The 576,716-nt window shown below is 40.3% G+C and overlaps 2 protein-coding genes and 1 long non-coding RNA gene across 3 annotated transcripts in view; 1 reads left to right on the top strand and 2 right to left on the bottom strand.

Annotated features, from left to right (window-relative positions):
- Nucleotides 1–44,893, bottom strand: part of LOC136885198 (uncharacterized) — a 386,625-nt gene extending 341,732 nt beyond the window's left edge. The window contains exon 1 of the long non-coding RNA XR_010861499.2: nt 44,773–44,893. This is a non-coding gene — a long non-coding RNA (uncharacterized lncRNA). The remainder of the gene's footprint in view (nt 1–44,772) is intronic.
- A 48,290-nt stretch (nt 44,894–93,183) lies between these two features.
- Nucleotides 93,184–347,185, bottom strand: opa (odd paired). Its single transcript, XM_067157726.2, has 2 exons — nt 346,243–347,185; nt 93,184–93,725 (listed from the first exon to the last, which is right to left on the bottom strand). The coding sequence occupies exons 1-2, from the start codon at nt 347,183–347,185 to the stop codon at nt 93,184–93,186; spliced, it is 1,485 nt and encodes a 494-aa protein (XP_067013827.2).
- Nucleotides 347,186–481,474: 134,289 nt separating this feature from the next.
- Nucleotides 481,475–505,669, top strand: LOC136885301 (C-type mannose receptor 2). The gene is made up of 7 exons (XM_067157811.2): nt 481,475–481,632; nt 482,840–482,924; nt 488,201–488,479; nt 491,748–491,919; nt 495,028–495,113; nt 502,353–502,625; nt 505,130–505,669. The coding sequence occupies exons 1-7, from the start codon at nt 481,483–481,485 to the stop codon at nt 505,300–505,302; spliced, it is 1,218 nt and encodes a 405-aa protein (XP_067013912.2). The 5' UTR covers nt 481,475–481,482; the 3' UTR covers nt 505,303–505,669.
- The last annotated feature ends 71,047 nt before the right edge of the window (nt 505,670–576,716 follow it).

Below are 576,716 nucleotides of genomic sequence, written 5' to 3'. Positions count from 1 at the left end.
TGTAGTGTAAAATTAATTGAGTTAGTGCATTCTGTATTTTATTATTAACCACGAATTGTATATACTTGAATTAAGATGATCAGTGTGGGAAATCACCATGCCTAAGAGTTGCTGTGTGCCTGGCTGCAAAGCCAATTATAAACAAGGAGAGTACACTCCGGCATTTGTGTTTCCTTCTGATGAAGAACGAGTGAAGTTATGGAAGAAGGCTATTCCCAGGGAGAAGTTAATAGTTAATCACAACACAGTTGTGTGTATCAAGCACTTTCCTGAAAATCACGTCCTGAGGGAATTAAGTGTGTCTCGTGCAGATGGTGAGTTAACTTTTTTTTATTATGTCATAAACATGGGTAACATTAGGTAGGCCCTATATTTTTATGTAACCAGACCTACGGCTTATCTGAATTCGGTGCATTTGAAAATGCAAGTCTTATTTATTAGTATCACCGCGCTCGATAGCTGCAGTCGCTTAAGTGCGGCCAGTATCCAGTATTCGGAGACAGTGGGTTCGAACCCCACTGTCGGCAGCCTGAATTTGGTTTTCCGTTGTTTCCTATTTTCATGTACCTTAATTAAGGCCACGGCCGCTTCCTTCCCATTCCTAGACCTATCTGTGTCGGTGCGACAAAAAGCAACTAGCAAAAAAAAAGATTAAAAAATGTATGAGTATCAAACAGCAGTGTGATTTATGTAAATCTTATCTTCTGACAGATTCAGATCTTATTTATGAATTACCTCCAGAAGTAAGATATCTGAATTTCCTAAATCGAGGGGGCTTAAAGTATCCATCAGACATGTCAATAGAACTTGGAATTGAGTTGTACAAAGTATTTTGTGTCTTAGTGTCAGATACATATAAGATGGTATTTCTAAATTCAGACAATCCTAAGTGTGTCACAAAATTATGGCTTTGGAGTCAATGCAGTTGGCAGATTCCCTATTTATTTGTGACTGCGGGAAGAAATTGGAAGACCTGGCCGGACAGTGTATATATATTTGGGTGAATATATTTTTAAATAACTTTTCCAAAATTCACACCGACTTGTGTATTCAACAAAGTGCTTCAAAGATTGCAGACCTACTCCATACTGGTGTAACTTCCTGTAAGAGGTCCAGGAAAGCTGCAGTGTTCATGGAGTGGAAACAGTGAGGTACAGAAATAGTTATATTTGTAATAAATAGTAATTGTAATTGGCTGCTTGTTTTCTCTCAGTGTATATGATGTGAATGTTGACCGTAAAATGGATAACATAGCAAGAATATGACTCAAAGTGTTAGGCTGTACTCACGCAAACGAACGTATATACGCGAGAAATAGAACGTTACGGAGAAGGATATGCATTGTATGTCAGAATTAGGAAATTTTTCAGGATTGGTTTTGGTTTTATAAGGTGTTAACAGTTCTTTAAGTTATTTAAACGAGTGTGTTATTCAAGCGGAGCGTATGCGTATCGCCTTCAAGTTCCCCCCAAAGCGTGACGTCATCAGAGGTACAGTACGGCCTGGACATTACGAAGGCAGTGTTACTGTCCACTTATTATGCTTGCTCTATATCAACAATAAAACGCTCTGCTGTAAATCTGTGTAACAAGAAAGTCAAAAGCAGAACTCATCATCAGCTTTATTCTTCGTAACAGGTACTTTCGTTTTCCATAAAGGTAACCTGCCTTCATACGAAAAAATTAAAATATTAGTGTATATTTAGTTGTATAGTTGTATTTTCGCCGTGGCACGCACAAGTTCTTAGCATTGTGGCAACTGCGAACTTTCACACACTGTATTTAAATTCGCAACACATTTTAAATTCCACGAGAAGTATTGCGTCCCTTGAATTTTATATTACTCACCACGCGAAGATACCATACCTAACCTAAACTCGTTCTCGTTATCTTAATAACAGCTGTTTACGTAAATCCTGATGTGATAAATTTAAAGAATCATGCAATATACTTAAATATAAAGTTCTGTCTTTCAACAGTCGCAATTATCTAAGGAATTCTCCCAATCCTTATGCATTACATTCACAAGTACAATTTGTAACATACGCTTAGCTCGCCTCAATTGATCAGCTGATGGGCTTGGCGCGCTTTCTACAGTACGGCCTGTATATTATGAAGGCAGTGGTAGTAGACAAATAAACTAGAATATAACTTTTAATATGAATTTCAAGAATAAAAACTGGGGCGAAAATTTATTTATAAGAAGAGTAATCATATAGATATTCAAACTCGGAAGGCCTTTGCAAAAACCTTTGCGAAATGATGAAATATTAGAAGAGCAGGAAAAGATTTAAGGTAACTGAAATATGGATCTGGAGAAGAATGCAGAGGATAAGTTGGACTGAAATGGAGAGCAATACCTACATCCTTATAGAGATTGAAGGAAAACGGAATCTGATAACTGAAATTGAAAAACGGAAAATAAAATTTATTGGTCACATTCTGCAGCATGAAGAGTTCCCTTGTAACATACTGAAGGAAAAATTGCAGGGAAAAGAGGAAGAGGATGACCCAGAATGTCTTATTTCAAGAACTTGCTTCTGAGAATGAACTGCGAGATGAAAAGCCTCAGACATCCATGACTGCGGCGACAAGGCTTATCCTTTAGAATATGATGACGAGGAAGAGAAATACCGGGATGGAATATGTTATCAAGGGAAATGTTCGATAAATGTCCAAGTTCCTTGAAATCCTTTAAGAAATCACTAGGTAAACAACTGATAGGCAATCTGCCGCCTGTGGAGCAGCCTGCATTCAGATCAGTGATGACTGATGATGGTACAACCAAGACCAACTACGATGTTCAATAAATTTCCAATGTCCTTGCAATCATTTAAGAAAAGGCTAGGAAAACTACAGATAGCGAATCTGCCACTTGGGCGACTGCTCTAAGCGCAGATCGGTACTGATTGATTGATTGATTGATTGATTGATTGATTGATTGATTGATTGATTGATTGATTGATTGATTGACCGTAAAACAGAAAAACATGGCGGACATCAGTGGGCGACATGAGAGATTAAGGGGAATATTATGTATATTTATTCTGAGTCACCTAAAGAAAACATCATAAGTCAAACGTCATGAAAGACAACTCATTAACTTAAAATATGTATAATTATGCGCCAAAAGCAACGTTATCGCGTAATATTTCTAATTGTAAATTCAGTGGGGTCAACAAAGGGAGAATTATTTTATCAACGTCAGGTTGAAACAGACACATACACACTATAAAAATATTTCACGTATGAAACTCTGGGCAGCAAATAAGATAAGCAGATGTCAGCGAATAACATTAGTAACCTTACAAGAAATATGATAAAACATTAACCACAGCCCATTCCATAAAACGTGAAAAGAAATACATTTCTTGAACAAAATTTCAACTCTCAACAATCCACTTGAATTATTGAGTAGATACAATGGCATTAAATATCATATATTTTGTATTATACACTTGAACATCTAAGCACTAGTTACTTTAGAACTCACCGGAACTGATGGCAAACCATCCTATTGTAATTTATATAAAAGTGATTCAATTAAATCATTCTTGTACCCGTAAAAAACATTCATCGCTCAGTCGTAAATCTGAGTCGCGATTTTTCCGGGACTGATTTAATTTTGTAGTTAGGCACGTTGGCTGATTGTGGAAAATTCTAAGATAGGCATCGTTAGGTAACTTCAGAAGTTTGCGTGGCACCCGAATCGGATCACCACTTATTATGGCTATAATATCTTCCCTAGCAATACGTTTGATATCAAAATGATTAATGCACATAACACTAGTATCACTTGGTTCGAAGTTTTCCCTATGAATGCACCTAACCAATTTACCTTAATACAAGGTCTTTTGGATGTCTGAACACAAACGTTTGCTCTGCCCCTATAATTGGACGCACTTACATCCAGGCATACAGAACATACGACCCATCTGATTAAACTATGAACAGGTAAGTGAAAATGTAAAGACAACAGGTTCCGAGGAGAACATGAGGACAATCACATTACCACCGGAATTGTTTTTTTTAACAACATAAACTTCTTACGGCACTGAAAGTTTATAAAAAGGTATAATTTTCAATTAATAATATTCAAATTTCCGTAAAACAACACGACTTACACAAACCAAAACAAACACAGTTTCGATAGGTCGGTTAATGTCTGAGGTATTGTAATTGGTCTTGATCAAGAGCCTCTTTCATTGCCGTAAAGAAGCTGTTTGTTTTTAAAGAGCTTATTTATTCGAACAATGTCGGTGGTAGGTAATTAGGTTATTGTTGGTTCTCGTGTTCTTATCTGAAAGCATTGTTTTTATTATATTTGTGCTGCGTGCCTGGATGTAAGTCCAATTACACGGGCAGTGCACAATCATCAGTGTTCAGATTTCCAAAAGACCCAGCATTAAGGCAAAAATGGGTTAAGTGCATACATAGGGAAAACTTCAAATAAATGATAGGCCTAATATTGCTGTCTGCATTAATAATTTTAATAGAAAATTTATTGTTGGGGAATATAATTATACCCATAGAAGGTGGCGATCCAGTTCGAGTCCCACACAAACTTCCGAAGTTAAAACTAGTGCAGCCTATCCTAGCATTTTCCCTCATCAACCAAAGTAAATCAATCCCGGAAAGATCCGAAAAAAATGTGACCAAGAGTTATGATTCAGAGGCGAAAATAATTTTAAATAATTTTAAATGGTGCTGCAAGAATGGTGTAATTAATAATTTTCAGTGTTTTACAACGGAGGTGCGTTAACTGAACCTCACCCCATTTCTCGTGAGTGAAAATGAGGATTACGTTCCTTTATTTTATAAATTACAAGAGGATAATGTGCCATCAATTCCGTTGATTTTTAAGGTGACTAGTGTTTTAGATAGTCAAGTGCATCATACAAATATCACTCTACAATTCTGGTGGATTTTGGAGAGTTGATATTTTGTTCGAGAAATTTGTTTTCATGTTTTACATAAAGGTCTACGGTTAATGATCATGTTGCACAGTATTTCATATAAGGTTAATAATGTTATTCGTTGAGATTTATTTATCTTATTTGCTGGCTGGAGTTTCATATGTGAAATATTGTTATAGTGTCTGTTTCAACGTGTGTTGATTAGAATAATTTTCCCTTCGTTATTTTCCTACTAAAATTACAGACTTACAAATAGAATTACTCGGTAACGTTACTTTTGGAGTACAATTATTCATATTTTAATTACGTTCCATTTCATGACGTTCGAATTGTGATGTTTTCTTTAGGTGACTCGGAATACACATGCATAATCTTTCCCTCAACCTCGCATGTCGCCCACCGATGTCCGCCATGTTTTTTTCTGACGGAAGACCTGCCATCTTTGAAGAAAGTTGATAGTTGCTCCGCCATGTTTTTTGGTGGCAGCAAGGAACAAACACTCACTTATAAAATGATATATTTCATCTTGTATTCCCTCTATTCGTGCAATTATTTGCAGAACACAACTTAGGAAACAACTGTGATCAAATAATTTTATGCTGTAACCAAGAATATGCTATTACACTACATCAAATACATTGGACAAAAAACCTCAGTCTTCTTTCCGAGCAGGCTCCCGGTCTAGATGCAAGTGCGTGTGTAGCATTGTTATAGGACTATTGTTAAGAAAAGCGAGAAAAGAAAGACAAAAGTCCTGTAAGTTTAGAAGAGCGGCTGGCAGCAAATAAAACGTTCTCAGGACTCAATACTTGGCTACAAAGATAAAGGCAATTGCTGATATGTTTGCACTGTAATAATGTCAGCAATTACTTTCATCTTTTCAGTTAAGTGTTGGGTCCTGAGAACGTTTTAGTTTTTCACATTTTCAACCGTAAAGGCCCTTACGTTCAGTTGCCATATCGTTGTACTTCTTTAATCGATATTCTCTGCTTTATAATATGTGAATTTCGTGTTATACAACAAATCTTTCTCCTCGTACAATGCAATAAGCAATTTCAGTTCAGCGATGCTCCAATTTAAATTTTTTGCCATTTTTACCAGGATATCTTTCACCTTTATCAAGAAATCGTTGATCAAATATAATAACTTGGAGAAACTCGTCAAAGATTGATCCAAGATGGTTTTCATCCAAGTACTTTTTATCAAGGATTATCCAATTTCTGTGATCAGAGTTATTTGAATCCAAGTTCTTTGATAGTGTAATATCGGTAGAGATGGGCACTATCGACTGATAACTATCGAACTAGTCGATAGTTTAAACTATCGTAATAGTCGACTACTTTAAAAAACAAGTCGACTGAATTCAGTCGCACTCCCGCCACGCATCTCTCCACGTTTCACTGTCCAGTCAGCACAAAACAAGTCGACTGAATTCAGTCGCATTCCCGCCACGCATCTCTCCACGTTTCCCTGTCCAGTCAGCACAAAACAAGTCGACTGAATTCAGTCGCATTCCCGCCACGCATCTCTCCACGTTTCACTGCCCAGTCAGCACAAAACAAGTCGACTGAATTCAGTCGCACTCAAGTCACAGCGACATGGAAGCGAATGGAACTATCGGTTTATGGTCACTTCGGATATGTAATATATAATTATGTTAACTTCATATGTACCTACGATATATGCCGATTTTCTCTTGTCGTTTATATGCTCTTTATTACGTTGCATATTTGTTTATGTTAATTACGTTAAGCCCTATTCATACATAAGGCATAACTATAATAATAATAATAATAATAATAATAATAATAATAATAATAATAATCTGAATAACTACAATAATAATCTAGAAAATACGGTAGTATTGTGTTTGGCTGTTCTCATCTACAGTATATCTTGATTGTGTACTACAGCAACGCGTTTTACATATTATGATTGTTAGCATTGTTCGGGAATAGAGCCTCATTGTCGTCTTTCTACGTTTCACTGTCCATTTAGCACCAAGAAAGGCCATTCGTATGATGTTGGTTCGTATTAAGGGCATCTCTCTATCTATTAGCCCCGTGTACGAACGAATGCGTAAATCGGATTTTAATGGGTGTCTATACAAGTGATTTCTAATTATTGGTAAATTGCGTTAAAAATTAGTCGAATTCGTAAAAGTACGACTCTCCACTTTTGATACGGAGAGTTTCGACTGGAAACATTCGAATGTTTTTCATGGACTGACAACTTGCGTTATATGAATACTTTCATTCGAGGTTCAGTCTTCTCGACAGGAAGTAATGAATACTTTTGTTCGACTGAAAACATTCGACTATTTAGTCGATAGTTCGAAGGGACTATCGCCCGACTAGTCGATAGTGGCCATCTCTAAATACCGGCCTAAGGCATCTTCCCTTGTTGACAACTAACAGCTGACGAGTGTCACCAGGAAACATGGCGGACGTGTTGCAACTTTCCTCAGCTAAGAGCGCTGTATGTGCCCGTCTAGCCAGTCTATGAAGTATAATGTACGTGGTTGGTAATAATGAAAGGTGTGAATCAATTCAGGGTAAAATTGATGGAGGTAGGGGTCGCAGTCGAAGGAAATGCTCTTGGCTGAGAAACGTACGGGATTGGGCAGGACTAGATTCTAGTAAACTGATAAGGACAGACTTCGCTGTGATTGTGGCCAGCCTTCAGTAACGGAGAAGGCACTACAAGTAGAAGAAGAAGAAGTAAATAAATGAGTTAATACATAAACTCCACACGTAATAGATACATTTTCTTTAACAAACGGCCGTGCCTAAATAAGCAGTTACAAAAATATTAATACAGTAGGCCCATTGCTAGAAAACATAAAGTAATGTGAGTGTATATGTATAGGCACGTGTAAAAATGTCAAAAATCCCACTGTTCTAGCCCTTCAGGCAAGCAACTCAGTGTTGAAAACACCATAGGAATATGAGCTACGACTGTTTGGTAAATAAAATGTAATAAAATATGAGAATATATTCTTTATTTATTCCTAAAAAATACAATCTTTTTCTTGATCATCATTATCGTTCGATTAGATTAACAGTTTGCCTTTTTCTACAATTATGACCGCTAATGTGAATCAATAGAGAGTTTCACTTATAACTACATTCGGTATGGACATTTTTCAAAATCAAAAACCGCCTGAGGGTAGTGAACCAAGGAATATATTAGAGAAATAATTATGTAAATAAGTTAATTTGGCTAGGATTTGAATAGAAAAGTAAACGAGTAAAGAAACAAGAGATTTTAGGCTATTTTTCCGGTACTGCACTTAGGTCGGAAGTGATTTTGGCGAAATTTTCATTCAGTTATCCGTTTCAGGTGTAATAATGACCATACGCATATTTATTACATTTGTTTGTCTGAGTTCTTATAACTTGAAAACTACTGGATATATTTCCGACAAAAAATGTAGCGTTACAAAAATGTTGCAAATTTGGGGCTGGGAAGACTTGGGAGAAAGGAGACGAGCTGCTCGACTAAGTGGTATGTTCCGAGCTGTCAGTGGAGAGATGGCGTGGAATGACATTATTAGACGAATAAGTTTGAGTGGCGTCTTTAAAAGTAGGAAAGATCACAATATGAAGATAAAGTTGGAATTCAAGAGGAGAAATTGGGGCAAATGTTCATTTATAGGAAGGGGAGTTAGGGATTGGTATAACTTACCAAGGGAGATGTTCAATAAATTTTCAATTTCTTTACAATCATTTAGGAAAAGGCTAGGAAAACAACAGATAGGAAATCTGCCACCTGGGCGACTGCCCTAAATGCAGATCAGTATTGATTGATTGATCCACCTGTCCTTCAGTAGGTTTTAAGGCCAATATTGTTTCTAAATCTCTGAATTGACTGGGGGTTTATACGAAACCGAAACCGTGGTTTTGCACTTCCACATAATAGCTTATACACAACCAAATTTAATGGAAATCAATTTCTAAAACTTTTTTCTCAAGTAAGTTACATCATTTCGATATGGGGATTAATAAGGGAGATATCATTAACGGACTGTTATTCAGTCTAACTTTGAGGGGACTTTCTTTTTTACCTTTTATTGTCGATTTGTCTGTTCGTCCGTCTGTTGAGCTCTTATAATTGGGAAACTACTCTATATATTTCTACCAAACTTTATGTGTCTTGAGTAGGTATTAGGGTCGATATTATTTCTAAATCCCGGAATGCTTTGGGAGTTCATGAAAAGTCGAAACACAAAATATACATCACCAACCTTTTGGAAAACTGCCAGCCTTAATGGAAATCAATTTCAGAAAAGTTTTTTTCTCATATGCACCTTTTCGATAGGGGGATTACAAAGGAGTTATCATTAAATGGTTTAATTAAAGAGCCATTTTAATCTTTTCGATGGAACAGATAATAAGGGAGGTTATCGTCAACGATTGGTTTCCCAATCACTTCAGCCAGAGTGCCACTCCCCGTTTCAGATGAACAACAATATGTAACCGAGAAATAGGGAGAATTATGCACAACTTCGGACCAGGAATTGTATCGTTCAATAAACTCTGTGATCGTCCCATTCTGTCTCCACTTTGTCAATCAATCAATCAATCAATCAATCAATCAATCAATCAATCAATCAATCAATCAATCAATCAATCAATCAATCAATCAATCACTACTGATCTGCATTTAGGGCAGTCGCCCAGGTGGCAGATTCCCTATCTGTTGTTTTCCTAGACATTTTATTAACCCTGACAGTAACACGTCTATAAATATCGCTTTAGTTACACCACTCGTCTCGAAGACGTGTCACTCAAAGCCTATTATTTAAAGTTACATTAAAGTTATCAGACGGAATGGACAAGGAGGGGGAGGGGATAACTCTCCCCTCCTTATGAGGACTAGATGGCATTCATTCGCACAACACGTCAGAAAATCGCATGGTGTCATTGTCAGGGTTAAATGATTTCAAAGAAATTGGAAATTTATTGAACATTTCCCTTGGCAAGTTATTCCAATCCGTAACTCCCCTTCCTACAAGTGAATATTTGCCCCAATTTGTCCTCTTAAATTAGAAATTTATCTTCATATTGTGATCTTTCCTACTTTTAAAAACACCACTCAAACGTATTCGTCTACTAATGCCATTCCACGCCATCTCTCCACTGAATAAAATGTATGGCTTTTAGTGCCGGGATGTCCCAGGACGGGTTCGGCTCGCCAGGTGCAGGTCTTTCTATTTGACTCCCGTAGGCGACCTGCGCATCGTGATGAGGATGAAATGACGATGAAGGCCACACACACACCCAGCCCCCGTGTCGTTGGAATTAACCAATTAAGGTTAAAATCCCCGACCCGGCCGGAAATCGAACCCGGGACCCTCTGAACCGAAGGCCAGTACGCTGACCGTTCAACCAACGAGTAGGAAATCTCTCCACTGACAGCCCGGAACATAGCGCTTAGTCGAGCAGCTCGTCTCTTTTCTCCAAAGTCTTCCGAGCCCAAACTTTGCAACATTTTTGTAACACTACTCTTTTGTCGGAAATCATCCAGAACAAATCGAGCTGGTTTTCTTTGGATTTTTTCCAGTTCTTGAATCAAGTAATCCTGGTGAGAGTCCCATACACTGGAACCATACTCTAACTGGGGTCTTACCAGAGACTTGTATGCCCTCTCCTTTACATCCTTACTACAACCCCTAAACACCCTCATAACCATGTGCAGAGATCTGTACCCTTTATTTACAATCCCATTTGTGTGATTACCCCAATGAAGATCTTTCTTTATATTAACACCTCGGTACTTACTATGATCCACATAAAGAACTTTTACCCCATCAACGCAGTAATTAAAACTGAGCTTTATCGTTCTTCACGTTACTGCCAATTGCTTTCGTAGAAGAACATCAGTTTAACATGCCGTATTGAACGTTTGAATACAGGCATGTAACTTCGCATAAATTCATGAAGGAATCATGAAATCAATTACTAATTCATAAACGAACACGGTTGTCATACTTACAATGGTTTCGCGAAATTGATGACGTTAATTTTAGTTCGACCCCCAAGCCCCCAAATCATATCCACATTAACCCGATGAGTGCTAGGCCCGCCTATAGGGGGTGCGCGAGAAGTTTAATTTTTTTTAGTTTCCCGGTTCATTTTCGAGTGCGAATTTGATCTGTAAAATGTTCTGATATCTGTTGGGCATTGTGTAGAACTAACTGATCAGAGATTATAGTTTCGGGAAGTAACTTACAGAGCTTTTTGTAGACGTCTGTGGAGTTCATCTGTGATGTAAACAAACATGGCGGATCAACAATCTCTTTGCTCTTGCTTCGATGTTATTTCGGATCACAGAATCTTTCAGTTATTAACCACAGCGGAAATTGATGATAGATATAATCATTTTAAGGAATTGTTAAGCGATTTTGAAAGTGAGAGTGATAGAGAAAATATTGTATGTGAGAGAGAAACACAGAACCTCCTTCTAAACGAAAGAAGAAAAACACGGGGAGTGCAAAAGCTATTTTATCGCTAATTTCGTGGCGGATGGATTACTTTTCTTCACCATAGTTTCAGGTAACTGTGACAGGCTCTGAGGACCAAGTAGTGTTTGATGACAACCAGAAAATCATTGATTTTGTTAGAAACTTTTGTGCCAGTGGAGTTGGTGCAAATAGTTGAACAAATCGGCATCACAAACAACCAGTAAAAAAACATTTACCATCACCACATTCCAGGTTTGGAAAGTATTGTAAAATATCAACTTATATACTTCTAAGGAGTTACATGTATTAGTTGCCTACAGATTTTAGGAAATAATATTATTTTGGGCTCTTTACTTTGTATAAAGACAATGCACGCATGGGTACATAAGTGTAATTTTGTTTCTGTCAAAATAATATTGAACATAAGTGTAGGATTTTCCATTTGCATTTAGATTTATAAACAACCAACATTTATAAACATTTCAAGCTAATTACCCCACTGATAAGTTAAAAATTGAGGCTTCTACAAATTTTTTTACATACGAATTAAAGAACTCAGCACTGAGATACCAGTCAACTGGTAACTCAGCACTTTAAAAGTGGAGATTTTTCGTTTTGCTAATAGTAAAGATTCTATATCAAAAGTTGCTGCTTCAGTGTGCGAATGATATAATTACTACCCAATAAACAGAGAATTCCTATGGGAGTAGGTCGTGGCTCGCATCCTACGTAGCATCTCATTATTGCAGCAGGCTGTATATAACAACAAGGGACTATATCATTACACAGTGAAATATATGGCTATTGTAGGATAATTGGTACCTTAGGGCATGGCGCCCATCTTGATAGCAAGAACAAGTACTACCCATATAATGAAATTATTGTGTGGATTCTAGCTACAGATTACGTAATTACAACAACAACTAGCTTATGATATGCGAAATGACACCGCTCATGGCAGGAAGTATTTATATTACAATCTACATAACCTATTAAATTATAGCATTCGCAATGACCAGCTTCCGACGTCTTGTGCAGTTCTTGTGTATTATCTTCTGCTGTATCGGAATTATTCCTCGTAATGTAACAGAAGAAGTTCCTGTATGTAAAGTACAGTCTGTTCTCAACACAGAGGATTTGCAAGTTAGGCCTACCGTACTGCCTCACATGCTGTTGTTTGGATTAAGAGGGGAGACCCAGCTTAACAAAGGAAAAAAATAGGTTAATATTCATTCGATTGTTAAATATGCTACAATTGTTGTTGACAATTGCTGCACATATCCCAGTATTGGCATGCTTCCTGGCGACCAGAAGCAACTTCAATAATGTCAGAATTTTAATAATTTTAATATTTTAAAATAAAATATTCAAAATTTCCCGCCTTTTTAACAGCATATCACTGTTTCCCTTGTCAATTCCAAGTTTATAAGAATTTTCGTACTTTTCCTTTTTTAAAGAGTGTATCAGAACTCCAGCTACAAACTGAACCTCAATCATTAACATAGACTGTGATTTGGATTTTTTTTGTTGCGTTTTTATTCCGAGCACCAGAAAATATTAATAGCTTTTTGAATAAAAATGTTATATAAAATCGAATTTAAATCCTATAGATCTGAATGAGGTACAAATTGTAGTACAACATTATGGGAGGAAACTGTGAAAAAAATCATAATTATCCGTGAATCAGTAAGAGAGTTATGAAGGAAACCGTGATATATTGTTAAAAAATGCGGGAATTTTTGAACATTTTATTTTAAAATGTTATAATTAGAATTTTGACATTACTGAAGTTGCTTCTGATTGCTCTTAAGCATGCCAATCCTGGGGTATGTGCAGCATTTGTCAACAATGTTTGTAGCATATATAACAATCGAATCAATATTGGCCTATTTTCCCCGTGTTGAGCTAGGTCTCCCCCCTTAACAGTCCATAAACTGTTTTGATGCCACCCTATCCTGTGATAACCTTTTCATTCCTAGTTAACTATCACATTTTACATCTACTCTACTTGCCTTATCCATGCGTTGGTCACCCCCTACCGTTCTTACCGCTTACACTTCCCTTAAAAACCAACTGAAAAAGTCCTCGGTGTCTTAAGATGTGTCCTATCATTCTATCTCTCCCTCTCGTCAAATGTAGTCAAATTATTCTCCTCTCACCAATTCGAGTCGGTATCTCTCCCGCACCACATTTCAAAAGCTTCTATTCTCTTTCTTTCTGAGCTAGTTCTTGTCCACGTTTCACTTCCATACAATGACACGGTTCAGACGAAAGTCTTCAAAAACATCTTTCTAATCCCAATATCAATGTAGTGAGCAAATATATTTCCTTAACAAAGGCCTTCCTTGCTTGTGCTGGTCTGCATTTTATGTCCTCCCTAATTCTGCCATCGTTAGTTATTTTTATACGCAAGTAACAATAATCATGCCGGGCTGAGTGGCTCAGACGGTTGAGGCGCTGGCCTTCTGACCTCTACTGGGCAGTTCGATCCTGTCTCAGTTCGGCGGTATTTGAAGGTGCTCAAATACGTCAGCCTCGTGACAGTAAATTTACTGGCACGTAAAAGAACTCCCGAGGGACTGAATTCCGGCACCTTGGCGTCTCAGAAAACCGTAAAAGTAGTTAGTGGGACGTAAAGCAAATAACATTATTATTATTATTATTATTATTATTATTATTATTATTATTATTATTATTATTATTATTATTATTATTATTATTATTATTTAAGGAATCAGTATCAGTGAAAGCGGGACCCATAAGAAAGAAGGTTCAAGAAAGTAGGCAGTAAGGTGGAATGGGCATGTACAGAGAAGTGTGGAGGACTACGAGAGGAAAAGAGTGGGAAATCTCGAAACTTAAGTTAAGGAGGAGAGGAAGGCAAAAAATGAGATGAAAGGACAAAGTAGAAGGGGATCTAAGAGAAAGATGGTTGGAAGAGGGAAGAAGAATTGTATAGACATTTATGGAAGATAATAATCCACCATAGCAACGCTAAGCCTACGTGACGTGGGAAAAGGCTGATATAAATAATAATAATAATAATAATAATAATAATAATAATAATAATAATAATAATAATAAACCTACCGACACGACTCTGACGTATTTGAGAAATTTCAAATACAACCGGACTGAGCCAGAATCGAACCTGCCATGATGAGGTCAGAAGGCCAGTGCCTCAACCGTCTGAGCCACTCAACTCGGGGAAATACTTTGTACAAAAAAAAACATTTATCCTATCTGAACATATCTTCTTCTGTCCGACTCCATGGCTAAATGGTTAGCGTGCTGGCCTTTGGTCACAGGGGCCCCGGGTTCGATTCCCGGCAGGGTCGGGGATTTTAAACATCATTGGTTAACTCCGTTGGCACGGGGGCTGGGTGTATGTGTCGTCTCCATTATCATTTCATCCTCATCATGACCCACAGGTCATCTACGGGCGTCAAATCAAAAGATCTGCACCTGGCGAGCCGAACTCGTCCTCGGACACTCCCGGCACTAAAAGCCATACGCCATTTCATTTCATTTCATTTCATTTCTCCTTCTACCGCTATTCCTACAGCTATGGGCTCGTTCCTGCGGCCTGTGTCGCTCTTGTGGATTTGGCACTGTTTTGCGGCCAACCCTATATGGGGGGGATACGTAATCACTATTGCGTGTTTCTGTAGTGGTTGGTAGTGTAGTGTCAAACACAAACACCCAGTCCCCGGGTCGCTACAATTAATCGCTCACCATTAAAAATCCCCAACTCGGCAGGGAATCGAACCCGGGACACTCCGAGCGCCTTTCCCCTCTCCTGAAAAAATTTACTGTTGGAACTGGCAGATTTTGGAAGTAATATTCTCCTCACTGGGGTAATCACATAAATGAAATTGTAAATAAAGGGTACAGATCTCTGCACATGGTTATGAGGGTATTTAGGGGTTGTAGTAAGGATGTAAAAGAGAGGGCATATAAGTCTCTGGTAAGACCCCAACTAGAGTATGGTTCTAGTATATGGCCCGTCACCAGGATTACCTGATTCAAGAACTGGAAAAAATCCAAAGAAAAGCAGCTCGATTTGTTCTGGGTGATTTCCGACAAAAGAATAGCGTTACAAAAATGTTGCAAAGTTTGGGCTGGGAAGAATTGGGAGAAAAACGACGAGCTGCTTGACTAAGTGGTATGTTCCGAGCTGTCAGCGGAGAGATGGTGTGGAATGACATTAGTAGACGAATACGTTTGAGTGGCGTCTATAAAGTAGGAAAGATCACAATATGAAGATCAAGTTGGAATTCAAGAGGACAAATTTGGGCAAATATTCATTTATAGGAAGGGGAGTCAAGGATTGGAATAACTTACCAAGGGAGTATGTATGTATGTATGTTGGGTATTCAGCCCAAAGGCTGGTTTGATCCTCTGGAGCTCCGCCAACAGCTACCATAAATAGCCTAGGCGTCACTGAAGAGGCGTACTAGGGAAATGAGGAGTGATGTAGTTTCCCGTTGCTTTCCTCACCGAGCCAGCCGCTGCTATTTCATAGCAGTCTGCCAAGCCCACTGAAATGCATGCACCAACTGACCCTATGAGCGATATTTTCACACCATTCATAACAGGGACTGGCTGCATAAGTAATGGTATTACTAGCATCACTCATACCTCAGTCACTTTCATATTGTCAAAGCCAAGGATAAGACTGAGACAGGTCAATGAAAGTAACAAATTTGATATAGCGCATACCAGAAGACGTAGTGCACTGTAAACACTACATCTCGCCAGCAAAGGAGATGTTCTATAAATTTCCAATTTCTTTGAAATCATTTAAGAAAAGGCTAGGAAAACAACAGATAGGGAATCTACCATCTGGACGACTGCCCTAAATGCAGATCAGTATTGATTGATTGATTGATTGATTGATTGATTGATTGATTGATTGATTGATTGATTGATTGATTGAACTATCGACCGTGGGCCATATATATTCATGGGAATTTTTTGATTCGTTTTGGACTGTACGTTATTCCCCATATTACTTCCAATATGTCTGGGAACATTCTGTATAAGTTTTGTCACAAATGCGAAAAACTTACTGTACTTCCCTGCCTAACCCATATAGGATATGGAGACGGACTTCATGTTGACGCATGCAAAATAAGGTCTTCTTTTATCTTATCAACAGTGTAATGTATTTCTGAGCAAACCCCGCCCCAGATAGGTGGCAGGATCCTCACTACCAATCAGCAAACAGTTCTGTTATGTGCATAACCAATCACCAATGAAATCGTTCCGGACCTGCCATTTAAAATAAGGGATACGTTATAACTTATTGCTTTCCCTGCAGATAATACCCAACAATTATTCAGCCGTAAATTTCAGTGTTGCAATAATTTGTTCTGTGGCGGCAAGGTCGTAAAAATTACAAATCCTTTATGCCAAGCGAGTGAAAAATATTTTATTAGCCTCAGAGCAAGGATAATATCAGCAAAACCAACGAGGGAAAAACCTCAGGGACCATCAACATAACAGCGTAATGTGGCGACCACCAGGCTCCTATAAGTCAAACATGTTTCATTTACTTATGTCCTCCATAGCTAAATGGTTAGCGTGCTGGCCTTTGGTCACAGGGGTCCCGGGTTCGATTCCCAGCAGGTAGGGAATTTTAACCATCATTGGTTAATTTCCCCGGCACGGGGGCTGGGTGTATGTGTTGTCTTCAACATCATTTCATCCTCATCACGACGCGCAGGTCGCCTACGGGAGTCAAATCAGAAGACCTGCACCTGGCGAGCCGAACTTGTCCTGTGATCTCCCGGCACTCAAAGCCATACGCCATTTCATTTCATTTCATTTTTTTTTTAACTATGTCATCCTCATCGCTTCCAATTGGTCAACTAAGCCCCTGATGGTATTATTTTGCGAGGTCGAAGGAGCATTATCACTCCCTTCATTTTCTCCTGTGGGTAGGGGCGGTAGAATAACACCCGCCGTATCCCCTGCCTGTCGTAAGAGGCGACTAAAAGGGGAACGAGAGGCTCTCAACTTCCGAGCGTCGGCTGCCGAACTGAGTCCTGGCATTGCTTGTGCCAGGCTCCTCACTTTCATCTATCCTATACGACCTCCCTTGGTGTCCTTCACTTTCAGCTCTTCATGGTTGTTGTCTTTCTGTGGCCGATACCTTACTTTTTCGAAGTGTCGGATCCCTTCCATTTCGTCCCTCTGATTAGTGTTAATAGAGGATGGTACCATGTTATACTTGCTTCTTCTTCGTCTTCTTCTTTTCTGACCGTATATTGTTGAATGGTATGGACAGAACCGAGCTCGGTAGCTGCAGTCGCTTAAGTGCGGCCAGTATCCAGTATTCGGGAGATAGTAGGTTCGAACCCCACTGTCGGCAGCCCACAAACTCTCGACACCATTCTGAGACATGTTGACGAGACATTACAGTCACCGTAAAACTCTACCAGCTCCCGGTGAATTTCAACCGCACTTACATGTTTCGCGTACAGGAATCGAATAACTCTGTGGATTTCTTCTCGAGACCAGGGGCCTGTTCCACGAACGAACTTTGCAACTTTGCACTTGCACTTTGCACTTTGCAGTTCGGATTTTGTTCCACCATTCCTTTTCAGATGTAGCTTGCACTGTGAAAAGTGTAAAGTTAGGAATCATTTCACTTTTCAAGCCTGTTATGTTCCTCCATTGGTAAAGAAATGCAAAATGCAAAGAAATTAAGTGAAAAGTTTTCAGATATCTTGCAAAGGGATGATTCCCTTTTCATCCGTTAATTAACAAGTATGTACACTAGTTTCTCGGCGTAGAATTTGGTTTAGTGATATAAATATGTAACGACGAGAGCTTTTGTTAGCATCAGGTGAGGACAGAGATGAAGAATCCAACAAGAGAACGTACAAAGACAGTATCAATTTTCATAACCTCACTTCGACGGAATTTCGCGAGTGATTTCGTATTACCCCAACACAGGATGACTATATTCTTGAAATTATCGGTCATTTATGGAAACATGCAACAAAAAGAAGTTAATTCCTTTCTGAAAAATAACAAATTCTTATATGCTTAGGCCTACATTGTTTAGGAAATGGTGCCTAGCTGCACGGTGTATTAGCAATGCATGGAACATCAAAATCAAATTATTTGCAGAACTGTTACCAAAATCGTAGATGTTATAGTAAATGTAACATTTCCTAACATAGCACGTTGGCCTGATAATCCACTTAATATAGCGACGGAATTTCTAATGAAGAGTGAATTTCTTTCTGTGTGTTGGCGGTACTCTCGTTGGGTATAGTGCGCATTGGTATCACCCAAATATCACTATAAAATGTGTCACAAATGGAACATAATAATTGCTTTTACACATATCAAGTGAAAAATCCCTGGCAAATTAAGAAATATTTGATTTTTGGAGAATATTATGTATACGTACTTTACCACTTCACAAGTACATTTGGTGTTGCGCTCACAGTGACACACGTATGTCTTTTGTCTTACACTTTCAACAATTTCGTGTGTGATATCTGTGTTCACTGAAGTTCTTTGCTTTCGTTTCATTGCTTCACTTGTCAATGACATCATTTCATGAATTGTATCGCGATATGCAATATTTAATAGGCGACAAAATGGTATGGCCAATGTACATAAGAAAAATTCAGTGGACTGGTGATTTATTGGTCCAGGGATCGAGCTACTTTCGTTCGAACAGAAATAAAAATATTTATTGGTCCAGGGATCATGCTATTTTTCTGTTGACCTCCATTTTGCTGTTTGAACTGGCCACTCTAGTCATATGGACAAAGATAATGAGAATCTACAGACATAGCACTCCCATTCCACGGTGCTAGCCCTGGACCTGAAGAAAGTTACAAAAGACGGCACCAGCAGCGAATGGACAAAGATAATGAGAATCCACAGACATAGCACTCGCATTCCACGATGCTAGCCCTGGACCTCAAGAAAGTAACAAAAGACGGCATCAGCAGCGGAATACGACATAAACCAGTCCTGTCTACAAGCCTTAAGTATGTTTTCATATTTCTCAAATAACGACAGTATTTCTTAATTTGCCAGAGATTTTTCACTTGATATGTGTAAAAGCAATTGTTATGTTCCATTTGTGACAAATTTTATAGTGATATTTGGGTGATACCTATGCGCATCATACCCCGGTACCACAATAATTATACTAAGTTCGCCGCGAAAATTAAAACATTAAAATCATAGAGTATTAAGCCTATACAGTTTGCCCATGGAATAAACTTGAACAGATCACTCATTCACAAAGACGTTGCACATTGCGAAGAAATTGAAAAGTACAAAGTTGAAAAGTTGCAAAGTTCCTTCATTGAACAGCCCCCAGTTTTCGAAACGAGTCGCCATTTGTGTTTACCTACAACTAGCGCTGTGGGTGGCGGATGGCTGAAACTCTGCACAGTTGCCAACCGCATGTATTAGAATTGAAAATACACAGCCTGTTTCCAGTCATTCGATCGGGTCAGGGATGGAATGAATGAAGCACCATCTAGCGGCAAGGATAGGAATTGTGTCGGCTGCCGAAGCCTGTCGCACTCCTTTGGGGCAATGATTAATGACTGACAGATGAAATGAAATGATATTAGAGAGTGTTACTGGACAGGGAAAACCGAAGTACCCGAAGAAAATCATGTCACGCCTCCGCTTTGACGGCACAAATCTCACATGGAGTGACCGGGATTTGAACCAACGAGCCCAGCAGTGAGAGGCCGGTGCGCTGCCGCCTGAGCCACAGAGGCTGTTGTATTAGAATTACTGCACACTAATTTCTCTATGGAACAGACGAAATTCCAGGAATATCGACCTTGTAATCTTAGTTTTTGATCATCCCTCGGTATTAAAATTATTTATCAGTAAGATTAATCCGTCTGCCTCTGTGGTGTAGTGGTTGGGTGATTAGCTGCCACCCCCGGAGGCTCGGGATCGATTCCCGGCTCTGCCACGAAATTTGAAAAGTGGTACGAGGGCTGGAACGGGGTCCACTCAGCCTCGGGAGGTCAACTTGAGTAGAGGTGGGTTCTATTCCCATCTCAGCCATTCTGGAAGAGGGTTTCCGTGGTTTTCCACTTCTCCTCCAGGCAAATGCCGGGATTGTACCTAACTTAATGCCACGACCGCTTCCTTCCCTCTTCCTTGCCTATCCCTTCCAATATTCCCATCCCCCGCAAGGCCCCTGTTCAGCATAGCAGGTGAGGCCGCCTGGGCGAGGTAGTGGTCATCCTCCCCAGTTGTATTCCCGACCCACAGTCTGAAGCTCCAGGACACTGCCATTGAGGTGGTAGAGGTGAGATCTCTCGCTGAGTCCGAAGAGAAAAAAAAAAAAACGAACCTGGAGGGTAAACAGATAAAGAAGAAGAAGAAGACTAACCGTCTAATGTTCATACATCTGGTTCACATAGCGATTGCTTGCTTTGTAAAATAACTGCTAAATTCCATACGATTAATAAATAATACTTCGCAAACTTCCGTTAGAAAACTTTCTATTAAAAAAACAAAAGATTGTGCAAAATAATAGATGGAATATATTTGTCTGTGGGAAAACTGATGTTTTATTCAGTAATTGTAAGCCGGTACTCGTGTTGAAAGTGGAAATGTGTGCTCTGGCCCACCGAGAACATCCCATTATCCTTGTTGGGAACTTCCCACAATCTTAATGTTTATTGGCGCCTGCAGTGCGTACGGACGGACGGAAATGGGGGTGTCGTATTCTAGACATTACCGTAAGAAGACAGGCGGACAAATTTGCATTGTTGTGGCCTGCATTTTGGAAGGGAACATTAGTTGTGTAGATCATGCATATTTCAACAGAACTCCTCTAATGCATTCTGCAGGTCAAAAAGAACACATACTTCCGCCGAAAAGAAGGAAAGCTTCTCCGAATACACGCTTGCTCAATTACATTGGCTCGGTTGTTCAGATCCGTCGTCTGGAACGAACAGTACATATGATGTCAGAGTGAGGGCTTCTATAAACAGGTATTTTACCGATAGAGACGGGAATTTCACCACTTCCTGTTACATCGTGATCTTAGATGGTGGTGGTGATTATTACTGTTTTTTTTGCTAGGGGCTTTACGTCGCGCCGACACAGATAGGTCTTATGACGACGATGGGATAGGAAAGGTCTAGGAGTTGGAAGGAAGCGGCCGTGGCCTTAATTAAGGTACAGCCCCAGCATTTGCCTGGTGTGAAAATGGGAAACCACGGAAAACCATTTTCAGGGCTGCCGATAGTGGGATTCGAACCTACTATCACCCGGATGCAAGCTCACAGCCGCGCGCCTCTACCGCACGGCCAACTCGCCCGGTATTACTGTTTTAAGAGGAAGTACAACTAGGCAACCATCCTCTATACAGCACTAATCAGAGATGAAAATTGGAAGGAAACCAACACTTCGAAAAATGAAGGTATCGGAAAAAGAAAGACAAGGGCCACGAAGGGCGTGAAAATGAAAGACTTCGTAACCCTCGGAAACCTAATACCATCGGGGTCGGAAAAGAACAAGAGTTGACAAAGGAAGGTCGGATAGGATAGATGAAAATGAGGAGCCTAGCAAAATAAATGCTAGCAATGCCAGGACTCAGCTAAGGATCCCATGCTCGCCAACCTACGCTCTAAAGTTCAGAGCAGTTTGGACCCCCTTTAATCGCCTTTTACGACAGGCAAGGGATACCGTGTGTGTTATTTTATGGCCCCCACCTCAAAGGGGGACGTGATCATAGGCGTAAAACCCGGAGGGTAGGGGCGGTAGAATAACACCGAAAGTAACCCCTACTTGTCGTAAGGGGCGACTAAAGGTGGCCTCAGGTGTTCTCAACCTGGGAGCGGAGGTTGGCGACCACTGGTCCCAAAGCTTAGTCTTGGCATTGCTTCCACTTACTTGTGCCAGGCTCCTAATTTATCCTACCCGACCTCCGTTGGTCAACTCTTGTCCTTTTCCGCCCCCCGTCGGTATTACGTATAGAGGCCTAGGGAGTCTTTCCTTCTTGCACTTCCTCTTAAATCAGTACCAATAATCATGTTTGCTTTACGTCCCACTAACTACTTTTACGGTTTTTGGAAACGCCGAGGTGCCACAATTTAGTCCCACAGGAATTCTTTTACGTGCCAGTAAATCCACCGTTACGAGGCTGACGTATCTGATCACCTTCAAATACCACTGGACTGAGCCAAGATCGAACCTGCCAAGTTGGGGTCAGAAGACCAGAGCCTCAGTCGGCTGAGCCACTCATCCCGGCTTTAAAACAATAATCACCACCATCTATACTTTTAATGCACTGTTTAAAACCATCATCACAGTTGCACAGCATGTGTACATTTAATTAGAAATAAAGTAAATCCCATGCGGTCCGCCTCTGTGGTGTAGTGGTTAGCATGATTAGCTGCCACCCCCGGAGGTCCGGGTTCGATTCCCGGCTCTGCCACGAAATTTGAAAAGTGGTACGAGGGCTGGAACGGGGTCCACTCAGTCTCGGGAGGTCAACTGAGTAGAGGTGGGTTCGATTCCCACCTCAGCCATCCTGGAAGTGGTTTTCCGTGGTTTCCCACTTCTCCTCCAGGCAAATGCCGGGATGGTACCTAACTTAAGGCCACGGCCGCTTCCTTCCCTCTTCCTTGCCTGTCCCATCCAATCGCCCCATCCCTCCACAAGGCCCCTGTTCAGCATAGCAGGTGAGGCCGCCTGGGCGAGGTACTGGTCATTCTCCCCAGTTGTATCCCCCGACCCAAAGTCTGAAACTCCAGGACACTGCCCTTGAGGCGGTAGAGGTGGGATCCCTCGCTTAGTCCGAGGGAAAAACCGACCCTGGAGGATAAACAGATTAAGATGAAGAAATCCCATGCTTGCAAACAATGATCTAAGTTTTAATGACATGGTGAATATGTAATGGATAGTGGAATCATCCAGTAAAACAGTGCTGTTATTAACTACTAACATTACGTACGAAAAAAGTGTTATTTGAAGAAATGTACTGTCTTGTACCATACACATGATTTGGCCAAGAAATTCTGGTCTTACGTTCAAAAGAGTAACATGCAACTTCTTTATTAAACAACAACGTGCTTGTCAGTTTGCGGGAAGACAACATCGTAAATTGCGTTAATGTCGCGTTCTTATACTCGCTGAAGTTCATAATTTATGTCCAATAGAATAAAATATATTGTCATCATCAATATAATGGGGTACTATGTACTTTGTGATCAAATCCGCCAATATATCTAATATAAAGAAATAATATTGGGCCTAATACAAACCCCCGACGTGCACTAATTGTATTTGTTGAAAAGAACATACTTTTCTGTCATTATTAACCAGATAATCTAACTTCTTAAAACATGCTGTTTCCCAACGTCTTAATTAAAAGATTGCGATCTAAATTTTTAATCCCTTAATTAAGTGCATAAAACCCAGCCTACTGGTTCCTGCATTTGGAATAATAATGTCCCCGAAAAACCCGTAAGTATTTTGTTTTCTTAAAGGGCTTCATTCTTTCTGATAAAAATACTTATTAGATTTTCTAGACTTTTGTGATAGTTTCCAAAATGTCTTAGCTATTATAAGAAGAGAAGCATTCGTTTTGAACAGCCTGGGAGAGGGGACAGTAGAATACCCACTTGCTATCATCCAGCCTGACGTATGAACTGAAACATGAAAGTATCATAGAGCCATTTCTTCTGGGAATGTTCCTTTAGAAATTTTCCTTTTAAATGTATTTAAAAATGCTTGAAAAATCTTTGGAAAGAGCTACCGTCATCGAACTTGCTCTCCTCAAGTGATACAGGCTTCGCTCAACACATCGCAGGGGTCGATACATGCTACAAATTGAGTAAATAGTTTAAATATTCCTTGTACTCTGTAAAACACCATTATTTATGTACTATTTTTGCTTTAAATATAACCTTAACACTCAGTTTTCTAAATAAAAAAAATAAAAAAAAACTGTAACCCACATCAAAACTTAACAAATGGAAACAGAGTAAATTGTAAAGCTATATCTTTATATTGCAACACATGTAGAAAATTTGAAAAAATGTAACAGAGCAAACTAGTAAAACTAAAATCATAAATATATTGTAAAACAAATGGAAAAGCAAATTGTAACCTAGAAAATGCTAAATATGAACTGCACAGTAGGCCTACATCTAACTGAAAATAGTAAAGCCAAGTAATGACAAACTGTAGGCTACAATTTGTAAAATCAATAAAGCACTTCGCCAAGAGGCCGAAATCCCCACCCAGCTCCTGCACCGATTCAAACCTCCCCACCCACCTCATAACTCCTTCTAATCTCCAAACCTGCCGAATTTTCTGGCCAAAGGGAAGGCGTTACCTTCTAGTTGGCCCGCCCTTCCCCATCGGAGAGGGAAATGAAAACCTTTTTTAGTCCTAGGTAAAAATTGAGAATTATTGCTGACTGGCGTTTTATCTTGAGGTTACAGTCACCGTCCGAACTGGGAAGTGAATGTCGTGAAAAATGTATCAAGACACGATCGTTTGATACTTTCATTTTTCGGCTTTTATGGAAATACACACTTTATTGGGTATGTATTTAGAACAAATTAATTAGCCATAATACCTGCTGTAGTTTAGTAACAGGGTGGCCTTTACACCCAAAAGTGGGGTACTTTTAAAGGTTCTCAAAATGTTTCAAAACTTATAACTCAGAAACTTCATTCCATATCCCAACGGTTCTTTTCTCTAAGTTGTATATCAAGACGAAGAAGCCAAAAATTATCTCAAGACCAATTCGTACCATAAATGTAGGACAAGACGTTTATAAAGTGATTTTCACTTGTGGTATCAAATTTGTATCAGACACCCGGTTCGAAAAAATTGGCGGGAGGCTGTGACTATTATAATAGCCGCAGGGTTCTGAGTATTTCGTAGACTTACTTATTAGAAATAAAAGAGAAATATTATGAGGATTCAATAGAATGTGGTACACTTGGAACGAGGGTAACCACTCGGTCTGTGATATGAGAAATAAGAGGTATAATTTAAGAGCTCAGGAGTAATATTGCAAATTACGCTCTTTTCGTTTCATTTTTTTATTCCCTCATCATTCACTTTTCTAATTTGAACTCTTTCTTTTGCACGTTTTTTTCCGAATCCTATTCAAATCTCTTTTCTTTCCAATTATTAAATTTGTTATTCTGTACAACTGACCGCGGTGTATACACAACGACACCTAAACTCCAACTGAGTGCGAAAATCAACACAGTGCGATTTTTTATTTATTTTAAATCTCTTATCCAATTTATTTTTTCAGAGAGGATGATTTCTTAGTTGTACTTTCTCTTAAAACAAAAACCACCACTACCACTTCTTATAACAGAGAAATGGTGTCGGGTTACATACTTAGTACTAATTTTGCCTTGCTCTGAAGTGCTATTTCATAAAAACTACGTTTTAGATGTTTTCACCAAGTAGCCTTTCTTTCTTTTGCACTTTTTTTCGAATCATAATCAAATCTTTCTTTTTCATTATTGGATGTGTTATTCTATGCAAGGGACCACGATGTATTCACAACCACAGATAACCCCCAACTGAGCTCCGATAAAACGCTCCGAGGTATTTTGCGGATCAGAATGTTTAACGAAGAAGAAGAAGAAGAAGAAGAAGAAGATGAAGAAGAAGAAGAAGAAGAAGAAGAAGAAGAATAAGAAATGGGTTATGCTTTCAACAAACCAAGGTCACCAAGGGAGATGTTCAATAATTTTCCAATTTCTTTGCAATCATTTAAGAAAAGGCTAGGAAAACAACAGGTGGGGAATCTGCCACCTGTGCGCCTGCCCTAAATGTATATAGATAGATATGGTTTATTTTAACTGGCAAAGTTAAGGACACGTGTCCCTGTCTTACACTTAACCAGTGAAATACATAAATAACATAAAAATATATAAAATACTGAATAAATGAAAAAAGAGACTGAAACAAATTACTATGGTACTATGCTATCCTGCTGTACATAAAAATAACTATTTAGCCTATAATACACAATATAAATTAACATTTTGCTTCCTACGAAGAAATTAACATACAACGAATTACAATTTCAATAATAATAATAATAATAATAATAATAATAATAATAATAATAATAATAATAATAATAATAATAATGTAGATAAACCTACGAATATTTACAATTAATTTGTCCAATTCCAGAAATATATCACATTGACGAATGTTACAGTTTTCGTGTGTTTACTGTGGGTGAAAAGCATTGCAAAATGGGGATAGGGAAAAGGAAAACTATGCAGGAAACCACCACAGCTGAGTACTTTCTAACACTATTGAATAATAATAATAATAATAATAATAATAATAATAATAATAATAATAATAATAATAATAATAATAATAAAACAAGAAGAAGAAGAAGAACGAGGAGAAGAAGAAGAAGAAGAAGAATAAGAAGAAGAAGAAGAAGAGGGTCTATGTGGAGGAGGAGGAGAAGAAGAAAACTGTCGCACTACGAGCTCAATTCATAGAGATATTTTGATATTTTTGATTTTGATATTTTGAAAAAAAAAGTAAGTAAATGTAGATCAGTAGTGAAATGAAATGGCGTATGGCTTTTAGTGCCGGGAGTGTCCGAGGACATGTTCGGCTCGCCAGATGCAGGTCTTTTGATTTGACACCCGTAGGCGACCTGCGTGTCGTGATGAGGATGAAATGATGATGAAGACGACACATACACCCAGGCCCCGTGCCAGCGAATTGAACCAATGTTGGTTAAAATTCCCGACCGTGCCGGAAATCGAACTCGGGACCCCTGTGACTAAAGGCCAGCACGCTAACCATTTAGCCATGGAGCCGAACAAATCAGTAGTGATTCATAGCGATTGATTCTCTCGGTGATATAAGCGTTCTACGCACCCCAGTAAAAAGCGCCACAAGAAATACATTTCATAATTAATCCGTATTGTCAGCCTCAACAAGATAGTTCTTAATGATTGAGTGACTCCACATTTACAATACAGTACAATATTACTCCTTTCTTTTACTTTATTTTTAAAAAAGGGACATGTTTCGTCTCTTCCTTGTGAGACATCTTCAGTCTAAAATATTATGATAAACACATGGTATTCTTAACACTAAAAAACAATGACATTTCCTTAAAATGTTAAAGAGTCAAGATGACTCAATCTGTCACATGTAAACACAGTTTTAAAACAGTTCGTGTTGTTAAAAATTGTCTTAAGTTCTTAATCATGTGTTTATCATAATATTTTGAGGCTGAAGATGTCTTACAAGGAAGAGACGAAACATGTCCCTTTTTTTAAAATAAAATTAAAAAATACTAAGATCTTCTATTTTTTCAATAAAAAGCCTTCTATTTTTTTTTTCCATATAGGCCTACCCGTTGTCGAAGAACGTTCAAACGTATACATTATAAAATACGGAAACTATAGCAACACTGGTTTGCAGGCAAATTTGACACACTTGCTTGTGTTGATCAAGATGAATCACTTCCCAATCACCGTCATTGCAACATGCACGGCATCTGTGCGGCCATCACATGTACTGTTTCATTATACAGACGGTTGATAACTATTGCTTTAGGAGGCCGAGACCAACAATAAAATGTTTAAAAGACTTCTAACTCGCTAGTTTCTCGACTGAATTCATTAATGCGGCGTATAGTTTATTCTGTGACGTGTAGCTTGCGAGAACTGCCTCTCTGGTCCTATGTTTTATTCAAACCTAAGATTGTGTTTTCTTGTTCCTTGGGCTTGTCAACTTTTTTCCCGTTGTCTACAGGAAACGCACATACTCTAACTGACTAGGATGCTAGTGTGTGTGTGTTTGAATTGAAAATGTTTTAATGCAACGTTCCCTTATCTTCTTTTATTTCTCCTTGTCCTACTGTATATTTTGTCTTGTGCTTTCTCCTTCCTTAGAGTGGAGTTTGACGAGGCCGTGCAATGTCACTTGGATACTGAACGTGAGAAACGTGTGTTCGATATTCCATTAATGGAAGAGGACAACTTCAAGCCCTTCATTCTGTTCACCAGGAGGCTGCGAAACCTGGTTTAAGTACGGACAGAATATGTATAATAATAATCATAATAATAATAATAATAATAATAATAATAATAATAATAATAATAATAATAATAATAATAATAATAATAATATGACATGGCGTTAATTACAGACTCAATAGATAATGCTCAAGAACAAATACGAGAATTAAAGGAACAATCAGCCAAAAGAGGATTGCAAATATCATTTGAAAAAATAAAGTTCATGAAAACATAATATAATATCTCGGACAGATTGCTTTAAATACCTGGGAGAATGATTAACAAACAACACAAAAGAAAAGGTACCTTTGGCATTAGGCCTATATATCACAAAAATTTGCCTTACGTCGCACCAACATGCCTTTGCTGGCGGGACCTAGTGTTTACAGTGCACTATGTCTTCTGGTATGGGCTAGAGCAATTTTGTTACTTTCATTGATCTGTCTCAGCTTTATCCTTGGCTTTGACAAAAAGAAAGTGACTGAGGTATGAGTGATGCTAGTAATGCCATTCCTTCTGCAGTCAGTCCCTGCTATGAATGGTGTGAAAATATTGCTCATAGGATCAGTTGCTGCATGCATTTCAGTGGGCTTGGCAGACTGATATGTAATAGCAACTTCTGGCTCGGTGAAGAAAGCAACGGGAAACTACCTCACTCCTCATTTCCCTAGTACACCTCTTCAGTGATGCCTAGGCCATCTATGACACCTGATGGTGGAACTGTTGAGGATCCAACCAGCCTTCGGGCTGAGGACTAAACATCATGTCGCACCAACACAGATAGGTCTTATGGTGACGATGGAAGAGGAATGGGAAGGAAGAAGCCGTAGCCTTAATTTAAGATACAGCCTCAGCATTCTCCTGGTGTGAAAATCGGTAACCACGAAAAACGAACTTCAGGGCTCCCGACAGTGAGGTTCGAATCTACTGTCACCCAAATGCAAACTCACAGCTGCGCAACCCTAACCGCACGGCCAATTATTATTATTATTATTATTATTATTATTATTATTATTATTATTATTATTATTGTGCGTTTACGGCCGCATTGGACCACTGTAGTCAATTTCTGTCCGGTCTTCTATGATGTTTTATGGTTTTTGCCTTTCTGTTCTTCCAGTATTTCTTCATTTTATCTGATCTTCGTTGTCGTTCTTCTTCTGAAAATAACCTTTTAGTTGTTTCTCCTTTATCAGTTTTTAGTAGGATTCTAATTTTACTATTCTTCAATTTATTTACGTTGTTTGATTTATTCTTTAAATCCTCCAGTGTTATGTCTAATTCTCTCATGTCTTCTTTTATTTCTTTTATCCAGACAGGTTGTTTTTGTTTCCAAAGCTTCTCCAAAAATCTACGTATTAACCTGTCTTGAGGTGTTCTCAACAGATGACCAAAGAATTATATTCTCTCCTTTCATATGAAATCCATTATCGGTTATTCTTTTGCCTTAGTTTAAATAATGTTTCACTTCCATAAGTTATTTTAGGTTGTATTTATTTTGTATTTTATTAACAAACATTTTTTGCTGTATATATTTCTGGTTACTTTTTGGGCTCTGGATAATTTATTCGTTTTCTCTGTCCAAGAAATGTTTACCTTTAAATTCTATGTTATACTTTCTCCAATATTAAGAAATAAAATAAGTATTACATATAGTTTACACTATTTGCAGTTTGACTTTCAGGGTACGGTATTAATAAAGTCTATATCTCCTCTGGACCAGTTTACATAAAATCACAGAGTTAACCTTTACAGGAGCTGAAAGGACACTCTTCTGGCGGATGATCTGCTGGGAAGCTTCACAACAGCATTCAGGAGAACGAGCTTGCTCCCACTTTGCACAGAAGATCACCATATCTGTCGTGATGTGTCCTAATCCTGTTTAGAGTTGACAACGTTCTGCGAGGCACATCTAAACCACTTGGTTTTGTTATGACGTTTGCGATCTTTTGCAATCATGATGGAAATTTTTCGATCAGTTCTTACTTCCACATCTACAGTACGTTGAAGTCACTGCCTATCAAATGATTTGCTGTTTTGACTAGTGGATTTCGGGATTGCAATGATGTCCTGATGAATTAGCAGCTGGTCGTTGAAAATTACCTTCTTATACTCTCGAACCAGGCATATTTACGTCTGAATTCTGCTGGTGGGATATAACTCTATGCTGGTAGCCAAAATGTAGGTGTGGATTTGACAGTACCAGTTAAAATCCTCGCTGCCTGATTCAGCTGGACATCTACTAGTTGTGTGTAGTTGCTGTTGAACCAAACTAGACAGCAATACTCAGCTGGTGGGAAAAACAGGCTGACGGCTGTGGTACGTAGAGAGTCAGCTGAGAACCCAAAGAAGTGATGCAGAGCTTTCTAGTTTCCAGCGGTCTTATTTAGGTGTTTCTTGAAGGACAGAGTTCTATCTAAAGCGACTCCCAGAGAGTTAGGATGTTTGGTGTGGTTCAAAGGGTTCTAACCCAAATACAATTCTAGTTCACAGTTATTACACACATGCAAACAAAATTGATAGGGCTCGGCTTCACCCTCCATGTACAGAAATTACAATATTAACATGTCAATTTCAACCTTTCAATTTATTCCACTAGATGGTAGAGAAACTAGAAGTCCATTGGTCGAGCAACTGCGCAATTTTAATTGATCGTGTCGCGTGCCGAATGTAATCAATCAGTCACCACTGATATGCATTTACAGCAGTCGCCCAGGTGGCAGTTTCCCTAGTAGTTATTTACCCAAACTTTTCTTAAATAATTTCGAGGACTTTGAAATTTATCGAACGTTTCCTTTGATACATTTTTCCCATCACTAACTCCCCTTCTTACAAATGTATATTTTACCCAGTTTTTCCTCTTGAATTCCAACTTCATCTTCAAACACTGGCGGAAAAAGATATCCAAACACCAAGAACGAACGTTGGTAGCGTATTTATACATCTGAAAGATGGCGTTGATTCAAATTCCCGCAAATCGCATTATCGTGGCGCTAGTTGCGACCCCATGACGTCGCATATCAGGTTTGTTTTAAATGCGGGATGTACTGTGCGAGAGCGTTAGTTAACTGTGAGATTAGACTGAGTGACTGTGAATGGGTCCAGAATGCCTTTACAAGGACGAAGAGGCCAGTATCAACAGCTCACTGCTGTTGAACGAGGCCCTGTAATAGGGCTACGTGATGGTGAATTTTCCTTCCACGCTATTGCAGAACGACTTGATAGGAATGTTTCCACTCTGCATGCGTGCTGGCAGCAGTGGTCACGAGAAGGTACGCTCGCAAGAAGACCGGGCTCCGGAAGTCCCTGTCGCACCACCGAAAGGGAGGATCGCCGTATTCGGCGTGTGGCCGTGGCGCAGTGGACTGCGTCTGCAGTAGCAATTCGAGCGGCAGTTGGTACCACAGTGACGCAACGAAATGTTCGAACTCTAGACGTAATCCTACCAACTCTAACCCACATCATAAATACCTCACTGATAACCGGCATATTCCCTTCCCTTTGGAAATACGCAATTGTTCGCCCACTCCCCAAGACCAACAATCCCGTGGAACCCAAAGACTTTCGATCCATTTGCATTTTACCATTTCTGTCCAAAATTTTGGAGAAAATAGTTCACAGACAAATAACCGCATATTTAAATAACAATATGCTTCTTGACAAATACCAGTCTGGTTTTAGAAGCAATCATAGCACAACTACTGCACTGCTTAAAGTTACAAACGACATAGGAGTAGCTATGGATAAGGGAGAAGTTACTGTTTTAACTCTTCTAGACCTTAGTAAGGCCTTCGACTGCGTTGACACGGACATACTAATAGCAAAATTACGTGCTCTTAATTTCTCACAAAGCACACTATCCTGGATGTATTCCTATCTCTCTGATCGCCGGCAGTGTGTATTTACAGGTGAAAATTTCTCTTCGTGGCAATCTGTAGAGACTGGAATACAACAGGGGTCAGTGCTAGCGCCACTCCTATTTTCGATCTTCATTTCAGGACTAACACAAGTAATTAAACATTGTCAATATCATGTGTACGCAGACGACATACAGATATATACACATGCACATCCTCGTGACTTACCGACTGCAATAAATAATATGAATGACGACCTAGGAAGAATATGTAGGTGGACCGATGACCATGCACTAAAAATCAATGCCCAAAAATCGCAGTGTATTCTTTTAGCTACCCAAAAAACCCACGCACGACTTACAGACATCCATACCCACTCAGTAACATTAAGAGGCACTCAGTTACAATTCAAAGACACAGTTAAAAACTTAGGGATGATAATGGATAAAAACCTTAGTTGGAACGATCATGTAACAGGTATATGTCAGCGAGTGTTTTATTCCTTACATTCCCTTAAAAAACTCAGAGATTTACTCCCCCAAAATGTAAGAAAACTGCTTATCCAAAGTATGGTAATGCCAATATTCGACTACTGTGACGTAGTATACAGTAACCTGAATGCCTCACTTTCCAACAAGCTCCAAAAGGCACATAACGCATGCGTTCGATTTATTTCAGATATACCAAGGTTTAGCCATATTTCTCCCGCATTTTCTAGGCTTTCATGGCTACGCTTAAGAGAGCGACGAAATTTACACACTCTTTCCCTGTTACATCGTATACTGAACCTTAACACACCTGAATACCTTGCCACACAATTCCATTACCTAGCATCACCTTCTAGTATTCCTACCAGATCATCATCCACCTCAGTACTAAGCATTCCCATTCACCGCTCAACTGGCTACAGTAGATCATTTATAGTCGCCGCCAGCCGAATTTGGAATTCCCTACCTGCTGAAATTAGGAGCGTGTCAAACCACCTCCGCTTTAAGAAACTCTGTCAAACCTGGTTAATGGATAATAATAATTTCTTATAACATAGTAGGATTAGATCATAGCTAAGTATTACATTAATTAAATCATTTAATTGCTACCTTAAGATATTAAACAGTAGATAATTTAGTGTGTATTTAACTTTTCATGTAGGTGTATGTATGGTCGGACAGAATAGCAGGCTTCATAGCCTGAGTCCCGCCATATAAAACAAGACAATAAATAAAATAAATAAATAAACTCGGTTACCTGAAGGACAGATCCGATCCAGACGCGTGTACGCTCTGCAGCGAGCATTCCACTTACCCCAAACCACCGCTGCCTGTGACTCCAGTGGTGTCAAGCGAGAACTCATTAGAGGATGGAGTGGAAATCCGTTGCGTTTTCCGACGAAAGCCGGTTCTGTCTTGGTGCCAGTGGTGGCCGTGTGTTGGTTAGAAGGACGCCAGGTGAGCGGCTGCATTCCACCTGTCTGCAGCGTTGACACACTGGACTTACACCCGGAATTCTGGTCTGGGGAGCAATTTCTTATGACAGCAGGATCATTCTTGTGGTTATTCCAAGCACCCTGACTAAAGATGTATACGTCAGTCTGGTGATTCGACATGTTGTGCTGCCATTCATGATCAGCATTCCCGGGTGTGTTTTCCAAAAGGACAATGCACGGCCCCATGCCGCTGTTGTAACCCAACGTGCTCTACAGAGTTTCGAAATGTTGCCTTAGCCTGGTCGATCCCCCGATCTGTCCGCAATCGAGCACGTATGGGACATCATTGGACGACAGCTCCAGCGTCATCCACAATCGGCATTAACCGTCCCTGTATTGACCAATAACGTGCAACAGGCATGGAATGCCATCCCACAAGCTGACATCCGGCATCTGTTTGGCACATCGCATGCACGTTTGCATGCCTGCATTCAATAGTCAGGCGATTACACCGGTTATTAATGGACCAGCACGGCACATTTGAGATGGCTTCGCGGATATTAAGCTGTAGTCTTGTACCTTTAATCAATTAAATATGTTACATCGACAAATATAGTGCCAAAATTTCCGTATTCTGCATTCCTTATTTCGTGGATATTATTTTCCGCCAGTGTATTCCACTTGTCTGCGGCGTTGACACACTGGACCTACACCCGGAGTTCTGGTCTTAGGAGAAATTATCTTTCCTACATTTAAAAGCTCCTTTTCAGCTTATGTGTCTACTAATGCAATTCCCACGCCATCTCTTCACCGACAGCTTGGAACCTGCTGCTCTTACCAGCCCAAAGCTTGCAAAATTTTCGTTTTGTCGATAATCACCCAGATCCCCCTGTGGGCGGGGGCGGTAGAATAACACCCACGGTATCACCAGCCTGTTGTAAGAGGCGACTTAACGGGGGCCCAGGGGCTCTTAACTAGAGAGTGTGGGTTGTGTCCATGGGGCCCTTAGCTGAGTCTTGGCACTCATTTTCATCTATCCTATCCGACCTCCCTTGATTAACTCTTGTTCATTTCCTGCCCCGACGGTATTAGAGCATTCGATGCCTAAGCAGTTTTTCATTTTCTCGCCCCTTTTTTGGCCTTCGGCTTTCTTTGGCTGAAATACTAATTTTTCGAAGTGTCGGAGTCCTTACCTTTTTCTTCCTTCTAATTAATGTTAATAGAGGATGGTTGCCTAGTTGTATTTCCTCTTAAAACAATAATCACCACCACATCCTCTTGATTCCAAGTTTATCTTCATATTATGTTTCTATTTTGAAAAGCTCAACTCAAGTTTATTAATCTACTAATGTCATTCTACACCATATCTCCACTGACAGCTCGGTACATACCGTTTAGTAGAACAGCTCGTCTCCTCACTCCTAATCTTCTCAGCTCAGACAAAGTTTACAACATTTTCTTAACGCTACTCTTTTGTCGGATATCACCCAGAACAAATCGTGCTGGTTTTCTTTGTATCTTCTTCAGTTCTCGTGCCCTTCAAAAATCCTGCTACTTTGTCGAGTTTGTACCTACGATCAGGTTGCTGGAACTCTAACCAGTTAACAGGCACTTCTGAGGATTTAATGACGGCTTACATCTAACAACATTTCTCTCTTTAATCATATTACCTCATTTGCTTCCCAATTTAATATCCCATTAAATGAATTTCCAAGCTGGTTCATTTATGACGCCATGACCACGTCATTAGTTTCCCTCACTCGCCTTCAACTATTCTTTCCAGAGAATTACGTTGATGTCTCATCGCACACATTGTTCTGCCATTATGGACTACCTGACTTTAATGATGAAGTAGACAGAGGATGAAGAATAAAAAAAAACTCTTGAATTATGACGTAAAAAATTCTAACAAATTACTGTCTTAAATCACTGGTTGGGTTGAGCTCGGTGTAAACTCACGGCCGGCTATTGGCTACATAAGTCCGCTACCGTCCTTGATTGGAGTAGAGCACGGCATAACACGTCCGTTATTCTTCCACGGACTGCTAGATAATTATACTCAGCAACACTATTGGCCATCAGAAATACATCGACTCTGTTCTGGAAAGAACACCAGTGTTACCAGAAAACTATTTCTGAATGCATTACGCTACCGTAAAATGTTAGATAATAACAATAATAATAATAATAATAATAATAATAATAATAATAATAATAAAATTACAAAATTACAAAAAGCATACAAAATTGCCTGGAGCAGATACAACAAAAATCTATATCCCAAAACGCAAAGTTACGACACTACAACACAGCTGTCAAACCAGAGGCTCTTTATGCATCAGAAACTCTGATAAATAATTGGTGGCAGTTCACAAATAAAAAACATCGAAAAACAAAGAAAGGAAAATTCTCAGGAAAATTCTAGAACCTAAATGCGAAAATGGTATTTGGATGAAAAGGAAATCGCAGGAAATCTATCAAGTAACAGAAAAAATCACAGGGCCATTCGAAAAAGATTATTATTCTATGGTCATCCGATCAGGATGGATAAGAATAGGCTAACAAAGAAAATACTAAATCTCGCGGTATCTCTAAAAAATCACAATAACTGGCTTACAGAAATAAACAAAGGTCTTCAGGAAATTGGTATAAATGAAGAAATCTACAGGATGAACAGAAGAACGCAAAAGGAAGCACAGCGAAAGGATGAAGAGATTTTGGGAAGACAAGAAGAAACGTTGTACTAAATAAGTTCACACGCACTCCTTAGTTGGGCATAACGAATCAAAAATAAAATAATAATCCAATCAGCCATGGAAGAGATTTTTCATCTTAAAACACAAGCAACGAAGGCAGGCCTAAAAATCTATTTTGAGAACATTTAAAAAAATTAATATCAAGCTGGCACCCAGAGAGACAAGAAAAAATGATACCAGTATAGATGATCAAGTATTTGGGAGAACTGATAACACCAAACTTGCCTTCCTTTACATTGCGGATGAACAAACTTGAAATGGCGTACCATTTAACCAAAGGCGTCTGCAACAAAAGGTCCATATCTCTCAAAGCAAAGCTGAGGCATTACTGCAGTGTCATCCGTCCAGAGATCGTATACTCTTCAGAATGTCTTGCAATGAACAAAACCAAAAAAATAGGCCTGTTCGAGAAACTGGAAGCCAAAGAAAGGATTATTTTGAGAAAGATCTTATGTCTCGTCAAAGACAACGGGGAGTACAGAAGACGGCATAACAACGAACTATACACCCACGTAGAGAATATTACCGAAAAAGAAGAATGATGTTTTTTGGGCATGAGACATGAATGCACCCAAAAGACTGACCAACTGCATCATCACCTTCTTTCAGCAGGAGAAAACCAAAGGGGCTTGGTTCATTGAAGTGGATAGAGACTTTGAAGAAGTTGGAATCACACATAATGACATCCAGGAGCGTGTGTCACTTAAGAAGAAACTTTAAGCGTTCCAGAGTTCCCGAAACAAGCCAAAATTAAGAACTAGAAAGGCATGGATGCAGAAGAGGAAAGAATGACATCAGGAACGCATGCAGAAGTAATGAGCAGACATCAAAGTCAGAAGTAGGCAGCTGAAATGACGTGGTCCAAACTTGGTCGATACGACATGAATGAATGAAAAACATGAATCCTCCAACATAGTAAAAAAAAAACTAGTCAAACAGTGGGTAATTACCTTTACCGACTTCCAGAAGGCATACTACACTGTGGACGGAACACTTTTCTTCAAAACCCTAAGGGAACTAGGACTCAACGACAAAATCAATAGGTTGGTGCAAGAGAAACACCAGTTCCAAAATAAAGTCTAGAGGACACCTCTCAGAGACCTTCCCGATCAAAACAGGGGAGACGGGATCTCGTGCATGTTATTTAACTATGTCCCGGCAAAGATCATCAGGAAATGAACCAGATTCTCACCAGTGAACACCGGATTAAGATTGGAGATCAAAGCAGACAACCTAAGGATACTATGATTGGCCTTTGCCAATGACCTGACCTTACTAGCAAACGACGTGCAAGAGGCTATTGTGCAACTCTAAATACTATACTCAATAGCGGCTAAAACAGGTCTCCGAGTTTATTACCAACATCAAAGATGCTCGAGAACAATGAGATTTAGTGATACCATGAGAGCAAAAACCGTGAAATTCCTTGGAGAGTGGATTGCAGAAGACCTTAGCGAAAAGGTTGCTCTCGAACAGCGGAGAATCAAATTAGACAAGGCATATCACGCCTGCAGAAAACTGTACGCCTCAACACACATATCGGTGAATGTCAAACTAAGACACTGTAATGTAATAGGCAGAAGTACCAGAAAGGAAGTTCCGGAGAAATTAGGACCAAGGATTCTCTCAGATGGAAGGCGATGATACAAACCAAAGCGTGAACTCTACGAACACCAAGAAACCCTCGCAGATGCCATGGCTTTCTTCGGACTCCTGTATAGAATGGACTCCCACAGACTGTCCTATAAGATCTTCAAAGTAGCCAGCAAGGATAAAGCCACTGGATTGCTATGGATCCAGCAGGTAGAGAAGGATCTCGGAGAACTTAATATTAGTCATGCCATACTAATTAACAGAAGTAACTACAGTTCCAGCTATTCAAACCAGACCCTACCTAATATCCCTTACAGAAGCAAACCACAATGAGACGAGGAAATGATCTGAGGAACGCAAAATAGAGTCCAGGAGAAAAAATGAAGGATTACTGGGCCAACAGAAAAGCTCAAGGTCCTAAGAAGAAAGCAGTAGCCAAACCCAACATCAAGAACAGCAGAAGCGGCAAACATCGACAACACAACTAAAGCCCAAGCACTGTGGTCCTCAGACCGCCCAAACGAATTTTTAAAAAAGTAACAAGATGATCTAGCAATCTGTTCCGATTCTCTAGAAAGCTATAAAATAAATCAGGCAGCAAGAACATACAGGCAGCGAAATCAGGTCTTCAGATATCCGTTGAGAAAACTCAGTTTGTAATAAACATAAAGCCGGGATAGGAAAGGCCTGGGAGTGGGAAGGAAGCGGCCGTGGCCTTAATTAAGGAACAGAACCCGTCACTTCCTGGTGCGAAAATGGGAAACCACGGAAAACCATCTTCAGAGCTGCCGACATTGGGATTCGAACCCACTATCTCCCGGATGTAAACTCACAGCCGCGCGCCCCTAACCGCACAGCCAACTCGCCCGGTCAGGAAAAAATCAAGCGGATAAGAAAATTTAAATAAATGAGTGAATAGATAGAACACAACATGCATGAGAAGGAAGCCTTCATTTCACGCATGAATAAAATGGAATTGGCATACCATCTTTTTTTTTCTATTTGCTTTACGTCGCACCGAAACAGATAGGTCTTATGGCGACGATGGGACAGGAAAGGCCTAGGAATGGGAAGGCAGCAGCCTTGGCCTTAACTAAGGTATAGCCCCAGCATTTGCCTGGTGGGAAAATGGGAAACCACGGAAAACCATCTTCAGGGCTGCGACAGTGGGGTTCGAACCCACCATCCCGGATGCGAGCTCACAGCTGCGCGCCCCTAAACGCATGGGCAACTCGCCCGGGGCATGCCATCTAACCAAGGGTTAAATATAATAAAAGATCAATATCCTTGAACGCCAAGTTCAGACACTACCACACCGTCATTCGTCCGGAGGCCCTCTATACAGCGGGGTGCCTTGTAATGAATCCCATATGGGTGGGGGTAGTAGAATAACTCCCATGGTATCCTCTGCCTGTCATAAGAGACGACTAAGAGGGGCCTCAGGTGCTCTTAACTTCGAGAGGGTGGTTTGGTGACCATGGGGCACTTAGCGGAGTCCTGACATTTATTCCAGTTACTTGTGTGAGGCTTTTCACTTTAATCTGGACTATCCGACCTCTCTTGGTAAACTCTTGTTTTTTACCCTGGCGCTATTCGAGCATTCGAAGGCCAGGGTGTCTTTCATTTTCACGCCCTTCGTGAACCTTCATTCTTTTCCCTCTGATTCGTGTTCATAGATGATGGTTGCCCAGCTGTACTTCCTCTTAAAACAATAATCACCACCACCACCACCTTCCAATGAACAAACAAAAAAAACCCACCTTATTGAGGAACTTCAGATGAAAAAATGAATAAGATTTTGAGGAAAGTCTTGGGCCCCGTCAAAGACAAAGGTGAATATAGAAGACGGCACAATCACGAGCTCTATTTCCACATGGAAATGATCACCGATACGTTGCGGAAGAGAAGAATTGCTTTCTCTGGTCACGCTACAAAAATGAGCCCTGCAAGGTCATCCAAGCGAATCTTCTCCTACTTCTAAGATAGGAAGACAAAAGGGGCCTGGTTCAGTAAGGTGGGCATCACATGTTGATATCCTGGAGCGCAACTCACTTAAGAAGAAACTTCAAGACCACAAGAATTTCCAAGAAAAGCCGAAGCTGAAAACAGGGTAGGAAGGCGTGGACCGAAGAAAGAAAGAAACAACACCGAATACCCTGGAGAGTGCACCCCTTTCTTCAACTAACTTGAAGAGTTGTTCCCTGTTGTTGAAGCAAGTTCAGTCTTTGATGTTTTGAAGCCATGATATCGGTGGTCTACCAGCTCCTCACTTGCCTTCTATCCTTCCTTGTAATATGAGGTGTAGAAGCCCGATTATAGCGGTCTTACCCAAGGCCCCACACCGCCGACTGCGCAGTAGCGTGTGACTGGAGAAAAGATGTCCATGTGCGTACCGCCATGTTGAGGGCACTCCTGAGCTCGCCAAGGAGATCATAGTACGGAATACATGCATTAACTTACATTAAAACTTGTAGATGTTGTTATTACTTCTATGACACGAGATAACACGGTAACAACGAATGTTTTGAAAAGGGACCGAAAAGGAAACAGAAGATCCGTACGGATATTCTCGCCAGTTCGCAAACCGAAAACACTGTATTGTTAATTTTAAATCAAATTCCAGGCATAAGTTGTATACAGGGAAGAAATCCGAGGTCTGAAGTGATAAAAGTTGACCGTAAAGTGTGAAAGATGTGTTTTTTCGCATACACACCTAGGACTTGTTCAGTTGGTTTTTGAAGGAACTGTAGGCGGTAAGAACGGTAGGGGTAGACCAAGGTATGAATGTGACAAGCAGATTAGAGCAGATGTAGGATGCAATAGTTACGTCGAAATGAAAAGGTTAGCACAGGATAGGGTGGCATGGAGGACTGCATCAAAAGCAGTCTATGGACTGATGACTCAAACAATAACATTGAATAATTCAGTTAAATTAAGAGAAAACCCCCGAAAACAGAAGAAACATCATATACCACGCTTGTAATAAACATTTTATAGACTTGGGCATAGTAGAAATGATCGGAATAGCATATTTTACCATTCTTTTGTCATAAAACAGATGTGAAAAAGGAGAAATTAAGACTTAAGGTACCTATAAATAATTAGATAATGTTTAATAGTGTGCAGCAATACAGTGCCCTAAACTAGAGAGCTTTATCAACCATATCTTTCGAATTCTAGACCCATGTTTTTCCAATTATTAGTAGCGGTACACAGACTGTAAGAAAAACATGCACGTTTTTTTTCTTCAGAATAGTTGGTTATTTATTATCCCTCAATAAACTGGAAAAAGGCCGATAATAAGAAGCCTACACATTCAAAATTCCACGTCCACACGTTCACTGAAACTACCGTCCTGTACCCTGCTTAATTCACGATTATGGTAATTGAAAATAATTTAGTCCGCCTCTGTGGTGTAGTGGTTAGTGTGATTAGCTGCCACCCCCGGAGGTCCGGGTTCGATTCCCGGCTCTGCCATGAAATTTGAAAAGAGGTACGAGGGCTGGAACGGGCTCCACTCAGCCTCGCGAGGTCAACTGAGTAGAAGGGGGGTTCAATTCCCTCTTCAGCCATCCTGGAAGTGGTGTTCCGTGGTTTCCCACTTCTCCTACAGGCAAATGCCGGGATGGTACCTAACTTGAGGCCACGGCCGCTTCCTTCCCTCTTCCTTGTCTATCACTTCTAATATTCCCATCCCCCGACAAGGCCCCTGTTCAGCATAGCAGTTGAGGGTGGCTGGGCCAGGTACTGGTCATCCTCCCCAGTTGTATCCCCGACCCAAAGTCTCACGCTCCATGACACCGCCCTTGAGGCGGTAGAGGTGGGATACCTCGCTGAGTCGAGGGAAAACCCAACCCTGGAGGGTGAACAGATTAAGAAAGAAAAGAAAGAAAGAAAGAAAGAAAGAAAGAAAGAAAGAAGAAAATAATTTCATAACAGTTCAATTTCAAGACATACCAGATTCCTTCTGATAGCGATCTGCACAATTAAAAGCTGCACAAAGGTTCACCATCCTTGAATAATTTTCCACTCCACACATAGGGCCTAACTTAACTCTCCTTTAATATTGCCCATCAATTTAACTACTGCTAAAGCTATCACTTATACACTGAAAACATCTGGCAATATATTCTCACTTCATCACATATAATACTTCAACAGATCCACTAATCGATACGATTCAATCGGAAAGCAAGCAAGGAACTGTAAATATTAACAGGTGGTAACTATGCATTCAAAGCTGAAGTGCCCACAACATGGCGATGCGCGATTGTGTTTAATATTCCTCAAAGCATCAGCGTGCTCTGTGAGTTTAGATGGGTAATATTAAAGTCTTTGGTCTTACCGGAAACTTATTCGCCGTCTCCTTTACATCCTTACTACAACCCCTAAGTACCCTCATAACCATGTGCAGAGATTTGTAACCATTGTTTTTTTACAACCTCGTTAATGTGATATCTCTAATGAAGATTTTTTTCTTATATTAACACCTATGTACTTACAGTGATCCCCATGAGGAATTTTCGCCCGATCAACGCAGTAATTAAAGCCGAGAGGGCTTCTATTCTTTGTGAAACTTACAACCTGACTTTTCAACCTGTTTACGAACATGCCATTGTCTGATGTCCATTTCACAACACTGTCGAGGTCTTTCTGCAGTTAATAAATAATAATAATGTTATTTGTTTTACGTCCCACTAACTGCTTTTACGGTCTTCGGAGACGCCATTTCTGCAGTTGCTCATAATCTTGTAACTTATAAGAGGTCTAAGAAACAGCTAGAGTTATTGTTATAAGATTTTAATACAATATACCGGTAATATTTATAAATGTTGCGCTGAAATTTTCACTGACATCTTCAATTTTTAAGGAGCTGTTGTTAATTTTGTTGAATCTGCAAACATAATGGTCCAAAAATAAAGCCCTCCGAATCTTTGGCATCGTGAGATGTCCGGTATTACGATTATAGAATATTCTCAAACTTTAGTTAAATGAATATATCTTGAAGAGAATTTTTTTTAAATTTGTGTGTGGCTTAATGTAGCGATCTGAAGGCAGGTTATGTGGGCATATAAACCAGTTTCCGGTGTATTGCAAACAGTGCTGTGTTCCCCATAAAGCAGGTCTGGTGTTGTGTCTGGACGCTGCTGGTATTATCAGAACTCATGTTTCATCTTTCACCCGCTACCGCCGGTAATAAGACAGCGTTCGCGGTACAGCTTCTTTGAAGTACTTGAGAGCCAATCTTCTTGTACCCGCATTGCGTGACTGAGCCAGGTAATGACCACTTTCTGTACTAGTCACCTGAAATACATCGGGCATTAAGAACTCTAGGTACTCCTAAATATGCGAATTATATGTTGGTAGACGTCATTAAAGCTTAATGGTCTAAGCAGTGATCGGAGAACTCCTGGACAGCGGACAATGGTTTGATGCCAAAGGGGATGAAGAGTCAGGTTGTAAGTCTCACTAATAAGAAACGCCCTCTCAGTTTTAATGACTGTGTTTATGGGGTTATAGTACCTCATGGGGAATACTGTAAGTACTCAGGTGTTAATATAAGGAAAGATCTTCATTACGGACAACATGTTAATGCGATTGTAAAAAAAAAGAAATGTTATAGATATCGTCATATGGTTATGAGAGTATCCAGAGGTAGTAAAGATGTAAAGGATTACATTTAATAATTTTTTTCCAGGCAATAAAGGCTAGAAAACCGACGCAACAAATGAATACTGTAGATGACTCTAATCAAATACAGTAGAGACAAAACGCGACACTTCCGATTTAGCCTTGTTAAAATGGGAGACAAGTCGCAAGTGGCGCTCCTAGTGGCTCGACCTAAAAATTCGCGCTAAATTCAAATATCAATGGAAATGTATAAACGGAAATGGATAAATAAATTACGTCTAGAAATAAAGTGTTACTAATATATTAACTTCAAAGTTGCTAAAGCAATTTTGGATAAAGGAATGTAGAATTATTCAACAGGTTATTATTTAAAGACTGAAATTAGACATATAATCAAGATGTGAAATGGACTGCTGTGAAATTGTTTGATCTTTCATTTATGTATTACTTCTTTAGTTTTAGAATTCCTACCTGAACGTTCACGGCTAGATTTTTCTTTTTTCTCATTTTAAAGCATTGTATCATCATATTAAAACATTTGTCAACAAAAATATCGGCACATTTCTTACACACATGATTCAATGAATTTACATTTAAGAGCTGGACAATTTTCCTTTTAGCTTTAAGCCTACTAACAGAAAGAAAATCTATAAATTTAGCCTCAAAAACATTCAAACTTTCCCTATAAGCAATACTTGCCATAATGCTATTACATTAGGGCAAAGCAAATTTTCATCATCATATTGTTTCAACAAAATATGTACATTTCTTAAATCACCCATATTTTCTTCAGTGCTTGACAACGGATTACGGCATTCCAAATGGGGTAACTTGGAACACTACCAGCCACACCCATATGCATATATATTTTCCTGAATTAAATTAAACCCACAGATCACACCTTCAACAACAGATCGGTATTGAAGGTTAACTGCTGCACTATACAATAAAATATGTGTATTATATTTTAAGCCAGTTAAAATATGGGTTGAGCAGGTCAGAAGATTATGAAGTACTATAAAAATCTCTTTGTCACTGGAAGAATATATATGGAAACACAATATTACTTACATTTTCTTGTCACGAGGGAAACTGAAGAAAGACCGCGCATTCTTCTCTACTTCATAGTTACTGCAGCCAAACACAGCACATACCTTTCCCCTCATGTTGAGAGGAGATGTCAAGGAATGACACACGCTACTATTTAATTATGACAACTCACTGAAAACGCAAAAATAACACCAAAAACTTCACACACAAATACACGTGCTCTTATGACAGAATCAGTAGTTCTCAGGTCAATCCGCTACAGAGAGCTCTAATAGCTGTCCCTCGATATCTCGCTGAGTGTCGCGTATTCTCTCTACTGCATTTGCTCTACAAAAGATCACATTATTATTGTTAAAGAAAGAAATCACACACGTAGGCTTATCGCATAACTCTCACTCAACACACGACAACTACGCACTGATTTAAAGCCTAAAAACACACGCGCAACAAATACATACTGTAGGTAACCTCACTACAGACGTGAGCTGCCGGCGGTTCACACAGTGAAGGACTACACGAGGCTTGTACCAGAGCAACACCGAAGAAGGAAAATGAAGAAAGGCAACGAAGCGATTGCTGTTCCTGCCATTGTCCTCCCTCCCTACAATTGCATTTATGAAAAAGAAAATGTTATGTAATTATTTTAATAACTCCTTTTCATCTATTTTGTATAATGCATTACAAAGTACGGTATAATATCCCTTAATCACAAATAATTATGGGTGTCTCAGAGGGGATGTGTTCACTCCTTGTAGGTCCATACCGCAATACTGTTTTCTTAACGTGGAATGAACTATAGAGGGACTGCCCTAAATGCAGATCAGTGGTGAATGACAATTTTAAAATTTGAAATAAAAATAAAATCCTGTTTTGTTAGGCTGTGCTACTATACGCTTAAGTTTTCTTCGTGATCGGCTCTCTAATCCTCATTCGGTAGGTTTCGGTCAAGTTCGTATGCGGACCTAGCAACACTGGAAGTTGCCTTGACCTCTCGTGGCTTTACTACATCAGTCTTGTGATGCTAGTGCATTGTGTTTTGATGGCAGTTGTTTGTTTTCTTTGAATTAAGACTAATCCTTCTCTGGATTAGTGGTCGTGTCAGCGTCCGGATCCCAAGACTGCTGGTCACCTGACACTGTGTTGTACGATGTCGGCATGTAAAAGATCTCTCGTGATACAATCTGGCGTTTATCTGACAATATTAATTAAACTCAGCTACAGATCGGCCAAGAGAGATTCGATTTTCTCTGCCACCTGGTGGAGAAATAAGGAACGTCGAAATTGACGTGCAGGCATCTTAAGTGGCATAAAATAAACATTATTGCACACAGTAGCCGAGGCCATATTATTATTGTTATTATTATTATTATTATTATTATTATTTCTAGCAGTTGTTTTAATGTTGGTATAATCTTAGTCACGTTGCGAAACATTGGTTAAGTGTAAGAAAGGGCCCAGAGCCCTAACTTACCACCAATAAGGATGATATCTATCTATCTATCTATCTATCTATCTATCTATCTATCTATCTATCTATCTATCTATCTATCTATCTATTTATATATGTATGTATGTATGTATGTATGTATGTATGTATGTATGTATGTATGTATGTATGTATGTATGTATGTATCTATCTATCTATCTATCTATCTATCTGTCTGTCGATCTATTTATTTATCTATCTATCTGTCTATTTATCTCTCTCTCTCTGTAAATCTATCTATTTATCTATCTATCAATCTATCTGTCTATTTATTATCTATCTATCTATCTATCTATCTATCTATCTATCTATCTATCTTTCTGTTTATCTATCGAAATATTGTTCAGACTAAGCTATTTTTCACTCTTTTTCGTTGGTAGTAATGCAGAAATGAACTCAAAAAATGCGTTCTTCTCCTTCCCCTATGTCATTTTCTTATAAGAAGCGAGTGGCCAAGAATTCTTGCGCGTATGGTAGGAGTACCGGTACTTGAAACCAGAGCACACTCCTGCGAGTGTAGTGAACCGACACAATCTACGAGCGATCAGCGAATATTCCTCCTCCCACGAAGATGTAAACCGGTTACTGGCATACGTAATTGAACTTCTTAACGATTGAATGTTTCATTTCTAGCGTAGAATCATCCATTAATAACACGAGAGTTGTCATGACGTTGCTTACCAACAATCGTAAATTAGAAACGTTCCTTCGTAATTAGCTGGCGGTGATATTAACTGACAGGCTCGTTTCTTTTCGGAGAGCGCAGGCAATTTTATTTATTCGTTGAATCCTGGAGGCGCTGATGCGCGAGTTATGCATGCATCGGTGTGACGTTAGATCGTGCTCCCACCTTTAAGAAGCACTGCTTCAGTATCAAGCAGAAAGTGTCAGCTCGGAACAATGTGGTGCGGAAACTGACAAGTACCACATAGGGTGCACAGCCAAGCACCCTGAGAACATTTTCACTCGTGTTGTGTTGTTCTGCTACCGAATATGCGTGCACGGTGTGGTATAGATCCTGTCATACCAAACAGGGGGACGTCGCTCTTAACGAGACTTATCGAATTATCACCGGTCGCCTACGGCCTACACCTTTGTAAAAATTGTACTGCCTTGCTGGGATTGCACCTCCCGACTTTCTTCGGGAGATAGCGGCAAAGGGTGAGAAGAAAACAGTCGATACGTCTGAATCTCATCCTCTGTATGATCACCAGACAGCTTGTCCACTTTCCAGCTTTCCTCAGAACAACGAAGGCTCTCGTAGCGACTGCACACCAACCCCGAATTTGTAAATGGCGAGGGAGAATCAAACGCTCAGAAGAATGGCTGACTCCAATCGAAGAATTCCCTCCTGGTCATACGGTACAGAACGTTGGCTAACGTGGAAATCTCTCAATAGATTGTGCTCAGGTGTTGCAAGATGCAAATCTAATATGTTGAAGTGGGGTTTTCACGTACACTCGCCATTATGTGATTGTGGTTCTCCACAGACAATGCCTCATCTTCTCCAATGCAAACTGTGTCCAACTACATGAAGGCCTACTATGGAAGACCGCATGCAAGCAAAACCTGAGTCGCTGAAAGTGGCTAACTATTGGTCAGCAACCATATAAAGTTTGTTCTTCTGTCAACGCAGCATCTACATTTGGAAGCACCGTGCTCAACAGAAAGTGAGTGGGTGATCGCAAAAACGGCCTAACTATAATTTTTTAGAGAAACTGAGTTATGTTGTGCCATCTATGGAGGAAAGTGTGAACTATCGTCTATTGAACACGGCCGACTTGATGCGTCGCTCCAGCTAGCTCCATATAAGGAGAGGAGCGAGGGATCCAATCGGCCGTGTATGAAATGAGCTAACGTCAGAGAGGCTTCCACGTGCGCGGCCATCGAGAGACGACTAAGAGAAGCCGGACAGTTCCACGTAGATAGTACGAAGAGTATGGTGTATGGCACCCTTGTAACGTCAGCAGAGGACCTTATTGCTCGAGTCCACGGAGCGATTAAAATTCTTCAAAGAGCAACCGCACGTACTGGGTCATGTGCGTGATGCTCAGCATCGCCGATGTAGGCTCTGCAATGACGTAGGAGCTACACAGGTCGAACCGCGTTTGTAATGAGTCCGATGTGCTACTCATGTTGGATTTATTGACGACATGACGAACTCACACCCATCTCACACTTCGATGCGCTATAGCGTCAAAACCGTGGGTTTCTAGATATGGGTTTCTTGTTGAAAACGGATCTGTTTAAGAGGATACGGAGCGGCCTATCTTAACAATGTTAAATTTGTTTAATTCATGTTCCTTTTTCTCAGGATCTAATAAAGTTATGAAAATGAAATTTATGTCACATCTTATTCAAACCTTACTTGACATACTGACGGAGCGTTTTTGTAATTGGACTTAAGGGGACTCAGATACATATTTTTCTTAAACAGTCCATAAATATAATGATTTTTTCCCAAAAACAGCCAAATCTCAAACAGTTTTATTTAAATCAGGAAATACCTCCGTTAAAATGTTAATCAATATGAGACAAATTCATGATGAAAATTACACAGCTCTGTGATAAATAGTCACCTAGAAAAAGGAACATACATTTGAGAAAACTGCAGTTAAAACTTTCCACACATATGATTTTCTCATTGTTGGCGCAAGTTTCAATTAAAATTGTGGCAACTTTCAATTGTTAAACTATAATGTATTATACATCATTTTAAAGAGGAGACTTCGGAGATTCATAAAATATAAAAATATAAAAAATGATATTTTTGACCATTTTCATCGTTCCGTATCTCCTTAAGTGACTCTAAAATCAGTGGACTGTTCCCTTTCTAGGCCATACTCATCTACCTGTGCCGGCCACTAGCAGTGAGTAATGTGTTATTTCCTCATTCTCTTTTATTCTGAATAATGTATTCTCTTTTTTTATTTGTTTTGCGAATTTGTTTTCAATCCCGATTCATTAGCTTTTCTGAGTACCGTATTACATTTTACGAGGGCTGTTCGCGCGGCAGTAGCACGCTGGCAACAGAGTTAAGGTGATGCTCATTTGTTCTGCGAAACGTACAGTTGTAATCTATTCTATCCTCTTTGGTTGTAATTCTCTGTGACAGGTAGAACGGCCACCAGAGTGCATTAGTGTTGTTCGTGTTTAGTTTTCGTACCAGACCAGGGGCGGGAACAGTGTAAGGTTAGAGTGATCACTGTGAAAGAAACGGAGATGCCGCGAACTCTTGTGAGACAACATTATCAGCACCTCACAGAGTTTGAAAGTGGCCTCATTTTAGGTTTCCAGTTGCCCGGCTGGTCGAATCGTACAAAATCCAGATTTGTGGAGGATTCGGATGTGGCAGTGGCCCGATGTTCGATTGCAAGGAAACGTGAGGGTAAGCATACTCATCAAGTTTCTGCTCGACCCCATTTGACAACCGTAAGGGAGGATCGCCGTAATGTGCACCAAGCACATCCTAACCTCTTCACATCTGAGCCTGCCATCCGAGAACAAGTAATGGACTCCCTGCAACATTCTGTGTCATCCCGCACCACTGGCTGCAGCCGGACAAGGGAATGACCGTCCAATCCGGAGGCTGCCGTCAACACCACAACACAAACAACTGTAATTGGAGTGGTGCCATGGACTGCTGGCGAATGGCATCGCATAGTGTTTAGCGATGAATCGCCGTTCTGCACCACCCAGGAAGACCATCGTCTCCGAGTATGGCGGTGACCTGGGGAGAGGTCCCATTCTTCCAATGTTTTGTAACGGTGTCACGGCGTGGGGGGTCATCGTGTATGACTTCAGGTCACGGTGATTAAGGGAACTCTCATGCACCACTATCGTGGTGCCATTTTTCAACACACATGTCCACACACGGCACGTGTCTCAATGAACTGTTCAGGTACTCCCGTGGCCGACAAGATCTCCAGATCTGTCCCCGATAGAACATGTGAGGGACCAGCTCGTCCCAGTGCCAGTATCCAGGATAACAAGGACCAGTTATAACTAGGGCCCGGATGTTTATGCAGTAATAGGTTAGAATGCAAACTTACTGAAGTGATTAACAAGTAGAGTCTATCTGCACGACGGTAATGTTATGAGGTTTGCATAAACATTAGGGGTTCGGCCATTAGAACTCATAATGTTTATGCAAACCTCATAACATTACCATCGTGCAGATAGACTCTACTTGTTACTCGCTTCAGTAAGTTTGCATTCTAACCTATTACTGCATAAACATCCGGGCCCTAGTTATAACAGTTGCAGGCCAACAGCCTCAGGAGAGGATACAACTGCTTTGTGACATCCAGGCCAGACGGGGTGCAACGTCATACTGATAAGTGAGCTCATGCTGCCAAGTTCTTTGCAAATTTGTCTCGATTTTGTAATCTCTGAAATAACATCACATAGCCTCGCAACAGGTGAAGGTTTTTACAATTACAAGTTACCTTTCCTTAGTAACCAATAAAATTACGATTTCCTTACAGAAGTTTAGACCGAGCTCGATAGCTGCAGTCGCTCAAGTGCGGCCAGTATCCAGTATTCGGGAGATAGTGGGTTCGAACCCCACTGTCGGCAACCCTGAAGATGGTTTTCTGTGATTTCCCATTTTTACACCAGGCAAATGCTGGGGCTGTACCTTATTAAGGCCACGACCACTTCCTTTCCACTCCTAGCCCTTTCCTGTACAATCGTCGCCATAAGACCTATCTCTGTCGGTGCAACGTAAAGCAACTTGTTAAAAAAAAAGAAAAAACAGAAATTTAGTCTTAAGGAAATCACTGTTTTGTTTCTTCATTAGGTGAAACTAAACATGATACCTTCGAATTTTCGAAATGACCTTTTCTCATCATTTTTATTTTAGTTAATGACTTTTAGCGTTTGAAATTATTTTCTATTTAATCGTGCGATTTGCTTTACGTCCTACTAACTACTTTTACGGTTTGCAGAGACAGCGAGGTGCCGGAATTTTGTCCCGCAGGATAATAAATCTACCGACACGAAGTTGACGTATTTGAACACCTTCAAATAATCTTTAAGATTAATCCTTTTTCTTAATCAAATATACCATTTTTACAATACTGTTAGTAATTTTATTCGTCAAATCAACATAAAATACGCTAATTCGCGACATGTTTCGTCCACCATGTGGACATCTTCAGCTGATATAACAAAAATAAGTTAAAATACAACAAGGATATTATTAACACATGAAAAGAACAAAATATGATTCGGTCGTTGAATACGTCATGTAAAAGGCTAAATTTTTTTTTCAAGAAAATGTCAAAATAAGAATGTTTAAAACTGTATGTGCACTTCCTAGGCTAGAAGTTGTTTGTATGCAAAATGTTTTGTTGAAATTGTGCCTGTTGAACATAACTCTTGATATGTAGGATTCGAAGATCAATGCTAATTCTTATGATGTTACAGAGTGATAAACAGGAGGAACTTCTGTTTAAAAACGCACATAACAAATGTCAGGTTGTGCCACAAAGTAGAAATATGGGCCTAAAATTAAAATGCGAATCAATAAATTATCTTTAAATGTGGAAGTGTGTAACAAAAGACCTATATGATAGATGTGCGTCTGACTACTTATGTCGTTACTAGAATCTAATTATTATATAATGTAACAGTTACTAGAATGTAACAATTATTATAATGTAACAGTTAGTAGCAGGTAACGATTATTAGAATGTAACAGTTAAAAGAATGTAACGATGATAGAATGTAACGATTACTAGAATGTAACAGTTGTTAGAATGAAACGATCACTAGAAGAATGTAACAGTTACTAGAATGTAACGATTATAGAATGTAATTATTGTAATTTGCCCCAGTTTGTCCTTTTGAATTCCAACTTTATCTTCATAGTGTGATCTTTCCTACTTTTAAAGACGCCACTCAGACTTATTCATCTACTAATGTCATTCCACGCCATATCTCCGCTGACAGCTCGGAACATGCCACTTAGTCGAGCAACTCGTCTTCTTTCTCCAAATTCTTCCCAACCCAAAACTTTGCAATATTTTTGTGACGCTCACCCAGAACAAATCGAGCTGCTTTTCTTTGTTTTTTTTTTTCCAGTCCTCCAATCAATTAATTCAAGTATTCTATATATCTTTTCAGCCCGCCTGGTGGCGCTGAAGTCTAAAAACGGTCTAACACCGAGGTTAGCCGGTTCGAGTCCCGTTGGTCGAAAAAATTTTCACCATCAGAATGTTGGCCGGCAGGGTAGGGGAGGTGGTGGTATACAATTTCTAATCACTAGATTGCGTGCCAAAAGCCTGGATTAAATTCCAAACCTCTCCGCAGTGCTCATATGGAGTGAGGGCATATGACGCTGTTGATGGTGATTCGTCCGTCGGATGGGGACGTTAAGCCTTGAGCAGACCCCTTGGTGCTATTCGACAGGAGTAGGCTATGTGCCGGCACCGGGTTTCACCCTCTCCCTACTATCATATATCACGTCATTCATTTCATCTCTCATTAACTACTCTGATGAGGTTGACGTCAGGAAGGGCATCCGGTCATAAAAAACCGCCACGACAAATTCATCTCACCTCATACCCGACCCCGTAGGGAAACGGGACAAGGGTTGGACAAACATTCTATATATCTTTTCCTGAATTCATAAAAAAACTGGCTCTAACCATCGTCGTCTTGGTGTCCCACTACTTATCTTACCCTCCATGATTGACTCCATTATTCTTCTAGGCGACCTATCCTCCTCCATTCGCCTCACATAGCTCCACAACCGAAACCGGTTTATCCGCACAGCCTTATCTCGTCTAATTAATTCTTAACTTTGCCTTATCTCCTCATACCGAGTACCCTCCTGCCATTGTTACCACCTGTTTTTACCAGTGATTATTCTCGTTATTTTCATGCCTGTTTCTTGTAACTTATATCCAGGCTCGGTGACAGGATACTCGGGCCTAGTGATGGGCATATCGAATGTTTCCTGCTATCGATTGTTAAACGATAGTCCAGGAGCACAACCGAATGTTTTTATTCGATAGTTTTCATTCGGTTTCCGAATTGCTGACATTCGTTACGGTAGTCACTAATTACTGCAATATGCACGCTTGTTACAGTGTACGGACTTAAATTTACTCTGATCCTTGCAATTTCGGCTCCCACAAGATCTGTGCTAATCATTAGAAACAATTTATTGAATACTCATTATTAACGTTATGGACACTGGGACCACGTAGGCCTACTTATTTTAATATGAAATATTTAATGGTGCACTTGGTCATTTTTAGGTTAGGCAATCTCTCTTCGTAGGAGGAAGTACAGTAAAATACATTTTTATTTATTTAACTGGTATCATGTCAAACAATATACATGTGCAAACAGCCGTTAAACATAGCTCTCTTCAATGCTGTCATAGATTTTCAGATACTTACATTATATTTTAAAAATTGCATTTTAACATGAAAAAATACAACCAAACCGCGAACTAAATGAAACGCACATGTAATAGAGCAATAAGCATTTATATGTGCAGTCACTAATAATATGTCGTGGTAAAAAGTACATAAAGTAGCTAGATCAAATGTTTTCATTCTGTGCACATAGAACAGGTTAGGATAACTAAAACAACATATCAAACTTGCAGTATAATTAATCAGACACTTAGGCTACCACTGTCTTCCTACAATCAAAAATTTTTGTTCAGGAATATTAAAAGATCTAAATGTTTTGCTTTCAGCCTGTTTCTTCTTTCACTCATCTGCCCAGCTTTCGAAAATATTCTTTCTGCTGGAACAGATGTTGCAGGAATTGTGAGATAATTCTGTGACAATGTGTATAAGAGTTCCATGGCAGATTTGTGTTTCTTCCAGAATTCTGCTGAACTGCTTTTTTTGCCCATGTAATGGAGGGAATAATATTTACGGACCATCATTGGATAATGTTTAAAATACGCGCGCGATAGTTGCTCTCCTAGACCGTAATACTATTGCATTGGTTCCTATCGTTTCCGTAACATTCGACTTACGTACTATCGTTTTGAGCGAAGTGGGAGCAACTACAGCAGGAGAATTCAGTATCATATAGACCGAATGAAACATCGAATGTTGTTGAAAACAATCGAATGAAATGGTAGTTTGAGACTATCGAATAATTCGATAGTTTTCATTCGGAATGCCCATCGCTACTCGGGCCCCTAATTCCCGCTCCCCTCCTCCTCACGTAATTTAGACAAGAACTACGAACTAGTAGGTTATTTTATCCCTTTCAGACCTGAAAGAAAACTGGAGGCGTGAATTTTTGTTTGTATGTCAAAAACTGACAAAAATGCTCCTCAATACACATATTGATAGTTTATTTTACAAAATAAAAACTAACATCCGAAAAAAAGGACCCACACAAGTGTGCGTATCAAAATTCAAAACCTCGTTGTATCACATACGATGATGTATCTTCAAAATTTACGTTCACTAACCAATGTACACACTTCATTGAATATATTCCGGTATTCAGTAAAGCTTCTAGATTAATATAAACGCAATAAATAAATACTTACTTTTGGCACTACTGCTTCTCGCCATCTCGCCGATCAACTGTGCTTTTTAAACTCTTCTTCCTTCGCCCTGGCGGTCAAACGCATACTAAAAATAATTGAAATAGACGCCACGTGTCCCGCACAATCACTGCAGTCCGGTCTAGCGCCGAAAAAACATCAAATACGATCAGGGATAAACAAAATACGAACCCGCACAATTGTGCGTACTCGGTCTGAAAGGGTTATAACCAAGACTTACAGGTACTACCAAAAGTTTAACGATACCTGCTATTTCATCAACATGATCCCTGTCCTTAAACTTTTGGTCCGAGGCATACGAGTGTTTACAAGGAATTGGTAAATCTTTAGGGGAACATTTGCTGAATTTTTCATTAAAATGCCACTATTTGTTTTGAAGTTCTTAATTTTGTACTTATAATACTTGGAGAGAAAGTAGCTATTGTTTAATACTTGAAGAGATCTAGAGAGTACAATATGGAGATTACATTAATAATTTTTGTTACGGAGAAACACAGATTACCTGTAAATTATTTTTGACTGTAATAGAGCAAGAGAATATGTTTCTATTTAAAAAAATCCCCGTTTTATAGCTCGAAATAGAAGCGAAGAAAGAGGTTATTAAACAAACACTACTCCACCTTGGTTGGACGGGAGACCCCTCAAGTTACCGAGACACCACTGCAATGTAAAATAGACACGATCTCGGTAACTTGAGGGGTCTCCAGTCCAACCAAGGTGAAGGAGTGTTTGTTTAATAACCTCTTTCTCCGGTTCTATTGTGAGATATAAAACGGGGGAGATTTTTAACAGAAACATATTCTCTTGCTCTATTACAATCAAAAATAATTTACAGGTAATCTGCGGTTCTCCATAACAAAAAATCATTAATGCAATCCCCATATTATACTCTCCAGATCTCCTCAAGTATTAACAATTAGCTGTTTTCTTTCCAATTATCATTAAAAAAATAATCACTTCAAAAGAAAGCGTGACATCTTAATGAAAATTTCAGCAAATGTACCTCTAAATATGTACTAGTTTTCTATTTTAAAAAATCGTAAGACTGGGAACAAAATTTTAAGGACAGGAATCATGTTCATGAAATAGCAGGTGTCCTTAAACATTTGGTAGGACCTGAACCAGATCATCCGCCCCTGGCGAGGAGTTTGCACAAAAAAATTGGTGTAATAATGGTGTGAAATTGGTGCGAAATTTATATCGGTGCAAACGTGGTGTGTTTGTGGTGCTAACTTGGTGCAAAATTTATATCGGTGCAAACGTGGTGTATTTGTGGTGCTAACTTGGTGCAAAATTTATATCGGTGCAAACGTGGTGTATTTGTGGTGCTAACTTGGTGCAAAACTTATATCGGTGCAAACGTGGTGTATTTGTGGTGCTAACTTGGTGCACAATTTATATCGGTGCAAACGTGGTGTATTTGTGGTACTAACTTGGTGCAAAAGCGATAATGGATGCACCATTTTAACACCAATGAAAAATGCACTAAAGCTGCACCACATATTTTAACACATTAATTTACACCAACAAAGTTGGTGCAAGAGAAGTGACATTTTACACCATACCTACACCAAAAATTAAGTACATTAATAGAACAAATTCTGCACCAAGTTGGAGCCAAACAATACACCAATTTTTTTTCTTTCAACCTTCTTTATTGTCCACACCACCTTTGAAACAAATTTGCTTGAATTTTGCTCCAAAGTAACACCAAGGATTTTGGTGCATTTGTGGAATCCCCTTGGTGTCATTTTAGTGCCAAAGTTGTGCAATTTTCCTCGTTTTTACCCCATAAATATAATGGTTCAAAATTGGTTTAATATTGGTGTGAAGTTTGTGTATTTTGGTGCACCTTTCGAAGCAAGCATTGGGGTAAATTTGTGGAGTAACCTATGTGTCACTTTGCTGCAAAATTAATGATTAATCTTTGCAATTTAACCCTCCCCCCCCCCCAAAAAAGTACAAAATTGGTATACGATTGGTAACAAAAACAGCAACAACAACAACGCTAACATCATACTTCTCTGCTGCACACTCTACCTTGATTTATTTTTTTACTTTTTAAACAACAAATATTTGTATTCTTATTGGCATTTACATTTCTTCTTCTTCTTATTCTTCTTCCGATTTTGGCCAACTGTGGACCGCATAGAACTTAAGGCTTGTTTGCCTTTCTTCTCTTCTCTTCCCAGAAACTTTTCATTCTCTCGCTTCGTATTTTTCTCTCCTCCTCAGAGATTATCCGGTTGGGCTTCTTTTTAGGTGGTTTGTCCTAAAATAATTTGATTTTGTTGATTATGTTTCTAAACTCTTTCCTTTTATTGATCACCTCTAGTGTAATTCCAACTTCTTCTGCATCTCTTTTGACCTCTTCTACCCACTTAGTTGTGGCCTTCAATCCTACAATGTACTTAAAGATCTTTTTGGTCAGTCTGCTTTCATCCATTCTTACTAGATGTCCGTAGAAGTTCAATCTTCGCTTCCTCATTGTGTCTGAGATCTTTTCCGTATGTTTATAAAGATCCTTTTTTTTCCTTTTTTTCCAGGTTCCATCAGTAGTTTGCTGGGGTCCCAGAATCTTCCTTAGGACCTTCCTTTCTTTCTTTTCCAGTTCTTGTAGCTCCCCTTTTTTTATTCAAAATAAGACACTCTGAGGCATACAATCCTTCTGGTTTGATTACTGAATGATAGTGTCGGATTTTGGCCATGTAGGATATTGCCCGTTTGTTGTACATACTCTGGGTTAGTTTGTAGGCCAATTCTAATTTATTTAAACTGAATGTTTTTTATTTTATTCATATTTTTGGCCTGGGCCCCTGGACATTTGCCGCCTCTGCCCTCCCTTGTCTCCCGCCCTGGATATATCCTGTGTCCACCCAGTCCCAACTCTGCTTATTGGAACATCAAAGAACGCTTATTTTCTTCTCAGGACGAAATTCTTATACTCCCGCGTCCTTTACAATCTACTTTTTTCTTAATCTATTATACCCACATCATCGGTTCTGTGTTCTATAATCAGAGTTTAACAAGTTTCTCATTCATCAACATCCATCACCCGTCAATATGAGACGAATCATTCATTTAGCTGACAAGACTCGTCGTTCTATTGTTACCATACATGTGACAGTGGCGCTCTCCCCGCGCTGCGGCAGGTGTGAGCAACTCTGATGCTGCTCCTGCTATAGAAGACAAACGACGTGCGATGGACCGTCAAGATCCTTATCTTCACCTGTTTCCTTTACACTCAAATGTATGCCAAAATGTTTCCTCTTTGATCCGTAAGAGGAAGAGAGAGACAGCAACAGCTATATGTGGGCGGAACAAAAAAAGGAATAGAATAATGCGTTTAAGTACGCTTTAACGGTTTTCATACGCTCGACAGCAATTATTTTAACCTTCATTTTAAACGCTTCTCTTTTTTCATATGCGTGTACCTTAAGACTTTATTTAATGGAAGTGCGTCTTTTGTTTATTTTATTGTTTGAATTTTAATGAAGGAAGTTCAGTTAAGAATTGACCTTTCCGTATGTTAGTGTCAGTGTATTTAAGAATGGTAATCAATTATTAGAATACTACACTCTCTTTACTTTACTATTTGAGAAAACTGACGCTGTCGGTTTTACAATGCGTCATTTTAATTTAGACCTCAAATCAAAGAACTCTACATCGATTATATTCTTCTGAATCAACTAGACAACTCAGCAACCCTACCATTGTGTTGCAGCTGTTGTTATTTGGATCATCCGCTTGTAAACTTCTTTTTTGTTTAAATTTTGGCTTTCTGTTATCTTACCATTCAGTCATTCAACATGATGAAATGAAATCGGTATGTGCTGATGTATCCCGGGATGCGCGTATTAATCCTAACGGAGGGCATTTTGAACATATAAGAAAGAATTTCGTGCGGTATGCTGATTCGTTCCGTTCCTGTGTGTTCCCCATGATTAAAGGAATGATTTATTATGTATTATGTTCGATTTCACGGTAAGGAATTTTTTTTCGCATTATTCCACAAAAAAGGACTTGACCCATCGCTTGAATGTCGCTGTAATAATTTTCTATAATAATAATTTATACAATAATATACACTGATCAGCCAGAACATTAAGACCACCCACCTAATAAGCGGTATGTCCACCTTTGGCACGGATAACAGCGGCGATGCGTCTTGGAATGGAACCAATGAGCCCTAGGTAGGCTGCAGGAGGGAGTTAGCACCACATTTGCACATACAAGTCAGTCACCTAATTCCCGTAAATTCCGGGGTAGCGGGCGATGAGTTCTGACGCCATGTTCAATCACATCCCAGATGTGTTCGATCGGGTTAAGATCTGGCGAGTTGGTGGGCCAGCACATCAATTGCAACTCGCCACTGTATTCCTCGAACCATTCCATCACACTCCTGGCCTTGTGATACGGCGCATTATCTTGTTAAAAAATGCCACTGCCGTTAGGAAACATGATCGTCATGAAGGGGTGTACGTGATCTGCTAGTGGCTTTACGTCGCACCGACACAGATAGGTCTTATGGCGACGATGGGATAGGAAAGGCCTGGGAGTTGGAAGGAAGCGGCCGTGGCCTTAATTAAGGTACAGCCCCAGCATTTGCCTGGTGTGAAAATGGAAAACCACGGAAAACCATTTTCAGGGCTGCCGATAGTGGGATTCGAACCTACTATCTCCCGGATGCAAGCTCACAGCCGCGCGTACGTGATCTGCAACCAGTGTACGATACTTCTCGGCCATCATGGTGTCTTGCACGAGTTCCACTGGACCCATGGATGCCCACGTGAATGTTTACCAGAGCATAATTGAGCCGCCGCCAGCTTGTCTCCGTCCTGCAGTACAGGTGTCAAGGAGCTGTTCCCCTGGAAGACGACAGATTCGCACCCTCGCATCGGCATGATGAAGAAGGTATCGGAATTCACCAGACCATGCAACGCTCTGCCACTGCGCCAACGTCTAGTGAGGATGGTCAGGTCCCTGTTTTGGACGTGGTTGTCGATGTGGTGGTTTTAACATTGGCACATGCATGGGTCGTCGGCTGCGGAGGCTCATTCTTTAGGAGTATTCGGTGCACTGTGTGTTCAGACACACTTGTACTCTGCCCAGCATTAAAGTCTGATGTTAGTTCCACCACAGTTCGCCGCCTGTCCTGTTGTACCAGTCTGCCCAGCCTACGACGTTCGACACCTGCAATGAGAGCTCGTCGACCAACCCCTCGACGTTTGGATGTGGTGCCACCTTGGTTTCGCCAGTTGTTAAAGACACTCACCACAGCACTCCTCGAACACTCGACAAGTCGTGCAGTTTCCAAAATGCTCGTGCCGAGCCACCGGACCATCACAATCTGCCCTTGGTCAAACTCAGATAGATCGCGTGCCTGCCCCATTCTACACACGGACAGCCAGTTGCCTCTGTGGATCAGTGGTAGAGTGTCGGCCTCCGGATCCAAAAAATAGCGGGTTCAAACCCGGCAGAGGTAGTCGGAGTTTTGAAGGGCGGAAAAAAGTCCATTGGACACTTCATGTCGTATGATGTCGGCATGTAAAAGATCTCTGGTGACACACTTGGTGTTTACCCGACAAAATTCATTAAATCTTAGCAATAGACGCCCAAGAGAGTTTCGGTTTACTCGGTCTGCCATCTAGTAGGCCTAGAGTAAAACGGCACGTCGAAATTGACGAGCAGACAGCCAGATGGCGTCAAATTGAAATGTCTGCACACGGTTGCTGAGGCCATACGATTATTATTATTAGCTGACTAATACTACATGCACCATGCGTGTGTCTGACCAGTAGACATTCCTCGTCAGGTGACGCTGCTATCGCCTGGACGGGTTTATATCGATACTAGGTAGGTGGCCATAATGTTCTGGCGGATCTATATATATCACTGCATTGTTCTACATAAGAGGCTTGCAGTGGTGTCTCAAGAGCGCACTAGCCGCCAGCGTCTTGGACAGGTGTAGCAATCCAACTGACGGGTAGACGTCGGATTTTAGGCAAAAACCTATTTTGTTCCTTTAGAGATAACTTAAAATGAAGTTGTATTTACATGTTTAATGTATTTATAAGGTTAAAAACAGTTGTCCTATAGTGCCTAAAATTGCCTAAATTGGCGTTAGAACCTATCGATTAAAAACCCTTTTAATATAGTCGGAGAAAATTAAATATTTGCCGACTTGTTATCAGTATCTTGAATAGTATTTTCTTGAAATTCTTTTCAGACGAAATGTGAAGCTGTAAACCAATTACCACTCCCCGGAAGTCCTTAAGAACCTCCGGCTGTGAATACTCCCTTTGTCCCTCAGTCTGTGTGTCACAAGGTGGAGGACAGTGTCCACTGACCTGCTGAAAACGAAACTCTTCATTCCATTCTATGAGAAACTGTCAGTGCGCCCGTTTGGTCAGTGTGTGTGCATTATGCCCAAAGTGGCAGCTTCCAAGACATCCTTAAAAACTGGTTGCAGGAGTTTCCCCATTTCACGTCGGATGGAAAAATTATATTCTGCGGCGTTTGCAGCAAAGAGGCAAGTGAAATTTGTTTTATTCTTCACTCTGAAGTAACTTACGTACTTTTGGTGTGAGAGTCGTACTTAATACGTAGGCATTCTATCTCTCTGTTGTACACTGACTGAGCTAATGTCATGGGATAGCGGAGCACTGATGCGCAGGTGTGTTGTCTGCGCACCACACGCCACCTGTGCCAGCGGCCGTTGTATAGGAGACCTTGTGAGCAGTGGCTGTGCATGTGACAGGTGTCACATGGAACGTCGTCGTGAGCTGACACCGTTCGAAAGGGGTATGGTGGTTGGTGCCCGACGGATGGGAAGTGCGATTTCGGAAGTGGTGCGGGAATTCGACTTCACACGATCAACCGTGTCCAGGGTGTATCATGAATGGTTGAATGCGGGTGTCACCGTCCACAACAAACGAACGACCGGCCGTCCAGCCACCCTCGATGACCGTGACCGGCGACATTTGAGACGGATTGTCAATAGTGACAGACGGGCAACCGTGCAACAAATCACGGCTCAATTCAACACTGGCCGTGCTAGACACGTCTCCCAGTGGACAATCCGTAGGAACATGGGTTCTATGGAGTATGGGAGCCAGCGCCGCATACGGGTGCCACTGTTAACCCAACGTCATCAGGCACAACGACGCAAATTTGTCGCCATTCACCAGGGATGGACACTGGAACAATGGCGTAACGTGATATGGTCGGACGAATCACGATTTCAACTGCACCATGCCGATGGGAGGCACCATGTATGGCGCAGACCACATGAAGCGATGGATCCCGCCTGCCTCGAAGGTGTGGTCCAAGGTGCTGGTGTCTCTGTTATGGTCTGGGGTGCATTTTCCTGGTATGGAATGGGCCCCCTATTTGTTCTGGAAGAGACTTTGAATGGTACGCGGTATGTTGAGCTGCTCGGAGACCATCTCCACCCATTTTTGGCCTTCCAGAGCGCAGACGGTTCTGCGGTGTTTCAAGATGATAACGCGCCGCCACATCGCTCCCACGTCGCCCGGGAATGGTTCCAGGGACATGTAGCGGAGGTCCTTTCCTTGCAATCGTCCCTTCCTTGGAACTACTTTACTCACAGTTACTAAAAAGAGCATTTTCCTAGTAACCGTTCCTTCCTTGGAAGTAGTGTAGGCCTACACGTAGTTACACAAATAACATGTTCCTAGTAACCGTTCCTTACTTGGAATTATTTCACACGCAGTTGCAAAAAAGAACATGTTCATAGTGTCCGCCTGTTCCCAGGAATTATTTTAAATGTAGTTACAAGAAGAATATGTCCCCAGTAACCGTTCGTTCCTTGAATTTACCGGGCGAGTTCGCCGTGCGCGTAGAGGCGCGCGGCTGTGAGCTTGCATCCGGGAGATAGTAGGTTCGAATCCCACTATCGGCAGCCCTGAAAATGTTTTTCCGTGGTTTCCCATTTTCACACCAGGCAAATGCTGGGACTGTACCTTAATTAAGGCCACGGCCGCTTCCTTCCAACTCCTAAGCCTTTCCTATCCCATCGTCGCCATTCGACCTATCTGTGTCGGTGCGACGTAAAGCCCGTAGCAAAATAATAATAATAATAATAATAAAAATAATATTAATAATAATAATAATAATAATAATAATAATAATAATAATAATGACTTTCTCTGTTACTCTTTAACTGCGTACGGGCTTACTTTCGGTCTGTAGAATGAACTCGTCCGTCACAGCCTCCCCCCCCCCCCCCAGAGGGGTGCCAGTTCAATTAGTAACAAGCTGTCCAGCTGGTAACTTCACTGTCACATGCCGAGGTTAGTTTCTCTCTCCTTCCACCCACCGCACTATCTCTCTCTCTCTCTCTCTCTGTGTGTCTCTCTCTCACTCACTAAACCTTGAATTAATCCACAAGAGAAAACGAAAGGTATATGTTCCTACTAACTGTTCCTTCCTCAGAATTATTTTACACGTTCTGGCAAGAACGAACAAGTTTCTAGTAACCGTTCCTCCTTCCGAAGGAAGGTGCTCCTAAGAAACTATCCATCTCTGAGAACTATTTTCAGCGACTCAACAGATAGAGACCGCCCCTCCCTAGAAACTACAGTATGTTCCACGTGCCAACGCGTTCCCCCGCGGCAGTATTTCACACTCGTCACCTCACCTGCTTGGCGCCCACACATTGTTCTGTTCCAGATGCTCGCCAGGAAATAAGCAAGCGCACCAGCTCATTAAAAAGTCCAGCACATTAATAGCAGCGCCATACATGGAAAGAACTACCTACCTTCCATCCCCGTGGATGAGAATATTAATGAAAGCTATCTGATTATGAAGCTCCACGTGACAAAAAGTAGCTCACAAAAGACTTCGGTCTACGTTCGTCAACTGTAGAAAACACCTCCCTCTTCGATGACAGAAAACCTCGGTGTTAATGATTTAGCGATACAGTCCATTTCACCTCCTGAAACTGAAATGTCTTGCTAGAATCGTACAAGTTGAACCTGAGGGCGTTTCGGGGTTGAAGGAAGGATGTAAAGGAGAGGGCATATATGTCTCTGGTAAGACCCAAACTAGAGTATAGTTCCAGTGTATGGAACCCTCACCAGGATTACTTGATTCAAGAACTGGAAAAAAAAATCCAAAGAAAAGCAGCTCGATTTGTTCTGGGTGATTTCCGACAAAAGAGTAGGGTTACAAAAATGTTGCAAAGTTTGGGCTGGGAAGACTTTGGAGAAAGGAGACGAGCTGCTCAACTAAGAGGTATGTTCCGATCTGTCAGTGGAGAGATGGCGTGGGAGGGCAAGAGTAGACGAATCAGTTTGAGTGGTGTCTTTAAAAGTAGGAAAGATCACAATATGAAGATAAAGTTGGAATTCAAGACGACAAATTGGGGCAAATATTCATTCATAGGAAGGGGAGTTAGGGATTGGAATAACTTACCAAGGGAGATGTTCAATAAATTTCCAATTTCTTTGAAATCATTTAAGAAAATGCTAGGAAAACAACAGATAAGGAATCTGCCACCTGGGCGACTGCCCTAAATGCAGATCAGTAGTGATTGATTGATCACTGGAAAAAACTTTCCTAAACCCTAACCGCCTTCTATCAAACCAGCTGGAAATTTCACAAACCTATGTGATATAATCAGAAAGAATAAATCCAAGCCCATATCCATTCAAGCAAAATTAAAACATTACTGGAGCACCCGCACTGCTCCGCAGTATTCGTTATAAATAGGTCCGATAACTCGTCTTGAAATACCTGTCGTAGTCAGATTGTATTGCCTGCCCTTTTGAACGGTTTTATGAACGTTTAATAAGAAGTGCGTTATGCTATACCACGGTTCGTAGTCAGAATTCGTCCATTCTGACGACATCATGCAGTCTGCTTGGTAAAAATATATCTATTAATAGGATTTATTGAACCTCACAGGCTTCTGCCCAATACATAGTTCAAATCCGAAATAGCCTAAGCAATACACAGAAAAAACCAACCAGTAGTTAAAAATATATCTACATATTTGATTTAAATATCTAGGAGAATGGATAGAACCTAATGGATTGGATAAAGAGGCGATTAGGGCAAGAATTAGAAAACTAGAATTGGCTTACAGGTTAACCCAGAACAGATACAACAAAAGAGCAATATCTTACAAGGCGAAACTTAGACACTACAGTTCAGTGGTAAAGCCAGAGGGTCTCTACGCTTCAGAGAGCCTGGCAATGAATAAAAAGGGTGAGCTTCAAGATCTGGAAAAAAAGGAGAGGGGAATATTAAGGAAAATTTTAGGACCACAGAAAAATGCTGATGGGGAGTGGAGGAATAGAAAAAATGATGACCTCTATAAATACACCGAAAAAATCACTGTCACCGTGCGAAAGCGAAGGCTAAAATTCTATGGGCATCTAGAAAGAATGGATGAGAAACGGCTAAGAAAATATTCAAATACATCACTGGACTAAAAGCTTCGACGAAGTGGGTGTAAGAGGTAAAAAAAGATGCAACAGAAAGTGGACTTACAGTGGATATGGTTCACAACAGAAAAGGATTTAGAAGTCGAGTGGACAGCATCAAAACATTCCAGGAGAAACCACCAAAATGTAGACCCAAACTGGTCATATCTGAGAAAGAAGGATCAGAAGGAGAAGGAGAAGAAGGAGAAGAAGAAGCCTTAAGTTCATGTAAAGCTTGGTATTGTGTCATAGAAGGCAATGGTATTTATTTATTTATTTTGCTATTGGCTTTACGTCGCACCGACACAGATAGGTCTTATGGCGATGATGGGACAGGAGAGGGCTAGGAATGGGAAGGAAGCGGCCGTGGCCTTAATTAAGATACAGCCCCAGCATTTGCCTGGTGTGAAAATGGGAAACCACGGAAAACCATCTTCAGGGCTGCCGACAGTGGGGTATTTTTAATCGCAGCTCTTGTATATAGAACGTTTGTCTTTTGAGCTCATAGATTAATTTCGAAAGGGAGGTTTTTACCAGGCAGAGAACTTTTTTAAGATACATGGCTTTCACTCTTTCTAGTGTAGCTAGGTTATCCTCCAATAGGTGTTCCCAGATAATGTCTAAGGCGTATGTCATGACGTGGTCTGTTTGTACGTAGACTTTTTTTCTCTTAGGAACATTTAAGTTATTAGGAACGTTCTGCCATCTATTGAATATATCTGAAAGCTGAGAAAGTTTAGAGAATCAAAAAGTATCTAGCAGGGAATAATATTCTTCCGTGATCAGAGGATGTGTATACCCTCTGGCTTGATAGGTAGCAATCAAACACAGCTACATGCAATGACATTAATTAGGATGAAGGTCACATATATCAGAATATTAATGAAAGACGTGTCCGACTCGTTGGCTGAATGGTCAGCGTACTTGCCTTCGGTTCAGAGGGTCCCGGGTTCGATTCCCGGCCGGGTCGGGGATTTTAACCTTAATTGGTTAATTCCAATGGCCCGGGGGCTGGGTGTTTGTGCTGTCCCCAACATCCCTGCAACTCACACACCACACATAACACTATCCTCCACCACAATAACACGCAGTTACCTACACATGGCAGATGCCGCCCACCCTCATCGGAGGGTCTGCCTTACAAGGGCTGCACTCGGCTAGAAATAGCCACACGAAATTAAATTAAAAATGAAAGACGTTTAGCAACCTGCTAAGTGCAGAATGTATTGTGAGTTGAGGAAAGCCTCCGCCTGCAATAATTATTGGAATGATCATTTAATGATTTTCTTTTATGATTACTCAAAGTTGACTAAACAATGTTTCATGATTCATTCCGGAGCGAATACCACAAAAATGAAGCAAGTCGGTTCGTTAGAACGGACGGCCAGATTTGCCGAAGATGTTTATAGTAAACTCTTTTAATATACAGATTGTATGGTGGTCAGAGCAAAGTGTCTATATGCGGCGAAAACCATGACGAGAGTAACGGACCCAGTCATTGAAAAAAGGGAGAGGAGATTCTTTACAAAAATCTTAGGTGCAAAGAAATCACTAAATTCCGAATGAGACAGAATGGTAGGGTAAGGGTTTATTCTGCCGAAAGGGAGGTCCGAACCTTCGCAGAGGTGTGCCTGGGCCGGAGTTTACGTACGGAAGGTTGGCCAGTTCCTTTCCGCTCCTCCATTCCCTTATCCCCCACAAACAGCGCGTGGTAAACCATCAAAATCATGAACACGCTTAACTTTGGAGACCTCACGGGATCCAGTGTGTCAACACGGCTGTGGAGGTTGGCTTAGAGAGAATGGAGAACTTTATAAAAAAAAGGTTTAGAACATAACAACTACTATGAGGAATGGTAATAATTTGATGGGCACATTAAGAGGATGAATCCAAAGAGACTGGCACAGAGGATACTTACGCCCTCCGCACAAGGGTCTACAGTTTTGCAACGCGAGTTTGAAATCAATTGCACAACCAATGACACTTCACGTGCAGGAGAGTGGGTAGCCACACACGGGTCGATGGAAACGGGATCAGTTTGAAATCAGTTTCCAACTGGTCACATGCGATGGTGCCTTTAGTGTGGTGAAGCTGTTTCAGTTGCACGGTTGAGTTGTAGAATTGTTGAAGACGTGTTATTGCAGTGTTGTTATAGGTTATATTCTTAACAACCAAGTTGGCCGCGCAGCTGTGAGCTCGCATCCGGGAGATACTGGGTTCGAACCCAACTGTCGGCAGCCCTGAAGAGGGTGTTTCGTGGTTTCCCATTTTCACATCAGGCCAATGCTGGGGCTGTACCTTAATCAAGGCTACGCCCGCTTCCTTTCCGCTCCTAGGCCTTTTCTATCCCATCGTCGCCATAAGACCTGCGATGTAAAGCCAATTGTAAAAACACACACATACATATACTTGATATTTTGAAGTGTCTGCATGCTGCCATTTCTTGATGGATACAGTACTTTTGCATCCATCTCTTGGCACAGGCCAGAGTAAAGTGTAGTCTCATCCATGACTGACAATATGGAAGCTGCTGGGGTATGAGTAGTGCTGAGTAATGACATTCAGAGCACGACTAGTTCATCTGAGTGTTACGAAAGGTGCTGCTCATAGGGTCAGTCGTGCTGCAATAGCACTTTCTGACGCAGTGAGGAAAGCAATGGCAAACTACCTCACTCCTCATCTTGCCTAGTACGCCTCATTTTGGTGCTGTCATTGGTTTTTGGGGTTTCCTTATAACCGCATAACCTTTAGTGGTGCTATTTGAGGATCCAACCAGCCTCTGGGCTGATGACCTAACAGACACACACATTTTGAAGTGCTGTTTGTCGATATTCGAAATGAACAATCAGACATGGAGTATAAAATTACTTGAAGAGGTGGAAAAGCTTGAAGTGCTATACAGAGGGGTCGAGAAAAATGTAGACACTCTTTGATTGTTAATATCTTTGGAGCAAAATGGCATATAGTAGCAATTATTCTTGCACGGTAGCGTAGTTCATTGTTTTCTCAACAGATGATGAAGCTCACGTGAACGGCACGACAATCTTGGCGCATGTTTTCCAGCAGATGACAGTGCAGCAGTGAATGAAGTAAGATTGTCGTTTCAGCAACGCAAGGCCGTATGGAAGTGGTATCGGAAGTACGGAAACATGATGGAGATACTACGGCAATGGCGTAATGTGTACGGAACTAAGCCACCAACACAACAACTATTTATCGTATTCGGGATAAATGTGAAGTCGACGGTGCTGTTCAGAATATACATAAGGAAAGGTCTGCCCGACCAAAATCATCAACAATTCCAGCTTCCAGCGCTGCACTTCAGCGGCATCGACTTTTACTGCTAATGGAGGTCACTTTAAACACACAAAATAACTTTCCCTCCGTCCAAGAATTGTAACGGTATGTCATTTTGTTCCAATATTGACTATCAAAGAGTGTCTACATTTTTCTGGACTCCTGTGTATAATTATAATCTCCCTGGGTTCTCCAGGAAAGACATTACTATGAAACTATCGACTGATCCAGTTTCAGTCGCGTTCGTGTGCGGACGAAGAACATCAATTGACTGCAAACCGGCTGCAGAACAGTTTCATATGCAACCGATTTCAAACTCCCGTTGCTAAACAGTCGACCCGTGTGAGGAGGGCCTTAGACTACAAGAAAAGTGGAAGGCACAAACTTTATGGCTTAAGGAGTTTCGCAAGGACTTGGAAGAATTGGGGATCCAGGAGGGAGATATACAGGGAAGAACAACCTTTAGGAAGAAAATTGAGGGAATGCTGAATGAACCGGAGAAACTCGTTACGTCAAGCAACATCTTGGTTGAAGAACGATATAGAAAAGTGAAAGACGTAAGAGTATCTGGAAGGAGTGCAAAGAAAAGGGACTAAGTTTAAGAGATAGATGATCTGGTGGATTATGAAAACGTGGACCATAGATGACTATAACGATTTAAATAAATAATAATCAGAAAGAATATTCTCTCAGAGCTTACATATACTAGCTGCGTCTCACGAGAGGCCGCGACAGCTTGTAGGTACGGCTCGAGTAACAGATAACCTACAAACATTCGTCATGACTAGAGCCCGGATTTTTATGCATTAATAGGTTAGAATGCAAACTTACTAAAGCGAGTAGCAAGTATAGTCTACCTTCACAACGACTATGCTATTGGGTTTGCATAAATATTAGGGGTACGACCCATCAGAACCCCTGTAACTTATGTTACCCTTGCTACATCATGGAAGAGCGGGTGGCCGACACTTCCCACTAACCAAATTAGTTTACAATCTAACCTATTACTGCATAAAAATCCGGGCTTTAGTCATGACAGAGAGTGTGAACTCTCTGAAACAGATGCATGCTCACTATTGACTTGTTTATATGCAGTAGGCCTACTTATAATTATAGCAGGCCAAACGTATAACTAAAGTACAATTGCACTACCAGTTTGAAGCGTCAAAATAGCACGTCATATCGAAAGAATAACCGCGGACGAAATAGATGTTTATTGTCAGGGCTTGAGACGTGAGACAGGCGCATGCGTGACAGCCACGTTTACCCGTCGTACCCCTTACCCCGCACCCATGCGACTTCCCGTCAGACGACCTATTCGATCTCCCTTGGTCAACTCTTGTCCATTTCCGACCCCGACAATATTACGAATGGAGGCCTAGGGAGTCTTTCATTTTCATGCCCTTCGCGGCCATTGTCTTGCTTTGACCGATACCTTCATTTTTCGAAGTGTCAGACCCCTTCCATTTTCTCTCTCTGATTAGTGTTATATAGAGGATGGTTGCCCACTTGTACTTCCTCTTTAAACAATAATCACCACCCCCACCATCTCAGTGGTTACTTTTTTAATTACGTAGAAATTTGACAAAATACACGTCTCCTTATTATCGTTACGACCCGATATGGATCAAACCATGTTATACCGAGAATGTTCTATTCCCAATGTTCATGAAAAACCAATTTTAAAGTGATTTCATTTTCAGCGGATTCTTGATACACGGCTAACGTAGTTACACTTTGGAGATAACTAGCACTGTTTGCTCACAATCAGTTTTTTGCTGTTTCTGAAAAATTATGTTCTGTGGGCATAATATGATTTGCAACAACACTCCCCTTTAAGCCCATTTTATTCCATAAATACTTTTTGAACATTTGATTAGCATAACTATACATTATTATCACTCTCATGTTGTTACCCCTTCTTCTAGGGCAGTTATTCCTTGTGGATTTTCTCTCTCAGACTTATTTTTTGTGTACTTATTACATAATGTTACTATTTATTTAATTTTAATTCACAGTATTCACAATTAAAGTAATTTAATCTACATTTCAGTGAATCTCATTCAGGGAATTTTGTGTATGGGCTTTCTTAATCTTTTTACCTTCCAGAGTTGTTCTTTCCCTCGGATTCAGCGAGGAATCCCACCTCTACCGCCTCAAGGGCAGTGCCCTGGAGCCTGATATTTTGCGTCGTGGATACAACTGGGGAGAAAGACGAGTACCTCGCCCAGGCGGCCTCACCTGCTATGCTGAACACGGGCCTTGTGGGAGATGGTAAGGTTGGAAGGGATAGACAAGGAAAAGGGAAGGAATCGACCGTAGCTTTTACGTTAGGTACCATCCCGGCATTTGTCTGGAGGATAAGTGGGAAACCACGGAAAACCACTTCGAGGATGGCTGAGGTGGGAATCTAACCCACCTAGCACAGTTGACCGTCGACCTCGGGAGGCTGAGTGAACCCCGTTTACCCGTCGTACCACTTTTCAAATTTCGTGGCACAGCCGGGAATCGAACCCCGGCCTCTTGGGGTGGCAGCTAATCATGCTGATCACTACACAGTAGAGGCGGACTACATTACTTACAAAATCACTTCATGAAAAGTGGCTATAAATTGGATTAAGGTGAAATAAAGCTATGGTACCCGTTTAGTCATGATTTATTTACATATTTTTCCTTCACAATTCGAGTAGTTATTGGAAAAACAGGCCTTTGCTGTCAAGATGTAGTGTTTACAGTGCACCATGTCTTCTGGTATGGGCTACAGTAATTTTGTTACTTTCATTGACCTGTCTCAGTCTTATACTTGGCTTTGACAATATGAAAGTGACTGAGGTATGAGTGGCGCTAGTAATGCCATTCTTTATGCAGCCAGTCCCTGCTATGAATGGTGTGAAAATGTCGCTCATAGGGTCGGTTGGTGCACGCATTTCAGTGGGCTTGGCAATAGCAACTTCTGGCTCAGTGAGAAAAGCAACGGGAAACTACCTCACTCTTCATTTCCCTAATAACGCCTCTTCAGTGACATCCAGGCCATCTAGGACAGCTAATGGTAAACCTGTTGAGGATCCAACCAGCCTTCGGGCTGAATACCCAACATACATGCATTGGAAAACATAATAATTATTTTATATACGCAGGCCTGCAAATTTTACGTAAATTAAATACTGAATAACTTTTAAAGAAACTATTGTATCCAGAAAATGCACATACGTTCATAATGTTCTTCCTTTTTTTAAAGTCGTAGGCTATATCTACATGATAAAATAGCATAACAAGGAATTACGTATTGTACAGAGTGATGTAATTTATTTTACTTGGTACTAAAGTTATTACAGTGGTAACTAATAACTGGACGTGGAGTTATTCAAATAGCAATGACTGTAGTAAACAATGAGATGGCGTATGGCTTTTAGTGCCGGGAGTGTCCGAGGACATGTTTCGCTCGCCAAGTGCAGGTCTTTTTTATTTGACTCTCGTAGGCGACCTGCGCGTCGTGATGAATATGAAATGATGATGAAGACGACACATACACCCAGTCCCCGTGGCGGCGAAATTAATCAATGATGGTTAAAATTCCCGACCGTGCCGAGAATCGAATCCGGGACCCCTGTGACCAAAGGCCAGCACGCTAACCATTTAGCCATGGAGCCGGACATGACAGTTGTAATGATAGTACTTTTAATAGCCCATGGTGTTTGGAAGGAGTTATCGCACGTCAAAATTCTTTAGGTTATATGATTCGTATCTTTTTGAAGAAACTAGATGTTTAAGTAATTTTTTTTTTATAGCTTTGGCCCTTTATTTGTCTTTAATATTTCTGGGGTAGAGTACTAAAAATTCAAATAAACAAACAGGAGTATTTCAGAAAGTGCTAAAACAAAACATTGATTATACGTTGAAATGCAGCTTAATCTTTATGCCTCACTGGTAGCAGTTATTAATATCCAGTTGTTATTCAAGCAAAACCTTAATTGATATGCCTTAAAACAACATGATCGGTGTAAGAACGCCTGTGTCCAGTCATTCGACCGGGTCAGAAGTGGAAGGATAGGAATTGTGACGGCTGCCGAAGCCTGTCACACTCCTCTAAGACAATGATTAATAACTGACAGATGAAAAAAAATGATATTGGAGAGTGTTGCTGGAATTAAAGATGACAGGGAAACCGGAGTACCCGGAGAGGAACCTGGCCCGCCACCGCTTTGTCCAGCACAAATTCTACATCGAGTGACCGGGATTTGAACCACGGAACCCAGCGGTGAGAGGCCAGCACGCTGCCGCCTGAGCCACGGAAGCTCTCACAGGGTTGTATTCCTGACCTGAAATTCGACCCTTCCAGATTTCTTCCCTACTAAAAAGAAGAATTCCAACTTGTCACCTGCATAGCGGATGGTGTTTATTTCCTTGGCGTTGATCTTGAACCCTTTTACAACTTTCTCAAGGGCAATTCGAAAAGTAACTTTAGAGTACAATAGAAGAGGTATATACTGTATTTCGCCAGCACCTCGTGACAGCTGCACTGGTGTTGGCACTGGCCCAGTAATACAATCACAGATGTCTACCCCTATCCTTCCAGCGCACCTGATGAACTCAGACCTGTCCGTTGAATAGCGAGCTGGAATCAAAAGATGCTCCCTCGCTCTAAAGAAGACATATCACGTTCAGAAGGAGAGAAGTCTACTACACCGTCAAAATGTTCTTCGTGGTCTCAAGGTACGTAATAATATGTATTTCATACTGTGCCGAATTCCTTATGTTTATTTAATTTCTTTATTTTTTTTTTCCCTCCAGGGTTGGTGTTTCCCTCGGGCTCAGCGAGGGATCCCATCTCTACCGCCTCAAGGGCAATGTGCTGGAGCGTGAGGGGGGTAAAACTGGTGTGGAGGACCAGTATCTCGCACAGGAGATCTCACCTGCAGTGCTGAACAGGGGCCTTGTGATGTATGTGAAAATTGGAAGGGACAGACCAGGCAGAGGGAAGGAAGTGGCCGCGGACTTAAGTTAGGTATCACACCGGCATTTGCGTGGAGAACAAACCATGGAAAACCACTTCCAGGATAACTGGAGTGTATTGAGTTGACCTTCCGAGGATGAGTGGACCCCTTTCCAGCCCTCGTACCACATTTCAAATTTCGTGGCAGAGCCGCAATCGAATCCGGGCCTCCGGGGGTGGCAGCTAACCACAGAGGCAGACAATTCCTTTTATTTTTACAAGTTGCTTTACGTCGCACTGACAGAGACAGGTCTTATAGCGACGATGGGATAGAAAAGGGCTAGGAGTGGGAAGGAAGCGGTCGTGGCCTTAATTAATGTACAGCCCCAGCCAGCATTTGCTTGGTGCGAAAATGGAAAAAAACGGAAACCCATTTTCAAGGCTGCCGACAGTGGGATAGGAACCTACTATCTCCCAAATGCAAGCTCACATCTGCGCGACTCTAATCGCACGGCTAACTTGCCCGGATCCTTATGTTTATTCGACTAAACCGCTTAAATAAATTATTTAGCAAAAAACAAGCCCAATGCACGGCAGCCCCAAAGAGCCTTGGCGTACCAAGCGACTACTCCTCAGCCCGAAGGCCTGCAGATTACGAGGTGTGGTATGGTCAGCACGACGAATCCTCCCGGCTTTTATTCTTGGTTTTATAGACCGGAACCGTCATCTCACCGTCAGATAGCTCCTCAATTATAATCTAATCAGGCTGAGTGTACCTTGGAATCAGTCCTCAGATCTAGGTAAATCCCTGACCTGGGTGGGAATCGAACTCGGCTCCTCCGGGTAAGAGACAGGCACGATACCCCTACACCTTGGGGCCGGCAAATTAGTCTCTAATTCCACTTCGACTGTACTGCTCGTGCTCTTTTGAACTTAATTTCTTATAAATAAAGCCCGGATTTTCATGCGCTAATATGTTAGATTGCAAACTAATTTGGTTAGCAGGAAATGTCGGCCACCTGCTCTTCCATAATGCAAAAAGAGTAACATAAATTATAGGGGTTCTGATGGGCCGTACCCCTAATGTTTATGCAAACCCCATAGCATAATCATTGTGAAGGTAGACTATACTTGTTTCTCGCTACAGAAAGTTTGCATTCTAACCTATTAATGCATAAAATTCCGGGCTCTACGTTATATACTACGGGGATTATTTCGGTAAATGTTATCCGTTAGGGTTCTCCAAAGTGAATAATCACGGTAAGATTGGCAGGCTGATCTAAGGGAGGCATAAACCTGTATTCATTTTCGGGTAACCAAAAAGTGTCTGTAGAATTAAGAGCGGTATGGACGGTACAAGATGAACATAAATAAATCCAACACAAAGTAATGGAGTGCAGTCGAACGAAGTCAGGTAATGGAGGAAATCGTTGAAATAGTTGAATATTGTTACTTGAGTGGTAAGTTAAAATAAATAACGATGGCAGAAGTAACGAGGACACAGTGTTGTCAGGTCACCAGAAATTTCAGGTGATCTCTCGATTTTTTTTTGCAACACATCAGAAAACATGAAAAAACAAAAATCTCCCGAAATGTCTTGCAATTCAAATTTAAGGAAAATAAATAATAATGGTCCATAATATATTTATGTCGAAAAACTCTTTCCTCGTCTCAATGCGTGATATTTTATCGATAACATCACTCGTTAGGTACTTCCCCGCATTCATTTTAGGCTCGAATTACGTAATCTCTGCCCTGTTATTGAACTCAAAACTCGCACTTGACTGCATCACTCTAAGGGAAATCCCCGACCTGCATATCGATCTGTATCCTGCTACGACTTCGAAATTGACACACAATTTGTACTCCTGATGAATAACTACATCTACAGGAAGAGTAGGGAGAAGAAGAAGAAGAAGAAGAAGAAGAAGAAGAAGAAGAGAGTGGCCAGAGAGTACGGGTGAAATTACATATTTTTCTAGTAATAACTTCACACGATTTTTGCATTTAATTTATATTATAACATTTCAATGCTCAAGAAACTACCGAAATATTCATTAAAACTCCCGATTTTTACGTACCGACTCAGATAACTTAGGTCTTATGGCGACGATGGGATAGGAAAGGGCTAGGAGTGGGAAGGAAGCGGCCGTGGCCTTAATTAAGGTACAGCCCCAGCATTTGCCTGGTGTGAAAATGGGAAACCACGGAAAACATCTTCAGGGCTGCCGACAGTGGGGGTTCGAACCCACTATCTCCCGAATACTGGATACTGGCCGCACTTAAGCGACTTCAGCTATCGAGCTCGGCACGCAAGTTTTGTAGGAATGCTAAAAGGAGAGGATATATACGAGGAAATCTTCGAATTCATCGCATATAGTTATCTTTTGTTTTACGTAACATTCGACCAAATAAATTCGCTCTTCAAGCGATTACAAGTCTTTTACAGGCGTTAGGAAGTATACTTACCACCTAAATGCGTAGGCAAGCCAATAAGTATCTGTAATTTTGCTCTAATTGTCTTTAGGTTGGCTGTATGGCGTTGTGTGCTCACCAGCCGCTAGAAGACACTCTTGTCTACGTCTGTGGTAGGTTTCAGCGTTATCAGATCAGTTCAGCTTGCGCTGTTTTGACGTAAAGATGGCTGCACCACTCTCTGTTTGCACCAAGGAAGAACAGAGTTCCGTAATCAGGTTTTTGTGGTCTGAAGGTGTACCGGGAGCGGAAATTCATAAAAGACTTTCAGCACAATACGGAGACAATGTTTTAAAACAGCGAAGTGTTTACCAGTGGATTGAACAGTTCAAAAGGCGTCGCAGAAGCGTGAAAGATGAGGTAAGATCCGGGTGTCCTTCTGCAGCCGTAATTGTTGCCAATATTGAATAAGTGCGTGATATAATCCTGAATAACAGACGAGTGACTGTTGATGACGTTGTAACGGATCAAACACCCGATATAGATAATTACCAACAGTTGCAGGCTGGACGCCAGGCTTCGAAATTAAATGTAATTTGAAACCGAATTTAGATCTAAAAAGTCGTCGTCGTCATCTGTTTACCCTCCAGGTTCGGCTTTTCCCTCGGACTCAGCGAGGGATCCCACCTCTACCGCCTCAAGGGCAGTGTCCTGGAGCTTCAGACTCTTGGTCGGGGGATACAACTGGGGAGTATGACCAGTACCTCGCCCAGGCGGCCTCACCTGCTATGGTGAACAGGGGCTTTGTAGGGGGATGGGAAGATTGGAAGGGATAGGCAAGGATGAGGGAAGGAAGCGGCAGTGGCCTTAAGTTAGGTACCATCCCGGCATTCGCCTGGAGGAGAAGTGGGAAACCACGGAAAACCACTTCGAGGATGGCTGAGGTGGGAATCGAACCCACCTCTACTCAGGCTGAGTGAACCCCGTTCCAGCCCTCGTACCACTTTTCAAATTTCGTGGCAGAGCCGGGAATCGAACCCGGACCTCCGGGGGTGGCAGCTAATCACGCTAACCACTACACCACAGAGGCGGACCGATCTAAAAAGTACTAAACTTAATTTAATGAGACTATCCCGGTCGTGGGGTATAAGGATACTGACCATTAAATACCATGTGGAAAAACATAGGGAACCTACTAAAAAGTCAATTATTTAACGAGGTAAAAAGAAAAAAGTTTTATTCCAAAAAAAAAAGATGAAATTACGTAAAAACAAGTTTTTACTAAATTTAAAAAAATACTGACTGAGATTACAATTCAATACTACACGCGCGGACTTGCGATAACAGGGCTAACTCACGCTCACCGGCGGTTGATCTTTTCGTCGTCTGCTTCCAACAGCATCATCCTTGGCATCTGCTTCGTGGAATGGATTCCACCCTGAATCTATCACTCCCTATTGTGCTAAAGTACCAAAAACATAGTAACAGCCTTACAATGTGAAATTCCACATCGGAATTACTTGAATAGAGAGAACGGAAACCTCCAGTCCTTCTATATTATATGAACTTGTCTTTCTAAATAATCTGAGTAAGTCTCACAGAGCCGATAAGAAATGTTGAGTATAAGCACATCGTAAGCGATGCACTCAGATAGCAGAGTGACTCTCTAAAAGTCTGAGAATGGAGACTCAAGAAAGCTGGATGCATAATACAGAATGCAGAATGATCTTCTCACCACGCTGTGTATATCTATATAAATCCTCTTCATATTCCCACTTCCTCCCTTCATGTCACATGACATCTCGTTCCAGTGAGAGCCGATATACGTCACCACCCTGTCGATATATAGATAAAGTGTCTGTACTTGACAGAAAAAGCCCTCCTGATAGGAGCGCGTGATATGGGGTAATTTAGCGTCCCAATAACGAAATTATGTATCTTCCTCTTGCTGTTGCGTACGTTTCCAAGAACCAAAATTAACCTTCCTGGACTATTGCGAGACACCAAGTAGCCTGTTAGTGGAAGACCTGTCTTGACATTACCACGGAATATTCTAATATATTACAATTAAAAATTATTTCTCGTTCTTACGTACAATTGCATAAATGATGATAATAATGAATAAATTACATATGATGCATGATACATATTATATATATATATATATATATATATATATATATATATATATATAGCCATGGTTCTGCATATGAAATTATGCATAACAGGCTTAACTTTCATAAATTCTGTTCGAGATGGGTTCCAAGACAACTCAATGATGAGCAGAAGCACAATCGTGTGAGTCAGCAGCTACTGGACCGTCATGCTAACGAAGTTGAAACGTCTCTGAAACCGATCATTAATGGAGATGAAACATGGGTTCACCACTTCGAGCCAGAGAGCAAACGTCACAGCACGGAATGGAAGCATCCGCTGTGGCAAAACATTGCCCCCTTTTGTGATGTACGTCTTCTATGAATTTTCGCCCCTGGTGCACCCTCAGACCACAAAAATGGATTACGGAACGCTGTTCTTCTTTGGTGCAAACAGAGAGTGGCACGGCCAACTTCACTTCACAACACCGCAAGCTGTACTGATCTGATAACGCTGAAACCTACCATAGACTTAGACAACGGTGCAATCTAGCAGCCGGTGAACACAAAACGCCATAGAGCCAACCTTAAGACAATTAGAGCCAAACTTCAGATACTTATTGACTTGCCCTCGTATTTATTTTCCTGAAAAAGAAAATGGATTAAGCGTTAAAATACAAGCAAAGAGCATCTCAACTCTAGTTATTATTCTTTCTAAATTACGAAAGGAACTGAGGGATGAGAATAAGGAATACAGTAATAATTAAACCGCAGTTGCTCGAGACATTTAATTTATTCTTAAATTTGTGTGGATTCTTAAGTGAAAACAGTAGTTTCTTCGTCCTTTGTTTCGCGACATTACTTTGCAATGAACATATACAAATTTATTTATTTATATACTATACACAATATACAATAGTTTACTTTATATTCATCATTCGATATTTACTCTGCAAAAAAATCGTTTTCTGTCCTTATAAGATAATATATCACACAACAGGTTTTATTAGTAAAGAAATACAGTATTGTAGCAAGCACATAACAAGTGATTGTGGTTTCTTTTTTTGTCACTCCTATGGTAACGTAAGCACATATCTGCTTCTTCTTATCAGTACTAATATGGTTAACACACAAAAATACAGCCATATTATTTGGGAGTTCAATTTATTTTTGCTATTAATAAAGACTGCAAATATTGTTGAATGAAAATAATAATGATACTTCAAGAAAGGATATTTACAAAGCACTATTTTAGCATACGGTATATAGATTTTTCACCAGTTATTCGGATATTAATAGCAAAAATATATTGTTTATAAACTATTATTATTTTGTGCATAAAAATGTTATATTCTTTTTATCTTAGAAGTATCCACAAATTATTATCAAAACAAACAAAATGTGGTTTAAGCAGCACACGCGCACACACAAATATAATATTTGTTTTATGGAACTTTTGTACAATTATACATTATTTAAACATCTTTCTATTTACAATGTACATAATATATTTATAAATTTGAAGGCATATTCTTCTTCTTCTTGTTTAAAGAATAATATTGTATAACTACACAATTTATTAAGGTATTCCGTAACCAGCCAGTGCAATATTAAAACATACTTGAAAGACAGTGTAGGCAAACACACGCAAATTGCTTCAATAAATAAAAGAAAAATATTCCAATGCGACAAATGAAATTAAAAGTACATCCTCGTATTAAATTAAAATTTGGAGAAAACTTGTACCAAAACTGTTAATGATTCAAATATAAAGTACTATTTGAAGGGAGTCAAATATTTGTCTCTGATACTTTTTCATCACGAAATGCACAAATGAATATGTTATTTGGTATTCTATTAATATTTGCAACATGAAAACATTTACTGAGAGGGAGTTTAAATTATTCATGGATTCAAAATGGCAGCTGTATATATATATATATATATATATTTTGCTACTTGCTTTACGTCGCACCGACACAGATAGGTCTTATGTCGACGATGGGACAGGAAAGGCCTAGGAGTGGGAAGGAAGCGGCCGTGGCCTTAATTAAGGTACAGCCCCAGCATTTGCCTGGTGTGAAAATGAGAAACCACGGAAAACCATTTTCAGGGCTGCATAAAGTATAAAGTTGTGAGGTCTAGGGATTCTTCCATTTTCACACCTTTTTAACATGCTAAAAACACTCAACAAATCCTTAGAAAAATTTAAACAAAAAATAAAGAAAACAAAATTCATGATAGTAGACAAAAAGAAGCCTAAAGATAGGAAACACTTGATATTAAATAACACACCGATAGAACAAGTCACAGAATTCTCCTACTTGGGTAGAATTACCTCTGATAACAGATCCCTTTCAGAAATCAAGAAATGAATCATGTGGTAGCAGAACAAGCCTTTCAAAATAAGAAAAACTTATTGGTAAACAACCGTTTCAGTTTGGAGACCATAAAATCACTTCTGAAGACCTTTGTTTGGAGTGTGTTACTGTATGGCTGCGAAATCTGGGCATTGTGGTTTTGGAGAAGAATTACAAAAACAACTTGGATGGATACAGAAACAAATTACTTTGTTTTAAAGAACTAAATGGACGATCGATGTTTATGAAATACGATAAAGAAGAGGAAAACAATGTTCTCCTTGGACACGTACTCCAAACCAACATTGAAGGTAAATTACTGGGAAAGAGACCCAGAGGACGACCAAGATTGCCATGCATCAGGAACTCCATCAGTGAACTGCCTTGTGGTTCATATAGCAACATGAAGGGGCTAGCAAAAGATCATCAGATGTGGCTACAGCGACAAGGCATTGCCTTTAGTAGATGATGATGATGATTGTGGTCCTTGTCTTTCTTTGGCCCATACCTTCATTTTTCGAAGTGTCGGACCCCTTCCATTTATTTTCCCGTTGATTAGCGTTATGTAACGGATGATCGCCTCCTGAAAAAATACTGGTTTGTTGGTCACATCTGTATTCCGGGTAGATCTTCAATTCCAAATGGAGTAAGACCGTCTAAGCATCGAAAATTTTAAAAAATAGATGAATAGAATTTTGGTACGACAAAGCCAAGAATGACAAAATATTACTAATCCATGTGATGTTCCTCCAAACTGTGAACACATCTCTCAGTTTCGCTAAATGCTCTGCTTGACACGTTACAAGCTCCCAACTATGAAAAACAAACCTCACGTTTCCGGCTGTCAAGTTACAAACTCAAATGCCATCCAGACACACTCTCACACACATTTGTACAGGGAAGAAATATGTCAGCAGAGACTTTTCCGTTCCCCGCCCGACGAGAGAGTGCCATCAGAAATGAAAATCTTTGTTAAAAACATCGGAGAATGTAAACAAGATCTTGTTTCAAAGATTGCCACGTGCTCTCCACTAATTTACATGTGTTTGTTCAGCTGCTCTATAAGAAGAAAAAAAAAACCTATTTCACAAGACTCATCACATATTTTCTTCTTCGTGTATGTGTTAGTGTAGGAGAGAGATAGAGATACGAACAAAAAATGGATATGCTGTTAACCACTTGTTCAGGGATGTTTTCTATGAATAAAGATATTTTTATCTCTTTCTTATAAATATTACCGCGTGACTTCAGAGGATAAATCGCACTACCATTTTTTTAGAGTAAAGTGGAACATCAGAAATTGATACGCAGGTATCCTGAACGGCACCAGATCAAACTGCCTGCACATGGTAGCTGAGGATTAAAACGTTCTTCAGCTTATACGAATAATTTCTGGGGCAGCTGGGGAGCAACCTAGGCTTATTTTGATTATGGCCGGACCTTTAAGGCCGGATGTTCGTGTGGAAAATCTCAACCTAGTATTCGACTAGGTTTCGAACCTTGGCCTCCGGATTGGGACGCCACCAGCTGAGCTAATCACGTTCCCTGAGACCATATGATATTATTTATAATCAGATATAAGAAATGATAAGATAATGATTTAAAGACATAAAATTATTCTGGGTTGACAGTGAAGTTTTTGATATCTACCATACCAGCGTTACGAAAATGTTGCAAAGTTTGGGCTGGGAAGACTTGGGAGAAAGGAGACGAGCTGCTCGACTAAGTGGTATGTTCCAAACTGTCAGTGGAGAGATGGCGTGGGATGACATTAGTAGACGAATAAGTTTCAGTGGTGTTTTAAAAAGTATTTTGTATTCGCTTGTCCCATAACTACCGAAAAGGTTTCAAATCGTGAGTCTTGGATAGCTCAATCAAACTTTTAAAAAATTCGAAAACCACTTCCGGCCTAAATTAAGTTCCGGGCGAGTTGGCCGTGCGGTTAGAGGCGCGCGACTGTGAGCTTGCATCCGGGAGATAAAGGGTTCGAATCCCACTGTCGGTAGCTCTGAAGATGGTTTTCCGTGGTTTCCCATTTTCACACCCTCAATTAAGACCACGGCCGCCTCCTTCCAACTCCTAGGCCTTTCCTATCCCATCGTCGCCTTAAGACCTATCTGTGTCGGTGCGAACTAAAGCCACTAGCAAAAAAAAAGTAAGTTCCGAAAAAACCAGCCTAAAATCGCTTGTTTCGTTAAACGGTCCTTTTTATTCAAATCCTAGCCAAATTAAGTTACACAATTCTTTATGTAATGTGTTCCTTGGTTCAATACCCTCAAGGGTTTTCTTTTTTGAAAAATTTCCATACCGGTACCGAATGTACTTATAAGGGCTTAAGTGAAACTCTGCATTGACGCACATTAACGCTCGTAGTGGTAGAAAAAGGCAAACTGCAATTCTAATCGCTTGAGAAAAGGATTGTAATTTTTAGGAATAAACAAATAATATACTCCTACTTTATAAGATTTTATTTACCTAAAACTCGTATAGCTCATATTATATTTTCAACTTTGAGTTGCTTGCCTGAAGGGCTAGAACTGTGGGTTTTTGTCAGTACCTCATCGAACAACTGGTGAAGATACTAGTTCTGATGTAGTAGAAATGAAAAGGACATCTTCATGACCATTTTTTTCCTTCGTTTCTAGGTTCCAGCTATGTACATTTTAAGGAGTAAACTACGAGTAAAAATTGTATTTTGTAAAAAGTAAGGATTACAAGAAAATATGGCCAACAAAGTATGCGTTACAAGTAATTTAATTAATTTTAATCAATTACTTCCAATCTCTGGTCACATTAACGTCTTGGTCTCCTCTACCTTGACCTATTGCCGTATCCATATCCATTTTAGATGAAGAATCCACTACACAAGCAGCGATTTGTGAACAATTCTCTCTCTCAACTGAGGCGTGTATTCGCAAACATCCTGTAGCACTCTCTTGCCTGGCAGTACGCAGATGAGTTTACTAAGAAAACAATGTGTCCATTAGCCTTGTGTAGCCCTGTCCGTCAGAAGCCTTACGAACTGTAGCCATTGAGTTGGTTGGCGTTCTTTCTCTCTCTCTCTCTCTCTCCCAACATAAATAACTTCAAGAAGAAACTATTTATAGGAGGCTTAAACCAGATCTCAATAAATTAACAGCGATCATTTGTCTTTAATTACGAAACCAAAATTTTCATAAAATATTCAATAGTTTTTCCTACCTGTACTAACTCCGCGAACGTGTTGTTGGCTTACATTTTTACAAACCATGGTTCTAAAACATCCATTTTTGCTCATTGACAACTCAGTTGTGGAAGGACAGTAGTGATGATATATGAAACAAGAACAAAACAAAACACTAAGGGATGGACGTCGATCAATTTTCAATGAGGAACCTAACACGTCTAAAACGACCGAGCAAAAGTTTCCATTCCCTTCCCTGAAGGCGAGGGGCGGGCCACCTACAAGGTAACCCCTTCTCTCTGGCCAGGTCTAATACTATAAAGTCGTCGCAAAAGGGGTTATTCGCAATATTGCCAGACTGAGTGAGTCAGATGGTAGGGAGTTGGCCTGCTGACTCCAAGTAGCGGATCTGATCCCAGCTCAGTCTCGTGTCGGTAGATTTAGCTTTGTTGGAAAATGAAATAAATCTTATCAGGATTTATAAACGTAATTAGACCTAAAGGTTAGGAGTGTCAAAAGAAAATGTGCATCAAACAATATTTTTAGTTTGTTTTAGCTTCCACCTTAGTATGTACTTTATTAATATACTCCTTTGTCATATTTTCACATCACCTTTGTGCAAAATCCCAACATGAAGAAAATGTTCCAGTGTATGGGACCCTCACCAGGATTACTTGATTCGAGAACTCGAAAAAATGCAAAGAAAAGCATCTCGAGTTGTTCTGGATTATTTTCGACATAAGAGTAACGTTACGAAAATGCTGCAATGTTTAGGCAAGGAAGACTTTTGGAGAAAGGAGACCAGCTACTCGACTGAATGGTATGCTCCAAGCTGTCATTGGAGGGATGGCGTGAAATGACATTAGTAGAAGAATAAGTTTGAGTGGTGTTTTCAAAAGTAGGAAGGATATGAAGTTGAAGTTGGGATTCAAAAGGAAAAAATGGGGCAAATATTCGTTCATAGGAAGAGGAGTTTGGGATTGAAGTAATTAACCAAAGAGATGTTCAATACATTTCCAAATTCGTTGCAATTATTTAAGAAAAGGCTAGGAAAACAACAGATAGGTAATCCGCCACCTGGGCGACTGCCCTAAATGCAGATCAGTGGTGAGTGATTGTGACTGATCGATGAAATGTCTGTCACATTTAAAATCAAATTACGAATACCTATTTCAAATAATTTTCAACGACCTCGCTTTTGCAGGTCTGTGCATTTTTTTTAGAAATTCCCTCTTTTTATTGGTACAAGTACCCAATTTAGTATCCATGGACTTCCTTTGTAAAAAAACAGTTACTTAAAAAAACATGATAGAACAAACAAACAAATTATATCTTTTTGTTTAAATAATAACAAGTCTTCATTTTCTCCAAATTTACATCTGAAATATTTGTCAGAGTTGAAATGAGCATCTTAGTGTTCATTACAAGACTAACAATGTGATGAGATAACGACAGGAACGATTAAACAAAACATAATGTACTATTATAAATAATACACAGTGCACTGGCAACAACGGAAGAATTACTTGTTTTTTAAAACCCAACATCTTAAGCTCACTGTTCTTTCACTAACATTTCCCCCGCTCCGCCAAAATTTATTACTTATTTACTAATTTGTCACATCACACATGTGCCACAATAGTACTTTCACACACACACACGACACAAACAAACCAAAGGAAACATCACAAAAGAAAACAAAAGAACAAGTAAGACACCTTTACAATATCATGTATCAGACTTTTGAACCTTAGATATTCCCAGTTTTGAAATGGTAAACAAAACTTAACACTATAAATATTCTTCATGAATTAGGGTGGGAAGAAAATATTGCATCTACATACAAGGGAAGAAATGGCATTCACATACATTCACGTATAAAGTACAGAACATAAATATTTCTACATATAATTTTCTCATAAAGAAGTTCAGTTGAAACATGACAGAATAATATTCATAGAAATAATTACTTTTATAATCGATGTCCTTACATTGATAATTTTTTCACAGAAATAAGGCAAAATGAAATGTAACATCACATTTCTATATTTAAAAAATATAAATATATATTTCATTAAGATTCTTGTTAAGAAAGATAACCTTGAGTTCAACACCATAACATAAAATGACACAAAACTAAAAGTAAAGACAATCACATAAATCACCTGGACACAGAGAAACACAAAATATAATTCTTTACAAAGGAATTGACAACATTACTTTAGTATTACAAATAATGCATTCGGTTTAGCTTCTAAAATTACGAGCAATGTAGTTCTTTTAACATCAAGAACTGAGCTGGCATTGTACCGGTCTTAACAAAGACTTTCTCCTGGTCTAAATAAAGGGGAAATTTTAAATGTAAACTGAAAATCGATCTTTCATCAGCAATTTTGTTACTTTAAAATTGAGTAAAATATTTTGATATCCATGAGACAAATTTCTCGTTTAGTCTAGAAAATTGGCCAACACTAATTAATATTGTATGACTACAAAATTCAAGAAATTGTTAATTAAAATATACACAAAGAGAGATTCCGATCAAGACCTGCTCAGCAATTTCCCCCCACTCTTTCGTTTTCTTCTTTAGAGATGGGGAAGTTCATCCAATTCATTTCCAAATTTTTTCATCGTTTAAGGACATTCCAGTTTTTGGACAAATTTTCAAGAATATTAATTTCACGTATGTAACTAACTGGATATAGACAGCTTGGAAATTTTGTGAATTTTTGTGTAAACTTAGCAATGTTGGATGTAAACAAGGCAAGTGTTTTTATTTTTGTATTTACTATGTTGCTTTATAAACTCTTTCCTAAACCAGTAAGAATTGCCTTAGTATTTTCCTGGACTTAACAAGGGAGAAATTTTTAAACAGCAGAATTATTTTCAATTCAAGATTACTTTTTTCACCAGCAATTTTCTTACTTTCTTGAAATATTTAATCCAAATTCTCAAGAACCATATCCCCCAAACATTTTAATACTGTGTCCTCTGGGACAATCTACAAATGTGTAAAGTCAAAGTAAATAAAACGTTAATAAATATTGGCGTCCAACAGAAAAAATTACAATATCCAAATAAATATATCTTCTCTGTGTTTCAGAAAAATATGCCCAATATTTTATTTTCCTTTTGAGTATTATGGAGAGTGATTTTGAAACAAACGTTCCTTTCAAATGCTAAACTTCATCAAATGTAATGTAACTTCACGAGCACAATATTATGCACAAGTATTTTGGAACTAACAATATAAACAGACTTCCATTTGTTTTTGAAATAACTATATAACTATTTATAAACAGTATTCTTTAAAGTATTCGGTGTAAGTAAAGCAGTTATCATTACGATATTTTACCACTGAATATGGTGAAGATCCTTCACAAAACCAGCCAAGTAATGTCAAAACTGCAGAGTGTTTGTTTTGATAAAAATGTGTGAAGTAATTCAATTTTCTTTTGCTGAGTGTGACAGGCATGTGCCTTTCAGTCTGAGATTTCGACAAGAAAGGAGCAAGTACACGTAACAAATATTTAGTATCTAGCGTAACATGTTTTTCATTTCTGCATAATAACGTGTCCCATTCCTTATATTTATGGTGATGTTATGAATATAATTTCAATTTACTAAGTTCTCATAGAAAATATTCCATCCTAATTAATTTCCAAGTTTATTTTCTTACCAAAGAAAAGAATGAGAGAATGAGAGAAACATTCCTGTCTTTAAAAACAGTTGTATGTAAGGATGTTTCATGACACTTAATCTCAAACGTGTGTATAATAATTTAAGCAACCATTTTTGTCAAGTTTCCAGTACATCCTAAAAATAATTAACCAAGACACAGACCACCCTCAGAGCTCTGTGCGTGTGTTTGTGTATATATATGTGTAAGCTCATAATAAATTCCCTGCTTGCAAGAGAAACATAATTTTGCGATGTGGACCAGTTGACTGTCTATTTTTTCTTTATAACATTAATTAACGAATGTCTCAACAGATTCAGCCTTTTTTATTTATAACGGCAATTAATCTACACACACATAGTGCTGTCTATTCGAGCTATACAAACAAACCACAATTTGTGTAGCATTTTATATTCCATTCCTGTTTCTCCTTTTTCAATTCTCAGGATGGTTAATATCAGCCACATGACGGCAATTTTATACAGAAATGTACATAAAACTTCGTTACTCATTTCCATACGTCCGATTTTTAATATCGTTTTACATTGCTAATAAGAATTTTTTTGTCTCTTATATTTTATTCTTCTTTCTTTACCATGATTTTTTCGTAATATTTGGTTTTCGTGTAAAGGGTTTTTGAATTTAATTTAGTTGTTATGCTGCTGCCAATGGTATATCTCCCAACTGCAACGTATACGAATAATTCTAATTTAATTACGCTGAGTGAAAGTAAACAGTTAAAGTTTACTTACTAAGATATTCACATTCAGAAATCATTTTTCGTTAATCCCTTTGCCATTACTTCATAATATTGTATTATACTATTACACTGCTCATAAGTTTTAATGTATTTTTGTATTCCTCTTTCGTTACCATAAATTTTCTTGTGATATTTGGTTTTTGTGTAATTGTATGTTCATTTTTTTTGTAATTTATATTTGAATTTAATTTTATCGTTATATGTTGCCAGTGGCATTACTTATCTCCCAATTGCAACGTATGCTAATAATATTAATTTAATTACGATGAGTGAAATGAAACATGTTTTAAGTTTGCTTACTACGTCCAAAATTGATGGCAGGAGAGTGTGCTTTTTCCATGCTTTATTACTTTCAAATCTCGAGTCGCAAAACGCCTACTTCAAAATCAAAATTCACCTACAATTATTTTGAGACAAGATAATTATAGGTTATCAGTAGAGCTCGGATGTTCAGGAAAAGTTATATTTTTTCTTTGTCTCTATTTTCTTGGCTGATTGTATTTTGGTGCAAATCAGGTGATTATAGTCAGTATTAAGTGATTTTTATTTGTCATATAAATGCATATTTTGGCTATTTTTGTCATAATGTCATATTTTGAGCTATTTTCCTAGAAACGTCATATTTCGGCGGTTTGACGACAGCTGTAGCAGTGCAAAATCCTCTTCATGTTATCGAATGCGATCTAGTATCCACAAAACTGCTTCTCGGTATCACATCTACAGTTAATACAAGTGAAAGACTCTGCCTCTTCTTTCAAGAGTGCGCAGAAATTGTTTTCCAACAGTTTGTCAGAAAGTCTGAAGTCGGACTTTGTAATTATATCGAGTGCAATTACTCGTTTAGAAGCTGCTAGCTTAAAAATCGAGGACAATAGACTGTGAATAACTGCTAAACATGTATATTCCGAAAATTAATATGAAAGTAAGAATTAAAAATTTAGTTAACAAATATGTATCAAAGAAATTGCCGTTTCGATTTATAACTTATTATAAAATGGCCATATTTTGATTAATCGTTTTCGGGTCATATTTTGTAATTTTTATGTCATATTTCGTCACTTTAGAGGTCATATTTGCTTGCTTATTTGGGCTACTTTTAGGTCTTAAATATCCGAGCCCTAGTTATCAGACAAGTTTGACGCACACCAAAGAAGACGGATGTATTGTAAACACAAAAGAGGTGTGCACTGCTCATAACCAGCCACCAGTTGAATTTCCATGGTTACAAACACAATGGACGCTAATTTTTTTATACCATAACAAAATTATTTGAATTTGTCGTATCTCCTACTAAATCCTATGTTCATAATCGTAGTACAAAACAGAGATAAAGAAAATTTCTTTGAATACAATCCATGTTGACTGACATCGTCTTTATGTAATCCAGTCATTTTAACGACTGAAATTACTTGCACTACAAACAATCAGAAAGGAATAAATTATAAATTGAAACTGTGGGCAAAAGAAGGAGTTCCAGAGGTGACCTACAACGACAAGTAATGGGAAAAACCCACTGGCACGAAAAGGCCCAGGCTTTCGACTATTTACTGGCCTCCAAAATCCCAGCTTCTATATCGTTCTAAATTAATTTTAAAAAGAGTCGGACAAGCAAGAAATGGGTCAGAAAATTAGAATATTTCAAAGTCAAACTAATATTGTTTCCAAATATGAATAATACAAAAGGATAAATGAGATCGTGAGGTATTTTCAAGTTATTGTTCACATATGTTCCTGTAAAGTGAGTAAGTAAAATTTATAAATTGTGATTTTTAAAAAGGGGGAAATATGTTAAATAAAATACTTCCAAAAAATTATGCTTTGAGAATATTTGCTTTTGGAATATTTGGAATAAATGTCCGCCAACGTTGGATTCCAGCAGGGATGATGGAAATACTATTTCAGCCTCGTTCTGATAAATTTACTGGCACTTAAATGAACTCCTCCGGAACTAACAGTTCATCAGAAAGAAACTTTAATTATGCTAGAAAAAAGGGGAATAAGACATTTCATATAAATGGTTTAATTAAAAGAGGCTGATATTAAATTCCATGATTAAGAAGCTGATAACAGGGACATATTCAACGATATGTATATAAATAAAAGAATTTACAGCATGCAAAGTGCAGTTCATGACTTGAAGTGATGCAACATTTATCGCATCAAACTATTAGCTATGACTGAAAACAAAAAAACAAGCAAAACTGAAGGTTGTTTGGTCAAAGTCACGCTCCACAGTGCGAGAGAGTGTGGTGGGGAGGGAACTAAGAAGAAACCAAGACAGAAATCACAAGACTTCAACATGATTAATGGATTCACTTTCTGAAAAGGAATTTCCCCTTCTCTCTCTCCTTTTCTCCCTTTTATTTTGCTTTCCTTTTTTTTCCACGCTTGGTGGTGCAGAAATGGATGTTTGAGAAAACTGATTCATCATCCATTGCTATACACACTCACAAAAAGAAAAATACACAAAATCGAATACTGTTTATTATGCCACATTCAACTCGAGAGCGAATATCCAAATCTTTGTAATGCTGTCGTAAAATCAATACAGTGTAAAACTTGTGGCATGCACGGAAAGTGAGTCCTCATGTTTGAAACTGAATTCGTCAATTTGATTTAAAAATGTAAAATTGACTTGTATTTCAAATTTCCAACACACTCCCGAGAAAATAATCTTTCCCCTAATTGCAATTATTTAACATATCTAATATCGTAAAGAAAGCTTGAAGGGCCTACAATCCTTCTGTAGGTTTTTGTATTGTTATTAAAAACATTCGATCGTAATATTTGAACAATCCATTAAGTCCACAGAAAAATAAATCTTGATCTTTTTTTGCCACGTTGTACCTCAGTACCTCCTCTATCACCAATGTATTCTGAACGTCTTCTATCCGTTTCAGAAATGATTGAAAAAGTTAGGTCCAGATTCAAGAAGTGTTATATCCTTGCAGATATCTTTAGAATACACGATTCCATCCTTTAAGGTACAGATATTTCCACCATCTTATTTTTCAGTGTGGTACAAATACCTGTTATACAACATATTTTATGGATAAAAAAGTACTCCTTGTAATACAAAATGTCTTGAAACTTGGTGAAAGCATTGGTGCGTATATTATAATTCCAAGTTCCCCTAATTTTTTAAAAACAATTCAATTGCAGGGTGAAACTGTATGAGTGGAATTGAACTCTCATTCTTTATGTAGAAATTATTATCCAAAACATTTCCTCCTGTTTTTCTTCCCAAATTCTATATTTACCAAGGTTTTTGTATTATCTCAAATGAAAGCAAACGGAAAACTCTTGATAAAATAGAATAACTTTCACTCAGTTCGGAACCTCCTCAGACAAATGGGTCTAATATGGAAGAGAAATCCATTCTTGAGGGTCTAACTTATAACGGGAAAGTTAGGTAACACATGCAAAATTCAGACACATACAACTGCAACTTAATCATCATTTTTGAATGAACTAAAGAATAACTTTCACTCTGTATGAGCTCTGTGAGTAAGAAATGCTTTATAACATTTCATGTTGCTAAGAAAAAAATAATCAGAATATGTCAATATAAATAATATAATCAAGTACAACTAAATGAAGTAAAGAAAAAAAAGTACAAAGAACGCATATATGTGAAGACAGCTAACAGGTGCTTTCAAAACAAAATTGAACTAGTCTTTTACGTTGAACTCAAGTTCAATTATAAGGAACATAGATGTGTGTTTAATCAGATTTTACATTCTCATAAAGCAAAGAAAATCTTGTAGAAAGACACTGATGCATGTTGATGGCAATGACATGTAAACTTTTTCAACATTTAAACTTTTCTTAATAATCAGAAGATGTCTAAGAGCCAGCTAAAGTAATATATTTCAAAACAACGAAAACTATTAGCATTCTGTGCAAATCATTCACACACAATGAATAACAATAATTAAAAATTAAATGTAAGGCTGACAAATAAATAAATTCTGATTGATTATTTGTCCGAGTTGATACAAAATCTAAAACTATAACTTAGAATATAATTTGGAAAAATGATTCTCATAAAATGAGTCATACTGTCAGTAATTTGGGAGTAGTACTAATCTGAAAACTACTTTTGATATTCCATTAGGTAATTAAGACGAAATGTTGCAAACAAATTGTTATAAGAATGTGATCACAAATTTTGTCTGTTTATATACAAAGTATGAAACAATGTATTAAGAAAGAAGCAAACAATAGGGAAGTATTCGTTGTGAATTAAAGGGAACTGATCAAAATTATACAAAGAGATTTTGTACTATGTAACTTAAGAAGGAACTTGTAATATTGCACACGATTTGAAGGATAATTAGACAAAAATTACACTTTATATTCCTTCCTCGTTCAAAAAACCAAAGATTGTAAAATACTGGAATATTTCAAATTAGCATGACCCATCGTTATGTTACTGAATGTATGACTGATTTTTATATGGTATTTTGCTTTAGATACGATTCCATGAAAAGGCTTACAAATGTAGAACTGATATTTTCTTCAGCATCCTCTGAGAGACATAACTTACACCGTGTTCAGACCACAAATACACACACTTGGAGGTTTCTACAGGATTCTCTCTACACCCAACAACAATCTTATTTTGTTAGGGCCAGTAAATCCCTCTGAAAGTTCATATTATTTTATCTCACATTTAAATCTGATTTTCTTTTAGAGATCTATCATTGGTATATTTTCCGTGTTGCTTAAGTACCTTATGTAAAGGTTGCCATTGTTTCATATACATTTCGGTATTCTTTATCCAGACGAATGATAATTGTTCTACTTTCTTTTTGCGATGTAATCGAAAACATTTTTATGCTGAAAACTAATGAATTAGTACTAAATTTTGAATGAATATTCTTGATTTTAATCAAAAAGCTGATTTTATTAGAGTTTGATCACTATGACGAAGTTAAGAGGGATGTACTGCCTCACCAGTGGCTTCGACTGGAAAATTTCCTTAATATTTGCACAGCAAAACTTCATATAAAATGTGCTTTAAAGCAACTTACACAAGTCCAAATCTGTACCTATAGTACCGCACTGAAGACATTCAAACATTTTGCTGGATACGGGACAATTTCTTCACACAACTAAACAAAACAAAACAAAACGTTTGCACTCACAAACACATACACTCTCAGACATTCACTATCACGTGACAAGGCGTAGACGAGGTCACAGTCTCCAAGGTAGGAGCGGCGGCGCGGGGGGGATGTCTCAGTAGGCAGTGGCGGCTCCTGTGTGATGGTGGTGATGATGCATCATGTGGTGATGGTTGAGATGGTTCAAATGGTTCAGGTGGTTCAGATGGTTCACAGGCGAGTGTTCGTTGCTCGGCGGTGTGGGCATACCGGCCGCACTTTGACACACATACCACTCGGAAAGGTTCGTTGTACCTTGTTGCTGTTGCTGCTGCTGTTGTTGTTGAGAATGTAGTATCGAGGTCTGTTCCGGCGATGCCGCCCCCGCACCGGTGACCGATCCCGCTGAAGAGCTATTGGTGTCCTCGCCATCACTGTCGTACCCTGGGGGTGGACTCTTACCGCCGCTCGTACTGCTCCCGCTGCCGCCCCCACCACCTCCATGAACCTTCATATGTTTCCGCAGGGATGACGGGTGCGTGTAGGACTTATCGCAGCCCGCCACGCGGCAGTTGTAAGGCTTGTCCGACGTGTGCACATGCGAATGTTTCTTACGATCCGAACTGTTGGCGAACCTGCGATCACAGCCTTCGAACTCACACTTGAACGGCTTCTCGCCTGCAACAGACAAAAGAGAGAACTTGTTAGTTTCACAGTAAAATAAAACACAATTGAATTGCGATTTCCTAAAATGCATGAGTCACAAGAAGGAGCTGATTATTAGCGAATGATATTGCATCACTATATATATATATATATTTATCGAAGAGAGAATAATAATTAAATCAATAAATAAATAAATAAATAAATAAATAAATAAATAAATAAATAAATAAATAAATAAATAAATAAATAAATAAGTCACCAAGTCTAAGACGTAAGAGAGGATTATGTTCACGATGAAAAATCCTTCCCCAGACACGCCCGATCATGTATAGCCTCACAGATGTCTTCTCTTTAATTAAATATATTATTATATATTATTACTTTCACCATGTACAATAATAATTGACAACAATTAGTATGAGCCATAATCATCATAAAAATCGACAGTTCTATCCCTTGAGGCAAACAACTCAATGCGGAACATCCTAAGGAATATAAACTATGAAGTTTAGGTAAATAAAATACAATAAAGTATATGAATATATTCTTTATATATTCCTAAAAATTACAATCATTTTCTTAATCATCGTTATCCGGTCGATTAGAATAGGAGTTTGTCTTTTTCTACCACTACGAGTGATAGTGTGAGTCAATGCAGTTTTTCACTTAAACCCTTATAACTACATCCCGTGTGGATATTTTTTAAACAAATCAAAAAACGTCTCAAGGTATTGAACCAAGGAACACATTACAGAAAGAATCCTGTAAATTAATTGGGCTAAGATTTGAATCAAAAAGGGAACGAGTAAAGAACAAGGGATTTTAGGCTGCGTTTTCCAGAACTGCATTTAGGCCAGAAGTGATTTTTTGTTTGTTTGATAGAGTTATCTAAGACTCACAATTTTAAATCTCTCCGGGTCCTTTAGCCCTTCAACTTCCGGGCACAACTGAGTAAATCGCTTAATTTTACGCTTTTCGTAGTATTGGGACCCCTAATGTCTGGTAAGAAATATTACAGCGATGATGGCTTAATACACTTACTAAAATTAAAAATCGTTCATATCAACACAAATTAAAATAATTTAATCCATAACCGGTTATCATCAGTGGATCTTCAAAATTCCGAAGATAAAGATGGGAATAACAGCAGATTAAATACAGGACAGAACAACTTTTAGGAGATTGGTACAAAATTTCGAGGTTTTCCAGGAAAAAGAAAAGAAGGAATGGAATAATATCTGGGTAGAAGAGGAGGTAAAACCCACAGTAAAATAATGAAGAACTATTGGAAAGCAATAAAGGAAGAAGGAAACAAACCGAAATGAATGCAGTGGGTTATTTTACTGGTCCTAGGATAACCCATAAAAATGAGAAAAGAATAAATAAATAAATAAATAAATAAATAAATAAATAAATAAATAAATAAATAAATAACTCTGGAAACAATGTATGAGTAAGTCAAGAGGTCAGATAAATTTAAACATATTGGCGAATGGATCCAGCCGAATGGGTTTGATAAAGAAGCGAATAAGGGAAGGGCTGGAAAGTGGAGTTATAATATAGATGTTGATTCCCACAGGGAATATGCCATATTTGTCCTGAATGAGTAAATTTATAATACCAATTTAATGGTCCGTTATTGGACATTATAAATTTTCCAGCTAACTCATTCTTGTTGATTCCCATCAACATCTATATCATCTGATGTCCAAGCAGGCATCAATTTTTGGAAGTGAGACATAGTCTCTCATAGTGCATTGGCACTGCCGGTGGCTTCAAGTAGCCTATGCAGTGGCCTCCACGGTATGCACTAGCCTTGCGTCTTGGTGGGTGTGCTAGGTACCAACTGATGAGCCCAACTTAGCACATAGGGGCGAAACGCAGGCAACCAAGAATGAGTTAGCTGGAAAATTTATAATGTCCAATAACGGACCATTAAATTGGTATTATAAGATGGAGTTAGCCAATAAATTAGTACAGAATAAATGCAATAAAGGAACAATGTCTTACAGAGCAAACAGCAGCCACTATACCATGGTTATAAAGCCAGAGGGACTTTTTTATTTCAGAATGTCTGATACTGAATAAAAAAGGGAAATGGATGAGTTAGAGAAGAAAGAAAGAAAAATCTTGAGAACGACCTTAGGACCCGAAAAAAGAAAGGATGGTACATGGAGGAAGAGAAGAAATGAAGATCTATAAAGACAGACAGACAGAGAAGATCACAGACACTATACGTAAGAGGACACTGAAGTTGTATGGGCACGAGAGTCGACAAGCAAAGAAATCTTTAACTACATAATCGAATTAAAAGCAACTAATAAATGGGTAGAAGAAATAAGAGAATACATGAAGGAAGTTGGTATCAGTCTAAAAGAAATCCTTAATAGAGATATATTTCGATCTAAAATTGATAAACCCACGGAGCTCAAGGAGGAGCAAAATGAAAAGTCCAAGAACATGCGTTCAGAGGAAAGGAAGAGAAACCACAGCAAAATGATGAAGAAGTTCTGGGAGAATAAATAAATAAATAAATAAATAAATAAATAAATAAATAAATAAATAAATAAATAAATAAATAAATAAATAAATAAATAAATAAATCACCAAGTCTAAGACGTAAGAGAGGATTGTGTTCAAGATGAAAAATCCTTCCCCAGACACGCCCGATCATGTATAGCCTCACAGATGTCTTCTCTTTACCGATTACCTTGCACTTTCTAAGGGAGTGATGGGGAGCATGCGCCGAGCTTGTTAGCAGCCTAACAGCCAATCACAAATTGCTACGTCATCTTCCATTATGATCCTATTATGTGATAGAGGGCCGGTATAGTCTGGTGCCCCCTCCGACAACCTTATTGGTAAGCATCGTATCAGATGAGAAAGAAATACAGTACTTGCAAAGAGACCGCCCAGGTCACAGTAGAACTAGATAGAACACTCCTCAAGGACCATGTGCTATTCGCGGGAACTTACAAGCCGATATTATTTATTACTAGACCTGGGATTTTATGCTCTAAAATGTTAGCTTTAGGCACCTAAAATAGGTTTCTAAAAGGAAAAATAGGCACTTAAAACGTTTTAAAGTGTGTAAATAGAAAGAAATTAGACTTTAAAATATTACAATATACACTTAAAGTGTAAAGTAATTTTTTTTTAACTTTTAGAAACGCGCTATACATTTTCTTAACAGAACTACAAAATTAAGACAATTCGAAATACATTTATCAAAAACACCTAACGATTATACAAAAAATTATAATCAGTAGTGAACTAAAACCTTAATACTAAAATCAATGAACACAATTACACCACTGTGGGCATCTCATAACTGTATAAACGCGAACGGATTATGTGTTTATTTATTTGTGAGGAACATTCCTTCATTCGTAGTTTGCTTTACACTATATAACAATAATCTTTTCTAAATTTTCCACAGTCAGGCTGTGTCTTTTGTTTGTAAAAGATATTTGAAAGCTGAAAAACAATGCTCCACACTCACAGATGTTAAGAGGGACATAGGAAAATCTACTTACATTTTTCAGTTCAATTTCACTACCTAAGTCTACCTTTTCCCCATCCATTACCTCATTCTTCCGCACTAGACTAGCCCACTTCTCGCTTACTCTATCACCTAAAACCCAACCTCTACTGTTCTGCTTTTCATTCAGAGATGTTTTTTTTTTTTTTTTTTTTTTTTTTTTTTTGCTAGTTGCTTTACGTCGCACTGACACAGATAGGTCTTATGGCGACGATGGGACAGGGAAGGGCTAGGAGTGGGAAGGAAGTGGCCGTGGCCGTAATTAAGGTACAGCCCCAGCATTTGCCTGGTGTGAAAATGGGAAACCACGGAAAACCATCTTCAGGGCTGCCGATAGTGGGGTTCGAACCTACTATCTCCCGAATACTGGATACTGGCCGCACTTAAGCGACTGCAGCTATCGAGCTCGGTATTCAGAGATGTACATTATATTATTGTAAAAATAACAGATGTTAAAGTTTATTTTCAATGTACAATATAGGCGTTTTAGCCATTAAAACAGTAAAATAGGCTCTAAAGGTCCAAATAGGCATTTTAGAACACTAGAAAACTCTATGAATGTAAGGGGTACATCATGCAACGTCAACATACTTTATTAAATTTTCATATTATTTCTTAAGCAAAAAGAAATAGGCATTTGCATTAAAATCCCAGGTGTTTATTACTCGCTAATCAACCGCGATACGTTTTATTGTACATTTTAACGTTTATTCAATTTTCATTTGATCGATTAGCTCGCTGTATCTAGCACTTTGCACCAGTTGTCCATTTCTCATCACCAGGGCCGGGAGTTTGATGACCTAGAAATGTTTAGAAATCATCTATAAAATAACGACAAAAATCCAGTAAAATGATCCGTAAACTGTAAAAAAAGACATACATTTTAAATGAAATTTTACAATGAATTTCCTGATCGATTCCTTAAAAAATGATTTTATAAAATTGTACGAAATGTGCGATTTGTAAATAGGGAAATACGCACCATCATTGTTGTCCTACATAAATATTATAGATTCTTATTCTTTGTCGTTTCGGCCTACTGAGGACCACGGCACTCGTATATTCACGTCACTTGGGCCTTCTGTTTTCTCCTATTCCGGTATTCCTTCATTTTCTGCCTGTGAGCCAGCTTTCTTTCCTCCGTCCAGATTGATCTGGTGGTTCCTGTGTTCTTCCTACTCGTAAGTAACGTTGAAAAAATTCCCCGCTGGATGGCTTGATGAAACTGTGGGCGGTCTTGTATGGACTCATGCGGGATCCCAAGATGTTCCAGATCCGACTTGACGGAAGAGATCCACTTGTTCCGGGATGCCTTCCCTCTACCTGCCACAGCGAAGATCCTCTTGGTAAGTCTGCAGAGGCTCATGCGGGTTAGATGCCCATAGAAGAGCAGGCACCTTTTTCTTGTACAACCAACCACGTCTTTTTGATGTTTGTACAGCTTATCTTTGTGCCGAATTCTTTAGGTGCCTCCCTCTTCTCTTAAGGGTTCCATGTTATATTATGTCTTATGTTATATACGTTATAATTGTGGCTCGGATGTTTATGATCTAAAAATGTTAGAAATGTGTAAGCATCTATGACCTAAAATAGTATTAAAATGACAATAAATATGACTTCAACATTTTTAGGTAATATTCTTGAAATCTTGACGCTGTTTAAATTACAATAATAATAAATAAGTAATAATATTACTATTATACTTTGAATTCATTTAATTACGGTACTCAATCCAAAGGTACTTCTCGACTCAGTACAGGATGAAATAAATGCCACATTTTGATGGGCAATCAGAAAGAATTACAATAGCAAATTACGTACATTTTACAGTTTTCAAATAGGAACGATCTTCTATTTTCACGAAACACTGACCGTAAAGGGAAAAAGACCGCTCAGCATTGCACGATGTTAGTAGGGCATGTTTTTTAAATACGTCAAATCATCAGATTTCAATTGGGGCTCACCTTTCTATCGCTTTCTACGCATGCGTAGCCAATATACTTCTTAGGAAGATAATTGTAAGAAATTACAGACAACTATTAGGAGATGTGAAAAGTCCGCCTTTGAGACGACTGCAAGCAAGTATGCGAAAATGGAATTAAAAATACAACAAAACAACGAAAATTCACGGGAAAATATGAGTGCAATATGAAAAATTATCGGAAAATGATTTTTTAAAACCGTTAAAAAAGCCAAAATTTGACTTTATATGACCCCGTGAAAGTTGCATAATATTAGTGACCGTATTTTCTATGCAAAGAATATAAAGAAAAAATATAAACAGGTCATAAACACCAGGGCCCTAATTACGAGGGGCGTACTATATGGTTTTATGTTTTATTTTTTGTACGTCCGGGTATGGTTCAGATTTCACTGTTCAAGGTGGTGACGTGTAACTAGTGTCTTGTTCCACCGTTTGGTAGCAGCACACGCACAGGGGCCAACAAATGCAGTCGTCGTAGCCATTTCATAACAACACTGTTAGCGTAGGAGCAGACAACATGGAGAGCAACTGTCAGGGACAGCGCTATACGACTTGGTTCCTATGGAAAGAAGGCGTGACCACTGCAGAAATTCATCGGCGCTTGGTGGCAGTCAGTGGAGAACATGCGCCGTCACGGAACACAGTTTACAATTGGGTGGAAGGTTGGTAAACAGGGCGCACATCGGTAGACAAGGGAACCAGTTCTGGAAGGAATGTGACAGTGTCAACACCAGACCGGGTTGAACAGGCCATCCAAGAAAACAAATGCAACACATTTACGGAAATGAAGGAAGTCACGGGAATTAGCCGAAGCACCCTGCAGCTGATCGTGGGTGCCTAGACTCTTGTCTGCAGACGAAGAGCAGAGGCGTGTGGACGTGTACAGAGAACTTTTGCAATTTTCTTTAGATGATCAAGATCCTGTGCCTGCTGTCATTTCTTCATGGATACAGTACGTTTGCTTCCTTCTCTTGGCACAGGCCAGAGTAAAGTGTAGTTTCCACCCAAGTCCCAGTCAACATCCATGGCTGTGACAATACGGAAGCTGCTGCGGTATGGGTAGTGCTGAGTAATGACATTCAGAGCACAACTAGTGCATCTGAGTGTTATGAACGGTGCTGCTCATAGGGTCAGTCGTGCTGCAATAGTACTTTCTGACCCAGTGAGGAAAGCAATGGCAAACTACCTCACTCTTTTTTTTTGCTAGGGGCTTTACGTCGCACCGACACAGATAGGTCTTATGGCGACGATGGGATAGGAAAGGCCTAGAAGTTGGAAGGAAGCGTCCGTGGCCTTAATTAAGGTACAGCCCCAGCATTTGCCTGGTGTGAAAATGGGAAACCACGGAAAATCATTTTCAGGGCTGCCGATAGTGGGATTCGAACCTACTATCTCCCGGATGCAAGCTCACAGCCGCGCGCCTCTACGCACACGGCCAACTCGCTCACTCTTCTTGCCTAGTACGCCTCATTTTGGTGCTGCCATTAGTTTTTGGGGTTTCCTTATAACCGCATAACCTTTAGTGATGCTATTTGAGGATCCAACCAGCCTCTGGGTTGATGACCTAACAGACAGGATCAAGATCCAGCCGACTTCATGGCTAGATGTGTGGCTGGTAAATGAAATGGCGTATGGCTTTTAGTGCCGGGATATCCCAGGACGGGTCCGGCTCGCCAGGTGCAGGTCTTTCTATTTGACACCCGTAGGTGACCTGCGCGTCGTGATGAGGATGAAATGATGATGAAGACAACACATACACCCAGCTCCCGTGCCATTGGAATTAACCAATTAAGGTTAAAATCCCCGACCCGGCCGGGAATCGAACCCGGGACCCTCTGAACCGAAGGCCAGCACGCTGACCGTTCAGCCAACGAGATGAGACATGACTCCATTACCATGAACCATTAAATGAAACAACAATCGATGCAATGGAAACATAGCACAACATATTTTATCATGCTATCAGTTTGGTTTATATTTTATTTCGCTTCTTTGATATATAGTGCGTTCGCTGACTTCCCGAACTATAATTATACATCTTCTTATTACTGCGTTGTTGCACGTGCTTGCGTCAAGGCTGGGCCATGTTCAAGGCCGAATGATTCCGACATCCTCGAATTTTCAGATGATTTAGACAGTAGTAGTGTCTTTTCTTGTCGAAAGTGATTCCCATTATGTGGGAAGTGACAATTTCACCCCTGAAGATTTTCGCACAGTCACAGCTGTCCACTATGCATCGGACCGTGAAGAATCTGACATCGATGGCAATTATGTGTACAGTGAATAACTTTGCGCCATACTTCAGGAGTGAATTGGAGCACACCCGTCGTATAGATATAGAATTATTCAGAATTAAATGTTCTTTCTTTCAGTTTGTTAAGAATGAAGCCATGTTTTCCAGTGTTGACTTTAGTTAAATGTAACAAAGGCTTTTCAGTCTGTCAACCACACAGCAAATACAATGTAAATTATAACACTATAAACATACCTGTAAAATACACACTAACATACAAAGAATGACATGTTTCGTTCTACAAGAACATCCTCAGATTCTATCAAATCACTTAAAAACAAGCTTATATATGTACAGTGTTGTTTACGTAGCGTAAACTTCTCAATGATAGAGATTAGTGATAATATGGAACAGTAATGACAAAAATAAGAATAAAAAATACTTTATATATAAGCTTGTTTTTAAGTGATTTGATAGAATCTGAGAATGTTCTTGTAGAACGAAACATGTCATTCTTTGTACGTTAGTGTGTATTTTACAGGTATGTTTATAGTGTTATAATTTACATTGTATTTGCTGTGTGTTTGACAGACTGAAAAGCCTTTGTTACATACATCTTTCTTTCAGGTTTAAGGGGAAGGAACTGTTCCTGTTTTTAGCAAGCAAGTGCCTAACAGTTCATATTGTAAATCTTTTTCAAAATCAGGGGACAGACAATCTTCGTGTCATTAACGAGCGATTTTAGAATTTAAAAACATATTTCATTTTACAAAAATTTTCCCATTGTTTGTGCAGAGTTGGGTCTTTTGAGAACTGTAAGAGGAACCGTTTCTTTGCGTTGTTAGATTGGTTTGTAGAGCCTGCAACTGCACAGCACTGCATTTTAACAACACAAACACGACATATACATTTATATTCACTTCACTCACGCCAAACGATACGCATGAGTTCACGACTTTTAATATATTCGCAAACTTCGAAAATAATTAATTAAACAAAGAATGTGCAGATCGCACACGAACAGCAATGCACCGAACTTCACTGCTTAGAATGAAAACACCGACACCAAACAATATAATAGAGAGAGCACAGTGACGTCACGACCACGCCAGTCTACTGCGCATCCATCTCGTGACACCTACCGTCTCTTTTCTAGTTACCGTGCGTCTGTTAAATAAAACTCGTTCCAGATATAGCTGCGTTTTTCTATGAGAATTTGGAATGTGTTCTCGTAGGCCTTAGGGTTTGGCAGAAGTATTTGCACTCTGACGTTTTCTGTGAAAAAAAAATCATTTTAGTAAGAGATAGGTCAGTCTTGACGGTGCTGTCTTCCCGATACCCAGGATTCGTTTCATATAACGAACTTTAACTTTCTCTATCGTTATCAGGTCGTTAATGTTAAGTTTATGCCAGATTATATGGATCCCGTAAGTGTGGTTGTTCAATCTTGCAAATTTCTTTCATTGCTAATGCTGCTCTTTCTTTGATATGATTTTTGAAAGATGCCAATGTTGTTTGAAGAGCAGATGTATCGGTACGTAAAAGAACTCTTGCGAAACAAAATTCCGAAACCTTGGCGTCTCCGAAAACCGGAAAAGTAGATAGTGGGACGTAAAGCCAAAAAAATTAATTAATTAAGAAGCGAGCTCTGCGTTTGCGCATTGTGCCCGAAAAAACGCGGCACCGGTTTTTTGCGTGGTTTTTTCAAAGCAGCGCTATGGTGGAGGATTTTTCCTTGCCTTTGACATTAATGGCCCAATGTCTCAAGTCAAGCTATCGGCGTCGGACTTATCTGCCCTGATAGTTTCTCTGATGCCAACGCTGAGACCTATGACAATAGCAAGGAAAAATTGACCATCCTGGCGATGCTTTAAAAAAACATGCAAAAAAGCGCTGCCGCATTTTCCAGGAATTTTTATATTTGTACTAAAATGACCCCCAACTATTTCTAAGTCTCAAAAAATATCTTGGCAGTAATACTTGCAACCAATTAGAATACATGATATTTTTTAAAAAATTGATTTTTTGGTGTGACCTTCCAACAGTTGAAAATGCTAACGTCTACAATACTTGGCCTACAGCAACGAACACAGGCGACATATACTGTATCATATTAGATGTAAGAGCTCAGAAAAAAATACACAGGTCCAATTGCACAATTTTTGGTTCTGCATGACATTTTGACCGATACTAGAAATGATCTCAGAAGATAGTTGTCCGAGTTGAAGCATCAAGTTGCTAGGTAGAAACCCTTCGTCCACCAAATCCTCTTTTGTTAAACAGTGTTAAAAGTGGTATTCAAATTAATAATATAGTTCCCGGACAGCTACTGAATATGTAACACTTGAACAGAGTGTACTACTCCTTTAAAAACATATTAAGAACATTGATAACTTCATAGAAATATTAGAAGAAGCCATTCATGTCAAGTGATGCGTGAAATCTGGAGAAGTTGTCAGGTATCGGAGCGGGACCCTCCTGCCACTTCATAAAAGAAAGTTGGGGGATATAATAGATCATCCTCTTTCATTATATATTCGCACCACATCATTAAATAAGATACCGATATACCGTCAGTTCTCTCATAGAGGCAAGGACACCAGTTCAGAGATGCAATGACCCTCTCGTTGGCATGGCAAGGGACTGTTATGTTGGTAGAACTTGTGATGAAAACCATATGTTGCATATCACGTTATTTCTGTCGAAGCTCGTAATTTGCTTGTTTCCAATCATTCGTCATTATGGCATCTGTTGAATAAACGTCATTCCAGATATAGCTGCGTTTTTCTATGAGAATTTGCAATGTGTTCTCGCAGACATTTGTGTTTGGCAAGTGTATCTACTTTCTGATGTCTTCTATAAAGAAAGTTTCCTTTTAGTAAGACATAGGTCATTCTTGATGGCATTGTCTTCCCAATGCCCAGAATTCGTTTCATATAACGAGCTTTAACTTTCTCCAGTGTTATGAGGCCGTTATTTTTAAGTTTATCCCAGATTATATGGATCCCATAAGTTGCTATTAGTGCTATAGTTGTTTTAAATAGTATCATTGCTGATTTGTTGAAAAAGAGACTGTTATACTTTCCATTCATAGTACAGGGCGCCAGCAATGTTCTACGCAGCGCCTACGTGCTGCTTGTATATAAAAAAACCCGTAAACTTTGTACTTACCACAACAATTCATAACAGTTGCTGGAAGTGTTATGCTTGTGTTCGAAGACAGACTTCAACACGTCTACACATATTGTCGAAGACTTTCACTAATGTGTCTTGCGTAATGGACTGCACGTAATATTCACTTTAAGTTCATCAATCATTTTTCGTCTGTTAAAACCTTAGGCCTGCCTGTTCCCGGTGCATCGTGAACTGAGCCGGTCACATGAAATTTACTTATCAAATCCCGAACGGTATCCCGGTTTGGGCACTTTGAATTCGGAAACAGCGCCTGAAATTTTAGTTTTACATTTACTGTAAACTGATCGCTTTCGCGAAAAGCGTATTCCACCGAAAAAACCTATCTTCAATAGTAAACATTACCGCTTGTACCCTGTTGCACTATTCCAATAATCTATCTGAATGCTCGCTCAATGCAATGCACACTGACGATTTCGACAGCCCACAGCTCACACGCGGGCTTCCCTGTACTGCTATCCTGTCGACCTTGCCCTCTCGGCGAGCGAGGGCGTGCTGCCAACTAAACTGCTGATGCTCCCTCACTCAGCAGCAGGTAGGCACTGCGGAGAACATTTCCTGGCGCCTGTTAGTTCCAGGTTAGGTGTGTTGCCTCACAAGTATATAACACCAAGGAATTATTACAGGCTATAGAAGAAACATATCATCGATGAAGAAACGAAACCTCTTCCTATCCATTATGTTGCTTAAGACTGGTCACGCCTCCCAACCACATATTAATATACAGTCCATCTTGTGTTCATTTTCCTATGGTTATCCGTAAATGAATTTGAACCTCGTCATGCTGCTTTGTAGGAATGTATGTTTACGCACTCCTACACTATGACATACGTAAGTCTTAATGCGAGTACAAAAGGTGGTATGGGTAAAATATGTCGACAAGTTTTCTCTTTAGTTCGATATATTTTCCATTGATTTTGGATGACTAAAAGTATTTATTATAGATTTTAAAAATGTATGTTATTGCACAAGCCATTTCTTCAGATTTCGTGAGCACTTGTTCAGTTAAGACAAGACATCTCGGGAGCTATTTGCTGTAGAAGGTGGGTGCATTGGTTGCTATGATATCAGTTAAATGTCTGGTATTCATGTGGCAAGAAGCATGGTATCATCCACGTCTTCTAAGTGACATTACCCTTTCAAGTGTGGTTTCTGAGGTATTACATTATGTTTGCCGTTTTCTCAGACACTACTTAAGGTAGAGCTCTGAGGCTCTTTGATTTTTACCTCTCATTAACAGAATTGTTGTTTTTATATGGATGTAGAATAGTAGAGATACCAAACACAGTTTGATCAAATATTTTAAATACATAAATTCATTTAAAAATTGAAGAACTTAATTTTTAAAATCCATACATTGATTTCTAAAAAGGCGGAAGTAAGAGAGTAAGTCAGTAAAGTATTAGATATCAATATATATAGTTTTCTCGCCTGCGATGGTTCCAGAGAAAGTGGGACGTAACTGTTAAATTTAACATTATAAGAATAGGCGTTTGACAGTCTCCTCAACGTCGATATGCTGAGCTTGTCAAACTGGTACATCCTCTTATGATATGTCGAACTGATTCGACTGAATTACATCTTTACCGATACTGGTCATCTGAAACTGATGTATCCTTGACAACTACTTTCAAGTAGTTCTTTGTGGAGATTAATGATGGAATAATCGAGTACAAACTAGTCGCTTATTTGATTATTCCATTTTATTACATTATATTTCCCATTCGCTTATTCTCGATTATTCATTCGGAACCGCATTCGAATGAATGAGGCAATTCGATAGTGAAAGCTTTCGAAATAACCGAATGAAAAGTGATGTTATTAAGACAGCTAATTCACTCATTTAGTTTCAACATTTAAAGATACGTTTGATGAAAGGTAAGAGTTCATCTATTCCCTTATTTAAATCGATTATCCATCCGACACAATTAAACCGACAAATTGATTCATCACGCATCCGAATATTATATGCGATACAATTGAATGATTTTGAAACTCATTCCATTATTAATCAATCAATCAATCAATCAATCAATCAATCAATCAATCAATCACTACTGATCTGCATTTAGGGCAATCGCCCAGGTGGCAGATTCCCTATCTGTTGTTTTCCTACCCTTTTCTTAAATGATTGCAAAGAAATTAGAAATTTATTGAACATCTCCCTTGGTAAGTTATTCCAATCCCTAACTCCCCTTCCTATAAACGAATATTTGCCCCAATTTGTCCCCTTGAATTCCAAAATTATTTTCATATTCTGATCTTTCCTACTTTTAAAGACACTACTCAAACTTATTCGTCTACTGATGTCGCTATTCGCTTTACGTCGCACCGACACAGATAGGTCTTATGGCGACGATGGGACAGCAAAGGCCTAAGAATGGGAATGGGAATTAAGGTACAGCCCCAGCATTTGACTGGTGTGAAAATGGGAAACCACGGAAAATCATCTTCAGAGCTGCCGACAGTGGGATTCGAACCCACTACCTTCCGTATACGAGCTCACAGCTGCGCAACCCTAACCGCACCGCCAACTCTCTACTGATGTCATTCCACGCCATCTCTCCACTGACAGCTCGGAAGATACCACTTAGTCGAGCAGCTCGTCTCCCTTCTCCCAAGTCTTCCCAGCCCAAACTTTGCAACATTTTTGTATCGCTACTCTTTTGTCGAAAATCACCCAGAACAAATCGAGCTGCTTTTCTTTGGATTTTTTCCAGTTCTTGAATCAAATAATCCGATTATTTATTCGATTATTTATTTGATTATTTAAATAATCGGATGGAGGCTATTCGAATATTAAAACTATTCCATTATGCCATCACTAGAACGGAATGATATTTGAAATTCATTCCATTATTTTATTCGATTATTTAAATAATAAAAATAATAATCGTATGGCCTCAGCCATCTGGCTGTATGCTTGTCAATTTTCCTCTAGGCCCACTAGATGGCAGGCCGAGTAAGCCGAAACTCTCTTGGGCGTCTCTGGCTGAGATTTAATGAATTTTGTCAGGTAAACATCAAATGTGTCACCAGAGATCTTTAACATGCCGACATCGTAAGACATGGAGTGTCGAATGGACTTTTTCCGCCCTTCAAAAATCCTACTACCCCTGCCAGGTTTGAACCCGTTATCTTGGGATCCGGAGGCCGACTCTCTACCAATGATTCACAGAGGCAGCTGATTATTTAAATAATCGGATGGAGGTTATTCTTAAAAGTATTCTATTATCCCATCACTAGTGGGCATTACTTGGTCTTCAATTGCCGTCATGGACCGCATGAACCGGCTTCGCTGGTGGAGTCTTATGAGGCGAATGAACAAGGATAGGGTGAATAATTGACTCAGTCGTGGAAGGTAAGCAAAGACCGAGGTGATGATGATCAGGTTTAGTTTCTGATGAGATAAGAGTTCTGGAACTAAACGAGGCCACAGAACTAGTTACAAATATAGGATTATGGAGGCGCTTCGTTAATTCACGGAGGCTAAAGGCAGAACAACTCGTATGCTCGTCCCGAGTTAGCGCAGCTCTTTTCAGGCACGACCCAAATAGAGGTGAGCTGCATGTACCATTTTAACCATTTTCTGGCAGTACCGGGAGTAGAACCCGGTCATCTGAGGACAGCAGATCATAGTGTTAACCGTTACACTATGAGGGCTGACACAACCCATGATGAGTAGGGAACGTATTTTTAAGCCACTAACAGGTTGGAATGCAAACTATTTATCAAGGCGCAAGTGTTTCCTACCCGCACAACAGGTCTGCAGTGAGATTTGCATGAATATTAGCGATATGAACAATCAGAACCCCTAACGTTTATGCAACTCGCTGACATTACTGTAGAACAGCTAGACTATACTTGCGCCTTGCCCAAATCGGGCCTAAAATTACTTTGCCTAAAATGAGAATGTATATATGCATGCACAATAATAATGATAATACAGAGCAAAGACCAGACACTATGCCGCGGTTATAAAGCCAGAGGAACTATACAGTTCAGAATGATTGATACTGAATAAGAAAGAGGAGATGGATGAGCTAGAAAAGAAAGAAAGAAAAATCTTCAGAAAGGTCTTAGGACCCGAATATAAAGAAAGGATGGTACATAGAGGAAGAGGAGAAGTGAAGATCTATAAGGACAGTAACAAGCATGAACGAGAGTCGACTAAGAAAGAAAATCTTTAACTACATCCTCAAATTAAAAGCAATTACAAAATGGGTAGAAGAAACAAGAAAAGACATGGAGGAAGTTTGCATCAGTCCAAAAATATTTAATAGAGATATGTTTAGAGGTAAAATAGATAAATTCAAGGGGTCTCGGGAAAAACAAACTGAAAAGTTCACAGGTGATAAAGAGACACCACAGCGAAATGATGAAGAAGTTCTGCGAGAAGAAAAAAGGACTAACCAGCAAGTCAATTGTTTACTCCGGTCTAAAGTAGGCCAAAATCGAAGAAATAATAATAATAATAATAATAATAATAATAATAATAATAATAATGGCATATAAAATTGAGACCACAACAAGATTTTTATACAAAGCATCAGGAAAAAATAGGTCACGCTTTCAGAAAAAGAATGGACAAAGACAGATTAACAAATCAAATTTTTGAACATAATGCAAATAGAAAAACCAAACCAGCATTTTTCAAAGAAGCCGAAGAAGATTTGGAATTACTCACCGTGAAAAAAAATTGCAAGTAGAAAATAATTTATGACAGCAATATTAATAATTGATGGTAAATTTCCAAGAAGGAAGCAAGCAGTAAATGGACGGAAGAAATAAAGAAAACAATAACATCGGGAAAGGATGAAGAAGTTTAGGGAAGGCAAGGAGAAGAAAACTGATTTATGTGGTCCTAAGATGGAATAATCCAATTAATTAATTAATTAATTCTGTTACATTCATTGATCTGTCTCAGTCTCATCCTTGGCTTTGACAATATGAAAGTGACTGAGGTACCAGCGATGCTAGTCGGTTGGTGCGTGCATTTCAGCGGGCTTGGCAGACTGATTTGTAATAGCAACTTCTAACTCAGTGAGGAAAACAACGGGAAACTAACTCACTCCACATTTTCCCTCGTACACCTTTTCAGTGATGCCTAGGCCATCTAAGACATCTAATGGTGGAGCAGTTGAGGATAGAACCAGCCTTCGGGCTGAATACTAAACATACATACTATAATAAAAATAATAATAATGCAAGGAAAGTGGTACATATTTTTGTTAAAGAAATTGAAAAAAAAGGAAGTGCATCGACTACACAGACAAATACGGTACGTGCATTTTATTATTTTATTTTATTTGGCGGAGGAACGAATTTCCACATTTATCGAATCCCATGACATTTCCCGGTTTTTCTGTGATTTAACGAATCCCGTCACATTTCTCTGTTTCCGTGCGATTTAACAAAACCCCTGATATTTCCCGGTTTCCCTCTGATTTTAGGAATCCCCTGACATTTCCCAGTATCTATGCGATTTAACGAATCCTGTGATATTTCCCTGTGAATTCCCTGACATTTCCCGGTTTTTCTGTGATTTAACGAATCCCTTGACATTTTCCGGTTTCCTTTTGATTTAACGAATCCCCTGACATTTCCCGGTTCACCTATGATTTAACGAATCCTCTAATATTTCCCCATTTCCCTGTTATTTAACGAATCCCTAACATTTCCCGGTTTCCCTGTCATTTAGCGAATCCCCTGACATTTCCCGGTTTCCTTTTGATTTAACGAATCCCCTGACATTTCTTGGTATATCTGCGATTTAATGAATCTCCTGACATTTCCCGGATTCCCTATGATTTAGCGAATCCCATGATATTTCCCGGTTTCCCTGTGATTTAACGAATCCCTGACATTTCCCGGTTTCCCTGTTATTTAATGAAGCCCCTGATATTTCCCGAATTTCCACACGGATGGACAGACTGGATACAACCTTCGATTTCAAGAGTACAATTATGATAATTACAATTAAATTTAGACCCAAATTTCATTGAAATGTGTCCGGTGCAATTCCAACAGAATCCTTGTGAGAACAAGATTGCTGGTCACCCTGTGTTCCTCTACCCCTCCTGTTTCTGAGAAGCGTAAACTCGCTACTCTATTATTCTGGAGTTTAGCGTTTTACCTCAGTTGCTCCGGGAAAGAGGATTTTTAACTGTATACTAATACATTGATGGATGGTGTTCCTCTTACAAGGCACTTCTTCAGGAGTTTCTTTTGAAGCGATCCCTCCCTGCCTCAGCAATCAGGTGACAATGAGGAGCCCCCTCCGCACACAAGAGAGCCTATTACACTTTGTTTACACCTGGTCCTTGCTGCAACACTCGCCTAATTATCATGTACACTCTCATCTGATCCAGTATCTACACAAATAAAATTATAAAATGTATAAGATTGTTGCCTCATATGTAGAGGCACCTGTTTTTCGTAAACAACGAAATCAAAATTTAACAAAATTTGCTCAAAACTTGAAACATTTTTTTTTTGCTAGTTGCCAACGGCCGTAGCCGTGTTGAAACACCGTATCCCGTGAGATCTCCGAAGTTAAGCAACATTGGGCGTGGTCAGGAGTTGGATGGGTTGCCACGCGCTGTTGGCGGGGGTAAGGGAATGGAGGAGCGGAAAGGAACTGGCCACCCTACCGCACGTAAACTGCGGCTCAGGAACACCTCTGCGGAGGTTCGGACCTGCCTTCGGGGAGAATAACCCTTACCTTACATTACCTTACCTTTTGCTAGTTGCTTTACGTCGCACCGACACAGATAGGTCTTATGGCGACCATGGGACTGCGAAGGGCTGGGAGTGGGAAGGAAGCGACCGTGACCTTAATTAAGGTACAGCCCCAGCATTTGCCTGGTGTGAAAATGGGAAACCACGGAAAACCATCTTCAGGGCTGCCGACAGTGGGGTTCGAACCTACTATCTCCCGAATACTGGATACTGGCCGTACTTAAGCGACTGCAGCTATCGAGCTCGGTAAACTTAAAACTACCTTTTAAGCAAAATCGCGAAATTATTAAGGAAATTTTGTGAAATAACTCTTTGATCCAATAAGCATAATGAGAGATGATTTAGAAACTGGAGTATCTCATGTAATATCTGAGGAGCAGAGAAAAATAAGGAGTGAACGAATGAAGAAGTTCTGGGAAGAGAAAAGAAGAAGACTGACCAGAAAACATTAAGTTTCACGCGGTCCACAGTTGGCCAAATTCGGAAGCAAGAAGAAGAAAGCAAATTCTCATCCTACGAGAAATTTGAACTTCAAAATATGTTGAACCATACACAGTGTTTAGGGATCTAGATTGTACTGTAGTTCATGTAGAGCAGGTAAAGATATAATCGTGATTGCCATTCTTCTTTGTGGAAGCTGCAGTGATGACGTTATGGATCCCAGTAATTAAAATTGATAGTGACAAGTCATTTTGAACATAGTGTAATAAAAATATCTGACAAAAGAACAGCTCTGACTTCGAGCAATATTGAACTCATCGTATTTCTCTCTTTTATAAATTGATGTGCAAATTACTGTATATACGCAGCCTAAGCTAGGCCCTGCTTGTTAAAGTGGCAGGAAGAAATTTTTCAAACATCCTGTGTAATATACGTTCGTAGCATTACGTCGACGTTTGTGCCTGAAAAAATTCGAATTAATAAGAACAAGCCCACGTGCATGGCGTTCGTGGATCTAGAAAAGGCATTGGATAATTTTGATTTGACCAAGCTATTTAAGATGCTGAAGGTAATTGGGATCAGATACCGAGAATGGAGAATTATCCACAATCTGTATAAAAATCAGTCTGCAGTCATAAGAATCGAAGGCTTTGAAAAAGAAGCAGCAATCTCGAAAGAAGTGAGTGGAAAGGGAATCACAATCCAAGGAGAGGAAATCAAAACCTTGAGATTTGCCGATAATATTGTTATTTTATCTGAGACTGCAGAAGATCTCGAGAAGCTACTGAACGGTCTGGAGGAAGTCTTGGCTAAGGAGTACAAGATGAAAATAAATAAATCCAAAACAAAAGTAATGGAGTGCAGTCGAACGAAGGCGTGTGATGCAGGAAATGAAGTCTTAAAGGAAGTAAACGAATATTGTTACTTGGGTAGTAAAATAACTAACGATGGCAGAAGTAAGGAGGACATAAAATGCAGACTAACACAAGCAAGGAAGAGCTTTCTTAAGAAAATAAATTTGTTCATTTCAAATATTGATATAGGAATTAGAGAGATATTTCTGAAGACTTTCATCAGAAGCGTGGCATTGTATGGAGGTGAAACAATGGACGATAACTAGCTCGGAAAGAAAGAGAATAGAAGCTTTTGAAATGTGGTGTTACAGAAGAACGTTGAAGGTGAGATGGATAAATCGAATCACGAATGAAGAGATACTGAATCGAATTGGTGAGAGGAGATCGATTTGGCTAAATTTGACGAGAAGAAGAGAGAGAATGACAGGACACGTCTTAAGACACCCAGGACTTGTTCAGTTGGTTTTTGAAGGAAGTGTAGGTGGTAAGAACGATACGGGTAGACCAAGGTATGAATATGACAAGCAGATTAGAGCAGATGTAGGATGCAATAGTTACATAGAAATGAAAAGGTTAGCACAGGATAGGGTGGCATGGACAGCTGCATTGAAACCAGTCTATGGACTGATGACTCAAACAACAAGAACAACACGCCAAGTACTCTAGGCGCTCTACATTTTAAAGTATATTTTCAACATAATGTTCATTTAAAGCAGGGCCTCTCAGGGTGCATGCGCTTGGTGCATGCACTGTGCACGGTGCAAAAGACGACTTGGCTTGGTTGACCAGAGTGCAGACCCCCCACTCCTCGATTTGGAGCAATAGCGCTTACTCTCTCTTTCCCCACGCCTGTCTCGCTCGCTCCGCCTGTCTCCCTCTCCCCCACTTGCGCCGTAGCGCTCCAAATCCTGGCTGAGTTGAGCTGAGTATAGCCGAGTAGAGCCGAGCATAGCCGAGTAGCCCAGAGACGAAGCGTTGATCCGAGCCATACCGAGCGGCACCGATGCACAGTGCACGGAGCTCTTGCGCCTCGCTCTGCACGCGTGAGATTTTGGGCGTTTGAGAGGCCCTGATTTAAAGAGTGACACGATTTAGAAGATTTCGAAAATGTGACCAATATTGTGATATTTTGATACATTTTTTAGATCGTAAATGCTTGCATATTTCTAACATTTTTAAGTCATAAACATCCGGGCCCTCAGGGGTTGTATTATGGACGCCCAGGAGAGGGCGTACAAGACTCCGGTAAGATCCAATTCACCAGTATTATATCTCAATGATTGTGAATGATGAAATAATAAATATAATTCAGATTATTTATTTTGAATGAATCAATCTTTTTGATTGGAAATTGACAACAACATTAATATAACTATAGACACTCATGATCAAGCAACAGGCCAATCTCACCCATTAAGTTTAAAGAAGCGGGTGCAGTTATATTAGAAGAACTAAGAAGAAACCACCAGACCTCAATTTTGATCCTCATTTAAGAAATATAGAACCAGATGTTGAAGGAAGTGTTCGATGATGTTTGAATGAGTAAGTTACGATCCTCTATTATTTTTAACCTCTAATCTGGGCAATGGTATTTTCTGATTACAAGAAAGAAGATGAAAAAGTTTTGAAGAATGTCTAGTTCCATTTTGTTTCTCATAATTTTATGAACAAACATTTCGGATATAGTGGGTGAAGAAACGAGAACGCAAGTAAAACTCACACACTGTTAGATCTGGAGAACGAGGGGGAAATAGATTAGCACTGGTCACTCTTCCGCTGTAGGAGCAGAGGGCCCACGCGATTTTTCTTCTTCCGTTAACTGATAGAAGAACGACGTCAAAATGACCTCTTGGTACCTGTCTGCATTTACTGCCGTCTTGGAAAAAAATAGGCCCAATTATTCTTATTGCACCAACAGCACACCAAACACCAATCTTCCTATCATAATGAGCGCCATCATAAACATCATAAGGATTTTTTACACACCAATAGCGAGAAGTATGACTGTTCGCATGACTATTAAGATGAAACCAAAACGTTTACATATGAAAATACGGTGTCTCAATGATAACTCTCTCACAATAACAACAGCTGATTCATTCTGGCGACTCATGCTTGCCAGGTCGAACACATTGCAGACTACTCGCAAGGTCAAGAACTATACGCGCGCCTCCCATACTTCAGCCTACATATCGCAGAGTAAAAACGCTGCTTCGGCGGTCTTAGTTTATGTGAAATACACTGTATAGAACCAGATAGTGAAGGAAGTGTTCGAAAAAAAGAAATATGATTTTCCCCGTGATATTTGAGTGAAGATGCTATGATCCTCTACTTTTTAAATTATTCTAATTTGTTATAAATACATTTACCCTTTATTTTCATATGGTGTCCGTGTGATTCGAAAATAATAAAGGGTCCGCAGTTCTTAGCTAAGTGGGAACCACTACATCAGTTAAAATTCCATAACGAAGTTCTGGAAGCGCCATAAAGCGATCGGTTTTTTTACACTACCGATGAAGAGCTGTGTGGACGTGTGGCGAGTGTTATAATAAATATGTATTTCTTGAAGTTTGGCTCCGTCGCCGAAGGAAATGGCGAGCGTGTTTATGCTGCAATGAGAGGGTGAGGAGAGAGAAGCAGAAAAACGAAGGAAGGGGGATGAGAAGGCTACTGGTCCTCATGGGTCAGAAGAAACCAACTAACCAGAACTTCCCCCGGCCCACACGCAATTTATCGCCAAAGAACTGTCAACCCTACAAGAAGGGGGAATGGAACAAAATTCCAACCAACACGAGCTTAAAAATATGTGGAATATATATTATTGTTCTGGGTCATCTGCCCAGAGAGTAGCTACCTCCGTGCATCAGTGGTAGTGTGTCCACTGAGGAGTGGAAAAGTGTCTGTTCGATTCACCAATGTCAAAATAATATCTGATGACACATTTGGTTTTATTCGATATTTCTTAATGTGTGAGGGCGACAAGAAAAATGTAGCGGTCATGGTCTTAATTAAAGGTACAGCTGCCACATTTGCTGGTGGGAAAATAGGAAACCACGGAAAACCACTTTCAAGGCTACCGACCGTCGTTCCCACCATCTCCCGGATAGAAGCGCATAACTACTTGATCTAAATAGCGTAACAAACTCTCGGTAGCGTTAATAATTCGGCTGGCCATATTAACAATAGAGAAAATCCTTTGAAAATAGCCTATTTTTTATGGGGAAGCAAACAGTGGTCATTTGTCTTAAGGGAAATTCTAATGGCATATCTCGATAATATTTGATTTCCTAACCTCATCTTTCTTTACCTCCGTAATTACTAAGTATTTAGCGATTAAATTATATCGACATCATTTGTAGGCATCCCTTACAAATTTTACACAGGTATTTTGCTTTCTTTTCAGTGCTCACCATCGATTACTTTGACGCCAATATTTTTCTAAAAAATAATACTATATTAAGATATCACTATACGTGAAACAGGGCTAATTGCAAGCATATTCTCGTGCTCCGTGTACTTCATAAATAGAGGGTTTGTCAGACTTTTTTATTGAGTGATGAACTTTGGACAGTAAAAAATCTATAGCGATGTGCTATAGATTGTTTAAGTAATAATTATTAAAAAAATTAAATAAATAAATAAATATTTTTACGAGTATTACACGATGTAACATGTGTGTCAATATCTTGTTAAATAAGCAAAAAATTACTTCAATTGTAAATATTTAACCATAAAATGTATTCTGTCAGTGACCGAAAGAAATTATTTCTAATAATTTTCTTTTTTCAAAAAAAAAGTTGCAATCCAGGTACCTAAAAGCAAGCGCAATCGACTGTTTGTCTGGCCCTGTACTTAGAACATGTGGTAAAAATATGATATGACAGTCCTGTTACTAAGGGGAGTAAGTACTCTAAAATGGCGTCACATTACAGAATTTTTTATTGTTGTTTTGTGAAGATTTGTGTCTTACCGGTAACACTGCAGAATATAATCATCCTCTAATCACTCGAAATGGTAAGTTTTTTTTTATTGGCTGAAGCAATATCTGCATGTCAGCAAATGGTATAAGCTCTCAACTGATGACATGCCCCAGCATTATCTCTGCCCTAAGAATTCATGGTGTTGACAGGCACACTTACAAAAACCATGGACTTCCTGAAATCACAATGAATGAAATAAAGCCAATATACAGAAACCTATCCCATCCAGATCTCCTGAAGAAGTGTGTTCAAGTTTAAACACGAAATTCAAATGAATCTTTTAATAATCTTATTTGGACTAAAGTGCTCAAAAATGTGTTTGTAGGCTAAAAAAACTTTGAAAATAATGGGAGTACTGGAAGCAATCTTGTCCTTTAACGTGGGTAATATTGCGAGGGCCAAAGTACTTCACCAACTAAGTATCGAGCCGGTTATTAATACCCTCACGGGCCTGAAATCGACGGATGACATACGAATAAAAAAAGCGGACAGAAAAAATAGATCAACTACACTTACATGCCAGAAAATTCAGGGGAAGTATGAGGAGGAATAAAGAAGATCAGTATGAGCTTGAATACGGCGCTGGAAAGTTTTAGAATTGCATCAAGTAAGCTTAAAATTAACTTAAATATTAGAGCGGTTTTTGTCAGTTTGATATTTTTCAAACTTTAGGTAGGCTCATCTTCAAAATAATTTATACAGCAGGCTCATATTTACATCAGTGACCATCCTAATAATGTGCTGCTTGTTAAAATTCAAAATAATCAATAACATCGAAGCTGGACGACAGAAGATAGAGAAAAATTTGGTCATAAATTTGACTAAACAATTTAAAAGAAGGTAATGCAATACAAATCTGAAATTATGTTTAATATGTACCTAAAGCCCAGAATAACAACAGAGAAAAACATTAGTAGCTTTGCAAATGAACGTACCTAAAATATGCCAATTTAACATTGGAGGTAGTAAAGAGTATAGCCGAGAATAAGGAATATCATTGCTCAAAAGTCATCAAGTTCTCAGAAAATCACACATAATGTTTTATCACTTCGGGCTTACCTCTTTTGGTGTAACGCATTGAACATATCAATCAACAATCAATCAATTAATCAATCAATCAATCAATCAAATAGAGAATAAATGCATGATATTGTATAATTTACTCTAAGATGTAGCCTACTTTTCTCAAAATAGGATGAAAATGAAAATCCACAGCCTGTTTCCAGTCATTCGTCCGGGTCAAGAATGGAATGAATGAAGCCTCCATCTGGCGGCGAGGATAGGAATTGTGCCGGCTGCCGAAGCCTGTCGCACTCGTCTTTAATCATTATTAATGCCTGTCAGATCAAATGATATTGGAGAGTGTTGCTGGAATGAAATATGACAGGGAAAACCGGAGTACTCTGAGAAAAACCTCTCCCGTCTCCGCGTTGTCCAGCACAAATCGCATATGGAGTAATCGAGATTTGAACCACGGAACCCAGCGGTGAGAGGCCGGCGCGCTGCCACCTGAGCCACGGAGGCTAATAATAGGATATTTAATAATATTATATTACGGTTTGGTAGCAATAACTTATTCCTAAATGTTAAGAAATGTAAAGTTCTGGTATTTACCAGGAAAACGGAATATATCAATCCGACGTACTGTATTGGTGAAACAACACGTGAAATTGCGCCCTATATTAATGATTTAGGAGTTAATTCCGACAGCAAATTAACTTTCAATAGCGATATTTTAGCGACTATACATAACACACAGACTACATGCAATACGCCGAAGGAAGGACGAATTACATTACTGATGGTGATGGGTGAGTGGACCTCGAACCAGCCCTCAGATCCAGGTAAAAAAACCCTGAGATGGCCGAGAATGGAACCCGCGTCCTCCCAATAAGAGGCAGGATTGCTAACCATAGAGCGCGGGGCCGACTACATACAATACCTACGGGGGGGAAATTCCCAGCACCTCTCCCCCCAGGGGCTCTGAACTTTGGAGCGTGGGTTGGCGACCACGGGGCCCTCAGCTGAGTGTTGGCATTGCTTCCACTTACTTGTGCCAGGCTCCTCACTTTCATCTATCCTATCCGACCTCACTTGGTCAACTCTTGTTCTTTTCCGACCCCGACGCTATTAGGTTTGCGAGGGCTAGGGAGTCTTTCATTTTCACGCCCTTCGTGGCCCTTGTCTTTCTTTGACCGATATCTTCATTTTTCGAAGTGTCGGATCCCTTCCATTTTTCCCTCTGATTAGTGTTATATAGAGGATGGTTGCCTAGTTGTACTTCCTCTTAAAACAATAATCACCACCACCACCACCCAGCACCTCTATTTCAAATAGACTAACTAGCAACGCTATTAGCTATTAATTAAATCAAGTATTTTCTATAGTTTTAAACGTTAGAATTTCAGATTTTGGGTAAGACTAAAATTTGAAATTTTATCCCCCACCCGTCCCACTTTCGACCATTTGAAATATCCTCTAGTATTTTGCACACATTTTCAAAGCATATGCGTAATCTTAAGACGCAGACTTTCACGACCGCTAAATGGCATTATAATATATATTTTTGGGGAAGTTAGGTCGTGTAATACTTATTATAAGCTGTCGCATTTCAAACGTGCAAACAGTATCGTCTTCAGAGCAATAACGAAGAATGTATTGGTAACCCTCACTCCATAGTAACCAGACTCAAGACAGAGAGTCTCTGTTAGAAATAGAGTTCATTCCAGGACCTCCGGAGTCAAGCAGAAAGATGTTGAAGAGTTAACTATGGTGAGGCGATAGGAATTGCTAAACACCCGAATAATTTTAACAAAGACGATGCCTACATTCTACCCTCCATCCCCAAAGTTATACGGTATAGCATAGAGTCATTTACGTAATATTTTTTGGAAACCATTGGCACTGTTCTTAAAACAAACAAATCCATGCGTAATTTCTGCGCGACCCTATGGAATGTATATCACAGGATTCTATTATACACCGATTTCACAGTATCGTCTTACACTTGAAATGCGGTTTTTACTTGATTCCTTGAAGGACCCTTTAACAGGCTTTTACCACAGTAGTCTATATTTGCCTGTGAGTAAAGTGGTTGTCTTTAAACCAACATTTACCCCCGATAGAATTCCAAACACTCTCGTGTGAAGAGCCTAGCTCTTATATCAGATGTGCCAATATTTACCTTGCCTCACTTCTGGTGTATTGATAGCCCCTCGAGTTCACTTTTCTCTCCCACCCTCTCGTGGAGCTTTCTGACCGAGAAAGAAAAAGAGGTCACCCAACCACTTCTTCTTTTCAATACGCCGAGAGAAGACCGAAGAAGCGAAGCCACGAAAATGACACTAGTAGAAGAAATATTATCCCATGCCAGAGAAAACGGTAAGTGTATCTCTTTTACCTGGGACCGTCCTTGTTCGTGAGGGATCAAAAGGGAGGGTTGTGAAGCTGCAGCAGAAGAATGTTATTGGCTGCAAAGCTGGGGATGAGAACCTCCCGTCTTTATTAGCTGGAGCTCAATGTGCTATAATCTCTACGTGTGTGAGTATATGGTGGGGAGAACTGGAATAGTTCCTTTACGAGGAGCACGGCTAGCTAGTTTATGAAGAGTAGCGCATCGCTTCTCCATTGCTACCACAGCGAGCTGAATTACTTCTCCATCAACGTTTAAATCTCACGTAGGACTTCACCATACTATCATGGCCAGCTAAATTATAAAGATTAGTGTATAGTGTATATGACCAGTTAAATTATAAAAACTAGTGTATCGCTTCTCAGTTACTATCATGGCCAGCTAAATTTTAAAAACTAGGCCTAGTGTATCGCTTCTCCGTTGCTATCATAGCCAGCTAAATTATAAAAACTAGTGTATCGCTTCTCAGTTACTATCATGGCCAGCTAAAGTTTAAAAACTAGTGTATTGCTTCTCCATTGCTATCATGGCCAGCTAAATTATAAAGATTAGTGAATCGCTTCTCAGTTACTATCATGGCCAGCTAAAGTTTAAAAACTAGTGTATTGCTTCTCCATTGCTATCATGGCCAGCTAAATTATAAAGATTAGTGAATCGCTTCTCCGTTGCTATCATGGCCAGCTAAATTATAAAGATTAGTGAATCGCTTCTCCGTTGCTATCATGGCCAGCTAAATTATAAAGATTAGTGAATCGCTTCTCCGTTGCTATCATGACCAGCTAAATTATAAAGATTAGTGAATCGCTTCTCCGTTGCTATCATGGCCAGCTAAATTATAAAGATTAGTGAATCGCTTCTCCGTTGCTATCATGACCAGCTAAATTATAAAAACTAGTGTATCGCTTCTCAGTTGCTATCATAGCCAGCTAAATTATAAAGATTAGCGAATCGCTTCTCCGTTGCTATCATGGCCAGCTAAATTATAAAGATTAGTGAATCGCTTCTCCGTTGCTATCATGGCCAGCTAAATTATAAAGATTAGTGAATCGCTTCTCCGTTGCTATCATGGCCAGCTAAATTATAAAAACTAGTGTATCGCTTCTCCGTTGCTATCATGACCAGCTAAATTATAAAAAACTAGTGTATCGCTTCTCCGTTGCTATCATGACCAGCTAGAATAAAAAGATTAGTGAATCGCTTTTCCATTGCTGCTAAATTATTTTTAAAAAACTAGTGTATCGCTTCTCAGTTACTATCATAGCCAGCTAAATTATAAAAACTAGTGTATCGCTTCTCAGTTGCTATCATAGCCAGCTAAATTATAAAAACTAGTGTATCGCTTCTCAGTTACTATCATGGCCAGCTAAATTATAAAAACTAATGTATCGCTTCTCCGTTGCTATCATGGCCAGCTAAATTATAAAGATTAGTGAATCGCTTCTCCGTTGCTATCATAGCCAGCTAAATTATAAAAACTAGTGTATCGCTTCTCCGTTGCTATCATGACCAACTAAATTATAAAAACTAGTGTATCGCTTCTCCGTTGCTATCATGACCAGCTAGAATAAAAAGATTAGTGAATCGCTTTTCCATTGCTGCTAAATTATTTTTTAAAAACTAGTGTATCGCTTCTCAGTTACTATCATAGCCAGCTAAATTATAAAAACTAGTGTATCGCTTCTCCGTTGCTATCATGGCCAGCTAAATTATAAAGATTAGTGAATCGCTTCTCCGTTGCTATCATAGCCAGCTAAATTATAAAAACTAGTGTGTCGCTTCTCCGTTGCTATCATGACCAGCTAAATTATAAAAACTAGTGTATCGCTTCTCCGTTGCTATCATGACCAACTAAATTATAAAAACTAGTGTATCGCTTCTCCGTTGCTATCATGACCAGCTAGAATAAAAAGATTAGTGAATCGCTTTTCCATTGCTGCTAAATTATTTTAAAAAAACTAGTGTATCGCTTCTCATATGCTACGTATCATGGTCAGCTAAATTATAAAAAATAGTGGATCGCTTCTTCATTGCTGCTAAATTATTTTAAACACTAGTGTATCAGTTCTCCGTTGCTACCATGGCCCGCTGCATTTACCTGGTGTGAAAATGAGAAACCATGGAAAACCATCTTAAAGACTGCCGAGAGTGGGGTTTGAAACCACTATCTCAAGAATGCCGTGTTACTTCACCATTATTATGACTGGCCAGCTAGATAACAAAGACTGACATATTACATCTCATTTGCTATCAATGCAAGCAAGCTGTTAATAATACAGTAATGAGAGGTGGCTATGCTGTTTGGGTCACGTAGTTGTGAGCTTGCATTCGGGAAATGGGGGTTAAAATCCTACCGTTGGCATTCCTGAAAATGAATCTCAGTGGTTTCCCATTTTCACACCACACTTTTGCAACCTTGTCGCCGAAAACTTTCTACGAGTTAGTGGACGTTAACCCTTTAAGGAAAGCGAAGGAAAAAAAAAAGAGACACGTGAATCATTTACCTACCATTCTCATGGCCATCTAAATCATAAAGACTAGCGTATCGCTTGTACAGTCCTATCACGGCCTGCTAGGTTGTAAAGACTAGCTTATCAACTTTTTTTTAACAGCTACCATGTTCAAGTAGGTTAGTTCACAGTATTACTTATGCATTGCTGTTAGAGCTGGCTCAATGTTAAAGGGTCACCCCGTAAGTTATCACTTGATGATGATAATGACGATGATTACCTTTGCTCTTTAAAGGAGCCTAACATCTAGGGCATCGGCTATCCTGTACCATTTCTCTACTGCTATCAATATATATCATTTTAAATATTAAAATGATGTTTTTTTTTTTTTTTTTTTGTTACACCGAACAGAACAAATAATGCCTATGACGAGTTCGGTTACATTTTTGTCTGTTTCAGCATTACTGGAAAACGGATTAGTATATTTCTGCTAAACTCGGTTTTTAAGTTTCAGGATGAAATTGAGTAGGATCCTAGCTATATGCTATTCAAAAGAATTCAACAGGAGTTGGAAGCCTAAAATATAAAACAGTCTCTCTCTCTCTTGCGGTTGGTTTTACGCAAAATGTTTTCATGACAAAAAAAAAATTAATAATGGTATTTGTAAACTTTTCGATTCTACACCTTCTTAACATAAATGAAAATTTAGGGAAATATTAGTGGCGGACGTGTGAAAGTTTGAAGTCCAAGAGCCGACAATTCCATAGCGACAAAGTATTAAAGGCTTTGTGCATCTGTTCTTAGATTTATTTCGGAATTTTTTGATCTGTGTGAAAGGGAAGAAGGATAGGGAGGTAGGACTCTATACAAAGAGAATATCACTACATTACATTTGATGCCAAATCTCTGAATAATTGGATAAATACCCAGTTCTGAACGACAAAAATGTAACCATGCATATAACCCGCCAATGAGGGTTACAAGAGCTAGTCAACTCATTAAGATGAGACTATTATATATTCACTACCGCCATGGCTAATCAAAGAAATCAAATTATATTATTTCTCGATTGATTTAATCTCCTAGTAACGTAATTTAAGACAACGAACTCTCACAGTTAGATATAGACTTTCTAGAGGTAATGAAAAGTTAGATTGTAAATTTCATCAAGTGGAAAAGTAGTCTCGGTTTTGATTCTGTGTTGATGTTGTGATAGTACCTCATCGGGATTGCATTACAAATCTCTTCACAAGGTCATGAGATGAGAGTATTTAGGAGTAAGGATGTAAAGGAGAGGACGTATAAGTCTCTGGTAAGACCCCAACTAGAGTATGGTTCCGATGTATGGGAAGGAAAGAAGCAAGAATCCTTCTTGGTGATTTCCGACGAACGAGTAGTATTACGGAAATGTTACGAAATTTGGTCTGGGAAGAATTGGGGGTAAGGAGACGAGATGCTCGACTAAGTGGTATGTTCTGAGCTGTCAGTGGAGTGAAAAAAATTTACAGACGAATGAATTTGAATAGAGTTATTTAAAGTAGGATAAAGATGGAATTCAAGAGGACCCACCAAGACAAATATTCGTTTATTTAAGGAGAGGAATAAGTTACAAAGGGATAAGTTCGATAAATTTCTAACCTTGTAAAATCGTACAAGATAAGACTAGGTAAGCAACTAAGCAACTGATGGGGAATCTGACACTTGGGCGGCAGCCCTAAATGCAGATCAGAGGTTGGAAAGTCACGAGTTAAGATTGCGAGGTCGTCTGCAAATGTCTATTATTATTATTTATTATTAATCCCGACTCGTTGGCTGAATGGTCAGCGTACTGGGCTTCGGTTCAGAGGGTCCCGGGTTCGATTCCCGGCCGGGTCGGGGATTTTAACCTTAATTGGTTAATTCCACTGGCCCGGCGGCTGGGTGTTTGTGCTGTCCCCAACATCCCTGCAACTCACTCACCACACATAACACTATCCTCCACCAAAATAACACGCTGTTACCTACAAATGGCAGATGCCACTCACCTTCACCGGAGGGTCTGCCTTACAAGGGCTGCACTCGGCTAGAAATAGCCACACGAAATTAATTATTAATTTATTATTATTATTATTTCTCCGTTAGGGTCTTCTAGGGACCACATGACAATTTCAATGCTTCATCCTTTGTTGTTCCTTTTTCTTCCACCAATGCTCCTTCATCTGCTCACGATACCTCTTTTCCTCTCCTCTCACCATTTTGAGCCCTTTTTCTTTCCCTCCTGACCTTGGAATCCTTCCATTCTTAACACTTTATTTTAAAAAATCTCTCTATTTCTGTTGCTGCTTCTTCTCTTATATTGCTTCGTTCCAAATCTTTCTTGACTGCATGAATCCGGGTCGTTGTTTACTTCTTGTTCCAAAGACCTCTTTGGTTAACCTGTTCTCATCCATTCTATATAAAATGTCCAAAAAATATCAATCGTCTCTTCCGCACTGTATCTGTTATGTTTTCTATGTTCCGGTATATTTCATCTCTACTTCTTGACTTTCAGAGTTCTGTAGTCTCTTAGTGGACCAAGTATTTTCCGTATAATTTTTCTTTCCAGTACTTGTAATTCATTCACTTGTAATTCACTACCGTACTAGACATTCACTCGCGTATAGGCATTCCGGGTTGACTACTGTGTTATAGTGTTGTATTTTGAGGTTTTTAGATAAACACTTTTGTTGGAGATATTCCTACTTATACCGTATGCTCTTACAATTATTATTCTTTCCGATGAGATCTGCTAAGGACCATGAACCAATTTCAATTCAATTCTTCATACTTTGTTGTTTTCTCTTCCGCTCCTTCCAATATTCTTTCATCCTTTCACTATGCTGCTTCTTTCTGTCCTCGAACGACCTCGCACCAGGTTTCTTGTTTAATCCTCCTTGGAATCCTTTCATACTTACCACCCTCTTTCTAATAATCTCCCTGTCCATAGCTCCTTTTTCTCCTATATTATTTCTTTCTAAATCTTTCTTTACTTCTTGAATCCAGCCAGTTGTTGCCTTTTGGTCCCAAAAGTACTTAAAGATTCTTTTTGTCAATCTGCAATCATGCATTCTGTAAATATATCCAAAAAAGTTGCAATCTCCTTTTTAAAATGGTTTTTGTTATGTTTTCTATGTTCCTGTATATTTCATGATTAGATCTTAAAAGCCATACTTCTGTTGTTTTCACAGGCCCTGAAATATTTCTCATGATTCTCCTTTCTAGTACCCTCAAGTTTATCTAATCTACTAGGTATTTACTTGTATATAGGCATTCCGGTTTCACTTCTGTAGTGTAGGGCCTTATTTTAAGATTTTTAGACACTTTTTTTTTTTTACAAAAATTCTTTGTGATACCATATGCTCTTTCCATCTTGTGTACCCTTTTCTCTACTGCAGATTTGTCTAAACCATTTTCTTGAATTATTTCTCCTAAATATTTGAATTTCGTTACTCTTTCGACTGGACCCATATATTTTGCCATTATTATTATTATTATTATTATTATTATTATTATTATTATTATTATTATTATTCAGTGGCGGCTCGTTTGGGAGGCGCTAAGGCGCCCTCCCCCCACGGGGTTCCATTAAATTAGGGAATTTTAATCTTAAATGTTAACAAGCGAAATATTTTACTATTATTATCAAGAGCGCGAGTTGCACTGTACTGCGGCCCGATGCGCTGCTGGCCCGGCGCAGGAGGGCGCTCTCTCATAGCGGACCAAATACTCCGAGTCTCGCTCGACTGGCCTTGAGGGAGCCAATCCGAGGCACAGTAGGGATGTGCTGTTCTAACGGAGATTCCGGCGCGTTTCTGCCGCGGCCTATGGTTGCAGCCAACCTACCCGAAACATTGCTGATTTGATTTCTATTTAACAGGGGTCAGTTTGTGCCATTTCTCTCCTAAAACTAGGAACTATTTTATTGAGGCACTTACGTGAGTTAAATGTGCCGGTATGTATTTAAAATAGTCTTGTAATTTTTAGGATTATTAACTAACGAAACGAGTAACGACTGTAACTACTGTCTCCTCGCACTTGACTCATGTTGGCCATACTCACTGGAGAGCGCGATGTTTAGCTGCGTGTTGAATGATCTCGTGAGGTGACTGTGACGAGGTGAAATTAGGAGAAAGGTTGTATATATAATTTATAATTTCGTGTGGCTATTTCTAGCCGAGTGCAGCCCTTGTAAAGCAGACCCTCCGATGAGGGAACTGCGTGTTATTGTGGTGGAGGACAGTGTTATGTGTGGTGTGTGAGTTGCAGGGATGTTGGGGACAGCACAAACACCCAGCCCCCGGGCTAGTGGAATTAATCAATGAAGATTAAAATCCCCGACCCGGCCGGGAATCGAACCCGGGACCCTCTGAACCGAAGGCCAGTACGCTGACCGTTCAGCCAACGAGTCGGACAGGAGAAAGGTTGTGATTTATATGTAGGCGTAGTGTTATGTTTACACTTCGTACAGTATGATTACCATCGAAGATATTAAAGAACTAACGTTTTCTTCTCTTTCTATCGAGAAGAAAGTCGAACTGAAGGAGTGTGGTAGGCCGACACCAGACTTCTCGTTGAAAAGACCGGAGACCAAGGAAAATGAAAATAGAGCTTTCCAAAGACAAATTAATTCTCCTGACGAATATAACAAGAACGCGCGGATATGTGGAAGTGATATTTCAGAAACCTTTTACTGCATTCCTTGCCTGCTATTCTCCCGTTCTAGGAAAGGAGATAAATGGATCACCACAGGGGTGATATCAATAGTACCATGGACTTTGAAATGCTTGGTATAGTCAATGTCGTGTCTTGTTTCAGTGATCACTACAGCGAAACTATTCGTAAACATAATTCGATCGTGGACAAGAACAGACAAATAATAATAATAATAATAATAATAATAATAATAATAATAATAATAATAATAATAATAATAATAATAATAATAATAATAATAATAATAATAATAATAATAATACAACAAACAAAAGCGGACATGAAGAACGCACAAATTCAACCCGAAGACATTTTGAATCGAAACATATATAGAAAGAAAATTGACACGTGGGAAGTTACTCCAGAGAATGAAGTACCAAAAAGAGAAGGTACCAAGTGGACGTAAGAAAGGAAGAGGATCTTTAGTCAACAGATGAAAGCATATCATAAATAAAGCTTCGTGTGCTCCAAAAGGGACCATTCACGCATAATAATAATAATAATAATACTAATAATAATAATAATAATAATAATAATAATAATAATAATAATAATAATTGCATATGCATTGCACCGTATAGTGTTCGAAGTGTGTATCTTGATGACATGGTTTTAAGAACTTGAGATATATTATGGAATTATGAAACTAAGGCGCGCCCCCCACTGCTGATATCCACGAGCCGCCACTGTTATTATTATTATTTCTTCGTTATGCCCGTTTACAGAGCGCGTTGGAACTTGTTAGCTTGATGATGGTTTTCCTTTCTTCTTCTCCTCCCAAAATCTCTTCATGAACTCGCTATGCTGTTTCTTGCGTTCTTCCGTCCATTGTTTCCCTGTGGTTCTTTTAGCCTTTTCTGTGAACGTGTGCTTTTCAACCAGATTCTCAAAAGCCTTGCGATCCCTGATGATATCTTCTGTGATGTTCATTTCTTTTAAGCCCTGCTTTATTTCCACAAATCAGCTTATTTTGACCTTCTTTGAATTAATTATACCAAGCAGTCTTTTTGCATATCTAGTGTCGTCCATTCTACAGATGTGGCCATAGAATTTATTATTATTATTATTATTATTATTATTATTATTATTATTATTATTATTATTATTATTATTATTATTATTATTATTATTATTCGACTAGCTTTCGTGCACTTGACGTATTCATGGAGTCGATCCTGGTTGAAAATGCTCTCATGTTTCATGCTCTACTATTATTCTACCTCATGAACGGGGAGGGTGAAGTTATACGCTTCCTTAGTTCACTACCGGCTACAGTAGACAGTTAATCCCGTGCTATAAAATTCAGCATGCAGTCGATAATCTTCCCTTCTTTTTTTGAAATGCGATAGCGCATTAGATCATGTTATTGTTGAGTCTTTCATAATATGGCACCAGAGGGCAGGCATCTCACCCTCTCGTCCCTGTCTCTTTCTGTCTATCTTCTGTTGCACTTCCGCGCTGCCATTGTTGTTGGGAGTATGAAGCGGTTTGAGGGTGTGTGTGTGTAGGGGGCTCTTTCTCTGAACGCGTCCGTCACGGTTCTAAAGGAGAGTACCGTACAGGAGGCCAAGCTCACTCCATTAAAGGCCGCTTGGCTGCCCCCTCTAAATAGGCCATTCAGAAATCTGGAGCAGTTCATCATTATTGTGTGTGTACGTAAGTGGTACTGGAATGTGAAGTGGAACAAGAGCTTAATGACTGCCCTAATCGCAGATGTAAACATGGAAAAGTTACATGCCCCTTTTATATCTGTATAATTATAAAGCGTTTGTATATGGAAGCTAATTTCACGAGCATCCATGATCTGCATATTTGATCATTCATTCTAATCACCTACTCCTCGACCTACACGTAGGAGGTATCTCACCTCGGTGAAACTGCTTTTATTTTTCAACATAGTCTCCCTGTAGACTAATGCATTTGGTCCAGCGATGTTCCAATGCTTTGATCCCATCTCGAAAATGAGATTCCTCAAGGCCTGCAAAATACCTCTCCAATTCGGCTGTCAGTTCTTCCCTTGTAGAAAATCTCTGTCCACAGAGGAAAATTTTCAGCTTGGGGAATAGATGGTGCCAAATCAGGTGAATAAGGTGGATGTGGCAACAATTCGTACTCCAGTTCATGAAGTTTTGCCATGGCAATAACACTTGTGTGCGGCGGAGCGTTGTCCTGATGAAAGATGACCTTTTTCCTGCCAAACCAGGCCTTGTTTCGCGTGTCTTTTCCTGTAGTTATTCTAGGTTTGCATAGTATTGCCCCGTAATTGTTTGGCCAGCAGAAAGATAATCTATCAGTAGAATGCCTTTTGCATCCCAGAAAACTGAGGCCATGACCTTTCCGGCAGAACGCACTGCCTTTGCTTTCTTTGGTGGTGGTGAATCAGCATGTTTCCACTGCTTTGACTGCTATTTTGTCTCTGGGGTATAGTAGTGGACCCAAGTTTCATCTGTAGTCACAAACCGGCGCAAAAAATCTTGTTGGTTGTACTGAAAACCGGCCAGACTTTGTTCGGACATTTCCAATCTGGTGCGTTTATTGTCCAATGTCAAGAGCCGCGACACCCATTTTGCGGATAATTTTTTCATACCCAATTCTTCGGCTAAAATATAATATACCTGTTCAGAAGACATCCCTACAGCTTCAGCAATCTCCCGCACTTTCAGTCGACGATCCTCCATGACCATTTTATGCACTTTTGCGATAAATTCTGGGGTCGTAACACTTTTTGGCCGTCCACTACGCGGATCATCATCCAAGCTCTCCCGACCAAATTTAAACTCGCTGTGGAAATGACAGATCCTTATCCTGTTTCCCTCCTTACACGTCTTATTGGAATACAATTTCAAGCTCGTTATTTTCCGCGAATTTCGCTGCGTTTTCGCAGTGGCCGCAATATAAGTTAATTTCGCTTTTAAACTGTCCTTGTCGCTGTAATTCGCGAAAACAAAACCATGAATTTCTTAACCAGAATAATATGATTCGTTAAGATATTTATAATCTCTTCAAAATATGCTTTGTCGCGTTTAACGTTAATGCGAAAAAATCATGCGTCTAAATTATATTATACTTTTAAAAACTCCGCTCAAACGCATTCGTCTACTAACATCATTCCACGCCATCTCTCCACTGGCAGTTCGAAACATACCACGTAGTCCAACAGCTCGTCTCCTTATTCCCAAGTCTTCCCAGCCCAACGTTTGCAAAATTTTCGGAAATTGTCGGAAATCACCCAGAACAACTCGTGCTGCTTTCCTTTGGATTTTTTTTCAGTTCCAGTATCATGTAGTGCTGGTGAGGATCCCATACAATGGAACCATAACTCTAATTGGGGCCTTACCCGAGACTTACATACCCTCTGCTTTACAACCTTACAACAACCTCAAAATACTCTCATAACCATGTGAATAAATCTGTAACCTTTCTTAACAACCCCTTTAATATCATTACCCCAATGAGGATAATCCCTTATACTAACATATAACTAGGCCAACTTGCATTGTTTCCTATGAGGTACTCTCACGCCCTCAACACAGTAATTAAAACTGAGAGATCTTTTCCCCTTGGTGAATCTTACAACCTGGCATTTCTTCCCGTAACATCACACCATTGTCTGGTGTGCATGTCACAACATCGTCTAGGTCCCCCTGCAGTCGCTCACAAACTACTCTATACTGAGAGTCAGCTCAAGACTTTAGCGGTCCCTTTGATGTTGGTCAGACTTCTGGTCGGTGAAAAGGCTTCCGCAGCGCCAAATAGTTCCCTAGGTTTGTTACTTGTTTCTGAAGTCAGGAGCTATCTTCAGTTTGGTTAGATATTCTGGTGAACTGACTTGATGAATTAAAATTTTTGCCCTGTATAAATATGGGAAATATATCACAGGTTGTATGTTATTCGGGTTCGTTACCAACTCTTATATTTCATACGTAGATGGCTATGAATAGTTATTGTTTTCAGTGGTGTATGTAGCAAAATAATAATTATTTAATATGATATTGATATCTTATTGCACTGTGTACTTAGTAAGTTTGTTCGAGTTCATTCCATTGCTGATAAGTTCGCATAATATGTGCGACGTTGAAGTTGGATCCAAGAAAACTGTTGGCAATACTGGCTGCACAGCGTGTTCACTGTTCAGTATTCATAATGGCTGCCAGCTGTGAGAAAGATGTGTGTGATGCTGTGACGCTTGAGTCCCCTGTGAAATACTTTAAAGCTAACAAAAGTGGAGAAAAATAAAGTAGAAAATCTAAACCAAATTGTTTTAAACGTTTACAGTAGCCTACGAGATTAGAATCCACTGTGGACTGTGGAAGACGTGAAAAAGTCCGCGCAACTGATCGGCGTTTCTGTGTACAGTGTTTACGCCGCTCGCTTGGAATTTAAACTACACGGAAAATCCAAGTATCCAGCAAAAGATCGATGTGTCAGCTCAGCACTCGCCGTAAATAAAACAGGAAGGGCCTTAACACGGTATGGGAATAGGATCCTTGGCGTATCCGATGATAATAATAATAATAATAATAATAATAATAATAATGTGTACTTACTTTATATTCGTGACCGCCCTCTACCTGCAGAAATGTTGTCATGAGAGGATCATGAGTTCGTTTTTACCTTCCGAATGACGAGACTACAATATTTATAACATTCCTGGAAGCATTGTATTTTGCAATCCCACTCACGGGTGGATTTTTCAGCTTTTTTAACTGTGAGAAACTGCCACTGACAGTCGTTGCACGAGAGCGGAATCGTATACTTATGTTGTAAGTCTCCATGTGCCTCACACAAATTGCATCATGAAATAAAAATAAACCTTGCTTCTCTTGCCTTGGTATTCGTCAGTAATCTGAAGGTTTTACATGGTCAATAAAGGAATAAGTAGGTATGGTACGTAATCAAAGTACAGCTATGTGAAAGGAAGTGATATCGTTTGATGTTTCACTATTTCAGAATGAAGTACTGTACTTGTCAGGTGGACGCACGGCATTAATGATAAGCTGGTTGTGGCGGAGATGGAGAACCTTGACGAGACGGGAAGGGGGAACAGGGGACATGCTCACATGCGGAAGGATACTTTTCCTAAGCTCTTGACTTGAATTTCAGTATATACAGTATAACATCATCCGCAAATAGCCTTACCTGTGTTTCCAGTCCTTTACTCATACTTTTTAATTTATTTCGTATGGCAACAAGGTACACTGTTGCATGTACAAATTACCAGTAGGTTTTTCCCCTCATATTGGAGTATCCTTTGATGGCTGGGATAACCATAACACAAAGATTTAGGTCCAGCAGCCAATGTACTGTGTAGAGATGAGAAGAATGCAAGAATGAGGAATGTGGCCTGCAAGCACGAACTTCCTGTTCTGTCCAGACAGATCGGCTGTTATGTGTTCGTATCTGCTACACGAAAACATTGACCCACACTTTGCAGCTTGCTGGATTAACAAGAGCGAAGAGCTGCCAGTAGAAGATAATATAAAGTCGCCTGGGTAGTAGCGGAGTTGCTATGGTAACCATTGCGTCACTGGCTCTGCTGGTGAAAACCCCTTCGCCCCATGCCTCACCGGGCATGTGCATTCTTCCGATCTCCCAAGAATAGTTTCTAGCTTGGCACCACTCAATGGTCACATGTAGGCCAATTTAAAGTTAATACCTACGGACGTGCAGCAAATACATCCCCGACAGGCCAAGAGATAGATTGCCCGTTCGACAAATTACTCCCGCAAAGAACTAGTGGAGTGCAAATCTGTTTCCACGGTATCAATCGAGCAAATTCAATATGATGACAGTTAGGGTAATATTTTAAAAACAAGAAATGACATGACACTCTTAGCAGATTAATCTATGGACCCATAATATAGAATCCAACATGGAGTAGCTTACGGCAATAAAGTTAAGCCAATATACACCCTAAAAAAAGAGACCGTACATTGCAGGCGTAACACTATCTTTTTGGAATTTGTTTTTATCGATAGGAAAGGGCTAGGAGTGGGAAGGAATCGACCGTGGTCTTAATTAAGGTACAGACCGAGTATTTGCCTGGTTTAAAAAGGGTAACCACGGAGAACCATCTTCAGGGCTATCGACAGTGGGGTTTAAACCCACTATATCCCGGATCCAGGCTCACAGTTGCGAGCCCCTAACCGCACGGCCAACTCCCCATGTCTTGAACACTATCATCATATGAAATAAAACCACATAAATTCTTTGGAAACTACAAACACAAATGATATCCCGAATAAAGATGTTAAAAGGCATGCACATGATGTTCATGGCCTACTACTCCAATAATACCATCATTTATATACAAAGGAACACATAAAGGTCCAATAATAACTACTCAACAAATGTAGTATATATTCTGCCTTAGAAACCTTTCGAAAAGTCGGAAAAGTCACGCAGGGTGAAATGCTATTTTTCTTTTTTTACTGTGTGAGGGGAAACTTTGTTAAGGCGGGACTGAAGAAACTGTGGAACAACCTAAAGGCAATATACTTCTGGAATTCTTAAAAGAGAATAAACTGCCTAATCCTTCTCTCCGTGGCAATGCCGACAGAAGTTATTGTCTGGGGATCTGTCTGACAGATTGCACCGCAGAAACATTAGCTTTCATCTTGATAAACTCTTTCTACAGTCGGAGGGGACATCGGAGTACAGGCAAAACTATATTATTTTGGATATCAAACTTTTAAACATATTATAAATTATCCGAAATTTCACTAAAGTATGAGCTCCCTAATGAAGAGGGACTTTATCAGGTAACAAATGTGTTCTCTATCTCACCTTGGAAGGCTTTGAGTATGAACTGCGTGTGGGTCGTCAGAAATGGGCCGAGGTTAGTAAGAAAGTCGTTTGCTATAAATTCCATTGTCGTTGACAAGATAATCTGGAAGTATGGTTGGATGTTAAGCAGCCTATCGATAATAACAGCTTGTTGATTTCTAAGCGTGAATCGTATTCTTGCTGCTCTGTAAACGAAAGAGTTATTTTCGGCGGGAAGAGAGAAAATATATTGACAGTCGAAAGATTAGTAGTACCCATCTTTCTAGCTGAAACAGATTTTATTACAGAAATGCAACGCATAATTTATAGAACGAGCTTGGCAATTGGCGTCTAACTACATTTTTCTCGTTCTAATACCTCTCTGTATAACTTAATATTTTATTCCTTATTGGTTTAGTTCCAGGAGTGATTATGAGAATCTGGAGTTTGATGCAATAATACTAATAGGTTAGAATACAATTTTATTGAAGTATGTAATAATAATAATAATAATAATAATAATAATAATAATAATAATAATAATAATAATAATAATAATGCCAAGCTGAGACGCTCAGGTGATAGTGAATTGGGTCTTCTGACCCCAACTTGGTAGGTTCGATCGCGGCTCGGTCCGGTGGTATCTGAAGATACTCAAATACGTCAGCTTCGTGTTGGTAGATTTACCAGCACGTAAAAGAACTCCCGCAGGACTAAATTCCGGTACTTCGTCGTCTCCGAAAACCGTAAGAGTATCCAATGGGACGTAAAAACTTTATTATTATTAAAATTAAAGACACGAGACAAGTTAATGCCAAACTCACTGGATTCTCATAAAAGTCTCCCCCCTGTAGGTGGGGGCAGTATAATAACAAACACGGTATCCCCTATCAGTCGTAAGAAGGACTGAAAGGGGCCCGAGGGGCTCTTAACTTGGGAGGGTGTGTTGGCAACCACGGGGCCCTAAGCTGAGGCCTGGTGTTGAATCCATTTATTTGTGATAGGTTCCTATTTTCCATCTATCCTATCCGACCTCCCTTTTCCGACCCTGACAGTATTAGAGCATTCGAGGCCTAGGGAGTCTTTCATTCTCACGCCCTTCGTGGCCCCCTGTCTTTCTCTGGCTGATACTTTCATTTTTCGGAAGTGTCGGATCCCTTCCATTTTTCTCTCTGATTAGTGTTATATAGTGGATGGTTGCCGAGTTGAACTTCCTCCTAAAACAATAATCATCACCACCAACACCTCTCATAAAAGTGGTCGCTATTTGAATATTAACCAATATACTGTGTACTGGATTTTTAGAAATGAAATGCCGAGGATAGGATTCCTCATAAATCTACAACTTGCTTTACTAACGCTAATTTTTATGAAGTGGTTTGTATTTTATAGGAAAATAAATTACCAGTTTCTACTAAAATTTACGAGAATTAATCTCAATTCTTTTCCATAGATAAATATAACACTTCACAGTAAAAATCATAGATGTATTTAATTAGTTATGATAGTAGCGATTTATGCACTGAGGCTTGATAAAAAAAAATGAGTTTATAGCTTAAATGAGTTACCGGGGTTACGCAAGGCAACGATCTTTCACCCTCGTTATTCATAGTCTGCATCGATCATTTCCTGAAATGTATTAAATGATCAGTGAAATGGGGCTTGTTCAGTAGGATAGAAACATTGGCTTAAGCCAATGACTTCGTTTTAACGGCAAACTGTGTCAATAACTTGGAACCTAACATCTTCGAGCCTGAAGAGAAATTGAAGTTAAAAGTGCACCATTGATTTCAATTTGCGCTGTCGCTCAAGTGGGGACACCCCGAAATGTTTCTTAACTCATTCCAGTCTGGGCCTTAATATCCCTAACAAAACATTCTGGACTGGACATTTTTAAGGATCTTTAAAACATTATATCTCTGTACCTGTAGTAGATATTGGCATGATTCGTTTTTCTTTGTGCATGTTTGAGAATCTAATTTTCAAAAGCGCTCTTTGTATCATGTCAACTGTCACTTGAGATTTTAAAATTGTTTATATATTATACCATGTTTTGCGAATGGAAGAAAAGTCTGACGGATAACTAAGCAAGTACAGTTTTCTGAAATACAGTAATATTTACCCTATTTCGCTAATATAAAATGTGCATTTCAATTACAAAACAACAACAATAATGAGTACGATATAAAAACAATAATTTTTTCAATAATATAACAGTAATAATTACAATAACGAAAATGGGAGCTCTTACGAAATTTTATTTTCATTGATAAATTTTGTTAAAACTTACTCAAGTGTAAAATTATTGTTCCATTTACCACAAAATACTTCTGAGAAAGAGAAAATAAGTCTTCTAAACAGACAACTTTACGAATATGTAGACAATCTTACGTACTCACGCAAATATGAAATACGCGGGAACATGCGCTAGGCCGTAAAACGAACTCCAGTCATAATGAAATGCAAGAAGTTGTTTCGAATTCATATGTCAATAATATGTTCATTTGCGCATAAACTTATAATATATCATAAAATATCGAAAATATCACTTTCGTCAAGCACATGTTCGCCGCGAGAAACCATGTCTTAGAGCTCACTGAGTGACAACATCTACTGATACATGCAGTTCAAAAATATCGTAAATTCTCTGACTTTGACATATAATACTGCCATCTGCTTAAATACTCTCGTAACTAATACATGAAGAAACACGATGTAACCACCAGAATGCGTGCATAGCTCGTTCTCGATTTTTAGCGAATTGTCAAACCTTACTACGGGCTGTGCCCGCAGCGCGTCCTGAACGTAATTTCGGCCGCTGCTCGCAGTTAGACCGGAAAGAGTTAAATATATTTAAAGACTGGAAATTTGTCGTACATTTCCCTTGATAAATTATTCCAATCCCTCATTTCTCATCCAATAAATGAATATTTGCCGCAATTTATCCTCTTGAATTTCAACTTTATCTTCATGTTGTGATCCTCCCTACTTATAAGAATACCACACTCAAACTGATTCTTCTACTAATGTCATTCCACGGCATCTCTCCACTGACAGCTCGGAACATACCACTTACTCGAGCAGCTCTTCTCCTTTCTCCCAAGTCTTCGCAGCCTAAACTCACCCAGAACAAACCGTGCTGCTTTCCTTGGGATTTTTCCCAGTTCTCGAATGAAATACTCGTGGTGAGGGGGTCGCTTACACGGGAACCACACTCTAGTTGGGGGTCTTAGGAGAGACTTCTATGTTCTCTCCTTTAAATCCTTACTACAGTCCCTAAATACCCTCTGTACCCCTTATTTACAATCCCGTTTATATGCTTACAACTAATCTACTTTTGTTGATTTCCCTCTTAAAAGTACACGTAAAACTGAAATCAAATGGAAGCTAAAACATTCACAACACTTACATCACGTGGGAAGAGGCCAAACGTGTTGGTAACGCTACATAGTCGACTGCAGATGGCCGATGTATTCATCTTTGCGTACATCCTTCACTCATCGCAAGAGATGTTATCAAAAAGACGCGGCGAAGCCAGTTTCCGGCGTGTAACGTACGCAACACAAACACCTGACGACCAGTACGCAGTACTGTAATTCGGGTTCCAGTACTCCAGCTGGCAAGTCGACTGCTTCATCGGAGTTGTTTAATAATAATTGTTGACGCCTGAACAGCGCTCTCATTGCTAGTTGATGTCAACGCCCCCTGAGCTTCACGAACCTCTGATTCTGTGGAATAAACTTCATAAGGATCTCTTGTATTGTGAAATACTGAGCTAAACTAATAAAGCATATGACAGGGTACCGAGGGAAAAGATGTTCGCCGTACATTATTGAAATCAATCAAAGGCATTTATGTTGACAATTGGGCTTCAGTGAGAATTGATGGTAGAATGAGTTCTTGGTTCAGGGTACTTACAGGGGTTAGACAAGGCTGTAATATTTCACCTTTGCTGTTCGTAGTTTACATGGATCATCTGCTGAAAGGTATAAAATGGCAGGGAGGGATTCAGTTAGGTGGAAATGTAGTAAGCAGTTTGGCCTATGCTGACGACTTGGTCTTAATGGCAGATTGTGCCGAAAGCCTGCAGTCTAATATCTTGGAACTTGAAAATAGGTGCAATGAGTATGGTATGAAAATTAGCCTTTCGAAGACTAAATTGATGTCAATAGGTAAGAAATTCAACAGAATTGAATGTCGGATTGGTGATACAAAGCTAGAACAGGTCGATAATTTCAAGTATTTAGGTTGTATGTTCTCCCAGGATGGTAATATAGTAAGTGAGATTGAATCAAGGTGTCGTAAAGCTAATGCAGTGAGCTCGCAGTTGCGATCAACAGTATTCTGTAAGAAGAAAGTCAGTTCCCAGACGAAACTATATTTACATCGGTCTGTTTTCAGACCAACTTTGCTTTACGGGAGCGAAAGCTGGGTGGACTCAGGATATCTTATTCATAAGTTAGAAGTAACAGACATGAAAGTAGCAAGAATGATTGCTGGTACAAACAGGTGGGAACAATGGCAGGAGGGTACTCGGAATGAGGAGATAAAGGCTAATTTAGGAATGAACTCGATGGATGAAGCTGTACGCATAAACCGGCTTCGGTGGTGGGGTCATGTGAGGCGAATGGAGGAGGATAGGTTACCTAGGAGAATAATGGACTCTGTTATGGAGGGTAAGAGAAGTAGAGGGAGACCAAGACGACGATGGTTAGACTCTGTTTCTAACGATTTAAAGATAAGAGGTATAGAACTAAATGAGGCCACAACACTAGTTGCAAATCGAGGATTGTGGCGACATTTAGTAAATTCTCAGAGGCTTGCAGACTGAACGCTGAAAGGCATAACAGTCTATAATGATTATGTATGTATAATAATAATAATAATAATAATAATAATAATAATAATAATAATAATAATAATAATAATAATAATAATAATAATAATAATAATAACGTAGAAAAGATCACAGACATCATTCGCAGGAGAATTGTTTTCTATAGGCACATTGCCCGTTTGAATCCTACAAGGCTGAGCAATAGGATCTTTAATTGATTTCTCCACAAAAAACCAAGGAGGCGTGGTTCACCGAGGTAGAGAAAGACTTGCAAGAAGTAGAGAAAACACAGGAAGATATCCGGAAACGTATTCTGCTTAAGAAGCAACTCCAAGAGCATCGTGGTTTCCAACAAAAGCCGAAACTAAACACTGGCATAACATGGACTGAAGTGAGGAAGGAAAAATACAGCTGAAATAACGTGGTCCGTACATGGCCGAAACGACAGCAATAATAATAATAATAATAATAATAATAATAATAATAATAATAATAATAATAATAATAATAATAATAATAATTAGGGGGCAGATTTATGTGACAAGTAATACTTTCCCCCTAAGATTAGGCCTATATCATGTAGACTTGTATTTCCAACTTGTTTCCAAGTATGATAATCAAAATTAAATAGGTTTATTGGGCATATAAATGCATATTTAGGATTTTCTTCGTTTTTGTGGCATATTTTCAACAAAATCTCATCATAATGACATATTTAAATTTCGTTTTATAAAAATCAGAGTAAATTCTAGAATATTTTTCAGGATACAGTGGAATATACTTCTACGTGAACAACCATTGAAAAGTAGTGTATGGAATGTTTCTAGCAGATAAGAGCTATTGTTTGCTGGTTGGAAACCGTTTAAAGTAATAAACTTCATGGTAGGGCTCCGTATTGAGTTAAGACTTAACTTAAAAATGAGTACAATTTTATTGTTCGACCTTCTCAATACTTAAAATCATTTAATGTTTGTTAAAACATTATAGGTACTAGTTTCGGTCCGTTTTTTGGACCATCATCAGCCTAGCCAAGAATACAAGCAAAGACATAATCTAAAATAAAATGATGTGGATGAAAAGGGGGGATGGGATGGTAATGGAATAACATATAAAAGTAAAAACCTCATACAATGTTACAATAAATGTGGCCAGAACAAATTAAAATTAACAGAGGTATAAAAGCGTTGTGATGTCATTTAAAGTCACTTGATGACAAAGTCTTGGATTAACGGTTGAACTTGTGTTGCACACTTAAAATCGAGTGAAATCTTATGTGAATTCTTGTGTTTCTGGAAGGTTCTAGGAGCAAGTTCCACAGTGGCGCAGAGGGAATAATCCAAAATGACCAGTATAGAATTGACGAACTGAGAAGGCTGGACTCGTTTTAATGTAGCGTAAATAATTGCTGTTTTTAAGGTAGTCTCAATTCAGTCGGAACCCATGAACCTTGCGTTATTTGTGGACAAGCTGCAGGAATGAGTGCAACAGACAGAGTTGGAAACCGGGCTATTGTTTTCACGAAAGCAGAGTCAATTCTGCAGTTACAGTATATGCCTGCAGATTTCCAGGAATTTTCTCCAGATGATTGAACTTTATTCAAGTACGCTCCCGTTACAGCATGTGATGTCGAAAGAAGTCTTTCTCGCTGCAAGACGATACTCAAGGACAACAGGAGAGGATTCTCACTCAACAGCATCAAGATACATGTGGTCATAAATTATAACAGTCCTGACAATGGTGACTAAATCAGATATGAGAACTTCAATCAAATAACACTTATTTTGTATATAACGTACAACTGAGTGATTATTGAAAGTCCATCCGTCCTTGCATAGCAACATGCAGTGTAACCTTAATGAGTTCATGAACTATTGAATATTGTAATTGATTATTGGGTCATACATGTTTAGGTCGTAGAAATTCACCCCTTTATAATAATAATAATAATAATAATATGGGGGTATGGATGAAAAGGAAATCTCATGAAATGTATTGGTAAGGGTAAGGGTGTATTCTGCCTGAAGGCCGGTCCGAACCTCCGCAGGGGTGTTCCTGAGCCGGAGTTTACGTACGGTAGGGTGGACAGTTCCTTTCCGCTCATCCATTCCCTTAGCCCCACCAACTGCGCATGGCAACCTATCCAAATCTTGACCACGCCCAATGTTGCTTAACTTCGGAGATCTCACGGGATCCGGTGTTTCAACACGGCTGTGGCCGTTGGCAAATGTATTGCCATACCGTAAAAATCGCAGATACTATCAGGAAAAGGAGGTTGAAATTCTATGGTTACATTCTCCGAATGAACAATCAGAGACTGACCAAAAGAATTCTAAATCTTGCCTTCACACTTAAAGTCAAGAACAACTGGCTGAATGAAATAGAATCAGATCTTCAGGAAACCAACATCAACCAGGAAACTGTGAAGAACGGATCTGCTTTCAGAATACAGATTAATAATCATTGTTTTGCGCAGCCAAAAGCTAGAACTAATACAGTTTAGACAGAAGAACGGAAGAAGGATTATTTGAGTGAGAGGATGAAGTGATTTATGGAAGAGAAGAAAGCAAAATTATCGGCTTAATAACTTCAAGCGTGCTCCTCAGTTGGGCATAACGATGTGAAAAAATATATATATATTTAACATTTTTTGCAGAAGAAACCCATTTTATGACAAATATAACACAAATTTCTAATAACAAAAATTGGTCGAATACGAAGGTAACGAAACTGGAATGTTTGGGAGAAACAATTAAAGAAAAACGGGTTCCGAAAAACCCGCTGTAGAGGAAAGGATACACGAGATCGAAAGAGCACACGGTATAACTAGGAATATATACAAGAAAATGCGTTTATCCAAAATCCTCAAAAGACACCACTACAACACAGTTTGAAATACGCCAGCTTCGTGTCGTTAGATTTACCGGTACGTAAAAGGAACTTTAGGCGGGGCAAAATTCTGGCACACCGGCGTCTCAGAAAACTGCAAATGTAGTTATTGGGGCCAAAAACAAATAACATTCTTCTTGTACCGCTTTTCCCCACACATTGTGGGGTCGCCGGTGCGAATTGTGTCGTACATGTGGATATGGTCATGTTTTACGGCCGGATGGCCTTCCTGGCGCCAATCCTATATAAAGGGATGTAATCACTGTTGAGTGTTTCTGTGCTTGTTGGTACTGTGGTGTGTCGTCTGAATATGAAGAGGAGAGTGTTGGAACAAACACAACCAGTCTCCGAGCCGGAAGAATTAATCATACACGATTAAAATCCCCGACCCAACCAGGAATCGAACCCGGGACCCTCTGAACCTAAGGCCTCAACGTCGACCATTCAGCCAAGGAGTCCAACGTAAAATCAATGGCATTATTAGACTATTATTATTATTAATGTTTATTATCCGCCGGATGTCTTTGCTGGCGAGACTTACGTGTTGACAGTGTATTTCCTCTTCTGGTATGGGCTACAACAAAAATATTTGTGTCGGTTGCCCTGAAGATGGTTTTCTGAGGTTTCCCATTTTCACACCAGGCAAATTCTGGGGCAGCCCTCCTACTCCTATCCCATTGTTGCTACAAGGCATGTCTGTGTTGGTGCGACGTAAAGCAAATTAAAAAAAAAAAACTTTCTTTCACTGATTTGCCTCAGTTCCATCCTTAGTTGGAGAACCTGCGACAGTGGTGCGGGCAATCAAGTATTTCGTTGTTCCGCGCAGTCACCGACAAAATAAGATCGCCGAAATGATCGCCAACGTCCGATGACGAATATGGCATTAGAAATCGCCAAATTTCGATATCAATTACGGTACTAGAAATTAAGATTACAAATTTCATTTAAAGAAGTAAATTACAAGTAAAATGTAACGATTACAAGTAAAAATTACTGAGTACAAGTAATCCGATTACATTTACACTTCCAGTCAAGAAAATTTTGTAATGTCTTCTAATAGTCACTACGTGTAGAGGCGCGCGGCTGTGAGCTTGCATCCGGGAGATAGTAGGTTCGAATCCCACTATCGGCAGCCCTGAAAATGGTTTTCCGTGGTTTCCCATTTTCACACTAGGCAAATGCTGGGGCTGTACCTTAATTAAGGCCACGGCCGCTTCCTTCCAACTCCTAGGCCTTTCCTATCCCATCGTCGCCATAAGACCTATCTGTGTCGGTGCGACGTAAAGCCCCTAGCAAAAAAAAAAAAAAAAATAGTCACTACACATTAAGTGCCTTGATTCATGCCTACAGATGCGTCCTTCTGAGTAATCCGTAGCCAACATAACTAATATATAGGAAAATAAAAATCCACAGCCTGTTTCCAGTCATTCGACCGGGTCAGGAATGGAAGAATGAGGACCTCATCTAGCGGCGAGGATATGAACTGTGTCTGTCGCACTCCTCTGGGGCAATGATTAATGAATGACAGATGAAATGAAATGATATTGGAGAGTGTTGCTGGAATGAATTATGACAGGGAAAACCGGAATAACCGGAGAAAAAGCTGTCCCACCTCCGCTTTGTCCAAAACACTAATCTCACATGGAGTGACTGGATTTTTTTTTTTTTGCTAGGGGCTTTACGTCGCACCGACACAGATATGTCTTATGGCGACGATGGGATAGGAAAGGACTAGGAGTTGGAAGGAAGCGGCCGTGGCCTTAATTAAGGTACAGCCCCAGCATTTGCCTGGTGTGAAAATGGGAAACCACGGAAAACCATTTTCAGGGCTGCCGATAGTGGGATTCGAACCTACTATCTCCCGGATGCAAGCTCACAGCCGCGTGCCTCTACGCGCACGGCCAACTCGCCCGGTTGACTGGAATTTGGACGGGACGCAGCAGTGAGAGGCTGATGCGGCCTGAGACATCAAAAACTAATATATAGACTGGCTTAATTTTTGCCCACCATGCTGACATAGGCGGAGGCACTTCGCGTACTTCTAATGCACCTGTACTTGCGCGTCATGAAAGATAAGATACCACTTCAGTACTCCTTGTGAGGTGACTCACCCGATAATAACACTCTTCATTAATAACAGTCATTTTTCAATTATAACTTGTACCTTCAAAACCATGGTACTGAGGCATGGGGGTCATAAATGACTTTTTTTTTTGCTAGTTGCCTTACGTCGCACCGACACATAGGTCTTATGGCGACGATGGGATATGAAAGGTCTAGGAGTAAGGAAGCGGCCGTGTCCTTAATTTACAGCCCTAGCATTTGCCTGGTGTGAAAATGGGAAACCACGGGAAACAATCTTCAGGGCTGCCGACAGTGGGATTCGAACCCACTCTCTTCCGGATGCAAGTTCACAGCCGCGTGCCCTTGACCGCACGGCCAACTCGCCCGGTAAATTACATTATTCTACCTTTATGTTTATGATATGATATGAGCAATGAATTGAAATCACAGATAAGGATATCTGCGGGTTACAGAGTAGTAAATAAGTTACAGGAATGTAACTACAAAAATATTAAGATAATGTTGTGAGACAGACAGCAGACAATGGTATGATAGTAAAGGGGATGGAAAGTTTGATTAAGAGGCGAAGTCTTCTCAGTTGTAATTACTGTTTTGGTGGGGTGATAGTAGGCTACCTCAAGTAGATCATTGGGAGTACCTATACTGCTAATAATAAGAGTTGGCGTCTGACATTTCTTAGAGGGAGGTCCGTTTACTGCCTGCCGAGGCGGGATAAAGGGAGTGGCTGTGTGGTTGCCATGGAAACGAGGGTGGGGCGACTGCGGTTGCCATGGAGATAAAACTTCAGGGCAGCTCGACTTGCTGGGAGTTGCCAAACCTCTCACTGTCACTGATAAGAACACGATTGTTTGTATAAGAGTGATCGCAAATGGGACGGCACCTCCTGGCCAGGTAGTCTACAACAAATCACAGCGGTCAGAATGAAGGAGGGAACAAGTGAGCCGGAAGCGAGGGGCAAGAGCATGTAGAAAGGAATGCTGGAATGTGGCAACATCGTGAAATGGCACGTGCAGTGCTCCTCCCTCCAACCTTACCTGTCAGACGCCAACTTTAGTTAAGTCTAGTATAGGTTTTAACACAAGGAAGGATCATTGGGGTAATCACACTGACGAGGTTGTTAAGAAGTGGTACAGAGCTCTGCACATGATTATGAGAGTATTTAACCATCCAAAAATTCGGCATTACAACCCAGTCATAAAACAGTCCTTTACGCAACTGAAACACTGGCATTCAACTGAAATCAAGAACTTGAAGAAATCAAAAAAGAAGAGAGGAGGATCATTAGGAAAATATTAGGAGCAAGATACACCCAAGAAGATTACAGGTTACAAACAATTCAAACAACAGAAAAGTTCTCAAACATCGAAAATGACATTAGGAAAAGACGAATGAAATTCTTCGGTCATCTCACTAAATTACCAGAAAATCGATGACAAAAAGGATAACAGATTATATAACCTCACTTAAGAACTGGTGAGGAAAGCAACGGGAAACTACCTCACTCCTTATTTCCCTAGTTTGCCTCTTCAGTGACCCCTAGGCTATTTATGACAGCTGTTGGCGGAACTGTAGAGGATCAAACCAGCCTTCGGACTGAATACCCAACATACATACTTAAGAACTCAACGCCCTGGCTTAACGAACTTCGAAAGGACCTCAAAAACGTAACCATAAGTTCGAAAGACATTCTAGAATGAGAGAATTTTCGGCACAAAGATAACAATAGGGAAGCTACATCAGAGCAACCACAACACCAACAACAAAAATACAGATCAAAGTGGTCGGAAGAACGTAAACAAGCCTTCTCGGAAAGAATGAAAACCTATTGGAACAAGAAGAACTCACAGAAGAACTGTTCGAGTTATTTGCTTAACGTCTTCCAATATTAGGAGAATTCGATAATATTATTATTATTAATAATAATACAGACTTTCTCTGTTACTCTTTAACTGCGTACGGGCTTACTTTCGGTCTGTAGAATGAACTCGTCCGTCACAGCCTCCCCCCCCAGAGGGGTGCCAGTTCAATTCGTAACAAGCTGTCCAGCTGGTAACTTCACTGTCACATGCCGAGGTTGGTTTCCTTCTCCCACCCACCGCACTATATCACACACACACACTCACTAAACCTAAGGTGGCAAAATGTCCGAGTTATCACCAACAGTCTGGCACCTCAAAAAGGAGAACGTTTTGTTGCTCTTTGGTATAACATCAGTATTTTATTTTTCACTTTTGTACTCTTTATATCAACGAAGTCTGGTCCTCGGTCACATGGCGATGTGACCTACTGTTCGGAGCTGGCTGGTGGTCTGTCTGTCTGCACAGCACCTGCTGAAGTACTGTGAACGGAAATGTCGCTCCGGAGGCTGATTGACGCATGAATGGAGCCTCGCCTCAACCGGACACGGTCCAGCGTGCCTCACGATCGCCTAAAATCTTCCTCAACCTGCACGAGTAGGCAAAAACGCAATGTCAATACTTTACTAATTTTATAAAGAGGAGAGGTTTATGAGTCTGTTTAAGGTAATCAGCCAGGCGAATTCAGAAATCCGTTTACCATGATAAAGGTAATTTCCTCCAAATTATATGCAATATACAGGATGACCCAAAGGTCCGTCAACATTTGACTAGGCAATAATTCACAGAATATTATTTATTTATTTATTTATTTATTTATTTATTTATTTACTTATTTATTTATTTATTTATTTATTTATTTATTTATTTATTTATTTATTTATTTATTTATTTATTTATTTATTTATTTATTATCCACGAAAAAGCCCTACGTTGTCTAGCATTTTAGGCTGTAGGTTATAACTAGATACCTCAAATAGCACAAACATATAATGCAAAATTTTTGAAGTGAGTGATTACACACACAAATTAACTAAACTGGGAGGAAAGGAAAAGATTTCTTAATTAGTTATAAAATAAGTCCGCCTCTGTGGTGTAGTGGTTAGCGTGATTAGCTGCCACCCCCGGAGGTCCGGGTTCGATTCCCGGCTCTGCCACGAAATTTGAAAAGGGGTATGAGGGCTGGAACGGGGTCCACTCAGCCTCGGGAGGTCAACTGAGTAGAGGTGGGTTCGATTCCCACCTCAGCCATCCTGGAAGTGGTTTTCCGTGGTTTCCCACTTCTCCTCCAGACAAATGCCGGGGTGGTACCTAACTTAAGGCCACGGTCGCTTCCTTCCCTCTTCCTTGTCTATCCCTTCCAATCACACCATCCCTGCACAAGGCCCCTGTTCAGCATAGCAGGTGAGGCCGCCTGGGCGAGCTACTGGTCATACTCCCCAGTTGTATCCCCCGACCAAGAGTCTGAAGCTCCAGGACACTGCCCTTGAGGCGGTAGAGGTGGGATCCCTCGCTGAGTCCGAGGGAAAAACCGAACCTGGAGGGTAAACATGATGATGATGATGATGATGATGATGAAATAAACTGCATAAATTTTAAAAAACCAATCAAACAACAGATCTTGTGAAATATCCTAAAAATAGGTTTGACTAACATTACTCTACAACAATTTATGTTGTTCAAAAATATATCTAGCTTTGCTGAAAAATGAACAATAAAAAATAAGGTACCGAGCTCGATAGCTGCAGTCGCTTAAGTGCGGCCAGTATCCAGTAATCGGGAGATCGTGGGTTCGAGCCCCACTGTCGGCAGCCCTGAAGATGGTTTTCCGTGGTTTCCCATTTTCACACCAGGCAAATGCCGGGGATGTACCTTAATTAAGGCCACGGCCGCTTCTTTCCAATTCCTAGGCCTTTCCTATCCCATTGTCGCCGTAAGACATATCTGTGTCGGTGCGACGTAAAGCAAATAGAAAAAAAAAATTTAAAAAAATAAGGTGAGTTGCAGTTTCCTCATCTCCACAAACACAACTGTTATTACTACTAATTTTCAATTTATATAAATAAAATATTGGAGGTGCAGAGATAATAACCGACGCACATTATTGCCATGACATGGGATTTTATTGACACCAAAATTAAGTTGATAAACTTAATCATTATAGGTATTTTATTTGATCCTGTGTTGACCTGTCTACTGTAAATCTATCAAGGAAACTATTTAAAATAGTTTATGCTGGGTCCAACTTTTCAATACTCGTTTAATGATTGAAAATTATTTATTCTATCAAACATGGTTCAGGAACATATTGCTCTGACTGTGCACATGCATGTAAATGCATGTAAAGGACATAAATTCTATTTATTTATTTATTTATTTATTTATTTATTTATTTATTTATTTATTTATTTATTTATTAATGCCTTTTTTTCAGTGGCGAAGTTAGGGCTCGAGGCCCTCTCTTCCACTTAACCACATACTAATCAAAACCATACATAAAGTTATGAAATATTTAAAATAGTTAAAACCAAACAAAAAATTAATAGAAATGAGAGCAAATTTAAATTCTATTTGAGTGATAGTATCATTTTTAACAACATAACTATTATAGTTTTTAATATCTGGAGCCACCTCTTTTCAGTTTCTACTGAGTTAATTTATAACTGTTAGATTCTTCAGTCTACTGAAACTAATTTTGAGTAATAAATTTATCAACTACCTGAAAAAGAAATCATATGGTAACAGAATTATACTTTAAAAACAGAATAACATGTCATAAGTTGTGAGCCCGACTCATTGGCTGAATGTTGAGTCCTTCGGTTCAGAGGGTCCCGGGTTCGATTCCCAGCCGGGTCGGGGATTTTAATCGCGTCTGATGAATTCTTCTGGCTCAGAAACTGGGTGTTTGTGTTTGTCCCAACACGTTCCTCCTCATATTCACACAAGACACTACACTACCAACCACCACATAAACACGCAATAGTAATTACATCCCTCCATATAGGATTGACGTCAGAAAGGGCATCCGGACGTAAAACAGGGTCAAATCCACATGTGCTACACAGTTCGCACCCGCGACTTCACAAGTGTGGAAAAAACGGTAGAAAACGAAGAATAAGAAGAAGAGGAAGAAGAAGAAGAAGAAATGTTTCAGGAACAATATGCATTCCCTTCATCAGTGAAAAAGCACTGCACAGCATATCCGTAGGTATGGTGAGAAATTGCCGTGAGATGTTGTCTTTTAGCATCTCTAATGAGGTCGGATTATCGTGGTAGACTTGCGACTTCTTGTGTACTTTATTTTGGTGTCAATAAAACCCCTTGCCATGCCAATCCTGTGTGTCAATTATTATCTCTCGACCACCAATTTTCTGTCAAGTATAGCCTCGTCAAATGTTAAAGCACTTTTTTGGATCACCCTGTCTAATTACGCTAGCTTATCAAGAAGCAGGTAAAAAAAAAACAAGTCATTTTCTTTATCCAGACGTAACTAATCTAAACTAACACATGATAACTAGTAATAACTACAAATAATAATAATAATAATAATAATTGTTCCGGGCGGTACACCTCCACGTCGCTAATTCAAACTTTGCGCCAGTTGAAACTCCCCTACTGGAGGAAGTCTGAACTTTATCTAATGTGTTAATTTTAAACTTTCTCAGAAGATGTCACTACTTGTAAATTTTGAATTTTCTGAACTGGGTCGTTTTCGATGTGTTTTTGTTTTGCCTGTAGTAAGAAGTGTGAACATTCTCTTCTAGAGGACACTACTGAAGAACTACAATGGTGCACCCTAGTGCGAAGTGAAAGAACAGTTTTTTGGAGAAATTTTTATTTCAAAAGTTTGTTCCTTGTTAAATTTCTTTCTGTTATTGTTTAAGTTGGCTGTATAACCCTTTCTTTCCCCTTGTTTTGAATTTAGCCAATCCCGAATTTCTTTAATTAATTTATGACCAATCAGGTGTATCTTCCCCAACGGGGATATGTTGCTTAACCCTAGCCAATAAAATTCTTGTGGGAGGGTGTTCTCATTCCTGAAACGCCTCGAACTTTCCGCGAGAGTATATAAACTGCTGATTTTCGGGTCTCCGCGCCACTTCAGTAACATCTTTCAGTGTGTAAAGTACGTAGCAGGGGGCGGGAAGCTCCTCTTTCTTCGGGCAGCAGTTCATCCACAAGGTAAAGGCCGTTTAATAACTTCTTTTCTTGCTAGCTCAGCAGTTTAACTCTCGGGGCAGGTCCGAAGCCTTTTCCATGTAACTTTCCTTTAAAAATGTAAAGACACTCGGTGTCAATTCTTTCTGTTTTAACTACATATTGGGATAGAGAGTGCTTAACCCTCTCGAGCTCCCACTCATATTGCATTGAGGTGAACTTATTTTCTCAACCGTTTCTTCCTTAACGTAATGTAAACTGTTTCCTTTTTAAAGTCACCTCTTTAGTATGGGATTATCCCTTGCAGTAACGGCCTAGTGCCAAGTAGGTTTTATATAAAGTGTGTTAGGAGTGCAAGAACGCCTCCTCTCAAGTTGGTATTTTAGAGGCCACGTAATTAACCTTTCCTTACTTAATAGGCCTCAGTAGGTTGGGTATTTTACCCCTGTTTTCGTGTCCTTGGAGGACAACTTGAAAGTGGAATTTGGTGTGGCCTTGGATAGGCTCGTACTTAAGAGCAGATTGCTCTTTCTAAAAATTTTGTTTCCTGCGCGCCTCGAGGAGGCTTTACTGTGTAATTGGGAGCAAGTGCTCCTGGGCATGATAGGGGTCTTCTGCCCCTTTGTTGAATTGTGTATATCGTAAAGTTGGGCTAATTGCTCAAGAATTGTGAGTCCGGGGCTCGAAGCCCAAATCCTGTGAATACTGTAATTGTACTTTTGTTGCCTTGCTACTCTGTACCTGCCATGCTTGTTATTTCTTGATTATGAAAAGAAAATATAACCTTGTTAAATTTTATCTTAACTTTAATTTCGTATTTTGAGGCCCGTTCACCCCCGCACCTTCTTTCACCTCTGCTGTTCCACAGATACCTCGGAACAATAATAATAATAATAATAATAATAATAATAATAATAATAATAATAATAATAATAATAATAATAATAATAATAATGCCGGCTGAGTGGCTCAGACGCTTACGGAGCTGGCTTTTTGAGCTCAACTTGGCAGGTTCGATCGTGCTCAGTTCGGTGGTATTTGCAGGTGCTCAAATGCGTCAGCCTCGTGTCGGTAATTTTACTGGCATGTCAAAGAAACTTCTGCGGGACAAAATTTCGGCACCTCGGCGTCTCCAAAACCCGTAAGATTACTTAGTGGTACGTAAGAATAATAAAAAAAATAATAATATTTTGTTCGGCTCCTCGGCCGAATGGCTACCGTAGTGTCCTTCTATCCAGAAGGTCCCGGATTTGATTCCCGACGGGTCATCTATTTTATTCTTAAATTTGAACTGCTTTGGCTCGAGGACTGCATGTTTATATTGTCTCCAACATCACTATAACTCACACACCACACAAAACTCTATCCTCCACTACAATAAATCGCAGTTTCCCATCCAGGGTCGATGCTGCCCACCCTGGTCGGAGGGTCTACCTTACTAGGACTGCACTGGGCTAGAAAAGGACAGAAGAAATAATAATAATAATAATAATAATAATAATAATAATAATAATAATAATAATAATAATACGTTAACAACAGTAAAGGTCTACATGACCTGACACCATGATTAGCCAGTTCGAGTCCCGTATGTTGAAAAAATGTTCATCATCAGAATGTTGGCCGGAAGGGTAGGAGAGGTGGTGGTATACATTATCTGGATCCAATTCCAAACCTCTCCTCGGTGTTCATATGGAGCTGATGATGGTGATTCGTCCGTCGGAGGGTGACGTTTTGTCTTGAGCAGACCCCTTATAGGCTATGTGCCGACACCAGGTTTCACCCTCTCCCTTCCTACTACCATATATCACATCATCCATTTCATCTCATTGAATCACTTCTGATGAGGTTGACGTCAGGAAGTGCATTCGGTCGTAGAAACTCACTTCACACCCGACCGGAGATAAACTGCTGGACATAACCAGTTGACTTTGTACTTTCTTAAATGATTTCAAAAAACCTGGAAATCTATCGACCGTTTCGCTAATAAATAATTCCAATCCCTGTTTTCTCTTCCTATAATCGAATATTTGCCACAATTTTTCCTCTTAAATCCCAGCTTTATCTTCCTATTTTGACCCTTCCTAACTTTATAAAAACTCCATTCAAGCTTCTTTTTCTTCTTTATCTGTTTACACTCCAGGGTCGGTTTTTCCCTCGAACTCAGCGAGGGATCGACCTCTACCGCCTCAAGGGCAGTGTCCTGGAGCTTCAGACTCTGGGTCGGGGGATTCAACTAGGGAAGATGACCAGTACCTCGCTCAGACAGCCTCACCTGCTATGCTGAACAGGGGACTTGCGGGGGGATGGGAAGATTGGAAGGGACAGGCAGGGAAGAGGGAAGGAAGCGGCCGTGACCTTAAGTTAGGTGAAATCCCGCATTTGCCTGGAGGAGAAGTGGGAAACCACGGAAAACCACTTCCAGCATGACTGAGGAGGGAATCGAACCCACCTCTACTCAGCTGACCTCCCGAGGCTGAGTGGACCCCGTCCCACTTTTCAAATTTCGTGGCAGAGCCGGGAATCGAACACGGGCCTCCGGGGTGGCAGCTTATCACACTAACCACTACACCACAGAGGCGGACCATTCAAGTATATTCATCAACAAATGCCATTCCAAGCCATCTCTCCTCAGACAGATCGGAACATCGAATACGAAATAGGCTAATTGCTTATGGAATAATTTCATTTTGTTCGATTATTCGATTATATTCCCCATTCGATTATTTTTCGATTATTCATTCGAATGAATGGGGTAATCGAATATTGAATATTTTTTCCATCCTATTATTTTTCGATTATTCATTCGAAATTCCATTCGAATTAATGAGGTCATCGAATAGTGAACTTTTCGATTCGATTATTCTTCGATTATTTGTTCGGAACTGCATTCGAATGCTACATAGCGGGAAAACGGGCAAGTCAACCCTTCGTAATAATCAAATTAGTTTACAGCCTAACCTATCACTGCCTAACAATCCAACGTTTGTTTGGTAACTGTGGTAACAGCAGACTACAAGCATACGCTGTACGGCTGTATATAACTCTGTCCATAAGTCGCTTCTGACGAAGTAAGACCTCCGTTACATGTACCGAAGCGATTCGTACAAGAAGAATATACCCACACGTGACTTTAATTAAGAATGTCTCCTAAATTTCACACTAATCATCACCAGCGCTGCCACACGAGCAGACACAACTGAGCTAATTCTTAATGCTGACAGTTTTAAATACGAGAGTCGCAACACACACCCGCGGTCAAACGAGGACCTGTGAATGACATTAATATGTACAATACAATTACTTGCGGTCCAATCTAAACGAGAAACAGGACCGCATATTTTTAGCCCGCAATATTCCATTTGAAAACCACACCCGTTTACACCAGGGATGGCCAAATTATGGTTTTTAATAGCCCAATATTTAAAGAAGTATTAATATTAGCGTGGATTATACATTCCTACCGGTATTGCTATTATTAGCTGTATTACGTGCCGCCACGCGGGTACCTTATCGAATGTTCACCTTTTTTTTTTTTTGCTAGTGGCTTTACGTCGCACCGACACAGATAGATCTTATGGCGGCGATGGGACAGGCTTAGGAGTTGGAAGGAAGCGGCCGTGGCCTTGATTAAGGTACAGCCCCAGCATTTGCCTGGTGTGAAAATGGGAAACCGCAGAAAACAATCTTCAGGGCTGCTGGCAGTGGGATTCGAACCCACTATCTACCGGATGCAAACTCACAGCCGTGCACCCCTAACCGCACGACCAACTCACCCGGTTCACTTTTAGGATTTATATTATCTGTGAGTGTCCGCCTCTGTGGTGTAGTGGTTAGTGTTATTAGCTGCCACCCCGTTGGGCTCGGGTTGGATTCCCGACTCTGCCACATAATTTGGTAGGACTGGAATGGGCTCCACTCAGCCTCGGGAGGACAACTGAGTAAAGGGGTTCGATACCCACCTGTCACCCACGAAGTGGTTTTCCACTTCTCCTCTAAGCAAATGCCGGGATTGTACGGTACCTAATATAAGGCCATGGCCACTTCCTCCGCTCTTACTTGCCTATTCCTTCTAGTCTTCCCATATCCCACAATGCCCCTGTTAAGCATAGCAGGTGAGGCTGCCTGTGCGAGGTACTGTTCCTCCTCTCCAATTGTATCCCCGACCAAATGACTCACGCTCAAGTGTGTCCTTGAGGCGGTAGAGTCGGGATCTCTCACTGAGTCCGAGGAAGAAACCAATCCTGGACGGTAAATGGAGTAAGTAAGAAAGAAAGAAAGAAAGAAATAATTACCTGTGAATTATATATGAAGTGAGTTTTTGTAGATTTCTTTAGTGTGACGTAATTTCATAGTTATTGTTATGTGTTTAATTTTTAAGTTTTATATCTAGGTTATATTTTTGTCGCGTTAATATTTGTCCTTGTATCATCCCAGATTGTCTGGTAATTTCAAATAAATAACATAAATGACATAAATGTATTTAAGCATCGTGCTATAGTTATGACAAACACTATTCCTAAGCCATTGAGAATGTCCCCAATCAGGCCAGCGACCCCGAAAACTATGGATCCATTACTTTTACGTCACCCCCACCCTACAGCCATCCCTAGGGATGTCTTACCACCTCAGTTTCTTTCCCAGATAGTACATCATGTGTGTACCAAGTTTGCTCGAAGGCTATGCTGGAACATACACTAATACATCAATAATGTCGATAATTTTGGACATGTTCTTTTTCACACCTTCTCCCCCATCCGAGACTAAGGGGTAGAATGAATAAATAAATAAGTAAATAAATGAATAAATAAATAAACAACCGAATCTTCGAGGACCTTTGGGAAAAGAAATCAACCACCACCTGGATTCAAGAAGTCTAGAAAGAACTGAAAGGAATAACATACGAGAAGAAGAATTATTGGAAAGAACCATTTTTAGGAAGTAAGTCTTACAAATGGAAGGATTCCAAGGGAGGAAGGAAAAGAAAAGACACTAAGTGGACTGTAGACAGGAAAAAGAAGCACAGTGAAACAATGAAAGAATACTTGGAAGAAAAGGAAAGAACAACTAAGGAGGAAGAATTGAAATTGTAACGTGGTCCTTAGAAGGCCGGAACGCAAGAAGAATAAATAAATAAATAAAGCCCATAGATCCATTTATTCAAACGTTGTATTCGATTAGGTGTAAACTGCGGACCAATTAACAATCCTGTTATGGTTCTTACTCTGTTTGACCAAGGCCTTCCTTTCTACGTTGTACAATTAATTTCTGATTATTTTCTAATACTTGACAGCATTATGCAGAATATGAAAGACTTCAGCAGTTTCTCGATTTGGGAAAATGCAAAGAAACTTTGTAGTGTTAAAGCCAACGTATTACGCTGTAAATCAATCACAGATGTGCTTCAAATTTTTTGAGAGAAGAGAAGACTGTTCCCTAAAAATCTCGTATCTTGGTTCGTGTAAATAAACTTCAAGAACACAGTAATAAATCGACACAGAACATATATATCCTTAAAAATTCGTTGTTTAACATACACCTCGAGAAAAAATATACGCGTTTGTCAATAATAAATTTTAGACCACGGAGCGGACTATAAAAATATAGTGTATATAAAACCTGGTCGAACAGAATGCATTCCCAATCTGTAGTAGATACACAGTTTTGTTTTGAGAGTCAAGGCTATAAACTAAACGAACACAATTTGATTTGAAATATGATGATGTGGTATCGCCTCTCTTTTATCTATTTTTCTCGGTAACAACAGAACAGGTCTTGCGGGTTTTGTATAGTCTTAGCAGCATTTTATCATGTTCTACGTTTCCACCGCCAGTATCTACTTTTCGCAGCCACCGTCTTACAGAGCTATAATTCATTTCGCTTTAAATATGTGAAGGCCGTTTACGTTTATGATATAGCAAAGTGGCTTACTTGTAAAATAATAAGGTTGGCTGAGACCGTGGGATCTGTTCTCGAAATAAAACAAGCAACCTCTTGTCCTGTCTTCTCGGCTGAAGTGTAGTGCGTCAAGACTAAACTAGATGGTGAATTACGTCAGCCGATACAGTGTGCACTACTCTGGTATACAACAGGAGTAATATCACAGGGTGTTTACAATGTAAAGGCACAGAGTCGGTTATGCTAGGTACTTTACGTCGCACCGACACAGATAGGTCTTATGGCGACGATGGGATAGGAAAGGCATAGGACTTGGAAGGAAGCGGCCGTGGCCTTAATTAAGGTACAGCCCCAGCATTTGCCTGGTGTGAAAATGGGAAACTACGGAAAACCATTTTCAGGGCTGCCGATAGTGGGATTCGAACCTACTATCTCCCGGATGCAAGCTCACAGCCGCGCGCCTCTACGCGCACGGCCAACTCGCCCGGTGAGTCGGTTATGAGAGTTTTCAAATTTGGCCCAGGGCTGCCAACATGAATTCAAGGGTAGCTGACAAATCAAAAATAGCCAGCCTTATCTTCCGTATCTTTCTCAGAAAATACCAAAAAATATTTGTAAAAAAAAAATTCACAGCGTTCAGGCAAGCAACTCAGAGTTGAAAACATCCTACGAATTTTAGGTAAATAAAATATAGCCTAATATTCTTTATTTATTCCTAAAAATTATAATCCTTTTCTTAATCATCGTTGTCCGGTCGATTAGACTAGCAATTGTCCTATTTCTACCACTACGAGCGCTAATATGAGTCATGGCGTTGTTTCATTTAAGTATCACTCTATGCAGAGTTTCACTTAAGCTCATATAACTATATTCGGTGTTGACATTTTTCAAGAAAATCAAAAAAACCTTAGGGTATTGAACCAAGGAGTACATTTCGGAAAGAAATGGGCAAATAAGTTAATTTCGCTACGATTTGAATCAAGGAAACAAGTAAGAAAACAAGCGATTTTAGGCCCTTTTTCCGGAACTGGCTTTAGGCCAGAAGGGATTTTTCGAAATTTATTCTTATAGATGGATAGAGCTATCCAAGACGCAATTTTGAACAATTTAAGGCCCTTTAGCCCTTCAACTTTCGCCACAAGTGAGAAAATTGCTTAATTTTACGTTTTATGTAGTATGGGAACTCCTACTTTGTCTGCTAAGAAAAGTATTCAACATAAAAGTTCCCTTTGGGAAACACGTGCAGGCTGTGATATGAAGTACTGATGGATGGACATGGCATACATATCCATGGCATTCAAGGTACTGTTGCTAAGGGCCGGTATTATAATGAGGGTTTAAGCTGTAACTTGAGTTTAAACCGATGTTGAGTCTTATAATGGCTGGTCTAAGTTAAAATGAGGTGAAGAAGGAAATATACGATCTTGGTAGCAGTGACTTGCGAGAAAAGATGACTATCGATAATGTTTTGTTTACTTCTTGTAGGTAAAATGGCGGATAAAAGCAATAAACGTTGTCCTAATTTTACTTGTAAGGAAATAGAATTGCTTGTGCAATTAGTATACAAATATTTATATAGTCCGTGAAACAGTGGCCTTATGAATTCCTCCGAAAACTCCCATTTTAATAAACATGCTACTGGAAGCATAAATTCGCAATGCTCTTAGTAACTGACTGAGGGGTTCTACAGTATGCTTTCTGAAATAGAATGAAGTTACTTTATTTTCTAAAATTTACACTTTTGACATTCAAACAGTTCAAAAAGTCATTTGTACATTTTTACCTTTTCGTTGCATGTTTTATTCTAGCACCATTTTGCTGAAATGCTGTTATGACAGTCTGTTTTGTAAGCCTAAACCTATTTAAAAACTCTGTTTCGTTCCATATATGAAAGTGACGTCCCCCTGCTCGGAAAACTCGTAGTGCCCGTGGTCGTTCAATAATTTGAACCATTTCTTCGTCATCGCTTAGTATTTCTTCAAACACCTCAAAAATATCTTCGAGATTCATTCGTTCTGCCATGTTGTAAGGTTATGTATTCTTAAACTTCAGTTTAAGCGGTAGATGACCGGCAGTAAAATTAATCTCTAGTTAAACTTAAGATTATGTTTTATAATACACGACTAACAGATAAACCAAATTTTAAACTGAACCAATAGTTTAAACCTGTATTATAATACCGGCCCTAAGTAACACTTCCGTCACATATTTTGGGATGGCTCCCTGCTCTAAGACATATTTATGTCAAAATAAATAAAAAAAATGTAAGGATATAATTAAAATAATTGTGCCAAATTTCCTTTTGGAAAAGCTATATCAAACAAATGATCACAAATATGCCTTTCCATAAATGAAACGCAAATTGATTAAGATTTATTTACATTAACGAATCGTGGGAATAGCTTTCTTTTGCAACTTTAAAATATCACCTACGTGCGCACTGTTGCCAAAAAAATATTAGGCCATACCCAAAAATTATCTGAAAAGAATGCAAATCACACATATGCTTTAGTTACTATAGCCTATGCTTCAGATGACGGAGTAGCCTGACACAAATATGGTTAATATGGTATTCCCATATCAGCTTTGTGTAAAGATGTAATCCCAGAAGTTTAACATATTTCAATCCATTCCTTTGATTTTAGAGGCTAAACATTTGATTTCCAGTCTTCCCTTCATTAAGGAGAAAACCATTTATTTTAAACCATGATTTATCTTCCTCAGAAATATTTGTATGGAATTTACAGTCGACATTCCATCAAAAAGTGTGTGTGTGGGGGGGGGGGGGGAGACTGACACAGGGCCTATTAAACTACCACAAACTTTCACCCCATTAACGCAGTAACTAAAACTGAGAGGATTCTCCCATTTTTGTGAAACTCACAACCTGATTTTTAAGCCCGTTTATCATACCATTGCCTGCTGTCCATCTCACAATATCATCGAGGTCACGTTGCAGTTGCTCACAATCTTGTAACTTATTTATTACTCTATACAGAATAATATCATCTGCAAAAAGCATCATCTCTGATTCCATGTTTTTAGACATATCGTTGATATTTGTGAGAAAACATATAGATCCAATAATACTGCCTTGAGGAATTCCCCTCTTAATTATTGCAGGGAGAGATAAAGCTTCGCCTACTCTAATTCTCTGAGTTCTATTTTCTAGAAATATAGCTACCCATTCAGTCACTCTTTTTTCTAGTCCAATTGCACTCATTTTTGCCAGTAGTCTCCCATGATCTACCTTATCAAATGCCTTAGATAGGTCAATCGCGATACAGTCCATTTGACCTCCTGAATCCAGAATATCTGCTATACCTTGCTGGAATCCTCCAAGTTCAGCTTAAGTGTAATAACCTTTCCTAAACCCAAACTGCAAACAAGTTAATCATTTCGCAAACATGTCTAATATAATCAGAAAGAATGCTTTCCAAAAGCTTCCAAGTAGCATGCACAGCTTTATTCTGCAGTAGCAATACAGGAGGCATTTTAATGTCAATATATGCTGGATATAGAGATCGTATTGGCCATGAAATCGAACATTATCAAAGAGCTGAACTATAAAAACAGGCCACGAACATTTAACGACTGGGTTAGCATGCGGGCTGATATCTGTCACAGAACTTTCGCACGTCACGTGGGTGGGAGGGAGGGAGAGAAAGTTTCCTCGTCGTCGTCGTCGTCGTCTTGTTCAACAGGGATAATTTATGACACTCTTATTATACCATCAGACACTTGTCCTAGGCTGTAAAGAATCTTATTCTCAGCCTTGTTCTCCGGGGAGAAAACTTTTATTCTCTGAGTGAGTTATGACATCCTTTAAAATGGAGGAGAACTTTACCGTAATTTGTGAGAATAGGAATTTTTATTCCACTCCCTGTGGGTGAGGGACGCAGGCGTAAAATGTACTCACGGTATCCCCTGCCTGTCGTAAGAGGCGACTAAAAGGGGCGACCAAGGGATGATGAAATTAGAACCATGAGAATACTTGTGATTACTGTAATACCATTACGTGTGGAATACCATGGGTCGACGTTACTTGCGACTAGTATCACATTGCGAGGAAAACCATGGGTCTACATTACATTGGAGCAGTACCATTATGCGAGAAACACTATGGGTTTGGGCGCTGTTCGTGATAATGGTCATCGTGTGTCCTCCACCAGTCGGTTCCACTGCGTTCAGAATGAGTCTGCGTTACCTATGAGTAGTACCACTTTATGAGAAACACCATGGCTCTACGTTGCCTGTGATTAGCGCCACTAAGTGAAAACCACCACGGGTTTCGCTGACGCCCTTGAGTAGTACCACTTTATGAGAAACACCATGGCTCTACGTTGTCTGTGATTAGCGGCACTAAGTGAAAAACACCACGGGTTTCGCTGACGCCCTTGAGTAGTACCACTTTATGAGAAACGCCATGGCTCTACGTTGTCTGTGATTAGCAGCACTAAGTGAAAAACACCACGGGTTTCGCTGACGCCCTTGAGTAGTCCCACTTTATGAGAAACACCATGGCTCTACGTTACCTGTGATTAGCGCCACTAAGTGAAAAACACCACGGGTTTCGCTGAAGCCCTTGAGTAGTACCACTTTATGAGAAATACCATGCCTCTACGTTGTCTGTGATTAGCGGCACTAAGTGAAAAACACCATGGGTTTCGCTGACGCCCTTGATTAGTACCACTTTATGAGAAACACCATGGCTCTACGTTACCTGTGATTAGCGCCACTAAGTGAAAAACACCACTGGTTTCGCTGACGCCCTTGAGTAGTACCACTTTATGAGAAATACCATGGCTCTACGTTACCTGTGATTAGCGCCACTAAGTGAAAAACACCACGGGTTTCGCTGACGCCCTTGAGTAGTACCACTTTAGGAGAAACACCATGGCTCTACGTTACCTGTGATTAGCGCCACTAAGTGAAAAACACCACGGATTTCGCTGACGCCCTTGAGTAGTACCACTATGTGAGGAAAACCATGGGTTTGTGTTCCCTGTGGGTGCTGCCAATAATGTGCTGTACACCTATATTGGTACCACTATGTGAGCAACACCACGAGTAAAATACTTCTTTCAGGCAGGATATATTTTTAGGTTAACATAATTTAAAGAAGGAATTCCGTACTTGTTAAAAAAAGCCTTGCAGAATTCAGAATGAAATATTATTTCCAACTAGAATGAACATATGTTGGGCCTCGTTTTCGGTTCTGCTTTACCAGTGATTAGTACCATATTGAGGGGTCGGTGATATAGCTGTTAGGCCCACTTAAACAACAAAGATCATCATCAATTTTCACTTCCAGCTTGGTAGAAAATGTGTCTTCGTAGTGCACAAGTATCCGTCTGAGTAGCTCAGACGGTAGAGTGTTGCCAATATTGTGCCATACACCGTAGGTCTACGTTCTGATCTGAAGACGGCATGTTCGACCCTGGCGCAGCCCGGTAGTTAGAGAAGGTGCTTAAAAACGTAGCCCTTGTGCCCGTCGATTTACTAACACCTAAAAGAACTCCTGCGGGACAAAATTCCGGGACTACCTCGTCTCCGAATATCATTTAGGCTTTTTTTTTTACAATTTCCTTTACGCGCGCCGACACAAGGTCATATGGAGACAGTGGGATTTACATCTAATCAATAAAAGTACCAGTAAACTTCCACCTGTTTGATACTATATATTTCCTTTAAGCAAATTAATTAATAGAACATGTTTCACTCCTTAGGAACATCTCCAGCTACTTAAAATCGGTTAGGTGAAATTACATAGACTTATGTTCTCAAAAAAGAGTTTTATAATAGTAGAATACCTTTACTATGTTGTCCAATAATGCTTTCAAGGCCCGTACTTAAAGACATGATACTGTATAGGCTTTCGGACTTACGCCGTGTAAAGAAAATAAGGTGAAATTCTTAACGTTTCGCAGGGAACTGTGCTCTGCGTCCTCAGAATAAATCTCGACTGTCCACGAGAAAGGCTTCTTAAACAATGGCACTTAAATTTGGACGTTATAATAGAAGTGGAAAAAATGGTACGTTCATTCGCCACCAGATGGTCCCCAGGACGTGGCAACGCTAGCGTTCGAAGCGGAAGCTGACCGAACCATCACAATCAGTCTAAGCGGTTCACATAACGTGTTTGCGTAACACACATGAGATTTCTTCTGAGGACGCAGAGCACAGTTCCCTGCGAAACGTTAAGAATTCCACCTTATTTTCTTTACGTAGCATATACAGTATCATACCTTTACTACGGTATGCTAAAAACAGAACTAACGTAAAAACATAAAATTAAAAAAATACGTGGGGAGGATTGAATTGGACGGTGAAGTGGGAAGGAAAGATGGATCTACTTATGTTCTAGCTTAATTTAAAGCAATTTCCTATTCACTTGAATAGATGTTAAAAAATTGTCTGTATACAGCACATATTTCATATGTGATGTGTGTGTTCTTCTTAGTTGTTCACTTTTAAAAGTTTTTGAACAGGACTTTCTCATGTCGACGTTACGTCTTAATTGAAAAAACTGTTCTCTTCAGCTGCTCTTTTTTCCGAAGTGAGTGTTCTTGTTAGGGCCTCTTGAATTTTTTATTTATTAAGGGACCCTCTGAAGCGGATGAGACGATGGGATAGGGAAGGGCTAGAAGTGGGAAGGAGGCGGCCTTCACCTTAATTAAGGTACAGCCCCACCATATGCCTGGTGTGAACATGGGAAACCATTGAAAATTTTAAGTGAGTACGGGAACTAAATTTATTGTTCTTATTCCTCCACCGCTTTTCCCACACCTTATGGGGTCGCGGATACGACCTGCGTCCTTCGTGTGGATTTGGCCCATTTTACGACCGGATGCCCTTCCTGACACCAACCCTATGTGGAAGGATATAATCAATATTGCGTGTATCTGGTGGTGATTTGCAGCGTGGTGTGCTGTCTGAATTTGAAGGAGTGTTGGGACAAACAAAAACACCCAGTCCCTGAGCCAGAAGAATTAAACGCGAATAAAATCCCCGATCCGGCCGGGAATTGAACCCGGGACCCTCTGAACTGGAGGCATCAACCCTGACTATTCAGCCAAGAAGTCGGACCGGGGAACTAAAATTATTATTATTATTATTATTATTATTATTATTATTATTATTATTATTATTATTATTATTATTATTATTATTATTATTATTATTATTATTATTATTATTTGCGAATTGACCACGTAGAATAACGTTACAATTTCATGTTTTCTTTGTCTGCAGTTTCCTCTTCCTCCAGTAGCCTACTCCGATATATGGGCGCTATGCTGTATCTTCTGTTCATCCGTCCAGGCGAAGTTTTATCTGACCCTGTAATAATTAAGAGGGGAATTCCTCAAGGCAGTATTTTTGGACCTTTGTGTGTTCTTATATATCAATGATATGTGTAAAGAAGTAGAATCAGAGATAAGGCTGTTTGCAGATGATGTTATTCTGTACAGAGTAATAATTGAGTTACAAGATTGTGAGCGGCTGCAGGGTGACCTCGCTAGTGTTGTGAGATGGACGGTGGGCAATGGTATGGTGATAAACGGGGTTAAAAGTCAGGTTGTGAGTTTCACAAATAGGAAAAGTCCTCTCAGTTTTAATTACTGCGTTGATGGGGTGAAAGTTCCTTTTGCGGATCATTGTAAGTACCTCGGTGTTAATATAAGAAAAGACCTTCGTTGGGGTAATCACACAAATATGATTGTTAATAAAGGGTACAGATCTCTGCACATGGTTATGAGGATATTTAGGGGTTGTAGTAAGGATGTAAAGGAGAGGGCATATAAGTCTCTGGTAAGACCCCAACTAGAGTATGGTTCCAGTGTATCGGAACTTCACCAGGATTACCTGATTCAAGAACTGGAAAAAATCCAAAGAAAAGCAGCTCGATTTGTTCTGGGTGATTTCCGACAAAAGAGTAGCGTTACAAAAATGTTGCAAAGTTTGGGCTGGGAACATTTGGGAGAAAGGAGACGAGCTGCTCGATTAAGTGGTATGTTCCGAGCTGTCAGTGGATAGATGGCGTGGGAGGACATCAGTAGACGAATAAGTTTGAGTGGTGTCTTTAAAAGTAGGAAAGATCACAATATGAAGATAAAGTCGGAATTTAAGAGGATAAATTGGGGCAAATATTCGTTTATAGTGAGGGGAGTTAGGGATTAGAATAACTTACCAAGGGAGATGTTCAATAATTTTCCAATTTTTTGCGATCATTTAAGAAAAGGCTAGGAAAACAACAGATACGGAATCCGCCACCTGGGCGACTGCAATAAATGCAGATCAGTAGTGACTGATTGACTGATCGATTGATTGATTTGCAGATCCTTCGATTTGAAACCCTTCCAAATTTTGAATCATTGTCCAAAATGTTTTTTTCTCCCTAACATCTGAACTTCCTGGACATTGGACTTCTCTAGATCTTTACGAACTTCCTTTATTCCATGCCGTCGTTGTCTTCCTGTTCCACAGGCAACCGAATAAATTTTCGGTTAAATTGGTTTTGTCAATACTGTACAAATGCCCAAGAAATGATAACTTCCTCTTCTTCACGGTCTCTGAAATTTTCTCCACATTGTTGCAGACTTCATTGTTGCGCCGAAGTTTCCAGCCGGTTTCAGACTGGATTGGGCCCAAGACTTTCCGCAGTATTCTTCTTTCTAGGATCTCCAGCTTTTCCAACTGGTAATTCATCTAGAGGCATTAGTATTAATGAAGGTACAAAATTAGGCTAGTGTGAAAAATTATTATTATGATGATGATTATTATTAACTGACATTACGTGGCTGATAACCAAAGTCAGTCAAAGTCTGTCAGTTCGTTCCGCTTCTTACGTGACAAATTGTAGACAATGTGCCCTCAATTACGTCAATTGGACAGTTTTCTTTATCGGCTGTCCTCCGCTTGTATACATTCCAAATGCCTTTGTTTATCTGTGTTCTGACTTGTCATTTAGTTATATATCTGTTGTTTTGGTAATCTAGTTAAGACTGTGTAGTCGAAAAAAAAAAAAACGAACAAGTCAGTTGTCGCTCCACCCTCCATTGTGTGATAACCAGATAGCTATATCACACTGTCAGCCAACCAGGTCACATAGTATTAATTGCCTCACAAATAAAGAGTTTTTAAAAAGTTCTATTACAAAAAAACTAGGCTTGTTGCTTGCCACGCGTAGTTAACCTTTCAGCATAGCCTGTGCACGAATCTCGGTTCTAGCATTAGTAAATTAGGTCAGGAATAAACTTATTGTGGTACGAGAGAATTGGTTGCATTGCATGCGACCGCTTAATACGCGTTTAAAAAAATAAAGTTGGCGTTACGAAAAAAAAAAAGCCTTTTTCTGGCAAATTCTAAGTGATACATAAGCCTACACATTCACTTTCGATACCACCTTCCCTTGCATACCGGTGGCACAAGTTGAACCTGTGCGCTCCTTGCAAATACCGACAAAAAAATCAGTGACACGTTCTGAACAGGGAAGAAACCAGTGAGGAAATGAGCTCTTGTAGAATAAGGGAAAATGGGAGGGTAGGACAACCCCCTAGGCATTGGTTGCTCTAATATCGCCGAGCCGTACGACCAGAACGTGTGTCAAAGGCTTCTAAAACAAACTGGATTGTCAATAAATTGAGCTGTGTCGTCCATGGTCAACTAGATCTACGCTGCAAGCTAGCTAGAGCGACACATTGAGTCACCTGTTTTTTTTTTCTCTCTTCCGCTGCTAATCATCTTCGCTAGATATTTTAATATATCGTAACGTGCCTATGATATCGAGTTTGCAATGAATGTACTATCTGCCCACTTTTTATCGATAGATTTGTGGACAGGTTTGAGGAGTAAGGAGGGAGCAATTCTGGTTCCAGTAGGACTGCCAACTGAATGGAAATGAAATCTGAATTGAATCGATAATATGAATTTTGCTAAACCTTTGTTATCTTAACCCAACAACTGTGTCACACACACACATTATATAACATTGTATAACATTTCTCGATGCGAATCTTATTCCTAGAGTGAATTCTATAGTTTGGCTTTGCTGTGTAAATAACAACAGTACTAGTACGTAAAGTGTACGCCAGATGTCGCACAGCGATGCATAAGCTATTCATAGTTTGTGTTTCAAAGGTTGCCAATACGAATCTCGAAGACTGCCGAGGTCGACTAATTCAGCACTAGGGTGTAAATCTATCCAGAAAAGGTGCGCAGATAGTACACTCAGCTCTCGATTTACCGTGACCGGATCAATCGCGTTCCGGCTTAACCGCGATATCAAAAAATGCACGAGTGTTAGGAGTTACAGTAATACAGAATTACAAAGCGTCGGGATAGTACTGCCGGGAGGATGCTCTCATTGCCGAAAAATTTGTTTTGAGAAACTTGAGAAGCAAAATAAAGAAAAAGTGTTTCCCGGTACAAAAGCAGAAAACCATCACTGATTATTTTGAGACACAGGAAAGTTAGATAGTCTTGAATATTTTTCTTTGCCTTACTAGTTTCAGTGAAAAGTTGTGATAGTACATATATCACCCCCGAATTATATGTAGAAGTTAGAGATATTATTGTCTGTATTCGATTTATTATTATTATTATTGTTATTATTATTATTATTATTATTATTATTATTATTATTATTATTATTATCGGTATTTGATTTGTATATTTTGCCATTTATATTGGTAAGCTGGAAGATATCCACATATGTAGGTATGAGTAATTTGTTTTGCACGAGTGGGAAAACATTGCTTTAATAACTCTGGTAATTTGAATGAGTCATATGGCTGCCCCAGAGTTTGTTGTGATGTACTTGTGTCGGGAAATTCATGAGTCATGTATATATCCCAGCCTGATGAGATGAGCTTGTTGTTGTATTAGGGAAGTTTGGTGATTCATGGAATATTCCCCAGAGTTTGTTATTGTCTTGGGAGGAAGAAGTAGTTCAGGGCTTGGTCTTGACAAGAGGTTCACTCATGATTGGTGGGCAAGCACCAATCCAGACGTCTCATCTGAGAGGAGGGGGATGTTGATGTCTATAAAGGTTGATGATACGGCGGCAACCTGGAGATTAGGAGATTGTAAAGAAACATTGTAAGGGAGATTGTAGAGGTGATTGTAAAGGAACGAGAAGGAAGATAACTACAACTACAACTGACGCACTGTACGGGAAGGAAGTGGTGCTGATACACGGTACTGGAGTGACACGGCTGCAATGGACTGGACTTCAAACGTTCGTGGAGCAGAGTCTTGTTATGTTCGTGGAAAGTGGATGATTGTGAAGACTGCTTGCGCATTAAGTATTGTAGCACTTGTGGCGGCCTAGCATTATATGTTGGTGAAAGCTATCTCAGACTTTCCATAATTTATGTTGAGGATCGACAGAAGTGTGTATATATCTTTACAAGTGTTACAATATGTGAACACAGTAGTACAAGGTACAGTATCTGTGTGATGTGATAACTGCCGATTATGAGAATCGGTAAGTCGAATTGATATAGAGACAGTGAAGGGTATTTATCTTCATACATGTACATTGTTCATCGGACTATCTACAGATGGTAGCTTAGTTCTCACTTTCGTTTTCCCACGGTTTTCATTATTGTTGTTGTAAATATGGAGTCTTCCAGCAATATTTTATGTGTGTATTATATGTATAATGTTGTATGTTGATGAGGTGCTCATGCACGGAATTTGTTAAGAATATAGTTAGCTATTTTAGAATCAGTGTTATTGATGAACCTAGGTGCAGTTCCTACCTAATTAGTCGTTTTCAGGAGGTTAGGTAAGGCCTGCAGCAGATGTACCAGTACGCAGCATTACGTACACGCCCTGGGATATAAAGTTTATCATGCTCTTATCTAAATTCGAGGGATCCATTCTGGTGAACTCTGGCGCCCATACTACGGACATTTCGGTTAATTATGCTTATTAATTTCATTAAGTTTTTGAGTAATTTTATTTATATATATTTTTATTCATTATTTATTTATCAGTAAGCCATCAAAAGGTTACAAAGTGCTGTTTATTTTTCCACTTATTAATTGTGCTAAGTGCTGCTTTTACTGCAACATATTGAGTAACTTAATAATAAAAGAATACAGTAGTATAATTTATTATCATGTCCGACTCGTCGGCTGAATGGTCAGCGTATTGGCCTTCGGGTCAGAGGATCCCGGGTTTGATTCCCGGCCGAGTCGGGGATTTTAACCTTCATTGGTTAATTCCAGTGGCCCGGGGCTGGGTGTTTGTGCTGTCCCCAACATCCCTGCAACTCACACACCACACATAACACTATTCTCCACCACAATAACACGCAGTTACATACACATGGCAGATGCCGCCCACCCTCATAGGAGGGTCTGCCTTACAAGGGCTGCACTCGGCTGGAAATAGCCATACGAAATTATTTCGTTTATTATCATTTTAACTGTACTCTCAGTACGCCTGTCCTATTTTTTTTTAACATTTTACAGGTTAACTGTGAATTTGCAGTACTTATCCGGGAAGCCTTAACCCTACAATGAAAATCCATATACTGTTCCCAGTCATTCGACCCGGTCAGGAATGGAATGAATGAAGCCCCACCTAGCGGCGAGGATAGGAACTGTGCCGGCTGCCGAAGCCTGTCGCACTCCTCTGGGGCAATGATTAATGACTGACAGATGAAATGAAATAATAGTGGAGAATGTTGCTGGAAAGAAATATGACAGGGAAAACCGGAGTACCCGGAGAAAAACCTGTCCCGCCTCCGCTTTGTCCAACACAAATCTTACATGGAGTGACCGGGATTTGAACCACGGAACCCAGCGGTGAGAGGCCGGCGCGATGCCGCCTAAGCCACGCAGGATCACTTAACCCTATATTCTTCTTATTCTTCTTTTGCTACTGCTTATCACACACCTGTGGGGTCACGGGTGCGAACTGCGTCTCACATGTGGATTTTGGCCCTGTTTTACGACCGGATGCCCTTCCTGTCGCCAACCCTATATGGAGGGATTTAATCACTATTGCGTGTTTCTGTAGTGGTTGGTAGTGTGGTATGTTGTCTGAATGTGAGGAGAGTGTTGGGACAGACAAATAAACCCAGAAGAATTAATCAGAAGCTATTAAAATCCTCGACCCGGCCAGGGATCGAACCCGGGACCCTCTGAACCGAAGGCCAGTACGCTGACCATTCAGCCAACGAGTCGGACTCACTTAACCCTACATCGAGAGGTGAGTGTAATGTAGTCCATTTCTTTATGCAAGTCCGTCAAAACTGTAATGTCATCTTCAGATCTTATGCAATATAATAATAACTAGCGTTCTAGTTCATGGGAGCTTGATATCTCGGCATTCCACCTCGGCATCTCGCCCCAGAACACAAAGACAGTAGGGGCGCATCTGGCGGCGCCGGCCAGATGACAAATGAATGTCGAGAACCGCAAGGGCCGCAGTGGACAGTCCAACACTTGCCAAGTACATCTGGGATGACAGAGTAGTTGGTCTCTAGTCCTCCCGGAGCCTACTGCGATGCATTCAACTTACACTTATCTGGCGCTCATGACTACAGCCACATCTCTATGTTAAATTTCCAATAAACGAGAATATAAAACTGTATACACAGAATGACTCAAAATGTATTTGTTTTAAGATCAGGGTGTTAGTTCTCCGGTTCGCGTACTATCTTTCTACCCAAAGAGCGAGTTTCGAATTCTTAGGGATTCACAAGCAGAATTTTCACCTGAAAATTTATACATACATACATTATCATTATAGAGTGTTATGCCTTTCAGCGTTCAGTCTGCAAGCCTCTGTGAATTTACTAAATGTCGCCACAGTCCCCTATCTGCAACTAGTGCTGTGGCCTCATTTAGTTCAATACCTCTTATCTTTAAATCGTTAGAAACCGAGTCTAATCATCGTCGTCTTAGTCTACCTCTACTTCTCTTACCCTCCATAACGGAGTCCATTATTCTCCTAGTTAACCTATCCTCCGAAGGCGGCTAGGTCTATACAATCCGCCGGTGGTCCCGTTAGAGGAGAGATCCTCACTTGGGCTATGTGTAAGTAGGGTAGCATCCTGATTCATGAATTTACCGAGCTCAGAACATTTCAAGCAAGCCTCGGACCTATGGGAGCAACGGAGTCCCACTCCCATTTGACAGGCGAGGGACTCCTTGGAAACAACTGAAAATGTATAAGAATTTTTTTTTTTCCTTTAAGAAAAGTTAATGATATTGAACGTCTTTCAATAAATCTTCTTCTTTTTCTACAGCGTTTCCCACACCTGTGAGGTCGCGGGTGCGAACTGCGTCGCACATGTGGAGTTGGCCCAGTTTTACGGCCAGATGCCCTTCTTGACGCCAGCCCTATATGGAGGGATGTAATCACTGGTGGTTGGTAGTATGACGTGTTGCCTGAATATGAAGAGGAGAGTGTTGAGAATACACAAACACCCAGCCTACAAGCCAGAAGAATTAATAAGAAGCAATTAAAATCACCGACCCGTTCGGGAATCAAACCCGGGACCCTCTCAACCGAAGGGCAGTACGCTAACCATTCAGCCAACGAGTAAGTCCTTATCAGTTCTGATATATATATTAATGCATAATATGTGACATAATTAAACCAGAGTCTTTATGACTTCTTTATAAAACTCTATTTGCATTACAATATAACAGTCTTTCGTTCAGTTATAGTTAGTGGTGATCATTGCGGAAATTTAATTTGACTGTTAAAGCTCACTCTCGACTTTAAGATAAAATAATCCCTGTACCCATCTCTGTGAAATGATACAGATAAATAGTTCGTTATCAAAATTTGAGTTTCAGTATTATACTGTACTTCAAAATTCCAGATGGGTAGTCGCCTTCCATTTACTGTGGCTGTTCTTTCAAATTTATCTTCTTCTTATCTTAATCTGTTTACCCTCCAGGGATGGCTTTTCCCTCGGACTCAGCGAGGAATCCCACCTCTACCGCCTCAAGGGCAGTGTCCTGGAGCTTCAGACTTTGGGTCGGGGGATACAACTGGGGAGAATGACCAGTACCTCGCCCAGGCGGCCTCACCTGCTATGCTGAACAGGGGCCTTGTAGAGGGATGGGGAGATTGGAAGGGATAGGCAAGGAAGAGGGAAGGAAGCGGCCGTGGCCTTAAGTTAGGTATCATCCCGGCATTCGCCTGGAGGAGAAGTGGGAAACCACGGAAAACCACTTCCAGGATGGCTGAGGTGGGAATCGAACCCCCCTCTACTCAGTTGACCTCCCGAGGCTGAGTGGACCCCGTTCCAGCCCTCGTACCACTTTTCAAATTTCGTGGCAGAGCCGGGAATCGAACCCGGGGGTGGCAGCTAATCACGCTAATCACTACACCACAGAGGCGGACAAAAAAAGCTCTATTTACATTACAATATAACAATCTTTCGTTCAGTTATAGTTAGTGGTGATCATTGTGGAAATTTTAATTTGACTGCTAAAGTTCACTCTCGACTTTAAGATAAAAGAACCTCTGTACCCATCTCTGTGTGAAATGATACAAATAAATAGTTCGTTATCAAAATTTGAGTTTCAGTATTATACTGTACTTCAAAATTCCAGATGGGCAGTCGACTTGTATTTTACTACGCCTTCCATTTACTGTGGCTGTTCTTTCAAATTTAGATAACAGATTTATTTACCCCATGGCAGGTGGACACAATGGTTACGAGACTGTTAGCAAGCCATTTGACGACAAGTTTTATAACTAGGTCAAATGGACCAAATTTTAATTTATTGTACTTAACAGAAGTTTAGACGTATTCTCATCAAGGTTATGCATCTACACCTGACAAACACTTTTATATCAAGAAGAACTGCAACTCTACGTCAAAGGTACTTAACCTGTAGCCGCAGCAATTTAGCGACAAAGACCTACGGTAATGACTAAGGTGACGTCACTGACTGTACACTTTCTATTTCAACACGCTCTATTTATACAAATCCACAGCCGCAGCATCTTTGGTGACCAAGGCCTATCGTAACGAATAATGTGACTTCACTTGTCCGACTCGTTGGCTGAATGGTCAGCGTACTGGCCTTCGGTTCAGAGGGTCCGGGGTTCTATTTCCGGCCGGGTCGGGGATTTTAACCTTCACTGGTTAATTCCAATGGCCCGGGGGCTGGGTGTTTGTGTTGTCCCCGACATCCCTGCAACTTACACACCACACACACATAACACTATCCTTCACCACAATAAGACGCAGGTACCTACACATGGCAGATGCCGCCCACCCTCATCGGAGGGTCTGCCTTACAAAGGCTGCACTCGGCTAGAAATAACCACATAAAATTATTATTACTTCCGTCACACATTTTGTCGCGTTAGGTTACACAAATTTTCGATGACTCCCAGTCATAAGATATATTCATGTCAAAAAAAGCCTTTGAAATGTGGTGTTACAGAATAATTTTGAATATCAGTTGGGTAGACTGAACCACACATGACGAACAATTGTTTAGACTAAAACATTGTCTGTTTGTTGAACTAATTTAATCTACGATAGCTCAATTAGCACACACACACACACTTGTAAATGAATTACAACTCTCCACTAATTAGTGGATATCCATTGTCCACATAGCAGGTCTTCAAGTTGAGCGCATTTACCTGAACGGACTACCTTTCCGTAATCTTGATTAAGGAACCACCGTCACATTCCATACCAGCTATATTTACACGGGTCTTAACACAAGTCTTGTGTGTATCACAACACACACTTCGTTCGACTCCAGACAAGGCCGATAACTCACAGAATCAACTCACTTGGCTGCTCCTCACAATGAATCCTGGGAAAATCAATTAACCAACGATGAACAACTGCAAGTACCACTCTACCAACTTCTGTTCGCGGTGTGCCTACCTTTATGTTCCTGGCGATGAAGTACTAGAATCTTCCGGAGTAGGAACATTCTAGTTTCGCCAACAACACATTCCCCTCCCCAAGTTCGTAATTCCACTTTCCTGTCACTTGTTTGTTTGTTTGTTTATTTTTACTGAAAAACAATTTCTTGCTCTTTCCACTGTGAATTTTAATTCGATTTTCATGCGCGCATTTTTCAATCGTATCTCAATCCTGCCGAGCCAATAGTTCGTCCTTCTCTGTCTTTATCTCCCGGTACATGGCGCAATCATCAGCAAAGAGGCGCACTTCCAATTTTATCGAATCAGGCATATCATTCATGAAAAGCATGAAAAGAACTGGCCCAATTACGCTACCCTGAGGTACACCAGACGTAACGTTTACTGGAGAAGATAGCGCACCCTTTGAGATCTTCCACTCAGGAGTTCGCCGACATTATTCATTTTCAGTTTTCTACAAGTAAAGGAATGGAATATGCAATTTAGAGATGGGCATTATCGACTGATAACTATCGAACTAGCCGATAGTTTTAACTATCGTAACAGTCAACTACTTTAAAAGAACATGACTAAATTCAGTCGCATTCCCCGTCACGACTCTCTCGACGTTTCACTGTCCAGTTAGCACAAAACAATTATATAATTAACAATTGGCTTTACGTAGCACCGACACAGACAGGTCTTATGGCGACGATGAGACAGGAAAGCGTAAGGAGTGGGAAGGAAGCGGCCGTGGCCTTAATTAAGGTACGGCCGTAGCATTTGCCTGATGTAAAAATGAGAAACCACGGAAGATCATCTTCAGAGCTGCCGACAGTGGGTTTCGAACCCACTATCTCCTGAATACCAGATACTGGTCGCACTTAAGCGACTGTAGCTATCGAGCTCGGTAGCACAAAACAAGTCGACTGAATTCAGTCGCATTCCCCGTAATAATAATCTATATATTAAAAATATTTATGAAAAATAAAGTCAGCCAGTCTGGCCATTCTATCCGATCGATTTCTTTCATTTTTCCTTTAACTGAAAGGTATTCATGCACAGATTTGTCATCAGGTACTATAAATCAACTTAACTTCCGCCTTCCTCAAATTATTTGATTTTTCAATTTTTTCTCTCTTAGAAGCAATATATCTTTGGTTCTAATTGAGGTACGGAATTAGTGTTGGCCTAAGAACACTCAGTGGATCAAACTCTTTCATTTCAGCTCTTAACTATTCAAATTGGTTGATTTTGAATAAAGTTATGAGTGCACATTCCATTTGACGCCTCATTTCTTCAACATTTTTTCTCATTGAAGCAATCGTATCTTTCGTTCTGAGGTACGCAGTTCGTATTGGTCTACAAACACTCCGTGGATCAAGCGCTTTATTTTCAGGCAATACATACTTAAATTGGTAGATTCTGAGAAAAGTTATGAGTACATTTGTCTTCGTGACGAAAATCTTTGAAGGACTTTTTAACTTGTTCGGGGCGTAGTGTTGTTCCAAGGAACGTTTAATTCAATTTCTTTGTGTGATATATTTTCAAGTGTTTTGTTGACATAATATTACATTCTGTTTATTTCATTATCTCGAAACTTTGCAAATACATCCCTAACTCCATCTGCTCCCTCCCGAGCGAGTTGGCCGTGCGGTTAGGAGTGCGCACCGGTGAGCTTGCATCCGGGAGATAGTGGGTTCGAACCCCACTGTCGGCAGCCCTGAATATGGTTTTCCGTGGTTTCCCATTTTCACAGCAAGCAAATGCTGGGACTGTTCCTTAATTAAGGCCACGGCATATTCCTTCCCACACCTAGGCCTCTCCTATCCGATCGTCGCCACAAGACCTATCTGTGTTGGTTCGACGTAGAGCAAGTTGCATCTGTTCACTATGCCTTCCTTTCCCCTTCTCAGATCATTTTGAGCCTGTTTTCTTTCCCTCGCTACTTTTGAAGTCCTTCCATTTTTAACACTTTCTTCTTCCTCTTCTTAACAGATCTTTATTTATTTCCATGAAGGAGGAATCCTGGCCTCCATTTCTAATCATGCCACTAGAATGCAAGCCACATGCAATGGTTTTCATCCCAACAGTCGCACGCAGATTGGAGCTGCTAGTGTGGTTTCCATGGTAACCACCAGAGAGGGGTGGGGCTGCACAGCACAACAAACAGTTTACGACGTCTCGAGATGGCTACACCCGCGTGTAATGGGTGAACTGTTAGGGGGATTAAGTCACGATTTATTTTCCCCGCGTGCTCTCTTTCACACTCATGAGCGGTTTCATTATGATGTGTGTAAACTGTCGCTGAATGTTGAGTCACCACTTAATAGTTTCCACTGCTCTCTATGATAACATGCGTCGATAGCCGAGAAGTGGTGCCTTCGGAACAGAATTAAAATAAATGCTGGCAAAACCCAAGCAATTATTTTTTCTCGACGAAGGCCTAGCCTTGGTCATCTTCTTTTGCACGATACCCCCCTGTCCTGGACCAAAAAAATCAAGTATCTCGGCTTAACAATGGACAGAAGTCTTATCTGGACAGGGAACATAGAACTGGGCCTGCAACGAGCAGGGCAAACCTGGCACCTCTGCTTTATAATAGATACATCTCTACCTCCATCAAGAGAAAGCTCTATTTAGCATGTGTCAGGCCCATACTGCTGTACGGGTGCGAGGCCTGGTGCTATGTTCCCAAGGCTCCTCTTTCAAAATTAGAAATATTCCAAAACAAGATATTGAGAAAGATGACAAGAGCCCCCCTTCTGAGATCTAATAGAAAGATACGCACAGAAGTCCGTATTCCGACTATTAGAACTCAGATAAATAAGCTAACCAAGATGACCAAGGCTAGAATTCTCCAAGCCCAGTCTACAGATCAGGGCATCGCATTGCTAAAACAGGTCATAAGGACCAAGAAGCCGAATACTCGTTACAAGTATCGCGGGCCTTGGCTCCTCTATGACCGGTCATAAATAAACCATTTCGGCCTTTTCTAAATTATAATACCACCCTCTCATTAAATACCTAGAAATTACACCCTGAAAAGCGCCGTTTCTTAAGAATGCTCCTTCTTCTTCTCCGCTAACATTAATAAATTAATTAATTTGACAACAATTACGTAGCGAAGAGGGGGTTTTCTCCTCTGACTTGTAGGCTTAAGGCCTACAAGACAGATCGCTTTCTCCCCCGCCAGTGCATGATTGCGATTTTCCGACTCATCGGCTACTCCTTGGAAACAGATGAGTAAAACGGCATAGTTTTCGCCCTGGGACTCTCCATTTCAATGCCCACACACACACAAAAAAAGGCTGCTATCTAAATCCGATAATATTCATCCCACTTAACAATAATTCAAGCTTTCCTTCCTTGTGTACTGTAATACAGAAATGGGCACCATCGACTAACATACTTTCGGAGGGATTGCCCACAGATTTAACACGCGAGAGGTTGCGCGAAGGCAAATTGCTCACGCTTCATATTTTTAATGCGCTGCTATTTTCCTTTGGCGGTGAATGCTCTGATAAAAATATTAATATGTACCCTGTGTAACTGCCTTTCGACTAGTACTAACATAATTACCCAGTAACAATATTTTCTCAATGTAAAAAAATAATGAATTTTGTCGCAAAATCTGGTAAAGTTTCGAGGGAGCGCGTGAGCAAATTGCCGCAACGTTTCCATTTGTACATTTCAATGAATGATTTGGTCACAATTCAAGATAAAACCACAGCACTACACTTCACCGAAAGCCACCATAAACCTCATGAACTTAAGAAACTTTCTTGGAAATGCAGTCATGTGAGAATGCACTACGCGAGAGGTCGCATGAAGGCAATTTGCCGCGACAGATGCGAGAGTGAAAGAAAACTTAAACTACTCCGGAACGCAGCAAACAATTCACTGACGATAATCAACGGCAGACCAGAGAGAGGGAGGGGATGGATGTAACGAGCGCCTTAAGCCCTACAGCGGCTAGCAACGAAATTATTAACAAATATTTAAAAGTGCGGCAAATTGCCGCGGGTGCGATCTCTCGCGTGTTAACACTCCAGGAAAAGCTATAAGCGCAATTTTTTACAAGAAGTGGAATGAACTGGATAATATTTTATATATAGAAGTAATATATCATTATGCGAACAAAATTGCTCTTTGAATTGAATTTTATTCTTTTACTTTCCATTCTATGTATACAATGTTGACTACCTGTGGAACAAGAAGACAACGATGGTATGGGTTAAGGAAGTTCGTAAAGATCTAGAGTAGTCCAACATTTAGACAAGAAAACATTTCGGACCATAATTCAGAATTTGGAAAGGTTTCAAGTTGAAAGAACTGCAAAGACGGGAAGAGCTTGGACGGATGAACAGATGAAACAGCATAGCGCCCATATGAAGGAAGAAGAAGAAACTTCAAACAAAGAAAAAGTGAAACTGTAGCGTGATCCTCACTGGTCAATTCGCAAATGAAAAATAATAATTCTTTTTTTTTTTTACGTCCCACCAACTACTCAACTACTTTTGAAGATTTTCGGAGACGCCGAAGTGCCAGAATGCTATCCCGTAGGAGTTATTTAAGGTGTCAGTAAATCTACCGACATGAGGCTGACGTATTTGATTACGTTCAAATACCACCAGACTGAGCCAGGGTCGAACCTGCCAAGTTGGGCTCAACCGTCCGAGCTCTTCGGCCCGGCTATTATTATTATTATTATTATTATTATTATTATTATTATTATTATTATTATTCGATACCACCGTCTAAGGTCTTACAAGGACACAACAACATTTCAACGTTCTTCGAGGTGTTTTTTTTTCCTTGCACCAGAGTTCTTTCGGGTTCTGACTTCTTAGCAACTCTCCTACAGAAATCTTACGCCTTCCTCGTCTTGAAACTTACTAACGTATATCCGAGACATCTTACGTTCACCCTTTGTCATTCCTCGTGTTCTGTTTGAAGCCAGCGAAGTTGTGACTTGTAGTTCTCTTGGAGGATGAGAAAGACTGTCGGCTGCCATTTTTTGGATGTCCATAAAACATCAAGTCTGCACTTTCTCATACTGTCGGATAAAACTTTTCGCAGAGCTTCTTGGTTGAGCGCAAATGGTATGTGAATCCACCCCACAACTTTCTTAGACACTAAAATTGTCGTTAAGAACCTCCTTTTTATTTTCAGCTTCCGAAATTCTCATTCTGACTAAGACTTTTCGTACAAATAGGCCACTGGCTTGACTATTACTATAGTATCTGTACTTGACCTGAGGATCTTGATTATTATTATTATTATTATTATTATTATTATTATTATTATTATTATTATTATTACCGAGCTCGATAGCTGCAGTCGCTTAAGTGCGGCCAGTATCCACTATTCGGGAGATAGTAGGTTCGAACCCCACTGTCGGCAGCCCTGAAAATGGTTTTCCGTGGTTTCCCATTTTCACACCAGGCAAATGCTGGGGCTGTACCTTAATTAAGGCCACGGCCGCTTCCTTCCCACTCCTAGCCCTTCCCTGTCCCATCGTCGCCATAAGACCTATCTGTGTCGGTGCGACGTAAAACAACTTGCAAAAAAAAATATTATTATTATTATTATTATTATTATTATTATTATTATTATTATTATTATTATTATTATTATTATTATTATTATTATTATTTTGGATAAGCCAACCATCGATTGGGAAAATTAATGAAAATGATTTGTAGTTACGGTTGTTGTGGTTACTCGTGAGTTCTTGGGAGCTTTCTTCCTCGTCCATATTTCTGTCTTTATTGTTGTTTAGTTTATTCTGATATTTTTAAGATTCATACGACAGCCTTGTGACGGTAGATTTATTAGCACGTAAGATAACTCTTGCCGGACTAAATTTCGACACCACGGCGTCTCTGAAAACTGTAAAAGTAGTTAGTGCAACGTAAAATCAATAACATTCTTCTTCTTCTTTGTCGTTTAAGCCTACTGAGGACCACAGGGCTCGTACCTACTCTTCTTCTTCCAGTACTCCTTCATTTGGTGACTATGAGCCAGCTTTCTGTCAGGTCCTGTAGTCTTCTTACTTGTAAGGGACGTTGGGAAAACTCCGTGTCGGACGGCTTGACAGAACAGTAGTCGGTCATGAGTGCGATATCTAGTTGTTCCATATCCGATTTAACTGACGTGATCCATTTGTTCTTAGAAGCCTTGCCTCTTCCTGTTACTGTGAATATATTATTTTTTTACCGGGCGAGTTGGCCGTGCGCGTAGAGGCGCGCGACTGTGAGCTTGCATCCGGGAGATAGTAGGTTCGAATCCCACTATCGGCAGCCCTGAAGATGGTTTTCCGTGGTTTCCCATTTTCACACCAGGCAAATGCTGGGGCTGTACCTTAATTAAGGCCACGGCCGCTTCCTTCCAACTCCTAGGCCTTTTCTATCCCATCGTCGCCATAAGACCTATCTGTGTCGGTGCGACGTAAAGCCCCTAGCAAAAAAATATATATATTTTTGGTGAGTCTTTCGGAATCCAGACGGGCCAAGTGTCCATAAAAGGTCAGGCGCCTCTTCCTTATAGACGTGACGATGTCCTCCTGGTGTTCATACAGTTCATCATTATGGTGGATTCTGTAAATGCCTCCTTCCTCTCTGATTGGTCCTAATATCCTTCTCAGGATCTTCCTCTTTTAATTCCAGCTTTCTGAGTGGGCTCGTTCTGGCCATTACAAGGCACTCAGAAGCATACAAAACAGATGGTTTGACGACCGAGTTGTAGCGTCTGAGTTTGAGGTCCTTGGAGAGGCACTTAGATGAATAGATACTACGACAGGAGAAATAAGCCCTTTCAAACTTGTATTATTATTATTATTATTATTATTATTATTATTATTATTATTATTATTATTATTACATGTAATAAAATGTTATTGTCGTAGGAGTCTTAGCCTCATGTGTGACAGCGACAGTACAGAAGCTGCTAAGGTATGGATAGTGCTGAGGAGGGCAATGATAAATTACGTCACTACTCCTCTTGCCTAGTACGCCTCATTATAGTGGCTTCGTTTATAACAGCATATCCGAGCTTATTTGAGGATCCAATTAGCCTCCAATAATTTGACATAATTATAAGCAACAATGAGTACCGATGTGTTTTAAGAATGGCAACTCGCGAGGTCCGCGTATGTGGTGAAGTTGTTAGTCTTGATTAGCTGCCACCCCCGAAGGCCTGGATTCGATTCCGGGCTCTGCTACGAACTTTGAAAAGTGATACGAAAACTGGAACCAGGTCTACTCAGCCTCGGGAGGTCAGCTGAATAAAGGCGTTTCGATTCCCACCTCAGGCTTCCTCGAAATGGTTTTCCATGGTTTCTCACTTCTCCAGGCAAATGCTGGGATGGTACCTAACTTAAGATCACGGCCGCTTCCTTTCCTCGTCCTTGCCTATCCCTTCCGATTTTAACATCCCCTATAAGACCCTTGTCCAGCATAGCAGGTGAGGCCCCCTGGGCGAAGTACTGGTCCTCCTCCCCAGTTTTATCCCCGATCATATGTCTCACGTTCCAGTACACTGTCCCTGAGGCGGTAAAAAGTGGGATCTCTCGGTGAGTCCGATGATAAAATCAACCCCGAACGATAGACGGATTAAATAATAATAATAATAATAATAATAATAATAATAATAATAATAATAATAATAATAATAATGAAATGGCGTATGGCTTTCAGTGCCGGGAGTGTCGGAGGACTATTCGGTTCGCCAGGTGCAGGTCTTTCGATTTGACTCCCGTAAGCGACCTGCGCGTCGTGATGAGGATGAAATGACGATGAAGACGACACATACTGTACACCCAGCCCCCATGCCAGAGATATTAACCAATGATGGTTAAAATCCCCGACACTGCCGGGAATCGAACCCGGGACCCCTGTGACCAAAGGCCAGCCCCTTAACCATTTAGCTATGGAGCCGGAAATAATAATAATAATAACAATAATAATAATAATAATAATAATAATAATAATAATAATAATAATAATAATAATAATAATAATAATTCGCGAGTTTACGGGCTTTGATAATGAAATAAATCACGGCCACCTGAAGGATCAAACACCCAGAAAAATATTCCCACGCAGTTCAACGCGGAAATGAAGCAACCCACTGCCTTCTCGATCATCGTTACATCACTTCACATCTTCCTTAAGATGAAGAGGACAGCCATGAATTTAGACATTATTTCTTTAGGGGGCATTAAGGTACTGCCTTCGGATTAGCTGAGCATTATAATGATTTAGCCGGATTTCTGGGGGTATAAAGATACAGCTTTTCTCGAGTCGAAATTTTAGCCCCCTTCAAAATATGCCAAATTCAGAAAAGCTCTTTACCACGCTTATCCTCCACGTCTGTTTAACGAAGAAATGGTGAAAAAAAAAAAAAGAAACTGGTAAACAGGACCGAGAATGGGATTACATCCAAAGAAAGGCCTATGGTCAGAAAGTAAAGATTTTAAAACCGTAATAAAGAAACTGTATGCATTAAAAAGAGGTCGTAGTGACATTTCTTAAATTTAGGATGTCATAGTGTTACAACAAAAAATGGTTGTATATAAATACAGGAAAAGATGAGACCAGGAGGGGGGAGGGAACCGAGGAAGGAAATAGTAGAAATTCTTTAAAGGTTGCCATAAATCTTCTACTTGAATGTTTCGTTCTGTCGAGAAAAAAAAAAGAAAGGAAGAAGAAAGCTTACTTGAAGACGGGACAGTGGGAGTGGGGGAAGGAGGGATACCTATATGTTATGACATAGCACACTGTCCATTTAGCTGCCTCTGTGGATCCGTGGTAGAGTGTCGGCCTCCGGATCCCAAGATAGCGGGTTCAAACCCGGCAGAGGTAGTCGGATTTTTGAAGGGCGGAAAAAAGCCATTCGACACTCCATGTCGTACGATGTCGGCATGTAAAAGAACTCTGGTGATACATTTGGTATTTACCCGACAAAATTAATTAAATCTCAGCCATAGACGCCCAAGAGAGATCCGGTTTACTCTAGGCCCGCTAGATGGCAGACAGAGTAAACCGGAACGTCGAAATTGACGAGCAGACAGCCAGATGGCGTCAAATCGAAATGTCTGCAAACGGTAGCTGAGGCCATACGATTATTATTATTATTATTACTGTCCATTTGACCGCGAGCTCCAAGTTTGTGGGTTTGACTCCCACTGCAAACTTATCCAAGTCCTGATGCTCTGTTCTCTATGAACTTGAGAGCAACCATGAGCGTATAGTGCGACTGAGCGTTGCGAAATCATTCGCGTACCGACCGAGTTTGCCATGCGGTTAGGGGCGCACAGCTGTGAGCTTGAATGTCGGCAGCCCTGAAAGTGGTTTTACGTGGTTTCCCATTCTCACACCAGGCAAATGCCGGGGTTGTACCTTAATTAAGGCCACGGCCACTTCCTTCCCACTCCAAGCCCGTTCTTATTTCATCGACGCCATAAGACTTAATAAAGGACAGTGTTCTGGAGCGTGAGACTTTATGTCTGGGGGGATACAGGGGATACAACTGAGGAGGAGGACCAGGGCCTCGCCCAAGTGCTCTCACCTGCTATGCTGTACAGGGGCCTTGTCGGGGGATGGGAAGATTGGAAGGGATGGACAAGGAGGGAAGAAAGCGGCCGTGGCCTGAAGTTAGGTACCATCCCGGCATTTCCCTGGAGCAGAAGTGGGAAACCACAGACAACCACTTCGAAGATGACTGAGGTGGGAATCGAAACCACCTCTACTCAGTTGACCTCCCAAGGCTGAGTGGACCCCGTTCTAGCCCTCGTGCCACTTTTCAAATTTATTGGCAGAGCCGGGAACCGAACCCGGGCCTCCGGGGGTGGCAGCTAATCACGCTAACCACTACACCACAGAGGCGGATTTATTTATTTATTTATTTATTTATTTATTTATTTATTTATTTATTTATTTATTTATTTATTTATTTATTTATTTACTTATTTATTTATTTGCTGTCGGTTTTATGTGACACCGACTGACAGATCTTGTGGGAACAAGAAAGGGCTAGGATTGGGAAGAAAGTGGTCGTGGCCATAATTGAGGTACATATTTTCCTCCTGTGAAAATTGTCTCTCGAATGCATGCCCAGAGCTGGACGGCCGGAACCTCACACCCAAAGTGTCACAACGGTGGTCGTGATTCGAAACCCAGCTAAAGCAAACGGGGGTTTTAAATGGAAACTTATATCCATGTGGTTCGTATTTCATTTAAAATAATAAATCCGCGAATTATCGCGAATTTCCAAACTTATCCCATGATCACCATGTTTTCAACAAAAAGTGCGTTTTTATGGATAATGCGCGCGAACTATTATTACCTCATTTCAAACAGAAAATGTGTATTGACTTTTAAGTAGGTGTGTAACTTGTTGAAAAAGGTGATTCTGTCACAAATGTAAGTAATGACAAGCAAAAACGCTCAAAATAATAGGTTTCAGCAAGTGGCAACAAAAACTATTGCAAAGCTCACGTGTGAAGAACGACCCTGTGGGTAGCCCGTTCAGAAGCACTGCAGTACTTTTCTACCTTCCTACTCATCTTGGCAACACGGATGACAACAGTCTGATAGAGAAACGTAAAGCTATTCCGAAGCTAGACGGTATTCTACAAAATAGGCCTTTATAAACGGATATTATCTACTTCACAAGTTTGTGTAAGAACTTGAAGGAGAAAATTTACAGTATTTTAAAAGATAACTAGCAGTTTCCCGCTGGCTCCGCCCGCAATATACAAAGTATGGTGTTGTTCGTTGCTATCCTCACAGATGTATTTACAAAGTTTCGAGTTAATGAAATAAAGCACATGATCTGCTGTGGTAATAGAATGTGATATTATGTCATCAATACACTTGAAAATACATCACACAAAGAAATTGAATTAAACGTTCCTTGGAACAACACTACGCGCCGAACTGTTAAAAAGTCCTTCAAAGATCTTCGTCATGGAGACAAATGTACTCATAACTTTTCTCAGAATCTACCAATTGAATTAGTCATTACCTCAAAAGAAAGGGTTTGGTCCACTGAGTGTTTTTAGACCAAAACAAACTGCGTACCTCAATTAGAACGAAAGATATAATTGCTTCAATGAGAAAAAAAGTTGAAGAAATGAGACGTCAAATTGAACGTGCACTCATAACTTTCCTCAGAATCAACCCATTTGAACAGTTGAGATCTGAAATGAAAGAGCATAATCCACTGAGTGTTCTTAGACCAAGACGAACTCCGTACCGCAATTAGAACCAAAGATATGACTGCTTCAAAGAGACAAAAAATTGAAAAATTTAAATAATTTGAGGAAGGCGGGAGTTAAGTGATTTATAGTACCTCTGATGACAAATCTGTGCATGAATACCTTTCAGTTAAAAAAAGAATGAAGGAAATCGACCGGATAGAATGGCCGGACTGACTGACTTTAGTTTCCATAAATGTTTTAAATATATAGATTAGTCTTCTATTTGCCGTAACATTTATGCATAAATGGTATAAAATACGCTAATTTTCTTACAATCTGACGTTATAATACTACTACTACTACTACTACTACTACTACGCAATGCTTCTATTCCGCCCCTGAAGGGGGAGGCGGGCCACCTAGACGGTGACACCGTCTCTCAGGCCGTGAATATCAATTTGGAAATATGTATGAGTTTGTGGTTGAAAATATTCTTTAAAAACCTTTCTCAGGTAGACCTTTCCGCAAAATATGCAGTATGGTAATGTTGACTTTAGAGAGTGCAATGGGGCTACGATTGCTTATATTTTTGCAGTTGGGGTAACGAATGTATTCAAAACGCACGCCACTGCTATGACCTAATGATACAAATAATTCAACAAAAATCGGGAGCAATGGATTGTTCACCCCAGCTTCAAACAACTGCAGTTTCACTAAGTTACCCTGTTGATAATTTAGTGTCGCACCTTTAATGATATGGCAGTGCTGTGACGTCACGTGGTCGGCCACGTTACTGGACAGTTCGCTGGCCGGCCCCCTCTATTGATCCTGTGCAGTGTCCTAGTGTGCGCCCGGCTCGGAAATAGCTCAACTCACCACTGCATACAGCATGCACTACTCTACACCTAACCAACATTTACAGTACCGGTCAAAAGTTTACGACCACATAAAGAAATCACGAAATGTCATCTAGAACGTAAAATTGTGCCACTAGACCTCTGTAATTTTCTTTCTGGGCTCTAACATTTAATAGGATATATGTCGCCTGATTTCAATGAGTTAGTTCAAACACTGTGGAAGTTATAAAGTTTTAACTCTTGGAAGGACACACCAAAAAAATCAAAAATTTTGGTGATATTGTACTGTATACTCTAATTGGTTGCAAGTATTACCACCATGATTTTTTTGTAGACTTAGCAATAGGTGGGGGCCATTATAGTATAAATATAAAAAAATCCCGAAAATACGCGGCACCGTCTTTTTTCGCGTGTTTTATATTTTTTTTAGAACCAGAGCCAAAATGGTTGATTTTTCTTTGCCTTGGTCGTGTATCGCCCAAGGTTTCAGGACGAGATATCGGCGTCAAACTTATCTGCCCTGATAGTTTCACTTGTACTCTACGGATGGCATCCAAGAACACATTTCTGATGCTGACAGCTCACACTGAGATCTATGACAAGAACAGGGAAAACTTGACCATTTTAGCGCTGGTTTGAAAAAAAAAGAATAAACGCACAAAAATCGATGCCGCATTTTTTCGGAATTTTTATATTTATACTCAATGACCCCCAACTATTGCTAAGTCTATTAAAAGAATCTTGGTGGTGATACTTGAAACCAATTAGAGTATATAGTACATAATATTTCCAAAACTAATGACTTTCTGATGTGACCTTCCAACAGTTAACAATGTGTAACTTGTACAATACTCGGCGTAAATCACTGAAATCAGGCGACGTGTACCATATTAGATACAAGAGCCCAGGAAAAAAATACAGAGGTCTAGTAGCACAATTTTATGTTCTAGATAGAACTTCATGATCTTTTAATGTGGTCCTAAACTTTTGACCGGTACTGTACTTTCCCAAAACAACTCTCATGAAGAGATTTTGGGAAGACAAGAAGAAATGTTGTGCTAAATAAGTTTACACGAGTTTCTTAGTTGGGCATAACGAATCAAAAAAATATGGTTTTAGACTGCCTCCCTTTAGTTCTGACGGATGGCAGAGGCAATGGAAATCTAATGGGCGATCTGTCGCTGAACTTTAATGAATTTTGTCGGGTTAACACCAAATGTGTCACCAGAGTTATTTTACAAGCTGATATGTACGACACAATGTGTCTATCTTCGAAATCAAATCTACAAAAGAGAGCTAATAGCATAAGCGCCTAGAATTAAATAGGAAGAATTTGAATACAACCTGGATCGTTCTTAAGGGAAAAGGACATTCATTATTATCGCGGGAGAGGAATTTGTGTTCCCTATTCACAACGTCTGCCCAGTTGAGCTAGCGCCGTCACGTAAAAATATTACGTATTCATATATGTCTGCAGTTTAATTTCAGTGGCTTGGAGAAGGTAAAAAGGGGGGGAAAAAAGAGTGAGCAGACCCATTGATAGAGTGCGGTAGTGTTGTGTGTCCACATTCCAGGAGGGTAGCTGTACGCACGCAGTCAGGGGGCCGGGGTAGGAATGTGGGAGTCACTTCCCCTTGTCAGGTGGCCATGCTTAGCGTGCTCTATGCAGGTGTGTATATGTCTTCTCTCAATCTTTAAAGGAATTTCACTCTCCAAGTATTCTTTTAAAAAAAAGAGGAATTTCATATTTAACACCTGTTTACAACACTGAACAGGAAAAAAAGGAAAGATCCGAAAAATACACCTCTGCATAGCATTAGTGGAACTTTTTAAATATTCGAAATTCGAAAGCGTATTTAGGCAGCAAATACGACTAGTCTATGTCCCAGCTTCAAATGTATACTCGTAATATTAAAGAAAATGTTCAACGAGAAAATTATGTGTTTATTTATTTAATTATTTATTCTTCTTTCTTTCTTAATCTGTTTATCCTCCAGGGTTGTTTTTTCCGTCGGACTCAGCGACGGATCCCACCTCTACCGCCTCAACGGCAGTGTCCTGGATTGTGAGACTTTGGGTCGGGAGATACAACTGGGAAGGAGGACAAGTACCTCGCCCAGGCAGTCTTGCCTGCTTGCTGAACAGGGGCCTTGTGGAGGATGGGGGGGGGGGAGAATTGCAAGGAAGGGGGAAGGAAGTGCCCGTACCACTTTTCAAATTTCGTGGCAGAGCCGGGAATCGAACCCGGATCTCCGGGGATAGCTGCTAATCACACTAACCACTACACCACAGAGGCAGACTATTTATTTATTTATTTTTATTCTCGTTTCGTTTTGGGCGACTCTGGGTCACATTAATTTGGATTCAGCTTCATCTGTTTCTGGGCTTTAATCCTTGTCCATTTCTCCTTCATCCTTTCACTCTGCAATCTCCTCCTTTCTTCTGTCCATGGCGCTTGGGTACGGGATCTAACTTGAAACCTTTTCATGGTCTTGATCCTCGATTTGTAAGCATCCCTGTTGCTGGTTTCCGTTCCGAGCATTTCCATTTCTTCCAGGTCCTTCCTTACTTCCTGACACCAGCGCACCGTAATTTTCCTGATCTCAAACAAATCTTATTACCTGATTGGTCAGTCTTCCCGGGTTCATTCTGTAGATATGTCCGAAGAACAAGGTTCTCCTTTTCTGGATGGTATCTGAGATCTTTTCCATCTTCAGATATAATTCTTGATTTCCTTTCTTTCTGTATGATCCATCCTCTGTTCTTTGGGGTCGCAGTATCTTCCTCAGAATCTTTCTCTCCACTAGTTCCAACTTCTTGTTTTTATCAAGTTCAAACATTCAGCTGCATATAAAGCCTCTGGCAGTGTCTGAGTTTTGTATTGAGCGAGACTTTCTTTGTCGTATGTGTTCATGGTTAGTTTATATGGCAAATCTTGTTGATTCTCGATAAGAGTGCCTCTCTTTCTGTCAGGTTATTGTCTATCGACTCCCCCAGATATTTGAATTTCTCCACTTCCTGAATCCTTTCTCTCTGAACGCTCATCCATCTGGATGCTGTTTGGATGTATGTCATGTATTGTATCATCTCGAAGAAGATCCGTAGGCCTGACTTACTCGCTTCTTTCTGGAGTTGGGAAATTTGGTTCCCTGCCTCCTTTATTTACTCTGACAGAACCACAATGTCAGCCGCAAAGGCTAAACAGTCAACTCCAATTCGTTTGTTCTTGCATGCCATTCGTATACCGTCTATTCCTTGCATTTTGCGGCGCCACTCTCTAATCACTTTATCAAGAACACAATTGAATAGAAAGGGAGATTTATTTATTTATTTATTTATTTATTTATTTATTTATTTATTTATTTATTTATTTATTTATTTATTTATTTATTTATTTATTTATTTTGGGGTGGTGGAGAGTAAGATGGACCCAGCTTCGACTTTACTGTTAACAGAACTTCGAAGTCCACTAAACCTGCGTATGAACAACTGAGGATATATTTGTTAAGGAAATAATAAATCGTTCATCCTCCAATGAATACAATCAGGTTACCGTTTCAGTAGAATATACAAACATAAAAGAGTGGAAATTTGTAAATTTAATGTTGTTATTGTCTTCTTTTTGGGGGTGGAAGGGAGGAATATATTTTACAAAAAATATATAACGTTTTACAACACACTTTTTCACTTCAGACATTTATTATAATATTCCTGCTCTATACTCTGGATTATTTTTGTCCTCCTCGGTTACTTTAGGGTTCCTTTTCTTTCTTCTGGCTCTATTTGTCATCTCTTCCATTCTTGTTGAGCCCTAAAGTTTGTGTTTGAAGAACAAGAAGAAGGTGCAATACTTCCATCAGATTCTAGTTCAACATATGGTGAGCACATGCCAATATTAACCCTCTACTATATTTGAATCTTTCGCATTCTCCCCTAAACTAACCTCACTTACGCGGCGAAATGTTCATTTATAAAGATTTCCCATATGCTTTTTCTTACCAGAACCTTTCGATCGAGCCACTGCATTCTGGGAAACACCAATATCACAACCGCACAACATATAATAAGATGTTTTAAATACAAGCAAACGATATCAGGACACTTCATAATGAATAAAATAAATATTCTGCTTTACTAGGTAGAAAGGAAGTAGGTTCAGAAATCTATCTATAATAGTTTAAAAATTATCCGTATGTAAAACTCTGTAAAAGTGGTCGTGTCCTTCCAAAGGGCACCCTCATTACTGAAGTCTCCTTAAATACTCATTTTTCATTATAATGACATTGTTTCATCCGGAGTGGAGTAGGTGTCTTTAAACTCAAAGAAGAAAAAGGAAAACAGAATATTAAACTTCCGAGGCAGAGAAGATATTATTCCTTTCGATTCTCTGGAGTTGTCTCTCTGCCAGTGCAGTGAGCGTCCGTAGTCATGGTAACGGAGAGAGGGCCATGGAATGTGGGCATTACCTTCCAGAATATAAACCAGAGCGCGCATCGTCACTCGAAAACACAGTGACAACGCGCATAGTTTTTCTTCTTCTCAAATCACTTATGTAATAATGTTTTTTTTTTTTTTTCTTCACGAAAAATTGTTAGAATAGAATAGAACGGAGTTCTGCCATCCACTAGTTCCGACTCGCCTGAAAATAGGGAGACAGTACTCTTTTATTGCAATTCATGTTTGATACATGCATTACATTTTCCTCGTATAATGATTTGATTATCCCGGTCTCGAAAGCCCAGAATAACGGCCGAGAGGATGAGTCGTGCTGACCACACGGCCCCTCGTAATCTGCAGGCCTTCGGGCTGAGCAGCGGTCGCTGGCCAGGCCAAAGCCCTTTCAAGGGCGTTAAGTGCCGTGGGGTTTGGTTTGGTTTAATTATTTGATTATTACTACATTAAATATAATTTAATTTGTTCTAGAAGTTAACAACGCTATATTGTCTAGCACAACACGTATCTTTCCTTAGCTTATTTAATGCCACAAGTCTTTCTAGAGTATCCTACCATTATTATTATTATTATTATTATTATTATTATTATTATTATTATTATTATTATTATTATTATTATTATTATTATTAATTTTGAATATCCAAAGCAGTTTGGAACCCTATTTTAGATACTATACTAGGGTTATAGTTAAAATGCACATTCAGTTTTACAACGAAAATGAATTCATGTATCTAAGTTAATCGGCGGAAAATGAAATGGATGAAGATAATAAAATATTTTTAGCAGCATGGCTTCTTAAACAAATGATACAGGGAATTTGATAATTCATTGCTGCAATAATTTAAATTAGAGTACAAGTCATGCCTTCTTCTTTCAAAAGCAGCACATCCAAGCAGTAGGTGGCCCACTGTTCGTGAGGATCCACAGACACATGTAGCCATCAGGGCGATTGATTCTAAATCGATGAAAATAATAACCGAATTTGCCATGACCAGTCAAAAATTGAGTTATTTCAAAGCTTGGCACCAACACGTTACTTTGCAGGTGGTTGAAAACCTCAGGGAAGAATATTTCTCTGGTGTCTTGGCCTCTAGTGGAAGAAGTACAAATGTTTTTCATTGATGGATTACGTGCTTCTTTATTATGTTTTTAGCGTAGCTAGGTGACGTTTTGTCATAATTAACTTCCAAATTAGATGCAGCTGCTGCTTTTGCAAGAAGATCAGCGTTCTCGTTATTTATCGTATTCAACGCAGCTTGCGAATCACTTAACAACCGAGATTTTCTTGTTGTTAGATTTGCACCATTCGATCGCAGATTTGATCGCCCACAGTTCAGCCTACCATTAACAACATGCTTTACTTAACGGCTGAATTATGAACAGAAGATAATGACACGGCCATACAACCATTTATAAATTATTACATTTGATGTGTAACCTACTAAGTTAGTAATTATATTCATCATCATCATCATCATCATCATCTGTTTACCCTCCAGGTTCGGTTTTTCCCTCGGACTTAGCGAGGGATCCCACCTCTACTGCCTCAAGGGCAGTGTCCTGGAGCTTCAGACTCTTGGTCGGGGGATACAACTGGGGAGTATGACCAGTACCTCGCCCAGGCGGCCTCACCTGCTATGCTGAACAGGGGCCTTGTGGAGGGATGGGAAGATTGGAAGGGATAGGCAAGGAAGAGGGAAGGAAGCGGCCGTGGCCTTAAGTTTGGAACCATCCCGGCATTCGCCTGGAGGAGAAGTGGGAAACCACGGAAAACCACTTCCAGGATGGCTGAGGTGGGAATCGAACCCACCTCTACTCAGTTGACCTCCCGAGGCTGAGTGGACCCCGTTCCAGCCCTCGTACCACTTTTCAAATTTCGTGACAGAGCCGGGAATCGAACCCGGGCCTCCGGGGGTGGCAGCTAATCACGCTAACCACTACACCACAGAGGCGGACAATTATATTCATTATTCTAGAATATGCAGGCTTCTTATAGGGGCTGCCTGGCCGAGGCGGTAACGGCGTGCTCGGTTTGCCCGGAAGGACGTGGGTTCGAATCCCCGTCAGGAAGTCGTAAAATTTAAGAAACGAGATTTCCACTTCCGGAGGTGCATATGGCCCTGAGGTTCACTCAGCCTACACCAAAAATGAGTACCCGGTTAATTCCTGGGGGCAAAGGCGGGCGGTCGTACAGCTACCCACTCTACCCCATCACGTGCCCCGGTTAACAATGGTGTAAGCCTTTACCTACCACTCCTCCAAGGGCCTTCATGGCCTGTATGGAGGTGACTTTGTCTTTTGCAGGCTTCTTATCCATTCTTAACTTTCATTACATTCAGTTGTATTTGTTTTGACGATTTTAATTTCTTTTTTCCACTTCTTAAACTACAAACAAAAATGTTGTTCTTCCGATGTAACCCTCTCTTTATTTAACATTTTAGCAATTGTATAGAATATCTCTCTCTGTCTCTCTCTCTCTCTCTCTCTCTGTTTTATATTCAGTCCCCAGATATTTTACTCTCAATCTTTCGGTTGCCCTACAAACTTTTAATAGATGTGCTTCTTCAATTTTTTTCCCCAGGATGTCCACTGCGGGTTCGCTGAATTAATTCTAACTGGAAAAAGCATCCCATTCTAAATTAACAAACACGCAATTCCTATTCTTAAATTAAATCTAAAAATATATAATGAAAATGGAAACCTACAACCTGTTTTCCAGTCAGTGATCGGGTCAGGGATGAAATGAATGAAGCCTCCATCTTGCGGCAAGGATAGGAATTGTGCCGACTGCCGAGGTCTGTCGCACTCCTCAGGGGCAATGATTAATGACTGACAGATGAAATGAAATAATATTGCAGAATGTTTCTGGAATGACAGATGACAGGGAAAACCGAAGTACCCGGAGAAAAACCTGTCCCGCCTCCGCTTTGTCCAGCAAAAATCTCACATGGAGTGACCGGGATTTGAACCACGGAACCCAGCGGTAAGAGGCCGACGCGCTGCCGCCTGAGCCACAAAGCTCTCTAAAAATATATGTGTGAAAAAAGTATTACACTCATATATTTTCACTACATGCTGCATTATGTCCGCTGCTGTGGTGTAGTGGTTAGTGTGATTAGCTGCCACCCACGGAGCCCCGGGTTCGATTCCCGGCTCTGCCACAAAATTTGAAAAGTGGTATGAGGGATAGGACGGGGTCTACTCAGCCTCGGGAGGTCAACTGAGTAGAGGGGGGTTCGATTCCCTCATCAGCCATCCTCGAAGTGGTTTTCCGTGGTTTCCCACTTCTCCCCCGGCAAATGCCGGGATGGTACCTCACTTATGGCCACGACCGCTTCCTTCCCTCCTCCTCGTCTATCCCTTCCAATATTCCCATCCCTCTACAAGGCCCTGTTCAGCAGAGCAGGTGAGGTCGCCTGGGCGAGGTACTGGTCATCCTCCCCAGTTGTATCCCCTACTCAATGTCTGACACTCAAGGACACTGCCCTTGAGGCTGTAGAGGTGTGATCCCTCACTGAATCCGACGGAAAAACCAACCCTGGAGGGTAAAACAGATTAAGAAGATGTTGCATTACACCATAATTTTGCATTTTTAAACACTATATTCGTCCAATTAAACATGTAATTAAAAACTAAAATTATGAATGAATTTGAATAGCGTTTTTCTGTTCTTTTTGGCAGATTTTATTCCTTTTTTCCTAGATATATTTAGGTCTTTTTACAGGTCATTGTTAATTTATAACTCTTCAACTTCCGAGACCTAGTAATTATATAAGAAACGGTGCCCTAATTATAGTCTATTTCTTCCCAGACTTTTTGCCTTGCATATACTCGTATTAGTTTCAATGCTCACTCTGTAGAATGAATTTAAATTAAATACTGTAAACAGTGATGCGCCGGTATGCAGCTGTCTGTTGTTTCGTCTGATGCAGTTAATGATGCTATAAGAGGGGTACGAAACAACAACAACAACAATATTTAACCCCTACCACAGCTTGTGCTACAAACTCTCTCCCACCCTGATTGCTCCGGGCCTGCAGTTGACATCACAAGAAAACAAATGGATTTCTCTCCTCCCTCTAGTCGCAACTCTCCCCCACCCCACCCATCCATCCCCTTTCCCCCCACCCCCCTACCCAACATCACTGGCTCTTTGTGGGCGCGCTTTACTCTGCATAACGCAATATGCATGGCCTCTATGTGTTGTAGCGTTACAGCAAAGGAAGATCTGATTTTAGTTCGTTTCAAAGCCTGCTGTGAGATGCCACAGACATTTCAATTGGCCGCCTGTGTCTGCGAGACAAACCGTGACAAGTTGAAAATAACCAGATCATGTAATGCTACTGACAATTCCCTTTACCTAAAACAAATGCCAGAATAATAGTAATAATAGAAATTGGGAGGGGGAGGGGGGGCGTAGAAGAACGGCGCAAACAGAAAAATTAGTCCTCAAAATTCACCAACCAATCCATTTAGGCAGAGGAAAATTGAAGATAGTTTCGGCCCACCTTCTTTTCTTTCTTAATCCGTCGACTGCAACTGTGAGGTCACTACATTAGCTCTGCTGCACTTTGATTCGAATTTATTTTAATATAAGCTCACCAGGCAAAATATTAGTCACAACTGGATAAAACGTTACAAGCCTAATTTAATGCCGTGTAACTTCGCCTCTGCACTTGATAACCACCTGGATGCGATTAGGAAGTGAATCTTCAAGGTTGTGCAAGTACGTCACATCCGGGTTACGCCACTCGCTGAGGATTTGATCGCGCAATTCTACCAAATTGCGGGGATACTGATGTCGGGGTTGTACCCGCTATTCCAACATATCCCACAGATTTTCAATGGGATTCAAGTCAGGTGATTTTGCAGGCCAACCGAGATGTAATATGGTGGAGTGTCCATAATTCCAGTCACATATGCGTGCAGCCCGATGAACTTTGCTGTTGTCATCTTGAAAAATTGGGGTATCAATAGCAGATGTTGACTGATCATCCAAACATGCTGGTTCACCGCAGTGAGCGGGCCAAATCCATGATACGAAAAACACCTCCAAAACATCACAAATTGACCTCGTGCTTGAACATAACCTTGCACTCATCCAGGATGAAATGCTTCATCTGGGCTTCGGTGCACTCGATGACGTGCGTCATTGGAATACAGGCAAAACCGCATTACGTTCCGCCAGCCAGCTACTGTCCACGTTCGATGATGATTTCTATTACATTGAAGATACGCAGCTTTATGTGGTTGTGTGAGCAATGACCTCTTGAGAGGTGACTGACTCCAAAAGTTCATTGTATCCAGTTCCCGTCGCAATGTTCTCTCGCTAACAGGTTGGGATGGACCTTCATTCACAAATTACAGCAATTCCTGTCGGGTTTGGAAGCAATTATGATTCACAGGCCGTGAATCAGGTCTCTGGTTCCTCTGACTGAGGATCTTTTTCTGACCACAATTCTGACGTCGTGTATTGTGTGGTACAACACTGCTTGTAGACACGTTGAACAGTCCGCGGCGAAACACCACCAAATGCAACAACTTCACGCACCGCACGGCCAAACACGATTTCCCCTTTCTGCCACTCTGTCACGCTACATATGGCCATGGGCACGGCCAAACACGATTTCCCCTTTCTGCCACTCTGTCACGCTACATATGGCCATGGGCACGGCCAAACACGATTTCCCCTTTCTGCCACTCTGTCACGCTACATATGGCCACGGGCACGGCCAAACACATTTCCCCATCTTGCCACTCTGTCACGCTACATATGGCCACGGGCACGGCCAAACACGATTTCCCCTTCTTGCCACTCTGTCACGCTACATATGGCCACGGGCACGGCCAAACACGATTTCCCCTTCTTGCCACTCTGTCACATCCTTGCATCCACGCATGTTGGCGTACACTGTTTGATTTTCATTTCTACGCAACTGCTACATCCTAAATGTACTCCAATCTGTAATATTCGTTCGTTGGTCTACCTCTACCATTCTTTCCACCTTCACTTCCTTCAAAGACTAACTGAACAAGTCCTGGGTATCTTAAAACGTGCCCTAACATCAAATCCTTTCTTCTTCTTCTTCTGACCGAATTTTGCCCAATCGTTCTCCTTTCAACAATTCGATTCAGTATGCCTTCATTCACCATTCCGTCCACCCATCTCACCTTCAGCATTCTCTTTCTTTCTGACCTAGTTCGTGTTTCACTTCTATCTCTCTCTCTCTTAGTCCAACCCTTCGTAAGGATGTACTGGCATCATGCGACAATCCTTTTGGTGATCTTCCTCCAGGAGTCTCTGCTTTGGGCATGGTGACTTGCTTGCTGTAAGCTCATCCTGGTTAAGTTCTTGATCTGGTCCATCCATCGTAACGGCGCACGTCCTCTCGGTCTTCGGCCTTCGACTTTTCCCTCTATGATAAGTATTTCCATTGCCTCCTGTCTTCTGGCAATATGACCAAAATATCCGAGTTGTTTTTGGTTGATAAGGGTCGACAGTCTTGTTCTGATGCCGAGCTGTTGCAGGATCGATTCATTAGTACGGTGTGCTGTCCATGGTATTCGCAGTAATCTCCTACAGCACCACATTTCTAGAGCATCAATCCTGCGGCGATCCGCCGTCTTCATCGTCCAAATTTCTGCTGCATAGGTCGCGATAGGGAAGATCAGAGTTCGCATGAGGGTGAGCTTTGTCTTGGAAGTGATGGAGGTGTCCTTCCAGATGCGAGTAAGTTTGGCTGTTGAATTTCTCGCAATATGTCCTCCTTACTTCTGTTCTCGTTAATTATTCTTCTCCTCAAGTAACAATATTCATCTACTTCCTTGAAGACCTCATTCATTAATCTAATATTTCCCGCATCAACTGATTTCGTTCGACTACTCTCCATTAATTTTGTTTTGTATGCATCTACTTTCATCTTGTACTCTTTCTCTCAAACTCTGCCCATACCATTCAGCATTTTCTCCATATCTTCCTCAAACTCAGGTAACGTTATTATCGACAAATGTGAGAGTGTTGTATTCTTCTCCTTGAATCGTAATTGATTTTCCAAACTCCTCTTTGATTGCCTTTGACACGTGTTTTATCCTCCTGAGGCCCAGACCATTTCTCTTTCGGTTAATTCTCATAAAAGTGTGTTCTTCCCTAACAGTGTCTTGATGGAAGACAGCGAAGTGAGAAGCATACCAAACCAAAAAAATTGAAACATAAACATATGCACATTTTTAAAAATGTTATTGTTTTAAATATCTTTTGCGAGATATTCCATTTTTAAACATTGTCCTTTTAAGAAGAAACAAGGCCTCAGGACGCTATATAAAGACTGGAAAGGTTTACGAAAGATAACTGCCTATTGTTATCGCAGTATTTTTCAATTACTGAATGCATACTGAAAATCTAGTAATGGGACAATGGAATACAAAATAATCCTTTATTCGAGTATTTCATTTTATTCGATTATATTATCCATTCGATTATTCATTCGAATGAATGAGGCAATCGAATGGTGAATATTTTTACCTTACTATTTCTCCGATTATTCATTCGAAACTCCATTCAAATCAATGAGGCAATCGAACAGTGAATTTTCCCATTCGATTATTTTCGATTATTCATTCGAATGAACGAGGCAATCGAATAGTAAATATTTTTTCCATCCGATTATTTTTTCGGTTATTCATTCGACACTCCATTCGAATCAATGAGGCAATAGAACAGTGAATTTTTCCATTCGATTATTTTCGATTATTCATTCGAATGAATGAGGCAATCGAATGGTGAATATTTTTACCTTACTATTTCTCCGATTATTCATTCGAAACTCCATTCGAATTAATGAGGCAATCGACCAGTGAGTTTTTCCAGTCGATTATTTTTTCGATTATTCATTCGAAACTCCATTCAAATCAATGAGGCAATCGAACAGTGAATTTTCCCATTCGATTATTTTCGATTATTCATTCGAATGAATGAGACAGTCGAATAGTAAATATGCTTTTCAATCATTATTTTTTCGATTATTCATTCGAAACTCCATTCGAATCAATGAGGCAATCGAACAGTGAATTTTTCCATTCAATTATTTTTTCGATTACTCATTCGGAACTGCATTCGGATGAATGAGGCAACCGAATCACTAAAAAAGGCGTATTTCTATTTTTCATAAGAGTTCATCTATTCGCTTATTTCAATTGATCATCCATCCGACACACTTAAACCGAAAAATTGATTCATGACGCATCCGAATATTCTATGCGATAAAACTGAATGATATTTGAAACTCCTTCGGTTATTTTATCGATTATTTATTCGATTATGTAAATAATCTGATGGAGTTATTCGATTATTCAAAGTAGTCGATTATCCCATCGCTATGAAAATCTGGTCTTGACATTCCCCTTGTGATTCTTCATGGACGCCTCTTTATTAAGTAATGAAACTTGGACTTTGTGAGGCATGTCTTACACTTTACCCACGACATAGTGTCCACGATACATCTTCATTCAAATCCTTAATAATAGTTCATTGTATCTTCTTTATTGTACTGTATTAACAGCTTCCTTTCACATGTTCCTCTTGCCCTGCTCCCTGATTCCTTTCATTCACTGTCCAGCTCCATGGCTAAATGGTTATCCTTTGGTCACAGGTCTCCCGGGTTCGATTCCCGGCAGGGTCAGAAATATGAACCAGAATTGGTTAATTCCGCTGGCACGGGGGGTGAGTGTATGTGTCGTCGTCATCATCATTTCGTCCTCATCAAGACGCGCAGGTCGCCTACGGGAGTCAAATCAGAAGACCTGCACCTGGCGAGCCGAACATGTCCTCCCAGCAAGTTCGCGAATATCCGCGAAGTTAGTGTCTTGGCGGATGCAAACTGTATGGCAGTGCGGATAATTTTGCTGATCATTTCTAAATAATGAAGTGTATTACTTTTCATTCAGGTATACTCTTATTCTTGCTATTGGTTAGGTGACCGATGACTGTGGTGAGAATATAAAGAGCCTTGAGACCATAAAGCCGTAAATCTGACCTAAGACTAACTCGATCCTGCCCGCAATTAGTGGAAGGAAGGAACAAAGGTCAATACGTCGGTAGTTGTCGCCAGAGAAAATCCCTCACAAACCTGTGACTGCAGGGGGTCTGGTGCCAGAAGATGTCAGGCCTACTGTACTTGTTAATAGATCTATCCGTTTCAATATCTTGGATTAGTTAAATTTTCACATTATCCGCGGATAACTATCTATACTAAGGCCCACGAGAGTTGGTACCTCTGACGTTTAGCGCCACCGGCGAGAAAAGGTTGACTAACGCTCCTCAGAAATGGCCTGTTGCTATGGCAACGATAACAGCGATGCCACACTTTACGAAGCTGTCGCCACGTGGGTAGGCTTGCTCTCAGTCGCTCTTGCAATGTTATTCGGAGTGCTAGGCCTACTGTATGAGCTGTTGCTGTTTTATGTATTTACGTGTTCATTTTCTGAATATTAATTTAGTCGTCGTTATTTTTTTTGTAAATTAATCTCATATTTATCGGCAATGGCGTGTTCTGTCTTAAATGCTGGAATTATTAGCACGAGCTTAGGAACAGGTCAAAGTTTATTGAATTGCATTAGGCCAACATGTTTCATTAAACACTCAGCCTGTATGGAGGTAACTATGACAACGCAGCGTACTTCGTAGTTACTGTTTTCGCCGCTCAAATGTCAGACTCTCGTGGGCCCAACTATAGCTATAGCCTATATTTCTCATCCATCATATTTTTGCCTGAATTTTGTAGTTTCCTTGTCCTTTTGCTAGGTGTGTCACATCTGTACTTATTGTAGACTCCATGAGAATTAGGGATAAGCTCAATAAAGTCGTTGTAACTTATTTTTCGTGTTTAAAAATTGCCCTTGTTAGACATAATTCTGAGTTCCGCTCCTACCGCCTCGCTGTTGTTTACTTGCTATTAGCATAGTATGGCACCGTTATGATGTATGCCGAGGTCTTCGGTCTTGTCCAGACTAAACGGTTTAGCTGTAGTGTGGGAATCTTTGCTATAAATTCTCTCTTCTCGTCTCACCCTTGACCCCGCTGCTCGCCGTGACTCTCTGAGGCTTGTCCACTAGCGGGGACCTCGGGGCGCCAGGGCTGTACCGTAGTCTGGCCGCTGCATTGTGTGCCCCCTGACATTCTTCCCATCTCCCTCATTAAAGACGAAAATCCCCTCTGTTTTAAGTTATGCATGTATACGGTACTTTCTCGATAATTCGCAGTAATTAACCGTGTTGTTGTTGTTGTTTTTTGGGTCATCAGACTATAGACTGATTTGACGCAGCTACCCATGCAATCCTATCCTGTGCTAACCTTTTCATTTCTATGTAACTATTACATTCTACATCTAATCTAATCTGTTGATAATATTCATGCCTTGGTCTCTCCCTACCGGTCTTACCGCCTATAATTCCCTCAAAAACTAACTAAACAAGTCTGCGATTTATTTATTTATTTATTTATTTATTTATTTATTTATTTATTTATTTATTTATTTATTTATTTACTAGCGCCTTTTTACAGTGGCGAAGTTAGGACTCGAGGCCCTCTCTTACACTTAACCACATGTATATGTATGTTGGGTATTCAGCCCAAAGACTGGTTTGATCCTCTACAGCTCCACCAACAGCTGTCATAGATAGCCTAGGTGTCACTGAAGAGGCATACTAGGGAAGTGAGGAGTGAGGTAGTTTCCCGTTGCTTTCCTCACTGGGCCAGAAGTTGCTATTGCATGTCAGTCTGCCAAGCCCACTGAAATGCATGCATCAACCGACCCTTGAGCGATATTTTTACACCATTCATAGCAGGGACTGACTGCATAAGGAATGGCATTACTGGCATCGCTCATACCTCAGTCACTTTCATATTGTCAAAGCCAAGTACAAGACTGAGACAGGTCAATGAAAGTAATAAATTTATTCTAGCCCATACCAGAAGACACAGTGCACTGTCAGCAAAGGCATCTTAACCACATACTAAAAAAAATATCGTAAAAATACTTCAAATAGTTAAAACTACATAAATTGGCAGAATAAAAATGAATTTAAACAAATTACAGGAAGAGATGAAATTAGACCTGAAATGGTGGTGGGAAGGCAGTGATGAAATGGCTTCATAGAGCAATAAGATTAGCACTGAGTGTTGGTGAGGTACCTTCAAATTGGACAAAAGCAGTAATTGCACCTATCTATAAGCAAGGGAACAGAAAGGATTGCAACAACTATCGAGGTATCTCATTGATTAGTATACCAGACAAAGTATTCACTGGCATCTTGGGTCTTCAAAAGCCACACGATCTACAGTTTTACGAAAAATCTTGCCTCAAAAGCCACAAGACCTATATTTTTACATAAAGCTTGTCCTCAAAAGCCACAAGACTTACACTTCTACGTCAGGTAATCTTGTCTTCATAAGCCACGGGACGTTTTCACATCGCCGGCTTTGAATATATTTCACATTATAATAAAAATTTCGAATTTTATTACATTTTCAAAACAGATTAAAAGTTGTTTACTGATCGCGAAAGATGGCATTACGAAATTAAACGCTTTATAAACACATCTTTTAATATCCTAAAAGTTTATCATGCTGACTTTTGGTACAAGGTGTCCCAGTTCGATTCCCGTCTGGGTTCGGGATTTTAATTCCCTCTGGCTCGGAGAAAGGGTGTTCGTGCCATCTTCAGCATTAAAATTCAACATAGTAGGGCCCCATCCCCAGGGACGCGCGATAGACCTACACTAGACCTCTCCGGAGGCCTTTATTATTATTATTATTATTATTATTATTATTATTATTATTATTATTATTATTATTATTGTTGTTGTTGTTATTATTTGCAAGTTGCTTAGGTCGCACCGACACAGATAGGTCTTATGACGACGATGGGGCAGGAAAGGGCTAGAAGTGGTTAGGAAGCGGCCGTGGCCTTAATTAAGGTACAGCCCCAGCATTTGCCTGGTGTGAAAATGGGAAACCACGGAAAACCATCTTCAGGGCTGCCGACAGTGGAGTTCGAACCCACCATCTCCCGAATACTGGATACTGGCCGCACTTAAGCGACTGCAGCTATCGAGCTAGGTTATTATAATAATAATAGTAATTATTATTATTATTAAATCCATACTGCGAAAAATCACCACCGTCTAGTTATTAGGTGTTTTCAGAGTGTTTTTGTGCTGCCATATTACCGCCTGCAACTCGTCATTTCTTTCCCAAAGACATTCACAATAAAATACAAAACACTCCAGCCAACACAATTTGCTATCGGTGCCAATTGATAACCGATTACATAACCACGTTTAAATTTGGACACTGTATTTCTGAGAAACAGATTTAAATACTGCCAGTACTAGAAATTTCGTGATAAAAGTAGAACTGTAGAACTACCTCGATCTAGATGATATTTGGAAGAAGAAGCAGAGCTTCTCCGTATCACGCCAGTCGAGAATGTTCTATTTTGATTAGAGAATGGAGACAAATGTCTCTTGCTTGTTGGAATGCGTCAGATAAAAGACTCAGATATGTTGGGACTTTAATTATAATGTCTTCTCGGTCCGTGTCAGATTGTCAGAGTCCCCTGCGGTGTCATGTGTCATCTGATCTCACCAGGACCGCACGTCACACTTCATTACCCTAAGTCTGTAAGCTCGCTGTCGATCTGTTGGCGATTAATCGATTAGCTTGTGCGGTTTGTCTTACTGTCACATTTCATCATCATCAGCTTGAATCTAGAAGCGGTTCTCACAGTGAATAGAGGAACAAGTGTCTCGGGTGACACGTTGCTAGGCAGCGTTGTTCAGAATTTCGCGTACACGGCCTTGTGCTAAAATGTTAGTGTATGGAGGCTTTGCAATTGTACTTAACACAATCACGTGTGTTGGGTATTCAGCCCGAAGGCTGGTTTGATCCTCTGCAGCTCCGCCAACAGCTGTCATAAATAGCCTAGGCTTCACTGAAGAGGCGTACTAGGGAAATGAGGAGTGAGGTAGTTTCCCGTTGCTTTCCTCACACAATCACGTAATGGATGAAATTTAGAACTTCTACAATTTACCACTTATCACAACCATTAAAAAAATATATACATTAATAAGACAGAGCACCACAAAAAATGCGGAAGTTGATTAGTTAATTTGTTAATTTGTTGCAGAGTTATTAAAAAATGATATTTTTTATATCTTACATGAAATGTGCACCTGGCGGAAACAGTTTTCATTATTTTGGGGTTATAATTTGACAGACTTGTCAAAACCCACAGTTCTAGCACTTGAGACAAGTAACCCAATTCTGAAAACATCCTAGGAATATGAGCTACGATATTAGGTAAATAAAATATAATAAGAGTCGAATAATAAATATAATAGTAATAATAATAATAATAATAATAATAATAATAATAATAATAATAATCGTATGGCCTCAGCTACTGTGTGCAGACATTTCAATTTGACGCCATCTGGCTGTCTGTTCGTCAGTTTCGACGTTCTGTTTTACTCTATGCCCACTAGATGGCAGACCGAGTAAATCGAAACTCACTTGGGCGTCTATGGTTGAGATTTAATTATTTTGTCGGGTAAACACCAAATGTGTCAACAGAGATCTTTTACATGCCGACATCATACGACATGAAATGTCGAATGGACCTTTTTCCGCCCTTCAAAAATCCGACTACCTCTGCCGTGTTTGAACCCGCTATCTTGGGTTCTGGAAGCCGATACTCTACCACTGATACAAACAGACAGCTAATAAAATAAAATATGAAAGTACGAGAATATATTCTTTATTTATTACTGAGAATTATAATCATTTTCTTAATCATCGTTGTCCGGTCGATTAGATTAGCAGTTTGCCTCTTTTTTTCACCACTACGAGCGCTAATGTGAGTCAATGCAGAATTTCACTTAAGCACAACTACGAGCGCTAATGTGGGTCATTGCAGAATTTCACTTAAGCACCACTACGAGCGCTAATCTAGGTCAATGCTTTGTTTCACTTAAGCACCACTACGAGCGCTAATGTGAGTCAATGCAGAGTTTCACTTAAACACCACTAAGAGCGCTAAACTGAGCCAATGCATTGTTTCACTTAAGCACAACTACGAGCGCTAATCTAAGTCAATGCATTGTTTCACTTAAGCACCACTACGAGCGCTAATGTGAGTCAATGCAGTGTTTCACTTAAGCACCACTACGAGCGCTAATGTGAGTCAGTGCAGAGTTTCACTGAAGCACCACTACAAGCGCTAATGTGAGTCAATGCAGAGTTTCACTTAAGCACTACTACGAGCGCTAATCTAAGTCAATGCATCGTTTCACTTAAGCACCACTACGAGCACTAACGTGAGTCAATGCAGAGTTTCACCTGAGCAACACTAAGAGCTCTAATCTAAGTCAATGCATTGTTTCACTTAAGCACCACTAGGAGCGATAATGTGAGTCAATGCAGAGGTTCCTTAAGCACCACTACGAACGCTAATCTGAGCCAATGCATTGCTTCACTTAAGCACCACTACGAGCGCTAATGTGAGTCAATGCATTGTTTCACTTAAGCACCACTAAGAGCGCTAATCTCAGTCAATGCATTGTTTCACTTAAGCACCACTACGAACGCTAATCTGAGTCAATGCATTGTTTCACTTAAGCACCACTACGAACGCTAATCTCAGTCAATGCATTGTTTCACTTAAGCACCACTACGAGCACTAATGTGAGTCAATGCACTGTTTCACTTAAGCACCACTACGAGCGCTAATGTGAGTCAATGCAGTTTCACTTAAGGCCTTATAACTACATTCGATATGGATATCTTTCAAAAATCAAAAAACGCCTGAGGGTATTAAATCAATGAACACATCACAGAAAGAATTATATAAATATGCTAATTTGGCTAGGATTTGAATCAGAAAGAAAACAAGTAAAGAAGCACGCGATTTTTGCAACTTTTCCGGAACTGCATTTAGGCCGGAAGTGATTTTCCGAAATTTGTTCTTTTTAGTTTGATAGAGCTATCCAACACTCACTTTGAAAACTTTCCAGGCCCTTCAGCTCTTCAATTTTCGGCACAGTTGAGGAAATTGCTTAATTTTACGTTTTTCGTAGTTTAATAATAACTCTGGGTTTTGTAGTCAGGTATAAACGATTGGAGATATAAATCTTTCAACTTTTCATTATTTATACAATAGGCAAAACTCTGGTTTGGTGCAACTTTAGAAACAAAAATGTGAGGTAATGTAAATCCACAGCCTGTTTCCAGTCATTTGACCGGGTCAGGAATGGAATGAATGAAACCCCCATCTAGCGGCGAGGATAGGAATTATGCCGGCTGCCTCCTCTGGGGCAATGATTAATGAATGACAGATGAAATAAAATGATGTCCGACTCGTTGCCTGAATGGTCAACGTACTGGCCTTCGGTTCAGAGGGTCCCGGGTTCGATTCCCGGCCGGGTCGGGGATTTTAATCGCTTCTGATTAATTCTTCTGGCTCGGGGACTGGGTGTATATGTCCGTCCCAAACTCTCCTCATTATATTCAGACAACATACCACACTACCAACCACCACATAAACACGCCATAGTGCTTACATCCCTCCATTTAGGGTTGACGTCAGGAAGGGCACCCGGCCGTAAAACAGGGCTAAATCTACATGTGCAAGGCAGTTCGCACCCGCGAACCCACAGGTGTGGGAAAAAGCGGTAGGAAAAGGAGAAAAAGAACATGAAATGGTACTGGAGAGTGTTGCTGGAATGAATTATGCCAGGGAAAACCGTTGTACCCGGAGAAAAACCTGTCCCGCTTCTGCTTTGTCCAGCACAAATCTCGCATGGAGTGACTGGGATTTGAACCACGAAACCCAGCGGTGAGAGGCCAGCGCACTGCCGCCTGAGCTATGGAGGCTCTAATGAGATAATATTCAACTGGTATTAAAGTACCTTTTTATTTTTTTTTGCTAGTGGTTTTACGTCGCACCGACACAGATAGGCCTAGGTCTTATGGCGACGATGGGATAGAAAAAGGCGTAGGAGTTGGAAGGAAGCAGCCGTGACCTTAATATTAAAGTACAGCCCCAGCATTTGCCTGGTGTGAAAATGGGAAACCTCCGACAGTGGGATTCGAACCCACTATCTTCCAGATGCAAGCTCACAGCCGCGCGCCCCTTACCGCACGGCTAACTCGCCCGGTATTAAAGTATAGAACTACTTTTAATTCCAATACATACTGAAACTTAATCAGAAAATTGTAGGTGAATCTGATAAGGACTCTGTCCCAAGGAACATTTTATACATGGCAATTAGCAGCTTGAGAAAAATTCGCTATCCTCTTCCTGTCGTAAAAGGAAACTAATAATACGTAATTTGCAGTGAGCTGTAGTTAGATAAAGCAGATCTTGTACGGGCTAGCACGTCAGGATTTAGTGGAATGTTTTGACGGTGTAAGTAGATGGCCCGGTAACTGGATCTACAGTCAGCAGCAGCCCTCGCAGCAGGAAATATACTACCTTTCAGCTCATTGGAGTCCAGACCCCATCCGCTGTTAAAGAGTGCAATGGAGTGAGGGCACATACCACTACCGAACAAACGCTTGCGGCTTGACTTACTTCACACTGGGAGCTGAGTATGTTAATAGTAACTGGAGAATCTTCACGTAATGAGTGTGGAAGTAGATCGGTTAACTGATAAGTTATTTTGCTGATCGTTGCTTTGAAGGAACATGAACAAACATCATAGGTAAGAATTTTCCTATTTTGATGTGTGCATTTTTCCATACGTGTTGACGCGCTACGGCTAGAGACCCAAGCTTTGCATTCGGGAAACGAGTGGGTTCGAACCCCTGAGAATGGTTTTCCATGGTTTCCCATTTTCGCTTCCAGGCAAATGCTGTAGCGCAGAGTACAAACAGCGCGCGTTCGGTCTTACTTTATATGAGACCCTGTAAGTTACATACATTTGTGAATTTTTACCGACAGAGTTGACTTTGTGGAAGCTTTGACCTTGCAAATCGGGATATGTTGGGTTCGAGCCACACTGTCGGTAGCCCTGAAAAAAGTTTGCGTGGTTTCCAATTTTCACACCACGCAAATGCTAGGGTTGTACCTTAATTTAATTGGTTCATAAAGCAAGGGCTTTAGCCCATTTTAGCTAATTGTTTTGAAATTTAAAAAAACTATCTGGACATTTTACTATCATAATAAAAATGTAAAAATTGTTACTAAAAATAAAGAATGCATATTAGTATTCCTCTGAACATATTTAATGAATTTATCATCAGTAATTGAATTATACAGATGTTTTAAATCTTGAGGACTGATGAAATGAAATGTCGTATGGCTTTTAGTGCCGGGATATCCCAGGACGGGTTCGGCTCGCCAGGTGCAGGTCTTTCTATTTGACACCCGTAGGCGACCTGCGCGTCGTGATGAGGATGAAATGATGATGAAGACAACACATACACCCAGCCCCCGTGCCATTGGAATCAACCAATTAAGGTTAAAATCCCCGACCCGGCCGGGAATCGAACCCGGGACCCTCTGAACCGAAGGCCAGTACGCTGATCGTTCAGCCAACGAGTCGGACTGAGGACTGATGACCTTTCTGTAGAAAAGAGGTTTACTGTACAACTGAGTAGCATAAAAAGTAGAGTTTCTGTCCAGACCGATGTGCTTCCTTTACAAAACGCTAACTTTCTAATCACAATATCACAGTGAAGGAGAGGCTGGACTGATCTCTTGTCTTACTTTATATGAGACCCTTCAAGCCATTCAAGATGAGAAATTCAATGTTAACTCAATTTCGAAAAAAATGTGACTGATGCTCTTTCTTTATGAACCAATTCAATTTAAAAAAATTGTGGCTTCCTTCCCACTCCTAGCCGTGTCCTATCCCATCGTCACCACAAGAAAAATAGGGTCTCACTTGGCGGCCGTCTTGGTTTGATGGGTTACGTCACGGAACATTTTATGACAAATTGTAGTTCAATAGTTCTTCTTTGAACGGTATAATTACAGTGGTGTTATCATTAATAGATATCAGAGTTGAAATATAGTGTCTCGTTTAGTGAGAGGCGTTTAAACGCTGGACCGAAAATTAAGACCAAATGAAGGTATCGGTAAAAAAAAAGGCAAGCGTTGCGAATGATATAGAAATGAAAGTGTCTCTAACCGTCAGGAAGTGTGTTCAGCCGTAAAACCATGCCAACTCAGCTGTGGACGACAATAAGGTGTTCGGAAAATCGGTACAAAAATATGAAGAAGGAAAGAACGTGCAGGCAGCAGCCATCCACCCCACGCAATAGAATTCCTCGCACCGGGCGAGTTGGCCGTGCGGTTAGGAGCGCGCAGCTGTGAGCTGGGTTCGAACCCCACTGTCAGCAGACCTAAAGATGGTTTTCCGTGGTTTCCTATTTTCACACCAGGCAAATACTTTAATTAAGGCCACAGCCGCTTCCTTTCCATTCCTAGGCCTTTCCTGTCCCATCGTCGCCATAAGACCTATCTGTGTCGGTGCGACGTAAAGCAACTAGAAAAAAAAAAGAATTCCTTGCGCAATGGAAGCCGTTCTATTCCTGCATCGTTTATGTCTACACGTAATTGAAACTGTCATTCTCAGTTGAGTTGTTGCTAGATTAAACCACAGTGAATACACTTTACTTTTTTGTTCACTTACAATCGCGCAGATAAACTATAAGTTTCCTTTTTAAGATGGGCCGGTATAATAAAGAGATATCATATTTCTCAGACGGAAGTTGATATAACAGTGATCTTTTCTTCACAGAAGCTCTTCTTTTGAAGACTGACGAAACTCAATAAGAAGGCGGTGAACACCGGGCGGGTCTGAGGTTACCCTGTTACCGATACTCTTCAATAGATCTGATCCTCTTTTGAAGGAGACAGCCAGACAGGTAACTGAACGCTGAGTCGCTGTGTCAAACCGCTACGCGGTCAAAGCGTGGAAAACAAGAATTCTTCTGGCTATACCTCAAGAAGAAGAGAAGACTTTTTACAATATAACGATGCAGTGCGAAACTGGTGTATGAATGGGAATCTGATCTAGAGTTTGTAATGATATCTCTTTAACTTCCTTTCAATTGCTGTCAACCTACAGTAGTTTCTAACCCTTGTGGCGGACTTGAGTCATAAGACTAATATGGCATGGGTCAAAATCACCCACACATCAAAACAAAATATTAGTAATCTTATGTCACACCGTTCATAAATTCTCTCCATCATTTTACTAATTATTATTTAACCGGGCTGAGACTGGCTCAGACTGTTGAGGCGCTGGCCTTCTGATCCCAGCTTGGCAGGTTCGATCCTGACTCAGCCCGGTGGTATTCGAAGGTGCTAAAATACGTCAGCCTCGTGTCGGCAGATTTACTGGCTCGTAAAAGAACTCCTCCGGGACTAAATTCCGGCACCTCGTTTACCCTCCAGGGTTGATTTTTCCCTTGGACTCAGCGAGGGATCCCACTTCTATCGCCTCAAGGGTAGTGTCCTGGAGCGTGAGAATTTGGCTCGGGGAAAACAACTGGGAAGAAGGACCAGTGGATTGCCCAGGCAGCCTCACCTGCTATGCTGAAGAGGCCTTGTAGGGTTTGGGAAGATCGGAGGAATAGACAAGGAAGAGGGAAAGAAGCGGCCTTAAGTTAGGTACCATCCCGGCATTTGTCTGGAGAAGTGGGAAACCACAGAAAACCACTTCGAGGATGGCTGAGGTGGAATTCTACTGCCCCTTCCCCCTGTACTCAGTTGACCTCCAGAGGCTGAGTGGACCCCGTTCCGGCCCTCATACCACTTTTCAAATTTCGTTGCAGAGTCGGGAATCGAACCCAGTCCTTCGGATGTGGTAGCTAATCACACTAACCATACACCACAGAGGCGGATAATAATAATAATAATAATAATAATAATAATAATAATAATAATAAAGCTACAACACTGGAAGCATGCAGCTCAACGAATTAAAAAAAAGGGAGACAACTTCCGCTGGGATTTCTGATACTGATGTCTCAAATCGCCCTAAATTTTGTAAAATGGTAAAATCGTGGTCTCCTCTAGTAAAGGTTGTTAAATCTCGCAAACCTCTTTCACAGGGAAGGAAGCGGGACTCAAAGAGGTATTGGGAAGGAAAGCGAGCATCCAAAAAGAACTAATCATAAGCGCTCCCTAATGGACATAATAATAATAATAATTCTTAAACCAGGTCTATTAAGCTCAGTACCATCGTCCTGTATATCCTCAAAGCGATTTGTATCTTCTACGCGGAATTCGTTGCTTTGCTAGTGTTTCAGTGTTTTCTGGTCAAATAGTTCGTTCTGTTGTTCTAGTGACATGCCTCACATAGACGATGTAATATATTCCAGGCCACACTTGGACGGTCTTAAAACAGCTGAAGTAGAGAATAATGAAGGTCTTTCAATCCTCTTTCTCCACGGACCTTGTTGACCTGTCCAGAGATGGCTTTGATTATTATTATTATTACTACTACACATGTTTGAGATGATATTTGTGAGCCATCTTGTGGGCCGCGGAGTACAATAGGAGCGGTTGGTGTACAGCTACCAGCACTCGAGGTGCTGTTAAGAAGGGATTATCCCCCCAATAGCTTGCACACCACATTCAGCTGCCACCTTCCACACACACCCTCTGACCACTGTGCTTCTGGTCAGCTGCAGGCTGTCTGTCCTGCGAGAGGCTTCACATCTTAGAAATCAAATCTCCCATGTAATGATTAGTTTGAGCTACCACAGGGTGCGGCGGTTCAGGGGTGACAAAAATAGGAAACCTAAGAAAACAAACCTCATCTCAGTACATTCGTCTGCTCATCCTCCACATACAAGACGTCTCCGGTTCTATGGCTTAAATTGTTAGCGTGCTAGCCTTTGGCCCAGTGGATTCTACCGAAACACTAAAAGTGTCTTAATTTTTTTCTTTCCATTTACCCATTTTCGAGGAACGTAATGTATGTTCAGTCCATCAGCGATGCCACTGGTGGGATCCTCAACAGCTCTGCCATCAGCTGTCATAGATGGCCTAGGCATCACTGAAGAGGCGTACTAGGGAAATGAGGAGCGAGGTGTTTCCCGTTGCTTTCCTCACCGAGCCGGAGTTGCTATTACATATCAGTCTGCCAAGCCCACTGAAATGCATACCCCAAACGACCCTATGAGCAACATTTTCACACCATTTATAGCAGGGACTGGCTGCATAAGGATTGGCATTACCAGCATCGCTCATACCTCAGTCACTTTCATATTGTCAAAGCCAAGGATAAGACAGAGACAGATCTATGAAAGTAACAAAATTGCTCTAGCCTATACCATAAGACATAGTGCATTGTAAACACTAGGTTCTGCCAGCAAAGGCATGAGGAACAACTGTCACTGGGGCTAGTGACCCCGAAAACTGTTTAATTTCATGGCCTCCTGACACTGTTACCATGGTGACATCAACGTTTCCTCTATTAATGAGTTTCAGATATTTAAGAAGTTTTTTGAAGTGTTGCCGTACATTTCTTATTCCCGGTTCCTGCAATGGTGCAGGCCTACAACGATACTACCAGTGCTTTTATGGACACGAATGCAGTCACATATACAAATATGAAAAGACTCAGTAGTACTGAATCTTAAAGGGTATCTTCTTCTTTCTTTTCCTGCCGCTTTTCCCACACCTGTGGGGTCGCGGGTGCGAACTACGTCGCACATGTGGATTTGGCTCTGTTTTTACGGCCGGATGCTCTTCCTGACGCCAACCCTCTATGGAGGGATGTAAGCACTATTGCGTGTTTCTGTGGTAGTTGGTAGTGTAGTATGTGGTGTGAATATGATGAGGAGAGTATTGGGACGGACATATACACCCAGTCCCCGAGCCAGAAGAATTAATCAGAAGCGATTAAAATCCCTGACCCGGCCGGGAATCGAACCCGGGACCCTCTGAACCGAAGGCCAGGACGCTGACCGTTCAGCCAACGAGTCGGACTGAATCTTAAAGGGTATCGTAATTAATATTTGATCAACAGGGGAGAATGGAAAATTATTTGTCACAGGATGCAAATTATTCGCCTGTAACCTCTACTAAACCTATGACAGTGTATTTGTTTAGCCTCAATCTGTCTTTGAATTCATTTTCACCATACTTCATTTGAACATTAAGCCGACGATGATATAATCGTGGTCGTTCTAGATGGTTGACCATTTCTACGATTTATTCGTCTGACGCAAGATGAGAATGCCATATCAAATTTTAATAAACACAGGGTTAGCTGCTGATACTACGCACGCGCCCACCAAGTTAACAAATAGATATATCTGGCTCAGAGCCCTCTTAATTTAGCATGCGATTCACCGAACCAATACATATATATCTTACGTTCGTGCAACGCCAAAACACAAGTTAACCGTTTGATACTGCTATAGGTTCGGTATCTCACGTTTCAGAAACCGGGCATTAGATTCCACCTGCGCCCTAACTTAAACAGTCCTGACTAAACTTGGAGACGTGTGCGGTGAACAAAAGCGAAGAACAGTTTGCTAGTGTATCGCGGATGATCTGTTTAGGAGAGGTTCACAAGAATGGCGCAGGATAAACATCTCCACTGCTATCTTGACGTGGTATCTGAAGTTCGTACCACCCAGCTCGTGTCTGTCGTGAACCAGGTGTTAGCTAACGCTCCAGATTCCATCTCTGTAGTTTTAATGATCCCCAACGGTATACAGCACACACACAATTACATTATTATTATTATTATTATTTGCGTATGGACCCTATTCGATCACGTAGTGTTTTTATGATTCGTCTTTCCGGTCTTCCTTACTGCTTTCATTTTTCTTCTCCGTGTACTCTCTTCCTTTCCTCAGTCCACTTCGTTCTTGGTCTCCTTGGAACTTCATTCCATGGCTGTACTACCCATCTGTTTACATTTTAATGTTGAAACCAATTTCTTACCAGACAAAGTAGGGGTCCGCATACAACGAAAAACGTAAAATTAAGCAAATTCATCAATTGTACCGAAAGTTGAAGGACAGAAAAATCCGAAAATGTTTCAAATTGTGAGTCCTGAATAGCTATATTAAACTAAAAAACAAATTTCGAAGAATCACTTCCGGTCTAAATGGAGTTCCAGAAAAACAGCCTCGTTTCTTTACTCGTTTTCTGTCTGATTCAAATCCTGGTCAAATTAACTTATTTACCCTCAGGCGTTTGTCTTATTTTTTGAAAAATGTCCATACCACAGGGCTTAAGTGAAACTCAACACTGACTCACATTAGCGCTCGTACTGGAAGAAAAAGACAAACTGCCAATCTAGGATAACGATGATTAAGAAAAGTATTGCAATTTGTAGGAATAATACAGAAAATATTGAAAACCCACAGCCTGTTTCCAGTCATTCCGACCGGGTCAGTAATGGAATGAATGAAGCCCCATCTAGCGGCAAGGATAGGAATTGTGCGGGCTGCCGAAGCCTGTCGTTCAATGTATAACCCAAACCTACTCTCAGGAAAGTACTCCATGGAAATATCCCCTGAGAAAACTAAGATAGTGGCTTTCTGTGGCAAGGAACCGATAAGAAGGAAAATCTGCTCAAATAACATTTTGGAAAGAGTAAATTATTTTAAACACCTCGGCTATAAACTGTCTTTCTTTGAAGAACTGGACATACCTGAGAAAATCTCCAAATCAAACAGATATTTGGGAAGCATCAATGAAGTTTTTAGACAATCATTAGTTCAAAAACAGGGTTTCGTGGTTCAAATCTCGGTCATTCCTTATGAGATTTGTGCTGGACAAATCGGAGGCGGGACAGGTCTTTCTCGGGGTACTCCGGTTTTCCCTAGCATATTTCATTCCCCAATATTATTTCAATTCATCTGTCAATCATTAATCATTGCCCCAGAGGAGTGGCTTTATTATTATTATTATTATTATTATTATTATTATTATTATTATTATTATTATTATTATTTTATTTATTTATTTATTTATTTATTTATTTATTTATTTATTTATTTATTTATTTATTTATTTATTTCCTTCTCCGTTAGGGTCTTCTAGGGACCACGAGGCAATTTCAATGCTTCATCCTTTGTTGTTCCTTCTTCTTCCTCCTTCATCTGCGCACTCTGCCTCCTTTTCTTCTCCTCGGACCATTTTTAGCTTGTTTTCTTTCCCTCCCGACCTTGGAATCCTTCCATTTTCAACACTTTCTTTCTAAAAACCTCTATCTCTCTGTTGCTTCTTCTTCCATTACGGTATGCTGTTTCTATCCAAATCTTTCTTGACTTCATGAATTCGGGTTTTGTTGTTGACTTCTTGTTCCAAAGATATTTGAAGATCTATTTGGTTATTAACCTGTTGTCATCCATTCTCTCTAAATGTCCAAAAAATATCAATCGCCTCTTCCGCAGTGTTTCTGTTATGTTTTCTGTGTTCCGGTATATTTCATCATTGCTTCTTGATTTCCAGGGTTCTGTAGTTCCTAGCGGGCCGCGTATTTTCCGGATAATTTTTCTTTCCAGTGTTTCTAATTTATTCAGCTTGTAATTCAGTACTAGACATTCACTCGCGTATGGTCATTCTGGTTTGACTACTGTATTGTAGTGTTGTATTTTGAGGTTTTTAGATAACCACTATTATTATTATTATTATTATTATTATTATTATTATTATTATTATTATTATTTATCAGTACCGTAGTCCAATAGTGGCGAACATCCAAAAGTAAACAAGTTATCGAATAGCTTGAATAGAAATACACGCAATGAAATCTCGATGACAAGAGTGGTGTAAAGTTACTTTTTTTTTTTTTTTTAAAGCTGTCGCGATAAAGATCTCAGCAAGGCTAATCTTCTTCAACGAACCAATTAGCGTGAAGGTTGTAGTAATGGACAGTTCAACTACAACGCCCTAAAGCCACGTCAGGGGCGTGTCCAAAAAAAATATGACTCTTTTAATTACAGTTTTCATTCTAATAATAAGCACTCTAACACGATACCTTCTAACCTAGAATGTATGGGGGAAAGTGGAACTTCAGAGGGACACTTCGGATGCTTTGGGCGTAAAGAGTTGTCTCTCTCACGACAGCTTCTCAGAGTACAGGCGGCCATGATACGATTAGAAAAGCAGAGCGCTACGGACAATCAAGGCCATCCGAAATAGGATAGTCTCCCAACTTTCTTTCTTTTTTTTTTTAACAGAGACTTACGTTCCTCGACAGCGGATACATGGACAGAAAAATGTTAAGACAATTTTAGTTTTCGTGTAGAACGTATTGGCCTATATCGCCGAGAGTAACTTACGATTATATTTAATGTCTCAATTCACAGATAAAAGAGGAGGTAACCTTTTGCAATCATCATCATCATCATCATCATCATCATCATCATCATCATCATCATCATCATCATCATAATCATCCTTTCATGTATTAGTCCTACAGAAGAACTGTTACGGTCTATACAAAAGATTTGCATTTTCAGGCCATCTCTTCCTGGGGCGTCCCAGAGATCTCTTTCCACCGGGACAGTAGTTTATGCCTGGTTTGGGGATCCTGCTTCTGTCCATTCTGTTTACGTGTTCTAGCAAATTTCTCTGGTATTCATAGATGTATTCCAATGTAGGTCTGCTTTTAAGATGCACTTCTGTATTTCTTTTGTGTTCCCACTTAGTTTCTCCCGGTGTTCGCCACATGTGTTTCATTTCAGCTTTCATTTCTTCTCAGGGTCCACGCTTCACTTCCATAGCAAAGTACAGGTTTTGCCAAGGTTCTGTATATTCTTGTACGGGTGTTTTTTATAACTAATGATGGTCTAAAAACTTCATTGATAATTCCCAACTATCTGTTGAATTTGGAGATTTTCTCAGCTAATGTCCAGTTCTTCAAAAAAAAAAAAAAAAAAAAAGACAGTTTGTAACCGAGGTATTTAAAATCATTTACTCTTTCCAAAATGTTATTTGAGCAGATCTTCCTTCTTACTGGTTTCTTGCCACCCAAAGCCATTATCTGAGTTTTTCTCAGGAGATATTTCTATTGAGTACTTTTCTGAGAGTAGGTTTAGGTTATACATTGAACGCTGTAAATCATCTTCTGACGTGGCGACCAGCACTAAGTCAGCTGCAAATAATATTGTATCTAGCTGTAGATTTCTGTTATTGCGGATGGAACCATGTCTTGTTTCTCTAAATTCTCGTATGAGAGCATTCATATAGATTATGAACAGGAGAGGGGAAAGATCGTAACCCTGTCTTACTCCTCTGTTCATCGTTGACCTTTACGGAAATCAGGTTATGTTTGTAAATGTTACTTATTTTCTGTACCATCTGTTGTGGGGTGTGATCAGATATTAAAATATTAAGTAAAGTATTGCGGTTTACCTAGTCAAAAGCTTTTTTGAAGTCCATAAAGGCAATATGTTTTTTTGCATTAAATTGCCTTTCTAGGCGGATTTTCATTGTGAAATAGCCATCGCAGCAAGACCTTCCCTTTCTGAAGCCTCTTGCAATAATAATAATAATAATAATAATAATAATAATAATAATAATAATAATAATAATAATAATAATAATAATAATATATTATAATATAATATAATATATATAATATAATATAATATAATATAATATATTATTATTATTATTATTATTATTATTATTATTATTATTATTATTATTATTATTATTATTATTATTATTATTATTATTATTATTATTATTATTACGAGGTTGAACATATCTTTCATTTTCTCACAATTCATTATCCTTATCATTCTTTCTTGGATGCACTATGTTTTTTTCGATTTATCGGAACTTTTTTCCTCCCCTGTGGGTGGAGTGAAAGGATGGAAGTACTAAGAGAGGAATCACTCTCGCGTCTTCTAAGGCCAAAATGATATCCATGATTCTATGCGTCCCGTAAGGACGGGAAGACCTCACAGGAAGTAATGGTAAACAACATGGACTACGGCACAGTGAAACTGGTGAAAGAGGCATCCTATTGTCGGTGTGCTTATGGATAGAGAGCATGGTGGTTCCGTATGGAGATCGTCCAGGCAAAACCAAACACGTCCGTCAGATTTGAGGAGAAAACAGAAAACGTAGATATTTATTTTATTGACACATGGAAGCTCTAGGGTCAATGGTAGCTGAAAACAATGATATGAAAGAAGAAATATATGCTAGGATAGCAGCTGGTAATAGGAATTTCTTTGCCTTAAGCAATGTATTTGAAGGAAGGAGTCTTAGTAGGAATCTGAAGCTGACCGTTTATTGCACGGTAGTGAGACCTGTGGTGATGTATGGTGCGGAAACTTGGACTATGACACAAGGTGATGAGGAGTTGCTGCGGAGATAGGAAAGGAAGATACTTAGAAAAGGATGATGGACTCTGGCGAATCAGAAATAATAAGGAAATCAGAGAGCTCTATAATAAACCAGATGTGGTAGAAAAAATAAAGAGTAGTAGACTGCGAAGGTTGGGACATGTAGAAAGAATGACAGAGAACTGGACAGTAAAGAAAGTCTTTGACGGGAAACCAGAAGGACGTCGTATGAGAGGAAGACCGAGGATCAGATGGTTGGACAGCGTGGAGGAGGATTTGAGAAGGATGGGAGTTAGAATTTAGAGAACCAGAGCAGTCAACAGAGAAGAGTGGATGGAGATTGTCCAAGATGCCAAGGTCCTACAGGGGCTCTCTGTATAACCAGTGCAAATAAAAATCAATAATTAATTTCCATGCGTAAAATTTGACATGTTTGATTTTTCCAGAAAAGCAAGTGACGTGTTTGTCTTGGCTCCGAAGCTAGGAGGATGTGTTCGTGTGAGGAGGCAGGAAGTAATGTGGCAAATATTCGGCCTCTCATTGGTTCTCATTTGCTCGGGTCAACCAGAAGCGTGTCCGATTTTTTCTTGGACATGATCGGTTTTGCCCGCAAGGAACCTCCCCAAATGTTAGTGGGAGTCGATCCATAAAACTTAGAAGTAAAACCCTGAGCTTAATCCGTACCCGTCTTCCGGAAGAGCATGGACGTAGGCCTGACACGCCGCTCTATAAAAAATAAACAAATAAAGTTGCGGAACTTCAACAAAAGAAAGCCGGATTAATTAATGCAGACAAACATGGCGTGAAAAAGGACAATGATAATGGACAAACAATTCATGAAGAAAGAAAGAAATATAAAGCATAATTCAGATTTATATATTGGAAACTGGAATTTGAGATCTCCCGCCCAGGGCTCTGAAGGTGCTGTTGAACCAAATCATCGCCGTTTGCTATAAGTTATATATATATATTAAATAGAAATCCAAGGGTACAGAGATGACAGGGTCGAAGTAGAAGGAGATGAAAGGATGGAGTCATTGAAGATCTTCGGGAAATGGGCTATAGAAATTGGAAGGATTTAGCGTTGGATCGAGATAAATGGCAGAAGATTGTTGAAGAAGCCAAAGTTTACAATGAACTGTAGAACCATGGAGCAAGAAGAGGGGAAGGGGAGGAGGAATAAGAGCTTAATTCAATTAGAATCACAGTAAAATAAAAAAAAACCTTTAGGCGAGCAATTCAGTGTTGAAAACATCCTAGGAATATGAGCTACAAATTTTAGGTAAATAAAATATAGTAAAGTATGAGAATATATTATTTATTTATTCCTAAAAATTACAATCCTTTACTTAATCATCGTTATCCGGTCGATTATATTAGCAATTGACCTTTTTCTACCACTATGAGCGCTAATGTGAGTCTATGCAAAGTTTCACTTAAGCCCTTGTAGCTACATCCGGTGTAAGAATGGGCTCAAACCTGAACCTTGAGGAACACCAACCTCCACAGTGAAACTTCCAGAGATACCAGAACTCAAGCTCTTATAACTACATTCGGTGTGAACATTTTTCAAACAATCAAAAATCTTCAGAGGGCATTGAACCAAGAAATACACTACAGAAAGAATTATGTAAATAAGATAATTTAGCCAGGCTTTGAATAAAAAAGAAAACGAATAAAGAAACAAGCGATTTTAGGCTGTTTTTCCGGAACTGCATTTAGCCGGAATTGATTTTCGAAAAAAAAAAAACCATTTTTGAGTGTGATAGCGCTATCCAAGACTCATTATTAGAGATGGGAATTATAGGCACGTATAGGTTAGAATGCAAATGTATTTGAACAAGGCGCAAGTGTATGTTACCCGCATGACGGTTCTGTGGTGAGATTTGTATAAACATTATCGATCTGAACTATCAGAACCCCTAAAATTTATGCAACTCCCCGACATATATGTAGAGCGGCTAGATTTCACTTGCGCCTTGTTCAAATGCGTTTGCATCCTAACCTATTCGTGTCTATAATTCACATTATTTTAAACGTTTCCGGGCCCTTTACTCCTTCAACTTTCGGCACAATTGAGGAAATTGCTTGATTTTAAGTTTTTCGTAGTACGGGGATATCTATTTTGTAAAAAAGTATTTTCAACATTAAAAACCAACTCAAGTAAATCAAGATGGAAAGTTCAGTTTCCCAAACAGATTACTCTTCACCGGGTCAAACCCCACGGCTGAAAACCCGCGTGTGGTCTATTCGCATTCTGGGGAGACTACAGAAGGGTGTAAATTAGGGCCTCTCAGGGTGCATGCACCAGTACATTGCGCTGTGCTCGGTGCAAAAGACGACTTGGCTTGGTTGCCCAGAGTGCAGACCCCCACTCCTCGATTTGGAGCAATAGCGCTGTCTTTCTCTTTCCCCACGCCTGTCTCCCTCTTCTTCACTTGCTCCGTAGCGGTCCAAACCCGAGCCGAGTGGGACCGATGCACTGTGCACAGGAACTCTGCGCCTCAATTTGCACGCGTGAGATTTTGGTCGTTTGAGAGGCCCTGGTGTAAACAGTCAAGTCGTGAACAAAATCGAACCAAAATCACAAAAAATTACACGAACATGCAGGTTAGAGCGAGGAGAAAGCCCACTTGAAATAAGGAAACATGGGCCTTCTGGTGAGACTATAGAAAAGGTGTAAGGAGGCAAGTCACGAACAAAATCAAACCAAAATCACGAAAAATTACACGAACATGCAGGTTAGACCGAGGAGAAAGCCCACATGAAATACGGAAACATGGACCTTCTGGCGAGACTATAGAAAAGGTGTAAGGAGGCAAGTCACGAACAAAATCAAACCAAAATAACGAAAAATTACACGAACATGCAGGTTAGACCGAGGAGAAAGCCCACATGAAATACGAAAACATGGACCTTCTGGCGAGACTATAGAAAAGGTGTAAGGAGGCAAGTCACGAACAAAATCAAACCAACATTACGAAACACGAACATGCGGGTTCAAGCGAAGAGAAAGATCGTATGACATACGAAAACATACGCCTAGCTATCCGTTGCGTATGGAAGAATACCGGGCTGAAAGGAAAGCCAATAAATGTTGACACCGCGTTGTAGTAAACAACCCAGCGAAAAAGAAGATGAAGAAGACAGTGGAATCTAGTTAGGGAGACATCTGCAACTGATGAATGGAGATTTTTTGTAAGTTATCAAGGCTATTAGAATGACGTGGGCGGTATTGCAATAGCGTGGGTTCGCTGTGCTGTCGACAGTGAACTGGCAAATGAAGTTCTCTCGTAAGGGGATCCGCTGAGCAAACACTGAGAGCATCTCGCTTCTCAGCACGGGGTTAGACACTCTCCACATGGCTTGGAGTCAGGGGTGAACAAGAACACGCTAAGAGAGGTTCGGCATGTTTTTAACTATGAAGTAAGTGGTAAGCTCTTTCTTCATTGCGAGACGGTGAGTTAGCCTCTCCATAGAATGGATTGCTGTAGATCTCTGTCTTCAACTGTACACTGCTAATATTTGCACACCGAGCGAGTTGCCCGTGCGGTTAGGGTCGTGTAGATGTGAGCTTGCATTCGGCAGATAGTGGGTTCGAATCCCACCTTGGATAGCCCAGAAGAAGGTTTGCATGATGAATAAGCACTGGAAATACTAACGTTCTGTGTGAATTTGTATATGATGATGCTGGTCTTAGAACGTCAAACTAATAGTAGTTCTTCTAATATTTCCTTTCCATGGAATTGCTTGTTGCACTCTTATTGTTGTTTGTGCCACCGAGTTATTTCCCCAAACTACGATGTATTTGTTAATAATAAGTAAAAAATTAGAAGTAACAGACACGAAAGCACCGATAATGATTGCTGGTACAGACAGATGGGAACAATGGTAGGAAAATTGAAATGGCGTATGGCTTTTAGTGCCGGGAGTGTCCGAGGACATGTTCGGCTCACCAGTTGCAGGTCTTTTGATTTGACTCCCGTAGGCGACCTGCGCGTCGTGATGAGGATGATGTGATGATGAAGACGACACATACACCCAGCCCCAGTCCCAGGGAAATTAACCAAGGATGGTTAAAATTCCCGACCCTGCCGGAAATCGAACCCGGGACGCCTGTGACCAAAGGCCAGCACGCTAACCATTTAGCTATGGAGCCGGCCACAATGGTAGGAGGGTACTCAGAATGAGAAAATAAAAGGCTAAGTTAGGAATAAACTCAATGGAGGAAGCTGTACGCATAAACCCGCTTCGGGGTTGGGGTCATGTGAGGCGAATGGATGAAGATAAGTTACCTAGGAGAATAGTGCTCTCTGTTATGGAGGATAAGAGAAGTAGAGGGAGACCAAGACGACGATGGTTAGACTCAGTTTCTAATGACGTATTGGATATGACCGTGACATCTTACGGTCCTGTCTAAATCCTATATAAACATTGTATCTTAAAAGTCGCTTATTACGACATATCGTATATAACGACGTATTTTAATCACATTTTCGGATAAATGTATCAGCTATGTTGATTTCTGTTTGTTGCGTATTTGGGGATTGCTGACAACAACGCAACACTTATTATTGTAGATTTCAAATCAGTGTGTCTGTTAAATAATCAAGGGCCGGGCTGAGTGGCTCAGACGGTTAAGGCGCTGGCCTTCTAACCCCAACTTGGCAGGTTCGATCCTGGCTCAGTCCGGTGGTATTTGAAGGTGCTCAAATACGACAACCTCGTGTCGGTAGCTTTACTGGCACGTAAAAGAACTCCTGCGGGACTAAATTCCGGCACCTCGGCGTCTCCGAAGACCGTAAAAGAAGTTAGTGGGACGTAAAGCGAATAACATTATTATTATTATTATTATTATTAAATAATCAAGGCAAGCATCGCTGTGAAGATGTTGTAAAAGAAGAGGAAAGTGTTTAAAAATGAAGAAAAGTCACACATTATACGGTGATTAGAATATCGGGAAACAAACATTAGCATCGCGAAAGAATACGGTGTATCGCACTGAACGATTTCTATCATTTGGAAGGACAGACAGAAAATTAGTCTTATTTCGAAGAGAAGTCTTTAAAAATCAAGCGAGCCAGATCATCTGAGCACAAAGATTTCGAAGAATCTTTACTCAGATGGCCTAAGTAGCAAAGACCAAATAATGTTCCGATCAATGGATCTACTCCTCAAGTGAAAGCCGACGAAATTCCTGGCAGTCCCACACCACAAATACAGTTCTTATTTCACATAAGTTTTAACTTTATTCTGTTAATTAATCCTGTAAGTGAGCAGTCTGAAACGTATAGATACGACATTTTAGCAGCAGCAGCAGCAACAACAACAACAACAACAACAACAACAACAAAAACCCGGTTTGTGCAACTATGTATCGCCTATGTTGGACTATTCTGTCAAGAGTAATAAATAAGTTACAAGATTGTGAGCAACTGCAAAATGACCTCAAATGACCTCGATAATGTTGTGAGATGGACAGTAGACAACGGTATGATGATAAACGGGGTTAAAAGTCAGGTTGTGAGTTTTACAAAGAGGAAAAGTCCTCTCAGTTTTAATTACTGCGTTGATGGGGTGAAAGTTTCTTATGGGGATCATTGTAAGTACCTAGGTGTTAATATAAGGAAAGATCTTCATCGGGGTAATCACATAAATGGGACTGTAAATAAAGGGTAGGCTTACAGATATCTGCACATGTTTAGCCTATGAGGGTATTTAGGGGTTGTAGTAAGGATGTAAAGGAGAGGGCATATAAGTCTCTGGTAAGACCTCAAATAGAGTATGGTACCAGTGTATGGGACCCTCACCAGGATTACTTGATTCGAGAACTGGAAAAAAATTCTAAAGAAAAGCAGCTCGATTTGTTCTGGGTGATTTCCGACAAGAGATTAGCGTTACAAAAATGTTGAGAAAGGAGACGAGCTGCTCGACTAAATGGTATGTTCCGAGCTGCCAGTGGAGAAATGTCCGACTCGTTGGCTGAACGGTCAGCGTACTGGCCTTCGGTTCAGAGGGTTCCGGGTTCGATTCCCGGCCGGGCCGGGAATTTTAACCATAATTGGTTAATTCCAATGGCACGGGGCCTGGTGTATGTGTTGTCTTTATCATCATTTCATCCTCATCACGACGCGCAGGTCGCCTACGAAGTCAAATATAAAGACCTGCACCTGGCGAGCCGAACCCGTTCTGGGATATCCCGGCACTAAAAGCCATACGACATTTCAGTGGAGAGATGGCGTGGAATGACATTAGTAGACGAATAAGTTTGAGTGGTGTCTTTAAAATTAGGAAAGATCACAATACGAATATAAAGTTGCAATTCAAGAGGATAAATTGGGGCAAATATTCTTTCCAGGAAGGGGAGTTAGGGATTGGAATAACTTACCATGGGAGATGTTCAATAAATTTCCAATTTCTTTGCAATCATTTAAAAACAGGTTAGGAAAACAACAGATAGGGATGATAATCAATTTCGACTGTAGTTACAAATAGAGAATTGTGGCGGCGGTAAGTAAATTCAGAGGCTTGCGGACTGAACGCTGAAAGGCATTAAGGTTTATAATGAAGATATATATATGTTAAAACATTGGGATGTAAATGAATTCGAAATATTTTGCAAATGCGCAAGGCATAAACATAATTGATGCATATTAGAAAGTAAACAACAACGGACTTGCAAGTCCTAAGGGGACCCAAGTTGGACAAGAACATTCAGTCTTGAGAGACAGAACTTAAATGCTCCGTCCAGATCACGTTTCTGACGGCTTTCAGTTGAATGACATGAAGAGACAGATGGCAGCACTGAAATCTCACAGCCTTCTACTTCTTCCTAAATAAACAATTCTGTATTTCCCTGCTTTTGTCTTCTTCCTTTTCCTTCTCTCTGGTTAAATCCGTCCCAGAGCATTAACTCGGCCCGCTGCCTCCAGATGGCCCGCCAGTCGCTACAAGTAGCTGCTCAAAACACTGCTTACTTCTCTCTCCCCACCCCCTCACTTCCCATCATCTTGTTTTTATTCCAGTCTATCGTTTTAAACCTTTCACCTCTCTTCCCTGCCAGAACAACAACACGTTCCACAATTAGTAACTTCGAGCTTTGCTACCCCCTCGTGACGAGTTAAGAAATTAGAAATCTTTATCTAGCCTTACAGTTGTTGTAAAACCGTCTTGTTCGACGCGAATATTTTCCATATTGCAGGTGTCGGTGTTCATTCGCTTAAGACAAATGAATGCCGTCGTGCTACGTGCTTGTGATCCTGGAAACTAGACCTTAACGATACATTAACAGTGCTTTTGTTAGACGCATACCGTACATTTTGTAATAGGGATGTACTGAAAAGCTACCGATAGATGTCTCACGATTTGTAGAAGGTATGCGCTTGTCGATCGTCATTTGTTCCTCTATGCTTTTAAATGGGAGTTGCCAAGTTAACTGATGAACTTAAAGTGTTAATATATTGCAACGACAGAAAAGAAAACAAGAAAACTGTAATGCCTGATTATTGCAGTGTTACAATGTTCCAAAATCCAGGTCAATCGTATTCATACCATCAGTTTCCTGAAGTGTTTGCATTACTGAAACGCGTAAATAAGCTAACTAGTTATAATAAAGGAATAATTGTATAGTAAGTCAGTGACGATCAGAGTAGTAACTGTCCGAATCGTTGGCTGAATGGTCAGTGTACTGGCCTTCAGTTCAGAGGGTCCCGGGTTCGATTTCCGGCCGAGCCGGGGATTCTAACCTTCATTGGTTACGTTCAGTGGCTCGGAGGCTGAGTGTTTGTGCTGTCCCCAACATCCCTGCAACTCACACACCACGCATAACACTATCCTCCACCACAATAACACGCAGTTACCTATACATGGCAGAAGCCGCCCACTCTCATCGGAGGGTCTGCCTTACAAGGACTGCACTCGGCTAGAAATAGTCATACGGAATTATAAGAGTAGTTATTATGACCTATTGCAATAATTTCAAGCGAAAGACGAAGACCTGAGGATAACATTTCAGCTGTTACACTCACCAGGCCTTTATTAATGTCCTGACTTCTAATATATATATATACTTCTATTATTAAGCCACATATTATTTTACCAAGCTCCAAACCAAGACAATGACGTAAAGCTTCCGTTAAGCCTTCGCTAACGGACGGTGTCATAGAGATTAGAGAAATAACATGTCGCGAAAGATGTCATAGAGTTTAGAGAAACAACATGACGCGAACGGACAATGTCATAGAGGTTAGAAAAAGAACATGGCGCGAACGATGTCATAGAGGTTAGAGAAACAACATGGCGTGAACGGACAATGTCATAGAGGTTAGAGATACAACATGGCGCGAACGATGTCATAGAGGTTAGAGAAACAACATGGCGTGAACGGACAATGTCATAGAGGTTAGAGATACAACATGACGCGAACGATGTCATAGAGGTTAGAGAAACAACATGGCGTGAACGGACAATGTCATAGAGGTTAGAGATACAACATGACGCGAACGATGTCATAGAGGTTAGAGAAACAACATGGCGTGAACGGACAATGTCATAGAGGTTAGAAAAACAACATGGCGCGAACGATGTCATAGAGGTTAGAGAAACAACATGGCGTGAACGATGTCATAGAGGTTAGAGAAACAACATGGCATGAACGGACGATGTCATAGAGGTTAGAGAAACAATATAAAGCGAACGAACGGTGTCATGGAGGATAAAGAAACAATATAAAGCGAACGGACGATGCCATAGAGTTAGAGAAACAACATGGCGCGAACGGATAATGTCATAGAGGTTAGAGAAACAACATGGCACGAACGGACAATGTCATGGAGGTTAGAGAAACAACATGGCGCGAACGGACGATGTCATAGAGGTTAGAGAAACAATATAAAGCGAACGGACGGTGTCATGGAGGATAGAGAAACAATATAAAGCGAACGGACGATGCCATAGAGTTAGAGAAACAACATGGCGCGAACGGATAATGTCATAGAGGTTAGAGAAACAACATGGCACGAACGGACAATGTCATGGAGGTTAGACATACAATATAGCGCGAACGGACGAAGTCATAGAGGTTAGAGGAACAATATAAAGCGAACGGACGATGTCATAGAGGTTAGAGAAACAACATGGCGCGAACGGACGATGTCATGGAGGTTAGACATACAATATAGCGCGAACGGACGAAGTCATAGAGGTTAGAGGAACAATATAAAGCGAACGGACGATGTCATAGAGGTTAGAGAAACAACATGGCGCGAACGGACGATGTCATGGAGGTTAGACATACAATATAGCGCGAACGGACGAAGTCATAGAGGTTAGAGGAACAATATAAAGCGAACGGACGATGTCATAGAGGTTAGAGAAACAACATGGCGCGAACGGACGATGTCATGGAGGTTAGACATACAATATTGCGCGAACGGACGATGTCATGGAGGTTAGAGATACAATATAGCGCGAACGGATGATGTCACAGAAGTTAGAGAAACAACATGGCGCGAACGGACGGTGTCATAGAGGTTAGGGAAACAATATGGTGCGAACGGATGATGCCATAGAAGTTAGAGAAACAACATGGCGCGAACGGACGGTGTCATAGAGGTTAGGGAAACAATATGGTGCGAACGGACGATGTCATAGAAGTTAGAGAAGCAATATGGGGGTCAAGCATGAGTGCATGCATCTCCGGCACTCTTCAGTATGAACTGCTTGTTTATATCAATGTCAATGAATAGAAATCGGTTCTTACATATTTTTCTGACTTAAATTACGGTACCGGTATTAAAGAAATTGTATTTTGGACATCTCACGTGTGGGACTCCATTATGCTATGACCTGGCTAACGAACTACTTTGACGTCTCCTCACAGGTATTCTGCAGTAACATCAGCCAATAAAAGTTACAATGAACACGTGCTCATGTTTACAGCAGGACTGTTTTTCTTGAAGTGGGGGGGAGGGCATGTTCCCACCGTCGGCTGTCCTGAGAAGGGTTTTCCGTTGTTTTCCATTCCTTTGCAAATAAAGCGAATGCCTGGACAGTTCCCGTTATAGCCGCGGGCGCACCCCCCTCACTCTTCTCCACAAAATATCCTCCTATGGGTAGGGTGCGGTAGCATAACACCCACGGTATCCCCTGCCTGTTGCAAGAGGCGAATAAAAGGGGCACCAGGAGCTCTGTACCTTGGAGCGTAAGATGGCGACTACGGAGTCCTTAGTTGGGTCCTGGCATGGCTTCCACTTACTTGTGCCAGGCTCTTCACTTTCATCTGTCCTACCCGACCTCACTTGGTCAATCCTTGTTTTCCGACCCCGACGGAATTAGAGCACTCGAGGCCTAGGGAGCCTTGTATTTTCACGCCCTTCGTGGCCCTTGTCTTCCTTTGACAGATATCTTCATTTTTAGAAGTGTCGGATCCCTTCCATTGTTTTTCTCTCAGATTAGTGTTAGGCCTATATAGAGGATGGTTGCCTAGTTGTACTTCCTCTTAAAACAATAATCACCACCACCTCTCCAGAAAACACATCACCCACACGAATCTCCCTGGACTGACAGACAGCTTAACCGTACCCAGTCGGAATGAAAAATGTTACCACCCATCCTCAAATCAGAAATTAGTTTCTTGTAAACTGCAAATCATATATTGAGGTCCTCAGTGATTTGGCTCGCATATCTTTAAATTTACATATTTTATTAAGCTTCTAAAACAATGACTAAGATAAATAACCCAATGGCCCTCGCATAGGAACCGTATCAAAATGTGTTTGTGTTCATAACGTGCAATTCGCCACGTCAGTTTTCCTACCATAACAAGCGTGAAATATCGAGGTAAAAGAGGTTATCTTATTAAATAAAAAACCTTAATGGAAGTGTAACGAATTCCTAATATCAGCCCAATATAAAGATTCATGAGGTGGAGCGATCAAATCACCATAACATTAAATTCCACGGCGAGATAATGTTTGAGGTTATAAATCATAGCTCATATTAGCATAAAGAGTTGTCAGGACGATGAAGTTGACTCGCTAACAGATTGAAGTTTATCCTTCCTCCAACGAAAGGGAGAGAGAAAAAAGAAAGATATTCAAGGGGTGTAAAATCTTATTAAAGCTTTAATAGGGGTCTTTACAACCATAAACTAAGAGAAGGCCATGACTAAGCGGATATTGTAACACGGGGATTTGTTTATGACGAAGTGGAGCAGACGGTGGAAAAAACACACCTTCTTAACTTCATGCCGTACGAAATTTATGCCTTCCAGCGTTCAATCTGCAAGCCACTGTAAATTTTCTAACCGCCTCCACAATTTTCTATTTGCAAATAACTTCGTAGCCCCGGTTGGTTCCATACTTTTTACAATTCAGATTAATTCTACCCATCGTCGTGTTGGACTCCATCTACTTCTCTTACCTTTAGTGCCTGGAGTCCATTATTCTCCTGGGTTAATTCCGACGGTTCGAGGGCCGAATGTGCACGCTTCAGTGGGGTAATTACATAAACAGGGTTGTAAGGGTTACAGATCTGTTCATATCGTAACTCCTGTGCCAAAACCACGAATGTGACAATGCTCTTCTTATCCATGATTTCCCTTAAGGCCGGTCACAATCACATATTGATATGCAGTCCATCAGAACAATTTTCGTTGAGTTCGTTTTTCTATGCGCATATCTAAAGGAAAATGAACCGTAAATATATCATATTCTATAGCTCATTCCAAGGACCTACAAGGAGTGGACACACCCCCTCTGAGACACTCATAATTCCTGGTGATTAAGAAATATTATAATGGGCTTTATATTGTATTAGGTTTGAAAGAAAAATGGATAGATAGATAGATAGATAGATAGATAGATAGATAGATAGATAGATAAAGCCTTTATTTTCTGTGGCGAAGTTAGGGCTCTTGGCCCTTTCTTACACTTAACCACACACATATTATTATTATTATTATTCCATACAATGACATTGATTAACTTAAAATACTAAGAACTACAAATAACACTAATTTTTAAGGCAAAAATATGAATATATATATGCAAAGAAGAATGAAAGAAAAAGTAACTGCCTACATAATACAGGTTTGAGGGGGGGGGGGGGAAATTCAATACACAACGAAAGAAATAAGAATGTAAAAATACTAGTAAGCTTAAGGCATGTTATTAAAATAACTATTAAAGATTTTCTATTGCCTAAACACATTCAAAGGGAGAAATCACTAGGGGGGAGACAGCCATCGCTTTGTTGCCTTTCTTAATTTTTCTTCTGAGTTGCTCTGGTACATGCAACGTGTAATTCGTTACAATGAGAATCGCCGGCAAGATATCGCTGTTGTAAAGAAGTCATCGATTTATTTGCACGTGTGTTGTAATATTCTTGTACTTTACAGCAGTTGTTACTGAAGATTTTGATGCTGTAGTTTGCAGCGATACATCACGGCATGACTTGTACTGATACAGAAATTCGCTATGATGTTTATCCGTGCTTCCTTTTGTTATTTAGCTTTTTTTGTTCTTAACCGTATTTTACTTTTGCCATTTCTTACCATTTTGCCGAGCCTATAAAATTACCTGCTGTCTATCTTCTCCCAGTTTGCCTTGAACTTCAATAGCAAAGATTTTGTATGTGCAGTAGTTTAAGCACGTTGCTGTAAAACCTAAATAACCCATCCTCCCCACCCCCCTCTCCCACCGAATAATCCCTCTGTGGATGCGTGGTAGAGTGTCGGCCTCCGGATCCCAAGATAGCGGATTCAAACCCGGCAGAGGTAGTCGGATTTTTGAAGGGCGGAAAAAAGTCCATTCGACATTCCATGTCGTACGATGTCGGCATACAAAAGATCTCTGGTGATACATTTGGTATTTACCCGACAAAATTAATAAAATCTCAGCCATAGACGCCCAAGAGAGATCCGGTTTACTCTGTCTGCCATCTAGCGCACCTAGAGTAAAACGGAACGTCGAAATTGACGAGCAGACAGCCAGATGGCGTCAAATCGAAATGTCTGCAAACGGTAGCTGAGGCCATACGATTATTATTATTATTATTATTATTATTATTATTATTATTATTATTATTATTATTATCCCTGTAACCGAGATATCAACAAAAAATTGCAGCATACTTTCTTGTTTATTTTGTTTTGAAGTTAAGTACTGACTTTCACCAATATATATATATGTCACAGTTTTGGTGGTGGTGATTATTGTTTTAAGAGGAAGTACAACTAGGCAACCATCCTCTATATAAAACTAACCAGAGGGAAAAATGGAAGGGATCCGACACATCAGAAAATGAAGGTATCGGCCAAAGAAAGGCAAGGTCCACGAAGGGCGTGGAAATGAAAGACTCGCTAGCCCTCACAAACCAAATAGCGTCGGGGTCGGAAAAGAACAATAGTTGACCAAGGAAGGTCGGAGAGGACAGATAAAAATGAGGAGCCTGGCACTAATAAGTGGAAGCAATGCCAGGAGTCAGCTAAGGGCTCCGTGGTCGCCAACCCACGCTCCAAAGTTCAGAGCCCCTGGGGCCCCCTTTAGTCGCCTCTTACGACAGGCAGGGGATACCGTGGGTGTTATTCTACCAACCCCTCCCCACAGGGGGGTCACGGTTTTCTCGCGATGCTGTTGAGCAGAGTTGTTCGTTATGGCAACCCTGTTGTCATAAGAGCAATAGCCTAGTTAACTTAACATAGAATGAGCTATAGGAGTGGGTAACTATGTCATGAAAACATACTTTCCTACAGTACGATACAGCAAGGTTCATTTTCCATTACACACAGTACAGGAAAATGCTAGTTGCTTTACGTCGCACCGACACAGATAGGTCTTATGGCGACGATGGGACAGGTAAGGGCTAGGAGTGGGAAGGAACCGGCCGTGGCTTTAATTAAGGTACAGCCCCAGCATTTGCCTGGTGTGACAATGGGAAACCACGGAAAACCATCTTCAGGGATACTGACAGTGCGGTTCGAACCTACTATCTCCCGAATACTGGATACTGGCTGCATTTAAGCGACTCCAGCTATCGAGCTCGGTACAGGAAAATGAACAGAAGGAAAATTGTTCTGATGGGCTGCATATCGATATGTGGCTGGGAGGCGTGACCAGTCTTAAGGGAAATAATCGATATGAAGAACATTGTCACACTCGCTGTTTTGGCACAGCAGGGACGGTATGGTTCTGGGGGTATTTAGGGGTTGTGATAAGGATATAAGGGTAGCAGGGCATATAAGTCTCTGGTAAGATCCCAAATAGAGCATGGTTCCAGTGTATAGGACCCTCACCAGAACTCGATTCGAAAACTGGAAAAGATCCAAAGGAAAGCAGCTCGATTTGTCCTTGATGATTTCCAACAAAAGAGTAGCGTTACGAGAATATTGCAAACTTTTTGCTAGGAAGACTTGGGAGTAAGGAGACGAGCTGCTTGACGAAGTGGTATGTTCCGAACTGTCAATGGAGAGATGGCGTGGAATGACATAAGCAGACGAGCAAGATTGAGTGGGGATCTTAAGAGTAGAAATAATCACAAAATGAAGATAAATGTGGAATTCAAAAGGACAAATTGGGGAAAATGTTCGATTATAGGAAGAGGAGTTAGGGATTGCAATAATTTATCACGGGAGATGTTTGATAACATTCCAGTTTACGAGGCGAGTTGGCCGTGCGGTTAGGGGCGCGCAGCTGTGAGCTCGCATCCGGGAGATGGTGGGTTCGAACCCCACTGTCGGCAGCCCTGAAGATGAATTTACGTGGTTTCCCATTTTCACACCAGGCAAATGCTGGGGCTGTACCTTAATTAAGGCCACGGCCGCTTCCTTCCCATTCCTGGGCCTTCCCTGTTCCATCGTCGCCATAAGACGTATCTGTGTCGGTGCGACGTAAAGCAAATAGAAAAAAAAATCCAGCTTCTTTCAAATCGTTTAAGAACGTGCCAGGTAAAGAACTGTTAGGGAATCTGCCACCTGGGGAACCGTCTTAAATGCAGATCAATAATAATAATAATGGAGTGTGGCCTTCGAAGGGGTCTGGTGCATCTTTCGTGTTGACGTCGTATAGGCGACCTGCGTATCTATTAGGATGGGGCCCTACCTACGGTGATTTCTAGTGATGAAGCCGACACACACACACAGCGCCGAGTTATCGGAATTAACCAATGAAGGATAAAATCCCCGACCTGGTCGAGAATCGAACCCGGTACCCTCTGAACCAAAGGCCAGCACGCTGACCATTTTCCTATGGAGCCTCGCAGATCAACTGATTGATTAATAATAATGTTATTTTCTCTACGTCCCACTAACTACTCTTACGGTTTTCGGAGACGCCGATGTGCCGGAATTTTGTCCCCGCAGGAGTTCTTTAACGTGCCAGTAAATCTACCCGCACGATGCTGACGTATCGAACCTCCCAAGTTGTGGTCAGAAGGCTAGCGCCTCAACCGCCTGAGCCACTCAGCCTGGCAATTGACTGACTGACTGACTGACTGACTGACTGACTGACTGACTGACTGACTGACTGACTGACTGACTGACTGGAATATATAGTTAAAAGAGTTCGAAGATACCTGGCAATCAAAGATTTACATTTCTTGGACGCGTGGTGCATTTCGAATACCATTGTTTTACGTAAATAATTTTGCAGACCGCGCTTCTTGTATTCTCCGTACCGAGTTCGGTGTTATCTTCTCCAAGTGTCTTTATCATCTGTACGTAGATGCGTTGTTTGCACTTATTGAAGAAGCAACACAATGTTCTACGCAAGACCAAGGAACAGATCCATCAGAAGAGGAACTGAAACCTCCACCAGAACCCATTAACTATTTTTACTGCAAACAGGTTACGAGCCTATAATGACACCCAGTTAGTTAACTATTCGACACGTAACTAGACTGAAAGGCTGCAATTGATGAAGATGTTACCAAGCATTAATAAAAGAGTTGGTTCTGCCTGCTAGCGACAAGGCCCAAGCTTCCACACTTTGTGACTGGGATTCGGAGAACACAAAGAAGCCTGAGGCTGTACAGGCTACTAGAACCACAGTTAGAAAACAGGTGTGTCTGAGATACATTAAATACAATCTTGCTGGGTTCTTAAACTGGCTTACGTCCACAACAATATTTCAACGCATTATCAGAAGTTATTTGAATAGGCTCCGGCGGCAGCGCGTCGGCCTCTCACCGCTGGGTTCCGTGGTTCAAATCCCGGTCACTCCATTTGAGATTTGTGCTGGACACGGCGGAGGCGGGACAGGTCTTTCATTCCAGCAACACTCTCCAATATCATTTCATTTCATCTGTCAGTCATTAATCATTACCGCAGAGGAGTGCGGCAGGCTTCGGCAGTCGGCACAATTCCTATCCTCGCCGCTAGAGGGGGGCTTCATTCATTCCATCCCGAACCCGGTCACTGATTGGAAAATAGGTTGTAAGTTTTCATATTAGAAGGTTTTTTTTTTACATTCCGTTGTAGGAATGAGTAGACTGCAATCTCATTACTTCAGAGGTGCCAAACTTCGAAACAATTATTATCCGTATTCAATCGTGACTGCACATAGGAGTTGCGAGTCTTGCGGCTTTCCAGAGATCCAGTCCCACTGTGGATGGGGGCCGTAAAATACCATATCCCCTGCCTGTCGTAAGAGGCGAGTAAAAGGGGCCCCAGAGGGGCGTTGGCGACCACGGGGTCTTTAGCTGAGTCCCGACATTGCTTCCACTTACTTGTGCCAGGCTCCCCACTTCCATCTATCCTATCCGACCTCCCTTGGTCAACTCTTGCACTTTTCTAAGTGTCGGACCCTTTCCATTTCCTATCTCTGATTAGTGTTATACAGAGCGCTACTGCAACTTAAAACAATAATCACCACCACCATCACCGCAAGAGATCCGGGGATTTGGGATTAGAAATCCTGTAGTGCAGAGTAAACAAACAAACAAATAAATAAATAAATAAATAAATAAATAAATAAATAAATAAATAAATAAATAAATAAATAAATAAATAAATAAATAAATAAATAAATAAATACATAAATAAATAAATAAATAAATAAATAAATAAATAAATAAATAAATAAATAAATAAATAAATAAATATGTGATTTTCATCCTTAGTGATGCCATTGCTTGCAGCCATGTTTGATTACTACCTGTCAAGACAGAGAGTATACACTTCTTCTGCTCATGGAAAAATAGTATTGTCAGCTAGATACTCTAGGGTAGCAAGTCGACTAGCCTTCTGTATGACCATTAATAAAGCTCAGGGACAAACTCTTCAAAGAGTGGCTAGTCTACTTACCCTAACCCATAGGCTATTCAGCCACGGCCAATTACATGTTGCACTATCTCGGGCAAGGTCGTTTCAAAATTTTAAGATCGAGATACGGCCGAATGGTGGAAGCACAGAGGATATTGTATGGAAAGAAGTGTTATGCCTATTGCTCAGGGTAAAATGTTTCGTGAAATTTGTTGTACAAGTAATTTTATAAAAATTTGGTAAAAACAAGTTGGGTTGCTCACGGTAAAATTATTTTATACAATCCGTGGAAGCATCAGGATGGCCATCTATGAATCACTTCTGAACTAAGATGTGTATGTGCTGCCATCTATCGATAAACTTTTAAAACAAGAACAACTTACAGTGTTGTTTGAGAGTATAGCTCCAACAAACAAAGCAAAACTTGCTGCTTTAGCTGCAATTTAATGTTGTACAGCGGTAAAAAGGAAGAAAAGAAATGCCAGGAAATGCTGGATTCGGGATTGGATCAAAAGAAAAGAAGAAGGCAGGGGATTGCTGTCCTTGGTCGAAAATTAGTTGAGGTTAGAAGACCAGCATTTATATAGGAATTCGGCCTATGTGTTTTCTGCCTCTCTTCATGTATTTCTGTTGTGGCAAAGTGGCGTTTTAACTTCGTACAAACAAATATATTTCTGGTATTCATCCAGTAAAACACTAACAGCTTCCATAATTCACCCGGATCCTACCATTTTAGAAAAAAGTTTTTGTTAACAAATGAGCTTCACAGTCTTCTCACGACGTAGCGCCAGCATCGTCGTGATGTCAGCTTCGCTGATTGGTTCGTTTCGTAAAATTAATTTTACGGAATAGAACATGTCCTACTTTATGAAAAGTTTGATCAAAGGTTTTATAAAACTTGAATTTGACCGTAAGCAACAGAAATTCTATAAAATTAAATTATTGTACAATAAATTTGACACAAAATTTTACCGTGAGCAACAGGCATTATAAACTACATTACCGATATTAAATGTTCATAAAATTACCGAAAAGGGCAGGTAAAACAATGTAACTACGACAGGCAGATCAAGACGAGTTTATCTAACGAATGCTGCGATGCAAGCACGGGTCCACTAATAATAATACCTGTTGCTCACGGTAAAATATTCTGTCAAATTTATTGTACAATAATCTAATTTTATAAAATTTCTGTTGCTCACGGTCAAATTCAAGTTTTGTAAAATCTTTGATACAACTTTTCATAAAATAGGACATGTTCTCTTCCGTAAAATTAATTTTACAAAACGAACCAATCAGCGAAGCTGACATCACGATGATGCTAGCGCTACGTCGTGAGAAGATTGTGAAGCTCGATTGTAAACAAACACTTCTTTCTAAAATGGCAGGATCCGGGTGGACTAAGGAAGCTGTTAGCGTTTTACTGACGACTACCAGAAATATCCTTGTTTGCATGAAATTAAAACGCCACATTACCACAACAGAAATGCAAGAAGAGAGGCAGAAAACACAATCGCCTAATTCCTATATGAATGCTGTTCTTCTAACCTCAACTAATTTTCGACCAAGGACAGCATTCCTCTCCCTTCTTCTCTTCTTATGATCCAATCCCGAGTCCAGCATTTCCTGGCATTTCTTTTCTTCCTTTTTACCACTGTACAACATATAATTGCAGCTAAAGCAGCAAGTTTTGCTTTGTTTGTTGGAGCCATACTCTCAAAAGCAATGTAAGTTGAACAGCTGATTCTTGATTTAAAAGTCTATCGATAGATGGCAGCACATATACGTCTTAGTTCAGAAGTGAGTTCATAGATGGCCATCCTGATGCTTCCACGGATTTTATCAAATAATTTTACCGTGAGCAACACAACTTGTTTTCACCAAATTTTTATAAAATTAATTGTACAGCAAATTTTACGAAACATTTTACCGTGAGCAATAGGCATAATAATAATTTCGAGTGCCGGCTCTGCCACGAAATTCGAAAAGTAGTACGAGGGCTGGAACGGCGTCCACTCAGCCTCGGGAGGTCAACTGAATAGAGGGGGTTCGAATTCTTCCTCAGCCATCCTCGAAGTGGTTTTCCATGGTTTCCCAATTCTCCTCCAGGCAAATGGTACCTAACTGCGGTCCAGGAGTAGCGAGTCTGTCTGTTAACCAGAGGTCCAGGGTTCGATTCCCGGCCAGGCCAAGGAATTTTACCGGGATCTGAGGGCTGTTTCGATGTTCCCACAGCCTACGTGGGAGTTATCTGACGGTGAGATGGCAACTCCGGTATACCCAATACGTTACGCTGGTTACGCGTCACCTCGTAATCTGCAGGCATTCACACTGAGCGTGGCCCATCAGAGCTGTAGCATTATGGAGTTTATTATTACTCTCGAAAACTTCCACTGCTTAAACAGGGAGAAGTCTGTATGTTTCCCAAAGAAAAATGAACTTCGTATGTTAAGAAAACGAATGGTTAGTGGTACAGCAGATGTAATGCTAGTAGCTATTACAGCCCAAATAAAGAAATCCACCAACCGGAAAGTGGCCGTTTAACAACCATCTCATTAGTTAAACATTCTAAATGAAGTGCTTTTAACAGCTTTCGAGATCGTTTGGTACGATTTGAACTCGCCTTTTTTAAACGACAACAGCACCACGTTATCCCCCTCTAACCCTCTCTTGTCTATTCATTGTAAAAGGGCGCGATGTTCCATGGAGAGAGGGGGATTGTGGGGGAGGTGAATTATATCATTCCCTTCCCGCTGTACTGGTTATAAGCCGAGCGCGATGTTTGGATGTTCTGCGCCCTGCAATTACAGGATTATACAACAGAGTGCGTGCGTGCATTCACACCAGCTTGCGTGTACGCGGGGAGAGAGCGAAAGAGATACTGCAAGCCGAGAAAGTACAAAACACAGATAATCTGGTCGTAAAGGAGAAGTGTAATTAAAAGGGGAGAATCCGAAATAAGTTCGAACAATATTTATTTATTTATTTATTTATTTATTTATTTATTTATTTATTTATTTATTTATTTATTTATTTATTTATTTATTTATTTATTTGTCGGCCCCGTAGTTTAGGGATGCCATGACTTCCTCTTTCCCGGAGTGTCCGGATTGGATTCTCGGCCAAGTCACGGATTTTTACCTGGATCTGAGGCTGACTCGAGGTCCACTCAGCCTACGTATTGAGAATTAAGGAGCTACCTGACGGTGAGATAGTGGCCCCGGTCTAGAAAGCCAAGAATAACAGCCGAGAGAATTCGTCTTCCTGACCACATGACACCTCATAATCTGCAGACCTACGGGTTGAGCAGCGGTCGCTTGGTAGGCCATGCCCCATCGAGGTTGAACTGCTATGGTTTTTATTTATTTATGTATTAATTAATTTATTTATTTATTTAGTCTATAGTCGTCCGAACATTCACTCACCTGCATCTGAAATATGAACATTTATTTTAATTACAATGAGACTTATCATTGTTGTTTCTTTGGTTCATCAGTCCACAGACTGGTATGATGCAGCTGTCCATGCCACCCTATCCTGTGCTAAACTTTTCATTTCTACGTAACTACTACATATGCTCTAACCTGCTCGTCATATTCATTCCTTGGTCTACCTCTACCGTTCTTACCGCCTACACTTCCTCAGAAACAACTGAACAAGTCTTGGGTGTCTTAAGATGTGTCACATCATTCTATCTCTTCTTCTGGTCAAATTTAGCCAAATCAATCTCCTCTCACCAATTCGATTCTGTATCTCTTCATTCGTGATTCTATCTACCCATCTCACCTTCAACATTCTTCTGTAACAAGACATTTCCAAAGCTTCTACTCTAGTTCTTTCTTCAGCTAGTTATCGTCCATGTTTCACTTCCTTACAACGCCACGCTCCAGACGAAGGTCTTTAAAAACGTCTTTCTAATTCCCATATCAATAATCGAAGTGACCGAATGTCTTTTCAATTTTGAATGTATATCTATATTAAATGTATATATATGTATATCAGTCTTTAATTTACATTTTTGTATGTAGACTACTTAATCAGCGAGATCGCGGTTGTTGTAAAAAGAAAAAAAAATCCGCTCTGTGATACATAATATATATCTCTTAAAATCAGGTAAGTTTTGCGCGTAAGAAATGTCGCATTTCAAACAACGATAATGGAAATGAACTATCTTGAGAGGGAAACATGGGTTCATACTTAAATATCATCTCGATGTCTTCCAAATGCGATCTCTGTGCCAAATTATGTGAATCTTACTGCGGAACCTTATTAAAATTGAGGTAATTCGAAATAGATGTGAATAGCAACCAACGATTTCAGGTCTAATCCAGATAGGATGACCTCGCTGGTTTGGGCATATACTGTAAGTTACCCGACTACTTTACAGGCCCCTAAGGGGTAACAAACAGACCCATTAATACTAAATGTTTTCATTCCTTCCCTGAAGGGGGAGGCGGGCCTCCTAGACGCTGACGGCGTCTGTCAGGCCAGGAGATTTGTTACGCTGAAGATGTACTGAGAAGGTGAGGGGGTTGGCGGCCGTGGCCTATACCAGGAACTGTCCTAGCATTCGCCTTAGTTCAGGAGAATGGAAAACCACAGAAAACCATTCCCAGGTCAGCAGACGATGGGGAACAGCTCCTCTCCGTCTCCCGAATACAGAGAGATAGAACCGCGGTAGACTCGTGGCCACCGCTCCTCTGTTCGGTTGGCCGGTCGGAGTATAGTGCTGTCGGACCACGGACCAGCCGTGGCCACTTGTGAGTCAATATCCACTCTGCATCCACCAACGAAACAGACCGAAACCATCCGGTGGACACTTCAGCGAACAGCGTCAGATTAAACCAGGGCCAAACATGTTCTGGTTGACTTGAGGAACAGCAGACTCAACCTTGGCAATACTAGGAATGACAGCTGTAGACATAGAAACAGCTTGTGAACAAGTCTGATAGCCACGGCAGTACACGGATTTATACAGGAGTTCATCCAGATCAAACGCTACCTAGTGAAAGAAGAGAAGTAGGAGGTAAACCTACCGTCCTTTCGTTAGCCGAAAACACTTATAAAGCAAAACTACGTATCTTTCTTTTAATTTTGTTTTCTATTTCAGGTTTATATCTTGGATATTATATTCATTCTGTTGTTTCTGTGACTGGCAGCATAATTTATTCGAGAAGACCGGTTTCCATCCTGTGCGGGCGAACTATGTTTTTTCTTTCTTTCTTTCATAACGTCGCCACCCTTATACACTGTCACCTGGATCTAGGAGTCGAAGAATGGAAACTATGGAGAATATTGACTGACCTGTGTTTCAGCTGTGGATGCCAATCAAAACCTCTGCAATTAACTTACGAGTACCAAGGGGATTATACAATATATTAAAAATAGGCTAATGTTATGTGCGTTACGTCCCACTAACTACTTTTACGGTTTTCGGAGACGCCGAGGTGCCGGAATTTAGTCCCGCAGGAGTTCTTTTAGGTGCCAGTAAATCTACCGGCATACGACTGACGTATTTGAGAACTTTCAAATACCACCAGACTGAGCCAGGATCGAACCTGCCAAGTTGGGGTCAGAAAGCCAGTGCCTCAACCGTTTGAGCCGCACAGCCCGGCAAACAATATATATATATATTTTTGCTAGTTGCTTTACGTCGCACCGATACAGATAGGTCTTCTGGCGACGATGGGACAGGAAAGGGCTAGGAGAGGGAAGGAAGCGGCCGTGGCCTTAATTAAGGTACAGCCCCATCATTTGCCTGGTGTGAAAATGTGAAACCACGGAAAATCATCTTCAGGGCTGCCGACAGTGGGGTTCGAACCTACTATCTCCCGAATACTGGATACTGGCCGCAATTAAGCGACTGCAGCTATCGAGCTCGGTATTTGCAGTTTCAAAGATCACGCTGTTGGAAACGGTTACGCTATGTTTAGTCGAAGCTAGACAGCAGAACAGTTGCGTCTGCGAAAATTCGTACCGATGTCAATATCACGAAAATTCCTTCAGATAGAAAACCAAACAATTGCGAGACAAATGACGTCCCGCGCGGGACATTTACTAAATACCTTAAAATGTGTGACGGTTGGTGACCCTAGTCGTGAGCATGATCTCAAGTTTCTTCGATCGATCAATCAATCAATCAATCAATCAATCAATCAATCAATCAATCAATCAATCAATCAATCAATCAATCAATCAATCACTACTGATCAGATCTGCATTTAGGGCAGTCGCCCAGGTGGCAGATTCAGTATCTGTTGTTTTCCTAGCCTTATCTTCAATGATTGCAAAGAAATTGGAAATTTATTGAACATCTCTCTTGGTAAATTATTCCAGTCCATATCTCCCCCATCTATAAACACATATTTGCCCCAATTTGTTCCCTTGAATTCCAACTTCATCTTCATATTGTGATCATTCTTACTTTTTTAAAAAAACTCAAACTTATTCGTTTACTAATATGATTCCATGCCATCTCTTCACTGACAGTTCGGAACATACCACTTAATCGAGCAGCTCGTCTCGTTTCTCCGAAGTCTTCCCAGCCCAAAATTTGCAACATTTTTGTACCGCTACTCTTTTGTCGGAAATTACCCAGAACAAATCGAGCTCCTTTGCTTTGGATCTTTTTCTTTCAGTTCCCGCATCAAGTAATCCTGGTACGCGTCCCATACACTGGAACCATACTCTAGTTGGGGTCTTACCATCGACTTATATGCCCTCTCCTTTACATCCTTACTACAACGCCTAAACACCCTCATAACCATGTGCAGGGATCTGTACCCTTTATTTACAATCATATTTAAGTGATTACCCCAATTAAGATCTTTCCTTATATTAACACGTAGGTACTTAGTCCTACAGTGATCCCCATAAGGATCTTTCACCCCCATCAACGCAGTAATTAAAACTGAGAGGACTTCTCCTATTTGTGAAATTCACAACCTCACCTTTAACCTTTAACCCTGTTTATCTCACAACACTGTCGAGGTCTTTTTGCAGTTGTTCACAGTTTTGTAACTTATTTAATACTCTATGCAAAATTCAGATTCACATTCACAAAAAGCCTTGGATCTCCTCTTCTTTACCCATATAATTTATATAAGAAAACATAAAGGTCCAATAGTACTGCCTAGAGGAATTCCCCTCTTAATAAATACAGGATCAGATAAAGCTTCGCTTGCTCTAATTCTCTGAGATCTATATTCTAGAAATATAGCCACCCATTCAGTCATTCTTTTGTCGAGCCATATGGCCCTCATTCTGTATAGTGCCATGGTCTTAAAAGATAGCTCGATCAGTGTAATGATAGAACTTCATTGTCAAGGACAAATAATTATGGCAGTGAAACAAATTCACGGAAACGGGTGGCATCCTAGTTCAGCATTCAGCCGCTAGGGTCGCGTTCTTGCCCCCTTGTATTCGCATGGCCGTATATGTCAATAAGTAAATTATATCCTAAATAAAAAGAATGAATGTTTTTGCGAGTATTGGCAGTACTTTATTTATAGAGCGGTGCTGTATTGGCTTTCAAAACTTTCCTTTTGAGGGGCTTCTTACCAAGTTTCAAAACTTTCTCTCTTCTACTTGAGTGGCTCGAAGCAACGTTGCCTAAAAAAAGTCTCTGAAATTTTCATAGTAGAAAAAGAGGATGCCTTTGCTGGCAGGACCTAGTGCTTACAGTGCACTATGTCTTCTGGTATGGGCTAGAGCAATTTTGTTACTTTCATTGATCTGTCTCTGTCTTATCCTTGGCTTTGACAATATGAAAGTGACTAAGGTATGAGCGATGCTAGTAATGCCATTCCTTGTGCAGCCAGTCCCTGCAATGAATGGTGTGAAAACGTTGCTCATAGGGTCGGTTGATGCATGCATTTCAGTGGGCTTGGCAGACTGATATGTAAGAGCAACTTCTGGCTCGATGAGGAAAGCAACGGGGAACTACCTCACTCCTCATTTCCCTAGTACGCCTCTTCAGTGATGCCTAGGCCATCTATGACAGCTGATGGCAGAGCTGTTGAGGATCCAGCCAGCCTTAGGGCTGAAGACTGAACATACATACACAGAAAAAGAGGTGGTTCGTCGTCTTTACACTTTCTACACTTAATTTCACTGTTGAACACGTCTTTCGGAAAAAAAAAAAACCGTACACCTTTTAGTAACTCTCTTCGGGACAAGTAGGCTACTGCGTAGCGGAGGTGACAAATTCCGTCGTTCACTGCAGAAGTGCCACAGACGATGACTTTCGGTATCTGAGGGCTCCTCGATCTTGAAAACGAATAAGACACTATATTGGACTTTGAGTAGCTGGAGAAGGGATATGTTCTAAACAGCCTTTACAGTCTGTTTGTTCTTCTGCCCCAAGAACCATAATGCCATTTTATTCCGCTTGGCGTCTTAGGTAGCTGAAGAAGAGCTCTATGTCATTGCTTGTTAAGTTCCTCGTCAATGCATAATGCAGATGTATACTTATGAGGAATTTTACGCAGGCCACAGTGGATTGAGTAGTCAAAATCTATGCCTAACACATTTCCCTCACGAATCTTTTTTTACTTTCTGTGAATGCATTTGAATTTTCTTAATATATGACAGGAAATCATTAATTAACCAACTGAGACGCTCATCTTCAGTACTAAAAGGTGCTCGTCTGTTCTCATTCTGGAATATGTCCCATGTGAGGTTGTTGCAGACGTCATGAGCATCAAACAATTTCATAAAATGCTCCATAAAACAAATGGTTTATTTTTAACTGTATTTAATGCTCTCGGGACAAACCCCCTCCAAACTTTTCAAACCAGAGATTGTTTCAGGGGAAAATACAATATTTTTAGCTCTTGCTACATTCTTCTCCAAATTTGTTGGGAAAATTATTTTTCTGGTTGGTTTCCTAATTTAAGATTTCTGAGTTTGAAGAGGCCTCTCAAATGATCGCCGGTCACAGTAGCATTGTTTACAAAAAAGTCTAGTGAAGAATGTTGGGATTGCCCGATTCTTATGATGTAACTCGGATCAAAACTTAGGAACAGAGGCCTAATTTCATCAGTTTGACGTCGTGTCTCATGCACAATACTTCCTCTGTATAATGTTTCGAACATTGAACATTCAATGGAAACTTGCGAAACGAAATACCACTACCTTTAATTTCTCGTGAATAAACCATGACTGGAACTGCGAATGCTTAACATCAGACGAATACATAATACATTCACAACCAACTCAGTTAATAAACACGTTTAAAGGCGCGAACCTGGTAGACAGGGACCAAGAAAGCGATCCTAGCGGCCCGGCATTGAACTTCAGTGTGACCACTTCGATAGAGTTTTACGGGCTTTATTTCCAGGCCTTGTATTATAACGTAGGCAACGGTGCGAATAAACAGAGTTCGCTAGTGTATAGTGCGGCAATATGGCGGGATCTGATACGATTGGCTAGTTTATGAGAACTGTAATTGAGAAGGGAAGTATCAGAGAGGCCGGGGAGTGGGGGGGGACTTTGATAGGAAGGAGCGATGGAGAGGGGAGGGAAGAGGGAGATTATAGAGAGAGTCTAGCAGACGGGGGAAGAGATTAAACAACATGACGAATCGTTTATCATTTCGTTCTGTGTAGCCTGTCTGCTCGTACGTATACTATAGGCAGACAGAGATTATCGTGCTCATTGTTAGAATGTTATATAGATTCTTCGCTCCCACATCGGAGGGAGGTTTCTAAAAATAAGTACGTACCTTCCCCATCCCACCCCTCTCCTTTCATCCCTTTATGATGCATGTAAATGTGTGATAATTCATTACCTGTACTGGCAGTTCTATTCTGCTGCAGGCCCACAATTTCATTCGTTTCCCATCTATTTATAAGCAGAGAATAAAATGCGTTTTATAGCATCACGTCGAATATAAGAAAAGGTAATCGAGTATTCAAAAGGAAATATATCGATAGGAAATAGACGTATCCTATACAAACAGTAATTTCAGAGTAGTTAAGAAATAAATTATATTCCACATTCTACACAACCTAGAGGTATTTTCTATGTTTAAACGAGTCTACGCAAATTGGACAGTGTTCATTTGAGGCTTTCTAAATCAAAGTGAGGTTAGATGTAAGTTCTGTTTACTACTTTTCTGTACGTTTGTTGATATATGTAGGTTTTATTTCCATATATGCTAGACCTTCCGTGGCTCAGGAGGCAGCGCGGGGGCCTCTCACCGCTGGGTTCCGTGGTTCAAATCCCGGTCACTCCATGGGAGATTTGTGCTGGGCAAAGCGCAGGCGAGACCGGGTGCTCCGGTTTTCCCTGTCATCTTTTATTCTAACAACATTCTCCACTATCATTTCATTTCATCTGTCAATCATTAATCATTGCCCCAGAGGTGTACGACAGGCTTTGGCAGCCGGCACAATTCCTATCCTCGCCGCTAGATGGGGATTCATTAATTCCATTCCGGACCCGATCAAATGACTGGAAACAGGCTGCAGAATTTCAACTTTTTTTTCCCCCAATTCATCTTCTGAATTTGATCATATTCTCTCACAACTTAACCTATTGACACCGAGTACTCTATTTTGAGAACAGGGCTTTAACCGTTTTTTTTAACTGACCCGATACCTTAGATCTAATTTCTAAATTTGTAACAGAATCTGGCAAACCGGAATGATGCGTACCATTTACTTCTTGACTTAAGCCTTTCAGACCTGAAAGAAAACTGGAGGTGTGAATTTTTGTTTGTACGTCAAGAACTGACTAAAATGCTCCTCAATACACATATTAATAGTTTATTTTACAAAATAAAAACTAACATCCGAAAAACAGGACCCACACAATTGTGCGTATCAAAATTCAAAACCTCGTTGTATCACGTACGATGGTGTAGCTTCAAAATTTACGTTCACTAACCAATGTACACACTTCATTGAATATATTCCGGTATTCAGTAAAGCTTCTAGATTAATATAAACGCAGTAAATAAATACTTACTTTCGGCACTACTGCTTCCTGCCATCTCGCCGATCAACTGTGCTTTTTAAACTCTTCTTCCTTCGCCCTGGCGGTCAAGCGCATACTAAAATCAATTGAAATACACGCCACGTGTCCTGCACAATCACTGCAGTCCGGTGTAGCGCCGAAACAACATTAAATACGGTCAGGAATAACTAAAATACGAACCCGCACAATTGTGCGTACTCGGTCTGAAAGGGATAAATTATGTTCATTAATGAAAAATAAGCTCTATATTCGTAATTTATTCCGTTACATAATCTTTTTTTTTACAAGTTGCTTTACGTCGCACCGACACAGATAAGTCCTATGGCGACGAAGGGACAAAAAATGGCTAATTAAGGTACATCCCCAGCATTTGCCTGGTGTGAAAATGGGAAACCACGGGAAAGCATCTTTAGTTATAAAATTACTTAGTAGGAAATGTCGACTAGCTCGCTCTAACGTAATGTAGTGGGAGTAACATAAATCCTAGGGGTTCTAATGGAACAAGCCCCTAATGTTTATGCAAACATCATAGCATTACCGTCGAGCGGGTACACTCTACTTAATACTCGCTTCAGTAAGTTTGCATTCTAACCTATTACTGCATAAACATCCGGGCCTTAATGATCACCCAGTAACGACAAAATGTTGTTTCACAAAATTTACAACATTTTTTTCCACAAATATCAGATGAAATAAAAATTTGGTATACTGATCAAACAATACTGTAAGTTTCATTAAGATGTTTGGTAACGATCAGCCTTTGCTGGCGAGATGTAGCGTTTACAGTGTCCTATGTCTTCTGGTATGGGCTAGAAATTGTGTCACTTTCATTGACCTGTCTCAGTCTCATCCTTGGCTTTGACAATATGAAAGTGACTGAGGTATGAGTGATGCTAGTAATACCATTCTTTATTCAGTCAGTCCCTGTTATGGATGGTGTGAAAATATCGCTCATAGAGTCGGCATTTCAGTGGGCTTGGCAGACTGATATGCAATAGCAGCTTCTGGCTCAGCGAGGAAAGCAACAGGAAACTACCTCACTCCTCATTTCTCTAGTACGCCTCTTCATTGATGCCCAGGCTATTTATGACAGCTGTGGAGGACCAAACCAGCCTTCGGGCTGAATACCCAACATACAGGACGATCAGATCAATACGTTTAAAGTTGTGAATTTTCAAACTGAGCGGTACGTTGGAAATGGAAAATATACCGGTACATTTTCTTCAACCTGCGTCAAAATATGAACTGTGTACGATAAAAATGCCTACTCCACTCAATTAAACGTAGAATAAAATAAGCTAAATGTTGGTGTAGATTGTTGCTGTGTGAGACAAAGGATAAACATTTTATTAACGTATAATTTCGGGTGTCTATCCTTATTTGTACGACAGTAGATTGAACTACACGGTCAATGCATTTCCGGAAAAACAGCCTAAAATCGCTTGTTTTTTTCTCGTTTCTTTTTTGATTCAAATCCTACACATAATTCTTTCTGTAATGTGTTTCTTGGTTGAATACCCTCAGGCGGTTTTTTTTTTTTTTTTTAATGTTCACACCGAATGTAGTTGTAAGGGGTTGACTGAAACTCTGCATTGACTCACATTAGCGCTCGTAGTGGTAGAAAAAGGCAACCTGCTAATCTAATCACGGCCGACTTGATGCGTTGCTACTTACGATCTAATCGACCGGATAACGGCGTTTAAGAAAAAGGATTGTAATTTTTAGAAATAAATAAAGAATATAGTCTATTCACATACTTCATTTTTAACCTAAAAGTCGTAGCTCATATCCCCAAGGTTGTTTTCAACATTGAGTAGCTTGCCTCAAGGGCTAGAACTGTGGATTGTTACATTGTAAGATAAGTTGAAGGAGTCTATACTTATAATTTCGAATGACATGGCCAAAGTACTCAAGTGTCTCTTCCCCCCCCCCCCCCCCCGTTTTCTTCAACTGTGTGTTAAATTTTACTTAACAAATGTTAACTAACAGATGTCGTAGAATATATAGATATACATTCAAAAATGAACAGAAATTCGGTCACACTGAATAAGTGAGACTATCAGACTGTGAACAGGTGAATCTTAGCTCTACGTCCATGACCTTGGCAAAACTATAAGCCTGCTAACCTTCCTCACAGCACATACTACACGCTGCTGCGCTAGTCTCCGCTATTTGCCGTGGCGCTGTACGAATCGGTCAATTGCGACGAACAACACTTTTTGCGCATTTTCCCTAAATATTTGTTCTTAATAATTAAGAAATCAAAAGGAAGACTTAGTTTATAAGACAAAGGGGGTTGTACAATTTTCTTTTATAATAATCCCTATAATTCCTTGTTTCAGGTGGCTAAAATGGAATACAAATGTAATTTCTTCTCCGCAAAGTACCCTCTACCTTCTGCCCCGCTACTCTCCGCCACTGTGTAACACCGTTGGGGTGGGGAAGGGGAGAGATCAATCGCTGAACGTGTCTCTTTCTGGATGCTAAGAATGTGTCGGTTGTAACAGTTAGATAAATATTTGTTAAAAGATGTGAAGTTCCTGAAGAAATTGATGTGTATGAGGTGAGGATAACAGGATTTTCCGCTCTTGTAATAAGCTTGGTCTATCTGCGGACGACATCGCGATGAGGGCAGCTTCTTTGTGCACTGCGATAAGGATCGCTTTAATTTAACGCGTCAGATGGGCTCGTGGTGGTCTTGAGTGTTGAGCCCCATCGCACAAGAGATGGCGCGTCAGATATGAAAGCTTCAGGTAGGGTTTTTGACACAGGTACATTCTCCCTGTGACAGACGGGAATATAGAATGTTTGTGGGAGGTTCGGGTCTGCTTTACTGGCTGACCACTGATGTGGCTGGCTGTCTATGGATACAGCTCTGTGCTCACACGTGGAAAAAGCAAGCAATTTCGTAGTTTTATATAAAATCAGAACCACAGAGACGTGATATTTTATTTCAGAAATATTACTTGTTTCGGACGGGATTCGAACCATGGTCGAACTGATGAGAAACAAGTGATGATCCCACTCTGTTCCCCACGCCACCTCGCCCAGATGTGGCCTGGAAGGGTAGATCATTTGATTCGCCGGCAGGGAGTAGGCCTATACAGAACCCTTTTTCTTTTTTGCTTCTGAACGATATTTGCTAATCAGTATCACCGTCACAGAACACTGGATTTCGACGCTAGTTAAAAAGAAAGAACTGAAACGGAACGTCGAAACTGACGAGCAATCTAGTTTCCCACTTTCCCACCAGGCAAATGCTAAGGCTGTACCTTAATTAAGGCCACGGCCGCTTCCTTCCAACAACTAGGCCTTTCCTATCCCATCGTCGCCATAAGACCTATCTGTGTCGGTGCGACGTAAAGTCCATAGCAAAAAGAAGACGAGCAATCAGTCAGATGGCATCATATTAAAAAAAGACTGCACACAGTAGCTGAGGCCATATTATTATTATTATTATTATTATTATTATTATTATTATTATTATTATTATTGGTTTAATGTCGCACTAACACACCAAAGGTTTTTGGCGACGGAAGGATGGTAAAGAGCCAGGATTAGGAAGGTCTTAACTATAGTACAGCCACAGCATTTGCCTGGTGTGAAAACTGGAAACCACGGAAAACTATCTTCAGGGCTGCCGACGGTGGGATTCGAATCTACTGTCTCCCGAATGCAATCTCATAGCTGCGCGTCCCTAACCGCACGGCCAACTCGCCCGGTATTACAGTATTATTATTATTATTATTATTATTATTATTATTATTATTATTATTATTATTATTATTATATTTCTGCAAGTTGCTTTACGTCGCACCGACACAGATATGTCTTACGGCGACGAAGCGACAGGAAGGGGCTAGAAGTGGGAAGGAAGCGGCCGTGACCTTGTTTAAAGTACAGCCCCAGCATTTGCCCGGTGTGAAAATGGGAAACCACGTAAAACCATCTTCAGGGCTGCCGACAGTGGGACTCGAACCCACTATCGCCAGAATACTGGATACTGGCCGCACTTAAGCGACTGCAACTATCGAGCTCCGTATTATTATTATTATTATTATTATTATTATTATTATTATTATTATTATTATTATTATTATTATTATTATTATTATTTAAGGAAAAGCCATATTTCATTCCCAATGCCATTTTAACCGAAACCTAAAAAATGACTTTGAATGACGGGTCCCTGACCCTGTTTAAAGCAATTTTATGTTGCATATAAATGCATATTTCGGTCAATTTTTATTGTTTTGTTTATATTTTGGTCTTTTTAGTCATATGTCATATTTGGTTATATTTTGAGCATTCTTGTTTAAACTGAGGCGTCGTTTTTAGCAAGGTACCTATCGTCTGCGTCTATCAATAAACACTTAGCCAAGAGGTCGAAACCCCCTCCCCACTCCTTCATCGAATCAAAGCTCCAACCCCATCAATCCTCCAAACCCGCCAAATCTCCTGGCCAGAGAGAAGGCGTTGCCTTCTAGGTGGCCCGCCCCTCCCCTTCGAGGAAGGGAATGAAAACTTTCCCTAGGTCCCCAGGTTCAAACACAGCATTTCAAAATACTGTAGTAGATGTATGTTTCTTTTACCGAAAGAGATAGGTATCTGGTTTAGAAGACATGCTGTATGAACGTACGCCAACAGATACCAAAAACATTCATTTTTGGTTATTTTTTAGAAAACAGAGTGAGAACTACGCCTCGGTGCTGTGATATTGAATGAATATACAGAGTGTCCTAAAAAACACCGACAATCCTTAGTATGTTGTGTGGGATGGCAAACAGATCCGTTTTCAAGAAGGAACCCATATCCAGAAACGCACGGCTTGGGCGCTGTAGCGCATCGAAATGAGAGATGCGTGTGCGTTCCGCATGTCGTCAATAAACCCAACATGAGTAGCACATCGGGCTCATTACTAACGGGGTTCGAACTGTGTACATCTTACGTCATTGCATAGCCTACACCTGCTGTGCTGAGCCTCACGCACATAACCCAATACGTGCGGTTGTTCTTGAAGAATTTCAATCACTCCGTGGACTCGAGCAGTAAAGTCCACTGCTGACGTTACAGGACTGTCATACACCATACTCTTCGTACTACCTACGTCGGACTGTCCGGGTTCTCTTAGTCGTATCTCGATGGCCGCAAACGTGTGTTTGGAAAACGTTCCGCATACAATCTTGCAGCAGCCTTACCACTGCAATCCGCTTTGCCGTATGCAAGCACCATGTCGGTCATTACCGCAGCTGTGAACTGGTTCATGTCGCTAGTGATGGGCGAATGATACGGAAGTTCGAGCAGGCTCGAGTCGGCCCGATACGCTACGTAGGCTCGATGCCGTATCGAACCTGTTCGAACTGTCAGGCGACACCACACATCGACTAAGCGGAGCGCGGACGGAAAATTCGTCCTATTAGATTACTACTAGGTACACTCAGTATATTTATGTGTGGGGGGTGGTGAACACAACGTTCTCAGTGAACGGAAAGAGCATTTGTTTAAGTCTTTCTGGCAGGACGAACAACAGATTGGTAATATTTATTTCGTTAATATGTACCTTTGCATTTTACATTTTGTCCGCTCTTCAGAAATACCTTTCTGTATAACTTTGTCGTGTTTTGCAGGCTTAATGTTGTTAATCATTATTTTCAAGTACCGATAGTTAACATGTTTTTCGTATGCTACGAGCTATTATTTTCTCATTAATAATTAGTAATACATTATTATTTTATTTGCTATTGGCTTTACGTCGCACCGACACAGATAGGTCTTATGGCGACGATGGGACAGGAAAGGGCTAGGACTGGGAAGGAAGCGGCCGTAGCATTAATTAAGGTACAGCCCCAGCATTTGCCTGGTGTGAAAATGGGAAACCACGGAAAACCATCTTCAGGGCTGCCGACGGTGGGGCTCGAACCCACTATCTCCCAATAATACATTATTATGTCCGCCTCTGTGGTGTAGTGGTTAGTGTGATTAGCTGCCATCCCCGGAGGCCCTGGTTCGATTCCCGGCTCTGCCACGAAATTTGAAAAGTGGCACGAGGGCTGGAACAGGGTCCACTCAGTCTCGGGAGGTCAACTGAGTAGAGGTGGGTTCCATTCCCACCTCAGCCATCCTGGAAGTGGTTTTCCGTGGTTTCCCACTTCTTCTCCAGGCAAATGCCGGGATGGTACCTAACTCAAGGCTACGCAGGTGAGGCCGCCTGGGCGAGGTACTGCTCATCCTCCCCAGTTGTATCCCCCGACCCAGAGTCTGAAGCTCCCGGACACTGCCCTTGAGGCGCTAGAGGTGGGATCCCTAGCTGAGTTCGAGGGAAAAACCGACCCTGGAGGGTATGCAAATTAAGAAAGAAAGAAACTACATTATTATAATAGACGAATTTGTTATTACTTCAGACAGAGCAGACAATGGCCAGTAGAAAAAGGTCATGGACTTGGGACTACTTTGAAGAGCTTCCAGACAAACGAGTAAAATGCACGCGATGTGATAAAATATTAAAACGATAGTAAAAATACATCGACGATGATAAGATACTTAAGAATTCATAATATTCGTCCTTCGTCGAATGACACCATTCCAAATGAGGGGGAGATACCTCCACGTAAACGACGTCGACATATGCAGGTAAAATATTCTTAATAGGTTCCGTTTTGTTTTTCATGAATAGCACAGTGGACGGCCGCTCACATTTGACTGGCGAAAGGCTCAGAATGTCCGCCTGGACAGGGTCTACATAGTTTACTGTTGAGGTATACAGTTTATACCGATTTTACGTGCGTAAGCATTACGTTATGAAACCATCAATTTATTAATTGATTGGCAATTAGTCCGCCTCTGTTGTGGAGTGTTTAGTGTGATTAGCTGCCACCCCCGGAGGTCCGGGTTCGATTCCCGGCTCTGCCATGAAATTTCAAAAGTGGTGCGAGGGCTGGAACGGGGTCCACGCAGCCTCTGGATGTCAACTGAGTAGAGGTGGGTTGGATTCCCACCTCAGTCATCCTCGAAGTGGTTTTCCGTGGTTGCCCACTTCTCCTCCAGGCTATTGCCGTGATGGTACCTAACTTACGGACACGGCCGCGTCCTTCCCTCTTCCTTGTCTATCCCTTCCAATCTTCCCATCCTCCCGCAGGGCCCCTGTTCAGCATAACAGGAAAGGTCGCGTGGGCAACGTACTGGTCATCCTCCCCAGTTGTATCCCCGACCCAGAGCCTGAAGCTCCAGGATACTGCCCTTGAGGCGGTGGAGGTAGGATCCCTCGCTGAGCCCGAGGGAAAAACCGACCCTGGAGGGTAAGCAGATTAAGACGAAGAAGAAGATGGGCAATTAAAGGAAACGATGCCGAAAACCGAAAAAGTAGTTAGTGGGTCGTAAAGCCAATAACGAACAATGGGGTTCTTTACTTCTATGGTTATGGCCCCAAACAGAAAATAAACACCCCTTACATCCTCGTTTTAGAGCGCTGGGGAAATCGGGCTAGAAAAATATAAGGGCCAAGAATAATAATTTTATTGGCTTTACGTCCCACTAACAACTTTTACCGTTTTCGGACACGCCAATGTGCCGGAAGTTAGTTCCGCAGGAGTTCTTTGCGTGGCATTAAATCTACCGACAAGAGGTTGACGTATTTGAGCTCGAACCTCGGCCCGTATCGGGTCGGCTCGATCCCGCTCGAACACGAGTATCGTTTGCCCATCACTAGCTGTAGCCCGAGTTAGACTCCGCCTTCGGTCACGTGACTGCTCGAACTTGCTTCGAACAGGCTTGAACCTCACCGCCTATCGGGTCGGCTCGATCCTGCTCGAACACGGGTATCGTTCGCCCATCACTAGCTGTAGCCCGAGTCAACTGCGCCTTCGGTCACGTGACTGCTCGAACGTCGGCGCGTATCGGGTCGGCTCGATCCTGCTCGAACACGGGTATCGTTCGCCCATCACTAGCTGTAGCCCGAGTCAACTGCGCCTTCGGTCACGTGATGACTGCTCGAGCTTACTTCGAACAGACTCGAACCTCGTACCGTTTCGGGTCGGCTCGATCCCCCTAGAACACAGTTATCGTTTGCCTATCACTAGCTGTAGCCCGAGTCAGACTCACCCTTCGGTCATGTGACAGCTCGAGCTTGCTTCGAACAGGCTCGAACCTCGGCTCGTATCGGGTCGGCTCGATCCCGCTACAACACGGGTATCGTTTGCCTATCACTAGCTGTAGCCCGAGTCAGACTCACCCTTCGGTCATGTGACAGCTCGAGCTTGCTTCGAACAGGCTTGAACCTCGGCACGTATCGGGTCGGCTCGATCCCGCTACAACACGGGTATCGTTTGCCTATCACTAGCTGCAGCCCGAGTCAGAATCCGCCTTCGGTCATGTGACAGCTCGAGCTTGCTTCGAACAGGCTCAAACCTCGGCGCGTATCGGGTCGGCTCGATCCCGCTAGAACACAGGTATCGTTTGTCCATCACTAGCTGTACCCCGAGTCAGAATCCGCCTTCGGTCTTGTGACAGCTCGAGCTTGCTTCGAACAGGCTCGAACCTCGGCGCGTATCGGGTCGGCTCGATCTCGCTAGAACACAGGTATCGTTTGCTTATCACTAGCTGTAGCCCGAGTCAGAATCCGCCTTCGGTCATGTGACAGCTCGAGCTTGCTTCGAACAGGCTCGAACCTCGGCGCGTATCGGGTCGGCTCGATCTCGCTAGAACACAGGTATCGTTTGCTTATCACTGGCTGTAGCCCGAGTCAGAATCCGCCTTCGGTCTTGTGACAGCTCGAGCTTGCTTCGAACAGGCTCGGTCCTCGGCGCGTAGCGGGTCGGCTCGATCCCGCTAGAACACAGGTATTGTTTGCTTATCACTAGCTGTAGCCCGAGTCAGAACCCACCTTCGATCACGTGACTGCTCGAACTTGCTTCGAACCTCGGCGCGTATCGGGTCGGCTCGATCCCGCTAGAACACAGGTATCTTTTGCTTATCACTTGCTGTAGCTCGAATCAGAATCCGCCTTCGGTCATGTGACAGCTCGAGCTTGCTTCCAACCGGCTCGAACCTCGGCGCGTATCGGGTCGGCTCGATTCCACTAGAACACAGGTATCGTTTGCTTATCACTAGCTGTAGCCCGAGTCAGAATCCGCCTTCGGCCTTGTGACAGCTCGAGCTTGCTTCGAACAGGCTCGAACCTCGGCGCGTATCGGGTCGGCTCGATCCCGCTAGAACACAGGTATCGTTTGTCCATCACTAGCTGTAGCCCGAGTCAGAATCCACCTTCGGTCTTGTGACAGCTCGAGCTTGCTTCGAACAGGCTCGAACCTCGGCGCGTATCGGGTTGGCTCGATCCCGCTAGAACACAGGTATCGTTTGCTTATCACTGGCTGTAGCCCGAGTCAGAATCCGCCTTCGGTCTTGTGACAGCTCGAGCTTGCTTCGAACAGGCTCGGACCTCGGCGCGTAGCGGGTCGGCTCGATCCCGCTAGAACACAGGTATTGTTTGCTTATCACTAGCTGTAGCCCGAGTCAGAACCCGCCTTCGATCACGTGACTGCTCGAACTTGCTTCGAACCTCGGCCCGTATCGGGTCGGCTCGATCCCGCTAGAACACAGGTATCTTTTGCTTATCACTTGCTGTAGCTCGAATCAGAATCCGCCTTCGGTCATGTGACAGCTCGAGCTTGCTTCGAACAGGCTCGAACCTCGGCGCGTATCGGGTCGGCTCGATTCCACTAGAACACAGGTATCGTTTGCTTATCACTAGCTGTAGCCCGAGTCAGAATCCGCCTTCGGCCTTTTGACAGCTCGAGCTTGCTTCGAACAGGCTCGAACCTCGGCGCGTATCGGGTCGTCTCGATCCCGCTAGAACACAGGTATCGTTTGTCCATCACTAGCTGTAGCCCGAGTCAAAATCCGCCTTCGGTCTTGTGACAGCTCGAGGTTGCTTCGAACAGGCTCGAACCTCGACTCGTATCGGGTCGACTCGATCCCGCTTTTACACGGGTATCGTTTGCCCATCACACGCGTAGAGAGCGGGATCGAGCCGACCCGATACGCGCCGAGGTTCGAAGCAAGCTCGAGCAGTCGCGTGATCGAAGGCGGAGTCTGTCTCGGGCTACAGATAGAACGTGCAGATTAGCAAGCAGCATATGAAGTGAAGCACCTTTCACACATGTGTGTATAATATTTATAACGAAGGTGCGTGCTTTCACATATTACTACATTCAGTCATTGACGTATATCTTATGATGAATAAAGGTTGGCCATAAAATTAGAAGGCTTAGATTATGATAATATGCAATGAAAATGACGAAGGATGTACCCGTAATATTCCCCGCGTATTAACAGAAGTATTTCCTCCCAAGGCAGTACTTGTGTGCCATGTAACAACTGCACGTTGGACGCAACATTATGAATAAAAAAGCAAACCAGACCCCATGGCTCAACAGCCCCGACGGGCCATGGCCTACCAAGCGACCGCTGCTCAACCCGAAGGTCTGCAGATTACGAGTTGTCGTGTGGTCAGCACGACAGATCCTCTCGTCTGTTAATCTTGGCTTTCTAGACCGTGCAAAATTATGAATACGGTAATATTATTCTTACAATGCGATGCTTTGGGCGGCTAAGACAGCCGGCAGCGCCTCAGGCGAGGTTCTCCTTCTGTCCTCAATGTTGGGGGGTTTGAATCCACTCCTTGGGAGAGTATTACCCTTGTTGCTCGTATAGAAGTCTTTGAGTAAGAAAGGATTGACATCTCATCAATCGTATACACAAATACATGTATAAATATTATGATGCAGCAATGTTACTGTCTGATTGCGTGGTATATAGGCTATATGAAACTCAAACGTGACTCGCGATTTCAAGCTGTATTATTTACAATAATTCTGGTCAATCGGTTCAGTAGTTTTCGAGCCCATCTGGAACAAATAAAACAAGACATCATCTTATGGTTTTAAAAATCCTGATCCTACCGGGTATCGAACCCGGGACTCCTGCAACCAAAGGCCAACACGCTTACCATTGAGCCATGCACGCGAGCGAGAAACGTGTCAACAACAACTGCAGGTAAAATATACATTTTTAGTCTTGTAACCATTTAAATATATAACTATTACGACACGTGAATGGTTTCCTTTTTCTGTCTTTATACGGCCCAAACAACACATTTTAGTAGAGGATTGGTTTATTCGGATGGAGGCATGTGTAACGAATCATCGCACAAACAAAAATTTTGACTGTCTCCAATATATAGGTATGGGTCGAAATTATATTATGTACAAAATACACGGAAGTAACAGTAGAGAGGACGAACCGGTACTGTCCAGCATAAATACTCTTACATATCCTTCTCAAGTTTGCTGGGTGTTAGTAACAGCAAGGCGCTAGGTTGCGGCGCGCGCAAAAGCTCGAGCAAAGCTCGAACAGGCTCGAGCTCTGACGTCATCTGTTCGAGCAGCTCGAGCCGGGCTCAAGCACATCACTACATGTCGCACTGCTGTTAACAATACTACTGCACTGGCAGTAGGACTGTGTGGAGGAAAGTAGCGCATGCGCAGGAATGTTATTAGGCTAAAGTCGTCCATCCGCAGTACACAGATGACTAAAGTGTTGCATACCTTTCGTGTTAAGACACCAAATCGGAACAAACTGTCACAGCCATTCTCAGACTTCGACGCTTTCCAGCGCCCAAACCGTGCATTTCTGGACAGGGGCACAACACACTAAGCCTTGTCGGTGTTTTTTTGAGGACATTCTGGATAAAGTTTTAATTTACTCACTGTAGCTCTGTCAGTTTGGATGAGTAAATGTGTCTGCTGTATTATAGCTATCCCTTTTTCACACGTTTAATGTTAGTGATACTCTTAATACTTTCTACCTATCCTAAAATGTTAAAGTCATATTTTACCTTTTTTAAGCCATATGCAGTTGGGCATATGTGCTTAGGTCATAAACTACTGAACCATTATATTATGATGATGATGATGATGATGATGATGATTATTGTTATTATTATTATTATTATTATTATTATTATTATTATTATTATTATTATTATTATTATTATTATTATTATTATTATATGCGAATAAGCCCATTAAGACTACGGAAAGTACATAGAGGCGTGCATTTGACTTCCTCTGTGCCCATTTTTCTTTCATCCTCTTACTGTGGGCTTCCTTTCTGTCTTCAGACCAAGTTGTTCCACCCTTCTTCTTTGGTCTTTCTTCTTGGTCAGCTTGCCATTTGCGAATTTTGGATCTGAAGATTATCCTGTTTTGGACATCTGCTGGTGTAATTCTTGTCTGTTTCAAATCGGTTTTGATTTCGCCAATCCATTTCATTGTGCCTGTTTTGGTTTTACTCCTGTTTTCATAAAATTAGGCTATTTGTTTGGTAAGTCTGCCTGGATGCATTCTCTTAAAACCGAGCTCGATAGCTGCAGTCGCTTAAGTGCGGCCAGTATCCAGTATTCGGGAGATAGCAGGTTCGAACCCCACTGTCGGCAGCCCTGAAGATGTTTTTCCGTGGTTTCCCATTTTCACACCAGGCAAATGCTGGGGCTGTACCTTAATTAAGGCCACGGTCGCTTCCTTCCTACTCCCAGCCCTTCCCTGTTCCATCGTCGCCATAAGACCTGTCTGTGTCGGTGCGACGTAAAGCAACTAGCAAAACATTCTTTTAATATGTCCATAGAATCTTAGCCTGCGTTTTCTAATATCACTGTGAATATATGTGTAGTGTTTGATTTCCTATCTGCCTCTAAGTTGGTATTGTCCGTTGGTGAGTTTTGGTACGATAATTTTTCTTGTGATTTGTGTTCCTTTTTCAAAGTTTTCAATGTCTGCTTCCCTTTCCTGATCGATAAAGACATTCCGGTTTTGTTTTTTTGTTTTTTTGCTATTGGCTTTTACGTCACACCGACACAGATAGGTCTTATGGTGACGACGGGACAGGAAAGGGCTAGGACTGGGAAGGAAGCAGCCGTAGCCTTAATTAAGGTACAGCCCCAGCATTTGCCTGGTGTGAAAATGGGAAACCACGGAAAACCATCTTCAGGGCTGCTGACAGTGGGATTCGAACCCACTATCTACCGAATACTGGATACTGGTCGCACTTAAGCGACTGCAGCTATCGAGCTCGGTGCATTCCGGTTTAATGACTGTATTGTAATGCCTTAGTTTTGTGTGCTTGGAGATACATTTTTTGTTATAGATATTTTGGGTTTCCATCTTTTGACATCTAATTTCATTGGCTTTTTTTTTTTTTTTTTCGAGTCCATTTTCCTGAATTGTTTCAGCAAGATATTAAATTGTGATACTTGTTTAATTTTGCCATATTTTGTCTCCATGAATTTTGGTGCATGTTGGTTGCAGGTCGTGTATTCTGCCTTTTTAAAAGATATCTGAAGGCCGACTTTTTCCGCAATGTCTTTTAAGGAGTTCGATCTGATTTTGGGCTGTTGAAATGTCTCGGGTTAATACTGCTAGGTGATCGCAAACGCTAGGCAATCCATCACAAGTTTTCCTCTGCCTAAAGTAATTGGTTGGTGAATTTTGAGGACCAATTTCTGTTTGCACTATTTTTGTATCAATTTTTCAAGGACGCATCTTGTCTTACTGCCCTTTTGATTTCAAAGGGATTCCCCCATGAACATAACCTTGGACTTCGTTTATTAATATTGACAGTTCTAAGGCTGCAAATAGGGAGGAAATTGTCATGAGAGTGGCGTATCTATGGAAGGGAAGTACGCTCTCTCAGGTGAAGAGGACGCAATTTATGACCATGTAAACACGAGGTAATTTACGTCATTTTTTTTTAAATCTGTGGAGGCAGTTCACCGTCTCCATTGAGAAAATATCGTACTGTAATAATCCGAATGATGAACCCGTAGTTCACTCAAGTACTTGTCCTTGAAAGCTGCCTGTTAGACATGCTAACATCGTCATTATACGGCTGACCTTTTTACGCAACTCCGTTAGCATATCTTGAAAACTACGAAGGTTGTCAAGGAAACCACTGGCTGGCATACTGTACCTCTACCACCTGCATACCGTCAAGTATGCAATTACCTCCTCAATTTGTAAGTATTAATGTCCTGTTAAAATGCATGTGCGTCAGACTGTGCAAAGATAATTTAAGATAATTGTGTCCTACCTTCATTTAAAAAGGGAATTTATTTGCCTAGCTATTATCGTTATTATTAACCCTCCGCTACACACGCGGAGTAAAATGCCGAGCCACTATTTTTAGTTTGTATTACTAAGAACTGAGTCCGCCTCTGTGGTGCAGTGGTTAGTATGATTAGCTGCCACCCCCGGAGGCCCGGGTTCGATTCCCGGCTCTGCCACAAAATTTTAAAAGTAGTACGACGGCTGGAACGGGGTCCACTCAGCCTCGGGAGGTCAACTGAGTAGAGCTGGGTTCGATTCCCACCTCAGCCATCCTGGAAGTGGTTTTCCGTGGTTTCCCCACTTCTCCTCTAGGCGAATGCCGGGATGGTACCTAACTTAAAGCCACGGCTGTTTCCTTCCCTCTTTCTTGCCTATCCCTTCCGATCTTCCCATCCCTCCACAAGACTCCTGTTCAGTATTGCAGGTGAGGCCGTCTGGGTGAAGTACTGGTCATTCTCCCCAGTTGTATCCCCCGACCAAGAGTCTGAAGTTCCAGGACACTGCCCTTGTGGCGGTAGAGGTGGGATCCCTCGCTGAGTCCGAGGGAAAAGCCGATCCTGGAGGGTAAACAGATGATAATGATGATGATGATTACTAAGAACTGACGCCACTCGTTAATTTGATATCTTGTGTAATTTCCTGACACATTCGTTCGCACTCTTTCAGTTGATCCAAATGTAATCGACTACTATAACTTGGAAAAAATTCTCTAACACATGGACAAATAATGGAAATATCGATTATTATTATTATTATTATTATTATTATTATTATTATTATTATTATTATTATTATTATTATTATTATTATTATTATTATTATTATTATTTTCACTTCAGTTTTCTAGCATTAATGAAATAACCATCAAGTAGAACATTATCATGAACTACAGCAAGACATTGCTGCCCATAACCTTCAAACATGCATCTGCCTTCGCTGCATGATGTAGCGAAAATGCTACATTCATATTTCATGATTTTTAGTAATAAATATTATAAATTGAGCATTATCAGACATTTTTGCTAAAAGAGAAATACCTTGTGGACAGCACAGTATTTTTTTTATACACTTCAGTCTTCAGCGTATCACCCAGAATGTTATTTCAACAGCACTCATACACATACAGCCGCCATGACACATGTCCAACTGCCATAGACAAAGATAACATAGCTCATAGGTGGAGAATATGATTACATCTAGCCCTATGAATGATCACTTTTGGAAGTACAGATGTCAACGATATTATGTGCATAGTTAGATGTGCCATCTTTTAGCATGTTACGGAACTACAACAAGAACAATATTATGTAGCGAAAACGCTACAATATGCAGTGTACGGTTAAGCCCGTATACCTACATTCGGAGATGGCATTTTTCAAAAATCAAGAAATGCCTGAGGGTATTGAACCAAGGAATACATTTCAGAATGAATTATGTAAACAAGTTATAAGTTAATTTGCCTAGGATTTGAATAAAAAACGAAAACAAGTAAAGAAACAAGCGATTTTCAGCTGTTTATTCGGGACTCCATTTATGCCGGAAGTGATGTTCGATTTTTTTCTTCTTTTTTTTCTTTGATAGAGCTATTCAAGACTCACAGTCTGAAACCTTTCCGGGCCCTTTAGACCTTCCTTCAACTTTCAGGACAATTGAGGAGATTGCTTAACCCCTACTTTGTCTGCTAAACAATGTTTCAATATTTAAAAGTGTTTGGCCTTAACGTTACTATTTTGAGATACTGTATCTAGACTTTAATATGTTGTATACCACTCCTCAAAATTAATCTATTCTGAGTTGTGATGGTCAACGATATGATAATTAGGGCCCGAACTTTTTAAAAATGCATATGCGCATATGTTAGTGCATATACAAGCGTATTTTTCTCATATGTGTGTGATCGATTATCCACGATTTATGAACGTAATGAAAAGAATAATGAACTCTGTATGTTGCACATCACTTGGAAACATGAGAAACTTTCCCTTATCAAGGAAAGTTCTTTCAGTGTCGCAATACAAGTAGGTAGATGTATAATGACGCTTTTCACACCAGCAATTTCCTTCTATCCGATATTCCTTTCTTCTTCTCCTTGCAGTAGCCTCCCAAGGTTTGCTTAAACAAGTGCGTTCATCTGTTAACTTGCCCTTCGTCTATTGCAGTGTTTTACCAAATTAAACTGGATTAAACTGTAAAAACTCCTAAAGTCTTTGCCAGAAGAACGTTCCAAACAGTTAGTGCCGGTATACAAGTATCACCCAATTACGTTCGTCGACGTAGAACGATCATTTTCAGCGTATCAATTAATCCTGTCCGATAACAGAAAGTCGTTGACTCCCGAAAACATTAAAAATGGTTGAAACCTACTACCATGCATCATTTTTCAAGGAATGAAACTTGTTTATCAATTTAATAGTCAGTTCAAATTAAATAATGTGTTTGGTAATTGTATTTTGTTTTATTTTTAGTGCATATGTGCATGCATATTTTTGGAGGTTTTAGTGCATATAAATCCGGGCCCTAATGATAATCGACGGTCTCCAATCCAAATAAAGTTTGGGGGTATTTCTGCAAAGGGCAGTGAAGTGCCGGCCGGTTGGTAACCCTACAACTTGATGTGTGGGTAATAGGCTGCTATAAGGGGCACACTCACATAATGTTTATACAGCGCCCTGATTGCTCAAGAGCACTCTAGGTCGCCTGTGATTTAGTACTTATCGATTGTTTAAGAGCCGCCAACCGCTGCTGCAAGGGGAGGCCTTGTCTCCCTCACCCCCCCCCCCCCCCCCCCATCTCGAGTTACCGGCTGAGCACAAGCCTGATGAAGCCGTGATTCCAAGCTCCCAACCAACTCACTTTAAAGATCGGTGCAGAGTTACCGAGGAAAATTAACCAATATCCGACACATTTACTGCCTGAAGGAAAAAATATACCCTCGACTTCTGTCCTCGTAACACGAGATTACATTCCAGAATGTATTAGAGTTCTACCATCTAGCCCAGGTTTAATAATAACAAAATAGTGATCGACGGCAGATCTATAGTTGGGCCCACAAGAGGAGTCTGGCGTTGTCATAGTTACCTCCATCTGTGGCGTTTCACCCTTTCATACAGACCGAATACAGAGGTGCCAACTTTTACGGATTGTCCGTAATTATTACGGATTTTACCTCACGATTACGGAATTACGGTTAAAGGGGAAGTTATTACGGAAAAGCTGACATTATCACAAAAAAATAATTTTCTACGGGAAGGAGAAAAGAAGGAAAAATAATCAATCCTTTCGAGCGTTTCTCCTAAATCCTCCTCGTTTCAATGCTTGTGAGTTGGCAAAGATACTTATTCGATCGTGACTTCATTTTGCTACCTATAAGCGTTGTAAAATTCATTGTGAATGTAGGAGCTGCTCTTCTCCACTACAAATCCCTCAGTAATCTTGTATTTACCGAGCTCGATAGCTGCAGTCGCTTAAGTGCGGTCAGTATCCAGTGTTCGGAAGATAGTAGGTTCGATCCCCACTGTCGGCAGCCCTGAAAATGGTTTTCCGTGGTTTCCCATTTTCACACCAGTCAAATGCTGGGACTATACCTTAATTAAGGCCACGGCCGCTTCCTTCCCACTCCTAGCCCTTCCCTGTCCCATCGTCGCCATAAAACCTATCTATGTCGGTGCGACGTAAAGAAGAAAAAAATCTTGTAAAGTGTACCTGACAGTTGACAGAAAGATAGAGAATGAAGTGGGGCCTACATTAAGCATATCTGCACTGGAATCGCTTATGTTATCACAGTGAGAAGGATGCTTCAAAAACTACATTGAAAAGCAGCTGCTGCGTAAGAAACAAGCTACAAGGAATGGGCAGCATTTAAATTAACATTTTATGTAATAATCCTAGCGGTGTAGCCTATGAAGTTCTACCTGTTTTATCACAGAACTTACAGGTTGTGTGCAAATTTTGTGTAATATGATATAATTTCGAATAGATTGCTAGGGGGTAGGGTGGAAGGGGTGTCATTATCGATAAGGAAGGAGCATGCTTTGGACTTGACTATAAATTTTTCTCGGGGGCGGGAGGCGATTACTGATAATCCAATTCTAAGGTTGGCACCTCTGCGAATATTTAATCAACTATGTAGGCCGTTCCTAAGCTCGTGCTAATAATTGCTGCATTTTAGACAGAACACGTCATTGCCGATAAATATCACATTTCATAATCACTAAACTGACAATAACCCACTAACGTGGAAGGATCATGTTGAATCTATCTGTGACAAACTGATCCCAGCTATTGGCATTTTAAATAGACTGAAATACAAAGTTTCTCATGATTTATTGAAAAGTATTTTCCAAGCGCTAATTGAGAGCCATATTACTTATATGATCCATGTATGGGCATGTTTTTTTTTCTTTACGTCGCAACGACACAGATAGGTCTTATGGCGACGATGGGATAGGAGAGGCCTAGGAAGTGGAAGGAAGCGATCGTGGCCTTAATTAAGGCACAGCCCCGGCATTTGCCTGGTGTGAAAATGGGAAACCACGCAAAACCATCTTCAGGGCTGCCGACAGTGGGGCTCGAACCCACTATCTCCCGATTACTGGATACTGACCGCACTTAAGCGACTGCAGCTATCGAGCTCGGTTATGGGCATGTTGTACTAAGGAATTATTCACTAGAGTTGTTATGCTGCATAAAAGAGCATTGAAAATACTTTTTAAATTGCCTCTGTTAACTCCTACTGAACAATTGTACAGACTGTTCTCTCACTTGATAGCCTACGACAGAAATCTTCATTGGTTATGATATATAAAATTATTCGTAATTTGGCACACTCAAATACATCATGTAAAACAAATTCAGTAATTCACAATTATAATACAAGAAATGCTAATAATATCCACTGCACTGTCATCCGTTCAAATAAATATGGAAATAACTCCATATGGCATTATTCTGTTAGTCTCTACAATAAACTGCCGGAAGATATAAAGAACGCCTCTTCAATAAAAATGTTCAAAAAGAAGTTAAATAATTATCTTAAGTAGAGAAAAATGTAAATTTAACGAATTTTGAAACTGACTTTTACATTTTCTTTCTTGTATATTTAGTAGTTGGTATGACTGCTTGTTTACTCTTACAGTGTATCATTATGAAACAATTCAATTATATAAAAACAAAACATATACCGGTACATATGATTATTCTATAGGATATATTAATATTTTATGAAACTAACGTAACTTATGTGTGATATGTAGTACTTAGCTCTATTCATGTAACCAAAATTACTATTAACTGAGTTGATATATCAAACTTGTATTACTGGAGTGCATTAATTTACTTTATAAATACTCTGGAGCCATAATATAGAATGTACTGCACCACAGCGAGCTTTAGCTCAGGTGCCTCAGTTAAAAAATAAATAAAAATAAATAAAAAACATATTAAATTAGAGAAAGAACTCTACAGCTAGCCACTGACTAACTTACAAAAAAAAAAAAAAAAGAAACTAACAACGAAAATAATATTAAGAAAACCAACAACAACTACCACTCTGAGTAATATCACAAAAGCGACAGAAAAGGGGAGGTCACGATGTCCGCATCACTGAGTTTGTTCATACTTTGTATACACACACACTGGCAAAGTAGTAGCGCACAACTCCCAAAAACTTTCGAAAAAAGCGATTTTGAAAATGACAAAAATGTTACGAGAGGGAACGGGGTTGGTCGAGAGGTTAATATTCTCTACTTCAGTCATGAAGATGGTGTCACGCTGCTACCAGCTTTTTAACGCCCCCCCACCTTTTCCCCCTTTATTTTCATCTATTACAAATGTATTTTCCCTATTACTGTCAAAATAGATTAAAACATTTTCTTTGCCAATAATTCGACCTTTTTTTTAATCTCTACAGAGTCGCCGAGATCCAGTAAGCGATTTATACAAAGAAGGGGCTCGACGTACGCCATGGCCCTTTTCAACTGTTTATATTTTGTTGTTTGCTCTCCCGAGAGCTCGTTTGCACTTTGCGTAACTTCACATTGAAAAACACTTTCGTTCGAACATAATTCAACATGCGAAATCTCCATGCCGATGACCACGTCTGGTTACGTCGCAAACAACCGTTACACGACACAACGCGGTCCGACAGTGATTATCTGCTGCTCTCATTCGCAACACGAGGAAAAAGGGGATCAGGAAATGTCAGGGGAAATAAATTTTTCTTTGCTAGTGGCTTTACGTAGCACCGACACAGATAGCCTAGATCTTATGGCGAAAGAACGACCTAGGAGTGGGAAGGAAGCGGCCGTGGCCTTAATTAAGGTACAACATTTGCCTGGTGTGAAAATGGCAGAGGTGCCAACCTTTGAAGTGGCTTTTAAGTAATCCCTACCTCCCATCAGAAAGTTTCCGAGTCAAATGCAAATATTTCCTCGATAATGACAATCCTTCTTCCCGTCCCGACAGAAATCTATTCTAAATTACATCATATTGTACAATACAAGTTGCACATTATCAGTCAGTTCTGTCATAAAACATTCTTTACAGCTTTTTTTTCCGCAAACAGCAGCTACTTTTCAATGTGGATTTTCTAGATGCGTCCTTCCCTTTGTAATGATATTTTCGTCTTCTGAACAATAAATAATTTCAGTGTAGAAGTTCTTAATGTAGGCCTGAATTCCTTTAGTTTTTTCCTATTAACACCGAAAACTCATTCTGTGGGAGAGTTGCTTCAAGTACACTTAATACTGCAATAATACAACATTACATTTTATAGTGGAGAAGAGCAGAGTACAGCTCCTTCCTTTACAATGAATTTCACAACGCTCACGGGTAGCAAACTGCAGTGATGACTGAAGTATTGTTGCCAACTCACAAGCATTGAAACGAGGAGGATTGAACAGTAATCCTCGAAAATATTTTTTTTTCCTTTTCTCGTGACAATGTCGCTTTTCCGTAATAAATTCCCCTTTGACCGTAATACCGTAAACGTGAGGAGAAACCCGTAACTATTACAGATAATCCGTAATAGTTGGCACCTCTGAAATGGGAAACCACGGAAAACCATCCTCAGGGGTGCCGACAGTGGGGTTCGAACCCACTATCTCCCAGATGCAAGCTCACAGCTGCGCGCTCCTAACCGCACGGCAAACTCGCCCCGGTACCTAGCAGTTTTAATTGCTGCATTGATGGGTTGAAAGTTCCTTACCGGGACCACTGTAAGTACCGTATGGTTCCAGTGTATGGGACCTCGAGAACTGGAAACAATCCAAAGAAAAGCAGCTGGATTTGTTCTGGGTGATGTCCGTAAAAAATAGTAGCGTTACGAAAATGTTGCAAAGTTTGGGCTGGGAAGACTTGGGTGAAAGGAGATGAGTTGTTCAACTAACTGGTATGTTCCGAGCTGTCAGCGGAGAGATGACGTGGAATGATGTTAGTAGACGAATAAGTTTGAGTGGCGTTTTTAAAAGTAGGAAAGAACACAATATGAAGATAAAGTTGAAATTCACGTGGACAAATCAGGGCAAATATTAGTTTATAGGAAGAGGAGTTAAGGATTGAAATAATTTACCAAGGGAAATGTTCAATAAATTTCCAAAGTCTTCGCAAGTATTTAAGGAAAAATTAGGAAAACATCAGATAGGGAATGTGCCAGTTGGGTGACTGCCTAATGCAGATCACTGGTGATTGAATATAGGCTACTTGGAATACCTAGAAGGATGGACACGTGCGCAAAACCATTGCGCAATGGGACATTACGAAATAAATGAATTTGGGATTCCCTCACCATGCGCCTGGATATAATTTCACTACTACAATTTACAAGTGAAACTACCGTATGCTGTAGTAATTTTCCCCCCGACCTTCTACCCTTTAATTTTCCAATTATCAGAACCTATCGCGATTACGCAATTACGTGGGAATTCATATTCCTATAGATAATCCGTTATACTATAGTGTATTGCATTTACTTTTGTGCCAAGGAGTTGTCCGCCGCACTCACTGCATTACAATAGATCTTGATGGCCTTGCCTGGTCTCACTGCAGTTGAACTCGCCACCGCAAACACATGTCACAGCCCCCTGAGACCGTTCAAACGTATGATTCGGTTATCTCAGGCGCATCAAAACGCAATCAACATTGTTACAGGGGAGGTGGGTGTGGAAAAGATGTATAAGACTGACACAGAATTGGCTCTTGTTAATGAACTGTCCGTAGCAGAAAGTGCTGGAAACCGTGGTTTCGATGCACCAATCAGTTGCTGCCCCATGTCTGCGCGTCTCCCTAGTACGTATCTGTGTCATTACGTGTGAGTTAGCGGGAGGAGCGGACGTGTTTAGTAACCAGAGAATTTTAACACAGAATGGTGCTCACGTTAAAACAGCTCATGTTCATTGTCGGCTGTTATGCGATGCACGAATCGAGGGAAACCTGTGCCGAACTCTTAATGAGATAACAATAAATAATCTGGGATATGCAGATAATACTGTTCTGCTTGAAGATCTGCAGACATTGCTAATTGCGTGGTCGAACACACTGCTGCAGCAGGTCTACGTTTAAACATGAAAGAGACCAAAATAATGGTCATAAGCAAACATGACAATAGTCCGCCTCTGTGGTGTAGTGGTTCGTGCGATTAGCTGCCAACCCTGGAGGCCCGGGTTTGATTCCCGGCTCTACCACGAAATTTGAAAAGTGGTACGAGGGCTGGAACGGGTTCCACTCAGTCTCGAGAGGTCAACTGAGTAGAGGGGGGTTCGATTCCCTCTTCAGCCATCCTGGAAATGGTTTTCCGTAGTTTCCCACTTCTATTCCCGGCAAATGCCGGGATGGTACCTAATTTAAGGCCACGGCCGCTTCCTTCCCTCTTCCTTGTCTATTCCTTACAAACTTCCCATCCCTCCACAAGGCCCTTATTCAGCATAGCAGGTGAGGCCGCCTGGACGAGGTACTGGTCATCCTCCCCAGTTGTATCCCCGACCCAGAGTCTGAAGCTCCAGGACACTACCCTTGAGGCGGTAGAGGTGGGATCCTTCGCCTAGTCCGAGGTAAAAACCGACCCTGGAGGGTAAACAGATGATGAAGAAGAAGAAGAACTTGACAGTAGCTGGAGAAAGTCCAACGCTTTATCTCGGCAGCGTACTTGATCACAGCTGTTGAAATTAGTTCCCGAAATAAAGAAGCAAGGACTGCATTCAAGAGAATGAGCAAACTTCTCTGCAACAGGGATTTTAAGATCAATCTCCGTCTTTCTGTCTTATGTTATGGTGCCGAGACTTGGACCCTAACAGAGAACACCATTAAAAAAAAACTACCATCTTTTGAGATGTGGTGTTACCAACATGTGCTCAGAATATCATAGGTTGAGAGAATACGTGACAATGAAGTATTCCAACGTCTGAACAAAATGATATCAGCTAAAAGACACACGTTTAAAGCTTTCTGCTGTATGAAGACTGTCTATAAATTGAAGAATGCAACGGGCAACCCATACTAAGAAAAAGCGATTTTCTAGACTTACCAGAAGGAAGTTTTCTACACAAAAGGCTAATTACCAAAGCCATAATGAACAAGGTACCAGAAGAAATTGCAAATAGGTTAGAGATTCCCACAAACTGAAATATATCAGTGACTCCAGTGCAGCAGTTGCTTCGATATTATGCTTCAGACTGTTGTCCGACTCGTTGGCTGAATGGTCAGCGTACTGACCTTCAGTTCAGAGGGTCCCGGGTTCGATTCCCGGCCGGGTCGGGGATTTTAACCTTAATTGGTTAATTCCAACGGCCCGGGTGTTTGTGCTGTCCCCAACATCCCTGCAACTCACACACACCACACAAAACACTATCCTCCACCACATTAACACGCAGTTACCTACAAATGGCAGATGCCGCCCAAACTCATCGGAGGGTCTGCCTTACAAGGGCTGCACTCGGCTAGAAATAGCCACACGAAATTATATTCCAACTATTTTTTGTGTAATTTTAGGAGACTATGTGCACGAGTGCATGAAAAGAGTGTGCAGAATTGTGCAAGGAGTTTATGTTGCCAAGGCAGCATTAGCAAGGCATTTACCCCGCAGTATAAGAATGCCCGAAAATCATTCAAGCCTTATATCAGTTATCACAATTGTCCGGTATTTTAGAAGCCTTAGAATGCATTCATATAACAATTGTATGTTGTGATATATCCGACCATTCTCTTAATTTTCAAGCACACCCACATTACATTCAAATTAAGTCTATAATAACGTTTGTCTCGTATTAATTATAGTAACGCTTTTCGTTGCCTCTTACTGCACACATTTACGTCTTAGCGGTCTCCGCCAACCATAACCTATAATAATGTCAACCATGTGTGACAAAATACAGTTCCAATATACCGCTCCCACCGCTGTGTGTAAAGAAACAAAAGACAGTCACTGCCAAATGCGTTCAGAAATGTCACGGAAACGTGTTATTTGTCTTTAACCATTATTTCGTAACAACCGTTGGAAATGTGTTCGTGAAACAGGGGACTTTTAACCGAAGTGTTAAATTAACGACATCTGTTAGTTAACATTTGTTAAGTAAAATTTAACACACAGTTGAAGAAAATGGGCAATAAAATAAGACACTTGAGTACTTTGGCCATATCATTCGAAATTATAAGTATAGACACCTTCAAGTTATCTTGCCCTTGAGGCAAGCAACTCAATGTTGAAAACAACCTAGGGATATGAGCTACGAATTTTAGGTTAAAAATGAAGTACGTGAATATATTCTTTATTTATTTCTAAAAATTACAATCCTTTTTCTTAAACGTCGTTATCCGGTCGATTAGATCGTAAGTAGCTAGCTAGAGCAACGCATCAAGCCGGCCGTGATTAGATTAGCAGGTTGCCTTTTTCTACCACTACGAGCGCTAATGTGAGTCAATGCAGGGTTTCACTTAAGGGGAGTTGGAAACCAAACAAATTTTAAAAAATTACTTTTTCCAAATGTTGCCTCATTCAATAATTTGTATGTTGATTAAAATGGTGTATAATTTATTTTAATACGACACATGGAAGCATTTTAAAGAAATGTTTTAAAAATATCAATGAATAAGTGTCAAACTGGGCAACTTAGACATGTTTCTTTTTGAAAATATAAATATCTGGAACCCTTTAATCTAGAAGGCTGTGGTTTTCACTGTTCTATTCTTGAATGTTATGCGCAGAGGTTTCCGGCACTGCCATAACAAACATTTCAATAGTTTCGATTAAATAGATTTGCATTTTAGGCACTGTTGTGAGTAAATCTGTGAGTGTGCATTCCGTTTTACTTTGAAATCATATTCTGAAAAATGACTTTTTGTCACATGTTTGACCCATTATCTCAGGAACTACACTGGATAGGCAAGTTCATTGTTTGCAGAGAGTCGTCTTGTGCCATAATACAGCTACTGAACCAGATAAAAGCATTTCACATGTATAGTTTCTGATTTACATACATTTTAATGACATTTTTTTTGTAAAAGATTTGGAACTTATTCAACAAATTCATAACTTTACAATCGTTTGCTCCAATCACTCCATCCTGGTCCAGTAGTTATGGAAACAGTGCAAATATAAGTAGTAAAAGTATCAAAGCTCTAAACTTAATACTTAAAGAGATAACGGGGCATCTTTTCTGTCAAATTAACATTATCAAGATAGCACTTTCCGACTCCCCTTAAGCCCTTACAACTACATTCGACGTGAACATTTTTCAAAAAATAAAAAATCGCCTGAGGGTATTCAACCAAGAAACACATTACAGAAAGGATTATGTCTAGGATTTGAATAAAAAAAGGAAACAAGTAAAAAACAAGCGATTTTAGGCTATTTTTTCCGGAAATGCATTGAGGCGGGAAGTGAGTTTCGCTTATTTTTAAATTTGATAGAGCTATCCAAGAATCACAATTTGAAATCTTTTCGGGTCCTTTAGCCCTTCAAGTTTAGGCACAATGAACGAAATTGCTCAACTTCCACATTTTTCGGAGGATAGGGCCCAAATATTTTAGACATTAAAACGAAGGAGGGAGAAGGAGGAAAGGTTCTTTTCCGAGTTGATGAGAACAAGAATCAGATCGTCCTGATGACAGCCGATATCCAATGGTACAAGCAGAAGAGGAAGAACAAGAAGAACCATTGTTGGAACATGGAGAAAAATCTGGTATGGAACTTGGAAGTGAAGAGAGATATTACGTACGTCTATTTATCAAAAAATGCCGGGCTCAGTGGCTCAGACGGTTGAAGCGCTGGCCTTCTGATCCCAACCTGGGAGGTTCGATCCTGGCTCAGTCCGGTGGGATTTGAAGGTGCTCAAATACGTCACCCTCGTGTCGATAGATTTAGTAACACGTAAAAGAACCCGTGCGGGATAAAATTCCGGCACCTCGGCGTCTCCGAAAACCGTAAAATGTAGTTAGTGGGACGTAAAGCAAATAACATTCCTTCCAATAGTCTTTCATCCTTTCCCTATGCCGTTTCTTTCTGTCCTCAAACCACTTCGCACGAGGTTTCTTGTTCAGTCTTCCTTGGAATCCTTCCATACTTACTACACACTTGCTGTCCGACTCGTTGGCTGAATGGTCAGCGTACTGGCCTTCGGTTCAGAGGGTTCCGGGTTCGATTCCCGGCCGGGTCGAGGATTTGAACCTTCATTGGTTAATTCCAGTAGCCCGAGGGCTGGGTGTTTGTGCTGTCCCGAGCATCCCTGCAATTCACACACCACACATAACAATATCCTCCACCACAATAACACCCAGTTCCCTACACATGGCAGATGCCCCCCACCCTCATCGGAGGGTCTGCCTTACAAGGGCTGCACTCGGCTAGAAATAGCCACACGAAATTATTATATACCCACTTTCTAAAAATCTCTCTGTCCATAATTCTTCTCTCATATTGTACCTTTCTAATCTTCCTTTACTTCTTTAATCCAGCTAGTTGTTGCCTTTTTGTCCCAAAGGAACTTGAAAATCCTTTCTGTTAATTTGGAATCATGCATTCTATAAATATGTCCAAAAAATTACAATCTCCTTGTTCTTATGGTTTCTGTTATGTCTTCTATGTTCCTGCATATTGCATCATGAGATCTTAATTTCCATACATCTGATTATTATTATTATTATTATTATTATTAGTAGTAGTAGTAGTAATAGTAGTAGTATTTATCACGAAATTACTGAATTTTTCCTCAAAACGCTACAAGATACTACATGTGAAAATCAAAGTGGTGGGCTTAATGTTAAAATTCACCAGCTTTACATATGATAAAGCTTTAGAAGTAGACTAGAGCTGGTGAAATATTACCCCCACCGCGCACACCTTTAACGTGGGGATGTCTTCTTGCGTGTGTGTGGCTGTGAAGCTTTCAACTATTTGTTACACGAGCCTTGAATGGACGAGCTGTCCGCCATGACGCGGTCGTACAGGCGCCAACAGACGCTGGCGTCCCGGGGAGAATGTCGCCTCGACGCTAATTGTGGGACGCACGCAGACGCAGTTTTAATCAACACGCGACAATTGTAACAAACAAAATACCCTCTATTTCACACAGTGGGTACAGGAAGTCATACCACTGCTGGAGGATTACTAGAACTTACTTTTGATGTTATAGATAATAATACTATTATTGAAAATTTGACAACTGTAATGAAGAAAAGAATACTCCAGTTTTTTGGACACATTTATACAATGAATACAATAGACTAACTAAACAAATCTTCAACTTATTGAACAGTTACAAATCCAAGCCAATGTGGTTCATTGAAATTGAAACGGATATGAAAAACGCCGGTCCGCCTCTGTGGTGTAGTGGTTAGCGTGATTACCTGCCACCCCCGGAGGTCCGGGTTCGATTCCCGGCTCTGCCACGAAATTTGAAAAGTGGTACGAGGGCTGGAACGGGGTCCACTCAGCCTCGGGAGGTAAACTGAGTAGAGGTGGGTTCGATTCCCACCTCAGCCATCCTGGAAGTGGTTTTCCGTGGTTTCCCACTTTTCCTCCAGGCAAATGCCGGGATGGTACCTAACTTAAGACCACGGCCGCTTCCTTCCCTCTTCCTTGTCTATCCCTTCCAATCTTCCCCATCCCCCGCAAGGCCCCTGTTCAGCATAGCAGGTGAGGCCGCCTGGGCGAGGTACTGGTCATTCTCCCCAGTTGTATCCCCTGACCAAGAGTCTGAAGTTCCAGGACACCGCCCTTGAGGCGGTAGAGGTGGTATCCCTCGCTGAGTCCGAGGGGAAAACCGAACCTGGAGGGTAAACAGATGATGATGATGATGATGATGATGAAAAACGCCGGAATTAAAGTAGATACGATAGAAAATAGAACACGTTTCAGAGAAGTAACAAGAAAGGTAGCATTTCAGGAGAGAAATAAATTAACAACTGGAAGAAAATGGACTCAAGAGGAAAAGGAACAACATTCTCAGAAAATGAAGGAAGTTTGGAAATGAAGAAAGTTAATTGCAGTCCCGTAAGTGTGGTCACTATCCAGTATTCGGGGGAGAGTGGGTTCCAACCCCACTATCGGCAGCCCTGAAGATAGCTTTCCGTGGTTTCCCATTTTCACACCAGGCAAATGCTGGGACTGTACCTTAATTAAGGCTACGGCCGCTTCCTTTCCACTCCTAGCCCTTTCCCATCTCATCGTCGAAGCAACTTGTAAAAAAATTCAAAATCGAAAAAAAATACCGAAAACCATTCCCGTTGATTTTACTGTAATATGATAGTTATCATGAAATTTACGATACGTTAATTAATAATTTAGCCATGCTTTATCGAAATCTGTCCAGTCCTATGTAAAGAATTCCACTGTTAGATATTTGTAATACTTTGTTTTATATAAGAAGCATGAGTTTCCTTGAGAATCGCACAGTACAGAGCAGAACCAGAACAAACTACTAATGATTGTATATCCAATGTTGATTGAGTGGCTGGTTCAAAAACCATGTCGATACGGTTCGCTGATTGCTACATCCATGTAAATTCATGACCTGGGCAAGTCATTGGCGGATTTCTCAGCCACAAGATCGTATCTCGCCACCAGGTCAAGAGCTTAAAAGAGAACCTTGATTGTGTTCCATGCTTGTGCGTGAGAAACAAAACAAGTATTCTAAAATCAACCTTCATGTCCTAGTGGAGAATGACAAGAGTTTAATATCGTGTCTCACAACTTTTATGTGTTCTCTTATTAATGTTCAATCAACAGCTTGTTAATTATTACTGATTTCTTTAGAAACTAATATTATACTAACAAGAGTCGTTTTAACCCTTATCTGCCCGCTGTTTCAGTTTTGGTACATTACCGTTTACTGTAGGCTACTTAATTTTATCATACCGAGCTCGATAGCTGCAGTCGCTTAACTGCGGGCAGTATCCAGTATTCGGGAGATAGTAGCTTCGAATCCCACTGTCGGCAGCCCTTAAGATGATTTTCCGTGGTTTCCAATTTTCACACCAGGCAAATGCTGGGACTGTACCTTCCCAGTCCTAGCCCTTTCCTGTCCCATCGTCGCCATAAGACCTACCTGTGTCGGTGCGACGTAAAGCCAATAGCAAAAAAAAAAAAAAAAAAAAAATCATATCTCCGTTCATCGTTGACACTTTTACGATTAGTGTTTTATGCTCTGTATTTCTTGGACGTCTGGCTCGATGATTGAATGGTTAGCATGCTGGCGTTTGGTCCAAGCCGTCCGTGGATCGATTCTCGGCTAGGTCTTTATGTCGTCTTCAGCGTTAGAATTCATCTTTATCCTCATAGACGCGCAGGACAACTCGAAAGACATCCACCAGCCCTCCCCTCAATCAATCAATCAATCAATCAATCAATCAATCAATCAATCAATCAATCAATCAATCAATCAATCAATCAATCAATCAATCAATCACTACTGATCTGCATTTAGGGCAGTCGCCCAGGTGGCAGATTCCCTATCTGTTGTTTTACTAGCCTTTTCTTAAATGATCGCAAAGAAATTGGAAAATTATTGAACATTTCCCTTGGTAAGTTATTCCAATCCCTAACTCCCCTTCCTATAAACGAATATTTGCCCAAATTTGCCCTTTTAAATTCCAACTTTATCTTCATATTGTGATCTTTCCTACTTTTAAAGACAGCACTCTAACTAATTCGTTTACTGGTGTAATTCCACGCCATCTCTCCTCTGACAGCTCGGAACATACCATTTAATCGAGCAGCTCGTCGCCTTTCTCCCAGGTCCCCCCAGCCCAAACTTTGCAACATTTTTGTAACGCTACTCTTTTGTCGGAAATCACCCAGAACAAATCGAGCTGCTTTTCTTTTGATATTTTCCAGTTCTTGAATCAAGTAATCCTTGTGAGGCTCCCATACACTGGAACCATATTCTAAGTTGAAAGGAAACATAAAGCCAACGACTCAATTTTGAAACCAACCAAAATTGAGAACGAGTTGTCCACTTATTGCCTCCAACGAAAACTACAGTTATTTTGCCAAATTGGAGAAGGCGGTAGAGTTCAACCTTGATGTTACACATTTCCATATTTCTTTTCTTTCACAAATGGAAAAATGTATATTTCTGTTGTGCAGGATGGCCAGGATCTTCTTTGCTATCTTTCGGTTGCGTTCTGTTGACGTCTTCGTAGAAATCTATTATTATTATTATTATTATTATTTTAAACCGTTTTAATCCGTTTACCCTCCAGGGTTGGTTTCTCCCCTAGACTCAGCGGGGGATCCCACCTCCAACACCTCAAGAACAGTGTCCTTGAGCGTGTCCTTGTGGATACAACTGCGAAGGAGGACCAGTACCTATACCAGGTGGCCTCACCTGCTATGTTGAAGAGGGTCCTTGTGGGGGATGGGAAGATTGAAAGGGATAGGCAAGGAAGAGGGAAGGAAGTGGCCGTGGCCATAAGTTAGGTACCATCCCGGAGAAGTGACAAACCAAAGAAAACCAGATCGAGGATGGCTGAGGTGGGAATCGCACGAAGCCCCCCACCCCCCACTCCTTCCACTCAATCGACCGGCCCGTTCCAGTCTGCGTAGGCCTACCACTTTTCAAATTTCGTGGTAGAGCCGGGAATCCAACGAGGGCCTCCGTGGCTGGCAGGTATTCACACTAACGACTACACCACACAGGAATAATAATAATAATAATAATAATAATAATAATAATAATAATAATAATAATAATAATCTTCAGCTTATCGCAGTTATTTCTAGAATCGTTCAAGACTCGAGACAGCCCTCCGGGTGGAAAGGCAGCGGCTCATTATTATTATTATTATTATTATTATTATTATTATTATTATTATTATTATTATTATTATTATTATTATTATATCAGGCGGGTTGGCCGTGCGGTTAGGGGCGCGCAGCTGTAAGCTTGCATCCGGGAGATAGTGGGCTAGAACTCCACTGTCGGCAGCCCTGAAGATGGTTTTCCGTGGTTTCCCATTTTCACACCAGGAAAATGCTGGGACAGTACCTTAATTAAGACCATGGCCACTTCCTTCCCATTCCTAGGCCTTTCCTATCCCATCGTTGCCATAAGAGGTATCTGTGTCGGTGCGACGTAAGACAGATTATTATTATTATTATTATTATTATTATTATTATTATTGCTGAACATTGCGAAATGTGATACGGGTGAGGTGGGCCCCTAACAAAAAGGGGTTTTGCCCTGGCCGGAAAGTCTGTAGGTAAAACCTACTTCCTGTTAGTAGACTATTTAAAGATTTCTAGTGAAAACATGCTGTTTGCTATTTCCCCAACGAGTAAACACGGATATCCCGCAGGTTATACTGAAAAGTGAACGTGAAGTATTACTAAGTTAGATAGTAATCATGAAGGAAATGGTAGGAATTCCTCATAGCGTTCTGACTAGCGCACCGATAAACGATGACCCTGAATGGGTAATAACTAGAACTCGAAGGGGACAAAGTTGCGAACAGCTAAGCTTAATTATCACCTGCAGGTCGACTTGGCTGGACAGCTGAACACGGTACGGCGAGTTACAACGCTCAACCTTACACACTGCAACAAGCGGGGAGGAGTTTATGTATAGGCATAAGTGTGTTCTGCTACTTTCAACTCATATGATTATTTTTTTACTAGAAATATTTCCAGTTCTTTAATCCAACCTTCGCCTGGCTCAGCAGCTCAGCTGGTAGAGCGCTGGCCTTCTGACCCCAGCTTGGCAGGTTCGATCCTGCCTCCGTGCAGTGATATTGGAAGGTGTTCACATTTTTTGGCCTCGGTAGATTTACTGGCACGTAAAAGCACACCTGGGGAAACGAAATTCCGGCAGTTTGGCGTCTACAGAAACCATTATTATTTCTCTCTTTCCTAACTCGTTTACCCTCCAGGATTGGTTTTTCCTTTGTACTCAGCGAGTGATCCCACCTATACTGCTTCAAGGGCAGTGTCCTGGAGCGTGAGACTTTGGGTCGGGGGAGGACCAGTACCTCGCCCAGGTGGTCTCACCTGAACACGGGCCTAGTGGGGAGATCAGAAGATCGGAAGGGATAAACAAGGAAGAGGGAAGGAAATGGCCATAAGTTAGATACCATCCCAGCATTTGGCTGGAGAAGAAGTGGAAAAGCACGGAAGACCACTTCGAGGATGGCTGAGGTGGGAATCGAACACCACTATGCTCAGTTGACCCCCACTCGAGGCTGAGTGGACCCAGTTCCAGCCTTCGTACAACTTTCGAAACTTCTCGGTAGAGCCGGGAATCGAACCCGAGCCTCCGGAGTTGCAGCTAATCACGCTAACCACTACACCACAGAGCCGGGCCATATTTTCTTAGTAGAAATATTATCCGTTCTTTAATCCGAAGTTCAGAATGCATATTTCGTCGTGCTCAAATACGTCAGCCTCGTGTCGGTAAATTAACGTAAAAGAAATTCTGCGGGACAAAATTCCGGTACCTCGGCGTCTCCGGAAACCGTAATTACTGTACGAAGTTAGTGGGACGTAGAACCATTCAATATTCTAAAAGCGGATGCCTTGTCGATGCAATCACTCTTTCTTCATTAGGGACGATATGACAATTTCAATGTTTCATGCTTTATTGTTGCTTCTTTTTTCCCCAGTACTTCTTCATCTGCTCACTTTGTATTCTTTTCCTGTCCTCTGGCCATTTTGAGCCTGTTTTCTTTCCCTCCAGATCTTAGATTTTTTCCATTTTTAAAACTTTCTTTCTTAAAATCTCTCTGTTGCGTATTTTTCTATCATACCGTTTCTTTAGAAATATTTCTTAAAATCATGAATCGAGGTTGTTAATTTCTTGTTACAAATATATTTGAAGATCTGTTTGGTTAAACTGTTGTTATTCATACTGTATAAATATCCAAAAAAATATCAATCGCCTCTTCCGTATTATAATTATTATTATGTCGGACTCGTTGACTGAATGGTCGGCGTACTGGCCTTCGGTTCAGAGGGTCCCGCGTTCGATTCCCGGCCGGGTCGGGGATTTTAACCTTAATTGGTTAATTCCAATGCGCCGGGGGCTGGGTGTTTGTACTGCCCCCAACATCCCTGCAACTCACACACCACACAGAACACTATCCTCCACCACAATAACACGCAGTTAGCTACGCATGGCAGATGACGCCCACCCTCATGGGAGGGTCTGCCTTACAAGGGCTGCACTTGGCTAGAAATAGCCACACGAAATTAAAAATTAAATTATTATTATTATTATTATTATTATTATTATTATTATTATTATTATTATTATTATTATTATTATTATTATTATTATTATTTTACAGCGTTGTGCCCATCTGCGAAGCACGATAAAATTTATTTAACTGATGTCGACTTTTTACAACCAAAATTTCTTCATCTGGCCAATGAAAATTTTTCTCCGTTCTTCTGTCCATGATTTATTGGTTCTGTTACTCATTTTCTCAGCAAAATTATGGTTGTTGACTGCTTCTTTTTGAATTGGAGTCGATCTTTAATTTTCTGACTTCTTTTTGAATTGGAGTCGATCTTTAATTTTCTGAAAGTATTTTTCTCTTTGACTCAGCCAGTTGTTCTTGACGTTCATAGAGAGCAAGTTTGAGAATCCTCTTATTATTATTATTATTATTATTATTATTATTATTATTATTATTATTATTATTATTATTATTATTATTATTATTCTCAATCTGCTTACCCTCCAGGGTTGGTTTCTTCCCTTCGACTCAGCGAGAGATCCCACCTCTACCGCCTCAAGGGCAATTTCCTGGAGCATTAGAGTCTGAGTCGGGGTATACAACTGGGGAGGACGACCAGTACCTCGCCCAGGTGGCCTCACTTGCTGTGCTGAACAGGGGCCTTGGTGGGGGCTGGGAAGATTGGAGGAGATAGACAAGGAATAGAGAATGAACCAGGCGTGGCCTTAAGTTACGTACCATCCCGGCATTTGCCTGGAGGAAATGTGGGAAAACACAGAAAACCACTTGCAGGATGGCTGAGGTGGGGATCGAACCCACCTTTACTCAGGTCGCCTCCCGAGGCTGAGTGGACCCCGTTCCAGCCCTCGTACCACTTTTAAAATTTCGTGGCAGAGCCGGGAATCGAACCCGGGCCTCCGGGGGTGGCAGCTAATCACACTAACCATTATACCACAGAAGCGGTATTATTATTATTATTATTATTATTATTATTATTATTACCGGGCGAGTTGGCCGTGCGGTTAGGAGCGCGCAGCTGTGAGCTTGCATTCGGGAGATAGTGGGTTCGAACCCCACTGTCGGCAACCCTGAAGACGGTTTTCCGTGGTTTCCCATTTTCACACCAGGTAAATGCTGGGGCTGTTCCTTAATTAAGGCCACGGCCGCTTCCTTCCCATTCCTAGGCCGTTTCTATACCATCGTTGCCATAAGACCTATCTGTGTCGGTGTGACGTAAACAAATAGTAGAAAATTTATTATTATTATTATTATTATTATTATTATTTTGATTCGTTGTGCCCAGCTGTGGAGCGCGTTTGAACTTATTTTGCACAATGTTTCTTCTTCTTTTCTTCCCAATATCTCTTCATTTTTTCACTGTGTTCCTTTCTGCGTGTTTCTGTCCAGCCTGTATTTTTTCTTGTTGGTTTCTCTGCAAATTTATGTTTGTTTACTAAGCTTCTAAATTTCATTCTATCTTGAATGGTTTCGTCTTCAATTTTAATTGTTTGTTGGTGCATGTGCATTGATTAGTGTATAAGCTTTGTTTCCTGATTTGATTGTCATTAGCGAAATTCTTTCAGAAGGAGATGTAAAGTATAATACCGAATTTGTGATATTTTTTCTCACTGCAAAACCAGTGCCAAATTGTAATATTTTGTTAGGGAGGAGGGTAGCTGGTTTACCTTTATAAATTCTATAGTTTCCTGATTCAAAATGATTTTCGTCACTGTACCTAGTTTCTTGGAGAGCCAGAATTTGGATGTTGAGGTGGTCTAATGTGTCTGTTAAGTGCTTCAACTTTCCAATTTTGCGAAGCGTGTTGATGTTTAAAGTGCCAATAAAATGTTTTTCCTTTGGGCGAAGAGATTTGGGAAGCTCCGATACATTCCCGCATGATGTTCTCGGTCCCCCAGAATCCGATGACCGAGAAAACCTAGTATGAATACTAGGGCCTGGGGTAGTAGTATCATTAACTGACGTTGCCATCATGCTAGTAAGTTGAAGATAATGGGGAGATTGATCTTTGTCAATCTCATAGTTACAACTAAGGTATTGAGCCTCAGAGGTTGCCTCAAGATGTTTTCTGGCTGTGCCTGTTTTTGGTCCGCGAGAGGTATTTTATTTCCCTCAAGCCCTCCGGACAAGTCCGGCGAGCCCCCCGATCCGCCACCTGGGACGCACCCGATTATTATAACACAACCTGCAAAGAGAGACTGAAGAAGATGGGACATCGTTATAAAGTCACTCAACACCGTTATAACAGAACAAACGATGGATATCGTTCCAGGCAAAAATCAGGCAATACACAACTGTAATTAAACTAGAGGTATTATTACTTGGACCAGAATGTTGAACGAGTGGAAATGAATGAGAAAGGAAAACGAAAATACTTAGGAAAATAATGTATTTGCATGAAGAGAAAAATTGAGGACCTCTATGGCAATATAGAGAAAAATGCAGCCACAATGCAAAGACGAAGACTACAAAATGAAATGGCGTATGGCTTTTAGTGCCGGGAGTGCCCGAGGTCAAGTTCGGCTCGCCAGATACAGGTCATTTGATTGACGCCCGTAGGCGATCTGCGCGTCATGATGAGGATGAAATGATGATGAAGACGACACATACACGTAGCCCACGTGCCGGCAAAATTAACAAATTAAGGTTAAAATTCCCGACCCTGCCGGGAATCGAACCCGGGACCCCTGTAGCCAAAGGCCAGCACGTAAACGATTTAGCCATGGAGCCGTACACGAAGACTACAATTTTATGGTCACCAAAGAACGAACAATGACAGGCTAAGGAGATTTCTGATTACTTCTCCACATTAAAACACACCACCGGTTGCTGGAAGAGATACGATGCGATTTATGAAGCAGCAGAGGCAAGCGTTCAGCCGACGTATGGAAAAGTTCTGGGAAGAAAATAAAAATACTGAACCATTGTCTTAGATCTATAACTGACCAAATTCTTTAATAAAAACGTGGCGTAGAAAGAGGTTCTGGGGTACATGAAAAATCCACAATCTGTTTCCAGTCATTTAATAATAACAATGTTACTGGCTTTACGTCCCACTAACAACTTTTACGGTTTTCGGAGACCCCGAGGTGCCGGAATTTAGCCCTGCGGGAGTTCTTTTACGTGCAAGTAAATCTACCAACACGAGGCTGACGTATTTGAGCACCTTCAAATACCACCGAACTGAGCCAGGAACGAACCTGCCAAGCTGGGATCAGAAGGCCAGCGCCTCAATCGTCTGAGCCACTCAGCCCGGCGTTTCCAGTCATTTGACCGGGTCAGGAATGGAATGAATGAAGCCCCATCTAGCGGCGAGGATAAACATCATTTTTGGTGAGTTTATATACTTTAGGGATTTTCAGATAATATCTTACTGCAGTACCAAGGAACGATTTCTTTTATACCCTTGTAAGGCAGACCCCCCGATGAGGGTGAGAGGCACCTGCCATGTGTAGGTAACTGCTTGTTATATTGTGGTGGAGGGTAGTGTTGTGTGTGGTGTGTGAGTTGCAGGGATGTTGGGAACAGCACAAACACCCAGTCCCCGAGTCTAAGGGAATTAACCATTTAAGGTCAAAATCTCCGACCCGGCCGGGAATTGAACCCAGGACCCTCTGGACCAAAAGCCATGGAGTAGGACAACTAAGTACATTATAATATGCCTTAATCACGAAGAATTACGGGTGTCTAAGAGGCAGGGGGGTGGGGGGTATTCATTCCTTGCAGATCCATAAGAGTATTAGTGTTTTCGTAACATGGAACGATCTAGACCTGGTAGAGCTGGTTCTAACAGTTCTAAACAATCTGTACCGGATACTGCACTACAGTATTTCGCACGCAACCTACACAGAACACCTTTAACATATTTCTCGGAAAGGTGGCAGCCAGATAACCATCAGAGAGTCATGGCTGATCGGACACGACAGGTATTTCATATCACGAGATGGAACTCGAGAAGAAGGTAGAACTGGTTATTAAACAATGCTCCACACTTTACTTACTGGAAGAATTTCTACCTTACTGAACACGTCAGGCATAACAATACAAGGTGTCTTTGTTCGCGAGAGCAGCGCAAAAAGTTACCAACCAATAGACTGAAGAATGCTTCATGGTTCGCTACTAATTAACGGTGCCCAGATCCATCGCTGAGTGGTCAGTGACCTGGGTTCGACTCTTGGTCGGGTCGAAGAATTCTAGGTATGTAAAGGCGAGGGCAGGTGCCTCCGTGGCTCAGACGGTAGCGCGCCGGCCTCTCACTGATGGATACCGTGGTTCAAATCCCGATCACTCCATGTGAGATTCGTGCTGGACAAAGCGGAGGCGGGGCAGGTTTTTCTGCGGGTACTCCGGTTTTACCTGTCATCTTTCATTACAGCAACACTCTAGATTAACATTTAATTTCATTTGTCAGTCACTTGTCATTGCCCCAGAGGAGTGGGACAGGCTTCGGCAGCCGGCACAATTCCTATCCTCGCCGTTAGATGGGGCTTCATTCATTCCATTCCTGACCCGGTCCAATGACTGGAAACAGGCTGTGGATTTTTTTAAAAGGAAAGGGCATAAAAGACTCTGGTAAGACTTCAACTAGAGTATGGTTCCAACGTACGAAACCCTCACCAGGATTACTTGATTCGAGAACTGGAAAAAAGTACAAAGGAAAGCAGCCTGATTTGTTCTGGGTGATTTCCGACAAAAGAGTAGTGTTACGAAAATGGGAGTAAGGAGACGAGCTGCTCGACTACGCGGTATGTTCCAAGTTAGTGATGGGACTATCGAATGAAAACTACCGAATTATTAGATAGTCATCAACTACCGTTACAACCTATTGTTTCCGTTTGTATTCGGTTTTTCTTTCGGATCGCAAATTCGAATTGTTTACACCAGTCAGCGCTCAAATCGTTATGAAGTGAAATCAGAGTCGTTTATTATAAATATAAATATTTGACTCAAAGTTGTATAGTGGTAAATGCAATTTTATTATTGTGCATTTTATCAATAGATAATCATGTTATAGTTTTATAAATACTTTCCATATACTAAGCATGAATCTTTAATGATTGACAATTAACCTTAAATGAATGGAATTAGTTTTAAATTAATATGTGCACTATTACTTTGTCCTAGGAAAATGATGGGTTTTTTTTCATTTAGTTTAGTTTGCTGTACCATATTACTTTACTATGTGGTGTCATTACAATAAGGTGTAAACCTAACCTTCGGCTAAAATTACCTAACATTTGTTATCTTATGAACAGACAATCTTACATTCATTAACTTGTAGTTAGGGACACAAAAATGCATTTTATTTAAAATAAACCCGGAAGCTACACACGCAGCAGAAACACATTTTCACCTGAATAAATTAAAGACTGACAGACTTCAGAAAATTGAAAGGAGGATTGGAAGAACCTGCATCAAAAAAAGAAAATAGAAAGATGGACAGTGGCAGATAATCATCATCATCATCATCTGTTTACCCTCCAGGTTCGGCTTTTCCCTCGGACTCAGCGAGGGATCCCACCTCTACCGCCTCAAGGGCAGTGTCCTGGAGCTTCAGACTCTTGGTCGGGGGATACAACTGGGGAGAATGACCAGTATATGTTGATTTTTAAGTGTATACATAAACTTGAGTCTTGTTTTATTAACCCAATCAGTAATGTTGTTTTCATTAGGAATGGATTTAGTTTTCGTGGTCTTCATTGAATAAATGCTCTTTAGTATATATATATATATATATATATATATTTTTATTATCATTATGCCTCTTCTTCTGTACTCATGTGTTATAATGCACTTCATTTTTAATTTCAAAAACATAGGGCACACGGTCATCCCCTCGTATGCACACACCAAGGCTTGTTAGCTCTAACCTACCCTTGACAAGAAGGGTCCCTGAAGAGTGTTTACGAAGGCTGAAGAAAACAGGGGCGGAGAACATGTCCTATTATAAAGTGCAGTTAACAATACGGCTACTACACACCTCTTAATTAATGCTTACTTCATTAAACTTCGAGGGAGAGGCAGTAATGGCACATTTGTTTTACCTATCTTAGGATATATTCTTCGTTTGACATAAATATGTCTTATGGCTGGGGGGAGGGGGGGGGGGGGGGAGGTTGCATCCGAAAATTTGTGTACAGTAACGCAACAAGTTGTGTGAGACGGAAGTGTCACCATAACAACCATGCGGGCAGTGACATGTAACAAGCTTTAACAGCTTCATTTTAGATAAAAACCCGTACTGACTATAAAATCAAGTAGCGAATATTTAAGAATAACTTGAATATTATATTTAAGTACTCCGCCTATTCAATGCATATATAATTTATTACATCGTGTACATGTTTCTTCCCCTAAGAGACATCATCAGCTAGAATGAATTACAATAAAGTATCAGAATACAAAAATTACAGTATTAGATTGCAAATAAAAACCAAACCCCATGGCACCACAGCCCTTGAAGGGCCTTGGTCTACCCAGCGACCGCTGTTCAGCCCGAAGGCCTGCAGATTACGAGGTGTCGTGTGGTCAGCACGACGAATCCTCTTGGCCGTTATTCTTGGCTTTCTAGTCCGGGGCCGCTATCTCACCGTCAGATAGCTCCTCAATTCTAATCACGTAGGCTGAATGGACCTCGAACCAGCCCTCAGGTCCAGGTAAAAATCCCTGACCTGGCCGGGAATCGAAGCCGGGGCCTCCGGGTAAGAGGCAAGCACCCTACCCCTACCACGGGGTCGGCATTAGATTGGAAATACAAATGTAAAATATGTTTATATGCAAGGATATTTAAAATAAATTATTAGCAAACTTTGTTAAAGTTGCAAGTCAATAAACACAACAACAATAATCTTACGATTTTATGAATATAACTGTTAGTTCCCACGAACTTTGTCATCAAGCGTTTAATGAACAATTTCAACCAGTTTTATTGTATTGAATAGGCGGACCACTTAAATATAATATTTAAGTTATTCTTAAATATTCGATACTTGATGCAGGCAGTGATGTAAGGTTTGGTTCTAGGACATTTCGTACCACTTGACCGGCTGATTACCTGCGAAGTGTCAGCTAAAGACTTGAAAATATTTAGGAGAGGATATTCCGTACCACTTGAAAGAGTACGAAGATTGCTACGTGAAAACAATATCATGTCCGCCTCTGTGGTGTAGTGGTTAGCGTGATTAGCTGCCACCCCCGGAGGTCCGGGTTCGATTCCCGGCTCTACCACGAAAATTTGAAAAGTGGTACGAGGGCTGGAACGGGGTCCACTCAGCCTCGGGAGGTCACTCTGAGTAGAGGTGGGTTCGATTCCCACCTCAGCCATCCTGGAAGTGGTTTTCCGTGGTTTCCCACTTCTCCTCCAGGCAAATGCCGGGATGGTACCTAACTTAAGGCCACGGCCGCTTCCTTCCCTCTTCCTTGCCTGTCCCATCCCTCCACAAGGCCCCTGTTCAGCATAGTAGGTGAGGCCGCCTGGGCGAGGTACTGGTCATTCTCCCCAGTTGTATCCCCTACCCAAAATCTTAATCTCCAGGACACTGCCCTTGAGGCGGTAGAGGTGGGATCCCTCGCTGAGTCCGAGGGAAAAACCGACCCTGGAGGGTAAACAGATTACGAACGAACGAAAAGCGATATCATAATGAATTTATGAATTTGCACACCAATTGTCCACCGCACCGTTTGGCCACTACTGATATTAACCTTCCGTCCGGCTTAACTCGTATTCGTCTTTCGCGGTAGCCTAGCTACCTTTCAGTACTTTCCTGTTTCCGTGTGACCTTCAAGCCCATACCGCCCAGTTCATCGAATCTTTTATTTTACCTACTTGATAATGAAACAATGCAGTAGCTTATAAATATTCACAATAATAGTAATAGTATCGAGCCTCCGTGGCTCAGACGGCAGCGCGTCGGCCTCTCACCGCTGGATACCGTGGTTCAAATCCCGGTCACTCCATGTGAGATTTGTGCTGGACAAAGCGGAGGCGGGACAGGTTTTTCTCCGGGTACTCCGGTTTTCCCTGTCATCTTTCATTCCACCAATACTCTACATTATCATTTCATAGTATTTATCAGTCATTAATAATCACCTTCGGAGTGGCGACCTCATTGTAATAATAGCCTATATATGGTTCATTCATCCTCGTCAGGCACATTGCACCCGAACACGATGTACATTTTATATTTTATACTTAAAAATCGACTTTCTTATGATAATATTTATGCAAACATAAGTGATAAGTATAGTTTAAAAGGGAAATTATTAAAATAATATAGCCGGGCTGAGTGGCTCAGACGGTTAAGGCGCTGGCCTTCTAACCCCAACTTGGCAGGTTCGATCCTGGCTCAGTCCGGTGGTATTTGAAGGTGCTCAAATACGACAGCCCCGTGTCGGTAGATTTACTGGCACGTAAAAGAACTCCTGCGGGACTAAATTCCGGCACCTCGGCGTCTCCGAAGACCTTAAAAAGTAGTTAGTGGGACGTAAAACAAATAACATTATTATTATTATTAAAATAATATAGGTTTTCTACGGCAAATTGTAAATTATTCTTGTTTCTGATTTATAAAGCGTGTTTATCAGACTCATTACGTCCGCTGGCGTAGAAATGGACTTCCAATTTGACATCAAGTGGTACGAATAGTCCTGGCGTAAATATTATCGCAGGTAGATAACGACCTAGGTGGTACGAAATGTCCTCAAAAATCAAGTGATACAGAATGTTGGTGGTACGAAATGTCTGGACATCGTAAGGTATGGATAGATGGTGAGACGATGTTACCTAAGAACCGTGCAGGCTGTATCTTACGTCTGGTTGCCATTTGAAATTAGCAGCTGTTGATGTATGGCCATGCCCAAGAGACAATATGAGAGGAGTGTCTGTGTAAAGGCACTGTTTCCGCCCTAATAAAGTTGTTGAAAAACGCAAGGCAACGTATAATAAAAGGCACATGGAAAGTACCCATGATCGGGTATGCTAGTATGATTGGCCTATCCCACTAATGTTCTATTTGCTAATTACATGACTCATTTTCTCAAGAAGTACTTCATGTTACTTGATGAAACTTTTGCATATTGCTTTGTACTTGCTTCATGTAGTTACTCCTCTAGATTGATTGCAGTAGGCTGTTTTTATTAGGGGCTGCCTGCCCGCCGAGGCGGTAAAGGCGTGTTCGGTTCGACCGGAAGGACGTGGGTTCGAATCCCCCTCAGGAAGTCGTAAAATTTAAGAAACGAGATTTCCACTTCCGGAGGTGCATATGGCCCTGAGGTACACTCATCCTACACCAAAAATGAGTACCATGTTAATTCCTGGGAGCAAAGGCGGCCGGGCGTAGGGCTAACCACTCTACCCCATCACGTGCCGCGGTTAACAATGGTGGAAGCCTTTACCTTCCACTCCTCCAAGGGCCTTCATGGCCTGTACGGAGGTGACTTTGCTTTGCTTTGCTGCATGTTCGTGCATTTTACTTCAAACATACAAGCTATCTCTCTCTACCATTCTAGAGGTATAGTATCACAGGTGTATTATAGTTCCTGAGAAAACGGGTTATTTGTCTGAAAAAAGTAAGTTTTCAGAAATTGCAATTAAAAACGAATTTAAATTGAAACTCTCTTTGTAATAAAAACAACAGCTAAAACACGCCATCTTCTACATTATCCACTGCATCCTCTTCCTCCTCAAAGAGTTTTGGCAGCGAAAACAGCGAGAAAGGAAAGTACGAATTGTACGTGTATTTACTTTTGTACTGTTGTGCTAGTGTACCATTTATCTTGTGTCTTAATTATTACATCTCATAATGACAAGAGCTCAAAGGAGGGTACAAGAAAGCAAAAAAAAAAAAAAAGAAAGGAGATCGGTACTACAGAATTTGTCCCGGTGTATCAGAAGTTGCGAGGGAGGTTAGGAATGAAAGTTCACCCAGTTCTTCAATTTCACGCTGAAAATATCGCATGCACAACTTAAACATGAATAACAACTGTTGCGCCAGTGCTACCAACTTATGCAGCAAGGTTTCCACTAGAATTTACATTAAACCACAGCCTTCTATGCCTTATGGTTCTTGAGATATTAACTTTTAACTGGCCAACGGTTTATGAAATCCTAAAAAATGCCCTATCCATCTAATTAAAAAAATTCATCTAAATATATTTCCAGTCAACCAAATTTAATAAATCATATACCGAACTAATCAGCAAATTCCAAACAATGTTTTTGTATAAAAACATATATTTTTTAAAAAAATTAGCCATTAAGTAATTACTTCTATCTGGTGTGGATGGCTCATGGAATTTGATAATATTCAACTACCGCAATGCATGTGGACGAAATATTAAATGTATACAGAATATGGAAATAATTACCACCTTTGGAACAGACTCTCCTCGTATTTATGGTCATTCGATTTTCACAAAGAGAGAAGTGGTTTCTTTTTATACCCAGAAACTGAGGGAAAGATTCCATTTCTGGACAAGCATTTTGTTTCCCAGTGGGAGGTCGGGAAAACACAATGTTGTTGATTAAACTAGAAGTGTTGCACTCTACAACATTTACGCAATGTTAGCTGCTAACGATAAACTCGTCCACAGGGTAATTATGAAATATTAAGCTACAGGTGGGTGAGACGATATTTGCCTTTCGTTAGCAAATTTCCCTGTAGTAGAATACATCCCTGTATGTCGTATGAGGCTAAAATTCCTACAGGTACGAGAAGAGATATTTGCAACTCGTTAAAAAACGAAGAAGGAAAGGGTTGGGTTGGGAAATGCTACCAGAGGTGGAAAAACTTCCCTTACCTTGGCAGCTTAATTTCATCTGATGAAAGAAGCGAAAAGGAGACAAGAAGCAGAATAGCACAAGCAAAGAAAGGTTTCTGTAAGTTCATTGCTAACATACAGAGTCTCTCATATAAAGTCAGAACGAACGCATACTAAGCCTCCTATCTCCTCTCCTCTCTCTCCAAGCACCCGCCATGCCAAGTCAGCAAATTCTTATCCAGTAACCTGCCCCGCCAAGATATTCAACTCCTACGTCATCTGCAACGCCAAGAAAATAACCTCCTCTTTCCTAACCTACCTCGTCCTAAGCGCTGTAAATGCAATCAAGCGTCACGATTTTGAAGCAACATCGGGAGCGGTCATCACCTGGATGGGTGACCCTCCTCTTCTGACTACGTTGGGCTCCGTTTACGAAGTATCAACGTCTACCTCTCCAACCGCCCCGCAAGGGGCCAGGTCATATCCTGACCAGTGAAGACTTAGAAACTGCAAACCAGCTACAACCAGCAAAGTGAAGTCATCGAGAAAAATATGAAGAAAAAGCACTCAAGGCCCAAAACGAGGTCGAAGGGCTAAAATTCCTCACTGGTCCCTCGGGACCTATGAGAATAGCTGCTAGGTGTTAACAGCAGCTGTCTCAGCCGAACTTTGTCCTGGGTTATACAGGCATTGTATCTGGTAATCACATTCTGGCTTACACGAGTGAATTCTGCCACCGTAATGTTTCTGATTTCATTCGTAATGTTTTCTTTCAGTACCTCCAATGAGTACACTTCGATACACTTACTCTTTCAATTTACCCCACAAGTAAAAATCACACACTGTTAGATCTGTAGCACTGATCACTCTATCTGCAAACACTTCCACCGAGCTCGATAGCTGCAGTCACTTAAGTGCGGCCAGTATCCAGTATTCGGGAGATAGTAGGTTCGAATCCCACTCTCGGCAGCCCTGAAAATGGTTTTCCGTGGTTTCCCATTTTCACACCAGGCAAATGCTGGGGCTGTACCTTAATTAAGGCCACGGCCGCTTCCTTCCCATTCCTAGGCCTTTCTTGTCCCATCGTCGCCATAAGACATATCTGTGTGGGTGCGACGTATGGCAACCAGCAAACACTTCCGAAATTGTAAGAAGGGAATCTTCTGCTGTATGACCACGGACTGAATCTTGTTGATATCACCCACCCGATTTTTCTTTTTTCCTTACCTGATGGAAGAACATCAAACTGTCATCTTGGTACCTCTCTGCATTTTCTGGCTCATCTCGAAAAAAACTGCCCATTTATTCGCCTTGCACTAACAGCACACACGAAACAGCAATCTTCCTATCATAATGAGGGACTTCATAACCACCATTAGGATTTTCTGCACACCAATCGCGAGAGTTATGAGTAGGGCCCGGATATTTATGACATGCCATATTATTTTTCTTTATATTATTTTCATGCAAAATCTAAGTTAAGCATGATTTTATTTACGGTGACTAAAATTATACCATTTTAACGGACCATATAAAGTCATATTAAGGCTCTTTCAACGTTTTTCTTGTCATTTACGGGTAACTTTTCAGGTGACGTGAACGCTACTGATCCACGAAATATCACTGTAATATTTGTCACAATGTGAAAGGTTATCATTGATTTACTCAAATAAAGTCTCAAATCCCAGGTAGATTAAGAAATACCGTCGTTACTAGCAAGAAATATGAATACGTACTTACGAGCTGTAAACAGGAGTCCATCATGTTGCATATCGCTGCTCGCGCCGTCTTTTGTTTGTTTCTTGAGGTCCAGGGCTGGCACCGATGAATGGAAGTGCCATGTCTGCGGATTCTCATTATCTTTGTACATTTGTCTAGCGCAGACAGTTCAAAAAGCAAAATGGAGGTGAACAACATTAAGGATGTTTAGATATATTACTTTATTAAAGGAAAAGAGCATGATCCCTGGACCAATAAATCATTTCATGAATCAGGGCACAAATCCACAACTCGCCCTAACGAGATGTCATAGTATGTTCGTTTCTTCAAAATCTCCATTCTTTTTTCGTCCACACACTTTTCCAACCATTTCCAAATTCGTATGAATTTTGCGACTTACTTTGGAGTTAGAACGTTAGATTTCCGTCTGCAACCTTTCAAAAATTCAATAAAAATGTCCATAGGACAACCATTTCAAAAAAAAAAACCACTCACGATACCAAAGAACTTCCGTGAGCAAAGACATGACACACGAAAGTGTTGTGTTACACACAAACAAAACACGGAAGCCGTGCGACGCAGAAGATATTGTATGTACTTGTAACGCAGTAAAGTATGTATTGTGTAAAATTAAATATTTCCATTATTTCTTAATTTACCTGGGATTTGAGACTTCATTTGAGTAAATCAATGATAACCTTTCACATTGTGACAAATATTACAGTGATATTTCGTGGATCAGTAGCGTTCACGTCACCACTTTTCATTTCATATTTCATATTTCATGTTATGATCATACTTCCCCGTGAATTTTCGTATTTTTGTCCTTTTATTCCATTTTCACATATCTGCTTTCGGTCGTCTTAAAGACGGAATTTTCATATCTCCTAATTGTTGTCTGTAATTTCTTATCTTTCTTAGAAATATATATTTATGTGAATTACGAGGGTAAGCTGTATAGAAAGAGACAGATGCGTATAAAACGGCAGAATAGTTGAAATGGTTTATGGCTTTTAGTGCCGGGAGTGTCCGAGGACATGTTCGGCTTGCCAGATGCAGGTCTTTTGATTTGACTCCCGTAGGAGACCTGCGCGTCGTAGTGAGGATGGAATGATGATGAAGACGACCCATACACCCAACCCCCGTGTCAGCGAAGTTAACCGATTATGGTTGAAATTCCCGACCCTGCCGGAAATCGAACCTGCGACCCCTGTGACCGAAGACCAGCACGCCGGACAATTCATAAGTAATCTGCTAAGACATTCAACCTGGTTCACCAGCCTGATTGAGGGAAGGATGGAGGCCATAAGAAGAACAGGAAAACCAACAAAAAATGTATGACGGACAGTAAAGAAGTTAGCACTGGAGATAAATAAAATGCTACCCTCAAAGCACGTAAGGTTCAGGAGATAAAGAATAATAATAAGACTTCCCTGTGGTAGAATTCATCTCTGTCTCTCGTATGAGGCTCGTATGGGGTTCTCGATTTGGGATAGTGGAGTTTTTTTTTTGCTAGGGGCTTTACGTCGCACCGACACAGATAGGTCTTATGGCGACGATGGGATAGGAAAGGCCTAGGAGTTGGAAGGAAGCGGCCGTGGCCTTAATTAAGGTACAGCCCCAGCATTTGCCTGGTGTGAAAATGGGAAACCACGGAAAACCATTTTCAGGGCTGCCGATAGTGGGATTCGAACCTACTAGCTCCCGGATGCAAGCTCACAGCCGCGCGCCTCTACGCGCACGGCCAACTCGCCCGGTGGGATAGTGGAGTGGCAACCACGGAACCCCTAGCTGAGTTTGCAGTTACTTTATCGGAGTCCTCAAAAAATCTTAAGAAATTGTTGAATGGTATGGGTACTGTCATTTTTTTTTTTTTTTTTTTTTTGCTATTTGCTTTACGTCGCACAGACACAGATGGGTTGGATGAGATAGGAAAGGCCTAGGGATGGGAAGGAAGCAGCCGTGGCCTTCACTAAGGTACAGCCCCAGCATTTGCCTTGTGTGGAAATGGGAAACCACGGAAAACCATCTTCAGGGCTGCCGAGAGTGGGGTTCGAACCCACTATCTCCCCGATGCAAGCTCACAGCTGCGCGCTCCTAACCGCACGGCCAACTCGCCCGGTCTGTCGAAAACAAAAGTAATGGAGTGCAGTGGAACGAAGTTGCGTGATGCAGGAAATATGAAATTTGGAAATGAATTCTTAAAGGAAGTAGATGGAATTTTCACTTGGGGAGCAAAATAACTAACGATGACAGAAGTAAGGAGGACATAAAATGCAGACTAGCAGAAACGAGGAAGGTATTTCTTAAGGAAAGAAATTAGGAATTAGAAAGATGTTTCTGAAGACTGTCGTCTGGAGCGTGGCATTGGATGGAAGTGAAACATGGCTAACTAGCTCAGAAACGAAGAATATACAAGCTTTTGAAATGTGGTGTTACAGAAGAATGCTGAAGGTGAGATGGGTAGGTCGAATCATGAAGAGATGCAGAATTGAATTGGTGAGAGAAAGATCTGGCTAAATTTGACGTGAAGAAGAGGTAGGATGATAGGGCACATCTAAAGGCAGTTGGTTTCTGAGGGATATGAAAAGGTTGGCACAGGATAGGGTGGCATAAAGGACTGCATCAAACCAGGGATTTTCTTCTGATGACGCAGAGCAAAGTTCTCTGCGAAACGTAAATAATTTCCACCTTATTTTCTTGACACGGCTTAAGCCCAAAAGCCTATACCTTTTTTTTTTTTTTTTGCTTTACGTCGCACCGACACAGATAGGTCTTTTGGCGACGACGGGAGAGGAAAGTCCTAGGAATTGGAAGGAAGCGGCCGTGGCCTTAATTAAGGTACAGCCCCGGCATTTGCCTGGTGTGAAAATGGGAAACCACGGAAAACCATCTTCAGGTCTGCCGACAGTGGGGCTCGAACCCACTATCTCCCGATTACTGGATACTGGCCGCACTTAAAAGCCTATATCATGTCTCCACTATACGGACTGATGATCCAAACAACAACAACAACAACATTACCGTGTATGTCTACCCCTTAGTCCCGTTTTATGGCAATATTTTACGGCAGTATGCCCTTCCTGGCGCTAACGTCATTAATAACTTTACTATAAATTTTTTATATAACAGTATTCTAGGTTATTTGTTTTCACCTGTAACAACACGTTCCTTATATAACCCTTAACATTGCAAGTAACGTAATGAATGGTGGAAGGTTATTTACAGTCGTTATTTTTTGTAACTGAGACATAGGTAACGGTTACACGAAAATAACTTCTAACGTGGTCCCCAGGGCCGATGACCTAGATGTTAGGGACCTTTAAGCATCAAGCAGCATAAAGTGGTCCCACTGCCAATGACACGTGTCGAATATTTCTACTAGTTCCTGCACTTGACCTTGGTAAGGGCTCAGAATACCGACAAGTGGTTCCTTGAAGATAGTGACTGACTGGTCTATGAATAACGTGGTTAATCCCCACAGTTCAAACAAAGGCTCAGGTGACTGCAACATTTGGTCGGTTATCGTTTCCAGGAAAAGCTTTCTTCCCAGGTATATGGACTTCTATTATTATCCCTTTAGAAGTCACTAGACCACGAAGTAATACAGTTAGAAATAGCAAGCCTCAAATAATAGATGAAAAGGGCGGCACATTTTACATTTAACTCAGCGACCACAAACATAAAATTGCTCCTGGCGATTCTTTACCAATTAATATTGTTTTTGGAAGATCCTACTATGAACTACGAAAGTTTATTGAAACTTTTTTTCTGGCTTAGGTTGATGGGATATATTGTGTGGTATTCACATCTCTTTCGTTACAATCTCTCCAAAAATGTCTGGATTTTCGTGTACCACGTTTGGAAGGGTCTTCTCTTATAAAAGTTTTTATCTTGAAAGATTAGAGATTTTTATTGACTTGTTTATATGAAGCCGATGTAAGTTGGTTCTGTGAATTACGATTGCTAGTCTTGATTCTTCTATCATTTCTAGGTATCCGTAAAAACTGGGGCGTCTATTGATTACGGTGTCCAGTAAAGATGTTTGTTTAATGTATAGATCCTGTAATAGTGTGGCTCCTTTTATCGTTAGAGTTTCTACTGCGTAAATCAGTTAATGATTTATACATACATACACACATTTTCATTATAGACTGTTATGCCTTTCAGCGTTCAGTCTGCAAGCATCCGAGAATTTACTAAACGTCGCCACAATCCTCGATTTGCAACTAGTGTTGTGGCCTCATTTAGTTCTATACCTCTTATCGTTAGAAACCGAGTCTAACCATCGTCGTCTTGGTCTCCCTCTACTTCTCTTACCCTCCATAGCAGAATCCATTATTCTCCTAGGTAACCTATCCTCCTCCATTCGCCTCACATGACCTCACCACCGAAGCCGGTTTATGCGTACAGCTTCATCCATCGAGTTCATTTCTAAATTAGCCTTTATCTCCTCATTCCGAGTACCCTCCTGCCATTGTTCCTACCTGTTTGTATCAGCAATCATTCTTGCTACTTTCATGTCTGTTACTTCTAACTTATGAATAAGATATCCTGAGTCCACCCAGCTTTCGCTCCCGTAGAGCAAAGTTGGTCTGAAAACAGACCGTCTGGGAGCTAACTTTAAGGATTTATAATAATAAAAAATTGGTTGAATGCACAGCGTTGAGCCATTCACTTCAGAGGGTCCCGGGTTCAATTCGCGGTAGGGTTGGGGATTTTAATGGAGTCTCATTTATTCTTCTGGCTCGGAGACTGAGAGTTTGTGTTCGTCCCAACACTCACCTCTTCATATTCAGATAACACACTACACTACCAACCATCACAGAAACACGTAATAATGATTACATCCCTTAATATATGGTTGGAGTCAGGAAGAGCATCCGACCGTAAAACAAGGTCAAATCCATATGTGCGACACAGTTCGCATCCGCAACCCCACGGTGTGAAAAAAGCGGTAGATTATATTATTATTATTATTATTATTATTATTATTATTATTATTATTGAGGGGAGCGCCCACACTAAGTTCTGAATTCGTGAAACTATTGGGTTCGAAGAGCACCGTCGGCTGTCCTGAGAAAAGTTTCCCATTTTCACTTCCAGGGAAATGCAGACACACTTCCTATTCATAGGCTACAACTAATTTCTTCCCCCTTCTTACCCAATTTCAATAACCATTATTCATTTCATCAGCATTAGATCCTCAGGTGAGTTGACGTCAGGAAGGGCATCCGGCCGTAAACACTACCATATTCAACTCATCTCATCCCCGACCCCGTCTAAAGAAGACCAAGACGCGACCACTTAGGTATGCAGCCCGTGAAATCGGTGTCTCGTCCCGAGGTGATGCAGTTGCACGTACATTTTTAACGACATACAAGTTCTGTCAGTCTTAAATTCCTCCCAGTGCCAGGAATCGAATCCAAACCCCGGAGGAGGTGGACAAATTTATATACTTGATTGTTTCTCTACCACAGAATTACTGGAATCTCTTCTTCTCCTTCAACAATCAGGAATACTTGCTCTAGACTATGCCACTACACAGGTGGAGTTTTACAGTACTTTAATTGAATGTTCGCAAGTTAATTTTCGCCTTACCTAACTCCCACGCAACAGAGTTAAATATGTTCTTTATCAGTCGCTTAAATATGCAGAGTGGGCGTAACTGCTTTTAGAACGTACTTGCTGACGAAAGTACAATGGGACAGTACCGGGAGTTATTGGAGCACTTTAAGAAGTCACACGTTTCAACTCCGTATCAATATGAAACCTTAACATAAAAAAAAAACAAGGAAATGATTAGCAGGCGACTTAAAACAACAGGTATTGCATGTGGGTAATTGACTGTGAAAAAAAAAAAAAAAAAAACAATGAGTATACATAGGAAGGAGTAAATGTTTGCACACCTGGTAGTCATAATTGTTACGGTTTCAGGTCTTCAGGATCTGACATCGTAGGAGTCCCGTTGGCAGAAGAAAGAAGGAGTAAAAATCTTCCTCCCTTCCTTAATCTGTTTACCCTCCGGTATTGGTTTTCCCCTCGGACTCAGCGAGGGATACCACCTCTACCGCCTCAAGGGCAGTGTCCTGGAGCTTCAGACTCTGCTTCGGGGATACAACTGGGGAGAAGGACCAGTAACTTACCCAGTCGGCCTCACTGGCTATGCAGAACAAAGGCCTAGGTGGGGGATGGGAAGAATGGAAGGCATAGACAAGGAAGAGGGAAGAAAGGGACCGTGGCCGTACTGTAAGTTAGGTACCATCGCGGCATTTGTCTGGAGGAGAAGTGGGAAACCACGAAAAACCACTTCCAGGATGGCTGAGGTGGAAATCGAACCCACTTCTACTCAGTTTACCTCCTGTGCTGAATGGACCCCGTTCCAGCTCTCGTACAACCTTTTCAAATTTCGTGGTGGAGCCGAGAAGCGAACCCGGGCATCCGGGGGTTGCAGCTAATCACACTAACAACTTCACCACAGAGGCGGACAGAAGGAAAATCACCATCAGAATTGTCCGGCTCCATGGCTATGTGGTTAGCGTGCTGGCCTCTGGTCACAGGGGTCCCGGGTTCGATTCCCGGCAGGGTCGGGAATTTTAACCATCACTCGTTAATTTCCCTGGCATCATCATCATTTCATCATCATCCCGACGCGTAGGTCGCCTATGGGAGTCAAATCAAAAAACCTGCATCTGGCGAGCCGAACTCGTCCTGGGATCTCCCGGCACTAAAACCCATACGCCATTTCATTTTTTACCATCAGAATTTTGGCCGGCAGGGTGGAAGAAGTGGTGGTATACACCTGCGTGCCAATAGCCTAGATTCAATTCCAAAACTTTCCGCAGTGTTGAGATGGAGTGATACGTCGGATGGAGATGTACAGTTTTGAGCAGAACTCTGGGTGTTATTCGACGAAAGTAGCCTACATGCCGACACTAGGTTTCACCTCCCTATCTCATTATCAGTTCACCCATGGCTAGAGGCATGATTTTTTCGCATTGACGATAAACGCGACAAAAAATATTTTGAAGCGATTTTGAAATATCTTAACGAATTATAATGCAGTCAGTCTTACCAACCCAATAGTTTGCCGATAATACAGTACGAATAGCGGAAGCCTTTACCTTCATCCAAGAACCTCCATGGTCCCTATGGAGTTCACGTTCCGTTTGTCTCCTAGGGAACTATAAGAGGCAAAATGACCTGGATAAGGTTGTGAAATGGACAGTAGACAATGGTATGATGATAAACGGGGTTAAAAGTCAGGTTGCGCGTTTCGCATATAGGAAAAGTTCTCTCAGTTTTAATTACTGCGTTGACGGGGTGAAAGTTCCTTTTGGGGATCATTGTAAGTACCTAGGTGTTAATATAAGGAAAGATCTTCATTGAGGTAATCACATAAATATGATTGTAAATAAAGGGGTTGTAGCAAGGATGTAAAGGAGAGGGCTTATAAGTCTCAGGTAAGACCCCAACTAGAGTATGGTTCCAGTGTATGAGACCCTCACCAGGATTACTTGATTCGAGAACTGGAAAAAATCCAAAGAAAAGCAGCTCGATTTGTTCCGGCTGATTTCCGACAAAAGAGTAGCGTTACAAAAATGTTACAAAGTTTGGGCTGGGAAGACTTGGGAAAAAAGAGACGAGCTGCTCGACTAAGAGGTATGTTCCGATCTGTCAGTGGAGAGATGGCGTGGAATTACACCAGTAGACGAATTAGTTTGAGTGCTGCCTTTAAAAGTAGGAAAGATCAAAATATGAAGATAAAGTTGGAATTTAAGAGGACAAATTGGGGCAAATATTCGTTTATAGGAAGGGGAGTTAGGGATTAGAATAACTTACCAAGGGAGATATTCAATAAATTTTCAATTTCCTTGACATCATTTAAGAAAAGGCTAGGAAAACAACAGATAGAGAATCTGCCACCTGGGCGACTGCCCTAAATACAGATCAGTAGTGACTGATTGAGGCTGGATGTTCGGGCAATATTAGGCTAGGGCCGATGACCTAGATGTTAGACCCTTTTAAACAACTAATTTAGCTTGTAGTCTAAACCGCCTTTTCGTAATGTAGCGAGAGTGACATAACTTCTAGGGGTTCTGATAGGCCGGGCTCTAGTTATGCATATGTCATAACAGAACTGCTGTCCGGACTAGCGTGTACTTGTTACTCCCTTTAGTAAGTTTGACTTCTAACGAATAAATGTCTAAACATCCAGGCTGTAATTATGAATCAATCATTATTATTTATTTCGAAACATAAATTTAGATTGGGAACAGATCCATCCTTTGTCACGGATAACATATTTTTTCAGTAAACACCATTGTCACCTACTGCATATCAATATGAAATAATTTCCAAATACCTTAATTAAAATAACGTTTAGTAGTGGTGAATAAATAATAGTACTGCGTTTGGACTAGCTATCGACAGCAAAACAAAGAAAAATACTTCGTAATAAAATTGTATTCATTCTGACAGAGAAGAATAAACAAAAGGATTCCCGTTTAACAGCAAAAATACAATACATTGGAATCCATGCTCAGAGCTGAACAAATGACCAGATATTAAAACACGTGTCAAATTAACAGCGAGTGAAATGATGACATCGATCAAATTATTTGTAATACGCCGCATAATGTCATATCGTTGTGTTATGTGCAAGTAGTGAAGACAGGTCTATCCTCTTGAACTGAACGACACTAGAGGTTATTGCGAGAAGGCTCAAGGGGTTCTACTCTATTTAGCTTTATCAGTCGTGCCAAAGATTGTTTACCACCGGGCGAGTTGGCCGTGCGGTTAGGGGCGCGCAGCTGTGAGTTTGCATTCGGGAGATAGTGAGTTCGAACCCCACTATCGGCAGCCCTGAAGATGGTTTTCCGTGGTTTCCTATTTTCACACCAGTAAATGCTAGGGCTGTACCTTAATTAAGGCCACGGCCGCTTCCTTCCCACTTCTAGTCCTTTCCTATCCCATCGTCGCCATAAGACCTATCTGTGTCGGTGCGACGTAAAGCAAGTAGCAAAAAAAATATTGCTTACCTAGTTCTTTGTTAAATTATTTCAGGAACTTGGAAATTTATCGTATTCGTCGTATTTTTCGTCCCTATACAATGAAAATATTCACTTATCCACAAAATAACATATGGGACATATCTACCACATACTGATAAATTATTGCAATCACCTCGTTCCTCCTCCTATAAACGAATATTTGCCTCAATTTATCCTATTGAATTCCATTCTTCATAATATGATCTTCCCATTCAAGCCTGCTCGTCTACTAATGTCATTCCACGCCATCTCTCCACTGACATTTCGGAGTATACCACTTTTAGTCGAGCAGTTCGTTCGTTCGTAATCTGTTTACACTCCAGGGTCGGTTTTTCCCTCGACTCAGTGAGGGATCCCACCTCTACCGCCTCAAGGGCAGTGTCCTGGATCTTCAGACTCTGGGTCGAGGGATACAACTGGGGAGAATGACCAGTACTCGCCCAGGCGGCCTCACCTGCTATGAACAGGGGCCTTGTGGGAGGATGGGAAGTTTGGAAGGGATAGACAAGGAAGAGGGAAGGAAGCGGCCGTGGCCTTAAGTTAGGTACCATCCCGGCATTTGCCTGGAGGAGAAGTGGGAAACCACGTAAAACCACTTCCAGGATGGCCGAGGAGGGAATCGAACCCCCATCTACTCAGTTGACCTCTCGAGGCTGAGTGGACCCCGTTCCAGCCCTCGTACCACTTTTCAAATTTCGTGGCAGAGCCGGGAATCAAACCCGGGCCTCCGGGGGGTGGCAGCTAATCACAATAACCACTACACCACTTAGTCGAGCAGTTCACGTCTCTATATTCCCAACTCATCCCAGTCCAATGTTTGCAACATATTTTGTATCACTATTCTTTTGTCGGTAAACACCTAGAACACATCGTGCTGGGGTTCGAACCCATTATCACCCGGATGCAAGATCACAGCTGCGCGCCCCTAACCACACGGCCAACTCGCCCGGTAATAACCTGACTTTTCGCCCCATGATATGATTGTCTGCTGTCCATCTCATAGCACTGTCGATGATTTCTTGCAATCGCGCACAATCTTATAACGTATTTATTTCTCTATGCTTTGTACAGTACAAAATCATCCGGAAAAGGCCTTATCTGTGATTCTACATTAGTTCTTTACTCATAACATTTATATATACGAAAATATAAAGGTTCAATATCTCTGCCTTGCGGAACTCCCATCTAAATCACTGCAGGATCTGACGATGCTTCACTTACTCTAATTACCAGAGTTTTGTTTTTTTTCTATATTAAAAATATACGTATACTGGTATCTAAATTAATCATAATAGAGAGATTAGTTTAGGATTAGACAAATTTGATTGTAGGCCTATAGGTTCTTGGTGATATATTATGCTGTGGTTAGTTTATTTCTTCTATTATGCAATGCCTGCTTTTCGTTGAGCCTATTGTTTATTTTCAAAATCTTCCTCCACTTGGAGGCTGCCAAAGACAAAGACTACACAAACAATTTCATTCCAAAATAAAATAAGTAAATTATGTCTCAATCTGGCGAGTCTCAGTCTGGCGAGTATAAGTGGTGTCTCAATCTGGCGAGTATAAGTGGTGTCTCAATCTGGCGAGTCTCAGCCTGGCGAGTATAAGTGGTGTCTGAGTATCAAAAGAGAACCCCTGAGCGCTTTCAGCACCCAGTCGATGAACTCCTTGGTACTGATGTTGAAGGTCTTCATCAGCTTTATCGTCTTCTTAAGGGGCCTATAGACGTACAATATTACTGCACAAAAATCGAGTTTGTACAATAAATAGAATCGTGTGGAGATAATATTGATAGTTGTGCAATATGTTGTGCAAAGCGGTCATAGACGTACAATATGCGTTGCAATATATAGTCAGTCCATGCCGGTATTTTATTTGGTGATTATATTGAGTGACACTGATCTTTGCTGCGTTTTGATCGCCGAGGGCTTAAGTGCCAAAAAGAAGCAGAAACGGAAAAGAAGCACAAGGGACAAACAGTGGTTTCTAGACAGAGAAAAGTACACTCATGAAAATTTACTCAATGAACTGAGAAAATGGGAACCAAATGATTTTCGAAACTTACTGCGCATGAATGGTGAATTGTATGATGAACTCCTCGCTTTGCTCTTAACGTCCCACAGAGCCGGAAGGCCATGGTACACTTCGATAAACTCCAAAATAAACTTTTTCTCCTCCTTTTTGCCTGCCATCACGATACCTTCTCCAACGCTTGTTGGCTGGAGGACGGGATATTGCACAATACTGCTAACACACAGCACAGTATTTTGCGATTTGCGCAATATATTTCAAACGTTCTTGATTTCGTACAATATATTGCACAACCCTTCAATATTAAATACACACTACTAATTTTATTGCACAAACCCCGATATTGCGCAATAATATTGCACGTCTATGGGCCTCTTTAGGGACTGTCCCTCTTGCACCGATCATGAGACCCCTCACTTCTATGTCGTCCAGTTCGTATTTGTTCTTATAATACGGCACTGTAGGCTGGTAGATAGACTTTTTTTCATGGTCCACTTCGTCTGGTTGGTTGGAGCCTGTTTCGAATCTTACTGTGGGGTCTGATATATATCCTTTCTTCCCTTTGATTACGATCATATCTATCCTTCTGGTGCTGCCATTTACTCCGATGCCATGGACTTCCTCATGCACTTGATATCCTTTCTCACGGAGCGTCTGTGCTATGGATGACCTGATGTTGTGATGTCTGGTGTTTCCGAAGAGCTTCACCGAAGGCACAGGAACCCAAGACGTGAGGTAACGTTTCAGTCTCACTACATCTTCTGCAGCGGTTACCATCGACGGACCTTCCTGGTACAGCTCTTACAGGTGCAACGTTACATGCCATTTTCAGCGCATCTCTCCACTCCGTGCTGGAAAGGCCATCATGGTTTCTAACCCGCGGTTTGCAGGAGGGAACTCCTTATACAGACACACTCCCTGACCTTTACTTCTCAACTGGCACCATTGTTCAAATTCAGATTCTCGTAATTTGTTTCTGAGTTTCTTGGTGTCATACTCACCGTGTCTGTTCTTCATATCCTCAGTTTTATCATTTTTGTTTAATTCAGTTTCTCCTAAATCTTTAAATTTGTAAACGATTTTGATTTCCTGTTCATGTATTGTGAATTTATTTATGAGTGTTGCGTCAGTTGATATGATTTTCTGCGCTATTCCCTGTAGCGGTTTAGCTTGTTGTGGGCCCCCTGAACGTTGTTGGACAGGAGAGAAAGGTCATCAGCGAATCCCACGCAGTTTAAACTTATGCTGTTTTTGGATCTCCCAATTTCGATGTTTCGGATTATCCTCTCTCATTATATATCTGTGACACAATTCGACAGCAGTGGTGACTGGCAACCTCCCTGTCGTAAACCTGTTCTTATGAGGAATGGCTCAGAAAATTCCCCCTGAACTTGAATTTAGATTTTATATCAATAATTAAGAACATTTTCTACCAAAACACTTTGCAAATGACTGGATTAAAGAGGACCATAAGACATACCTCACAGACAAAGAACTTCAAGTTCATCATCTCATGCAAGTAATAAACTTTCTTAAATGAAACTTTTCTCTTTGATTTATTGCTCATAATTTCAGAAATATGTATATTTAAAAGATTAATATTATTTAAAGTTGCTCTTTCATGTTCCAGAGAAAATGCTTAACTAAAATTCCTATCCTTGAAGCATGTTGATAGACGAGGAATTGGCGGAATGTTTCCCCCTCTCACAAGAAGAATTTTATTCGTACAGTGTATATACTGAACACACATGAGAAGGTTGTCTCCGACAGCATGAGCAAGCAGTGACTATCTAGTGACAGCAAGAATCCATTAGGACACAATCAACGTAATGTTCATGCCCGACAGTAAAATAAGCGAACTCACTCGTAGACTTACTAGGAACTTACAGTTGAAGTTGTATAGTCAGGTGTGGCAGACAATATGTCAAGTCTTGTTCGCCTGGGACAAATATGGTTTTCCCTAGTAAAAAAATCAATTCAGGTGGAATTGCGCAGGAGTTGACTTCAATCATTCATTGATAGGACATATTTTTAAAAAAGTAAACCATAAATGATGTAGAATTCCCCTGACAATTGAACTGATTGTTCCTTTCACGCACAATATGAAAGGATATGCTGCGTGAAATGCGAACAAAACTGCTAGAACATTTACCGGTGATCTTGGTCTGCTTCGCCATAATTAGACCACGAATTTCATGCAAAAAACTTTTTCTATGGGAAAAACTACATAAACCTGCATTAGGTCTTTCAGCGTCAGTCTGTAAGCCCCTGTGAATTGACTAAGGGCCTCCACAATCCTTAATTAGAAACTAGTTCTGTGGCTTCATCCACTATTTTTCTGAGTAACCTATTTACATCCACTCGCCTCACATGACCCTACCACGGAAGCCGATTTACGCGTACAGCTTCATCCATACAATACATTCTTAACTTAGCCTGTATGTTCCCATTCCGAGTGCCTTACTGGCGTTGTTCCCATCAATGCTCATTCTCGCTACTTTCATGTTTGACACTTCTAACTTATGAATAAGATATCCTGAGTCCATCGCAAAGTTGGTCTCAAAACAGAGCGATATAAAGACAGTTTCGTCCGGGAGCTGACTTCCTTCTTACAGAACACCGTTGATCGTAATCGCCAGCTCACTGCATTAGCTTGGCTGCACTTTGATTCAATCTCGCTTACTGTACGACCATCCTGGGAGAACACAAATCCTGAAACGATCTATCTGTTACAGTTAGTCTTAAAAATTCTAATTATCATGTTACAGTCACTGTATCTCTTCACGCTTTGTCGGGCTGAGTGGCTCAGATGGTTGAGGCACTGGCCCAACCTGGTCGGTTCTATCCTGGCTCAGTCCGGTGATATTTGAAGGTGCTCAAATACGTCAGCCTCGTGTCGGTAAATTTACTGTCACGTAAAAGAACTCCTACGGAACTAAATTCCGGCACATCGGTGCCTCCGAAAACCCAAAAATTAGTTAGTGGGATGTAAAGCCAATAATATTGTTGTTATTATTATTATTATTACTATTTGTTGCAAGTTCCAAAATAATACATTACAGGCTTGCAGCACAATCTGCCATTAAGGCCAAGCTATTTACTACATTTTCACCAAGCTGAATCCCTCTCTACAATTTCGTACCTTTCATAAATTGATTTCTTTCAAAAAACAGAGTCAAACGGTAAGAAATTACTTGCACAACCCCGAGAATAATTTTAAATACCCATTGAGCGTTGCTTAAAAAAAATTATAATTCACGCCCCATTAAACTCTTCGTTACAGCGTAAACGTTTATCATTGCCTGTAAATTTACAACTTCGCGGTGAGACCTCAGGCGGAAAATCATGGCATTGATATGTGAGGTACTTTGGATCGGAACTGAAAAGTCTTCAAGAACAACACAGCCTACAAAGCCAGAACATGTGCGGTATAGAGAAACTGGAAGAAAGCTGTGTAGTGTTTGTTTATTTATAGAACTACCGGGTACTACTAGTCTGGCTAGCTGTACCAAAGTTTTGATATGAATACGTCTCAAGACCGGGATCGTCTAAAATTAGCGGTACAAAATGCGTGACGCGATGTTACCTAGCAACCTTGCAGGCTGTGATGTGAAGTGTTAATGGATGGCCATGACTGAGAGACATATTATCAAAGAAGGGCATTAGAGTACAGATGGTCGATGTGATCTTGCAGGCTGTGGTGTGAAGTATTGATGTTTGGCTATGACTCAGAGACATATTATCAAAGAGGGGCGTTAGAGTACAAATGGTGGATGTGATTTTGCAGCCTGCGATGTGAAGTACTGATGGATGGCAATGGCTGAGAGATAGAAGACTCTTTTATCAAAGAAGCCTCATCTCATCACACTCTAGATAAATGATCATTTCATTCTTGGTAGTTTCATAGGCCCTGAGTCAGTTCCCCTTTCGATGCGCTGAATCCAAAGTGCACACGGATATCTGTCGGAAGCGATTCGTTAGATGCAAACAAACTAATCGTTACCCATTTTTAGTTTTATTTATTGAAAGACATATTTATGGTCGTTTTATTTTTTCGAAAAGGGAAATTTGAGAGCATTTCTACCCTGCTTGTTCAAAGTATGAAACTACGATTCGGTGAATTTGAATCACGTAGAAATGCCAGAAAAAAAGTGTACAATTAAACAGGAATGCAGCTACGAAGGTCCGGTGGACAGTTAGCGAATGGTGACAGAGCATCTGTCTGTAGAAGGGTACAAGACTTACGGAGAGAACCTACATATTTATATTTAAGGAGTCATTCTTCCTTTAAATTGTTTAAAACGTAATTTGAAACATCCTCTTTGAATTAGTGCAATAAATCCTTTGATATCTACAATTCTCCTGGAGCTAAGATTGAAAACGTGCAGAACTGTGACTAGATTTAGCCCTTCAAATGATTATGGGTATGCCCATTACTTTTTTCAGATCGTTTCCCAAATAACTCCCATAATTTTTAAGATAATGAAATGAAATTTTCTGTGCGTGTGTATTTTGTATAGAACTGCTTTATCTGTCACTATTTACTTTAAAAAAATGTATGCATGAAAAGCCGAACAAAAATAGTCTTCTTGAAAATACCTTGTGGAAAAATATTTATCTCAATACATGATCATGCTGAGAAAGCGTTGAGTGTTTTCTATGCAAGATTTCATTTGAGTAACACATTCTGGAGTCAAGAAAGGTGAAATGTAGCCCCATAAAGACAATCTAGTAACGGCAATTACAAGGAGAAAGTACCGCCTAATCTCTAGGGAAAACGTGGAGGTAATTCAAGAATCATATTGGAATGCATAGCAGAGGAGAAAAAAACAACTTACGTGTATTAGCCTTCTCAGTCTTGATAACTTCCCGGATAGACACACTTGTAATAGGGCGGTTAATCTAAGAAATTCAACTTCTTCACCATATGTGAGGTTATCTCCCCTAATAAACGACATCTGAAGTATTACATGATGAAGTTATACTTTTAAAATTGGCTGTTCGTGTGCGGTTCACATGGCAACCATTGTACGTTTTTTCTACAATAAAATTTGCACTCGTGACACCATACGACATGGAGTTCCGAATGGAATTCAGTCAATCGATCGTTCAATCAATCAGTCACCACTGATCTGCATTTAGGACACTCGCCAGTGGCAGATTCCTTATCTGTTGTTTACATAGTCTTTTCTTAAATAACTGCAAAGTATTTGCAAATTTATTGAACATCTCCCTTGGTAAATTACTCCAATCCCTAACTCCCCTTTCTATAAACGAATATTTGTCCAAATTTCTTTTCTTGAATTCAAGCTTTTCCTTCATATTGTGATCCTCTATACTTTTAAAAACACCACTCAAACTTATTCGTCTAATATGTCATTCTACGGCAACCTCCACTAACCACGGGAGTTGGCCGTGCGGTTAGGTGCGCGCAGCTGTGAGCTTGCATCCGGGAGTTCGTGGGTTCGAGCCCCACTATTGGTAGAACTAAAGATGGTTTTCCGTGGTTTCTCATTCTCACATCAGGCATATGCTGGGACTGTACTTTAATTAAGGACGCGGCCGCTTCATTCATACTACTAAGTCTTTCCTATTGCACCCATCGAGTCGGTGCGACATAAAACCAATTGTAAATGAAAAACTTTCCACAGACAGTTCGAAACATACCACTTAGTCGAGCAGCTCGTCTCCTTTCTCCCAGGTCTTCCCAGCCCAAACTTTGAAACATTTTCCTAACACTACTCTTTCGTCGGAAATCATTCGGAACAAATCGAGCTGCTTTTCTTTGGATTTTTTCAAGTTCTTGAATGTAGTAATCCTGGTGAAGGTTCCATATATTGGAATCATATTCTAGTTGGGGTCTTACCTGAGACTTACATGCCCTCTCCTTTACATCCTTACTACAACCCCTAAATACCCTCATAACTATGTGCTGAGATCTGTACCCTTTATTTATAATCCCGTTCAAGTGATTACATCTTTCCTTGTATTAACACATAGGTAGTCACAGTGATCCTTTTTTTTTTGTTTTGCTAGGGGCTTTACGTCGCACCGACACAGATAGGTCTTATGGCGACGATGGGATAGGAAAGGCCTAGGAGTTGGAAGGAAGCGGCCGTGGCCTTAATTAAGGTACAGCCCCAGCATTTGCCTGGTGTGAAAATGGGAAACCACGGAAAACCATCTTCAGGGCTGCCGATAGTGGGATTCGAACCTACTATCTCCCGGATGCAAGCTCACAGCCGCGCGCCTCTACGCGCACGGCCAACTCGCCCGGTACACAGTGATCCTCATAAGCAACTTTCACCCCCTCAACGCAGTAATTAAAGCTGAGAGGATTCTTCGTATTAGTGAAACTCACAACCTGATTTTTAACCCCGTTTATCATCATAACATCTCACAACACTGTCCAGGCCTTTTTGCACAATTCTGTAACTAATTTATTACTCTATAAAATATCATCTGCAAAAAGCTTCAACTCTGATTCAGTTCTTTACTTATATCATTTATATATTTAACAACACATAAAAGTCCAATAGTACTGCATTGAGGGATTCCCCTCTTACTGATTACAGGATCAGATAAAGCTTCACCTACTCTAACTGTCTGAGTTCTCTGTTCTAGAAATCTAGCCACCCATTCAGTCACTCTTTTGTCAAGTCCAATTGCACTCATTTTTGCCAGTAGTCTCTACCCTATCAAATGCCTTAGATGGGGTAATCGTGATACAGTCCATTTGACCTTCTGAATCTAAGATATCTGCTATATCTTGCTGGAATTCTACAAGTTGAGCTTCAGTGGAATAACTTCATCTTCGCCCTTCAAAAATTTTACAACCTCGTCCAGGTTTGAATTCTTGAGTGTGGGTTTCGGAAGCCGACATTCTATCTCTGACAGAGGCAGTTATATTTCAAGACATACAGAAGAGATTTATACAAAACCTTCCACCACCCGAACCCCAATTATTAATGAATCACCGCCAGTTCAATTTCCTGTACGTCTAACAGTTTGTTAATTACACAGCCAGCGATGAAATCATCACAGCTCGATCAATAGCGACTTAAAATTGACGCGTCACTTTTTTGCAATTCAAGGAAACCCTTCGAGATCTTTAAACATCTTCAGGGAGAACTTGGTAACTAAGAAAGCACATAACACTAAACGAAATCCACGAACTCAGGTGGAATAAAAAGCTGTGGCTCAACGAATACAAGATCAAGAGAAATAAGAAACCAAGAAAGAGCCTGGATTGGAAAAAGCTGAGCAGCAACAATCGTGGTTGGATAGCTGAGTCTGCAGAAGATCTGGAGATGCAGCTGAATGGTATGGAAACAGGAGGAGTACAAGATGAAAAAAGAGTAAATGCAAAACAAAGTCTAGGAGATAGTCTTAAAGGAAGTAGATGGATATTGTTACTTGGGTAATAAAATAACTAACGATGGCAGAATTAGAGAGGACATAAAATGCACAGACTAGCACAAGCAAGGAAGGTCTTTCTTAAGAAAAGACATTTTCTCACTTCAAACACTGATTTAGGAATTGGAAACATGTTTTTGAAGACTTTCGTTTGGAGCGTGGCATTCTACGGATGTGAAACATGGAGAATAACTAGCTCGGAAAGAAAGAGAATAGAAGCTTTTGAAATGTAGTGTTACAGAAGTATGCTGAACCTGAGACGGGTAGATCGATTCACAAATAAAGATATATTGAATCGAACTGGTGAGAGGAAATCGATTTGTCTAAATTTGATGAGAAGAAGAGATATAATGGCAGTGAACATCTTTAGAGGAAGTGTAGGGGTAGACCAAGATATGAATGTGACAAACAGATGAAATGTCGTATGGCTTTTAGTGCCGGGATATCCCAGGACGGGTTCGGCTCGCCAGGTGCAGGTCTTTCTATTTGACTCCCGTAGGCGACCTGCGCGTCATGATGAGGATGAAATGATGATTAAGACAACACATACACCCAGCCCCCGTGCCATTGGAATTGACCAATTAAGGTTAAAATCCCCGACCCGGCCGGGAATCGAACCCGGGACCCTCTGAACAGAAGGCCAGTACGCTGACCGTTCATCCAACAGATTAGAGCAGATGTAGGATGTAGTAGTTACGTAGGATAGGGTGGCATGGAAGCTGCATCAAACCAGCCTATTGACTCATGACTCAAACAAGAACAGGGGAAGATGGAAAGGTGTCAGCATACTGACCCGACTAGAGTTGGAAAAGGGGAAATATAAAAGGTGATGATGATGATGATGATGATGATGAGGAGGAGGAGGAGGATTATGATCTAATTACAGAGCTATCGAGATATCTCAACCACGGATATTCGTATTTTATAGGCTCACTTAAGAACAGAACTCCTGAGAGACACTGAGGTGTCTCCAATAAAATAATGAACGTGGAACGTAAAATGAATACTCTGCTTATCACACAGAACCTGTGATTATATTGGAAGTATTGCAAAATAATTTTTAGGGCCATGTTATTTAAATAATGCACAATAGGGATGCCAATAATTAAAACAGGTAGATTAAGCATCTAAAATGGAAGTGTGCAGGTCGATTTTTTTTTTACGAACTGAACGAATCGACGTGTGGTTAGAATCGCTTAGCCGTGAGCTAGAATTCGGAAGATGGTGGATTCGGTCCCCCCACTGTCGGCAACCCTAAAGGAGGTTTTCAACGGTTTCTCGTTTTCACTCCAGACAAATGCTGGGGTTGTGTCTTAATTAAGGCCACAGTCGCTACCTTTCCAATCCCAGCCCTTTCCTACCCTCACGTCGCCGAAAGGCTTCAATATGTTCGTGCGACGTTATACCACTAGAATAATAATAATAATAATAATAATAATAATAATAATAATAATAATAATAATAACGAATAGTTAAGTAGGCTATTTGCTGAAAAGCATCCGTTACTCAGGCGACAGCACGTCGACCTCTCACAGCTGGGTTCCGTGGTTCAAATCCCGGTCACTCCATGTGAGATTTGTGCTGGACAAAGCGGAGGTAGGACAAGTTTTTCTCCGGGTACTCCAGTTTTCACTGTCATCTTTCATTCCAGAAACACTCTCCAATATCATTTCATTTCATCTGTCAGTCATTAATTGTCCTAGAGGAGTGCGACAGGCTTCGGCAGCCGGCACAGTTCCTATCCTCGCCGCTAGAGGGGAGCTTCATTCATTCCATCCCTGATGCGGTCAATGTCTGGAAACAGGCTGTGGATTTTCATTAATTATCGGCTGAGATAAAACAGAACATATGTTATCAATCCGTACAGTGTCACCTCCAGCCAAGTTCCCTTCCAAATAACATACTAAAAAATTAAATATTTCTTAAAATACATTTTTACAAATGCGCTTTTCCATTTGTAATGGTGAAAGTGAGGATTTATCGCAGAAGCAGCCAAACTTCGTTAAAATATATGTGCACTTTCCCGTCATACATCAGCCGTATGCATGAATAAAACATGCACATAATCTTCAGGTCGAATTTCGCGTTCATATCGCTAACAACAAACACCCTCTCTCCTGGATACGAGGAAAGTAGGTCTTGTGGCTCAAAGAAACTCTCAGGTCACGTTACGTTCAAATATGAGTAAAGATTAAATTTCAAAAGTTATTTAATATAGCAAACGCTTTTTGTGAAATATTATGTGACAAACACTATTTATAAAGCCGCCTCTACTAGGGAATCGAAAGATCGGGCTCCTAATCAGTTCACTTGAACAGTATTTATTTTATGTGAAGTTTGGATTACGCAGGCCTTGAGTTGTAACTGAAGATTAAAATTGCCAAGCGTCAGGCGAATTGTCTCTTTCAGATTTTATTTGAAGAACAAAATCCAATACACGGTTCTTCAAGTTAAGGGGGTACAAGTGGTGTCTAACAATCCCCCATGACTTTTTCAACATGGAGTCCGCTATGGTCTGGATTATAGTGTCTGGTATTTTGTTCACTCTTAGGAAGCCCAGCTTCTCCTTAGGACTGTCCCTTCAGCGCCAATCAAAGGCCAATGACTTCCCATTTTGTAATCTCATACTTCTTTCCCAGATCCTCAATGCATGGTTCACATATGGCCTATTTCTCCTCGCACACCAATCGGGGTTGCCATTCATTTTCCTCGAATCGTATAGTGACACCAGTCACCATACCCGTGCCTTTCGCCCGGTCGATGACAACAATATCAGCTCGTTTTATGGATCCATTTGTGGAAAGACAGCTTACTTATTTATAGATCTCCAAATGCTGTTGTTTACGGAGGCTTCCAGCAATCAATGTCCGAACTGTATTGTGCCGATTTATTCCCATCAGCTCTCCCTTCTTTGAGGTACTTCAATGAACTCAATTCGCTGCAAATCCGGTTTAATCATCCTCAGTTCAAAAATCGGCAACTGCAAAGTCCGTCACGGTACTTAACAATGCCTTTTTGTTTTTCGAATAAGTTTCAAAGACATTATTGGAGGCATTTACCGAATTAATATTGGTGTTACTATTTTTCTTTTCACCGGGCGAGTTGGCCGTGCGCGTAGAGGCGCGCGGCTGTGAGCTTGCATCTGGGAGATAGTAGGTTCGAATCCCACTATCGGCAGCCCTGAAGATGGTTTTCCGTGGTTTCCCATTTTCACACCAGGCAAATGCTGGGGCTGAACCTTAATTAAGGCCACGGCCGCTTCCTTCCAACTCCTAGGCCTTTCCTATCCCATCGTCGCCATAAGACCTACCTGTGTCGGTGCGACGTAAAGCCTCTAGCAAAAATTTTTCTTTTCGGGAAGCAATTAATGGTAGATGATACGGAGCCTCTACAGCTGGGTAGAAAAAATGATAAAACTTACAACTGTTCAGAAAAGTCTGGAGTTTCATCATTTCACTGCAGCAGTTCGAGAACTTTCTGAACTCTGGAACCCAGATATTTCGAATCACCTTGGAAGCTAGATTTCATTTTGAGGTATAGAGAATACGGTTTTGAGCATGTATAGCTCATAATTGTACCATATGTATCTACGGGCTTATACTGAATACATTATTTTTAACAGTATTTATAAATATACAAACAAACTCTAATTTACGGCATCACTTTAATTATAATCCTTATTATAGTAACTTTTTAGAAGACAGGATACAGTAGTGAAACAAGACACATACCACCGTTAACACCTTTGGAAAACAAGTCCGTTAGTCTCGTCTGTTTGTTACTGTTAATCTTTCCTCTCTTCACGATGAAACTCCTCGTCAACACCACTCAGCCGAGATTCGTAAATTGAACTTGTCATCCGCTATTTCGGGGGTTCCGTTCGTACGTGACCGGTAATTAATTCTCACCCGAGAAACAGCGAGGCTTCGCCGATTTTCCGATCATTAGAAATTTTAGTTTTTTAGTTCCCGTCATATTAGCTCCCAGAATCACTGTAACCCCTTTTTTTTTACTTGTTAACTGTTCCTCACAAACCACAATTGCCGTATTGCACAGTTAACGTTGCACACCACTCGAGTTACAGAGAACTTTCTGCTTCAATGTAGGACATGTTTGCTTCGAGAAATCGAGAAATTCGTGTAAAAGAGAAATAAATACACGTGAAGTATAGGACAAACAGACGGGAAAATTAAGTTACTTCGAGATATCGAGGTTCGACTGTAGTACTAAATAAATTCGAGCAATTAATGAAATGTCGCTACACTTATATATTTCTGTTAATTGTTCTGCAAGTTCAGAACACAATATTTTTCGTTTCACTAACAGTGTTCCAAATGTCACAAGGGTGTAATCTGCGGACTAGCTTGTGGCAGGGAGAAGGCCGTCTAGTCGTCACCTCATCCACAGATCTGCAATATTATGCTCTACTACGGCTATGGAATAGACCCTCAATGCAGCTGTACTTAAAGGACAGAGATCATTGTAAATAAATTTACCAACACCTCAAAGAAGCCCTTTTCAGAATGAAATTCCAAAACTCTGTCACCTGTTCTGTGTACGATGAGATGATGACCATCCACCAATATTTCACACCACAGCCTGCACGGTTGCTAGGTAACATCGCGTAACACATTACGTATCTCTAATTTCGTGGCGTAAATTTTCAGACGAGCCCCAACCATAAGGCATATTTATGTAAAAAGAAAAAAGTTTTCCATAAAACTTCACCAAGAGTACAAAATATTCTCCAAAGAGCCATGGCCTACCAAGCGACAGCTGCTCAGCCCGAAGGCCTGCAGATTACAAGGTGTCGTGTGGTCAGTACGACGAATCCTCTCGGCCATTATTCTTGGCTTTTTAAACCGGGGCCGCTATCTCACCGTTCGATAGCTCCTGAATTGTAATCATTAAGGCTGAGTGGACCTCGAACTAGCCCTCAGATCCAGGTACAAATCTCTGATCTGGCCTCCGGTTACGGGGCAACACGCTATCCCTACACTCCAAGGCTAGCTTAAATATTCTCCTTTGACATCAATATTAAAAAATCTCTAACAATAAATCAATCTCCATAAATACCTGCCCCTGGCAATGGGAGATGTTCAATAAATTTATTTAATTATTTAAGAAAAGGCTAGGAAAACAACAGTTAGGGAATCTGCCACCTGGACGATTGCCCTAAATGCAGATGAATGTTGATTGATTGATCGATGTATAGGAAATGAGAATAGACTATAAAACTAAAAACGCGTAGTTTGATTTAACTAAGACTATTTAGTATGCTACCTAAGACGGTAGTGATTGGTAAAATTAAGCCTCACCACAGAAGTCGTCTGAGAAGTTCAAACCTGATCTTTTTAAGTTAGTTAATAATTGTGAAAAATTAGCTTCAGAGAATGGAAAACAAAAGATATGCAGACGAGGATAGGACTTGAACAAGGCAGGGAAGTGTCGCCGGGATACAATGGGCAGAGCGTTCCGCAGTCTTTTGTTTGTCAGGGGGCCATGAGACAGTTGCTTTACCGTTCATCTTACAACAAACAGACAGCATTCCTTACAACAGGATCACTAGCACATTACAGAGAAGGTTCTCGTGTATATTTTCTTACATCTAAAAAAAAAAAAAAAAAAGAAAAGAAAAAAAATGTGATCGCATGGAAACAGTAAATCCCCGGGTGCAAGAAAGAACCACCCAAAGGACAGAGCACAGGAAGAGATCTCCGGATTTTATCTGGTGCTAGAGTTGTGTTTATTTTCACAATTTAAGAATAAACAAATAAATAAAAATAAATAAATAAATAATAATAATAATAAAAGCAAAGTCATCTCCGTACAGGCCGTGAAGGCCCTTGGAGGAGTGGAAGGTAAAGGCTTCCACTATCTTAACCTAGGCACTAGATGGGGTAGAGTGGTTAACTCCACGCCCGGCCGCCTTTGCCCGCAGGAATTAACTTGGTACTCATTTTTGGTGTAAGCTGAGTGAACCTCAGGGCCATGTGCACCTCCGGAAGTGGAAATCTCGTTTCTTAAATTTTACGACTTTCTGACGGGGAATCGAACCCACGACCTTCCGACTGAACCGAGCACGCCTTTACCGCCTCGGCTACAGGCAGGCCCTAATAATAATAATAATAATAATAATAATAATAATAATAATAATAATAATAATAATAATAATAATAATAACAATAATGCATAGAGCTACTTGGCAGTGTAGCTGTTCGAGAATTGGTGGAATCCAACCTTAATGTAGTGGGTTTTCCATCGTTTCACGTTTTCACACCAGGCAAATGCTGGGACTGCACCTCAATTAAGGCCACGGTCGCTTGCTCGAGAGTCACAGCCCAGTCCTATTCCATCATCGCCATAAGATCTGTTTTTGTCAGTGCGAAGTAAACGAAAACACAAAAATGTCCATCTTCGTGTGGAATGGGTGGGCAGTATTGAGCCCAGTCACTTCCACCCGAGGGGGTTATCGAGTTAACGAGGGGACGAAATCTATATATATAAAATAACTTGTCCTGGCTGACTGATTGACTGACTCATCATCACCGAGCCAAAACTACTGGACATAAAGAAATGAAATTTTGAGGATACATTTATATTACAATGTAGGTGCTTGCTAAGGGAGGATTTTTGGATATTCCGTCGGTGAGGGGGTGAAAGGGGGGGGGGTGAACTTTCAAAATGAGTGTATGCATATCTCAAAAATTTAAAAGTTTACAGATGCAAAAATTGGTATTTAGAATCTCCTTTAAAAATAAACACGTACATTTTTGTTTTCGGAAAATGCCACTAGGAGGGGTGAAAAAGGGTGAATTAAAGGTTGAATGCCTTTAATGAGGATACTTATATCTCTGAAACTGAAGGTATTACAGACGTGAAAATTGGTATTTTGAATCTCCTTTAAAAATAAGGAAACACGTATTTTTTGTTTTTGGAAAATCCAATTAATGGGGGTTAAACATGAGTGGTAATTGGGTGAATTAAAAAAAAAATAATTAAAATTAGTGTATATCTCAGAACTTTAAAAGTTTACGGATGTATAAATCGGTATTTGGAATCTCGTTACTAATAAAAATACTAATATTTTTTAATGTTCCCTTACTACTGACAGTTAATTGTGTCCAGGTTCAGAATGTATTATTATTTTAACTATCTTTTACTTATATACACACTTCATACAAACACAAGTGAAGACCTGCCGGCAAAAACGTTGTAACCCTTAAATTGCAAATTTTTCAGGAGATAAGAAAACCAAACAAACAAGCGAATTGCTTGTGAATGCTTATTCTGCCATTGCCAATTAGTTTAAATGAGTTCGCTAGTTATTAACGCACAATAATTTTGACAATGTGCGACTTTAAAATCAAGATATAAGAGATGATCGTTGGACGTCCGTGCAAAAAGGTTGTAACTGTAAAGGAAGTAGCACATTTTTGCGGGTTACAACGTTTATACTATTGAAAATATTTATAGCTTCTAATTTGCAGTACTGTACCCATTGTTAGAGCTTCCCATTGTTTAACAGAATTCACTGAACACCAGCAATATTGTTGCGAGAATGTTTTCCAACGATGAATAAACATTACATTGTCACTTCACTTTGTCTTTAGGTTCTGATAAAAACCTCGATCATTTTCACGAATGTATCGACACATGTCTAGCAGATTAGCTTTCTTTTCCGCAGATACAGGCAATACCTCGTTTAATGAATACAATGAGCAATATGTAAAGAGAGCAAGACATATGTATATGCGTATACAGTATATATAATACAGTCGAGAATAAAAATCGGATTTTACCGAGCTCGATAGCTGCAGTCGCTTAAGTGCGGCCAGTATCCAGTATTCGGGAGATAGTGGATTCGAACCCCATTGTCGGCAGCCCTGAACATGGTTTTCCGTGGTTTCCCATTTTCACACCAGGCAAATGCTGGGGCTGTACCTTAATTAAGGCCACGACCGCTTCCTTCCCACTCCTAGCCTTTTCCTATCCCATCGTCGCCACAAGACCTATCTGTGTCGGCGCGACTTAAAGCAACTTGTAAAACAAATCGGATTACGCATTAATTACGCATATGAATCACCCATTAAACACGTTGACTTTCTTACATTGGCTTATGTTTCTGCACCCGCACGACCCGTGGCGAAATTTAAACAAAAGAAAAAAAGGCGCTTAACGTACATGTTTACCAACATAACTTTTTACATGCCTCACTCTGACTGCATACATCGTTTATGCACGGAAACTCAGCATTCTAGAAAAGTGAGGGTTACAAGGTTTCTGTCGGTAGGTATTCAAGTAGGCCTACATGTTTCGAGAAAACAACAAATTCCCTTCTTCAGCTTGTTAGTAAAATCACATGTATCAAAGACCTAATTTATAATGAAAATCGATTATCCATCCCATACACTTAACCCGAAAAATTGATTCATGACGCATCCGAATATTCTATTCGATACAACTGAATGATATTGAAACTCATTCGAATATTTAAATAACACTTCGATATTCCGCACCCAGTTTCTATTAAACTCTCTTGCTTCCTGTAAATACACTAAGTTAATAACTTGGATCCGTATCAGAGTTACGTGTCCAACTTTGGATACCGGGCTTCACGTATTATACTACATATAAGTTATAGTAATGATATTGATATGAGAAGCAATTCTATCAATACCCGCGCCGCCTATTTTTTCATTGAAATATAGCCTATTTCCATATAACAAATTAGGCCTACTAACCGAACCGAACCCCATGGCACTACAGCCCTTGAAGGACCTTGGCCTACCAAGCGACCGCTGCTCAGCACGCAGGCCTGCAGATTACGAGGTGTCGTGTGGTCAACACGACGGATCCTCTCGGCCGTTATTCTTGGCTTTCTAGACCGGGGCCGCTATCTCACCGTCAGATAGCTTCTCAATTCTAATCACGTAGGCTGAGTGGACCTCGAACCAGCCCTCAGGTCCAGGTAAAAATGCCTGACCTGGCCGGGAATCGAACCCGGGGCCTCCGGGTAAGAGGCACGCACGCTACCCCTACACCACGGGGCTGGCAATTAGGCCTACTACCTAGATCTAATCCCCCGGGCTGAGTGGCTCAGGCGGTTGAGGCGCTGGCCTTTTGACCTCAAATTGACAGGTTCAGTCCTCGCTCAATCCGGTCAGCCTCGTGTAAGAACTCCTGCGGAACTAAATTGCGGCACCTCGGCGTAAAAGTACTCAGTGGGACGTAAAGCCAATAACATTATCATTACTATTATTATTAGATATGCTCGTAAATATGATTTGAATAGAGGTTTCATTTCTAGAATTGGAAACTCCTGCCCAGACCCTGCCTAATTCGTTACTCAAATCGGATAGCATTTCGCAGAGAACCATACAAACCTCTGTGAAATTTGACCGTGAATTTAACCTCATCTCCTTTTTCTGGTCACAGTCTCTTTGAAGTTAAAATATTCATGATTAATAGGCCTACATTCGTTTTACAACAATCAAATGCTCCTATTTCGTTTTTACCACAGACCATTCGTCGTGAATAAGATTACCGTCAAAAGTTAAGCATGTGTTATTATGCAATATTCTTGGCCTAACTTTTTAAGTGGCATTTCTCATGCATAGCTAGTAACAAAATTACCTGGCCTTGCTCACTATGGTCTATCTGAACTAGAAGTATGGTAATTTGATAGGGTACACTTCTAAATTTTCCTTGGATTTTGTATCAAAAGATAATAGGGTAAGTTCCTTTAAGAGCGCGCGGTCTCACAAGAGTGCGCAGTTCAAAATTCCGAAGTTGGCAGCAGTGTACGATATCGGTGATGAGGTATTCAGTCGACTGTGTGTAGCCGTTGTCCATGTACTGTATCGCTGAAGCCTTGTGATTTCTACTGTTCTTGTTACAGGTAAGAATCTGTTTTCACTCATTTTCGTATAATATTCTGAAACTGTGTGTTAGTACTTGCACACCCCTGGAAGACTTCGATATGTTTATCTTTTGTGTTATAAGAGAGAAGAGTTCATTACCTTTGTTATTGACACAGTTCAACCTTCTGTCCTGCATGCTCGTGCTATCTAGCGACTAAAACATAAAACTACTACCGAGCCCTTAAGAGCGCGCAGTGGATTGTCCTGCAAGAGGGCGCGCGCGCTCTAGTAGGACGTCAGTGCGCGCTCTTACGGGACAACTTGTTTAAGCTTCGTCTTATGCTTTGACATTTTATTTTTCAGGGTTAAAATGTCTTATTATAAGAGAAAATCAAATCGAAAGCTTATTTTCACCGAAGCTGTTTTGAATGATTGCTGGGAAAGACTAGAGAAAGGAGAGAGTAAAAGAAAAATAGCTGAATCACTTGGAGTGAACGAATCAACATTACGGAAAAGACTGAAAGCTGTAAGTACACACTTGAGGTTAAAAAGAGTTGATTAACATTTGTATCTGCTTTATTTTATCTCTTAAATGTCCACATTTCATAGGAATTTCACTAATCCGTTGTATTTTCAGGGCACTGTTCCGACATCTCTCGGAAGAATGAAGCCAATATTCAGCCCCGATCAGGAGCAGATGTTAGTAGAGCATGTGAAGGACTTGGATGCTAGGTTTTATGGCATAACACGGAGGCAGCTAATGCAGCTTGCGTTTCAATTCGCAAAGAACAACAACATCGCCAACAATTTCAATGAAAAAAGAAAAATGGCTGGAAAAAACTGGGTCTATGGGTTTTGCAAGAGAAACCACCTCGCACTTCGTGCTCCCGAGAAGTGCAGTCTAGGTAGAGCCATAGGGTTCAATAAAGTACAATGCCGGAGATTTTTCACTAATTTGAAGACAGTAATAGAAGAGAAACATATCCCTCCCCACAGGACATTCAACATGGATGAGAGTGCCATTTCCACTGTCCCTAACCGCATTCCAAAAGTTATTTCGCCAAAAGGAAAACGGCATGTTGCAAAGGTTGTTTCAGCTGAGAGGGGTCAAACGGTGACAGTTGTGTGTTGCTTTTCTCCCACTGGTATTTTCATTCCTCCTGCCATCATCTTCCCCCGAAAGAGAATGAATGTTCAATTGTACCAAGACGCCCCAGAAGGGACCCTGCCACTTATGTCTGACTCGGGCTACATGAACACAGAACTCTTTCTCGACTGGTTGAAACACTTTGAACAATTTGTTAAACCAAGTGAAGAAGATCCTGTTCTGCTTATTATGGACAACCATATCTCGCACTGTAGTTTGGATGCAGTTATGTTCTGTAGGGACAAGTTCATTACATTACTAACACTTCCTCCACATGCTAGTCACATGCTGCAACCCCTTGACAAAGGATTTTTCGGACCCTTAAAATCAGCTTTTTCAACTGAATGTGACAAGTGGATGTTCAATCACCCTGGAAGAGCAATCACTCTGAAGGATCTTTCCTCTCTTTTCCGTTCTGCCTATGAAAGAGTGGCAACGCTTGAAAAAGCAAATCATTCTTTCAAGGCTACGGGGGATTTATCCATACAACCCGGATGTTTTCTCAGATGAAGATTTCGAACCTTCGGCCGTTACGAGCCGCCCTCCACCCTCAGAAGAACCTGAAGAAAACAATGTCATTGCTGATATGCCTAATGCAGAAGATAAGGAAATAGTGTCACCTTCAACTCTCCTCCCCCTTCCAAAAGCAACTCACGAAGAGAAGCGAAAGAGGAAAGGTAAAAAGTCCGAAGTTATGACGGGATCTCCATTTAAAAATGCGTTAATGGCTTCCACGTCAAGCGCGAGTGAGAAAGGACGGAAATCCAGCAAGTCTACAAAAAAGGAAAAGCTTTTTGATGCTACAGCTTCCACAAAATGCACACCAGTTGAGGACAGTATCTTCTGCCCAGGATGTGATGAAAAGTATGAAGAACCTTTAGTTGAAGATTGGATAAAGACTGTAAACTTTGGTGGCATGATGCCTGTTCTAGCTATGAGGGCGCTGGCGTGTTCAAATGTGACTCCTGTTAGGTGCGCACTCATAGAGGACCTACTGCGCACTCTTACAGGCATATGCCTCCAAGAGCGCGCATTTCTCATATTTTACATTTTATATTATTTCTACTATTTTACCATTTGAGTTGTGTTTTGCTGATATGTATGTAGTGCCCAGGATATCAGTAAATACCTTTGTGCAAACTATTTGTTACTTTATGATTTCTTTCTCATGTTATGGCGGTCCTAACGTTAAGTGCGTACTCTTGGAGGAACCTACCCTAACTGTAGCCTATTACTGTTTTTATAGGCCTATTACCAGTTATTTATTTTTATATACTGGGAATGTAAATACTTTTTATCATTATCAAGATGCAAAACAGTATTTAACAACTCTTTAGTCTTGAGAAGAGGGGCTGCCTGGCCGAGGCCGTAAAGGCGTGCTCGGTTCGCCCGGAAGGACGTGGGTTCGAATCCCCGTCAGGAAGTCGTAAACTTTAAGAAACGAGATTTTCATTTCCGGATCTGCATATGGCCCTGAGGTTCACTCAGCCTACATCAAAAATGAGTAGCCTACCAGGTTAATTCCTGGGGGCAAAGGCGGCCGGGCGTAGAGCTAGCCACTCTACCCCATCACGTGCCGAGGTTAACAATGGTGGAAGCCTTTACCTTCCACTCCTGGAAGGGCCTTCATGGCCTGTATGGAGGTGACTTTGCTTTGCTTTTTTTAGTCTTGAGAAGAAATCGGGGTCATTTTTACTAAAATGTCGAAGAGTTTATTGTATCTGTCATCGTCTACTGATAGTTCCCTTAATTAATTCATAATTTTAAAAAAATCTTTTACCATAATTAACTTGTACAAGAGTGTGAATTTTGGCTTAGGCTGGACATTGTTATTTTTCTCTTTAACGGACCAAATGGGTATTGTTACTGTAGATCTGGAGAAAAATAATAAATCAATCATCATTACAAAAAAAAAAAAAAACTTGTACTTTCGAACCTTGCCCAAGTTCGGTACGAATGCATTATGCAGAGGTATTCCCACTATAGTTCCTCAAGCTCCAAAATATTATTTTTAAAAGTAGACATTGCGATAGAATGCCCGAGGTTAAAGGTAAATTTATTTACACATTATATCTCTTATACCGTTATATCTTCGGAAGCTCCGAAATTAAAACGTAAAATCCTGAAATAGGACTATTTTATGAAAAAACCGTCAAGTTTGAGATAGAATCCCTTGGGTTACAGGCAATGAACTATTAATAATAATGTCGTGTGGCTATTTCTAGCCGGGTGCAGCCCTTGTAAGGCAGACCCTCCGACGAGGGTGGGCGGCATCTGCCAAGTGTAGGTAACTGCGTGTTATTGTGGTGGAGGAAAGTGTTATGTGTGGTGTGAGAGTTGCGGGGATGTTGGGGACTGCACAAACACCCAGCCCCCGAGCCATTGGAATTAACCAATGAAGGTCAAAATCTCCGACTCGGCCGAGAATCGAACCCGGGACCCTCTGAACCGAAGGCCAGTACGCTGACCATTCAGCCAACGAGTCGGACAATGAACTATTAATCTAATGAGATATGTCTCTTCTACCACTATATTTTCTCAAGCTCTAAGTAATAAAGTCGCATTATTCTTATGATTATTTGAAACAATCATTGTTAAGATTTCACCAGTTCGCCAGTTAAAACCTTTATGACAGATTTCACAGCATCGAAAAAGTTATTAAACCATTTTATTCACTCATGATTTTCGAACCATGAAGTTGTAAAATCTAGATGTCACATTTCTCAAGTAAGGGAGCTTCTACATGAGACGTAAATACTTGTAATTTGCACCGCCACTGTTCATCATTGTCCTTTGAAGTAAACTGACATTATTTATTATTTATTTATTGTCGAACGATGACAAATGACTGGCCAAAAAGATCTCCAGGTACATCAGGAGATTAAAGGCCACCTACAGGTGGTTAGAAGAGGTAAAGAGGGATGCAGAAGAACTTAGAATTACACCAGAGATGATCCACAATAGAAGATAGTTCAGAAGAAAAGTCTACAGTCTATAATCATTTGAAGAGAAACCACTAAAAAAAAGGAGACCCAAACGGATCATTTCGGAAAAGTAGAGAAAGATGAGAAGCGAAAGAATGAAGAGGTGCCGGGAAGTGAAGAGAAGGTCCATAGTGGAGCAAATTGGATAAATAAATAAATAAATAAATAAATAAATAAATAAATAAATAAATAAATAAATAAATAAATAAGACAAGGTGATGTACTTATTACCACTTTTGTTTAACTGTACTCTGGAATACTGCATGAGAGAATGGTATAAAGAGAATAACAAAAATATAAAAATTGGATACACTAAAGATGAAATTAACCTAAATTGCTTAGGATTTGCACATGATTTGGCACTACTAGCTAATAACCTTAATGAAGCTCGGTATCAAATCACAAGTCTCCAAACTATTGCTGGAAAAATTGGATTAATAATTTCATTTGAAAGAACTAGAATAATGGCAATAGATCCACATTTAATAAGCAGTGTTTTTATATGTGGGAAAGAAATAGAAATTGTAAAACAATTTAAATACATTGGAGAAACTATAACATACGATTAAATGAAAAAATGTCTTGGACAGAGAGAACGAATAAATTATCCAGAGCCCAAAAAGTAACCAGAAATACATATAACAAGAAATGTTTGTCAATAAATACAAAATTGAAACTTTATAAGACTGTAGTACAACCTGAAATAACTTATGGAAGTGAAACATTATTTAAACTAAAGCAAACGAATAACATAGACAAAATTTTAAAAACAGAAAGAGAATAGTAAGAACATGCATTAATAAAAAGTACCAAAAAGAAGGAGAATAGCGTATCATCCCAAATGCAGCAGTATATCAGAAAATAGAACCCATAACGGATTTCATAAGAAAGAAGAGAACATCATTCTTTGGTCATTTGTTGAGAACACCTCAAGACAGGTTAATTCGCAGAGTTTTGGAAAAGCTTTGGAAACAAAAACAACAATCTGTCTGGATGAAAGAAGACATGAAAGAATTAAGACATAGCACTGGAGGCTTTAAAGAATAAATCAAACAAAGTAAATAAATTGAAGAATAGTAAAATTAGATTCCTACCAAAATGTGATAAAAGAGAAACAATTAAAAGGATATTTTCAGAAGAAGAACGGCAAGGGAGATCAGATAATTGTAATGAAGAATTACTGGAAGAAGAGAAAAGAAAAACCATAAAGCATCATAGACGACCGGACAGAAATTGACTACAGTGGTTCAATGCGGCCGTAAAAGCAAAATAATAATAAAAAAGAAAATAAATAAATAAATAAATAAATAAATAAATAAATAAATAAATAAAATGTACGTAGAACGTAGTAATTATTAATGATTGTTCAATAATTAGTGTTTACTTATTCATTTCACTGATTACTACAGTTTTACAGCTCACCATTTTTTCTGCACATGACTGTACAATTTCCACCGAGCAGAGTGTATTAACGGGCTAACGGCTATGGAGCAAAGCTCTTTATTCGGAAGGCGAGTGGGTTCGAATCCATCTTTTCTCTGGTTTCTCATTTTCACTTCCAGGGAAATGCCAGGACAATCCCTATCCACAATCGATTCCGTCCGCCACTTACCGAGTTCATTTCATATTCACTAGCTCCTGAATTGAGAAAGGGCATCCGACCGTAAAACATGGCATATAAATTCATCTCACCTCATTCCCGTATCAAGAAACGGGGCTAAAGAGTAGACAAACAACAACGCAGTACCGGTATTCATTTTCTTGAAATCAGGCTCAAAAGATGCGAGATGCAGTCTTAAATCCGGACTTGCATTAAGTTCTTTCTCGAGTGCCATCTCACTGTTCTGTTCGTATTCCTCACTAACAACTACAGCATACAAAATGTATTTTTTTAAAAATCAGAACTTAAAGGAGAATCTGTTGAAATTTTGTCCTTTTCCTTCATAGATAGATCTGGAACGTCAGTCAGTAAATGATACTTCACTTTGAGAATCGCGGACCTATATTTCTCGTGTTCTGCCACAATTTCCACTCATATAATGGATAAATATGGCAGTTCAGATGCAGCACAGCATCATCCTGGAAATTCATATTTTGAGCCTCAGAATAATCACTTTTAAGCAAACGAGTGAAGTTAAAATTGCAAACAAATTTGCGTAGTAATTTAACGCAGGGGGATTTGGACCTTTTCTGGAAATACGTCTTTTCCGGTTGAAGCTTACGGTATACTAAATCTGTTCTCACGATCATCACCGTGCTGTCTAATTTTAAAGATACGTCCAAGAAAGGGTTTGTAGTATATAGGGTATGTTTGTAAGTAATGGGTACAGAATTATAGGCAAGTTGATGAACGTCTTTTAAAGTATATAAACTTAAAACTTTTGTCTTGTCAAGAAGACAAGGAGAAATTATATACCTTTCATGCAGATTTGAAGCCGCGGGAGCAAAGCCTTGCCGAAACGTTAAGAATTTCTCCTTCTTTTCTTGATACGACAAAATCCCAAAAGCTACACATCAACTCTATCACTACGGACCGTAAAAGCATCAGTGTAAATATTAATAAAAGATGAAACGTATTTCTCTCTTTCTTTCTTGTTTGTAATGTTTAGTTCAAGAACAGTGAGGTTTGTTTGTTAAAATTATTCATTTGGTAAAAAATATCTTAGGAATGAAATAAAACGAAAAATGTGCCAGTGTAGTAACTACCTGATGAAAGTCGTGAGAATAATTTGGTTAGGTATAGAACTCTCTAGAAAAGTGGCGTACAAGAACCTAAAGAGGACAAAAGTGACAAAGAACTAACTGCTGTATCAGTTATGATAACAATAGATGAATAAGTTACCCTCTTCCACGCAGCAGTCATCCGTGATTGGAGAGAAGAGTATGTATTCTATCCATACATTCATTATCAGAACTTACCGATAATGGTAGTAGGAGGAGAATTGACATCATAGTCTACAAGGAATCAGAGAGTTCGTTTTGACATCTACACAGACCAGCTAGAAGAAGCTGACTATGAACCGACCATATTTTTTTTTTATAAAGATAAATTCGGATTGAAGGACATTCAAGTGATAGGATTAATGGTAGGAGCTCGTGGGACAATTTCTCGATACGTTATACATTTTTGGAAGCAGCTTAATTTAGACGTTCCGGAACTACAAACTATTTCTTTATTAGCTTTACGAGGTTCGACTTGCTTGTTCAGAAATCACTGCTACATGTCATAACTCTTGTAATTTAAGGACATTATAATAATAATGTAATCAACAAAATTATAATTGCAAGCCGAAATTATACATTTCGTCGTATTGTTGTGCTTTATCCATTGTGGCAACCTTCAACTGAGGGAAGTTTTGAAAATAAAATCTAATAGAATTCTTCGGTGAGATTAACATTAAAACGGTAGAACGCTGCAAATAATTGTAAATATTCCCCTCATGATTCGTCGTGGAATCAATTTGTACTGCGTCTAAAATCGAAAATAATTTACTACTACTGTACCACGACGTACAATTCGTCGATTGGACAAATTAGTTAAATCAATCAGTTGTTCATCTAGCCTTTTCTTAAATGTTTTCGAGGTATTTTGGAAAATTGTCGAATATTTCCCCTGATAAATTATTCCAATCCCGTATTCATCCTAGAAATGAATATTCTAACTTTATTATATCCTTCCTCAAGCGTATGCGTCTACTAATGACATTCCACGCCATCTCTCCACTGACAGCTCGGAACATATCGCTTAGTCGAGCAGCACGTCTCCTTTACTTCCAAGTTTTCGGAGTCCAAAGATAGCAACATTTTCGAAACGCTACTCTTTTGTCGGAAATCACCAAGAACAAATCGTGCGGCTTTCCTTTGGATCCTTTCCAGTACACTGGAACCATACTTTAACTGGGGTCTTACCAGAAACCTGGTAACTTACGTCAAACGAAGTTCCAATTTCACGAGCGGACATTTTAGTCATCAATAGGAAATCCAGCAAAGGCGTCGCTGTCGATCGAATGGTCAGATTTGAGCGACATGAAAAGTAATCCAAAGAGGCACTATGATCCTTGTTTTGGTACTTTTGACACAAGTATAAAACTAATACTGTAACTGGACATTTCTAAGCGGTTTCGACTCCGTACGAATGTTCTGCAAGATACGTCAATTGCGATTTTGAGAGATTACCTCTAAATTGTAGAAAAAACATGACGTAAAGCAACCGTCATTTTAATAATAATAATAATAATAATAATAATAATAATAATAATAATAATAATAATAATGGGAGAATTGTCGGCTCCTTTTGAGATCAAAACTGGTGTCCGACAGGGTGACGGACTGTCCCCCATACTGTTCAATTGTGCCTTGGAGAAGGTAGTCAGAGAATGGGATAAGACAACCACTGGTGGAATTTGATTGGGATCGGTTGACAAGTTTATTAAGATCAAATGTTAGCTTTCGCAGACGACATGGCCTTACTAGCTGAAACGTGGGAGGAAGCCAAGGAGCAGTCCTTCGAACTGCTGAACCAAGCAGAGGAGATAGGTCTCAAAATCGCCTTTGGAGAGACCAAAATAATTACCAACAGTAAGAATCCTCCAAAATATTTGAAAGTGGCGGAACAAAAAATAGAGATCGTCACGGATTTCAAATACCTTGGTGAATGGATCAATTGGAATGGTCTTGAGAAGAAAGGAATGGAATCTTGACGAACCAAAATAGAAACAGCCTTCCAGCTTACGAAGCACACCTATAAAAAAAATCCCTCTCCTGGAATTCCAAGATCAGACATTATAATACAGTAGTCAAGCCTGAAGGCCTTTATGCTGCAGAAACACTGTCTATAACTACATATCGTCCAATGGAAAAGTTGGAGATAAAGGAAAGGAAAATACAACGAAAAATTCTAGGCCCCAAATTCCATAATATCGAACACATCAGCAATGAAGCGCTGTATAGGAAAACAAAAAGGATTGCCAACACAATAAAGAAAAGGAGAATTGATTTCTATAGCCACATCCTAAGAATGGATCCGGAAAGGATAACTAAAAGAATCTTCGACTATTTCCGTAATAAGAAAACCAAGCCGAAATGGTTTAAGGAAACTGAGAGGGACCTACGAGAACACCAAATAACAGAACAGATGCTTCTAGATGGATCTGCGAAGAAAAGAACCAAAGATAAAATAAAGAGGTTTCAGGAAGAAGAGAGGAAGACAAGATCTGGAACGATGGAAAAGTACTGGCAGGACAGGAAAACACGACTCACTAACCATTGATAGATCTATCGTACCCCAAAGAGGGTGAAACATACAACAATAATAATAATAATAATAATAATAATAATAATAATAATAATAATAATAATAATAATAATAGGATCCATCACGGGTTAGCTGCCAAAAAATAATATTACGATGAAAATTCTTTAAATTCCAATTAAGATTAATTAAATGTATTTTCATTTCTATTTGTTTCATAGGCTGAACCTTTGAGGTTTCCCTGGTGTCAGTCAAAGTGGATCCTCCCTCTCTTGGAGATATTTGAGAATCCATTGTTAGACCTTCCCCTTAAACTACTATTTCACTATAACCCATACTGCAGTGCCTTCTCTCCTGACCTTAATCAAAGGTTTTCGTCGACTTCTATTAAGCCGTTTTCTCGTGGTTCATGTACGTACATGATGGAAATTTAGGGTGTCCGGACATTTCGTACCAGGGACATTCGGTAACATTCGATTTTCTAGACATCTCATATCACCTACGTCGTTAAATACCTGCGCAAAGGGTTTTCCCAGCCTCCTATATGAATAATCAGGTTGTATGAAAAAAATGGAAACCCGCTTGAGAGTTCTCTTATATTTGCAGAACTTGGAATGGAATGAAACTTGCTCTTTGCTTCGGAAGAAAAAAAAGGCAAATGTCGAGAGTATAACCACAGCTGCTTTAAAACACGCCAAAATGATTAGCCTATAAACCACCTCTGACTTTCTGTTACTATGTGACAAGCGTCCTATATCATATATCAAAAAGGCACTGAAAACATATACGGAGAATATAATGGAATAATCTATGGATAAATAGTTCAAGAGGTCAGCTTACAAGGAAACTGTTTTCTTTTCCGAATATTCAGGATATATTGAAGAGTAGATTAACACATGGCCCTATATCAACACACTTTATGTCAGGATATAGAAAATTTGGATAATATTTTGAGAGGTTTAGAATCAGTATCCAGAACCGGTGTGAAATGCCACAAACTGTTTTATCACCTTTATTTGGCTCTCCCATTTTTGAAAGAAGTAGAAATCAATTAGTAATTCTTCACTTAAATATGTGTGATATACCAGTAGCGTAGTCAGGATCAGCGTATGGGGGGGGGCTGTAGTTACAGAATGTTGGTACAACACAATGAAAGTGCATGAATGACTTGTCATTACAAGGACACTGATATAGTGAATTACAGATATGTTGCTTCTACAAGTAGGCCTATGTCTCTGAATGTTTATTTAGTTTATTATTTATTCTTAGTTGCTATTTATTTTCTCTTTTTTTAATTATATGAGGGGGTTATTACCCACACTAACCCACCCCTTGGACACGCCCCTGTGATATACAATATCAAGCACACTTTAATGCTTTATTTCAAAAAAGTCGCTGTTATAACGTGTTTGCTAAAGTTACAAATCGTCCAAGTTTTATGTATTAAACTAGTTCTGAGTCCGGCTCCACATATAAATGGTTAGCGTGCTGGAATTTGGTCACAGGGGTCCCGGGTTTGATTCCCGGCAGGGACGGGAATTTTAACCATAATGGGTTAATTTCACTGACACGGGGGCGGGGTGTATGTGTCGTCTTCATCATAATTTCATCCTCATCACGACGCGCAGGTTGCCTGCTGGCATCAAATAAAATAAAGACCTGCATATGGCGAGCCGAACTTGTCCCTCAGACACTCCTGGCACTAAACGCCATACGCCATTTCATTGAAACTAGTTTTGTAATCTATAGCCCTAATATGCCATGTGTAAACTAGGGTTTGTACTTGGATAAATAATAATAACAATAATATTAATAATAATAATAATATTTTGCCAGGCCAAAGACTGGATAAAGTGTGATGGGAATAAGAGAACCTATCATGTACGATGTTATTGCCTCCGTATTTATTACCAGAATTAATTGAAAAAAAAATACTCGTTATACAGGAGTTAATTACAATTCTGGAAAAAGTCGGCTTCAACCATGTTTAGCTCATAATAAGCAGCTATGTTACCGTTCCTTACCGCCTCTTCCAGACATTTCTATTCAAATACTTCATAGATATGGACATTCTAAATAACCAAGCAGTGTCATCAGCCTTTTTTGCGAGAAAGTATTATAACGCTATTGATGCCACCAAAAGATTACAACAAATATAGCAGTATTTCAATCCGTCTCCGGGATCTCCGCAACGGTAAACAGTACAGTATACCCCTGTGATGTATAGGACATTTTTTCGTTTAAATGACTAACTTAACATTCTGTAAGCGCGTATTAGAAACGTCAATACGGCCATAATGCACCCGGATTACTTCCTATTCTTTCAAGTGGTATGGACTGTCCTATCCTAAATATTTTAAAGTTATTAGCTGACATTTTGCAGGTAGTCAGTCGGTCAAGTCGTACGTGGTATTCCGAACTTAAAAAAAAATCCTTCTTATTCCGAACAAGGCTTGCACACACATACCATTTTCTAACAATTCTGACCACACTATATACAAAACCTCTTTGTTCACCAGATTGCTCCCAATATGCTACTATACTGTATTAAGGAATAGTAAAAGCGGCACAGTGTAATCAGGATAAAGAAATCCCGTTGTGTATAGCGAGTAAATAAAGAATTCATCAACCGAAATTCATAATTTGTCTCCCACGCGGTTGCCGCAACAAACTATGGAAATTGTGCAAATGCGCCGTCAGCCACAGGTCTTCTGTAAGGGGGTATGCCACCTTGAAACCTGGCCTTACAAAAACAATTTGGAACAAATAACAGGAAATGAACCTCAGCGGTTGAAAAGGAGACGTTCCCAATGGGGAGACGAACCACAACAATAATTGACGACAGACAGATATAGGCTGGAGCCTGGAGGAGTAGGTTCTTAAAAATTACGTTCATGATGAGTTTGGAATGTTTACACCAAATAGAAAACGCACTAAGCTTCGAAGGTGCGAGTACGACGAAGGGCATCATAGATAGATATGATTTATTTTAACTGGCAAAGTTAGGGACACGTATCCCTGTCTTACACTTAACCAGTGAATACATAAATAAATTAAAAATATAAATAATTAAAAACACTGAGACAAATTACGATAAGTACAAGTATGAAGGATGAGTTCTCCACCTAATCAATACTTTATTTTACATAGTGTCAATAATTTACATAAAAACAGTACCGGTTTCGACCCGTAAATAGGTCATCTTCAGCTGTTAGAGAACTTACTTAATAACGACTGTACAGAATAAACAGTACTAAAATTAAAACTAAACAAGAATGCCATTAAATTACGAAGCTACTATTCTATTTTACTGTACATAAAATATCTATTATAGTACACAATCCGAGGTCAACGTAAGACTGGGTAACATGATCTGAAACTTTCAAATTTCATTATAAATCTTACACAGGCATTCTGTGCACGTCGTAGTTTATCTCGAAGATAGGTTTTCGGTTGTTTGTAAACTACGTCACAATATTCGAATATTGGAAGAATAAGGGTTTCGACTAGTTTCTTCTTTAAACTGAACGGGAATAAACTATCACCGTAGCTTAAAAAAAAAAAAAGAATCTGTTAACTAGAGTGAAGAAACAAAATAGGCCACCACAAGAAGACATCAAGAATACTGAAAGATGATTTGATTCTCAGCATCCTAGAGAGAGCATTTAACCCTAGCAGAGCCAGATTTAGAGTCAGTGGGGAGTTTCCTCCCCTTTCTCGCAGTCTTCCCCTTTACCCAAATATGATTTCAAGTTTGTTCGCAGAACGAATCCTTGATAGTTCGATTTATCGTCCATATGCGCATGCGTGGTTGACAACTAGTTTGAAAAGTGACGAACTAATTTTCACTACGAACGGAAGTGGTTGGAGACATCAACTGTTTTGAACCAACGTGTTGTGTAGGCCTTACTCAGTGAGCTTCAGAAATTAATTAGGATTTTATTCGTAACTTCAAGTTTAAAAATGAACACCGTAAGATAACGTGAATGACTAAGTAAAATTAGTTGAAATACTGAAATATATACATAGGCTACTTAGACATAAATACAGAAGTGGGGTTATATTTTTATATTTGGTCAATTTGACTTACGTTGCAGGTTACTTGAGTAAATAATCACGGCCGTGAAGTAATTCTCAGGTCAGTTTATGACTCGCTGACTGAAAGAGTTTTCGTCCAGGGTCAGAAACTGTTCCAACGGTTTGCTGATAGTTTCCAGCAGCTTGAAAACTTTGTACGAACAACACATTAGAAGTCGGCAACTCTGATGATGGCTACTACGAAACCAAATTTGACTGTGCGCATGCATCTGATAGTTGACAACAGTTTCTGATTGTACTACGAACAAAGCTTTCTAAAGAGTTGGGATGTTAATCATCTTCAGTTTCCAAAAATACAACGTAATGCTAACATACTGGTGGTGATTTGTTTGAAACTTGAATTCTAAAGACATAACTTTTCCTAATTAATTCACGAATGTTTTAATTATTTAACCGTGTACATTTTATGAATAACATTTGGTTTGTGCAATGTATCCGTATATCAGAGCTAGACAAATCACAGGCACTCGATCGGAAAAGCATGTGTAGCCGCCTAAAATTGGTGCATGGATGAATTAATTATTCCATATCCTCAAGATATGAGATTTGTTGGAGTGTTGTTAACGTCAACAATTTTATGGCAAAGAAACAAGGGAAGGGGGGGGGGGGGGTTGGTACCATGAATTTACTTGGGACCTTCACTGCACACACATAGCTTGGATCAGCTAATTATGAATGGCCCAAGTCTAGAAACTCTTGAACAACCAATACCATCATATCATTTTCCACTAAAAGGATATCGACATGTTAGGAGAGACTAAGAAGGAAGGAGTAGTGATGGAGATTTCACCGGTTAATGCTATAGAGGTAAGCAATAACTGATGCACCCATGCTTCGCTACGGAATTATACAATGTAGATATACAGAATTCTAGGTTAAGTAGTGTAGGCCTACACGTTGTAAAATAAGCGCATTCCCCTGAACTACCATTTCATCCAAGATGAATAAAATTATTTATAGCCTAGACTGAAGTTCATTATTCGCAGACTTTGCATACAAATTTTCATGAAATTCTGTTTACCATTTTCTCCTGGCTAGGAAAGGGAAAGGGAATCACAGTCCAAGGAGAGGAAATCAAAACCTTGAGATTTGCCGATGATATTGTTATTTTATCTGAGACTGCAGAAGATCTCGAGAAGTTGCTGAATGGTATGGATGAAGTCTTGGGTAAGGAGTACAAGATGAAAATAAATAAGTCCAAAACAAAAGTAATGGAGTGCAGTCGAACGAAGGCAGGTGATGCGGGAAATATTAGATTAGGAAATGAAGTCTTAAAGGAAGTAGATGAATATTGTTACTTGGGTAGTAAAATAACTAACGATGGCAGAAGTAAAGAGGACATAAAATGCAGACTAGCACAAGCAAGGAAGAGCTTTCTTAAGAAAAGAAATTTGCTCACTTCAAACATTGATATCGGAATTAGAAAGATGTTTTTGAAGACGTTCGTGTGGAGCGTGGCATTGTATGGAAGTGAAACATGGACAATAACTGGCTCAGAAAGAAAGAGAATAGAAGCTTTTGAAATGTGGTGTTACAGAAGAATGCTGAAGGTGAGATGGATAGATCTAATCACGAATGAATGGATAGATCTAATCACAAATGAAGAGATACTGAATCGAACTGGTGAGAGGAGATCAATTTGGCTAAATTTGACGAGAAGAAGAGTTAGAATGATAGGTCACATCTTAAGACACCCAGGACTTGTTCAGTTGGTTTTTGAAGGAAGTGTAGGGGGTAAGAACGGTAGGGGTAGGCCAAGGTATGAATATGACAAGCAGATTAGAGCAGACGTAGGATGCAATAGTTACGTAGAAATGAAAAGGTTAGCACAGGATAGGGTGGCATGGAGAGCTGCATCAAACCAGTCTATGGACTGATGACTCAAACAACAACAACAACAACAGCAACATACATCCAAATTGATTAAATAGCCTATACGGTAAAAATGTGTAAGACATAAATGATCGTAAATTTAATTCTGTACAACTTTAGTTATTCATCTATAGTACCACTAATAATATAAATATTAGAGAATTAAATTTTAGGTCTTCCCATAAACTACCATTTCACTCAGCGTGAATATATTAATTTATAGCCTAAAGTGTAGTGCCTTATTCCCCGACTTTACATACAGAGTTCCATTAAATTCTGTTCAGCCAATTTCTCGTCGTGCGCGTATATACATGCAGACAGAAAGACAGAGATGAAAGAAAGAAAATTAAAAAGTGCATTTCCTTCTTACTGTGGACACGACGGATACAGAAATACCATTCTTTTTAAATTCTTGTTTTCTAATTCGTCCATCCCTGCTGTATATAAAAAATACATGGAAGAAATAATATTCCGTTATTAATGCGATGAGGAAAAGAAAATTTATTACCTGTGCTATTTCTTGAAACACTGTGATATACATATAGGCCTATACTGTGATATAGGCTACTTAAGACGAAACAGTAATTTCTTTTACTGACCTGAGACTTTTACGTATTCAGATTTAAAGTGACTTCGCTACACAGCACATAATTAGGGATGTAATACCAACAGTACCTAACAACATTTAAGAGAACAAGCGAAAATCAGTTAATGAACTCCTAGTCTCATATTTATTGTACGAATTGGCCTGCAAAATATTTTGTGGCTTATTTGTGTCGATACACACATAATGGAAAACAACCGTTGAAATATCAAATTAAGTTTAAAATGTTTCAAACATTTTGAGAACCTATAAAAATACCCCACTTTTGAATGTAAATACCATCCTTCTCACTAAACTACAGAAGCTACACGGCTACTTTACTTTTTTCTAAATAACTATGCAACAGACTGTACCCTAGGTATATTGGCATAAAAGCCAGAAAATGAAAGTATCATAGAGTAATTTTCTTCTGGGAATGTTCCTTTTGAAATTTCCCATTTAAACAATTAAAAAACCACCGTATTTAGAAATGCTTGAAAAATCTTTGGAATGAGCCACCGTCACCGAGTTTGCATTCCTAACATACTGCACGCTTCGTTCATCAGATCGCTTTTGGATTTTTTTTTTTTTATAGTTCTCGAGTCAAGTAATTCCATACACTGGAACCATACTCTAGTTGGTGTCTTACCAGAGACTTATACGCCCTATACTTTACATCCTTACTACAACCCCTAAATACCCTCATAACCATGTGCAGTATCCCACTTTTGGATGTAAAGGTTCCCTGTTCACTAAATTACAGCAGGTATTATGGCTACTTCTTGTTTTCTAAATAGGCATCGTTTTCACGGCACTCACTTCCCACTTCGGATAGTGACTGTAACCTCGTGAACGAAACGCCAGTCAGGGATAATTCTCAATGTGTAACATGTGTCGACCCCTTCAGCTGGATTTGTTCTGGATGATTTCCGACAAAAGAGTAGCGTTACGAAAATGATACAACGTTTGGGCTAGGAAGACTTGGGAGGAAGGAGACGAGCCATTTGACCAAGTGGTATGTTCCCAGCTGACAGTGGAGAGTTGGCGTGGAATGACATTACCGGAAGAATAAGTCTGGGTGGTGTTTTCAAAAGTAAGAAAGATCACAATATGAAGATAAAGTTAGAATTCAAGAGGATAAATTGGGACAAATATTAGTTTAAAGGAAGAGTAGTTAGGGTTTGGAATAATTCATAAAGGGAGATGTTCAGTAAATTTCCAAATTCTTAGCAATTATTTAAGGTAAACAACAGATACGTAATTTGCAACTGCCCTTAATGCAGATCAGTGGTGAAATTGATGGATTGGGATTTAAAAGTAAGGCCCTTACTCATAACAGCTACATAGTTTCGACTGTTATTCAAGATTATTGTTAATATGATGTTAACTCTGAATATGCTTAATTTTCATTGTCTTTTTTGTACGTGTGATGCGGTCGCTATTGTACTGTGAGTGTGTAGGTCGCAGCCTCATCAGCCTGCCCCAAAATCCGGGCCTGATATCATCCATTCCAAAACATCGTGACAACCTTACATTTCTAGAAATTGGTCCCTTTAGCCATCTAAGAACCTATAAGCGACCGCAATGATTGCACTCGGAATATGATTTTCTACTCGCCACCAAGGGAATGTTTGTTGCAAATGGTACACAATAATAAACAGCTCTAGGTCGAATTTTAGTAAATATTGATTGCCTAATTCAAAGAAATCAGAATGAGGAATCTGTTAACTGCATTTAAAAAAATCAAAATAGGCCATAAGACCCAAGAATGTGGTTATGGCCACCCTAGATAGACTAAAGAATTTAATAATAATATAACGGCTTTCTTACGTCCAACTAACTACCTTCTTTTACAGTTTTCGGAGACACCGAGGTGCCGAAATTTTGTGTGGCAGAAGTTATTTTACGTGCCAGTAAATTTACCGACAGGAGGCTGACGTATATTCTATGAGCACCTTCAAATACCACCGGACTGAGCCAGGATCGAACCTGCCAGTTTGGGGTCATAAGGCCAGCGCCTCAACCGTCTGCGCCGCTCAACCCGGCACATAAGAATTTAGAACTATTCCTAACAGAATTGATCAATAAATATTTTTTCCGTCCATTTTTTCCCTCTGATAGACGTTGATAGGAGATGTTGGCCCAAGGTAACCATAACCGAATTTTTTATATAAAGACTGCCCAATTTCCAGATCTTAGACACTGTTGAAATGGAGGGACCGTTTAGTCACCCCATAATATTAAAACGCAAAATAAACAAATTATTAATGAATAGATTACAGTCCTACAGTGTGCAAGAGTTGAAGCAATACTTCATCGTACGAACTGAATTGAAAGTACCGTATAGCACTGCTCTTACGATCTTCCTACGGTTTGTTATTTCTGTTGTAAAATCTTGATTTAATACGAAAATGTTTCCCTATTTCAGGACTTTAATTTCTAATAATAATAATAAAATAATAATAATAATCATAATAATAATAATAATGCTATTTGCTTTACGTCCCACTAACTACTCTTTTACGGTTTTCGGTGACGCCGAGGTGCTGGAATTTAGTCCCGCAGGAGTTCTTTTACGTGCCAGTAAATCTACCGACACGAGGCTGGCGTATTTGAGCACCTTCAAATACCACCGGACTGAGCCAGGATCGAACCTGCCACGTTGGGGTCAGAAGGCCAGCGCCTCAACCGTTTGAGCCACTCAGCCCGGCACTTTAATTTCTAGTGATTTTTATATTCGGCACGTAGTATTTATAAACTATTTATACTTTAGCGATTTTCTAGCGACATTTGAGCTGATTTTAGCGACTTTTTAAAATTATAAGATACACGTGAAAATTCAACTAGTAGGCTATATAAATTCAAATTAACTGCCGGTATTTTTGTGGAAAACCTCAGCTTGCGGTGAAATTAAAATCTACCAGTACATTTTGTTGTATTAAAATGATGAAATACTGGGAGATGCTCAAAATTTGTTTAATAAAAAAACGTGAAAAACCTGTATAAATGAAAATGATTAGCATTCCGGGTCCTATAGATATTTAAAATGTCCACAAACTAAAAAATATCATCGAAATAAAACACTTTCTCCCATGCCTTATTATATTTAATAATAATAAGAAATCCAGGTTCCTTGGCTGAATTGCCAGAATAGTTGCCTTAAGTTCAAGCTTGATTTTCCTATCTCGGGGATTGGGTGTTTTGTTTTCGGTGTAATACACATGTTCATTTATTACACAATACACCACACTACCACGTAATAGTGAGAGCATATCCCTACACATAGCGTTAGCGTCAGGGAAGATGCCTGGAAGCAAAACTGGGCACATTAGTCCTAATCCCAAATAATTCGAATAAAACCAGGAGGAAGAAGAAGACGAAGGAGAAGAAGAGGAAGAAGAAAACTTATAGTTGTTCACCGGTAATTGTTAACAGTCACCGACATGCTTTACGGCTACGTAAGCGTTTGTAAGTCTTTTTTTGAAGTCAAAGCAAATTGAAGAGCTAACTCAGAGGTTTCCAAACGACAGCCCGCATAGCTACATTTTACGACCCACGAGGACTTTTAAAAAATATTTTAAGAAACGTGAAGAAAATTTACAAAAAGTAGCTCGCTCAAAAATGTATTAATTTTTGTACCCTTTATGGACCCAAGACAGAACTAATTCATTATTTCGTATTATTTCACCTGTTTTTAAGTATTCACTTGGGCTGAATAGATTATTTTTTATTTAAAATATAAAAATCCGAACTTGGGCGGAAAATGAGCCCTCACAAATGCTAGATATAGGTCTTAACCATTGTAAAAATGGCTATGGAATCCTTACCATATCTTGGATTTCCGTGCCAAGTTTACTATGGACATTTTATCCAACGTAACATGCCGTGAATACCAAGAAATACTTTAATTGCCATTGGTGTAAGAAGCGGCTTCAATTTTTCGTTCTTCTATCATTCGTTCAGAGTGCAGCACCCCCGAAGAAATGTTCAGAGAAGTGCCCCTGGGGGCCCTGTTTCATAAAACATCTTCCACTAATATTATTAGTAAGAAACCAATAATATTAACTAATAATATTAGTATTATGTTTCATAAAATTATTAGCTAATAATATTCGTTATTAGTTTATGAGTCGAAATTATTAGTAGATGTTCCTAATAATATTAGTAAATTGTTTCATAGACAACATGACTAACAAAAGTTACTCACATTATTAGGATTATTTCCACGAGTGTATTTTGACTCAATTCATATTATTGGTAAAACCAACGTGAGCGGTATTTTAATATTTGGCATAAAATCACGAAAATCACTGAAATGGTCTACTCTGACTCAAATAGTGATAAGGAACGAGTGTAGGTATTCACTGTTCAATAAATGTTACGTCATAAACAGCCTGTACTGGAATTTAACAAACATATGAATACAATGGGAGATTTAGGTTAGATTATAGAACTACAGAGTATTTGCTTGATAGGATTGGTAATAGAACGTTCCACTGCAAGGAATGAAGCATAACCTGAAAATAACAGCTTCGCATTGCACTCCACCGGTTGGTACAGTATCATTGTGTTTCTCCAGTGCAGTTCTGCTCGGACACTCCAGGTATCCTTTAAAATCTTGGCTTATATCACAAATAAACCAAGATGATGCTGGTGATGATTATTGTTTTAAGGAGAAGTAGGCTACAACTAGGCAACCATCATCTATAATAAAAATGGAAAGGGTCCGACATTTTGAAAAATGAAGGTATCGGCTAAAGAAAGAGAAGGGCCACGATGGGCGTGAAAATGAAAGACTATCTCGGTCTCGCAACCTAATACTGTCAGGGTAGGAAAAGAACAAGAGTTGAACAAGGGAGGTTAGAAGGGTAGATGAAAATGAGCCTGGCAGAAGTAAGTTAAAGCAATGGCAGGACTCATCTCAGTGCCCCATGTTCGCCAACACACGCTCCCAAGTTGAGAGCCCTGGGACCCCTTTTAGTTGCCTCTTACGACAGGCAGGGGATACCATGGCTGTTATCCTGCCGCCCCCACCAATAGGGCGTAGTAAACAAAGATTTTGCTAGTCCATCTCAGAGATTTTTAAGAGCACATGAAATAAAGAAGTAAAAGGAACAAGGAGGGTTATAGGGTGCAAAAGGCTGCGAATAGTTGACGCTTTAACTCAATCACTTTCTGAAAAGTAACTTTCTTCTCTCACATTACTTTCATTTCTTTTATTCATTTTCACACGTATCTAATTCATACCAACGAAAATATCAAGTGAGCCTTTTGAACATGTGGATTAATAGTCGGTTGTAGTCAAGCATTAGCCTACTGCGAGGAACAAACCCAAACCAAGAACATATGCAACAGACCGATTGTAACCTCCATTTGTATCAGCTGACTAATGAACTAATATTATTAGTGAAGATATTTTATTAGTCATGTGTAAATCTTTAAGAAACAGAATTTGGTTAACTAATAATTATTTTTATGAGTTCTAATATTAGCTAATAGACCTATTATTAGTTAGTTTTATGAAACAGGGCTCCTGGTAGTACGTTGCTGGGATTTTAGGCTCTTACAACTGTATATCATTGTTCCCTTCACAATACTCCCACTAAACTGAAGTTTTGTTTACACTACATTATTAACTTCAGTTTGTCTTTGGGTATTTTGTTTTTACTTTGTCATTTGTCAAATATTCATTCAAATGAACTGACATTACTGGGTGCTCTTCTTCCAAATTCAATAACTGTCCTGGGTATAATAGTGTTTTAAGCAATTAAAATGTGCAAACCTGCGTTTCAATTGAACTGTGCATATTATTTCAATACTGGTACATCTATTTGCGGAATTTTACGAAAACTGGCCTATTATTAAAGTGCGGCCCACGATGATGCCCTTGACTCCTTACAAATTGGAAACCCCTGAGCTGACTTATGCTTGTGATCCTTGTAGAATTCAATCGAATTTAAACTGAAATTCGCCAACAACGGGGCAATCAGTTTGTAGATTTTATAGTTATGATACTTCGTTAATAGACTCGTTTATGAAATACTTCAGAATCTTTCATTATTTCGATATACCGTAATACATACAATAGACATGTGCATAAATACAGGGTAATTATTTTAAATATCCCATTGAATAATGTTCAATTTTGATCAAATCTGAAACATGTCCCAAGCGACTGTAATCCAGCAGGCATATGACATGTAAAACAGAATTCTCTTTTGAAGTAATGTATTAAGCAGAGTCGAAAAACTTAATAGGATCACAACCAACGACTCAAGAATACTGGATAGAACTTTATTATATCCGTCCAAGGAAGAGAAGGGTATAGAAATACAGTATTATTCTTTGCTAGTTGCTTTACGTCGCACCGACACAGATAGGTCTTATGGCGACGATGGGACAGGAAAGGCCTAGGAATGGGAAGGAAGCGGCCGCGGCCTTAATTAAGGTACAGCCCCAGCATTGGCCTGTGCGAAATGGAAAACCACGGAAAACCATCTTCAGGGATGCCGATAGTGGGGTTCGAACCCACTATCTCCCGGATGCGAGCTCACAGCTGTGCGCTGCTAACCGCACGGCCAACTCGACCGGTGAAATACAGTATTAGAAGCATCCGTTACAATCAGAGTTGATCAATGATTATGGAAAAAGGAAATCTTCAAAATTTAACTGAGACATAGAATTAAAAATGATGTTCTGCGGAAAATTACAGAACTTAAATATAAGTGAATTAAATGAAAAATAAATAATATTATATTTTGAAGCTCTATAAATAAACGTATGTAATGGTTGTTTCATTGTATTTTGATGATTATTTTCAAAATGCGTCATAGGCCTACTACCAATTTAGTTTTGAGGATTTAGCTGTGCCTCTTCAATGTTATTCTTATATAAGGTGGACGAGATACGGATCTATCTGGAATCAACCTTCTAAAACTTCGCATAATGGTATTGGTACATGTGCAGGCAAGTGCGGTGTTTTTATCAAATAATCAATATATATAATTATAAATATTGGTCGTAGAACAGGAAAAAAAAAAAAGTCTAGCTGAACATCAGTATGCCATAATGTGAAGTTATAAAAACTGGGAAACACGGTCAGTCCTGTCATTTCATGCTGAAACGTCCGACTCATTGGCTGAATGGTCAGCGTACTGGCCTTCGGTTCAGAGGGTACCGGGTTGGAGATTTTAACCTTCATTGGTTAATTCCAATGGCCCGGGAACTGGGTGTTTGTGCTGTTCCCAACATCCCTACAACTCACACACCACACATAACAAACACTGCCATCCACCACAACAACACGCAGTTACCTACACAGGGCAGATCCCGCCCGCCCTCATCGGAGGGTCTGCCTTACAAGGGTTGCACCCGGCTAGAAATAGCCACACGAAATTATGATTATATGCTGTAATAGGAATTGTCCGAACTGAAAATAACTCTGCCCAGTTACAATGGTGATACCGGGGTGTTATAGGCACGATAATAGAGCCTACGTACAATAACAGATGTCGACAAAGTGATGAACCCTTTCCTATAACATTACAACAACCAAAGCTAAGATTCGTAAAATACTAGTAAAAGCTTGTGTAACTGATCGCACAGATAGAATAGAACATCAAATCGGCCAACCTGAGGACATTGAAAGAAAGGAACATCTACAATCAATCCTCACCTCCTTCACGCAGAAAAGAAAATGTACTGTACATGGAAATAGAAACCCATATGTGATGTATATAACTTGTATAAATTAGAATTGCAAGAAAGATGGGTGCAAGTACAGTTGAATGTGGGCGAATGTGTGGGAGTGGTTGTGAATGAGGGTGAATACAGGGGTATGAGTGAGGGTATAAATGTCTGGGTCGTCTTATTCTAAGATGTATAGAATGAATAAAGATAATTACTATTCTAAGAATACAGTGTTTGGAGTGTAAATATGTAAATTTAAAATTGTCTACATAGTCTGTATGTAAATATTCAGCAGAGTTTATGTACACATACATGTGGGGATGAAGGTACTTCGGTGTATGTGGGCTTGCCCTTTCTCCATCTACTACACTTGAATTGTACAATGTACAATAAGAAAATTATATAATTCTAGAGGAACAAGTATCATTTAGAAAGTTATCGAAGTATTGAATTTAACGGTAGCAGCATTTGGGACAATAAGTAGGTTTTTAAATAAAATTCTGAAACCATCTTTACATGGTTCTTATTTCAAATCACACCTACATTCTCAACTTGCCACTTCCTTTCTATTGCCGCTAATATACTAATGTCAAATGAACTGTTCTTTGCTTTCTGTTATATCTCCATTAATATTTTAATGCAGCAAAGATATTTATGTTGTGTTATTAGTCCTAGAGTGATGGAATAATCGAATCCAGAATAATAGCTTATTCGATTATTTCATTCTATTCAATTTCAGTTTGCCTTTCGGTATATTGTTTTCTACTTTTCGTCATTTGTGAAGTATTGATTCAAATTGAACTGACACTGTTGGGCGCTCATCTTCAGAATTAAGTAACTGTCGTGCGTTTAACACTGTCTATTTTTAATTTCACTCTTTTATGCAATCGAGATTAATTTTATTACCTCTGTTTGATGTAGTTAGATTGTATTCTTGTGCTAGTCCATAATTTCTGAAAATTTTTAAAAGAAACAAGGTAGCATTTCGAATATATTATTCTTGCGGGCCAAGCACGTGTGTTAACCGACAAGGATTACATAAAAATGACTAGAAAATAACCACATTTAAACTAATTCAGATGTAAAAAGTGAACTCTAGCAAATTATATACAAGAAATCAAATTCGCAAACTGCAAAATAGACGCATCCACTACAAAAAGAATTAAGACTCAATAATACTGAAAAACAATTTGATTCTCTCACTCCTAGGAAGAGAGAGAATGATTCAAGTTAGGACCAATAATAATTCAGTTCTCGAAAACTTCTCCCTTTTTAGCTCTAAGAAGCAACAGCAGGGGTGTAAATCGAATTTCAGTAATACAGCATACCTATCTACAAACAAATAATTGCTTAGTTAAATTATAAAGTCAATATCTTGATTATTAAGATGTACCATTTTAATATTTCTGTTTTAAGTTTATCGCCCGAGTACCTAAGCTTTCATTTATCAGTTACGAATAAATTTGAACTTCACCTTCAAAACTAGCAACAAATAATTTGAATGTTGAGAGTATTTGCAGGCCATAATACTCGAATTCTAAAGCAGGAAAGAAATCTCATTTTCACAAGAATTAGATACTTGTAGGCCTATTTTCTTCCACTGTGGACAACACGAGGTCAGAAAATTAAGAAAATGTATATGATAAATACACTGTTGTGTATATGAAATCTCATACAGTCAAAGCACAAAATTATATTACGAATTTCACGGCAGCTGATCGCAACAGTTCGGTGCCATTTTCTGATCTTGATTAATAGTAGCCTACTCGTTTCAAATGAAATAATCAAACACGGGACTTTCGATAGGTAACAGAAATTAGCCCTAACAGCTAACTGTTGATTAAATCCTAAACTTAGAAGAGAAGTTTTCGGCATTCGCTCAGAATCTAAGCAAGAGCAAGAAATATAATAGCCTACAGTGTATTTCAAAAGTTAAAAATTAACTTCTCCAAAAAAATGAGGAAATATAATATTGAAGTGTGCTGATATCTAGAAGAATCTGTTAATGGAGACTCAGTAACCATAATCATAAATTGTATAAAACACTCGGAATAAACAGCCCGAGTGATAATTTCTCAGAATAATACACCCCAGATTGTTTACAACGAACAGGTAGCAATATCAGTTGTATTAATAACCGATTTCCAAGGAGGAAACTACAGAAAATTTCAGGCTTATATAATCACTCATAAAACTCAAACGTATAACTTGGATAAATTCGGATTATCAAAATAGTCATGTTCTATCACTTCTCCTTCAGGTGATCAATAATATTAAAGATATGCAATAATGTTTACAACGGATACCGATATGAAGGAATGTTATTAACAACTGATTTCTGTGCAGGAGGCCGAAGGAATCTTCAAGCTCGTACAGGGATTCCAAACAAATCCAGAACATTAAACTGAACTTCGTTAAATAATCGAAATAGGGATAATCTATTCCTTTTTTCTTATCCAAATAGTGGTGCACAATCGAGTCGAATAAATCGCATAAGGTAGGCTTACCTGAAATGCTTCTTTTAAATACTCATCCCGGATATTTTAAGGATTAAATATAGTAGTGACAATAAGCTTTCAGACACTACATATAAGTTAAATGTAGGCCTACAAAGCATACGCCAGTGTTCTTCTCAGCTCTTTCAATACACGGTGTTAAGACAATAATAATAATAATAATAATAATAATAATAATAATAATAATAATAATAATGATAATAATAATAATAATAATAATAATAATAATAATAATAATAATAATAATAATAATAATAATAATAATTGTTAAATGCATTCAATAGGCTGTATACTTAAGTCATTTCACAATAGACATTACAGAACTGAGTCAAGAATATGTTTCTTTTCTTGCATTTTTTCCACATGGTACCGATCGCAAGTTCCCCATATAGAGAGCATATACATCCTTCAGTCGGTGTATAAAAATGTTTAGAATTACATATCTTGTAGTGAAAATCGTGCACCGCGTATTTTGTTTTGCTTCAATCCATTCCTTTTTAACCATGGCATCACGATATTGATGTACAATTTTCTTTTAAAGAATCCAGGCCTAACAAGAGGCTATAGCCTAATACTAATGTAATGTCTGTATGATCGTTGAAAGGTAGGGATTCAAAATCAACCATATTCTGACATTCATAAAGTACATGGGGAAATATTTGACACACAACTTCTAATCTTAAGCAAAAACAACGAAAAGAACGTTGAACTTACCGGTATGTGTCCTCTTGTGAATCTTGAGATTCTCCGACCTGGCGAAAACCTTCCCACAGCCGGGAAAAGGGCACGGAAAGGGTTTCTCTCCTGTATGGACTCTAATATGGTTCACAAGTTTATATTTGGCTTTGAACGGCCGTCCGTTTCTCGCACAAGATTGCCAGAAGCAAGCGTGCGTCGTGCATTCTGGCCCACCAACATGTTCTACAGTTAAATGTGTCACTATTTCATGCATCGTCGTAAAAGTCTTGCCACACGTCTTCCTAGGAGGGGGTTGTTCAGGGTCTATCCACATACAGGACATTTCTTGCTTGACAGGCTGCCTCATGTAGCGGAAGAACGCCCCGTGGTGGTGATGGGGCGCCATACTCGTGTGGTGCATAGCGTGATGATGATGGTGCGACATGGCAGCTGCGAATTGATGATGGTGATGATGTGGTGATGTCTGGTAAGGATGATGTTCTGGCCTTGTATATACATCCATACCTAACCTCATCTGATGATGGTGATGATTTAAATGGTGATTAGTTAGCGATTGATGAGGGTTTAAATGGTGGGATGAAGTATCGTGATGTAAAGCTGAAGGGAATAGGACTGTGGCATCCGTCGCAGAGGCGGTGGTACCAACAGGGGCTACGGGAGGGGAAAATTCATGGGTATGATGTTCTCTTCTTAAAAGAAAATCCCTCGCGGCATATCCTGCATGAGGATTTAAATGGTGGCTCATCCCGGAATGTGCACTATGGTGATAGCCATTGGTTTGAAACCCGGTGTCGTCACTGGCGGTGGTACCAAGGGACGCTGCTGCCGACATCGTACCAGCAGTCATCACCTGGTGTGCCGTACCAGCGCCGGCACTCCCCGCAGGAGGGGGACTCATCTTTAATCCCATGGATGCGAGATGGTGATGATGACTCGTGTCCATAAAATGATTTAACATGACAAAAGGAGTGATTTTTCTAACACCTCGCTGTCAAATAATTTAAAAAATAACCCCTCTCCTATGGTTTCTCTGTTCACAACACTTGTTTGAGATGCATTGTTACGAATTAATTATAAACAAACATATCACTAGAAATTCACTTGAAGCACTAGAACACAAAACACGTTTAGTGGTAACATTGCGCTGTGTCAAATCGACTATAAAAGTGAATCACAAGAATAGCAATGGTAAAAAAAAAGGATGCATATTTGCGACGGAAGAAAAAATCATTTTTTAAATATAATGTATAAATAAAAAAGACTTGTTGTAGAATCGTGTCTGCTAGTACGAACAAGCTCAGCGGGACTGAAGTGCTGAACAACATTAGATTGGGAGCCCCCCCTCTAGTAAAACCCCCAGGTAGCCAGCGTGGAGGGGAGGCATTATCACTAACCTTCCCATTCGCCAGACTGTACCTCTGGCCTGCCCCCTAGAGCGCGGGCTGGACCCCCTACCTATCATCAGCACCACACATCTCACCGGCATTGGTCAACAGCGCGCCGTGTAGCCAATCCGAATTGAGCTTTGGGGGCGTGTTCTGAATCCCGTCGTGCGCAGTCGGGTGCCTACCCACTGAAGCTTCCGTAATGTGTCGGTAGGCGGCAGGCTGGTCGACAATACAAATAATCTTAGCATGATACTGTCTGATAACAATATTATGCCAAGTATTGCATTATGTCTCTATTGCATATAATAAGGTCAACTTTTTTTAAATTTCCAAGCCGACTCAACAAGGTCGCCATTAGCAATCTGCAAGCTACACCCAGAGCCATCAGCTTTTACACACAATTTTTCTCCTCAATTTTCGGTTCAAGTTCTCTCCTGGATTAGGGTTATCAATCAAGGACTTTCATTGTTATTTGTGCCTCCATCACTCTTTTCTTGCTTCTCGATATTAGGAGAGTACTTGAAGAAAGTTAACATTCCGAAGTGATAATAAAAAGAACAGCTAACAGCGCTTATAAAAATGCTAGAATTCCTCGTGCGTAATGTACAGGGCCCGAATTTTTATGAAACTGCATATTAATAATAATAGACATGACATAGGCTTTTGGGTTATGCCGTGTCAAGAAAATAAGGTGAAATTCTTTACGTTTCACAGAGAACTTTGCTCTGCGTCTTCTGAAGAAAATCTCGATTGTTCACGAGGCAGAATTTTCAGATCAAAGTTCTCTGCGAAACGTAAAGAATTTCACCTTATTTTCCTGACACGGCATAAGCCTAAAAGTCTATATTATGTCTATAAGTACGGCGCGTGAAAGCATCAATAATAATAATAATAATAATAATAATAATAATAATAATAATAATAATAATAATAATGCCGTTCGCTTTACGTTCCACTAACTACTTTTAGGATTTTTGGAGACACCAAGGTGCCGGAATTTTGTCCCGCAGGAGTTCTTTTCCGTGCCAGTAAATCTACCGACACGAGGCTGAAGTATTTGAGCACCTTTAAATACCACCGGACTGAGCCAGGATCGAAGGTGCCAAGTTGGGGTCAGAAGGCCAGCGCCTTAACCGTCTGAGCCACTCATCCCGGCAATTATAATTATATTCCATTCTTTTAATTGTAGACAATTTAAAATGTCGGCGAATTGTGGTTCTGGTATAATTATACCTGTGTTTCATTCTTCATATTTTTACATATTTTTAGTAATATTACATATTTTTATGTAGGCCTATTATGTGAGGAATGTAACTTTTTTGAACATATCTAGGTAAATATTCAAAACATTAAAAAATGATGTTTGCTCGTTTAATTTTCAGGCTATAGTAAACTAGGCTAATTTCATTTGACTTCCTGCGATGTTAAACGGTCTTTCTCAGCCTATAAGAGAATTTTATCGGAGCCGCGCCGAAACATCACAATGGAAAACATGGAAAATGATTTGGTGACACACTGCCCATCGCGTAAAAGAAAGTTACCGTCCTGTTTGTGTTATTTACTAGGGGTTTAAAGACAGGTTCTGTAAGTTATCGTATTAACTTTTAGAAGCATTTATTTGTTTCATTTTCAGGATATGAGGACAACAGGGATATAGCTACAAGAATACATGGTGGGCCTATACCGAGCGATTTACACTGCATAACATTACAGTATTTTTAAAAAATATTTGAAGTATTTTGATTATGATCTTAAATCTAATAGCCTACTGTCAAAATTAGAAAACAGTAGATGATATATAAGTTATCTAAAGCAACAGCGAAGACTTTATGGAGGTATTTAAAACATCTTACCGTCTCTTATCATACCTATAGGTCATAATGAAAGGAACGTATGATATTTTTTGGTAAATTTAATTCATTAGTAAATTTTGTTTTGCATTTATATATTTTCATCCTGTACTCCTTCCCCAATACTATGTCCATACCATCCAGCAATTTCTCCAGATATTTTGCAGTCACAGATAAAATTACAATATCGTGGGCATATCTCAGAGTTTTGATTTCCTCTCCTTGGATTGTGACTCCCTTTCCAAATTCCTCTTTGATTTCCTTTACACCCTGTTCTAAACGAACTGTGAAAAGGAGAGTGGAAAAACTGTAGCGTTGCCTTGCCTTAGTTCAAACGCCGAGTACTAAAGCTAGTACCGTAGAATGGGGGTGAACATGTTGGAATTTTGGAGATGTTTTCACGTGTTTTCTCACCGACATAATTATATTCAACATTTTACACTGGAAATGTTGCTACTACCTTTGTTTCTGATAGGACCGGGCGAGTTGGCCGTGCGGTTAGGGTCACGCGGCTGCGAGCTTGCATCCGGCAGATGGTGGGTTCGAATCCCACTGTCGGCAGCACAGAAGATGGTTTTCCGTGGTTTCCCATTTTTACATCAGGCAAATGCTAGCGGCCACGGCCGCTTCCTTCCAACTCCTAGCCTCCTCGACCTATCTGTGCCGGTGCGATGTAAAGCCATTAGCCAAAAAAAAAAAAAAAAAAAAAAAAAAAAAAAAACCTTCATAGGGATGTACTGTAGTTCCGTAACCGTTTTGCAATATAATTTCTAACCTATATCTATAAATATCAGCATTCCTGTTCACTCCACTGTCGGGGTGAATAAGAACATAAATTTAAACCTATGTAAAATTCTATTCTACCTTCATAATGGGTGGACCGGGCGAGTTGGCCGTGCGCGTAGAGGCGCGCGGCTGTGAGCTTGCATCCGGGAGATAGTAGGTTCGAATCCCACTATCGGCAGCCCTGAAAATGGTTTTCCGTGGTTTCCCATTTTCACACCAGGCAAATGCTGGGGCTGTACCTTAATTAAGGCCACGGCCGCTTCCTTCCAACTCCTAGGCCTTTCCTATCCCATCGTCGCCATAAGACCTATCTGTGTCGGCGCGACGTAAAGCCCTTAGCAAAAAAAAAAAAAAAAAAAAAAAATTCATAATGGGTGGACAGACTCGTTGGCTGAATGGTCAGCGTACTGGTCTTCGGTTCAGAGGGTCCCGGGTTCGATTCCCGGCCGGGTCGGGGATTTTAACCTTCATTGGTTAATTCCAATGACTCGGGGGTTGGGTGTTTGGGCTGTCCCCAATATCCCTGCAACTCACACACCACACACAATACTATCCTCCACCACAGTAACACGCAGTTACCTACACATGGCAGATGCCGCCACCCTCGTCGGAGGGTCTGCCTTACAAGGGCTGCACTCGGTTATTATTATTATTATTATTATTATTATTATTATTATTATTATTATGGGTGGAAAGAAACAATATAGGCTCTATCTGTATCATAAAGTAATTCTAGTATCAGAGATGATTTAATAAATAAGTTAATTAAACTAACCCCATGGAACTACAGCCCTGAAGGGCCTTGGCCTACCAAGTGACCGCTGCTCAGTTCGAAGACCTGCAGATTACGAGGTGTCGTGTGCTCAGCACGACGAATCCTCTCGGCCGTTATTCTTGGCTTTCTAGACCGGTTCATAACTATATTTCTACAAAATTTATAATGACACGCTAACTTACAAGCACTAAGAACAACCGAAAATCAGTTACATCCATAGGATAACCCTAAATTGAACATGTCACTAATCTAGATGCGATATGTTTTTCAATTCCATGAGATAAAACAGTCTGCCCACCTTGTTTTCTATCTGCTTGGCCCTTGCTCAAACATCCAAGATAACTGTGCTTTCTCAGGAGTACATACATCACTTGTATTGTCTTTTTCCTCTGGGCTTGTATTTGCAGGCATATCTGAAAGAATGAAACAAATTTACTGAGTTATAAACAAGTAAAATATTTTAAACAATAGGTTATGTTTGAAAACAAATAGAAATAAATATTCCCCACTCAACAGGTGATTAAAGAAAGGAAGAACTAATTTCATTAAAGCGAACATTCGTTCCTATTCACCCCATAAACCATAACATTTTGACCTTCCTCATAATACACACAACAAACAATTAATAAGCAACTAACCCAAAAAAATAAATATGGGCTGTCTTCTAGACACATGATACTGTACAGTGGATAATAAAATGTTAATGAACCAGAAGAAGACTTTCCACAAAGAAAAATAACTGATAATTCTGAGAGTAAACAGAGTGAAGATCTGGACAGGAATTAGCAGGAAAAGATGTCAATTTTAAGAGCAATATCAGTACAGCCTACTTGTGAAAAGATAAACAACATTAGGTCTACTATTATAATTACACTTTGATGCATAAAAATAAGAAATAGTAGAAAGTCATTCCTATTCACCTCTGCATCCTCATTGCCCCCCATTCTACGGTAGCTTATCACTGGGGCCCGGATATTTGTGACGTCATATTGTTTCTATATTATTTCCACGGAAAATACAGGTTCAGCATTATTTTATCTACGTTGACTAAAATGATGCAGTTTTCATGTGTCATAAACCAAACCAAACCCCATGGCAGTACAGCCCTTGGAGGGCCTTGGCCTACCAAGCGACCGCTGCTCAGCCCGAAGGCCTGCAGATTACGAGGTGTCGTATGGTCACCACGACGAATCCTCTCGGCCGTTATTCTTGGCTCTCTAGTCCGGTTTCATTCGTCATTGTTGTTGTTTGAGTTCATCAGTCCATAGACTGGTTTGATGCAGCTCTCCATGCCACCCTATCCTGTGCTAACCTTTTCATTTCTACGTAACTATTGCATCCTACATCTGCTCTAATCTGCTTGTCATATTCATACCTTGGTCTACCCCTACCGTTCTTACCACCTACACTTCCTTCAAAAACCAACCGAACAAGTCCTGGGTGTCTTAAGATGTGTCCTATCATTCTATAAAGTCATATCTTAGCTTTTATAATCTTTTTGTCATTTTCCGGTAATTTTTCATATTGTGGTCATATTTACCCGTGAATTTTCGTATTTTTGACATAATTTTATCTTTTTTATTCCATTTCAGCAAATCTACTTGCAGTCGTCTCAAAGACGGATTTTTAACATCTCCTAATAGTTGTCTGTAATCTCATACAATATATCTTTTCTTACAAATATATACTGTAAGTTATTTATATTAATTAGGAGGGCAAGCTGTATAGAAAGAGATGAGTAGAGTCTCAATTGAACTCTAATGATTTGACTTATTTCATATATGCCCCAATACCAACCATCCTGCGATGTTCCTCGTTACAAGTCAAATGTTGCGAGAAAATAGAAGATCATCGTTCCTGTTTGAAAACTTTAAAATGTATGTAATTTGCTATTGTAATTCTTTCTGATCGGCCATCAAAACGTGATATTTATTTCATTCTGTGCAGAACCGTCCAGAGTTACCTATGGATTGAGTAATTAAATACATTCAAAATACCGTAGGCCTATAACAATAAAAATGCATGCTATTACTTATTTGCTATTATTGAATGTGCTCGATTTTAAAAGTATATTTTCAATATAATGTTAATTCAAACAGCGGCAAGATTTTGAAAATTTCAAAAATGTTACCAGAAAATTTTGAAGTCATACTTATTGTCATATTTGAATAATTTTTTAGGTCATAAATGCCTGCATATTTCTAACATTGTTAGGCCATAAACATACGGGCCCTTCTTATAACATTAATGAAATGTACCTACCAAAATAATAATAATAATAATAATAATAATAATAATAATAATAATCGTATGGCCTCAGCTACCGTTTGCAGACATTTCGATTTGACGCCATCTGGCTGTCTGCTCGTCAATTTCGACGTTTGTCTGCCATCTAGCGGACCTAGAGTAAACCGGATCTCTCTCGGGTGTCTATGGCTGAGATTTAATGAATTTTGATTTTGTCGGGTAAATACCAAATGTATCACCAGAGATCTTTTACATGCCGACATCGTACGGCATGGAGTGTCGAATGGACTTTTTTCCGCCCTTCAAAAATCCGACTACCTCTGCCGGGTTTGAACCCGCTATCTTGGGATCCGGAGGCCGACACTCTACCACGGACCCACACAGGCAGCTTATCTACCAAAAGAAAGTGTGGGAATGCGAATTCAGTCAATAATTCAAAAAGCTAATCACCTTGTTTCTCTCATTACCACCATTCCTATATGATGATAACACAGCCCAAGCCTTATCCTTCTGTTATGTGGAATTACATCACCGCAACTTAAACTTAAATAGCTAGTGGATATTATCCAAGGATTTCCGGGAATCGTAATCATACCTGGTATATTTGTCACACTGGGAAATACTTCATTCTTCCCCATACACTTACGACATTGGAAAAATTAGAATAGAATTCCGAAGTATCCTTTATTTTGCTCGAACTTCCCCAATTATTCAGACTTTGTTGGAACAAGTCGCGATAATTACGTATAAAATTGCCTCATTAATCACAATCAGATAGTTTGTTACAACGGTTTAAAGGATATGCTCCTTTGCTTGAGGACACAGAAGAGTCAGCTCAACGCCTCTGAATTAGTGGAAGAAAATTATTACACAGATTAAAATATTCACCCGGAAAGACGTGAGTGCGATTCTCTGTGCGGAAATCGAAAAGGAATTGGGAAGGAGACATTCACTTCTGGAAAGGAACATGTCCCACGGTTCACTTGATGAAAGCTAGGTTAATCCCTGGCGATAAAGGCGGCCAATTTCTTGGCTTCCCATCATCAAGGCAATTATTATTATTATTATTATTATTATTATTATTATTATTATTATTATTATTATTATTATTATTTCTTCGTTATGCGCCCAACGGAGGAGCGCGACTGAACGTGATGTCGTTGCCTTTTTCTTCTCCCAGAATCTCTTCATCTTCTCGCTGTGGCTTTTCTTGGGATCTTCTGGCCAGCTTTTGTTGGTGGTAGTGCTTGGATGATGTTCAAAGCGGCGATTGGCGACTAATTTTCTGAACTTAGATCTGTCTAACACAATGTCATCTGAGATGCCGAAGATCTTATCCAACTTCCAGCATTACTTACTTACTTTCACTGATAGAGCAAGTTTTAGAATTGTTTTGGTCAATCTCTGATTACTCATACTGAGAGTATGTCCATAAAATTTCAAACGTCTTTCGCTAAATGTGGCTGAGATTTTCTGTGAGTGTTGATACAGGTCATGAGATTTCCTTTTATCATCCAGATTCCCCCTGAGCAGCCTGGTCCAAATATTTTTCTTAAGATTTTTCTTTCTTGCTTTTCTATATCTTTAATCAATAATCTGCCCCCCATGATCAGTGTTTCAGATGCATATAGTGCTTTATTCTTGATTACAGTGATATCATCATCATCTGTTTACCCTCCAGGGTCGGCTTTTCCCTCGGACACAGCGAGGGATCCCACCTCTACTGCCACAAGGGCAGTGTCCCGGAGCTTCAGACTCTTGGTCGGGGATTCAACTGGGGAGAATGACCAGTACCTCGCCCAGGCGGCCTCACCTGCTATGCTGAACAGGGGCCTTGTGGAGGGATGGGGAAGATTGGAAGAGATAGGCAAAGAAGAGGGAAGGAAGCGGCCGTGGCCTTATGTTAGGTACCATCCCGCCATTCGCCTGGAGGAGAAGTGGGAAACCACGGAAAACCACTTCCAGGATGGCTGAGATGGGAATCGAACCCACCTCTACTCAGTTGACCTCCCGAGGCTGAGTTGACCCCGTTCCAGCCCTCATACCACTTTTCAAATTTCGTGGCAGAGTCGGGAATCGAACCCGGGCCTCCGGGGTGGCAGCTAATCACGCTAACCACTACACCACAGAGGCGGACTACAGTGATATAATGTCTTAATTTTGCATTTCGGGGTTTGGATTTGTAATTAGGCTATATCTGTTCCAAGTGAATATGTAACTGTGTATGCTCTTTGCTTTTTTTTGTTTACTTCGTGATTGAGTCCTGAAGGTTGGATGATTTCTTCCAGATATTTGAATTTAGACACTTGGGGTATTTTACCATATTGGATTTTCTTTGGTTGTCCATCTAAGTACCGAAGTGATCCTTCCAGGCAGTGAGTTTTCTGATATGAGATCTGGAGTCCTGTTCTGGATGCAGTTTCATGGAGTTTCTCGATGGATGCAATCTGTTATGGGACAACACTCAGTGAAGGACAAACATTGTAAATTCATTTTATGTTCACGTAATCTGCCAATGGTTATTCCTTTAACTTCTTTTTCCCAAGTCCTAATATCTTTTCCAAAACAAGATTAAACAATAAAGGGGACAACCCATCTCCTTGTTGGACTCCTGTTGTAACACCAAATGGTTCACAATTCCCCAAGAATTGGAAGTGTCTCCATGATTAATTCTCTTGTTTTCCTGTCTACTTTGAATTCTTCCAGTACACGGAAAAGTGTATACGGCTTGACAAGTACATAGGCCTATATAAAGTAAACGTAAACACCAGGTAATAATAATAATAATAATAATAATAATAATAATAATAATAATAATAATAATAATAATAATAATTTGGGAATTACTGTGTTATCTCGAGGCAGAAATAAGAGTTCCAGAACGAGACACTTGGTGCATATTTCATTCTCTACTGTACCAAGGTGTCTCTTCAAGTAGCGAAGTGTACTTCTGCTCAACTTGTTACGAATTTATTGGGGATTCTTTTTCTTTTTGCCTGCAATTATTAAATCGCCACTTATGAGTGGGCTGTTTTAATCACATCTTTGGTGGATCTTGTAAAGCTCTGTACAAGAGTGAGTTTTTGTGGGACTCACTTGAAAAGAAGTACCTTGAATGCTTTCCTTGTGATGTGTGCTGGAGTAACAACAAGTAGCCAGTGGATGGGGGTTCATTTGACAGCTCCAGTCATCCAGTAACGTGCAAGCAAGAGTGTGTAAGTGTGCCGGAAGGTTTGGAGTACCTACTAGTACTAAAATCTCATTCTTGATTTATTGGCAATGTTTGAGTCGGCCCCACGGTTTACCTGTTGGTTTCAGATTCGAATCCCGGCTATGGATTACTTAAGTTGAGAGCTGGTTCGAAGTCCACTCAGCGTACACGATTACCATTGAGGAACCATCTGACGTTCAGGTGGCACTCCCGGTCTAGAAAGCCAAGAGTATTCGTTGCACTGACCACGCATAACCTCGTAATCTGCAGGCCTTCTGGCTGAACAACGGTCGCTTGATTCTAATTAATAAAGTTATTGGTGTTCTTTTTCTTTTCCTACCACTTTTTCACAGAACTGTGGGGTCGCGGGTGCGAACTGCGTCGCACGTGAGGATTTGGCCCTGTTTTACGGCCGGATGCCCTTCCTGACGCCAACACTAGGAGGGATGTAATCACTATTGCGTATTTCTGTGGTGGATGGTAGTGTGGTATGTTGTCTGAATTTGAAGAGGAGAGTTTTGGGACGGACAGAAAAGCCCAGTCCCCGAGCCAGAAGCGATTAAAATCCCCGACCCGGCCGGTAATCGAACTCTCTGAATCGAAGGCCAGTACGCTGAATATGCAGCCAACGAGTCGGACAATAATGCTATTGGTTTTGCATCCAACTAACTACTTTTACGGTTTTCGGAGACGCCAAGGTGCCGAAATTTAGTCTCAGGAGGCTGACGTATTTGAGCATCTTCAGATACCACCGGACTGAGCCACGATCGAAACTGCCAAGTTGGGGTCAGAAGGCCAGCGCCTCAACTGTCTGTGCCACACAGCCCGGCTCGCTTGGTAGGTCAAGGTCGGGAAGAGCTGTGGCGTCAAAGGGTGATGGTGATGATTATTGTTTTAAGAGGGGGTAGAACTGGGCAACCATTCTCTATATAACACTAATCAGAGAGAAAATAAAGAGTTGTGACACTTCAAAGAAAGAAAGAAAGAAAGAAAGAAAGAAAGAAATCAAGTGCCTACCAAGTGCCTACCGAAGGCCTGCAGATTATAAGGTGTCGTATGGTCAGCACGACGAATCCTCTCCACCGTTATTCTTGGCTTTCTAGACCGGGGCCGCCATCTCATCGTCAGATAGCTACTCAGTTCGAATCATGTAGGCTGATTGGACCTCGAACCAGCCCTCAAATCCCGGTACAAATCCCTGATCCAACCAATAATCAATGATCTGCATTTAGTGTAGTCGCCCATTTGAAAAATCCCTATCTGTTGGTTAACTAGTCTAATCATCGCAAAGAATTTGGAAATTTATTGAACATCCTCCTTTGCAAATTAGTTTATTCCAATCCCTAAAACTTCTTCCTATAAATTAATATTTATTCGTCTTGAATTCAAACTTTATCTTCACATTGTGATCTTTCCTACTTTTAAAGACACCACTCAAAAGAACTCGTCTACCAATGTCATTGCATGCCATCTCTGCACTGACAGCTCGGAACATACCGCTTAGTGTAACAGCTCGCCTCCTTTCTCCCAAGTCTTCCCAGCCCGAACTTCAACGCTAGCGTATCATGCAGTCAGCGGGGAGTTTCTCCCTCTTTCTATCAGTTTTCTCTTTTACCCAAACATGGCTCAAAGAATTTGGCCGTTAATCATCTTCAGTTTCCAACAGTAGAAACTAATGCTAATGACCGGGAATCAAACGCGGAGCCTCCAAGTAAGAGGCAGGCACGCTACCCCTGTATCCCGGGGCCGGACAAGTGCCATGAAGGGCATGACAATGAAAGAATCACCGGGCGAGTTGGCCGTGCGGTTATGGGCGCGCGGCTATGAGCTTGCATCCGGGAGATAGTGGATACGAATCCCACTGTCGGCAGCCCTGAAGATGGTTTTCCGTGGTTTCCCATTTTCACACCAGCCAAATGCTAGGGCTGTACCTTAATTAAGACCACGGCCGCTTCCTTCTAACTCCTCCGCCTTTCCTATTCCATCGTCGCCATAAGACCTATCTGTGTCGGTACGAAAGCAAATAGCAAAAACATGAAAGAATCCCTGGGCCACGAAAGTAATACTGTCGGTCTAGGAAAACAACAAGAATTGGCCAAGGGAGGTCGGATAGGACAGACGAAAGCGAGGAACCTGGCACAAGTAAGTGGAAGCAATGCCAGGTAAGGGCCCTGTCGTCGTGAAATGACGCCCTGGCTCCCTAGCCGCCTCCTGCAACAAGCAGGGGATACCTTGGATGCTATTCTGCCGCCCCTACCCAAAGGGGTTGCCATAGGAAAGGGGATATTTTTGGTCCAGTAATTTAGTACTGTAGAGCCCCTTCTTAATGCATCGAGAGGATGATTCTCTCTCAATGGTCTGTTCTTACGGCTGCCATGCATGTGATAGATGTCCTATCAACTATTTACGTCGTCTCTTCTTAAATGTTTTCAAAGAATTTATCGAACATTTCCCTTGGGTGTGGGGGAAATCAGTCACGGGCGAGCGGTCAAGTTTTATATGGAAAACCCTGTATTGCATTAGAGTGGGAGCTGTTGCATCCATCTGATCGTCTTCGAAGGGCGCACTATGTACATTTCAAATTTACCACATCTTTGTTCAGTAAACCATGGGTGTGTATCGCCTCAGAAATACACAGTTTCCGCTGAAGGTTAACATCGTTTATTTAAATATTCACTTTCATTTGACACTACATGTCGGACGAGATCGGCATGTAAAGGATCTCTGGTGACACATTTGGTGTTTACCGGACAAAGTGAATTAAAACTCAGCCGTAGACGCCCAAGAGAGATTCAATTTATTCCGCCATCTAGTAGGCCTAGAGTAAAACGGAGCGTCGAAATTAACGATCTGGCAACCAGATGGCGTCAGATTAAAATGTCTGCACACGGGTAGCTCAGGCTATACGATTATTATTATTATTATTATTATTATTATTATTATTATTATTATTATTATTATTATTATTAAATCCGTTTACCCTCCAGGGTTGATTTTTCCCTCGGACTCAGCGAGGGATCCCACCTCTACCACCTCAAGGGCACTGTCCTGGAGTTGAGACTTATACGACTGGGGAGGAGGACCAGTACCTCGCCCAGGCGGTCACACCTGCTATGCTGAACAGGGGCCTTGTGGAGGATGGGAAGATTAAAAGGGATAGACAAGGAATAGGGAAGGAAGTAACCGTGGCCTTAAGTTAGGTATCATCTCAGCATTTGCAGGAGGAAAAATGGTACCTGGCTTAAGGCCACGGCCGCTTCCTTCCTCTTCCTTGTCTATCCCTTCCAATCTTCCCATCCCCCCGCAAGGCCCCTGTTCAGCATAGCACGTGAGGCCACCTGGGCGAGGTACTGGTCATCCTCCCCACTTTTATCCCCAAACCCAGCGTCTGAAGCTCCAGGACACTGTCTCTGAGGTGGTAGAAGTGGGATTCCTCGCTGAGTCCGAGGGAAAAACCAACCCTGGAGCGTAAGCAGATTAAGAAAGAAAGAAAGAAAGTTATGACTAAAACAGAGACTGTTTTTTGTACGAATTTAATCGATTATGAATCACTTACTGCAGGCACACAATTATACTCGTCAGTGAATGACAACACTTCACTAATTACTGACCCATATCCTCACAGTGGGTCTTCGGTTGGCGGTCTTTACGTGGAACGGGCGATCATTCGTAATCTTGACTGACAGGTCTCACCTTTCACTTCGCTTCGCGCGCAACACAGTCACTTCATACAACACCTTTACGTGGTATTTTTTTTACAATTTGTTTGATGCCTTTCTTTGACCGATACCTTCATTTTTCGAAGTGTCGGGTCCCTTCCATTTATTTCCTTATGATTAGTGTTATACAGATGATGGCTTCCCAGTTGTAAGTCCTCTGAAAACAATAATCATCACCACCATGAGAACCTGAGTTTTCAAAGAAGACTGCTGCTCAGCAAGACCACCTCAACATATTCAAGTGTCACGTTTTAAGTGTGATGATATTTTCACCCGTATTGCTTGGCTTTCTTGACCGGATTTGGCAGATAAAGCTTTACCAGATTCCCTTAGGGATAAATTGGCGCTACATACACACAAGTCTCTCAGGGAGCATTTTCTACTCCATGTCCGAAGAAATAGGTCTACACACAATTACTGTGTGTGAACACGCAGCGCTATCTCAACATCTTGTATAACTAACACGGCTCTTGGAGTCACGCTATAAGCTGTTATCTCAACCTATTATTGCTCCCACCATGATACCCGCATATTTCATGTGACGGTCAAGATAACACTGGAACATAACCAATTCCTCCGTGCATGGCTTTTGAAATGAACTAAACTTGCGGCCACTGAATTAGGCGGGTGAGGAAAACTACGCGGTTGCAGATATGGGAACGGCGAAGTCTCTTACCTCTAAGCAAGTAGTGGCAACGTTGATTGTGCACTGCTGTCAAGTCGAAGCAAAGACTTTAATATTACTTATCTAGACTCACAGAGCGCGCTGATGCTAAGCGGAATATTGAATACTTTCGCGCATCGCCATGTTGCGGGCGCTTCAGCTTCGAATGCATGGCTAGCATGTGGTAACGTTTACAGACCCTTGCATGTTTTCGATTTGAATCATGCCTGTTAGTGGATCTGGTTAGGTATTATATGTGACGGAGTGATAATATATTGTTAAATATTTTCAAGGAATGTGGGAGCAAATACATTACGTTAGTTAAATTGATCGACAATATTAGGCCTAAAGTTAGGCATTACCTGTGGAATGGAAAGATATTCACGAGGGTGGATTCGTGTGCAGCCTTCATTTGTACAGACTGCTATCAGAAGGGATCTGGTATTTCTTTTCACATGTGAGTAGAAATTGAACTGTTAACAAATAACTTCCATTTACCATAATCGAGAACTAAACAGGTTATAGGGTGGTTGATTCAGAGAACGCTTGGACATGAAATTTAGAATATTTAGGCTTCTTTTTCTTGTTTGCCTTTTTCCAATTCATCGGAGATTGAACCCGGAGCCTCCGGGTAAGAAGTAGACACGCTACCCCTACACCGCAGAGCCGGGATTTCATATTCAGAAAATGAAAAAAAACATGTATCTGATTGCTTTAGAAAGATTTCTGCAGTCATGTACTTTTTAAACAATCTGTTCAGATAATTGAGTAAAATTTGCTGTAATTACTTATCTGAGAGGAATCATAAGCTATGTACCTTTCATAGAAATATTTTATTTCACAGGTTTTCTTTCTTGTTGATATTGAAGATTATTGTTATCGGTACAGGAGTTTGTAAATATTTAATTTATGTGTTCTCCAGTCTGCTAAGAGACAAGTAATTTTTATCTCACGATATGTAATCATACTTAAGTTGTAGACCGCTTTTTGAACATGTCTTCATATTTTCAATAAAGCTAAATAATTGTTGATCCTGGGTTTCTCAAGAGACAGATTACCACGTTGATTCTCGTCCTTTGAGTCTGGCCTTCTTGCCATACGTACAATGTTCAAACACATCAGTTACAAACATGACCCTTATATTAAAGTGAGCGACATGATCATTTTCGAGGTACCGCTAGTGTATTTTTGTAGTAGTGTATTTTTGTAGTAGTGTATTTTTGTAGTAGTGTATTTTTCAGTCTTCTTATTCAGTCTGCTAACGGTTTTTTTTTTAGGTGCGCCACCTATAGGCTATTTAAAGGATTTGTGTAGATTGTTCAGTTTTTATAAAGATATATATTTTATTACCACAGTCTTGATAGTATGTATATTTATTGCGTGTGTACACGGTAGTCGGTGCAGGCTGTCATTAATTTTATAAGGCGAATGTTTTCATGTGTGCGAAATGTAAGTTAAAGCATGAATTCCATACAATCTCCGCGTCAAGCTGAGGAGCGCCCGCAACATGGCGGTACGCGCATGGACATGTGTTCCCCAGTCACACGCTTCTGCGCAGCCAGCGGTGTGGGGCCTTGAGTCGAAGCATTCTTTAACCGATCGTATGAGCAACACTTCTACAGCTCCGTCCCCAGCTATCAAAGGTGACATAGGAATCACTAAAGAGGTGTGCTAGAGAAATGAGGAGTGAGCTAGTTTCCCGTTGCTTTTCTTACCGATCCAGAAGTTCCTATTACATGTACAGTAAATCTGAAAAGCCTACATAGACTAACCGACCCTATGAGCAACACTTCAACATCTCCGTCCTCAGCGGTTAAAGATGGCCTAGGAATCACTAAAGAGATGTGCAAGAGAAATGAGGAGTGATGTAGTGTCCTGTTGCTTTCCTCGCTGAGCAGAAGTTGCTTTTACATATCAGTCCGATAAGCCTACTTAGATTAACCTATTCTATGAGCGACATTTTTACATCATTGTAAACAGGGACTGACTGCATAAGGTATGGCATTACTAACATCGCTCAGACCTCAATACCTCACTTTCATATTCTCAAAGCCAAGTAATAGACGGGGACAGATCAATGAAGTAATAAATTTGTACTATCCCATACCAGAAGACATCATGCACTGAAAAAAACCACTGCATCCTACGAACAAGGGCATTGCAGTGAATCTGTAGTGACGTAACATGGCGGCGGGCGCAAGCTTCCGGCTTCACTATATAGCACCAATGCTCTGCCGGTCTATTTACTATAACTTACGTCTGAGTAGCCAGATCACTGAAGGACGGATTGGTGAAAGTTACGCGTATTACAACACACTTCGTTCAATTTTTAAATCCTTACTGTTTGGCGAGATATGAGCAGTGTTTTGTGTGCTCTAGTACGTAAGTTGGGAGCCCCCGGGGCTTCCTTTAATCTGATAAACTTCCCCCCCCCCCACACACACAAATGTTAAACAAAGGAGGTATATTTGAATAAGTAACAATGGAAGACCTTGCGGTGTGTTATCTAAAATGCAAAAAATAGGAGAACGTTTCTAGGAATTCCGACCTGTTTGTGAGAGTTGCACCGTGCTCTGTTTTGCCTGTCAATCAATAAGAAAGTAATGTCACTGATAATCGTGACGTTGAATTAGTACGTCCTCAGCTGTCAGCGTCAATGACAGCGCTAAAGTGTTGGTCTGATTCTATTAACCTGTATATCGTGGGCTAAACTTAGGCTTTTTTTTTTTCTTTGCAAGTTGCTTTACGTCGCACCGACACAGATAGGTCTTATGACGACGATATGACAGGGAGGGGCTAGGAGTGGGAAGGAAGCGGCCGTGGCCTTAATTAAGGTACAGCCCCAGCATTTGCCTGGTGTGAAAATGGGAAACCACGGAATACCATCTTCACGGCTGCCGACAGTGGGGTTCGAACCCACTATCTCCCAAATACTGGATACTGGCCGCACTTAAGCGACTGCAGCTATTGAGCTCGGTGAACTTAGGCTAACGGCGCTCGTGCACATAGCTACACATGGAAATCGCAATGAGGTTTAAGGAAAAAAAAAAAAAGGGGGTCGATATTTACTTCTTATTCTTATTCTTCTTCTCCTCCTTCTTCTTCATCATCCTTCCTTGATGTTTAATCCTCCGTTCTTTTTAGTATTCCTTCATCAATGCACTATTCCTTTTCCTCTTCATTCTTCATTCGAATCCTTCCATTCTAAAAATCACTCTTTCTATAGTTTCCTCTTTTCTTATTTATTTCTTTGTAAATCTTTCTTGACCTCCTGTATCCAGCTCGTTGTTCGGCTCCGTGGCTAAATGGTTAGTGTGCTGGCCTTTGCTCACAGGAGCCCCGGGTTCGATTCCTGGCAGGGTCGGGAATTTTAACCATCATTGGTTAATTTCGCTGGCACGGGGGATGGGTGTATGTGTCGTCTTCATCACCATTTCACCCTCATCACGACGCGCAGGTCGCCTACGGGAGTCAAATAAAAATACCTGCACCTGGCGTTGTCCTCGGACACTCCCGGCACATTTTTTCCAGCTCGTTGTTGAATGTTTCTCCCAAAGGTATTTTAATAGTCTACCTATAGATATGTCCAAAAATAGCAATCTAATTTTTCTTATTGCTTCTGTTATATTTTCTATGTTCTGGCATATTTCCTTATTATTTCTAATTTTCCACTGTTCTGTTGTTTTCGTTTTTCTTAAATATCAAGTTTATTCATGTAGACCTACTTACATTTTCATACTTTATAACCGTATTGTTGAAACTGTCAGAAAATGTACGAGTATTTGCTAACACACAAAATATACCTCAAGATTCTTGTTTAAAATCATAATTGAAAAGATAAATTAATGAAAGAATGTGGGCTACACATCTTGGAAGTCTCTCCCCAAAAAATAACAAATCACGTAACTCTGAAATATATCTGTCCACACAATACTGAATAGCATGCAAGCTATCTCCAGTTACATACTGTATCAACAAAATGTTTATGTTGTCAGAGTAGTCTTCATGAGTTAACTATGTCACCGACAGCGCGCTATAAGAAACAAACAAAAAACACACACACTTAGGTACAAATTATATAATAGATGCTCAAACAATCGGGCTGAGCAAATTGCTGTACTGGAGGCCCTTGGGATATTACAAGACATAGATAGATAGATAATGCCTTTATTGGTGGCGAAGTTAGGGCTCAAGGCCCTCTGTTACACTTAACCACCAGACGAGTATACATGTACATAACTTATACAGTACTTACAAATACAAATAAAACAAATAATATAAATAGCAAAAAGAATAGACAATATACATGAAAATCTCCTGTAATTCACACTGACAGTAAAAAAAAAAAAAACCTTACATCTTTTACGAACCAACCGCAAGCACAATACATTGATAGAAGAAATACAAAGTATTTTACGATATCTTCAGCAAGAGAACTGGATCGTAAAATTTTACATGGATCAAGGCTCATGATGGCAATGAAGGAAACGAACTTGCAGACCATTTGGTCAAACAAGCTGCAAACAACCTGGACTTGAAGTGGTTTACAATTGAACACCTATCTATACAATCAAACGAGACCTGATGGAGGAAACCATTCGATTGTAGGAGTACGGTTGGGAAAATACTACAAACGGAAGCATAACAAAATCATACTTTCCTAATGTACGAAGTACACTGAATATTAAACTAAACCTAAGTCATCATATGACAGCTATGGCAACATGCTACGGGAAATTTGGTGAATACTTCTTTAGGTTCAAAATAACAGACGATCCTACATGTGTGTGTGTGTGTGTGTGTGTGTGTGTGTGTGTGTGTGTGTGTGTGTGTGTGTGTGTGGTGAAACAAATCATCAGACAGTTGATCATATTCTTTGGGAGTGTAAATTACTCAACTCCGAGAGAGGTGAACTTTGTAGAAGAGTAAATAGTTCCCAAAAGTTTGCATAAATTACTGTTATATTTTATGATTTCCACCTAGAGTAGTTAATATTGAATTTATTTTTCTAATTTTAGACTTAGGATGTAATATTTTAGTTTTAGACTATATTAAGTTATATTACAATTATATTATATACACTGTGTTAAGTTTGAATATTAAGTTTGGATTCAGTATTAAGCCGCATAATGTGGTTAAGTGTAAGAGAGGGCCAAGAGCCCTAACTTCGCCACAAATAAATAAATAAATAAATAAATAAATAAATAAATAAATAAATAAATAAATAAATAAATAAATAAATAAATAAATAAAGTCAGTGTGCGACTGGCCGGAGGAGAAATACGAACTCGTGGACAAACACTTACAGGATTTTTATAAATTTGCAAGCAAAATAAATGTTGACATCTTACATTGAGATAGCAATTGAGTGTGATATTGACAAAAGTCATATGAAAATTATTTCACATAGGGTTTTAATTAGTACTATCATTATGTACAGTATATACAAGCATGTAGTATTACTTTCTGTAATGGAGCATACTGTTAATAAATTATTAAATCACACACATTACAGTATAAGTCACAATGATACGCCGTACTTTTTATTTTTACCTTGGTACAAAAAAGTGAGAATATCACTATATGATAGATTAGTCCATGTTTGAAACACTCATACACATCTTGATGCACCGCACATATCAGTTTATATAAGTTATTTTTGTCCTTGATTTTACAGTCATCATTTTCAGTAATTGGAAATTATCTAATGTTCACACTCAATTGTCACACAGATTATTGTGCAGGAAGTGCAAAACGGAACTTGCGTGATTATGCTGTAATATTAAAGAGAAAAGGAAAGAAGTTCATAATTGTGTAACTAAGCCGTCGAAAATACATAGCCGAGAGCAAGTGGGGTTTCTAAACTGGTCAACACTACACTCAACTCTCGATGAACCAGGATAATATAGGGTGAAAGCTTCCCGGATAAGTAAAACCGCGGTTAACCCGCAAAGAGTTAAAAATAGAACAGGCGTAAGTACAGTTAAAGTAATAATAAATGATACTACTGTATTGTTTTTTATTAAATTCCCAAATACGCAGCAGTAAAAGTAGCACTTAGCATAATTAATAAATGGAAAAATAAACAGCAATTTTCATTGAAACTAATAAGGCAAAGAAAAATATTCAGACTACCTAACTTTACAGTTTCTGAACATAATCAGTCATGGTTTTCTGCTTTTGTGCAGAGAAACACTTTTTTCTTTATTTTATTTCTCAAGTTTCTCAAAACAAGTTTTTCGGTGATGAGAGCATCATCCTGGCTCTCGATGAGCTCCAGCAATGACTCGACATTTGCCAAGGCACCCCCCCCCCCCATTTGCTTGTATTACTGTAACTCCTAACACGCGTGCATTTCTAGTGTTTTTGATATCGCGGTTAAGCCGCAACGCGGTTGATCTGATTACGGTAAATCGAAAGTTGAGTGTATATTGGTTTCCTCTACGATAGGATGAACTTCTCTTGTTTCACACACACTAGAGCTTGTGGAGAACAAAACAATTCCAAATGGCGTTGTTCATCTTTAAACATTTTTCAAAAACTCACTAAGCAGGGTTTCCCATTAGACCTTAGATTTTACTCACGATTCTTCTTTCTAGTGCTTCAAGTTTATCGACGTTATAGTTCAAAACTAGACATTCAGTACGTAAAGATATTTTGGTTTCACCACTTTACTGTAGTGCCTTATTTGTAGATTTTTTAGATAAGCATTTCTTGTTGTAAAAATTCTTAGAGATGCCGTACGCTCTTTCCATCTTCTGTAACCTTTCTTCTACAGCAGATTTTCAGATTTTCCTAAACCATTTTCTTGAATCATTTCTCCCAGGATCTAACAATACTGTATGTCTTGTTTACTTATTAGTTCGTCTTCTTCTTCTTCTACTACTGCTTTTCCTACACTTGTCAGGTCGCGAGTGAGAACTTGGTCGCACACGTACATTTCGCCCTGTTTGACGCCCGGATGCCCTTCCTGACGTCAACACTATATGGAGCGATGTAATCACTATTGCGTGTTTCTGTGGTGATTGGTAGTGTAGTGTGTTGTCTGAATATGAAGAGGAAAGTGTTGGGACAAACACAAACACACAGTTCCCGAGCCAGAAGAATTAATCAGACGTGATTAAAATCCCCGACACGGTCGGGAATCGAACCCAGGACCCTCAGAACCGAAGGCCTCAACGTCCCTTGCTACCTCCAGATTTAAGCTGTGTCAGCCTGTCGATTTGCCAGAGCCCATATAGTGTCTTGTGGTGTCGGGAACACATGTAATGAACAAATCAGTCTTTGCATTGAGGACCGAGGTTTCCTTACTTAGCGAGGTGGGCGTTTGAATGTTGACTTCATAAAGTCCTAGCAAACAATGTATATCGGTGGAGTAGACCTTTTTTCTTTCTTTTTTTTTTTCTTTTTTTCTTTCTCAATCCGTTTACATCCCAGTCTTGGTTTCTCCCTCGGACTCAGCGAGGGATTCACCCTATACCGCCTCAAGGGCAGTGTCCTGGAGTGCGAGATTTTGGGTCGGGCGATACAACTGGGAAGTAGGATCAGTACCTCCCCCAGGCAACCTCACCTACTATGCTGAACAAGGGCCTTGGTGTGGGGGGGGGGGGGGAATGGAAAGATCGAAAGGGATAGTCAAGCAAGAGTGCAAGAAGCGGTCATGGCCTTAAGTTACATACCATGCCGGCATTTGGCTGGAGGAGAAGTGGGGAAACCACGGACAACCACTTCGGTGGAATAGACCTAGAGCCTAGAATTTGTGAAATTGGCAATATCTTGCCAAGAATTTGTGAAATAAGTCGCCCAGGTGGGAGATTCCCTATCAGTAGTTTCCCTAGACTTTTGTTACTGTAAGTGGTTTCAAAGAGCTACGAAATTTGGTGAACATTTCCCTGACAAATTATTTCATTCCCTAATTCCTCTAAATGGATACTTGCCCCAATTTGCCCTCTGAATTCGAACTTTAACTTCATACTGTGCTCTGTTTCAAATTTTTAAAACACCGGTCAAACTTATCTGTCTACTAATGTCACCCCAGACCATCTCCCCACAGACAACTCGAAACATACCACTTAGTCGAGCAGCTCGTCTCCTTTTTCCCAAGTCTTCCCAACCTAAAGTTTGCCACATTTTCGAAATGCTACTCTTTTGACGGAAATCACAAAGAAAAGTCTTGCTGCTTTCCTTTGGATCGTCTCCAGTTCTCTTACCGGCCGAGTTGGCCGTGCGGTTAGGGGCACGCAGCTGTGAGCTTGCATCCGGGAGATAGTGGGTTCGAACCCCACTGTCGGCAGCCCTGAATATGGTTTTCCGTGGTTTCCCATTTTCACATCAGGCACCCAGGGTGCGAAATCGAAAAACTGGTGGGGGGGAGGGGAGAAGGATCGTAGGGCTTAACTACTAATGTTTATTTCAAACAGTATATAGGGGTATATAATTCCCTTCTAAGTAAATTACCCCCTACCCTTAAAATGTAAATTTAAAATATTTATGTTTGAATTCTGTTGTTATAAGAAGAATGATGTTCAATGGAAAATTATTCCTGGGTTTCAGATGGACTTACCAGAAAAGTAGGCTGCATGTGCGGAGTTGCCACAGCTCCGTTGTTTTATTCCTCAAGGTCTGACAGCCATCCTATTATTTCATACTTATGTGTAGGCCTATTATTGTTGATGTTTTTATGAAAATATGCACGGTGAATTTCCTCATTTTATAATGAAAGAATCCCCCCTGAACAATTTTAGTAGGGGGAAACTTTGAGATAAAATCATCGGAGGGGAGGGGGGGACCCCTCCCATCCCCCCGCTATTTCGCACTCTGGCTGTACCTTAATTAAGGCCACGATCGCTTCCTTCCCACTCCTAGCCCTTTCCTATCCCGTCAAAGCCATAAGACCTATCTGTGTCGGTGCGACAGCCGCTAAATACTCTCACAACTTCGTTAATAGGTTTTCCCCAATTAAGATCATCTTAAAGACGTATACTTTCACGATCACTAAATGACATTAATTATAACACTTAATTTTGGGGATATTAGGTCGTGTAACGCTTGTAATATGCTGACGCGTTTCGAACCTGCGACCACGATCGTCTTCAGAGCAATAACAGCGATTTTAGTGTCAACCGTCACTCCATAGAAACCAGACTCAAGATAAAGAGACTCGGTTAGAAATGTAGTTCATTCCAGGGCCTCCAGAAATATGTTCAAGAGTTAACAATGGAGGGTAACCATGGTCTAATCAGTGTACAGCCGTCACCTTTGTTAAAATTATTCGACTGTTTAGCAATTTCTATCCCCTCAAGAATAATTCTAGGTATAAAATGTTTATCTTTATAAATGACATAATTGAGATCCCTATCAACACAATAATTCATACTGAGAGGACTTTTCCTATTATTGAAATATACAACCCTAACTTTTCATCCGTTTACCTGCTGTCCATCTGACAACATTGTCCACGTCTTTTCTGCAGTTGCTCACAATCCTGTAACTTATTTATTACTCTTTATAGAATAGCATCCATCATCTGCAAACATGTAATCTATCCTCGTACATTCAACTCACAAGATCTCACCACTGAAGCCGATTTTTCGCACGGTTTCGTTTACCGAGTTTATTCCTAACTTTGCCTTTATTTGCTCATCCCGTGTTCCCTTGTGTGCCTGTTTGTACCGGCAATCGCTCTTATCAACTCTGTTAGTGCTAACTTATGAATAAGAAAGCTCCTGATATTACATTGCAGTCTTTGAGGGCATTGTCATAGAAATCAACTAACTACCCAAGAGTGGCGGCGCTGTTCCTGAATCTTTTCGTGTGAGGGAATGTTCGAAATGGAAAGATGATGATGATTCAGGAAAGACGTAGTAATTAACGGATAGAGGCGGTAAATCCTCTGAATACCTTCTAAACCAACTTAGGGAGCAGCTCATTGTCTTTGAGGCTCTTTACCAAGAAAGACAGCAATTAGTGTTCACAGCGGCGGAGGATCAGGAGGGGTAAATAATCCCATTGTGGCACTCACCGACTGACCGAGTGTTGTAAGATGGCTTTCTAACTAAACGCCAGAGCGCAGTCTTCTGTCCACTGATTATATTTCAGGATATTGATTTCAAAACGGAGAATTTTTTTTTTTTTTTTTTTTTTTTTCTTCCAAAAGTTTCAGTACGGACAGATTTATGTTTATCGCATTCAGAAATGCAACATATTAATTAGACCTATTCTTCATGTTTCATTCAGCAAAACCAGGATAAATACACACCTTCACATCTATTTTTTTTGCAGGGCTGAGTGGCTAAGACGGTTAAGGCGTTGGCCTTCTAACCCCAACATGGCAGGTTCGATCCTGGCTCAGTCCGGTGGTATTTGAAGGTGCTCAAATACGACAGCCTCGTGTCGGTAGATTTACTGGCACGTAAAAGAACTCCTGCGGGACTAAATTCCGGCACCTCGGCGTCTCCGAAGACCGTAAAAGTAGTTAGTGGGACGTAAAACAAATAACATTATTATTATTATTATTATTATTATTATTATTATTATTATTATTATTATTATTATTATTATTATTATTATGTGCGTATGGACCCAATGGATCACGCAAAGCTCTAACGATTCTGTTTTCTGAGTTGCCAAACAGCTCTCATCCTTTCTCCGTGGATCCTTTTTCGTTCTTCTGTCCACTTTGCTACAGTCTTCTTTTTCACTTCGTTCCCTGGTTGCACTTTCCATCCATTAATTTTTTTCCTATAAAGGTTTCTGTCCGCGGTGTCATTTGGGTTTATCTGGGCTTTTTCCAGATCCTTCTTCACTTCTAGTACCCATGGAATATTTTTTAGATGTTCTATGTAAGTGAGAATCTTGTGTGTCAGTCTACTTGCCGGCAATCTGTGGACGTGCCCATAGAATTTCAGACGTCTTTTACGGATGTCTGCTGCAATGTTGGAATGCTCTTCTGTCTCTTTGCGTGACCTCAGTCTATATCCATTATTATTATTATTATTATTATTATTATTATTATTATTATTATTTACAATTTGCTTTACGGCTCACCGACACAGATTGGTCATATGGCGACGATGGGATAGGAAAGGGCTAGGAGTGGGAAGGAAGCGGCCGTGGCCTTAATTAAGGTACAGCCCCAGAATTTGCCTGGTGTGAAAATGAGAAACAACGGAACATAATCTTCAAGGCTGTCGACAATGCGGTTCGAACTCACTATCTCCAGAATGCAAGCTCACACAGCTGCGCGCCCCTAACCGCACAGCCAATTCGCTCGGTACTAGGTCCTCTAAAATGACGTGCTCTACGTTCACTGAGGGTAATTGATGCGTCAATGGGAGTAGTACAGGTCTTGAAATAAAATAATAAAAATTTCAAGCAACAGGGTAAACAACAAGATCTTATCACTTGCTGTGGAGGCTAGCCTGTTAAGAATGTTCTAGTACTGATGGACAGTAGAAAATTCTAAGCCTCCTTGTTTGTAAACGTTTTGCCCTAATACCTGTTTCATCATCTATCGCAGGGGGCCGTGCAGCGTGATGTAACCTCAGTGGACTGTTTGCCCACATCTAATTACAGAACAGATCCTTATCGCCAGTTTAGTAATACTTGGTTTCTCTGGCGAAGATACACTTAATTATGCAGGTGGCAAGTTATACCCTACAGCTGCAGGTATGAATATTTGTACGTCCTCTGTATTGCCATAACAAGGTGTTTAATATCTTTTCTAGAGATAAATATTTCAGGACTCCAGGATGTCCGAATTTGCATCACGGAAGTTTTATGACTACTGTTATTATTTTTATCTTCGAATTGACCACTTAGGATCACGCTGCAATTTCATTGTTTCTTTGTCTGAAGTTTCCTCTTCTTCTAGTAGACCTACTCCTTCATATGGGCCCTATGCTGTTTCATCTGTTCATCCGTCCCGGCTCTTCCCGTCTTTGCAGTTCTTTCGACTTGAAACCCTTCCAAATTTTGAATCATGGCCCGAAATGTTTTCCTGTCTAACATCTGAACTTCCTGGATGTTGGACATCTCTAGATCCTTAAGAATTTCCTTACTCCAGGCCGTCGTTTTTTTCTTGTTCCACAGTTAGTCGAATAACTTTTTGGTAGTCTGGTTTTGCTATGCTGAACAGGGGCCTTGTGGGGGGATGGGAAGATTGGAAGGGATGGACAAGGAAGAGGGAAGGAAGTGGCAGTGACTTTAAGTTAGGTGACATCCCGGTATTTGCCTGGACGAGAAGTGGGAAACCACGGAAAACCACTTCGAGAATGGCTCAGGAGGGAATCGAACCCCTCTCTACTCAGTTGACCTTCCGAAGCTGAGTGGATCCCGTTCCAGCCCTCGTAACACTTTTCAAATTTCGTGGCAGAGCCGGGAATCGAACCTGGACCTCTGGGGGTGGCAGCTAATCACACTAACAACTACAGCACAGGGGATTATTATTATTATTATTATTATTATTATTATTATTATTATTATTATTATTATTATTACTACTACCGCCTCCGTAGCGTAACGGCTAGTGTTATTAGCTGCCGTCCTCGGGGGCCCTGGTTCGACTACCGGTACTGCCAGAAATTTAAGAAAGGCAGGAGGGCTGGTATGTGGTTGAAATGCTACGTGCAGCTCAACTCCAATGGGGGTGTGCCTGAAAAGAGCTGCACTACCTCAGGGGGAGCGTGTTGTTTGGTCCGGCTCCATGGCTAAATGGTTAGCGTGCTGGCCTTTGGCCACGGGGGTCCCGGGTTCGATTCCCGGCAGGGTCGGGAATTTTAACCATAATTGGTTAATGCCCCTGTGGCACAGGGAGTGGTGTATGTATCGTCTACATCATCATCATTTCATCCTCATCACGACGCGCAGGTCGCCTACGCGCGACAAATCAAAAGACCTGCACCAGGCCTCTCCGGACCGGAGGCCACACACCATTATATAATAATAATAATAATAATAATAATAATAATAATAATAATAATAATAATAATAATAACAACAACAACAACGGAGCCTCCGTGGCTCAGGCGGCAGCGCGCATGCCTCTCACCACTGAGTTCCATGGTTCAAATCTCGGCCAATCCTTGTGAGATTTGTGCTGGACAAGGCGGAGGCGGGACAGGTTTTTCTCCGGGTACTTCGGCTTTCCCTGTCATAACTCATTCCAGCAACACTCTCCAATACAATTTCATTTCATTTGTCATTCATTAATCATTGCCCCAGAAGAGTGCGACAGACTTCCGCAGCCGGCACAGTTCCTATCCACGCCGCTAGATGGGGCTTCATTCATTCCATTCCCGACCCGGTCGAATGACTGGAAACAGGCTGTTGATTTTTCTTTATTATTAATATTATTACGGAGCGAGTTGGCCGTGCGGTTAGGGGCCCGCAGCTGCGAGGTTGCATTCGGGAAATTGTGGGTTCGAATCCCACATTCGTCAGCCCTGAAGATTGTTATCCGTTTCCGTGGCTTCCAATTTTCACACCAGGCAAATGCTGGGGCTGTACCTTAAATGAGGCCAAGGCCGCTTCCTTCCCATTTCTAACCCTTTCCTATCGTTCCGTCGCCGAAATCCTTCGATGTGTCAGTGCGATTATAACCAAGTAGCAAGAATGAATGAATAAATAAATAAATGCCATAGTATTACTTCTGATGTATTAACTCTCTATTCTAATTAATCACACATTACTGAATTGAAATACATAAAACATAAGCTGTTTATATCAATATTAAGGCACCAAAATAATATTACTTGTAACGATGCAGTTTCTATGGTACAAATCAGGAGGCTTCGGAAAAGTCTGAGTATTCGCAGTGTATAACACACATTTACATAACTGCATCCTTACCATGTCGGAGCATATTTAAAGGTGATTAAAAATTATCACATGCAACAGAAAAAAATGTGCAATTCTTCCTTTCACCTTCTAAATCAAACTCCCTTCCCGAGATTTTTTAAATATAAAACTCTCTGTGTTTACTAAACATGGGTTCATCAGTCTCATTTTTGACGGTGCAGGATTCTCATCCATATGTCAATTCAATGAGAATATTTGTACGTCACAAGTAAAAGTACACTCATGTCCTCGTCCCGAGGTGGTGCAACTCCTTGCCGGCCCACTCCCAATAGCGGTGAGCCATTTTGACCATACACCAGCTCTCCTAAAACCAAACCCCATGGCACTACAGCCCTTGAAGGGCCTTGGCCTGCCAAGCGACCGCTGCTCATCCCGAAGGCCTGCAGTTTACGATGTGTCGTGTGGTGAGCACGACGAATCCTCTCGGCCGTTATTCTTGGCTTTCTAGACCGGGGCCGCTATTTTACTGTCAGATAGCTCCTCAATTGTAATCACGTAGGCTGCGTGGACCTCAACCCAGCCCTCAGGTGCAAGTAAAAATCCCTGACCTGGTCGGGAATCGAACCCGGGGCCTGCGGGTAAGAGGCAGGCACGCTACCCCTACACCACGGGGCCGGCTACGCCAGCTCTCCTGCCATTTTAAAATCTTTGGGAGTACGGGGAATTGAACCCGGGCCTCTGAGAATGGCAGGTAATAGCGCTAATATTAACTTACAATACAGAAGCGGGCATTTCACAAATGTGGAATATAAAGAATCGCACTTTATTACATAACTACTGATGTGAGGTTCCAGGGACCGAGCTGTTACAAGAGTCGCTTCCAGAAAACATTGGCAGCAGTGTTCGCAGAGAAGAAGCTAGAGAGAGAAAGGTGTTTTTATGACCATTAATGTCCGACTCGTTGGCTGAACGGTCAGGGTACTGGCCTTCGGTTCAGAGGGTCCCGGGTTCGATTCCCGGCCGGGTCGGGGATTTTAACCTTAATTGGTTAATTCCAATGGCACGGGGGCTGGGTGTATGTGTTGTCTTTATCATCATCTCATCCTCATCATGACGCGCAAGTCGCCTACGGGAGTCAAATAGAAAGACCTGCATCTGGCGAGCCGAACCCGTCCTGGGATATTCCGGCACTAAAAGCCATACGACATTTCATTTATGGCCATTAATGCAACTGAAGGGCGGAAAATTTAGGACTGAACGGTCCTAGGGTTCTCATATCAGTAGTTAAGGGTTAATAAAGGCCACGGCTGCTTCCCTGCCACTCGTAGGCCTTTCCTATCCCATCGTTGCCATAAGACCTACCTGTGTCGGTGCGACGTAAAGTCCCGTCGGATTGGGGGCAGTAGAATAACACCCTCGGTATCCCCTGCTTGTCGTACGAGGCGACTGAAACGTGCCCAAGGGGCTCTCATCTTGGGAGCGTGGGTTGGCGACCACAGGGCTGACTCCTGGCATTTCTTCCTGGCATTGTGCTAGGCTCCTCACTTTCATTTATCTTATCTAACCTCCCTACGTCGACTCTTGTTCTTTTACGACCCCGACGATGTTAGAGCATTCGAGGTCCAGAGACTCTTTCATGGCCCTCATCTTTCTTTGCCCGGTATTTTTATTATTCCAAGTGTCGGTTCCATTCCATTTTTTTCCCTCTGATTGATGTCATGATGTGTTCGTATATAGAGAATGGTTGCCTAGTTGTACTTCCTTCTTCGTCTTGAAACAATAATCACCACCACCACGATTCCTGAGTACACGCGCCGTAAGCTTAAGTGGGACAATTATACCCCAGTTGTGCAGTAAAGGAGAGGGAAACCCCGTCGAGCGGACGACATTCCTTTCTGAGAGATAACAAGTGACATCGCCGGGCAGCCAAAGGTACTTCCAGGAGTAGGATTATCCCATCACAATTACTGAACATACTTCTAGGAAACAGTTTGCTAATGATTCCAAGAACCATTTTCTTAATGTTTAAACCTACACGTGGCAAAATTTCCCCTCCAAGACGAGGCGCCGGTTTGAGTTGTTCAGACGGTAAGTCCAAGAGACCACGTTCCATTCCGGCTCAGTATTCCGGTATTTCAAGATGATTAAATACGCCACTTTCGTGTCGGTATAGATTTGTCATCCCGTAAAAGAACTCCATCGCGGAAATATTCAGACACCTCGGTGGCTTCGAAAACGATTAAAGTAATTCGTGGGACCTGAAGCCAATAAACTTATCTTATTATTACTCACTGGAATGGGCGCGCGTGTTAACGCACTGTATTCGGGTCACGCGTGGGTTCGAAACCCACCGTCGGCTGTCATGAGAATGGTTTTCTCTGGTATCCATTTTCATTTCCAGGCAAACGTCATAGGCCACAGAAGATTCCTTCAACCTCCTTACCAAATTTCACTCACCTTTATTCATTAAATTTTCATTACCTCCTAAACTCAGGTTGGCGACAGGATGGGCATCCCACTGTACAAATATGTTGTATCATTTCTTCTCACCTCATTCCCTAAACCCTATGAGGAAACGGTTCTAAAAGATACACATTTATTATTATTATTATTATTATTATTATTATTATTATTATTATTATTATTATTATTATTATTATTATTATTATTATTATTATTATAGTCCGCCTCTGTGGTGTAGTGGTTAGCGTGCTTAGCTGCCACTCCCGGAGGTCCGGGTTCGATTCCCGGCTCTGCCACGAAATTTGAAAAGTGGTACGAGGGCTGGAACGGGGTCCACTCAGCCTCGGGAGGTCAACTGAGTAGAGGTGGGTTCGATTCCCACCTCAACCATCCTGGAAGTGGTTTTCCGTGGTTTCCCACTTCTCCTCCACAAGGCCCCTGTTCAGCATAGCAGGTGAGGCTGCCTGGGAAAGGTACTGGTCATTCTCCCCAGTTGTATCCCCCGACCAAGAGTCTGAAGCTCCGGGACACTGCCCTTGAGGCGGTAGAGGTGGGATCCCTCGCTGAGTCCGAGGGAAAAAGCCGAACCTGGAGGGTAAATAGATATAGATGATGATGATGATGATGATGATGATTATTATTATTATTATTATTATTATTATTCCGCTTTCCACACATCTGTGGGATCGCGGGTGCGAACTGTGTCCCACATGTGGATTTGGCTCTGTTATACGGCCGAATGCCCTTCCTGACGCCAACCGTATATACAGTAGGACGAAATCACTATTGCGTGTTTGTGTGGTGGTTGGTAGTGTAGTGTGTTGTCTGAATAAGAAGAGGAAAGTGTTGGGACAAGCACAAACACCCAGTCCCCAGGTCAGAAGAATTAATCAGACGCGATTAAAATCCCCCACCGGGCCGGGAATCGAACCCGAGACCCTCTGAACCGAAGTCCTCAACGTTGACCATTCAGCCAATGAGTCGGGCTATTATTATTATTAGAGCCTCCGTGGGTCAGCCAGCAGCGCGTCGACCTCTCACCGCTGGATACCCTGGTTCAAATCCCGGTCACTCCATGTGAGGGGTTTGTGCTGGACAAAGTGGAGGCAGGACAAGTTTTTCTCCCGGTACTCCGTTTTCCCTGTCATCTTTCATTCCAGCAACACACTGCAATATAATTTCATTTCATTTCATCTGTCAGTCATTTATCATTGCCCCAGAGGAGTGCGACAACCTTCGGCAGCCGGAACATTTCCTAACCTCGCCGCTAGATGGGGGCGTCATTCATTTCATTCATGACGAAGTAAAATGACTGGAAACAGGCTGTGGATTTTTCATTATTATTATTATTATTATTATTATTATTATTATTATTATTATTATTATTATTAATATTATTAATATTATTATTATTATTATTCTCGTCTTCTAGGAACCGCGTGTCAATTTCAATGCTCCATCCTTTGTTGTTCCGTCTTCTTCCTCCAGTTCTCATTCATCTGTTCACTGTGTCTCCTTCTCGTCTCCTCGCTCCATTTTGAGCCTATTTTCTTTCCCTCCCGACCTTGAAATCCTTCCATTTTAAACACTTCCTTTCTAAATCTCTCTCTCTCTGATGCGTATTTTTCTATCATACTGCTTCTTTCCAAATCTTTCTTGACTTCATAAAGCCAGATCGTTGTTGACTTCTTATTCAGCTTGTAGTTCAGTACTAGACATTCACTCGCGGTTTGACTACTATGTTGTAGTGTTGTATTTTGAGGTTTTTAGATGCACATTTTTTGTGTAGATATTCCTAGTTATACTGTATGCTCTTTCCATCTTGTGTGATTTGCAACCAGAATTCCAAAGACTCAATATTTTTTTATGGTATCGTCTCTAGCATTTATTTCTTGTAAATCCTGCTTAATTTCTTCGAACCAGCTGATCTTGAACTTCTTTCAATAGATCATAGCTAACAGATTTTTAATAAATCTATTGTTGTCCGTTCTACAGATGTTACCACAGAATTTCAAGCTTCTATTATGTACGGCATCAGTAAGCTTATCTGTTGCTGTATACAGGTCTGTAGTTTTTCTTTTGCCGAGCTGAGTGGCTCAGACGGTTAAGGCGCTGGCCTTCTAGCCCCAACTTGGCAGGTTCGATCCTGGCTCAGTCCGGTGGTATTTGAAGGTGCTCAAATACGACAGCCCCGTGTCGGTAGATTTACTGGCACGTATGAGAACTCCTGCGGGACTAAATTCCGGCACCTCGGCGTCTCCGAAGACTTTAAAAAGTAGTTAGTGGGACGTAAAGCAAATAACATTAATTATTAATTATTAGTTTTTCTTTTAATCCATATGCCATTTACACGAGCGGGAACATATATTTTCCTGAGAATGTTTCGCTCTTGCTTTCCAATTTCGTCAATTTTTGAGTGGCTTCCTAGAGATGTAGTTTCTGAGACATTTAATGCTTCCGGCAAGGCATCTGTCCTGTAATGACGAAGCTTCGCATGTCGTATATTATTATTATTATTATTATTATTATTATTATTATTATTATTATTATTATTATTATTATTATTAACGGGAGACGTAATTGGTAATGTTGTTGCCCTGAGTTTAAAATTAACAGTTAATTGACTGGTTAAAACGTAACCGATGTGATAATATTGTAAAAATTCATTTGATTTTGGAAAGTAATCTGGTAACTTAATTAGTTACGTTGCTATTTGGAATACCGTCCTGTCCTTGAGGGCATCTGGTGCTAAATCCCTCCTCAGAACTCAAACTGAATTAGGATGTCCTCGGAGATCCCACTAATGAGTGGGGTAAATTGTTTAATTTTTTTTAACGCAGAACAAAGAAATACACGCAAAAATTCTCAGCTGAGGACTGGATCGGGATTCACTCAGTTCCGTGAGATCAACAGAGGGACTGTCTGATACGAGATGTAGCGGAACCGGTCGCGGTACAGTGTCCCAGGTACTCCAGTATAGGCTTATGTAGGTCATCTGACTAGGGAGAGACAAGGATTTAATGGGCTGTGTATAATAGTAATAGTAGTTGTAGTAATGATGTAAAGGAGAGGGCATATAAGTCTCTGGTAAGACCCCAACTAGAGTACGGTTCCAGTATGGGAACCTCACCAGGATTTCTTGATTCAAGAAGTGGAAAAAATCCAAAGAAAAGCAGCGCGATTTGTTCTGCGCTATTTCCGACAAAAGAGTACCGTTACAAAAATGTTACAAAGTTTGGGCTGGGAAGACTTGTGACAAAGAAGACGAGCTGCTCGACTAAGAGGTATGTTCCGAGCTGTCAGTGGAGAGATGGCGTGGGCGGACATCAGTAGACGAATAGGTTTGAGTGGTGTCTTTAAAAGTAGAAACGATCAAATATGAAGATAAAGTTGGAATTCATCATCATCATCATCATCATCATCTGTTTACCCTCTAGGGTCGGCTTTTCCCTCGGACTCAGCGAGGGATCGCACCTCTCCCGCATCAATGGCAGTGTCCTGGAGCTTCAGACTCTTGGTCGGGGGATAAAACTGGGGAGAATGACCAGTACCTCGCCCAGGCGGCCTCACCTGGTATGCTGAACAGGGGCCTTGCGGGGGGGGGGGGGATGGGAAGATTGGACGGGATAGACAAGGAAGAGGGAAGGAAGCGGCCGTGGCCTTAAGTTAGGGACCATCCCGGCATTCGCCTGGAGGAGGAGTGGGAAACCACGGTAAAACCACTTCGAGGAAGGCTAAGGTGGGAATCGAACCCACCTCTACTCAGTTGACCTCCCGAGGCTGAGTAGACCCTGTTCCAGCCCTCGTACCACTTTTAAAATTTCATGGCAGAGCCGGGAATTGAACCCGGGCCTCCGGGGGTGACAGCTAATCACACTAACCACTACACCGCAGAGGCGGACTAGGCTAGGTAATATTAGGCCTAAGTAAAAATTATTTGTAAGTTCTCTGTGTGTCACAAGGAATGCAGCTGTAATTGGGATGAAAATCCTGTAGCAAGCAAAATATTAAACAACTGCCTGCTGTCATTTCTTGATGGATACAGTACTTTTGCATTCATCTCTTGGCATAGGCCAGAGCAAAGTGTAGCTTCCACTGCAGCCCCAGTCTCATCCATGGTTGTGACAATATGGAAGTTGTTGGAGTGTGGGTCGTGCTGAGTAATGAGACATTTCAGAGCACAACCTGTGCATCTGAGTGTTATGAAAGGTGTTGCTCATAGGATCAGTTGTGCTGCAATAGCACTGTCTGGCCCAGTGGAGAAAGAAAGGGCGAACTACCTCACTCCTCATCTTGCCTAGTACGCCTCATATTGCTGCTATCATTGGTGTTTTGCAGTTGCCTTATAACCGCATACCCATTGGTGGTGTTATTTGAAGATCCAACCAGCCTCTGGGCTGATGACCTAACAGACAGACAGACAGACAGACAGACAGACAGACAGACAGACAGACAGACAGACAGACAGACAGACAGACAGACAGACAGACAGACAGACAGACAGATAGACAGACAGACAGACAGACAGACAGACAGAGATATTTTCAAAAAGAAATACAGTAGTTAAAAATGGAAGTATTCCAAGATCAGGAGGGAAGGAAAACAGGCTCAAAATGGTCCGAGAAGAGAGAAAGGAGGCAGAGTGAGCAGATGAAGGAGTAATGGAGGAGAAAGAAGGAACAACAAAGGATGAAGCATTGAAATTGTCTCGTGGTCCCTAGAAGATTCTAACGGAGAAATAATAATAATAATAATAATAATAATAATAATAATAATAATAATAATAATAATAATAATAATAATAATAATAATAATAATATTGGTTTTACGTCCTACTAACAACTTTTACGGGTTTTGGAAATGCCGAGGTGCCGAAATTTTGTCCCGCGGGAGTTATTTTATTTTCCGGTAAATCTATCGACACGGATCCGACATTTTGAGAACCTTCAAATACCAAATACAGTTACCATACTTTTTTTATTTTTCATGTTCATTACTTAAGATTAGTTTCGGAGACTGAAGGAGCTAAGAGTTAATATATATATATTATTCACATCTCACAATTTTCACTTGAAATGAAACCAACCAAGTAGAAAGGACAAACTGCGTAAATCTGGAGCGGATAACAATCTCAACATTTTGTTAGAATAATCAAGGCACAGACAAGCAGCTATGTATCCACGCTCACTACATACCTGGAATCGCACGCAGGTACTGACTATAAGAGGCACAAATTTCTATCCGCTGATATAAACGTCAGACTGCCCCGTGCGCTTGAGTTATAGCTTTATCTGACAAAAACCCGCCCTGAACACGAGGGTAGTTCCACATACCTTTATATAGGCCTACCAAGAAGAAAAAAATATGGAAGAGGTGGATTTTAGACACGTAAAATTATGAAAATGTGACACGGTGTATTTCTTTTTATTATTAATAATAATACCCTTCTAGCCTCTGCCCCTCCGCTCATGTGCAGTCCACGGAAGAAATACAGACCTAAGGGGCGGTGAATTGTGATGCGCCGTATCGCAGCAACGACCGTGTTTTGTTTTTGTCTCCGCTATAAGAGGGAAAGAGGCTCCTATAAAATAACAGATGAAGGTAGTTTGTTCTGACCGGTTGTAAATCTCTGTTGTCTGCCTGCGTAGTACAAGGGTAAATATATTAGGATTATTAATAATAAGTTAATGCCAATAAAATGGACATCGTTATTAAGAGAGAGGTGTACCTTAAACTCGTTAAAATATTTGATGGTACAATATCGTACTGACTAGAACGTGTATTATATGGTCTAGGCTGGATGAGTTATTGTTCCATGAAACGTAAAAAGGAATGTAGCAGGATAGTAAAGAAGCTAGCCTTATTATAATATTACAATAAGAAAAGGGAAAATTAGGACATCTAAAAAATGAACAATAGAAAATAAACCACTTTTCTCTCTGCGAAAATCAAATGGTCATCATAAATATGTCTCCCCGTCATGGACATCCAACTTCTTCTTTATCTGTTTACTCTCCAGGGATGGTTTTTCCCTCGGACTCAGCGAGGGATCCCATCTCGACCGCCTCAAGGGCAGTGTCCTGGAGCGGGAGACATTGGGTCGCGGGATACAACTGGGGAGAATGACCAGTACCTCGCCCAGGCGTCCTCACCTGCTATGCTGAACAGGGTCTTTGCGGAGGGGACGGGAAGATTAGAAGGGATTGGCAAGGACGAGGGAAGGAAGCAGCCGTGGCCTTAAGTTAGGTACCATCCCAGCAGTTGCCTGGAGGAGAAGTGGGAAGCCATGGAAAACCACTTCCAGGATGGCTCAGGTGGGAATCGAACCCACCTCTACTCAGTTGACCTCCAGAGGCTGAGTGGACCCCGTTCCAGCCCTCGGATCACTTTTCAAATTTCGTGGCACAGCCGGGAATCGAACCCGGGCCTCCGGAGGCGTCAGCTAATTACACTAACCACAGAGGCGGACGGCCATCCATCAACGGCTGCTAATTTCAGATGGCAACTAGCCACCTATATACAGTACCGATCAAATTTTAGGACCACATGAAGAAATCACGAAATGACATATAGGACCTAAAATTGTGCCACTGGACCTCTGAAATTTTCTTTCTGAGCTCTCACATCTAATACGATATATGTCTCCTGATTTCATTGAGTTAGTCCAAATACTGTAGAAGTTGTGAATTTTTAACTGTTGGAAGGCCACACCAAAAAATATCAAAAATGTTGGTAATATAATGTAACTCACTGTATATACTGATTGGTTACAAGTATCACCAATATTTTTTGTAGACTTAGCAATAGGTGGGTCCGCGTGACAAAAGTCTGGATTACAATCAAAAACTCTCCTCAGCGCACATATGGAGTGAGGCCGCAAGGGCGCCGATACCCAGGGGCAAGGATGGGACCCTCCCCCACCCCCCAGCTCTCAGGGAAAGGAAAAATCTAATGTAGTTAGGTGTTTTTCTTTCGATAACATGATTTAAAAGTCGGTATTACGTAGAAGTGGTACGGGATAGCGTGGGCGGTATTCCAGCGTGGAATACAAGTCGCCATTCATCTTCCAAAATATTAAAATTACTACATAACCCCAGGTCTAGCTACCCCCCCCCCCTATAAACTATCCGATGGACGCTCTTGAGTGAGGGCATATGACGCTGTTTATGGTGATTTCGTTTAAGGCAGCTGCATGGAGCTGTATGCAGATCAATAGAATTTTATTCGTAAGATATTAATAGTCCATTTAGAGTCCGGCTACATGGCTAAATGGTTAGCGTGCTGGCTTTGGTCACAGGGGTCCCGGGTTCGATTCCCGACAGGGTCGGGAATTTTAACCATAATTGGTTAATTTCGCTGGCAGGGGGACTGGATGTATGTGTCGTCTTCATCATCATTTCATCCTCATCACGACGCGCAGGTCGCCTACGGGAGTCAAATCAAAAAACCTGCATCTGGCGAGCCGAACTTGTCCTCGGACACTCCCGGCACTAAAAGCCATACGCCATTTCATTTCATTACAGTCCATTTAGAATTTCCGATTGCTGTCTAGATTGTAATTTCGACTACACAACCCAGCATTTTCAAACTTTTTTCTTGCGGCAAGAGGTGTGATAGGTGATCTTAACTAATTTTGGGTCGCTGAACACGAATCCGTTGTCCGTTTCTACGTATCACGTCACGTTTTCTCACAATAGGTATATCGAAATAAGAGATCGACCTGAATATAGCATTTAAAAAGTACTGAAAAATGTTGATAATTTTGGAAATATCTACATTTCTTTGCATTATTATGTATATTTTGAAATAGTTGAATATTGTCTTGAGTTATTATATACAATGAATAATTATTGAGTATAAAATTGCAATGAAATAGTTAGCATTTATTGTAATATAATACTGATTTACAGAAAAACACATAAACAACTCTGAGGCAATGAAAGCATTTTATTTTTACAATTAAACGTATTCAGTATCTTTATGAATTCATAAATATGAGCAAAATAAACTTTAACAGTCCTAGATGACAGCTTGGAATGAACGCTTGGCTCCCCAGCGTCTGACTGCATCAAAGTTTGTCTTTTCTTTTCAAACACCAATAGTAGTCGGCCGTCATTGGTTCATCCCACCTCCCCTGGTATCTTCTTTCTACCTCCTTGATGTCCTGATGGAACCTCTCTCCCATCTCTTCATTAACAGACCCAAGATTTTTCGGACCGAGCTCGATAGCTGCAGTCGCTTAAGTGCGGCCAGTATCCAGTATTCGGGAGATAGTAGGTTCGAACCCCACTGTCGGCAGCACTGAAAATGGTTTTCCGTGGTTTCCCATTTTCACACCAGGCAAATGCTGGGGCTGTACCTTAATTAAAGCCACGGCCGCTTCCTTCCCACTCCTAGCCCTTTCCTCTCCCATCGTCGCCGTAAGACCTATCTGTGTCGGTGCGACGTAAAACAACTAGCAAAAAGAAAGAAAAAAGAAAAGAAAAGATTTTTCGGAAATTGATCGAGATGAGAATGTGCAGTTTCAGACTCATTCTACGCAACTCTATCATATCACCCAACATCGTTTTCACTATTGTTTCGTACTATTCATCCTTTACATTTCCTAGGAACTTCATTATGGCGTCTCTTATTGAATTCCATGCATCAAGTTCCATGGCATTCATCGTCTGTTCAAAGTTTCTGTCTTTCGTAAGCTTTATAATTTGTGGTCCATTAAAAATGCCTTCCTGTTGTAAACAAGGTTGGGTTTACACAAACACAACTTCTTTATTTGCTTCACATGTAAATTTACAATATTTACACTAACAAAACTGAAAGTTATCTCGAAGCGAAATGAACTATGAATTGGGAGAAAGAGTCTGTCTTTGTACACTATATACACGTTGGAGTATTCACGTTCACTATTATCTCGGGAAGATAGTCCTTGTGACATGAAAAGTTCTTGATAGTCGAAAACTATCAGAAGCACTGACTTAAATACCTCAGAGAGTCTTTCCTTGTTGAAGTGTCTGAGTTCATTAACGTAAGTTCAATGACTGAAGAGTTCCTACTTAGCGAAACTAAGTTGATAATGGGAGCTTGCATTAGCTAGGGAATGATAGTGGCATATAATGGTAAGACTAGACATGGGCAGCGGAACAGGCAAGAGGAGCGGTGACCCGAGGTGAGACCTCTTACTGCCAGAAATTCAGTCCACCTGGCCGAAGCACATTTTCAAGAGGAGTAGCTTCCGTGCTCGACGTAGGGTGTATTCTGGAGCTGGACACCGGGGTTAGTGGGGCTCTGGACAGGCTAGGAGCTCCTTTATATAGCACACACGACGTTCCAGGCACGCGCACTGAGGGCTGCGCGTCGAGGCTCGAAGAATAACACACTGGCACGCGTGTAGCTGGCTGGCGGATCGAGAAGGGAGCGACGGACATACAACACTTTCTTGTCTTTTGCATCAGATAAATGTGGAAATTTGCTTGCAATGTACTTGAAACAGAGGCTACTTTTATCCAAAGCCTTAACGAACTGCTTCATATTTCCCAGTTTGATGTGTAGCGGTAGCAAAATAATTTTATGTGGGTCAACTAATGAAGCATTTGTAACATTTTTCACACTAAGTGTCAAAACTTGTCTCTTGGGCCAGGAAGGTGTAGACCAGTGTTCGTTCCTAGCTCTGCTGTCCCATTCACATAAATAACAAGGGAATTTAGTGTAGCCTGCTTGTTGTCCTAATACAATACCACACACCTTCAAGTCACTACACACATCCCACCGGTGCTCATGATACTTGATTTTATCTAAAACAGTTTGCATTGTGATATATTGTAAAAAAAATTTCAGTGAAACCTAATGTGCCACAGGAATCGAAGCTAGAATGTTTCCGTTATGAAGTAGTACAGCCTTTACGCTCCTCTTGTAGGAATCCACAAACACCCGATTCGCCGTTATCACAATGCAGCACTGTGTCTCAATGACACATTTTCAGACGGTAAATGGCAAATATCATGAAAACTATATGTGATACAATAGAACCAATAACATTTCTGAAATCAGGAGACCATATTTACTTAAAATCATGTATCAAATGCCTTGCCGCAAAAATCAGGCAGGCTTCTATACTGGTAAGATAGCCTGTACGGTTTCTATAGCTTTCCACCTTAAGAAAACAGTATTGCTCTTACGGTCCTACAACGAGTGAACATTATACTGTAATTTGTATTGCATTAGAGGATAAAGGGTATGAGGCATTTTTGCCCGTTAGTTATTAAATAACTATATAGGATTTACTTTTTCATAAATACATTTGTAGGGAGGAAGCACAATAGCGGGAACAGCCATCGCTTCGTTCCCTTCTTTCATTTTCCTTGTGTGTTGCTCTGATACAAGCCTTGTGTTCTCAGTAGTAGCGGCGATTGGGAATTAAAAGTGCGGGGGCAAAAAATATTCAGACAACAAACAGTAGCCAGGTTTGTACGATACAGCGGAGGATGGTGTGGGTGAGAGTATACACATCAAAACTAAAAAAAGGGCCAAAAATGGTAAATTTTTATGCTCTCTCAGCGAATTTCGCCACTGAAGTAGAGACTGAAAGTTTACCAACTTAAATGCGGTAATAATAGTTACTTTTAGAGATTTTGATTCAATACTATACAGTAAAACTTTCGCCAAAGGAACAGTATTACACATTCATTATATTGAAAAAGAAATTCGGCGTGATTAGGCTATACAAATAAAACTATTTAGTATTTGACTATACACTAAAAAACTAAGACACTAAAGAGACTGCCAGACTGACGAATGCATGCGGCACGATGGTGAATCATACCTCATTGTCTATGACCTGACCTTAGCAGAAAAAAAGTATAGCTCTGGTACCCTTCCTTATAGCATAGGCAAAGCCTCCACTACTTGCTGTGGCGCCATACAAATGGATTAGCCGGACGAAGGACATTTTTTTGCGTATTTTCGCTAACAATTTTTGGTAATGATTAAAGAAAATAAAGAAAAGATTATTATCTGATAAGACAACAGGGCTAAAATTGAATAGAAATGTAATATTTTCTACAAAACGTTGTTGATGATGATGATGATGATGTTTGTTGTTTAAAGAGGCCTAACATCTAAGGTCATCGGCCTTCCCTAAAAAGTAAGGGGGAGGGTCACCGTCCCCCCCCCCTCGCCCCCGCTAATCGCCGTTACTGTGTGTACTCCCTCACTCTGTGAACCTCCGGGAATCGAACCCGCGCTTTCGGGGGTGGGGGTGGCAGCTAATCACACTAACCACTATTCTACAGAGGCGGACTTCTTTAAGACTTAATCTGATATTTCCCGGCTCTGCCACGAAATTTGAAAAGTGGTACTAGGGATGGAAAGGTGTCCACTCAGCCTCAGGAAGTCAACTGAGTAGAGGGGGGTTCGAATCTCACCTCAGCCATCCTCGAAGTGTTTTTTCTGTCGTCTCGCACTTCTCCTTCATGTAAATGCCGCGATGGTACCTAACTTAAGGCTACGGCCGCTTCCTTCCCTTTTCCTTGTCTATTCTTTAATTCCCCCCCCCCCCACAAGGCCCCTGTTCAGAGCAGGTGAGGCTGCCTGGGTGAGGTACTGGTCCTCCTTTCCAGTTGTATCACGCGACCCAAAGTCTCACGCTCCAGAACACTGCCCTTGAAGGGGTAATTAATAATAATAATAATAATAATCATAATAATAATAATAATAATAATAATAATAACAATAATAACAATAATAACAATAATAATAATAATAATAATAATAATAATAATAATAATAATAATAATAATAATAATAATAATAATAATAATAATAATGGTTCATAGTCCGAGTTACTGCTATCACGTCCTAGTTCGTGAACCATGGGTAACGGCTGAGTGGCCTACTAAGTGGTTCTGAGAGTCCGGATACCATTTGCTATGGAATGGGAGTAGGCATCTAGGACATATTTTGAGTCAGGCCCTCTTTGTGCTCAGCTATACAATTCACCGGTGGTCCCTAACCCGTTAGAGGAGAGATCCTCACTTGGACTATGTTAAGTAGGGTAGCAGCCTGTTTCATGAATTTACCGAGCTCAGAACATTTTAAGCAAGCCTCGGACCTATGGGAGTAACGGAGTCCCACTCCCATTTGACAGGCGAGGGACTCCTTGGAAACAACTTGGCGAACGAAATGGATTTCTATGGGGAGCTATCAATATTAATGGGGCTTATGGAAAGAAGAAAGTAGAATTGGCTAAGTCAGCAAAGAGGATGCATCTGGATGTGCTAGGGGTAAGTGATATTCGGGCAAGGTGAGATAACGAGGAAGAAATAGGAGATTATAAAGTTTACTTGACGGGTGTTAGAAAGGGAACGGCAGAGTATGGGGTAGGACTGGTTATCAGGAATATTATTGAACGTAAATGAACGAATGATGTGGGTAGATTTGGCAGTTGGAGGATTTAGGACGAGAATTGTCTCAGTGTATTCACCATGTGAGAGTGCAGATGAGGATGAAGTTGACAAGTTTTATGAAGCATTGAGTAACATCATAGTCGAGGTCAACAGCAAGGATAAGATAGTGCTAATGGGCGCTTTCAATGAGAGAAATGGATTTTTTTTTTGCTAGGGGCTTTACGTCGCACCGACACAGATAGGATGCAAGCTCACAGCCGCGAGCCTCTACGCGCACGGCCAACTCGCCCGGTAGAAATGGAAATAGAACTGAAGGATACGAAAGGGTGATTGGCAAATGTGGGGAAGATATGGAAGCTAATGGGAAACGGTAAGTGTTTGCTGGACATCTGTGATAGTATGGGTTTAGCAGTTACGAATACATTCTTCAAGCATAAGGCTATTCACCGCTACACATGGAAGGCTAGAGGTACCAGATCCATAATAGACTATATCTTAACCGACTTGGAATTGAGGAAATCTATTAGGAATGTACGAGTTTTCCGGGGATTTTTCGATGATACAGACCACTATCTGATCTGTAGTAAACTAAGTATCTCTAGGCCTAGGATAGATAAAGTGAAATCTGTCTGCAAACAAGTAAGGGTAGAAAATCTCCAGGACGAGGAAATTAGACAGAAGCACACGGATATGATTAGCGAGAAGTTTCTAACAATAGACAGTAAGCAGGTTCAGGATATGGAAAGAGATGGGTGGCATTCAGATATGCTGTAGAAGAAACAGCAAGGGAATACCTAGGAACAACTGTGTGTAAAAATGGGAAAAAGCGAACATCTTGGTGGAATGATAAAGTGAGAGCAGCTTGTAAACGTAAAACGAAGGCTTATCATGAATGGCTCCAAACAAGGTCCGATGAAGACAGGGAATTTTACATAGATAAAAGAAACAAAGCGAAACAAATAGTTGTTGAATCCTAAAAGAAGTCGTGGGAAGATTTTGGTAATAACCTGTAAAGACTAGGTCAAGCAGCAGGGAAACCTTTCTGGGCAGTAATAAAGAATCTTAGGAAAGGAGGGGAAAAAGGAAATGAACAGTGTTTTGTTTGGGTAATTCAGGTAAACTCATAATATATCCCCGGGAATCACTGGACAGGTGGAGGGAATATTTTGAAAATAATCTCGATGTTAAAGGAAATCCTCATGGCCGTGTCGCGAACAACTGAGCTTATTGGGAGGAGGAAAATGATGTCGGTGAAATTACGCTTGAAGAAGTGGAAAGGATGGTAAATAAACTCCATTGTCATAAGGCAGCAGGAATAGATGAAATTAGACCTGAAATGGTGCAATAGAGTGGAAAGGCAGGGATGAAATGGTTCTGTAGCGTAGTAAGATTATCGTGGAGTGTTGGTAAGGTACCTTCAGACTGGATAACAACAGTAATTACATCTATCTATAACCAAGGAAACAGGAAGGATCCAGCAACTATAGAGATATCACATTGATTAGCTTAGCAGGCAAAGTATTCACTGGCATCTTGGAAGGGAGGGTGCGATCAGTGGTTGAGAGGAAGTTGGATGAAAACCAGTGTGGTTTCAGACCTCAAAGGGGCTGTCAGGATCACGTTTTCAGTATGCGCCAGGTAATTGAAAAATGCTACGAGAGGAACAGACAGTTGTGTTTATGTTTTGTAGATCTAGAGAAAGTATATGACAGGGTAACGAGAGAATAGATGTTCGTCATACTGGGGGACTATGGAATGAAGAGTACATTATTAAAATCAATCAAAGGCATTTATGTTGACAATTGGGCTTCAGTGAGAATTGACGGTAGAATGAGTTCTTGGTTCAGGGTACTTACAGGAGTTAGACAAGGCTGTAATATTTCACCTTTGCTGTTCGTAGTGTACATGGATCATCTGTTGAAAAGTATAAAATGGCAGGGAGGGATTCAGTTAGGTGGAAATGTAGTAAGCAGTCTGGCCTATGCTGACGACTTGGTCTTAATGGCAGACTGTGCTGAAAGCCTGCAGTCTAATATCTTGGAACTTGAAAATACCGGTAGGTGCAATGAGTATGGTATGAAAATTAGGCTTTCGGAAACTAAATTCATGTCAGTAGGTAAGAAATTCAACAAAATTGAATGTCATATTGGTGATACAAAGCTGTAACAGGTAGATAATTTCAAGTATTTAGGTTGTGTGTTCTCCCAGGATGGTAATATAGTGAGTGAGAATGAATCAAGGTGTAGTAAAGCTAATGCCGTGAGCTCGCAGTTGCGATCAACAGTGTTCTGTAAGAACGAAGTCAACTCGCGGACGAAACTACCTTTACATCGGTCTGTTTTCAGACCAACTTTGCATTACGGGAGCGAAAGTTGGGTGGACTCAGGATATATTATTCATAAGTTAGAAGTAATAGGCATGAATGTAGCGAGAATGATTGCTGGTACAAACAGGTGGGAAAAACGGCACGAGGGTACTCGTAATAAGGAGATAAAGGCTAAGTTAGGAATGAACTCGACGGATGAAGCTTTACGCATAGGCCTAAGCCGACTTCGGTGGTGGGGTCATGTGAGGCGAATGGATGAGAATAGGTTACCTAAGAGAATAATGGACTCTGTTATGAAAGGTAAGAGAAGTAGAGGGAGACCAAGACGACGATGGTTAGACTCAGTTTCTTTTTTTCTATTTGCTTTACGTCGCACAGACATAGATAGGTCTTATGGCGACGATGGGGCAGAAAAGGCCTAGGAATGGGAAGGAAGCGTCCGTAGCCTTAATTAAGGCTGGTGTGAAAAATGGGAAACCACGGAAAACCATCTTCAGGGCTGCCGACAGTGGGGTTCGAACCCACTATCTCCCGAATACTGGATACTGGCCGCACTTAAGCGACTGCAGCTATCGAGCTCGGTGAGACTCAGTTTCTAACGATTTAAAGATACGAGGTATAGAGCTAAATGAGGCCACAGCACTATTGCAAATAGAGGATTGTGGCGACGTTCAGTAAATTCACAGAGACTTGCAGACTAAACGGTGAAAGGCAAAACGGTCTATAATGATAATGTATGTAATGTATACTAATAATATTGGGTCCTCAATATTTTCTCATTTGTATATGAGGTCGCTGAAACACTTTCTTCAGCTTCAGTTATTTTTGGGGTGGTTGAAGCTCACTGGTGCCGGGCCCGCGGTTTAGGGGTAGCGTGCCTTTCTCTCTTACCCGAAGACGCCGGGTTCGATTCCCGGCCAGGACAGGGACTTTTACCTGGATCTGAGTGCTGGTTCGAGGTCGACTCAGCCTATATGATTACAATTGAGGAGGTATCTGGCGGTGAGATAGCTGCCCCGGTCAAGAAAGCCAAGAATAACGGCCGAGAGGATTCGTCGTGCTTACCACAGGATACCTCATAATCTGCAGGCCTAGGGCTGAGCAGCGGTCGCCTGGTAGGCTATGGCCCTTCGGGTTTGTTGTGCTATGGGGTTTGGTTTGGGGTTGAAGCTCACTGATTCACCTGCGATGGACTTTTCACCTGGAAAGTCACGTGGTGTCAGGTAAGGAGGCATTCTCCCTCAAGCCCCGGGTCCAAACGTGAACGATCTCCCAGTAAATGACGAGGTTTTGAGAACAAGGCTCTTGTGTCGAGGACCACGACATTGCGCTGCCCCTACGTACTCCCGGTAATCAACTAGTCCTTGTTCTCATTAAGACTGCTCCTACTGCAGTCTTCAAGTACTCTTGTCTTATTTAGAGCTGATAGACGTCGAGAGTTGGGGAGGGATCATTATTGTATTACGTGTGTGGAGCAATTACTTGCAGTAAGAGAGCCGTTTCCTGCCATACATGCGGGGGCCATGAATTTCAACCAGCGTTACTAGGCAACGTTTCTTAGGAATCTACTGATCTAAGACTGAAAATCGAAACATGAACCAGATCTCTTGCTTTCTGAAGTTCCATCCAAGTCCAGGATTTTGGTAACTTGTCATCTTTTAACAAGTGCACAATACAGATTGCAAACTTATATATAAACGTTGATCATCGCCCCACAGAAATGGCTATTTATCAAGGGGAGACGTTCACGAAAATTCACTGATTTCCTAATTTCTTTGTATCTTGGACATTATTTGAGGTAGAATCATGAAACTTTGCACACTGATTTAAAATGCATTGTTCTTAGCTATAAACAATATCAGTTAATTTAGATACAATGTTATTTAAAATAAGAATATTTTAAACAAATTCAATTTAGGTCATATTGATGTACCTTTTTCTCAAAACGGTAAGGTCGTGGACCTTGTACTTTTTTTAGTGATTTCTAAGACCTTGATGATGTAATTCCTGCAGGCATTTTTAATTTCATGTCTATTTCGATTTTTTAAAATATACTCATTTTTCAATTTGAGAACCACAAATTATACATATATATGTTAAACTCTAAAGTCCATAAAATAGCATATTTTGTAATTTCCTTGCAGGGAAATGTGTGAAAGTGTTTAGCCTGCATGTCTATGAAGTTTCATAATTATATCTTCAGTAGTTCAAGAGAAAAAGGTACATTTGTCATTGAAAATGGAAGTCTAGGAAATGCCGATTGAATTTCACGAAACGTAACCTCGTAATGTATCTCCCAAATCAAACAAACTTTCCGCGGTGATCACTTTGGTTGACCAACCGGAAATGACGCCTACCGGAAATGACGCCTCACAGCTTTCTTCAATACTCCTAATCGTGATACCGTCAACTGTCTGACAGAACAGACGTAAACAGTAAAGCGAAGATGAAAAATGAAATGTATGAGAAAAGGGGGCATGTGATACGAATTTAGTACACGTAGGTACCGAATTCAACTAAATCCTTTTGGAACTAGATTTCCTAAATAATGAGCTAGCAATTCCAGCAAAAAAAAAAAAAAAAAAAAAAAAAAAAAAAAAAAAAAAAAAAGCAAAAAAAAAAAAAAAAAAAAAATTGAAGGCTTTCGCACACGTGTCCCGTTAAATCCTGATATGGCCCTCTTATTACAGAAATGCGTATTTATTAAGTAACTTTTTCGTAATTCTTTTCTATTTTTACTGTTAGGTTATTCTTTTCAAATCTGCATAATTATTTTATCATTTTTAGCAATTCGTTATATTAATTTCTTGTTTTTAAGCCATTTTTCCTTGTTCTGCGTTATTATTTAATCTTTTTTGTTTATCGATTTTGACCCTCATACAGTTAGCAGACAAAGTAGGGATTGCCATATAACGAAAAACGTAAAATTAAACAATTTCCCAGTGGCGTATGCTGGGATCAAAACTTGGGCTACCCCTAGGCTTAGAATACCAATTTTCGATGGTTGGTTTAGTGAACGTCAAGCCTTCAGCGTTTTGAGCTGCAGCCAATAGCCAACGGAGAAGCCTGCTGTGTTGTCAAGGCTGCTTCACAAGCTACTGCCCTGGCTTCTGCCACTGCCAATACTCAACCCGTGATCAGTGGAGACGGTAGCTTACGGTTTAGCAAATTAACGTCCGGCTTTGTGGCTGAATGGCTGAATGGTCCGATGGCCCCGGGTCAATTTTCATAATCAACCCCGTCATACTGTCAATTCCCCTGGTTTGGGGGCTGGGTGTTTAAAACGTCTTCGCCATTCATGTTATCCCCATTAGGTCACCACCAATCCTATACAGATGCCATGCACTAGGATTATTATTACTGAAAATGAAAATCCACGACTTGTTTTCAGTCATTTGACAGGGCCGGGGATGGAATGAATGAAGCTCCCATCTAGCGGTGAGAATAGGAAATGTGCCGGCTGCCGAAGCCTGTCGCACTCCTCTGGGGCAATGATAATTGACTGACAGATGAAAGGATAATGGAGAGTGTTGCTGGAATAAAAGGTGACAGGGAGAGCCGCAGTACCCGGAGAAAAACCAGTCCCGCCTCCGCTTTGTTCAGCACAAATCGCACATGGAGTGACCGGAATTTGAACCACAGTATCCAGCGGTGAGAGTCCAGCGCGTTGCCGCCTGAGCCACGGAGGCTCCCCAATATTATTATTAAATACAAATTTGAATTTTACGGCGGTCGTACCCATTGTTCTCAGGTTATTTAGCTTCCTCGGGAGATCAATGGTGGTGTCCGACCCATGATCACGGGTTCGATTCCAACGAACAAAAGAGAACGCTGAATCTGAAAGATTGCATTTCATTTTTAGCAGATCTGCCTATAAGAAGATAACTGTAATACTCCTATAACAGCAGCTCTGCAGTGTCTTCCTGTAAGGATTTAGAAGTAAACGGGAGTGAAATACCAGCACTCTGTTATCTATATAATTAAGTCAGAAGTATGAGGTGAGGAAGTATATACGATAAGTAACGAATGGTTAATAGTTAGCAGTTGCGATCTGATGGACCGAAGCCTAGCACACATATTCCCCTGGTCCCCGCACCTATCCGATACACTGCAGCAAGCCGCGCGAGGTGAGTCGAGGGGAGAGTGAGTCTAGGCTACAATATCAGTTTCTGATGCCTTGCTCTCAGAAACAGTAGCGGCGATTAGGAAATAGAAGTAGGGGGGAAAAAAATGTAAAGACAACAAAGTACCCGAGTTTGTGGGATATAGCGTGGGGGAGGGGAGAGGGGGGTGTATATACGTTATACATTAAAACTGAAAAAGAAAGCTACTAAATGAAATTTCGACAGAGAGGTATTCTCAGCCTAACAACTTAACTGTGATGATAATATTTGAGATTTTGATTCAATACTATACAATAAAACTTTCACCAGATGAACAATATTACACATGTATTACAATTAAATAGACGTACGGCGTGATTATATAATTAAAAATCATTTAGTATTTGACTAAAAACTAAAAAAAAAAATAAAAAAAAAACCCGAATAGACACTAAAGAGACTGCCGGACTAACGAATGCGCAGCACATAAAAAGTCTCCACTGGCGCTATACAAATCGGTTAACCGCATGAACGACTTTGTTGCGTATTTCCGCTAATAATTTCGTTATTAATTAATTAAAGCAAATAATTAGCTGATAAAACAACAGGGCTTGTATAAATTGCTTGTTTTAATAATTCCTATAATTCCTTGTTTCATCCAGCTAAAATGGAATACAAATGCAAAGTTTTCTCCATAAAGTAGGGGGGCGACTGCCCCCCCCCCCTTGAAACCTCCCTCCCTCCTAATCGCCGCTACTGCTCAGAAATACTTGCGACGTTTCTTTTCAACAATTTCAAGTTTTGTAAATGGAACAATGTGTCAGATGCTTACATTATAATGTGCTTTAGATTTCCATCGTACGCATTTGAGGTTTGGGCTTCACCGATAGCCTTGGTAGCCCTCAGTATACGCCACTGCAATTTCCTCAATTGTGCCGAAAGTCGAAAGACTAAAGGGACCGGAAAAGTTTCAAATTGAATCACTTCCGGCCGAAATGCAGTTCCGTAAAAACAGCCTAAAATCGCTTGTTTTCAAATCTTAGTCAAAATAACGTATTTACATAATTCTTTCTGTAATGTGTTCCTTCGTTCAATAATCCCAGGTGTTTTTTAATTTTTTTTAAAAAAATGTCCACACCTAATGTAATTGTAAGGGCTTAAGTGAAATTCTGCATTGACCATCATTAGCGCTCGTAGTGGTAGAAAAAGGCAAACTGCTAATCTAATCACGGCCGTCTGGATCCCTCGCTGCGCTCGCTAGCTAGAGCGACGCATCAAGTCGGCCGTGCTCTAATTGACCGGATAACGATGACTATGAAGCGGATTGCAATTTTTAGAAATAAATAAATAATGTATTCCCACACTTTATTTAATTTTTTCACCAGAAATTTGTAGCTCATATCCGTAGGATGTTTTCAACATTGAGTTGCTTGACTGAAGAGCTAGAACTGTGGACTCTTTTTAAAAGTTCGGGTATTATACTTTAATTTTGTCACCATTAACGCACAAGAGTACATGATTACCAGTTTTAAATAAAGTTTAAACACGTAATTCTATAATAAAATGAATTAATTTAAGCTTCATAGGTTTGAGCATTTTTCATATTCACACATTGGGTCCAATAGGCCCCACGCGACTGTAATGTTGTCCCGGGAAAAGGCGACTAAGATTACTGGAGCCCCATCAACTGCACGAGTGGTGGAAAATGATTTGGAACTTATGGTCTTGAAGCTGGATAAAGTTGTTTCGAATTCAGAACAAAATGCCAGTAATAAAAATTACGGGATACGTATTTTTAAAAGAAAAAAAACAAAGCAAATCTCCCAGCCGTGACCCCAACGGAGACCCCTTCGAATTATTTAAACCGATGGTGTTTTAATGGATCATGTGACATAGCCGTGTAGTGTACCTTTACAATTATTGTTTTAAATGTCTCCTGGGTTTTACTGTGGATCGTAAACTTTAGTCCACTCCTTTTAATGGCCATCTCATCGTGAGTTCCGTTGTTATCGTATTCACAATGAGCTTGGAGTCTTAATGTGCGTGAGAGATCCGTAAAGCAAGTTGCCAGCTAACTATGGTGGAGAGAGGTCTATCTTGTTCCTCCGGCTCACCACACCTACCGGACTGTGGGTGGAGGTGGTATTCCCTGCCTGTTGCAAGAGGCAACTAAAAGCGCAACCAGAGGCTCACCACTTGGTATCCCCTTGTGGGTGGGGGGCAGAAAAATACACCCACGGTATTCCCTGCCTGTTGTAAGAGGCGACTAAAACGGTGGCCAGGTGCTCACTACGTGATACCACCCCTGTGGGTGGGGGTATAAAATACACCCACGGTATACCCTGCCTGTTGTACGAGGCGACTAAAAGGGGGTCAGGTGCTCACCATTTGGTACCACCCTTGTGGGTGGGGCAGTAAAATACACCCACAGTATTCCCTGCCTGTTGTAAGAAACGACTAAAAGGGGACCAGGTGCTCACCACTTGGTAGCACCCATGTGGGTGGGGGCAGTAAAATACACCCACGGTATTCCCTGCCTGTTGCAAGAGGCGACTAAAAGGGGGACCAGAGGCTCTCCACTTGGTATTCCCCTGTGGGTGGGGCGGTAAAATACACCCACGGTATTCTCTGTCTGTTGTAAGAGGCGACTAAAAGGGGGACCAGAGGCTCTGCACTTGGTATTCCCCTGTGGGTGGGGCGGTAAAATACACCCACGGTATTCCCTGTCTGTTGTAAGAGACGACTAAAACGGGGACCAGAGGCTCTCCACTTGGTATTCCCCTGTGGATGGGGCGGTAAAATACACCCACGGTATCCCCTGTCTGTTGTAAGAGGTGATTAAAATGGGGAACCAGAGGAGAATACACCCACGGTATCCCCTGTCTGTTGTAAGAGGCGACTAAAAGGGGGACCAGAAGCTCTCCACTTGGTATTCCTCTGTGGGTAGTGGCAGTAAAATACACCCACGGTATTCCCTGTCTGTTGTAAGAGGTGACTAAAAGGGGGACCAGAGGCTCTCCACTTGGTATCCCCCTGTGGGTGGGGGCAGTAAAATACACCCACGGTATTCCCTGTCTGTCGTTAGAGCGAATTAAAAGTGGGGATCTGAATTTGGGAGCCTAGTGGCGATCACAATTCGCTTAGCTGAGTCCTGACATTGCTTCCACTTACTTGTGACAGGCTTCTCACTATCTGACCTCCCCTTGGACAACTATTGTTCTTTACCGAGCGCTCGAGGGCTAGGGAGTCTTTCATTTTCACGCCCTTCGTGGTCCTTGTCTACCTTTTTCCGATATCTTCATTTTCAAAGGTTTCCCTCTGATTAGTTTTAATAGTGGATGGTTTTCCAGTTGTACTTCCTCTTAAATCAAAATGACCGATGCATGACGATACCTCTAGCAACCAAATTTAGTAAATCACAGCTCATTGTTGTAGGTGTCATGGTAAGTACCTTACGATCACGAAGTTTTGTTTCACAGTCTCAAGTTTGGAATGTGAAGGCCTACCTACACGATCTAGGGAAGAGACTATTCTGTTACGTTCTCATACGGCTGTCAGTCTTGCTGCAGCCTCTTCTGTATTTATTGGGAGTAGTGAGTTAGGCCGACAACCTCCCAGCCGGCTTGAGGGCATGTGACGGCCTATTGTATTGTGTTTTCGTCTGGTATCATCACGCTCATGCCGTTAGCTCAAGGAGCGGAGATCTCTGACTGCCTACGTAGGTTTTTCTAATACTACAAAAATCCTTGAAGTGGCTCAATATTTTTACTTAAAATATTGACTCAACAACAACTGAGCAGTCAAGGATATATTTCACAGTTACAAATATTGTGAACATTAATCCCAACTCAAGGTGAAACATTGAAACAAATATGCACACAAAAACATATTAACATTAAATTCTACAGTCTATCACTTTTCATATGTTAAAATGAATTGATGCCCTTAAAAAGGTATGTTCTGTTAGCAGACCCCTTTCAAACGTACGATGGAGCTGCAATAATGTTCTCTTATACAGCGTTAACAGCACAAAGTGTCTCTATGAGCATATGTCCCACGGTCGATCATTTTCGAGTTACAGACTTTTCAGCGTTGTATTGGAAGTATTGGTAACGGCATTGTATGTCGAGTAACTGTGATCATTTTGATGTACTAGCAGGGAAACTGCATTGTAATACAAGAAGTGCTCAAAATGTTCACCATGCGCCTGAACGCCTTCATGCATTTTACCTTATTGATTATCGTACACGTTCGAAAACTCAATGCATCGATGACAACTTGTTTCAGACGCTGACAAAGTACTTCAAGAACTAAAACAGTCTTAGCTCGTAAACCACCGATCGTAGGAGATAGGTTCAAAGGAACTTTTTGATTGGATCTGAGGTGTACAGCCCACCCTTATTAGTTCCCACATGTTTTTCATTACACATGATTTTTTCAAGTAAGCTTTGTCTGTCTTAATATCATAACATTTATAACGTGATAGTTTTGAATAGATTTTAACGTTTAGGAAGTGTTTAATAGTGGGTGCTAGAAGTCTAACTCTTTTGCAGACCTAATATTTCCCAAAATTTACCATATTTTTATTAGAAACATTTCCTTGCCCGTCACAAACATTTAAACACTTTTCACGTTCAAATTCTGAAATCGCTGGAAATATTTCAACCCAGGACACCACTGCAAAACCAGGATTGACCGCACTAATGTATGGCGAGCATATATATAATTATTTGGAAGAAATAATCCTATTACAATACAACAATAATAATAATAACAATAATAATAATACCGAGCTTGGTAGCTGCAGTCGCTTAAGTGCGGCCAGTATCGAGCATTCGAACTCCACTGTCGGTAGCCCTGAACATGGTTTTCCGTGGTTTCCCATTTTCACACTAGGCAAATGTTGGGGCTGTACCTTAAATAAGGTCACAGCCGCTTCCTTCCCCCTCCCAGCCCTTTCCTGACCTATCGTCACCCTTAGACCTAACTGTGTCGGTGGGATGTAAAGCAACTTGTACAAAATAAAATTAAAATAATAACAAAAATCGGTTGGTAGTTTTCGCAACTATCACAGTTCGGAGTTTGAAAACATAATAAACGCTGAAAAAAACGTATAAAATGATCTAAAATCTTCAAAAATGAATAAAAAGTGAGGAAAGTACCTAAAACTATGAAGAAAATTATACTTATCCAAAATAGTTAATAATATGTGCTTTATCCACATTACCTTTAACTCGTAATGAAATGAATACTCAAGTAATTGTAATAATAATACAGGGGATATATTGGATATGATTGGGAAAGGTGGGCTTGAAGACATCTGCAAGAGAGAAGGAAAAATCCTCAAAAATATTCTAGCCTCAAATGTAAAAAAATGGGAAGAGGAGACTCAGATCTAACAAAGAATTGTATCAAAGAACAGAAGGTGTAGTTGGATTGATGAGGAAGAGAAGATTACAATGGACAATAACAGACTGACGAAGAGAATCTTTGAATTCCTCAGAAAGAGGAAGGCAGGGCTGAAATGGGATGGTCTTGACTAAGATGGGCTTTACGGAAGATGATATAATGGACACTCGTCAAAACATTCCGGGGTTTCCAGGAGATTGGGGAGACACTAGAGCATCCAGCGTTAAGAAAAGACTACATGCCTTATGGGCTTTTACTTCTATTGGTGTTACCCATTTTAGTTCTACATGTATATAAAAATTATAATGAATTCCTATCAAAATGTATAATTTTTCTTATGAAACAAGCATTGGTTGTGCCATACAATACCAAGGAAGACGCAAAAACATTTTGATATCTTTGAGTTTATCCTTTTAAATATCGTATATGCGGTTCAGTACACGGAACAGCCGGCCATGCTGTCGCATTGCGCGCCACATTTCAGCGTGTAGTGCGGAAGTGTGTACAGTAGTCAACACGTGTAATAACTCAGCTTAACCACTGCGAATCATCATTGGTGAGGTCAGTGCGGCATGTTTCCCTTTCTGTGTGTGTCACTCATTACAGTGATTGGTTATGTAAGGGAGATATTCGGCAGAGTGAAGTGATCGTCTTCCTGGGGCGCATAATGTTTTGTTATAAATACAGTATATTGTGTTTCATTTTTCGTGTATTGCATTGCTTTTTTGTTGTGTGTATCGTGTATTATCTTTTTCTGTTTAGTATTTTATATAATCAATCAGCGAGTAATACATTTAAATTATAGCTGAACATGTGAAAAGGACAAGTAGTGAAGTTGTCAGGAGAAAGGAATGGCAAATGGTGCTTAATTCATTTTCATATTTGAAAACAAAGCATCCAGGACGAAGTGTAAATTGGGTTGGAAGGAAGCCAGCGAAGGGCCATTCCAGAGTCCCAGCATGAAGCGGGAAAGGAACGCAGTAATTCCAGACTCATTAAATACGATGATTTTGTCAGAAGTGGAATACGGCGCACTGTTCATGAATTCTATTTTAGAGATGAACCGCCAACTCTGAACACAATCCTCACTTCCGTAAACAGCAACCCCGAAATACCTGATTTTAAGAAATCATACGAATAGGTCATTCAGCGTTCTGTATTTTATGTTGCGGAAGAATATTTAAGTTATCGTATTTTGTGATAAACATGAAGCCCTTGCATCTGTTGTCACTTACGAGTAAATTTATCTGAAATGAGCTGAAGGATACATCACCGAGATAGAGATATCTCGCCGTCAGCTTCCTGTGTTGAAACCACACAGTATTTGCCTTAATAATGAAATGTTTCTAGGGGCTAATAGACTCAGCACTGCGCTCCCTTAAAGCAACAACGATAATGAAACTTTCTCAGATATAAGAAACAAGACAATCATTTCGGTTTCTGGGCATGCATGTTATTATTATTATTATTATTATTATTATTATTATTATTATTATTATTATTATTATTATTATTATTATTATTATTATTATTATTATTATTATTATTATTATTATTATTATTATTATTATTATCATTTAGTTTGCATCCCTGCATGTTCAAACTCTTACTCTATTTCGAATGATACAGTCAGTGGCTATTATCCTTAGAAACGTTATGGCAAAACGAAATGTAATGACTGTAATTTCATTAATTCATTAATGACTGGAGATAATCTGGCATTTACAACAGCTGTACCAAGCGATGTATAATTTTGTGTCATCACTGTATTTCACAAGCAGGTCCGAGCCGCGCTGAGTGAGCGAGTATGGCAACAGTGGAAGGCAGCAGGCCCATAAGGCCTGTAGTCTTTTCTTAACTCTGGATGCTCTATAGTGAGAAGAGGGATATCCGGTGTAGAAGAAGGAAGTAGGAGATAGGATGAAAATATATTGGCAGAGAGTGAAGGCGGTGAAATAAATAAATAAATATTTTTTTTTTTGCTAGGGGCTTTACGTCGCTCCGACACAGATAGGTCTTATGGCGACGATGGGATAGGAAAGGCCTAGGAGTTGGAAGGAAGCGGCCGTGGCCTTAAGTAAGGTACAGCCCCAGCATTTGCCTGGTGTGAAAATGGGAAACCACGGAAAACCATCTTCAGGGCTGCCGATAGTGGGATTCGAACCTACTATCTCCCGGATGCAAGCTCACAGCCGCGCGCCTCAACGCGCACGGCCAACTCGCCCGGTAAATAAATAAATAAATAAATAAATAAATAAATAAATAAATAAATAAATAAATAAATAAATAAATAAATAAGATACCGAAATAGCTGAAACAATAATATTTCAGTCCTTAAAAAAATGTAGTTCTTACAAGCAAAACAACTGAGAACCTGCATATAATCCAGTGATATTCTACGTTCTACGTGCTTGTCGCTACTCACATATTGCTGAATGGTAAATCCTTAATCTGCCGCCCCTTTCACTTCACATATTTCTCAGAAAAGTTTCTGACTACCCTAGAACTCCCCGAATTGAGAAACATTTTCCTTCAGTGGACAGCTAAAGTTTCTAACACTTGAATTAACTTACACAGAATTGATAAAATGTAACTTCAACAAACTACCGTTAATGTTAATTTGTACCTATTACAGTGATAATACCTCCCTCTCTCATCTCAAACTCATCCAGATTAGAAGCAATCGTACTCTAGGGATGTGGATTTTCAAAAAAGTACGGATAAGAGTCGTAGAAGGTTTCTATCACAGTTTTGGGCTGATACCGAAACTTTTGAATATTTTCCCTTACTGAAATCTCGGATAATATTCTGATAAATATGTCGATTACCCAACTTAATTGCATAAAAATGACTAAATAATAAACGGGATGAAAAGTCAGGTTGTAAGTTTCACCAAGTTTTAATTATTGTGTTGATGGGGTGATAGTACCTCATGGGGAACCTTACTGCACTGTACTGTAGTAATGTACGTTTGCATGACATATTTACCCACCCCTGGAGTATGATGTACTTAAGGTTTATTTTATTTACTGACGTGCATAGGAGAATGAACACAACGAAATTGTTCTGATGGACTGGATAGATAGATAGATAGATAGATAGATAGATAGATAGATAGATAGATAAATGTTTTTATTGGCGTAGTTAAGGCCATTAGGCCTTCTCTTACACTAAACCAATAATAATAATAATAATAATAATAATAATAATAATAATAATAATAATAATAATAATAATAATAATAATAATAAATTGGTTGGTGTTTCCATGACTACCAGAGCACGAATTCTTAAGGTGCACAATAATAATAATAATAATAATAATAATAATAATAATAATAATAATAATAATAATAATAATAATAATAATAATAATAATTAGTATTGTCGTAGTAATTTCGTACTGATTTGTAACCTAGTTTTAATGTATCTGTCCGTAGTATTATTTCTTTGTAGAATTTCTGTATCTTAATTTTATGTTTACATTTTTACAATTTGATTCTTTAAAGTGGTTAAGTGTAAGAGAGGGCCGCGAGCCCTTACTTCGCCACAAATGTAAGTCAGGAATAAATAAATAAATAAATAAATAAATAAATAAATAAATAAATAAATAAATAAATAAATAAATAAATAAATAAATAAATAAATCCATTCCCTTACGTGTAGACAACTGAAAAAGAAAAATATCTGCAAATTCTGGTTGTGATATGGTTGTAGGCCTACCTGTGTTTCAATTTATATATTCTCAGTACATTTTTACATAATAGGGGACCCGTGCGAGAAATCTCGCATGTTCATAAAGTATGCCGGCTCCCGTGGTGTAGGGGTAGCGTGCCTGCCTCTTACCCGGAGGCCTCGGGTTCGATTCCCGGCCAGGTCAGGGATTTTTACCTGGACCTGAGGGCCGGTTCGAGGTCTACTCAGCCTACGTGATTAGAATTGAGGAGCTATCTGACGGTGAGATAGCGGCCCCGGTCTAGAAAGCCAACAATAACGGCCGAGAGGATTCGTCGTGTTGACCACACGACACCTCGTAATCTGCAGGCTTTCGGGCTGAGCAGCGGTCGCTTGGTAGGCCAAGGCCCTTCAAGGGCTGTAGTGCCATGGGGTTTGGTTTGGTTTGGTTCATAAAGTATATGGTGGAGTAGCCCCTTGGTGAACTAAGGATTTCACAAATCAGTACAATATTATACAGTCTTAGTTACCACTTAATACAATCTTTGATGTTTTAACATTTAATGTATCCACTTGAACGGAAGCAAATGCAAGTGCATTATTATACTAATGAATGTTCCGGTGGTAATTTTTTGTTCTACTATCATTCTTTTCTTAGTTGATAATTACAGCATATTATAATGACATAAAACAGGCGTCCCAGCGGCCAAACTGTGATGTGAACAGCAATGATGGTGCATATTTTCCTACAGCAAGAGTATTTGCATATCGCACACTTCGTACATTTTTAAAAAACTCATTTTTAAAAGTAATTACCGATATTTACGAAATGAGAGTGCAATTCGTCACTGATAATGTATATTCTCTTTCTTTTGAATGCTCATTTGTCACGATCGGTTACTTGTGAGCGCCGGAAAAGGGATCTGTACTATTGAAATGATAGGCCTATATATATTTATGTGAAGAATGCAACATTTTTTGTACATATCTAGTTAATTATTAAACATTGTATCTATAGAACATATTTCGATTCCTAAAGTTGGCTTTAAAATTCCTTTAAAATTGGGATTTATAGCCCTTTGTCTGTGAAATACAGTAGGTCCGAATACCTAACCTACTAATCCTTTCTCAGAATCTGGGAAGTCAGGTACCTTTCACTGGTCAGAGTTTCCAACAAATTCCGTACAGTCTTGAAAATAAATCTAGGTTCTCGAAGCTGTCTGTCTGCTTGCAAAATCATTAGTAGCGAACAAGAAGAGCACCAGGGGGAAAGATATTTCACCCAAGCTAGTTTTAGCTTTTAAAATATGCACAGGTGACTTGCTGTGACGTTGAAAGGTTGACAGATTCTTTATTAACTTTAGTTAGTAACATTTGTTTCATTTTCAGGGCAACAAGAAATTAGCTACAACAATACATTGTGTGATATACTCCGGAATTTAGAGTTTATAACATTATTTTTTAAATAGTTATTTTGATTATACCTTTAATATGATTATTTAATACTGACGACTTGGTCTTAATGGCAGATTGTGCCGAAAGCCTGCAGCCTAATATCTTGGAACTTAAAAATAGGTGCACTGAGTATGGTATGAAAATTAGCCTCTCGAAGACTAAATTGATGTCAGTAGGTAAGGAATCCAACAGAATTGAATGTCAGATTGGTGATACAAAGCTAGAACAGGTCGATAATTTCAAGTATTTAGGTTGTGTGTTCTCCCAGGATGGTAATATAGTAAGTGAGATTGAATCAAGGTGCCGTAAAGCTAATGCAGTGAGCTCGCAGCTGCGATCGACTGTATTCTGTAAGAAGGAAGTCAGCTCCCAGACGAAACTATCTTTACATCGGTCTGTTTTCAGACCAGCTTTGCTTTACGGGAGCGAAAGCTGGGTGGACTCAGGATATCTTATTCATAAGTTAGAAGTAACAGACATGAAAGTAGCAAGAATGATTGCTGGTACAAACAGGTGGGAACAATGGCAGGAGGGTACTCGGAATGAGGAGATAAAGGCTAATTTAGGAATGAACTCGATAGATGAAGCTGTACGCATAAACCGGCTTCGGTGGTGGGGTCATGTGGGGCGAATGGAGGAGGATCGGTTACCTAGGAGAATAATGGACTCTGCTATGGAGGATAAGAGAAGTAGAGGGAGACCTAGACGGCGATGGTTAGACTCGGTTTCTAACGATTTAAAGATAAGAGGTATAGAACTAAATGAGGCCACAATACTAGTTGCAAATCGAGGATTGTGGCGACGTTTAGTAAATTCACAGAGGCTTGCAGACTGAACGCTGAAAGGCATAACAGTCTATAATGATTATGTATGTATGTCAAAATAAGAAATCAATAGGCCATAGGTATAAATTACCTAAAGCATAAAAAATTAAATATGGAAGTATTTAAAACAATTTTATTGTCTCATATCATAACCATGGCTAAATGGTTAGCGTGCTGGCCTTTGGTCACAGGACTCCCGGATTCGGTTCCCGACAGGGTCGGGAATTTTAACCATCATTGGTTAATTTAGCTGGCGCGGGGTCTGAGTTTATGTGTCGTCTCCATCATCATCATCATCATCATCACCATCATTATCGAACTTCTCCTCGGACATTTCATTTCAGTCATGGTAAAAGGAATATAGCCTACGAACATTGTTGTACATTTAGTGCAACAACACTGTTACATATTTAATTACATATTTCGTTGATATTTACTACATTCTTATGTACATACGGAACTTTGCACTTTGAATTACACGTGGAGTACTGGTATGGCTTTTAGTGCCGGGAGTGTCCGAGGTCATGTTCGGCTCGCCAGGTGCAGGTCTTTTGATTTAACTCATGTAGGTGATCTGCGCGTCATGATGGTGGAGAGGACACTTACACGCAGCCTCCGTGCCGAGAATCGAACCGGGACCCTTGTGACGAAAGGCCAAAACGCTCATTTAGCCATGGAGCAAGACATCAGATAAAAAAATCGGGGCCCTAGGCTTACTGATTAACCTGCACATACAAACTCTCAAACCTTCTCTCGTTATAATATTAGTGTAGATAACAACCTACATCAAAATCTAAGCTTGTTATCCGCTACCGGTACTGGCTTCGCGCAATGATCAACGCCTTGGCTGCTGACCCAGTTGTTAAGAAGATAAAGATTGCAGCCCAATATAATTTTTTTTTCTTTACGCTCTCGCGACGAACTGATGTTCGATCTACTTATTCCTGAACATGGCGCTCGATCTGATAGAGGCTACCAACATGTGAATCAGTCAGCCATCTTGATTGCACTTCCCTTGTATCCAGCCAACCTCCCCACTTCCCCGCTGCACCTGAGAGAGAGAGAAGGTAAGAATGACACGTTGATAAATGAAGTGAGGCCACAACACACACACACATACACAAGAGCAATAAAAATGGCCGCCATTTAGTTTCCAGTTCCTTAATGGCATTCCCGCTTGCTCGAACAAAACTCTAGACAGCTGCGAAGACACAAGACATAACCTTATTCATTCTGTAATTATAATTGTGTGTCTACCCTCACTTACAGTGTTCTAAGCTCATGAAATCTGAGCCACAACCGTAATCATGACCGGGCGCTTTCTCTCTGGATTAGTGATTGAGATTCAGATTTCGAATCCCTAGGTCTTTGGTTCAAACCCCGAAGAGGTAGTCGGATTTCTAAGGGATCGAAACGGCCCATTCATCATAAGATGTCGGTTTATGAAAGATATCTGTGACATATTTGGTGTTTACCCGACAAAATTAGACTAGTGTTTTTAAAAACGCCGGGCTGAGAGGTGGCGGGTGGTGATGATTATTGTATTAAGAGGAAGTACAACTAGACAACGATCCTAAAAAAATGGAAGGGGACTCACACTTTCAAAAAATGAAGGTAGGCTATCAACCACAGAAAGACAAGGGTCATGAAGGGCGTGAAAATGAAGGACTCCCCAGGATTCGCAAAGCCGGCCCCGTGGTGTAGGGGTAGCGTGCCTGCCTCTTATCCGGAGCTCCCGCGTTCGATTTCCGGCCAGCTCAGGGATTTTTACCCGAATCTGAAGACTTGTACGATGTCCACTCAGCCTACTTGATTACAATTGAGGAGCTATCTGACGGTGAGATGGCCGCCCCGGTCTAGAAAGCCAAGAATAACGGCCGAGAGGATTCGTCGTGCTCACCACACGTCACCTCGTAATCTGTAGGCCTTCGGGCTGAGCAGCGGTCGCTTGGTAGGCCAAGGCCCTTCGGGGCTGTAGTGCCATGGGGTTTGGTTTGGTTCTAGGATTCGCAAACCTAATAGCGTCGGGATCGGAAAAGAACAAGAGTTGAACAGGGAAGGTCGGATAGGGTTCATGAAAGTCAGAAGCCTGGCAAAATTAAGTGGAAGTAACGCCAGGACTCAGCTAAAGGCCTCGTGGGCGCCAACGAACGCACCAGAGCCCCTAGGGCCCCTTGTAGTCGCCTCTTACTTCAGGCAGGGGATACCGTATGTGTTATTCTACCGCCCCCACCCACTAGCTCAGACGGTTAAGGCGCTGGCTTTCTGAGCCCATGTTATCTCAATCCAGTGGTATTTGAAAGTGCTGAAATTCGTCAACCTCGTGTTGGTAGATTTACGGCACGTGAAAGAAATCCTGTGAGACAAAATTCCTTGTCAATGTATAAAACCCAATAACATAAATCCTTCAGCGCTTATTCGAACCGTCATTATTTACCTCTAAGCAAATGGGGCATATTTTCTAGCAGTATTCACTAAAAAAATCCATCATGTCTAATTTATTCTTGTATCACTTCCGACATTGTCAATTTTTTAAAAGAAATAATCTTTAGTCTCGCTGATAACTGTCTCACCAGGAGGCCATGACTTGTATTTGTGACAAGAGCTTTCGACAGGTACAGCCAGCAAGGCCGTCTAAACTGATATGGACATTGTGCAATGGACTCTTCTATGTATTGTGTGTATCGTGCTCTGAATTATGACCATTGATAAACCGTACACCACTGTCCCACAAACGTAGTCTTTAGGCGGGAGGAAAAGGAGATTGTTACTAGATAAATGTAGTCTAAGTCAGTAATAATAATATAAGGGAAGAAGAAGCAACAGAGAGAGAGAGAGAGAGATTTCAGAAAGGAAGTGTTGAAAGATTCCAAGGTAGCGAGGGAAAGAAAACAGGCTCAAAATGGTCCGAGTAGAGGAAAGGGAGGAAGTATTGGAGGAAGAAGAAAGAACAACAAAGGCTGAAGCATTGACATTGTCACATGGAACCTAGAAGACCCTAACGGAGAAATAGTAATAATAATAATAATAATAATAATAATAATAATAATAATAATAATAATAATAATAATAATAATAATAATAATAATAAATCATGAACATCAGTGACTCTCCTTGTACACTGCATCTGGAGCAAGGAACGACCGAGAAAACCAACACGCAGACGTGCCAACTTTCAAAAGTCAATAATCAGGACATGTTACTTACGACACAACATTGATGACGTAACTTTGAAGAATATTTAACACATTATACTAGTCAATTATGCTCTTTCTCTTAGTTAATTAAATAATTCACCCATTATATCCGACACAGTGGCTGAATGGTTAGCGTTGAGGCCTTCGGTTCAGAGGGTCCCGAGTTCGATTCCCGGCTGGTTCGGGGAATTTAATCGCGTCTAATTAATTCTTATGGCTCGGGGACTGGGTGTTTGTGTTTGTCTCAACACTTGCATCTTCATATTCAGACAACACACCACACTACAAACCACCACAGAAACACGCAATAGTGACTACATCCCTCGATATGTTTAGCGTCAGGAAGGGCATCCGGCCGTAAAACAGGGCCAGATCCACATGTGCCATACAGTTCACACCCGCTACTCCACAAGAGCGAGACAAAGCGGTAGAAAAAGAAACAATCAATTAATTCATTTTAATTAATTAATGTATTTAGGCCCTATACTGAAATAATGCATAGGCCTATATTAGAGCTTTAGAACACATTGGCTCTTCATTGTAACTGCCTTAGATCTCTCCATAAATTTCTGAACTAGATTTATGCTCTAAAGCATTGGCCTCGTTGAATGAGTTTTAAGGTTTAATTTTTTCCAAAATTCTGCTGTGGGAAGCTATGTTTCGAACTGAGTTTTTGTCCTTGTAAATATGCCAAACAAGCCTTACATTCGGAATTGCTACGTGGAAATGATAAAATAACAAGCATTACGTTAGATATTCTGTTTGAACCTGTCTTGTCAGTGCCCACTGAACGTCGATTATCTTAGGCCCGGTTTCATCAACGTGGGTTAAACATACTCTACCGCGGGTTTTTTTTTAACTTAGGGTTAATATTTTAACTCATTCTTACGAGTCACGCGTTTCATCAAACTATCTCGGCAGAGGGTTGACTAACAATGTATTAACCCTGGACGGAAACAACTGTCGGATCAATCAAGGAGGCAGTGACTAAAAATCAGAGAATATGAACACCCTCTTTGCGTCGTTCTTTTGTTTCTTTTTTGCGTGATATTTCGTTTTCTTCCTCACTTCCATGCTAGATATTATTCTTCCGTGATCGTGACAGAACTGATTGCGGTGATCGAAAAATGGAAGAAGTTCGGAAGAGATATAGTGGCACGAATTTTTCTGCTTTAGAAACAACATTACTAATTCAATTAGCCACCAAGTGCCAAAGCATTACAGAATTCAAGAAGACTGGCGGTGTAAAATTAAAAGAAAAAGAGGACATAGGGAAAAAATAACGGTGGAATTTAATAACATTGTTAACTTAGGGTTAATATTTTAACTCATTCTTACGACTTCTTGCAACTATATCACGAATTCGGAGGTTAGAATCGCTCATTATAATCAATTGACAGAAAAATAACCCTTGTTGGCTCCGACCATTATCCTATACCTGCAGTATAGGAGAGAGAGTCCTGTTTCGGTCAGCTGTGTATTCTAACCTCTCGCGAATTTCATCGACGATTTCACTGACGACGGTATTTGACAGAAATTGTTCTTCAGATAGATTTTGAAATTCGTTCTTTTTTATCATAGGCCTATTTCTGTGAGGAACACCATTCAGCAAATCTAAATAAAGCAACTCTGCATCAAACGCATGCTTTATGGCGGCAGTAGCGGCGATTATGGGGGTGGGGGTGGGGGCAGTCGCAACCCCACATTGTGGGGAAAAACATACATTTTATTCCATTTTAGCCACCTGACATTTTTTAAGTTTTGATAGCGTGAAGAACCTAAGAGTTAGGCCTACTAAAAATTGCCTGAAACTAGAAATTATATTATAAAAAAATTTGAAAATCCCTATTGTTTTTCAGTTAATTCCTGCCTGTAATTTCTTAAATTATTAAGACGAATACTTAGCGGAAATACGCACAAAATGTATTTCGTTGCGGTTAACTGATTCATACAGCGCAGCAGAGTGTAGTATGTGCTGTTCGGAAGGGTAGGAGGAGTATATTGTTAACCACGGTCATGGATACGCTTACCGCGCGCATTCGTCAGTCTGGCATTCTCACTCTGTCAATGTGTAGTTCTATCTGGTGTCTTACTTTGTTAGTGTGTAGTCTCTACTTACATGTGTAGCCTAATTATTGTCCCTTTGGTGAACGTTTTCTTGTACTGTATAGTACTATAATTACTGCACTAAATTTGGTAGACTCAGCCTTTACGTCGCTGTAGAAATTCGCTCAGACATCAATAAAAAAAAACTTACCATTTCTTAGTTTCTATAAATTTTTGTGCCCCCCCCCCCCCCGACTTCAAACTCCCAATCGCCGCTAGTGACGGCGGCCATTTTGCTTTTAACCTCGAGTTAATAGTTTAACCCAGGTGAAAGGAGGGGTTAACTTAACTCCGGCTTTAACCTAGAGTTAAAATTAACTCTCCTTTATGGAACATAATGAATAGTCAAATTTAGAGTTAAAACTTTATAACTCTGGGTTAACGTTTAACCCAGGTTGATGAAACCGCCTCCTAAAAAAGAGGAAACATCTGGGAGGAAGGGAGGAAGGACCAAAGCAACAGGTTTAAGTACGTAGCAGAATGGTTGGAACCCAATCTCCTCGAAAGAGTAGCTTAATCAACTCGAGTTAATAAGGTAAAAGTGGCATACCAGCTGATCCAAAACACCTACAATAAAAAAGTGTCTCTCCCGTAACACTAAACTGAAGCACTACCAGACAGTCTTATCTATATGCTTCAGAATGTCTAATATTCAACAGAAAAGGACTCACGGGTAAGCTCGGTATCCAGGGGAGAAAAATATTGAGGAAGATATCAGGACAGTCACGGAAAAGAACGAATACAAAAGGCAAACCAAACAAGAGCTGTAAAAATACTGTGAAACAATCACGGAGATAGCCAGGAAGAGACGCCTAGCAGTTTATGGATACGTCTACAGGATACATCATGCCAGGCTGATCAACCAGCTTCTCGTTTATTGGCGAAAGAGAAAGACCAAGGGCCTGTTCCACGAACGAACTTTGCAACTTTGCAACTTTGCACTTTGCACTTTACACTTTTCAGTTCAGATTTTGTTCCACCATCACTTTTCAGATTTAGCTTGCAAAGTGAAAAGTTAGGAAGTTTTTCACTTTTCAAGCCTGTTATGTTCCTCTAATGGCACAGAAATGCAAAGTGCAAAGAAGTGAAGTGAAAAGTTTTCATAAATCTTGCGAACAAATGATTCCCTTTTCATCTGTTCGTTAACAAGTATGTAGGGCCTATGTACATTTGTTTCTCGGCGTAGAATTTGGTTTAGTGATATACACATTTTACGACGAGAGCTTTTGTTATCAAGTGAGGACAGTGATGAAGAATTCAACAAGAGAACGTACAAAGACAGGATTAATTTTCATAACACCAGGCGAGTTGGCCGTGCAGTTAGGGGCGCGCAGCTGTGAACTTGCTTTCGGGAGATAGTGGGTTCGAGCCCCACTGTCGGCAGCCCTGAAGATGGTTTTCCGTAGTTTCCCATTTTCACACCAGGCAAATGCTGGGACTGTACCTTAATTAAGGCCACGACCGCTTCCTTCCCACTCCTAGCCCTTTCCTATTGCATCGTCGCCATAAGACCTGTCTGTGTCGGTGCGACGTAAAGCCACTAACAAAAAACAATTCATAACCTCACTTCGACGGAATTTCGCGAGTGTTTTCGTATTACCCTAACACAGGCTGACTATATTCTTGAAATGATCGGTCATTTATTGAAATATGCAACAAAAAGAAGTCTATCCCTTTCCGAATAAAAGAACAAATTCTTATATGCTTACATTGGTTAGGAAATGGTGCCCAGCTACACGGTGTAGCAGTAATGCATGGGATATCAAAATAATTTATTTGCAGAACTGTTACCAAAGTCGTAAATGTAATATCTCCCAAGATAGTACGTTGGACCAATAATCCACATAATATAGCGACGGAATTTCTAATGAAGGGAGAATTTCCTTCCGTGTGTGGATGTGTTGACGATGCTCTCGTTAATATTGATACTTGTCATCATTTGAGAGGTTATTTTTAAACTTGCCAAAGAGGATGTCCCGTTTCTTCTTGACAACTTCTAGCACTGCCAGCTTTTTATAATCATCTTTCTTTCCCATGATCAAAACTTTAAAACTACCGGTACCACAATTATACTGTCAAGTTCGCCGCAAAAAATAAAGCATTAAAATAATTGAGTATTATACAGTTTGCCCATGGAATAAACTTGATCGGATCACTCATTCGCAAAAACTTTTCACTTTGCAAAGAAATTGCAAAGTAAAACCTAGATCATGGTTGAACAGAAAGACTTTGCACTTTGCGAGAATTGAAAAGTGAAAAGTGCAACGTTGAAAAGTAGCAAAAGTTCTTTCGGGGAGCAGGTGCCAAGTCACCGTGGTTGATGGAAGTAAAGAAAGATCTGTAGGAACTGGGAGGAACAGAAAGAGACTTAGGGCCGGTTCTACCATCTGCTGGTAAAGTGGCTGGCAGCTGCCCGGGAGGTAAACTACCTGGGGGTGTAAAGCAGCTGGTACTTTGCGTTGCGTGCAACCACCTCCGCGCAAGCGCTGGGTAGCTACCAGGAGCTAGACACCGATATACGGTGTTGGCTAGACTGATTTTCAGCGACTTCTCGCTTTCGAGTGTGCTACTATCTATCGTCAGATGTATGAAGCTCATTTCGATTGTCTTATTTTCCTGTGCTTGCATCTGTTGATTATCTTCAAAAAGCCTAAAGCCCCATTCACAATGCAAACGTAACGTAACGTAAACTTAAAATTAACGTTAACTTAGAAGTTAGCGGCCATCTTATCTAATGGATCCATTCACAATGCGCCGACGTAAACTTAACTGCGAGTCCGTAAAATTAAGGGATTGCAAACTCCAAGCTCTTGCGGTTAATTTTACGTTAACTTTAAGAACCAGCCAATCAGAACAGAGGTAAACACTGTGTGTTGTGCACGATATAATGACTTCTTTCGACGAAACACTTGTAATTCTCTTTCAAAATAGTCTTTGTGTATAGGCTATGTATGATAGAAGGAAAAAGAATTACAAATACGCTGTACCGAAAAATAATGGGTGGAAATTAATATCCTGTAGTAATGAAATCTGACAATAAATGGCGGGGAACAAGCTCGCAGCGCTGGCAAACGGATGAGAGACAATCCCTGTCATAAATAAAACAGTGTCCCTGTATATTTCTTAACATTATGACGGACTACTAGTTTACGAAAACGATATCATCCAAACAAATAGATCCAAACATCTTATCGGGGTGTGATAGATAGGGTCATAGGTGTCGGTAAAGGAGACCTTACATTTCTTTTTATTACAAAAGGGGAAGCAAATCGTAAGAAAGGCAAACAGTTCAAGTTTCATCCGCATGTCCAAAACGAACTGATGAGGGTCATTTCTTACAGTAGATTACCGAAATCGCCCTGAGATAACCTTCTTTGATTCAAGGGATGAACCCATTTTCTGCACCGTTGTTTAGATCGCTTTTTCAGGTACCGTAGGCCTACACAGCTCCCAGGATCAAAGCAATAGATGTTTGAAGTAATAGGAATTCCGCTACCACGTTGTTTGATTCCATCGAGGTATTGAAATATAAAACTGCGAGATAGCCCAAAACCTGACTTCCGTACTAAATAACATGGCAGTGTTTTGATTTGCTGCTGTGTACTCTTTACGTTAATGTTACGTTCCTCCATTGTGAATACCACAAATTTTACGTTAATTTTACGGTTACGTTACGTCGTTAAGTTTACGGTTACGTTTGCATTGTGAATGGGGCCTAATAAGGGGAGTCTTAAGAGTTATGGACAACGATTTATGTCAAGCTTTCGTGATTTTAATCTATGAGCTTCAAAATCAGTACCTAATTGGAATTAAAATCTCGAGATTACATTTTCTTATGCCAGTTATAACCTGTCATGTAAGGCAGCGTTTTTGGAAAGTATTCTCGTAGTAGATTGGTCAAGTCGCTCGCTGCGTAATAGAAGGTACGCAGGTTTTCATCGTATTTCTAATTTACATTAAAAAATATTTTCGTTCCCTGCCGTTGTTCTTAACTCTTTTTCACGCGCTTCCATATACGTATATACACCTAACATCTTCCTTATGGACTTAATGCCTTTGAGCATTCTATCTGCAGGCTTCTGTGAATTGATTAAGTATCTCCACGATGCTCTATTTGCAACTAGCTCTGTGACCTCGTTTAGTTCCACATGCTTCCATTTATTTATAATGCATTTCATGTAAACACACTTTCATGTAAACAACTAATAGGGAATCTGCTACCTGCTATTAATCATAACATCACTTGCTATAGGTAGCATACATATAAAGCAATTTTCCTAGTAGACATAATATTATGATAAGAACGTATGAAAAGAGGCATACAGATTAACAGAACGCTAATAATGGAAATAAAAAAGATTCGTCATAATAAAGACTCGAACCTGCACACTTCGTATTACGAAGCGAACGTGTTATCAATTACGCTACGAAAACGCCTGGGTTAGGTAGGATACATACAGTAATATATATCTCGTGTCGGAAAACTGAAAAAGTAGAAAATTAAAGCCCATTTGAAATGATTTCCAAATAGATTTTGATTTTACATCCTTTTAGAGTTTCTTTACGAACGCTTGACGTATAAAATGTGTTTCCTGCGCTACCGATGCGAGAGGCTGGTGTGACCGTTGCAACTAAAGGGAAGCATTAATGTTCAAAATCCTGCAATACAGTATCGATCACTGATACAGTATACTGCTTTTTTCAGTATACTAAGCTAATTTGAGTTGCATATCACCAGAAATACAGCTAATAATGTTCAGCTCTCAGAACTTGCCCGGCAGGTAAAGTCTTATCGGGCCCTCGAAGTGGCCGAGAAATTACGCGCCGGGTAACGACGATTTATGCTGCCGATAGCGCTACCTGGGAGTGGTCGGACGGAAACATCCTTTTACGCGGAGGGCAAATTACGCGCTACTTTACCAGTAGGTGGTAGAACCGGCCCTTAAAAGAACGGACATCTCTCAGGAGGACAAACGACGAAGAAGGAAGGCAGGTACCCTCTGGACAAAGGAGAGGAAGAAATAACAGAGTCAGGGGATACGCAATTACTGGGCAAACATCAAAAACCACCCCAAACGTAATAGTTCAATATCGCGATCCTTATTATTATTATTTATCGTATGGCATATATACATATATACAGAAACAAGAAAGCAAGTACATTATATTTTAATGTCCAAAGATGTCATCCATTCTAGAGCCTCTGTATTGGCCTCTAGAAAATCAAACCAATCTCCAGGGTAGGCTCTTCTGCTACACTCCTCTACAATGTGTTCGATGGTTTGAAAAGGAGCACCACAGTCACACTCGGGGGATTGTATCTTTCCCCATTTATACAGGGACGCAGCACAGACACCATGACCACAACGAATCCTATTAAGGATGGTCCAAGTTCTTCTTGGGAGATCAGACCTCGAGTTAGGTGGGAAGAAAGGCCAGAGATGTTCACCTGTTTCTGAGATCCAATCTTCCTTCCATTGGGCATAGGGGTTGAAATTGTCTTCCGTGAGCTTCTGAGCGAACTTAACTGGCGGATGTCTAGATTTCAACCTGTTCCTCTGAAGGTCAGGAATATTGGAGTGGATGGGCAAGTCAGGGTTCCATTTATCTTGGAGTATTCTCTCAACAGTGCTTGTGCTCTACGGAATGAAGGAGGCATGATGTTGCTCAAGACAGGAAGCCAGTGGGTAGGAGTTGTTCTTATTACACCTGAAATAATCCTCATTGTGTTGTTGAGTTGAGTTTCACATGGCAGCTGTTGATCCACACAGGAGCACAATATTCTGCCGCAGAGAAAACCAAACCAAGGGCACAACATCTCAAGGTAGTTGCAGAAGCACCCCAGGTTGTGCCACACAAATTCTGCAGAATGTTGTTACGACTCCTAATCTTTGCTGCTGTATTTACTAGATGTTGCCGATCTAATGTTATACCTAAGTACTTTGGGTAATTATTGTGTCTGAGGACCTTACCGTTCAAAGACACTTGGAGAGTAAAGTTTGCCATTTTGTTATACTGTTGCTTCACGTCCGTAGGTTAAACCTTAAAAAGCCCTGAACGTGACCCCTGGGTGGTGCTAAGGAAGCAACAACATTGGCTGCTGGACCTATCTTCTAAAGATCTCCCAGCAAATATGCAAACTGTACAAAGTAATCGCGGTCCTTAATCGGACTAGACGAAATAATAATAATAATAATAATAATAATAATAATAATAATAATAATAATAATAATAATAATAATAATAATAATAATAATAATACGTACCGAGCAAGTTGGCTGTGCAGTTAGGTTCGCGCAACTGTGAGCTTGCATTCGGGAGATAGTGGGTTCGAATCCCACTATCGGCAACCCTGAAAATAGTTTTCCGTGGCTTCCCATTTTCACATCTGAAAAATGCTGGAGTTGTACCTTAATTAAAGCTACGGCTGTTTCCTTCACACACTCCCAGCCCTCTCCTGTCCCATCGTTGCCGTTACACTTGTCTGTGTCCGTGCGACATAAAGCAACTTGCAAAAAGAAAAAAAAAAAGTATTTACGTTGTCCTCCGTCCGAAGACTGGTTGGATCCTCAACAGCTCCACCATTAGCTATCATAGATGGCCTAGGCATCACTGAACCTGAGTACTGGGGAAATAACGACTGATGTAATTTCCCGTTACTTTCCTCACTGAGCCATAACTTGCTGTTACATATCATTCTGCCAAGCCCACTGAAATGCATGCACCAACTGACCCTATGAGCAACATTTTCACACCATTCATAACAGGAACTGGCTGTATAATGAATGGTATTACTAGCATCGCTTATTTCAGCTTCCTTGGTGATACAGGTTGTGTGTTTCGGGCTGCTGTAATGCTTTTAACGTTTCTCATGAAACTCCTGTGTATCCTGCCTTGCTGTTCGGCCTACGTATTTAGATTTGTTTATATTCTTGACCCATTACATATTGTTAAAGTGAAGGATAAGACTGGGATCGATCAATGAAAGTAACAAAATTGCTTAGCCCATACCAGAAGACACTGTTAACACTAGATCTCGCCAGCGAAGGCATAATAATAATAATAATAATAATAATAATAATAATAATAATAATAATAATAATAATAATAATAATAATAATAATAATAATAATGATAATAATAATAAATTCAAAGCAGCCTCTCGTCACCTGAAAACAGAGAATGGTACTACAGAAAGAGTTGACAGCCCGGGGAAATCGTACAGCTGAAAACTAGCGAGAGAGAAGTAAACTACCCCAGGCGAGAGAAGATGACCGCTACTTTTCGCAGTTAGTAGTGGGAAGGAAGCGGCTGTGGCCTTAATTAAGGTACAGCCACAGCATTTGCCGGGTGTGAAAATGGGAAACCACGGAAAACCATTTTCAGGGCTGCCGACAGTGGGGTTCGAACCTACTATCTCCCGAATACTGGATAGCTTACCGGCCGCACTTAAGCGACTGCAGCTATCGAGCTCGGTATTTTATTTTCAAAACAATTAGAGATCCCTACGAAAATTGAAATAATGTAACCCAGGGTATCAAGAATTTGCCTATAAAATTCATTATAGGCCAGTATAGACGAAATATCGAATTTGTGGCACAAGGACGAGACCAAGGTCATTTTAAGCATCACGACGCGAAGAACAAAACTCGGTAAGGCCCTACGGACCCCAAAAATCATGTTTTAAGGGCCTAAAACCAACCGTTATGAAGATATTGCCATCACACTACCCCGCTCTAGGAATCGGATGAAGAAATGTCCAGCCGTAACCATGGCAACGTCACCTCAAGGATTCTACAGTAGTATACAGGCCTGGTGTTCGAAGCAGGCACGTGCGTAAATGTAGACTACACCAAGGAGAGATTCTGCCACACATATGACTGTCTGGAAAAAAGCTCCATGGACGGAGGTGGGGAGGGGGTGGTATTTAACAAATAATCGAAAATATTGTCAAATCGGTAGGTTTCGGTGCTACTGAGATGAACAGCGAAACTCCGCATGTCGTTTAAATCCAAGTTCGGCCCCCATCGGCTCTGGGAATGATAAAGGAGGAAAAAAGTCCAAAATAGCCCAGATTATGGATTTATGAGTGTGTACCCCTCTGGGTGGGGGTGGAAAACGGGGTGAAGTATCAGCGAACGTCACAATAACGAAATCTACAAAAAATCGCTTCACACATAATTAACAAGTAATAAAATACTTGAAAGTGAACAATCAATAAAGTTTCCGAGCAGTGCTGGGTAATATAGCTATTGTCGCGGCCACCAAATTAGGCGGGTCAGAGAAATTACGCTGTTGCCAAGGCTATGTAGCAACTGGCGAAGAAATGTCTAACTGAACACATCATTTCGGAGCGCGAGGCACGTTGTTCTCTCTCAAGCTCCTGATGTTACTTCATACAAAGTTTCAGAACGAATTATACTACAAGCTTCAGAAAAGACTGCTGATTTTAGTGGTATAACTATTTTCTATATTAACCACTTTAAATTAGTAAAAATAAAATCCGTAGAATCATGTGTTGAACATTTCAGTAAGCGGCTAAGTTTTTATTTCTTCAGCCAATAAAACTGTCTCTGCGGGAAAAATGTAAAAAATCGCCTGACTTATATTTTTTATCTGAAACATATTTCTGTGAGTCTTGTAGTTTTCCTGGAAAACGGTCCGGAAAGCGATCATGTAAATGTCGCTAGCTGAGACAGTTCGGGGCGCGCGCGCCAGCTCAGGCTGCAGGACACCGTAAATACTTTCGGATTATATATTAATCTGTATCAGTTTATTACGTTATAACTATAAATATTTGAATAATGTATATTGTACTGAATAATATAGAAAAATAACTACTTTAAAGAATACGTTACAATAATTTACAATGAATTAAGAATCGGTTTCTAGCTTCAAGGCAGTCTAATATTTCTTATTCACTGTCATCACTCATCTCACTATCTGTCGAGTCGTCATTTACACTGATGATGAATGGCTCCGTTCTTTCGTTCTTCCCTTACTATTTCCTTGGCCCAATCGTCTGTTTGAAGATTTATTATAGGAGAATAGCACACAATGTGCATTCTGTTTGAAGATTTTCCGCGCGATTGAAGTACTTTTCCCAATCTACAGCAGTCACACGGTCGATGGCTTCTGACGTGAGTTTTTCTACTTCCTTTATTTTGAATGTCTTGTTCCTCTCTTGACTTGAACCCAAATCAATTCACACTCACTATCCATATTTAACTGCACTTACGGTGCGAGCTCAACAGCTGCATGATAGGGAATGTCTCGGGTAGAGGCGGAAAACTATCGATAGTACTATCGATAGTTATCGATAGCGACCACTATCGTCTGACATCGATAGTCAGTTGTCTACTATCGATAGTCAACGATAGTTTTTTTCTTTCGTTATTGGCTTATTTTTCGCACTAACAGAAATTGTACAGATGTTTCACTGTTTGGTAGTAACTTTAATGTACCGGTTTAAAATTGTGAACTTCATATATAGATGCCCAAAAGTAAGATACCTGACGTTTGGAGGTGATTTAGGCGTACTGAGGATGAAAAGTTAGCTAAGTGCAATGGGTGTGGAATACTGTAAAAGAACCTCTACACCAGAATATCCGTAAATGGAATGATATTAGATCGTTCAGTATTTACAATATTACATTTTTTCCACACGAATGTATGTGCTACATCACCATTGTTTCCGACAAAATATCTTCCTCACATGCATTAGAAATACCAGGTCATCATGCGAAAAATCATTATTACTACTATCAGAATTACCAATATAATTTAGAGATACATCTTTGATGTAGGCGAGTCCCTTATTTTGTCATCAGACAAACATTTCTTCCTTTTTGCGCCGGCCATTTCTGTTTACCTTGTCAGTTGACGAGTCAAGAGTTTGTACAACTTATAGGCGAGAGAAGATAAGGCAAATTTTAGGCCAAAGGCTTCACGGAAACAACTAAAAACTCTCCTGCCATCCGTTCAGAATGATATAAAACATTTTTCCAAAGATGTTACTATACCCGAGAAAATGTCGGGCGATCGCAAATGAACACTGCAGCTGAACGAGAATTTCTCGGGCGGTTAAGTTATGAGCAAGCGCGTGCAATTCGAGAATGTCTTGGACGTGCGACTAAGTAGATTTATGAGTGATTCCGATTTGAATTTCTGAAATTAGCTAGCATGAAATAGTTGTAATTTCTACTGAATTTTTTGTGGATTGTGTTCAGTGAATGTCCTATTTTCATGTTCCACTTTTTGAAAACTATCGATTACTATCGATAGTAGAGCTCATACTATCGGAAAATATCGATGGCGATTACTATCGATAGTTTGCCGCCTCTAGTCTCGGGTAAGGTGGCCTGGAGTGGATGGGCTTCAGCTAGACAGCACTGCACGATCAGCGTTGCTAATCCGTGCTCAGAGGTAAGCGACTCTCGACCATCTGTCGCTTCGCCGTTCCCACATCTGACGACAGCGCAGTTTTCCTCACCCGCCTAATTTGGTGGCCGCAACAATAGTACTTTATAGAAGAGAAAAGCCATCTGAAGGCGAGCTAAACACAGTGATTAAAACAGAGTGTATGTATGCTAGTGAATGCGTCCGAATGACGGGAATGTCAGGACGTAATGAATTGTAAAATGACAAGAAAACAAACGCCATGGCACAGCAGCGTTGGCCTACCAAGCGACCGCTGTTTAGCCCGACAGGCACGACGAATCCACCTGGCCGTTAATCTTGGCTTTCTAGACCGGTGCCACTATTTTAGATAGTTCCTCAATTGTAATTACCTAGGTTCAGTGGACCTCGATCCAGCCCCCAGATCCAGGTAAAAATCCCTGTCCTAGCCTCCAGGTAAGAGGCAGGCACCCTACCCCTATACCACGAGGCCGGCTATATCATTATCCGGAACAGATACAACAACATTTCTATATGATAAAACGCAAATTTACGACAAATCAGAATCACTTTACATACAGTATATCCAATGCTCTGATAATTGGGGGCAGATCACAAATAAAGGACATCGAAGAACAAGAGAGAAAAATACTAGCACGAAAATGTTAAAAGTGGAATTTGGGTGAAAAGCAAACCACGGAAAATCTATCATATAACACAGAGGTGCTCACGCTGGGTATTTCGTCACGCAAGCGCCCAGCACTCTATACGAGTATGCTATTCAGTCAGTGACGTTGAGGTTACGTCAGAGGCCGTAAAAGTTGGACGAAGTTGACGCAGTCATACACGAGTTTGAAATGCAGGCAAAAATTAATGTAAGAAAGAGAGCATAAATCCACGTCATTTGCAAGAAATAAGTTATTTACATTCATGGCAGTTTATGTATTTTCACCGGATACAATAAAGAGTTAGCCCTGCAACCTCAAATACTTTTATAATGTGCGCAATGAATTACAATTTTCACTATTACATTTTAAGAGGTGTTTTTAGAAGCATTTCTAATATAATACAAAGTTAAGATGGATAAGCTATGGCTTGTGGTTCCTTGAGTTTTAATCATCTGTTAAACTCACCAACAATCCAATCATGCTTACCGATAATAATATCAGTTAAGGTATTTATTTGTAGGTAAACTGTGCAACTATTTGGTAGATACATTCACACTAATGTACGTTAATATTGGATAGTATATATGCCCCCACTCGATACGAAACTCACTCCCTATTTAGAGGTTAGCTATTATCATCGCACACCTGATAAGTTTTGAATACTATTTTCGAATTCAGTGAATACGGTAATTCAAACAACACAACGACACTGTGCAAAATCAAGCAGTAAACTTATTGAATTACGTAAATATATTACTTTTTGCTGAGTGAATAACAGGAATTTTAGTTCTTAAGGAGTGGAAATACTGTCATTCCCATCCAAGGAATATTGTAAATCGTAGCTTGTATGTCTAAAATTATTACACAAAAATCATAACGTGTTCGTTTTCCTTCAATGTATAAATATGTCTGTCTGTCAGGTCATCAGCCCAGAGGCTGGTTGGATCCTCAAATAGCACCACCAAAGGCTATGCAGTTATAGGGAAACCACAAAAACCAATGGCAGAGCCCAAATGAGGAGTACTAGGCAAGATGAGGAGTGAGGTAGTTTGCCATTGCTTTCCTCACTGGACCAGAAAGTGCCACTGCAGCACGACTGATCCTATGAACAACACCTTTCATAACACTCAGACACTAGTTGTGCTCCAAATGTCATTACTCAGCACCACCCATACCCCAGCAGCTTCCATATTGTCACAGCCATGGATGAGACTGGGACTTCGGTGGAAGCTTCACTTTGCTCTGGCTTGCACCAAGAGACGGATACAAAAATAACAAAATAAAACTGACTTTTTACATCGAACGCAGTATAACTCAAAGCGGAATATCTTGAAAAGGTCGATTCTCTCGCGATTATATCGATTTTTTCTTAAATACTGTACCCCAAGCAGCATTTCGCTGAGTACTGGATGGGAGCTTCGTAATGACAATTGAACGTCACTGTTCCCTTCCCTGCAAAGACCGTTCGCTCCCTCGGTTCACTGTGACGTACGCTTGCTATGTAAGCTGCCCGAAATTACGTCACACCAGCCCGGCCGCACTGGGCTAGCCTCAACGGGCGCCCAGCTGAGCACTTATTCGCCTTATTCACTTATTACAACAGGCTAACAAAGATAAATCTAAACCTAGCACTATCCATGAAAAATCACGACAGTTGGTTAGTAGGAATAAGTAAATACGTACTGAAGATTGGTATTAACGAAGAAACCATTGGAGATAGAACAACCTTCAGAACCCTAATTCACACACACAAATTTGCGAAAACAAACCTAAACGGAAAGATGCAAGATGGACAGAAGAACGTGAAAAGAAACTCATCAAAGGATGAAGAGCTTACGAAGAAAATACATTTTAAAGAAATATTTATTTTTATTTAATCCATTTACCCTCAAGGGCAGTGTCCTGAAGAGTGAGGCATTTGGTCTGGGATAAAACTGGGAAGTAGGACCAGTACCTCGTCCAGGCACCCTCACCTGCTGTGCTGAACAGGGACCGTGTGCGGGATGGGAGAACTGGAAGGTGTGGGCAAGGAAGGAGGAAGGAAGCGGTCGTGATCTTAAGTTAGGTACCATTCTGGCATTTGCCTGGAGAAGAAGTGGGAAACCACGGAAAACCATCTCGAGAATGGTTGAAGAGGGAACAGAACACTCTCTCTACTCAGTTGATCTTCCGAGACTGAGTTGACCCCCTTCTAGTCCTCGTAAAACCCAGGCCTCCGGAGATGGACACACTAACCACTGCAACACAGTGGCTGACAGAAAATAAGAACTAATGTGTTAAATAAGTCAAACGTGTTCCTTAGTTGGGCAATGCGAATCGAAAAATAATAAAAACGAAACAAGATCCAAAATGCGTGTAAATAAGTTGTGGTAAAATTGAAGAGTCCCACAATGTATAGCTGTGTGAAACGACTGTGGTAAACAGAATCGAGAAACAAGCCAACGAAAATAGATTTCAAAGAACGGGAACTGAAGATTGACTCACGCAAAATTTCTGCAACAAACAATACATTCCTAAACACACAAACAGAAGACATTACAATTAATCCAGAATTTCTCTATGGGTCGGACTCACTAATTTTGAACAGAAAAGCAAACACTGCAAAATTGAGAGAAGAAAACTCAATATCTTAAGATAATAATAACATCAGTAGGACTCTAGCGTATATCAAGAGACACTGAACTACCAGAGGCAAACCCCAAGGTAAATGTATTAAATTACAATCTACATATTTAGTGAAGTAAGAAATGGGGATGCCTCGAAAACAAAGAGGGAACCCCAGCAGAAAAGCTAAGGCGTCGTAAATAATTAATTTGCCGAATCTAGGTTAGGCTAGGGCAGACTCCTATACGAAATTGCAACCGAACATTACGGAAATTTTAGCTGGACGGAATTCAAGAGCGCTTACCCAAAGGTGCGCCATCCCGAAAGCGACCCCTATATTAGCTAAACTGAAAGCAAGGATTAGTATCACTCTAAACCCACGTGGTACCGCTGTTTCGCTAAACAGTTGCCACACAAAACCGATCGACGTTCAGCTAATTCAAACCATCCGCATTATGACACGCACTGTGAAGTCTACTCCACCTTTCTGGTTGTCAGCTCCAAGTCAAATTCCTGCCTCCCTCACCTGCAAAGGAAACATGTTCCTGTCAGAGAGATAGCTGCCAAACCTAATCTGGCTTATCCACGAGGATATTACAGACAATGAAGTAAACAGGATCCGTTCTAGACAATCTCCAATCATGACCTGGCAGGCATCAACATCCATGGCAATCTGGCCTGCAAGAATGATTTCGTCAGCTACTAGAGGTAAATGCTTTTTTAAAAATTTTCATTTGCCATTCGCCAAGTAGCTATGCAGCCAGCAAAACATCATGTATAAATATATAAAGTACACACCATATATACAATAAAATCAACAGATGAAATATCTCAACACAAAATGAAATACAACTCATTATTTTGTTCACTTCACAGCACACATAAAAAGAACCTTCGGCGACAATGTCTCATTTAGATCTTCAGATCAGTCATATGTAAAAACAAGGACAAGTGCTAGATAAATGTCGTTATCAGATATTTTTATTAAACATATTATACTGGTAGGAAAAGGGACATGAATAAGCGCTAGTTTTTTTTATATAACACACTTTATGCATGTCGATATTTACTGCAACCGAGAATGATGTGGTTAAGATCGGCGATTTCCTCTTGGTCCTTGTAGCACATAGGAGACTCCACTACCCTAATTCGATGAAGATGATTTGGGTAGCAGCCATGGCAAGTCGGATGTAACTCATCGACGTAAGGGCTGGTGTCTCCTACTAAAACGCAATTTGTCAAAATAGGGTTGTGTTGGCACAGAGTTGTCCTCTAATCTCCTGCGTTATGTTCCATAGAATTTGCTTTGCAGAACGTGCTCGACGCTGAAAAGGATCCGAACAAATTATGATAGAATTGATGACCTGTTGTACAAATCCTGAGTCTAACATGCAAATATGTATTTTTCCAGAGAAACCATTGTCAACGAATATCCACTGTCTTCCTACTCAGGAAATCTTCTTGATTTGTTATACATTGATCTAAAATTCATAACAAATGAAGACATCGACTTGTATCTTTCTTCATCTTCTTCTTTTTTCCGATGAGGCCTGCTAAGGACCACGTGCCAATTTCAATTCAGTTCTTCATACTTTGATGTTTTCTCTCCCGCTTCTTCCAATATTCTTTCATCCTTTCATTATGCTGTTTCCTTCTGTCCTCGGACCACTTCGCACCAGGCTTCTTGTTCAATCTTCATTGGAATCCTTCCATACTTATTACCCTCTTTCTAAAAATTTCTCTGTCCATAGTTTCTTCTTCTCTTACATTATTTCTTCTAAATCTTTCTTTACTTCTTGAATCCAGCTACTTGTTGCCTTTTTGTCCCAAAGGTACTTGAAAATCCTTTTTGTTAATCTGGAATCATCCATTCTGTAAATATGTCCGAAATATGTATATTTATTTCTTCATTATGCTAGTAATGCCACATGCCAAATAAATAACATTATGGACATCATCATTATCATTATGAAGCTTTTGAACTTCTACCGTACCAAGAAACAGTGAAACTTTGCACCGCGACTTCAGAATAAAAACTCATCTGTCCACGAAGAAGACTTCTCTAATAATAACGGCCTGAATTTGAGAGTACAATCAATCAATCAATCAATCAATCAATCAATCAATCAATCAATCAATCAATCAATCAATCAATCAATCAATCAATCAATCAATCAATCAATCAATGAATGAATGAATGAATGAATGAATGAATGAATGAATGAATGAATGAATCAATCAATCAATCAATCAATCAATCAATCAATCAATCAATCAATCAATCAATCAATCAATCAATCAATCACTACTGATCTGCATTTAAGGCAGTCGCCCAGGTGGCAGATTCCCTATCTATTGTTTTCCTAGACTTTTCTTAAACACCTGCAAAGAAATTGGATATTTATTGAACATCTTCCTTGGTAAGTTATTCCAGTCTTTAATTCCCCTTCCTATAAACGAATATTTGCCCTAGTTTGTTCTCTTGAATTCCAACTTTATCTTCATATTGTGATCTTTCATACTTTTAAAGACACCACGCAAATTTATTCGTCTACAGATGTCCTCCCACGCCATCTCTCCACTGACAGCTCGGAACATACCACTTAGTCGAGCAGCTCGTCTCCTTTCTCTCAAGTACTCCCAGCCTAAACTTTGCAACATTTTTGTAACGCTACTGTTTTGTCTGGCCTCCGGGGGTGGCAGCTAGTACACAACAGAGGCAGTACAGTAGAGAAACTGACGGGTAATGTATGACAAATAAAGGCTTAATTTTGGAGATATTAATTCAAGAAAAGCTGATGCTAATTTTGGAAACATAAGTGCTCGATCGGAAGGAATAAACGTCGATAAAAAGTTAGATTTCCGATTCGCTAAGGAAAACATATAAAGAAAATGACTCCGACCCTGTTAACGACGCATGAGTGTCCTGATAAGTTAGAAATGTGACAAGAAGAGTGGCCACAGATCACATATTGTCTCACTCATGCCATCTCTGCAGGACGCTTCACCTTACACAACATATAGACATCAGCCTTACAATGTTCCTGATAATCTCCGGTTGGCATCTACAGTAAAAAAAAGAGAGAGAGAGAAGAAATCAAGTCCACGAAAAATTCCTGACATAACTTATCGCACATTCTCATCTTATTCATCATCAAGTTAAGTTTCATTCATTTTTCAGAGCTCAACTCTCTAGCTCCGCCTTGTCCCCCCCCCCCCCGACAACCAACCCACCCGCACGTCTTACGCAATAAAAACAAAGCCCCCTGTAAGAAGAATGGAATTTACTTCTCAGAACAACGACTGTAGTTCAGCGATGCCTGCTACAGATAACTCTAATCCTTAAATCAGGTCACAGACGGATTTTCTGACTGCTTATTCTGCTGACACACAAATTAAACCAACTCTTGTATTGGAGAATCAACGTCCAACATAGTTTACCTGGTCTTTCGTAAAGAAAAATGTCTTAATTTACGTTTTAATGTTAAAGTTGTCACGCGGCCAGAAATATAATGTCCTTATGTTCTATTTTAGATGATACATTTAATTAAATTATTATTATTATTATTATTATTATTATTATTATTATTATTATTATTATTATTATTATTATTATTATTATTTCACCCTCTTTGGGATACGCTGAATTAATCATTTCTCTGTGTGTTGTTCTTTTCTTAGTTTTCTTCATTTTCCTGATCTTCTTTTCATTTGGGAAAGCGAGACAGGAGATTTTTACATGTTTTCTTGTTATACTGGTTGCCAATTCCCTTGAGCTTTTAGAGATTGTTCCCATTCTCTCACGATTTTGCCCAGGGCTATGTTAAAGAGTAGTGGGGAAAGTCCATCTCCTTGTCGGACACCGGTTTTTATCTGAAAATTTTCAGATATATTTCCCATGAATTTTACTTGGGAGGTTGTGTTGGTGAGAGTTAGTCTGATGATTTTTTTGAGTCTTGTTGTCCAGTCCGTATTCACTCAGTGTTTGGGAGAGGGATTGCCGGTCAATGGAGTCGTATGCTTTCTGGAAGTCCACGAAGGTGCAGATTGTGGATTGTTTTCTTGTGTGTCGTAGTTTCAAGATGGTTTTCAGGTTGAGTATCTGTTCTGCACAGGATCTGTGGAACCTGAAGCACGCTTGGTATTTGCCTATGAGTGGTTCTGGTTGTTCCTGTGGTCTATGGAGGAGGGCTGCGGAGAGGATTTTGTATGCGACTTGTACCAGGGAAATATACCCTGTAATTGTTCGGTAATTTGATACAAATAGTATCAAAACTCACGACTACAAACTGGTAGCTAAAGTAAACATTCTAATGTGTCTCAAAATTCACGAATCCGGACAGCAGGTGCTTGTGATGACTGCAGGAGGGATGAGGTGACTCACGCCTCCCTTCAACCCATGTTTTTCCACCGACTCAAGGCAGTCACCCTGGTAGCAGATTGCCTATCAGTTGTTTATCTAGCCTTTTCTTAAAAAATTTAAGAGGCCTCGGGGCCCCTTTTTAGTCGCTTCTTACGACAGGCAGAAGATACTGTGAATGTTATTCTGCCACCCCAACCCACGGGGGAAAATAATGGTTAGTGAATGAAAGAGACCGAGGTGTATTATTGCCATTATTTTAAAAATATTTTGCTGTTGTCCTAAAATTAATATAATGCATTTCTTACCTTTCACATAAGTATAATAAGTATAATACTGGCATGTGGCCTCCGGGGAGGTCTGGTGCAGGTATTTAAAGTTGACGCCGCATAGGTGACCTGCACGTCTGTGAGGATTAGGCCCTACCTAAGATGAAGTATAATGCTGAAGGCGGTACGAACACCCAGTCCCCGAGCCATAGGAATTAACCAATGAAAGTTAAAATCTCCCACCCGACCTGAAACCTAACCCGGGACCCCCTCCACCCCTTGGACCAAAGGCCAGCATGCTAACTATTTATGTATACAGCCGGACGACATAAAATGAAAGTAGGTATATTGTCCGATGCTAATTAAAAGAAAGTGTCAGTAGGTAGTACTGGGGCTTAGTTCCATTATGCGGCCAGAAGGCGGCATTTACTTGAATAAGGAATTTTATTTAGAGATATTAGAGATCAATACAGTTAATTCACTCATTTAGTTTCAACATTTGAAGATTCATTTGGAAAAAGACGTATTTCTAATTTTCGTAAGCGTTCATCTATTCGCTTACTTCAATCGGTTATCCACCCGACACATTTAAACCGAAAGAAGTAACCATGACGCATCCTATTATTCTGCGTGATATAACAGAATGATATTTGAAACTCATTCGATTATTTGATTTGATTATTTAAATAATCGGATGGAAGTTATTTGAATATTAAAAGTATTCGATTATTCCATCACTAATAGGGTGGACATTATCCTTTCAAAGAACAACTGGCCCTGCTCGTGAGTTTTGAGACTGGCCCAGGTACAGAAAATTACTCTTTCTAATCCTCTTCCAGGAATTCGTGAGTTTTGAGACTCGTGAGTTTTGAAACTCGTGAGTTTTGAGACGACACGAATTGTTCACATCTATTCGGTCACCTTTTTTTTGTGAAGTGGAACGAGGAGATTTTTACATGTTTTCTTGTCATACTTAATGGTTGCCAATTTCCTTGAGCTTTTAGAGCTTGTTCCCATTCTCTCATGATTTTGTCCAGGGCTATTTTAAAGAGTAGTGGGGAAAGTCCATCTCCATTATTATTATTATTATATGTTCGTTCGTGTCGGCGTACTGAGGATCACGCTACTTCAGCTGTGTTTTCTCTGGACTTTGATCTTTGCCCGGTGTTGCTCTTTTCTTTCCACCGTTCACGTCTTTCCCATCTTGAACTTTGACCTTTCTTGAAAACCCTGATGTTTATTATTATTATTATTATTATTATTATTATTATTATTATTATTATTATTATTATTATTATTATTATTATTATTATTATTATGCCGATCGGGATCAGATACCGAAAAAATATCAACACCCTACACAACAATCAGTCTGTAGTGATAAGAATTGAGGGCTATGGAAAAAGAAGCAGCAATCCAGAAAGAAGTGAGGCAAGGCTGCATTTTGTTCAAAGTTTACATAGCGCAGGCAGTAAAGGAAACCAAAGAGGAATTCGGAAAGGGAATGGCAATCCAAGGAGAGGAAATAAAAACTCTGAGATTTACTGATGATCTTGTTATTTTATCCGAATCTGAACAAGATCTGGAACACAGTCTTAAAATCTGAAAACGAAAGTAATAGAGTGGAGTCGAAGGAAGTCAGGTGATACAGGATTTACAAGATTAGTAAACGAAGTCTTGAAGGAAATAGTAAAATAACTAACGATGGCAGAAGTAAGGAGGACATAAAATGCAGACTAGCACAAGCAAGGAAGAGCTTTCTTAAGAAAAGAAGTGTGCTCACTTCAAACATTGATATACGAATTAGAAAGATGTTTTGAAAGACTTTTGTGTGGAGCGTGACATTATATGGAAGTGAAACATGGACGATAACTAGCTCAGAAAGAAAGAGAATAGAAGCTTTTGAAATGTGGTGTTGCAGAAGAATGCTGAAGGTGAGATGGATAAATCGAATGAAGAGATACTGAATCGAATTGGTGAGAGGAGATCGATTTGGCTAAATTTGACAAGAAGAAGAGATAGAATGATAGGACACATCTTAAGACACCCAGGACTTGTGCAGTTGGTTTTTGAAGGAAATGTAGGTGGTAAGAACAGTAGGGGTAGACCAAGTTTTAAATATGACAAGCAGATTAGAGCAGATGTAGGATGCAGTAGTTACGTAGAAATGAAAAGGTTAGCACAGGATAGGGTGGCATGGAGAGCTGCATCAAACCAGTCTATGGACTGATGACTCAAACACATACGTATATTAAATGGAGTGTTCAGAACATATTTTGTCTGATGTTTGGACATCATCAGCCTCTACCTCTTCTTCTGTCTTGAGACAGGTATCAACTGGACAACCTCCATGACTCTCTCTCCTGAGCATCTTGTTGCAGTTGTTCATAGCTTCTCCCTTCTTGACATCTGTTACCATTCTAAACCTTCTTGTTCCACTTCCTTTTCTTCCATCTATTTTCCCCTCCATCACCCTCTGTTGAAGACAATTTCTATGTAGTGACCCAATCAAGAGCCTCCGTGGCTCAGGCAGCATCGCGCCGGCCTGAATGAAGGGAATGGATGATTTTCCTGAAACCTCTATGATTAAATAATTTTCAATCATTATAAGGTGTTGACAAGGTAAACTCAAGGTAGAATATTGTTACTTGGGTAGTAAAATAACTAACGATGGCAGAAGTAAGGAGGGTATAAAATGCAGACTAGCACAAGCGAGGAAGAGCTTGCTTAAGAAAAGAAATTTGCTCACTTCGAACACTGATATAGGAATTAGAAAGATGTTTTTGAAGACTTTTGTCTGGAGATTGGATAGTATGAAAATGAAATGTGGACGATAACTAGCTCAGAGAGAAGGAGAATAGAAGGTTTTGAAATGTGGTGTTACAGATAAAACTGAAGGTGAGATAGGTCGATTGAATCACGAATGAAGAGAGAATCGAATTGGTGGGAGGAGTACGATCTGGATAAATTTGACGAGGAGAAGAGATACAATGATAGGACACATCTTAAGACAGCCAGGACTCGTTCAGTTTGTTTTTGAAGGAAGTATAGGCCGTAAGAACGGTAGGGGTAGACAAAAGTATGAATATGACAAGCAGATTAGAGCAGATGTAAGATGAAGTTACGTAGAATTGGAATGATGAGCACAGGATAAAGTAGCATGGAGAGCTGCATCAAACCAGTCTGTTGACTGATAACCCAAACACAACAGTTGATGTACCTTTGCTTAGCTCAGATATTTACTCATTCAAGTTTGTCTTCAGATTTCTAATATAATTAAATAAAATATTTCATGGACTTACATTTTTTAAACTTTGAATATCTCTCCTGTATTTTTTTATTACTTTTACTATCTCTGTAACTATTAATAACAGACAAACGAAATTCGGCTCATTGTTTTAATGTGTAATTATCTTAAAAAATGGACTATTATAATGAATGTAGCTCTTTGTTTATGAAAATAAGGGCAATCAAATGCATATCTGAGATTTTCCGTGTTGTCTCCTGTTCGCGAGAAAAAAAAAATAGTTGGCATGACCTATGACTCGACCCTCGTATGACCATAGAATCATAAGTCTTCGTTTTCTAATGCCACTGTGAATATTTGAGTATTGTTTGATTTTTTTTCGGCCTCTAAGTTGGTATTGTCCGTTGGTGAGTTTGGGCCTAGAACTTTTCTTTGCTTCCTTTTCCTCAGTTTTCGATGTCTGCTTTTCTGTTCAAAATTAGCTTTTCTGATCCATAAAGACATGCTGGTTTAATGACTGTATTGTAGTGTCTCAGGTGTGTGTGCTTGGAGATGAATTTTTTCTTAGAGATATTTTGGGTTAGTCGGTATGCAGTTTCCATGTTTTAGCATCTAATTTCATTGGCTTTTGTTTGCAGTCCATTTTATTGAATTGTTTCAGCAAGGTACTAAAAAAAAAAAAAAAAAAATGAAATGAAATGTCGTATGGCTTTTAGTGCCGGGATATCCCAGGACGGGTTCGGCTCGCCAGGTGCAGGTCTTTCTATTTGACTCCCGTAGGCGACCTGCGCGTCGTGATGAGGGTGAAATGATGATGAAGACAACACATACACCCAGTCCCCGTGCCGTAGGAATTAACCAATTAAGGTTAAAATCCCCGACCCGGCCGGGAATCGAACCCGGGACCCCCTGAACCGAAGGCCAGTACGCCGACCGTTCAGCCAACGAGTCGGACACCAAGGTACTTAAATTGGGATACTCGTTTAATATTTTGTCTCCATGAATTTTGGCGTATGTCTGTTGCACGTCATGTATTCTGTCTTTTCAAAGGACTTTTTCTGCAATTTCTTTCAGGAGGTTCAATCTGATTTTGGGCTGTTGAAATGTCTCGGGTTAGTATTGCTACGCCGTCCGTAAATGCTAAGCAACCTATCGCTAGTTTTCCTATGCCTAAAGTGATTGGTTGGTAAATTCTGAGGACCAATTTCTGTTTGCGCCATTCTTGTATCACTTTTTCGAGAACACAGTTGAAGAGTAATGACGTGAGTCCATCTGCTTGTCTTACTCCCGTTTTGTTTCAAAGGGATCTGAGGTTTTCCCTCATGAATTTAACCTTGGACTTCGTGTCTGTCAGTGTCTGCTTTATGATTGAAAGGGTTTTCATGTCTAAACCTTGTTCATTCAATATTGGAAAGAGTGATTTGTGATCAACTGAATCATAGACTTTTTTGAAATAAAAAAATGTGCAGACTAATTTTTTGCTACAAATTCTCTGATGTCTTAGTATTTGCTTTAGGTTCAAGATTTGCTCTGGCCTGGTCTGAATCCTGCCTGATATTCTCCGATTCGTGGTTGTTGTGCTCCATCAAGAAGACATTGAGATAGAATTTTGTATGCGACCGACACTAGTAAGATTCCTCTGTAGTTGTTTACGTCTGTTCTGTCTCACTGTGAATGAATGCGTTTTTCCAGTCTTCTGGAATTTTTTCTGTATTCCAAATGTCTTGCATGATTCTTCTGATTTCTTTTATGGTGTTTCGGCCTGCTGATTTGAGGACTTCCGCTATGATTCCATCCTCAACCGTTGCTTGTTGTTTTTAATTCTGTTGATCTGTCTTTTAAGTTCTTCTTCATCTGGTGGTAACGAATCTGGATTAGTATTTTCAGATTCTTTTGGAGAAAATCTTTGTGTTGGTTCTGAACAGTTCAATAATATATTATTTAAAATATCTGGCGAGTTCCTCGCAGTTTTCTTGGTTATTTAGTGCCAAGTGTCCATTTTCTTTCTTGAAACAGAGACTTTGTGGTTGATATCCTGTCAGCTTAGTTTTGAAGTTCTTAGAGAAATTGCGTGTATAGTTTCTCTCAAAGTCTTTCTCGATTTGAAGTAGTTGGTCCTTTATAGATTTCCTTTTGGTCTGTCTGATCAATTGAGCTGTCTCTTTCCTCACTGCCAGGAAAGATTTGTAACTATTATCAGTCTTTTTGCTGCTCCAGTTGTTGTATGCCTTCTATCCACATTGGATTGCTTGTTCACACTCCTCATTCCACCAAGGGTGTCTCTTCCTTTTGTGCAGAGGAATTCGTGTTTGTGCTGTTGTAATCGGTTTTATTATTATTATTATTATTATTATTATTATTATTATTATTATTATTATTATTATATATAATTCGCTGGGGCCATCAAGGACCACGTTAAGTCTTGTTGCATTTGACACTGAACTTGGCCTTCTTTAGAGCCCAAATTTCCCTCATTCTTTGTGAGTGGGGCTGCTTATGCTCCTCTGTCCAAGGGGCACCGTGTCTTCTCTTCGGTTGCTCGTCTCGGTTTAGCCCGTTCGTCAATATTTTCTTGCGGAAGAGATCTCTGTTAAGGGCGTCTTCAGCTGAGATATGTAGCATTTGCAGGTCTTCTTTGGTATTTCTAAACCAGGGAATTGTGGTTTTGGAGTTTGAATAAAAAAAGTGAAAGATTATTATTATTATTATTATTATTATTATTATTATTATTATTATTGAGCCATGTATTTGATATCCTCTCCCCTCCTATACTATTTATTGTGCCTGTTTTAATGCTTTTCAATTTTTGTGCATTATTGTGTTTTTCGCCCGTTGTTGTCCCTTGGGGCAAATAATAACAATAAAATTATTCCTAAAAGATGCTCCCAGGGTAAAGGAAGTATTTCCGCCCTGGGAACGGCCCGGCCTGTGCTGCCTCCCCTCTGCCTTCCCTCCCGTACCCCTGCGGATGCGCCAAGCTCTTTACGCAGACACACCGTGTCGCCTCGCGTCACGTGGTCTCGCGTCACGGCTACTCTTGGCCAGGCCGTGCGGCCTGGCTGGGAGCAAGTGTCATTCTTGCCTCGCTCTCTGACTTGAGCATCTCACGCACCGCCTTCGAACCCCGGACCGCTAGGGGGTATGGGAGGTAAGCACCCTGAACTTACGTAACGATCACAGACGATGGGAGGACATTATTGATTGTAAACCACTGAATAGGCGCTGGAGTTGTTTCAAGTTGTTATAAAAGTACAGTTGCCTCTAAATCGGAATGTATGTGTGAACCTCTTGGGATCGTTTATTGCAGTCTTACTGCAACTTAACTTATTGGGCGCTTGTGCCCTTAGTGGTTGAAAGTATGTATGTATGTATGTATATGGTATCATGGTATGTCATGTTAAGGGAAAATTGCGCTCCTCCTTGAGCCACCTGAGGTGGCGCTTTATCAATAAGTCTTATCCAGAATTACCTTTTACACTGTTTTTTTGGTGATGAACTGTGAACAGGGGCTGGATCCCTGTAAATTACAATAGGGCACGTGTCGGAGGAACCTGAGTGATGTTGGTGTTTAAAAACCTAAAATCTTTTTACTTTTCTTGGTGTTTACCTATTTGTTAAATACATTTGTTAATCTGATTTCCTCGGCTATCTGTGTTCTTGCCCTCTGGGTTGTGCTATATTCTCGGGAAGTCCAGACCCTATGGAGGCCGCACCTTCTGTAGGTTTCGCCAGTGATAATTCACGGTACAAAACTGGTAGCAGAGCGTTCGTTGGATCTGGACTTGTTTTTGATTAGCCGAGGAATTTGAGCCCGTAACATTCTTTCCGTTTCCGGGATTTCTTTAGTTGTGGTGTGCTTTATATCAATTGAACCATGTCCATTCGAGACATACCTTATCCGGGTTCCCTGCGGAAGGAGGAGCTTTTGTATGAACTTGGGATACGTAACTTAGAGTCTAAAGGCACCGTCAAGGCCGATGAAATTTTGTTACGGAATAACTTAAATAGACCGATTACGGTACCCCATTATACTGAAGGTGAGGTCGCTAGCGCGCTGTCCCTTATTCAGGCTAACCTTACTAATATTGCATCTGTGATGGATTTTCTGGAGAATGATGTGGCTTCTCCTCATCAACTCAAGAGACTCCAGGGTAGATTAAATCATTATTGTCAACGAGTGGAAGATCTCCTTTCCCTGGAATTGAAGGAAGAGATATCGGGTCAGATTCTTGAATTAAAGGACACATCAGCTGACCTTTTAGAGAAGGTGGAGGCCTGGTTAGCAGGGCTTTCCATTAAATCAAAGCCAGTTCTTCCCCCACCTGCCCAGGCGGAAGGCGAGTTGAATCAACAGTCTCGTAGCTGTGAGCTTGACGAGGAGAGAGCTTCGCTTCCACCGCGGCCGTCTGTTCATTTAAATGCTCCGGCTGATTGTCGCCCGTTGAATCAACAGTCCACTGTGCCACCTTTGAGCTCACCTTTTTCGAATATGCCTCATCCTTTGAATATGATGTTGAAAGGTGTCCCTCGTTACTCAGTAAACTCGGCAAGCGATGTGGTTTCTTTTCTTCGGTTTCTGGTTGAATTTTTGGATCATGCCTTAGTCTTTGGGTTAACGCATGCTCAAATTCTACAGATTATTTATCCATATACGATCGGGGTTTTGTCAAATAAAATAGTAAACGCTATTTCGAGTCAATCCTCACTACATCAGTTTCATGCTCATTTATTGGCTCAGTTCATTCCTCCTAGGGCTCTTCATTCGTTAGTCCAGAAATTTTATTTCAGAGTGCAGCGCCTGGATGAGTCTCTATCGGAGTTTATTTCGGATATCAAGTTTTATGCCAAGGTTTTTGCGCTGAATTTCACTGAAGAGCAAATTGTAGCTACAATCGTGGGGGGTATTTCTCCCTTATACCGTTCATGTTTATGCTTCGCGTCCCAGCCTCGTAATTTTGAAGAGTTGGAAGCGATGGTTGTGTCCGCGGAGGGTTTTCGGCATGCTGATTCACTTCGAGTTGAGAATACTTCTTCCTTGCCCTGTGATAATTCTGCTTCTTCGTTGGTTAATAAACCTGCCCCATTAAAAAGATGTTTTGGTTGCGGGGCTTCTGATCATCTTCGAAATCAGTGCCCTGCTCGTTCTACTGGCGCACAGGTGTCGGGTGCCAGTTCGGGCACCAGGGTTCAGTCTAGGCCTTCTAATGTTGTATGTTTCAGGTGTGGGGTTCCTGGCCACGTGGCGCGGCAGTGTTCGCGTAAGCCAAATGTTAGCTGACTAGATCGGGAAGCGGGAAGTGTTGGCCTCCCAGATCTAGCGCCTGTAGAACAGGGTTATGCTCGCCCTTCTTCCCGCGAATATTCTCTTGGGTGTCCTGATCAGTGTTTAGCCATATCCGCCGAGGTCAAGGGATTAGCCCCCTTCGTCAAGGTAGAGATAAATAATGAACCGGTATCGGCCCTTTTGGACTCCGGAAGCGTAGTCTCGTTTGTCAGTGAGAAGTGGTTTGCTCTCAATAGTTCTGCTTGTAAATTTTCCGATGTACTGCCTGTATCTCTGTCGTTTGTTGCTGCAAATTCTTCCAGAGTGGAAGTTTCCGGCGTGGTAAAGTGTAAAGTTCGACTGGCTAATTTCTCCTGGAAATTTCCCCTTTATGTAACTAAAAATTTGCCATATCCTATAATCCTCGGCTCTAATTTTTTTGCACATACTGGGCTCCTGTTGGATATGCAGGAGGGCTCCTGCTGGTTTAAATTCTGCAAGGCTACTAAGATACCCTTATTTATGTGTAATTCTCTTTCTTCATGTGTTGCCTCACCTCCTCAGGACCAAACGGCATTAGACCTTAGTCATTTGCCCGAGAATCAAGCTGTATGTATTAGGGAAATATGTGATGACTTCCCGGACGTTTTCACCGAAGAATTGGGGATGACGAATCTTTTAGAGTACAAGATCGAGGTCACGGACTCGATTCCGGTTAGGTCACCGCCCTATCGCTTGGCTCCTCCCAAAATGCAAGCGTTAAAGGAGATAGTCAATAAAATGTTGGATCAGGGCATTATTCGGCCGTCTACTTCTGCCTACTCCTCCCCCATCTTCCTCGTCCCGAAGCCTCAAGGTGGTTATCGACCTGTTTTGGACTATAGGGCTTTGAATAAGAAAGTCGTTTTGCAGTCAGTTCCTCTCCCTGATCTGCATTCTTGCTTCTCATGGTTCAAGAAGGCTAGATATTTTACTGTTTTAGATTTAAATCAGGCGTATTACCAGATTCCGTTAGCTGAAGAGTCTCGTCACTTGACAGCCTTCGCTACGGACTGGAATCTTTACGAATTTTGCCGTTTGCCTTTCGGTATTTCCACTGGCGCTGCTGTCCTCACTAGGCTGCTCGATCAACTGTTTTCTGACATCAAGTTCAACTATCTTTATCACTACCTGGATGATGTCGTAATTTTTTCCGAAACCTTTGAGGATCATCTCCGCCATTTGAGGGAAGTGTTGTCCCGTCTTCGCAAGGCTGGTCTTACGGTCAAACTTTCTAAGGTTTCCTTTGCCAAGCCCCATATGTCCTTCTTGGGACATATTGTGTCATCCAATGGCGTCTCTGTTGATCATTCTCGTACCGAGGCCATTCGCCAGTTTAAACCTCCTCTGGATGTTAAGGGTGTTGCTCGTTTCGTTGGGATGGTGAATTATTTTCGAAAATTCATTCCAAATTTTGCCAATCGAGCAGGGCCTCTTAACGCCCTCCGACGTAAAGGGGTTAAATTTGAATGGGGGCCCTCCCAACAAGTTGCCTTTGATGATTTAAAGTTGGCCATATCTAACGCTCCGGTGTTGGCTATGCCTGACTTTTCCAAGCCTTTCATTGTTCAGACTGATGCGTCGGCGTCTGCCGTTGCGGCTGTCCTATTGCAGGAGTCGGAATTGGGGAGACGTCCCATTGCATATGCTTCTAGGACCTTGTCTTCTGTCGAAGCCAAGTATTCTGTATACGAGCTAGAAGGATTGGCGGTATTCTTCGCTTTGGAAAAGTTCCGTATTTACCTAGAGCATGAAAGGTTCGAACTCGAGACCGACAATCAGGCTTTGAGTTGGGTTTTGGGGAAACCTAGGAAAACCGGCCGTCTGGCCCGTTGGGCCATTAGAATTTCAGCTTTTCAGTTCAGCGTACGTCATATCCGTGGTTCGGACAACGTAGTCGCCGACTCTCTTAGTCGCATGTTTTCGGATCAGCCTTCTCAGGAGGGCGAATCGTCAAGTGCTGAGGTTCCCTTGTCCTTACCCTTAGCGGGGGCTATCTTGTCTGATACCCCATTACTGTATCATGACGTTGCTAAGTTTCAAGTGGAGGACCCTATTTTGGGACCGATTGTTCAAGATCTTAAGGAAGGGAAAATTATTGATCCTTATGTGTTAAGGAATGGCGTACTGTGTTGTCCCGCCCGTCACGATCATAAAATGAAGGTCGTTATTCCCTCAGTCCTGGTGCCTATGATTTTTAAATACTTTCATGAAACTCCTCTCGGTGGCCACCTAGGAGTATTTAAGACCAGGGAGAAGATTAGGGAAAATTTTATTTGGAAAGGGTTGGACGCTGAAGTACGGGAACTGGTTAAAGCATGTAAGGTTTGTGCACTCAGTAAGCCTTCTCCTAACACACGTGTAGGCTTGCTGTCTTCTAGCCAAGCTACCCTCCCTATGCAGCGGCTCTATATCGATTATGTAGGTCCCTTGCCGAAAACTAGGACTGATGGTAATAGGTTTGTCTTCGTCTGTGTGGATGGGTTTACCCGTTTTTCCTGGTTGATTACAACGAGGCTAGCTACTTCTGAGACTACTATTAGATGTTTGAAGTCTATATTTTCGTCCTTTGGTCCTTGCCAGTACTTGGTCTCTGACAACGCCAAGGCCTTTACATCGAACCTGTTTAAGAAATTTTGTTTCAGCTTGTCCATTTCGCATGTCACCACATCCCCCTATTACCCACAACCTTCTTACGCCGAGAGGGTTAACCGAAATTTGCGGTCTGCGCTCATTGCATTTCACCACGACGATGTTTTGAGGTGGGACACGTCGTTGCCTTGGCTTGCATTTGCTTTCAATTCTGCGGTACACGAGGCTCATAAATTTTCCCCTAATTCTCTCATGTTTTCTTTCGTTCCTAACTCTCCGCTCACCAACTTGTGGAATATAAATGAGTTGTTGCCTGAAAAGATTGATCCCCCTAACATCAGGGCCGTTTGGAGAAAGGCCAAGCAAAATCTGAAGGTCTCATATGAGAAGAAACGGGAGCGCTATGATAAGGGGCGCCGTCCTACCGATCTTGCCGTCGGCGACAGGGTCTTTGTTAAGAATTTCGTTCCTTCTGGGAAACTCGCTCCTCGATTTCGCGGGCCCTGCGAAATTATCGATTTCTTGACACCAGTCACCCTGTTGGTGAAAGATCCGGACACGGAGAGAGTGTTCCGAGTCCATTTGTACCAGGTTAAGGCTGCCTAGTGCTATCTAGGTTTTGTGGCATTTTGTTTGCTATGTGTATTGTTTTTTGCGCTCATTCTTTTCCTTGTGTTTTCCTTCCTCCGGTTCCTTTGACACGTGTTCTGCCTAAAGAGGAGCTATTTTCTTTGGATTTAAAATTTTAGTGGTATGTTTAATGATTATGTGAGTCCTCCCGGAGTCCCGTTTCTCCCTTATCACTCCCATACCCCGGTCCGGTTCTTCGAACCATCTCTTGCTTGCATCTCCCCAATGTGCTGGGCATCCATTCGACACAATTGCTGGCGCTTGATTTGTTTTATAGTGTACTGGAGTGACTATCTTCGCCCGTGTCTGCATGGGAAGGGCCCCCCGTGTGGGCTGCCTTGGTGTGCCTCGTCTCCAGTTCCCGAGCCTTCGGCCTTGCTCTTGTTGGACTATCTACTGCCAGCCTTCTGCTGACCTAGTTTGTGCAGGTCGCTACAGCCTTTCGTCACGTGGCGTGTGTCTGCCACGGGAACTGTCCAGCTGTTGAGAAGATATTTTTGGTTGTATTGGTGATGGTGTGTGAGGCCGGTCTGGTCTCGAAAATTGACTGAGATGTCACTTGGTGAAGCTATTAATTAACTAACTGAATTAAGCTGAAGCTGTTACTTGTCTACATCCCGGGATATTATGACAAGAACTTTCGTCTATTATACTCCAAGAACTTTCGTCTATTATACTACAAGAACTGTCGTCTATTATACTACAAGAATTTCTTCTATTGTACTCCAAGTAATTTATATAGCTTATTAATTGTAAGGCAAGATTTTTATTAAGTTATTAGCCTATGAGCAAGGGAATGGACTATACTGCAAGAGTATTTTATTGATGAAAATTTATTGCTCACCCTGGTTGGTGCTTTAGGGGGGGAGATCTGAGCCATGTATTTGATATCCTCTCCCCTCCTATACTATTTATTGTGCCTGTTTTAATGCTTTTCAATTTTTGTGCATTATTGTGTTTTTCGCCCGTTGTTGTCCCTTGGGGCAAATAATAACAATAAAATTATTCCTAAAAGATGCTCCCAGGGTAAAGGAAGTATTTCCGCCCTGGGAACGGCCCGGCCTGTGCTGCTTCCCCTCTGCCTTCCCTCCCGTACCCCTGCGGATGCGCCAAGCTCTTTACGCAGACACACCGTGTCGCCTCGCGTCACGTGGTCTCGCGTCACGGCTACTCTTGGCCAGGCCGTGCGGCCTGGCTGGGAGCAAGTGTCATTCTTGCCTCGCTCTCTGACTTGAGCATCTCACGCACCGCCTTCGAACCCCGGACCGCTAGGGGGTATGGGAGGTAAGCACCCTGAACTTACGTAACGATCACAGACGATGGGAGGACATTATTGATTGTAAACCACTGAATAGGCGCTGGAGTTGTTTCAAGTTGTTATAAAAGTACAGTTGCCTCTAAATCGGAATGTATGTGTGAACCTCTTGGGATCGTTTATTGCAGTCTTACTGCAACTTAACTTATTGGGCGCTTGTGCCCTTAGTGGTTGAAAGTATGTATGTATGTATGTATATGGTATCATGGTATGTCATGTTAAGGGAAAATTGCGCTCCTCCTTGAGCCACCTGAGGTGGCGCTTTATCAATAAGTCTTATCCAGAATTACCTTTTACACTGTTTTTTTGGTGATGAACTGTGAACAGGGGCTGGATCCCTGTAAATTACAATAGGGCACGTGTCGGAGGAACCTGAGTGATGTTGGTGTTTAAAAACCTAAAATCTTTTTACTTTTCTTGGTGTTTACCTATTTGTTAAATAAATTTGTTAATCTGATTTCCTCGGCTATCTGTGTTCTTGCCCTCTGGGTTGTGCTATATTCTCGGGAAGTCCAGACCCTATGGAGGCCGCACCTTCTGTAGGTTTCGCCAGTGATAATTCACGGTACAATTATTATTATTATTATTTTCGTACTAGCCAGCCTGTGGTGTAGAGGTAGCGTGTCTCTCTCTTATTCCAAGGGCCTTGGTTCGTTTTCAGGCCAGTTCAAGGATTTTAATTCTGAAACGAGAAGTAAAACGGTTTTGACTTGATACGAAATTTTAGTTACAGAAAGAAAGCGCACAGTGAGAAGATGACGCTACTGACCTAGTGTACATAGACGCACATTAGTTGCCATGGTTACAATAGTGTCGGGAAACTAATGACGTCAATTCCACAGCCCAACAACATACCCCTGTTAGTATGCTACCACACACGGTCCGTTTTGCCTGTCATCTTAGAACTGCGCAGACAAAACGGTCGCAATGGGACGTTGCATATAGCCTTCCCGTACTTGACGCTAGTGACCCCGAGGGACCGCTGCTGCAATAAGTGCTCCAGTACTGTCAACCAGTCAGTAATGCACCGACCACATAGAGGAGACGAAGGCAGACTGCCTGCCATTTGTCTTGTCTCGCAGACAAACCATTACCAGATAGCTATCCCACTGAGACTATTAATATTAATGCATTCCTAACCCACATTCCTTCAACAGGTAGAGAACATCTTCTTAACCCCGGGTCACTAACTCAACAAATCCCGTATCAATCACTGCAACCTGTCAAACATTAGTAATGTATGCCCAAATGAGACAGAATGAAAAATTTAAATCCGGAATTATTGGAATTCTTCTGGCAACAAAAAACCACAGATTTGCAAAATTGAAAAGGTTGACAAGTTGTAAGGTCTTAAAGCAGGGATTTTCAATTTGTAGTACATGACACGCCAGAAAATTAGTAGAAGAAACATTAAAATTTGGCCTGATTTCAGAAGCGTACTGAAAACGTCATGTCTGATGGCTGAGAATGAAAGAATTACAACTTAAAAAGAAACCTGCATTTTTGAGATTTTACCACAGGTGTAGGGGTAGCGTGCCTGCCATCTTACCCGGAGTCAGGGATTTTTACGTGGATCTGAGCGCTGGTTCGCGGTCTATTCAGCCTAAGTGATTACAATTGAGGAGCTATCTGAGGATGAGATGACAGCCCCGGTCTAGAAAGGCCCAGAGGATCCGTCGTGCTGAGCAGCGGTCGCTTGGTAGGCCATGGCTCTTCGGGGCTGTTGCGCTATGGGGATTGGTTTTGGTATATCTTATTTTGACCTCTACAACCTCCGAAAGTGTTACAACGAAAATGTAATGTATTCTTGCCAGGAAGCACTTGTATAGGTTATCATTGCTCTGATATTAATCCCTTGGGTTAATTCGAAAGAGTAAATTTTTGTACTGCAAATCTTTTCCACATTATAATAAATGACGTAAGAAATTTACACACACCAATTTTCTCAAAAGAAAAAATGTGACAAGTATTTTTGGGGAGGCAAGCGTATAAACTCATGTTAGAAGGACTACAATGGATACTACTGATCAGAATTGGTTGAAAATCCCGTCCCTGCCGGGAATCGAACACGGAACCCCTGTGACCAAAGGCCAGGACGCTAAAAATTTAGCCATGGAGCCGGACAGTGATCCAAAGCAAAAGCGATGACTTTGCCATAAAATAGGAAGGTATTTAAAAAAAAACAGCCTTATTGTTTCATATCATAACCATCTTATTTCTTCTTTCTCCACCGCTTTTCCCACATCTGTGGGGTCGCTGGCGTGACCTAAGTAGCACATGTGATTTGGCCCTGTTTTACGGACGGATGCCCTTCCTGACGCCAACCGAATATGGAGGGATGTAATCACTATTGCGTGTTTCTGTGGTGGTTGGTATTGTCTGAATATGAAGAGGGAAGTGGTGGGACAAACACAAACACCCAGTCCCAGGGCTAGAAGAATTAATCAGAGGCGATTAAAATCCCCGACCCGGCCGGGATTCGAACCCGGGACCCTTTGAACCGAATGCCTCAACAATGAAAATTCAGCCAATGAGTCGGACTCTCATATCATAACTATAAGTCATAATAAAAGAAATACTATTTTGTAAATGTAGTGCTTTAATAGGGGCTGCCTGGACTCAGCGAGGGATCCCACATCTACCGCCTGAAGGACGTGGGTTCTAATCCCCGTCAGGAAGTCGTAAAATTTAAGAAACGAGATTTCCACCTCCGGAGGTGCATATGGCCCTGAGGTTCACTCAGCCTACACCAAAAATGAGTACCAGGTTGATTCCTGGAGGCAAAGGCGGCCGGGCGTAGAGCAAACCACTCTACCCCATCACGTGCCGAGGTTAACAATGGTGGAAGCCTTTACCTTCCACTCCTCCAAGGGCCTTCATGGCCTGTACGGAGATGACTTTGCATTTGCTTTTGCTTTTTAGTGCTTTAATACTACTGCATATTTTATGGATGTACTTTCTTCTTTCTTTCTTAATCTGTTTACCCTTCAGGGTTGGTTTTCTCCTCGGACTCAGCGAGGGATCCCACATCTACCGCCTGAAGGGCAGTGTCCTCGAGCGTGAGACTTTCGGTCGGAGCATACAATTGGGGAGAAGTACCTCGCCCGGGTGGCCTCATCTGCTATGCTGAACAGGGGCGTTGTTGAGGGGATGGGAAGATCGGAAGGAAGGAAGCGGCCGTTGCCTTAAGTTAGGTACTATCCCCGTATTTGCCTAGAGGAGAATTGGGAAACCACGGAAAACCATTTCCAGGATGGCTGAGGAGGGAATCGCTTTACGTCGCACCCACACAGATAGTTCTTATGGCGACGATGGGATAGGAGTGGAAAGGAAGAAGCCGTAGCCATAATTAAGGTAAAGTCCCAACATTTGCCCGGTGTGAAAATGGGAAACCACGGAAAACCATCTTCAGGGCTGCCAACAGTGGGGTTCGAACCCACTATCTCCCGAATGCAAGCTCACAGCTCCGCGCCACTAACCGCACGGCCAACTCGCCCGGTAGGAAGGAACTGAAACCCCCCTCTACTCAGTTGACCTCCCGAGGCTGAGTGGACCTCGTACCACTTTTTCAAATTTCGTAGCAGAGCCGGGAATCGAACCCGGGCCTCCGGCGGTGGCAGCTAATCACACTAACCACTACGCCACAGAGGCAGTTCTTATAAATTGTACATATTTATTTACATAATGGTTGAATATTACATATTTAGTTACATATTTCGCACTTTGATATTAACTGAGTCGAAACTGAATAGAGGTGGCGGAATAATCGAATACATTAATCGAATAAAGTAATCGAATAAAATAATCGAATTAGTTTCAAACATCATTCAGTTGTAGTGACGGCATAATCGAATAACTTTAATATTCGAATAACCTCCATCCGATTATATAAATAATCGAATAAAGTAATCGAAAGAAATAATCGAATAAAATATTCGAATGAAATAATCGAATAAAATAATCGAATGCGTTTCAAATATCATTCAGCTGTATCCCATAGAATATTCGGATGGGTCATGAATCAATTTTTCGGTTTAAGTGTGACGGATGGATAATCGATCGAAATAAACGAATAGATGAACTGTTATGAAAAAGAGAAATACGGTACGCTTTTTTTTAAACGTATCTCCAAATGTTGAAACTAAATGAGTGAATTAACTGGCTTAATAACATCACTTTCTATTCGATTATTTCGTAGCATTCACTATTCAGTTGCCTCATTCATTGGAATGAATAATCGAAAAAAATATTCACTATTCCATTGCCTCACTAATTCGAATGAATAATCGAGAAAACAATAGGATGGAAAATATATTCATTCTTCGATCGCCTCATTAATTCGAATTAATAATCGAAAAAATAATTGGATGGGAAATATATGCACTCTTCGATTGCCTCATTAATTCGAATTAATAATCGAAAAAATAATTGGATGGGAAATGTATTCACTCTTCGATTGCCTCATTCATTCGAATGAATAATCAAAAAATAATAGGATGGAAAACATATTCACTATTCGATTGCCTCATTAATTCGAATGAATAATCAAAAAATAATAGGATGGAAAACATATTCACTATTCGATTGCCTCATTCATTCGAATGAATAATCGAGAAAACAATAGGATGGAAAATATATTCACCCTTCGATTGCGTCATTAATTCGAATGAATAATCGAGAAAACAATAGGATGGAAAATATATTCACTATTCGATTGCCTCATTAATTCGAATGAATAATCGAGAAAACAATAGGATGGAAAATATATTCACTATTCGATTGCCTCATTAATTCGAATGAATAATTGAAAAATAATAGGATGGAAAATATATTCACTCCTCGATTGCCTCATTAATTCGAATGAATAATCGAGAAAACAATAGGATGAAAAATATATTCACTATTCGATTGCCTCATTAATTCGAATGAATAATCGAAAAATAATAGGATGGAAAATATATTCACTCTTCGATTGCCTCATTAATTCTAATGAATAATCGAAAAATAATAGGATGGAAAATATATTCACTCTTCGATTGCCTCATTCATTCGAATGAATAATCGAAAAAAATATTCACTATTCCATTGCCTCACTAATTCGAATGAATAATCGAGAAAACAATAGGATGGAAAATATATTCATTCTTCGATTGCCTCAATTAATTCGAATGAATAATTGAAAAATAATAGGATGGAAAATATATTCACTCTTCGATTGCCTCATTAATTCGAATGAATAATCGAAAAATAATAGGATGGAAAATATATTCACTCTTCGATTGCCTCATTCATTCGAATGAATAATCGAAAAAAATATTCACTATTCCATTGCCTCACTAATTCGAATGAATAATCGAGAAAACAATAGGATGGAAAATATATTCATTCTTCGATTGCCTCAATTAATTCGAATGAATAATTGAAAAATATTAGGATGGAAAATATATTCACTCTTCGATTGCCTCATTAATTCGAATGAATAATTGAAAAATAATCAAATGGGAAATATAATCGAATAAGCGATTATTTTCTATTAGATTATCCCATCATTAGTTCAGATATTAGCAACAAAAATAATCCTCATTTTGTTCCATCATAAGCTACAGAACTAAAACCGGAGATTCAGTGACAGTAGAAGGGGGTAGGGAGAAGTGGGATATAACTTCCTTGGAATGCGTTGTCCTCTTTTTTTTTTTGCCCCGAGGTTTGTTCGCTTTTAACATTATTTCTTCTCGCGGCACTATAACAGGCTTATCTGAGCCTGTATCTGGCCGTGTCGTACGGCGCTCTGCCTGCTAGATGTCACTGCTGGTAATATATATGAGTTCCTCCGAGTTTTCTGTTAATTACTACGCCAATCATTTATCGTAGAAAGGACAGCACTAACCGTGAACAATGAGAGGCAATCGGCAGTGCAATCTCAGTGCCACGATCTTCGGAGCTGATTCAGGTTGGAGAACAACCCCTGGGAGAGACATTCTCGTCCTAACCCCTTCCACAATCAGGGGGGACCAAAATTCGTCTATAACGCGAATTTTCTATATTTGGAAGGAATTTTTATTTCCCAACGGAATCCTATATAATACATGTGTTTATATTTTCGATAACTCGAAGTTCTATTGCTCGAATTCTTCGATATCTCGAAGGATATTTTAAGCACAGATGTGACATTTTCAAGGTTAAAAACATTTCTCAGCAGATAGAGTAAGGGTCCCCATCAGTGTTGCCAACTTATATTTTCAAGATCCGCTAAAATTCCGCCAAGAAATCCGATCTCAAATAATGGACAATAATAATAATAATAATAATAATAATAATAATAATAATAATAATAATAATAATAATAATAATAATAATAATAATAATAATAATAATAATCTGAGGAATATTCTCGGCCCCAATTTATGATACCACGATCTCATAACATCAGATCCAAATAATGTTTTCCTCATGTGACTGCTAGCTCGTGACAAGAAATACGGAATAGCTCAGAGACAGTCTGAAGTACAATTTTTTTAAAAAAAGTAAAATGGATTAAACGCTAAATTCCGCTATAATAAATCTAGAATTTCGCCAAAAAATCCGCTGTCCGCTAAACGGTATATTTCTCCACCGACAGTCTTCTAATTCCACCAAATTTAGCGGAAAATCCCCTAAGTTGGCAACACTGGTCCCCATACTACGAAAAACGTAAAATTAAGCAATTTCCTCAATTGTGCCGAAAGTTGAAGGGCTAAAAGCCTCGGAAAGGTTTCAAATTGCGAGTCTTGGATATCTCGATCAAACTTTAAAAAAATTTCGAAAATCACTTCCGGTCTAAATGCAGTTCCGGAAAAAACAGTCTAAAATCGCTTGTTCATTTACTAGTTTTCTTTTTGAGTCCAACCCTAGTCAAATGAACTTATTTACATAATTCTTTCTGAAATGTGTTCCTTGGTTCACAACCCTCAGGCATTTTTTAATTTTTTGAAAAATATCCACACCGAATGTAGTTATAAGGGCTTAAGTGAAACTCTGCATTGACTCACATTAGCTATCATAGTTGGCTAAATGGTTTGCGTGCTGGCCTTTGTGTCACAAGGGTGCGGGGATCGATTCCCGACAGGGTCAGGAATTTTAACCACAACTGGTTAATTCAGGTTGCAAGAGGACTGGGTGTATGTGTCGTCTTCATCATCATTTCATCTTCAACACGACGCGTAGGTCGCCTACGGGAGTCAAATCAAAAGACCTGCATCTGGCGAGCCGGACACTCGCGGCACTAAAAGCCATAAGTTATGCCATTTCATTTCAGGGCTGGTAGTGGTAGAAAAAGGCAAACTGGTAACCTAATTGACCGCATAACGATAATTAAGAAAAAAGTGTAATTTTTTATGTATGTATGTTCAGTCTTCAGCCCGAAGGCTGGTTGGATCCTCAACAGCTCTGCCATCAGCTGTCATAGATGGCCTAGGCATCACAGAAGAGGCGTACTAGGGAAATGAGGAGTGAGGCAGTTTCCCGTTGCTTTCCTCGCCGAGCCAAAAGTTGCTATTACATATCAGTCCGCCAAGCCCACTCAAATGCACGCACCAACCGACCCTACGAGTAACATTTTCACACCATTCATAACAGGGACTGGCTGCAGAAGGAATGGCATTATTAGCAACACTCATACCTCAGTCACTTTCATATTGTCAAAGCCAAGGATAAGACAGACACAGATAAATGAAAGTAACAAAATTGCTCTAGCCCACACCAGAAGACATAGTGCACTGTAAACACTAGGTCCTGCCAGCAAAGGCATAAATAAAGAATATATTACGCTTTATTATATTTTATTTACCTAAAATTCGTAGCTCATATTCCTAGGATGTTTACAACATTGAGTTGAACTGTGATAGAACACTGGATTTTTTCTGTAACTGGCAGTTTATGCTGAACATATGCAGGCTTGAAAAGGAACTGATAAAAGGACCAAACAAGAAGCATACTAAAAAAACTGTTGAAACTCAGCAGAGAAAATATAAGATGGGTAGTGGGACTGTTGACAGGACACTGCCATCTGACAAAACACCTACATAGAATTGGAGTAATAAGAGACAAACATATGTAGGAAATGCAATGAAGCGGAGGATTCAGCTGAATACATACTTTTCGGATGTGAGGCGCTGGGTAGAATCAGACTCTCCACTCTAAGACTACCAGGTGAAGAGAGAGAAAAAATCCAAAAAGACCCAATAAGAACAACTGCAGCTTTGTGAAGGGAACATGTATATCTAGGTGGGAATGAAGGAAAAACATGGTAGCGAAAGATCTTAGAGGTCGTCGCTAATTAGGAACTAATATTTAGTGGCCCAATGGAGAAAAGAATAAGAAGAAGATATGCTGAACGTTACGATTATGTGTAGTTGATTATCCCCAAATAAAACTAATTCCAGTATGAGAAACCTAAAACAGTATACAAAATTAAACATTTTATTCAGAGTGTCCAGCCGTATAAACTCTGCGACCTCTCTCTCGCTAGCGTTTCCCCAGTCTCCTGGAAACCACGGGACGTTTGGACGAGTTGTCTAAATTGATTCCTGTCCAGGATATAATCTTTTCTGATCCCCATCTTCGTCAAGTCTAACCTCACTTTCCGAAACCTGTCTTCCTCTTGCTGAAGAATGCAAAGATTCTCTTCCTCAGTCAGTTATTGTTCATCCTCAACAAGTGTCCATAGAACGGTTACCTTCTCTCTCTCATCAGTTCAACCACAGCTCCTATTCTTTGATACAATTCTTTGTTAGATTTGAGTCTCCTTTCCCCATTGTTTACATCTGTTTTAGAATTTCTCTTTCTCTCTTCAAGTCCACCTTTTCCAATCATTTCCGCTGCATACAGTGTCAAGATGTCCCATAAGATAGAATATTTTTGTTGTAGGTGTTGCTTGTCAGATGAAACGCTATTTCCATTTTGTATTATTTTTCTGCTATTTGCTTTACGTCGCACCGACACAGATAGGTTTTATGGCAACGATGGGATAGGAAAGACTTAGGAGTGGGAAGGAAGCGGCCGTGGCCTTAAGTAAGGTACAGCCACAGCATTTGCCTGGTGTGAAAATGAGAAACCATCTTCAGGGCTGCTGACAGTGGGGCTCGAACCCAGTATCTCCCGGATGCAAGCTCACAGCTGCGCGCTCCTAACCGCACGGCCCCCATTTTCCCAGCCCGTTTTCTTAATAGCATTCTTTCCGACCCATTATCTTATAATGTCTCTCCCAAATACACAAAACTCTTAACTCTTCTTATCCACGTACATTAGAAGGTAATACACATACAAAAGGAATCAAAGATAACTAAGCTAAATAACAGATTAAAACTATAATGAAGAAAGTAAACAAAGCTCAACAAATAAAATAAAATAGAAAGAAATACGGACCATATTTTTTTTAAAATGAAGAGACGTTTTCGGCACTGGCCTTCTGACCCCAACTTGGCAGGTTTGATCCTGACTCAGTCTGGTGGTATTTGAAGGTGCTCGAATATGTCCGCCTCGTGTGGGTAGGTTTGCTGGCACGTGAAAAAATTCTGCGGTGCAAAATTCCGGCATTTCAGCGTCTCCGAAAACCGTCAAAGTAGTTGGTTACAAGATGAAAGCGCACAGTGAGATGGCGCTATTGACCTAGTGTACATAGATGAACACTTGTTGCCGTGGTGTCAAATTGATGACGATAATTGCAGATTGACCCCAAAACATACCTACATATTAACATGTAGGTGTAAATAATATTCTCCTTCGTTTTCGCATCCACTTTGGACAGTTCTTAAGGATCTACGCGACCTGGGGACAAGACACCTCGTTCTTTTTTCTGGTGGTTAATTTACGTCACTTTGGGTTCTCTAGACTAAAAAAAAGCAAGTGGGAGGAAAAAAAGGAGTCTCTCCTTGGAAATGAGATAATCTTCCACTTTATCTACGTTGTGTATCTCTGCGTAAACAATGTGTAACTGATAGACGAACAAGAGGGACAGATGTCCTAACAGCAAGTGGAAGGGAACAAAAAACTATCGGAAACAATCCTGCACAATCAAGAGAAAACCTGACAAATATTTCTCTTTAACGACAATGATATTGTATTTCTTCTAACCAGAACATTAAAAAAAGCAAGCAAACAGGGGGAAGAGACAAATGAGACATTGACATGGGAAAGGTAGTGAATTTAGTGAATTTTACAGAAGAAGAAGGAAAAAAACAAACCAATCCAACGTTCTAAAGCAGATGTTAGTGAAAATAAATCATGTAAAATCAACGAGAAATATAGATACTAATTTATACTAATTATGATTCAGGCACAAATTGTGAAAAAAAATCACTCTGTAAATCAGTTTGTCAGCTGACAATCGGAATATTCAGGATAAAACAAATTATATTTTTCATCCGAGAAATCCAGCATACGTGTAGCCAATGAGTCCTTTGTTAGATTCGCTGATGGTTCGTCTTCTTCCAAGTGGATGTAAGTTCTGTATGTTGTCTATCGGGCGATAGGACCATCCTCTTTTGAGGATATTGTGCTCCTTCCTCGGTCCTAACTCGTTGAACGATTTCCTTGTCTTGACTGAGGGAAGTTCGGTTCTTGAAATTCTCATCCAGCTCACACTGCTAATATTAAGGCGTTGAGTATTTAAATATCTCTTGCCAATGATGCTTTCACGGTCCGTACTTATAGATATGATGTTGTATAGGCTTTCGGGATCAAGAAAATAAGGTGAAATTCTTTATGTTTCGCAGATAACTGTGCTCTGTGTCATCAGAACAAAATCTCGACTCTCCACGAGAAAGGCTTCTTAAACAATGACTTTTTGAAATTTAGACTTTATAATAGAAATGGAAATGGAACGTTCATTCGTCACCAGATGGCTCCCCGGACGTGGCACAGCGCTAGCGTTCGAAGCGGAAGCTGACCGAACCATCAGAATAAGTCTAAGACGGTTACATGTTACGTACACATGGTGTGCCGGAAGATGTTTACAGCATTATCAGTAGCATAGATGCGGTGATCGAATGTGACGTGAATAAAAAATGATATTGACGTCGCACACAGGTTACCGTCCAGAAACCCAGCGTTACCGAGCCCGATGGTTGTGAAGTTTGTGAATAGGTGCAAGAGGGCCGCACTGCTCAGCGCCAAGAAAAGAAGCCCACGAATTTCATTTCGGGCTAGTGGTATTAATACTGCGAACCAGCCGATCTATATAAACGAACACTTAACTCACAAAGCAAAGGGACTCTTGAAGAGGGCAAAGGTCCTTAGAACAAGAGGATTTAAGTATATATGGTCCAGAGAAGGGAAAATCTTTGCTAGGAAAGATGACACCTCACAGGTAGTAACCATACGGAGCATAGAGGACATCTTAAAATTAGAATCGGCGTAACTAGGTTATGGTATTCTTAGTATAAAGGCATTAATTGTCTAAAGATGAATACTATAGGTAACTTATATGATTTAGAGATTCAGTTAAATGATCTCGGTGAACTAAAACAGAAAATTCATAGCACACGTATTCTGTATGTTAATGCTCAAAGTCTTCGTAATAGATGGCTAGAACTGTTCTCTCCAATAAAACAAACCCAAGCGCCTGATATAAAAATAATTGTGGAAACATGGCTATATCCTAATGAAGAGAAATATTTTATGCTAAATAACTATGACAGTTATTTTTGCTCTAGAAATTACAATAGGGGAGGTGGAAATCAGAGTACCAAGCCAAAGAATTATTGTCAGTTAACTGTATACATAAACCATACAATATGCTATTAATAGAAATCAGTGGGTTTCAAAGGGAAATACATCTTAGCTTGCTTCAACCCACATTGTAAATTCAATAAGTCCTTTCTAAGTGAACTTGAAATAATATGGAACAAGAATTGTAGACACTTTTGTGTTACGATTGGGGGTTTTAATATTGATAAAATATCACAAAATCAGCAATCTATCGAGTTGAGTAAACTAGGAGAATGCTATGGCCAACTGGCATGTAATAATGTATACCCCCACTAGAGTAACAGAAAAGAGTTCTACACTTTTGGGTAAAAAAAAAAATTGTGTATAATGTTTACAGTGAATTCAGTGATCACAATGTACTGGTCTGTGATCTTGACATCCCAGTAAGAGATAGTAGTAGTATTTTTAAATATTCCACAACACACACCCTAAAAATAGACGTTAAAACGCCAGGAAACTTTTATCTAAAGATCCTTTGATATTTGATGCTAAGGACAACTGTGAAACTACTGTTAATAAGTTAACTAATCTCTTAGCAGAAGCCAGCATATCCAGTTTTAACAAAATAACTGAATCAAGACATAAAAACTCAGGTTGTCCATGGATGACTCCTGAACTCCTCATCCTCATAAAACAAAAAAATAAAATATATTGGAAAATTAAGAGACAGCATTATAGGTTGGAAGTCAGTATGTCTCAGAATATCTAAAAGATGAATATGAAATACTCTGTATTAAGGTCACTAAGCTTAAAAGAGAAGCTGAAAGTTCTTATTATAGTAACAGGTTAGTTCTAGTAAAAATTCCTGGAAATTAGTTAACGAGTACTTCAAATAACAAATAGCAACAATAGAGATATTCAAGTAAAAATTAATAATAATATATCACCAACCCCTGTGATATTAAATAAATATTTTACTAGTATTGGTCAGGATCTAGCTGTTAATTTGCCTACAACCAATACCCGTAATCCATATAGTTACCACACAGCACCAAGTAATTATTTATTCTTGTATCCAACTGACAACGAAGAAGTAGCAAGTATGATAAAAGAATTTAACAATTTCAGTAGTTGCGATTGTTATGGTTCAAGCAACACAATTCTCAAACAGTTATCAACGGGATTGGTTCCACACATCACTGCATTTATTAACAAATCGTTATCTGAAGGTACAGTTCCTACATTGTTAAAAATTGCCAAATTAAAACCCATCCATAAAGGCTTAGATAAATGAGACATAAACAACTACAGACCGATCTATTTCGTTCAGATTTTATCCAAAATATTAGAAAAAATGGTTAAAATAAGATTATTAAGATTCCTTCTTAAGAATAACTTTTATAAATATCAAAATGGCTTTATTCCAATTTCCAGAACATACAATGCTGTTGAGGATATTATCATTAGACTGCAGGAAGCTATTGATTCACAAAAAATAGCTTCTGGATTATTTATAGACTTAAGGAAAGCCTTTGACACAGTTGATCACGAGATCATGATCAGAAAACTGGAAGAAGCAGGAGTAAGAGGCGTAGCGATGAACTGGTTTAAGGATTATCTCAGTGATCGATCACAGTTCTTTTCATATAAAAATGCAAACAAATTATCTCTTCCTATATCAATTGGAATTCTTCAGGGTTCAGTACTGGGTCCAATTTTATTTCTAATATTTGTGAATGATATAGGCTCTCTAAAATTACAAGGACAATTATCTTTTTTGCAGATGATACAAATACTTTTTATGTTGGTACCTCTGCTAAAGAACTTGAGGTAAAAATGCAGTTTGACATTAGCTTATTACAAACTTGGCTTTCAAACAACAGACTATCCATTAATCTTTGCAAGACCAACTATATGGCTTTTCACAAGCCCTCATGTGCAACTCCTCTTGACTTTACATTAACATTTTTCGATCATCCTTTACCAAGAGAACAATTTACTAAATTTCTAAGTTTAAAAATAGATGAAATGCTTGACTGGAACGAGCGAGTTAAAACCATATGCAAAAAAAAAAAAAAAAACAACAACAAACAAACAAAACAGCAATAGGAGTGCTTCACACACTAAGGTATAAGTTCAACCACAAGTTTTTAAAATCTATTTATCATGCTCTCCTTGAAAGTCACCCGACTTATATGATTAATGTTTGGGGATGTTGCAATAAGGAACTCTTTGAGAAAGTTGCAATTTTACAAAAAAGAGTACTAAAAATACTTTATAATTTACCACCCTTAACACCTACGGATTATTTGTTTAAGAAATGCAGACTTCTACCACTCCACATGTTACGTGATGGAGCTTCAGCTATGATGGTATATAAAATTAAGCATAACTTGGTTCATGCAAACACTATCTGTATTATAAATTCTGACATACACTCATATAACACTCGAGGAGCAAAAAGAGTCCATACCGAATTTGTAAAAACTAGTAAGTATGGTTGTAACTCCTTATGGCACTACTCTGTGAAGGTGTACAATGCTCTCCATAAGCATATACAACAGGCAACAACAATTTCAAAATTTAAACAAAAAATAAATAAACAGTGGACAAAAGAAAATGAGCAGTAAATCTTACAAACCAGGTAATGTACAGTGGTATTATATATTTGTAAGGGTTTCCTTTTCTCTAAGGTACTTTTGTATTGTAATTATTTTGTAAACTCTTCCAATATTTAATACTTATATTGCACCATAAAAGCCTCGGCTCAGATGCCCTTTCTTCAGTAAATAAAAAAAATCTACTATAGTATTTGAATGTTCTGGGTTTGAATCTCGACGCAGGTAACATGTACATTGTTAAAAACGGCGCCTAAATTTAAACAGAATTCCTCAAAATATAAACAAATATGACCTTATACCGCAAAAATGAGCAAAATATGCAATTAAAATTGCTTTAAATGAGGTCGGGGATACTTATTTTTCAGGTTCCGGGTAAAATGAGCTCAGGAAAGAAATGTGACTTTTCCGTAACTTTCGAACCTTAAATATTAATAATGGTATAAAACACTTTGCAAGTACAGTAAAACCTCTCTAAGACGCTGTCCAACAGACGGATGAATATCGCGTATTAACCGGGAAAATATTAAGCAATATAATTCTGTAATTTGTATGTTTTTCATTGAAAATGAGACTGTACACCAACGTATCATTTTATTGAAAAACAGTAAACTCTATTATAGAGTATTAAATCGTCTTTAAGTCGCAATTGCGGCGGTTGAATCACAAGTTTTTATATTGGTCTTAACGTAGACGATTGAATTCCTATCGAATCAGCCAACGATACAAAATTTGTGACGCGATGTTACCTAGCAACCATGCAGGCTGTGATGTGAAGTATTGGTAGACAGCCATGACTGAGGGACATATTATCAAAGAGGAGCGTTAGAGAACAGACGGTCGATGTGATCTTGCAGGTTGTGATGTGAAGTATTGATGGATGGCCATGGCTGAGAGACATATATTATCAAATAGGAGTGTTAGTGTACAGATGGTCGATGTGATCTTGCAGGCTGTGATGTGAAGTATTGATGGATGGCCATGACTGAGACATAAATTTTCAAATAGGAGCGTTAGTCTACAGGTGGTCGATGTGATCTTGCAGGCTGTGATGTGAAGTATTGATGGATGGCCATGACGGAGAGACATATTATCAAAGAGGGGTGTTAGTGTACAGATGGTCGATGTGATCTTGCAGGCTGTGATGTGAACCAATGATGGATGACCATGACTGAGAGATATACAGAAGGCTCTTTTATCAAAGAGGCCTTATCTCACCACTGAGAACCGATTATTTCATTCATGGTAGTTTCGAAGGCGCTGAGTCAGTTCCCCCCCCCCCCCCCCCCCCTTTTGCCCTGAATCCTCCAGTCGTCGACTCCAGGCTCCATAACGGTCTCTCTCGAAAAGGATTCGTTTGATGCAAGTACAGTAACTTAATCGCTATCAATTTGAGTTTAATTTATTGAAAGGAATTTTCCCTAAAGGAAATTTGGTACCAATTTTTCATTACGCCTTCCTAAAAATTATAACTTTTTTATTCGATAGAAGGAAAGTGCTTTCCTTTTCACATTCATAACAATAGACGAAATTTAATAGACTGAGTACAATTGAAAAGCAGTCCTTGAATTGTCCAGGTAAACAGTAAGAGATGTGACGAGAAACCCCGAAATTTTGGGCAGTAACAGGTTACGATGCAAACTAATTTGGTTATTATGATGAGTAGTGCAGGCCGCTCTTCCGTAGTGTAGTGAGGGTATAATAAATTCCAGGGGCTCTCATGGGCAGAACACCTAATATTTATGCAAACCTTATAACAGCATCGTTTAGCATATTAGACTATATTTGTCCGCTTCAATACGTTTGCATTCAAACCTATTATCGCATAAAGGTCCGGGTTCTAGCTGTTGGTAAGAGTCATGCAGCCCTTTTTTTTTCCTCTGATGAGCTGTGCCCCTAATGTGTATGCAAATCTCATAGCATACCTGGTGTGCAGGCTGGAGTATACTTGTTACGCGTTTCAGGCAGTTTGCATTGTAATCTATTACTGGCTAAAACTCCAGGCTCTAGAGATGAAAATGTTTCTTGTCCATAATTTCTACGTTGACTTGTGTCCAAAAATCCTAAATTACCCTCCCCTCACCTTTACAATATTAGTCCATCTGTGTACGCACTACAGACTTCCCGTGGCGAGATTAAGATAAGCTGATCGCGAGGTCTGAATGTCAACATAATCTACCTGGCCTTTAGCTGCAGGTTAAGTTGATCGTTTTCTTTCAGTCTGTAAGTACACTTTTTTCTGAATTTGTCTAAAAATTATCCGAATAATTTCCCCTCGAAAATGAGCGTCTTAAACGAGAAGCGAAGCGCGATACAACGGGTTATTTTACGTCTTCCTATTGGAAATACCTAGGGACCGGACAATAAACGCGTATTATCCTAGATTACTTAATTAAAAGGAGTTTAATTAAGAGGTTTTACTGTAGCTATGTAGTCTAATATTATTAAAGCATTAACATCCGAGCTTAGTGCTTTGTTGTTGATAACTGGGATGAAAGGAAGTTCTTCTAATAACAGCGATATAAGTCGGATAATAAAAATGTCCTTTAAATGTTTGAGATATTTCACTGTCGTAAGAAATATACTCTACGCTTGATGGTTTTTTAACTCTCCCCTGATACAGAGTCATATCTATATATATATATAAAATAACTTGTCCTGACTGACTGACTGATTCATCATCGCTGAGCCAAAACTACTGGATATAAAGAAATGAAATTTTGGGGATATATTCATATTAAGATGTAGGTGCTCGCTAAGAGAGGATTTTTGGATATTCCTTCTCTAAGGGGGTGAAAAGGGGGGTGAAATTTTAAAATGAGTGTATCTATATCTCAAAACTTTAAAGGTTTACAGATGTAAAAATTGGTATTTAGAATCTTCTTTAAAAATAAGGAAAAACGTATTTTTTTGTTTTCAGAAAATTCCAATAGGAGGGGTGAAAAGGGTGAAAATGGGGAAAAATGGGTTGAATGCCTTTAATCAGGATACCGGTACTTATATCTCAGAAACTGAATATATTACAGACCTGAAAATTGGTACTTTTGATCTCTTTTAAAAATAAAGAAACACGTATTTTTTTGTTTTTGGAAAATCCAATAAATGGGAGGGTGAAAAGGGGGTGAATTTTTAAAATGAGTGAATCTATATCTCCAAACTTTTAAAGTTTGCAGATGTAAAAATTGGCATTTAGAATCTTCATTAAAAATAAAGAAACACGTATTTTTTCGTTTTCGGAAAATCGCAATAGGAGGAGTGAAAAGGGGTGAAAAAAGGGTTAAATGCCTTTAATGAGGCTACTTATATCTCAGAAACTGAAGATATTACAGACCTGAAAATTGGTGTTTGGGATCTCCTTTAAAAATAGAGAAACACGTATTTTTTTGTTTCTGGAAAATCCAATTAAGAGGGGGTGAAAAGGGGGTAATATTTTAAAATGAGTATCTATATCTCAAAACTTTTAAAGGTTATAGATGTGAAAATTAGTATTTAGAATCTCCTTTAAAAATAAAGAAACATGTATATTTTGTTTTCGGAAAATCCTAATAGGAAGGGTGGAAAAGTCTGAAAAATTTGTCCTACGCCTTTCATGAGTCTACTTATATTTCAGAACCTGAATATATTACAGATCTGAAAATTGGTGTTTGGGATCTCCTTTAAAATAAGGAAACACGTATTTTTTGTTTTTGGAAAATCCAATTAATGGGGGGGGGATGAAAAGGGGGGTGATTTTTTAAATGAGTGTATCTATATCTCAAAACTTTTAAAGTTTATAGATGTAAACATTGGTATTTAGAATCTCTTTCAAAAATAAAGAAACACGTATTCTTTTGTTTTCGGAAAATCCCAATAGGAAGGGTGTAAAAGGGTGAATAATGGGTTGAATGTCTTAAATGAGGCTACTTATATTTCAGAACCTGAAGATATTACAGACCTGAAAATTGGTATTTGGGATCTACTTTAAAAGTAAAGAAACACGTATTTTTTCGTTTTTGAAAATTCCAAATATTGGAGGATGAAAAGGGGGGTGGGTGAATTTTTTAAAATGAGTGTGTCTACATCTTAGAACTTTAAAATTTACAGATGTAAAAATTGGTAGTTAGAATCTCCTCTAAAAATAAAGGAACACGTATTTTTTTTGTTTGCTGTAAATCGCAATAGGTGGGGTGTAAAAGGGTGAAAAATGGGTTGAATGACTTTAATGAGGATACATATATCTCAGAAACGAACGATATTACAGAACTGAAAATTTGTATATGCGATCTCCTTTATAAATAAACACGTATTTTTTTAGTTTTTGGAAATGCCACTTGGGTGGAGGGGGGGGGGTAAATGTGACTGAAAATGGTGTTGAATTCTTTTAATTACGCTACTGATATCTCAAAAATGAAGGAATTACAGACGTGAAATTTGATATTTGCAATCTGCTTTAAAAGTAAAGAAACACGTATTCTCGGAAAATCCAATGAGGGTGTGTGTGTGTGTGTGTGTGTGTGTGTGAAATAATTGAAAATTTAATTGACTTAATTGTATGAGAATACATACATCTAATAAAAACTAAAGCTGTTACAGACGTGAAAATTCGTATTTGGATCTCCTTTAAAAACAAAGAAAAACGCGTTTTTGGGAGGAAACCATCTTGGAGGGCGGGAGTGTAAAGGAGTTGAATTCCTTTCATGAGGACACATAAATCAAAAACTGAAGAAGTTAGAGTCGTGATAATTGGTATTTAGAAGATCCTTTACTATTAAAGAAACACGTATTTTTTGCGGGAATATTAACTTAGTGGTGGTGGGGGGGGGGGGGGGGGAGTAGTGTGAAATGAAGTGAAAAAATAAATTCTTTTTATGGGGATACTTATATCTCAAAACTGAAGGTAATAGACGTGAACATTGGTGTTTGGAATCTCCTTTAAACAAAAGAAACAAGCCTTCTTTTAATTTTTTTTGGGAGGGGAGTGGGTGGCGGTAAATAAACTTAACGGTGGTGGGGTGTAGAAGGAGGTGAAACCTATTGATTTTACTGTTCTTAATGTACTTATAAGGATCCTCCGTTGCTCAGGCGGCAGCGCGCCGGCCTCTCACAGCTGGGTTCCGTGGTTCAAATCCCGGTCACTACATGTGTCATTCGTGCTGGACAAAACGAAGGCGGGACAGGTTTTTCTCCGGATACTCCGGTTTTCCCTGTCATCAGCCATTACAGCAACAAATAATAATAATAATAATAATAATAATAATAATAATAATAATAATAATAATAATAATAATAATAATGTTCCGGACCGTCGTCTGTTGTGCGGACTGCGCTGGAAACGGCTCCTGGACTGGTAATGACTAAGAATGCAGTCCGGCCGCGGGTTTAGTGCCGCCAAGGCACCCAATATGACACCACGCCGGTTCTCCTGAAGGATTTTATCCATATTAAAAATGATTATAGGAAAATATGGCAAAGATTTAGGGACCCAACTGACCGGGAGGAATACCTGAGCCTAGCCCGGGAAGTACGAAATCGATTGCTGGAAAGGAAGATTGAAAAATGGGAGGAAACATGCCGAAATCTAATAGAAAACGAGTCAGATCGGGAATTTTGGTGGATTCTCGCCGAAAACGAGTCAGATCGCGAATTTCGGCGGATTATATATCTAAAACAATAAGCATTCAATTATAAATTTCAGTATAATACCGTAGCGAAGCACGGGTATCTTGCTAGTATTTAATATAATACGTTTTACACAATATCTTTGACAACTTTATTTGGTAGTGTTATACCAGTCTTCTGAGGTTGGTTTTCCCAGTCAGCCAGTGCTGATAGGTGCGCCAGCTAGCCGCTTGACGGCCGCGGCTAGCTCAACACCGCACTGATCCTGGTGCCTGAGCTCCCGACTACATCTGGTCATCACCAAGTACAACACACAGCCTTTGAGGGGCAGCGCAGACCCTTTGAAAAATAGCAGAAATTATAGCCTAATATAAACTCTGCATGAAATGATCATGAGTGATCAGGCTGGTTTGTAAAATCAGTGCTTTTTTTTTTTTTTTTTAAACAATTTGTACGTAGAGGAATTGCCACTTAAGTTGCATGTAGCAGCAGTTTATTGCGTTGAGTGCAACACAGCATAGCTGTAAACAGTCTCTGGCAACACTACGACACGTTCCTCCACAAAAGACCTACACCAAATTACTTAAAAATAATTACAGCAATGAAATTTGATACAATATATTATATTTTAGTGAAAAAATGACACTTCCTTGAAGTGTAGTGCACCTGAGATCGTATTATACACAAATTTTGCAGAACATTACACTTTCACCACGCGTTTATTCGACAAGAATGTCGGCTATAATGCCATAATAATAATAATAATAATAATAATAATAATAATAATAATAATAATAATAATAATAATAATAATAATAATAATAATGTTACTGTCTTTACGTCCCAATAACTACTCTCACGGTTTTCGGAGATGCCGAGTTGCCGGAATTTAGTCCCGCAGGAGTTCTTTTACGTGCGAATAAATCTACCATCACGAGGCTGACGTATTCGAGCACCTTCAAATACCACCGAACTGAGCCAGGATCGAACGTGCCAAGTTGGGGTCAGAAGGCCAGCGCCTCAACCGTCTGAGCCACTCAGCCCCGTTATAATGCCAATGAAAGGAATTACAGTTACTGGTGCACGGTTGGCAGTTCGGCTGCTTAAGGCCGGTATTATAATAGAGGTTTAAACTGTTGGTCCAGTTTTAACTTTCTTTTATCTGTCAGTAGCGTATTATAAAACTTAATCTCCAATTTAACTGGAGATTAATTTTACTGCCGCTAATCTACCGTTTAAACTGCAGTTTAAGAATACATAACAGAACAAATGGATCTCGATGATATTTTCGATGAAATGTCGTATGGCTTTTAGGGCCGGGATATCCCAGGACGGGATCGGCTCGCCAGTTGCAGGTCTTTCTATTTGACGCCAGTAGGCGACCTGCGCGTCGTGATGAGGATGAAATGATGATGAAGACAACACATACACCCCGCCTCCGTGCCGTAGGAATTAACCAATTAAGGTTAAAATCTCCGACCCGTCCGGGAATCGAACCCGGGACCCTCTGATTAAGAAGTGGTTCAAATTATTGGACGACCACGACCACCAGGAATTTTTCAATCAAGGGCACGCCACTTTCATATATGGAAAGAAGCTGAGTATTAAACAGACTGCCATAATATATCAGCCAATTGGAACTAAAATAAAATATGCAACGGAAAGGTAAAACAAAAATGACGTTTTTGAACTGTTAATGTCAAGAGTGTAAATTTTGGAAAACAAAGGAACGCTTGCATTTGGTTAAACTACAGACTTATCAGTGAATAAAAGAGGAATGTATTCTTATTACAATATAATAGTTTCAGTTTCGATAATTCCACTGTCGTAAATTAACATGAACGCTGGGCATGGAAATATCACAAAGCAAAACATATTTCCCTACTAATTGTGAAATCGGTAGAGTATTGCCTTGGAAGTAAAATTATGACAACGTTTTAATATTTTTTTTTTTTTTGCTAGGGGCTTTACGTCGCACCGACACAGATAGGTCTTATGGCGACGATGGGATAGGAAAGGCCTAGGAGTTGGAAGGAAGCGGCCGTGGCCTTAATTAAGGTACAGCCCCAGCATTTGCCTGGTGTGAAAATGGGAAACCACGGAAAACCATCTTCAGGGCTGCCGATAGTGGGATTCGAACCTACTATCTCCCGGATGCAAGCTCACAGCCGCGCGCCTCTACGCGCACGGCCAACTCGCCCGGTTTTAATATTTTCATCCGCCATTTTTGCTATTCGAAGTAAACAAAACATAATCGATAGTCGTCTCTTCTAAGCAGTCACTGCTACCAAGATCGTATCTTTCCTTCACTAATTCGCTTTAACTTAGACTGGACATTGTAAGACTCAACTTTGGTTTAAACTCTACTCACAGTTTAACGCAATCTTCAGTTTAAACCTGTATTATAAAACGGGCCCTTAGCCGTTAAACCACGGAGGCAGTGAAATAATAGTACATTACACAACAAGCCTATAATGGCAGTAATTAGGACACGAGTGTTTATGCTCGACAATAATTATAATTCTATTTTTTAAATATTCATAAATTTCTGTCGAGATGTTGCTTGAGAGTTGAGTATACTGAATAGAGTGCAGAGCGAATGCGCTGGGTTATTGATTTTCCATGAGTGGATCAGAGACCTTGACAATGTCTTGTTTTCAAAGCTTTGATAGAAGGTTATCATAACCTAGCTTTACTTCAAATACAAATTGTTTATTGTACAGTGGGTGAAGTGAATTTGCGGGAATGTGCTGTGTGGTTGTGGAATATGCATTGATGTTAATATGTGTCTTTATTTTCTGCTATCTTTACCTAATTATTCATACAGTTGTATCATAATGAAAATCTGAACTCTGATTGTTGGAGAACCTGTATTATAATGAAACTTGAACTATAATAAGCCTCATTAAGATTCAGTTTTTTGGCATATAATATTTATATTTCGGCGTAGTCGAGCATAAAGTACATTAACATTACTTTTTAATAGTTTTACAACAACGAACACTCCCTTTGTTCATAAAACTTGCTAGTATATTGCATTTTATAGGGTACCTGATATAATTACATTTATATTCAATTATTCATAGGTTTAGCATTTTATTTGAGGGGACCCGAATGTTTATTTTGGTAGACGGGGCCCGTATGGCAAATGTTTCAACTCTGCACACAGCTTTGAGACTGATGAATCTAGTTGCAATTCGCATGGCTTTCGTTTAAAGGTTCAGCTTTCAGTTTAAAGGGCAATCAGCTACATGACAAAATAAAAACGAGGGTACCGAAAAAAAAGAAGGTAGAGGAGAATAAGAGAAACCGGACTAGAACAAGGTGTAGAGGAAGAAGAAAGACGAGAAGGAGGATGATGATTACAAGAATAAGAAAACGGAGGTGATGTTACGCAATAGGAGAAGAACAAGAGAAAGACGAAAAACAGAAGAAGAATGTAATAATAATAAAAATAATATAGTCGACATCGGTTATAACGACTCTCGCTATAGCCGACAGTCGCACAGACAGTTTTTTGTTGCTAAAAATGTCATATCTGTAAATTTTAGGCTCCACACATAGCACGGTTAATTGACAGATTAAAGCTAAAACCTCAAAGAACATGAGTGAAACAAGTACTGTATTTGCAATACAGTATTTGTGGAGTGGGAATGAGAAGAATGTTTCTTCTAATGTTTAAACAGTACGTACAGCAAAAATATGACAGCAATATATAAAATAACAAGTGAGGAAAGAAGTAGCAATGATTTCTCACACGGTCTTGGCTAATAAATGAGATGTTCTCTCTCTCCTTCCAAATTATAGAAATTGTTGAGTGTGATACAGCCAATTCCTTCGTGACCCTGACGTTTGTTTTCCCATTTTGTGACTTTTCTTCGATATTAAACACTTTCCCTTTTTTTCTTGCGAAATCTTCACAGCCATGTTTGCCTTGACTATTTAATAGACAGAGTGATTTGAAATCTACTGAAAACAAAAGTTTGAAAATTAACTTTACATTGTTGTCAGCAATTGCCAAATACGTAACAAACCGTAATCAAAATTGGACGTTATAGCCGATACATTTTTTTCCGAAAATGTGATCAAAATACGTCGTTTCATATGATATGTCGTAATAAGCGATTTTTTTTAAAAAAATACACTGTTTATGCAGGATTTAAATGGGACCGTTAGATTTCGTCGCAATAAACGGGTTTGACTGTAATAATAATAATAATAATAATAATAATAATAATAATAATAATAATAATAGTAATAATAATAATAATAATAATAATAATAATAATAATAATAATAATTATTATTATTATTATTATTTTGTGTGACTATTTTAAGCCTTGAAAGGTAGATCCTCTATCGCAAAATGAGTTTCTGCTAAAATTAGTTTTTAGAAGATTGAAGCCAGGCTTAGTGCTGCTCGCCTTCTGACCCGAATATGGTATGTTCGATCGTGGTTCAGTCCGGTGGTATTTGAAAGTACTCAAATACAAGACGTGAGATATCGTGCTGTAATCATGCGTTATAGAACACCAATCTATATATTAAAAGAGTTTACTAAAAACAGCTTTGTTAAATCCGTCCGTCCCTTCTGCTGGACCGATTTTCTTCATTTCTGTTTTATTCTCTCCGGAATTACCTGCCGGTGAATCGAGAGACAATGACATGTCTCTAAGTTCAGCCAACTTTAAATAATCAAAACATGACCATTCCAATAATAGCAGGTGAGGGCTTACCCTAGCCCGCAATACATTCTGTACTAAGCGGTTGCTAAGCGACTAACACTCTCATTAATATTCTGAAAAAATGTGATTTTCGTCTGTAGTAACATCATTGCATACAGCCATGTTTGATTACTACCTGTCAAGCCAGAGAGTATACACTTCCTCTGATCGCGGAAGATTATTCTCTCCTATATACAGTACTCTTTGATTCTCTGACCTTCCCCAGCTTCTGAATATACTCAACAGATGGCAGAACGTTCCTAATAACTTACATGCTGATAAGAGAAAACAGATGATAAGGTATCAAGTCGACTAGCCTTCTGTATGACCACTATCAGTCATAAAGCGCAGGGACAAATGCTTGAAAAAGTGGATGTCTACTTAGTGTGTTGCACTATCTCTAGTGAGATCGTTTGAAAATGTTGAGATCCTTATACGCTGGAATGACCGAAGCACAGAGAACGCTGATTGGAAAGAAATGTTATAAACTAAATTACGAATGAATCAGTTATTCTGTAATGAATGTTCATAAAACAACTGAAAAGGACAGGCAAAACAATATAACTGCGACAGACATATCAAGAGGAGTTATCTGACCTATTTATGACGAATGCTGAGGAGCAGCGCGCGTCCTCTAGAATAACTTATATTTGTTTGTTTTTGCTAATATTAATTTTGACATTTAACCCCTTTTGACATTTCCACACACTTTGTCTTATTGCTTACACTCAGATTTGTATAACAGACTCTCTCTCTCACAATATCTCATTTATCAATTTAAATGCCTTCTGTAATAACCGCAGACAGCGTACTTTGAGATTCTGCATTGCGCTGTGTGAACATATATCAGTACCTTCTTCATAAATCGTGTTCAGCTGTAGTCCCGCTTTAATGAATGTCATTTTAAGGATATTAAATGTTACTTACATACAACTCCATCCTGCTGTTGGTAATGAAGAAGACCAGTAGTTTTCAATTAACTCCGAGTCATGATACACATAGAGGTTATGGTTGCCCGCATGAGGTTGGTCTCGTAATTGGTGTCCTGAAAAATAAAATAAAACCGAGTTAATCATGAAAAGCAGTGAAGAGTGACGACACCACTTCAAGATTAATGTGAACTACACTTCAGTTTACTTGTTCAATTAACAGCTGACATTAAATAATAAATATAATCATTTAATTTACTAAGATTGTGTTTTTTTCCGGTATGGTGGTGGGTTACAATACACTGAATCAAGTTTAGGGAAGCTAACACAGCAAGATGACTTCTGTGAAGGACGATATTTTCATAAGAGGAAAACAATTATGCGTATATAGCTACCTGCTAATCAACCTGGGAGATAAGTTTGAGCTACCGTGGGTGGGAGTGGTAGAATAATATAAGAGTTCCGAGGAAACTTGGGAAGGTGCTTTGGCGACCACGGGTATCTTTGCTGAGTCCTGACATTGCTTCCACTTACTTGTGCCAGGCACCTCACGTTCACCTACTCTGTCCGTACCGAGCTCGATAGCTGCAGTCGCTTAATTGCGACCAGTATCCAGTATTCGGGAGATAGTAGGTTCGAACCCCACTATCCGCAGCCCTGAAAATGGTTTTCCGTGGTTTCCCATTTTCACACCAGGCAAATGCTGGGGCTGTACGTTAATTACGGCCACGGCCGATTCCTTCCCACTCCTAGCCCTATCCTGTCCCATCGTCGCCATAAGACCTATCTGAGTCGGTGCGACGTAAAGCAACTAGCAAAAAAAAAAAAAAAAAAAACTCTGTCCGACCTCCCTTGGTCAACTCTTATTCTTTTCGACCACGACGGTATTAGATTGGGAATCCTGGGGTGTATTTCATGTTCATACCCTTTGGGGCCCTTGTCGATGCCTTCATTTTTCGAAGTGTCGAATCCTTTCCATTTTTTCCTTATGATTGGTGGTAATAGAGAATAGTTGCGTAGTTATACTTCCTGTTTAAACAATAATCACCACCACTACCACCACACTTGAAAAAATTTACTTCGACTCTCGTCGACCTTTCTAAACTAATCATCCGTGTAGAAATTTCACCTGTAATAAGATCGCGCGACGAATTTTGTAAAATGGCAAAATAATTTTAACATGACTTCATAAATATGTTATTCAGGTAAGGGGGCAACGCGTCCACCTGTCACCTGGCGGCCCCGGGATCGATTCCCGGACGGGTCTGGCATTTTTAATGGTAAATGATTAATATCCCTGCCCTGTGGACTGGTTGTTTGTTTATGCCGTCCTTAACGTTCCTTTCCTCACATTCAACACTTTACACTTCCGCAATTAAAAATAAATAAATAAATAAATAAATAAATAAATAAATAAATAAATAAATAAATAAATAAATCAATCAATCAATCAATCAATCAATCAATCAATCAATCAATCAATCAATCAATCAATCAATCAATCAATCAATCAATCAATCAATCAATCAATCAATCAATCAATCAATAAATAAATAAATAATTTTAAAACATTTCTTAGCAGACAAAGTAGGGTTCCCATACTACGAAAAACGTAAAATTAAGCAATTTCCTTTGTTGCGTCGAAAGTTGAAGGGCTAAAGGGCCCGGAAAGGTTTAACATTGTGAGTCTTAGATAGCTCTCTCAAACTAAACAAACACACTTCTAAAATTACATCCGGCCTAGATACAGTTCCGGAAAACAGCACAAAATCGCTTGTTTTTCTACTCTTTTTCTTTTTCTATTCAAATCCTAGCCAAATTAACTTATTTACATAAATTGTTTCTGTGGCCGCCTGGTGGCTGTTATCCTTAAACCGTTGACAAAGTGGAATGGCGTATGGCTTATAGCGCCGGGAGTGTCCGAGGACAAGTTCGGCTCGCCAGATGCAGGTCTTTTGATGTGACACCCGTAGGCGACGTGCACGTCACGATGAGGACGAGATGATAATGAAGACAACACATACACCCAGCCCCTTTGCCAGCGAAATTAACCAATGATGCTTAAAATTCCCGACCCTGCCTGGAATTGAACCCGGGACCCCTGTGACCAAAAATGAGCACGCTAACCATTTAGCCATGGAGTCGGACCTTAAAGCGTTGAAGTCTAAACGGTCTGACACTGTGGTTAGCCGGTTCGAGTCCCCTTGGTCAAAAAAATTTTCTCCATCAGAATGTTGGCCAGCAGCGTATGAGAGGTGGTGGTATAAAACTTCTAATGTCCGCAGTGCATTTAAAGATAAACATTTCATTGTTCCCTATTGAAAAGTATCACAGTTAAAACTGAAATAATAAATAAAGAGGTTCAACCTATTCAATACAAAAGAATAAGAAATGCAGTGATCACATTCTTATTTAATAATAAGTAGAAGTGGTACCGGTTTCGACTCTACTCCAGGTCATCATCAGCCGATCACAATTACTTATTCAATTATACTGAATTATATTACTTACATTCCCGCAACCGAAGCAAATACTGGATCATTAAGCTATTCCTCATTTTATGTTGGCGTTTGAAACCACAATACAATAACCATGCACAACAAACCTCTGGAAGTAGTGCCGAAATTCAAGTACCTTGGAGTCACCCTCCAAACTACTCTAACATCCTACAATATCCACGTCAAAGAAAGAGCAGCCGCAGCAATAAAAGCCATCTACAACATTCAACAACCTCAACAAATATCATTGGGTACAGCAATGCTACTGTTCAGGACAGCCATATCTCCAATAGCAACCTATGGGATTAGCATCACCTGGGAAAAACTCACACTCAGCGACCTGATGACAATAGAAAAAGTCAAGGCCCGGTATCTCAAGAGAATACTAGGCATTGGGAAGTCAGCCTCTTCAAGGTTAACATATGTTCTAACTAAGGAGGACTACTTCATTGACGATATCAAAACACAGTTTTGTCTACCAAACACCAAGCCCTACAAGAATGCACGCCAAACTTTAAACGAGAAAAGGAATGCTATTTGGTCCGACTTCTATTCCACGGACGCTATAATGACGGAAGAGTGGAAGCAAGCAAATTACGAGCTACGGCACGTAATTACACGTTACGCCACTCATGGGTTTCACCACAGATTCTGCCAAACCAAAAACTTCCACCAGCCGAACGAAGACTGTATATGTAACCTGTGCAACGATCATTGTGAAAGATACCATGCACAAAACTGCAAAATGAGGACAACCTCAATAATAAGAATGGCATTAGCATAGTTGACCATCTGTACAAAAACTGTTTTTGCACATTGTGCGCTTTTCATTTAATAATAAACCACAGTGCCTGATGTTGAATATATCGCGCTGATCACCGGGAGCTGGCAAGTTACTTCATTTGATCTACTCATCTTCAGCTTCAGCACGATTATGGATCTTCATATATGTTCGAGTGTTTTATGACTATGTGCCTGACAGTGTATACACACTAGCTCATTTAACCGTTCTTCGCTTTTCATAAACATTATAAGACTTTGCCTAACACTGCGTGTGCCATACTGCCGTTCAGAAAATTACGCACTGTTTCTTTTAAGTGACTTACATTTTACTTCTTCTGAATGTTTACAGTGTCTACCCCCGTCATTTTTATATCGCCTCTTCTACTGATCCGGAGTGAACTTGATCTTTTATTTTCTTTTTCCTATGCATTGCTTTTCATGTTTTAATCGGCTGATGATGACCTGGACTAGGGTCGAAACCGGTACCACTTCTACTTATTATTAAATAAGAATGTAATCACTGTCCGCCTCTGTGGTGTAGTGGTTAGCGTGATTAGCTGCCACCCCCTGAGGTCCGGGTTCGATTCCCGGCTCTGCCACGAAATTTGAAAAGTGGTACGAGGGCTGGAACGGGGTCCACTCAGCCTCGAGAGGTCAACTCAGTAGAGGTGGGTTCGATTCCCACCTCAGCCATCCTAGAAGTGGTTTTCCGTGGTTTCCCACTTCACCTTCAGGCGAATGCCGGGATGGTACCTAACTTAAGGCCACGGCCGCTTCCTTCCCTCTTCCTTGTCTATCCCTTCCAATCTTCCCATCCCCCTACAAGGCCCCTGTTCACCATAACAGGTGAGGCCAACTGGGCGAGGTACTGGTCATACCCCCCAGTTGTATCCCCCGACCAAGAGTCTGAAGCTCCAGGACACTGCCCTTGAGGCGGTAGAGGTGGGATCCCTCGCTGAGTCCGAGGGAAAAGCCAAACCTGGAGGGTAAACAGATGATGATGATGATGTAATCACTGCATTTCTTATTCTTTTGTATTGAATAGGTTGAACCTCTTTATTAATTATTTCAATTTCAACTCTCCGCAGTGCTCGTATGGAGAGAGGGCATATGTCGCTGTTGATGGTGATTCGTCCGTCGGATGGGGACGTTAAGCCTTGAGCAGACTCCTTGGTGCTATCCGACAGGAGTAGGCTATGTGCCGACACCGAGTTTCACCCTCTCCCTTCCTATTATCATATATCACGTCATTCATTTCATCTCATTAACTCCTCTGATGAGGTTGACGTCAGGAAGGGCATCCGGTAAAAAATAAAAACCGCCTTGACAGATTCATCTCGCCTCATACCCGACCACGGGACAAGGGTTGGACAAAAGACAAACGAAACATAATTCTTTCTGTAATGTGTTCCTTGGTTCAATACCGTTAGGCGAATTTTGATTTTTTGAAAAATATTCACACCGAATGTACAGTAGTTATAAGAGCTTAAGTGAAACTCTGTATTGACTCACATTAGCGCTCGTAGTGGTAGTAAAAGGCAAACTGCTAATCTAATCGACCGGATACCGATGATTAAGGATTGTAATGTTTAGGAATAAAAAAATGATATGTTATCATACTTTATTTACCTCAAATTCGTAGCTCATATTCCTAGGATATTTTCAACACTGAGTTGCTTGCCTGTGGATTTTTTTCTGAAACCCGAAGTTGCTGATATTACGATTATGCATACTTGATTATCCCCAAATAGAATTAATTCCTGTAGGATAAACCTAAACTTAAACAGTATACAATATTAAACAATTTTAGTCAGAGTGTATTGTCTGTCCAGCCGTATGAATTCTGCGACCTCTCTCTCCGCTAGCGTTTCCCCATTCTCCTGGAAACTACTGAACTTTTTGACGAGTTGTGTAAACTGATTTCTGTCCAGGATATAATCTTCCCGAATCCACACCTTCGTCAAGTCCAACCTCACTTTCCGGAACCATTTCAGTTCTGTCTTTCTCTTCCTGAAGAATTCAAAGATTCTCTTCCTCAGTCTGTTATTGTCCGTAATCAACAAGTGCCCATTGAACTGTACCCTTCTCTCTCTCATCAGTTCAACCACTCCTACTGTTCTTTGATAATATTCTTTGTTAGATTTGAGTCTCCTTTCTCCATTGTTTACATCTGTTTTAGCATTTTTCTCTCTCTCTTCCGGTTTTCTTCAAGTACACCTTTACCAATCATGTCCAATATTTCCGCTGCATACAGTGTCAAGATGCCTCACTTTAGTCCCATAAGACATAATACTTTTGTTGTAGGTGATCCTTGTCAGATGAAATGCTATTTCCATTTTTTATTACTTTTTTGCTATTTGCTTTACGTCGCACCGACACAGATAGGTCTTATGGCGACAACGGGATTTTTCTTTATTCACATGCCGCACACCTCTTTTAGCAATTCGCTCATGTGATTTAGTACCTTTTCCATATCTTCGTTTTCAGTTACCAGTGCTATATCATCTGCAAATCGTATGGTACTGTAGAGTCTGCCACTGAAATGTATGCCATGATTGTTGGTAGCTAAACATTCCTTTTACGGCTTCTTCTACACAGATGTTAAATAATAGTGTTGATATTCCACATCCTTGTCTTGCGCCCTTTCCAATTTTAGCTAAAATCCTCACCTCCTTTTTACTCTCGTCACCCACCCCTGGAATCTTCAGGGATGTTACTTGACAACAGGTTTAATATTAATTACTGCTGAAGACAGACATGGTAGTTTAATGCTACGACGGAACAACTTATGGTGCCGTGCACATCGCCCAAGCTTGCCATGCAAGATCTGGTCGGTTCTTAACCAAATGAGAACCAACACTGGAAGGTGCGCCGATTTCCTGCACAGGCGGAAGAAAATAACTTCTCCAAGTTGTGACCGTGGCGCTGTAAAGCAGACTCTTCAGCATAGAGTCCAAGAATGTCCTCTGAGAGTTTTCCCTGGCGGTCCAGCAGAGTTCCTGGTAATGACGAAGAGATCAATATACTACATTCGTGGCCTAGATATTAGTTTGTAATTATGAGATAATTATTGTAAATATTTTTAGTGATGTAGCCACACGAAATAAATAAATAAATAAATAAATAAATAAATAAATAAATAAATAAATAAATAAATAAATAAATAAATTCTAGCTTCAACTCTTTCTTTTTTGTGTTTGTGTAAATATCTCGAAATCTATATTTGCAACTTGGCCAAGTGATGCATCAGACAATCTAATTGCTTTTTTTTTTTCTTCACAAAGATGTCAGTTTAAATTTGCAGGCCAGACTTGAAGTGCGAACACTTGTTGTTGTAGGTCACGTCAACTTGTCATCACAGCACGTCTGGTTTGGAGATCTCGGACTTGGTAACGACTCGACCAGATAGTGAGCCTCTATAATATGGAGACTTGCTCCAGAGAGCCTCATTTCTCACATCTCAGCCATCGGGTGAGTACACGTCCAGAAGTAGACTAACTTAGCTGCAGTTTTCAATAATCTTCCTCTTGAGATGTCTTACATCTTCTTGGTGCTGTCTCTCTTGAAAAAACTAGCGAACATCGTGGAGTCATATCAGTTTGGCTTATTCCAAGGCCCTGGGTTCGTTTACCGGCCAGTTCAAGGATTTTAATTCTGTATTGAGGAGTACTTGATACGAGAGTTTCTCAAGCTCTTAGTTACCGGAAAAATGCGCAAAGTGAGAAGATGTCGCTACTGACCTAGTGTACAGTGGTTGCCATGGTTACAATAGTGTCGGAAAACTAATTATGGTAAAAAAACCAATGATAAAATTATTTTTAGTAAATAATTAGGCAAGAATTTAACGCAATAACATTTTCAGCCGTGATTTTTAATTTCAAGAGGGCCATAATGTTTCGGCCATGTTTAGTTACTTTTGAGGCATATGTGGTCATTTTTAAAATTCCATGACATGCTAGCCTTTGGTCATAGGGATACCGGGTTCGATTCCCGGCAGGGTCGGGAATTTTAACTATCATTGGTTAATTTCGCTGGCACGGGGACTGGGTTTATGTGTCGTCTTCACCATCATTTCATACTCATTACGATGCGCAGGTCGCCTACGGGAGTCAAATCAAAAGACCTGCACCTGGTGAGCCGAACATGTCCTTTGACACTCCCGGCACTAAAAGCCATGCGCCAATTCATTTCATTTTTAAGGTCATATTTGGAAACAAATATGACCTTAAAAATGTTCCATGCCTTTGCTAGCGAGATGTAGTGTTTACAGTGCACTATGTCTTCTGGTATGCTCTATATCAAATTTGTTACTTTCACTGACCTGTCTCAGTCTTATCCTTGGCTTTGACAATATTAAAGTGACTGAGGTATGAGTGATGCTAGTAATACCATTCCTTATGCAGCAAGCCCCTGTTATGAATGGTGTGAAAATATCGCTCATAGGGTCGGTTGGTGCATACATTTCAGTGGACTTGGCAGAATGATATGTAATAGCAACGACTGGCTCAGTGACGAAAGCAACGGGAAACTACCTCACTCCTCATTTCCCTAGTACGCCTCTTCAGTGACGCCTAGGCTATTAATGACAGCTGTTGGCGGAGCTGCAGAGGATCAAACGAGCCTTCGGGCTGAATACCCAACATACATACATTTGTTTCCATATTTGGTCATTATTTAAGTCTTAAACACTCGAGCCCGATCATTCGTGGTTCCGTCTCACCTTCAGTCTTCTTCTGTAACACCATATTTCAAAAGCTTATATTCTGAGCAAGTTGTCGTCCATGTTTCACCCCGTACAAATGATACGCTCAGACGAAAGTCTTCAAAAACATATTTCTGCTTCCTGTATCAATGTTTGAAGCGAGCAAATGTTGTCTTTTTTTTTTTAAGAAAGGCCTGCCTTGCTTGTGCTATCCTCGTTAGTTTTGCCACCGTTAGTTAGTTTGCTACCCAAGTAACAATATTCAACTACTTCCGTTAAGGCTTAATTTCCTAATTTAATATTTCCTGCATCGCCTGATTTCGTTCGACTGCACTCCATTACTTTACATTTTAGATTGATGTATTTTCATATCGTACTCCTCCAGGCCCCGATTTACAAACGGGCGGACTGGGCATTTGCCCAGAGCGCCAGTTTTTGAGGGGCGGCGGCCGGCGGATCGAGTAATTTTGGCCTGCGTGAATTACGTCTTAAATTCATTACACTCAAATTACTTTTACTTTTCACAAATTATTTCAATTATTTTATTAACCCTTTCAGACCGAGTACGCACAATTGTGCGGGTTCGTATTTTAGTTATCCCTGACCGTATTTCATGTTTTTTCGGCGCTACACCGGACTGCAGTGATTGTGCAGGACACGTGGCGTGTATTTCAATTGATTTTAGTATGCGCTTGACCGCCAGGGCGAAGGAAGAAGAGTTTAAAAAGCACAGTTGATCGGCGAGATGGCAGGAAGCAGTAGTGCCGAAAGTAAGTATTTATTTACTGCGTTTATATTAATCTAGAAGCTTTACTGAATACCGGAATATATTCAATGAAGTGTGTACATTGGTTAGTGAACGTAAATTTTGAAGCTACACCATCGTACGTGATACAACGAGGTTTTGAATTTTGATACGCACAATTGTGTGGGTCCTGTTTTTCGGATGTTAGTTTTTATTTTGTAAAATAAACTATTAATATGTGTATTGAGGAGCATTTTAGTCAGTTCTTGACGTACAAACAAAAATTCACACCTCCAGTTTTCTTTCAGGTCTGAAAGGGTTAACCTATATAAACAATTTAAACTATTCTAACTTTAAAACCGGAATTTAATCTATATAAGTTATGTCAATTTTATGAAGAAAAAATTAATAACTGCAAACAATAAGAAAGGTATTATTTAACTCGCGCGGGTGCTGGGTGGGCAGTTGTAATTGGTGGCTTGGTAACCCTGTTCGTCTAAACAGCCCTGTCTGTCATTGGCTCGTGACGGTTCGTACGCGTATTCTTGTTTACATCCGCTCACCATCAACCAGATAACCTCACCTAGCCAACTCATTGTCTCCTGTAATTCTTACAAGTTTTTCAGTATTTAACCAAGAGTAAAAAGTTAAGTGGTGCTGAATACAAAAAACGCGCTGCTAGAAAGCAGAGTGACGAACTTGAACTACTTAAGAAAGTGCCTAAAATGGAAAAGTTCCTTACTTTAACTCGTTTAACTCCAACCTCGGAATCGGAATGCCAAGATGACTTTACAAAACCTTCGACTCCGTCATCGGCCCCATTTAACTTTACACAAGAAGATTTACAAGGGTCCGCCTCTGTGGTGCAGTGGTTAGTGTGATTAGCTGCCACCCCCGGAGGCCCGGGTTCGATTCCCGGCTCTGCCACGTAATTTGAAAAGTGCTACGAGGGCTGGAACGGGATCCACTCAGCCTCGGGAGGTCAACTGAGTAGATGTGGGTTTGATTCCCACCTCAGCTATCCTCGAAGTGGTTTTCCGTGGTTTCCCCACTTCTCCTCAAGGCAAATGCCGGGATGGTACCTAAGTTAAGGCCACGGCCGCTTTCTTCCCCCTTCCTTGTCTATCCCTTCCGATCTTCCCATCCGCCTGCAAGGCCCCTGTTCAGCATAGCAGGTGATGCCGCCTGGGCGAGGTGCTGGTCATCCTCTCCAGTTGTATCCCCCGACCCAGAGTCTGAAGCTCCAGGACACTGCCCTTGAGGCGGTAGAGTTGGGATCCCTCACTGAGTCCGACGGAAAACCAACCGTGGAGGGTAAGCAGATTAAGAAAAAAGAAAGAAAGAAAGAAAGAAAGAAAGAAAGAAAGAAAGAAAGAAAGAAAGAAAGAAAGAGATTTACAAGGTCTAGGTATACAGACTGAACAGCCCTGTGTTAGTATTAAAGTGAACGATCAGCCTGAAGTTGTCTAGCAGCCGTTTGGAACTATTTCACAATCACTACCTGAGGTAACCTTACCTAATTCATCTTCTATAGATGATCCTGCAGACTCAGATTAAATAACAATATCATCGGCAAATCTAAGAGTTTTAATTTCCTCCCCTTGGATTGTGATGCACTTTCCAAATTCTTCTTTGATTTCCTTTATCGTCTGTTCTGCTTAAACATTGAAAAGGAGAGGGGATAGATTGTAGTATTACCTAAATGGAGATAGGTAGGGCCTACTTTAATCTCTAAAACAATGTAATAGGCCGCAATGGGCTAAACATGGATTTAGGCATTTTTTTTCCTCTTATGTGTTTTAGGTCCCAACGACAGAGATACGCCTTACGTTGCCGATTAATTATTTTGTATAAAATGTGAAAATATCTAATTAGTTTTAGTGAAGGATTATATATAATAAAAAGAAAGAAACCACTTTTCGCTTTCCGGAAATCGAATTATTATAAATATGTCTCTCGGTCATGGCCATCCATCCATCACAGCCTGCACGGTTGCTAGATAACATTGTCTGACCGTCCATCCATACCTTACATCACTGCCTGCACAGTTGCTAGGTAACATTGTCTGGCCATCTATCCATCTATCCATCCATACCTTACATCACTGCCTGCACGGTTGCTAGGTAACATTGTCTGGTCATCCATCCATACCTTACATCACTGCCTGCACAGTTGCTAGGTAACATTGTCTGGCCATCTATCCATCTATCCATCCATACCTTACATCACTGCCTGCACAGTTGCTAGGTAACATTGTCTGGCCATCTATCCATACCTTACATCACTGCCTACACGGTTGCTAGGTAACATTGTCTGGCCATCTATCCATCTATCCATCCATACCTTACATCACTGCCTGCACAGTTGCTAGGTAACATTGTCTGACCATCCATCCATACCTTACATCACTGCCTACACGGTTGCTAGGTAACATTGTCTGACCATCCATCCATACCTTACATCACTGCCTACACGGTTGCTAGGTAACATTGTCTGACCATCCATCCATACCTTACATCACTGCCTGCACAGTTGCTAGGTAACATTGTCTGAATCCATCCATACCTTACATCACAGTCTGCACGGTTGCTAGGTTACACTTCCGTCACACTAGCTTCCGTAACGCAAAATTTTCACATGATCCGCAGCCATAAGACATAGGGTCTGTTTTTGACAACAAATTCACCTAACGTCCGATGTTCAGTGTCTATACTAGACTTAACTAAAGTTGGCGTCTGACAGGTAAGGTTGGAGGGAGGAACACTGCACGTGCCATTTCACGATGTTGCCACATTCCAGCATTCCTTTCTACATGCTCTTACCCCTCGCTTCCGGCTCACTTGTTCCCTCCTTCATTCTGACCGCTGTGATCTGTTGTAGACTACCTGGTCAGGCGGTGTCGTCCCATTTGCGATCACTCTTATACAAACAATCAGGTTCTTATCAGTGACAGTGACAGGTTTGGCAACTCTCAGCAAGTCGAGCTGCCCTGAAGTTTTATCTCCATGGCAACCGCAGTCGCCCCACCCTCGTTTCCATGGCAACCACACAGCCACTCCCTTTATCCCGCCTCGGCAGGCAGTAAACGGACCTCCCTCTAAGAAATGTCAGACGCCAACTCTTATTATTAACAGTATAGCGTATGTTACAAGAGTTATCTGAAAACTAAAGCAATTTTTTAACAGCTTCCAGAATGTTGTTTCTGGTCCTCGCTGCCCTACTATGTGCTGGCGCTCTGGGAACTGGGACAGAGCCACCTCTGGACTGCTCCTGTCAGATGTCCGGACAAATGAAGTTCAGTGCTGCGCATTCAAAAGACAAGGATGGAAAGTGGAACACCCAGGTAAATATAATATGTCCAACGGCGGTCCTGTGTCAGGTATTCCACATCTACATTTTCTGCTGCCTTATCTTTACACAATAGAGGTGACCAGCATCATGGAGAAATTGATAACTGATGTATTTTCTGACGTAATTTAGAACGAAACTATTATAAATCAATGTAATTGTAATTATGAAGACTGAGTGGCCTGCTCGTTCTCCTGACCTCAACCAACTTGTCAGTTTTGTATGGGGGTACTTAAAGAGCCTGGTGGGAGAAATTCTAATTGAATCAAAGGAGGGTTTCATAGCTCGGATGCTTACAGCTTTTTATTCGCTACAGCACATGCCTGAAATCTTTGAACGTGTGCAACAGGCAATGCCACGTCGTTCCAAAGCTAGTATCAGCAGGAGGTCGCATTTTTGAACAGTGTTTTTAAATGAATACAATTAAGCCGAAAAGTATGAATTGCAAATACAGTAAATCTAATTCCCAAAGCCTTATTTTTCTAAAACATGGTTAACAATAGGTCAACATGTAATTAATAATTGAAAAAGGCACTGATATAGTAGCAAAATAGTGTATTTTATTCAATTTAAAGTTTAAAAATATTGAAAACACAAAAAGATAGATAAAACATAGTCAAAATAAAAGCGTAGTTTACAATAAAAGGAAAGTTAAAAACAAATTATAATAAATTCACTTTGAAAAATATAAAACAGACCACTATCCCTTATGAAACGGATGGCGAGGTCTGCTGACTATTCGTCATCTCGTAGAGAGCGCGAGATGGTATTCTGAAGGATTTAGACTACAGCGCAAATCGACCAGGTTCGCGCACTCCGCAAATATACACGGTGGTACACACAATACCACTGCTTCTCTCCGAGAAACTCGAAGAGGAAGTCTTTCGTATCTTCCTTTAATCGTTCTCAGCTTATTTGAAAGCGGGGTGACCTGCCACTCCGTCTCCCAATGTCTCAGTTGAGAACGAATATCACTGTCTGGAACCATGTAAAGTAACGGGGATAATGTGATTGCCTTCTTGGCAGCCCTACCAGCTAACTAATTTCTCGCTACACCCACGTGTCTTAGGGGGGACACAAATGCAATTCTGATGTTAACTTTCCACAAACAGGCCAGCAGATCTACGATTCCTGTCCAAGCATTCTCTTCCCCAATCACTTCCCAGTACAGAGTAGAAATTATACTTCTCAATCTCTTCCAGATCGCAGTCACAAGAGGAGGCTGCAATTCGACCGAAGGCCACACGGACGTGCTTACAGTACCGTTTCCAGAAGTGGATAAAACAAGTAGGTATCTCTTACGTAGAAATTACAGCAGGCTTTGAAGATTATTAGGATCTAAAATTAGTTTTATTCTATACTGGGACGAAATCAACTTATTTTCAGACTCAACTTTGTACGGAAAATGACACTTTACGGTACACTAACTACATTCCGCACACTTTTATTAGAAATCGTATGTGACTGGTTGAGCTCCGCTTCACACACATGTAAACACGGATAGTCACAGAGATTATGAATCAGCGAACACTATACTCAACCTTAATAAATTGTTTGTCCGACTGATTGCAGCACTGTCGTTCCGTACTCATGGCGTCTCTGCATTCCAAAGTCGAATAATCTTCCACCTTGATTAGTGGGCCGATGACCAAGATGTTAGGCCCCTTTAAACAACAGTCATCATCATCTAGGCTAATCCATTTCGGACACATACATAACACAGTATATCACGAAACCTTCATTAAACCAAGATCGGTAGTTTAATGGAATGTTCCCTGATACAAATCATATTACGTAGGTAATCCATAAATTAAGTTTCCCTATTTCTTTTATTGTAAAGCAAACGTATTTAGCCGGAAAATACGAGCATGCGCGACAGATCTATGACGTAGCCAGAGAAGTCCTTCTTGGTGTCAGTAGCGTAGCAGCAGTGGCTAGAAATGGCGGCTCATATTCTTCTCCCACCGCCTCCGAGGTTCCGTCTGTATAAAGTTTCTACAGAAATTGCCGTGAGCCATTCAAAACAAGAGGCATTGAATGTTCAGTGCAAGTTTTGTGCTGATCCATGGCAATGCTCGGCAGTCAGCAACTGTTCTGCAGCAGTTCGGCTGGGAGGTGTTTGATCACCCACCTTACAGTCCTGAGCTTGTTCCCAGTGATTTTCATATTTTCTTGCACTTCAATAAATTCCTGTCAGCATTTTCACCCGAACTAAGAGCTGAAGACGAACGTCATACGCTGGTTCTATTGCCAGGCGGCAGACTTCTGCGACACCAGCATACAAAAGATGATCCCATGATATGACAAGTATCTCAATTCTGGTCGTGATTATGTCAGCTTCAACATTGCTGTATTGAGTGCCTGTAATGTTTTTCATGTAACTATGTTTTTAAAATAGCGAAACTCAATATTGTGATGGCCTAAGTAATTTTGATATTTCATTACCATATAACTCCATGTACGCGCCTCTATTCATAGCAACACACACACAGCAAACATAAAAAGAGGTCACTGCATGAATCAAACATGAATGATTTGCGTGGCGCCATGTCAGAATTATTATCGCGCTTTTTTACGGCCGCATTGGACCAATGTAGTTAATTTCTGCCCGATCATCTATGATATTTTATGGGTTTTGTCCCTTTCTTCTAGTATTTCTTCATTCTATCTGATCTTCGTTTTCGCTCTTCTTCTGAAAATACCCTTTTATCAATTTGTCGTAGGAATCTAATTTTACTGTTCTTCAATTTATTTATTTTTGTTTGATTTATTCTTTAAATCCTTCAGTGTTATGTCCAATTCTTTCATGTTTCTTTTATCCAGACAGGTTGTTGTTTTTGTTTACAAAGCTTCTTCAAAATTCTGCATATCAACCTGTCTTGAGGTGTCCTGAACAGCTGACCAAAGAATGATATTCTCTTCTTTCTTATGAAATCCGCCATTCTCCTTCTGTTTGGTACTTCTTATTAATACATGTTGTTATTGTTATTCTTTTTATTTTTAAAATTTTGTCTATGTTATTCTTTTCCTTTAGTTTCAATAATGTTTCACTTCCATAAGCTGTTTCAGGTTGGACTACATGTCTCAATTTTGTATTTATTGACAAACATTTATTGTTGTATGCATTTCTGGTTACTTTTTGTGGTCTAGGTAATTTATTAGTTCTCTCTGTCCAATGATTTTTTTCATTTAAATGGTATGTTATACTTTCTCGAAGGTATTTAAATTGTTTTACAGTTTATATTTCATTTCCACGTATTAGAACACTGCTTATTAATAGGGGATCTACTGCCATTATTTTAGTTTTTCAAATGAAATTGTTAATCTAATTTTTCCAGCAATATTTTGGAGACTTGTGATTTGATTCCGAGCTTCATTAAGGTTACAATACAAATTAGCCAAAGTATGGGATAACCTATTATATGCAACAGCCATTAAATTGGTAGACTCCGGACGTTTTGGCAATAACAGGTTAGAATGCAAACTAATGTGTTTATTGGAAGAGTCTCTTCCCTAATGTAGTAAGGGTAGCGCCCCTAAAGTTTATGTAAATCTCATAGCATCACCGTTGTGCAGGCTACATATTACCTGCTGCAGTAAGTTTTTCATTCTAAACTTTTACTGCCCAAAAGTCTCAGCTATAGTGATAAGTAGACCTCGAATTTGTAGGTGCTAAGATTTTTATTTTAGGTTCCTGAAATAGGCTCTCAATTATGAAAAAGTAGGCCAGTTTTATGTATGTTAATAAGCATTTATCAAGTTTTATTGTAGGTACCTAAAATAGGTTCTAAAAGGTTTTAAAAAGAGATCCTATAAATAAATCTTAGACACCTTCAATTTTATTTATTTATGTATTTATTTACTTATTCCTGGCTTACATTTGTGTCGAAGTTAGGGCTCACGGACCTCTCGTATACTTTACCACTTTAAACAATAAAATTTAAAAATACAAACATGATAGGGCAATTAGAGTGATAGTACTAATAATAAGAATATAAAGATGATATTAACAAACAGCCAGTATTAGTATTGTTATTACAGATAGATAAGAATAAGGAGAATAATAATAAGAAGAAATAATTGTTTATGACATTACTGTGGCAGAGATAAAGATTAATTTACTCTAACGGAATATATTCTTAGTAATAATAACAAATATTAGATGATCTTCTAATTTTTCAATTAAAATATCGTTTTTATTTTGCTATATTCATAATAACTCTTTAGAGGGAAATATATTTAAAAAATCAGACACCTCTTTAGTGCAAACGTCACAGAGTATAATTTTACCTTCCGATGTGGAAAGATGAAACTCCTGTAACCACTGTTTAATTAAATACGACTTGAAAGTTGACACTTTCGGCATAATGCACACACTAAACGAACGGACACATCGAAAAGTTCTCATAGAATTAAATGAGGAGACTCCCCCCCCCCAATCCCCCAGCAGGTCACTGGACACTCTTCCTCGCCTCGTTTCACACAGACTGCGGGCGTGTTTACAGCGGGAGGTTCGGGAAGACTACCGGGGAGTGTGGTTTGCAGCTTCCGACGTAAAGGATTTTGTTCGAAAAGATTTCAAGAATATAAGTGATGAAGATACTGGAAACGAGTCAACAAATATTTCAGTTTCTAGGAATAAGTTAAAAGCATTTTAATGTTCAAAACATTTTTTAGCAGACAAAGTAGGGTCCCCACACAACGAAAAACGTAAAATTAAGGAACTTCCTCGATTGTGCCGAAAGTTGAAGGGCTCAAGGGTCCGGAAAAGTGTTTAAATTATGAGTCACGTAATCTTCTTCTTCTTCTTCTTCCTAGAGTTGTTCCGATGGTACAGGGCCCGCTTTCTTGGTCATTGAACGAAGTATTGTCCAGTCTCGTGAGTCGACAGGTTGTAGGCCATTTATTGTCTTGCCAACGTTGCTTCGGCCGTAATCGGGGGCGTACTTCAGGGTTGGCAACCGTATCACGCGCTGAACTAAGAGTATGGCCTTCCATCGGAGCCGTTTTCCTCTCATTTTATCCACAATTGGAGCGACATCCACTTGCTCTTGAATGGCATAGAATTGGCGTTCTGAAACTATCATATGGTCGACATTAGGCTCCATACAGTGCAACTGGTCGTACTACTATCCGATATATTTTGGATTTGAGACGAACTGACAGTTCTTTATTATCGCAAAGTACACCGGTGACCTCCTTCCTCCGCAACCAGGCTGCATTTATCCATCCATCTCTCTGCAGGCGAGACCCAAGGTATCTGAAGCATTCTGTCTTAAGTAGATTTTTTCTCCAGCGACTTCAAAGGTACCGACGCTTGGATTTGACTCCAGATATTCCGTCTTTTTTTTTTTTTTTTTTTACCTTCAGACAGAGTCCTTAGTGGGAGAGGCGGTTATTCAATTCTTCAACTTGACGTAATCCTCGATAACATTCTGATGCACTTTTGCCACAGGCAAGAACGCTGATCAAATTTTGAAAACATGCTTTAGAGCTGTGAAATCGACACTCTTCAATTCAACGCCACACAGCAACAACACTCCCAACTGGATGCCCGTCGAATGTACACTACACATCGACAACAGCGCCACCGCTGTCCTATTTGCGCATGCCCGATGTTCTGCCAGCGTCTGCACTACGTTGCCACTACCTTATTTGTAGCCCTCGTAACTATAACCGTTTCTTTTTTGCTAGCTGCTTTACGTCGCACCGACACAGATAGGTCTTATGGCGACGATGGGACAGGGAAGGGCTACGAATGGGAAGGAAGCGGCCGTGGCCTTAATTAAGGTACAGCCCCAGCATTTGCTTGGTGTGAAAATGGGAAACCACGGAAAACTATTTTCAGGGCTGCCAACAGTGGGGTTCGAACCTACTATCTCCCGAATACTGGATACTGGCCGCACCGTAATATCGAAAGAAGCATTCTGACAGAGAGGGCTGAGGGAGGAGCATTGCACATGCCATTGCACGGTGTTGCCACATTCCTGCATTCCTTTCTCCTTTCCTTCGCTTCCGGCTCACTCGTTCGTTAACTCAGACCGCTGTGTTCTGTTGTTCGTAAATCAGAAGTGAGAGGTTTCGCAACTTCAATCAACACGAGCTGGTCAGCAGGCTTATCTCTAGAGATGGGAATTATAGGCACGAATAGGTTAGAATGCAAATGTATTTGAACAAGGCGCAAGTGTATGTTACCCGCATGACGGTTCTGCGGTGAGATTTGCATAAATATTATCGATCTGAATTATCAGAACCCCTAAAATTTATGCAACTCCCCGACATATCTGTAGAGCGGCTAGATTTCACTTGCGCCTTGTTCAAATACGTTTGCATTCTAACCTATTCGTGCCTATAATTCCCATCTCTACTCATCTCCATGGCAGCCGCAGTGGACCAACCCACGTTTCCATGGCAACCACAACCCCTGCTCCCCTATTCCCACCCAAGCAGGTAGCAAACGGAGCTCCCTCTAAGAAATGTCAGAATGCTTCCGAAAGGAAATAATCATTTTGAATGAATGCCTCTCTAACACAGAGATGAGAACTGTATTCCTCTCTTGACAGACCGTATCCAGGCTCTCTCCCTGGTAGAACTTGGCTACCAGAACAACTCCGGTATTGGACAGTACAAGCTGTACACGTACGGTGAGACGTGGGACGGCGCTCGACGACGATGCGCTGCAGATGGCGCTCACCTCGCCATCCCCAACTCGGCGGCTGAGGCGGCAATCCTGAAGCAACTGATTCAGCGCCACAGCACTCTACCACATACCAAGAGTAACGACCTGGCCTGGCTGGGACTACACGACATGTTCAACGAGGGAATATTCATGTCCATTTATGGTAAGTTTTCCAATATCTTCTATCATACAGCATGGTGATCACAATGGCAATGTTTTTAGACTCGTGAAACTCATTCCTGACGCCTTGCTGGCTACGGGTACTTGTACACAAACTTAGAAATTCCTTAGCATTCAATTCTTTGGCCACGGGAAGACGAAAGTTTTTAAACATAACAATGTTTACAGAGGTTCCTAATGTTAACTTCGGTGCTTTCAGGGCCGTACTTGTAGACATGATAATTATGGCCTTTTGAGCTTATACAGTGTCAAGAAAACGATGTGAAACTCTTTATGTTTGGCAGAGAGCTTTGCTCCCCGTCTTCAGAATACTTCTACAATAATGAGGGTTCGAATTTAAGAATGCATTACCGTTGGAGCTGTAGTACGCTCATTCTTCACCAGGTGGCTCACTGTATGCTGCACCAGCGCTCCAAACGGGAGCTGATGACAACATTAAGCTCCAATCATGGCCGACTTGGTACGTCGCTTTAAGGAGCGCAGCGAGGGATCCAGTCGGTTGTGCTCCAATTAAGGTGTTCTATCACACCGCGTGTGCGTGAGAAGTAACACAGAGGGCATCAGACAAATCAGGGATGGATGTGGTAGAAGAAATGAATTGAAACTAATACACAAGAACCTCATTTGTCCGGCCGTCATGAATCCGGATCTCCAGTTTATCCGGATCGAAAATAATAAAAATTAATTTTTATTTGTGCAATATTTTTTTTTTTACGATGTCGACTCTTCTTGAATGCCTTTTCCACCAAGGATAGTTAACGACAAGAATCGGAAGTAATTCGGCCACGGTCTATCAATGGTACCGTCCCGGCGTTCACCTGGAATTGAGAATGGGAAACCGTGGAAAGCCATTCCCAGGACGGCTGAGGTGGGATTCGAACACAAGCTCTTCTGAATGAAACCAGCGCTCCTTCAGAAGAAACAATAACTCATGGAGAGGCAACAACGCAGCTGGACAAACTGATGGTCTATTTAGAATCCTTGACTGAAACCACCACACCGGCAGAACTTTTGTTAGCAAAACGTCTTCGTGATCGTGCTGCGCGCAAACACTCTTCAAATGTAGAATAGAAGAAAAAAAAACTCACACATTATTTTAGTGCATAAAACAGAGTCATAAATGTCCGAAAAGTACTCTACATCTTACATTAATAGCTTATATAACATGTATACTACTGTATTTGTTTCTTTAGTGTCTTCCGGTTTATCCGGATTTTCGATAATCCGGATCAGTTCCGGTCCGACTTATCCAGATAAACGGGGTACTTGTGTAAAATAAAATGCAAAGAAAGACACCAGGATAGAATAAAAAAGATCTGAAGAATGGAAAGAAAGTATGTGGAGAAAACCAGAGGATGAATAATGATGTGAGACGGTGTGGGAGGTGAGGTCATAACTGGAGTACACACACCTATGAAAGTATCACAGTATCGTTAATGGCTGGCACCACGTATTATTCACTGTGAGCAGGTTAGGTAAAAGCAAGGACAAATTGTCCCCACTATTACACCCTGGGGTGTACAAAATTCCGGCAAGGTATACATGTTACAAACATGCTGGTCCATCGGGACTCGCATCAAGGAACACCTAAGGAATACCCGTGTCAACCAGCCAGATAAATCAACACTATCTGAGCACGCCTTATCGTCGGGTCATGATGTCGTGCTCCAAGATATTCGAGCTCTTACCCGCACTAAACACTACAGGTCTATGATTATAAGGGAAGCTGTGGAAATACGTAAAAGTCCTACAAATTTCAACAGGACACTGGCTATCAGTTAAGTTATATGTGCTTGCCAGCCATTAAGGATTTACGTAAGAGAGTTCACTTTCCTGTCCTTTTTATACTGTTATTTCGTTTTGGCGTTTTCCAAATTCGTTCGTTCGTCATCACCAGATGGTTCATTCCAAACTATGTCTTAAGTGTCATACTTTCATGCGTGTGTACACAGGTTTTGCTCGCCTCACCTCCCACACCATTTCACATAATTAGCATCCTCTTGTTTTCTCCACACACTTTCTTTCCATTCTTCAGATCTGTTCTATTGTATCTTTGTCTTTCTTTGCATTCTATTTTATTTTATTACTTTCTATTTATTTCTTATACCACGTTCGTTCCTGATTCGTCTATGTTCTCCATGTTACTTCTCACGCACACCTTAACTGGAGCACGGCCGACTTGATGTGTCGCTCTAGGAAGCGAGGAATCCAGTCGGCCATGACTGTAGCTTAACGTTGTGGTCGGCTCCCGCTTGGAGCGCTGTGGCAGCATACAGCGGGCCACGTGGTGACGAATGAGGGTACCACAGCTCCAACGGTAAGGCATGCTTAAATTCAAACCCTCTTTATTGTAGAAGTATTCTTCTGAAGACGGGAAGCAAAGCTCTCTGCGAAACATAAAGAGTTTCACCTTGTTTTCTTGACTCGGCATAATCCCAGTAATCGGCAGTATTATCGGACCTTTATGTTTTCTTATATATATCAATGATATGAGTAAAGGAGTGGAATCGGAGGTAAGGCTCTTTTGCGGATGATATTATTCTCTATAGAGTGATAAATAAGTTACAAGATTGTGAGCAACTGCAACGTGACCTCGAAAATGTTGTGAGATGGACAGCAGGCAATGGTATGTTGATAAACGGGGTTAAAAGTCAGGTTGTAAGTTTCACAAATAGGAAAAGTCCTCTCAGTTTTAATTACTGCGTTGATGGGGTGAAAGTTCCTTTTGGGGGTCATTGTAAGTATCTAGGTGTTAATATAAGGAAAGATCTTCATTGGGGTAATAACATAAATGGGATTGTAAATAAAGGGTACAGATCTCTGCACATGGTTATGAGGGTGTTTAGGGGTTGTAGTAAGGATGTAAAGGAGAGTGCATATTAGTCTCTGGTAAGACCCCAACTAGAGTATGGCTCCAGTGTATGGGACCCTCACCAGGATTACCTGATTCAAGAACTGGAAAAAACCCAAAGAAAAGCAGCTCGATTTGTTCTGGGTGATTTCCGACAAAAGAGTAGCGTTACAAAAATGTTGCAAAGTTTGGGTTGGTAAGAACTGAGAGAAAGAAGAAGAGGAGTCAGGGATGAGAATAATTTTCCAAGGGGGAAGATCGATACGTGTCTAACGTCTTTGAAATTATTTAAGAAACGTCTAGGTAAACAACTGCCAGGGAATCTAACAACCGGGTGTAAGTCGCCATCATTAAGCGATGATGACTGAAAGTAACTAAGCAAGTGTACCTTCTCTTACAGGGGAGCCCATGACAGCAGTAGGCTGGGATGAATGGGATCCTCTCCCAGACAACGCAGGTTGGAGTGGCTCCAATCCTGGAGAAGACTGTGTAGCATTCCACAAGACCAAGGGTAAAATGACGGACTTCAGATGTGATAGTGTGCTGGCCTTCTTCTGTGAGAGTGAAGCGGGGTGAGTCGTCTTGAGTGTACGGATAGGCTAGGTGTAATGAGAGCCTCCTGAACTTCTTAATAAGGTAACATTGTAGTTGTAGTCAGAGCCTCCTGAACTTCTTAATAAGGTAACATTATGGTTGTAGTCAGAGCCTCCTGAACTTCTTAACAAGGTAACATTATAGGTGTAGTCAGAGCCTCCTCAACTTCTTAATAAAGTAACATTATAGTTGTAGTCAGAACCTGCTGAACTTCTTAATAAGGTAACTTTATAGGTGTACTCAGAGGCTGGTGAACTTCTTAATAAGGTCACTTTATAGGTGTACTCAGAGCCTGCTGAACTTCTTAATAAGGTCACTTTATAGGTGTAATTAGAGCCTGCTGATCTCCTTCATGAGGTAAAATTACAGGTGTAGGGGAGAGCCTCCTGAACTTCTTAATAAAGTAACATTATAGTTGTAGTGAGAACCTCCACGAAATCCTCATCACGGGTATGTTTTTGGGCTTAGAAGACGAGGCAGCGAGTTCATATCCATAATTCTATGGTTTCCGTGTATCGGAGAAAATGTGCGAGTGTCTGTGATAGAGTACAGAAGTGTAGAGGTTTAATTGCGTATTTTTCGCGAAGAAATAGTACAATACTGATGGAATGAAACAAAAATGCATTTACTCATTAATGTACAGACATTGGTTTAGATGCAATATACCCAGTAGTGGATGGTGATACGAAACGTACTGTTAGGTTGTTAAGTGGTTTACGTCATGACTGAGCATGGCATCGGTGCACGTAGTGGAAGTGGCTGGCTTGTTTAATTCGAGGGCGAACGTAACGCGCGTGAAGGAGATAAACTCTTGACCAGGTGCTGCTTCAGATCCCTAATATGGGTACAGGGATCTGGAAGTCAAGTACGGATGACATAAAAGTGTTAGTGTTGAACTGCAGAAGTAATGTAAAGAAAGGAATAGAATTAAGTAATTTAATAGATATATACTTACATGATATTGTCCGACTCGTTGGCTGAATGGTCAGCGTACTGGCCTTCGGTTCAGAGGATCCCGGGTTCGATTCCCGGCCGGGTCGGGGATTTTAATCGCTTCTGATTAATTCTTCTGGCTCGGGGACTGGGTGTATATGTCCGTCCCAACACTCTCCTCATCATATTCAGACAACATACTACACTACCAACCACCACAGAAACACGCAATAGTGCTTACATCCCTCCATAGAGGGTTGGCGTCAGGAAGGGCATCCGGCCGTAAAACAGGGCCAAATCCACATGTGCGACGCAGTTCGCACCCGCGACCCCACAGGTGTGGGAAAAGCGGCAGGAAAAGAAGAAGAAGAAGAAAGATACTTACATGATATTGTAATAGGAGTTAAATCATGGCTGAGAAATGGTATAATGGATGCAGAAATTTTCTCACGGAGCTGGAGTGTGTATCATAGAGATATGATAGGAATGGTGGGAGGGGGAGTATTCATTCTGGTGAAAGAAGAATTTGTAAGTTACGAAAAAGTTGACAAACATGAAATTCTATGTGTAAGGCTAATTTCTAAAGATAATGCGCAACTTTATGTTTTTGTACAGAGCACAAAAGTGTAGCGCTGACGCTGATTCGGAATTATGTGATAAGTGATAAGGTAATCAGCTACGTGGGAAACGATATGGAGAGGAACGTGATTGTAGCGGGAGATCTCAGTTTACGAAATGTCAACTGGGAAGGTAATGCGAACGACAGGAATCATGACCAACAAATGACAAATAAGTTAATATGGGAAGGACAGCTGATTCAGAAAGTGATGGAACCAACCAGAGGGAAGAATATCCTGGACGTGGTGCTGGTAAAACCAGATGAGCTCTATAGAGAAATAGAAGTAATAGATGGCATTGGTGATCACGAAGCTGTTTTTGTCGTAGCTAAAAATAAATGTGATAGAAAGGAAGGCATTAAAACAAGGACTATTAGGCAGTACCATATGGCTGATAAAACAGGCGTGAGGGAGTTTTTAAAAAAGTAACTATAATCGGTGGGGAACCGTAAATAAAAATGTAAACAGACTCTGGGATGGGTTTAAAGCAATAATTGTTGAGGAATGTGAAAACAGGTTTTTACCTTTCATGATGGTAACGAATTTTAAAGATCGACTATATTATAACAGAGAAGTAAGGAGACTAAGAAGAAGGTGCAGGTTGGAAAGAAATAGAGTTAGGAATGGCTGTGGAACTAAGGACAAATTGAAGGAACTTACTAGAAAATTTAATCTAGCAAACAAGTCAGTTGAGGATAACATGATGGCAAGCATAATTGGCAGTCATACAGATATTAGTGAAAAATGTAAGGGTATGTATAGGTACTTTAAGGCAGAAGGACATTACAAGATTCATTGATGAACAAGGGGAGTGTGTATATGTGGATCTTCAATTCAGTCAGCAGAATGTAAAGATTGTTGGTTACTATGACTTCAGATCGATGTTCAAATCACCACCAAGTACTCGTTCTCACAAAGCTGCGTTCTTATAGCAACGTAGAGATGACTGATACTGGTTGCCATGGTTACGATGGTGTCGGGAAATTGAGTTAGTGGTGGTGGTGATGATTATTGTTTTAAGAGGTAACTATCCTCTATATAACACTAATCAGAGAGAAAGAAATGGAAGGAATCCGACATTTTGAAAAATGGAGGTATCGGCTAAAGGAAGACAAGAGTCACGAAGGGCTTGAAAATGTAAGATTCCCTAGGCCTCTATACGTAATACCGTCGGGGTCGGAAAAGAACAAGAGTTGACCAAGGGAGGTCGAATAGGGTAGATGAAACGAGGAGCCTTTCACAAGTAAGTGGAAGCAATGCCAGGACTCAGCTAAGGGACCCGTGGTTGCCAATCCACGCTCCAAAGTTCAGAGTTCCTGGGACCCCTTTTAGTCGCCTCTTACAACAGGAAGGGATACCGTGGGTGTTGTTCTACCGTCCCCACCCACAGGTGGTGGGAATTGATGACGGTAATTCCACATAGAACAAAATCATTTCCATGTTTTAAAAAGTCTGATATTTCAGCTTCCTTAAATAACACAAAACATCAGAGGAATGATGCCTAATACTATCCCTTATTTCTTTATTTCCTCACAGAGAATACCCTCCACCTGGTTCTCCGGACTACAGCGCTGGAGCATACATCGGCATAGAGCAGGAGAGGAAGCCGCTCACAGGAAAAGGTAAGGTGGAACAAGAATTCAGGGATCTGATTTTTATTGTCGTTTCATATTACGAAGGGCGTACTATATTGTTTTACCCTTTATTTTTTCTACGCAAATGAATACATTACACATCAGTGCTGCAAAATACGCAAAACGGCCACCACGCAGAGGTTTCTTCATGTTCCCAAACAGGTGATAATCACTGTTCGACATTTCTTTGGCGGTGGACTGCCCCTATGCTTCCATTGCATCCATTGCTGTTTCTTTTGTGGTTCATGGTAATGGAGCCATGTCTCATCACCAGTCACAAGCTGGATCTTGACCATGGCGTTGCAAAATTTCTCTGCACACATCCACACGCCTCTGCTTTTCGTCTGCAGACAAGAGTCTACGCACCCACGTGGATGACACCTTCCCCAACTGTAAGTGGCCGTCCACGATCCGCTGCAGGGTGTTTCGGCTAATTCCCGTGACTGCCTCCATTTCCAAAAATGTGTTGCATTTGTTTCCTTGGATGGCCTGTTGGCTGGTGTTGACACTGTCACATTCCTTCCAGAACTGGTTCTCTTGTCCAACGATGTGAGCCCTGTTTTCCAACCTTCCACCCAGTTGTTCTCCACAGACTGCCACCAAGCGCCGATGAATTTGTGCATTGGTCACGCTTTCTTTCCATAGGAACCAAGTCGTATAGCGCTGTCCCTGAAGGTTGCTTTCCATGTTGTCTGCTCCTACGGTGACAGTGTTGTTAAGAAATGGCTATAACGAGTGCATTCGTTAGCCACTGTGCGTGCGCTGCTACTAAACGGTGGAACAAGACACTAGTTACACGTCACAACCTTCAAAAGTGAAATGTGAACCATGCCCGGACGTACAAAAAATAAAGTGTTAAACATATAGTACGCCCCTCGTATTATTATTACTACAAACAGCTTTGGCCAATCCTATTTACTTCATTTCTGTTTCATTCTCTCCGGAATTACCTGGCGGTGAATCATGAGACATTGATAAGACTCTAAGTTCATCCGGATTACCCTCTCGAGAGCACAGTTGAAAAGTAGCAGTGATAGTCCATCTCCTGTCTGGATTTGAAAGTTTTCAGAAATCACAGATCTGAATTTCACTTTGGAAGTATAGTTTGGATGATCTGCCGGGTCTTGTTGTCTAGACCGAATTCTTGGAGAATTTGTGTGGTCAATCGCCTTCTGGCAATCTACAAAAGTGACGACAAATGGTCTGGCTCTGAGTTTCAGGTACCGGCAGGCGATAGTCATTTTTAGACTCTGGATTTGTTCTGCGCAGGATCTGGATTTTCGGAAGCTTGCTTGGTATTCACCTATTTGCGAGTCACGTTGTTCTACGGCTCTAGTGAGAGGATTTTGTAAGTAACAGGAGGAAGAGAGATGCCGTGGTAATTATTGACAACCGATTTATCACCTCCTTTTTTAAAATAAAAGGGATGGATAAGAACTGTGACCCATTTGGAGTGTATCTCAGTGGTCTTCCAGATCTGTTGGATAGTTTGCAGGAGGGGTTGCAGCGTATTGTCATTCAGTAATTTCCATCACTGAGTCTTCACATGGAGCTTTGTTATTTTTGAGAAAAGTAATGATCTTTCGAAGTTCAGATATGTCTGGTGGGGAAGAATTAGGGTTACTGTGATTTCTGAAGATTTTGAAATCCAGACAGGAGTTCCGCAAGGAGATAGACTATCACTACTACTCGAGAGGGTGATCCGGGAATGGAGACATGTTCTCGGATCTAAAGGAATTTCTGCTGGAGTTCAAAAAGGACGAACTCGTAATGGTATCATTATTGATTGCGTTGCTTTTGCAGATGACCTCGCTGTCCTTACTTCCTCTTCTGAACTAGCTACTCAACAAATGAATGCACCTTGATTCTATCTATACAACAGTTGGACATAATGCTGGCTTACTGCATTGAACTTGACACCAAAACCTCAGTGGCCCTTTATTATCTAAGAACTATACCCTATTTTTAACCTCAGCTATACAATTTTTGGAATACGTGGCATTCATGGGACTGCAGCATGCCAAAGCCCTTCATTGTACCATATGTACATATCTTGTTTGACGTAATGTTGGCACCAGCATAGACATTTGAATGGGACTCCAACAAGTTAAAACCCTATAATTATACCAAATGTATATATCATAATATTAGTATTATATTATACGTAGAATAAGGCATTCTTGTTTAATTAGTTTTTAGTAATGTTTTTATTATGTACGTTACAATCGCTATTAAGCAGGTTCACCAACACCTGATGATGACCTATTTACAGGTCGAAACCGGTACTACTTTAATGTAAATAATCCTAAACATTTTGTAAAATAAAGTATTGATTAGGTGGAAAACTCACCCTTCATACTTGTGTGAAGAATCAGGGTTGGTGGGAACTGGATTCATGTTAGGGATAAAAGTCGATGGTGGTGGAGGGACTGGATCACAGTTGAGAAGGGACTCGAAGTATTTCGGTAAGATCTGAGAGTTTTGTCTATTATTATTATTATTATTATTATTATTATTATTATTATTATTATTATTATTATTATTATTATTATTATTATTATTATTGTTTCGTCACGCCCACTCATAGAGCGCGTTGGAACTTGTTCAGTGGCTTGATGACCTTCGCCTTCCTCTTCTTCCAAAATCTCTTCATGAACTCACTCACTGTGTTGCCTGTTCCGTTCTTCTGACCGCTTTGAACTAGTCCTGCTGCTGGCTGTTCCAGAGAGAAGGCGTTACCTTTTAGATGGCCCGCCCCTCCCCTTCGGGGAGGGGAATGAAAACCTTCCCTAGGCCCTAGGTCCTGCTGCTTTTGACCACAAATGTGTGTTTATTTACTGAGATCCTGAAGACTTCCGCAATTTCCCACGATGTCTTCCCCTATGTTTAATTCATTCAGGTCTCCTCTTGTTTCCTCCAAGGCAATTTATTCTTCTGTTTTGGGATTTCAATACATTGAATTACCTTTTTGCAAGTCTATTATTATCCATCCAAAAAATGTGGCCAAAAATGTCAAACGTCTTCTCAGTACAACATTGATAAAACTATTTAAGTATGGAGGTTTGCAGTTCGTCTTTTGATCCACATTCCATTTTTTTGAATGGGGCCGAAATTTTTTCTAAGAATTTTACGCTCTTCTTTTGAAATATCTGCAATTTTAGAATGACCTGCTAAAGTTAAGGTTTCAGATGCATGTAGAGCTTCCGGTAGGACAACTGTTTTGTAATGTTTCAAATTAGCATTACATGATATTAGTCCTTTACTGTGAGTCCAAATGCCGTCTGACGTTTTGAGGCCCTTTCTGCATTATTATTATTATTATTATTATTATTATTATTATTGTTATTATTATGAAATCTGGCGTACGCAATGAGAGCTGGGAAAGAAATGTGCAAAGAAGCGTGCCTTCAGTCAAAGGATGAGGCGATGGCAACTCAGCTAGGAAAGTGACCCTCGAGGCAAATGGACCTAGCGACTGATACCACGCTTGGATATCTGGGTTGAAAGGGCCCATGGTGAAGTAAATTACTACCTCACGCAGCTTCTAACAGGGCATGCATATTTCCGGAAATTCCTGCATAAAGTGGGCAGAGCGAGTGACGCAGCATGCATATACTGTGATGACACTGACGACGTATTTCACACCTTTTTTGTATGCGGCCATTGGACGATTCAGAGAAGATGTGTGGAAACTGAACTAGGAGAATTGACAACAGATAATATTATTTCGGTGATGCTGCGAAACCAGGAATCCTGGAATTGCGTGGCAGTGTACGTGGAGAACGTCCTTCGTCAGAAGAAGAAGGATTTGAAAGCATACGAACGTTCGTAAAGGAGAAATGAAGAAAGAAGATGTCTAAAAGACAAAGCACGATATCACCCTGAAGTAATGCGAGAGCGGTTCCGGGGTGATGACACACATCGTGGGAAAAGGGTATGTGGTTTTTAGTGGGTAAGAATCCCACACACTTTTGAAGTGCGGATCCTTCACAACTGTCTTTTGAAGATTTTCCACAATCCCTCGTAAAAAAATTGTTATTATTATTATTATTATTATTATTATTATTTGTAGGTATCGGCGTACAGTCCGCCTCTGTGGTGTAGTGGTTAGCGTGATTAGCTGCCAACCCCCGGAGGTCCGGGTTCGATTCCCGGCTCTGCCACGAAATTTGAAAAGTGGTACGAGGGCTGGAACGGGGTCCACTCAGCCTCGGGAGGTCAACTGAGTAGAGGTGGGTTCGATTCCCACCTCAGCCATCCTGGAAGTGGTTTTCCGTGGTTTCCCACTTCTCCTCCAGGCAAATGCCGGGATGGTACCTAACTTAAGGCCACGGCCGCTTCCTTCCCTCTTCCGTGTCTATCCCTTCCAATCTTCCCATCCCTCCACAAGGCCCCTGTTCAGCATAGCAGGTGAGGCCGCCTGGGCGAGGTACTGGTCATACTCCCCAGTTGTATCCCCCGACCAAGAGTCTGAAGCTCCAGGACACTGCCCTTGAGGCGGTAGAGGTGGTATCCCTCGCTAAATCCGATGGAAAAACCGAACCTGGAGGGTAAACAGATGATGATGATGATGATGATGATGATGATCGGCGTACTAAGGACCACGTTATTTCTTCTCTCGGCTTTGATCTTTACCCAGTGCTCTGCTGCTCTTTTCTTTCCATCGTCCACGTCTTTCCCGTCTTCAACTTTGGCCTTTCTTGAAAAGTCTGGTAGTTTTTTAATTTTCTCCTGAGTGGGTTGCGTTCTTGTACATCTTCATAAGTGATCCCCATCTCCCCCCCTCCTTGAACCAAGTTGGCTGAGTCTTCTTATCTTTAAAATAGGTAAAGATCTGGTTCGATAATGGTGAGGCTTTAATTCTTATCAAGTCGCCATAAACTACAATCCTCCTTCTCTGCTTGACATCAGAGATCTTCTGGACATGAGTATACAGCTCATACTTATACTGACGTCTATATTAATCTTTGTCTTGAATTGGGACAAGAATTTTTCTTAAGATATTTCTCTCCTTAATTTCCAACTTTTCTATCAGGATTTCCTTGTTCATAGCAAGGCATTCCGCTGCATACAAAGTCTCTGGTCTTATGACAGTGCAGTAATGTCTGAGTTTTGCGTTCAAGGATATGGACTTTCTTTTGTAAAAGTCTTTGGTCAGTTCATAAGCCATTTCCATTTTATTCATCCGTGACGCGAAAGCTTCTTTTTCAAAGATGTTTGGTTGTATCCATTCACCAAGATATGTAAAATTATCTGTCCCTTTGATTTTCCCCTGGTTTACTTTTAGCTCTCTTGATGTTAGTTATGAATTGCGTTTTCTCCAAAGATATCTGGAGGCCAGCTTTTTCCGCCTTTGTCTTGGGATGATTAATTCGCTTTGCAGCCATGTCTAAAGAATCAGATAAAATTGCTAGATCATCTGCAAAAGCTAAGTAATCAACTGAAAGGTTCATGTTCTTGTAACCAAATCTCACACCATTCTGGAGCCCATCGTTGTTAATTTCTTTGCGCCACTCATGGATGACTTTTTCAAGGACGCAACTGAAGAGCAGGGGAGAGAGCCCATCTGCCTGCCTAACTCCTGTCTTTATTTGAAAGAGTCCGAAATTTCTCCTCTGAACTTGACTCTGGAGGTTGTGTTAGCTAGGGTCTGTTCGATGACTGCCCTGTTTTTTTTTTTATCCAAGCCAAATTCCTTTAGGACTTGAATAAGAGTGATTCTATCAATCGAGTCATAGGACTTCTTGAAGTCGACGAAGGTCATCACAAATACCCTGTTCCTTAGTTCCAGACATGAGAGGATAGATTTCAGATTCATAATTTGCTCGGCACATGAGCGCTCTTTACTGAACCCTGTTTGGTACTCTCCCAGTTGTGGATCAAGTTGTTGTTCTGCCCCAATCTGCAGAGCTTTTGAGAAAATTTTGTAAGATACCAATAGGAGGGAAATACCACGGTAATTGTTAACATCCATTTTGTCCCCTTTCTTATGCAGTGGGTGAATCAAGGCAGAAGTCCAGTCACGTGGAAGTTTCTCAGTTTCCCAATTTTTTTTTTTTGATGATGTCAGTATATTTATCACTCATTTTGTTACTAGCATACTTCCACATTTCAGCAGTTATCGAGTCCTGACCTGGTGCCTTGTTATGCTTAAAGGACTGGATAATCTGTTTGATTTCTTCTTTCGTTGGAGGGGATGAATCTGGGTGGACGTGTATGTTATCTTCAAATGAGAAAGTGGATATTGAAATTTCACAATTGAGAAGAGATTCAAAGTACTTCGCTAGAATCTGGCAATTATCTTTGTCGTTGTAAGCTAGTTTCACATCCCAGTTTTTGATCTGTAAGCTTGTTGGATTATACTTGTTTAGATTGCGTTTGAAGGTTCTGTAAAACTCCCGTGTGTTGTTTCTCTGGAAATCTTATTCAATCTGTGTTAGTTGATTCTTGTTGCAAGCATATTTTTATTGCGAATAGTTTTTACATTTTCTCTCGTTTACGATGTTTTCCCAGTTATCCTGGCTCTTTACCGAATTCCATTTTCGTCAGGCGAGATTTCTTTGTTTTACCACTGAGTCACATTCATCATTCCACCAGGCATGTTTCTTTGACTTCATCAGTGGGACTGTTTCCTTTGCTGTTGTAACCAAGGTCTGTTGTAGCTGTTCCCAGTTCTGGGGATTCAGGGTTTCTAATTTCTTAGTAAATTTAGGACATGAGCGTAGTTTTTCAGTATCAAATTGATTGATCTTCTTCAAGTGGAACTTCATGGTGTTTCTCGGAATCAGTTTAACTTTGATTTTGGATAAACAGTGATCCGAATCTAGATTGGCATTCCTTAGAACCTTCACATTCTGTATCTCTCTTTGAGCTTTACGGGAGACTGCGACGTGGTCAATTTGGAACTCCCCGAGATTGGGATCCGGAGATGTCCAGGTGTTTGAAAGCTGTAGATTTCATAAGCAACTTGAAGGTCTTACATAGCTCCACCAGCCTCTCTCCATTGCGGTTTGTTCTCTGGTGTTCCGGATAGTTTCCGATAATGTTTTAGAACTTTCTCCCTTTACCAAGCTGTGCATTGAAATATCCAAGAAGTATAATCGTGTGTTTGTCTGGGATCTTACAAAGAACGTCCTCAACATCTTCCCAGAATTTATTTTATTATTATTATTATTATTATTATTATTATTATTATTATTATTATTATTATTATTATTATTTCCCCAGTTTTCCGACGCCGGCCCTCTCCAGGCTACGAGCTGTTCGCCGGTGTAGGCTACTACAAGTTCCACTCGAAGTCTGCCACGTGGGACGAAGCGCGAAAGGTTTGCAGGGACGAAGGCGGTCATCTGGCCATAATCAACAGCCCTCAAGAAGAACAGGTGTTAATAGAGCTTTTCAAGAGACACAAGCGGTTGTTCAGGCACGTCACCAACGTCAACTTCATCTTTATTGGATTCCATGACCAAATCAGTGAAGCAAATTACATGACTCTATACGGTGAGTATCAACAGATAAAAGTGTAACCTGTTAGACATAAACGATGGGAAACTGCTTTTTATTCAACTTTTGTTACATACTGTACATTTATAGATTCAGTCTGCAAGCCTTTGTGAATTAACTAAACACCTCCAGCGTTTTTTAGTTTCAAGTAACTAAAATAACGGGCAAATTAGGTGATTTGTTCTGGGTGATTTCCGACAAAAGAGTAGTGTTACTAAAAGGTTGCAAACTTTGGGCGGGGAAGACATGGGAGTAAGGAGACGAGCTGCTCGGCTAAGTGGTATGTTCCGAGCTGTCCAGCGGAGAGATGACGTGGAATGACATCAGTAGACGAATGGGTTTGAGTTGTGAAGATAAAGTTGGAATTAAAGAGGACAAATTGGAGCAAATATTCATTTATATGAAGAGGAGTTAGGGTTTGGAATAATATACGAAGGGATGTGTTCAATATATTTCCAAATCCTTTACAATCATTCACGACAAGACTAGGTAAACGACAGATAGGAAATCCACCGCCTGGGCGACTGCCCTACACGCAGATCAGTGGTGACTGATTGATTGACTGATTATCTAAATATGTAGCACACACTGTCACCTTGAAATTACATTTTCTACAAGAATCACCATAATGCATTTCCTTCGTAAGTGTCGGGGTGATGCGTCGTATTGTTGCAGAGTTGCACACCTCCCAATAATGTTACACTTCATTTGTCGTCTTTTCTTCTAATGTTTTAGTATAATAAACATAACACATATTCTAAGTTAAAATCAATCATCTTTGGTCGTTCGATGTACCAATGTTTCGTAACAGACCAATAAACGCTGCCGGCTTCGAATCAAACTGAGGGGGTTCGCTTTCCTACAGTAACTCCAAAGCGGTAAGCCTAAGCCTGTATAGCATCACGCATGTCGCTGGCCAGTATCGGTCCTTAGGTGTTGCACGAGACCAGCGAACCCCCTATCGAGAAAAAACTCCAAATGTCTCCGTTAGATTGCACCACTCTAATTGATTTTTTTGTCGGTATAGTTATGATACAGCCTGTATATATTTATGTACCCGATGAGAACGTCGTAACTATTGTCTAGAACAGGGCCTCTCAGGGTGCATGCGCGTGGTGCATGCACTGTGCACGGTGCAAAAGACGACTTGGCTTGGTTGACCAGAGTGCAGACCCCCCACTCCTCGATTTGAAGCAATAGCGCTTACTCTCTCTTTCCTCACGCCTCTCTCGCTCGCTCCGCCTGTCTCCCTCTGCCCCACTTGCGCCGTAGCGCTCCAAATCCGGGCTGAGTTGAGCCGAGTATAGCCGAGTAGAGCCGAGCTTAGCCGAGTAGCCAAGAGACGGAGCGTTGATCCGAGCTATACCGAGCGGCACCGATGCACAGTGCACGGAGCTCTTGCGCCTCGCTCTGCACGCGTGAGATTTTGGGCGTTTGAGAGGCCCTGTTCTAGAAGACCGTTTTGTAAGACACACATATACTTACGGGCAACCTTAATTTAACTACTTTAATCCTTGCTCATAAATCCTATCCATAACAAATCAATCAATCAATCAATCAATCAATCAATCAATCAATCAATCAATCAATCAATCAATCAATCAATCAATCAATCAATCAATCAATCAATCAATCAATCAATCAATCAATCAATCAATCAATCAATCAATCAATCAATCGATCGATCAATCAATCAATCAATCAATCAATCAATCAATCAATCAATCAATCAATCAATCAATCAATCAATCAATCAATCAATCAATCAATCAATCATCACCCCATTCATTAATAGCGTAGATTTATTTAGGGGCCTATTTATTTAATTTATTTATACATACATCATCATTGTAGACTGTTATGCCTTTAAGGATTTTGTTGCTGGGGCTGTACCTTAATTAAGGCCACGGCCGCTTCCTTCCAACTCCTAGGCCTTTCCTATCGCATTGTCGCCATAAGACCTATCTGTGTCGGTGCGACGTAAAGCCCCTAGCAAAAAAAAAAAGGATTTTGTGTGTAAGCCTCTGTGAATTTACTAAACGCCGCCACAATCCTCTATTTGTAACCAACTCTGTGGCGTCGTCAGTTCCATACCTGTTATCTTTGATTCATTAGAAACTGGGTCTAGCCATCGTCGTCTTGTTCTCCCTCTACTTCTCTTACCCTCCCTGACCGAATCCATTATCCTTGTTCTAGGTAACCTATCCTCCTCCATTTGTCTTGCATGACCCCACCACCGAAACCCATATATGCGTACAGCTTCATCAATCGAGTTCATTCCTAACTTAGCCTTTACCTACTCATTCTGAGTGCCCTCCTGCCATTGTTCCCACCTCTTTGTACCAGCGATCATTCTCGTTACTTTCATGTCTGTTTCTTCTAACCTAATAATGAGCATCCTCTTTCCACCCAGTATTTATTTATTTATTTATTTATTTATTTATTTATTTATTTATTTATTTATTTATTTATTTATTTATTTATTTATTTATTTATTTCAGGAGAGCCTCTTACCAGCGCTGGGTTCTATACTTGGTATGCCAATGAACCGAACGATGACGGTATACAAATCCCCGGTGAGGACTGCGGCGTACTTGGCTTTACTGGAGGTCTGGGAGATGCTCCCTGTCTCTGGATGCTGGCGTATGTCTGCGAACAGGAGCTGTACCTATAAAACGACTGTCTCTTTCTGAATGGCTAAATGAAGAGTCTCTAATAAACTATGTCCCAATTTTAGTCGAAATAATAACGTTGACGCTTCTTCAAGTAAACATTAGTGTGGATACTATTTTAACTGAAAATCCCATGATTTCAACGAACAGGTTTTTTTGTTATTGAGTTATACCAATATTTCACTCCTTATAATCAATGTATTTCGGAGGAAAAATAAAATGTTGAAGGCTATAAGTTACAGTCAGCTTTGTTTACGGCATCTAGACGTGAAACTTGTAACTTTTAACCCGTACACGGCCAACTGATGTCAATGGCCAATACTAGTAAAGGGATGGCCTCGTGATATTTTATCGATGGAAAAAATCAAAAGCTTTTGTACAAAAACAGTATTTCTAAATCAGAAAGACCTGTTTCTATAATTTGCCTTGAAGAATTAGTTTTCTCAAAAATTTGGAGAAACATCTAATATAAATGTTAATTACAAATTTCTCTTCGCGGTTTGCTTTACGTCTCAGGGACACAGAGAGGTTTTATGGAGACGATGGGATAGGAAAGGGATAGAACTGGGAGGAACCGGCCGTGGTTTCAATTAAGGTACAGCCCCAGCATTTACCTAGTGTGAACGTGGGATACCACGGAAGCCTATTGCCAGGCCTGCCGACAGAGGGGTTAAAACCCACTATCTCCCGAATACAAGCTGACAGCTACAGGACCAGAACCGCAAAACCAACCCGCTTTCTTTAATTAGAACTTACGTTATGGGTTTATAGAAGAAGAGTTGAAAAATGTGTCTTGATCTTTTTCACCACAACACCTGGTGAACCACTTCGTTTTAGGTGCTCCCTTCTTAAACATCGCAGGTCCTAAAATGGATTCGGGACCATTGTGTAGGTATGCCATCTACCAAGAAGTAACTGGGCAACTGTCCACAATGTTTTTTTGGTAGTTGTCACCCTGGTAGAATCTCGTGGTGCCACCTCTTGCGGCTATAACAGGAGCCACCCTGTCCGGTATTCTCTCGAAGATTGTATGCAGCATTCGTCACCATTCCTCAGACAACCATTCCGAGAGTTGCACAATGGATTTCAGCCGCTCCTCTCCAGACCTCACACTGGGGTTCAATCCGTGTTCCATCGGATTGAGGTCTGGGCGGGCCAATCCTCCAAACGGCGAACAACGCTATCGGCCTACCACTGTACAGTAACCCCCGAAACATAGCATCTAGCATTGTCATCCTGGAAGTAACAAAGGTTCATTCCAGAAAAAACGGCACGAAGATAGGAGCATTACATTATCCAAAATTTTACAATAAGCCACGGGCAAACACCAGCGGTCCCACACACAAGTATGACAAACAGCTCCATTCAAAGATAAAGGGTAGGATTCTCCACCTGTTCAATACTACATTAAAATGTGATATAATTAAAATGTCACATTTTTATTGTCAATTTTTAGGTACCGGTTTCGGCATTTTTTATGCCATCAACAATGTAGTCAAAAAGCATAATTCGAGTCGTCCAGTTGCAAAACCCGTTATGTCCATTTTTTTTCTCAAAATGAGTTATCACCGCCATTGTATGCAGCTCATCAAAATACACAATCCATTAATGTAATACGTGAGCAAAGGCCATTTAATCCATACGTTTAAAGGTGACAAATAACGGAACTGCAGCAAAGCTCGTTATGTCGCAGAACTCTGTAAGAGGATCATACATACATGTACAAAATCAGGCAACTGTGTGATAAGAAGTGAAGTAAACTATAACAGCGATTGTGGTGGAAGCAAAAAGCATATTGAAGCATGGGAAACCTTTTTGTGCTATTGTGCCAGTACTAGTGGAGGAAGGAGTTCTTCTTAAGAAAGAAAAGCTCAACGACCTGCACACATTGCTGACCAAACATTACGGGAAAGAGTAGATAAGGCACGATGACCGCACGTTCTACAAGGCACTGTTTGACCAGCGGAAAAATTTAAACAGTCAAATGTCAGACTATGACACTGAAGTTGAGCACAATAACGGATTGTTAATTTAACTGTACAGAATGTTAAAGAACTTATAAAACGTTTCGAATGAGTGATGATTTCTTGATGTAATCATTAAATCAAAGAGCGGGGATTAGATATCAAAACATTTTCATAGTGTGATACTTTCCAACGTAGCTACTTAAACACTTTTAACATAAATCTGAACCCTCTATTCCACATACTGCTGCACATATCTTTAACCTCCACAAAACTACTGCAAAACTCATTATGTCCAAATGGTTTTTTTTTTTGCAAAAAACACCGGTTCTATAAGTTAACTTTTGCGGATATTTTGCGGTATGACGAAGATGAACGCTTACTGTTTAATTACAAAATTTCCACCTCCCATGTTTGTTGCATAACAAATTACAGTTTTTTTACGCTTCCTGAAAAATTTGTTTGTCTGCCCATAACGGATTTTGCAACTGGACGACTCAATTTCCAAAGTAGCTAGTAAGTAGATAGGCTATTCGAGTATTCTGTGTATTAATGCCGTTAGTACGCAAAATGTGTTTGATTTGTTCAAGCACAATAAAACAAAGGTATCAATGTAAACATGATATTACGATATCGTCCAACTAACATCCATTAAGTAACAATGTCCATGATCGTGGACATATCCAGCTAATCATGTTTTAGATATTAGCTGGAATAGAAAGGATTAAGTTTGAAGTAAAGAGGATGTAATAGGTTTGGAGTCAGACATTTCAGTATTTTCCCAGGTTGTGGAATAAGGATACCATCGATGCCTGGAGTGTTTGAACGTGTCCGGCGTGTTCGGGTGTGCATTCAGGCAAATGCTGGGGTTGTACCATAATTAAGGCCACGGCCGCTTTATTCCCACTAGAACAGCCCGTCAGTGCGCTAGCGTGGACCTGAGGGCTGGCAATAACAATCCTCGCTAACAATAAGATCTTTAATTCGTGGATTCACAGTCGATCTAGATATGTTTACTGATTCATATTGTTTTATCAGATTTGGACTAAATTCTTTCCCCTCCCTCCCATATTTTAAGCTATCTTTGATCTAATTTGCATCTAATGAACTTCCTAATCGTTTTGCCAATTGAAGAGAAATTCTGTGGGAGAGGCGGACGGCTGGCCCATTTACAATTTCATTGTCCTGAATGTAAACAGGTTGACATAAACTGAACTGAATTTTTATAAGTGGAAATTTCGTGTTTTAGTTTTTTAAATCATCATATTTACGAACCATTTAGCAATGTGCTAATAGTGCGTAAGAGAATGACATCGTCGTAGTTGGTACGATTAAGTTTGGAATCATATTTAATAGGTTAATGTAATTAGTAGAGCCCGGATTTTTATGCATTAATAGGTTAGAATGCAAACTTACTGAAGCAAGAAGCGTGTATAGTCTAACTTCACAACGACTATGCTATGGGGTTTGCATAAGCATTAGGGGTACGGCCCATCAGAACCCCTATAACTTATGTTACTCTTGCTACATTATGGAAGAGCGAATGGCTGACACTTTCTACTAACCAAATTAGTTTGCAATCTAACCTGTTATTGCATAAAATCCGGACTTTAGCGATTAGTCATAAATTAACCATAAACTGTGAAATATGTGAATATAATACCTATCTCTTGGTTGATCACTTCTCCTTTAGTCGCTTTACTGGTGCTAGACGATCTATTAACCGTAATTTTTACTATAATAAACATATGTCGTTTCAGATTTAATTTATTCAATTGATTCTAGGTTTTATGACAAATTAAACATTTTGCCAACCTTCCAGCGTAAATACGTAAGTACAATACTTCCCATTCATATCGAAATGACCAAGAAACCGGGATTGTACGCTTTGAACATTCCGCAGTACGCTCCATTATGTTAACTGAGACGAACTACGAATGCACGAGAGCACAGCGGATTGTGACGTCACACCCCTGTGCCGATGTAATGTCCCCGCTGCCCGTGTACATGTCTTTTCATGAGAGTTTAATCCTGATGTAAACATGGTATGTCCACACCTCCGCCAAAGAAAAGAGTTGTGATTCGCTGAGCATGCAGTACCGACCTCCACCCCGTCAACATCTCCTGTTCGGAGGTACAGTGCTACACATTGCATACGACAACAGTGCGAAGATCTGAACTTCTGAATAAACGACTAAACCTGGATTCTGTTCACTTAGTTTATTGAACACATTCACAATGCACTACCTGAGAGGTTTTCCTCTTTTGTGCTTAACTACACGCGATGGTCCTACCTGTTGCTCCATTTCTCTCAAAATGAATACTGACACTGACTGCTGTTAGAAGATACGAAACCCTACCTCCACGCTGTACGGCCTGGGACTTCCCCTCACTACGAGAAGACTTCCTGTGTTACACCTCGCCTTGTTCCTTCATTTCTTGTTATTTAATCACTATTTTATTTTAAAAAAGATCACATATATATATACCAGTACATATGTCAATCATATTTTAATTTTATTACGTACTCTTCCAAACTTTCTGAATGTAATAAACTAAAATAAAAAAAATGAATGCAACGTACTACTTTTCCTCGAGCTCGCATACAGTCGAGTGAGTACGACGGTTGCTTCTCCAATCAACTACGTCTATGTGCACGTGCAAAGGAAAGGTGCTCCGCCTATTTGTTTACATCAGGATTAAACTCTCGTGAAAAACGGTTTAGCAGCTCACTGCCAGTTTCTCAGCATCTGCACACCACTGCCCTAGCCCTTTTCGGTCCCATCATAGCCACAAGACCTATCTGTGTCGGTGCGACCCGAAGCAGATTGTAAAATAAATGTTTCTGATATTTCCTTTTCTTGGATTATAATTTAATTTCAATTTTTATATAATTTTGTTAGAGCGGGGTTTCGCAAACTTTTTTCTCTCTGAGGCCGCCTGAGCATTAGGCTTGCATGCCCAAGGGCCACATTAGCCACAGAACATAATACTGCATTCAATAAACAAAAAAAGGGTCATTTTCTAATGATAATATATTTAATTTTAATCGTATAATATTTAGGACTAATATTTATTTTCTTTGAAACTTCAATTTAACTTCATTTACATAAATATACTTTACATATAGACAGATATTATAAAACACTGTGATACGTGGCTAATAATTACAATAGTCTGGATCTGGAAACTTCAAAAAATTCACTTGTTGCGGTTGTTGGACCAGTGGTGCAGTTTTCCAAAGATCAAGCGTTTTACGAACGTAGCCACTCGAACCAATGATCAGCCTCTACGTTAGCTCTGTTGCTGTACTTCGTTTTTATTGTGTGATAGCAGAAAAGGTACACTCACACAGGTATGTTGTCATGAAAGCCATGCAGTATTTCCTTTCTAGAAATTGTAGGGTATGGGGAATATCGTGGACCCAAAAGACGATCAAAGATGTGGAGATGTGATACAATCATGGAACTTCCTGGAACATGCCACTCCATCTAATTCTCCACTTCAATTTATTTTTCACTTTCTCTCCGCCAAGATATTTCCGCTAGATGATCTTCCTCAAGGGAGGGCAGTTCATGTTCAGTTTCAAAGAAGGGATTTCTGATCCATGAGATTTTCTCAACCAGATTTCCAAGTGCCTCACAATTAAATCACGTACACTGCCCTATAGTATAGGTTTCTTTCTTTTTTTTTCTTGCTGCTAACTTGTACCATCTTTTGGCCAAGTTAAGTGTTACATGTAGGCTACTGTATGTAAGTTATACAACAGAGAAGACATAATATATCATAGGTTAAATGTAGTATAATGGTCTATGAATTGTCTGTGTACAATAGTGGCGTGCACTGAACCCCATCTACCCCAGCGCTGTTGGGATAAACAACTTCGTATTAACATTTTCTTATTGTTCCTTAGAACGATTTTTATTAAGTTTAAGGAACTGCGAATATCTAAGCCAAGCCAAGTACAGCTGTCTCCAAAGAGAGCTACCCCAGCGCTTGGTTGACGCATGCACTTGAAGCTTCCTTGTCCTGGCAGCGGAGCGGGGCTGTGGGCCCTCCCCCGACAGCAGTTTACGGCAACAGGCCAGCTAGCTTGGGTAAGATATGTTAGTTTTAATACTTGACACTCCAAGTGTTCAGCGCCACACATTAGAGGCTGCAAGAAAAATATCAACATGTTAACAATATAGCCACTTGCACATCGTCTCGCTAATAAAAATAGAGCTAGTTTATGAAATCAATTGCAATATAGAATAATATATTTTATTTTTGGATTTCGGCATGTATTAAGTTTTTTCGAGCAATTCATTGATGGCAGGTGTACAGTATGTTTTCCGACAATCGCAGAGAAATATTTAGGTTGCCCAGCATGAACACAGAGCTGAGCGCGAGGTAAATAATTTTGTATTTGGTTGTCTGAAATGGTGGTATATAATAATTATTTTAGTGTTCCTCTTGGACTATAGGTGAAGTTTTCGTGAGTTCAAAGCCATTCTTCATGAATATAGCGTGTGTTATACGTCGTGATGAATATTTTTCCTCATTTGTCGTTGATGCACGTATACTCAGTAAGCGAGCTAAGCTATAAAACTTCGGCGAAGGTAAAATACCAGTTAAATTTTGCTAATTCAGTTTAGGTTAGACTTTTTAAGTTAAAAACAAATAGTTAGTCCCAGTGTATTTTTTTAAAACCATAACTCTACTATCACGAAGCATCACCGGGTGAAATTGTAAGTACATTGTTTAAAATCTTATGTAGATTAAGATTTGATGGTGTTGTCACTGCCGTGAACAGAGATGCCAACTTTCCAGAAAGGCAATTCGTAATGCAGCCGTTAGGACACGGGGATTGAGGGGGGGGGGGGCGGCTACGGCGGCGGCCGTAGAATTTTTCCCCCGAGATCTGCAGAAATGTATATATTTTCTAAACTTTCTCTTAAGTAGTAGTTATAGTACTCATTAGTCATGTATTTTTAATGTACTCTACGTACGATGTGTATTATATAGATATGACTTTTTTAAAGTGTGATTATTTTTGTTAATACCATTACTGTTATTATTGTTAATATTAGCATATAATTGTCATCAATAGTTATTATTAAGTGTTCTAGGTTAAGACTGGTTAAGTGTAAGAAAGGAAGTACTTCCCTAACTTTGCCAAGATAAAAAAATTATTATTATTATTATTATTATTACTATTATTAACTTACATATCATTGAACAATCAATGAACAACATACAATTCAACCATCTTGTTCTTCCTCATTATGCGCATCTGAAAAATCGCGGCTACACACACTACAAAACACGTGTGAAATGAGACTGAGGAACGCAGTAAACAGGGCCATTCTTTCGAGTAGTGAACCATTTTTTGTTTATTATTAGCGTCACTAGTCACGGTAACGTCATCACACGTATTTTCCTGCACAAGAAATCGCTTCATTATTTCAAACTTTTCGCATTTCGTAACACAACGATTAGCATATATCCTGTAAGAGCAAAATATGTAAATTTGGCAACCGAAATAGCAATAAATACTTCTTCAACAGTCACGCACACAGTATTCACAATTAAACGGAGTTAGTCACCACTTTGCCGCCAAAAGAAAGACCAAGGATCATGTAAGAGAAATACAAAAACAAAAGAACTCGCATATTTGCATGGAAATCTGATCATGTGACGAACAAAGACAACAACTCCGCAAGATATACCACTTCACAGGTGCCTATTTTTCCGGTACAGGAAGCACACACTGCGTTCGGCGCGTGAAAACTAGAAATATTCTTTAACGAGGAACAGGAAAGGGGTGTAAATAATTAGTGAGAAATCCGAAAATAACATTCTGAGAATTCAAGCTGTAATGGCATTCCTTGTGTATCCTTTTGAACACTTCATACACATAGACTTAAAAATCAACAACAAATCGTAATTTGTGGTGTGTGATTCGTAAAGGCGTAATTATGATGGATAATTCGTAATTATTACGATTGAATCAATCGTAATAGTTGGCATCTCTGCCGTGAATATGAATTTGGAAATATGTGAGGGCTACGAGTGCTTATATTTAAAAAAAAAATTTGCAGCTGGAGTAACGAATGTGTTCACCGCGCGCCACTGATGTACAATACACTTTTTTCACTCTTCAAATACTTACAACTTACATTATTATTATTATTGCGCCCCCTTGGATTAGAGTATACATGCGGCCCACGATCATTCGCTCAATTAAAATCACTGACCCTGCATATGAAAAAAGTTTGGCGTCCCTGGTGCAGAGCCTGCTTATACTCGACTGTGCTCTAATTGTTGGTCATCCTGTGTCTGGAAGATAAACGTTCGTGTCTGTGCGGGGGAGGGCAGTAGGAGGGAATTATGTCGGTGATGATGCGCGCTCGACCACGCCCCCTACACTTCTTATTGGCTGCCCTGTAAGATACTGCTCACATTACCAACATGTTATAAATCTGACCGGGTTATGCAGCAGAGGCCCAGTGCGACGTCTTATTCCTGACAGCGAACAGCTCAAATTTATTGCAATTTGTTCTTTGTTTATAGGTCCGTAGCCTCCATCGATAAATTGTAATAGACTTTAAAACTCCCTATCTCTTTCAGCGAGACAAGGACTGGTTGTTCTTGAACAAACACTGCGTTTAAAATTCTGCCACGATTCCTTTCCTAATTAACTGAATTTCTATATATAGGCATAATAATAATAATAATAATAATAATAATAATAATAATAATAATAATAATAATAATAATAATAATAATAATAATAATAATAATTCCCTCTTGCTGTCAAGTTAAAAGTAATGGGGACATCTATCTATGTCACGGTTACAACTGAAGATGTTGGCGAGTTGTGCCTGTTTTTGGTCCGCGAGAGGTATTTTATTTCCCTCAAATCCTCTGGACAAGTCTGGTGAGCCTCCCGATCCGCCACCTAGGACGCGCCCGATAGGGGAACAGGCTGAAACCCCCACAAGAAAGGAAAATTTTACGAAAATGTTTTGGCCCAGTTTGTATAGATGGAATATGGAGGAAAAAATCATCCCAGGAGATATATTGTCATTCTGAAAAAATTTCGCACACTTATCGGAAAAGACGATTAAAATTTTATGGACACATTATCAGAATGAACACTAACAGGCTAACTAAAAGAATTCTCAACCTGGCGCTTTCATTAAAAACCAAGAACAGCTGGCTTCGTGAAATTGTAATAGATCTCCAGGAAATCAACATCTCAGAAGACATTGTACAGGGCAGATGTAGATTCAGAACCAAAATTGAAGACAAACCCAACACCAGAGCTACTATAACTTGGAGAGAAGAACGAAGGAAGAAGCTCAGCGAGAGGACAAAGAGATTTGGGGAGGAAAAGAAGGCCAACACATCAGCTAAACAAGTTCAACCGTGCTCCTGAGTAGGGCATAACGATGTAATAATAATAATAATAATAATAATAATAATAATAATAATAATAATAATAATAATAATAATAATAATAATAATAATAATAATAATAATAAAGCACTTGGTAGGGTAAAGTGGTTATTTCTATTCCCGGCCGCCTTTGCCCCTAGGAATTAACCTGGTACTCATTTTTGTTGTGTGATGAGTGAACCTCAGGGCCATGTGCACCTCCGGAAGTGGAAATCTCGCTTCTTAAATTTTACGATTTCCTGACGGGGAATCGAACCCACGTTCTTCCGGGTGAAGCGAGCACGCCTTTACCTGTAATAATAATAATAATAATATGAAAATTATAGTCTATGGAAGGGATTCGATCAGGTTTCAACAATCAACCATTAAACACTAAATATGGAAATATCTCTCAAGAAGAAAAATTTAAGTATCTAGGTGAAATTATTGAATCAACAGGGTTAAATCAGCAAGCTTACAAAGAAACAATAGTAACACTTCAAAGAGCATACCAAATTACTTGGAACAGATATAATAAAAGAATCGTATCAAAAAAGGCACAATTACGACATTATAACACAGTAGTTAAAGCAGAAGCACTTTATACGTCTGAAACGATTATAATTGGTGACAGATCTCGAATAAAGATGATCGTAAAACGAGAAAGAAAATTCCCCAGGAAAATCATAGGACAAAAGTGCGAAAACGGAATTTGGATTAAAAACAAACCACAGATACCATCAGGAAACGGTGGTTACAATTTTATGGCCTCTTATATAAAATGGATAATAACTTGCTCACAAAAGAAAATTTAAAACTTAGCCTTATCAATGAATAGTCACAATAATAACTGGCTTACAGAAATCAGTGAAGACCTAAATGAAATTGGCATTACTGAAGAAACCATTCAAGATAGAATAAAATTCATAATGCTAATTCACAAACACAAATTTTCCCTAAACCCCATCCGAGTAAATACAGGAACACAGCGAGCGGATAAAGAGATATTAAGAACAGAAGAAAAATAAAAAAAAGTGCTAATAAGTTCAAAGGTGCTCATTAGTTGGGCATAACGAATTAATAATAATAATAATAATAATAATAATAATAATAATAATAGTAATAATAATAAACTCCAAAGACATTGTAGTAACATTTATAGCTTTTAAAGAAGGCTTTTGTCTCTGTTGATAGGGAAACTCTAGATAAAATAATTCGAGAGTTCGGCGTTAAAACTAAATTGGCAAATTTAATCCGTGGTGAAACCATTCAGAATAAATAGAGGTGTAAGGCAAAGTGATGGTTTATCTCCATTCCTACTCAACTGTGTCCTGGAGAAAATTGTCAGAATTTGGAATGAAAAACACAAGAACAAAAGCTATCACCAGTAACACTGAGAAAAAGAACAGAGGTGTTGAAATAAACTGTCTGGCATTTGCAGATAATTTTGCCATGATTTCAAAAAAACCTGAAAAATGCAGCAATATGAGTCAATCTCTTGGAATAAATAGTCAACAGAACAGGTTTAAGATTTTTTGTAGAAAAATCAAATTTATGACAAATATAAAAATATGCTCCAGAATTAGTGATAATAGGAATGTAAAGAAATTCAGATATTTGGGAGAAACAATTAAAAAAAAACAGGTAGGATTATAGCTTCAGAAATTTTGTGAACAAACTCCATTTTTTCTGAAAACGTTTCTTTTTTTACAATTTGATTTACGTCGCATCGACACAGATAGGTCTTATGGCGACGACGGGATAGGAAAGAGCTAGGAGTTGGAAGGAAGCGACCTTAGCCTTAATTAAGGTACAGCCCTAGCATTTGCCTGGTGTAAAAGTGGGGAAACCACGGAAAACCATCTTCAGGGCTGCAGACAGTGGGGTTCGAACCCCAACCGCACAGCTACTTGCTTGGTTTTGAAGAAGGAAAAAAGAACAACCATGAGAACCAGAACTGCATGGACGGAAGAACGCAAGAAGAAACAAAGCGAATTTTGAGATGGGAAAAAGCAAATTCACCTGCTAAATAAGTTAAATCGCGCTTCTTAGTCGGGAAAAACGTTGTGGGGATATAAATAAATAAATAAATAAATAAATAAATAAATAAATAAATAAATAAATAAATAAATAAATACCGTATTTACGCGAATAATACCCGCACATTTTTAAAAAAATTTGGGAACGAAATTGGGGTGCGGTTTTTATTTGCGTCAAAGTTGGCTTTTTTTTCAAAATAAGCCTACCTAAGTTTTGGGTGCGGGATTATTCGGTGGCGAATAATAATAATAATAATAATAATAATAATAATAATAATAATAATAATAATAATAATAATAATAATAATAATAATACCCGCATATTTAAAAAAATTGAGGCACGAAATTGGGATGCGGTTTTTTGCGTCAAAGTTGGCATTTTTTTTCAAAATAAGCCTACCTAAAGTTAGGGTGCGGGGATTATTCGGTGGCAGGGATTATTCGCGTGAATACGGTAAATAAATTTATTCTGACACCCTTATAATATTGAAGCCTACATCTGTCCTAATTTGTTCATAATATTTATGTCCTAGTCTTACTTATCGTCATTTTTTCCAAGTCTTGAGTACCGCTACCCTATAAGCCTACATAGAACTCCTCTGTCATTGTCATATTCATATCTTGATCTCGGCTACCACTACCATTACCATATTCGCGTCTTGGTCTCCTCTTCTACTGCCATATTTACGCTTTGGCCCCCTCTATAATCATCATATTTAGACTATTCATGTTTTCGCTTCTTTCAGTCATAGTCTATAATATGTTAGCCTTTTCGCTTCCGAAAAATACGCCTAGTTAACACAAGACTTCGGCTGAATTTGGTATTGGTTCTACAAACATTTAAAACTCCTGTGGGGGTACGGTATTATTATTATTATTATTATTATTATTATTATTATTATTATTATTATTATTATTATTTCTTCGTTAGGTCTATGCTCAATTCAATACCGAAATCTCTTCATGAATTCGCTGTGATGGTTTTTTTTGTTCTTCTGTCCACTGTTTTCCAGGGGTCTTTTTTAGCTTTTTCCGCAAATGTGTGATTTGCAACTAGAATTCCAAAAAGTTTACGACTATTTATGGTATCGTTTTTAGCGTTCATTCCTTGTAAATACTGCTTAATTTCTTCCAACCATTTGACCTTCACCTTCTTTGAAATGATTATAGTTAGGGCCTAATCGGTTTTACCAAATCAGCGCGTGTTCCATCATGCCAGTGCTACAAGTTGAAACTAAAACTAGGCGTGATCTTTAGAGTAAGATCACGAGAATACAACTCGATTGTTGAGTGTACTCTGGCGAAATTCAATTATTATTATTTTTTATACATCGTTATGCCCTACTCAGGAGCACGGTTGAACTTGCTTGGCTGATGTGTTGGCCCTCTTTTCCTCCCAAAATCTCTTCATCCTCTCGCTGAGCTTCTTCCTTCGTTCTTCTGTCCAAGTTAGAGTAGCTCTGGTGTTGGGTTTGTCTTCAAAGTGGTGATTGTCGATTTTGGTTCTGAATTTACATCTGTCCTGTACAATGTCTTCTGATATGTTGATTTACTGGAGATCTGTTTCAATTTCATGAAGCCAGCTGTTCTTGGTTTTAGACGAAAGCGCCAGGTTGAGAATTCTTTTAGTTAGCCTGTTAGTGTTCGTTCTGATAATGTGTCCATAAAATTTCAATCGTCTTTTCCGAAAAGTGTGAGAAATTTTTCAGAATGACAATATATCTCCTGGGATGATTTTTTTCTCCATATTCCATCTATACAAACAAGGCCAAAATTTTTTCGTAAAAGTTTCCTTTCTTGTTTCTCAATGTCTTTGGAATACGTATAATAAAATTATTATTATTATTATTATTATTATTATTATTATTATTATTATTATTATTAGTGTTGTATGTCCGGCGCTCCCTTCTCGCTCCGCCAGCCAGCTACACGCGCGCCAAGTGTCATTCTTCTAGCCTCGACGCGCAGCCCTCAGTGCGCGTGCCTGAACCATCGTATGTGTACTATAAAGAGGAACTCCCAGCCTGTCCAGATCCTGGCCAGGGAGAGGGCGACACCCTCTAGGTGGCCCGCCCCACCCCCTCAGGGTGGGGAATGAAAGCGTCCGAGCGAGCGAGCTGTCCAGATGCCCACTTGCCCCGGTGTCCGGCTCCAGAATACACCCTACGTCGAGCACGGAGGCTACTCCTCTTGAAAATGTGCTTCGACCAGGTGGACTGAATTTCTGGCAGTACGAGGTCTCACCTCTGGTCACCGCTCTTCTTCCGCTGCCCATATCCAGTCATACTATTACATACCGTCATATTTCCTTAATTGATGCAAGCTCCCTTGGTTTCGCCAAGTAAGAATTCTTCCAACATTGAACTTGCCTTTATGAACTCAACAAGGAAGGACTTTCCAAAACATTTATGTCAGTACTTCTGATAGTTTTCGACTATCGACTTTTCATATCAAGGACTATCTTTTCGAGATAGAAGTGGATGTAAATACTGTAAACTTGTATATAGTGTACAAAAGATAGACTCTTTCTCAAGATTCCTAATTCATTTGCTTCAAGTTAAATTTCATTTTTATTTGTGTAAATAGTGTATTTTGCATTTGAAGCGAATAATAAAGTTGTGTTTTGTAAATCTCAACCTTGGTTACAACAATTATTATAGTTGTTGTTGTTGTTATTTTACTTCGTTTTGCCCGACCAAGGAGCGCTGTTGAACTCATTATGTTTTTGCTTTCTCTTTGTCCAAAAATCACTTCATCCTCTCGCTCAGCTTTTTCCTGTGTTCTTCTGTCTTGTCTGTAAATTAGTGATTATCGATTAGTGTTCGGAATTAACATCTATTCAGTATAATTTTCTCCGTGATGCTGATATCCTTGAGGTCTGTTTCAATTTCACTAAGCCTTGGTTTTTAATGAAAGGGCAAGGCTGAAAATATCATCCCATCCTCGCTTGTTCTGAGAATAGCCTATTTCGTATACCCATAGTAATTCAATCGCCTTTTTATGAAGTTTTTTTTTGGGGGGGGATGACAATATATTTCCTGAGATTTGCTTTTCACCCAGATTCTATATCTATAAACTGGGCCGAAGAATTTCCATAAAATTTTCCCTTTCCTTTCTATGTCTTTGATAAGTTAAATGATCTACCACCTATGATTAAGGTTTCCGATGGATATATTTGCTTTACGTCCCATTAACTACATTTGACAGTTTTCGGAGACGGAGAGGTGCTGGAATTTTGTCCCACAGGGGATCCTTTCGTGCCAATAAATCTTCCGACAAGAGGCCGAAGTATTTGGGCACCTTCAAATACCACCACACTTATCCAGGGTCGAACCTGCCAAGTTGGGGCCAGAAGACAAGCGCCTAAAGCGCATGAGCCATTCAGTCCGGTGTTACACATATATTCAGTATCACAGCCCTTAGGTGCTGTTTACATTCTCTTCTACTAAATAATAACAAAAAGTGAAGTATCAGCATGCTTTTTGTATCCGCCGGCGTACGTTCTCTCTCGGAATAATGTCTTCTAAACCTGCTACCTATCTGTCTCTGAAAAGGAAAGAAAAAATACATCTACTCCAGTATTTTGATATCCTGTGTTCAAAAATCGACGCAGATAACATGTAACTTGTTAACGATTAATCAATTTGAAAAAATCTCAAAATATATTACATTAAATACATTATTAAAATGACAAAAATATGACCAAAACAATAAAAGTGGCCGAAATATGCATTTATAAGCGTGGCATTGTTTGGAAGTGAAACATGGACGATAACTAGCTCAAAAAGAAAGAGAATAGAAGCCTTTGAAATGTGGTTTTACAAAAGAATGCTGAAAGTGAGATGGGCAGATCGAATCACGAATGAAGAGATACTGAATCGAATTGGTGAGAGGAGATTGATTTGGCTAAATTTCACGAGAAGACGTCATAGAATGATAAGACACATCTTAAGACACCCAGGACTTGTTCAACTGTTATTATTATTATTATTATTATTATTATTATTATTATTATTATTATTATTATCATTATTATTATTATTATTATTATTATTGCTAGTGGCTTTATGTCTCACCGACATAGTTTACTCTTATGGCGACGATGGGATAGGAAAGGGCTAGGAGTTGGAAGGAAGCGGCCGTGGCCTTAATTAATATACAGCCCCAGCATCTGTCTGGTGTGAAAGTGGAAAATCATTTTCAGGGCTGTCAATAGTGGGGTTCGAACCCACTGTCTCCCGGTGGCAAGCTCACAGCTGTGCGCCCCTAATCGCACGGCCAACTCACCCGGCTTTTTGTTATTTAAGAGATAAATTTCAGAAAGAACATCCCCAGAAAAAAAAAGACCCTAAGAGACATTCATCGTTCGGCTTTTATACCAATATACAGTCTACTGGATACTTATTTAGGAAAAAAGTAGTTTAGTGAACACCAAAAATGTGGGGAATTTTTATAGGTTCTCAAAATGTTTTAAAAACATTATAAATAATAAACTTAATTCGATATTTCAACGTTTGTTTTTATAATGTGTGTATCAACATGGATAAACCACAAAACATTTTTCAGACCAATTCGTATAATAAATGTAAATAAATGCGGGACTAGGGTTTCATTAACTGATTTTCGCTGGTGGTCTTAAACTCTTGTTGCGCACATAAAAATACACATTCCTAGCCCTTCAACTAAATGTAGAAAGCATCCTAGGGATATGAGCTACGAATTTGAGGTAAATAAAATACCAACGAAGTATGAGAATATTATTTTTTATTTATTACTAAAAATTACATTCCTTTTCTTAATCATCGTTATCTGGTCGGTTAGATTAGCAGTTTGCCTTTTTCTACCACTACGAGGGCAAAAGTGAGTCAGTGCAGAGTTTCACTTAAGCCCTTATAACTACATTCGGTGTAAGAATGGGCTCAAAGCTGAACCTTGAGGAACACCAACCTCCACAATGAAACTTCCAGAGATACCAGAACTCAAGCCCTTATAACTACATTCGGTGTAAGAATGGGCTCAAAGCTGAACCTTGAGGAACACCAACCTCCACAATGAAACTTCCAGAGATACCAGAACTCAAGCTCTTATAACTACATTCGGTGTAAGAATGGGCTCAAAGCTGAACCTTGAGGAACACCAACCTCCACAATGAAACTTCCAGAGATACCAGAACTCAAGCTTTTATAACTACATTCGGTGTAAGAATGGGCTCAAAGCTGAACCTTGAGGAACACCAACCTCCAGAGTGAAACTTCCAGAGATACCAGAATTCAAGCTTTTAAACTACAATCGGTGTGAACATTTTTCAAAAAAAAATCAAGAAGAACCTGAAGGTAAGGAACACAATAGAGAAAAAATAGAAACAAATATGTAAGTCAATTTGGCTAGGATTTGATTTAAAAATAAAACGAGTAAAAAACGAGCAGTTTTGGACTGTGTTTGGGAACTGCATTTAGGCCGGAAGTCATTTTCGAACTTTTTAAAGTTTGATAGAGTTATCCAAGACTTACAATTTGAAACCTTTCCGGGGCCTTTAGCCCTTGAACTTTCGGCACAACTGAGGAAATTACTTAATTTTACGGTTTTTCGTGGCATGGGGACCCCCACTTTGTCTACTAAGAAATGTTTTTGACATTAAAATCCGGGTCCTGGTAACAACACAGCCACTTCAGTTCAATAATTAAACCATTCTGTAGAACTTTAATTTTAATCCGTAGCGAGATCAAAGTCGGGATGAACCGGTAAAAATTGTCTCACTTCGGAATAATGTTCGTCTCCCAGTAGTGGACTGTATCGTTTGACACTCTTGGCCACCGAAGAATGCTAATGTTTCCGCTTTCCTTTCCTTCACTTTATTTTTTTCATTCTTATCGACAGATCGGCCGCAAACCGAGAACCATTAAGCTTTCTCAGTTTTTTTCCCCCCCTTCTCCGAGAATCGCGACAATGGGCTGGAGATGTGAACGTTTAACGTTAGTCTTCAGGGGGCCTTCCTTACCTCTGAAACACCTGCGCTTCTTTCTAACAGAGAGCGCGGAGGGAAAGAGAGACAAATGACATTCGGGTTGCGAAACACTAGATTAAAGTGATATTTCAGCTGTACAAGTGTAGCGAATATGGAGGGTGAAGGTTCATTTTCTGGTGAAAAATTGAGAGCTGTACGAAAGAACTAGTGTCTGCCTGCGGAATGTTCCCTTTAATAGCTGCAATACATTTCCTCTCTTCGTCCATTATTTTCACGTATTGTACCCAAAGAAAATCATGTAAATAATTGAATGCATTTATTTATATTTTGCGTTGTACCACGCTTTGCGGGGCTTTTATGACAGCTAAATCCGCGAACACATTAATAATAATACTAATAATATCTTTCTTTCTTAATTTCTTTACCCTCCAGGGTTGGTTTTCCCTCGGGCTTAGCGAGGGATCCCACCTCTACCGCCTCAAGGGCAGTGTCCTGGAGCGTGAGACTTTGGGTCGAGGATACAACTGGGGAGGAGGACCAGAAACTCGTCCAGGTGGCCTCGCCTGCTATGCTGAACAAGGGCCTTGTGAGGAGGGGGGCGGGAGATTAGAAGGGATAGACAAGGAAGAAGGAAGGAAGCGGCCATGACCTTAAGTTAGGTACTATCCCGGCATTTGTCTGGAAGAGAAGTGTGAAACCACGGAAAACCACTTCCAGGATGGCTGAGGTGGGAATCGAACTCATCTCTACTTGGTTCCAGCCCTTGCATCCCTTTTCAAATTTCGTGCCAGAGCTGGTAATCGAACCCGGGCCTTCGGCTAATCACGCTGACCAATACAGGGAGGTGGACATAATAATAATAATAATAATAATAATAATAATAATAATAATAATAATAATAATAATAATAATAATAATGTAGGCTATCACTTAACGAAGTATTGAAGAACGTAGTTCTTGAATTGTGATGTTAATTAATTTTAATAAAAAAATTGGCAAATTCCTGTTAACAACGTACTTCTTAATTTATCTACTGAAAACAATTACATCTTCAATGAAAATGAAATGGCGTGTGGCTTTTAGTGCCGGGAGTGTCCGAGGACAAGTTCGGCTCGCCAGATACAGGTCTTTTCTGATTTGACTCCTCGTAGGCGACCTGCGCATCGTGATGAGGATGAAACGATTATGAAGACGGCACATACACCCAGCCACCGTGCCAGTGAAATTAACCAATTATGGTTAAAATTTCCGACCCGGTCGGGAATCGAATCCGGGACCCTTGTGACCAAAGGCCTATTCGTCCACTCACTCCTTTCCTTATATTTCTAGTGGCATAGGAGCTTTCGATCCATACCTTCAAATAAAATCTGCAAAGGTGCTAGAAACAAATGAATGCGGAAAGATGGCGAAGAGCAGATATACCGAGATGAGCGGTTATTATACAGAATGCCTTCGCTATTAGAAGAACCACGGAGTAACACGGAAAGCATCTGTTTCTCTTGGCGTGGCACCTATACGGTTAGACAGATGTTCAGCAAGAGATGAGGGTGTCTTTTAATTACCAATGGTAAATAATTATAGGACACGTTTCATTTTCTATTTTCACTCTACCAGATGGAAGAGTAAAATTGACTCGCAGGCAGCCTTACCTCCAAGACAAGACAAGATATTATGGATGGGATCAGTCCCATAGCTGTATCGGCTTACATAGCATCTTGACAATATTATGTAATTTTGCCGATAGTAACAGTAGAATTGGAAAAATCTTTTTACGAATGAGCTGCAAATTGCAGTCAACTTCACTTTCCACTACCATAAAGTCTATGCGTTTATTATATTGGCAATGCCTCTATAGGCCTATCACATGGTGAAATGCAATCACAGATTGAAGACTTGGTAAAAGAAGGAAAAAAGGTGGGACTAACGATCAACTCAAAGAAAACCAAGGCCCTAAGGATGAACACCAACAAACTAGACCCATTTGTCTTCAGTGATGAACCTATAGAGGATGTGTAGTTTCCAAAGATGGAGGCGCAGTACAGGATGTTTCTCGGCGTATACAAAAAGCAAATGGTGCCTTTGTTCGACTCTATCCGGTATGGAAGAACAACAAAATATCTACCAGGACCAAACTTCGCATTTTCCGAAGTAATGTCAAGGCTGTTCTACTATATGGGTCCGAGACCTGGAAAGTGACTAAAAAGATTACCTCCAATTTGCAGACCTTTGTCAACCGCTGTTTAAGGAAGATTCTAAACATCTACTGGCCGGAAGTAATCTCCAATCATGGCCATACAGATAAGGCGGCGGAAATGGAAATGGATAGGGCATACGTTGAGGAAAGGGAATGAAGCCATTGAGAGAGAGGCACTGGATTGGAACCCGCAGGGTAAAAGGAGGAGAGGAAGGCCCAAACAAACGTGGCGAAGATCTGTACACAGGGAGGCAATGGAAGAAGGCAAGACCTGGAGAAAGGTGAAGAGGTTGGCTGGCAACAGGATCAGATGGACATGCTTTGTTGATGCCCTGTGTTCCACAAGGAACAACAGGAATTAAGTCAAGTAAGTCAAGTCTCTACAGGCCTATGCATGTAAAACTTACAAGATGTCAGCTCATAAGCTCAACTTGTTCCACCAACGGCACTTCAGTCGAATTACGAATAGAGATATGTTATACTGCACACAAGCGTTTCTACATAGCTTGAAGAAAATTGTTGCCAAAAGGAGACTGTGCGATTTGCAGACAATAAATTAATAATGAAAAGCTTCCAAGATCTGTCGGATACTGAGGAAGGGGAATGCCACGCTGTATCTGGCGACGAACATTTGCGAAGAGACGGATGTCCACAGGGAAGGACAGAAAACCTGGCTGCAAGTTATGGACAGTGGGAGCCTTTACCTTTCGTACCTTCATGGCCTGTATAGAACTGGCTTTGTTAGATTATATATTTTTTTCTTGCTATTTGCTTTACGTCGCACCGACACAGATAGGTCTTATGGCGACGATGTGACAGGAAAGGCCTAGGAATGGGAAGGAAGTGGCCGTGGCCTTAATTAAGGTACAGCCCCAACATTTTCCTGGTGTGAAAATGGGAAAACACGGAAAACCATCTTCAGGGCTGCCGACAGTGGGGTTCGAACCCACTATCTCCCGGATACGCTTATCTAGAATATTGGCATTCATAGTCTGACTCAAGACATGCCACTTTGTCCCCATTCTCCCCTCTATGCAACCACTTATGTGCAACGTAATACAATCCCGGTTACAACGCTGCTATGTTGCCTCTTTTACGAGCGGTTGGCGTTCTCTGACAGGAATATTCCAGTATTTGATCTGCTTTAGAACGTCCAACTACTTGTCCCCCGTAAGACCGCAGCCGAAGAAAAAATAGGTAGATAATCGGGATCAGATGCCGACAATGAAGGATTATCTACAATCTGTATAAAAATCAGTCTGCAGTTATAAGAATCAAAGGCTATGAAAAAGAAGCAGCAATCCACAAGGGAGTGAGGCAAGGCTGCAGTTTGTCCTCTCTCCTCTTCAATGTTTCTATAGAACAGGTGGTAAAGGAAATAAAAGAGGAATTTGGCAACGGATTCACAATCCAGGGAGGGGAAATCAAAACCCCGAGATTTGCTGATGATATTGTTATTTTATCTGATCTGCAAAAGATCTGGAGAAAATATTGAATGGTGTGCACACAGTATTGGAGAAGGAGTATAAGAGGAAAATAAATAATGGTGTGCAGTCTAACGAAGTCAGGTGATGTAGGAAATATTAGATTAGAGAATGAAGTCAATCAATCACTACTGATCTGCATTTAGGGTATACGTCCAGGTGGCATATTCCCTATCTGTTGTTTTCCTAGCCTTTTGTTAAATTATTTCAAAGAAATTGAAAATTTACTGAAAATCTCCCTTTAGTACATTATTCCCATCCCTAACTCCCCTTCCTATAAACGAATATTTGCCCCCATTTGTCCTCTTGAATTCCAACTTTATCTTCATATTGTGATCTTTCCTACTTTTAAAGACGCCACTCAAACTTACTCGTCAACTAATGTAATTCCATACCATCTCCGCTGACAGCTCGGAACATACCACTTAGTCGAGCAGCTCGTCTCCTTTCTCTCAGGTCTTCCCAGCGCAAACTTTGCAACATTTTTGTAACGCTACCGTACTCTTGTTGCCGGAGGTCACCCAGTACAAATCGAGCTGCTTTTCTTTGGATGTTTTCCAGTTGTTGAATCAAGTAATCCTGGTGAGAGACCCATACACTGGAAGCATACTCTAGTTGGGGTCTTACCAGAGACTTAATATGCCCTCTCCTTCAAATTCTTACTACAACCCCTAAATACCCTCATAACCATGTGCAGAGATATGTATCCTTCATTTACAATCCCATTTAAGTCATTACCCAATGAGGATCTTTCCTTATATTAACACCCAGATACTTACAATGACCCCCAAAAGGAACTTTCACCCCGTCAACGCAGAAATTAAAACTGAGAAGACTTTTCATATTTGTGAAACTCACAACCTGACTTTAAGCCCGTTTATCATCATACAATTGCCTGCTGTCCATCTCACAACATTATCGAGGTCATTTTGCAGTTGCTCACAATCTTGTGACTTATTTATTACTCTCTACAGAATAACACAATCTGCAAAAAGCCTTACCTCTGATTCCACTTCTTTATTCATATCATTTATACATATAAGAAAACATAAAGGTCCAATAATACTGCCTTGAGGAATTCCCCTCTTAATCATTACAGGGTGGGATAAAGTTTCGCCTACTCTAATTCTCTGAGATCTATTTTCTAGAAATATAGCAACCCATTCAGTCTACTCAGGGGGAATCTGGATGATAAGGAAATCTCATGACCTGTATCAATACTCAGAGAAAATCTCAGACACATTTAGGAAAAGTCATTTGAATGTTTGTGGACATACCATTCTCATAATGATTAATCTGAGATTGTCTAAAGGAATTCTGAATCTTGCCCTATCAATGAAAGTAAAAACCAAATTGGCTGCTCGAAGTTGAAAAAAGATCGTCTTATACAGAAAATTAGTCGACAGTCACCGCTTTAAAATTATCCACCAACAAAACCTGGTCAGAAGATCACAGGAAAAGCCACAACAAGATGATGAAGAGATTTTTGCGAGAAATAAAAGGCAACGACATCAGATAAATAAGTTCAATCGCGAACATTAGTTGGGAGTAACGAAGAAAGGAATAATAATAACTAGAGCCCGGATTTTTATGCATTAATAGGTTAGAATGCAAACTCACTAAAGCGAATATTAACTATAGTCTACCTTCACAACGACTATGCTATGGGGTTTGCATAAACATTAGGGTCACGGCCCATCAGAACCCCTATAACTTATGTTACTCTTGCTACATTATGGAAGAGCGGGTGGCCGACACTTCCTACTAACCAAATTAGTTTGCAATCTAACCTGTTACTGCATAAAAATCCGGGCTTTAATAATAACAATGACCTCTGTCAACTCAGTTTGGCAATATCCCTCAGGTAAATAATTTCAAATAAGTTACTAAGAGGAAATCATCCGACCATCCGGATAAAATCGAGAAGCAAACAAAGAGAGAATTTGTAAATTACAAAAAAAAGCCTACAGAATCACATGAAACAGGTACAACAAAAAACGATATCACGGAACGCTAAATTAGAACAATATAACACTGTAATTAAGCCTGAAGCATTACAGGCATCAGAAACCTTGAACAATGGAAGCAGACCACTAACTAAATAGAAAAAAATTAAGAAAGGAATATCCTTATGTAAAGCTTTGGTCCAGTATGCATTAAAGGAGGAGTGTGGTTGAAAAGGATGCCAGAAAACATTAGGTAAGGTAAGAGTTATTCTGCCCGAAGGCAGGTCAGAACCTCCGCAAAGGTGTTCCTGAGCCGGAGTTTACGTGCGGTAGGGTGGACAGTTCCTTTCCGCTCCTCCATTCCCTTACCCCCCAAAAACAGCGCGTGGCAACCCATCCAACTCCTGACCACGCCCAATGTTGCTTAATTTCGGAGATCTCACGGGATCCGGTGTTTCAACACGGCTACGGCCGTTGGCGAAAATATTAGACACTATTATAAAAAGACGACTGTAATTTTATGGCCGTATTCAAAGAACGACCAATGAAAGACTTACTAATAGGATATTTAATTATGCCTCCTCACTAGAAATGAAGAAAATCGGGATAATCGAAATTTGAAAAAGGCCTTCAAGAATTCAGCGTAACAGGTGAAATTATGTGGGACAGGCCTAACTTTAGAATGTTGGTGAACAAAGATCATTTTGCTGAAAAACCAGAGATGAGAACCAACACTGCATGAATGGAAAAACGGAAGAAAAATCACAGCGACAGGATGAAGAGATTCTGTTTTTTTTTTGCTATTGGCTTTACGTCGCACCGACACAGATAGGTCTTATGGCGACGATGGGACAGGAAAAAGCTAGGACTGGGAAGGAAGCGGCCGTGGCCTTAATTAAGGTACAGCCGCGGCATTTGCCTGGTGTGAAAATGGGAAACCACGGAAAACCATCTTCAGGGCTGCCGACAGTGGGGTTCGAACCCACTCTCTCCCGAATACGAAGAGATTCTCTTAGGAGAAGAAAGAAAATTCACCTGGTAAATAAGTTCAATCGCGCTCCTTACACAACGTGGTGAAAAAAGTAAATATCAATAATAATTGCTTCCTACATTGAGATATTGTCTGTGTTGATAATATTTGGTGATTTTCACGATTAACTATTCAAGTTGGCAGCAATGATAGATGTACCATTTTCAAGCACATACCAGCCATCCTGTCGATCTTAAATTTCTGGCAGTACCAGAAATCGAAGCCTCCGTGGCTTAGGCGGCAACGCCCCGGCCTCTCAACGCTGGGTTCCGTGGTTCAAATCCCGGTCACTCCATGAGAGATTCGTGCTAGACTAAATGGAGGCGGGCCGGACTTTTTCCTGGTACTCCGGTTTTCCCTGTCATCTTTCATTTCATCAACACTCTCCAATATCATTTCATTTCATCTGTCAGTCATTATTCACTGCCCCAGAAGACTGCGACAGGCTTCGGCATCCGGCACAGTTTATAACCTCGTCGCTAGATGGGAGCTTAATTCTTAATTCTTTTCATTTCACCGAGGACGGGAGTTAATAATTATAACCGATGCTATACTGTTGAAACCGTAATACTCGCTGACAATTTAAAAGATCATTCCTTTTGCACAGCCCTTTCGTCTAATAAAATACTCGTTGATCAATTATAAGTTTACGATCTGTGCCGATACAAAATAAAACATTGCCTTAAAGCTGCGTCTCGCATAAGAAGCAAAGCCTGTTTTTCAAGGCCTCCTGGTGATACTTCATGTAACGTGATTTAAATTGTAAATTATTCGCCTCACCTAGTTAGTTCAAGGGGGCTTAGATTTCGATACACTGATCTGTGTTATAAGACAGCCCCTGTTGTAATCGTAACTGACTGGCTATTGCGGTAAAATTGGCGAGCTTTTATTCACAACGGCATATCTTCACAATCATAAATTTAACAGGAGAGAACAGAACAATTTTCGTGAGTTCATTTTTCTATGCGGATGTGCAAAGTGAAATTAATCTTACTGTACCGTACTGTAGTAATGTATGTTTGCATCACATATTTACCCACTCCTAGAGTATGATGTATTTAGGGTTTATTTCCATTTACACATGCGCATAGGAAAATTAACTCAACGAAAATTGTTCTGATGGACAGTATATCAATATGTGGCTGGGAGGCGTGACCAGTCTTAACACAGATAATGTATAGGAAGAGCATTGTCACATTCGCGGTTTAGAGACAGTGGCAGCGGCATATCTTCAAAATGGATTAACAAAACGAAGAAGTATATAGTTTGAATGATAGCTAGAAAGGAAAACATACTATCAAGAAAAAGCACTAAATTAAATTAAATTAAATTAAATTAAATTTGCCCCATGTTATGTAATTTCCATTCTCCTCTAGATTAACTTTACTTAATAAAAACAAAGACCACTACAAAGTTGCTCCCTAGATTAAAACAAATGCATTTTTCTCTTACAATTTTATCCTACATAATTTACACGAAATTAACCCCGCATTTACAAGACTACATAATATTTCAAATTAGTGTATTTTCAATGATCTCAGGAACGATTAAATCGGGAGAGACTTTTTAAATGAACGGAGTGTTATCTCCAAGATTATGTATTCAGTCCATCCGACATTGTACAGTTTTTATTTCATTGTATTACTATTCAGGGTTACATGGATAAAATTGTGTGTTTTTTGCTTATCATTTGCCGTAGTTAACTGCATCCTAGTTTCCTCCGTTCTCTTATGTCTATTAGTTAGTTTAGCATTTATTTGATTATATGCCGCGAATGTACTATGGCCCAGGGACCCGGAGGTGGTATTCTTGGAACGGAGGGAAGTGCGGTCGACCCTCGCACGGTCGGAAGAGCATTTGTTCACCCATCAGTATGGATTTAATTTCAGCTTTCCAGATGAGGTGGCATTTGACTCTAGACTGAAAAGATCCCATATGGCTGTAGCTAAGTTTGGGGCAAATTTGCTGAGACGTATGGTCCTATGGGTCAAAGGGGTTATGGTGGAATGGTCCAAATACATACATCAGAAAGGCATAACACTCTATAATGGAGACGTATATATGTAAAATGTTTTTAAAAGTTTGTTTGGGCCACCTGAGGACCACGGTGCTTGTTCTTTAGCTGTGTTGTTGTTGTTGTTGTTGTTTTCGATGGTTGCTGCTTTCTTCTTGGTGCCTTGACCTCTTCTGTTGGCCCAGTAATCCTTCATTCTCTAGCTGAACTCTATTTTGCGTTGTTCGGACCATTTTCTTGTCTCATTGTGGTTAGTTTCTACAAGGGATGTTAGGAAGGGTCTCGTTTTGATAATTGAACGGTAGTTGCTTCTGTTAATTACGATGGCATTATTAATATTAAGTTCAGCCAGATCCTTCTCTACCTGCAGGATCCACTGGGATCCAGTGGCTTTACACTTGCTTGGCTATAGGACAGCCTGTGGGAATCCATTCAATTCAGATGTCTGTAGAAAGCAAGCTGTTTCCTTTGTTGGCATCTGTGAGGATTTCTTGGTGTTGGTAGAGTTCACGGTCTGATTCTATCTTTCTCAGGAACGTCCTTTCTTGTACTTAGAGGGCTCTTAGTGGGGTCTTCTTGGCCAGTGATTGGCACTCTGTTGCGTAGAGGACTGCTGGTCTCACTATTGTATTGTAGTGTCTTAGTTTGACGTTCATCGATAAGTGTTTTGAGGCGTACAGTTTTCTGCAGGCATGGTGTGCTTTGTGTAGTTTGATTCTCCTCTGCTTGAGAGCAACCATTTCACTTACGTCTTCTAAAATCCACTCTCCAAGGCTTTTTCTCTCTTGATGTCACTGACACTCATTGCTCTAGACGCGTCTTTCATATTGGTAATGAACTAGGTCTTTCCGATGTTGATAAAGAGAACTGTTTTAGCCGCTATTGAGTGTAGTGTTTGGAGTTGCATAGTAGCCTCTTGCACGTCGTTTGTTAATAAGGTCAAGTCATTATTCTTCTTATTTCGTTTCACCCTCTTTGGGGTACGTTGAATCAATCACTTCTTTGTATTTTGTTCTTTCTTTGTGCCCAGTATTTCTTCATTCTTTCCGATCTTCCTTTACTCTCGTCTTGGCTTTTAATGTGCGATATATTTGTCTTGAAACCTTATATTTTCGTCTTTAGTTATTACTTTAGCTGTTCGATCGAACAGTGAAATTTATGTAATTTTAAATTATACTACATTAGGTCTTTCTCAGTTTCTTTAAACGAGTTGGGTTTTGTTTTGCGGTTACGGAAGAAGTCAAAGATTTGTTTGGTTAATCTTTTGTAGGGGTAGCGTGCCTGCCTCTTACCCGTAGGCCCCGGGTTGGATTCCCGGCCAGGTCAGGGATTTTTACCTGCACATGAGGGCTGGTTCGAGGTCCACTCAGCCTACGTGATTAGAATTGAGGAGCTATCTGACGGTGAGATAGCGGCCCCGGTCTCGAAAACCAAGAATAACGGCCGAGAGGAATCGTCGTGCTGACCACACGACACCTCGTAATCTGCAGCCCTTCGGGTTGAGCAGCGGTCGCTTGGTAGGCCAAGGCCCTTCAAAGGGCTGTAGTGCCATGAGGTTGGTCTGAGAAGATGACCGTAAAAATTTAACCTTCTTATTCGCACAGTATCTGAGAGTTTTTTCAATTTTCTAGTAGAGCGTTTCATTCTTCATGTATGTTATCTTATTGTCCTGAAATTTTGGTCCTATAATCCTTCTTAAAAATTTCCTTTCTTTTAGCTTGAGTTTCTCCATCTGGCCTTTGAAATTCGTGTTTAGTGTTTCTGGTACGTATAGTGCTTATGGTTTAATTACTGTTTTATTATTTAATTTTGACCCCCATGAAAGGGATTTCTTGTTTTATGTATATTTTGTTAGTTGGAAGGCGAGTTCAAGTTTATTTTTCCAGGATCAAGTTATTATTATTATTATTATTATTATTATTATTATTATTATTATTATTATTATTTATATGGAAATTATCTGGAATGGCTTTCTGTAGATATACAAGAAATGCCTCATCCTACGAGAGAGAGTTGCTGGCATACTTCGGAGCAAAACATGACGTGAGGAACAAAGTTTAAGAATGTATATGCAAGTTTGTTGGTTGAACTTGCTAGTTGCTTTGCCTTTGAGAGCACCGACCTAACAATCAGAAGGTTACAGCCTCATGCGTCATAACGATTAGAACACAAATTGTCGAGCAATTAATATTCATATAAAGACAGGTTCTCACAACACAATGCCACTCGTTAATTTAATTCCGTAATGACAGCCAATTTGTTCATTAGTGCGGCGGAAGATTTAATAACCCGTTACAAGGTGCTCAGAAAGTATCATCCAAGCTAGAAAACATACTCGAGGAAACTTGGAATAGAACAGTAATACAATAACCTAAAACACAGCAATAATAATAATAATAATAATAATAATAATAATAATAATAATATGCTAATAATAACAATAATAATCTAGTGTGAAAAACCCGATACATGGAAGGACCTCCTAGATACTTGGACAGAAAACCTCTGGTAACTCATTTGGCAAAATGCCTCAGCTAAATCATTTCAAGTGTGAAGGAAAAATCATCCAACCATCCGGATTAAATCATGGAGCAAACGGAGAGAGAATTTCTAAATGACAAAAACTGTATAGAATTACATGGAACAGGAACTTCAGGCAAGCAACTCAATGTTGAAAACATCCTAGGGATATGACCTACGAATTTTATGTAAATAAAATATAATAAAGTATAAGAATATATTCTTTATTTATTCCTGAAAATTTCAATCCTCTTCTTAATAATCGTTATCCGGTCGATTAGATTAGCAGTTTGTCTTTTTCTACCACTACGAGCGCAAATGTGAGTCAGTGCAGAGTTTCACTTAAGCCTTTATAACTACATTCGGTGTAAGAATGGGCTAGAAGCTGAACCTTGAGGAACACCAATCTACACAGTGAAACTCCCAGAGATACCAGAACTAGATTTTTTAAAAATCTAAAAATCCTGAGGGTATTTGGATAAATAAGTTAATTTGTCAAGTATTTGAATAAAAAGGAAAACGAGTAAAGAAACAAGCGATTTTAGGCTGTTTTTCCGGAACTGCATTAAGACCGGAAGTGATTTTCGAAGTTTTTTTAAAGTTTGATAGAGCTATCCAAGACTCACACACTTTGAAGCCTTTCCGGGAAATTTAGCCCTTCAACTGTCAACACAATTGAGAAAATAGCATAATTTTACGTTTTTCATAGTATGGGGATCCCTACTTTGTCTGCTAACAAATCTTTTCGGCATTCAAACAATATCTCGGAAGACTAAATTAAAAGATTATAACACTGTAATTAAGCTCGAAGCATTTTACGCATAAGAAGACTTGATGAACAGAAGCAGATCACCAAGAAAAACAAGAAAAGAAAATCCTTAGGGAAATTTTTGGCCCAGTACCCATGGAAGGAGTTTGGATGAAAAGAATGTCTCCTGAAATTATATCAGCATTCCGAGAAAATATCAGACACTATTAGAAAAAAGACGATTGAAATTTTCTGACATAATCGAAGAATGGTCCATGAAAGACTTACTAAAATATATTTAATTACGCCTCCTCATGAAAAGCCATGAATTTAAAAGCATAACAGGTGAAAATAGGACAGGATTAGCTTTAGAACGTAGGTGAACAAACATCACTTTGCTGAAAAACCCAAGATGAGAACAACACTGCGTGGGCGGAAGAACGGAAGAAAAAACACAGGGAGGGGATGAAGAGGTTCTGTTGAGAGAAGAAAGCAAATTCATTTGCTAAATAAGTTCGATCGCGCTCTTTCGTTGGTCAAAACGTTCTGTAAACAAAGAATATGACACCAGGCTTTTCGTAGAACTCACAATCTGTGATTAAAATGGGGTGTCTATTTGCTAGTAAGTTCCTCTGAATGACTGGGAAAGTTTGTTAAGAGACAGTGAAAAGGTCGAGAGAAAAATTCTCCGCAAAATGACAATGGATCCAAAACTTGTAAATGGAAAATAGCATATAGGTTAGGGAGACATGAAGAACTGTATTGGAAAACTGAACGACTGATGGACACTATCAGGAAAAGAAAACTGAAATTCTATGGACACCTCTTTCGAATGGATAGAAAGCGATTGACAAAAAAATCTTTCAGATACTTGATAGTAGACATAAAGTTTCTGACAAGTGGTTCCAAGAGGTGAGGAAGGACTTCAACAAGGATGGACAAAGGCAAGAGAACATCTCCAATAGAGCGCAGTACTCGTTACAAATCAACAACATCAAGGGCTTCCACGAAGAACGATGGAAGGATGGCAGGCTGCCAAGGAAGGAACGCAGAAATTCTGTGCTGCAAAAATGACTTCACAAATGTGTAATATTTATTTAATGCGCTCCCTAATGGCCTTCGGTGAAGCTCTTCGAAACACCAGACGTCACAACATGAGGTCGTACATAGCACAAACGCTCCGTGAGAAAGCATGTCAAGTGTATGAGGAAGTCCATGGCATCGGAGTAAATGACAGCACGAGAAGGATGGACATGATCGCCACTAAAGGGAAGAAAGGGTTTATATCAGACCCCACAGTAAGATCTGAAACGCACTCCGACCAACCAGACGAAGTAGATAGAGAAAGGAAGTCTATCAACCTTCCTACAGTGACGTATTATATGAAGACGTGGAAGTGAGGGGTCCCGTGATCGGTGCGAGAGGGACAGCCTCTAAGAAGACGATAGAGCTGATGAAGACCTACAACATCAGTTCCAAGGAGTTCTTCGACTGCGGGCTGAAAGCGCTCAGGGGTTCTCTATGATACTCAGAGTCGGACTGAGTGGCTCAGACGGTTAAGGCGCTGGCCTTCTAACCCCAACTTGGCAGGTTCGATCCTGGCTCAGTTCGGTGGTATTTGAAGGTGCTCAAATACGACAGCCTCGTGTCGGTAGATTTTCTGGCACGTAAAAGAACTCCTGCGGGACTAAATTCTGGCACCTCGGCGTCTCCGAAGACCGTAAAAGTAGTCAGCGGGACGTAAAGCAAATAACATTATTATTATTTATGATACTCAGACATCACTTACATTCGCCAGACTGAGACATAATTCACTTTAATTGTTTTGTTTTTGAATGAACTTGTTTGTGTATTCTTTGTCTTAGGCAGCCTCCGAATTGGGTAAGATTTTGAAAATAATAATACGCCCAGATGGAGAGAAACGGAGCTCTGTTGGGCGATTTTTGCCTGAATTTTAATTAATTTTATCGGCTATTAACGGCACTTGAAATTATAGAATCCAAGATACCTCGTCGTGTAGGGTAGGCATATATCCTTAGTATTAGCCACAAGGATATTTTTTTAGAATTCTTTTCTCACATTCCTCTGATGTCCGGTTCATTGACTCAATCTTAGCCTTCGGTCATCGGGGTCCCAGGTTTGATTCTGACTCGAGGATTTTAATTTTCAACGATTAATTCCCTTTTATCGAGTTGTGGGTGTTTACGCCGTCCCCTACCATCCCTGCAACTCACACATAACCCAAACCAAAGCAAACCCCATGACACTACAGCCCTCGAAGGGCCTTGGCCTACCAAGCGACCCCTGCTCAGCCCAAAGGCCTGCAGATTACGAGGTGTCGTGTGGTCAACACGACGAATCCTCTCGGCCGTTATTCTTGGCTTTCTAGACTGGGGCCGCTACTCACCGTCAGATAGCTCCTCAATTCTAATCACGCAGGCTGAGTGAACCTTGAACCAGCCCTCAGGTCCAGGTAAAAATCCCTGACCTAGCCGGGAATCGAACCCGGGGCCTCCGGGTAAGAGGCAGGCACGCTACCCCTACACCACGGGGGCCGGCAACTCACACATAACGCTATCCTTAAGTTGGGAAGTGTGGTCGGAAAAGGTCAAAAAAGGGTGTTGATGAAATCACTTTATTAAGGTTTAAACCAGTTACATGAACTTTCTTTAACCCGTTTACTGGGTTCTAATAATTAATTATTAAATAACCTTGTTATATTGTATTGCACACAACATTTCAATGTTTCTGACAGTAAGTCGCTGGCGTTCTAAGCTCAGTAGAATCTTATATGTACGTCTCCGTGGTGTAGTGGTTAGTGTGATTAGCGGCCACCCCCGGAGGCCCGGGTTTGATTCCCGGCTCTGCCACGAAATATGAAAAGTGGTACGAGGGCTGGAATGGGGTCCACTCTGCCTCGGGAGGTCAATATAGGTGGGTTTGATTCCCGCCTCAGCCATCCTGGAAGTGGTTTTCCGTGGTTTCCCACTTCTCCTCGAGGCAAATACCGGGATGGTACGTAACTTAAGGCCACGTCTCCTTGCTCCCTCTTCCTTATCTATCCTTTCCCGTCTTCCCATCCCCCTGCAAGGCCCCTGTTCAGCATAGCAGGTGAAGCCGCCTAGGCGAGGTACTGGTGATCCTCCCCAGTTGTATCCCCCGACCCAATGTCTCACGCTCCAGGACACTGGCTTTGAGGCGGTAGAGGTGGGATCCCTCGCTAAGTCCGAAGGACAAACCAACAGTGGAGGGTAAGCAGATTAAGAAAGGAGAACTAATTAATTAATAATTAATAAACTTGTTATATTGTATTGCACACAACGTTTCAATGTTTTTGACAGTAAATCGCTGACGTTTTAAGCTCATTATATAGTAAGAGGAACTCCGCTCGACAAGTACAGAAACCAATGAATCATATCTTGTCAGCACTCATGAAGGGAATTCAAAGTAGCAAAGGTTTCTAGGTCTGGATTACTCTTATTTAATTCGAATTCGTCTTTAGAAAATCCAGCAAGGCTCACCGTAACACTCATCAACATCTTCCAAACTGTGCATCACATCAGGCTCACAGTACTCATAGTAATGCACTGCGAAAAGTTCCAACTCTAGGTCTTTGTTGTTGAGTTGTTTTGACCGAGCTCGATAGCTGCAGTCGCTTAAATGCGGCCAGTATCCAGTATTCGGGAGATAGTGGGTTCGAATCCCACTGTCGGCAGCCCTGAAGATGGTTTTCCGTGGTTTCCCATTTTCACACGGGGAAAATGCTGGGGCTGTACCTTAATTAAGGCCACGGCTGCTTCCTTCCCACTCCTAGCCCAATCCTGTCCCATCGTCGCCATAACACCTATCTTTGTCGGTGCGAGGTAAAGCAACTTGTAAAAATAAAAAAAAATGAGTAACTGTTAGGCCTGCTTGATGGCTTTCACGTCCTTTGAGTCTAGAGCGTATTATATGAAGCATTTGATTTTATCAACTATTTCATCTTCAGAATTTGATGAATAGAACAGTGAAGTATCATCTACCAAAAGTGATATTTTACCCGTAAAAGAACACAGGGCTTAACATACGACTTAGACATCGTCTAGGAGCACTAATTGAAGGATACACTACCTACAGTACAAAGAGTGAAGACCATGTATCTTATAAATAAAGGCCGGATTTTTATGCACTAACAGGTTAGATTGCAAACTAATTTGGTTAATAGAAAGTGTCGGCCATCCGCTCTTTCATAACGTAGCAAGGGTAACATAAATTATAGGGGTTCTGATGAGCCGTACCCCTATATTTATGCAATCCCCATAGCATAATCGTTGTGAAGGTAGACTATACTTGCTGCTCGCTTCAGTAACTTTGCATTCTAACCTATTCATGCATAAAAGTCCGGACTCTACTTGTAAATGTTCTCTGCCTGGCAAAAAACGCTCCATCGAGACTAACCCATGAGCTCGCAAGACAACCGTTCTATATAGAAGAACTGCCATTGCCTTCTACGAAAGAATACCAAACTTTACATCAAGCACTGCAGGATAAAAAAAAACCAATAGGCCTATATTGATAGACTCTTACCAAACAGACTGCATGATGACTTCAAAATGGATGAATTCCGACTACGAACTGAGCCATACCCTAACGTGCTTCTTATTAAATGTTCATAACACGATTGAAAAGGGCAGGTAAAGCAATGTGACTATGATAGGTATGTCAAGACGAGTTATCTGACTTATTTTAAAGAATGCTATGGCATAGAACGGGCCTTCTTCTTTTTCTAATAATAGTAATAATACCATCGCTCCTCTTTCTGATGAGAGGATCTAAGACTTAACGACCACTTGCTCTAGATTAGTAGAGCCGAGTCCTCACTCGAAGCCCTGGCCCCTATCCTCTGTTTAATAAGGAAGTGGTCCATGGGCTGAACGGCGGCTTCCTGCAGTGAGGGCGCACCACTGGTGCCTCTAAAATACTTGTCTGGCTGGACTGTGTTGTAGATAAGTTTATGATAGCATAAAGTCTTTGTAAGGCTGTAACTTTCGTATTCTTCTGAATTTTTAAACCGTAACCCGTCTCCTAATTCGGGAGCTTGTACAGATTTTATTTGAAGAAAACAATGACAATTAAGCCTACAGCGCATTTAAAAAATCTTGTTTCTGGATGATCCCTTGGTTAGAACGCAAATATCTATTCACAAGATTGCATGCCAAAAGGCTGATTTAAATTCCATACCTGTCGGCAGTCCTCATATCGAGTGAGGGAATACAGCGCTGTTTGTGGTGATTCGTCCGTCGGATGGAGACGTAAAGCATTGCGCAGACTCTCTGAGAACTCGACTGGAGCAGGCTATGTGCCGGGACGGGGTTTCTCTCTTCCTCTCTCTCTGACTCTTTCTACTATCATATATCACGTCATTTATTTAATCTCAAACTCCTCTGAAGAGGCTGAAGTCAGTAAGGGCATCCGGTCATAAAACTTGCTAGGAAGATTCATCTCACTTCTTACCTGACTCCGTAGAGAAACGGTACAAGGGTTGGACATACATAGAGACAAACAAAAAACAGAAAGGCTAGAACGGAAAGTTATTGAAGCGAATAACAAGTATACAACACCCTGCACAACGGTTATGCTATGAGGTATGCATAAACATTAGGGGTACGGCCTATCAGAAGCCCTAGGGTTTATGTTACTCTCGCTACATTATGGAAGTGCGAGCTGGCCGACACTTCCTAATCCTGTCTGATTCATCATCGCCGAGCCAAAACTACTGGACAAAAAGAAATGAAATTTTGGGGATACATTTCTATTAGAGTGTAGGTGCTCACTAAGGGAGGATTTTTGGATATTCCGTCGGTAAAGAGGTGAAAAGGGGGATGAATTTTAAAAGCGAATATATCCATATCTCAAAAAACAGAACGGTTCAAAGACTTAGAAAGTTGATATTTGCAATCTCCTTTAAAAAAAGAAAAGCGTTTATTTGTTTTGGGAAAATCCACTTAAGAGGGGTAAAAATAAGAGGAAAGTGGGTTGAATCCTTTTTGTGACCATAGTTACATCTCAAAAACTGCACATACGTGGAAATAGGTACATGGAATCTCCTTCAAAAAAGAAACACGCATTTTCTGTGTTCGGAAAATTCACTTAAAGGGGTGTGAAATATTTCGAGAATTAAAATTCTCTTCTCCAGGTCACAGATTAAAATCAAAATGCATGTAAAAGACCTTATTTAAAAATGTGCCCTAACAAAAACTGGACAAAACAACTATACAGTAACAACATTAAAAGTTCAAACATGAATTCTACCCCTCCAGAAGTTCAACTCGCTAGCTAGACAGTCTGCCGATTGAACTTATAGAGCCAGCACACCTGTAAGGCCTTCGCATCCAGAGTAATTCACTTTTAATTTCAGTGTTGCCTTCTTATTTTGTCATGTTGCAACAGAATCATTACATTTTAGCCTTTTCATTTTCTTACAGACAAAGAAAGTCCAATTTCACCTGGCAGGGTTGATCTTCAAAAAAGGGTTTAATAATTTCTGTTAGATGCGTCGAGATATTGTTTTGGCATAAGCAGACCCATACTGTTTTAACTTTACTGCGAACAAACGCCATTTGGTCCATCCAACGTTGATGCGATGCTTCACGTCTACATCAGCCGTCGTATCTGTAGTAATAACTGAGCCCAAGTACTTGAATTTATTCGTCATTGCCAGTGGTTCACCGGCTATGAAAATTGTACTGAGTGAACTTCCGGCTTGGCGAAGTTACACAACACATACTCGCGTCTTCTTACGGTTTATTCTGTGTCCATTTGTCTCCAAAGCGTTTCTCGAAAGTTCGAAGGCTGCCTTCACCTCTTCACGTGCTTCACCAACTAGGACGATGAATAACTATATTGAATAAGAATGGGCTCAAAGCTGAACCTTGAGGAACACCAACCTCAACAGTGGAACTCTCAGAGATACCAGAAGTAAAGTCATACCAGAAGTAGACTTTACTTCTGTAGAAGGATGGACGTAGATGTCCTGGATCAGCCTCACATACTCCTCCAGAACATTTTAGTGTCGCAGTGCAGTCCAAACGATTTCCCTAGGAACGCGGTCAAACGCCTTCTCTACATCAATAAAAACCATATGGAGATCCTTGTGAAGTACACAATGTTTTTCCGTAAGAATTCGGAGAGTTTGAATCGCATCACTAGATGAGACTCCACTTGTGAAGCTGCACTGGTTCCTATGGATGTTTATAATTTACTTGATGCGGCTGGCAATGACACGTTCCAAATTTTTAGTGTGTGTGAGGTGAGTTCAATGCCTCTATAGCTCCCGCATTCGTGGATGCGTTTTTAAAATGCATACTGCATGTATCATATCGATTCATATTTCCGTGGCAGGCTCTAGTACTGAAAACAAAATCAAAGTCGCTAATAAGGACATTTTTGCTCATGAGTGAGTTAGAATTGAATTGGGACTGTTTGCGCAAGAGTTTATGCCTAGAAGTGTTTTGGCAAAACCTCCGGCAAAGTCAGCAATGCAAAACTTACGGGCAAAATGGCGTGAAGCGGGCACTGTAGCGAATAAAAAACCGTCACTATCAGAAAAGAGTACGAACACCAGAAAACTTTGCTCGAGTGAAGGTAAGCCTGTGACGTAGTGACGGGATAATACTTTTAATAATCGAATGAGTTTCAAATATCATTCAGCTGTAGTGATGGCATAATCGAATACATTTAATATTCGAATAACCTGTAGCCGATGATTTAGATAATCGAACAAATATTTGAATAAAATAATCGAATGAGTTTCAAATATCATTTAGTTGTATCGCATAGAATATTCGGATGTGTCATGAATCAATTTTTCGGTTTAAGTGTGTCGGATGGATAATCGATCTCCAAATGTTGAAACTAAATGAGTGAATTAACTGTCTTAACAAAACACTTTCAATTTGATTATTTCGATAGCATTCACCATTCAATTTCCTCATTGATTCGAATGGAGTTTCGAATGAATAATCGAAAAGTAATGGAATGGAAAAAAAATCACTATTCGATTTCTTCATTCATTCGAATGAATAATCGAAAAATAATCGAATCGGAAATATAATCGAATAATGAAATAAAATGAAATAATCGAATAAGCGATTTTGTATTCGATTATCCCAACACTACTGGAACGATGTACGATGAAATCTCAACGCCGTTTATTTGTGCAAGTGGGAATGAAGAGATCGTCTTATCGAAACATTACCAAAAAGTGGTGATAGGCTGTCAGTACCGTAACGGTCGCAACATTTTGATGATTTCGTAGACGTTCTTATTAGAAATAATAAATTTTATTCATTAGAACGTGGTCCGCCTCTGTGGTGTAGTGGTTACTGTGACCGGCCGTCACCCCCGGAGTCCAGGTTTCGAATCCCGGCTCTGCCACGAAATTTGAAAAGTGGTACGAGGACTGGAACGGGTCCACTCAGCCTCGAGAGGGTGAACAGATTAAGAAAGAAGGAAAGAAGGAAAGAAAGAACGTGGTACTGTTGTAATAACTCGGTATAGCAGGCCTATGGGTGTGTGATACAAGAAATACGAGACGTAATTTAAGAGTAAGGGAGTAATATTAAGAGTAAAACTAGGATCAATACATGAATTGCCCAGTGTGCTGGATGAGTTCCACGGTACAACATTCAAATTCAAGTGATGTCTTTTCCATTATTAAATTTGTTATTCCATACAACTAACGCCCGTAGCCGTGTTGAAACACCGGATCCCGTGAGATCTCCGAAGTTAAGCAACATTGAGCGTGGTCAGGAGTTGGATGGGTTTCCACGCGCTGTTGGTGAGGGGATAAGGGAATGGAGGAGGGGAAAGGAACTGGCCACCCTACCGCACGTAAACTCCAGCTCAGGAACGCCTCTGCGGAGGTTCGGACCTGCCTTCGGGCAGAACAACCCTTACCTTACCTTACCCATACAACTGACCACGATGTGACAGCTAACCTCCAACACAGCGCCATCTTGTAACAGAGTATGCGTGTGACGTCACTTATTTACTTTGAAGCGCTATTTCATGAAGACTACTTTTCAGATTTTAATTTATTTTTTGTAACAGGTAGACTCATCTTTTATCTGTTAATTCAGACTTTAAATACATAAAAGAAAATTAAACTTTTTCTCGACAGTTGCAGCCGCTTAAGTGCGGCCAGTATCCAGTATTCGGGAGATAGTGGGTTCGAACCCCACTGTCGGCAGCCCTGAAGATTGTTTTCCGTGATTTCCCATTTTCACACCGGGAAAATGCTGGGGCTGTACCTTAATTAAGGCCACGCCAGCTTCCTTGCCATTCCTAGACCTTTCCTGTCCCATCGTCGCCATAAGACCTGTCTGTGTCGGAGTGACGTAAAGCAACTAGCAAAAACTGTATATATTTCCATGTACCAGCTGTCGAGGAACGTAAGTCTACGTTAAAAGGACCTGCATCTGTATCCTTACAAATTTACTCTTGTGCATGCGTTAAAGTGTCCAGACGAACCTTCGAGTGTTGAGTTCTGCCGGTGGTTTCTGAGTGAAGTGGAATCTGGACTTTTGGATTCTCCGTGTTTTATTTCTTCAGATGAGGCCATTTCCAACCTCTTCTGTCATGTTCATCAACAAGGTCACTCTCGCGTCAGTCCTATTGTGAATATTTTCCACGCCAAGTTTATTTCGCCCACCTGGAATTAATGCCGGAAAATCCTGATTCTTCTGAAAACATCCCTCAACAAAGTGATGACATCACGAAAGCTATCCCCCTTTTAACCAATACGCACCCAGTTGCCATGTTCACAATCTTTCTAGTGTTCAGCGATGGTGTTATAGAAACCAAACCAAACCCCATGGCACCGCAGCCCTTGAAGGGCCTTGGCCTACCAAGCGACCGCTGCTCAGCCCGAAGGCCTGCAGATTACGAGGTGTCGTGTAGTCAGCACGACGAATCCTCTCGGCCGTTATTCTTGGCTTTCTGGACCGGGGCCGCTATCTCACTGTCAGATAGCTCCTTAATTCTAATCACGTAGGCTGAGTTGACCTCGAACCAGCCCTCAGGTCCAGGTAAAAAATGTTGGTGTTATAGACTGGAGTCAAAATGCCTTCAGCAGCACTGTTCCGAAATGCCACGAACAAGTCCGAAACAGCCTTATCTGCAACGAATAGAATATTGTATTCGTAATAATGGAAGAAGAAGAAAAGAATAAGCCATATTTGATCGAGTAAGCCCTCAATACTCTTCTTTTTTTTTTTCCTTCTCCACTTCATTTCTTAAAGAATAAGAATGAGAAGAAGGAAAGAAGAAGCTATGTTTGTTCGAGTAGGCCAAAAGGAACTGTTATGTCTCTTTCTCCACTGCTTTCCCTAAAGGGGGAGGAAAGAAAGGGAAGAAGAAGAGGAAAAATAAGAAATTAATGAGCCATATTTAATCACGAAAGCACTCAGCAAGTGTTTTTTTCTTTTTTTCACTGTTTTTCCTAATGCAGAACGAGAAGAAAAGAAGAGAAATAAGAAGAAGATTAGAAAAGAAGAAAGAAAGAAGTCATATTTGATCGAGTAACGCCTCAACAACTGCTCTCTTTTTACTTCTCCACTGTTTTTCCTAAAGCAGAAGAAGAAGAAGAAGAAGAAGAAGAAGGAAGAGAATAATAATAATAATAATAATAATAATAATAATAATAATAAGAATAGGAAAAATAAAAAAAATAAGTAGCCATATTATGATCACGTAAGCCCTCAACAACTGTTATTTTTCTTTTTCCACTGTTTTTCCTAATGCAGAACGAGAAGAAAAGAAGAGAAATAAGAAGAGGATTAGAAAAGAAGAAAGAAAGAAGTCATATTTGATCGAGTAAGGCCTCAACAACTGCTCTCTGTTTACTTCTCCACTGTTTTTCCTAAAGCAGAAGAAGAAGAAATACGAAGGCAAGGAGATAAAGGAGCCGTACTAGATCAAGTAAACCCTCAGCCAATGTTATTGTCCTTCCTTTCTCCACCGCTTTTCCACTACTCTAATGGAGTTACGGGTGCTGATTTATTTATTTATTTATTTATTTAATCGTGTCAGAAACATGCATTATATGAATTGTATTGTTTCTGGAAGCTGATTCCTGCTCGTGGTGCCACTGCATAGGTAGTCGGAAATTTAATTTCCGTTACCTAACTGAACGTCAGCATTCCAGAAACAATACAATACGGGTGCTGATGAATACGTTTAAGGATATTCTACCCCGCAAGACAGAGCGCTTACCAATCCGCCTACGGGTGGATTTGGGTTAAAATAGGGACAAGTCCATATGTACGCCTCAATTCGTGCCCATGATCCCGCCAGAGTATAAGAAAGGCGATAGAATAACAATAATAATAATAATAAGAAGAAGAAAATTGCGTAGAGAGAATTTCTGTTACTTTGTTTGTTGGTTTTTAACCTTCTGACCGGAACTGTAATACGTGGTCATTTCAGACCTACCCTACGCTATGATCAGAGGAGCTGAGAGAAAGAGAAAGAGAGAGAGAGAAAATAAAAGAAGAAACCGTTCCAGATGGATAGCATTATTATTGATGAGTGTCTCGATAGCGAGTTATTAATAATCGATATGAAGTACGGCTGTTCAAGATGGCGGGTGTGGACGCCATGCTGGTTAACCAAAGCGCCTCGGGCTAGTCTTCGTTTTGTTCTCGTGTGGTGTGTTTCGTGTTGCTTTTAATTTGTCGACTAACACGAGACAGGCTCCAATCCTGGCCGAGTTACGATCTTAGAATCAGCCACTCCTCCTCTTGATACACGAGACTTAAGTCTGCAACGTTTACAACTTATAATAATCTAGCTAGTGTTAGTTTTCGCAGAAATGCTCACGAATAGCAACAGAAGAGAGAGAGAGAGAGAGAGAGACAGAGAGAGAGAGAGAGAAAAGGAACTCGACTGTCAAGCACCTTCTGACGTATGGGCATAACTAGTTCAGAAAGATAGAGGATAAGAGCTTTTGAAATGTGGAGTTAAGCCCCAGGTTGAGTGACTATTCCAAAGCGAGCAACAAATAATAATAATAATAATAATAATAATCGTATGGCCTCAGCTACCGTGTGCCGACATTTCAATTTGACGCCATCTGGCTGTCTGCTCGTCAATTTCGACGTTCCGTTTTACTCTAGGCCCACCAGATGGCAGACCGAGTAAACCGAAACTCTCTTGGGTGTCTATGGCTGAGATTTAAAGAATTTTGTGGGGTAAACACCAAATGTGTCACCAGAGATCTTTTACATGCCGACATCGTACGACATGGAGTGTCGAATGGACTTTTTTCCGCCCTTCAAAAATCCAACTACCTCTGCCGGGTTTGAACCCGCTATCTTGGGATCCGGAGGCCGACACTCTACCACTGATCCACAGAGGCAGTTAGTAATGTCTGTCTGTTATGTCATCAGCCCAGAGGCTGGTTGGATCCTCAAATAGCACCACCAAAGGCTATGTACTTATAAGGGAGGCGTACTAGGCAAGACGAGGACTGGGGTAGTTTGCCATTGCTTTCCTCACTGGGCCAGACAGTGCTATTGTAGCACAACTAACCCTATTAGCAACACCTTTCATGGCATTCAGACACACTGGTTGTGCTATGAATGTCATTACTCAGCACCACCCACACCCCAGCAGCTTCCATAATTGTCACAGCCATGGATAAGACTGAGACTTCAGTGGAAGCTACAAATTGCTCTGGTCTGTGCCAAAATATGGATGCAAAAGTACCGTACCCACCAAGAAATGACAGGAGGCTTAAATTCATAATAATAATAATAATAATAATAATAATAATAATAATAATAATAATAATAATAATAATAATAATAATAATAATGTCCGCCTCTGTGGTGTAGTGGTTAGCGTGATTAGCTGCCACCCCCGGAGGCCCGGGTTCGATTCCCGGCTCTGCCACGAAAAATTTGAAAAGTGGTATGAGGGCTGGAACGGGGTCCACTCAGCCTCGGGAGGTCAACTGAGTAGAGGTGGGTTCGATTCCCACCTCAGCCATCCTGGAAGTGGTTTTCCGTGGTTTCCCACTTCTCCTCCAGGCGAATGCCGGGATGGTTCCTAACTTAAGGCCACGGCCGCTTCCTTCCCTCTTCCTTGCCTATCCCTTCCAATCTTCCCATCCCTCCACCAGGCCCCTGTTCAGCTTAGCAGGTGAGGCCGCCTGGGCGAGGTACTGGTCATCCTCCCCAGTTGTATCCCCCGACCAAGGGTCTGAAGCTCCAGGACACTGCCCTTGAGGCGGTAGAGGTGGGATCCCTCGCTGAGTCCGAGGGAAAAGCCGAACCTGGAGGGTAAACAGATGTTGATGATGATGATGATGATGATGATGATGATGATGATGATCAATTACTTTTACGGTTTCTGGAGACGCCAAGGTGTCAGAATTTTATTTCGTTATAGTTCCTTTAAGTGCCGGTAAATCTACCCACGCAGGGTTAACGTGTTTCATTAGTCCATAGAGTGGTTTGATGCAGCCCTCCATGCCACTCTATCATGTGGTAACGTTTTCATTTCTACGTAACCACTACATCCTACATCTGCTCTAATCTGCTTGTCGCTGAGTTGAGTGGCTCAGACGGTTGAGGCGCTGGCCTTCTGGCCCCAACTTGGCAGGTTCGATCCTGGATCAGTCTGGTGGTATTTGAAGGTGCTGAAATACGTCAGCCTCGTGTCGGTATATTTACGTAAAAGAACACCGGCGGGACTAAATTCCAACACATCTGCGTCTCCGAAGATCGTAAAGGTTGGACGTAAAGCCAATAACATTATTATTATTATTATTATTATTATTATTATTATTATTATTATGTGGTTGAGATAATACATTACTGCAGTAAGCAAAAAGTATTTAAAATTTGTTCAGTAATTTTGTTATACTTTTAATTCTCTGCGTGAGGATTTCCAACCACTCATTAATTAAGTCTAGATTCACACGCCAACAATACATTCTTGTGTACGCCTCAGTAAAGTGTAGACTAATGGTGCAAGGACCGCGTCAAGAACCACAGAGGGCTTAGAAACAAATGAAGACAGTCAACCGCACATGGCGTCGTTCTCATCATCATCATTATTATGATTATTAGGATTACTCCGAGGTTCTTGGCACCGCTAGCTCCACCGATATTTGAAAGGAATATGTAAAGCCATGAGAAAAATATCCTTGTCGTTTCCTCCTTCTGTGATATTATTTATTTTAGTAGTTAAAGAGGAAAAACATTGTACGATATCTTACGCTTAAGGAAGTCCTTTGCCAGATGAAGAATTCCAGTTGTTAAAAGGCTAAATTGTATATTTTTTTTTTTTGTTGTTACCTGCTTGGTTTGCCAGAATTTTGAGAGAGCGTTACTGTATATGTTTGATATTTCCCCATCTTCATTTCAATATTTCTAACAACATTTCAGCATCGTCGCAAATTTGATGCATTCTAACGATCGAAAACGAAAAAGTGAACTCTACAAACGAAATGCCTAGTTTTTTGGAAGAAACTTTTGCCATTGAAAAATGGCCTAATAATAATAATAATAATAATAATAATAAACTGGAGGAGTTGGCCGTGCGGTTAGAGGTGCGCGGCTGTGAGCTTGCATCCGGAGATAGTGGGTTCGAATCCCACTGTCGGCAGCCCTGAAAATGGTTTTCCGTTGTTTCCCCATTTTCACACCAGGCAAATGCTGGGGCTGTACCTTAATTAAGGCGACGGCCGCTTCCTTCCTACTCCTAGGCCTTTCCTATCCCATCGTCGTCATAAGACCTATCTGTGCCGGTGCGACGTAAAGCCAATAGCAAAAATATTTATTTATTTATTTATTTATTTATTTATTTATTTATTTATTTATTTATTTATTTATTTATTTATTTATTTATTTATTTATTTATTTGATAATACCCAAATACGTTTCTTCACGACACATGAGATTTAAACTTTAAATACATCAAACATCAAACAACGAAAATAATAAAAAATAGTAACAATAATCGCAATAAAAAGGAAAAGAAGAAAACCAATAAGCAGATCACAATTAAAAATTATTACTGCAAATGAAACGCATAATAATATAGGCTAAACATCAGCCATAGAAAATTACTGAACAAGTTAGAAAAGAAAGTACACAAACAATTTCTTTTTGAGTACCTAGCATTCTGGCAAAAAAGAATTTAATAATCATTGTGATTTAGTAAAAAATAGCCTTTATTTGCTTATTGAACAATCTAGCGCCAGCAAATAAATCAACATGTGCACTAATTGAATTACAAACCGATAATATTTTAATTAGTGTTGAATTAGAGTGATGAACGCTCCTAGATCTTGGGATGTGAAATAATACTTGCTGTCGTGAAGTTACTTGTGGCACATGGAATGGGATGAAGGTAAGTAATTCTTGACAGCCAATTTTTCCATTCAAAATTTTCCTCAATATCTGTAACGAAATTAACGTTCTCCTGTTTTACAAAAACATGAAATTGGTCAAATTTATTAAGTACTGGGTTGAAATATCAAATGGACAAAACACATCAAAAGTTGTATGATAGAAATATCTTAGAAATGTATTTTGTACAGTCTCAATGTGACGTGTTTGGTCTTTATAAAGGGGATCCCAGATTACCGATAAATATTCTAACTTGCTTCGTACTAAACTTATATACAACTTAACAATTACTTCCGGTTGAGTAAATAATTTGGAATTTATAATAATGAAACCAAGCGTCTTGTTATATCGACTCATTACTTTTGGAATATGGCTATTAAAAGTTAATTTGCAGTCGAAAATAATTCCTAAGTAATTAACAGACGTTACAATTCCAAGTGCTGTTTCACCAATATAATATGTCGGATTTATATATTCCATTTCCTGGTAAATACCACAACTTTATATTTGTTAACATTTAGGAATAATTTATTGCTACAACACCATATTATATTATTAATATCCTTTTGCAAATCATTCACGTTACTGCATTTATATATGGTCTTATATATCTTTACGCCGTCAGCAAACACCAAATAATCAGAGGAACGAATCATTCCAGGCAAATCATTAACCATAATTAGAAACAGAAGAGGTCCGAGATTGGACCCTTGTGGCACACCAGTGGAGCTAACAAAATTATGTGAAATTTCACTTTTGAAACCAACAGATTTCTGCCTATATTTTACATAGGAACTTAATCGTTGAAGTAATGGTTTAGAGACTCCAAACTAATGCAGCTTTGTCAAAAGAATTTTATGGTCCACTTTATCAAAGGCCTTTTCTAGATGCATGTATATTACATGGGTTCTTCTGTTAGTGTCTAATACATTGTAAATCTTTTGAGTAAAATCCAATAAGTTAGTAATGACAGATCTGCTGGACATAAAACCATGCGACATTGTGATAGATCCACCTTAAATACTGACGTAAATCCTTGAATATTATTATTATTATTATTATTATTATTATTATTATTATTATTATTATTATTATTATTATTATTATTATATATTAATTAATATATTAATATAATTAATATATAATAATAATAATAATAATAATAATAATAATAATAATAATAATAATAATAATAATAATAATAGCCATTATATAACTTGTCCTATAATTACGAAAAAGGAGAAATAATTTTTCTAGTTTCCTCTGGTGTTTCGAACATGAATTGGTCTCATCTAGGATCACAGACGGACACTAAGATTCCAATTAAAAGTGGGAATCTAAACTAATTATTGAAGTTGCAAGTTGGCCGGGTTGAGTGGCTCAGACGTTTGAGGCGCTAGCCTTCTGACAAATTTCCGGGACCTCGGCGTCTGCAAAAACCGTCATGAATTAGTTGGTGAGATGATGGTCTCCAAACACTGTTAAATAGCATCGATCTCGCTGGTATTAACTTGGGATTTAAAGCGGATAAAATATAATTAAAGAACGAAGTCGATATTCTTCAACCGTCAACCACATCCGGAGGTTTCGTAGCACATAAATGGTCATCTATTGATATAAAGAATATCTTTACATACCTGGGATGCATCATTCTATAAAACATGGAGACTGAACGTGAAATCTGTTGCCGAATCGAAACAGCTAGGGCAAGATTTTACAAGATGTGATCACTCTTTTACAATGGTGATCTCAGACTGAAAACACAGACTTAAGCCACTTAAGGCACGTCGAAGCCTGGTTGGGAGATTTACTGCTCGCTACCCTTATATGGCATGAACTGTGGAGACCTTCGAAAGTCGGGCTCATCAAAAATGCTCCGTATCTCCTGATGGCAAAGAGCAAGTTTTATAAAGAGCAAGAATTGGAATATTTCGGGTAACATTGTGCGAGAAAACAATGCATAGTATCTTCTACGGCTTACAAGGGAAATCCGAGGGCCGTCGTGAAGTTCGACTAAGGAACGGAATTTTCAGTTGGCACAAGACGAAAGAGCTTCACATGGTGACGGCAGGGAGACCAGGTATGGAAGGAGAGGAAGAAATCTAACATACCTTGTTAATTTCTGGGATCACATATGACCCACTTCAAAAAATAATTTATTTGAAAGTATAATGCCTATTGCTCACGGTAAAATGTTTCGTACAATTTGTTGTACAATTAATTTTATAAAAATTTGGTGAAAACAAGTTGTGTTGCTCACGGTAAAATTATTTTATAAAATCCGTGGAAGCATCAGGATGGCCATCTATGAACTCACTTCTGAACTATGATGTGTATGTGCTGCCATCTATCGATACACTATTAAACCAAGAATCAGCTGTTCAACTTACATTGCTTTTGAGAGTATGGCTCCAACAAACAAAGCAAAAACTTGCTGCTTTAGCTGCAATTATATGTTGTACAGTGGTAAAAAGGAAGAAAAGAAATGCCAGGAAATGCTGGACTCGCGATTGGATCAAAAGAAGAGAAGAAGGTAGAGGATTGCTGTCCTTCATCGAAAATTAGTTGAGGTTAGAAGACCAGCATTCATATAGGAATTAGGCGATTGTGTTTTCTGCCTCTGTTCTTGCATTTCTGTTGTGGTAAGGTGTCGTTTTAACTTCGTACAAACAAGGATATTTCTGGTATTCGTCAGTAAAACACTTTAACATCTTCCGTAGTCCTCACGGATCCTGTCATTTTAGAAAGAAGTGTTTGTTTACAATCGAGCTTCACAATCTTCTCACGACGTAGCGCCAGCATCATCGTGAAGTCAGCTTCGCTGATTGGTTCGTTCCGTAAAATTAATTTTACGGAATAGAACATGTCCTATTTTATGAAAAGTTTTATCAAAGGTTTTATAAAACTTGAATTTGACCATGAGCTACAGAAATTGTATAAAATTAAATTATTGTATAATAAATTTGACAGAAAATTTTACCGAGAGCAGCAGGCATTATGCTCAAATTTTATGTTAGGCTATTTTAATGTTTTATTTTAATTTCGTAGCAGACAGAGTAGGGGTCCCCATACTAAGGAAAACGTAAAATAAAGCAATTTCCGCAATTGTATCGAATGTTGAAGGGCTAAAGGACCCGGAAAGGTTTCAAATTGTAATGCCTGTTGCTTACGGTAAAATTTTCTGTCAAATTTATTATACAATAATTTAATTTTATACAATTTCTGTTGCTCACGGTCAAATACAAGTTTTATAAAACCTTTGATAAAACTTTTCATAAAATAGGACATGTTCTATTCCGTAAAATTAATTTTACGAAACGAACCAATCTGCGAAGCTGACATCACGATGATGCTGGCGCTACGTCGTGAGAAGATTGCGAAGCTTGATTGTAAACAAACACTTCTTTCTAAAATGGCAGGATCCGGGTGGACTAAGGAAGCTGTTAGTGTTTTACTGACGAATACCAGAAATATCCTTGTTTGTACGAAGTTAAAATACCACTTTACCACAACAGAAATGCAAGAAGAGAGGCAGAAAACACAATCGGCGAATTCCTATATGAATACTGGTCTTCTAACCTCAACTAATTTTCGACCAAGGACCTTGTTCTCTTCTTTTGATCCAATCCCGGGTCCAGCATTTTATGGCATTTCTTTTCTTCCTTTTTACCACTGTACAACATATAATTGCAGCTTAAGCAGCAAGTTTTGCTTTGTTTGTTGGAGCCATACACTCAAACACATTATAAGTTGAACAGCTGATTCTTGGTTTAAAAGTTTATCGATAGATGGCAGCACATACATATCTTAGTTCAGAAGTAAGTTCATAGATGGCCATTCTGATGCTTCCACGGATTTTATAAAATAATTTTACCGTGAGCTACACAACTTATTTTTCACCAAATTTTTATAAAATTAATTGTACAACAAATTTTACGAAACATTTTACCGTGAGCAATAGGTATAAGCCTAGGATAGCTCTACCAAACTATTAAAAAAATGCGAAAATCACTTCCGGCCTAAATGCAGTTCCGGAAAAACAGCGTAAAATCTCTTCTTTCTTTAATCGTTTTCTTTCTGATTCAAATCCTAGCACGTTAAAAAACTCCTGCGAGACAGAATTTCGGCACTTCAGCATCTCCGAAAACCGTAAAAGTGGTCAGTAAAACGCAAAATTAATACCATTATTATTATTGTTATTAATATTATTCTTAATGCACTAAGAATATTTGAGAAGTAAACAAAGAACCTGGTAGGTGAATATCAGGCTGGCTTCTGAAAAGGAAGATCATGTGTAAAACACATTTTTAATATCATAACCATCTTATGAATACGTAAAACCAGGCAACATGTGATAGTTCTTGTAGATTAAAAAACTTATGATTCTTTAGATCAGGGCCTCTCAGGGTGCATGCGCCTGGTGCACCCCCACTCCTCGATTCGGAGCAATAGCGTTGTCTCTCTCTTTCCCCACGCCTGTCTCGCTCGTTCCCCCTGTTTCCCTCTTCCTCATTTGCTCCGTAGCGCTCCAAATCCGAGCCGAGTAGCCCAGAGACGAAGCGTTGGTCCGAGCCGAGCCGAGCCGAGCAGGACCGATGCACTGTGCACAGGAACCTTATGCCACTGTTTTCACGCGTGAGATTTTGTGCGTTTGAGAGGCCCTGCTTTAGGTAGACAAACACTTTTTGATGTGCTGGAAGAGTTTAGAGTGGTTAAGAAAACAAGAAATTTGATCGGACAGACACTGACTTGCACCACCTCGAAATTTAAGTTCTTAGGTGAAATTTATGAACCTTTTGATATTAAGACAGGGGTCAGACAAGGAGACGGCTTATCTTTATTAGTCCGAACCTGGGAAAAGGAATCAAAACGGATTAATATCGGCCTGTTAGTTAAAAAATGTTTGGTCTTCGTAGATGATCTGGTAATGCTACCGAAGAATAGGCAAGAAGCAATTCAACAGCTGGGAAAACTTCATGCAGTTGAATCTAACACTGGACTCCAAATGTCATATGAGAAAACCCGATACAGGAAAGGATGTCCTCAATACTTAGGCAGAGAAAGTCTGGTAGCTCGGTTTGAGAATATCCCTCAGATAAATCATTTCAAATCTTCTTATTTTCCTACCGCTTTTCCCACACCTGTGAGGTCGCGGGTGCGAACTGTATTGCACATGTGGATTTGACCCTGTTTTACGGCCGGATGCCCTTCCTGGCGGAACGTAATCACTATTGCGTGTTGCTGTGGTGGTTGTCTAAATATCAAGAGGAAAGTGTTGGGACAAACAGAAACACAAACACCCAGTCCCTGGGACAGAAGAATTAATCAGAGGCGATTAAAATCCCGAACCCGGCCGGGAATCACACTCGGGACCTTCTGAACTGAAGGCCTCAACCCTGACCATTCAGCCGATGAGTCGCACCAGGAAAATAATTTCGGATACCTAGGGGAAATCATACAACCATCCGGATTAAAACGTGAAACAAACAAGGAGAGAATTTCTAAATTACGAAAAGCCTATAGAATCACATAGAACAGATACAAGAAGGAAACAATATCTCAGAACGCTAAATTAAATCACCATAACACGGTAATTAAGCCTGAAGCATTGTACGTATCAGATCACTAACTAAAAGTTTATAAAAAAGGAACAGAAAACCCTTAGGAATAATTTCGGTGAGTATTCATAGAAAGGGCGTGGATAAAAAGGAAGCGCCCTGAGTTATACCAGTATTCTGAGAACATTTCAGACGCTATTAGAAAAAAAAAAGGAGATTTAAATTTTACAGCAGTGGACAACGAAAGACTTAATCATCCCTCCTTAATAAAAGTCAAGAATAATTCGATAATTGGAATTGGAAAAGACTGTCATGAAATCATCATAAAAGGCCAAGTTATATGGGACAGACCTAGATTTAGAACTTGGGCGAACAAACATAAATTTGCTGAAAAACCCAAGATGAAAACTAACGCCCCCTCCAATACTAAGCAGTTAGACAGAGCAGTGTTCTTCTTTGCTGCAATTGTAAGGAACAGAAACCCCAAGCTCAGAAATCTGTCTACGCAGCTGGTATTAATGGCAATTAATATGTCACCGCTGCACATCAGGCGACAGGTAGCTGACCTGAGTTTCCTCCACGAGATCTTAAATGGACATTACCGCTCGGAACATCTTGTTTCTCTCTTCTCTCCTTCCTTCCCGTTCCACCAGAACCAAAGACCTTCTCCACATTCCCTACACCCAGCAGTCAATACTTCAGCGATCTTTCCTAATCCGCCTCCCAACACTCTTTAACAATATTAATAGGAGACAAGAGCTTGATATAGCATCAAATAAAAGTGTATTCGAGAGGTGTGTAAATAGTATCTTAAAGATAAGCTGATGTAAAATTATACCGCCATCTTGACCCACGACGACTTGGCTATCAACATGGACATTCTCATGGTTTTCGATTTGGACAGTTATTAGTAGGATGTGTACCTGATCTTGTTATATTTTGTTATGTTTGTTATATGTTATTATGAAAGTTTATGTTTGTTAAATAGTCTGTTGACAGTGCAAGTGAAATTTGCTCAGTGTAGCTGTATCTTGTGCTTCGTGAATAAATAAATAAATAAACACTGCATGGACGGAAGAACGGAATAAAAATCATAGAGAGCTGATGAAGAGATTCTGTGAAGAGAAGAAAACTAATTCATCTGCTAAATACAGTTGAATCTCGATATCTCGAACATTTCTCGATTTCTCGAAGCAAACATTTCCTTCCTTCAAGCAAAAGATATCCTATAACACGAATTTTGTGCAACATTAACTGTGCAGTACGGCATTTGTGGTTACAGTGATGCTACGAGCTAATATGGCGGGAACCGAAGAACTATAACTCCTAGAAATTGGTATATCGGTGAAGCCTCGCTGTTTCCCTGGTTTGAATTTATTAGCGGTCGCATCCCGAAGTCGCGGATGACAAGATCCATTTACGAATCTCGGCTGCGTGCTATTGACGATAAGTTTCAACGTGAAGGGAGGAAAGGTTAACAGTAAAAAACAGAAGAGACTAACGCATTTTTTTTACAAAGGTGTTCACCGAGGTATGTTTTTGTTTCACTTCTGTATGTACTGTATCCTGCCTTCTAAAAAATTACTGTAATAAGGGTTAGAATTAAAGTGATGTCGCAAAATGGAGTTAATTTGTACATTTTTTTAACTACCGTACTTTTAAAGATAATGTCTTTAGTACAAGCCCGAAGATGCATATGATTCAATTATGTGCTATATATACTCAAAACATGTATTCTGTATATTTCGATATTTCGATAACTCGAAATAAAATTTAGCTCCCGAGGCGATTCGAGATATTGAGGTTCCACTGTACTTAAGTACAAAGGCGCTTCTTAGTTGTGCACGGCATTTTGAAGATAAGAAAATAATAGATTATAATTCTTAACAGACGGTGGGGAGTTGATGTGCAGCAGTAATCACTAGAGCCCGGATTTATAGGTGCTGATAGGTTAGACTGCAAACTTATTTAAGAAAATAAGAAGTGTACACTACCGTGTATAACAGTTATGCTATGAGGTTTGCATAGACATTGGGAGTACGGCCTGTAGAACTCCTAAAATGTATGTTACTCTTCCTACAGTATGGAAGAGCAAGTTGTGCGACACTTCCTATTAACCAAATCAGTTTGCATTCTAACCTATTACCGCCTAAAAAACCGAAGTCTAGTAATCACTGACCGCAAGGAGTAGCAAAGATAAATGCCTGCACTGCATGTAACCTCAGCAATAAGTGGAACAGAGCGGTTGGCACCACATGTACTTTACATGTGTTATAGGGACATTTTCTTTTCTACAGGTGGTAGTCAGAATTAAAATATCTCTGTTGAATAATTGAAATTACAGACTTCAATACGCCAGGAGGCCAATAAAATGGAAGGTTATTCACCTAGTATTAACACTCCTACATGCTCAATGATCGATCAAGTGTATCGACTGTTATTAATAATTATCTCGATATTTCAAGGCGTGTAAATGTCTTGGCTCATTTGTTATTATTGCTGCCACTAACTAATGATACCGTCAATCACTTGGTATTACAGCAAGAGAAAATAAAAGAGACCGTGAGATCCTGTGGTGTGCAACGGAGTGATGGTCGTGATGTCGTACAGCAAGTCCCAATATGTCGGATCTTTCAGTGCAGCCAACATTCATTGTGATGACTGTTTCGAGGGAGACGGGAATGCGGTGTGATATACTGGACAACCATAACTTCACTTTTAGGACATAGTCTATCTGGTGGGGACGTAAGTCCATTTCCATTGTAATCCATAAAGCCTGTGGAGGCCACAACCCGCTCTACAGAAGCGATAAAACACGTGCCCTTGCACAGGAATGGCCAGGAGATAAGCCGGCAACTTGTCCGTCCACGTCGTCAAGTGGCTTTGCATACCTTCAGGGCGTTCTAAATGGCGATACGAATGACCTTTGTAAACACCAGAGACATCGATTTAACACAGTCGTATCTTAGTACAAATTTTAATAATTTATGGGACAGACAAGGCAAAGGCTGGGAACTTCAGACAAGGGCTGGACAAATCAGAAAAATACGTGGTAGTCTGTGTTAGCTGTAGCTGCATAGTTATATATAAGGCGTTATCAAAACGATTCCGTTTGACGGCGTTGCTGCAGCAGACACGCACCGTTGCGGGACTCCGATGCGGGTATATAAGCACGGACATGTTGGCAAAGGCATTAGTGTGGCAGTCGTGTCGTGCCGAGGTGTGTGCGTTATATGCGGTCACGTGAACTATGGCGACGTTATTACTGAATGCGTCCAAACAGGACCAATGTCCTGTTATGCTGTTCTTGGCTGCTGAAGGACACACATCGGTGGACATCCATCGGAGAATGAAGACTGTCTACGGGGCAGCATGTCTGTCGAAAACGACCCTTGTGGAATGGTGCACTAAGTTCCGTGTGGGTCGCTTTTCGACACAAGACTCCGGTCGATTTGGGAAGTCAGCCTCATCCAACACGGACAACATCAAGCGGGGGTTGGATGAGACCTATAGTCCTGATCTCTCCCCATGCGATTATCAAGCTTTCGGTCCCCTCAAAAAGGCGTTGAAGTGTCGACGCTCCCTGTCGGACGATCATGTGCAGCAGGTAGTTACGGACTTCTTCATGCAGCAAAACACGGTGTTTTATACACCTCCTGCATCGTGGGATGAGTTCCTCAATGCTCACTACGAATTTGCCTGACTGAAATACCAATTCAGGACCGTACGGCCGTCCAACGGAAACTTTTTGATCGCCCCTTATACGTAAAACCTTTATTGTGTATATCATAATTAGAAATTATAAGGAGTTGGAATTTTCACATAGTTTTAATTATTCTTTGTATAACGTTTAACAACTGTAAAAATTTTATTGAACAGAGGACCAACGGATGAACGATTTACCAGTTGGAATTCAAGAGGAATAATTGGGGCAGGTATTCGTTCATAGAAAAGGAGTTAGAGATTGGAAATCATTTACCATGAGAAATGATCGATAAATTTGAAACTCCTTTGAAATTATTTAAGAAAAAACTAGGTAAACAGCTGTCACCCAGTGACAGCCCTAATTGCAGATCAGCTTTATAATTTAAAAAATGTGTCAAATGTCTCTTTCTTCTTCTTACACTTTTTCTTGTACCGTATCCTGATTGAATGTCGGCTGTCATCAGGGCGATCTGGTTCGTGTTCTCAGCAACTCGGAAAAGAGTGGGGGGTACTGAGCTCAGACCATTCCCGTAGATTCCATATTCAAGATATTCTCCTTCTTCCCCTACTTCTCCTTCCTTCAATTATACCTTTCAATAAATGAATCTCAAATTTATAACGATTAATTAATTTCTATCTTAACCGGTATCGTTTTTGAAAGACGGACATAAGTTGGAAATCTGGAGTCGACCTATGAAACTACAACGAATGAAATGTATGAAAGAAGCCTCCTGTTTCTCTCTATCTATCAGTACTTCACATGCCAGCCTGCAAGATCACATCGACCATCTGTATTCTATCGCCCCTCTTTGATAATATGTCTCTCAGCCATTGCCATCTATCGATACTTCACATCACAGCCTGCAAGATCACATCGACCATCTGTATTATATCGTCCCTCTTTGATAATATGTCTCTCAGCCATGGCCATCTATCGATACTTCACATCACAGCCTGCAAGATCACATCGACCATCTGTACTCTATCGCCCCTCTTTGGTAATATGTCTCTCAGTCATGGCCATCTATTAATACTTCACATCACAGCCTGCAAGATCACATCGACCATCTGTACTCTATCGCCCCTCTTTGGTAATATGTCTCTCAGCCATGGCCATCTATCGATACTTCACATCACAGCCTGCAACATCACATCGACCATCTGTACTCTAACTCCCCTCTTTGATAATAGGTCCCTAAGTCATAGCCATCTATTATTACTTCACATCACAGCCTGCAAGAACACATCGACCATCTGTACTCTCACAGCCCCCTTTGGTAATATGTCTCTCAGTCATGGCCATCCATCAATACTTCACATCACAGCCTGCAAGATCACATCGACAATAATATGTACTCTATCGCCCCTCTTTGGTAATATGTCTCTCAGCCATGGCCATCTATCGATACTTCACATTACAGCCTGCAACATCACATAGACCCTATGTACTCTAACTCCCCTCTTTGGTAATATGTCTCTCAGTCATGGCCATCTACTAATACTTCACATTACAGCCTGCAACATCACACAGACCATCTGTACTCTAACTCCCCTCTTTGGTAATATGTCTCTCAGTCATGGCCATCTATTAATACTTCACATCACAGCCTGCAAGATCACATAGACCATCTGTACTCTATCGCCCTTATTTGAAAATATGCCCGTCAGTCACGGCAATCCATAAATACTTCACATTACAGCCTGCAACATCACATAGACCATCTGTACTCTAACTCCCCTCTTTGGTAATATGTCTCTCAGTCATGGCCATCTATCGATACTTCACATCACAGCCTGCAAGATCACATAGACCATCTGTACTCTATCACCCTTATTTGAAAATATGCCCGTCAGTCATGACAATCCATAAATACTTCACATTACAGCCAGCAACATCACATAGACCATCTGTACTCTAACGCCCCTCTTTGATAATATGTCTGTGAGTCATGGTCATCCATCGATACTTCACATGACAGCCTGCACATTCATTCTCTCTTCTACGTTTGAGAAACACTGTTGCACAAGATTCTAACTTGAATCACCGGTGTTCGAAGTTCCTAGGTTCAAGTACGGTCATCAGGTCTCAGAAGGTGGTAATACCAGCCATGAATGTTATGTACAAGAGCCGGGGCAGACAGTAATATTGATGACTTTGCCACAGCTGCTAATTAAATTCACTCACCACTTCACTTCTCAGGTATTTGTAATTACCGTGGCGGCTCAATCAAACGCAGCCATCAAATCAAACCTGGCGCTCGCGGTACACACTGTGTGTCAAGTATTGGTACACATCCTCTTATCCTACACATTAAATTTCAACAAAGTATTCTCATTAACGACGAATATTTTAATAATCGAATAACCTCCATCCGATTATTTAAAAATCGAATAAAATAATCGAACGAGTTTCAAGTAACATTCAGTTGTAGTGATGGCATAATCGATTCTAATGGAGTTTCGTATGTATAATCGAAAAAATAATGGAATGGAAAAAATATTCACTATTCGATTGCCTCATTCATTCGAATGAATAATCGAACGAGAAATATAATTGAAAAATGAAATAATCGAATAAGCGATTATTTTGTATCGGATTATCCCATCACTAGCCTCCAGAATTCAGTAAATGCCTCAGTTTCTTACTCTATTTTTTCTGTAGCATTTCGTGGAGGTAAGTGAACATCCTGCATTCGCAACGCTGTCCGCCTTTTTTTTTTTGTTTACTTGTTTTTTCTACACCAGGTTTAATTTGTATACTAGCGATTCACAGATTTCCACTCGATTTACCTCCATTATTGATGGAATGACGCACGCAGAATTTAAAATCCCAGCACCAAGCTGTGATAAACTGTGACCAACCTTGAGCAATGCGACACAATGGATGAAGACAGGAATTTATTCAAGGAAACATTGTGATGAAAATTGGAGTCTGGATGTGATACACAAACAATCAAAATACTGTACTCCCTTCACTTCATTCGGCATTAGTTACACGTTCAGGATCCTCTATTTTGTCACACGCGAAAATTTGCTCCACAGAGCATTGACGTAGCCTAAATATGTCTTAGAGTAGAGAGTCATACGAAAATTTGCGTAACGAAACGTTAGCGGTAGGCTGTCAATATCATAACGGTCGCAGGATTTTGACGGTATCGTAAACTTACTTATTAAATCGTTTCAGCTGTTTCACTCAGTGTTACCAGGTCTCCCAAAATTTCAGGAGATCTCCCGATTTTATTTTAACACACCAGGATACCCGAAAAAAGCAAAAAAAAAAGAAATCTCCCAAAATATCTTTCAATCCAAACTTAAGAAATATTAATAATAATAATGATAAATGGTACACAATATATTTGTGCTTAGAATCTCTTTCCTCGTCTCACTGTGTGACGTTTTATCGATAACATAATTCGTTAGGTACTTCCTCGTACTCATTTTGGGCTCGAATTACGTAATCTCTCCCCCCACCCCCTCTTATTGAACTCAAAACTCACCCTTCACTGCATCATTCGAAGGGAAATCCCCGACCCGCTTATAATCAGATCAGGATGTTAAGTGAGTGAGTCCAGTCAGTCGATCAGATCATTTATAGCTGCGGGTTAAAAATTATATTCAGGATCTTGACACTGAGTGGCGGATATTTAGAAATTTTTCGAAAAATTTTAAAAGTCATATTTATTGTCATATTTTAATACATTTTTAGGTCATAAATGCTTGCATATTACTAACATTTTCAGGCCATAAACATCCCGGTACTAAATATGACGATGATAATAGATCTGGGATGAATAAGTTATGTAAAAATGAAAAAAGTTTGCAAAGTAAAGGGTGGCATGGAGAGCTTCATCAAACCACTCTATTGGACTGACATGACATTGGCTATAAACCAGCGTCCTGCCTCTGCACACCTCGTCCACAGAGCCGTCCATTCGAACCTCGCTCCATCCACCTGATACACTTCTCACTCGGGGAGGTCCATGAGGAATGTGAGAGGAAGTAGGGGGTGTGGTCTTGCTAATTTCCTGGGGGACAAGCCAGTTTGTTTACAGAACGACCCCTCGGGTCGGGACATCTGGTACGGCACACACTCCTCTTCCGGTCCCGATTGCACCTCGCGTGCGGATCTCCGACACCCCACGATGTATTCTTAACTTCACATAATGACGTTCAACAGTATGACGGTGCACCATATCTGCATAAATAAAATTACTATTTTTGACAGCACACCACAAATTTTTTCCCTCATGGTTCATTTTTTATATCGGATTAAGTAGATAGCCAGTTATTTAACTGGATTGAGTATTATTTGTTTAGTATATAGTGGCGCAGCACTAATAAGGTGACAAAGACAGGAAATATTGTAATGTAAGTAATAGTATTGTTTATCATTATGCATGTTTCGTATTTTCGTTGTTATGGATTGTGATCCGGTAATGATTAAGATCAACGTTTCATGTTGTACTTTATTTGTTTTCAATATGATGTAGGCCAACTGTTTCGTTTCGTGCTACTGTATGCTTCATATTTCTTTTTCTTTGTTGCTTTGCATTATTTCCTTATTAAGCATTCCTCAACATATTTTTGATTCGTTATGCCCAACTAAGGACCAAGTTTGATCTTCAGTACAAGGTTTACTGTTCGATTGACTCATTCATTCGAATTCATAATCGAAAAATAATCAAACGGGAAATATAATGGAATAATCGATAAAAATGAAATCGAATACGCGATTATTTTGTATTTGATTATCCTATCACTAGTTTCTTCTTTTCTCTCCAATATATCTTCATTCTTTCTCTGAGTTCCTTTCTGCATTCTGCCGGGATGAGTGGCTCAGACGGTTAAGGTGCTGGTCTTCCGACCCCAACTTGCCAGGTTCGATCCTGGCTCAGTCCGGTGGTATTTGAAGTTACTCAGAAACGTCAGCCTCATTCGGTAAATGTACAGGTACGTTAAAGAATTCCTGAGGGACAATATTTTGGCACCTCGGCGTCTCCGAAGAACCATACAAATGTGGGACATAAAACCAATACTAATATTATTTCTGCGTTCTTCGTTCCATCCTGTATAACCTCTTTTAGGTGCTGGGATTTTTCTGAGAATTTTCCTCTCGTGTTTTCCGATCATTGTATTTGTGAGCTGCATTCAGTTATGATGGTTTGGAATTCATCATGTACCTCTGGTTTGATGACTGTAGCAGTGTCGTAATTTTGTATTTCTTGATGGAGATTTTGTTATTGTAGCCCTGTATATTCCAGGTGATTTTGTAAGTTCTTTGCAGTTTAACAGTTTTTTCTTCGTTTGCTTCTCGATTTATCCATGGTGCCTGAATAAGATTCTTCAGAAAATTTTATCTACTTCGAAGATTTTTCCGAATTTGATGATTAATAGTTGATTGTCGAATCTTGATTTAGTTCTTTTAACCCATTATTTAACATGGTTATCTTTTGTTTTGTACTTGAGAGTCAATATTTCATTATTATCTTATAATTTACGTTGTCAAGTTTCAGAGTCTGCCTGTCTCTTTGTTTGTTTGTTTGTTTGTTTGTTTGTGAGGTCATCAGCCCGAAGGCTGCTTGGATCCTCCAACAGCATCACCAAAAGTCATGCGGTTACAAAGAAAACTCAAAAACTAGTGGCGGTGTCAAAATGAGACATATAAGAGAAAGATGAAGAAGTGATGTAGTTTGTCGAAGCTTTCCTCATTGAACCAGAAAGTGCTATTGCATCACGACTGACCCCATGATAATTACTTTTCATAATCTCAGACGCACGGCTCGTGCTCCAAATGTCATTACTCAGCACCATCATACCTCTGAAGCTTCCGTTTTGTCACAGACATAGATGAGCCTGGGACTTCAATGGAATCTACATTTTAAACTTTTCTATACCAAGAGACAGATGGAAAACATGCTACACTATTTCAACCAGAAATTGAAATAAATAAATAAATAAATAAATAAATAAATAAATAAATAAATAAATAAATAAATAAATAAATAAATAAATAAATAAATAAATAAATAAATAAATAAATAAATAAAATTTTTGAGTTAGTATTAAAAGAACGCGGAGTTCTGATAAATGCCGGTTTAAGCTGTCCGGTACTTCATTCAATCGTCAGTATTTTCTTTCTACATCTGTTTCTGTCTTTACTGAATGGATATCTAGAAAACCACAAAATGAGAAAGTGTTTAGTTTCAATGAACTTGACTTTTACCCAAACATGTTTTTACTTAAGGGCTCGCGCATTAAAAATGTCATTTCGGTATCGATTTATAGGAGGTACCAAAGATTTATTACAGGGAAGAACTAATGGAACCACAATCGACAATGAGTTTATGGCATAGCTGGGTGGAAGGTTACAAGCAACACTGTTTACAGTCCGGTCTGATCCTGGGTGTAATTTATGGGGGGGTACTGAGGGTGAGATCGGCTGTTATGTGAGTTGGTGTACGGAGAGAAAGGCTGTGTTGTTTAATATATGCTTTAACCGAAGCTGGGTAGAAATTGAGTAAAATTAATCGAATTACAATTACATTCATAATAAGAACCTCTACGTCATACTGTGAGGTCCCTTGTTAGATTCCTGATCAGTTCAGAGATTTTTTAAATCTGGATATGAGGGCTGCTTCGAGGTCCATTCGGTCTGCGTGATTACAGTTGAAGAGCCATCTGACGGCGAGATAGCGGCTCCGGTATTGAAAGCCAAGAACAACGGCCGAGAGGATTCATCATGCTGACCACACGACACCTTGTAATCTAGTGGCCTTTGAGTTGAGCAGCGGTCGCTTGGTAGGCCATGGCCGTTCGGGGCTGTTGTAATCGTTGGTCTCTACAAAAAGTAATTTTTACTTGTAATTTATCTCTTGAGCCCACCTCTGTGATGTAGTGGTTAGTGTGATTAGTTGCCATCCCCCGGAGGCACGGGTTCGATTCCCGTCTCTGCCACGAAATTTGAAAAGAGGTACGAGGACTGGAACGGGGGACCCACTCAGCCTTGGGAGGTCAATTGAGCAGAAGGTGTTCGATTCCCACCTCAGCCATCCCCGAAGTGGTTTTCCGTGGTTTCTCATTTCTTCTCCAGGAAAAATATTGGGATGTTACCTAACTTAAGGCCAAGCTGCTTCTTTCCCCTTTTCCTTGTCGATCCCTTCCCCAAAAGGCCCCTGTTCAGCATAGCCGGTGAGGCCGCCTGGGTGAGGAACTGGTACTCCACCCCACTTGTATCCACGACCAAATGTTGCACGCTCCAGGGCACTACCCTCACTGAGTCCTGGGGAGGGTAAACGGATTACATTTTTTAAGGTATCCCTTGAAATAAAACAGTAATCATAACGTTCTAGTAATTGATGTACATAGCACGGAGACAGAAACGGGGGAAAACAAATGATTAGGGCCCGGATGTTTATGCAGTAATAGGTTAGAATGCAAACTTACTGAAGCGAGTAGTAAGTAGAGTCTACCCGCACGACGGTAAGGCTATGAGGTTTGCATAAACATTAGTAGGAAATGTCGACTAGCCCGCTCTAAAGTAATGTAGTGGGAGTAACATAAATTCTAGGGGTTCTAATGGGCCGTACCCCTGATGTTTATGCAAACCTCATAGCATTACCGTTGTGCGGGTACACTCTACTTATTACAACGATTGCAGCGGGTCCTCTAGAAACCATTTGCACTTACATACTACAATCCTGGAAATGGACGAACAATCGTTTTCAATCGTCAGCTTTGAAAGACGCCCTTTCGACGTCGTAGGCGTGAATTTATTCGCTGTTGACGATTAAGATGCCAGATACTATACCACCTGGACTACATAAAAAAACATACGCCTCAACCCAAGATTGAACCCTCGACCTCCTGCATGCTAACCCAAGACTCTATCCACTGCACCAATCATACAGTACGACTAATATGTACTGACAGACGTAGTTACCCTACATGTGGTTACAGTGTTGCCAGATTGCCATTCTTCAACGTCCTTTTTCTGCCGGATATACTCGCAGGACGAACTTTTGTGAGAGACATTTTTTTATTGCTGGCATGTGAGGAGTCGCGGTGCGACGCCCGAGTGCGCGAATTTCGGTTCATCCTGTGTAATATTTAACTTGCTTTGAAGTTACATGTTATGTAAAGACTTTTCCTAGGAATCACGACATATTTGCGTAACAACACTGCCTTTCATACGATATGAAAGTCTTTGACCATTGCTTGCAGTACGTTAGTCTAAGGAACCCCACCAGCTGCTAATGAAGACATATTTATTGCTGTATGTTTCTCTACATTTAGGAAGCCTCCTAGACCACCCAGCTGACGTACCCTGCTGAGTCCTGGCTCAATGAAGGACTCGAGTAGAAAGTAAGTCAGTGTGGCAGTCGTAAATATCCGTTTGTCAGGAGATGGACGAAACAATCGGAATGTAAGCACAACAGTTTCACAGACAACAACTTTCCAGTGACAAAAGTATTTCTCTTTTCCTGCGCAACTTTTCTTAACCCGCGATTATAAAAATAATAACAATATTCTTCTTCCTCCTGGTTTTTTCTTAATGACTTGGGATCGGTACTAGAGTCGCCAAGAAGGGGGACAAGCGGGTACGTGTCGAGGGGGGAGGGGCTTTCAAAACGACCGGAAGTTTAATAAACTACTGATCTGCATTTAGGGCAGTCGGTCATGTGGCAGATTCATACCTGTTGTTTACCTACACTTTTCTTAAATAATTACAAAGAATTTGTAAATTTATTGAACATCTCCCTTGCTAAATTATTCCAGTCCCTAACCCCCTACCTATAAAGGAATATTTGCCCCACTTTGTCCTCTTGAATTCCAACTTTAACTTCATATTGTTAACTTTCCTACTTTTAAAAAACACCACTCGAACTTATTCGTATACTAATGTCATTCCAAGCCATCTCTCCACTGACACCCGGAACATACCATTTATTCGAGCAGCTCGTCTCCTTTCTCCCAAGTTTCCCCAGCCCAAAATTTGCAACATTATCGTAACGCTACTATTTTGTCAGAAATCACCCAGAACAAATCCTTTGAATCAAGTAATTCTGGGGTAATTCCACCCCACTGTCGGCAGACCTGAATAAATTTTTCCGTGGTTTTCGATGTTCACACCAGGCAAATGCTGGGGCTGTAACTTAATTAAGACCACGGCCGCTTCCTTTCCACTCCTAGGCCTTTCCTGTTCCATCTTCGCCATAAGACCTATCAGTATCGCTGCGACGTAAGCAAACTTATTATTATTATTATTATTATTATTATTATTATTATTATTATTATTATTATTTAACTTTTGACTGGTTCTTTACATCCTTCCACATGGTGTTGGTGATGATAAAGACATCCTGCCGTATAACTAGGCTTAATCCCAGTATAGTGCCGACCCCAACTAGTTGGGAAAAGGCCAGAATAAAAAGAAGAAGAAGAAGATTTAATTTATTTTCGAACATATTCCTATGCCAGGCCCCTGGCTGTTTTATCGGACCTTTCCAAGAAGCCTTCGTGTCCTTTGCGTACGCCATGTGGGGTCTGTGTTCAAGTGTTAGCTCATCTCCCCATGGGGTACCCTGCGACACTATGGCAGCCGTTTCCGTGTTGTGAACTCCAATTGCAACAGCTCCAGTTCTGTCAGGAATGTTGGAGCGACCACGTGCCGTTAGGAGTGACATTAGCAGGGCAGGTGATCCACACCCGCGCTACTTTACGACTTACAGTCCAGACGCCAAGGTCTTATTGTTTGTAAGCACATGCTTTCACGCCAAGAGGGTCGAGGAAGATCTTTCAATGGTCAGTCAGACCTTTTGCCTCATTGCGAACACAATCCCTTGGACTGGACGTAATAAATTATGTCAGTGAGTTGTAGCTAGCCAATGAGGTGGACTTGGTTTCTATTTTTTGTGCTGATAATGAATGAGGCTAGGTTTATATGTAAGTACCCGTCGTTGAAATGTAATAGGGATGTTTTACGCTAAAATTATTATTATTATTATTATTATTATTATTATTATTAAATACGTTTTTACTCTAGGATTGGTCTTTCTCCCGGACTCAGCGAGGGATTCCACCTCTACTGCCTCAAGGGCAGTGTCCTGGAACGTGAGACATTTGATACAACGGAGGAGGATGACCAGTACCTCTCCCACGCGGCCTCACCTGCTATACTGAACAGTGGATTTGTGAGGGGATGGGAAGGTTGGAAAGGATAGACAAGAAAGAGGGAAGGAAGCGGCCGTGGTCTTAAGTTAGGTACCTAATAATAATAATGTTATTTGTTTTACGTCCCACTAACTACTCTTTTACGGTTTTCGGAGACGCCGAGGTGCCGGAATTTAATCCCGCAGGAGTTCTTTTACGTGCCAGTAAATCTACCGACACGAGGCTGACGTATTTGAGCACCTTCAAATACCACCGGACTGAGCTAGGATCGAACCTGCCAAGTTGGGGTCAGAAGGCCAGCGCCTTAACCGTCTGAGCCACTCAGCCCGGCCTTTTATTATCATTATTATTATTATTATTATTATTATTATTATTATTATTATTATTATTATTCTTGCGTTCCGGCCTTCTAAGGACCACGTTACAATTTCAATTGTTCCTCCTTAATTGTTCTTTCCTTTTCTTCCAGTATTCTTTCATTGTTTCATTGTGTTTCTTTTTCCTGTATTATTATTATTATTATTATTAAATACGTTTTTCCTCTAGGATTGGTCTTTCTCCCGGACTCAGCGAGGGATTCCACCTCTACTGCCTCAAGGGCAGTGTCCTGGAACGTGAGACATTTGTTACAACTGAGGAGGATGACCAGTACCTCTCCCACGCGGCCTCACCTGCTATACTGAACAGTGGATTTGTGAGGGGATGGGAAGGTTGGAAAGGATAGACAAGAAAGAGGGAAGGAAGCGGCCGTGGTCTTAAGTTAGGTACCATCATGGCATTTGACTGGAGGAAAAGTGGGAAACCACGGAAAACAACTTCACGGATGGATGAATTGGGAATCGAACCCCCCTCTACTCAGTTGACCTCCCGAGGCTGAGTGGACCCCGTTCCAGTCCTCGTACCACTTTTCAAAATTTCGCAGCAGAGCCGGGAATTGAACCCGGCCCTCCGGGGGCGGCACCTAATCACACTAACCACTACACCACAGAAGCGTACGTAGCTATGGTCTACTCACACAGCATAGACAACACTATCCTCTACCGCAATAAGTCCGACTCGTTTGGCTGAACGGTCAGCGTACTGGCCTTCGGTTCAGAGGGTCCTGGGTTCTATTCCCAGCCGGGTCGGGGATTTTAACTTTCATTGAATTCCAATAGCTCGGGGGCTGGGTGTTTGTGTTGTCCCCCAACATCCGTGCAACTCACACACCACACATAACACTATCATCCACCACAATAACTCGCAGTTACCTACACATGGTAGATGCCGCCCACCCTGGTCGGAGGGTCTGCCTTACAAGGGCTGCACTCGGCTAGAAATAGCCACACGAAATAATTTTCAGTAATAGTGGTTACTTCTACTTGGTCTAAATGCGAGTTTAGTTTAGCTCTTTACGAGCTTCAAGACCTTGTTTCAGCTCACAACACGGAAGTAAACGTGGAATCGATGGTTATTTTTCGTTTAAAAAAAGTCTGATGGTGTTTCAGTTTCATATTATGAGTCACTGTATGATTCGGGATACCGATTTTTATCGAGTTTGTGAAATGTTCAGTACAATCTAATCATCATCATCATCTGTTTACCCTCCAGGTTCGGCTTTTCCCTCGGACTCAGCGAGGGATCCCACCTCTACCGCCTCAAGGGCAGTGTCCTGGAGCTTCAGACTCTTGGTCGGGGGATACAACTGGGGAGTATGACCAGTACCTCGCCCAGGCGGCCTCACCTGCTATGGTGAACAGGGGCCTTGTAGGGGGATGGGAAGATTGGAAGGGATAGGCAAGGAATAGGGAAGGAAGCGGCCGTGGCCTTAAGTTAAGTACCATCCCGGCATTTGCCTGGAGGAGAAGTGGGAAACCACGGAAAACCACTTCCAGGATGGCTGAGGTAGGAATCGAACCCACCTCTACTCAGTTGACCTCCCGAGGCTGAGTGGACCCCGTTCCAGCCCTCGTACCATTTGTCAAATTTCGTGGCAGAGCCGGGAATCGAACCCGGACCTCCGGGGTTGGCAGCTAATCACGCTAACCACTACACCACAGAGGCGGACCAGTACAATCTAATGCGGTATTTTTATAGGGTAGGTGAGGTTCGAACGGACCTTGATCTTTTTACATAGGGAAAAATTGCTGAATGATATGGAACACTGTCTAGGAGAAGAAGTGCAGGATGAATGTAAATAAATACCGGTATAAAACAAAAGTAATGGAGTTCAGTCGAAGCAGGAAACAGATTAGGAAATGAAATTTTAAAGAAAGTAGATGTATAGCCTATTGGTACTTGGGTATCAAATTAACTGAACTGAAATGAAATGGCGTACGGCTTTTAGTGCCGGGAGATCCCAGGACGGGTTCGGCTCCTCAGGTGCAGGTCTTTTGATTTGACTCCCGTGGGCGACCTGCGCGTCCTGATGAGGATGAAATGATGATGAAGACAACTCAAACACCCAGGCCCCGTACCAGGTAAATTAACCAATGATGGTTAAAATTCCCGACACTGCCGGTAATCGAACCCGGGATCTCTGTGGCCAAAGGCCAGAACGCTAACCATTTAGCCATTGAGCCGGAAAACAAAATAACTAACGATATCAGAAGTAAGGAGGACATAAAATGCAGAGTAGCACAAGCAAGGAAAATGAATTTGGTTACTTGGAACACTGATAATTGGGAAAATGTTTTCGAAGACGTTCATCTGGAGCATGGCATTGTACGGAAGTGAAACGTGAACAATAACTAGCTCATAAAGAAACAGAATAGAAGCTTTTGAAATGTGGTGTTACAGAAGAATGCTGAAGTTGGTTTTCGAGGGAAGTGTGGCAGGTAAGAACGGTAGGGTAAGACCAAGATATGAATATGACAAGGAGATTAGAGCAGATGTAGGATGTAGTAGTAAAGTAGAAATGACAATTTTAGGAAAGGATAGGATGGCATCAAACGAGTCAATGGGCTGATAACGAAAACAACAACAGAGTTCGATGCAAATGTTTCCAGCATAAAGAAGCCAAATCTAAACACCTTCTTATTTATCGCACTGGAAAATTTAAATTATGGCATTTCTTTTCCAAAATAATCAATGGGTAGGCAAGCGACCTTAATACTATGGGCGCTATAAACTGTATTCTGTATCCACCGCGCTTGGCTCGTATTAGCATTACAAAAAACATCTCTGAAATCAAAGTGTCAAGCTTTCTTGGCGTCTTTATCAACACTGCGACACGGATGGCATTAAAACCGTAGATATTAAAACGCAAACACGCAGAACATCACCGTTAAATCGTGAACAGTTTCGACAATGAAGAGCTGCAAATCCTCTTGAAATATTTGGCTTCACGTGTGTTGGTGAAAACAACAAACCTGCTGAGAGGGGGAGAACCAGAACGCCACCTAGCCGGCCTCACACCTCCAAACATCACAACAATGACACAACGTTAGACTGTCATTTGTTATTCTTTCAAATTCCACGGCCCTCTGAAGAATGAAGAAGAGGGAACCTTTTCCGACCATAAATTATATCGCCTTGACTTTTTAAAAGTGAGTTGTCTTTTTCAACTGAAAACCTTAAGTTACCACCAACGCCTTCCCATTCAGAGCCACCCACATTCGAGATCCGCAATAGAGAAAGAATATAACCTACATGGTGCACCAAAAGTTCAGGTTCAGATGCGGTCCGAATAGCCAGGATTGACTTCACCTGCCAGTTCTAAATTAAGAGTTGTCACAGTTTTTACCTCTGGACGGAACTCGGTGGCTCTCAATAAATAAAATAAATAAATAAATTAAAATAAATAAATAAATAAATAAATAAATAAATAAATAAATAAATAAATAAATAAATAAATAAATAAATAAATAAATAAATAAATAAATAAATGACAGATATCCTATCAACTTGACAACCTATTTTTAATATTATTAATAGTAATAATAATAATAATGGCTTTACGGCCCACTAATTACTTTTACGGTTTTCGGAGACGCCGAGGTGCCAGAATTTAGTCCCACAGGAGTTCTTTTGCATGCCAGTAAATCGACCCACACGAGGTTGACGTAGGCTATATCAGCCGGGAACTTGCCAAGTTGGGGTCAGAAGGCCAGCGCCTCAACCGTCTGAGCCACTCAGCTTAGCACCTGCTCTTGATAAATTATTCCAATCCGTAATTCCTCTTTTTATAAATGAATATTTTCCCCAATGTGTCCTCTCGAATTCCGATTTTATCTTCATATTGCGATCTCTCTTACTTTTAAAAACACTACTCAAATATATTCGTCTACTAATGTCATTCCACGACGCCATCTCTCGACTGAAAGCTCAGAACATAACGCTTAGATGAACAACTTGTCTCCTTTCTCTCAAGTCTTCCCAGACGAAACTTTGCAACATTTTCATAACGATACTCTTGTCGGAAATCAACCATGACAAATCGAGCTACTTTTCTTTGGATTTTTTCCCAGTTCTCGTATCAAGTAGTCCTGGTGAGGGTCCCATATACTGGAACCATACTCTAGTTGGGGTCTTACCACAGACGTATATGCCCTCTCCTTTACATCGTTGCCGCAACCCCTTAATACTCTCACAATGACACGCATATATTTAGATTTTAAGTGCAAATCATTCTTAACACTAATGATGAATGTGTCTTATGCTTTGAAAATTGTGATATCAAGTAGCATTTCTCGCTGCTGAAGAAAAACAAGAGAAAACAAGAAAATAGGGTCAAATTTCGTCGGAAAATCAAATGCTCATAATTATGCTTTTCAAAAACTGAAACTCCAATTGATAACTATTAATTGTTTGCGTCTAACGAATTGTTTTGGGCAGGTATCTGTATGGAATTTTGAGTCGGCAAATGTAGGTTTCAGTGCAACGAAAAGAGGTGATCACACTCAGGGCCTTTGATATTGAATTTGTTAAAATAGTTGAAATTTTATTTTAGTGAGCCTCTGGCCACTCATTCTCGACATGTGTTCGTCACACGTGTGACGTTTGATATCCTGCCGCATGTTTTGTGCAATTCTCTGTTGCTGCATAATCGGCAAGTGATAATCTTACTGCACTGAAAAAACAGTTGATAAACAATCCGCCTTGTCAATACTAATCAAAAAACTATTTAATATGTGTTAATTAATCGTACATATCATTCTCTTCTTCAGCGAAAGTATTTCTCAATTTTAATGACTTCATTAAAATGAATAGATGTTCAATTATTATCATAACATAACTTAAACAACTGAAATATAGCGATGACATAATGTCTATGTCTTTATCTTCATCCTCTTTATGCGCCATGTCCTCGCAGAACGTTGGCGATAAGTAGCAGCTGTTCTGAACAGAGTAAGCTTTGTCACCCCAAACCACTGGCTCAAGTTGCCGAGCCATGATGTCCTACTTCTCCCTGGATCACGTTTTCCATTAATTTTCCCTTGGAGTATTACTTGCAGAAGGTGGTATTTACTGTTCTGCATCATGTGTTGTTGTTTGAGTCATCAGTCCATAGACTGGTTTGATGCAGCCCTCCATGCCACCCTATCCTGTGCTAACCTTTTCATTTCTACGTAACTATTGCATCCTACATCTGCTCTAATCTGTTTGTCATATTCATACCTTGGTCTACCCCTACCGTTCTTGCCACCTACACTTCCTTCAAAAACCAACTGAACAAGTCCTGGGTGTCTTAAGATGTGTCCTATCATTCTATCTCTTCTTCTCGTCAAATTTAGCCAAATCGATCTCCTCTCACCAATTCGATTCAGTATCTCTTCATTCGTGATTCGATCTATCCATCTCACCTTCAGCATTCTTCTATAACACCACATTTCAAAAGCTTCTATTCTCTTTCTTTCTGAGCTAGTTATCGTCCATGTTTCACTTCCATACAATGCCACGCTCCACACAAAAGTCTTCAAAAACATCTTTCTAATTCCGATATCAATGTTTGAAGTGAGCAAATTTCTTTTCTTAAGAAAGCTCTTCCTTGCTTGTGCTAGTCTGCATTTTATGTCCTCCTTACTTCTGCCATCGTTGGTTATTTTACTACCCAAGTAACAATATTCATCTACTTCCTTTAAGACTTCGTTTCCTAATCTAATATTTCCTACATCACCTGCCTTCGTTCGACTGCACTCCATTACTTTTGTTTTGGATTTACTTATTTTCATCTTGTACTCCTTACCTAAGACTTCATCCATACCATTCAGCAACTTCTCGAGATCTTCTGCAGTCTCAGATAAAATAACAATATCATCGCCAAATCTCAAGGTTTTGATTTCCTCTCCTTGGACTGTGATTCCCTTTCCAAATTTCTCTTTGATTTCCTTTACTGCCTGTTCTATGTAAACATTGAAAAGGAGAGGGGACAAACTGCAGCCTTGCCTCACTCCTTTCTGGATTGCAGCTTCTTTTTCAAAGCTCTCGATTCTTATCACTGCAGACTGATTTTTATACAGGTTGTAGATAATTCTTCGTTCTCGGTATTTGATCCCTATCATCTTCAGAATCATAAACAGCCTGGTCCAATCAACATTATCGAATGCCTTTTCTAGATCTACGAATGCCATGTACGTGGGCTTGTCCTTCTTGATTCGATCCTCTAAGATCAGACGTAAAGTCAGGATTGCTTCACGTGTTCCTACATTTCTTCTGAAGCCAAATTGATCTTCCCCCAACTCAGCTTCAACTTGTTTTTCCATTCTTCTGTAAATAATACGTGTTAAAATTTTGCAGGCATGAGATACTAAACTAATAGTGCGGTAGTTTTCACACCTGTCAGCACCGGCTTTCTTGGGAATAGGTATAACAACATTCTGCCGAAAATCGGATGGGACTTCTCCTGTCTCATACATCTTGCACACTAAATGAAATAACCTTACCATGCTGGTTTCTCCTAAGGCAGTCAGTAATTCAGAGGGAATATCATCAATTCCAGGTGCCTTGTTCCTATTTAGGTCACTCACAGCTCTGTCAAACTCTGACCTCAAAATTGGGTCTCCCATTTCATCAGCATCAACAGCCTCTTCATGTTCCAGAACCAAATTATCTACATCGTTACCTTGATACAACTGTTGGATATGCTCCTGCCATCTTTCTGCTTTGTCTTCTTTCCCTAGAAGTGGCTTTCCATCTGAGCTCTTAATATTCATGCACCTAGATTTCCTTTCTCCAAAGGTTTCCTTGATTTTCCTGTATGCAGCATCTACCTTTCCCAGGACCATACAGCCTTCGATATCCTTGCACTTCTCCTTCAGCCATTCTTCCTTAGCTACCTT

Source organism: Anabrus simplex, chromosome 14 (assembly GCF_040414725.1).
Source record: "Anabrus simplex isolate iqAnaSimp1 chromosome 14, ASM4041472v1, whole genome shotgun sequence".
Classification (NCBI taxonomy): Eukaryota; Metazoa; Arthropoda; class Insecta; order Orthoptera; family Tettigoniidae; genus Anabrus; species Anabrus simplex.
The sequence above is the reverse complement of the archived record's forward strand: the minus strand, read 5'-3'. Positions and strand labels throughout refer to the sequence as shown.

Bases quoted from the DNA above. Each gene is read 5' to 3' on its own strand.
- LOC136885301 (XM_067157811.2), top strand. From the start codon at position 481,483: ATGTTGTTTCTGGTCCTCGCTGCCCTACTATGTGCTGGCGCTCTGGGA. The intron at 491,920-495,027 runs GTGAGTCGTCTT...ATTTCCTCACAG, and splicing joins TTCTGTGAGAGTGAAGCGGG to AGAATACCCTCCACCTGGTT. The intron at 502,626-505,129 runs GTGAGTATCAAC...TATTTATTTCAG, and splicing joins AAATTACATGACTCTATACG to GAGAGCCTCTTACCAGCGCT.
- opa (XM_067157726.2), bottom strand. From the start codon at position 347,185: ATGTTAAATCATTTTATGGACACGAGTCATCATCACCATCTCGCATCC. The intron at 93,726-346,242 runs GTAAGTTCAACG...TGTCTGTTGCAG, and splicing joins TCACAAGAGGACACATACCG to GCGAGAAGCCGTTCAAGTGT.